Below are 549,312 nucleotides of genomic sequence, written 5' to 3'. Positions count from 1 at the left end.
GATATATCTACACTATACAGCGATACGCAATAAAATGACAATATGTAGCGGTGCAATATGACAGACAGCAGACAAACTGTTAGAACGTGAGCAACTCATTTTCACTGGCAGTTAATTCATTGAAAAACTATTTTCACCATACACAAAGTATATCCATCCCGTTTTTGCACCGCAGTTCATCTATTTCACTGCAAATATATACAGTATATGCTACACTTATATACAAACAACAAGCATATAGACATTTGTTTCATGATTTGGCAACACAACAGAGACAGCAGTAAACACAAAATTGACTTGCAAGTCAGGTAGAAACCTTGCCACTTCAGAATCAGAAGAAAAGCCTTTGGTGGCTCTCCGTTCTAGCCAGGCTGTAAATGCACCTCCTATATTTACTGTTGTCCGAGATCTTGCTCTGTCGGTTTCACACTTTCTGTTCTTAGACTCCTCACTACAAACTCTCGCTTCTGCCATGGTGTAAATAGAATTCAGCTCGCTGCTAAGGTAGCCCTGCCCTTTTGCCGTAAAGTGTTGTGGTGGGGGTGCAGTTGGGGCTGTGACGCCACTCACAGAACACGCCTTGGGCGACTGGTCTAGAGAAAGTTACATACTGCAAGGGAGCGTTTAACAGAGAGCTGGAGAGTCTGACTTCGGGACTTTGGACTGTTCAAAATGAAACCTGTCATCTCAGGAAATCTGAAAATAATCTATTTATGTCTAAATATTACACATTGCTGCTTTAACCCTCTTACTACTACAATTATAACCCAGCCACCATAATTTGATGTAAGGGCCTTATAGTTGTGTAAATGATGCTATGAACAAGTGCTTCTGTCATAATGTCTTATCTTTATCTGACTCCTTCCTCTTCCAGCGAGCTCCAATATTTGGCCGACCAGGAACGAATCTCTCCAGCGGCGATTAAGAAAACAACTCTGGACAAGGTGCTGCAGCAGCCAGGAGTGACGGTCAGCGGAGTGGCCAATGGAAACGGCAGATCTGGCCTCAGTCTTTTCAACACGCGCAACACAGGGGTGAAGAAGAAGAACTGAGTTAGCACCCTGTTGTTCATACCCGGCTTCATCAACTCTGCTAAACACATGCAGAGTTTTACCTGACATGTTGCTTGACATTATCAGCCCGATCGTCGACCACTTATTTATTAGTATTTGGAACTCAGAAGGCTTGACGCTGAACTGTTGCTGTCTATGACATGATACTGAGGCAGAATTATTCCGTTAATAAGCATTCTAAAGCCACAAGTCTGACAATAGACTGAGGCCAGTCAATACCAAAGGCTAACTGAAGGTGTTGCTGGAAGACTGGGAAGCTTCTTGTGTTGTGCTATCAGCAAGAACTGGAGCTGAACAACTTGAGTTTGTTTTCACTATCATGTGCCTTTTATCCCATGTTGTGTCGAGATCCAAACTCTATCAGAAGACTTTAGTTTTAAAGGAAACCGCAGGTCTGACTTTCACAGAAACACACAATGTATATTTTCTTAAAGTAAGGGAAAATATCGACATTAAAGCTAGTAATAAGATGTTAAAATGACATCTGTTAATCCGTCCTTGTAATGCGTCCTGTTTTATCTTTGTAATGTTACATACCTTTGTTTTTTCATCATTAAAGAAGCTCAGCCCAATACTTGCTTACTGTGTTCATTCAAGATGATTGTGAAGATCCTTCCATATGATGCGCACGAGCATCAAGCAGCTCAAAATATTTTTAATATGGCTCTCCAGAATTCACTTTCAAAAGTTGATGATGACCAGCTCATTTCCATGTGTGATCGATAAGCTTTGCAAGTGTGATGGAAGAAACTTCAGAGGGTTCTGTGGTGACACACTGGTTATGTCACCACTCTCAAGTCTGCTCTCAGCAAAGATTGACGGAGAAGACGGAGAATCCTCTCCACCCTCTGGATACACAACACAAGATGGTTTCCCAAATGTTGACAAAAAGAAGTTTTGAATCAATGAAATACAGTGATAAAGACAAGAGCTTTCTGCGAATTTGAGTATCCTCTTCTTTGGCGGGTGTTCTAGCATTAAATGTAGCGTGTACTACTGTCAAACTGAATCCTAAATGGAGAGCAGGTTTTTGTCTTTTCTTTGAATCTCACTATCTTGTGTTCTGTTATGTGCTGGACATGAACCGAGCTGTCTTTCCCAGCTCCGACTGAGGTAACTGGAAAGCAGCTTTAGACCCGGAGGGGATGTAGTTCACCAGGGGAGGAAGGATGGTGTCTGAATATGTTTAGTCTATACGACTGAATCAGAACCATGAGGTCAATCTACGTTCCTGTCTTCACTTGTCCAAGAAACAAAGCATGGTCATCCATGAGAGACTCAGAGTAGAGCCACTCTACCGCCACGTCAAGTCCAACCCTCTGCTCAGCATTGAGTATTGAATAAATAACAATTACACGATCCGTATAATATCCTTGATCCAAACTTTTATGATCTTGTGGCAACAACAGCTTAAATCAATTCGGAGCACCTGAAATGTTCTTGTCCTGAAGGAGCCATAAAATCACCTTAAAAGCAAGAGCCGATCTTTTTAATCAGTGATAAAGCAACACTGGTTTAAAATTCCACCAGAAATCCGGCAACACATTTTCATCAGCAGTTCAATTTTGGTAACTCTCCATCAGAAGGACATAAAACCTCGGTAGACGGGTGTTTTTTTTGTCCTCTGGCTTTTCCTCCACGCCCAGAAGAAGCAGTCGTTCTGTTTCGTCTCTTCATACTGGGGAACTTTTTACTACTTTAACAACTTTATGGATATTTTTTGGCGTATTCCTGCGCTCAGGGCTGCCACATTTTGGATTAACAGATGCCACTTTGTGTGAGGATGAGATAGGCCTCCGGGTCCGTTCAGGCAATACACAGGTGCATTATGGCGGAGTGAAAATGATGGAGGGGAAGCGATGGTTTGTGAACAGCCATCTCCTCATTATAATTGAACAATTTGGAGCTGTTGTAGGATTAGTTTATTTTCTTTAAACGAATACACCCCAGTGTCCCTTGATTAAATTGAGGCCCATATGCTCTTAGTGCACTCAGGCTGTTTATTTGTGCGTGCAGTTTTTTTTTCTCCAGCACCGCTGAAGTGTCTGAGTAATCCCTCTTTTATTTCCAAAGGTTATTCTTCGCTTGCTCCTGCCGCTGTCCGTTAAGATTAGCCGTTCCAAGAGAGACTTTCATTTGCCTCTCATTATTGGAACGCTGTTACCTTTCACTGGTCGGCCAGATTTGAGTGAACCAGCCTTCCAGTTTCATTTTCTTGACACCAGCGGTTGAAAATGGCTTGGAAATAGGGGCGTGTTGGTCGGTGTCTCAGACAGGAGGCTGCATTGTTCTGCAATGGCATTGGTTTCTTTACAGAGGCAGGACAGATGCTACCTGTCATCTCCAGTCAGTCAATGTGATCATTGACCTTTCTAAGGAGGCATGATTGTTTGCATATCAAATCCTGGAGATCAGCCAGGTGACTCGATGCGGGGACACTGCAAATGGAAGCCAGCAGTTCTGCTCTATCTCTGACACTTAAGTTGTCAGTCGAATTTTTGTACTTGTGCATGACAGATCTGCGGGTTGATACAGTATCAGCTCATGGCAGATTTCAAGTGAAAGAGGAAGTTTCAACACGTTCGTGAATCGGCACATGAGCTTCCCCCTCAGCCGTAGGGTCATCGGAGTGTCACCTTCCTGACTGTCTCACTTCAGATCTGCATGTCTGACGTGGACCCTGCCGTGGCCATTGGAGGGACTCTCACCTTCCTGGATGAGAAGCACGTATTGTTGGGAAACAAAAACTGCTTTAGAGCTTTGAATTTCCGATAACTATACTCCATTTCGACTATCTTGGAAATTTCTTTTTGAGGGCTCGCTCGAATCAACAGCCAGTAAGGTGGAGCAGTGGGTAGTGCTGCAACCTCATTGAAAGAGTCTATGCCAGAGTCCTCTCTGTAAGGTTATCTTCCATGCTTCCTTTGCACTCAGATTTCCTCCCACAGTCTGTGAACATTGGCTAACGGATAACTGAAGTGGCCCCTGACTCTCACCTCAGGGCTCCAGCCCCTTGTAATATGGGGGTGAACCGGATCACATGACAAACTCCTCAGTGATACGTCACGTTGGTACCAAGGGTTCAGTGTTAGAATCAAACCAAGGATGGATGCGTCCGTGTTCGCTCTAATTGATTCTGACCCAAAATCTAATCGATTAATGTGTAATATGGGCTCTTAATATACTAAATGGCATTAGCCTGAAATAGGCAGCTAATGGTGGACCGGCACTTTCTTGTCCTGCATGAGTCATTAGCTGCTCAGAAATGGGATATGAGATATTGATAAACTACTGTACATCAGTCCTAATAGTTTAGTTATGTTACTAAACTGTAATGGATAGTCGATGACATACGATCGCTCGGTGGATATTTATGGCAGAATTCGTCTCCTCCACTCGTTCAAATAGCCTTTTCTCCTCTTGAATAGACTGAGCCAGAAGGATTTTGCATTCATCATCCCGACATTTAAAACACTGCAGGGATGTCGAATCAACTTTAAGTGTTTTGTTAATTATCACGTTCGATGAAGAACCTCGTTTCAAATGACCCGTTATCAGGAAATCTATTTTAGAGCCGCAGCGTTTAAAGTGTTTCATCATTTACTGTTGAGCAAGTCGTGTCTCAAGGCGATTGCACGCGGCCTTCTTGACTTGCTGATGGGAAAAGTCGGCAGCAGTTTGGGAGAGGATGATGTGCGTAACCTGCAAAAAATGTTAGGATCAAATCCTCTCTGGCTTTAGATTTATATATATATTCATGCTTATTGACAGGTGCTCTGCCATCAGAAGTGGGGTTCACTGCCAACTCCACCTCAACTGCTTCATATATAGAGCATTTACCATAATATTTAATTTAGTTTTGACCCCCAGGAAACAGGGAAAATCCACAAACAATGGATTTGGTAGAGAATAAACCAGTGATCTTATTTCTCCTCCCTTTTTAAAGATATCTTTATTTTCACTCTTGGCAACAGGTTGTGCGATCATGGGCAAAATCATGTAGGCAAAATAACTCAAAACAGATTTTGCACTACTCTTCAGCGTCATGGTGGTGGGAAAGTCTAAGTGGAAGTCTATGTTTTCAAAACATTTAGGCAAGACGACTGTAAATAATAAATAATCTGGAGTGGAATATCCCTTTATCTAAACAAACTGTATTGTGCAAGTCTCTTTAGGGCCACACAAAACAACTGACCGGCCGTATTTGACCCCCAGACCATACGTTTGACACTGCCATGAACCCTCATTGCACTCTAAAAGGTCAAAGGTGATATAAAGAATTGTAAGAGGTAAAGAATGTAAAGTGATTCCCTCCTCTGTTTGCGTTAGATGGATTTACATTTCAATCATTGAAGTGAAATGTTATTTCCGGCATGACTGATTGTTTAGCAGTTTTCTTGTCAATTAAAGTCTCATATAAAAAGGGGGGAGAACAGAGTCCCACTCATCGCTTCCCACAATCTTCCAGAGAAATGTCTTTATGTTGCTGGTTATTAACTAGAAGGTCCGTCGCATGGTAGTATTCTGATGTCTCTTTAAAAGTAGGTTGCGTAGACGCTTCATGAATGAAACCATGTGATCCAAACATCATTTGACGTCTGGCGCCTCCGACCGTGAACTAAAACAAGCGGGGAAGGAGTGGATCTTATCCAGAGACCTGCGAGGAGGCGTGAGCGGAAAACACTCGCATTTCTCCAGCTGTCTCTCTCCATACCGGGTCGAGGAGCCGTCGACGAACCCGAACCAACCGAGAACTTCTGGTGAGTCAGCTGTCAGAACCCGAATTCTTGGCTGAAGTGCTGAACGTGGCGGCGAGGCTTGTTTTTGCTGAGTGTGCAGCGGCCGCTCAGCGAAGACGCTTCGCTGGCGACGTTTCTCCGCCGCTGCGCTCGGCCGAACCCACCTCGGCTCGTGCGCGGACTGAACCCACTTGTGCTGAATCATCACGGTACGGTTCGGAGCCGCACGTGCCCCCCTCCGAGCCCGGCTCGTTCGCGCGAGGGAGCAAGTGTGCGAGACAAAGACAACAGAAGCCGGAATGTGTCGGAATTAGTGGTGTTGACAGTAAATCGGCTTTTTGTGCCTCCGCCAGGACGAGCGAAGCCCTTGTTCCTCCGAGGAAACGCTCTCTAGTTCGGGAAAGCGGGAATAAATGAGAGCTTTGTCCGTGTAGCACCGTCAGCTGTCGGAGGTGCTGAAGCGCTTTGGCTGTTGTTGCTTCGCAGGTAAGGCGCACAACTTGAACATTACTCTTTATTCCGATACTGTTTCTTCTCTAACAAAGAGAGACGCGTGGATCACCGCTAGCTGTCAAACGTCCAGCGGCTCGAGCTAGTGACACCATCCCGCTGGGATAGTGTCAAGATCCACGTTCGCTTTGTCTCGTATCCTTCAACACTCGTGTGTTGCAACGCGGTTTCGTAGCGCCGGGCTCGGAGTGGAGTGGCTGTCGTGGTGGAGCAGCTGTGCTGCTGAATCATCGTTATTGGTGGTGGAGCTGGAGTGGAGGCACGAGGGAGCTATGGCAACATGGCACCGGCGGGCGGACAAAGGTTCATGCTGGGGGGTTGGCTTTGTCAGGAATAGACGCTCGTGCGGCGCCTGTCGTGGATTTAAAAGGATCACCGCTTTTGAGCGAGGGTCCAGTGAAATGAAGATGAAGGACAAGGTGGTCTTTGTGGTTCTAAAGCTGCTTTTTTTTTTGGTCTCGAGTGGCCAGCAGTGTAGAAAACTGAATGGTGACTGAAACACAACGAGAATTTAACGCGGCGTGTTTATGTTTCTGCTGTTTTTTTCTTAAGGTATGTAGTGAAGCCCTCAACATTTAAAGCATCTCTCTCCATCTCAACGTATTTTGGGGAATTCACTTACAATGCAACTTTTTGTTTACGGTAGTCAAGTTCAAGCGCTGTCATACTTAATCCTAACAGTGTTTATGAGCACTTATTCAGCGCTCGTTTCAACTTCAATGTTGGCGTTCATGATCCTTCTCTTTCGACACCTAATAAGCGTTTGATTTTGTGTATTTATTTTTTATTTATTTAGTTTGCCGAGACCATTTGAAACCACCTCCTCCTTTTTTCGATTAGATAACTTTTTTTTGAGTAACTGTGATCATTACTTTACAGCGCTTTTGTCTGATAATCTTTCACAATAGAAGCTATCTGTTGGTGAAATATTTTGAATCTATTGTATAATTTATTTCACTACACTGCATTTAATAGGCTGAAAATTAACACTATTATTATTAGTCGTAGTATTATTATTGTTATTATTATTAGTATTATTATTTTAACACATTTTATTTATGAGCACATTGCAAACCTCTCAAGGACACTTTACAACCAAAACAGCAGAGAATAAAACAGCATACTAAAGTAAACAATATAAAACAATGGAAACAATTTCGATTTAACTAAAATCCTAATAATAGTGTGGATAAAACACATTAAAATTGAATATAATAGTCCTCAAATTATTATTATTTAAAATAATAATAGTAGAATATACAATTAAATAAACACACATTTCACATAAAATAAATAAATAAAACTATAGGTGGTGAAAAAAAAAGTTTAATATGTCTTGCCAATGCAGGTAGAGGACAACAGTCATATCACACTAGTCTACAACCCGAAATGTATTTGTTTCATAAGCAGCTACTCATGCAAGGAGGCGTTGAGTTGTTATTCATATTAACAGCTATATTCATATCGACTGCTGTGACACTGCTGCACTGGAAGACCACTAGAAACTGATTAACAGTGAGGTAGAAGTATTGTGCCAAGAGTACTCTCTAATCTCAGGTCACACCCTCTTGAATGAAGACACTGAACCGGACGTAACTTTGTGTGTGGCTGATGGGGCCATGTTAAACAGTAGAGAGCAACCTGTGAGCATCATCACAACAGCGAAATGCACAAGAGTATTAATAGGGAAGCTCAGTGGGCTTAAGAAAAACAGAAAACTTCGCCCCCTAATGACTCCATATCAGCAGCTTTAGTGAGAGTCAGCACTCTGTGGAGTGTATCAAAAGTATGTAGTAAGCAAGTTGGCAAGTACTGTAATAGAGGGTCATAATGATGAAACAGTTGTATCAGTATTGGAGAGAAGAGCCCCCCCCCTCCACTCCAAACTGTCTTTCTGTTGTACACGCGCACACACACACTCAATTCTCCCTATTTCCTTTGTGCAATCTATGTACACACACTGAAACACACACAACCTAGGGGCTAAGCTTTTTATACTTGGTATCAGTATTTAATCAGTGCTTGAAGTGCATTTCTCTGTCAAGTACTTTTCCCCATCCCTCCCTGGTGTTCACAGTAATTGAACGCTGACCAATGCTTATGTGTGCAACTTTGCTGATGGTGGCGGAGCGGCACGGCGCACAGAGCAAGGGGGATGAAGGAAGAGGGAGGAAGAATGAGAGATGGGATTTGTGGAGAGATTGAGAACAAGGACCTTTTTGTCTTCAAGGCATTCCCCTGAAAATGCTGAGGCGAAGCAAATGCGCTCTCGCTTGACAGATGGCGTTTTCACTTGTTACTTACCACAGCTACTTTCTTTTGCCTTGTCGTGTGCATATGTGTGAATGTGTGTGCGCGTGTGTTTGGGGCGACTGTGAAGCCAGAGAGACAGTTTCAGGATCCGGTGGCTGTAGAGCCGATTCTTGGAGGTGAGGCGACGTGTCTGTCACTCCAGATGAAGACATACTACACACATCTGGGAATAGATTTCCACAATGTCAATTCTCCATTACGATAGATTGCACTTCAGTCAGTTGACCTTTCCATCTTCACCCTGTATCAGCTTTGAGGTCAAGCTCTCTCATTACAGTGGTGTTCCTCCTGTGTGGAGTGGTAAAGGTTGTCGCTGCAGCAGCACTCTCATAAACCTGTTTCATCACCTGCATTTTTTTAGGTCAAATATCTTAGTCTTAACATTTTTCCTCCATGGTATTTGAATGTAAGGAAGCATTATGTTGTGTCCACAGCTAAATGGGTGAAAAGGTCACTGAGTTCATGTTTTTTTGAGGCAATATTTAAGCATAATATGAGCAGGACGTGACTTCACAGGTTTTCTGAAACATGCCCCATTGTTTAGACAGTTTCATCTAATAGATCATGAATAATCTTTTGAGATTTAAGTCAAATGTAGAAATCAATATTCCTGCCATTCATGAGCAATTAAATAACATGTAGCCTACATCTTAATGGCTTGTCAAACTCATGCTCTGCCTCCCCAGTCTGTCTGAGATATTTTCATCTCACTTTTTCTCAGCCAGTGTTATCATATCTAATGTCACACCTCTCTGCATGACCCATATTGCACTGCAACACCAACACTGAAAATGTGGGCAAGGATTAAAAAATAAAAACATTTGTATTTCTGAATAAATGAAAAATTATGCTTACATTAGTCATGTTTATGGTCATAACAATGATATGAAATGGGTGATTAAAACTGAATGAATGACTTGTTTAAATATTGATTTTATGATGCACAGTGATGACGTTTTGAATGGGATTTTTTTTTTCTTCAAAATGACTCAGATTTGGTAGGGTAATATTTTGGTCCCTTGAACAGTGGAGTTTGACTCCCTTGACTCCACCTTTCTTTTCACCACTTCTGTGACTAACACAGTTAGTCAGTTGAATAACAACACAAGACAAGGCAGCAGAAGAATATTGTTTCCACTTCCTCTCTACAAATGTGCGTAAGAATCTGAATTTCTCCGTTGTATTTTTATCCGACGCAAGTCTGCCTCTGCTTGTGAATTAGAGCTGTCTGACAGAAGTAAAAAGAGAAGAATAAAAGGCACAAGGAGCGAGTGGGTGAGAGAGAAAAGGAAGCAGCAGGGCAGATCAATAGTTGAGTGTTTTTTCTCCACGGTAATGATGAAATATGGTGTAAGCAGATCTGGTGCATAATCATTGCTCTGCTCCAGTGTTTTCCACAGTTCCGATGTGAATTCACTGCCGCCCTTTGTGTGTGGGAAATGTCACGTCTCTCTACAGGTGTCTTACTTACATGACCTTGCCTGACGAATGTGTCAAATCTGTATAATCAGAAAGACTCGAAAAAGAAGGCGTCAGCGTGTGCCTGTGAAATAAAAGTAGCTGTTGATGCAATACCATTCATGTTTTTTTACTTTTTAAACTCAGTTTTCCTATGTCCTTAAATCACTCTCTCAGAAAGCGGCGTTAACGTGATTACTTTGCTGGCTGTGTTACGATATTGGAAAAGGCGTGAAGTGTTTCAAAGACTCTCGGCTTCAGCGGCTGAACCCAAGGTTGTCTACCAGTTGCATCATCTCAATGCGCCAACTTGCCGCAGTTTCAAACTGCAGTGTGACGATTCCAGAATCATGGTATTAGCTTCTCAACCTCTTTGAATTAAAAACACAGGCAACATGTAACGGATGGATTCCGGGGAGCGCAGAGGGAGAACAAAGAACAGAGCGTCTGAGGTTTTTACCTCTCTAGATACATCTCAGCTGCCGCCTTCACTTCTGGACACCTTTTCCAAACATATCTATCTGCTTTTGTGCAGACAATCAAATAAGTCATGTCTGAAAATCAGTGGATACGGGCCACAATTCACATTATTTCAAACATTACGATGCTGTGTTCAGCTGCCAGTTCAGCTCTGTTCCTTATTAAAGTGTTCCAAAGAGGGTAACAGCTTCAGAAAATAGTGGAGAAGACACTTGAGTTTTTTCAGCATATTTTGGTGAGTTATATTTTAATTTCTATCAAATGAGTTTTGGACTACATCATGGGTGTCCGAACTACTTATCAGAAAATTTGAACATTTTATTTCATAACCACTGATTCCGATCTGATTCTGATAATCTCTTCCAAAATAACCGTCCGTCGAAGAAAAGGCTGTCTTAAAATCAAACATCTTCATTTTAAGTACAACAACTATGTTATTCAGAAGTTCAAAATATGAAGTGTAGCTATCCAAAAGTGGGTTTGGCCAACACAAAACTCTAGCTACATCTCAGAGAGACAGAAAAATCATCGTTGGAATTAGCGTCTCAACTTCAAAGGTGAGTGACGGGATCTTGTCATAAAGAGCGGATGTGATGTTAAAGAATTTTAGAAATGTAAAGAAGCGTAAAGAAAAGTGGATCAAACAGCCCCGGAGCCAGGATTTGGTCATGTCTGGATGACATTTGAAAAGATATTCCTGAAATATAAAAGGGTTTTCATGTAAAATGTACTTTTAAAGTAGGGTAAAATGAAGACTTTCAGTCAAAACACAACCTTTGATTTTGATTATGGAATTTTTTTACGTTTGCAGATGCCATTGTTATGACAATTTTGCTGTAGATAAATGGCTGGTCTCATTGATGTGCAGCTGGAGTAGCAGGTGTTTGTGTGGTCCATACAGACAAGAAAAAAGTCGTCATTCCAAGAGATAAGTATCATGTGATATGATAAGATAAGACTTCATTGATCCTCTTGTGGGAAAATTCAGTTCATTTCAATTCAGAGCAGCAGCAGCACATGTGGAGAAAGTGATGCGATGGTTGTAACAGCTCACTGCCACGTCACAGATATATATTGTTTCAAACACCCAGAGGTGATGGGGGGCAGCATGTGCGCATAAAAAAATCATCACTTCATATTAATCCATGTGGGCTATTGGTGCCTCTAGCTGGAGGTACCCTGCTGTGTTTGGCAAGGTACAACACTAACTAGATGAAAGGGATGTGGACATTCTGTACATAGTGTTTTATTTTGAAAAATCCATGGCATTTTTCACTGACCGACTTGTGGCCTAAACATTCCACTCTACTCTGAATTGACCAGATTTTTTAATGGAGCCGTATTGCTCAGCTGCCGTAGCACATTTTCAGTGCCACAGTTTCAGCAACGGGTTTGAGTCTGGGGAACGTGAGAAAAAAATGGCTTCTTTTTAGGTTCATACAACTCAACATACAGCAAAACTAAACAAACACACCTGCATCATTATGTTGTCATGTAGTTTGAAAAGTGAAGGATCAAAAGTCCTGATCCAGTCTTCTGTGCCTGCGTTCCACTTTGAAGAATATAGAAGATTTCTCACATTGTAGGACCAAAACTTCTTCTAGAGTTGACAGCACCAAAGCTGTGTGCCTGTCTGCTGCAGATCTTCAGTTTTTAACTCCGTCGCATGTGTGGTGATGGAGGCTGGAGTTGCCCCACTCTGCCTGAAATCAACCACAAAGCATTCAGTCTCACTGGTGTTGTGTAGCACCTAGTGTTCTGTACATTATTGTCATTGCTGATGCAGCCTGCAGAACTTCTGAAGACAACACAGAGTAAAGCCTCAACTGTCCGGTTGAAGAATAGTTGTAGGATTTAAGCTTGATGTAAAAACAAAGGGGGTTTCTCTGGATCAGGATACAATAAAGAGTAGTTTCTTGTATATAGCTATTTCATTTCATATAAATCATTTTGCATTGGGTATAAAATATTTTTTCTTATTCACGTATACACTTTCTCCACTGATAAAAATTACCAAATTTGAAGCATGTTCCACATCTCAAGTACACACTAAAATGTTTACATCCAGATATATTGATATTTATTGCTGTCTTAAACTGAGTGTATATTTTGATGTAGTTTGAATGTGATTTTGTATATTTTTTTAATGAGTCAGATTTGGTAGGGCGATATTTTAGCCCCTTGAATGCTGGAGTTTGACTCCCTTGACTTTGTTTTCACCCCTTCTGTGATTAACTGCAAACCCCATCGGTTATATACATATGTACATGTGTGCGCCATATACACCACTGAAAAGATAAAGAACATCATGCTGACAGTGTTTGAATAATCTTGTAATAGATATCTAGTAGACAACTGTGAAATGAGGCTGTAATAATCCACCTTATGAAAGGTGTGTTAAACGTTGGCCTTGAACAATTATTTAATACAGAACGTTTTTCTGCCTGCAGTTGTCTTCATTTAAGTCACAGCACACACTTCAGTACCTGAAGGAAACATTCAAGATGAAGGTCACCAATCCAAGCAGACGACTCAAGATCCAAGCCAGAGCAAACGTTTCAGCAGCTATATTCATGTCTAAGAACAATATTAGTGTGAGTTCCCGCTGATATTGACAACACTGGTCATTTCTCTTTGTACAGGGATTGTTTTCTATCATCGGGCGCAGATAAACGACTCTGTTAACTTGCTATCTCCCTCCCACACACAGACAGAATCAGCTTAACCTGTGATGTGTTTTTCTCCTTTTAGAAAAAAAACACTTATGTTTAAAAAAAAAAAGAGTCGAGGCTCAATTGCCTGACGGTGCACTTTTTTTGCTTGTGTTGGGAAATTTGTCATTACACTCCAACTTACTACCTGAAATGGGAAAAACGTGTCGACGCCAGGACTTTTTCTCGCTTTTAATAATACACCAGCACAGCACTGTCTCTGACACGCTCACACACACACACACACACACGTACTCAACGCACCGTTAAAGAGGTGTGAAAGTGATGGCTATTCTTTCTCCATTTTGATCATCAGTGCTTTTCTTGGCAGCTTGTGTTTAACTGTCTCTATTATATCATGCTTATTTCACGCTCTGCAAACTTGGTAGCTTTCTGTTGTCTCCACTTTAACATGTGCTTCTCCCACAATTATCATTGGTTATTCATCTAGTCCCACAAAGTTCTTCATTTCAGTCTTTCAGTTTTGTACTGCAGCTTGCCCTTCGCCAGGTTGCTGGGCATAGATGTTATTAGTAACTTCACTTGACTTCTAGCTGCTCTATCTCGTGTTTCTGATGCAGACAGAAGCCTGTCTGAAGTCGGGATCTCTCCATCTGGTCTGACATTGGTTACCAAGTCTCCTACGAGCTGAACATATCTGAAGTAACTGCAGGTCAGGGGTGTCAAACTCATCAAAGTTACAGGTGAAACAGGTGTGTCCAAACAGAACACTAAAGTCTAACTCTTTGTTATCGAAGGGTGGTTTTAGTATAGATCAGATCTGTTTTTCAATTTCCCTTCCATCTGCTTCAGAGTCCTTCCAGAGTCCAACCTGTGGAAGGTTGAACATTGCAATGCTTGTTGTTCAGAAATCTCGGCTCAGGTTTTGAGGTCGAGGCCATCTAGTGTTGGGCTACAAAATGGGAGCACATCTGGCCACATCTGTGCTCGTGATGGTTTAACCAATCAAAGCCAAGATTTTACAGTGACATGCAACAGGACGGTAGTGGTTGTTGGCATTCACGACTCGCCGAGCTGATGGTGCAGGTTCTGTTGGACCTTGAGAGAATGGACTCTCTTGATTTACTTCCACAGCAGATAAAGGGCTACAATTCTGGCTCTATGAACCACTATGTTGAATTTCTACTGTTGACCTACTTTTTTAACGCGGCTCGAGAGACCAGGCTAACAGTAGCAGGACAAGTGCCATGAACTCGTGTTTGGTTTGACTGTATCTTCAGGCCGTCTATCAGAAAGATGAGATAGCTTAGTGGAGGAGACTCAATGGATCCTTGAGGTACCCCTAACATCAGCGGACAATGTTGTGCCACAGCTTCACCGCCATGTTTTCCTCTGTGGCTTCACCTCCCCCTGCTTACGTTGGTGGGTCTAATGACTCTCAAACTTGTGTCCACTACGCCAAGATACCTGAACTTACTCCTTGTAAATGGCCTGAGAATCGATATCCCTTGGCTGCAGAGGTGGTGATGATTGCTGGATGAAAATAATCGCCCAAAATTCTCCCCCCTCCCTTCTCACCATGACTGCTTCTGGAGCGCTTTAAATTGAATCTGGGAGCAGGAACAACACAACCCCCACAGGGCTCCTTAGAGCTCTGCGTGAATTTACCAACAGTGTGTATTTGACTGATCAGCGTTAAATCTAAACTGGCAATGAAAGTGTCTTGGCACTCCTCAGGTCTCCCTCCAGTCTCCTGGGCACATTTGAATCAGTTGTTATGCTGTGATAATTCAGCACAGACAGGCCTGCCACTGTAAATGACATGTGGCTAGCATGATCTAGTCCTCACCACTCTGAAATGTTGCCTCGATTGTGCTGGTGTTCACCCACTCACTTCAGCCCCCGGTCATCTCTGAAATACCTAATCCGGCTGTTTGTTGTTGTGTTTGTTGGTGGTGTGTGTGTGTGTGCGTGCTGCCAGCTTTCCAAATGGGAAGTTGCTTTCTAAGAATATTTTCTGCGTGCGACAGTGTTGGCTGGAGCCGAGAGCTGACTGAAACGATGTAAAGACAAGCGCACAACACATATGGGGAGTTCATTTTTTAGAAGGAGCAAGGAAAGGAACTTTTAATCACTGCTTTGGTGCGTGACTTTCCAGCAAAACTCAATCTGATGTGTGGGTCCGCCTGCCTGCGTTTGTGATGGTCAGCACTAGTTTCATTGCACTGGATCAGCTTCAGAACTTTTCTAATTGGAGGTTTTAGTCGTGGTCGTTGCTGAGTTCGGGCTTTTTTCCCCGATCTCAATCCCCCCGCCGCCCCCTCCCCCTGCCACCCACCTCCGTACCCAACAGCTAAGCTCTTACAAATGTGTTGAGGATGCATTTTCACCCAAACGCAGCCCCCCTCCCTCGCCAACCCCTCGTCCCCACCTCTGTCCTCACTCTCTTCCCCACTCCTCACTTGCCTCTCTCTTTTTCTTCTCTTCTTTCTCCCTTGTCATTTGCACCTCCCCACCCCATCCTCCCTCCATACTCAGCATTTTTCTCGGCTGTGGGTGTGATGTCTCCGCTGTAACGCTAATCAGCTCCAGAGACGTCAGCATTCTTTAGCTACTTCTTCATCAACAACACTTCTTCCTCTCTCCCGCCAAGTCTGTCTTCATCCCACTATCCCATCAACTCCTCACATCCTTTTTTTCCCCCATCCACTTTGTCTGTATTGAACTCATGTCTGTGTCCTGTCGCCGTCCTGGTGTCCTCTGCGTTGTCTCTTGTAACTGTGAGCAGCTGTACTCCTGAGTTGTCAGCGTTCTTCCTGTTCTTGTTCTGTAAAAATACAGCAAGCCACTGCAAAAAAAAAAGAGCTGTCTGTTGTAGCAACGGCAGCCGTGGCATTGACTACGGTGCAGTGACCACCCTCAGACCGATAGGGGAAGGACATCGCTGCCACTTTGTGTTTGTGTACGTGTGTGTGTCTGTGCGCACCAAAGATGAATTGCTGTGGCTTGCCTCAGCAGATGAACCTTAACCTGAGGAACAGAACCTGAGGCCTGTGCTACGTTACACACTCTCACAAAGTTTTAGGAGATTTTGTGGTATTTTTTGTAATCTTCCGTTCAGTTTCTATTTTAAGATAATCCTTTTGATCCATTGTGATCAAAATAAAGGCAATCTAATCTAATCTAATCTAATCTGATCTGATCTAATCTATGGAGGCATTTCCTAATTTGAGTCTAATAAAAATGTAAAGTGGCCTGTGCTGACTTACGTTTCCTTTTAACTTCAAGTTCTGTGGCGCTGGCCATTATGCCTTTGTTTTCTCAGTCGTTTTTAGCCAGGAACTTTCGACCGGGACCCCAAGAAAACCATGGCTGATGTAAGCAGCTGCAATGATCCCGAGGGATAGAAGCTGCATCCGAGTCATCTGTCAGAAGCCAGTTGTGGATCTGGACGCTGATTTACTCAGATATGTGTTTGCGTCTGCTGAGTAGCAGTTTAAAATGGTGCACAGGAGGCTGAGCGATGATTCACAAGTTAAAAAAAAAAACTCTCAAAAATATGATATAAAGTCTTTACTCCACAGAAGAAGAGATACCAATGAGAGCAGTGAATAAAACGGTCTAAGTGTTATTTTAGAATGGCTGAATAAAATAAAGAGGAGTACTGCATCGTAAACAGATAAAAAAAAGTGAGCCTTTGTGACATAATTCTGTTCCCCTTCAGGCTCATGCTTTAGTGTTATTGAACCTTAGTGCAGTGACAAAACCCCCAACTCAGATCAGTTCAGTTAAGTCGTCCAGTGAAGAGCGACCTCTGCTGCATTAAATGCACGGAACAACAAGTTTTGTGCTTCTGTCCTGAACTTTTTTTAGCCGTGATATTTTCATCCATCAGTGCAATCGCATTGTTTCTCTTTCACCATGTCCATTTTATTATGACATCACACTGAGGTGGCGCCCCTGGAATTGCAGCACTGAATAATGATCCATGCGAAAGAAACCTAACTATAATCTGTGTCATTTGATTCAATGAATAATTTTTTTTCTTTTTAAATAATAAATTTTTTTTTTTTTTTTGAAGTCCAGCCCTTATTATAAGATATAAGCAACTTTCCCACACTACCCACACAGTAGTAGTCATATTTTTGTATTTTTTTTTTTTTTTTTTTAGGTGGGTTGTTAGTTTTTTTTTTGTTTCTTTTTTTCAGTATAACTGTGTTTTCCTTAAGTGAATGTACAAGATGAGTGGTTTCCGCTCTCTCAGAGAATTTAAGAATGAAGCTGACAGTGATTTCCAAAGCCATGTCTGGAGCGCTCAATATTAACAATAATCTGCACGCTAGTGTTCCCAGCCGTTTAGCGTGTTGGTTTTATTGTGCCCCACTGGCATCTCAGCAGGGGAAACGTCGTATGTAGGTGCGTGTTGGCATGTTTTTGTTTGCATGTAGATGTGTTTGCGGGCGGGGTACAGGCTCAGGGGAAATAAACCATTGCCTGGCAGCGAAACAGCTCCCCGGCGCTCATCATCACCCACCCCCACTGATAACAGCAACCTCAGCCTTCATGTCTTTGATCCATCCATTGTGTGACGATGCCCCTCCAGCTGCATCCCACCAAATCACCAGAGAAGGACCACTTCACATCTGTTTGTTTGTACCAATGTCTCAACAAACAAATATATATCAACACAGAAAGACAACAGGTACTTGGTTTATAGGTGCTAGTGTCATAACTCTGAATGGAAAAATAAATATATATATATGTATTTTTATTCTTAAAGCACAGTAGCGCTTGTATCCTCGGTAGGCTGAGCATTTGAATGAAATGCAAGTGTGCTTGTGTGTTCTTTGATCTAAAGCTATTTATAACAGAGCAATTTTAGTATGTTCAAGCTGCCATGAAGCCTCACAGACATTCGGAGGTGTGTTTGTGGGGGAGGTTTGCTGGCACGTAGGTTGCCTTTGACTGGAGAGAAATGGATGAAAGAAGATAGCTGCATCACTAAGATGAAGAAGGAAATGACAACATGATACAAGCTAAAATAAGTGCACCCCTGTGCCGGTGTTTTCCACTCCTGGATGTGAAGACATGAATGAAGATGCACAACATGGGATGGACTGCTGTTTGTTGACCTTGGGCGCACTTATCTGTTGTTAATGTTGGCTCCATAGACCCAGACCCCCCCTACTGGAAGTAACAATAGGGGGAGGTCCAGCTTTTAAATGATTTTAAATGGGGTGTTAAAGTATTATTCTTAAGTGAGACAGTGATGCCATCGGTCTGTGATGAAGCGTGTCGCGACTTCATTAGTCAGTGTTAGAGATGGTGTGAGGAACTTGGTCATCCAGGCCAGACTCCAGGTCGAACATCACGATGGCAGGAAGGGGAAGCAGATGTAATCTGTCGGAAGTGATTTTATAAATGTTTGTTGGCATTTATGAATCAGTGAGCAATACTGCTTTAGTGATGATGACGATAACTTGTTTGTGCAGTGTTTAAGAAGGTGTCATTATTTTGGAGGAGCCCAGCATCCCGCGGGCCTTCTTCACTTCCGAAATAGTCTGAGTAAACTTATTCTAAAAGGCTCATGTAATCCCCCCAATGGTCCGACAGTTATCAACAATAGATAAGCTTAAAAGGACTGAAGGGTGAGGGAGTGACACTTGAGAACAGAAACCTGCACGGGAGAGAGGAGGGGGACGGATTCTGCTGAGTCATCATGACTGGTCTCATGATGATCACTCAGCAGCAGCAATAACAGTCGCCCTTTATCAAACACATAAGCACACAGGTCTGAGAGACGAGGGTCAGACGGAGGCATCTCACAGAGCCTCCCTCTGTAGTGGTGACGCTCATCACTGGAGCGCTGTGTTCTCAGAACTGAGCTCATCTTTTGCATTTTCTTCTGTCCCTCCCTTGTTCTGCGCCTGCATCCTGTTGTCTTTTGTACGCCGCAAATGTTTCTTTCCGATTGTTACTATGCTCATTTACCCTACCACTTATCTGTACGTCTCACGCTACAGTGCGTCGGGGCTCTAACAGTCGGTTTTCCCCTGGAGTCCTTCCCATCGATATTTTACCACCACTTCCTCTTTTTCACGCATGTTTCACTTTTATTGGCCTGGTGCCAACCAATTAAAGTAGAGAACACAAAAGTAGTGGGCACCGTCTGTGTTACCATCAGGAAACAGGAAGCCAGGAAATTCTAAGAAATTATTGTGAATTCACTTTCACTTCAAAAGACATTCTACCGTAACATGCTCACACACACTCACCTGAGAAGTCGGAGAGGAAAGTGTCTCTGCTGGTCTTGGTCGGTGACACGCTGTGAGCTGTCAATCTCGGCAAGTTGCCTATGTTTTGTTCTGAGTTTTTTTTTTTTTATTGAATAAGAGGATCATATTTGTTTGTATCCATTTCTAGGTCTGTTCAGAAGAGCGAGGCTCTTGTGGCATGACGACGACTAACAAAGGGAATAAAGCCTTGAAGGTAAGCAAGTGTAGCTTCAACATTTATTAGGGTTTGTGAGGGGAAAGCAATGTTTCATTTTAGATATGATTGGGAAGTCAACCATAATCAATATGCCAGCGGTGGATATTATCAGAAACTGAAAGAAAAAAATGAGACGACTATTGCTGAATAACAATTATCCAAGCGATCAAGCAACTCCAGGCTAATCATTTGCTCTCAGTCATGAGGCTTTTTGATGTTCTGTGATCCATAAACCCACCGTGTAAAACTGTGCAAAGATGTTTGTGGCTAGCAGTGTAAAATCCAAACTTTAGGATTGTTTGGAATCAACAAAATACGGATTATTCTTGATCGATAATACATCTTAAACAACATTCGCACGGAATGGCAATGGTGCAGGTCAAAACTGGATGAGCAAATGCAGACTTACTTTCAGTTTCCTTGTGGAAAATAACAGCATCAACCAGCATTTTAAACATTTAGAATTGAGAATTTCATTGTCTCAGTAGTGTGGGGTGAGATGCAGTTGGTGCCATGAGGGGTGCACAGCAGCTGGGGAGGGTAGATCAGAGCATATGGAGACCACAACTGAGAATAAGTCTATTAGACGTGTAGACACACACATTTCTTACTGCAAATGAAACTGTAGTCATTTTTTTCTACATAAATGAATTAAATAGTGTCATTGGAACAAACACCTAGTTTATTCTGTATTCAGTTTGGCAATCGCCAAAGTGAGCTGAGCCAGAGGCTTTTCAATGCAAGGGACAAGGTTCAGAGCGCTCACAAATTAAAATTTGATGGGTCAGCAATTCCATTGCTTAAAGCAGTGTTTTTCATCGTTTTTCAGGCCAAGGCACCCTTATTTCATCGAAGATACAAAGGAACCTATCCTTCCTATAGAAAATTCCGATTCATTTGTGGAAAAATGTAGCTACTGACACTCAGTTGTTATTTTGCCAGGCTATTTACAGAAAGAAATTGCAGAAAATGTATTTGTTTCAAATGTGTCCAGAAAGGGGCGGGCAATATGGCAAAATATATCAGGATTTATTTATTTACTTACTTACTTTAAATAACTCTTTGGGTTTTATCACTTGTATTTTGTATGATTTTATTGTAGTTTTGAGTTTCCAGAACTCCTGACCTTGCTTTATAAAAACTGATTCTTTCTCACTTCACATTTTGGAGCACATTTATTTTGATGTGCATTTAGTTCAGCAACATTTAAACCACAAAGCAAACTTTGAAAGTCCATGAGTATCAATAAAGTTTTGAAGTGAGACGTTAGCTCTGTTAGCTCTGCAGTGCAGACAGTCTTTGGCGTTGCGGGTCTAACAGGGATCCCTCCCTCCATTATTGTTGTGAAGGTGTGTGGTCAAGTTAGAGGTACATCAGGTTTAAAAACAGCTGGAAGTTAGGCATGTGAGCGTCTTCTTCGCTGTGAGTGTGTGGGAAGAGGAGCTCTTGACTTACGGCGCATCAACATACTGTAGCTCTACAGTCTAGTGTTTAGAAAGAATGTCAGCGAATCCATGTGATTTCCTTACGCAAACACGTTCTAATTGTCATGAATTAATGTCATCATATTGTTCACCTCTATTTCCTCACAAATGAGGTGTAATTGAATCATTTTCCCACAGCACACCTGACACGCTCTCATCGCACACTAGTGTGCCGCGGGTGAAAAACTAGCTAGCTTAAACACACATTGAATTTGGTACGGAACCACTGGGCTAAACAAGAGACTCGTGTTGTTTGTGGCGAGACAGGACATACACTCATGTCGGGCTTGTCTGTTTATACAGTAGATTCTGCCCTTTACCTGATCAACAGTTGAAGTGCAGCCCTGCCCATGACACAATGAACAAAGTATTGCAAGTTGAAAAACAAATATAGTCAGACGGGATTAACATTTATTGGAGTTTCTTAAACTGACCATGTGTAAACGGGAAAACAAATTTGATTTAGACCTTATAGTCAAGTGTAAACTGTTGCGGTGTATTATGGTGTTTCGTTTCGCCTGAGTTGATATTGACGTCTGCTAACTCTAGGTGAAGCGAGAGCCGGGGGAGAATGGCACCAGCCTGACAGATGAGGAGCTGGTGACCATGTCAGTGCGGGAGCTGAACCAGCACCTAAGAGGGCTCTCCAAAGATGAAATCATACAGCTGAAGCAGCGGCGGCGAACCCTGAAGAATCGAGGCTATGCTGCCAGCTGCAGGGTAAAGCGAGTCACCCAGAAGGAGGAGCTGGAGAAGCAGAAGGCGCTGCTGCAGCAGGAGGTGGACAAGTTGGCCAATGAGAATGCTTCCATGCGCATCGAGCTGGACGCACTGAGGTCCAAGTATGAAGCGCTACAGACCTTTGCGAGGACTGTGGCACGAAGTCCTCAGGTGGGGGTCGGGGTACGGGCCGGCGGCGGCGGGGGAGGCATACCGTCTTCTGTCATCGGTCCACTTATACCAGGGAAGGTGGCCACGGCAACAAGCGTGATCACGATAGTGAAGTCAAAAACGGATGCACGGTCTTGAAGGACGCAGGAGAGAGGTCACCGGTGGAGCTTTGACTGACTTCAAAAAGTGGGCGGTTTTTATCAGAGCGGAAAGGGAAATACTTTGTTGAGGTAATAATGTGGCCGGTGGACACAGGATTCCTACAGTCACTGAAATCAGCTTGAAACGTGTAACTATCCATTCGCTCCAAGGTTCACCGCGCCGTTTTACACCATTTTTCTTATCAGCATTTGTGTTTCCTGTGCTTCTCTGGCTAACCAGAACCAGCATTGGAGCTTCCCTCAGCTCAAAGTGACCGACAGGTTTCCAGTGATGTCCAGTGGTTGTACCTCCTGTCTAGCGCCACCTAGCCACAAGTTACCCTTAGAAAAGTATGACAGACAATGTCTCCTCCACAAAAATGTATTTCTACTGTGATGTGTTGTCATTCACATGAGGTCCACAGTGTATTTTCTGTGTGTGAATAGTTGTATATCAGGAATTCTGTGAAATTCTGTGACAAGTGTTCTATTTGGTATCGATATATTTGATTAGCTGTATTTTTTTCTATGTCTGTGTCCAACCCCCTCTGTGATATTTCTATCTGTGTAAGTGATTTCAATTGGCTTCTATGGTCCGAGGAGCTACAGTGTTGCAAAGTAATTCAGTGAAGGGTCTAAAGTAAATACCTGACTGAACTGAACATTTCTGACCTCAGCTCATTCTGTGAGTATTTTCAGGGAAAGCTTCATTAGGTCGTGGAAGGAAGAGGTGCTGGGGCAGAAAACGGTCATCTTTATGAAGCGTAGCAGAGGTGCGCGCAGCAGTTAGGAATGCTCAAGGGTTAATTTGCAAATACACACATGCTCAGTGAGATGCGTCATGCATTCAAGCCAGAATGTTGTGTACTCACTGTTGGATTACCTATTGACACACATATATGTGTAGCAGTTTTTAAGAAGCATCTGATAAATGAACCTGGAAACTGATTTAGAAAATGGTGTTTTGGATAAATTCAGTCATACAACATGCTCTTCCCCCCCTTTCATGTCATGGCTCCGGTACTGTAAACACTTATTTAGCGACAGTGTAGCGGAGTGAAAACGCAACACGTGTTACTATGTGTTCTTTTAATATATCCCCAATTTTAATAATCAAATCCGCACTAATGGAAAAATGAGCAGCAACTATAGACAGCAATATTGATCAACTGATATTAATATGCATTTCAAATTTTTACTTTCAAACATTTTTCAAAATCTCCAGGCACATTTGTCATAAGCTTTATGATAAATAGAAGTCATGTTGTTACATACACAAAGAGTCTTTATCTACGTAGTCTGGAGTTTTATAAAGATGAATATCTTTGCATTGTTTTTAATGACCTGTAAAAATCCTTATGAATCCGTTTGATATACAGTACGTCTCTATTTTGCAATTGAACCAAAAGTGGCTTAACTACTAAATAGCTTTGTCTTTTCCCTTGTGACTAGGCACATGTGTGTAACTGTGAATTAGCGTGTGGTGGTTGTGTCGACGTGTGATGAGATATCTATCTTTCACTGTTTATTTGCTCTGACTTCCAACCTAGACTCTGTTTTAGTAACCGTATGCCAGTCAGAAATACTTTTACTGCGGCATAATCAGTCCGTCTGCAGCTCTGTTTAAGATTAATGTGTATTTATGATTTTAATAAAACCATCCACGGAAGGCTCATACTTCCTATTAGACCTGTCTGGTGTCAATATGGTCTTTGCAGTGTTGTAAATGGTTCACGTTATATAGTCACAAAAAAATGTTACTGAAAAAAAACTACTGCTTTTCATAAGAATGTGTGATAAAATACCTTTTTTGTTGCTGTATGCATTTTTATTTCTGTATTTAATGTATTTGTTTCATCAATGTGCAGGTGTCAGGAAAGATGATCAGTTGTATTTATGTTTACAAAGATAAAAGTAAGCCTAGTCGTCATGCTTGTCCAAATGTGAAGAAAAAAGTAACTTTTTAAATAAACTGCAATTTAAACGTACTGTTTGTGCAGCAACAGTGGTAATGACATTTTATGTTGCGTGAACGCCAGCCCATTATCAAGAGAAAGATTATGTCCAAAATCAGTTGAACAGTAAATGTGTAGTTTAAAACCAAAAACAATCTATTTATTTTTTGTTATTTTCTTTATATTTTCTTGTGTGTTTGTATCGCGTTGAATTTGAGCTACCATGTTTTGTTCGCCTTATCTATTTATTCTTTACCTTCTGGATATTGTGTAAACCTGATGTTTGCTGCTGTTAGCTATTGATTTCATAAAAGGCAATAGTCATTTGTATAAAGTTGTGCAGGTAGCGTGTTATGTGATTCAGCTGAAGATGGCTTTATGTTATGTTTTATGTATATTGTGATTTGCGTTTTTGTCACCAACATCACCTTGTGTTCTGTTTTCTTTTGTGGACTAGTTTTGTGTGAAGAAATGAGCTGCACTTGGCGTTGAAGAATAAGACTCAAGGGATATTGTTGTAACGTTTGTGTCTTCTTTGTGAAAATCCAGTGTTGTTGGAGTGTCTCTGGTGAGACGCTGACTTTATTTTGCTCTGCTCATACAGAGGTCACCTTTAAATGGAGAAGTTTCATTAGGATTACGGGCAGCAGCGTCTATAAAAAACATTTCATGATAATTTACACAAAGGGAAAGTTGAGGATGCGCATGAGCTGCGACACCATTTTTCACCCACCTTGCCCTTTACAGTCTGCTTGCTCTTGTGGAAGGTGGGAATGATGAACAGCTTATGCTGCATGACCAATGAGTGTGTTATTAACTAAATTTCCCTTCCTCATCCACCTGCCTCTGATCAATAGAAGCAAATGATCCACCTGACTTTTTTTTTTAAACATACCAGTCGATTACTTCCTATCCCAAGCTACCTCCTGTAGTGCTCTTTCATCTATGTTACGTTGACTTCACATTGTAGTATTCGCACTGTCTCAGTTCACAATGGAAAGCATGTGAGGGCTGAAAAAATATCCTCACATCGACACATGATGACGGTCTATAGATTAGTCTGTTTGATTTTAATGTGGGTAATTCCCATGCGGCCCACCAAACTAAAAAGCTGTGTTTTGTAATTCTCAGTTTGGACTGTAATAAATCCTTGTGTGTTTTCGACAGAAAAACACTTATAATGTGACTCTCATTGTAAGTATTTATCTTCTATTAAATTATTGTTTTTCTTTTTCTGCAATTTGTAGATACACAGTTAAGTGATGATGGCAAGCTAATGGGATTCATGGAGTTTTATCACCAGTCTGATGTATCTTTAATTTATTCCTGTATATAATGTATGTTTGTTAATAAACAGCTTATTTTATTTTGTATATGACCAATAAAAATGTTTAAAAAGAACTGTTGGTGATGTGTCAAGATTATTTATTTTCCTTCACTAAACTTGTTTGCAAACTTGAAAGTTTGTGATCACAGGTTTGTTTGAAAAAAAAAAAAAAAACATTTGTCACTGTGTACTAACTTACTATTTTTGTGGTAATAGTAGAAGCAGTAGTAGTGCATGAAGAGACGCGGCTTCGCTGTCTTTGTTTACGCGGATTAGCCAGTATTCGGAACAACCGGACTGGATTTTTTATTTTTATTTTTTGTGTTTGAAGAGGCCATATCTTTTTATCTCTATGGAAAGTAGTGACAATTGTTCTGTTTCGTTTAACTCCGATTAAGTGAAATTGTGGTTGACTTTGTTGTTAAACTGAAAATTACATAAATTGGCGTAGTGTTCGCCTCAGTGAAACGATCCGGTTCTAAATCCGCTCCTTGTTTTACTACTATGTCCAAAGCGGCAACAGCCGGAAAGAGAGGCGGGCGAAACGGCGGTTTGTTTTGGTTAGCTCTCTCGGCTACATTCTGAATCTACTTTGAATATTTCAAAGGTGTCGTTAATGGTGGCGCTAATCCTGGCGTTTCTTTAGATTTCAATTTATTGTTGCACATGGTGGTCAAATACATGACTCTTTACTTAGTTGGGAGCACTGTCGGAAAAGAACATTGTACGTTAGCAACTGTCAAATGTTCGAAGTTACACACCACCGCCTTTTAATGTGACTACATGGAGGATTTCGAGAAGTTTGTACATTCTCGCCTGAACCACCTGAGGATGAGTAAGGAGAACTCCAACCCATCGCCAAGGCCCTCTGTTATCCGCTTCCATGGAAGGGCGATACTACCACCGCTGGTATGAATGTACTCTGTTGCTCAAGTTTTGGTTCAAAGTAACAGAATATTTAAGAGTTAAGATATATTTATCATGACGCATTGATTTCAGAATTAGGGTCCCACACGCACGCAGATGACATTGTGATCTGTGGTGAGAGCAGGGAGCAAGTGGAAGATAAGCTAGAGAGGTGGAGGTTTGCCTTAGAAAGGAGAGGAATGAAGGTTAGCTGCAGTAAGACGGAATACATATGTGTGAATGAGAGGGAGCCAAGTGGACAGGTGAAGTTACAGGATGGAGAGATAAAGAAGGTGGTGGGGGGCTTAGACATAATTAGGCTCAACTGTCCAGGGTGATGGAGAGTGTGAGAAAGAAGCGGGTGCAGGCAGGATTGAATCATTGGAGAAAAGTGTCAGGTGTGATGTGTGACAAAAGGGTGTCAGCAAGGATGTAAGGGAAAAACAAAAACAAAACGGTGGTCAGCCAGCAATGTTGTATGGTTTGGAAACAGTGGCACTGAGGAAAAGTCAGGAGGCAGAGCTGGAGGTAGCAGAGATGAAGATGCTGAGCTTCTCTCTGGGAGTGAGCAGGATGGATAGGATCAGGAAGCAGTAGATCAGAGGGACAGCACATGTCAGGTGTTTAGGAGACAAAGTCAGAGAGGCTCGATGGAGATGGTTTGGACATGGACAGAGGAGAGAAAGCCAGTACATTGGTAGGAAGATGTTGAGGTTGGAACTGCCAGGCAGAAGGTGGAGAGGAAGGTCAAAGAGGAGATTTATGGAGGTGGTGAAGGAGGACATGAAGTTTGTAGGTTTGAGAGAAGAGGAAGCAGAGGACAGGGTGAGATGGAGGAAGATGATCCACTGTGGCTACCCTTGAAGGGAGAAGCCGAAAGGATAAGAAGAAGAAGAAGGTCGCAATAAACCACTTGGTAATATTGTCTGTGTCTTGTGGCAGCTCTCGGATGAGCAGCGGGAGGAGATGAAGCAGCACAGAGACGCTGCACTGAAGACTGGTATCCACAGAACAATTAAAGAGAAGCAAATAAAAGCTTTTGTGCAAAATGTTCTGGACACCGTGCAGGTGAGTGGTACCACCATTTGGCAATGCCATGTCTGTATGTATGAGGGGCTGTTGGCTATGTGTCTCCTGTAATGTAGACAATCTTGTGATGTGTTACTTTATTTCAATTTGAATTTTGTTCTCTTACAGCTAAGAAATTCACCGTCCTTGGACAACTTTCTTCAGGAACTGAACTTGGGCAACAGCGCTTTGTCTCACAACACTACTGATGAATCGTTGATGAACAAGAATCTGCCTTCTACGATTCATGGGAAAGAAGGTGCCTCTCAGTTGTCATCCACATCTAGTGCCTTATTTGCCACAAGTGTGAGTTCTCAAAACGACAATGAAGTCCTTAGAAAGCACCCTGATGGCCAACAAGACAATCAGTCAAGTTTACTCAACGATGCAAGTTGCTTGTCACTATCCGCTGGTGATGCCAGTCAACCCGAAGGTGGAAGTGATTTTTCTGAGATAGGTGATCTTCAGAAGCAGTTCCTGGGATTTGGTTCGTCTGAACAGTCACATGATATGGATGAGTTTTATGGTAGCAGCTCCTTAGACACAATGGCCCAAATACCAAACATTATCAACTATCCACCTCTTGATGCAGAGGAATTGGAGAGGAGTGGTGAAGAATTCTCCTTTGGTAGTGACTACATAGCTGTTAGAGACATTTGCTCGAGCTCATTCAAGAACAACCATTATTTTGAAGAAGCTGCCAAGGACACGGCCTGTGATAATGCATCTACTTCTACAGGGCTTGAATGTGACATCCCGTCCGACACGCCTACTTCAGACCGTCAGCCCTGTGCCATCCCTGCTCAGAATATCACTAAAATCTCAGGAAATTCAGTATCTATGCACAGACAGGAACTACAAGATTTACAACCGCCTGAAAAACCTCAACGTCGGAGCTTACAGGCTTTGCTTCAGAAATCCCAGGAATACAGACGGCAGCAAAGGATGCTCAGGAACCAGGCCAAAAACAGCAAGACCCAGGAGAGATCCAGGGAACTGAGCCACTCGGATAAAGAGAATGACCACATCCTCTATAAGAAGGCTGTTAGTGAATGGCGAAAGACTCTCAAAGAGAAGAGAAAGACCCTTCCTTCCTCAATGACCCTCAAAAATAATAAACTGAACATTACGCCGCTAGGCATAAATGAGGACCAACCCAAAACCTCCCTGATCCAAGAACCATTTAAGATGAAGAGTGAACCAAGCGACCCTCACCCGAAATTCTTTTCCAAAGTTCGGAGGTTTCCTCCTATTTTGGCCCCCACGTTCTCAAAGAGTGTTGGGGGATCGGACATCTTGTGTGAGAAAATAAGTTTTGACCAGCTCCAGGTTGTTGATGAAAGCAGCAGGATGGAACGTGAAAACTCTGAGAACTCTGCAGGTGGAGTGGAAGCCAATGAAACGCAGCAACTGTCTCAAAGTTCACTGCACACAAACCTAGTAGAGTCTGAGCTGTCTGGTCCAGAGGTTATTTCTGATGTAGAATCCACGGCGGTCACAAACGCTGAAGGTCAAACTGATGAGTGGCGCAGACCTGGAACCTGTAGCGACTGCGATGAAGGAATGGACTCTGGCAGCCAAAACTGTGCAGAGTGGGCCGGGGTGCCATCAAAAATTCCAGGAGAACGTCCTTTTAGCATCGATGAGGAATCAAGACAAGAACGAAGGTTTGACAGTGAAGGTGCTTGTGAGTCATTAAATGTATCAGAGCTATTGCTGGTCAAGAACATCGCCAAGGAGAGGAAAAAACAACTGACAAAAGTAGGTGCTGGTCTCCACATCAGCTCCAACCTGCAGCAGCACAAACACAAACTGTCTGCTGCGCAGTGGAAGTGTGTGCCTGATGTTTTTAGAAATCCAGTGGAAGTCACTGCTGGAGCACTTTCTGGTGACGATTACGATTCCTCCTCGATGGCCCTCGACCAGTCATGTGGTGTGAATAAACCATCTGAACGATCGTCCAGATCTGATGTGGGATCCATCACTCAGCACCGTGATGAGATGCACCTGACCCCGGACAGCAGTGCTGGGGTTGAGAGCGGGACGTTGAAGGTGAAACGGAGGCTTCTCATGAACGAGGCAGAGGAGATTCAACACAGACGTGCAGATGCCACTTCTGAGGCTTTTTTGATGGCCACACCTGATTTGAACCGAGGTAAGGATGACGCCAGTGTGTTGAAATTCTCATGTTGAAATTCAATCCTCACGTGAGCTGGGGTGAAGTTAGCTAAAGAACTGGAGTTTAGTTTTGATTGACAACTCTTCCAAGCGTTGATTATTAATATTTACAAGAGGTTGGCTTTATAGTTCCTCTGTTTCTTGTATAGTCCTCTATAAATCATACCATAAAACAATAGAAATATTAACAGAACATTTCAATCTGAGAACAATGACAGCAAGGGTCACTGCTTTTACTCGACTGTAAACTGGAAAATCGGAATCAGGAACATAAAGTGTTGTGATGTGAACTAACATGGTGGTGGAGCTAACTGTAAATTGTCAACAGAAAAATAAGTAGAAACTAGATACATAAAAGAGAACCACACAAAACGCTTGTTGCATCCAGAGCTACAGCTCAGGTGGTGTTGGATGAAACAAAAATATAAATAAAATAATATTGCTCATTAGCAACGTACCAATGTTCTTCCTGGTTTTCCCAGCTTTGGGAGGATGTGAGCGTCAGGGGGACCCAATAGAGCTGCTGAAACAGATCCACGCTGAGCAGATCCGAGCCTTGCAGGATGAGCACAGGAGACAGCAGAGAGACTTACTCCAGGTGAGACCTCTTTCCTGCATGACTGAACGGCTACTAGCCTCTGAACTAGTGATCCTCACACCAACAACGCCATGTTGGTATTTCCTCAGTCTGTGTCTTGCACCAAATTGCATCAGCTACTCGTCGACAGATGAAGCAGTATTTGGTGCAATCGCACTTTACAGCGGCCAAACTTCACTTTTGATTTACAGGCTCATTAAATTGAACTCCAGAGATCTTCGCATCCTTGTAACAAAAGGTGCTCCTGGAGACCTTATTTGTGTGCATCCATAAGATGGACAGCAGACTTCCTCAGGGCAAAATAAACACAGGGGTGCGGACATTAGTGTTTCATTACCTCCCTAAAAGGCGTGCTGGCGTGGTCTCTCTGTCTGAGAGAGCGCGCGCGGGCGCTCTCCAAGGGCGCCTGCTGTTCTTTGGCTTCCAGGTCCTGTATCTACAGCATGGCTCTCTATTTGTTCTTGGTCGGTGTCCTTGCACTATTAATCACAGTCTCAGTTTAATTTGTCTGTCCCTTACCACAGTATAATTACTGTAATCTGTTAAATAAAAAGTTTCTTTTTTTTCTTCCCCTCTCTCCGTCAATTGCGATGAGACGAGAGCGAGCCGTCTGGCCGGACTGTGGTAGAGGAAAGAGAGGAGCGAGGGACTTGACACAGAAGAGAAAAGGATAATTTGTTTAATTCATGAGCGTCTGTGGTTAAGTGCCAGATAGTCCCGCCAAGTGCCACGGCTAATGGCCCCCGCCCTCCTCCCCCCCCTCCCTTTTTTTTTCCCATTTTCTTATTCCTCCCTTTTGTTTTGCCTCATACCGCTTGTGTTTTTTTTTTTGTCTTGTCTCACCGCCACTGTGTCCTCTTGTCGTTTTTATCTTCCAGGTCCCTTCTGTCTCTTTCTCTGTACCCTCAATTAATTTCTTCCTTCTGCCTCATTTGCCATCCTTTCCAATTGGATATTTTCTGACCTTGTCCGTTCCCAAATGTATGCCGGCATTCCTTTACACACACACACACATCTTGACTGTTTTCCTCTAACCGTACGTCTGTCACCTTCCTAGGCTTTGACCATGCGTTGCGGTCTCCCCCGGAGCGTATCCTTGCCGTGCTCACGTCTTGAGGACAAGGTGACCTCTGCTGCCCACTCTCGGGTACTATTATCTTATTTGTTCAGTCATGCTGCTGATATGAAAAGCCGCTTTTTTGTCATCTGTTTCATTTAACTTATTGTTTGGTTGAGCCCCCCGTGAGAGCAACAAATACTCACCCTTGAAGGTTTGAATTTTATCACTGACTGGCACAAACTACAGTCACCTACCTTCTTTTAATGTATAGTTCAGATTCAACAAGTGAGTGACAAAGCATCCAGAGCTGATGCCTTTTATTCTCCATGATATCTACAAGCTGCACGTCCACGCGGGTTGATTTGCTAAACAGATGTCAGCCATAAGACCTTGAGAGTCCATGCAGGAAATTAATTGGTTGTCATTGATAGAATTAGCATTCTCCTCTGTCCTGCCCTCCAGTTCTCATTATTCACCTGCTCATCGCTCTTTCTCCGCTCCAGCCGTCCGTCTGTCTCCCGGAGCACCACCGCCCCCTGCTGTTGGCAGCTGTGAAAGGTTTCCTAACTCGCAGGCTTTTCAAAACGGAGCGGGTGGCACAGCTGGTGCGCACCGTTGGGGTGAGTGAAGACCACATCTGTCGGCGCCGCCATAAAACAAATAAAAATGATTAGCATGCAGAGGCGTTCAGAGATTGGATTGGACGATAACACAGATGTCCCAAGTCCGCACGAGAGCCTTTTTAGTTATATTCCAAATGCATTTGGACAACTTTCTGCTCATTCTTTTATATAAAATCCATTCAGTTCATTTGTTTATGTCTTTCAATGCTCACACATACTACGTACTATGCTACATTTCAGGATATGCAGACCTTTCTTCTGGGATTCCAGCAGCAAAGTTCCTGCAGTGGAGAGGTTTATAGCAAACAGGACTCTATATTACTGGCCAGAGTTGCTCAGCAGGTACTAATACAACATCCCTCTGTTCACCTCCCTCACCCTCATGTCACCCGCTGTGTCATTCTTTTTCAGCTACAAGCTTTACGCTACGAAGTTTACGACATATTCTTTAGCCTGTCGGTCGAGGAGAAGATGCAGCTGATCAGCTTGGACAGAGAGCTGCTGAGAGAGAAGCAGTTCAGGCGTCAGGTTGGTTACAGTCTGGGTTTGTTTAAAAACTGCTGAAGGATGAGGTTAGTGTGCTGTCTGCAGTGAGTGATGCGTCAAAGTCCTGACCTTTTTTGTCCCTTATATGAGCTCCCTGTCAAATAATAAACCATTTTCCAGCCTTATACAGTGCAATGTGTAACGTGTGCTTTTGTGCTCAGGCTGTCCCCACACGTGCTTCTGGAGGGAAGAAGTTTATTTCGGCTGCTACACGGAAGCAACTGGAGAGGAAGAGGTCATGTGAGTTTTACTGCTTTTAAACTGCTTCTAACACTGCTCTATCTTGCTCAAACACACATGCATAACAGTGCTGTTGTATTATGTGCCAAGTGCAGTGATATTAATATTCAATATTGAAAGGATTCCACTTCAAATACCTACCAGAAACGTTGTTCTCTGACTTCTATGTTCTCGCTCAGAAGTCGGCAGCGAGTGTAACCAGGGGAGTGTATCTACCGGACACAAGAACAGCGACTCCAGCGAGCGACTGCTGAAACCCAAAAGAGGGCAGTTCAGAGTAAATTCTCAGAGGGACTCCCAAGAACACCAATTCCTCAAGACTCCGGTGACACTCTGTCTAATTGGTCCCAGTGAGGATTCCTAATAAAGCCGCCGGCAAGGTCATGAATATTGCAGAAGTTAAGATGAGACACTTTCCCAGACCTGTTTGTACTCAAAGTTTTTACCTTTCGCTGACCAACATTTTATTAAACATCTGTTGAGTTTTTGTTTGTCTTGCATAACAAGCCTTTACTACTGCTGTTCCTCAGCAGTGAGCCACAGTCAGTTTGAAATAGAATTATTTGCTTTTGACTGTTCTTTTTGTAGATCTGCACTGTTGTTTTCACAACTGCTTTCCCAAAGGCTGCCTTTAATATTTGCCTGTTATAGACAAGAGTTTTTTTCTTGCTGACTTTTTGTACAATTTGTATTTAATGAGATTTTTCAATAAATATATTTCACTTTAAATTGTGTGAAATGGATGCTGTGAAACCTCCAAATGTACATCTATCATTAACATGTATTGCTTCTCAAAAAAAGCACAGTGTTTGGATATTAATTTCAGTCAAGTAACTGAACATGGTGTGTGATGTTTTCGTTTTTTTATTTTAGTGTTTAGCTCTAGCAACGCTCCAGCTATCACATCCATGGTGGATGCGTTTAGTTTATATATGAAATTTAAATGCGCTCACCATTTCTCGAGCTGATCAAAGACCCGATGAATCCGGTTTTGATCGCCGCTAACCTTCTACACATCTTCCACTAGGAGGCGCTGTCAGGTTTTCTCACGTGCAGTTAACAAATCCCACTTCCGGCTACCTCAGCTTTGTTTTGAAGGATTAGCTTCCTCAGCTGGTGCTATCGTCAGGATGGCTGAGGATCCGGACTCCGCGGTTCTGTCTCGGGCGGAACGAAAGGCAAAAGAGAAGGCGAAAATGCTGCAACGGGAAAGTCAGAGAGAAATATTTCGCCTGGTGAGAACGGGTGTTTTTGACGCTAAGAAGCGGTTAGCAATGCTGTGTGTGGCTCTGTTGACATGACGCCCGGTGTCTGCTGCAGGTTGGACGGGTCCTGAAGAAACCAGAGGCGGAGAGGTCTGAAGAGGAGGCGGCAGCGTTGCTGCTTCACACCGAAGCTGTGGAGGAACTGTGCAGAAGACAGGTCCGGAGAAGTGTCCTCAAGAGGAAACAAGAGGAGGTCAGGTGTCTCGTGGCTGCATACCGCTCTATGTAACGTTGTCCGATCCAATTCAAGCCACCTGCCCTGTGCTGGGTCAACAAATATAGGGAACAGCACATTACTGGACTCCTGGAAAAAGAAATCCCCATGAAATGGCTCTTCTCTTCCAGTTGATGATAATATGAGATTAATTTAAGTGTGTTAATACATCTTAGACCAAGAATGAGATTCTTAATAATATATTGTTATACACTATCGTTAATATTTAGAAGAAGTTGCCTTTATAGTCCCTCAGTTTTTGGTATAGTCCTCTATAAATCATACCACAAAACAATACAAATACTAACAGAACATTTCAATCTGAGAACAGTGACAGCAACTTTGGCGGCAGGGTCATTGCTTTTACTTGACTGCCAATTGCAAAATTGAAATCAGGAATATAAAATGTTGTGATGTCAACTTGTCTGGGTTTCCAAACTAGCATGGTGCTCCACTGTAAACTGTCAACAAAAAAATAAAGAGAAACCAGAAAAATAAGAGAACCACACAAAACAATTGTTGCATCTAGAGCTACAGTTGTTGGATGAAACAAACATATCATACATAACTGATTGTTTTACAGACTTCTTCTTCTTCTTTCGGCTTCTCCCTTCAAGGGTCGCCACAGTGGATCATCTTCCTCCATCTCACCCTGTCCTCTGCTTCCTCTTCTCTCAAACCTACAAACCTCATGTCCTCCGTCACCACCTCCATAAATCTCCTCTTTGGCCTTCCTCTCCACCTTCTGCCTGGCACTTCCAACCTCAACACCTTCCTACCAAAGGACTGGCTCTCTCTTCTCTGTACATGTCCAAACCATCTCCATCTAGCCTCTCTGACTTTGTCTCCTAAACACCTGACCACATGTGCTGTCCCTCTGATCTACTGCTTCCTGATCCTATCCATCCTGCTCACTCCCAGAGAGAAGCTCAGCATCTTCATCTCTGCTACCTCCAGCTCTGCCTCCTGACTTTTCCTCAGTGCCACTGTTTCCAAACCATACAACATTGCTGGCCTCACCACCCTTTTGTACACTTTCCCCTTCATCCTTGCCAACACTCTTTTGTCACACATCACACCTGACATTTTTCTCCAATTATTCCATCCTGCCTGCACCCCCTTCTTTCTCACACTCTCCATCACCCTGGACAGTTGAGCCTAAGTACTTCAAACCCCCCCACCACCTTCTTTATCTTTCCATCCTGTAACTTCACCTGTCCATCTTCCACTTGCTCCCTGCTCTGTTACTGACCAACCCCACTTGACTGAAAAGAGTACTGGAATATAAACTGAGTTAAATTACAATTTTAAATAGACAGAACTGCGACTAATATTCTCCAATTTGGAACTTAATTTACAAGTACTGGGTCATGGTCAATAATGTTCCTCTATTTCTCAGGTATTTGATTCTGCAGAAGAGGTCAAAACAAAAGTCAGACAGTTGGCCGCAGCCGTCAAACAAGCGAAACATTTGGTGGTGTACACTGGAGCCGGCATCAGCACGGTAGGTCTGTCCGCTTTACCTACTTGCACTTGCCAGGTGGCTCATCTCGTCTTCCACCTCAGGCAGCCTCCATCCCAGACTACAGAGGCCCTAACGGTGTGTGGACGCTGCTACAGAAGGGTCAGACAGTAAGGTGAGGAGACTTGTGCAGTCTTTGAAGCAAAACCTGTTTGGTTTAATTCATCTATTGTCTGTGGCCCACAGTTCCTCAGACCTCAGTAAAGCAGATCCCACCTTCACCCACATGTGTATCAGAATGCTTTACAAGGAAATGCTGGTAAGACTTTGGTTGTAATTTCTTGGTCGTGACTTGCATATATATTTTAAATTGTTTGTGCTGATGTTTCTGCCAAGGTGAAGCATGTCGTGTCTCAGAATTGTGATGGGCTTCATCTACGAAGTGGACTCCCTAGAACAGCCCTGTCAGAGCTCCATGGAAACATGTTTATTGAAGTGAGTGTGCATTTTTTATTTCTTTTTAAATGACATGGTGTGTCTTTTCACAGGATTGCTCTTTATTTATTTTCCATTTCTGATGCACAAACCTGCTGAAACTTCAAAAACAATTTAGGCTAAAGTGCAATGGGCAGCTGTGTTGTCCCAGTTTCCCTAACATGCTGGCTTTCTCCCCAGGTTTGCACATCCTGCTCGCCTGTCAGGGAGTACGTGCGATTGTTTGACGTAACAGAGCGAACATCTTTACACCGACACGGGACGGGTCGCGAGTGCACCCACTGTGGAGGCGAACTCAGGGACACTATAGTGCACTTTGGAGAGAGGGGGACGCTGGAGCAGCCTCTCAACTGGAAGGGTGCTGCAGAGGCTGCCCAGAATGCAGATGTCATACTGTGCTTGGGCTCCAGTCTAAAGGTTTTGGTTTAATTTAAATGAAGGATTATGACTCCACACAGAAAATATTATAATCAGATAATGTTTTCATTTTGCTACCATATTTATTTTTGTGTTTCCTGTAGGTGCTTAAGAAATATGCTTGTCTATGGTGCATGAACAGACCAGCGAGCAAGCGACCAAAGCTGTACATTGTTAACCTTCAAGTAAGTCTTTTTTTTTAGGCATTTAATTCTTCATCTTGAAATATGATAATTGAAATTGCATCCTTCAGTGGACCCCAAAGGACGACCTAGCTGTGTTGAAAATCAACGGCAAGTGTGATGACGTCATGAAAACTCTCATGGAGGAGCTCAACATTATGATTCCAGCCTATGACAGGTGAGGGAGTTGTGCTTCCCTTGAAGTGCCATTTATGAAAGTCACCTTCTGCTGTAATGGAGCTTCCTATTGTTGGCCTCTTTGGCAGGGGACAGGGGGTCGACGTGGACATCGAAGCACAGTTCTCATTCTCTTCTCTCCCTTCTCCGCTCAGGTCAGAAGACCCCATCTTCACCTTGGCCACACCCCTACAGCCAAGCGATGCAGCCAGCCACACACGTGAAGTCATCACCCGCCACCGTCGGGATCAAGATCCCTCCGCTGATGCCACAGACCTCACAGAAGCCGCTGCAGTGCATGGGGGGTGGTTCGGACGAGGCTATGGTAAAGGCAGGAGGAAGAAAAAGGCAGCGTAGTCCATGGACGATCCAGCAGTGGCTATTGTAGTTGCCACGATCAACACATCAGTGAAGGTGTTTCAGTTATATCTTTTATTATGACCATGGTGGGAGCAACTTTGATTTTTTTTTTATATTATATTTTTATACATGTGTGGCAGCTAAATATTTACCACTCCAGATGACACTTTCTAAATGAACTATTTTCTGAGGAAGCTGTCACATTTCTTTACACTCAATGTCTTTATTTTCTGTACATTTTTGTTGATTCCAGGAAGAAATTCTGACAACGGTGCTTCAGTTGTTTGAGATAATAATAGCATATCGTCTATTGACACATTGTTTACAGAGTCGACATCCACAGCGATCGTTTGAATTCCAACTTTCTTTACCTTGTACGGGTCATTTGAAACTTCATTTATGGTGCATTTATTGAGATCTTTTTGTTTACTGAAGTATTTACTGGAACTACTTTTTCTTGTACAGTGCAGGACACCAAACAACGACAGGAGTTTACTATTACTTTTGGGATTAAACTTTGGTTCTGATGCTATTTTGTGGTTCCATTATCACTGTACCATGTCTCAGGAATGCCCATTGGTATTATTTATTACTTTATGACTGAGACATACCTCTTTTCTGGAGAGAAAAAAACGAGTATTGGCATGTTTTCCTGTGGATGCAGTTTGTGAAACTAAGAATAGTATTATTACTCATGAATCTCTTACGATTGTTTACTTCATGTTTTTCCTGATTTCTGCTGACCTGTTGATACATTTTTATAAATCAGCAGTCTGATTGCACAAACGACTTGTCTTTTTTCTTTGTATTTTTTCGAAAGCTCTGCAAAGGCAGTGTACTGTCTAAGGCCATGTAGTGTCAAGAAATTCGGGAAAAATCTTCAAAATACTTTCACTAACTGGTTCCACTGCCTTGCGTTTCTTAATAAATATATTATAAATAATAGTCCGGCGTGATGCAGTTGACCGCAGTTTTGCGTTGAATTTAGTGACGAAACTGTAGTCGTTTCGAAGCCGAAGCGAGTGACGCGTCAATCGTTTTCTGTCCTCGTCGCTGATTGGTCAATAAAGATGACGCGAGGTGGTTACGCAATGCTACCTACAGGGGCGGAGGTCGACGAACCACTGTCCTGGAACCGTGGAGGGCGAGCTTGTAAATAATCCTCTTAGAAACGGCTCTCACCACTTATTTTGACACTTTTATACTGTGAACCTCTTCTTTTATCCTCCGCGGTGTCTGTTTTGAAATGATCAAGAACGGGAGCCACGCGGCGGTGGAGCCGCAGGGAGAAGCCGGGTGTCGCGCGCCGGCCGGGTCCGGCTGCAGTCCGGAGAAAAGAAAGCGCCTCGTTCGGTTATGGTGCGACGGCTGGTGAGTGAAGCCACTTCGGGATCAACGCAACAGTCCACATTTGTTCACCTCCACGCTTAATAGAAAGTCATTACATAGAATGCGCTTATCGTGTTGATAGCATGCTAAGCTAGTTAGCTAGATCTACTCAATAATTCGTGTCGTATGTTGTTTCTGTAGTGAAGCCTCCCCCTGTTTAAAGAATTCTGCGTTGTTAAAGCCGCCTGCTTGACATTCGATCGTCCCATCTTACGTTATTAGCGTGTCATTATTATAGTCTTGTGCTATATTACCACAAATATCTTCTCCTTATCCTCGTCCTTCTCTCACTACTTTCGTTTTCGTCATTCGATATTTGTAAACAGTGAACTATTTGAGAATCAACACTCAATATATTACCTTTAGTAAACGTCACATTACGTGTCTGATCTTTTTGTAGTAACGTGTGTGTAGTTATCATGTAGCTCTAGTTTAAGTAAGTTCCCTCAGCATCTCCGCGCAGAGCATCACTAAACACAGAGCAGTCCGTTGTGTGAGGCTCTGGATCTGATTCTCAGGAGCCGGAATATTGTAGACTTCTGATGAAACTTGATGTCCAGTTTCCAGTTAGTGTGTTTTGGAGTGTTGCTGAAGTTGCTTCGTGTTTGTCTTGGCAGTTATGACATGGTGCATTATGGTCACTCCAACCAGCTGCGCCAGGCCAAAGCCATGGGAGATTACCTCATCGCTGGAGTTCACACGGATGGTAAACACTGCAATGCTTGGGTTTCGGACAGCTGCCATTCATCTTTGAAAAAAAACCCAGAAATGTTATTACTCAGTCTGAAGCACAGGAAATATTTAACATTAAAATAGCTTCCTCTCTGTCCGTTTTGGTTGTATTTCTGGTAACATAATGTTCTGATCCCATCATTCTTCATCACCTTCCACAATAAATCTTCAATGATCTCCTTTTATACTAAAGTGTTTGACTTTGGCCTTGGGTTCTGATTTAGGATAGAAAGGAAATGATTTAGATGAGCGACAAGTTTTTTCTTCTCATTGCAGAGGAGATTTCCAAGCATAAGGGCCCTCCTGTCTTCACTCAAGAAGAACGCTACAAGATGGTTCGTGCCATCAAGTGGGTGGATGAGATTGTGGAGGGAGCCCCGTACGTCACCACACTGGAGACTCTGGACAAGTACAACTGTGACTCTTGTGTGCATGGTGGTGAGTCAGCTGCTACTTCAGTTCCTCTGAGGTTCCTCTGTTCGTCTTATTTGGAACAATGAACAGCCTTTGTAATGGATCAATATAGCGCTCTACAATTTTACTGAGAAAAAAAGTAAAGTAGTTTATCCAGCAAGAATGTGGCGGATCAATATTGGCTGTGCTTCATGTCGCACCACTGTGCATGATCGACTGGTTTTATTTTCATTAGACTTTGTTAAACCAGTTTTGTCATTTGTTTTTTTAAAAGATGACATCACACTGACTGTTGATGGCAAAGACACGTATGAGGAAGTGAAGCGTGCCGGGCGGTACAGGGAATGCAAACGTACTCAGGGGGTCTCCACCACTGACTTGGTGGGACGTATGCTTCTAATGACCAAAGCTCATCACAGCAACATGGTGTGTTGACCTCATGATAAGCATTGAATCAGACACTAAGATCAGACACTAATATTCTTCTTTTTCTTATCACTGATGTAGAACAATCCAGAATACCAGCAACACGCTGACAATTTTGGGAAGGTGAGTACAGTAGCTCCATGAAGTATTATCCTGTCACTTAGAGTCCAGTGGAGTCTCACCTCGAAGGTCTGTATCTGTCACAGGGCCCTAAAGGAACCAGCCCCTGGACTGGAGTGTCCCAGTTCCTGCAGACGTCACAGAAGATCATCCAGTTTGCTTCAGGAAAGGAGCCGCAGCCTGGAGACACCATCATCTACGTGGCTGGCGCGTTCGACCTCTTCCGTATCCTTTGCAAAGCGAGTGAGGTCAACAGGTTGCAGCTTCATCTCACACCATGTCTGGTTTATACCACACGATGTAAGAGTGAGGGCTTTCAAAGGCTGGTGAATAGTTCCCACAGTTTTTTGTGATTTACATTTTAAAGCATGAAGACAGTTACGACGTCTACAGTCTTGGTTGTTGTCTTAACTCCTGGATGCTGACAGACATCGGCCATGTCGACTTCCTGGAGATGGTTTACAAACAAGCAGAGAGGCCGTACGTCATCGTTGGACTCCACTTCGACCAGGTGGGTCACTCTGGCTTGTTAATCATTCACCTGTCCTGAGAGCTGGACGCCGCAGTTACAGGGTCAGTTAAACTTGCGTTTCTTTGCAGGAAGTGAATCGGTACAAGGGAAAGAACTACCCAATCATGAACATCCATGAGAGAACGTTGAGCGTCCTGGCCTGTCGGGTGAGTTTCAACTGGAGTTCAGGACCACTTCGGCTCTCATTCGATTCAAAATGTCTTCGAATCGGATTGTTTGTTCGTGTCTTTGTTTGTTTAAGAATGAGGTGTCCTGTAGAATGATTGAAAATGTGGTGATATAGGTCTAGAATATTGATATAAGCTGAATTAACTTTGCAGTACGTGTCTGAAGTGGTGATCGGTGCTCCGTACGCAGTGAGCAAAGACCTGCTGGACCACTTCAAGGTGAAACTCATGGGTCAAACAAACGTTGTATGTCTCCCTCTAGTGGACTAAATTCCATTCCAATTCAATTGCGCTCATCTGTAGGTGGACCTCGTTTGTCACGGCAAGACGGAGGTGTTTCCCGACAAGGACGACTCAGATCCTTACGCAGTAAGCTCTTTGTTTCAATTTGATCAATGAGTGGCTCTGAATCCATGAACCACCTGTGGAAATTCTCAGGTAGATCCTAATCCTGATGCAGGTCAGACTGGGGTTAAGACTGAGACAAGCCACATTGACTGGACAGGTGCCACAAGTGGCAAACACGTTGCAATATTTCTAAACAAAAGACATATTTGGTTTAAATGTAGCCTGAGAATTTCCCACACTGTGCGTTTTAAAAAATGAGCTGTGGTCCCGACTGGTCTTATTTTTTTTCAACCTTTTTTTATTTGATTTTCTTCAACATATAATAATACAAGAGCAATATAAAAATGGGAAAAAATGTTACATTTTTCTCCACCCCTTAAATAAAAAAAAAACAATAACAAAATGAACAATAACAAGAACTACAATGATAATTCATGATGGATACAATGTACTAAGATTATGACACCAAAAAAAAAGCAAATAAATCCCAGCAACAAAGAAAATTACTCTCGACTCTTAACCAAAAATTCCAGCCCATCATGTCCACGTCATAGACTTTAAGAATGGGGTCTCAGTAAATACTATAGACAAAGGACATTCATTTGAAGGAGCATTCTGAATGTTTTTATGAATCTCGTCTGTTGGTCTGCAGAATGGTTTTGGTCAAGTCGGTCAGTATTGTTGACGCACCTGTTGTTTCTCTCCAGGAGCCAAAGAAGAGAGGGATCTTTCGGACCATCGACAGTGGGAACAACCTCACCACCGACGACATTGTCCAGAGAATCATAAAGAACAGGTCACATGATCTCCTCCTTTCTCTTGGATGCATGGATTCCAAGTGTCTCCATCTTGTAACGCTCCACCTCTTCCCCAGGCTGCAGTACGAAGCCAGGAACCAGAAGAAAGAAGCCAAAGAGGTGGCCGTGATCGAAGCCATGAAGAGGAGGCAGCAGCAGAGTCAGGCTGCAGACCAGGAGGCCCAGTAGGGAAAAAGCAGAGCTGAATGTTGGTACCATTTCTCCTCGAAAGAACTCAGCCCGAGCGAGCCAGTCTGCCCCGGCAGACCCAATCTGGCCTTCACGCTGCTGTTAGCTTCTGTGGGCTCCACTTGTGTGGAAGGAGTCCGGGACACTCTTGAACGCCTCACATCATCTTAATCTTTTGTCAGCTTTTATTGAACCCTCACCCCTCAGTAACTTATTAACACCATGCTCACGTGAGTCTAGCCCACCCTACTGTGCATTTTAACTTTGTGAATGAAAGAGGAAGCGAGGGAGCGATTGTTTGCTCTGTAAATAACGGTAATGCCTGGTTAAGCTTATGCAATAGCTGAAGCGGGTTTGTTTGCTTTTAGAGTCACTGAGGGGCTGAAAAAGCTCTTCTTTTATTTGTGTCAGACAATCACACACACATGGGACAGAAAGGATCTGCTAACAATGATAGTCATGTTCTTCCAATGTGTTGTTTCAACACTGAAGTTCAATGTTTAATGCAGGAAGTGATTTATACCACTGGACTCTGTTGACAAGTTTGAATGTATTAAACGGTTTGTCTGTTGAAGTGTCTCATGGCGTCAGTATGTGAACACACTGAGAGCATCTTGGTCGGATCATCTCCTCAGCGTAGAAGCTCAGATCCAGGACAAAGCGTCGGAATCGCTTGAGTGGTGTCGGCAATGCTGTGAAGTGTTTGCTGCTGAAGGAGATCTGAGCTCCAGCTGCAACCTTGAGAATCGACTGAGCCCTGATAGCAGGAACATCAGGAAGCCTGTACACACGGAACGACTGAAATGTTTCATGTTGTCTTTTGTTTGGAATCGGCTCAGCACTGACCCCTGATGTAATCCTACTCTCACCTCGAGTGACTGAGACAAAGGGCAACTCCTTCTGCACGTCTCTCACCACGTAAACAACAGACATGTATGGCTCTTCCTCACTGTTCACTGAATTCCTCCTCAGGGTGCGACTCCTGAATTTGATCCTTCTATAGCTGCAATCCTCTGTTGATGAAAAGCTAACCCACTCTACCAGTTGGGTCTTGGCCCGCCATGGCCCGGGTGTCTTTTGTTACCTGTGTATTACAGACTCAAGGGGCCAGAAATAACCAACCCAGAGTGTTTTTTTGGTGCACCTCAGCTGGGCTGCCAAAGTGACCCAGTCTGAGTTGAGTTGAGACGGCAACCGTTGACGTTGCACAGGTGAAATGACAGCAAATAAGACAATGGGAAAGAGGAGACTTATAATAGAAATTTTGCGAGTCATCAGTCTCACTCAGGGGGGATGTTGAGGGCAATTATCATAGAATGCCAGAGCTATGGGAAGAGATATTACGCAGTAGTTACAACCTCATCACCAGCTCTTTTATTCAAGTCAAAATGAATGAATTATAATAGATATTCAATAATTTCATTTTAAGTTATTAAATACTTTTTTCAATGCTGTGTTTGCTGTGTCAAATTGATACACACTAGAGCAAAGCAAAAAGCAACTGACGAAATTCTACAAAATTTATTTTAAAAAAACCATTAATGGACAGTGAACAGGAAAAATGGAAAAGAAGAGGAGATCATTCACATCACCTTACAATACAATTGAATGTAAATGTTATAGTCCAGTTCCAGACTAACTGTACACTGACAGACACAAGAGCTGCCTCAAGCTTGAATGAACCTTCCAGTCTGTGAGGTTGATGCAGGGACCACTAATCCGCACTCTGCCTCTTTTAGAACACAATTATTCATTTGAATTTATGACATGAAACCAGCAGAAGATTAGCAATCAAACCATCTGATATCAGGTTTAATATGATACTATATTTGTGGAGAATGAGAACAAGTCAGGATGACTTGATAAATGATGATGATAAAAGGTCAACGTCCCGCTTGCCACTCACTTGGACGGTTTGTTGACTAAAGACAAGGAAAGTGAGATTAGAACATGACTGTGCATGTGGTGCAGTAGAGTCGTGTTTGTACTCACAAACGATGGGACCAACAGTGAGGGACTTCAATGGAGCAGAGTCGGACACAGATCGAGATCTTCTTCTTGAGCAGGACTATGGTGATGGAGCCAGAAGAAAATGGTAAGAATCAGCAGGAACTAAGCACATGGCATGTGACTGCACTATCTAAGTGCGACTCACTGGAACACAAGAGGTTCTCCTGCGGTCACAGAGGCTGAGGTTGCAGTGAAGGTAAACGTCTCTGTATTCACCCTGCAGCAGGAAGAACAGTGCAGAGAAGCGAGCCCGTAGGGACGAGCCATTCTCAATGACGGCAACCTGCCGGCGGTCAGCTGAGCACCTGCCAGGGACCATGTGGAGAAGTGATGGTTTCACATCACAAAGCTGTGAAGGCATTTCCAGGTTACGCTCACTCACTTGTTATTGATGAGAGGGTAACGGCCGAAGCTGCTGGGTCTGGGTGAGTGAGAGGCGTAACAGTCGTCCAGGACCACAGCAAAGCTCTGGTCTCTTCTATCCACAGTGACGCCCACGTAGAGAGGTGAGCCCAGCTCCATGGTTACCCGACCTCCGGGATAAGTTGAAGTGAAGCCTGAGTCGCGGTACAAGCGCATCTGGGCAACAGTGTTGGGTCCAGAGCCGGACACTCCTCCGTCAATCCTGTGGACGCCACAACAAACATCTTCTTTGGTTGGCTCCATGGTGAAAGACTTGGCTTAGTTTGTGTGTTGTGTTTTTCAAGGTTTGGCATTGAGCTGTGATCAGCTAGAGACGGTACATCTCCACCCTACGATGCTATATTGGGGAACAGAAGTGCAGTTACAGCTCACTTAAGGAAGGACTGGAAACTGTGATGCGGATGAAGAGGTCAAGAGATGAAATATTGGGCGAGGAGAGCGCTGTCGTCAGGTGTGTCATACTTACGGCAGTGGTCCCACGGCCACATTCAAAGTGGAATCTGTATCCAGGGAATAGACACAGGAGAAAGGAATTCTCTTTGGAATGGCAAAAGAGTTGTTGTTGGCAGGATAGACGAACAAGGTGTTGGAGTAGATGCCATGCGTGATGTTGGTCTGAAAGAAGTGGTGGAATAATAAAAAGACAATCAACATCTTGTAGCTTGTGCAGCAGAAGTGAGGATGACCAGTGATCAGAATAACACCAGTGTGACTGTGGTGATAGGTCGTCTTTCTTTACCGTCAGTTTGTTTCCACAGGCGCCAGCTTGGTTCACAACCTCATACCACACGACGCCATTCGACACTCTTGTGTATGTGCAGTTTCGCATCGCAAGATTGCCGGATCGAGCATCCAAACCAAGGTTGAGGAAGCTGACCACATTGAGGCCAACCTGGATCTTGCTACTGCTGCAAACCAGCTGAGAAGGTCTGAGTGAATCGTCTGTATCTGAAATTTGTCATGAGAATTGATGAATAACTCCGGTAGTTAAACATGAACACAGTGGCTTTACGTGATACTCAGTAGAGGAAGGAAGCTCACCTTCACAGACAACACTGGCGTCCTCCCTGTGTGCACAGTTGTGGATCCCAAATCCTCGATGGCGACAGTCGGTGATGGAATTTTCTCTCCCAGAACAGTTGACGTCGTCCAGCCAGATGGGGCCACTTCCTTGGCCGTAGGCTGCATTTTGAGGGGCGCTTCTAGCGCGGCCACAGTCCAGCTGTCTGCACACCACGTTGGCATCGTTGAGGTCCCAGAAGTCGTCACACACCGTCCCCCACTGGTTGTTGTGGAAGATCTCCACTCTGCCCGTACAGCGGCTGCCTGAGTTGACCAACCTGACTGGGGCAGCCGCTTCAGAGGTGGAGATGAGATAAACGCAGCAGATCATGATGGTGGAAAACACTGGCTAAATGGTGGAACTGTCAATGAATTTACCTTCACAAACCACCCCAGCATCCTCTCTGTGGCTGCAGTCGTGAGATCCGATCCCTCGGTGACGGCACTCGCTGAGACTGGACTCTTGTCCATTGCAACGGACGTCGTCCAGCCAAATGGGCCCACTGCCTTGTCCAAAGCGGGCACTACCTGGAGCTGACAGGACCCTGCCACAGCCCAACTGTCTGCACACCACCTGAGCGTCGGTCACGTCCCAGAGGTCGTCGCACACTGTCCCCCACCGTCCAGAAAAATTGATCTCCACTCTTCCAGAGCATGAACTGTTCCCTCCGATCAGGCGGATCTGCCCTTCAGCCAGGGAGACGTTCGCAGTCGTTGCAGGAGCAGAAGTCTGATTCTGCATTATATGAGTGGTTGATTCAGCAGGGGGTGTAGTTGGGCGTGGGATAGTGGTTGTGCTGGGCCCAAGGTGAGCTGAACAGAAAAAGACATGAGCAATTTGAACCTTGAGTAACCGCTTGGAAGGACGTAAAAATAATTTAATTCAAGTACAAGGACTTAACTTTCCAAAAGGGAAACCAAGACGCAACTGAATAACAATCCGAAGCAGAAAGAAAATGGACAGATTTGACAGTTTTGTTTTGTTACACAAACATTAAATGAAAAATTAACAATTATTAATACTTTTCCTAAAATGTTGTGACTGCAATTACCTTCACAAATGACCCCAGCATCTTCCAAATGTACGCAGTTGTTGACACCAAATCCTGAATGTTCACATTCCGTGATAGAGCATTCATGACCATGACATTGGACATCATCCAACCAGATGGGTCCAGCTCCCTCTCCAAAGCGAGCGTTGTGAGGAGCAGCCACTGCTCTGCCGCAGTTGAGCTGTCTGCACACCACATTGGCATCACGCAGGTCCCAGAAGTCATCGCACACCGTTCCCCAACGACCATCAACAAGGACCTCGACTCTGCCAGCGCAGCGGCTGCTGCCGTTGACCAGTCGCACAGGAACAGGAGCTTAGATGTCGGCAGTGGAGAAGATTGAAAACATGATCATTATTTACCAGACATTTACAGACGAGAAACTGAATTACAACACAATGTCTATCAAGAAAAGACAACAAACAAACCGTTACAATCCATGGTGGTACGAGAGGTTTCTGAAGGTGTTATGACTGAAGATGTGGTTCCTGGAGTTGTGGAATCTGTAGTTGTTGATTCTGAAGTTGTAGCTCCTGGAGTCGAGGTTCCTGCAGTTGAGCGTTCTGAAGTCGTGGTTCCTTCAGTTGTGGGTTCTGAAGTCGTGGTTCCTGTAGTTATGAGTTTTGATGTTGTGAGGTCTAAAATTGTGGTTTCTTCAATTATGGGTTCCGAAGTTTTGGTTCCCGTGGTTGTGAATTCTGAAGTTGTTGTTTCTGTGCTTGTGGGTTCTGAGGTTTTGGATCCTGCAGTTGTGAGTTCTAAAGTTGTGGTTTCTGCAGTCGTGGGCTCTGCAGTTATGGTTTCTGCAGTCGTAGGTTCTGATGTTGTGGTTCTTGCGTTTGTGAATTCTGATGATGTGGTTTCTGCAGGTGTGGGTTCTGAAGCTGTGGTTCCTGTAGTCTTGAGTTCTGATGTTGTGGGTTCTGAAGTTGTGGGTCCTGCAGTTGTGGCTTCAGAAGTTAGGGGTTCTGAAGTTGTAGGTTCTGAAGTCGTAGTTCCTGCAGTCTTGAGTTCTGAAGTTGTGGTTTCTACTATTGTAGGTTCTGAAGTTTTGGTTCCTGTAGTCGTGAGTTCAGCCGTTGTGGTTTCTGCAATTGTAGTTTCTGGCATTGTAGGTCCTGAAGTTGCGGTTTCTGCAGCTATGGGCTCTGAAGTCGTGGGTTCCAAAGTTGTTGGTTCTGTAGATACTGCAGTTGTGATGTCTGGAGTTGTTGGTTCAGAAGTTGATGTTTCGGTAGATGTGAGATCGAACATTGTGGTTTCTACTGTGGTGGTTTCTGATGTTGTGTGTACAGAAGTTGTGGTTTCTGCATTTGTGGGTTCCGAAGTTGTTGGTTCTGCAGTTGAGGGTTTTGAGATTGTGGTGTCTGGAGTTGTGAGTTCCAAAGTAGTGGTTTCCACAGTTGTGGTTTGTGAAAATGCGGTTTCTTCAGTTGTGAGTTCTGAAGTTGTGGTTTCTGCAGTTGTGGGACCTGAAGTTGTGGGTTCTGAAGTTGTGGTTTCTGCAGTTGTGGGACCTGAAGTTGTGGTTTCTGACGTGGTGTGTTCCAAAGTTGTGGTTTCCACAGTTGTGGATTCTAAGGTTGTGGTTTCTTCAGTTGTTTGTCCAAAGGTTGTGGTTTCTTTAGTTGTGGTTTCTAACGTTGTGGTTTCTGCAGTTGTGGATTCTAAGGTTGTGGTTTCTTCAGTTGTGGTTTCTGCATTTGTGGGTTCCCAAGTTGTGGTTTCTGCATTTGTGGGTTCTGCCGTTGTGTGTTCCAAAATTGTGGTTTCCACAGTTGTGGGTTGTGAAGATGTGGTTTCTGCCGTTGTGGGTTTTGCCGTTGTGTGTTCCAAAATTGTGGTTTCCACAGTTGTGGGTTGTGAAGATGTGGTTTCTGCAGTTGTGGATTCTAAGGTTGTGGTTTCTTCAGTTGTGGTTTCTGCATTTGTGGGTTCTGAAGTTGTGGGTTCCCAAGTTGTGGTTTCTGCTGTTGTGGGTTCTGAAGTTATGGGACCAGAAGTTGTGGGTTCCGAATTTGTGGTTTCTGCAGTTGTGGGTTCTGATGTTGTGTGTTCCAAAATTGTGGTTTCCACAGTTGTGGGTTGTGAAGATGTGGTTTCTTCAGTTGTGGATTCTAAGGTTGTGATTTCTTCCGTTGTTTGTCCAAAGGTTGTGGTTTCTTCAGTTGTGGTTTTTTCAGTTGTGGTTTCTGCAGTTGTGGGTTCTGAAGTAGTGGTTTCTGCTGTTGTGGGTTCTGAAGTTGTGGTTTCCACAGTTGTGGATTCTAAGGTTGTGGTTTCTTCAGTTGTTTGTCCAAAGGTTGTGGTTTCTTTAGTTGTGGTTTCTAACGTTGTGGTTTCTGCAGTTGTGGATTCTAAGGTTGTGGTTTCTTCAGTTGTGGTTTCTGCATTTGTGGGTTCTGAAGTTGTGGGTTCCCAAGTTGTGGTTTCTGCATTTGTGGGTTCTGCCGTTGTGTGTTCCAAAATTGTGGTTTCCACAGTTGTGGGTTGTGAAGATGTGGTTTCTGCCGTTGTGGGTTCTGCCGTTGTGTGTTCCAAAATTGTGGTTTCCACAGTTGTGGATTGTGAAGATGTGGTTTCTTCAGTTGTTTGTCCAAAGGTTGTGGTTTCTTCAGTTGTGGTTTTTTCAGTTGTGGTTTCTGCAGTTGTGGGTTCTGAAGTAGTGGGTTCCCAAGTTGTGGTTTCTGCTGTTGTGGGTTCTGAAGTTGTGGTTTCTGCAGTTATGGGACCAGAAGTTGTGGGTTCCGAATTTGTGGTTTCTGCCGTTGTGGGTTCTGTCGTTGTGTCTTCCAAAATTGTGGTTTCTACAGTTGTGGGCTGTGAAGATGTGGTTTCTTTAGTTGTGGATTCGAAGGTTGTGGTTTCTGCAGTTGTTTGTCCAAAGGTTGTGGTTTCTTCACTTGTGGTTTCTTCAGTTGTGGTTTCTAACGTTGTGGTTTCTGCAGTTGTGGATTCTAAGGTTGTGGTTTCTTCAGTTGTGGTTTCTAACGTTGTGGTTTCTGCAGTTGTGGATTCTAAGGTTGTGGTTTCTTCAGTTGTTTGTCCAAAGGTTGTGGTTTCTTCACTTGTGGTTTCTTCAGTTGTGGTTTCTGCAGTTGTGGGTTCTGAAGTTGTGGGTTCCCAAGTTGTGGTTTCTGCTGTTGTGGGTTCTGAAGTTGTGGTTTCTGCAGTTATGGGACCAGAAGTTGTGGGTTCTGAATTTGTGGTTTCTGCCGTTGTGGGTTCTGCCGTTGTGTCTTCCAAAATTGTGGTTTCCACAGTTGTGGGTTGTGAAGATGTGGTTTCTTCAGTTGTGGATTCTAAGGTTGTGGTTTCTTCAGTTGTTTGTCCAAAGGTTGTGGTTTCTTCAGTTGTGGTTTCTAACGTTGTGGTTTCTGCAGTTGTGGATTCTAAGGTTGTGGTTTCTAATGTTGTGGTTTCTGCATTTGTGGGTTCTGAAGTTGTGGGTTCCCAAGTTGTGGTTTCTGCTGTTGTGGGTTCCAAAATTGTGGTTTCCACAGTTGTGGGTTGTGAAGATGTGGTTTCTTCAGTTGTGGGTTCTAAGGTTGTGGTTTCTTCAGTTGTTTGTCCAAAGGTTGTGGTTTCTTCAGTTGTGGTTTCTAACGTTGCGGTTTCCACAGTTGTGGGTTGTGAAGATGTGGTTTCTTCAGTTGTGAGTTCTGAAGTTGTGGTTTCTTCAGTTGTGGATTCTAATGTTGTGCTTTCTTTAGTTGTTGGCTCTAAGGTTGTGCTTGCTTCCGTTGTGGGTTCTGAAGTTGTTGGTTCTGCAGTTGAAGGTTTTGAGATTGTGGTTTCTGGAGTTGCGAGTACAGAAGTTGTGGTTTCTTCAGTTGTAGGTTCTAGAGTCATGGTTTCTTCAGTTGTGTGTTGTAAGGTTGTTGTTTCTTCAGGTGTAATTTCAGCAGTTTTGGTTTCTTCTGTAGTGGTTTCTATCGTTGTGATTACTTCAGTTGTGGATTCTGAAGTTGTCCTTTTTGAAGTTCTGTGTTCTAAGGTTGTGGTTTCTTCAGGTGTGGTTTCTGACGTGGTTTCTTCAGTTGTGGTTTCGAAGGTTGTTGTTTCTTCAGTTGTGGGTTCTAAGGTTGTTGTTTCCTCAGGCGTGGTTTCTTCAGTTGTGGGTTCTAAGGTTGTGGTTTCTTCAGTTGTGGGTTCTAAGGTTGTTGTTTCATCAGTTGTGGGTTCTAAGGTTGTTGTTTCCTCAGGCGTGGTTTCTAAGGTTGTGGGTTCTAAGGTTGTTGTTTCTTCAGTTGTGGGTTCTAAGGTTGTTGTTTCCTCAGGCGTGGTTTCTAAGATTGTGGGTTCTAATGTTGTTGTTTCTTCAGTTGTGGGTTCTAAGGTTGTTGTTTCTTCAGTTGTGGGTTCTAAGGTTGTTGTTTCTTCAGGCGTGGTTTCTAAGATTGTGGGTTCTAATGTTGTTGTTTCTTCAGTTGTGGGTTCTAAGGTTGTTGTTTCTTCAGTTGTGGGTTCTAAGGTTGTGGGTTCTAAGGTTGTTGTTTCTTCAGTTGTGGGTTCTAAGGTTGTTGTTTCCTCAGGCGTGGTTTCTAAGATTGTGGGTTCTAAGGTTGTTGTTTCCTCAGGTTTAATTTCAGCCGTTGTGGTTTCCAAGGTTGTGATTCCTTCAGTTGTGGATTCTAACCATGTTGTTTCTTCAGGTGTGGTTTCTAAGGTTGTGGATTCTTCAGTTGTGGGTTCTAAGCTTGTTGTTTCTTCAGGTGTGGTTTCTAATGTTGTGGGTTCTTCACTTGTGGGTTCGAAGATTGATGTTTCTTCAGGTGTCATTTCTAAGGTTGTTGTTACTTCACATGTGGTTTCTTCAGTTGTGGGTTCTAAAGTTGTCATTTCTGAAGTTGTGTGTTCTAAGGTTGGTGTTTCTTCTGTTGTGGGTTCTAAGGTTGTTGTTTCTTCAAGTGTATTTCCAGCAGGTGCTTTCAAAAAGCTCAAATCGAACAATCTGCTTCTCACAGATGGCTCTGTCAGCCGCTCCTTACCTGAAGGCATCATGTCAGTGAAGACATTTTTTATGACATCCTTTTCTCCATTCATCAGTTCTGCTCAAGAGAAATGAAGTCAGTGTAGATAGTAGAATATAAAGCTCAACAGCTTCAACATACAATGAAGAAAATGTGCACCTGAAGAACTTCCTGCTCCAGTCTGTAAGATGAGGAGCAACGCCAGGATCTTAAACAACCCCATAGTGGACCAGACCTGTGGCACCAACCTGTGGAGGAACAAAGAAACGTCTATGGACATTTACAGTCGTGAGATGTCTCCCCATCAGTCTTTACCTGTGAGAAAGCTGTGAGATCCAGGAGTCAGGGAGGAAGAGGGATTGTCACGGTGCATGAGGGAAGCGGAATATATATAGGCCCAAGAAAAACACTCAAAGTTGAAGAACACAAATGGACCACTGATCAAAGAAATCACACCCTACTAGAGCAGTTACTTATTAATCAAATATAATACAAAAAGCATCTCTTTCAACAGAAACAAATCCCCAGTAAACGCAGGTTGCAACACCTTGATCAATCTCGTGTGGACAAACAGAGCTCTTGAGCTCCATGTTTGCCCATTTTATCGACACCTTGCAGATACACAGCACATGTTTGATTTCAACACAGAAGTGCACAGTGCCCTCGTCCCTGCTGCAGCAGCTTCATCCTGGGTCCTGGGGTTGAGAGCCACATGTGACTTAACTTAGATACGGACCAGGGCCGGCAATGTTTTGAAGCTCCATTTTATTTGAACTAGTTTTGTCTGTGTATTGATCTATGTGCTTGTGGCTATATTGTCATCATTGCTAACTTCCACTCTGTCTTTTACACAATATTACAATGTGTTTGTTTATCTTTCTAAATTCACTTTAACTTTCCTTTTGTTTTAATAAAATCAATCAGAGGGACAAAAGTGTTAAGGATGTATTTCAACAAAAGTATCAGGGTGGTCAGGTGGTGACAGTTGGACAACTGTTATGTAATTTCACCCCTTTTGATATTCAACAGGCCAGCTGGAGCAGCAGGTCACGTGGCTCTTAAAAAAATAAAAACAACTTATAAACGCAACATACAGTTGAATCTGTGAGGATTTTTCTCCAGGTCTGAAGGGATTTGTTTAAGTATAAGGTATGCAATAGATGACATGGACACTGTGGAAACTGAGAAGTAAAAAGCATTTTAAAGTTTGTCCACCAAAGTTGTGTCACCTTAAACAAGTTTGTAACTGTGGTTTGCAGCCATTTCATATGACACAACCATGTTTTTGAGAACAGGCAACATCAAAACTAAAATAACTGGACTGACGACCAGTCACCACCTTATTACCGCTGCCATGGAGGCAATATGTTTAATTTTTGACACCATCGGTTTGTCTGTCTGTGTTCAAAGGAATTGATCTGACTGGATCCAGGAATTTTTAAAAAAGGTTTCCGAAGCATTGGGAGATTGTGTCGGGAGGGACGCTAGACTCTGGATCTCCCTTGGCCAGAGACATGTGCCATGAGCACGTGAGTTCGATTCATGAAAAGTCTCCATCAAACAGAAAGAAAGTACTTCAGGATTAGTTTAAGTATTTACTCTGCCCAGCGTGACTTTGAAATGTTAAAACAGAACTGTATCAGTAATCGTTTAAACATTGACACACAATGGACTTGAGAATTGTGTAAGAGAGACCCTCAAAGATAGTTAAAATTAACGCAGCCATTTCGTCTCAGAGAGCAAATGCCTGATAAGCAAAATCATTTGAAGGCTGTGGTATGAGGGAACCCTACATTACTAGCATGTGATTCTTGACTCAGCAGGAAACTCCAGACAGGGGCTACATCTCACAAAACCTTGTTTGAGTGGGGTTACCCCACAGAGATAACAGCCTCTCCTCTGCTCCCTCACAGTCTCTATTACTTCTGTAGGGTCGACTAAGGACAAGGCAGGCTTTGGGAAAAGGGAGCTGTTAACACAGCATTACGCTGGTGTTTTCAAATGCCTGATTCTACCCTGTATATCGCCGATGTACTGTACAGCGAGGCACCAGTAACCTGGGTTTGGCTTGGTTTGCTGTGTTGTTCTACAAACAATACCCAAGTGGATGTGAATGAGTGGGTTCATGGTTTAGGAGATCCACTCCATAACATGCCTCCTGCCCTTGAGTTGGTGATGTCATCGATGGTCTAGGGATTGGCAGAAAGAAGTTCTCGTCGTCTAGTTCGTCCTCCATAAAACGGCAGATATATAATCTAATCTAATCTAATAGAATAAGTGCAGGTGCTGCATCATTCGCGACTGAACCATTACTACCAGCAATAGGCTCAAAAAGAACTCATGGTAGAACTTATCAGTAGTGGCATGCATGAGTGTTGTGCTGGTGGTGTTCTCCCTCTTTGGCTCCTCCTTCAGTACATGTTTGGCCAGCGCCGGGGTCATCAGATGGAACCAGTCAGAGACTGGAACCCTGCCGCCTCCTGCAGCTGTGCTCACACTGTTGAACTCCAAACATCATCCTTTCCTTAACTGTCTTTCTCTGCCTCCCTTCCTGGGGAACAAAAGCATAGAACATGAGCGCTCTGCATAAGCACTGAATAACTGGACTGGATGGTAGAAAGTGGTGTGAACAGAAGGACAAGACACTTTCCTTCACGGATAACAGACTTCTAATTTGTTTCAGCTTCCACCTATGCAAGAAAACAAAATAACTCACTCAGTAACGTGACATGAAATATACACAAAATATACAAAATATACCATATAAACGCAACCTTAGCCAAGAGGTCACATTTTTAAAAGGTTCGCATATGGAAAAAAAATAAATCAAACAAAAGGGACATGATTCATAACAGGCGACTTAAACCAAGAAACTGAACGGAGAACAATGACGCATCCATTGCGCCCCCATGTGGCGGAAATAGATCATTATCCTAAATAAACTTGAACTGTCTCTTCTCTCGGAAATTGAGATAAACCTCATCCAATATTCCTTGAAGAGCATCATGGCTAAGCCAGTGAGAAATGTTCAAGCATTTGAGAAGAATATTTCAGTTGGTACAGAGGTGCAGAGCAGAACAGAAGAATAGAAGGAGAACAGAAGAGTCCTTTGCTCTACATTATTTGATGGGGATCCAGGATCAACCACCTCACGGCTGCATGTATGGTGCTAAAAACTAGACTTAGTAACATGTACTTTTTTAGTTGGTTAATGGATGTGAAATTGTTTCATCAAATTTATATGAAATGAATGTTCAAATAATCATACAGTGACTGCCTTTCATGAGACAACACAGCATACATTCATGCACACACAGTCTGCAGTCACGATGTACTACTATTTAGAATTGTACAAAATTCCTTTGGGATTAATGCAGTTTTTCTGATTCTGATCTAGATTTAAACGTGATAATAAAATCTTGATGAAACATTTGGTTGTGTTTAGTAAATTAAAAATGCGGTATGCATATCTATGAATAGCTTTTTTAGCTTCACCACCACAGAGTCACAGGACAGGCTTTGCTCTCAGGGGTGCAATGACAGACAGAGTTGGGGTACCTTCCTGAGAGGTCACCAAAGTGGCTTTGCACTGGTATGCAGTCAGATTGTTCTTCTCTCAGATGCTTCTCAGTACTTTGTTTCTTTTTAAATGTTCCATATCAATGCACAGGAATTGATTTACATGGCTGAACTCTGTTGACAAGTATGAATGCATCAGATTCTGCGTATGTCCAAGCGTCACATGATGTCTGTATCTGAACACACAGCCGGGGTCTTTGTTGGATCAGCAGACAAGCACGGTTCACTGAGTGGATGAAATGAGGCCGCAGCGGTGCAGAAGCTGCACTTCCCATTCATGACTGGAACAAAAAACTGCTAGCTGTCAATACAGACAAAAAGGAGGATTTGATCTGGTCACTCAGCTGAGCACCACAGAGATGTGCGAGCTTGTGGAGCTCAGGAGCCCTGTGAAGCACGGAATAAGGACTCTTCAGCTGCAGCTTGCTTGTCACCCTGCTACTGCTAAAGTCAACGTCAACTCAAATGTCTTTCCAATATTCATGCCAACCTCACGACAAAGCTCTTTTTCCTCACTACACTGCCAGCGATGCTAATTTTATAAGTATAAATAAGTTCTACCCAAAAACAAACTTCACCGCTCATGCTTCACTACAGAATTGTCCATCAACATGCGTGTAAATTTCATCAAAATGTGTAGCAGAAAGCCAACACCTGATCAGCAAAACAATGTTCACTCACTTTAACTTAAAATCTAGCAGTTTAAAATTCCAAAAATTTATTTCTAAATATTATGTTGGAGAATATTATTTGGAACTGACACCTATTGCACTCTAAAAAAAAAGATTACTGAGCACATTTATTTTGTATCGATATTAAGGTCAAACCAATTTTAAAAGTCTTGATATTGTGACTTGTGAGTCTTCAAACCTTTGTTCTGCATAGTTGATTGAAGACTTTAATGTCTAAATTCCCTTCATTTCCAGTCAAACCGAATGTCATTTTCCTGGTTTTTCTACTTCTTTTTAATAGAATATTTCTTTTGAATACATTTCCCGGATAACAAAGCGGGCCCGTCCCCCGCAGCACGGGAGCCACTCCTGCCCCTCGGTCCCAGGTAGAGGAGGTGAAAGCGCGCTGTCAGCAGTTTCACCTCCACGTCACTTCCCTGGGAAGTCGAAAAGTTTTCCATCTGTGCTGGAGGCTTCCGCGGTAGGAGGAACCTCAAGTTTGGGTTCCTTGCCAAGGCGGTTGAAGTGGAGTTCGAACTTCGAAGTTTGGTGCGTTCACGGCTCATAACCGATGAAGGAAATTACAAACTCGGACCTGCCGTGTGGCGACAGTTTCCTCCCGTGGAGGAATGGCACCTTTCCGGAGCGCTTTTAGCCTGTTGGATCACTGGGCTTGACCGCAGTCTGGACCCCCGGTGGTGGCGGGGGGGATGCGTGATCGGCATGGGTCTGTGCCTCGGTACCGAAGTCACAGAGGAGGAGAAGAGGGCCCGGATCCACAGCACCAGGATAGACCGAGAACTGTACGAGTCCGCCAAACGGGAGATGAACACGGTGAAAATACTTCTGCTCGGTGAGGCGCACTGTCGATCATCACAGACTCGTGGGGTTTAAATTCGGAACGTCACGTGGGAGTGATTTGAAGTGCGGGGAGCCGAATTCACATGTAAACAAACACTACACTAGTTTAATTCAACGTGTGGAAACTGTTAAAGCGCCACTTACTTAGTTTAATTCAACGTGTGGAAACTGTTAAAGTGCCACTTACTTCCAACGAGCATCAAACATTTTAGCCCACATTTTACTCTTTCAATATCCACAATTTTAATTTCACATTTCCTCACGTTTCATTCGTATATTTCCTAATTCATTTACGTGTTACTTTCTTGCTTTATTTCCCGCCCCACAGCATTCTGTTGCAATAGTACTTTTCTCACTCAGATTTATTCACATGTTCAATATTATTATTAGGCTTTTTAACGCACAATAGAGTCGGAATTCTGGATGAAGTATCCACTTTGTCCACTATTAAGTGTCATTTAATGAAAAGCGTTTTACTCATACAACAAATAAATAATCAACAAAACGTGAAATATGAAAACAAAGTGAGCCACAATGTGGCTGTGTATAATGTGTGATCGCTTTCAAGGACAGGGAGCACAAAGTGACCTAAGATTCATTTCCAGGAGCAATGATGATAAGTCAAATAAAAATAGAGGCCGGTTTTAAAACGCGGTGCGCCTCTGAGCAAATATAAGGCCGAACATGAAAGTAGGCCACTTTGTATTTAATTACAGCTTAAGTCTATTTTAGTGCAAAACCCCAAGTTTGCTGTGTAAATCTGTCTGTAGGAAATAGCAGGATGTGAATCAGGTTTTGGCTCTGTGTTTCTAGATGGCCACAATAATAGGTGGAAACTGAATAAAAGATTCTTGTGATGTCACTAATAGCCACTTGACTTGTTGGTAGTAGAGAGAAGATGGCGGTGCCCTTTGTCCAAATTGAAAGAATGGCAGCCGGTTATTTGTTTAAAATATACAATAAAGCAGAAAACATTTACGAAGTAAAGCTGCGTGCGGTTACTCCAAAGAAGTGCAGTCTTGTCTCCTGACCACAAGGCAGCTCTGATAATTGCTCTTTGGGTTGCACTTGTCCCTCAAGTTTCCTCCTACACCCAAACATAGAAGCATGGAGCCTTTCCAGGGGGTCTGTCAAGTTATTTGGAAAAATGTAGTGTCATAAAGTTTCTTTTTTTTTTTTGCATGTATGTATTTGTTCTCTTGTTATTTAATAATAATGTATATTTTAAATATGGTTTGTTAGTAAACATACAAATACAATACAAAATGCAGTAAATAAAAAAGAACACTAAACACACAAAAATGTAACTAATAAAAAATATGTAGTAATCTCATAAAAAAAACGTCAAATGTAATAATATAAACTGGCAAATATGGTGGAATAGTTTCTAATTGTTGGGAAAAAATGGAATGCAAGTGAATATCACAATAATGAAATAGACTTTTCGTCTTTTATGCTTAGATGTCACAACAGTCACTACCTGGTCAGATTAAAGGCACATTTATGCTCAACGTTACGTACAGATCTGGAAACCGATGGAGCCTTCTGTCTGTGCTCTGCCTTCACTTCGTCCATAAATAAAGAAAATGTGGGGGCAGTGTTGCTGTTACTACCCGATACATATAACAGTTGTGGAAGTAACAATGACAGAAATTCTCCATCCCCCAGCAATACCAACGTAAAGAGCATGTGATCAGTGACAGTAATATTGTTTGAAATGGATAGGTACAATTTCATAGGTAAAGGGAGCATAAATGGGTGTTTAAAGTGACCTCATGATGAATACAGGAAGAGGCCTGTGCCACGCCCACCACAGCTCGACACCATACAGTGCTGCAATGTTCAATTTCACACTTCGCTCCAATGAAACAATCTCAGTATCTTCAAAGATGAAAGTCTTTTTTGTATGAATTTGTTGAACAGAGTGACTCCAACAATAGATGATATACAAGTGATCAATAATAACATACGATTGCGCTGCAGGAGATTGAATCTGCCTCTGCAGTTAAACTTATGGTGACTCCCTGAAATCCTGTGACCCAATTGATTCTTTTAGATGTAAATCTGTGCGCTTCATCGTGACGTAACCTTGAGGTCGTCTTCAGGGGCAGCTGAGAGCGGCAAGAGCACGTTGGTGAAGCAGATGAAGATCATCCACAGTAATGGATTCACCAGGCAGGAGCTCAGCAGCTTCAAGGTAGGAAACCAATACAAGATCAGATGGAGCCTTGTCACGACGTCAGAATGTTTGTGGTGCATGAGTCTGAGGAAATCCTGAGGGAGGTTTGGGAATTAAAGTGCAGCTGAGTAAAGAAGAATGTGGCGTGGGGAGTGAGTGAGTGAGTTTAGTCATATCATAGACATAGACATATCTAGGAAATCTGTCTCCCACACTTATGAAACCTTTTTCTCACACGTCCATATAAAGGCAAGCATATCTCTCGCACACACTTTTAAAACTTCTCACACCAACAAATTAAGTGCTAAGGGCAAAATGTTGCTGCAATTCCTGGTACGCACGAATTTAAAAGTCCCACACGTACATGGAGAACCTGTTGGTCACCCGCATGAAACTCCTCGTATCTCCCTCTTATAATTTAAGGCACCCACATTCAAACACTAACCCGCACATGTACAAAACCACCAGCACTTGAATGTGAAAGTTCCAGCTCCCGTGTCACACACTTTTTACATCCTCAAATGTGACTTCCTCAATAGATACTTTACTTTCCCTGCACAGTTCAGGTGAAGGAACTTCATATGAAACATCTGGAACACACATTTGAAACGTCTTTTGCGTACATGTTTGAAACCTCTCCAGTGCCCTCGAAACCTCACGTAAAGATGAAATTTCACAAGCGCACATCCGTGCCTCTGACAGACACTCGAAGGCTCCCTTCTCACATGCACAAATATGCGACCACTGACTCACACACTCATGACTTTTCTTTGTGGGAAATTTGAAATCTCATGGGCCAGACTCTCAACACACCTGTCCTGAAGGAGTCTCAGTCCTCATCCTCCTTTTCCTCCCACATGTGTGTGGACAATTCAAAGGTGATGACTGAAGCAGACTTGTCATGGTTCAGCAGGCTGCTCTGTCGTCCCACCCTCACACTTTTCTCTGCCTCTCTGGGCCTTTGATACTTCTGTTTATTGGACAGCTTGTTGATCTTTAGATACGCAGGTTATACTTTAAAGTGAAGTGGCTCATGATCATCAGACAAGAAGTAAACTGAAATGACCGAATCTAAACCATCTGCTGGACAATAACAGATATTTTACGTGTGTCATGCTGAGTTACGAGTTCGCCCGACATAAATATAGCTTTTAAAACACCGTTTTCAACAAAGCAAGTGGTGATTTTTCGATTGGATGGACATCTGTTTTTTAAGCAGCAGTATTTTTAGATGCTCTGTGGTCTGTGTGCTGCGGCTGCAAACCTCCCACTCTCTTTAATTCAGATGCAGAGGAACTGACATGAGACCATCAGGGTTTATTACTAACTGTTATCTGACTGGGCAGCTCTGCCGTTTTCACTCGTAAATGTGTACGTGACAGATTCTTCATCTCAACGTCTGCTGCAACTTCTGTTTCCTCGATGACCAGGATCCAGAACATTTTTTTGTGTGTGGTGACTACATTTTAACTTAACTCCTCCAAGTTTGTAAGCTGTCACACATAAAGTGCCATTTGACACCTTTGAGACAAGTAGTATAGTCTCAAAACAAAGCACAGTAATCCCTAAATTATCACGGGAGGTATCCACCGGAACCCCCAGTTTTAGGACTCCAAAATTCTTTCCCACGCTCTTATAAGCCTCTCCCACGCTCTCCCTTCCCTTAACATGTGGAGGAGTTCCACCGTCTCGATGATGGTGAGCACCTTCTCCGGCACCACCCTTGGAAGGCCAGTGCTGCTTTACTAGAGTAGGTAAACTGAGCTACATGCTGTTCTGCCTGGCAGCAGTTCAAGCAAATGTGAAAGTACAGCTAAAAATAGTAGCTTTAGCTACTCCTTGTTCTCATAATCATTTCATTCACCATTAAATAAACATAGCCAGTGCCTCTGTTGCACAAATATATTTCATAGATGTGTGAGACTCTTGTGTCCTCCTGAGGCTACCGTAGTTGCGAGAACCAGTACTGGCGGCGCTCCGAGAGCGCAGTTTACTACATACTAGAGTAGAGCGTGTTTAACTTGTGCAATTGGCAACTTCATTTAAGGAACATATTTTACAATCTGTGACCTCATATTGTGACAGTCGGTCTTTTTATTTCCGTTAAAAATAAAGTTGTATTATTGGCCCAAATAGCTGTTCTTGGCTTGAATAGCTTAAAAAAGACTCAAATTGTAGTGTCTTAGTGTATAGTTTTTCTACAGCAAGGTATGACAAATTAAGTTTTGTACTTGAATTGGAGGCGCTGTGATTTGTTATGTTTCATCCAATAGCCACTAGTACGAAAAACCGCAGGCTGACAATGTACTTGCATGAAAAAGTCAAGTCAAAGTGAAGTATTGCACTTGAATATTGTGTAGTTCAGTTCCATTTCAGTCCAGGAGCTATAATGGCAGTGTAAACATAACATGGCTGACGACAGCCATTCTCATGTCGGGTGGAGGTCCTACTGGAAGTTTAACAAGTGTTTGACATTGTTTGTGTCATGATCAGAGTTGGGAGGAAGAGCTCTCCTTCCTGAACCTCATAGGAAGTGCCATCTTTTTCCGAGGCCCAATCTTCACTGGAAGTTCTGGCCTTTTTGTTTCTATCCATGCTCCTCTTGACACCCGCAGATGTCACACACATGCACATCATCCCCACAAACCCACATCAAACAGACTCACAACCACACTGTGAATTGTGTCATCAGCCGATTCTATTCATGTCAGTTATCCATTTAGTTCTGTTGCCACTGATGGTCATCCCAGCAACGGAGGCCTCCTGAGTCATGTGTGATGTTGGTGAACATTGTGTTGACATCTAAGCCTGTTGTTATTATTATAATCAGGTGGAATATTCTCCAAGTATGCAGTCAGATTTAACATGTTCACTACTGTTTACATTTGGTTCCATTTATGGCTCAAAATCTTAAATATTTTTAGAAATTATTGAAGTGTTAGTGTTCACATCATAACCACAGTTTGTGTGACATGACTAGTGACAGTTTTTCATGTGTCAGCAGGTCTGATGGTGTTTTTCACTGTCATACTTAGCTTCTTTTGTTCTAGCGCCACGCCTCTTCTTACGATGGAATATTAACACTAACCTGCCCTTCCTGAGCCGAGCCAGCTCCCACGGCCACTCCCCTCTCTCTCTCTCTCTCTCTCTCTCTCTCTCTCTCTCTCTCTCACACACACACACATACACCAGCTATTTTTTCACAGGTGTGTGTGTTGGATATTGTGGTCGAATAACTGTCCAACGTTTCTGACCCAGACTTGAACTGAACAAGTGATCCCACTGCTTTCTCCGACTCCTCCTGAAGGCACCACCAGAATACCTTTGAGGCTGTGCCAGCTTTTGTTTCGAACCATGACAGAGTAGCCTGCAGGGAGAAACATGGGATGCAGAGAAAGGGGGTCTTCTTTGTCTCATCCCTTCTTTATTTGTGGCCCGAGGCCGCCGTGTTGTTTTTCAGCCAACAGGATGATGAGCTTTTTCCCCACCGGTGTCTTAAAAAAAAGTAGGCAGCATTCATACTTTCTCGCACGGTTTTTGAAATCATAATTTTCTTGTCGGCGTGCCCGTGTTTATGCAGGTGTTTGACTGTGACTCTTATTTGTTATGCAATGAATCGGCTCAACGCACAAACACACAACTCAACGTCACAAGAGACATCAGTTTCCATCCAGTTGTGTCTCATTTTCATGCACAGTATTTTTTTATGGCAGGTTCAGTGCTGGCTCAGGTGAGGAATAGTTATTCCAGGTCTCAACACACACATAGCTCAAGGCCTCAGGTGTGTCATCTCTCTGTAACCTGAGTCGACATGTCACTGCTGAAGATTAGATGTGAGTAATGACGCATGTTTTCATACTCGTCTAGTGTAATGATTTTTGTAGCAGATATTTAACATATTTTGCTCACCTCCAATCTGACAGGCTGCTGTGCACAATCTGTGTCCCCCCTCCATCCTCTAGACCTCATTCTGGAGAGAAAACAACTCAGTTTTTCTGTTAGTTTTCAGTAACTCGCTCACAAAAATGTAAATATTGTCAGAGCACTGGATAGTGAGTTGTGGAATGTGATTTCTGAAGCTGGAATGAGACTCGCTCAGCTACATTTCTGTGAATACGATCATGGAAGAATGACTCCCACACTTGTGTGATAGTGTTTTGTGTTCATCAAGATTGAGAAATTCACTCGCATCTTCTGGCTGGTTTTGTAGTTGGTGCTGCTTCTTTTTTATCTCCAGGTGTAGAAAGGCAGATCTTAAGATGGATGAGCCGATTAGCTGATGCGCTAATCGATGCGCCGCTGTCAGCGGCTGCTCGACCAGCGTCACGCTTGTCTCCAATCGCACGTCAGGAGAGACACACTATCTGTGTGCAAAGATGACAAGAGGGCGACCAGACTGTGATGGAATCTGGATGGAATGTGATCTGTTTTTGTCTGCTGGCGAAGGAAAGAACTCACTGCGCCTTTCTAACACAATAAGAACTGAACGTGTTTTTGAGTAATGCTCAAGTGTAAGCTAGTTGTCAGGTGTCTGAAGATCCATTTTCTTACGTAATAGGTGATGGAAAAAATGGGCGTTTATTGACTTGAGTGACCTGTCCAAGGTGACCCCCGCCTTTCGCCCTTGGAACCTTTCACCCAATTCAGGGAATCAACAGACCATCAATGTATAACTGAAATTCACTCACTATGTCGCATGACACGATATGAGTACTGGTGCAAAAGCGGATTTTTAAAAACAAGTCGTCTTTCTGTTTCGGCAGCCGGCAGTGCTGGATAACCTGCTGACCTCCATGAAGTTCGTCCTCCACGGTATGGGCGTCCTGCGCATCAACCTGGCGAACAGCAGAAACAAGGTAGACCGTTTATTTTACTGCAATTCACCCAGTTGACCACTGAGGAGCAGCAGTTCCTCAGTGTTCCACACACGGCAGCGTTCATGCGCATCAAATCTTATTTTAATAATAAAAATATTTTTTTTTAAATGTGTATACGTTTTCAAAAACAAAGTTGAGTAATTAAAAATTATAATTTCTAATGTTTTTTTTCCTTCTCTTATCTCACTCTAGCAACTTGTGCTTCATTTGTTTATTTCAACAAATATTGGAAATAATCTTTACTCAAATATGTTGACATATTTTCCTCAGTGAGGCCAGGCATGTTCGTCAAAAGAAGGTTTCTCGGGCTATGGCTGTTCATTTTCATTTGAGCCCTGAGTTCATGATTTGATGCCATCATTTCTGTGGTCATCTCTCCACGTGTGTGTCCCTCGCAGGTCCACGCCCACTCTGTGCTGTCCTGTGGCCGAAGTTTTGACGAAGACCAGGTTCTCTTTCCCTTCCTGAGCCACGCTCTGTCGTGTTTGTGGGCCGACCAGGGTGTGAGAGCCGCGGTGGCTCGGGGTTACGAATACGAGCTCAATGACTCGGCGCTGTAGTAAGTCGTCCTCCAGTCCTCCCTCACGCTGCGCTGCAGACACACACAGACGCAGGGGTCTAATGAGGCCAAATTAATAGCCGATGTTCAGCCGTCTGCGCGCTGTCACTGGGGATCAGGGTCACAGATGGAGCAGGAGCCAAAACGTCTGCGCTCAAGCAAACTAATCTATTCATTCTCCGTCCTTTTCCAGTTCCTCAGTGCCTTCACTCAGCTGCATTGCATAAGTATAAACCTGGAATTTACATCACATGTTCACACAATCTTTTATTCCTTGTCTTCTAAATTTAGTTTAACTAAAGGTTGCACAGCCACCAAAGAAACATGTTGAGAGGAGATGACGTGAGGAAAGCGAGAGCAGCGACTCACCAGGAGGCCGTCTGCTCTCATCCTCAGGCCCGACCACAGGCCTCTGCGCAGGGTGATCTACACCGACAGCCGCGCTGCTTGAGACCCCCAGCTCATGTCTGCACACTCACACACAACAAATGAAATGTAACTTTAACTGACTGGTCATGTAAAGCATTGTCGTTTTAAACGAAACAAACCAAGCTGTGTATTATTGCGTCCAGAAACTGGGAGGAAATCAGAGTGTTTGGAGGGACCATTCAGGGAGAACAAACACATACTGTATAGATTAATTGATCACCAAAGCAGAAGTGTCCACTGACTTGAGCTGTCGACTTGAGAATGTCACCCGCGCACACTCAGCACTTATCAGTGGGAGGAAATGTGTGCCTCAGTGCGTAAATATGATGGAACCACCAAAATATGATGCGCTACCCTTCGGCTCCAGTCTTATCACTGCACACCTGTTTGCACGCGTCTCACAGGCAGCCGTTTGTTTGCTTTTGATCTTCTGTCTCTCTCCCATGCAAATATGGCTCTTTTGTCTTTCCCTTGCTGCTCTTCTCCTCCGCCTGCGTGACCTTGCGGTTCTCCAGTTTCTTCGAGAACATGTCCCGCATCACGTCACTGGACTACATTCCATCGGAGATGGATGTTCTGCGTGTACGCCTGAGGACCACCGGCGTGATCGAGACCCAGTTCAAAGTCAATCACCTCATCTTCAGGTAATGGAAAGCCCCACTCCCGCTACTGCCACCTAGTGTTCTTAGGGCGTACACGCTGACTAGTCCGCAGTGACGTCTAGTTTTGACGCTCTTATCTCTTTCTACAGCCTCGTGACTGTCTGAGACGTAGAATTTAGATGGGAGGGATCATTCGATACGTCAATATGGCAACTTCTACTGTCACACACATATACACACGCACGGATTCATGCCTTATCAGTGGAGCAGCAGGGTTCATATTTGATCAATAAGCCACTGAACCAGCCCACCTTTCCCTCTATGTCGTAACAAGTTGTCAGTACGTTTCTGAGTTTCTGAGGTCTGAAAAAAGTTCCAGTAATTAAAAGGTAATGTGAAAAGAGTACTGTGTGTGTGGAACCTTTAGAAGACATGTACCTGTCATTGCAGAGCTCAAAACAGATTCACCTGCACGAGAACACTGGAGACTTTCTGAGATCTCCAAGGTCTGAATGTGAAGAGAGGATGCTGAGATAAGTGCTCCTTGATGTTCCTTCACTGAGCCAGTCAGCATCCTGGATACTGTACAGTTAAAAATGGACCACAGAGTACCATGATGTAAAAAGATGTTGCCATATAACAGCACATATATCGATGACTACAACAACTTATTTATACAGTGGAGTGTTCTACCTCACTACACGAAAGCATGAAACAAAAAATGTTCAGTGAAGTAATTAAAATGAAACGCAGTATTACAATAACAAAATGAAAACACTACTACTAATGAAATGCAATTTAATTGAAAGGCATTTAAGAGAAAGCGCATGTTTCCCTCAAGATTCTTGAAATAACCCTCACTTTATTTAGATGGATATATGCAGAAAACACTTCTGATTCATGCTGATATACAATAGTCGCAGTCTGTCAGCCAGGTTGTACATCATCACCAGTAGATACCCTTTATTAATGGTCCTGTCACTGCCATATTTTTTATGCACATTTCAGCTCCATTCAGAAGCCGAGAAGTTCTCAGTACATTCAGCCACTGAACAGTCTGCGCTATTTAAAAGATCCATGCGGTTTCTCAGTCCAGAAAATTACATTTATGGAAATTGTAATATATATATTTAAAAAATATTTTTTTGAAGGTCATTTGGGCATTGCTGTGTCACATTTTTGAGCACCGGTTACAGTGAGGTTAGTCCCACCACACCAGTTAAAAAAACATGGATAATACACCCAGAAAAGCATATAATATAAGGTTGGCAGGCATAGGTTGTTATTGTAAAAATGTTAAATAGTTCAAAGGTCAAATAACTTATTTCTTTGTGTAATCTTGTCATATTAGAGTCCTAATAATGAAATCATTTCGGGGGGGTTTTCCCATTTAAACTGTTACTCAGCTGACTGAAAAACTGACTGATGTTGGACTCACTTTGCATGGCACATTTTTTAACTATTGCACTTCCATTATATCAGCATAAACCCTGTCATGAAAGGGTTAAACATGTTGGTTTAAATCTCAAGCAAAGTTACAGCAGCTGTTCTTATTGATGAGTGGAAGAAGAAATTATTCATCTCCGGGTGTTAAAATGTGCGCTCTCTCTCTCTCTCTCTCTTCCTGAGGTCGACCTGTGACAGCGGCAAGATTGATCATCTCTTTCCCAGTGTTTGGTTTTATTAGATTAAAAATGAGCCTCAGAAGGTTAAACAGGATGTATTTGACTTGAAATGTTGTGTGTGTGCCACTGATCTATCACTTCTGAGGAGCACGTCCTCTCTCTTCCCTCTGTAGTTTGACATTTAAATCACCTGTGCATTGCGGCGTCGGCGTGAAACAGAATAAAATCTCTCCTTCAGACAAATTTGATTCATCCATTGCCGACGCGTTCTCAGGTGCGTCGTCCCGGCCGCCTCGTATTGATGCTTGAGAGTCGTACGTCGAGAAAAGTTTGAGTTGTGAGAGGAGACTTTGTTAAGAATGGATGGATGCTCCTTGAAGTGGTTGCGTTTGCGCCACCATTTATTTATCTATGTCATTTTCCTTTTGCTGTTTGTGTCAATATGAAAGGGAGCAGGGAGGCCCCGGGATGGGGGCCCGACTCCTCTCCCCTCTCAGTCTTATCAGCCAGTGTTTGTGAGGAGATAAATAACTGGGCTCAGTTCAGTGTGGTGTGCGTCTGTGTGTGAGGTCCCTGGGGCCGACGAAGAGCTTAGCATAAATGAATACAATTATTTTAAACTTGGCATCAAAAGGGTCATTAAAGGGTTTTTGGCAGAAACATTTTTGTTTGTAAGCTGGCTGGAAAATATGTCAAGAAAAAGACAAATGGGTGAAGATGGTCTTCTACTGAGCCTGCACCCTTCAGGTTTAGATCTTGGTCCATGACCTCCAGTGGCTGGAGCATGCCTGCGTGATGAAGGCTCCTCACTGCAGTCCTGCTCCTCTGGAACATCGCAACTCCTCGTGCAACATGTTGTGTTGTGACAGTCTGGACCTGACTACGCATGAGGTGTGATGCCTTCATGTATCTCTGTAACTCTCTGCTCCTGTAGTTTCTGGCATTGCTTCCTGGTCCCAATTCAGGTGATTTCAACTGAAATTGATGCGAAAGCCAGGCCAAGCGAAAGTGGCCTTTAAGCCAAAAGGAGAAGGAAAAAGTCTTAAATTGAACTTAGTTTGTGACTGTAATGTGATGAAACAAGAAGAAGAAGAAGAAGAAAAAAAAGAAATAGTGTAATTATGCTCATACAATGGTTTAGTGCTACATTTTCAGTAATGATTCTCAATATACAGTAAATCACAAATATATTTCATAGTGATGAAATTCAATTTGCAATACATGGTTGGGAAAAAAAGCTGTACTTTGCCCAGGTCTGGGTCAAGTGGCCTCTCTACAGAACAACGCTAGCTTTCACTTACTCGAGTGGTGCCTTGTTTGGGTGGGAAACAAAGAGCGCCACCTACTGTCTCTTTGTTTTCATCATCTCTCATTTACATGGAAAATAATTTGGAGAAAGTGTCGCCTTCTAAATCAGTGTAAATGGTGTTTGTGTGCAAAGTTTTGGCTGGGATTGAGCCGTAGAGACGGAGGAAGGCACCAGAACAATAAAGACCTTGAGTTTTCCAACGCTCCTTTGAGGCCGGTACTTCAACAACATACACTTCAATTTTTTACCGCTTCTGAGATTGAGCCTGAGAAAAACATATACGAAATGCCTCCGCTGCTCTGTGATTGGGTGATTAGATTTTTCTCCTGACGAGAAATAAACCCTAATGAAGCAGCAGGACAGACGGCAGAATAACATTAGAGCGGCACAGGAAGTTTAAATGGACAGACTCGCTCTAGTCCTCACAGAAGAATTCACTTACTGCTGCTCTGTGGTCTTTGAACCAGCGCTGCCGCAGCAAAATAAGAGCTAAGACTGAATTCAAGATACTTTAAGAAGGTGGAAGATGAAGACACTCTGGTTGCGTAGGATCAGAAGTCACATGGTGTGGTTGTGTGGTCAGGAGCAACAATGTTGGACGACAAGATGGAGGCAAATGGAGACAACTACTGAGCTGAATGAAGATGTGAACATTTAGCTGAGAACTAGGGTGTCCTGGTCCTCAAAGGGCCACAGTGAGTGGAGGCTTTTGTTCCAACTGATCCTGAGTAATGGGGCCTTTTTGAAAAGGACAAAATAAGAAGTACATAAACAGCTGTGATATTTAAATACTTAAAAGTCAAAAGTATTGCTTCATGATCGGTTTTGTATTTGCACTCTGACTTCAAAGGACAGAAACTGGGCCTGTAGGTGAGGCCAGACCATAATAATCAAATTCAAATGTGTGAAATAAGAATGGTCTGAATCCACCTTACATTAAAGTTGAATATTACAGAGGAATAGCCATAACAGTGAGAACGAATGACTCATTGATAATCGTGTTATTTAAAGATTAAGGAAAATTGTGTTAGCTTGGTTTGTGTGTGGTCCTTGTGCAGTCCTTCTCCCCCTCTTTAATGACCTGTGTCGTGATTCCACCAGTCCCAGCTTCCTCTCTGTAACTGGATGAATGGTGACAGAGAAGATGCGTGATGCCACATCAGAGTCGATGCTCAGATTCCTGTTGTGTTTCTCTCTGGATCTGCCTGACCTTTGCATTTTTGGCCGCCCCATGTTGTCAGTGGATCGCATCAGTATTGAGGCTTAGATCTAGTCAGTGAATTGCTGTGAGATTTCAGTCCGTTAATCTACCATAACATTATGACCACCTGTTCCTGTTGTGCAACCCCTGACCCGTCCCCCTGCTTATCTGCTCACAGAATAACACAAACATATTGTTAACATTACACCATATCATCAGCAAACATCATAGATCATGGAGACTCATTTTTTGAATGGGTGGTGTGATAAATGAGGATTTAAGAGTCACAAATATTTTAAAGAACGGCTCTGTTCTTCTCTGTTTTAAGGATGTACGACGTCGGAGGCCAGCGGACCGAGCGGAGAAAGTGGATCGGCTGTTTTGAGGACGTCAGGGCGGTTCTTTTTGTGGTGTCGCTCAGCGGTTATGACATGACTCTAGTGGAAGACCCTTCCATGGTAAAAAAATGTCGCCTAGACCCCTGAGCTCACTCTCCACTCTCACTAAAACTTTTGGGTGTGATCCCCGCAGAATCGTTTACAGGAGAGCATGAAGCTCTTCTCCTCCATCTGCAACAACGTCTTCTTCCGCAGCACATCCATGGTGAGGAACTGCCGCCGATGATAGTCAGCCGTATCACATTTCAAGCTCCGACACGAACACACTGCCACGGCTCGACCTGCAGCCTCTGCGTCGCCTGTCACTTGTAATTACGGCAGGGGCTGTAATGAAAAGTTCCGTGACACTTTCCCTCCCTGAGTGTTTTTCCATTAAGGTTTCCGCTAAATAACGGAATTAAAACAATCATCAACTCTTTCAATTCGTCCCACTTAACTCGCATTAAAAGCCGAGTTGGATGGCAGGACAGTGCCAGTTGACACGAATGTCAGATGTGTTTTCTGAACTTTCCAAAGGCCTGTCACGGTGAATATTGTGGCTCCGCTCTGGTAATTATATTCATAATGTGCGGGGAGGGTTGAGTGAGGCTTTAGCTTTGTTTTAATTGTCGGTGTGTCCGTGATGTCAAGGCAAGGAAAATAACAGACGTATTTTGCCATCAGTGAGTTGATCAACAACACGCCCTCAGCACAAATGAACCCTGTGTATTCACTAAAAGATAGTGTTTAACATTGTTCAGTAGTTATCCACAAAGGCAGCAGCCCAATCGCGACAGTCTAGATGTCGCTCTGAAACATATTGAAAAGACTAGTTTGCGGAGGACTTGAACAGGTCTTCAGCTGAGAAATGAAAGTTGTTTCCAGGGACGGCGCTAAATCTGCCATAACACTTGAGTTCAGAGGTGGGAAAAGTGTGGCCCGGGGGCCACATGTGGACCTTTGCCTGTGGCTGTGCGGCCCCCACGAGCAAAACAACAACATACACCTAACATCTGACTTACAACCGGGATTGGTTCTGACCAACCGGTACTAAGTCAGATTCGAATGCCATTCAAAATAGCTGACGCGAGGGTTATAGGTATTACTGTAGTGGTAGATCGCTGTGTGAGAGTGAGATGCTGGGATCCTGTGCTGCTGTAACTGTCGTACGCGATGCCAGACGTTGAATAAAAAAATTTTTTTTTAAAGCATCTGCTGGCATCTGCTGGCCGTGGTCGTAAGTACGGGTGGACGCAAGTCGAGCAGGTCCTACGTCGAATGTTACGTGTATTGTATTTTTTTCATTGTTCACTTTTCAAAAATTCTAAATTGAAAAATCTTTATTTTTTTAAGGTTTATCCCATTTCCCCCTTTTAAATTGGATTCTTCACATTTGTGATGCGCTTTTTAAAAAGTAGTTTTACCTTTTTAAAAATAAATAAATACACTGACAAAAAGTGTCTTTATAGCTTATTGTTTTACCCACAGTTACCAAAACATTCACCTGGTAAAAAGATCGTCCAATGTTTATGATTTATATATTATATTGAATCTCAAAATAAAACGTGTTTATATGTATGTAAAGCCAAAAATGTATATCATATAATGTCAAGGCATCACCACACATTTCTATGTCATACTAGTAAAATGGAAAATTAAGGTTACATTGAATATTCTTTATCTACTGTCTTTTGGTTTGCTCCCTTTTTTTGAAAAAAAAAAACAAACAAACAAAACACTAGCTTCATGAGACCAACCTCATGGCAATGCTGGTTTCCAACTTAGGGGTTCAGAACCAGCTGGAGTAAGGATGATATCATTCCCCGAAGCTGCTCACAGATTGAATAATGCTCGCTAATTCGAGAGCGATGTCCATTGATCCACCACCATCATCTCCCTGTGACCGACACAATAAACCGCGTTATGACGACGGTTGATGTATTAGCTTCATCTGGCTCCAAAATTGCGACGGAATCGATGATCTTTGACATGGATCTGATTGTTTCTCTGGAGAAGTCACATGTCACCGCTTCATGTTCTTTCTTGCAGATATTGTTTATGAACAAAATTGACTTATTTCAAGACAAGATACTGCACTCTGGTCGACACCTGCGCTTGTACCTGCCGCAGTTTAAAGGTACGACGCTGTGTCATCTTATGTCTTCAGGTCTTGCTTGATCAGCAGAGTTTTGGTGTGGAGCTATTGAAAATGATGAAGGCCTCACCGGCTTCTGTTCAGAATACAGATGTGTCACTGTGAAGTCTCTCCCTCAGGTGCAGACTGTGACGTGGATTCGGCCGCCAGATTCATCGCCGCGACCTTCATCTCCCTAAATAACACTCCCAGCAAACTGGTGTATCACCACTTCACCACGGCCACCGACACCTCCAACATCCAGGTGGTCTTCCAGGTGGTCATGGACACCATCATTAAGGAGAACTTGGAAGCGGTGTCGCTTCTGTAGCGATGAACTGGACTTTTTTTTTTTTTCCCTTTTTTACAATGATGCTTCTGAAGGAACGTTGCTGCACTTATAACCCCAAAACAAGCTGATGCTATGCGGCCCCCTCTTTGTTTGTGTGTGTGGGCAGAGCGCTGATTTACTATAAGTCTGTCAGGTGGTCCACGCCACAGTGCTCGTCTGTCTTCTGTTGTGTGTCCATCGTAACTCAAGCAGCATCGACGTCTGAGGAGTGAGGAAGTTTTGACTTGACTGAAACTTACCATTTCATTTCGGAGGCTGTCTTCGATATGTGATATGCACCAACACTGACTGCTGAAACTACGCAATGTCTTTGTCATTTGTGTGGCATTTGCTCTGTGGGGGCCGTCAGTGTGGAGGGAGCCGACCTATTCCAGGAGCAAACCAGTGAAACGCCGCAGATCTCCTCTGCTTCATAACAAAACAAACGTGGAGCCCCACATCATTTTATGTCTTTGTTCCTTTTAATAGATAAAATAAACCATAGCCATTTACAGGAAATCTGCATCAGAGAGGGCCAGGGGGAGGAGGGGGGGTCAAACAGGAAAATTGTGATGTCATCTTTTTATATCGTTTTTCACAATCCGTAATCTTTATACTGAGTGAAAGCAAGTGGAGTACAGCAGATTAAAAGAGGAGTCTGACAACGGGCCACAGATCTCTTCCTCAACTTCATCCCACATATTTCTCCGGAGTCGTCGGGGCGGTTCATGAGCAGAGGAGCAGAGCCGTCCTCATGCAGACAGGCAGTCCAGCGAGTCCAGGGTGAGGAAGACATCCGCCTTGCACTGGAAGGTTCCCGTGCCGTCCTGCATCAGCTCACAGGTCTTAAGGTTTGGAGAGATGTCCTTCACACAGATGGCCTGTAAATGACACAAGTCTCGCTCGAATATTGCACGCTGGACTTCTCTTTATAAGCAAATATGAGAAAAGTAATTGTGCAGAATTGGATTTAAAATACACTAATTTAGAGTTGAATTGAGGCTATATTTACAATAAAAAAAATTTATTGCTGAAAGACTATTTCAATTATCTTTCTGTCTTTACTGGTATTTCTCTCCGTAGCCGCGCATTTACGCACGGTTTTCTCCATTTTAATTCGCATAGTTTTACAGTCTTAATGAAGCATTAACGAACGTCAAACCACGCGGGGGTGCTCACCATGCTTTTGAGGATGGAGATCTGCCTGCTGGCGTCTTGCAGCACGCTGTTACTCGCCGACTCTCCCACGTCCATCACTGTCTCCGCGGACTCGGACCTGCGGACGTACGGTGACCTCCTGATGCCGGAGAGCAGCCCGGACGCTCGGCCCACGGAGTAGTAGCTGGGTCCGGTGGACTGTTTGTACCAGGCGTCGGCGTGTTGGACCGAGATGAGCAGAGACAGTCCGACACAGAGCGCGGCGATGAGCGACCTCTCCATCTCTGGTTTTACGCAGCGCTTCTGGGCTGTTCGGCTGCTTATGGAACTTGTAGCTGCTTATATAGTCTGGCTAAGGAACATTATCGTGACCCAGGATGCTCGTCAAATCACATGTGAGGTGGGCGGGTGATGAAGCTGCGTCGAAACGTGGGTTAGAGGGGGAGAAAGCCCAAACTGAATTGATGGTTTTCTTTATTAGATGGAGGGAGGAGCGCGTGTGGAATAAAGATGCACAGACACGTCAGTGGTCTGTGACGCCGGTGCGCAGATTAACATCGGTGATGTCACTAATAATGGCCTCCGGTATTTCAAAGTTTTTGACAGCAGCTGTCTGATGTCTAATCCATGTCCAGAATAGCATTAACGACTCAAGAGGTTGACTTTGCTGGGTTAGCGTCATCTTTAAAGGGCACATTTATCTCCAACTAGCAGGCTTAGTTGTAGCCCTGAGACCTGTTTTCCACACACACAAAGCCATGACAACACTCGCCTCATCCAGAAGGCCACAAACCACTAGCCTCACTTTGGACATGCTTGCAACGAATTCTCCAAAATCTCACTGTACTGACTCAAAATACTACAATCACAGCCAAGTGACTACCGTACTTCTTGGAAGACAGTAGTTTATTACTGCTCAGCTCATTCTCACATCAATATAAAAGAAGTCATTTGGATGGCAGAGAAAAGATCATCATTTTTATTAGGAAATCTTACAGCTCCCTGAGTTACCTCTATTTTCTCACGACAATGGCCCCGAGGCGACGCAACACAACAGTTGTCACTCATTAAAGTGTGACAACAGCAAGCAGCTTATGTCGATGTCATGCTGCCAGATCTCCAGTTAAGGGAGTTGTCGTCAAGAGAACGTGAAGAGAGGGAGAGGGTGAAACAGCTCAAACGTGGAGGAGGCCCAGAGAGTTAGTGATGTTGGCAGGTGACCGCGCCGAACCCATGGAATCCACGTTGGGCCTTTTATGTTCCACATAAAGAACACAGCCGAATCAAAGGAGGATCAATTGAAAGGATTTAGTGGTCTGACTGATGTGTGTGAAACTTTGAGCAGATTTCACTCCAGCAGAGGGGGAAAACTGCCCTCATCAATAATCCCTTCCCCAGATTGATTTACCGACCTTAGCTGCCACGCTTCATCAGCTCTCCTCATGAAGAGCTCGGTGATTTCCCTTCATGCGAGCGGTGTAATTCTATAAAAGCAGGTCACAGAAGGGTCTGGACGTACCTTTAAATGCATCAAACCTATTACAGATCTGGATCACTTGAATTACATAAATACAAACTAAAAACACTGCCATTTATTTAGAGTTCATTCAGTGTATTAGACAGTAAAAACACTCAGAGTCAATTATTCTAGGTAAACCAGGGACACCAGCGCAGAGATTACATCAGCCAGGAAGCACAAGAGCATCTTTAGAGTCCGTTAAAGAGCGGCCTGCAGCGCGGCTCCAGCTTGTCCTCCAGGACGTAGTCTGGTCCACAAACCCAGGGGTCCCCCGTCTCCCACTGCCACTTCTGCAGACTTTGCCTCAGGCTATCCAGCACGCCACTGTAGGACGGGTCTGCCACAAGGTTCTGGGTCTCAAGAGGATCTGACCTGTTTGGCAGAGCGGAAATCAAAACAGGTATCATAATGTCATGACATTACTGAGTCAAATTCCCCCATGCACCTTGTTTTATTGCAACCTTTTCTTTTTCTATCGGCTGTCAGTTTTTTAATTTCCGATTGGCAGAAACCAATACACAAATGAGGATCGATGAAAATGAAGGATGAAAGCCTCTTGTGTGCTGCAGTGCTGACATCACACCCACGTTCACTTCACAAGCCTCACACACGTCATCTGCTGAAAAAGACGACTTATTTACATGAAGTGGAAACAAATGTGACCCAAAAATGGGGGTCACTAACAGTGGCTCACCTCCACTTTTGAGATCTATGGAAGGTCTGACCAGAACAAATAATAAAACACAGTTGAACATCTCACATTAAATTCAAGCCAATGTCAATTTTGCTTATTTCATGTGATAAATGCGGTATATCTTGTATATGTTCATAAATGCCTTAAAAAACAAAACAAATATATATATATATATATTTGCCACAAGAATCCCCATTTTTCAATTTAGATGAATTTGGTATATTACTGAATCAAATGTTGGACCCATACATACATTTAAACAACAAAATATTGTTTATTTTGCATCAGTTTGACAATAGCACAATAAATCACGATGGTGGCTACATTAGAGTACATTCAGAGTAGTGGAAACCCTGGCCATTGTGTAGCGAAAAACATCCCTGAACAAAAGCAAACAGATGCTTTTGTTTGCTTTTGTTCAGGGATTCCTCCATGTTTGTTGTTGTTGTTAGCTGCCACGTGTCTTGTGCATCAGTGGACCAGGAACTCCTGCACTGACAAAGATTCCCTGTGATCTGGAGAACAAACTGTTCAATTAAATACAATTTAATTTAATGTAATTAAACGTATAAACGATCATGAACCAGGTGTATAGCCATATATTTATCGGGCAGAATTCATTCTCAAGGTTCATCTTTTTGTGGTGATAAATATTTCATGTGTAGTAAAAATTAAAACATTAATTCGAATTCGAATTCGTTATTTGATAATGAAAATGTGTGGGAACAAAAGAGAAGAAAAAGCTCTCTGCGCATAGCATAACGACACAAGAAGGTGGCAGCACAGACACTTATCGTAATCAATGTCAAGCTACACGCAATTTATCACACGTGCGAATAAATGTTTTAACACCACAAACTAAAACAATGAAACAATGAAAGTCAATTGAAGATATGAAATAGAGGTGTCAGTGCTAGAGAGTACACAAAAAGACATCGCAGGACGATCCTGACAAATGGCAAAGGTCATCCCTGCCTCATTCCTCTCAGGGTAATCCTGGAAATACTGCCTTCCCTACTTAATTCTTCTATTGATCCCTGTTGTTTTAATACTTGTGCACACGTCAATTTCTCAACACCAACATCAACTGTGGGCTCACCCACACAAGCAAGAGTTCACCACCGACATGAATCACCTGCTCCGCTGTGGGTTTTGGTGACGGCTATGTGCCACTACACACTCACATCACAGTGGTCGTAATGTTGTGAAGTATTGTGTAGACAAATGAAAATACGAATACGTGATCTCAGGCAGTTCGACACTACTGACAGCTTGGAAACATATTACATAAATCTTTCTTTTTTTCATCAGTTAAAATGAAAAGTGTGATTCAAAGTTTACGTAAAATCTTCACCGTGGACGCATCGTGATCATGTTTCAACAGACCTGGTGTCGTACAGCTCCCAGCGCTCTCTGTAGTAATACTGCTGCAGGCTTTTGAACCAGTGAGTCGGCTGGTGCTGCCGGGTCCGATTCAGCAGGTCTTGGAAGGAAGGTGACACATACAGGTCCTGGTCGATGGGGAAGGGCATGCGGTACTGGTGGTTGTGAAGGAGGTGGAACGCCCCCTGCTGGATGGAGCGCATGGGATAGAACATTGTCACCTGAAAGAAGAAAGGATCAGTCACGTGTCCATGTTTCACACAGTGAGACGCTGCCTTGCTCACTAACCTCGTGCAGCGACTGGCTGGCGAAGACGGTGCTCCAGGTGCTCGGTTCAGTGACCAGTGCAGGCAACAGGGAGCGACCTGTGAGGTGGACTTGGGCGGCAGAGCTGCCGGGAAGATAGTAGGTAGGGTATGGAATGGAAAACCAGTCCAGGATGGTGGGAGTGATGTCTGCAGAGACGAAGAGGAGGAAATATAAGTTCCAAGCTCCTTACATGATACCAAAAGTAGTGCAAATAAAGGAGAAGCTCTCATCATGTCCCACCCAGCAAGCTGACGTAAGCTTCGCTGGCGTCTCCCCAGCGCTGCCTATGCTCAGGAGAGGAGACCAGCATAGGCTCCGCAATCCCAGAATGATACAAGTTGGTTCTGCCGTTAGGGAAGGGGATGCCATTATCCGAGCTGTAAATGACCAGAGTGTCGTTCTCGTAACCCGCATCACGTAGCTCTCGAAGAACTAATCCGATTCCTGCCGGGGAAATTCAGACATTTAAAGTCCATCTGTACTCAGGATTGCTCCCAATACTCTGTGTGTAACAGCCCCACATACCCTGATCCAACCTGCTGACGGTGGTGTACTGTGCAGCCAGATCAGCTCGTGCAGCAGGGGTGTCCGGAACAAAGGGTGGAACCTGAGTTCAGGAAATACAGGCGAGATACATTGAGATTCTGTGCATGCATTTCTGAATATCAGGCATTTGGAGAATTTCAGAAACAAAACAAAAGAAAGCAAGAAATGTGAAAAACCAGGACATCAAATTGAAAAAAGCAAAGGAAAAATTCAATAGTGTTTCAGAAATATATAAAAAAGTATGTGGTTAAATTTATACAAAAAATTAAGAATTAAAACTGCTTTCATAGTGAATTCACTTTCATGTGAGTACATGAAGGTAAAGTGAACCATATTGTGATGAGAATATACATAAAAAGAATGAATAGTAGAACTCTTTGAATATCACAGCACACACTTCAGAGTCCAAGAAAAAGTAAAATTTCTGCATCCCTAATTTTCCACGCTCAACACATTAGGACTGAATAAATACAGGGAAACATGTGGCCCCCTCATCTGGTGTAGTCTGGTCTGGAGAGAATTCTGCAATATTTCGGGTCAATAAGTGAAATAAAAGCTCTGATATCTGACCTTCACTTGCTCTGGTGTGTAATACTCCGGTGTCCAGTCAGGAATCCTTCCCATCCCCGTCTCACCATTCCCAAACTTCTCACAGAACGCTCCATACTGAGGTTGTGAGTGTCCACATCTGTGGGTGTCATGAAATGCAACATAAAGGAAAAAAGGCCTCTCTTCTTCATTTGAAGCATCTCCTCCTTTGTCCCCATTTCTCTTTGAGACTTCTTCTTTATGGGTTTGGAAGAATTTGCGGACCAGCAGTTTGATCCTGGTTATGTTTCTCCCAACTTGCAAGACGGAGTTGTTTTCTTCGGTGTAGGAAAAGTCGAAGGGGTACACTGACCCGGGACCGACATGCTTCTTTCCAATGATGCCTTCAGGAAAAAGACAGCCGATATATAAAACCTTGTCATCCAACATTTAAAGTCTTTATCCGAGCCTTACCGGTGTGCACATTGGCCTTGCTCAGGAGCAGCGGCAAACTTTGTACGCCATCAAAGGAGTTGAAATGATGGACACCCTGGTGGAGGCCGTACATGCCATTCTGGTGCTAAAACAAATCATCACATGGCTTCACATAAGATATTATACCTATACACTAACCTGAAATGTACCAAACCACAAATAAAGAGGTTAAGTGGTGCAACCGATCGAAAATGAATTATGACTATTCCAGTGCACAGTGGCTCTGGTGGGGAAGTTCTGTATAGCGTTCCTCAAGAGATCACCAATAGCACATTGCATTTCAACAAATCTTTAGTTATTATTCCACTAGTGTGCTTTACTCATGTGCTCTCATCTCTACCTGTGGTAGACCGGTCAGGATGGTCGAGCGACTGGGAGAACAACTGCTGACAGACGTGAAGGCATTTTTAAACAGCAGGCTGCGCTGCGCCAGAGAGCGAAGGTTTGGGGTTTTGACCACCGTGTTGTTGTAGACCTCTGTCTCAAAACCTGCATCATCAGCTGTGAAACAGAAAAAAATGTGGTCAGATGTACATGTACTGTACGTTTGTCAACTTTAAAGTTCTTCATTCATCGTCGTAATATTTCTATACAAAATATAAAAAAGATATATACATTTGATAAGTTAAGTTTAGTTTAGTTTGATATTTTGTATAAGGATACTTAATGTGTTGATGAAATATCTATATCCTTTTTTTGGCACAGTACTTTCAGAGACTTGAAACCAATATTAGTTTGACACATAATTAAATTAAAAGCTACTTGAGCTACAGCAAGGATAATAGAATGAATGTAAGTTAAAGCATCAGCTACCACAATAGTTTTAAGTAAATTAATTCGAAAAAGACAAAAAAAACTTTCAAAATTGCATTATAATGTGGGAGCGAGACAATAAGACTGATGTCAATTGTGTTTAAAACAACGTTTGAAACAATCCACTCTGTAAATGATGAAACAAAAACGTAAGATTTATCTGAAAATAAAATCGCTCACCGATTATAAGAAGCACATTTCTATGCTTTGACGCTCCGATGCGACAAGAGGACAAAACGAGATAAATCAGCAGATGTATCATAATAGCTTTGATTAAAAACTTTTTAGGAACTAACAGCATCCGTTAGCTCGAGTAACCCATCGCTACTTCCGTAAACACCAATTGTCCCGCCCAATCAGCGTCACATGACACGCGTCACATGACCGCAGGGCAGCGAGACACGGAATCATATCCAGCCAAGACGAGAAGCCTGAATTTAGGAAGTACCTCGGTGAATCTCACTTATCTATCGTGAATCACGTCTGAGCGGGCGCAATATACCAAAATGTGGAACTTGGATTTAGGTAATGTTTTTTATTTGCTTTATTGGTTCTGTTCTTTAAGTATCGCGTCCAGCTCTTGCGCTGCTAAACAGCATAATAACCCATTTCATTTGTTGCAAATTTACATTTTTTGTCTATCATTCATTTACCTTTACACCTTTAAAAAATGCTAAATTGTCCAATTATTATTACACTCAGGCGCATGTGATTTCTCTATTTCTGTTTTTGAAATAAGAGTTAAATAACTGCTCCTCTTGCTCTCATAAAACCTGAGTTGAGTGAGGTCAAGCTAGCTGCAGCAAAGGTTGTAAAACTTTGCCTTGTCATATGATGGTCATGTGATAAGTCGCACTAGTGAATGGGATAATGCTTTGAAACTGGTGCTTTGACTTTACAGGTGACCTGTGCGCTTCTTTCTGTCTAACTACTGCAAACTGACCGGCAGCTGTAGAGCGGATGAGTTTCCTTTAACTGAAAAAGGAGCTTGAGTAGGTGAGTTATTTGAAATGTGTTGTGCTATACAGAGATGAACTAGAGTTTGTGCGGGTTATACTTTTGTTCCCGACTTTTTACTACTTGAATGAGAACACTGCTGAATTTTCCAAGCCAATGAGGGAGCTACTCAGGAAAAGACAGCTGTCTGTTTCTTCCCAGGTCCAATGGAGGAACCTCTGCTCGGGGGATACGTGAGTCGGCGCGACCGCTGTGGCAGGATTTTGAGGTCCTGGCTGCCCATCCTTTCCTGGTTGCCACGCTACAAGTTGAAATGGCTGCAGATGGATCTGCTTGCTGGTCTGACCGTGGGGTTGACTGTAGTACCGCAGGCCCTGGCCTACGCTGAAGTAGCCGGTCTACCGATACAGGTGTGTTGGATATTTCTGCATATTGTGATGCCTTGTTGTATTCTCCAGTGAATTAGTCCAAAATATTCATGACACCTTCCCTTCCCAGTATGGCCTGTACTCTGCCTTCATGGGTGGCTTCATCTACACCCTACTGGGGACGTCCAAAGACGTGACTCTGGGTCCGACAGCCATCATGTCCCTCTTGTGTTCCTCTCTGGTGGCTGGAGAACCCAGGCGAGCCGTTCTGCTCAGCCTCCTGTGCGGCCTCATCCAGGCGGGGATGGCTTTGCTCCGATTAGGTGAGTAAACATGGAATAAACTCACAATATGCCGCTCCCTTTCATAACACAAAGTGGAAAAAGCGAAATCATCCTCTGCCTTGGTACTGGACTCTCACTCCGTGAATTGTGTTTTTTCTGCAGGCTTCCTCCTGGACTTCATCTCCTTCCCTGTCATCAAAGGCTTCACTTGTGCCGCTGCAGTGACTATTGGCTTCGGTCAGGTTAAGGTAACAGAGAGTTACAGGACCATGCATCGTCTTGTAATATTGGGGTCCAAAATATTACTGTCATGTTAGGGATCATCTCGAATTTACCTTTAAACTTGAGTGTGGACGCATCTGTATTTGTGTTTGTGCATCTGTCTTTAGTCACAGTAGGTACATGCATTTGTTTTCCTGCTGGTCAGTTATGGGCCCAAGTGGCTTGAAAGTCCCTTGGTGTCGACTTGAAGAAATGCATGGTGGCGGAAAACAATGTCTTATACATATTACAGAACATTTGAAATCCTATATGGGCCGATCAGAATAAACATTACAGTTCAAGGCACAGAAAAAGATGAATTTCACTCTGAATGCTTTACAAAACTTGGAAAGAGAAAATAATAGACAAATATAACAATAACAACAATAATAACATTATTATTATTATTGTTATTATTATTATTGTTATTATTATTATTATTATTATTATAGACAAAATACAAAATAAATCTTATCAAGTGATAATTCGGTGGTCTGTCTGACCATCCACCCGTTGGTAACCATCTATTTGCAACTCCTTCTAGAACATTTTGGGGCTGAAGAACATCCCTCAAGAGTTCTACCTGCAGGTCTACTACACCTTCTGCAGGATCACTGAGGCCAGAGTCGGGGACGTGGTCCTCGGCCTCCTTTGTCTCCTCCTGCTGGTCATGCTGGTGCTGATGAAGGCCAGTCTGAGATCTGGCGAAGCTCCGGCGTACTCCAGAGCTGCCAGGAAACTGGTTTGGACTGTCTCCACAAGTGAGTTCAAACATGGTGTTCTCTGTTTGGAAAATCTACTATTGATGCAATTCATTAAACAAAGATGTTTTAAGAACAGTGAGTCACAACTGTGAACTCAGTAAATCAATATTTGCAGTTGTCAAGCGATTGTTATTGATCGTCCTCCATTAATGGGAGTGTCTTCAGTCGCTCTGATGTTTTTGCATGTGCTTGCCGCGCCGTTGCTCCCGGCAGTGCGCAACGCTCTGGTGGTTGTAGGTGCGACTCTAGTGGCCTTCGCCTGGGATGTGACTGGCCATCATGTGTTCAGCATCACCGGGAACACTACTGCCGGGCTGCCGCCATTTCGCCCGCCGCCCACCTCTGATGTCACAGCCAACGGCACGGTCATTCCATTCGTGCAGATTGTGGAGGTAAGGGTCTATGATTTCAGTTTCGGAAATCCAGTTGTTTTTTTTAACCTCTGTTGTTTTGTAGGACTTCGGAGCCGGACTGGCTGTGATTCCTCTGATGGGGCTGCTGGAGAGCATTGCTATAGCGAAAGCATTTGGTGAGTGATTGACAGTAAACCCGTCACAGAAACACGGAACTGAGAACGTTGACCCTACTTTTTTTATTGGAACACTTATAAAGCACTCGAAAGAATGGAGTGGATTCTTAAGAAATATCATGTGCCGGCATTTCCTGCTGAAGAAGAAGTAGGATGCAGTTACAACATCTATGGTTTTTCAGCGTTCTCCACCACAAATGGCGTCAGAAGTGGGAGGTCAATAAAAGGTTTTTGCACTGAACTCAAGTATTAGAATAATGCAGTGGCTTCACTTCTTCAAAGTTATGTTTTCATTAACAGTTCTCCTCAAAGAACTAACCACACCCAGTTACAGTAAAACACTTAAGTAACTTTATTGCAGAAGAAAGAATGGCTGAAACTTCCAGTTCCTGCCATGTGATGCTTCATGAAGCAGCTCGTTTATTGTCTCAAATTTGTCTCAGGATTATTAAACCAAGGGTGGCGTCTAGTGGACTCCTTTGTTGACATGTTCTCCATCATTATTCCCACAGCACACCTCATCATAACATTAGGCTACATTACTTGACAATAAAAGAAAAATTAACCACCACATTTCTTTCTGTCTCCAGCCAGTCAGAATAACTACCGCATTGATGCCAACCAGGAACTTTTGGCAATTGGCATGACTAACATCATGGGCTCCTTTGTCTCGGCCTACCCTGTCACCGGCAGTTTTGGGAGGTTTGTGCGTGTTTGTCTCTCTTTTGTCCATTCACACATGCATTCTCTTTGTTTCCCTTGCAACATGTCCCCTGTTCATCCAGGACGGCAGTGAATTCTCAGACCGGGGTTTGTACTCCAGCTGGAGGGATTGTCACAAGTGAGTCACTGCTTCAGATTGAGATGTTGAGAGCTAAAAACCTCAAGTATAGATCGTCTGAACACTTTATTTAGTGGAGTAATTGTCGCATCTTATGATCCGTTGTTAAAGGATAAGGATGAATGAAGGAAACAAGTGAAACCAGTAGACAATTCCCATGAAATCATTACAACAAGAAAGCTTGAACTGTTATTGACTTTATGCATGGATTGCATTGACTGTTAAATTCAAGTGTCGGAGACCTTCACTGTACTTCTGTAATCTGAATATGAGGGTGCTGACAGAGCAGAAATGGAAATGTAGTAGTGGCAGTTGCTTGTCAGTCTGTTTCTTAGAGGGGATAACAGAGTTGACTGTTGTTCTTGAATGCAGATTAAGTTGAATGTGTTAAACTTGTCATGACTTAACATGTGTAACGTGGTGCACCTAGAACTGGAGTTAATCAGTGTTATTTTTTTAACCTGTAATTTATTATTAAAATGTACTGATAACTTGCAACAATGGACCCTAAAGCACATTCTGAAATTGACGTTGTTTGAAATTGTGTTTGTAAACTGGATTTAAAGGCAGAAGCTGACGCGATTCAGTAGGTCAAGTTGGGCCTAAAACTGAACCTTGTAGTAGACTGCAGGAGACTTGCTTTGGTGGAAGTGTTAGGGTTAACCCAAGCACGGGTTTGTTGATAGGTCTAAAATGACAGAGATGATGAGTCTACTTGGGAAAAAAGTAGCCCACATTAATATATTGATTATCGATTTATATATATTTCCATGCATGCTGTTTGCCACACAGCAGGTATGGAGGAAGTGAAACAATCACATTTATTCTGCCTCTAGAAAACCAAACAAAATAATGGAAAACAGAAGCCAATGAAGAGAAGTTGGCACTAAAGTGTACGTTATGTTAGCAGGTAGTCAAATGACGTCAGAGCCTTATAGTGAGTGATTTTTAAAAAAGGCCTCATTATTAAATAAACGGAGAGCTGGGCTGGAGAAATAAGACACTGGTGTGTGTCCTGACAGGCTTGACTGTGTTGCTCTCGCTGGCGTTCCTCATGCCGGCCTTCTACTACATCCCAAAAGCCTCCCTGGCGGCTGTTGTCATCTGCGCGGTGGCTCCCATGCTGGATTACAGCGCTGTGGCTAAGATGTGGAAGATACGCAGTGAGTGACAGATCAGCAATTTACTGAGTTTCGAGAACTAACATTTAGCTTTCATTTCATTTTTCATTTCATTTTCATCTTCAGAGCTGGACCTGCTGCCCTTCCTCGTGACCTTCGTGATGAGCCTGTGGCAGGTGCAGTACGGCATCATGGGAGGCGTCGCCGTGTCTGGAGTGCTGCTGCTGTACCACACCGCCAGACCGCAGATCACCGTGCGGATCTTTTTTTTGACTCAGTATTTTATGAAATTCTGCTGAACCCTGTGGCATGTGTGCAGGTGTCGGATCAAGGAGTGCTGTTAATGGAACTGAGCAGCGGGCTCAGCTTTCCCGCCACAGAATACCTAAGCCACGTCATGCACACACAAGCCCTGCAGGGTGAGGACCTCTGAGCGTTTGGATGCGTGTAGCTGAAGACTGTAACCGTCCCTGTGATCCACAGTGTCTCCCCCACGGTCGGTGGTCCTGGACTTCCGCCACGTCAGCGTCATTGACTACACAGTGGTCAGTGAGCTCAGGGATCTGCTGCAACAGTTCCAACTACAAAATGTGCATCTGATCTTTTACAGAGTGCAGGTATCTCCCCTCACACCGCAGCAGTTTTGAACTCTGAGTTTCATTTGCTGTCTTCTTGTCTTAGCCATCCGTGCTGCAGGTGCTACTCAAGGCCGACCTTCAAGGGTTCAAACACACGGACAGCGTGGAGGAAGCACTTCATGTTTCATGAAGAAAGTCCTGGTGATGAAGGATCACCGGCTGCTATCCAGGTCATATGGTGATGCACTACTTCTGCCTCAGTGACACCCGAATAACTCTGAATTCAAGTATATGTCCCGCCCCGCCACATGACGTTGGTGAACTCCATCTTGGAATTTATGACCTCCAAAACAAACTATTGAAGTTTTAAACTATTGTGAGCAACAAACAAAGCAAACCCATCAGCTCCACTGCACATCTTGGTGCACAAAATAACCTCTCAGAATCAGAAGAAAAGTGTATTTCATTACATGTTAAACTGATTTAAAGTGGTTTTTATTCACTTAAAAATAATTCTGAATATCACTGAAGCATTTGGGTAAATATTCTGCAGTATGAAACACACATTACAGTTTTGTTTGTACAAATGACAGCACACTAGCATATAGGTCAAAGAACAGAAAGACGTATCTTCAGTTCTCATCATCTACAGGAGTGATACAGAAACAGCACAGCGCAGAATGATACAGAGTCAGTCAGCAGGTTGAGACTTGTAAAAGTGAAGATGTAAAATCTGCAGTGCAAGAAGTCACAAGAAGCATTTCCAAAGTAATGTGTTGCTAAAAACCTGCCGAACACTGTGAGAAAGTCGAGTGAAACAGTGCAATCCAGTGTTGCTGTTCCTCTAAGTCAACTGTTGCCGAGTATATTATTCAATTGTACACAGATATTTTGAGATGTCGTGTCAAATTACAGGTAGTAAGTGTAGCATTGAAGCTGTAAAGAGGTGAACTATGAACTAATTCAATGACACTTCTGAATGAAGCAGCTCTGTTGGTTGTATCCAAGTCAGTAATGGCTGTTATTATGTATTTGTCGACAGCACCAGCGTAAGTTTGAACCAATCAGAGGTACATATGTGTGTGTGGTTTGTTGATGCAGGGATTTTTTGTTGATCATGATCTGATCAAAATCCTGATATGAGAACTTCTGTCTTCTTATCTGACCATCGGTACTTCAGTCATTCAAAAGCTTCAGTACTGACTCTCTCTCTGAAATCTCTCCCCACAAGCAGCAAGAAAGTTTCCTTTAACACAACAAAGTTACCGTCGTGTGGAGACTTTCACTCATGAATGTGGCCTCTCTCAGTTCACTGCAGTCATGAACACTTGGTCAGTATCGGTCAGTATCGCTCGGCTTTTAGTGTAACATCTGTGTTCAGTTTTTATTCCTGGCCAGTTTGTAATGATCCTGAATCAAAAGAGATGTATGATTTTGTGAACTACCTCGAATGTTGACGGCTTACTTTCATTTCTGTCAGGTGATCAGCTGGATGACATTATTGCACAGTGACACTAAACATGGATTTTAGTTTTTTTTAATAATTCTTTGTATTGCTTTTATATATATTTGAAATCTTTTACAGTTGTGGGTAATAAAATACTCCTGAAGTCATCATTGTGCTTTTGCTTTTATATGTTAAAACTACAATATTGCTCAGATTGTTTTTCGCACCTTGATTGTAATAATTTAGTTGTGTTTACTGACACAAATATAACTTACTTTTACTCGTGTGGGGAACCAACTATCCAATCTATTAACCAGCCTGTCATCAGAACCATTTTTTCAGAAAATCAAGAGTTTGGACTCAACGGAAGCCATGAAATGCAAAAGTTGACTTTTTCCAGAACTCAAATGACTTAAAAGAAACAAAAACTTGTCTGGCATCTTTGGACCCAGTAAACATCAAGGAAAGTGAAGAAATTCATTAAAATATAAAAGTTGAATTTTGGTTTAAACGCGACGACGACAGGACTCAAAATGCCAAAAATGACAAGTTTTCAATACTCTGTTCAGCTCCTTCTGCACGTAGTGTATATTCTCTGTCTGTAATGCAGGAAACACAGTTTTGTGAAGCCGCATTGTTATTGTTTTCTAGATCCATTGTCCAGAATATTTACTCATGGAACTTGGTTCTCTTGACCCTTTGCGTTTTACACCTCACCTTCAAATAAACCTCAGGAGTGACGCAGTTCTGTGAGTGACATATGAATGCATGCATTCACGGCTCTACTTGTTTTGTCAATCGCAACCCCCATGTTATTGCTGGCTATTAAATCCAAAATAAGTACAAACCTTGTGCATGTCTGCTTCCTTGAACTTGTCCAGGTGTCGCATGCATTCACACACTCACACACTGAGAGAAAGGTGGGCGGGTAGGAGTTTGATCAACTGCCTCACAGCAAGAAGATGCTTCCAGCTTGGGGCAACCTCAGTCCTTTCACTGTGTGTGTGCTTGTGTGGGTTTACTCCGGGCACTCCGGTATCCTCCTACAGCCCAAAGCTGTGCAGTTCGGTGAGTCTGTGTCAATGGGCTCAGGATTACATTTCAGTCTCGTGTTTTAAAAACACCATGCAAAAGAAATTGCTTTGGCAAACGTGGAAACAAAAATTGAATTTGCCACAATGATGATCAGTTACAGAATGTCCACATGTCTTATGTTGCTATCCACAGCATTGAAGTCACTGACTGAGTTGTTCTGCTCCACAGGGAAAGTTGCATCACAAAAACACAGTTTCCACCTCATAGTTTAGTCACTGTTATGGGGCTCCTCCTTGTTTTTCTCTTATCTGCTTCGCTCGTCCTTTCTCATTGTGCAGCCAAGCGGTTTCACTTTTGACATTGAGTTCTTCCTTTTTCTTTATGGACCAAGACATTCTTTGTTTTGCACTGAATTTTAATGTATCTCATTATTTTCTCCTAAAATAATCAGAAAGACCAGACTTCTGTTTCTGCCTGCATGCATCTGTGTCAGGACCCCTGCCCTCCACAAGAGGGACACTTTGTCTAACACTTTCATGAAATTGACATTAAAAATGAGGTTTTCGTCATTTTCTGTACCAATCAACGCAAACAATAAACTGCAGTGTAACAAAATTAATTTGTCTACTCTCGGTCACACTTGACAATATGAAGTAGATACATTTTTCTGCTATTCATGTGTTTCCATTTGACATGCAGTTGGCAGTTTCATGTGTTGACAGTTCAATACTTGGCTGTATAAAATGTCAATTAAAAAACAAAATGATGGTGTATCAACACTTGAACACAGTAAATAAAAAGGTAAATAAAAGCGACAATAAAGAAGAACATTGAGCCGCCAGCAAATATAATACATACATAATACATTTTCACTGTCAAACACTTGTTGATCAAATCATCAGGGAAACAGCACATACAAAAATCCCCGTGACGACCACACCTTTAGCAGGCTCTATGAGTTCCCGGCACCACAGAGAATGTGGTTCAACTGGAACACTTCAGATCAAAACTCACTGAATTATGAGCAGCTTCCAGAGTTCCTGCAGGAACGACATTTGTTTGTTTGTTCTCCTAAACTGTGACCAGCATCATCTTCAATTCGACAACAACGCCAAAGAATCCACGGTTGGGGTGAGATCCCAGCGTTGAAGAAGCTCCAACATGGACAAGAGAATGCTGAGAGGAGACTTGCTCACAGGTCAGTGACTAAGTCTTGGTGCTGAGGTCGAAGTGTAAACTCCAAATAATCCATATGACAGAAATAAGAGGAAGTGACGTGAATTTCGGATGAATAAGAAAAGAGGTTTTTCGTGCAGAACAGATGAATCACACTCTTCCTCATGCTGGTGAAGGGCTGACGAGACTGACCCCGTGAGGTGGGGGTGCTCACAATTGGTGCTGCCAGTCAGAGAGGTGCTTGTGAGAAAGCTACTAAGGGGTGGGACGTCTGTGTTTCTTGCTCTATACGACTCTATACGACCTCACAAACACTGTAGAATCACGTCAACCAGGGAGGGAGGGAGCTTATATTTCAGAATCTCATGAGACCTGTTGTGTTTGTGTCAAGGTGAAGGTGAAAGTGAAGTCTCTGCTGAGACTCGGGGCAAAGAGCAGGGAGAACCCACCTCTGTACGTCCTCAGTGTGAGAACCATGATGACCAGACCAGTCCTCAGAGGTGAGATGAGGACCACCAAGACTGTGCTCCACGTCACAGCACCAATCTGTCCTGCAGTCAATTCTGTCAATGCAGTGACTCACTACACCAACAGTCTGAGGACATGAAGTTGAGAAGAACATGATGGAGAAAGACATGACAGTTGTGTTTTCATCAGGATCAATCAGGAGGGAACAGAGGAGTCTGGACTCGGCTGTGTGTCTCTGAAAAGTGACCAGTCCATGTACATTGGCATTGACTTCAAAGGTGAATTAAAGGCTTTAGAGGACAGGTGAGATAAACCGTCTCCAGGTTCATGTTCTTCTTGCAGTGTCTGGACATCTGGATGGAACCTTCTCCTCACTGATGTTCAGGACCTTTAACACGATAAGAACTCAGTGACTTTCAAAACTATGTACTTCTTCCCAGAGTGGATCAACATATCTCAGAGCATCAGCATATGTCACATCTAGACTCCATACGGCAGGTATGAAATGAAGTGAAGTGAAGGCACCATCTCCTCAGGCACTCTTGAACTGAATCACAGAACAGAAACAATGTTTCTGGTCTTTGAGTTTCTGGAGATGATCCACGATCACTCTGACTTCCTCCTCTATGAATCCTCCAGCGGTTGGAGAAGAAGTTCCTCAGGTACGTGGGGAGAGTCTGGATGACTCTCAGCGCAGATGAGCCAGAACCCCCAGAGACTATGGAGTCTGAGGAACAATGGAGGAGCATCAGTGAGGAGTTCTTGAAGATAACAGTTCTCCTCCTGATGGACATGGGGGAAGAGGATCTGGCTGAGCGACTCCGATGCAGTAAGAAGACTAAAACACCTCTAACATGGTGAAGATGAAGGGCATGTGTGCATGATGTGTCCATTTAAAGTAGAAGAACCAGAAACTGAAGCAGAAGATCGTCCTCCAGAATCTTCTGACTGATGTGACTTCTCTCTTCACTCAGGAAGTCGTGCTGCTGAGTCTGGACGTCAGCTGAAGAAGAGACTGCAGAAGAAATTCCAAAATGTGTCTGAGGGGGTCCCTAAAGCAGGAAACTCTGTCCCTCTGAATCAGATCTACACAGAGCTCTACATCACTGAGGGGGGCACAGACCAGGTCAACCAGGAGCATGAGGTCCGACAGATCGAAGCAACAACCAAGAACCAGACCAGAGCAGAAACAACCATCAGACCAGAAGACCTCTTCAGAAGGTCACCTGACAGAGAGTCACCAATCAGGAGCCTGCTGACGAAGGGCGTCGCAGGCATTGGGAAGACCCTCCTGACCCAGAAGCTGACTCTGGACTGGGCTGAAGACAAAGCCCACCAGAACTTCCTGTTCATGTTTCCATTCACCTTCAGAGAGCTTAACCTGCTGAAAGAAAAGAAGTTGAGTTTGGTGGAACTTGTTCACCTCCTCTTCCCAGAAACCAAAGAATCAGGACTCAGCAGCTTTGATGGAGTCCAGGTCCTGTTCATCCTGGATGGTCTGGACGAGTGTCGACTCCCTCTGGATTTCAACAGTGGGGTCCTAACACAAGCTAGAGAGTCCACCTCAGTGGACGTCCTGTTGACCAACCTCATCAAGGGGAACCTGCTTCCCTCAGCTCGCCTCTGGATCACCTCACGACCTGCAGCAGCCAATCAGATCCCTCCTGAGTGTGTGGACATGGTCACAGAGGTCAGAGGGTTCACCGACCTTCAGAAGGAGGAGTACTTCAGGAAGAGGTTCAGAGATGAAGAGCAGACCACCATCATCTCTCACATCAGGAGATCACAAAGCCTCTACATCATGTGTCACATCCCCATCTTCTGCTGGATCACTGCCACAGTTCTGGAGGACATGTTGAAGAGCAGAGAGACCAGAGAGCTGCCCAAGACCCTGACGGAGATGTACATCCACTTCCTGGTGGTTCAGGCCAAAGTCAAGAAGCTCAAGTACCATGGAGGAGCTGGGACAGACGAGGTTTGGACTCCTGAGACCAGGGAGATGATTAAGTCTCTGGGAAAACTGGCTTTTGAACAGTTGCAGAGAGGAAACTTGATCTTCTATGAATCAGACCTCACAGAGTGTGACATCAACGTCAGAGCTGCTTCAGTTTACTCTGGAGTGTTCACACAGATCTTCAGGGAGGAGACAGGACTTTACCAGGATAAGGTCTTCTGCTTTGTCCACCTGAGCCTTCAGGAGTTTCTAGCTGCTCTGCATGTCCACCTGACCTTCACCATTTCTGGAATCAACCTGCTGGACCCTCAAGCTCCTCCACAGTCTGAGGTCAAACTTGATCTCCAACACTTCTACCAGACAGCTGTGGTCCAGACCCTGGAGAGTCCAAATGGACACCTGGACTTGCTCCTGCGCTTCCTCCTGGGTCTTTCACTGAAGACCAACCAGAAACTCCTGCAAGGATTTTTGGGGATGACAAGAAGAAGATCCTGGTCTAATAAGAACACATCAAAGATCATCAAGGAGACATTATGTGAGAATGTGTCTCCAGAAGGAGCCATTAACCTGTTCCACTGTCTTAGTGAGCTGAGGGTCACTTCCCTAGTGGAGAAGATCCAACAGCAGCTGAAATCAGGAGGTCTTTCTAGACGTCTGTCTCCCGCTCACTGGTCTGCTGTGGCCTTCATCCTCCTGTCCTCTGAAGAACATCTGGATGTGTTTGACCTGAGCAAATACTCTGCTTCGGAGGATGTTTTTCTGAGACTGCAGCCTGTGGTCAGAGCTTCAAACAAAGTCTTGTAGGTGGATCAAACCTGAAACATCTCAACTGAGCTGAATTACACATCAACATACCACATTTGTTTGATTCCTGTCTCCATTTATCAGGCTGAGAAGCGGTGGACTGTCAGAGAGAAGTTGTCCACCTCTGTCCTCAGTCCTCAGCTCCCCGTCCTCCAGTCTGACACACCTGGACCTGAGTGACAACCAGCTGCAGGATTCAGGAGTGAAGCTCCTGTGTGCTGGACTGGAGAGTCCACACTGTCACCTGGAGACTCTGAGGTCAGAACACAAGTTGTTAAAAATGTCTGACAGTCTCTTGCAGGCCCCCAAAGTCATCCAAATATCTCCACAACTTGCTGTGGTGCTCTTGCTTTCTATCATTACTTCAGACTGAAGATATTCTCTACAAGTTTTTCCATCGTTGCTTTCATGTTGTGTTGTTCATAATGTAAATTTTCTAATAAGACACAAGTGTTCCCAGTTCCTTCAACGTTGACAAATAAATGTCTTGCTGCGGAGAAGTCATGATGTTTATCGCAATGTTCTCTGCCAGTGAGTCACAAACAGATGTGATTGTTTATTGTTGGAGTTTGACCGGACCAAAGAAGAAAGAACCAGACGTGTGTTTTTATCTGAGTGAAGAGAAGATGGACTTCTTGATGACACTGCTCTCTTTCTCAGGTTGAGACTCTGTGGACTGTCAGAGAGCAGTTGTTCACCTCTGGCCTCAGTCCTCAGCTCTCCGTCCTCCAGGCTGACACACCTGGACCTGAGGGACAACCAGCTGCAGGATTCAGGAGCAAAGCTCCTGTGTGCTGGACTGGAGAGTCCACACTGTCACCTGGAGACTCTCAGGTCAGTCCTGCTCCACATGTGGACTGCATCCATGATGTTCTAAAACACTGAGTGAAGGATGTTTCCTTGATGACAGTCTGTCAGGGTGTCTGATCTCAGAGGAAGGCTGTGCTTCTCTGGCCTCAGCTCTGAGATCCAACCCCTCCCATTTGAGAGAGCTGGACCTCAGCTACAATCATCCAGGAGGACCAGGACTGGAGCAGCTGACTGCTGGAGTGGAGAGACCAGACTGGAGGCTGGAGATTCTCAGGTATGGACAGTTTGATCAAGTAGCCTCTCTGATTAATCATCTGAACAGGGTTGTTTCCATGGCTCCATGGCATGTTCTCTTGCTGGAGACCAGTGGAAGCATGGAGGAGACAAATGGCCTGTCTGTGTGTCCCACTGACACTTGGTTGTGTGTTTCTTCCCCCAGGGTGAACCACGGTGGACAGAAGAGGTTAAGACCTGGTCTGCTCAAGTGTAAGTCTGATGTCATTGGCAAGATGAGAACTTTACACCATGTCCAGATGGACACTAGTCAAGTGCTGTGGAGCCCTCACACTCAGGAGAGAAGGAGTTAACTCAGTCAAACGTGTTTTGAAACTCTGTTCATGAAACATTTGACCAAACTAGCAGAGTCATCTCACTTGTTATTCATCTTGAACTTGAAGAGGAGGTCACTTCCTTGACAAGCCTCAGCATGTGTCTTCTCTCCATCAGATGTCTGTCAGCTCACACTGGACCCAGACACTGCTCACCAACGCCTCCTACTGTCTAACAACGACAGGACAGTGGGACAAGGAAGCCAAGACCAAAACTATCCAGAACATCCCGACAGGTTTCACAAATATCATCAGCTGCTTTGTAGAGATGCTCTGCGTGGTCGCTGTTACTGGGAGGTGGAGTGGAGAGGAGGAATTTATATCTCAGTGACTTACAGAAGAAACAGTGGAGATGCCGAGTATCTGTTTGGAGACAACGATCAGTCCTGGAGTCTGAACTGCTGTGATGGAGGATATTTTGCTTCTCACAATGGTGACTTCACAGCGATCGAGTCCAGCTCTGTCTCTAAGAGAGTCGGAGTGTTTGTGGATTGTACAGCAGGAACCTTGTCCTTCTACAGAGTCTCCACTGATGCTTGGATCCACCTCCACACCTTCTTCACCTCCTTCTCTCGACCACTCTACCCAGGATTTACTCTCTATCAGTCTGATTCTTCTGTGACTCTATGCGACCTGAATGAGTCAGCAGCTGTGTAGAGTGGACATGTGCTTGTTCGACATACCATGTGGGTGGCGTTGTCTTGCTATCACAACAGACCACTGAAGCGCAGACACACTGAAACGACTTGGAGACGCTGGGGTGGACGAGGAGGCCAACTAATAACTGCACTTCACTCACAGCTACATAACTGTCATTTTTTGTGAAATTCAAAGTTTGCTTAAACGTATTAAACTTGTTTTTGTGATCGGCTTCTCCATTGAGTGTGTTCTTATCGACGGCACAAGTTAAAAAACCTGCAGCCACTATGTCATGTCACAGCAATGACATCACAAAGATGTTGAATCTTCATCTTTGTTTGAAGGAAAGACCTGACCACAGCAGTCTGTGTCTTCTGATGCAGTTTGTGTCTCAGGCTGCGTTTACACGCCAGAGGCCGGTTTCAAAGGTAGTACATTTCTGAACATGGATAGAATGAAATAAAGATCCAACTCCGCGCACACTGTCAGACTGAGTGGGGAGATGCGCCTGGATATAGACAAGTGAACACTGCATGTGCAGGGTGTGAAGAGATTGAAAATGGACGACAAACCTTTTGCAAAGCTTATGGATCCTGGAACACAGCACCACCTATGTGTCTGAGTCTGCGGGTGAGACTCCTGTGGTCGTGAATTTTCTGAGTTGGTTCTAGCAAATGCACTGTCACTTCACAGAACCCCAGAGAGATCCATGCCATGAGTTACAGCAGATATGGAGAACAAAATTATTGCCAGCATTATATATGTATTAGTCAGCAGTGTGATGGTGTGTGAGGTGTGGTAATAACTTGTAATGTTACAGCTAAATGAAGGAGCCCTGGGGATTTTGGAGTCGTAACGCTGAAGAAGAACAACATGTCGGTGACTCATGGGTCAAAGACCAATTTGCTTTCGAATCAAAGAACATCTGAAGGTGAAAATGTCCTGCAGTTTTCATTGCAGCCACAAGAGGGCGATTTAGATAGCTATTTCATAAATTACTCGCGTTTGTCTCACTTTTTATACGAGTGTTTCATGTAGGCTAAAATATTGGTACGTTTAGATTACATGGATGACAAGCACAGACGAGGATGGAAATACACCCGATGAACATGGACGATGAAGACGGCTGAAACAGTCGACTAAAGGTAGATCTTTCCACCATCAGTGTTTTCAGAAGCTCAAGTGTGGTGTGGACCAAACATCTTGATCACTTGAGATCGTTTGAGAAGCACAACAGAAGAGCCGATCACAAACAAGCTTTAATAGCTGTTGGAAACTTTGAATTTCTCAAAAAAAAGACAATATTAAGTTCATCAAAGCAGCAAATATAATGACAAAGCAGCTCAGCACAAAGAAAATGAAGCTAAGCGTTGAGACAACACTTGCTGAGGTCATCATGTGTTTCCAATCACAAGTGACGTATGAGCAGCTCAGCACTGCCGTCCTCCACACCAGCGTCTTTCACTTTGCTCCCTGTGATATTGTTGATCTTAGGTGGTTTATTTGGAGGCTATCACTGCGCCATCGACAGCCCTGTCATGTGCAATACATTGTTTACAGTGGTGTCTCATGGACAGCAGAACAAACATATTCTAACATGGAAAACAGCATGCACACACTACACAGCAGCTGCCCAGGTCAAGTCACACAGAGTCACGGAAGACTCAGGGCAATGTGAGAAGCCTGGGTACAGTCGCTGAGTGAAGGAGGTGAAGAAGGTGTGGAGGTGGTCCCGCGCGTCGAAGGAGACCCTGTAGAAGGACACAGATCCAGCTGCACAGTCCACAAACACTCCAACTCTCTTAGAGACAGAGCTGGACCGGATCACCGTTTCCTTTCCATTGTGAGAGACGAAATAACCACCATGAGAGCAGTCCAGACTCCAGGACTGATCGTTGTCTCCAAACAGACACTCGGCATCTCTTCTGTTTCTCCTGTAAGTCACTGAGATCCGGACTCTTCCTCTCCACTCCACCTCCCAGTAACATCGACCAATGAGAACCTCTCGACACATCAGCTGCTCACACTCGATAAACCTGTCGGGATGTTCTGGATACTCCTGGTCTTCTCTGACGTGTCTCACTCTCTTGTGGTTGTCGGACAGTAGGAGGCGCTGGTGGGCAGTGTCTGGGTCCAGTGTGAGAGGAGAGACATCTGGTGGAGAGTAGACACGTGATGAAGCTTCTCTTCAAGTAGAAATGGAGCAGTAGCGTCCCCTATAGTCTCAAAGTGGCAGTTGAACTTCAAGAAGATAAATGAGTTTGTTTTTTTCACACACACACACACACACACACACACACACACACACACACACACATATATATATATATATATATATATATATATGCGAACATAAAACTGTTTTGTTTTGTTTTGAATGCATAGTATTGTTGATGTTGCTGTCGATGAAAATTTTACAGTTCTCATCAAGCCAATGACATCCAACTTACACTTGAGCAGACTGCGTCTTAACCTCTGTTTTCCACTGTGGTCCACCCTGGAGGAAGAAAGACAGACAATGATTTGTGGTCAGTGGGACAAAATAAATAGGCGTCTCCTTCCTGCTTCCACTGGTGTCCAGAGTGAGAACATCTCATGAAGAAACAACGAGAGTTTGGTAAATTGTGCTCTATTCAGATGGTGAGCCTAAGCAGCTCAAATGTTTGTTCTGAACGTCTCAGTGGAGCTCAGTCAGTCTGAGCTCTGCTGCTCTGTCCATACCTGAGAGTCTCCAGCCTCCAGTCTGGTCTCTCCACTCCAGCAGACAGCTGCTCCAGTCCTGGTCCTCCTGGATTATTGTAGCTGAGGTCCAGCTCTCTCAGATGGGAGGGGTTGGATCTCAGAGCTGAGGCCAGAGAAGCACAGCCTTCCTCTGAGATCAGACACCCTGACAGACTGTCATCAAGGAAACATCCTTCACTCAGTGTTTCAGAACATCATGGATGCAGTAGAACAGTCCACATGCGGAGCAGGACTGACCTGAGAGTCTCCAGGTGACAGTGTGGACTCTCCAGTCCAGCACACAGGAGCTTCACTCCTGAATCCTGCAGCTGGTTGTCCCTCAGGTCCAGGTGTGTCAGACTGGAGGACGGAGAGCTGAGGACTGAGGACAGAGACGGGCAACTGCTCTCTGACAGGCCACAGAGTCTCAACCTGAGAAAGAGAGCAATGTCATCAATGTGTTTATGAATACGTGTTATAGATTAATGAATATACAATGATGGAGACACTATGTGACATGGTCTTCAGTCTGATGTCACCATAGAAACCGGGATAGTCATAGGTTTTATACAACTTGTGCTCTGACCTCAGAGTTTCCAGGTGACAGTGTGGACTCTCCAGTCCAGCACACAGGAGCTTCGCTCCTGAATCCTGCAGCTGGTTGTCACTCAGGTCCAGGTGTGTCAGCCTGGAGGACGGGGAGCTGAGGACTGAGGACAGAAGTGGACAACTTCTCTCTGACAGTCCACAGCTTCTCAGCCTGATAAATGGAGACAGGTTTGTAATTCAGTATTAGATGAGATGTTTCAGGTTTGATCCACTTACAGAACATTGTTTGAAGCTCTGACCACAGGCTGCAGTCTCAGAAAAACATCCTCTGACGCAGAGTATTGGCTCAGGTCAAACACGTCCCTCTGTTCCTCAGAGGACAGGAGGATGAAGGCCAGAGCAGACCACTGAGCGGGAGACAGACGTCTGGAGAGACGTCCTGATTTCAGCTGCTGTTGGATCTTCTCCACCAGAGACGTGACATTTAACTCGTTCAGACAGTGGAACAGGTTGATGGTTCTCTCTGGAGACACATCCTCACTTATCTTCTTCTTGATGAGCTCTGATATGTTCTTGTTTGTCCAGGAGCTACTTCCTGTCTGTGTCAACAAACCTCTCAGAAGATTCTGATTGGTCTTCAGTGAAAGACCCAGGAGGAAGCGCAGGAACAAGTCCAGGTGTCCATTAGGACTCTCCAGGGCCTGGACCACAGCTGACTGGTAGAACTGTTTCAGACCAGGTTTTACCTCAGTCTCTGAGGGATTTTGAAGGTCCAGCAGGTTGACCCCAGATTTGCTGAAGGTCAGGTGGACGTGAAGGGCAGCCAGGAACTCTTGAAGACTTATGTGGGCAAAGCAGAAGACCTTGTTCTGGTACAGTCCTGTCTCCTCCCTGAAGATCTGTGTGAACACTCCTGAGTAAACTGAAGCAGCTGTGCTATCAATGCCACACTCTGTGAGGTCTGATTCATTGAAGATCAAGTTTCCTCTCTGCAGCTGCTCAAAAGCCAGTTTTCCCAGAGACTTAATCATCTCCCCGGTCTCAGGAGTCCAGACCTCGTCTGTCCCAGCTCCTCCATGGTACTTGAGCTTCTTGACTTTGGCCTGAACCACCAGGAAGTGGATGTACATCTCCGTCAGGGTCTTGGGCAGCTCTCTGGTCTCTCTGCTCTTCAACATGTCCTCCAGAACTGTGGCAGTGATCCAGCAGAAGATGGGGATGTGACACATGATGTAGAGGCTTCGTGATCTCCTGATGTGAGAGATGATGGTGGTCTGCTCTTCATCTCTGAACCTCTTCCTGAAGTACTCCTCCTTCTGAAGGTCGGTGAACCCTCTGATCTCTGTGACCATGTCCACACACTCAGGAGGGATCTGATTGGCTGCTGCAGGTCGTGAGGTGATCCAGAGGCGAGCTGAGGGAAGCAGGTTCCCCCTGATGAGGTTGGTCAACAGGATGTCCACTGAGGTGGACTCTGTAGCGTCTGTCAGGACCCGACTGTTGAAGTCCAGAAGGAGTCGACACTCATCCAGACCGTCCAGGATGAACAGAACCTGGACTCCTTCAAAGCTGCTGAGTCCTGATTCTTTGGCCTCAGGAAAGAAGAGATGAACAAGTTCAACCAAACTCAACTTCTTCTCTTTCAGTCGGTTCAGCTCTCTGAAGGTGAATGGAAACATGAGCTGGAAGTTGTGGTGGGCTTTGTCTTCAGCCCAGTCCAGAGTCAGCTTCTGGATCAGGAGGGTCATCCCACTGCCTGCGACGCCCTTCGTCAGCAGGCTCCTGATTGGTCGTTCTGTTTCATCTGCACATCTGAAGAAGTCTTCTTGTTTGATGGTTGTTTCTGCTCTGGTCTGGTTCTTGGTTGTTGCTTCGATCTGTCGGACCTCATGCTCCTGGTTGACCTGGTCTGTGCCCCCCTCAGTGATGTAGAGCTCTGTGTAGATCTGATTCAGGGGGACAGAGTTTCCTGCTTTAGGGACCCCCTCAGACACACTGTGGAACTTCTTTTGCAGCCTCTTCTTCAGTCGACGTCCACAATCAGCAGCATGACTTCCTGAATGAAGAGAGAAGTCACATCAATCAGAAGATTCGAGTGTGATGCTGCTTCAGTTTCTGGTTCTTCTACTGTAGATGGACACACAGAGCTGATGCACAACTGTTCTTCATCTTCATCATTTTGGAAGCGATTTTTTTTTCTTACTGCTCCACAGACGTTCGGCCAGGTCCTCCTCCTCCATGTCCTTCAGGAAATGAACAGCAATCCTCAGAATTTCCTCCATGATGCTATTCCCTTTCCCTTCTTTCTCAGCCTCTGGAGGTTCTGGGTCACCTGGCCTCAGAAGCCTCCAGACTCTGTCTACATAGCCAAGGAACTTCTCCTCCAGCCGCTGGAGCAGAATCATAAGAGAAGACAGTCAGATAGTGGGTCGTAACCAGAAACACAAAGACCACAAACTTTGGAAAGTTGGATTTAAAGTAAATGTGAGTGAATAGAAGGAACTTCTCTGCTGAGAACATTGACGTGTTCATGTTCATACCGTCCGGGTGGACTCCAGATGTGAGAGATGTTGTTGACTGAGATGCTCTGAGACGTGGTGATCCACTCTGAGAAGAAGTGATTAGGCCTGTTAGTCACAACTGTGAACGTTTGAGGTTCAGAATTGAGGCTTCATCGCTCCCTGCTGGTGAGGTGAATCACTGCATTGTGTAGAGAGCAGAAGTCAGATGTCCTGGTGAAGAGGAATTTGATCTCTGATTCTATTATATGAGTCTATTTGGACCTGAGAATCTCCCACTTGGACACACTCACCTCAGACCTGAAGACTCCGCTCCTCCTCTGAAGTCAATCGGTCTACTCATCGAGTGATCGCTCTTCAAAGACACACAGCTTTGCCCAGGTCCAGGTGGCTCTGGCTGCAGCTTGGGTCTTCAAAACATAAGTTGCAGTGAGAATGATGATGGAGGAGGGATTGGAGCTCTGACATGGTTTACACTCTTGATGGTCTTCATCTCACCTCCAAGGACTGGTCTGGTCATCATAGTCCCCACACCAAGGTTGTTTAGATGGGGGATCTCCCTCTTCTCTGCCCCTAGTCTCAGCAGAGTCTTCACCTTCACACAAACAAAACAAGTGTCACAAGATCTTCAATCATCAAAGAATCGTCTTCTATTGTCCAGTGCTCAGCTGAGGTTGGATCGCGGGGGCAGCACCCACACAGCAAAGTAGCCCACACGTTCCTCTCTCCAAAAACCTCCCTTATGTTGCAAAATTTTCTTAACAAATTGCTTAAAAAGAGAAAGTGACCAACCGAAGTCACAGCTTTCTCTTTGGACGCTTTTGGTCGAGGGTTTGAAAATCCCCGAGATAAAATGTTTCAGTCTCAAAAAAAGGGACGTGTCATCCTGCCACATTGGTAATGGAGCTGAGTGATGTACCATCACATGCTGGAAAGGGTGACGTTAATCCATAAACCTGCGTTTATGAACATTCAGTTGTTCATTCCTCTTCCGTGACATTCACTGTAATGAGCACAGGGTTGAATTAACCAGTGAGCTTGTTTGCCGGCCATGCAGAGCTGCCATGTTAGGGCAGGGGTTAGATGAGGGGGTGCTGAAAAGAGGGGCTCTTTTCCTCCTCAGACAGGGGTTCATTTCTTGACTTTGCTCGTCTGGGTATTGATTTTTTTGATTTAAGTGCCATCCATATTTCTGACATCCCTCTCATCTTCTTTTTGCAAGTTTATGTGGGTACGCTGCGAAAACTACACGTCTGGACTCGACACCGTCCTGCCAGAATTTAACTAATTTAATTTGTCCATAAGTCTGAATAAATTACAATGGTGTGATCAACTCTTTTCATTTGGCATCTATGTCTAAAATGTGCTACTGGCACTGAGAATCTAGTTGTATTATAAGTCACTGACCTGTGAGCAAGTCTCCTCTCTTCAGTCTCTGGTCCATATTGAAGTTAAGCTCAGTTCTTCTGGACCCAATATGTTGCAGATCAACTCTGAAGTTAGTCTCAATCCTGAGTGTTTCATTCCAGTTGGTGACTGAGGAGATTTGACAATCTGACTGTGCCTTTTATGACAGTGTGTTGACAGACCACAAAGTGACACGTAGCAGATGCACAATAAAACAGTTTAATGATGAACCAAACACTGCATCAAAACGAAAGTCATGAAGTCACCAGGAAATGCAGAAAATGTTCTTTGTTTCGTGACGTTTCACTCTGGCTTTAGAGAATCCATAAGCCCTTAATGACCAACCATGACCCAAGTCAGGAAACATAAAATAACCTTGTTCATTTTAATATATATTCAAAGATAAATTGGACTCTGAACTTTGATGAGTTTATAATAGTTTAATGATTCACCAACATCAAAGCAAGAAGCAACTCATCAGCAGGTCGATTCACTGAGACACTGAAGAACATTTTGTAGAAAATTGAACTGCATTTGCTGTGATATCTATGTTTTAATATACAGTGAAACCCCTGCTAGATGACCTCTGGATGTCTCTGAAACAGTGTTGGGTTAAGTTGACTTGATGTGTGAGTGAGTGTGACAGACACTGCAGGTCAACGTCTTGTCGTTCAAACACCACAGTTTGCATTTGAACCTAAGAACCTAGTCAAGAACCACTTGACACATAGAAATTGGCGCATAAAAACATGGGTAATGTTGAGTGATATAATATTTATTCCATATCATAAAATCACAGATCAGACATGTAACATTTCAGCAATAACGCGTGAAAACTGGTGGGTTGTTTAAATTGTTGGCGACTTGCCTGAACACAGAGAGCTCAAATCTCCAACCCCCACACACAAGACTGATGAGTCCATTCATCTGGCTGTGGGAGAGAAGGCCGCGCACGGCAGCAGAAAAAGCAAGCTCACTCACGCGAATCAAAATGACCATAAACAAATAAGAAGGACAACACTCTGATCTGAAACTTACTTTTGACTCCCCCAGTGAAAATGTACTGCAGATAGAGCTATTTTGTTCATTAGAATGACCTGCCTGTCTCACTGCTCTTCTGCTCGGTCCTCAGCCATCATTCTCTCCAACTCCTCCTGGTTAAACTTTGCTCGCATTTCTTCCTCAATCCTCTGCTTTTCTCTGCGATCCTTCACAGCCTTCTCTGCAAGCACCCGTTGTTTTTCCTTCTCCAAGTTTCTCTCTGCTTCTTGGAACATTCCATTAGTATAGTGGCTTCCTCCATTCTTTTCCACAATTCTGTGGATCTTCAGAAGCAGCTGAGTGACCTGGGAGTGACCCGGGAGAGGACAGTGATACGCACCGGCTAATATCTATGCTGGTCTGGCCAGAGTCTGACCTGGTGTCGAAGAGACCCGGGGTGTCGATGACGGCCACCTTCTGTCCATCCACAATGGCTTCTGCCTTGGAGCAGTTGATGGTGAGAGATTGGGCACTGAACTTTGTTTCAAAGTGGTTTCCCCCTAGAATAACGTTGCCAGTTGAACTTTTCCCATTCCCAGTCTTTCCCACCAGAACGATCCTCATCGCTCCATCGCTGGTCACACAAGATCCTGTGAAACAAACAATCCTCCTTGGACTTTCACTGAAATATGATGCATGTCGAGTGAATGTCTTCAAATGTGTGCACATTTAGACACGTGTCAAATGGTAAAAACATTCTGTGAAGCCCACACCGCCTCCGCCACTTACTGTGACGCTCATCCAGCTGCATGGTTCTCAGCTGCTCCACTGTGACGCCTGAAAGACCCAAAACAAGCTGCTCATGTTTCTGTTTGATTCAATAAGTTCTTTAAAGCTGCAAGTCCATAGTGGCACGAGATCACAGACCCACACCTGTGCCGACACACACAGGCAAAGGTTCATGCACACAAACATGCACTCTCACCGTGAATCTATAATAACAGAAGAGTTTTAAAAACACTGCACTTCCTCCTCAGACACTCACCCAGCCACCAAGCGACTTCCTCTCGCCCTCGCTCCAGGTCCATGTTTCAGTGGCAGGTTCAGTGGAAGGACTCGACGGTCAACAGGTGGGTCACTGTCATTCTGCTCTTAATATTTTTTATGCTCACTGGTCATCATTTACAGCTTATGACTGTGTTAATGATTGCACATTGTTGTCCTGTAACCAGCGTTATCCTCCACCTCAACTCCAGCAGTGCTGGTGTGTTGCTGGTCAACCACAAGTGTGAAAAATATTTCTCCTGCTTTGTTTAAACATAATGGACGTAGGACCATTGGGATGTCGACGCACGTACCTTTAAGGTGCGTGATGATGTAACGACTGCGCCATTACAGCCTGCCAGAGGTGAGTGGGGCGAAGTTGCCGCTCTGAATCAAAATGGCCCAAAATATGGTTTGGATCACTCACAGTCATGTCGGGGCAGTGTAGTGGATGGTATTAGAAGTTTAAATAATTGGTGTGTGCTTAAGCTGTCTTTACTAGTAAAGCAGGTGTTTCATTTAAATATGGCCGCTCGTGTTATTTTCCTCTTTTATTTTTGGTTGCTGGAGTGAACGCATGTTCATGCGACCACCAGAGGTCGCTGTATTGCAGTCCCCGAGGCCAGTGATTCCATGCGGATTGACCAATAGCGAAGGCCGTTGGGGGGCTCCGCACATATTCATAGAACTGCAGTTACATTAGGTAACCAGGGTTTATAGTAATGGATGACCCATCAGCTGAAATAATCCAGGAGGAGTTTAAAAATGAAAATGAAGAGCCAGGAATAGTGGTCACAGAAATATATGGGTCGAGTATAGAAGAGCAAATTAGATGAGGTAAAGGAGTATTATTAACAGATAAAAAGTCCATACAGAGTGAGAGTAGATCACAACACAAGTGTTTAAATAGTGCCAATGTTGAAGGAGGGTTTCCACCCCCTAACCTTGGACCAGATGGAGTATAGGGAACTAGGTTATATCCCAATTTAACACAATTAGAAGAAACTAAGGTAGAATCTGATCATGAAGAAGCTCACACTGGAAGTCACATAGTAGTGGGACCAAATCAGGGACCAACACCAGGACCACTTATATTGACTACAGATCGTGCAGTATCAACACAGAAAAATCACGCCAAGCAAGTACACATAGCAGAAGGAACGGAATTTGCCCAGTGGAGGGCATCTCAACATAGTGTCAAAATAGAGGAAGCGTCCAAGGCTCAGCACAAACAGCTGTTAAACAAGGCTTAGCAGAATCTAAAAGGAGAAAGTTGCCTAAGTCACATGTGATCACAGATTCAGCATATGTCCACAGAGGCTTAGAAGAAGATCTAGATAGGGGAGTTAAGAGATTTCCAGGATCATAAAGGAAAGGAATTAAAGCATGTAGAATTATGGAGAATAATGTCAGCCTTGAGCTTAAAGTAACACACATCGCAGCTCACACAGGAAACACTGATGAGCACAGTAAAGGTCAACTGAACTAAAAATGAAGAACAAAACTTTATAAAGCATATACATGAAGAGTTCGGACATATAGGAGTAGAAAGGATAAAAAGAAAATTACTTGAGCTACAAATTAAACAACCTAAACCATTGGCAGAAATAGTCAAGGAGATAAAGGAACACTGAAATGTTTGCACTAAAAAGAGGAAGTAAACCAGAATCATATGATAAAAGATTCATAAAGACAGATGAGAAACTTAAACACTTTTTCTGCTGATTATGCAGAAATGCCAGAAAAAGGGAAGGGAAAGAATAAATATTTTATGGTAATAGTAGATAATGCAGGAGGGTACTATATTTCCTGCCAAAAACCTTACAGGAAAAACTACTGCACAAAATTTAGCCAGATTTTTTAGTAACATAAAAGCACAAAGTTTAAGAATGTATAATGGAAAAGCATTCAAAAGCCAAAAAGTGTTAGACACCCTAGAAACATTGGGATACAGTAAAAGGAGTAACAGAAGTTTCTAGGAGACACAGTGTGGGCCTATCAGCAACCAAGGATGTGTCTGATCTCAGAGGAAGGCTGTGCTTCTCTGGCCTCAGCTCTGAGATCCAACCCCTCCCATCTGAGAGAGCTGGACCTCAGCTACAATCATCCAGGAGGACCAGGACTGAAGCAGCTGACTGCTGGAGTGGAGAGACCAGATTGGAGGCTGGAGATTCTCAGGTATGGACAGTTTGATCAAGTAGCCTCTCTGATTAATCATCTGAACAGGGTTGTTTCCATGGCTCCATGGCATGTTCTCTTGCTGGAGACCAGTGGAAGCATGGAGGAGACAAATGGCCTGTCTGTGTGTCCCACTGACACTTGGTTGTGTGTTTCTTCCCCCAGGGTGAACCACGGTGGACAGAAGAGGTTAAGACCTGGTCTGCTCAAGTGTAAGTCTGATGTCATTGGCAAGATGAGAACTTTACACCATGTCCAGATGGACACTAGTCAAGTGCTGTGGAGCCCTCACACTCAGGAGAGAAGGAGTTAACTCAGTCAAACGTGTTTTGAAACTCTGTTCATGAAACATTTGACCAAACTAGCAGAGTCATCTCACTTGTTATTCATCTTGAACTTGAAGAGGAGGTCACTTCCTTGACAAGCCTCAGCATGTGTCTTCTCTCCATCAGATGTCTGTCAGCTCACACTGGACCCAGACACTGCTCACCAACGCCTCCTACTGTCTAACAACGACAGGACAGTGGGACAAGGAAGCCAAGACCAGAACTATCCAGAACATCCCGACAGGTTTCACAAATATCATCAGCTGCTTTGTAGAGATGCTCTGCGTGGTCGCTGTTACTGGGAGGTGGAGTGGGGAGGAGGAACTTCTTATCTTATCGACGGCACAAGTTAAAAAACCTGCAGCCACTATGTCATGTCACAGCAATGACATCACAAAGATGTTGAATCTTCATCTTTGTTTGAAGGAAAGACCTGACCACAGCAGTCTGTGTCTTCTGATGCAGTTTGTGTCTCAGGCTGCGTTTACACGCCAGAGGCTGGTTTCAAAAGTAGTACATTTCTGAACATGGATAGAATGAAATAAAGATCCAACTCCGCGCACACTGTCAGACTGAGTGGATATAGACAAATGAACACTGCATGTGCAGGGTGTGAAGAGATTGAAAATGGACGACAAACCTTTTGCAAAGCTTATGGATCCTGGAACACAGCACCACCGATGTGTCTGAGTCTGAGGGTGAGACTCCTGTGGTCGTGAATTTTCTGAGTCGGTTCTAGCAAATGCACTGTCACTTCACAGAACCCCAGAGAGATCCATGCCATGAGTTACAGCAGATATCGAGAACAAAATTATTGCCAGCATTATATATGTATTAGTCAGCAGTGTGATGGTGTGTGAGGTGTGGTAATAACTTGTAATGTTACAGCTAAATGAAGGAGCCCTGGGGATTTTGGAGTCGTAACGCTGAAGAAGAACAACATGTCGGTGACTCATGGGTCAAAGTCCAATTTGCTTTCGAATCACAGAACATCTGAAGGTGAAAATGTCCTGCAGTTTTCATTGCAGCCACAAGAGGGCAATTTAGATTGCTATTTCATAACTTACTCGCGTTTGTCTCACTTTTTATAGGAGTGTTTCATGTAGGCTAAAATATTGGTAGATTACATGGATGACAAGCACAGACAAGGATGGAAAAAGACCCGATGAACATGGACGATGATGACGGCTGAAACAGTCGACTGAAGGTAGATCTTTCCTCCATCAGTGTTTTCAGAAGCTCAAGTGTGGTGTGGACCAAACATCTTGGTGATGTCGTCATGTTTCAAACTTGATCACTTGAGAAGCACAACAGAAGAGCTGATCACAAACAAGCTTTAATAGCTGTTGGAAACTTTGAATTTCTCAAAAAAAAAGACAATATTAAGTTCATCAAAGCAGCAAATATAATTACAAAGCAGCTCAGCACAAAGAAAATGAAGCTAAGCGTTGAGACAACACTTGCTGAGGTCATCATGTGTTTCCAATCACAAGTGACGTATGAGCAGCTCAGCACTGCCGTCCTCCACACCTGCGTCTTTCACTTTGCTCCCTGTGATATTGTTGATCTTAGGTGGTTTATTTGGAGGCTATCACTGCGCCATCAACAGCCCTGGCATGTGCAATACATTGTTTACAGTGGTGCCTCATGGACAGCAGAACAAACATATTCTAACATGGAAAACAGCATCCACACACTACACAGCAGCTGCCCAGGTCAAGTCACACAGAGTCACGGAAGACTCAGAGCAATGTGAGAAGCCTGGGTACAGTCGCTGAGTGAAGGAGGTGAAGAAGGTGTGGAGGTGGTCCCGCGCGTCGAAGGAGACCCTGTAGAAGGACACAGATCCAGCTGCACAGTCCACAAACACTCCAACTCTCTTAGAGACAGAGCTGGACCGGATCACCGTTTCCTTTCCATTGTGAGAGACAAAATAACCACCATGAGAGCAGTCCAGACTCCAGGACTGATCGTTGTCTCCAAACAGACACTCGGCATCTCTTCTGTTTCTCCTGTAAGTCACTGAGATCCGGACTCTTCCTCTCCACTCCACCTCCCAGTAACATCGACCAATGAGAACCTCTCGACACATCAGCTGCTCACACTCGATAAACCTGTCGGGATGTTCTGGATACTCCTGGTCTTCTCTGACGTGTCTCACTCTCTTGTGGTTGTCGGACAGTAGGAGGCGCTGGTGTGCAGTGTCTGGGTCCAGTGTGAGAGGAGAGACATCTGATGGAGAGAAGACACGTGATGAAGCTTCTCTTCAAGTAGAAATGGAGCAGCAGCGTCCCCTATAGTCTCAAAGTGGCAGTTGAACTTCAAGAAGAGAAATGAGTTTGTTTTTTTCACACACACACACACGCACACACACACACACACACACATATATATATATACATATATATATATATATATATACGAACATAAAACTGTTTTGTTTTGTTTTGAATGTATAGTATTGTTGATGTTGCTGTCGATGAAAATTTTACAGTTCTCATCAAGCCAATGGCATCCGACTTACACTTGAGCAGACTGCGTCTTAACCTCTGTTTTCCACTGTGGTCCACCCTGGAGGAAGAAAGACAGACAATGATTTGTGGTCAGTGGGACAAAATAAATAGGCGTCTCCTTCCTGCTTCCACTGGTGTCCAGAGTGAGAACATCTCATGAAGAAACAACGAGAGTTTGGTAAATTGTGCTCTGTTCAGATGGTGAGTCTAAGCAGCTCAAATGTTTGTTCTGAACGTCTCAGTGGAGCTCAGTCAGTCTGAGCTCTGCTGCTCTGTCCATACCTGAGAGTCTCCAGCCTCCAGTCTGGTCTCTCCACTCCAGCAGACAGCTGCTCCAGTCCTGGTCCTCCTGGATGATTGTAGCTGAGGTCCAGCTCTCTCAAATGGGAGGGGTTGGATCTCAGAGCTGAGGCCAGAGAAGCACAGCCTTCCTCTGAGATCAGACACCCTGACAGACTGTCATCAAGGAAACATCCTTCACTCAGTGTTTTAGAACATCATGGATGCAGTAGAACAGTCCACATGCGGAGCAGGACTGACCTGAGAGTCTCCAGGTGACAGTGTGGACTCTCCAGTCCAGCACACAGGAGCTTCACTCCTGAATCCAGCAGCTGATTGTCCGTCAGGTCCAGGTGTGTCAGACTGGAGGACGGAGAGCTGAGGACTGAGGCCAGAGGTGAACAACTTCTCTCTGACAGTCCACAGAGTCTCAGCCTGAGAAAGAGAGCAATGTCATCAAGAAGTCCATCTTCTCTTCACTCAGATATGAACACACGTCTGGTTCTTTCTTTTTTGGTCCAGTCAAACTCCAACAACACAAATCAATGTCCAACATGACTCACCTACACATCTGGACACGCATCAAGAGTTCTCCTGAGTTACACAATAAACCGTCAACACTGAAGAAACACTTGTGTCTGAGAAACAAGTTCACTTCAAAGGTCACAGTAGATCTGTGTGTGTATGTGCATGTATGTGTTTATGAATACGTGTTATAGATTAATGAACATACATGGATGGAACATAGTGGATGGAGACTATGTGAGATTGTCTTCAGTCTGATGTCACCATAGAAACCGGGATAGTCATAGGTTTTATACAACTTGTGCTCTGACCTCAGAGTCTCCAGGTGACAGTGTGGACTCTCCAGTCCAGCACACAGGAGCTTCACTCCTGAATCCTGCAGCTGGTTGTCACTCAGGTCCAGGTGTGTCAGACTGGAGGACGGGGAGCTGAGGACTGAGGACAGAAGTGGACAACTTCTCTCTGACAGTCCACAGCTTCTCAGCCTGATAAATGGAGACAGGTTTGTAATTCAGTATTAGATGAGATGTTTCAGGTTTGATCCACTTACAGAACATTGTTTGAAGCTCTGACCACAGGCTGCAGTCTCAGAAAAACATCCTCTGACGCAGAGTATTGGCTCAGATCAAACACGTCCCTCTGTACCTCAGAGGACAGGAGGATGAAGGCCAGAGCAGACCACTGAGCGGGAGACAGACGTCTGGAGAGACGTCCTGATTTCAGCTGCTGTTGGACCTTCTCCACCAGAGACGTGACATTTAACTCGTTCAGACAGTGGAACAGGTTGATGGTTCTCTCTGGAGACACATCCTCACTTATCTTCTTCTTGATGAGCTCAGTTATGTTCTTGTTTGTCCAGGAGCTACTTCCTGTCTGTGTCAACAAACCTCTCAGAAGATTCTGATTGGTCTTCAGTGAAAGACCCAGGAGGAAGCGCAGGAACAAGTCCAGGTGTCCATTAGGACTCTCCAGGGCCTGGACCACAGCTGACTGGTAGAACTGTTCCAGACCAGGTTTTACCTCAGTCTCTGAGGGATTTTGAAGGTCCAGCAGGTTGACCCCAGATTTGCTGAAGGTCAGATGGACGTGAAGGGCAGCCAGGAACTCTTGAAGACTTATGTGGGCAAAGCAGAAGACCTTGTTCTGGTACAGTCCTGTCTCCTTTCTGAAGATCTGTGTGAAGACTCCTGAGTAAACTGAAGCAGCTGTGCTATCAATGCCACACTCAGTGAGGTCTGATTCATAGAAGATCAAGTTTCCTCTCTGCAGCTGCTCAAAAGCCAGTTTTCCCAGAGACTTAATCATCTCCCTGGTCTCAGGAGTCCAGACCTCGTCTTTCCCAGCTCCTCCATGGTACTTGAGCTTCTTGACTATGGCCTGAACCACCAGGAAGTGTATGTACATCTCAGTCAGGGTCTTGGGCAGCTCTCTGGTCTCTCTGCTCTTCAACATGTCCTCCAGAACTGTGGCAGTGATCCAGCAGAAGATGGGGATGTGACACATGATGTAGAGGCTTCGTGCTCTCCTGATGTGAGAGATGATGGTGGTCTGCTCTTCATCTCTGAACCTCTTCCTGAAGTACTCCTCCTTCTGAAGGTCGGTGAACCCTCTGACCTCTGTGACCATGTCCACACACTCAGGAGGGATCTGATTGGCTGCTGCAGGTCGTGAGGTGATCCAGAGGCGAGCTGAGGGAAGCAGGTTCCCCCTGATGAGGTTGGTCAGCAAGACGGCTACTGAGGTGGACTCTCTAGCTTCTGTCAGGACCCGACTGTTGAAGTCCAGAAGGAGTCGACACTCATCCAGACCGTCCAGGATGAACAGAACCTGGACTCCATCAAAGCTGCTGAGTCCTGATTCTTTGGCCTCAGGAAAGAAGAGATGAACAAGTTCAACCAAACTCAACTTCTTCTCTTTCAGTTGGTTCAGCTCTCTGAAGGTGAATGGAAACATGAGCTGGAAGTTGTGGTGGGCTTTGTCTTCAGCCCAGTCCAGAGTCAACTTCTGGGTCAGGAGGGTCATCCCACTGCCTGCGACGCCCTTCGTCAGCAGGTCCTGATTGGTCGCTCTGTTTCATCTGCACATCTGAAAAAGTCTTCTTGTTTGATGGTGGTTTCCGGTCTGGTCTGGTTCTTGGTTGTTGCTATGATCTGTCGGACCTCATGCTCCTGGTTGACCTGGTCTGTGCCCCCCTCAGTGATGTAGAGCTCTGTGTAGATCTGATTCAGAGGGACAAAGTTTCCTGCTTTAGCGACCCCCTCAGACACACTGTGGAACTTCTTTTGCAGCCTCTTCTTCAGTCGACGTCCACAATCAGCAGCATGACTTCCTGAATGAAGAGAGAAGTCACATCAATCAGAAGATTCAAGTGTGATGCTGCTTCAGTTTCCGGTTCTTCTACTTTAGATGGACACACAGAGCTGATGCACAGCTGTTCTTCATCTTCATCATTTTGGAAGCGATTTTTTTTTCTTACTGCTCCACAGACGTTCGGCCAGGTCCTCCTCCTCCATGTCCTTCAGGAAATGAACAGCAATCCTCAGAATTTCCTCCATGATGCTACTCCCTTTCCCTTCTTTCTCAGCCTCTGGAGGTTCTGGGTCACCTGGCCTCAGAAGCCTCCAGACTCTGTCTACATAGCCAAGAAACTTCTCCTCCAGCCGCTGGAGCAGAATCATAAGAGAAGACAGTCAGATAGTGGGTCGTATCCAGAAACACAAAAACCACAAACTTTGGAAAGTTGGATTTAAAGTAAATGTGAGTGAATAGAAGGAACTTGAGAACATTGACGTGTTCATGTTCATACCGTCCGGGTGGACTCCAGATGTGAGAGATGTTGCTGACTGAGATGCTCTGAGACGTGGTGATCCACTCTGAGAAGAAGTGATCAGGCCTGTTAGTCACAACTGTGAACGTTTGAGGTTCAGAATTGAGGCTTCATCGCTCCCTGCTGGTGAGGTGAATCACTGCATTGTGTAGAGAGCAGAAGTCACATGTCCTGGTGAAGAGGAATTTGATCTCTGATTCTATTATATGAGTCTATTTGGACCTGAGAATCTCCCACTTGGACACACTCACCTCAGACCTGAAGACTCCGCTCCTCCTCTGAAGTCAATCGGTCTACTCATCGAGTGATCGCTCTTCAAAGACACACAGCTTTGCCCAGGTCCAGGTGGCTCTGACTGCAGCTTGGGTCTTCAAAACATAAGTTGCAGTGAGAATGATGATGGAGGAGGGATTGGAGCTCTGACATGGTTTACACTCTTGATGGTCTTCATCTCACCTCCAAGGACTGGTCTGGTCATCATAGTCCCCACACCAAGGTTGTTTAGATGGGGGATCTCCCTCTTCTCTGCCCCTAGTCTCAGCAGAGTCTTCACCTTCACACAAACAAAACAAGTGTCACAAGATCTTCAATCATCAAAGAATCGTCTTCTATTGTCCAGTGCTCAGCTGAGGTTGGATCGCGCGGGCAGCACCCACACAGCAAAGTAGCCCACACGTTCCTCTCTCCAAAAACCTCCCTTATGTTGCAAAATTTTCTTAACAAATTGCTTAAAAAGAGTAAGTGACCAACCGAAGTCACAGCTTTCTCTTTGGACACTTTTGGTCGAGGGTTTGAAAATCCCTGAGATAAAATGTTTCACTCTCAAAAAAAGGGACGTGTCATCCTGCCACATTGGTAATGGAGCTGAGTGATGTACCATCACATGCTGGAAAGGGTGACGTTAATCCATAAACCTGCGTTTATGAACATTCAGTTGTTCATTCCTCTTCCGTGACATTCACTGTAATGAGCACAGGGTTGAATTAACCAGTGAGCTTGTTTGCCGGCCATGCAGAGCTGCCATGTTAGGGCAGGGGTTAGATGAGGGGGTGCTGAAAAGAGGGGCTCTTTTCCTCCTCAGACAGGGGTTCATTTCTTGACTTTGCTCGTCTGGGTATTGATTTTTTTGATTTAAGTGCCATCCATATTTCTGACATCCCTCTCATCTTCTTTTTGCAAGTTTACGTGGGTACGCTGCGAAAACTACACGTCTGGACTCGACACCGTCCTGCCAGAATTTAACTAATTTAATTTGTCCATAAGTCTGAATAAATTACAATGGTGTGATCAACTCTTTTCATTTGGCATCTATGTCTAAAATGTGCTACTGGCACTGAGAATCTAGTTGTATTATAAGTCACTGACCTGTGAGCAAGTCTCCTCTCTTCAGTCTCTGGTCCATATTGAAGTTAAGCTCAGTTCTTCTGGACCCAATATGTTGCAGATCAACTCTGAAGTTAGTCTCAATCCTGAGTGTTTCATTCCAGTTGGTGACTGAGGAGATTTGACACTCTGACTGTGCCTTTTATGACAGTGTGTTGACAGACCACAAAGTGACACGTAGCAAATGCACAATAAAACAGTTTAATGATGAACCAAACACTGCATCAAAACGAAAGTCATGAGGTCACCAGGAAATGCACAAAATGTTCTTTGTTTCGTGACGTTTCACTCTGGCTTTGGAGAATCCATAAGCCCTTAATGACCAACCATGACCCAAGTCAAGAAATATAAAATAACCTTGTTCATTTTAATATATATTCAAAGATAAATTGGACTCTGAACTTTGATGAGTTTATAATAGTTTAATGATTCACCAACATCAAAGCAAGAAGCAACTCATCAGGAGGTCGATTCACTGAAGGACATTTTGTAGAAAACTGAACTGCATTTGCTGTGATATCTATGTTTTAATATACAATGAAGCCACTGCTAGATGACCTCTGGATGTCTCTGAAACAGTGTTGGGTGAAGTTGACTTGATGTGTGAGTGGGTGTGACAGACACTGCAGGTCAACGTTTTGTCGTTCAAACACCACAGTTTGCATTTGAACCTAAGAACCTAGTCAAGAACCACTTGACACATAGAAATTGGCGCATAAAAACATGGGTAATGTTGAGTGATATAATATTTATTCCATATCATAAAATCACAGATCAGACATGGAAACATTTCAGCAATAACAAGTGAAAACTGGTGGGTTGTTTAAATTGTTGGCGACTTGCCTGAACACAGAGAGCTCAAATCTCCAACCCCCACACACAGGACTGATGAGTCCATTCATCTGGCTGTGGGAGAGAAGGCCGCGCACGGCAGCAGAAAAAGCAAGCTCACTCACTCGAATCAAAATGACCATAAACAAATAAGAAGGACAACACTCTGATCTGAAACTTACTTTTGACTCCCACAGTGAAAATGTACTGCAGATAGAGCTATTTTGTTCATAAGAACCACCTGCCTGTCTCACTGCTCTTCTGCTCGGTCCTCAGCCATCATTCTCTCCAACTCCTCCTGGTTAAACTTTGCTCACATTTCTTCCTCAATCCTCTGCTTTTCTCTGCGATCCTTCTCAGCCTTCTCTGCAAGCACCCGTTGTTTTTCCTTCTCCAAGTTTCTCTCTGCTTCTTGGAACATTCCATTAGTATAGTGGCTTCCTCCATTCTTTTCCACAATTCTGCGGATCTTCAGAAGCAGCTGAGTGACCTGGGAGTGACCCGGGAGACGACAGTGATACCCACCGGCTAATATCTATGCTGGTCTGGCCAGAGTCTGACCTGGTGTCGAAGAGACCGGGGGTATCGATGACGGCCACCTTCTGTCCATCCACAATGGCTTCTGCCTTGGAGCAGTTGATGGTGAGAGATTGGGCACTGAACTTTGTTTCAAAGTGGTTTCCCCCTAGAATAACGTTGCCAGTTGAACTTTTCCCATTCCCAGTCTTTCCCACCAGAACGATCCTCATCGCTCCATCGCTGGTCACACAAGATCCTGTGAAACAAACAATCCTCCTTGGACTTTCACTGAAATATGATGCATGTCGAGTGAATGTCTTCAAATGTGTGCACATTTAGACACGTGTCAAATGGTAAAAACATTCTGTGAAGCCCACACCGTCTCCGCCACTTACTGTGACGCTCATCCAGCTGCATGGTTCTCAGCTGCTCCACTGTGACGCCTGAAAGATCCAAAACAAGCTGCTCATGTTTCTGTTTGATTCAATAAGTTCTTTAAAGCTGCAAGTCCACAGTGGTACGAGTTCACAGACCCACACGTGCCGACACACACAGGCAAAAGTTCATGCACACAAACATGCACTCTCACCGTGAATCTATAATAACATATATAATATATAATAATATATAAATATATAATAAGAGTTTTAAAAACACTGCACTTCCTCCTCAGACACTCACCCAGCCACCAAGCGACTTCCTCTCGCCCTCGCTCCAGGTCCATGTTTCAGTGGCAGGTTCAGTGGAAGGACTCGACGGTCAACAGGTGGGTCACTGTCATTCTGCTCTTAATATTTTTTATGCTCACTGGTCATCATTTACAGCTTATGACTGTGTTAATGATGGCACATTGTTGTCCTGTAACCAGCGTTATCCTCCACCTCAACGCCAGCAGTGCTGGTGTGTTGCCGGTCGACCACAAATGTGAAAAATATTTCTCCTGCTTTGTTTAAACATAATGGACGTGGGACCATGGCAATGTCGACGCACGTGCCTTTAAGGTGCGTGATGATGTAACGACTGCGCCATTACAGCCTGCCAGAGGTGAGTGGGGCGAAGTTGCCGCTCTGAATCAAAATGGCCCAAAATATGGTTTGGATCACTCACAGTCATGTCGGGGCAGTGTAGTGGATGGATGGATGTGTTGTGCATGAGTATTAGAAGTTTAAATAAAGTTGGTGTGTGCTTAAGCTGTCTTTACTAGTAAAGCAGGTGTTTCATTTAAATATGGCCGCTCGTGTTATTTTCCTCTTTTATTTTTGGTTGCTGGAGTGAACGCATGTTCATGCGACCACCAGAGGTCGCTGTATTGCAGTCCCCGAGGCCAGTGATTCCATGCGGATTGACCAATAGCGAAGGCCGTTGGGGGGCTCCGCACATATTCATAGAACTGCAGTTACATTAGGTAACCAGGGTTTATAGTAATGGATGACCCATCAGCTGAAATAATCCAGGAGGTGTTTAAAAATGAAAATGAAGAGCCAGGAATAGTGGTCACAGAAATATATGGGTCGAGTATAGAAGAGCAAATTAGATGAGGTAAAGGAGTATTATTAACAGATAAAAAGTCCATACAGAGTTAGAGTAGATCACAACACGAGTATTTAAATAGTGCCAATGTTGAAGGAGGGTTTCCACCCCCTAACCTTGGACCAGATGGAGTACAGGGAACTAGGTTATATCCCAACTTAACACAATTAGAAGAAACTAAGGTAGAATCTGATCATGAAGAAGCTCACACTGGAAGTCACATTAGTACAGTGGGACCAAATCAGGGACCAACACCAGGACCACTTATATTGACTACTGATCATGCAGTATCAACACAGAAAAATCACGCCAAGCAAGTAGACATAGCAGAAGGAATGGAATTTGCCCAGTGGAGGGCATCTCAACATAGTGTCAAAATAGAGGAAGCGTCCAAGGCTCAGCACAAACAGCTGTTAAACAAGGCTTAGCAGAATGTAAAAGGAGAAAGTTGCCCAAGTCACATGTGATCACAGATTCAGCATATGTCCACAGAGGCTTAGAAGAAGATCTAGAGATAGGGGAGTTAAGAGATTTCCAGGATCATAAAGGAAAGGAATTAAAGCATGTAGAATTATGGAGAATAATGTCAGACTTGAGCTAAAAGTAACACACACCGCAGCTCACACAGGAAACGCTGATGAGCACAGTAAAGGTAATGGTGATGCAGACAGGTCAGGTCAACTGAACTAAAAATAAAGAACAAAACTTTATAAAGCATATACATGAAGAGTTAGGACATATAGGAGTAGAAAGGATAAAAAGAAAATTACTTGAGCTACAAATTAAACAACCTAAACCATTGGCAGAAATAGTCAAGGAGATAAAGGAACACTGTGAAATGTTTGCACTAAAAAGAGGAAGTAAACCAGAATCATATGATAAAAGATTCATAAAGACAGATGAGAAACTTAAACACTTTTTCTGCTGATTATGCAGAAATACCAGAAAAAGGGAAGGGAAAGAATAAATATTTTATGGTAATAGTAGATAGTGCAGGAGGGTACTATATTTCCTGCCAAAAACCTTACAGGAAAAACTACTGCACAAAATTTTGCCAGATTTTTTAGTAACATAAAAGCAAAAAGTTTATGAATGTATAATGGAAAAGCATTCAAAAACCAAAAGGTGTTAGACACCCTAGAAACATTGGGATACAGTAAAAGGAGTAACAGAAGTTTCTAGGAGACACAGTGTGGGCCTATCAGCAACCAAGGATGTGTCTGATCTCAGAGGAAGGCTGTGCTTCTCTGGCCTCAGCTCTGAGATCCAACCCCTCCCATCTGAGAGAGCTGGACCTCAGCTACAATCATCCAGGAGGACCAGGACTGGAGCAGCTGTCTGCTGGAGTGGAGAGACCAGACTGGAGGCTGGAGACTCTGAGGTATGGACGGAGCAGCAGAGCTCAGTGGCCAAGCAGCTGACTGAGCTCCACTGAGGTTCAGAATCAGTATTTGATCCAGATTGATGATCTGTTTCTGTGTCTCAATAATTGTGTGTTTCTTCCTCCAGGGTGGACCACTGTGGAGAGCAGAGGTTAAGTCTTGTTAGCTGCAGCATTTCCTAGTTGGCTTGCTTCAGGAACCACAGAATTGGTGTTGGGCCACTCTCAGACACTAGGACACGCTTCTGCTCCATTCTCACTTGTAGGGATGCGACTTCTTTGACAATCCTCATCTCGTGTGTTCTCTCCATCAGATGTCTTTCCTTTCACACTGGACCCAGACACTGCACACCAGCGCCTCCTACTGTCCAACAACAGGATATGGCAGAAGATCAGAACTATCCAGAACATCCAGGCAGGTTCAACAAATATCACCAGCTGATCTGTAGAGAGGTTTTAAGCAGCCGACGTTGCTGGGAGGTGGAGTGGAGAGGACGAGTTACGATCTCAGTGACTTGTAAAAGAAACAGTGGAGAAGATGAGTGGGTGTTTGGAGACAACAGCGACTCCTGGTGTCTGATCTGCTGTGATAATGGATATGCTGTCATTCACAATGGAAAAGCAACCGAGATCCAGTCCAGGTCTGACTCTCAGAGAGTCGGAGTTTGTGGACTGTGCAGCTGATTATGTGTCCTTTTACAGAGTGTCCTCTGACGCTCTGAGCCACCTCCACACCTTCTTTATGTCCTCCACACAACCACTGTACCCAGGGTTTAGACTCTGCTCTGATTCTTCAGTGACTCTGTGTGACCCAAATGAGTCTGCTGCAAAATGCAAGTGAGACATGAGGAGCTCCAGGTTTCTCTCCAATCTTCACTGACATTAGTGTCACATTCAGTGGGATGTGTGCTGTTGGTCAGGGTGGAGGACACAGCGACGCCATCATATTCTGTTTTATAGTGTTAAGACGAGCAGTTCGGAGGATCAAGCACTCCTTCTGGAGGTCTCCAATGAAATCGACAGTAACCTTGAGAACAGACCACATGACAAATTTAACATAGTCTATTCTTATAACAAGCGCTGGCCTGTGGTGCAGTACAAATACAGGGGGAAAACATTGTGCTAAAATGGAGATGAAATAATGCCAGGTATGAAACAAAAATACTGAAAAGGAGTACAAAACAACCAACTTAAAACTGAGACACATCTCAGAAACGCTGAAAAATGAAAGTGACTGAAGAACTAAGTGGGAAAACAAAAACACCTATTATGAACTCAATTTTAATCATAAAAACGTTTGCTTTATCGAAATCAATGTTCTTAAAAATAAGGTGTTTGTCAATTTTATCTGGGGAACCATGAAAACGGGAACTACTTTTTAAAAGTAGGAAAAGTGGAGGCCTCAGCATCATGGCCGTCCAGTTAAAGTTAAACATAACATTCTGCAAAAAATATTGCTTTTGTAATCGAGGGGCACAAAAAGGAGGTGGGAGAAGAAGAAGGGGTGGGCTAGACACAACATCACATATCATATTTAAATCTACTCTGATTTTGCAGCTACACACAGCCACCTGAGGATAAACTGGCTCACAGATCCCAACAAAAAGATTTATAAGGTTTTATCCAACAGGCTGTATGGCAGCTACTTCATGTATAAAGGGATCCAAACAGAGCACATGTGGCTGGTGTCCGTCGGCAGATCGCTGCTTTGTTAAGACCAAGTCTCGTCCTGCAAACAGCTGTCAGCAGGACCAAGGGCCAAGGATCAAAACTAGGGGAATTAATGCCCAAATCATGGCCATGGTCCAGCAGACAATTGAAAAACCAGAGGTCAGAAAAATGTTGTCAGTGGAATGTTATGACTTGGTGATTTTTTTAATCTTGTTTATATTGTGGGTGTTTTAACTGTAGTGGCCTATATGTCTTCCTCTATCTTGTTTTACAAGTGGCAATAATTTTGAATGTTATCTTTTGTACTGAAATTTAAATAGAATAAAGCAATTGAAATGGAAGCTTGATTACTGAGTGGTTCCAGGTGTGTGTGCCAGCTGCTTCAGCGCTTGGGGAACAAAGAACTCACATCTGAAAAGAAAAAAATGAATGTAAAGATTAAAAATAATGTGTGTGTGTGTGTGTGTGTGTGTGTGTGTGTGTGTGTGTGTGTGTGTGTGTGTGTGTGTGTGTGTGTGTGTGTGTGTGTGTACTAAGCCAAACTTTATGAATGGTACATAAGTTAGTATTACGAACCATTCATAAAGTTTATTTCTTAACAAATGTGTCTCATGACTAAACTTACAAATAACACTTACAGATGTTGCTGCCTTGGACGTAGAAAACGCAGAAGTCTTCTCAGGAGCAAACCGACTCGCACACATAACATACAGCATTTCTCCCAATGCACTTTAACCTGGCCCTTGTCTTTTGCGACTGCCACAGCTCAACCGCAGCGCCAACCAGTGGCCACCGCCCAAATCATGGTTTTTAAACGTCATATCATAATATTGAATTTAAAAGACTATGAATTAAAAAATACAGAATGTAGAATTTTTGTTTTTGAATAATTGAAAGTGGAACAATATGCGTGATTCATTTTTAAAGTGCTTCTCCTACTCCTCCTCTTCTCTTTCGGCTTCACCCTTCAGGGGTCGCCACAGTGGATCATCTTCCTCCATCTCTCCCTGTCCTCTGCTTCCTCTTCTCTCAAACCTACAAACTTCATGTCCTCCTTCACCACTTCCATAAATCTCCTCTTTGGCCTTCCTCTCCACCTTCTGGCTCGCAGTTCCAACCTCAACATCTTCCTGCCAATGTCCTTGCTTCATGTTTGCTTCAAATTATTAATAATGTGATACATATTTTTAATAAATGAATGTAATCATTCGAAAATACTCGAATTATTAAAATTCAGTTATAAAAAAAACAAAAAAAATTGAAATTACTGAATTCAGTTATTCAATATACAGATATGCCAAATATACATTTCATTGAATTCTGAGATCTCAGAATACTTTAGAGTAAGAATTCTGCCATTTTTTTTGTTTGTTTGTTTTTTATCACAAAATTCGATGACGTTTTGATCATCTTCACTTTTCCTGATGTTTCCAAGGTCCACGGATGCCAGACAAGTGTCTTTTCCAGTCATTTTTTGAGTCCTTTCGGTCCCTTTCAACTTCTTGCTTATATTTGTGGCCAGGTCACGGAGGCAGTAGCCCATGTAAAGAGGGCCAGACTTTCCTCCACCCGTCCTGTACTGTACCTCTCTAGTCTACTACTACATGAAGTTTCCTCACTCACTCTCCAATCCTCCAGGCCCCAACCGAGTCGACTGATAAATGAACAAAAAGAGCTTTGGCTCAGCTCGTTCTTCACCGTGGCACACCAATGTTTTCCTGACTGCATGGATCCACCTCTCACCTTCCATCCTTCTCTGTGCCTTGTAGTCCAGACCACCTAACCTCAGACCCAGTAGAGACAGAGACCAAGTCAGACCAATATAAAAACAAAGCAAATGACTAGTTTGTTTCAATGACTGCATTTCAGTTTTTGACTTTTGAGTATCATTTCTTTTGTTGCAAGAAATAAACATATGTGTATATATGACTAATGAAGTTATGTGTCAGTATTCCGGTTCTAGTTTGGTCTTGGTCTCGACTGTGTCTCTCATTTCACCCTTTTCTGTCTGAGAAAGATGAACTCTGATTTTGAGGATCTGAGCCCCACCCTGTCCCTTTGCATTCGACTCAACAGTTCCAATGTGAACTGAACATTACAGGTTGATCCTGAGGTCATCAAACCGAAGCAAAAATCTTTCTCAGAATCGAGTCCCTGAGCAAAGCAAGATTGAGAAAAACATGAGAGCCATTGGAATTATAGAGAAGCCCAAAGTAAATGTCATTTCAAGGTGTCACCTGATCAAGCCCCGCCCTGATGTGAGGTTTCTGTCTGTCTTCTGTCTATCAATGAAATAAGATGCGTAACCTGAGAGCAGCAGGCGATGCTGATTGAGTGTTTACTAAACACAGACATCAGGAGGGATGGTGGCAGCCAACATGACAACCTGCCACACTGGTGTTGGCGGAGGCAGGGCTCCACCCAGCAGAAGTGACGTCCTCTGTCTTTCCTCATTCAGTGGCAAAGGTTAAGTCGACAGAACCTCATCTGTGGTGCAGTCGTCACTGGCCGCTCTCCCGCTCCCTCTTCTCACATACCCCCACCCCACCCCTTCTCTCTTCTAAACCTTACCATGCAGTAAGAAGAGGAGACTCCGTGCTGAGTTGACCTTTGATATTTCATGACTCATCAAAGCCGGTTCATCCCAGACACAACAGGTGCAACATGAAGCAATACTGGCTTTTTGGGAACTGCTCCGACCTAGGGACCTTTTCTCTGTTTAGAATATTTAGATATTACCGCTCAGTCAGAGTTCAATGCAGCAGCCCTATTATTAATAGCCATGTCATTGAAATCTTCTTAAACACAATTTAAAAAAAAAAAAAGCAAATGAGTTTCGAAACTTCTTTGAAAAAGTCAAAGGTGTGTTATTGTGTTGTGGTTTCAAATGAACAGAGAACAAACAGCTCAAGCGTTTTGCTCTCTGTGTTTGAGTTCAGCAACTTTTGTTTCAAGCAACACTGAACGCTTTTGTGTTCTAGTGTGACCTAGGCTGTCAATCAAGGGCTGTTGACCCGGACCACACAACCACCTGACACGCCTCTCTGCTATACCCATCGCACACACAGATATGAATCACTTTTGAACAGTTCTGTCTTATTATAGAGAAAGTCTTGGACCTCCAACAGTTGGACAGGAATGCAATATAAAATGTGAAGATAAATATATCTTGAGAAATTGGTTGATGAAGGAGGAGGACCTGTGTATACTTATTTTATGATTTAGTTATATAATTTAATAATACCAAAGTATCTTTTCGTTTAAAAAACGTCAAAAGACTGCTGCCTTGTGAGAAGATATATAATTATTTACAAGGTTTATGCACTCACTCAGGCAGATCTCAGTCTAGAAAGCTGCAAAAACAAGTGAAAATGTCAGAAAGATTATCAATCAACACATCAGGATGTGCTTCACTTCAACAATTTGTTTTTCATTGCACCTTCATGTTAGAGATTCATCTCAGACTTCGTCATTTCAGCAAGTTCACAGGTGACAGTAAATGCCTGCTAACTTCATAAGCGACCAGATAAGAGCGCCACAGCTGCTGATACTGGCTGGACTGGTGTGTTTCTCAAGGCATGGACCCAGGACTTCTGCCAAATCTCGATACAGATATTTGTTATCATGAGAAAACTGTAATGTTAATATGATGAAAAAAATATCTGTCAAGACGAGAACAGTCGGCCAGTTTAAAAAGAAAATCCATCACGGTTCTTTGCTTCAAATGTTCAGACACCTGTTCATGTTATGCCACTTAGACTGTTTAAAAGCAGGTTTTACACCCCAGGCTTGAGGATTCTGCCCACGTACCCATCACCCTCAAGGGTCTGTGTCTTTCTGAGTACACTCCGGTGTTGTCAATAGTTCTATACTAATGTGTGCATACAATGGTGACGAGAAGGAGCTAGAAATAACTAAAATTACATAGACAAAGGCAAAATTGTGTGGGTTAAATGTCAACTGAAATTCAGTGTATGACCTGAATATGTCCCAGAAAGATTGAAGGTGGCTCAGCCACGATCATGTCAGCTACATTTATATAAAAAAATAAATGGGTTTTGGAAATAACAAAAAGAAATTAATAACTTTGTTCGACCGTTTCGAGTGGCTCTCCCACACACTTGTCACGTTGTCCAATCTGTGTCAATGGTTGTTACGCTCCAGATACGATCTGTTTTTTTTTTATTTGTCTTTCAGGATTATAAAGTCAAGCTTATGCGAGCAAATACTTATACACATCCCCAAGTGCTTTCTCTTTGTCCAGCGAAGTCGTCGTCGTTGAATTCTTACAACACTGAACTCAAGTGCTCACTCATGACTGTGCTGAGCATTTTTCCTGACTCTCAGTGACGTCAAGCGCTTCAGTTGTTGTCTGAGTACTTCAAGTCAAAGAATTAATCACAAAAGAATGACGCGCTTTGAGAGAAAATTTACAGGAACAGGTAGGATGGATTCATGCAAGATTGATGTGTAGTGACGACTCCTTGGCAACATATATAGAAAAAGTTATTTTTTAATTTTGTTTTACGAGTCATTTTGACTATTTTAAAATATATTTTTAAGTATTTCATGACACATTTTGTGAGTATACAAACGTAAGTTCTATTTAGTAGCCATTACTGAGAACAGGAATTTTTAATGCATAGGTGGGCCAAGTGCAACCCGGGTGCCACGTGAGGTCCTTGGCCTGGATTTATGCGGCCTTCTTGAGGTCAGAACAAAACTACAAAATTGTCTTTTTCAAATAAAAATACAGCTTATTGCAGTCTTTCTTTTCTTTCCCCAGTTACGCATACCAATTTTTTTCCCAATAGAGTAGTGGACAAGCACTTGCATTTGAGTATTCATTGACACTGAGTACTTACGACATTACACATCAAGTTACTTTGAATCTTTTTATTAGTCATATATATATATATATCAGCATTTGAACAACATTCCTCAGTATGTCTTTCTTGTACATGGGTGGCGGTCACAAGTTTCACAGCAGTACAAAAACAAATTTTGAAAAATTGTCATAAACTCAAAAACTGCGTGCTCCGCTGGTATCGGTTTCATGGTATCGGTGGCCTTTCAAGTACTCAAGCCTAGTATTATTGGTATGTCCCTAAAAATAGATATAAATAAAATGGATTAAATGTATTTTGATAAAATACTCACTGTCACATTTATATGTTTCCCCAGGAGTTCTGTAATGAATATATTCCAGTTTTTATAAGTAACAAAACAATGTCTTGGGGTAACAACACGTTTCCCTGTAATGTTTAAGCAACAGAATTTAAGTTACATTTACATTTTTCTTTTGTCCTGTCTGTTGGCTTAATAAGATAGATAGATAGATAGATAGATAGATAGATAGATAGATAGATAGATAGATAGATAGATAGATAGATAGATAGATAGATAGATAGATAGATAGATAGATAGATAGATGGATAGATAGATGGATAGATAGATAGCTGCTCGAAAGTGCCTATAAAATGCTGGAATGAGCAAATGTAAAACACAAGGGCTCTGTTTGTCTTTGTCCACATGAGATTGATTGAGGTGTTGTAACCTGCGTTTACTTAGGATTTGTCTCAGCCAAAAGAGACTTTTTTTGTATTATATTTGATTAATAAGTAACCGTTCTGATGGGGTGTGAATTAGTTTGCTCAATGGTCCATTTGTGTTCTTCAACTTTGAGTGTTTTTCTTGGGCCTATATATATTCAGCTTCCCTCATGCACCGTGACAATCCCTCTTCCTCCCTGACTCCTGGATCTCACAGCTTTCTCACAGGTAAAGACTGATGGGGAGACATCTCACGACCTTAAATGTCCATAGACGTTTCTTTGTTCTTCCACAGGTTGGTGCCACAGGTCTGGTCCACTATGGGGTTGTTTAAGATCCTGGCGTTGCTCCTCATCTTGCAGACCGGAGCAGGAAGTTCTTCAGGTGCACGTTTTCTTCATTGTTTGTTGAAGCTGTTGAGCTCTATAATCTACTATGTACATTGACTTCACTTCTCTCAAGCAGAACTGATGAATGGAGAAAAGGATGTCTCAAACTATTTCTTCACTGACATGATGCCTTCAGGTAAGGATCGGTTGACAGAGCCATCTGTGAGAAGCAGATCATTCCACTTGAGCGTTTTGGGAAAATGTGATGCTTGCTTTCTCTGCAAAACAAGATGAAACCACACTTCCGGAACCCACAACTACACCTGAAGGAACGACAACCATGCAACCCACAACTGCTGAAACTACATCTGAAGGAACGACAACCATGCAACCCACAACTGCTGAAACTATGACTCCGGAAACCACAACTGCTATTACAACTCCAGAACAATCAACTACAGAACCCACAACTACTGATACTATTACGACTGAACCTACAACTGCAAGAACTACAGATGCCACAGCTTCTAGAGTCACTGTGGACTGTAGCGGTATGTGGAAATTAAATATAACTTTGTAAAACCTGTAAAACTGTAAAAAGACCTGTTTCTCATCTTGCCTTTAATCCTGTAAATGTGTGGTAAATAATGATGTACCCAATCTTCTCCACTACCGTCAAGCTCCTCCTCCCATGCGACTGGTCAACGGCAGCAGCCACTGCGCTGGCAGAGTCGAGGTCCTTCTTGATGGTCGTTGGGGAACGGTGTGCGATGACTTCTGGGACCTGCGTGATGCCAATGTGGTGTGCAGACAGCTCAACTGCGGCAGAGCAGTGGCTGCTCCTCTCAACGCTCGCTTTGGAGAGGGAGCTGGACCCATCTGGTTGGATGATGTCCAATGTCAAGGTCATGAATGCTCTATCACGGCATGCAGACATGCAGGATTTGGCGTCAACAACTGCAGACATATGGAAGATGCTGGGGTCATTTGTGAAGGTAATTACAGTCACAACATTTTAGGAAAAGTATTAATAATTGTTAATTTTTCATTTAATGTTTGTGTAACAAAACAAAACATACAATTCTGTGCATTTTCTTTCTGCTTCGGATTGTTATTCTTTTGTGTCTTGGTTTCCCTTTTGGAAAGTTAAGTCCTTGTACTTGAATTAAATTATTTTTACGTCCTTCCAAGCGGTTACTCAAGGTTCAAATTGCTCATGTCTTTTCTGTTCAGCTCACCTTGGGCCCAACACAACCACTATCCCACGCCCAACTACACCCCCTGCTGAATCAACCACTCATATAATGCAGAATCAGACTTCTGCTCCTGCAACGACTGCGAACGTCTCGCTGGCTGAAGGGCAGATCCGCCTGATCGGAGGGAGCAGTTCATGCTCTGGAAGAGTGGAGATCAATTTTTCTGGACGGTGGGGGACAGTGTGCGACGACCTCTGGGACGTGACCGACGCTCAGGTGGTGTGCAGACAGTTGGGCTGTGGCAGGGTCCTGTCAGCTCCAGGTAGTGCCCGCTTTGGACAAGGCAGTGGGCCCATTTGGCTGGACGACGTCCGTTGCAATGGACAAGAGTCCAGTCTCAGCGAGTGCCGTCACCGAGGGATCGGATCTCACGACTGCAGCCACAGAGAGGATGCTGGGGTGGTTTGTGAAGGTAAATTCATTGACAGTTCCACCATTTAGCCAGTGTTTTCCACCATCATGATCTGCTGCGTTTATCTCATCTCCACCTCTGAAGCGGCTGCCCCAGTCAGGTTGGTCAACTCAGGCAGCCGCTGTACGGGCAGAGTGGAGATCTTCCACAACAACCAGTGGGGGACGGTGTGTGACGACCTCTGGGACCTCAACGATGCCAACGTGGTGTGCAGACAGCTGGACTGTGGCCGCGCTAGAAGCGCCCCTCAAAATGCAGCCTACGGCCAAGGAAGTGGCCCCATCTGGCTGGACGACGTCAACTGTTCTGGGAGAGAAAATTCCATCACCGACTGTCGCCATCGAGGATTTGGGATCCACAACTGTGTACACAGGGAGGACGCCAGTGTTGTCTGTGAAGGTGAGCTTCCTTCCTCTACTGAGTATCACGTAAAGCCACTGTGTTCATGTTTAACTACCGGAGTTATTCATCAATTCTCATGACAAATTTCAGATACAGACGATTCACTCAGACCTTCTCAGCTGGTTTGCAGCAGTAGCAAGATCCAGGTTGGCCTCAATGTGGTCAGCTTCCTCAACCTTGGTTTGGATGCTCGATCCGGCAATCTTGCAATGCGAAACTGCACATACACAAGAGTGTCGAATGGCGTCGTGTGGTATGAGGTTGTGAACCAAGCTGGCGCCTGTGGAAACAAACTGACGGTAAAGAAAGACGACCTATCACCACAGTCACACTGGTGTTATTCTGATCACTGGTCATCCTCACTTCTGCTGCACAAGCTACAAGATGTTGATTGTCTTTTTATCATTCCACCACTTCTTTCAGACCAACATCACGCATGGCATCTACTCCAACACCTTGTTCGTCTATCCCGCCAACAACAACTCTTTTGCCATTCCAAAGAGAATTCCTTTCTCCTGTGTCTATTCCCTGGATACAGATTCCACTTTGAATGTGGCTGTGGGACCACTGCCGTAAGTATGACACACCTGACGACAGCGCTCTCTTCGCCCAATATTTCATCTCTTGACCTCTTCATCTGCATCACAGTTTCCAGTCCTTCCTTAAGTGAGCTGTAACTGCACTTCTGTTCCCGAACATAGCATCGTAGGGTGGAGATGTACCGTCTCTAGCTGATCACAGCTCAATGCCAAACCTTGAAAAACACAACACACAAACTAAGCCAAGTCTGTCACCATGGAGCCAACCAAAGAAGATGTTTGTTGTGGCGTCCACAGGATTGACGGAGGAGTGTCCGGCTCTGGACCCAACACTGTTGCCCAGATGCGCTTGTACCGCGACTCAGGCTTCACTTCAACTTACCCCGGAGGTCGGGTAACCATGGAGCTGGGCTCACCTCTCTACGTGGGCGTCACCGTGGATAGAAGAGACCAGAGCTTTGCTGTGGTCCTGGACGACTGTTACGCCTCTCACTCACCCAGACCCAGCAGCTTCGGCCGTTACCCTCTCATCAATAACAAGTGAGTGAGCGTAACCTGGAAATGCCTTCACAGCTTTGTGATGTGAAACCATCACTTCTCCACATGGTCCCTGGCAGGTGCTCAGCTGACCGCCGGCAGGTTGCCGTCATTGAGAATGGCTCGTCCCTACGGGCTCGCTTCTCTGCACTGTTCTTCCTGCTGCAGGGTGAATACAGAGACGTTTACCTTCACTGCAACCTCAGCCTCTGTGACCGCAGGAGAACCTCTTGTGTTCCAGTGAGTCTCACTTAGATAGTGCAGTCACATGCCATGCGCTTAGTTCCTGCTGATTCTTACCATTTTCTTCTGGCTCCATCACCATAGTCCTGCTCAAGAAGAAGATCTCGATCTGTGTCCGACTCTGCTCCATTGAAGTCCCTCACTGTTGGTCCCATCGTTTGTGAGTACAAACACGACTCTACTGCACCACATGCACAGTCATGTTCTAATCTCACTTTCCTTGTCTTTAGTCAACAAACCGTCCAAGTGAGTGGCAAGCGGGACGTTGACCTTGTCTCCTGAATGTTTCCTTTTCCTTACAAAATGATTTCATCTGATTGACCGGCTTTCACACTGCACTAACGCAGATATTAAACTACATTTCACACATTAATCCTCTGTTTGTTCCACATAATGAATAAACTTTTCTGAGCATACTTTAGAGATGTCCTGTCATTTGTTTCAATCTATAATTAGACTTTCTCAGGGCCAGTGCAGCAGCCTCACTGCAAAAAAATGGAGGTTTCATTCCAGCTTGTGTGACGTCTATGTATATATGGGCCCTGAGATGTTTTCTCAACCTGCCTAGGGTCCCTATGAAGGGCATTATCGCAACTCTTCTTATCAGTCTTGGAAAAGACCAAACATGTCAAACTTATTATTCAACAGCTTCACACCCTGCATACATACAGCACAAGTACCTGTAACACACCCTTATTTCTATGTAGCAATATAGAAAAAAAGCTAAAAAAAAAAACAAAAACATCCATTATGAGGAAACACATGAATGGTACCTTTCACAACACCAAACTCAGTGTTCTTAGAACAGAAGCTTTCTTCTTCCTGCAGTACTTTCCATTCAGGTTCCAAATGGGTAACAGTAACCCTTTCATCCTTCCCAATAAAACTTCACTGAGTCCCGTCTACTGTGACTGAAACACAGTCTGTGAACCCAAGGAAGAGTTGCTCCATTGTAGTCTCAAAAAGAAACATGGTCCATTTGAGCGCTGTGTAGAACTTGATGTCCAACCTTGTTGGCCTTTCCAAACCTGAAGTCATGACCGTGCCGAGCTGGTGTGATCAATCAAAAACAATAAGACTGGCAATAAACCTAGCTGGTCAGAAGCCCTCGTCTTTTAGAGATAGAAAAAAAATACAGTGTATAAAACTGTATTTTTTTTTTTTATACACTGGCTGCATGGGCTTTATACACAGAAAGCCCATGCAGGATGACTAGACTGGACGCTGAGCTTAACAACAAACATTGTGCAGCAGGAGACCATTCACCAGCATAGTTCAGATCCATGTCTTAGACATTAAGAGGCTTCTTCGAGTGAAAAGAATCAGCAGTTACACAATGGAGAGACTCTGGTTGCCACCATTGATATCAAAATACAATTGCGATTCAGTTGTTTCAAGATGACTTTCATTAATTTAACTAAAATATTCAATGCATTGTTTAATATTTCAACTTAACTAAGGGTGACCTTTTATGTCATTTAGGATCAACCATTAGCAAACTGCCGTGTGACTTCTTTACACATCTCCTTTCAGTGGGGCAAAGGGCAAAACTAAGCAACCACCAGGGCATGCAGTTTTCTCCCGAGTGACGGATGAGAAATGTACACAAAGGGGCGTGGCTTTGTGACTGACACGATTACAATCCAGTCTGGAGTCCAAGAACCGGCTGAAGGGGCGGGCTCTGAGTCGTTCGTGTTTTCCTGTCCAGTTGAGGCGTTTGGAGCTTTGAGGCTAGTTTCCGTTCGCTGCGGTCTTTTTTTTTTTTTTAAATATTCTCAACAACACTCGCCATGTCCAACAACAATGCCAACAACAACTTGATCATCGCCCAGAGGGCCGTGAAGCAGCTGCGGCTTGAGGCCAGTATCCGGAGAATAAAGGTAGGAGCCCCTGAACACACGGAACACGGAAGACTCCTGTTGAATGGCGAGGACTGTAGAAGTTGCTCCTTGCTTTGTCCACTTTACAACTAACTACTTTTACTTTCCTGCGGAGCCCTGAGCGGTTTCATGCCACCGCGTTCCCATGATCTCCACAGTACTGTATGTAAAGGACGTGGTTGAAAAGGAAGTAACGTGTCTCGGAACTTCCGCGCAACGTTATTTGACTTTTGCTTGCAAATCCAATGCAAACCTGGTGCAAAACGCTGTTTATGTTTGCCTGAGATCGTCGTCACCACTTGTCTGGCTCTGTAGGTGTCCCAGGCCGCTGCCGAGCTGAGAAACTTCTGTCTGCAAAATGCCAACAAGGACCCCCTCCTGGTGGGAGTCCCCTCCAGCGATAATCCCTTCAGACCCCCTAAGTCCTGTTCTCTATTCTGAGGTGGGTTATTTGTTAATCTAAGCTGTTACGCACGGCCGCGGATAAATCGTCTCTTGATAGAGGAGCTGTTGTCGACAACAGGGAAAACTTGCTGCATTCCATTTATGGCAGCCAGTTGCTACTGTCATGTGGGAATCTCTGACCATCTAAACGATGATTTAAGTGGTGATCATTTGTTCGGTCAGATGAGTTGTTGCTCACAGAAACAAGACAAAACTGAATCAAAGCAAATGATCTGAAGCTGTGATAGAACATTCCACATTTATTGGTACAATATTATATAGAACAGTGCTTACGTTTCAGAGGTTCCTGTGACTGACGAAAATAAACAAAGCAGAGTCCATTTTTTTTTATTACACTGTCATTAACCCTTTCCCACGGTCTCACTTCCTTCAACATGCTGAGCGGTTCTATGATAATTTTCCGCTGGCTCTTTGGTTCTGTGTTGCAACCCATTGAAGCACAGTCATCATTGGGCCCAACATGCACAGTGACATAACACTGCACAGCAGTGTGGATACAATCTGCACAAGACTAGAGAGCGAGAGAGAGAGGCATTCGCTGAGCCAGTCAGCAACCGCAATACTAACTAACATGCTCTGATTGTAGCATGTCTTCCATCTAAATATTTCTATTGACCACATTCATATTATAATGTCATGCAACAACTAGCTTGGAAAGTTACTGTGTGTAAGGCCCCAAGGTGTTTTTGCATTTAACAGAAAACTTGAACAAAAATATTCTCTTGTTGTTTGTTTAAAGAAAATCTGCACCATTATAACTAACTGTTAAGGGAGAGTAAAACTTAAAAATGTAATTTTGCCAGCAAAACTTCACCCAAATCATACAGTTCCCTCTGTCAAGTCAATGGAGTGCTTGTTCATGCAGTACTTCCTACCTTCCTATCCTACCTTGACGTGATCATTCACAACAGAAACATGAATTTAATTTTTGATGTATTTGATGTATTTTTTCATTTTTCATTGTATGATGTATTTCGCTGTTAACGCAGAGAGGCACATCACATATATGTGTCCGTCTCTTTCAAAATAAATGTATTGAAATAAAACATTGATAATGGGACAAGACAAAGATGTTTCCAGTTTGGTGGCGTTTCTGACTTGCATGACTTGCTACACGGAATTTCCTTTTGGCTGTACGCCTTTTTCGGCAGTATTGGAACTTTAAAGACAAACATTATGATTATAGAATTCTTGAATCCAGAATCATGGAAGCTATTTTGATTATTTACTGTTTTTTTCCAGAGGCATATAATGCCTCTGGCCCACATGTTGTTTAAAGCAGGCGGCTCTTATTTAAAATGCTTGTATCTTCAAGTGGTTTATTGGGTTTCCTTGTGTCTTCTATCCCAGGGCATGAAGAGCCGAAGAGGATTTGTACAACAAATGCTGACTTCACCTTGACTTGACCTTGCTGTAGGTGCCTGCAGCTTTTATTTGGGATTACAAGCTTGGAAGAAAAATTGGTCAATTTGTGTCGGAGTCATAATAATTCCCTTCTGTTACATGAAAGCAGGGCCAAACTCTACTAATAATATATTATGATGTAGTTTATAACACTAGCTTGTCTAAAATGGTTCGACTGTACACTATGGACACATTATTTTAATAAGTTATTATTTTAAAGAGTGTTTTTTTTTCAGGGGTCATCAGATATTCAGAGCAGGTGGGCCAATAGTGGGATGATGATTGTTTTGGAAATCATGTTTGTTGATTCTAAATTCAGCTCATATATACGTTTGTGGAAAAGACAACTACAAAATCCCCATACCTTTCTTGAAGCTTGAAGAAACTGTTGCATTACTGGCCACACACAGAATCATCTTTCTGCCTACAGAAGTTTTGTTTTTATGTTAAACCGTGCTACTGTGTGATAATCTGAGAAGTTGAATAAACTTTTTGTGATGCTGTCGATGAGTTTCTGTTTGCTTTAGTCCTTATCAAGCGGTCATGCTGTTTACACGCCATATAAAACAGAATTCTCAGCAAATTTATTTTTTGGCTCAGCAATGTTTCATTGCAGTTTTATTTTTTAAGATTCTACTTAAAGTGTGAATGGAGGATGAGGAGGCTAATGATCAAGATGTGAACATGGTGGAGGCTCATATGCAGACAGAAGAACTATAGTTATATTTTACAGTTTGTTCATAGTGTTTTAAGGTGACTTGTCTGTTGTGTCCAGAATCTTAAAGGTGTTAAATGAATAAAAGCTTAGTATTTTGTTGAGAGGCACCTAATTGAATAAAGAAGAATAAAAAGAGGGAAATTTGCCTTTTTGACTATGTTTTGAATTCTACCAGAGGTGTAAGGAGTAAGAACCGAAAATAGAGTGAGAAGATGTGACAGGCTGATGTTTTCATTTTGCGCCTTGTAATAAAGATCCTGAAGGAAGAAAATGTATCCATGTACCAAAGAAAAATAATGGACCTTTTCCTACATAAATGTTAAATAAAGCTATTTCAAATGAGTAACGTCCAACTTATATTTACCACTGTAATACTGCATTGTTGTTTTTCTTTATTTAAGATATGAAGTTAATAAAATTATTTTGTTACATAGACTTTTCAGCGAGAAGAGTGGCGTAATTACGCACCAGACGCGCCAACAGTTGACGTCAGGTTGAGCGTTGCACTCGGGTTGAACAAAGTTGGTAAAGGAAACTATTACTTAAACGACAATGTCAGTAGTTCTGCTAACATCCGCGGTTATAAGGTACGCCGCGGTAACTTACCGGCGGTCCGTCGACCGTGGTTAGAATTTTCGACAGATTTTACCGAGCATGAAAATGTCAGTATAAGATGGTAGGTGAATTGGTAAGTTTTATAAAGAGCGTGGACTATTATATTTTACCCGCTTATTTAGCTATTTAACGTTGCGAACGGTGGAGTAGTGTATTCGATTAACCGGAAGTAGCATTTCAGAATAAGTTTAACTGGAAGTGAATTGTTAATATCTGACTTGACATAGTTAAATAGAAGAGACATTTACAACCAAATTTGGACCGGTACTGAGCATCCTCGTGGTAAGTTGTGTACTGGCTGACACGTTCTGATGAGTAAATATTTATATATTCATGAATAACTAATCACGGTATAGAGTAATGAAGTGATCACTCAGTCTAGGTGTGTGTGTTCTGTGGGAGGAAACCAGAGTGCTGGAGGACTGCCATATTTAAATCAAAGTAGAAACAACCTCAAGCCATTGCCACTGAAAGTTTTAAAAGGGTTGTCGGACTCTACTTGTCATCTATGGTGGAAGTAACAGCCGGTGCCAGTGGACGTGTGGGTTGGGCCTCTGCACTTCTGCCATTAATCACCAGAATCACCGTCAGCTGAAAGCTTTGACAGCCTGAGGCGTCTGATGTGGCTGATAAAAACACCTTATAAGAACTCTCATTTAGTTATTTGCTGAAACAATAAGTCCAAGATGGATGGCAAGCTTCATCAGAAGAGAGTTAGGAGGCGGCTGAAGTGCTCAGGTAAGTGAGCGAAATGTTACTGCTTACGTGGGGTTCACACAGTTCTTTCTACCGGTTCCACTCATTTCATGGTTTTATCCATTTAGCTGAAGCGGCCCAACATGCACCCTGGGTGGATGAGCGGAATGATGTCCATGATCAGTGTGTCTTGTTAAGAGTGAGTGTGCTTTGTTATTCATCCTGTGATCACTCATGATATTTTTGCTTCATGTGCTTTGACGCTTTTAAAGACTTGATTTGTTGTGCTTCCATGTTGCATTGCATGACAAAACAGGAACTCTTTAAATTGAGTCAACAGAAAAAAAGACAATAAAAAAAAAAAGAAATTGTCATCATGCAGAAGTGAAGATTACACTTAGAAATCATGTCAATCCTTAGTCGGCTCTAGAAAGATCAGCTAAAATGAACCATTTTATCATTGAACTGCTAGAAAAAAATGTTGACTATAAAGAAAAAGAACAGCCATACAGGGTTGAATTATCTCTAATGGCAGACCTTCAAAAGCGCTTGACGAGAAATGGAAACTATAAATCTGTGGACAAACTGATATAGGTCAAGGTTACAGATCAATTTGTTTCTTTCTCTTGTATGTAAAGCCCAAATTCTGTTATTTTCCAGCTTCCAACTAGAGACTGAAGAGAGCCGAGGTTGGCATATTTGGTGTGAGACAAGTCTGTGGCTGATCCTCCTGTCTTGAACCAGCAATTTGCTGTTAAAATAGGCTAATACATCAATGTCTCTGGGTCTTTATCAGCCACTTCAATCGTTGTGCTGTGAGGTCATACTGAAAGAGCAAATTCTGTATTTGAACAGGAGCAGCTCAAAGAGATGGACGACCATGTGGCCCGGCTGCAGGAGATGCTGAGATGTGAAAGGAGCAAAGTAAAATGGACACTGGCAATGAAACCCAACGTTGTTGATCTGAACTCCAGTTCATCTTTGTATTCTGCAGAGCACCACCCTGCAGCTGAGATGTAACCAGCAGGAGGCAGAGTTGAAGCGGCGAGAGCAGCTGACTAACAGACTGAGGGAGCGACTTTCGCAGTGGACAGATGGGCACAAAGAAAAAGGACCCAGTGAGTCCTTTAACTACCCCACCCACCAGCTTCCCTTGCTTTCTCAACCTTGACTCCTCAATATCCATCTCTTGATCTAATCCTCTTCATGTAGATAGCTTCTAACAAGTTGTATCTTTTTCCATCCCAGCCATTGACGTTCTGAATTTGCCCCCCCGAGGTCGAGCAAAAAGAGAACCTGCAGCGTTCCGGTCCATTGCAAAGTGATGACTCAAAAATTCCATGTGGTTTCAAATGTTTCTCATGGATCAAAGCTTACAACTCACCTTCTTGCAGGCGTGAGGACACGGCCGTCCGCCTCATGCTGGAGCGCAGAGAAGCGGAGCTGAGAGAGGCTATGAAGCTGCGTCACAGCGTCACCACCCTGCTGCACTCCCTCAGACGTGACATGGAGCGGGTGAGAAACAGAGCAAAAATCCAGGTTGACTGCACAGTGATGGTCATGGACTCTTATGCCCGAGTTGTTGTGAATTCTTGAAAGAATCACTTAAAACTTGCTTACTGTTGTGAAACCGTCCATGCAGAAACACAGGCCTGTCATCTTTTAAAATGTAGGACATTTTTTATTCAAATATCTGCATCTGGAATATTACTTTATCTTCTCGCTCTTTTCTTTATGTTAAGACCCTGTTGGCGTCGACGGATCTTCCCGTGGAAGCTCAGAAAGACGACAAAGAGTTGAGTCAAGCTGAGGCAGCACTGGGTGACCATGTGACCGGCGGCGTCATCCATGGTTGGAAGCTGGTGCAGAAGAGACTTGCAGACCTGCTGTCCAGTGGTATCTCTCAACGCTCTCACACTGTTGCATTAGCTCCACGTGAAGTGAATTGTCAAATCCAGAAATCATAAAGCAAATATCTCAGGAGGAGTGCAACAATCCGGTCTGCCCTCCAGAGGATTTTCATGGTAACTGGTTCTAGGGGGTTAGAATCTACAAGTTGTACAAAGACTTCCTCTAAAACAGAATATAAACCTTTGTCTCCTGAAGTCCCAGTGTATTTTTTGTGATGCTGGGGTGGAGTCAAATATAGAATGTCAATGTCTGTTCAGGTTGTGTAAAGATCTGAATAAAGTAGTGTAAACACAAAATAATTTTCATTGAAAATTTGACAGAAACATGTCATTAAGCAAAAGCTTTTTCTTTTCAAAGCTTTTCTTAATCCGACAGTGGGAATCCAGTATCTCAAATTCACTTTGTTTGCTCAATCGCAGGCCGCAGTGCTGCAGGCACTGACCAGGACAAGCTCCTGGCTCAGATGGAGATGGAACTCCAGGAGAGTGAGCAAATTGTCAGGATGCAGCAACAGATGCTTCAGGTGAGAAATAAAAGCATTTCCATTGTTGAATGCAGTTGCAGTCATGTCAAGAATGGCTTAGTTGGTACAACGACCCTGTGAAATATTTCAGACTTGACGTCATTTATCCCATTTTCACTGTTTCCTTCAGGAGAGCTTTGTGTCGCCCGTGCCAGTTGAGCTGTCCGACTCGTACTTCCTGGAGGAGTGGGAACGTCTCCAAATGAGATGGGAGGAGTTCAAACACCAGAGGTCATCGTTTGAAATGGAACGGAGGGCCTTCACCGATGCTGCCATAAGATTAGCTAAAGAGGTGTGCGGGTGAAGGAATGCAATTCTTTTATTTTCATTCCTAAGCACCGCGATGGAATCTCGACCAGCACATGTCTTATCTGCCCACAGCGCCGTGAGTTTGAGCAGCAGAAGGGGTTCCTCCTGCAGCAGCAGTATCTGACTGAGCCGCCTGTGTATGTGCAGGCACCGCAGGAAGGCCGTGCCGTGAGCCCGTCTCTCAGTGAGTATGCCGGAGCATCTCATGCGTGAGGTCAGTCGAAGGCATGATGCACCTGATCTGATCAGTCATATGAGCAGCAAGTATTTTAGAAGGTGGACAATAGCTCTGGCCAAATCGTAGTGATGAAACGTAACTTGTAACACATTTCAGTTCAATTTGCCTTGCTAAACTCTCCGTACTAGGCTCTTGCTCACTGCTGTGAATGAGCAATGTTCTCCCACAGTTTTCATTCGGATGATCACACCTCCAGAGCAGAACGTTGTGGATGGTTAGGCATCTTTTTTGATTATTATTGATCACATACTTGAGTAAAACGAGGAGAAATTGTTATCAGACTCAGGGTCATCTGTGGCCTTTGATCAGCTTTTATACAGCCTGAAGCATCTCTAACTGTTTTATTTGTGGCTGTAAAAATGTATAGTTCAGTTGGACTTAATTCATCAGGTCGAGGACATTTGACTTGATAGAACAACGCGGTTGTCAATCCGTGCTGTTGCCCCACTGCTAAGGTCAGATTGAGCTATATTTTCTGCAGCTCACTTTTGTGTAGTCTGGAGGATTTGTAGACTTTAAATCACATTCTAGTCTGGAATCAATAATGCGGCCGGCGGCACTAAGCCATCACATGCAAGATGATCTCTCTTGATGTTTGACATCACAGACTTAAAAAAGCCATCTAGAAGACTTAATTTGATTATGTAGTGCAGTGTGACTTGAATTCATATAAAAGTGAAAATGAAGTGTGAAACAATGCGTCATACTTGCCCATTTAAATGTGTCGGATGGCTTGCTGAGGAGTTCAAGATGGAGGTGGGGCTGCACCAAGGCTCAGCTCTGAGCCCCGTCTTGTTTGCCATGGTGATGGACAGGTTCACAGATGAGGTTAGACAAGAAGCCCCTTGGACGATGATGTTTGCAGATGACATTGTGATCTGTGGTGAGAGCAGGGAGCAAGTGGAAGATAAGAGAGAGGTGGAGGTTTGCCTCAGAAAGGAGAGGAATGAAGGTTAGCTGCAGTAAGATGGAATACAGGTGTGTGAATGAGAGGGAGCCAAGTGGACAGGTGAAGTTACAGGATGCAGAATAGATAGGATAAAGAAGTTGGAGGATTTGAAGTACTGAGGCTCAACTGTCCAGGGTGATGGAGAATGTGAGAAAGAGGTTAAGACGCGGGTGCAGGCAAGATGGAATAATTGGAGAAAAGTGTCAGGTGTGATGTGTGACAAAAGGGTGTTGGCAAGGATGAAAGGGAAAGTGTCCAAAAGGGTGGTGAGGCCAGCAATGTTGTATGGTTTGGAAACGGTGGCACTGAGGAAAAGACAGGAGGCAGAGCTGGAGGTAGCAGAGATGAAGATGCTGAGCTTCTCTCTGGGAGTGAGCAGGATGGATAGGATCAGGAAGCAGTAGATCAGAGGGACAACACATGTCAGGTGTTTAGGAGGCAAAGTCAGAGGAGGCTAGATGGAGATGGTTTGGACATGTACAGAGGAGAGATAGCAGTACATTGGTAGGAAGATGTTGAGGTTTAGATTTATGGAGGTGGTGAAGGAGGATGTGAAGTTTGTAGATTTGAGAGACGAGAAAGCAGAGGACAGGGTGAGATGGAGGAGGATGATCTGCTGTGGCGACCACAGAAGGGAGAAGCCAGAAGAAGATATGTGTCAAAGAGCTTGCGGTTACATTACAGTAAAAGTCTATTAGTAGTGTTGTGGTGCTGAGTTATTGCATAATGCTTGTATAAAACTGCACTAGAAGGGTTGACATTCTATCTTTGTATCCCACAGACTGTCCATTTCTGGCTCCTTGCAACATATCTGGCCTGGCTCCCATCAGTCCATCTTTAAATGTGCCAGAGTCGGTTGCCGGCACAGGTCAGGTTCGAGTCAGGGTGCTGACCCCGAGTACCCCCGAGCTCTACTCGGCCCTGAATCTGTCCTATGACGGCAGGTAGGTGCAGCGCCCACAGTGGGGTTTTCTAAAAGCACCTTGACTGTACATTTGCTTTACAAACACTTTCTTTTTCAGAGCAGAAAAAAGGGAGGAGTCAGTGGAGCGCTTCAGCGAAGACAGCTTGCTGCACCACACCCAGATTCCACACCTGGACTGGTTTTGAAAGTCTTCCAACTTGTATTTTAAGCGATGAAATGTGTTCACAATCTTGACTGAATAAAATAAGTATTTATAGAAAGGCTGAATTCTGTAATGATGCTCCACATTTGACGTTCTTTTCTCACTGACATTTGTTTTGTTCTCTTGTTTGGATTATATCTTAAAATACAAGGCTTTGATCTTGGTCAACTCGGTTTTCATAACATTCAAAGGTTATGAAGTAATTAATATTTATGTTAATATTGGCTCACGTCGTTCAGTAGTTGTCCAATAACAGTGACAGAGTCAGGACTTCTACTAACATATCTTCAGGTCCACAATAACCTATATGTTAAGTCATGGATTTCTGTCAAGCCTCACAAATTTTCAACTGCTTTTAAATATTTATGCTTGGTAAACAGATAAAACCCACGATTGTTTCTGCATTGCATTTACATTGTCTAATTTTAGACTTTTTTTTACGTGTTTTACACGTTAGTTTAAACTGACCAAACGGTTGGGTTCAGAGGCATGAAACGATACTGGTGTCTGATTGGTAGATGAAGGTCCGGCACGTGCCGAGCACGCGCTCGTGTGATTGGTTAACTGTCTCACGTACTCGCGTGTTCCTAATTAACAGTAAAAGTTTGTTGTTGCGCAGACTTGACGGACGACGGCGTCGAAGCGCGGAGATATGGACTTGGCAGCTTTTCCTGAAAAGGCAACACAGGATGGCGTGGGCTCGTCGCTGTTTTCAACGAACGCTTTTAAAACTTTTCAGCCATGGCGGGACTACATGGGATTATCGCACGCCATCCAGGATATTTTGGGTCTGAAACCTGCCGCGGAGCCACCGGGGAGCGTGGACGATGTGTGCGCCGCCTTGGGCAGCTGGCGCATTGACACGTCCGATCCGTCTGGAGGAGTTTCGCCAAGTCCTCCCGCGCGCGTTCCCAACTGCGAGCCACCAATCACTCGTCGAGCAAGGCCAGCCGCCAGTGACGTCAACGGGGTGTCGGTTCCGAGACGCCGGCGAGGATCGAAGAACCGCAGGAGCAGAATTTGTCGCGACGGAGGAGACTCAAAGGCGCCACCCTCCGCGCGCATGATGTGCAGTTTCTGCAAACACAACGGAGAATCTCCGCAGGTCTACAGTTCCCACTGGCTCAAGAACCGAAGCGGGGAGATTGTGTGTCCCTACCTGCGCAAATACGTGTGTCCGCTGTGTGGCGCTTCCGGTGCCAGGGCGCACACCAAGCGCTTCTGCCCCGAAGTGGACCCTGCCTACAGTTCTATCTACGTCAAGGGCGCGTGAAAGTCCTACTCTGGGTCAAGTTTGTTCATACGTTTCAGGGTTTTGTGTGTGTTCGTTTGGAGAGAGACACATGCGTTTATTTTAAAGACTTGGAAAACCATGTCCATACACCGTACCTGTACAAACATGATCAAGGAAAGATTTTACTGACCTCATTTAAACATTTTAGAAGACCGGAAATAATGCCTTTGAAGTGAGCATGTCGTTTGATGTGTTTTTTTTATTTGTTATATTTGCATGATGCTTTAATAACGTCTGTGTGGGATGGAAGTGAATAATACACTCGTTGGTTAAACGTTTTGTGTTTGTTTCTTTTATGTCCCCCGCATGACTAACACACAAGTCGGAGCATATATTATTTACAAAATACCTAAGCGACGCATTGAACGCATAACATGGACATTTGAACAAGATTCCATTCAATAACCAATATCTGAACTTTGAACCTTGAAGAACAAAAGGTCACTTTGGTTTTCTTGAAGCCCGACTGCCACCACGGCGTAGGTTCTCCAGCTCCCGATGGGCAGACATGACTGTCAGACTGAGGGGGAGAAGGGAGGTATTTAACCGAACCTGGAGGTAGTATCATGGCAAGACGCTAGAAAACAAATTTGGCACCCTTAGAAAAACAAGTTGAGTGACAACAGGTGAAGTCGCTCCGAGTTTCAGCTTTCAAATGGAAGTTTTGCTGCTGCATCGACCTGAACATGTATGAGCTGCCTTAGCTAGAGTGGCGTTCTTGTCACATTCCGATCGACATGTTCGACACAACAAAAAAGGTGAGGATGCGATCGCCACCATAAAGCTGCAATGAATACAGCCGACTTGTGAGTCTGAACCGACATTTACTCTAAATCTGAGCTCCCTGCTTCTGATTGGTTGGTTTGACAATGCCAAAGTTCAGAGGGCACATTGTTGTTGAAGGAGTGTAAATGTGGAAAAGTAGAGATGAAAATGATATTGATCATCTTACTAACTTCAGATAGGACAGCTCTTGGATCAACCCACAGACCAGCTCTGTGGCATCTTCAATGTAAGCAGATGGACTTTCATCACATGGCAGCGCTTCCTCCCTGTTTGTGGAAGAAGGTCAGAGAACAGGAGAATTGCCATTATCACACACATACTTACACCCAAGCCTCATTCAGCTGCGAGTCTGACACATAGTGATCAGCTTCAGGCCCAAACTGGTCATTGGTCTCTTTCACAAGATGGTCTGTGTTCATAGCAAGACCAGAGCCAGGTTCATCAACAGTATTCTGCAGGACAAAAAGATGGGTTCATTGATGATGGGGAAAAAAAATCCTTGTACAGTGTAATGATACAGCAGTAGTCATGCTGACCTCAGCATCAGAAGGTTTAAGAATGTTGGGACCCGTATGAGCTCCATCCACCGGCATTCTGCTGGTATGCTCAACTGTGTCAAGTCGCAGCTCTACATAAACAGCTTCACTGTCATCCATCTTCTCCTCAGCAACATCTGATGGCTTATTATACGAAGCAGTACTGCACCCATTCCCCAAACTTTGCTCAGTCACTTCCTCCATCAGCTCTACTGACGCACCAGGATTTGTTTCAACTGGACATGACATGTCCTTGATGTGATCTTCACAGGATTTATTCACATAAGAAACTAAGGCGGTCCCACCAGGAACATCGTCAACACCTCCAGTTTCCACCCTGTGCGCGAATGAATACATCCAAATAAGATATGAGGGCAAACCTGGCTATCAAACGCAAACATCTGACCTCTCAAGTGGTTCTCCCTCACTGGCCTGGGGATCAATCTTAGATCCTGTGGCCTCCAGGTCAGATGATTGATCCGCTTTCAGGTCACATTCTGGAACCATTTCAATGTTCTGCAAACTATGAGTTTGCTCCCTTTTTATCACACTACACATCCCCAGTCTTCTCTTCTTCTTAAGCGGGGGACCAGTTGCCACTTTTTCAACTTCCCTTGAAGGATCTTGATCTTCACTGTGCATTTCATGGTGGATTTCTAATTCTAATTCCTGACATTCCTGTTGAGTTTCAGCATTTCTTTTCACAGTGTTACTGTCAAGCTTGCCAACACAAGTTTCCTGATCAAACTGGTTATGGTTTTCAATTGGACACATAATAGTTTCTTCTCTTTTCTTGTCCTCAACAGCAGGCAACATGGGAGCAGGCTCAATAATAGGAATGAGTTGTGGAATTTCATCCTCAGACTCATCCTGAATAAAAAGAAATATAAAAAGCATTTCATAACATACAAACCAATCAAGTCACTAAAAAGTATTTTAAATACCGTTTTGTTGATCTCATCACTTGAGCAAGCCATTTTCCTGAAACCAGTTCAAATCAGAGCCTGCTTTTGGACAAAGAGTTGAAAAACGTTGATAGATGACTGTAGTTCAGTGACTCAGTTATGTCAGTCATTCAGTAATGTAGAAGACAATAGAATTGATGAGTGATATAGGTGCAGTTGTGAGAGTGAAGGATCTGCAGAGAGTTGAAGAAAGCGAGGTTCTCATGGGAGTAGAAGGGACAAGAGGAGTAAAAATAAATAGCACACGTGGCAATAATTGGAGACAGGGTTGGTTATGCCAGGATGGGAAAAGCCGTGGACTTGTTGGATTTTGTAGATGGAGATACCAGGAAAAATAAGGCGAGAAAGATAATCCTTGAGGTTCTTGGATGTGATATGAAGGAGGACATGAAGAGGATGGGTGTGGTAAGGGAGGACGACCAAGTAAGACAGCAAATGCAAAAAGAAGATTTAGACAGAAAAGTGGATGTTAAAGTCCTAATATTTTAAGTATTAACCTCACATATTTATGGATTAATGAACAAGTACATCAAGTACGTCCTAATATTTTAAGTATTAACCTCATATATTTATGGATTAATGAACAAGTACTTCAACTACATTTTAGTGGTTTAATTTAGATTTAAACGTCTTCTTTTTTTGCACCAGAAATATCCCTCGAATGATATCTTGTAGTTAGCATGATATCGTCAAATAAATTAGCAAGTCATAGCAAACACAAATTAACTTCATGTGAATAGTAAAATGGCGAAGATAATATGTTATACAATGCAATTTATATAAAATATAAGTCATATTTAAATTACTTGAGCGTAAAATGACGGTTAAACTCACTTTTGAAGCGCCACTGGCTGAGCTGATGTGTTTACGTCACTCGAAGGCGTGACTCGACCTGCCGTAAATTGCCGCGGTTGTTGCCATTGGTGACGGAATGTAGGAAGTGGGTTATTCAGATTCTCCTGGTCGACAACATATTAACCATAACAAACCTTCTGTTTCTATGCATTAAACAAAGAAAAACTGAAAGCAGCGGCTTAGCATTTGACAACTTATTTAGACTATCAGACGAGTCGTCGCTCTCGTGGATTGACAAGGTAAACAACCAGTTGTTGACTGTTCATAAACTCAGCGCTATCGTGAAGCTACACACTAATGTGGGTTTGAATTCAGAAAATGAGATCATATGAAAAACAAGTTGACTGTGTTTGTGTCTAGCTGATTTATTCACAACTCGAGCCAAAATGATGTTTCGCAGACGTTTGTATTATTACAATTTTAACAAGAGGGTGTGACTGTCTCTACATTTAACACCCCACATTAGCATGGTAAACTGTTGTAGTCATCAAAGTCGTATTGTATGTTACAATAACACGAGCAACGATGGTGTCGAAGCAGATACCTGCTGCTTGACACAAAACTAGTTTTATGTCAAGTGCTGAGTCATAAGGGACCTGATGCCTTCTTTTTTTTTCATCTAAGCATTATTTATTTATATAATTCACCTCTAGATTATTTAGATTAAACTAATGGAACAAGATTTGGTTCAATAATATTTAAATGTTATATAATAAGTTTGGCACACCTGGTTATGCTCAGTTGAACAAGTGGAATTAACAAACACTTGAACACTCTGAATGTTTATTTATCTTTGTTCAATGAAATATGATTTCAATCCAAATTTGAGTTTTGCTTTATTAGAAGATCTATTGTAATCACTGCATTGTCCAGAGCTAGAATTCTTAGGTTGTTTTGGGCATCAGCAGGGGTAACTTTAATTTTGTAATATTAATCATAAAAAATCTCAATTGTCTTTAAATGGCGAATCAAATGTGACCTTTTGTGACTCCTAAGAGAAATTAGTAGGGCTGTTTGCTGCAGACAAAGCTATTCTGTCTTTCTATTTTGAAATGCAGCGGTCTCAGTTTAATATGAAAAGTCATAATGTTTGAGACTACTGGTTCAGCAGGAAAATGTGTGCGTCAGAATAGACTCTTTCAGGTCACTTAGCCAGAATGAGAGTACATAGTAGCTAAGTCAAAATACTATCCTCCACTCCAACTAAGATACTAAGTAGTTGTTGCACTATTATATATAATGGATAGTTTTCTAGCTTCTCTTTTACTATATACAGTCTTAACATGCTGTTAGGAATATCAGAAATAGGTAACGTTGTTTGGGTGGGCTCATTTTAATATCTAAATTTGAGACTTTATCTGGAGCTTTACAGGAAATGTTAACCAACATAGGTAGTCTATTCCTAACCATGACTTTGACTTTGTCTTTATATCCATCTAGTTACGTCAATGAGTCGCAGTCGGAACCCCCCAAACCGGGGTCAGGGTGCAGCACGGGCCAAACAGGTAACTAGCCATTTCCACTGCTGAACACGTTTGTATCTGCACTACTCAGTTGTTTTCAGGCCAAAAAAATTATAGCTTCAGTATATTACTTCATAAATTGTCTCTAACCTTGATGGCTAGATATAGTATTGATATTAGACATTGTTTCCTTCTTATCATATATTCTCACAGTATTCTTATTCTGCTAATGCTATTTCTCTTTTAACACTGTTTGCTTCAATTACTCTTTCTAAATTTTTTGGAACGCTTGACCGCAATTTTTCCCCTTGTCCATCAGGAAAGTTTATTTGTTCAAAGCTGTTAACATTCCTTTAACAAGGGTGAAAAAAGAAAAAAGTCACATCATTTAGGACACCAGATATGAATTTAAAACAACAATTCTCTGTCACAGAAAACTCCAATCTAAATCATGAAGCCAAATAGTTGAATAAACTTTAGGTGCTCCCCTTTTTTCCTCCTTTATAGATGGGGCTGCTTCTTGACCTGAACCCTGATGGAGGCATGGAGGATGTCGGAAATGATGATGAGCTTGAGGCTGAACTGTTAAAGATTGTTGGGGGAGGAGAAAAACCACGGGGGAAGAAAGAAGGAGCAGGCAGGGGTGAGGAAGTTTGTGGATTCTCATTTTCCTCATCTATGTTTTACTTGTATCACAAATGGTGTGCAGATAACAGACCTTTGAGAAAAAACAAGCTGCTGACCATAATGACATTGTGTGTGTGTGTGTGTAGCTCCGGTTGCCATGGCTGAAATTGAGCGAATGGCAGCTCTTTGCATGAAAGACCTGGACGATGAAGATATGGATGATGAAGACGTGGATGATGATGAAGACCTGCTGGTAAATACTCCAATCAGCAACATTTTCTGGAACCCAAGCTTCACATGACTGCTTTTTACAGATGTCCAACTGAAGTAGCAATAGCTTATCTAGATTGAAAAGAGCAAATATTTCTTAAGAGTTGATGGAGAAAGGGGGAGTCTGCTTCAATGTGGGCTGAATGGATGTTCTGGTTGGTTTGTCAGATGAGAGAGAAAGTCACATGTTTCAGATTTGCAAATGTTCCAGTCTTTGAGCAGCCTCATTCCGTTCCTTGTCCACCATATAAAGAGCTCAGATGAAGTGTGAACTGTTCCTGTTGTTGCGTTCACATGAAGCTGTTGCGTCAGTTCAAACCTTTCGTCTCCCTTAATCACATGTTCAGATCCAACAGCACACTCCTTTAGTACAGTTTTACTGACGTGTGAGCTTTGCTTGTGTATACAGGCAGAGTTGAATGATGTTTTGGAAGATGATGATGATGGAGACGAAACCCCTGCTGCAAGCCCTCCAGCTGTCACTCCAAGTGTCCCTAAAAAGCAAGCAACATCCCAGAGTTCTCCTGCCACTGCCCCAAGTGGTGCAGGGGGGGTGGAGTCGCTGCTGTCAGAGCGCATAGAAATGTACCAGACGGCCATCTCTAATGCAAAGGCTTCGGGGGAGTCCAGTAAAGTTCGTCGATTTGAGCGAGGTCTAAAGGTAAAAAAAAAACCAAACACCTTTTTATTCACCTTTTTATTTTCTTTTTTTATTCAGGGGAGACATTTGTGTTGACTGTCTTTTTGTTAATGGCAGACGCTGCAGTCCATGCTGACGTCTGCCAAGAGAGGAAAACCTGTCAACGAGCAGGAGATCCCGCCTCCTGTTGCTCTTGGTGTAAAGCGCAACACGACATCAGAAGCAGAAATAATCCAAGAACGACAACCTCCAGAGCCCACGCTGGTGCCTTCTCCTCCTGTTAATCAGAAGCCTCTCCGTGAGCCCGCACCAGCTCCTTCTAATATCAAGCCGCTCCATCTGACCCCGCCACAAAAACCCACTGTTGCACTCACACCTGACACTCCTGCCATCTCTCCTCTCACCCCCAATGTGCAAGATGCTGGGGACTCAGGTACATAAGACGACAGCGATGTGTTACGAAGGAACAAGCTCAATTGCATTTTGTCCTCCACTTTTCTTATCTTCTTCTGATTATTATTATTTCTATTATTATTATTTGATGTGTTGATGCACTTTTCAAGTTATTTAAGTTTCCACAATGCTGCTGAGAGTGCCATTGACCCTGTCTTCCTGTAATTCTTCATTCAGAAGTGAAGCAGGCGGTGTTGTCCCGACAGAGAGAGTACAAGCTGGCTGCCATAAACGCCAAACACAGTGGTGATATTGGACAAGCCAAACACTTCTACGTCATCGCCAAGGTCAGAGATACAATGTGAAATATGAGAATGAAGTGTGTGATGAAATATGAACTGAAATAATGCAATTGTATTCGACTGGTTTTACTTTTTGTAGAAGTTCGATTCATACGTGGAAGCGTTAGACAGAGGAGAACCATTCGATCTGGACTCTTTGCCGCCACCTCCTGGTGAGTGTAACTATTGACTGTTGCACACACTGGGCATGCTGCTGAGTCATTTAATGTACGACAAGGGCATCTCATTTTTAATAGAATTATCTGTTACTGTATTGAAGTATTCATCACGGAAAACTGAACTTAAATCCAAATCGAAACCTTGCGCGACATGATACATAGTTGGTAACTAAATTTGGGGAATAACTGCTTTCCTTATTTATTTATAGTCTATTTGTTTCTTCTTCATATATATATATATATATATATATATATATATATATATTATATAGTGAGGAAGCTACTCAGATACTCAGTCTCAGTCTTTGTGTTTTCTTTGGCATTCTCCTCCACTTGGTCTATAATCTAAACAGAAGCTGCTGTCTTTTCATTCTTGAACAGCATATGTATGTCAATTCCTAAAAAGTCACGAGTCATGTGACCTTTAAATAAGCCGTGAGATGTGGTTTTATATCAATATCCGCCTCTTCACTGTAAGGATTCAAACAAACGTCTGTGCTCATATCCTCTCAGGAGATGTTGCACCCGTACAATCCTCACCTTCTCCTACTCAGGCTTCCCCGATGGCTTCCCCTGCTGCCCCTGCGTCTAACCAGACAGATAAATCTGGTATGATCAGACCATTGCAGTGAAGATGTACCGTGTAGAATGTAAAAGTATATATGTGCCTTTAAAGAACTGCCTGCACCAACCAGTGTGGCTGAAGCGTTGCAGCAACGGATGGACATCTACAAGTCGGCTGCAGAGGCTGCGAAAAGCAAAGGAGATGACAGGAAAGCTCGCATGCACCTGCGTATTGTCAAAGTAACTAATCATTTATTTCTGAATAAAAGTCACTAAGTGTTTTACTTTAAAATGCTCTTCGCTACTGTCGCCAGCAATACCAAGACAGCATGAAAGCCCATAAAGCCGGACGGAATGTCAACTTGTCCGATCTTCCAATCCCTCCAGGTACGCAATGTCCTGTGTGTCACTGCGGTGTCTTTATTAAAGTTAGTGCTTTTGGCAGGTTGTCCACCTCTCAAAGGCTCAGAGAGTGAACAGCAGAGTTTCATCGGTGTCCTGGAGAACGCCATGAAACTGGTTAATCAGGATCCAGACGCAGAGGATGAGGACGAACCGAAAGAGGCTGCCAAGGTAGGCATGACGAGAAGCGCTCTGATAAATGGCCAAATCACGCTGAGGATTTGCTTCAAAAAGCTTTTAAAACACGCACACACACACACATGCACACCAAGACCACAGTCGCAAGCCTGAAACCCACAGCTTTAAGTCAGGAAGCTCTGGCACCATTAGTTGTCTGTTACCATGAGGCACAGCATTATTTATTATCAATTGGTCTCTACTCTCACATGTGGCTTGGTCAAGACCAAAATGTATCCTGATTCCGATGAAATTAGCTTCAAAAGAAAGGAATGGAACTCACGATCAGTATAACATAGACTTATGAAAAACCCCTGAAGGGAAGCTGAAGGAAAGCCAAATGAAAGTCTCATCCATGACTGTCTCTGCAGCCTGCACCTCGTCCAGCTGCACCGAAAGCTAAATCTCCAGCTGCTCAAGAAACTGGAGCCACTTCAAACCTAAAACCAGGGTCTAAAGGTGAAGTTATTTTTTTTTACTTAACTATAATATTGATTTTGTGAAAACAACGTGTCTTTCCCAATAGTTAAAAAATTTTCAACCCTGCATGTTTAGTATGAAAAAGATTTCCGTTATTTACAATGTTGATCCGATCTGCTTTTGCAGGTATTTAAGGTTCAACATATTAGTTGTTTTTCCAAGGCAGAATGTAGTGAAAGAAAAATCAAAATCAAATTGCCAACATAAGTTTTCGGACATTGCAGGCATTGTACTGTGTGCTAATAGATCAATAGGAGAATGCCTTGCTTGCACTTGGAGTCGTATCTGTTTACTGTTTACTTTTGTGAAAGAATTTTATCATCATTGTTCTTCCCAATTCATCATTGTCCAAATGATCCCTTTAGCCCAGCAACAAATAGATTTCCTGTTGCTGAAGCGGCAAGTGTTTATGCGAGCTGCGCTTCGTTCAAAGCAGCTGAAGGTGCGTCTGGATTTCACCTCTCACATCACGAAAGTCTTTGATATCCGTTAAGTTGCTTTTGTGCTCTGGTGTCCAGGACATGTCAGCTGCAACACAGCACCTGAGACACGCCAAGGGACTGGACCCCATGATCACTGCTGCCAAGTCAGGATTCCCTGTTGACATTACCAAGGTTGTTAGCCAAGTCACTCATATGTTGCGAGAGCCTTGGTTTTTGGTTTGGTTTGAATAATATGAACGTTTTATCCTCTGCACATGGGGTTACTCGGTTTTACTTTTAATTAAATACAGGAATTAGATATTAATACAGGATTTTGAAAGTTTTCCATCTTTGGATTTTTTAATGACAATCTAATCATCAAGTACTTATGCCATAAAATTACACAGCCTTTTTTTCATATAAAGTGTTATTTGACCAACATTCTTCAGTATGACTTTATTGTTTTTGTTTTTATTGTTTTAAGTTTCAATGCAGTACAAACACAAATTGTCATGACTGACATTCAAAATACCAAATACTCATAATCTTAAGATGTGAAAGGGAAAAAAAGCTCTTTTAAAAAGTTAGAAATAATTTTTCATAACTGGTCCGGGCTGGAATGATGACCAAGCAAAGCTGGTGAAGGCTGTGTACCGTTTGATATGGAAATCAAATGGTGGGAAGCAAACCATCGAGCAATCAGAGAGGATGTAATGAAGGCTCCTTAAACACCGCAGATAATATTGAAACAGGTGGTGGAAGAACTACAGCCGAGGATCCTCGCTGTAGCCCACGACGGCTTGCAAATATAAAGCTACCTGCTGTAGTCAAGGTCCTAAGGAAACAAATACACTATACACTGAAACTTTGGAAAAGTATGGGGAAAAAATTGTTACTTTTTTATTTTGTATCACATGTAACATATGAACACTTTACATTGATGACAATGAAAACATTTTGATATGATCATTAAAACCAAAGTCACATTAGATTGTGAATTCAATTTTATCTCAAATCTTCTAATCTTCCTTTAGACAGCCCCGACAGTTAACTTCACTAAATTAATTTGCCCATTGATCTTAGATTTATGGAGGAAAATGAACAAATAGTCACAGACAAATTACTGGTTGTCTTTGAGAAACTACATTTATGTTTTCTTTATCATGAGAAAAACAATGTGAGTGAACAGAACAAAAGACTCTCATTCACTTTCATGTGGAGGGTGAAACTGAAATACAAATCACAACTTTTTTCTTGGGCTGTCATTAGATTAAAATTGTAATCTCAATTAAGCGCACTAAACCTGAGTTCACTCATTAAATCTTCCTTTGCCATATGTTGCATAGAGAACAAATGCAAAATGTGTTGTTAACTCACCTCTAGTATGATTAATTAATAGTAAAACCTTTACAGCCCTACTCTTCTCCTTCAGAAAAAACACGTTTGATTCAAGCATTTTATTTGTAAATCTTGTTCAGGCTTCATGAGTAAGAAATGATAAGAAAGATGCATATTCATGTTTCCCCTCAATTGCCTTCTCACAGGTTCCTGTAACTCCAGTCAGCGAGAATGAGTATTCACTGGGTCATTCTCGCTCCTCACCTCACTCCGCTCGCGCCAGTGAACAGTTCCACGGCCTCCTGGAGCTGTTGAGGAAGCAGCACGAGGTGTCAAAGTTTCCTCATCTAATTGTTCTAAATGGAAGTCAAACCCCTCCACTAATGCTGCTTTGTTTGGTCTTTGACTCACAGAAATGTCTCAATAACTCCCAGGAGTTTACAAAGCTAGGCGACGTGGGTGAAGCTCTTAAGTAAGTCTTTCTTAAAGTGTGCATTTAAAACATGATTACTCCGTAGTCTTTTTCATGTAGCGCTCCATATCATTTAACTCATCACTGTTTTCCTTCAGCACATATATATTGATGAGTAAATATAACCTCAGGCACCCGCCTTATAGTTTATGGTGCCAGTGTCATTTTTTTCCCCCTCTCTGTAGGTTTGAGAGGCTCATTGAGGAGTGCGGTAAAAACGTGGAGATCTTAAAGAATGCGTACTCTAAAGGCCAACCCGTCCCCAAGTGCCGCACCGAGGAGAGGACCTTTAAGACTGTCAAGTCAGTTGCAACATTGTTTTTTTTTTTTTTTTATTATTACATGGTTACAGCAGTTTTGGATTTGAACTCTAGCTATCTAGCTGGCTGTCTTGCTATTTAGAAAGCTAGACAGATAATGGACATTTGGATTCAATGAAATTCAATGGTTTAATGAAACACAACATAGTATGGAATCGCTGAAACAGATCTATTTCCCTGTGACTGTGGTAACTAAATGCAGATTTATAAATGCTTTAAAGGTTTTCTCAGTTGTTCCCTGCATTTTTCCAATATTTGTTAAAGCTCTGTTGCCCTGCTGCCATTTCGGCAAATTTCACACTGGATGTTGAACACAAAACATGTTTAACATATGTGTAGGACAATGATATTAGAGTCAAAATGGAATGGTCGTGTGACTTGGTGGAGGTCTGTGCTGTCACTGTACCTTTCTAGTTGTTATTATTGACTGGCTTGTTTTTCTAGTGTCAATGTTTAACTGCAATGATAAGGAACTTGTGTACCAAAGCATGAATTTGGCAAAATTAATACTATATTTAGAACATTTAGAGGTTTTGTGGTTCTGTTGCTGACCAGAAATGGGCATATGATATTATTGTTGGCATTTTTAAACCCATTTCTTTAAGCGTTTGGTTTCAATAAGAGTACACCCGGCTCAAAGAGACTCAAAGCAGAACCACTGCTACTCTTGTAAGGATGACCCCTGAACTCATCCCTTGGGTGATGTGGGAGGAAGCCCAAAGGCGGCCCTAGGACAGAGTGGAGAGATTTTCTCTTAGTTGTCCTTGAAATGTCTTTGGAAAAAGAAATCGAGGCCTCTACTCCGGCTGCACCCCCCCCATGATCAAGATATGGATCATCTTATGTAATGACGTGTTTAAGTGTGAATGTAAATGAATAGTTTAACTCTTTTGAACGGCACAAACATTGACTCTGGAAAACTAGATTTTTTTCCCAGATCCCACTCAGAGTTTCTTTCCACTGTATCAGTTATGTTTCAAAAAAGTCATCAGCACATACATCAGCGGGGATTCATTTTGTTACATCCACTCTAAACCACCAGAGAAAGACAAACCAGCTAGTGTTGACCGTCGCACTTCCCCTAAAGGTTCAGCTTAAAATGAGGGATGTCATTAAACATGTTCTTCCAGATACACACCATTAGCAGGGATGTTGCTGTCTTCATTGAAATAATGTATTCTGGAATAGATTGACTCTGTGAGAAGAGTGACTCATCATGACTCCCATCTCGCAGCGCTAATGGCTAAATAACAGTGCTGTGCTGCCGGCTCTGCCTGATGAGGACCATCACGGCGGGTACCATTTTAAAACAAATTTTCCATCCTCTGCAGGACCTACCAAAACCTGGCCCCCAACGACATGATGCTGTACATCATTAGAGGCATAAACCTCCCAGCTCCCTCGGGTAACTTACTGATGCCTTATACAACATGTTTACGCACGCTCACATTACACCTCCGCCCACAGGTGTCTCACCTCATGATCTCGACGCCAGTGTGAAGTTTGAGTTTCCCTTTCCCAGTTCGGTGAGTGTTGAACTCCGATCAAGGTTGATTCATGTTACTGAGCCTGCGTGTGTGTAGGAGGAGGCTCAGAGGGATAAAACCGCAACGATAAAAAACACTACTAACCCGGAGTTCAAGGAGACGTTCAAGCTCAATATCAACCGGTCACACCGAGGATTCAAGCGTGTGATCCAGTCCAAAGGATTGAAGTTTGAAATCACCCACAAAGGGTAATGTCTGGTCCTGATTTTCCTCGTCTATCGGTGAAAAATAAAAACATTCTCACCTTTTTACAGTGGCCTCTTTAAAACTGACAAGCTGGTGGGGACAGCTCAACTCAAACTGGAGCCCCTGGAGAACCACTGTGACCTCAGAGAGATCATCGATGTAGGACTTGGTCTTGAGGTTTTTCACAGGCACACGGTATTTGTGTAACTGCGAAAAGTTTCATTCTCAGGTGATGGATGGGCGTAAGGCAACAGGTGGTAAGCTGGAGGTCCGGGTGAAGATCAGAGAGCCAATATCTGGAGTGGATTTCAACTCTGTGACGGAGAAATGGGTGGTGCTGGAGCCCGTCTCCTCCCTCTCCCCTCCTGAGAGGCAGAAGCAGAGGGTGAGTTGACACACTTTGCAACTCTAGAAGTGGGAAATGGACCGTGATGGACACTAGTTTACTGATGGGAGGATGAGGACCTGTGGATGAAGTTTTTAACCTTCTAATTTTAACCCCTACCAGGCGCCATCCCCCAGGTCCAAACCCAGACATGAATCGAGCAGCAGGAGCAGCCATCAAGACCATTCTCCGCCACGATACAAACTCCATAGTTTCAGTCTTCTGAATTACGACAGGGAGCGGCTGGAGAGGAAGGTGAGATTCCTGCATGTGTTCCTCTCAGCATCTGCTCAGTGCTAACAGCGTTTATGTTCCACAGCTTGCAGAGTACAGGAAGAACCGCCGCGACCCTCCATCCGACCTCATCCATCAACACAAAGAGATCATACACAGACTGCAGTGGCAGAAAGCGCAGCTGGAACGCGGCTCTCCGTCTCTGCTCTCAGGTATCACAACTGACGTGTCATACTGAGGCGAAGGGCTCTTATCTGGTTGCTCCCTCTCACCCGCGTCATCTGCAGAGTATGAGAACGTTCTACGCCGGTTCGTCCAAGGACTCACTGACTCGGTGAAGAAATACTCCAGCCAAGACAACAGGGTGAGCACGAGATCGGGGTCAAGTGGGGCTTGAATGGTTGGTGACTGTGCGTTAATGTTGTTTGAAGGACGCTGCCAAGGATGCACTCGGCCGGCTGAAGATGGTTGAGAATGAGGTGAGTTTCTAATCTGTCTCATAACAGTGGTGTGAATGCTGCCCAGCATTTCTGTTTCTCTCTCCTTCAGTTGGATTCCCTAAAACGGAAGCGCCATGATCGAAGCTGAAACGCCATCATATAGCTGTTTCTCATGAGGACTCTCTTAAACACTACAATCTTTCAAAAAAACCAACCAATCATATACAGCTGCAAATGCTTGTGTTCTAAATGCCCCCCCGTGACTGAGGGACAGATTGATCTGAGGCGTTCACTCTGGGTATCACATTTTTAATGATGAAATATGACCAAATATGTCACTGCATTCTCAAGTGTGTTTAACCAATGGACAAAGGTCTGTTTAACCTCTTTTCCTGCATTATAATGTGTGCATTGATCCTAATCTAATCTGTCTGCTCCAGTGTTCACAGATTACAGTAATCTGCACCATTTGGAGTGGTGTGATATGGGAATAAAAAAAAAAAAAAAAAAAAAGAAAACAGGCTTGGGGGTGCCACAGCCAACATCCCATAATGAGGGATTAGTGTTTGTGTCACCAAGGAGACGCCAAGATCAGACGTAGTCGCCTTTAGGTTTTTTTAAGGGGGGGGTGGTGTTAACAGCGTGCCATGAATACGGCGGCGGCTTAGCTCTGCAAAAGCTGCTTCCTTTTCTTCCTCATCAGCTTTTTCCTCATTGTCGTCTCCCTCTCTTGCACTTTCTCCACTCTAATTCCTTCGTGTCGGGCAGGAGATTATTCCAAATTTTGAGTAATGCGCCGTTCTGTTTGGATTTTCTTTAAACTCTTAGACAGACTTAAGACCAATGTGCCGTCAATTACAAAATAATTAACGGCTGTGATGGACAGACTCTGGTGTCTGAGGTGACAAAGAGCTCCGCAGCAGCAGCCAAACCGTTTGCCCTCAAGAAGAGATGTGTCACTGTGACTGCTTGAGTGTTGGTGTAATTGGATTCTTATGTCATCTTCTCCTGGCTGGAGTGGCTCATCTCACGTACGTTTGTATTAAAGGAGCCTTAACTGTATGTTATTTAACAGCAACGACAGTTTGACTTCAGCTTTCTGATTTTTTTTTTCCTATTGTCACAGGATATATTTGGGTGCTCAGCTATATCTCTATTATCTCATTTTATATCCATTCAAAGCACTCAATATTTTTATGTTACCATAATTTGTATTCACACCGTCTTTTGTGTGAGAAAAGTCAGTGTTTTCTGCCAGCTGAGGGCAGTTTAGGAACACTAACGTCATCTTTGCATGGTCATGTCGCCATGACCCAAAATGTTTATGTATACTGACGTTAGTCAAACTGCAAAGGCCTGAAACAAGGCTCACTCCATGACATCATAGCGTGTCTTGTTCCCCCACTCCATCCAGGTAAAACTGCATTATTTGATTTTAAATCCGCTGGTATGTACTGTTCTGTCGTTGGAAATCAACATACATGTATATATTTGTATTGACAAAGTGATCAGAAACACTATCTCTATTTTTAAGCGGTGGTGAGTTTGCTTTCATTATGTGATGAGTCTGCTGACTTGAATAAAAGGGAGAAATGACCTGGTGTTTGTCTTGATTGAAGGAATGTCCACCACGAGTCTTTCTTTTCTTATTTCTCATGAAGCCTGAGATACAGATTCATTCTTTTTTCCATCTCCCATTTTCCATGAATCAGCTTTATTGCCAAGGTCAGTGAGGATCCCACCAACTAGCAAAGTGCTTTGGAACAATATGCAATACTGAACAAAACATAATATTAATATTTATTATTATTATTGTTATAAATAAACAAATTAAAATAAGAAATACAAATAAACAATCATAGATTCTCATTCTGATGCCACAGCAAGTGGATTTCATCCATCCTTCTCCCACCGATCTCTTTTGTGTCCTCTCTTCACTTTCTCTTATCTTCTGTAGTCATCATCTCCTAAATTCTTCATCCCTTGTCTCTCCTCTTCCTTCTGGCCTCCTTAACTTTGTCTCCAAACCTCTCCACCAGCTGTCACTCTGATGGATGCATTTCTGATCCACTGTATTACTGTCTTTCTATTGAAATCTGTACCCAAATAATATGTCCACAAATGACTGATCTCCAATGGGATTTGAGAATCGGTCGTGTAGATGGGGACAGGGGTCCAAGGTTCTCTTTCATTCAGGTCGTCCTTCTTAGCGCGGCAATATGACAAATGTTTGGATCTTGAAACTGTTCTCTAGAAGCAGCCTTGAGCAGAAATGACATGTTTTAAGATCGAAACCTTGAGCCATCTGGTGAGTCTTTCTTCAAGATGGCTCGATACAACCTGCCATAATTTCACCACCTCCTTCGGGGGTTATATGCTAAGAGGCCTCCTGAATGTTGAGACGACTCCCGACAAATAGGGGTGAAGATGTGAGGAGAGTGTGGGGGGATGTATGTGGGTGAAAGAGGGGGGGGAGAGGGGAGAAGGCACCCGAGAAGGGGGATGGTGCGTAGACATGATCCACTTGGACAGCCAGCAGGTGGGCGGAGCTTCAGACCCGAAGACTTCCTGCTGCTGAACACGTGGTTCCGTGTCCGCCTGCCTGTCAGCGTGTGAAGGTTCGTGGCTCTCCTCCTCCTCCTCCTCTTCCTCTCACTCCTCTTCGGCTCGGCACGTCTCCTCCTCTTTACTTTTCTTTCCTCCTTCGTCTGCACGTTTTCGCCCCACTCTACGTGTCCCCCGCGCGTGGAATCCCACAGCAAGGCCGCGAGAGGAGTGAAAGTGTGCGCGCGCGAGCTCCGCCGGTCTGTGTGTGTGTAGTCCTCGTCTCGGTCATGACGCTGGAGGCGATCCGTTACCGGGCCGGGTCTCTGCAGATCCTCAACCAGCTGCTGCTGCCTCACCAGACGGTGTACGAGGACGTGCGCTCGGTGCAGGACGCCTACGAGGCCATCAAGTCCATGAAGGTAAGACCCTCCGCGGCAGTCTGTCGCCCTGCAGGCCCGCCGCATGTGCGTGTCTCCCCGGCTCCATTGTGCTCCCTCCGCCGCTCTCGGCCCTGTTTTGTTTGGATGCACCTGCAGCAGCTCCATCCTCCCCCAAATTCCAGACCCGGGCTTCTTCTGCAGGAGACTCGCGCTCCTCCACCTCTTTCTTTGAGAGAGATTTGATGAATTATTAATGACCCTCGCCGGGTTTTTGTTCATGATTTGATCTGGTGCCGCACCCCCCACCCCTCCGATTTTGTATCCCGAAAAAATGAAGCCAGGGTTCAGGGGCACGCTGCGCAAGTTCCCATCAGCTTTGGTGACTGAAGGAATGTGGCATGATCGGAGGCGGTGATGTCATGGTGACTGATTAGGAATTGAAATGACCTCACTGATAGATGATCTCACTCAGTCACAACTTGGGCTCAGGTCTTTTCCCCTGAAGAGTGAAAAAGTTTGCTTGCTTTCTGGATCCATTCCCTTGGCTGTTGTGGGACACCTTGGCCGCCCCATCATGGGGAAGACAGACGGAGAGAGACACCCTCACAAGCTTAGCGGTGGATTACTGAGGGTTTTTTTTTTTTTTTAAGAGCAGATAAATTCCTTCCATTTCAATGTGCTCTGCGTAATTGTGCTTTCTGAATACTGATCTAAAATTCCAGAATGGCTGATGAGTGTTCTAGTCGCAAAAACGCTGATGCGACGAAATCTAGATGGAAGTGAAAGTTATGCCCTCTCAGCTTGCCTTCACTTCCTTGGGCGTGGGAGCCTGCCTTGGCTTCATCGTGTTGCCGGTGTGGATGCCTTGGTCAGTCCTCTCTAACTCCCTCCTCCCCCCCCACAGGTAAGGGGCGCCCCAGCCATCGCCATCGTCGGCTGCCTCAGCCTGGCGGTGGAGCTGCGGGCAGGTGCCGGTGGTGATGACCCAGTGACCTTCATCAGGGAGTCCCTGTGCCGCCTGACTTCAGCCAGGCCCACTGCTGTCAACATGGGCCGGGCAGCACGTGAGCTGATGGAGTTTGCAGAGAACGAGAGCATGGAGAAGAACTCGGAGCAGCTGAGAGAAAGGTAGGATTTGGTGGCGTTGAGTTGTGTGCTGTCTTCTGGTGGATATGTGTTAGATGCATTTGTAGGTGGTGAAGTTGGTTAGGGGATCCTTCCCTTTTGGGGCTAGTGATGCTGTGGAAAAATGATCAATAGTACGACACTACTACGATATTACAGTATCAGTCCAGTCAATGACTGTTGTACTGCTCCCCCATTCACATGGCCCATTTTTCTCATTTCTCTCTTCCAAGCACTTCTGCTTGTGTGTATATCAGGAGGCCCGCACAAAATGTAGTCACATTCTTGAGGACACACAGGCATACGCAGGTATCTTGTGATACGATACGTATTCTGATACAGGAGTGGCAATATAATACATTGGGATGTTGTAAATTCAGCAAGATATTGAAATTGAGCCATGATTTTAAGGGGGGAAATTAGACAATGTATGGGGTCCAGTACAAGTTTATTGTTATCGTCAGTCTAGTGAAACTTTCAGTTAAATTTGACACTGCAACAGAGGAATGAGTCACTAATCACCAAAATAGCTCCAGTGTAGAGATAGAAAACGATCGTATTAAACACATGTCACAAATGCTGCAACATGTCCAAGTATCTATGTATTAAATATTGATATCAAGACAATATCACACAATCAAGGATTGTAATTTTCATCAAAAATATTGGAACATGTATCGCAATAATTGAGCATATGTATATTTTCTCACAATATTGCAAAGAAGTCCTTTGGCAGTATAGGTACCATTAGATTGTAAGAAGATTAATGACATGTACTTCAAATTATAAGTGGCGGCAAGACCACCAACTATGAGATTTCTCATGCACAGGTGATGTATATCTCATTCATCAGTGACATTGTTGTATTCAATCTTCTGAAAATGCCACAGTTTTTTCAGTCGACTGGGTATAATCTAAGTACTTTAAAGTCACCAGTAAAGACCAAACTACACCACCGCAGTGGCCTGGTATCTACCAGGCGTCAATCATCTGTGTGACTGGATGCAGCTGCCCATCATAAATCCGTAGCCTTCAACGTGACTTATTGACAGCCAGTCAAGTGTTGTGCCGTCATTCAGAATAGAGAAAGGATGCAGCAAGTGTTGCGGCTTTGTTGCACTTTAGTGAGCTGCAGATCTCTCTTAACAGATCACAAGTTAAAAATGGAGACGACTCTCCACCCAGCACTTCATTAATTTAGTGTGAAAAGAAAGAAACACCTTGAGGGGTGTTTGCCACACGCTATACAATATGTGTGAGCTGCCGCTGAGCCTTGCTGCGAGTGTTGTAAAGTGCAGTTTAACACTCCGGTCCGTCTGAATTCAGTGCTCCTTTAACTTCAGGATTTTAAGAATGGCTTCACCGATAACTGGAGAAGTTAATGAACAAGCAGGTTTGTATCGGGAGAAATAACTCGTAGGTAACGCTTGGTTTCTTTAAGAAGACTGATTGTTGGTTTCATTATTCAAACCTTTCAGATGAACATTTTTCTTTAGCCTTTGAGTCAATGTTTCGCTCTGCAGTGTGATCGCCTGGATCGAAGATATGCTGGAGCGTGACGTTAATGACAACAAGAAGATCGGAAACTATGGCGCCCAGCACATCCTGTCCGGCGTGCCGAGGGACTCGGTGACCATTCTCACACACTGCAACACCGGCTCGCTGGCCACGGCCGGGTACGGCACAGCGCTGGGTGAGTGTGAACATGGCATTCAAGCTGAAACTTCTGAATGCACTCAAAAACACAATAGAAACCTTGGACGTTATGGAGCTTTGAAGAGTATCTTTGCTTTAGATCCAGTTATTGTGTATTATTGTGTTGAAGCTTTGAGTGATGGAATACCAAAACAATGGACTGCCGGCGCTCTAACACTCATGTGTGTGCAGGGGTGGTGCGAAGCCTACACTCACTGGGTCGACTGAAGCGAGTGTACTGCACAGAGACCCGACCTTATAACCAGGGGTCCAGGTTGACGGCGTACGAGGTCGTCGCTGAGGGAATCCCAGCCACACTCATCACAGACAGCATGGCGGCGCTGACAATGAGGGAAATGGGCATCACAGGTGTGTGACCTTCCTCATCCGTTGTCTGCTTCTTCTCCTGATTTCCCTCCTAAACGCGTCGCTCCCTCCTTAGCTGTGGTGGTCGGAGCAGATCGGGTGGTCGCCAACGGTGATACGGCCAACAAGGTGGGCACTTACCAACTGGCCATTGCTGCTAAGCATCATGGGATTCCTTTCTACGTGGCTGCACCGAGCACGTCATGCGACCTGAGCCTGGAGAGCGGCCGCGACATCATTATAGAAGTTCGCCCTCCAGAGGAGCTCACCAGTATAAACGGAGTCCCAGTTGCTGCTCCAGGTAGGAGAAGTGGCTTCTGCTGGGTGTGTGGCATGCTAACATTCGAACGAGGGCTTTACAAATGATTTAACATACTCACAACAGCTCAGAGGAACTTGCTGGTGATAAGAGACGAGTATCATGTTTGGTGCAAGTTAAAATCAAAGCACATTTTGATTGACAGCTTAAGTTTGACTGTGGTCAGGTTTTCTACTCTCAAACAAGTGAAATGTCCCAGTGTTTTGTAGTAACTGAATTTAACGCTCATGAGCATTGTTGTGTTTGTACTTCTTTGTGATGCCTTATGCAGTCCAAACTCTAATAGACAAGTGACAGTAAATGGGCCTTTGACTATTGTGGATATGAACAATATCTGTTTACCTTGCTCATCCTGAATATAAAGCTTCATCAGTGGTAAATGTTGTCCCTTCAATGGGAAGCCAGGACCAACCAACCATGGCCCTTGTTTCTTTTTGCCATTGTCCAATAGCTGTGGCATCATTCCCAGCTCCATCTTCCCACTTCCGAGGTAACAACATTGCTTATGCACTTGAAGGTAACACAAATCTGTTCAGAAACATGATCATCAGAGCAGCTAGTCCAAAACATTTTTCAAACCTTAACCACTCCTTGCAGGATCCATGTCGTAGATGGTAACATGCTAGCGCTGCTAGCTAAGTAGGACCTGCTCAGGATGGCTCCTCTGAGGCTGTAGATGATGGGCCAACACTATCAGTGTGGTCGAGGGTTGTTCTGGGGTGAGGGACTGCAGTGGATAACACACACGTATTTATGTTTTATGGGGACATTTCATTGACTTTCATGCCTAAACCTAACCATCCAAAACAAATGGTTAACCTTAACAAGGACCCAAACCAAACTTAAATTCAATTAAAATGGCCCAGGTATTTTGAAGCAAATAGCATAAGGTCCCCCACAAGGAGGTGTGTTTCTAAGAATTGGTCCCCGCAGGTATAGCTATGCAAGCTCACACACACTAAGGGTGTGTCAAAGTCCAAACAAAAAAAGGTGACAAGGCTGTGAACCAAGATGGAGGTGATGTTGATGCTTTTCCACAGGTATGTGCAGGAAGGAAATGTGCAGAGTGGGTTGTGTGATAGATTTGAGAGTGCAGTGATAATGAAGTGCAGAGGTGACGCCTAGACTCTGTAGCTGGGATGTTGGGGATAGCGTGGAGCTGTTGATTGTGGGAGGGATGGCTGTTAGTTTAGTCTCACACTGAAGAGAATCGTCGCTGATCATTGTTTTCCACAAACACAAGGCATTAGCTTCAGGAAACTTGCCGTCAGTCCGAACCTTGCAAACTCGAGCGACTCCACTAGTTCATCAGGGCCGCTGCTCGCTCACCATCTGTCGTTCCCACTTTGCTTTTTAACCTGCGCCAAAATGAGGGGCTTTGAAATATTTATTTCTGTCCATTTTCCTGCTTATTCATTAATTCTTTCTCTGTCATGTTCCCTCCAAACTCTGTGGCATTCTCCCAGAATGCAGCTAAAGAAGTGGGGTGGTTACACAGACCAGGGCCTTTGGGACTTGAGTGCAGTGGGTGCGAAAGTGGGCAGGGAGGATTTAAATCACACTTTTACCGCATCATATGGTAGAAATGTAGACTGTCCCTGACCAGTCATTTTCTTTATGCCATTCTGCTCATGTGTTTCCTGAACACAAACTTGACCCTCAATCCTACATAGTCCACAAGGGTTTTACAGTGGGCGTGACGTAGGTCCAGTGATGGAGCCGACTCTTTTCCCCGCGACAGTCTGGGGTTGGTACTCTGCACTTTCTGAGACAGGTTTACTGTAATCATGGAGATGGTGTGTGACCATGAAGGAGAGTTGGTCATGGAGATTTCTTTTGTTTTTCCAATCGATCCGTGTATCCATCTTCATGAACGCAGGAGCCTATCAAAGTGCGTCTACCTGTCCATGCTAATATATATTTTCCTCAGGAGCCAGGCCCATGTGATACACATGAAATTACAGACGGGCTCAAACGTGATGGGGAAGCAACAAAAACAGGCGCTAAGAAGAGTGTGGGGGACAAGAGAGGGAGTTATTTTTGCAGTTTATTGAATTGGGCTTTCATGGCTGTTTTGGGTTATTAGACTGGGAGAGTGAGGAGACGAAACAGAGTCTCTGATCAAATTAAGAGGAGGAGCTATTTATATTGGCAGGTCGATCTCACGCTGGACTGTCATGTCGCGGGTCGGGCGGCGTGAGTCTGAGCCTGTGTGTCACCGAGTCAGTGGGTTCCAATTGCGACTCAGACTGGTGACATCAGAGTAATTAAAGTGCACTAATTCAATAAGCGCGTGGATCCCCAGAGACACAGACGGGCACTCGCACGTTTAATTGCTCCTTAAAATTCCGCTTCTCTCCCGAGTCTTTTAATGGCTGACTGAGTTGTCGGTGTAACACTTTAACAGGTTCCATTAAGTTTCATCAAACAGTCCGCCGCTTCTTTTTTGTCTGTTATCTGTGCTGTTTTCACGCCATATTTATTTCCTTCGACAAAAGTGCCTAAGACAAAAAGCCTGGTTTGCTTGTGTTCCCTGTGTGTCACTGTGGAACCTGTCTAAGGTACGAGAATCAAGTAATTGAAATAAATCTACTTTCATATGGCTGAAGTAGCGAAATGTGGATTACTGCCACATAAATGGCGAGTGTGACACTTTGGGACGCAAGTCTGAAGTTTCACACACAGAAGTGATCTTACGTGTGAACAAAATATAGCTCATTATGGCACATGCTGTACAGCTTGTGCACGGCATTGTTTTGTCCTCCTTTAAAAAGCAATATTTCTGCTGAGTGGTCAGGAAAGCGGAGAGAAAGGGTGGTCTCCGGGTATTTATCAGTCAGGGTGGCAGGGGATGATGGTGTTTCCATTAACGGACACAGACAGAGATCGGCGAATCTCCCGTCTGAAAAAATGACCTTTAACTGCAGCAAATTGGCTCTCCTGCATGTGTTGTGTGATCAGTAACGTAGGACCGCTATGGTGCTTTCAGTAGCGTAGGAAAAAAAGAGAATAAATGAATATCAGCCACACAAACATTAAAAAATATATTCTAAGTTTTTAATAATTACGCAGTCGCTGCCGATCACATCAAGTTTAACCTCACCTCTACACAACTTTTGGTCCACTATATTTGAACGCTTGTCACAGACCTACTCCAGGAACATTCAGCCAAAATTCGAACTGGCCATTTTCGGATGTTTTGAGGAGACTTCTGGTCTGCCTCATGCATCTCAAGATGCCCTAAATTTGGGTGCAGTGATGGCAAAGAAACCCATTTTCCTCAAGTGGAAATCAAGTCAGCCTCCTTCTTTTGACCACTGGCACAGCAAGATGGTGTCTTTTATTCAATTGGAAAGACTTGGATGTAGTAAACCCTACAAGATAGATAAATTTGAGAGAACCTGAGCACCATTTCTGAAGCATTGTCAAATAACCACTCTAGTTCCCTGACTTTGACCTTTGAGATTCTGGGTTGAAATTGATTCTGTTTTCAATCCAGATGCCTATTTGTGTATATATCCCATATATATGCAGATTTCAGAATTAATCTAGGGTTTATCTTGTTTATACTACTCTGTTGAGTAGTATCTGGCAGCCAAAGTGGCACTGTATGTGTGTGAGTTTTTTTTTTTAATTTATTTATCCATTATTATTATTCATTTATTCATTCCTCTTTTTTCTTTTTCCGTTTTTCTCATTTGTTGAGCTACTTATCATTGTGATCTAACTGGAATATTGTACATTTTACAAGTATCAGACTGTAAAATCATGAATGAAATGCATGAAAAAAGAAAAGTTAAACTTAACCTCGTGGAAAATCTGAATGTAATCTTGTTGTTGTTGTCTGCAGGTGTGGAAGTTTGGAACCCCGCATTTGATGTGACCCCTCATCAGCTCATCACCGGAGGCATCATCACGGAGCTGGGGGTCTTCCTCCCCTCAGAGCTCCAGGCAGCGCTAACCGGCCGCCTCACGGCCCTCTAGAGCTCCGCACCACCACCTGCTGGTCCTTGTGGATCATGGCACCTTAAGGCCACACATTTTCAAAAGACACTAGCTTCATCCCACACTCATTGTCTGTTTTTTTTTTCTTTTTTTTTTTTTAAGTTGCACGGTCACTGTGACATGCCAGTGATGCACACACAAACACAGTTAAAGGTGCGGAATAATATGTCGGTTTTGTTACTGACCTACTTTTGTAGATGTTTCCTCATCTCACCCCCAGTCTGTCGGACCCTCGTCATTCTCTCGACGCCCCTTTCTCTTTCTCAAAGGCTTCTTTGACAACGAGTCGTGCTCAGCTGGGCTCCAACTCTGAACAAATTTTAGCTCGAGGTGATTTTTCAGGGCATGTAAACTACCAAAAGTATAGAAACAAGTGACATATTCTATAACCAGTCGTGATTTTGGTTTCTAAAATGCTGCTATCCACTTGTAAATATACATGATCCCTGCAGGTAGGATGTACATATGTAGAAAACTAACCCCTGCTAGTATTTTAACCAAATGAGTGGTTGTTAAATTTACAAGAGGACATTGAAATGTTATATTAACATTTATTTTCTTTTTTCAAGTGTAGATACTCTTTTGTACGGGGTTAATCCAAAGTCTTTTCCCCCCCTGTGGCCAAATTTTGAACCAGTGGAATTTGGGCCATCGTTGGTCAGCTGAAGCCTGGAGACAAACGTGGCTGTATTTATACCTCACTTCTTTTTTGTATCTCAATATTTCTGGTTATATTTGATGGAATCATGCTTCTCATGATGTGCTCGTGTATGTTACGTTCTTCATCCACACTGACATTCACTCATCTGCACAGTTGGAATGGATTGTTAAAAAGAAGAAAAAGACATGTCCCTTTTTTTTTTTTGCCAAAACAGCTGTTCTTAAATACAGGTTTGCCCCAAAATAAACTTTTAACATGAGCTCCTGCAGATCCTTTTCTTGTGCAGCTTCTTCTTGAACTCTAATTGTAGTCATCTCTTTCGTATCTGAACTAAGGGGCAACATCATTTCTCTGGAGCTCTTGGTTGCTCTTTAGAAATAAAAATGGTTATTTTTGATTTTTAACTACTATGAATCTCTCGCCTTTTTTTTTTATCCCAAATTATTTCTTGTGAATCCTTCCCCCGGCCATGTGTTTGATGGCAGTTGTAGTCTTAAATCCAAACCTGCACACAAAGCAGTCCCTCTTTATTCTGGGGTGAACTGATGCTGTGAGTCACCTGTGTTGTCTGGTCGTCCCCACATAAATAGAGAATGTAACATTGACCTCAGATAATCCTGTCTGGGCTGAATCCAGGCAACGTACAACATGCCTTCATGTTGAGTTCAGAATGTGCTTATTGGTTCCATTTTGAGATTCCAAGCGAGGTGATATTTTCAGAAACTGATTCTGACGCTGATGCGTTCTGGACATTATGACCATCTGTTGTAACAGAGGCTGCAAACAGTCAAACATGGACCCGGATACTAATCCAACAAATGTGGTCTCAAATTGAAATTCAAATCTGAAATGAAACCTCACTTTCTGATTTAAAAACATAGCCTGCATGTCAAAGCACCTTTACCATGAGTGCAGACTTGCCATACCCATCTGAAACAGCTTCTCACTGTACTGAATGTCTCACAGCTCGCTGCCTTACATGCGCAGTAACTAAACTTCATCAGCCCACGCTCCCCCCTCATCTCACCCTGTCAATCCATTCACTTTTTAAATGTAGACCTCCATGATGAGTAGGTACATTTAACAAAAATTAGTAGCTCTACTAGCAGAATTTGGATCATCTTCAATACAAAAAAAATATTTGTAAATATTTCCTAAATAAAAAGGTCTTGTTCACCACTGACAAACACACAACCTTGCTTTCTAACTTCTTCAAAGTAGCTCTAGGACATCGATTGCAGTATTTAAGATATTTATACATATAAAAAGTCACTGTCATCGTCCGTTTTCCTCTGTGCATGACCCCACCTCCCATATTCCACAGTGATGACGCTCCTTCACACATACACACGACACACTGACACAATAATGTAGTCACTTTTATTCCTCTGTTGTGTACAGTTTTGGGGTTAAATGTTTAAGACATGTAGCAATTTCCATTTTCGTAATGGCAACTGGTCTTTGTAAACCTTTTCTTTGAGAAGACTGTTGTTTGGTTGTGGTTTGTAGTTTTGGTTTCAGAACCTTGTGTTTTGGTTTGACCGTTAGAGCACCACAAAGGGGAGGCCTCCTCGACCATACACACTACCTCTACGTCTGCGTTCATGGACTCTGACACCGAAATGCATGAACAGTTCACATGCAGATTGCAGTTTAACAGATGGGAAAGTGTCTGTGACAACATGTTAACCAAATTTCTTCTTTTTGTTTTTGTATCTTGCACAAACCTGTGGTGGTACTTTTTGAGATTTGCCAAAGTAGTATTACTCCAGCTTGTGTATGGTAATAGATTGGAGCCAAATTCTTCTTTTGTGCAGCAGAGGCAGTTTAGTCTGCTGTGTTTTGTTGTTGTTAAGCACAGTACAACTTTGAGGCATTTGTGCTGGTCTTTCTGGCTCCTTTAAGGTGAAGTTGCTATCGCATTCTTTATGCAAGATGAGAGTGTAAACGCTGACTTGTAATGTTGTGTTCCTCCCCTTTCACATGGATATTTACCCTAGTACCTATAACCCAAAGTACCTTTGTCACAACTGTGTCAAATCCAGCCACATGTTTACTCAACAGTCAGGGTTATGAGTATTTAGCAGGATTTCCACCGGCCTGCAATATTCATGTAAGGAGTGTTTATCATATGGTCTCTATAAGTTGAACTATGTAGTTGAAGAGTCACTTACCTGTTGGGTTCAGTTTGTAACAGCTATGTGTTTTTGTTTTTGTTTTTTACCCCAAAATATATCTATATCAATAAAAAATGATCAGTCATGGATTGAGAGTTTCTTCACCCTGGCTCAAAGAAAATAATAAATTCACATTGAAATACAACAGTCTCTTGTTTGGAATAAGAGCAAGTGTGAATCGGCCTCATTCAAGAGGTATCCTTTTACTTTATTTCATTTTACTTAATGGAAAATACACACATTTAATTTCTAAGAGTTCAGAAGTACCAAAACGTAATGTGTATCGGTACCGGTCCCGACAAACGTGACATCCGTACGTTTCAGCCACTAAGTGTTCCTCGCCAGTTGGTGGCGGAATAGAGTCGCGTCCTTAAATAATATCCTGGCGTAGAAGAAGAAGTCCGAAGCACTTACTTCTGAGCTAGCTACAATGGCTCAAGGTTCGAAGAAGTTTAAAGCTCAGAAACCGGGAGTATCCAAAAAGAATCAACAGAGGAACGTGAAGGGCCCAAAGAAAGGAGGTATGAGGGCTGATAAATGCTATAATATCGTATGGAATGCGCTTATTTGTAACCAGCTGAACATCCAGCATGTGACACAACATGGACACGTTGTTTACAGTAGTTGGAACGTCAGACGATTATGTGGAGGTTTAATTTCCTGTGCCGCTTGACTGTATCATCATTTTTTAATGTCAACCCATCTGCTTTTTGTTTATTGTTTAAGCATCTGCTTTGGAAGAGCAATGGTTGGTTTCGTTGTAACAACACTGTGCTGACTGTCAGATCTGAAACTCTGGTTCTACGTGTTTTCTGTGGTGTGGAAAAAGTCAATATTAATTAACTTATCGTCTTTTGTTTGTTAGGAAGGATCATTGCTCCCAAGAAGGCTCAAGTGGTCCAACAACAAAAGCTCAAACAGGTGAAAAGATTTAAATCGATTTGCCTTTTTTTAAATTCAGTTGTATCCTCAGCATGTGAGGTTTATATATATATATATATATATATATATATATATATATATATATATATATATATATATATATATATATATATATATATATAGTCTACGTCTAGATTGCAAGCATAGCTGTCTTCATAATCTAGAAGAAACTTGTGCTCTCCCCTGGTAACCTGTGTCACATGTGGAAACCTATGGTATGTTCATATGTTGTAATGTTTTGTGGAAACCTTTCAGAGATGTGGAAACTTCTTGTGCTCATGCAACACTCACATGCACTTGGAAATACATATGGTAGCATTGTGAACATGTATTACGTCTCTACGCCAACATGAAACATCGATATCCCTGTAGCTGTCATATGAAACAAACACAGCAATAAATAAAGGATCTAGAATAATTTCAAATAAGTTGCCATTGCCAGCTAGTATATCCATGCCTCAAGACTTGGGTAGTAGTGGTTCCTGTGTTGTTTTTATGTGGTTTGTTGTTCAGTCACTGTATCTGTCTTTGCCAGCACAAGCCTTACAAAAAGTGCTGTCCTATTTTATTTTCATTGAAGGGTCTTGAGGTTGCCATCAGGAACAAAATTGAACAGGAGGTAACGCAGAAGGCGAGTTCATCCCTCCACAAGCCCCTGAGCGTCGTCAAAGGGCCAGAAGGAAAAGCCAAACCAGGGGGAAGCTCCAAATAGACTGCTTGCATAAATGAGTGTTGAAATGAATTGGTCAATCTTGTTTTGCTTTACTTTGTGTGTCAATAGTTATTTCATGATCATTTGAACCAGAATCCTATATGCTGTTTATAACAGTACATGTTTTGTGATGAGGTTTCTGAGTTTCATTGAGTGTTGTAGCCTTTCACTCAAATAGTAAACATGTGATGCTCACCTGTGTACATGTGTCATTAAAATATGTACAGTATCAAGTCTCTTCTAGCTCACCTTTTGTGGCCACCATAGTACCTAGTTCACGTTTCAACAACTACCTAAAGCGTTCGACACAGTGTTTTTTATTTTTACTTCCATTGCTATTATTGTGTGTGTTTCCCTGTAAATATATATTCTTCTATTTCCTACTTGAAAATCGGAAGTGCATCACCAAAATCATAGTTCATTGTGTGGACAGCTGAAGGAAGCATGGCTGTGAACAGTTGGTATAAGTGCTGAACTGTCAAGGTGAGAGTTGCACCACGTGTTTCATTTGTTGTGATACAGACACATGGACAGTCGCTGTGGAAAACGTCCAAATACGGTATTTGTAGTTTAAGAAAAACATGCCTACAAGTATTTTCTTCACAAAAACAAAGAAATATGAAAATGACATATTGCACTCCGTACTGTAGCGCCCAATGGTGACGTCACTCGGACTGTTCCGCGGCAAAATAGCGTTTCTCCTCCCAAACGTCATCATAGCTCGACTTTTATGGCAAACAACGGAGTTCCCAGTGACAGAGTGAGCCGGTCTGTTTGCTGGGTGCTGAGAGCACCTCCACAGCCCTTTCCACCGAACCTCCATCATCAGCGAGGGCGGGACGTCGCTTCCTCATTCCTCCAAAAATAGGAGTGGCCCAAGAAGAAGAGCAATAGCGAGACGCGGGACCTCGTCTGGGGTCAGTGGTGAGGATCGATTTGTGGCTTAAGTTCGCATCAATACGCTCTGTTATGGACAGCTGGAGGTAAGAGATACGCCAACAGTGTAGAATGGTATGTTGACAATTTTCTTCTACCATTTTTGGCTCTGATAACCACTGTAAAGTGCTTTTAATCGTCCCAAGGCTGCTCTCGAGTGTTACTCTGGTGGTTATTATTACGTTATTGCACGCTATTAGACTGTATTAGTTTACAGAATGTTAGCGTTAACCTATATTTACATCCACCATGTTCTTCTTTGACCTTCTCATCTTGTCATGATCTGTTTTACATCAAAATCTCAATTAAAAGACAGCAAGTATTTGCTATCCCCGACCCACGCTCAACCCTTCTCAATCCCCTTCACACTTTGTTTTGTTATTTAAATTTAAAATGCATCGCAAACACTGCGAGACACATCGGAGAGAAGGGATGAAGCAGTGTGATATGAGTTAGCTGATTCATGCAGCATCTTCAGTAATAAAGAATAACAATTGAAGGACAAACTTTTTTTCTGTTTATTTTATTCCCAACAAACCATGGGGAAGGAAGTTGTATTAACCCCCTTGGGTGGATGAATGTATTGAGTCTGTGATTGCTCTGTTATTATTATCGTTTTACAGCACAGATGTTTTTTCTGACAAGTTGTTATAGGTCTGCTAAATGACTGTGTGCCAGTCATGGCACCAACGATAACATGGATCCTGAGGGTTCACTGCCAAGAAAACAATTCAGAGACAGAGAGGGAGAAGCGTTGGGCAGAGCTGTTTGATCAGCTGGACCTCAACAAGGATGGACGCATTGACATCTCGGAATTGCGGGCCGGACTTGCAAGCCAAGGGCTGTCCAGAACCTCCCTGGAGAAGGTATGTGACATATCATCTTGTGGTTATTGATGTGGAGGAAACTGGGGAGCCTTATTAGTCCACATTGAACAGAAATAGGATTATTAATTTTACAATTAACGCCACACTATCGCAAAACATCAAAAACGTAGTTTAATCTTATGTCATTTGTGTATGTAAGACTTTTAATCACTATGGTACTGCATGTTTGTGTGCGGTGTTATCACATATTCTATTAACACTTACAATAGAATAATGAAGATACGTATGATGACAAACATGAAACATGTTCTTCTTTGGACTCTTCAGTGTGACTGTTGCCTGGTAGTAGTCATAAATACAAACTTGTTTGTCATCTGTTTCCCGCATTAAATAAGGTTTTATAAAAATATGCATTTCATTAATAGGCTGCTTGTGCTGCTAAATGTCATTTCCTGAAGTACTTAGTTATGCAGCAGACTTATGAAAGTGTTGGAGGAGAAAGTACCCACAATATAACACACTGTACTACCAGGTCACTGAATGTAGTGAGTGTGGGAAAAAAATAACCTGCTTAGCTGTCTATATAATGATATTAAGGACTTAGTGAGAAAAACAATTCTGCGTGCATATTGTGGAGACTTAAGTTTCAAAACTCCAGCCGTCACTCTGTCCTGTCCTGAAGTTTACACACAAATATTGAACACAGCGTACTCGCCGGTCTATTTTAGTGAGAGACTCTGAAACATGAGATGTGTAACCTTTCCCTATTCAAATCCAGCGTTTCTTTCATGTATTCTCGGTAATAACATTCCCTAAAAATTCAATTTGCTCTGTTTATTGTTGAAAACTGTGTGAAAGTAGAGTCAGTGCAAAGAGCACCATTGACCAGTGACTAGCGCTGCAGATCCACAGCAATGACACAGCTTGTGTCCTTTGTGTAGCGCTAACCTTTCTCCCCGTCCGAAGGCCAGGTCATTAATTCAGCTCAGTGTGATTTTGGACTGTCGGAGAAAGTGCATGTTTTACTTATGAGTGAAAGTTGTATGCTGGATATTTCTGATACTTTTGTTTGTCTGCCCTTTTGTTTCCAGATTGTGAAGGCAGGCGACACCAATAATGATGGCGTGCTGGACTTTGAGGAGTTCATTCAGTATCTTCGCACCCATGAGAAACAGCTGAAGCTCATGTTCCGCAGCGTGGACAAAAATGATGATGGTCAGCTGCCCTAATGTGGCTGGTTTGCGCGGAATCACTGAGAATCTCTGTCATCTGGTTGTTTGTACTGTAGGTCGGATAGATGCAGCAGAGATCCAGCATTCTCTGCGCAGCCTCGGCGTCAACATCAGCTTGGAAGCAGCCACCAAGATTTTGCAAACGTATGTTGAATTGCTTGCTTAAAATTATTTTACTGTTTAGAAACATTGCAAAAAACAAAATAAGCACTATTTTCCTAAATTAGCACAATATAATCCAACTTAACACGTTTCTCCGGATGATCTAGCTAGTTGTGATGCTCTTATTGATGCATAACTGTGGTGCCACACTGTATTATCCATCAGTGTGCCATCAAAATTAATGTTACTGAAGTACATCCCTGTACGCTGTGTGTTACAGTATCGACAAGGACGGCACCATGACCATCAATTGGATTGAGTGGCGCGACTACTTCCTTTTCAACCCTCTCACTAACATGGAGGACGTGGCCCGCTATTGGAAGCGCTCAATGGTGAGGCTCAACACATGACGCTCTCTTTCATTGTCTGCTTCTTTGGCGGACATTTTAACATAGAACTTTAACTATTAATATGATAATATATATACAAGCTTTAGAGAGGTCAGTTGAGGTCTACCAAGTTGAAATAGCAGCTAAGACGACACAAGATTACGGACAGCAGTGAAAGAAGTTTGAACTGCATAAAGAGTGTTTTCCTCTCTCTGCATTATAGAAATGTGTCACTCCACGTATCCTCTCCGCACATGTTCATCTCACTCCTCTGTCTTCAGTAGATGCTGGATCTGGGTGAGCAGCTGTCAGTTCCAGATGAGTTTTCAGAGGAGGAGAAGAAGTCTGGGTATGTGTGGAGACAGCTGATGGCGGGGGCGTTGGCCGGATCTGTTTCCAGGACAGGAACCGCCCCTCTGGATCGCCTCAAGGTTTTTCGTCAGGTGACCTTTGAAACTCATACAATTTGCTTCAATAATGTGATTAACCATCTGTGTTGCGTGGTCTGAACCAGGTTCACGGGTTATCGGTCTTCAGTGGAAATTTCGTGAGCAGTTTCCAATCTATGGTGAAAGAGGGAGGGTGGAGCTCCCTGTGGAGGGGAAACGGAATCAATGTCCTTAAAATTGCCCCAGAGACCGCCATCAAGTTCACTGCTTACGAACAGGTGAGTTCTTTTTTTCTGTTAAAATTCTTATTTGCCTGCTGAAACTTTGTAAAGGAGTCTCTGTTCTCCTCTGTCTTGATCCAGATCAAGTGTTGGATGTGCAGCAGCAAGGAAACAAAGAAGCTGAGGATCCATGAGAGGTTTCTTGCTGGGTCTCTGGCAGGATCCGTTGCTCAGACAGTCATCTATCCTCTGGAGGTTGTGTCTCTGTAATACAGTCTTCACGAAGCTCAGCTCTTTGAAACGTGTCTCATTATAGGTGTTAAAGACACGTCTCACACTCAGGAGGACTGGTCAATATTCAGGAATAATAGACTGTGCCAAACAGATCCTGCAGAGGGAAGGCGCCGCTGCCTTCTACAAGGGCTACGTGCCAAACATACTCGGGATCGTCCCCTATGCTGGGATCGACCTGGCTGTTTATGAGGTAGGAGCCAGCCCTCGTCGTCCGTTCACCACATGTGTTGACGGTTTTCTCTCAGTCTCTCAAGTTCGCCTGGCTGAACAGGAACAGCGGGGTAGCGGATCCAGGTGTCATGGTTCTGGTGGGCTGCGGCGCCATCTCAAGCACATGTGGGCAATTAGCTAGTTACCCTCTGGCGCTGATCCGCACGAGGATGCAGGCACAAGGTTGGCTCCTTTATGGATATAAATGTGTGTGCGTTGTGGCTCATTCAGGAATGTACAGCCCAGTAGCACACTTGTTGTTATTATTCTGTAGTCACTTATACCTATTGAAGCTCAATAGGGTGTCAAATAAAGCTGGAGAAGATATTATCATGGGTGTTAGATTTCTAGAGATCAAAATGCGTGGAGCAAGTGGAAGATAAGCTAGAGGGGTGGAGGTTTGCCTTAGAAAGAAGAGGAATGAAGATTAGCTGCAGTAAGACGGAATACATGTGTGTGAATGAGAGGGAGCCAAGTGGACAGGTGAAGTTACAGGATGTAGAGATAAAGAAGGTGGGGGGGTTAAGTACTTTGGCTCAACTGTCCAGGGCGATGGAGAGTGTGAGAAAGAGGTGAAGAAGCGGGTGCAGACAGGATGGAATCATTAGAGAAAAGTGTCAGGTGTGATGTGTGACAAAAGGGTGTCGGCACGGATGAAAGGGAAAGTGTCCAAAAGGGTGGTGAGGCCAGCGATGTTGTATGGTTTGGAAACAGTGGCACTGAGGAAAAGTCAGAGCTGGAGGTAGCAGAGATGAAGATGCTGAGCTTCTCTCTGGGAGTGAGCAGGATGGATAGGATCAGGAAGCAGTAGATCAGAGGGACAACACATGTCAGGTGTTTAGGAGACAAAGTCAGAGAGGTTAGATGGAGATGGTTTGGACATGTACAGAGGAGAGAGAGCCAGTACATTGGTAAGAAGATGTTGAGGTTGGAACTGCCAGGCAGAAGGTGGAGAGGAAGGCCAAAGAGGAGGTTTATGGAGGTGGTGAAGGAGGACATGAGGTTTGTAGGTTTGAGAGAAGAGGAAGCAGAGGACAGGGGGAGATGGAGGAGGATGATCCACTGTGGCGACCCCAGAAGGGAGAAGCTGAAAGAGAAAGAAGAAGAAGAATGAAATGCAATACAATAATTTTGGGAAAATTGCATGCAAGTAAACTTTTAACTTGTACATGAGATGGTGGTGCAGCAGTTATTCTGCTAAAGCAAACCTCCTGGAATTAAATGCTGACTTATTCTTAAACATGCAGGAACATTAACCCACTAGTTATCTTTGACAGAATCTTTGATTCTGATGTTAACATTAAAAGGCTCAACTCAATCAACTCAAACAATGGGACTAAGAAAATACTGAAGATGTGGTACAATGTTTGTTTCGTGTGATGAAATCACAGCAGTTGAAGTAGCATCTGCCCTCTGAACGTTCTCCACTGACTAACCAGGATTATTTTCCTCTTTCTCAGCCTCCACAATAGGAACACCGAAGCTGTCAATGTTGGCGTTAATTCACAACATCGTCTCGCAGGAGGGGGTGGCAGGTCTTTATCGTGGGATCTCCCCAAATTTACTGAAGGTCATCCCCGCTGTCAGCGTGTCCTACGTTGCCTATGAATACACTCGGATAATCCTGGGGGTGGACGTGGATGGTAGGAGGGGAGGGAAAAGCAAGGGTTGAACTCGAGTGTGGTTTGTTTTCATGAAAGTGCATGTAGAAACGCCCATCGTCTTGGACACTGAAGGCTAAAGGTTTGGCTTGAAACCTTGTTTAAGGCCATGGAGACTCACATAAACTGACAGCCGCTTTCCCGGAGCAACCGAATGCTGCTTTGTGAGGCATGGCGTTTTTAGGAACACTAACCTCTGGGCTGACTGACTGAAACTGAAACTGCACTCGGAGGTTGTGTTACACTTTTGCAACAAAGAACTGTCTGCATATCCGACTGCTTCTCCTCTCCCAGGTGAAATCTGACGTGCGGACAGTGGAGTGCGAAACCTGAAGTCTGCCAAGTGGAGGAACCTTGACTGTCTGAATAAATGAAATAATCATGGGTAACTGCGGAAGCTGGCTGAAAATAGTGAGAAGAACTCTCACACATTTACCCTATGGGTCTTAATAGTCAAACTGCAGCAGGGACTGGTCTTTGTGTTCTATATGTCATTTAATTTCTTATCTCTGAACAATCAAACCCGAATGTAATATAAATGGATAATAAATGGTGTTTGTTTGTTATAAACTGAATATGGCTTTTTAATTTTCTACAAATACTCTTAGCAACCAACATTACACTGATGTGTTCTCTTGTCCCACCACATTCAGCTTCTGTGAGATTTAATTCTTCATTATTTATTATACCACTGTTGGCAGTGTCTTTTTGATTAATATCAGTGAGTAATTGATGGATTCTGGTCTGAGCAAAGTAAGGCCTATTTATTTCTACGTTTCCCACATTTTTTATTAGAATAAAAAGGGTTTTTAAATAAAAAAAAAATGAAGTTGTTGCCCCACCTGTTTTAATAATATTGATCCTTCTAAAATATAAGCTTTTCCACTCAAGGCTGTTTTTTTCAGTGAAGGAACTTCAGTCTCTTTTTCTCCCATCCCATATTGTTAGTACTTTAGACGTCATTTATCACAACTTCATCAGGCCATCAGTAGGTTTGACTTAGATCATGATAATTAGATTTCATCCGTGCTTTCTGGTTTGAGACGATTGCTGCTTCCTCCATCGAAACCTTTAAGCGTAGTTATTTCCCGATGATCCACTATATTCATCCGATGCAGCAGAGGGCGCTGTCGGTCGAGCGCCCCTCGACCAGTATAAGGCACAACGCTGCTGAGCTGTGATTGGCTCAGCGCGGAAGTTTGTCAGCATCGTACGCACACTGGTGTCGCCAAGACGCTCTTGTTCAGCCTTCCCGCTTTTGCGCAGCCTGACCTGGCCACAGCGCTTCGATCTGACCCCCGTGTGTCTATCTGAGCAATATGTCTGATTACGGCGCTCTTTCGACGAACGGAGTCAGTGGAGGAATGAAAAAAGACGCTTTCGCAGACGCCGTCGAGAGAGCCCGACAGGTAACCGAGTCTTCATTTTAGTTAGCATGTAGCCCAGTTAGCTTTAGGCATCGGCAGGCGACTTAGCCGCTAGCATGCTTTTTTCGTCTCTTTAACTCCTCCGCACCCACTGGAAATATTTCAGCAACTACTTTGTGGGAGGAGATGGGATTAAAACAACAATTTCCCCCAGTTCAGATTTCTAATTTAAATCGGTTCTATCTTTCCTGCATCCTCGTACGGTTAGCGCTGTAAGCTAGCATTCATAGTGCAACCATTTTGCGGAGGTAACTACTTTGTTTACAACTTATTTTCTCACATGCTTAAAATAAATGTATTCTACAGTAAAGAAAACCCTAACGTGCCCACGTTGTATGAGGAAGTAGCAAATGTATCCACGATATTCCTCATCGTGCACTGTTAGCGATCGATATATTAATAGCAGTCGCATTCGTAACTTTGAATGATTTAATCCTGTGTAATTTGTTATAAAATCATCGTTAAATTCTCTAAAAGTTTATATTTTGATATCAGAACTTAAGAAGTTTAACCATTCACACCGTGTTATTATTAGTGAAAACTGTTTAATGAGTTATTTTCCAGTGCCACACCCAGTCATTAGTTTCTCTTTTATATAAAAACTGAAGTTGCCGTCTATTGCTCTCTTATTAGGCTGTTTATTATTCTTGCAATGTCTGCAAACGTTTTCATAAAATAAACTTGGTGAGTATTCCAAGCATCCATGTACTTCCATTGCAATTTTGGTGTGTGGGGGCAACGAATACGTTGGAAGTCATTAATGGATTATGTGGCCTGTTTTCATGTGAACAGTGTGAGTGGTATGTTTATTTCTGATGTCTTGGTTCAAGATTGCAGCTAAAATTGGTGGTGATGGTGCGCCACTGGTTAGCAACAACGGAGGAGCTGAGGGATACTCGTTCTCTGCACAGAAACGTTCTCTTGAAGAAGCAGGTAAAGTTGATGCCAGCAGTCTAAAACAAATGACAATTTCTCTCCAGCATGTGCAATGTATAACGCTATTTTCAATGCTCAGATGAACCAGATGCCAAGAAGGTAGCATCGCAGAGCGACAGAGATTCTTCTTTGTGTAAGTTAAAACACACTACCTTAACATAGTTTTGTGTTTTCTGTTGCTGAATATGCTTTTCTTCTCTCAGCTATTGGAGCACAGCTTGCTGCCCTGTCTCAACAAAGGTGTACATCGGCATTGTGGTAGATGAGATTTCCTTTATTGGCTTCTGTTGTTTATCAGGGTTTGTCATTTGTTTGCAGTGTACGGTCCTCCACGATGACAGAAGAGTGCAGAGTTCCGGACAGCATGGTCGGCCTCAGTAAGTTCTCAGACACGCTCTGTTCAACAGCTCTGTATAATCTTGCATACTAAAACTTTGTTTTGCCATCTAGTTATTGGCAGAGGAGGTGAACAGATTAACAAAATACAACAAGACTCTGGCTGTAAAGTCCAAATTGCACATGGTGAGTTTCCTTTTTTTTTAAAAAAAAGGATCGTCTTCCATCCTCTTTGTTGATCACTACGTTGTCCTCCACCCTAACAGACAGTGCTGGTCTTCCTGAAAGAAGCATTTCTCTGACGGGTTCGGCAGATGCTATTCAGTGAGTTATCTCAAGACGTCTCATGTTTTTGGTCGGATGATCACATCTTAACTTGCTCTTGTTTTCCCAGGAGAGCCAGGGCACTCATAGACGACATTGTGTCAAGGGGTCACGAGTCATCAAATGGTCAATCGGGTTCCATGCAGGAGATGATCATCCCTGCTGGCAAAGCTGGTCTTATCATTGGTAAAGGAGGAGAGACCATCAAGCAGCTGCAGGTGACTTTTTAAAATGAGTTCTCTTGGGTAACCTGTGGTGAAGAAACAAAGCATATAAGCTACATATTCTTAACCAAGTTGTTCACCGGTTAAAAAATGTTTTTTGATAATTAAGGAACGTGCTGGAGTTAAGATGATTCTTATTCAAGATGGATCACAGCCACCGAATGTGGATAAACCACTGCGCATCATTGGAGACCCATACAAAGTGCAGGTACTGAAGTCTGTTAGGACGAAAGGCCAGTTTAATGTTCTGACCACTGATGTGTCGGTTGCACCCGTAGCAAGCAAAAGACATGGTTAATGAAATTCTACGAGAGCGAGATCATGGTGGGTTCGGAGACAGGAACGATTACGGCTCCAGAATGGGAGGAGGTGGCATTGATGTAAGTGTTTAAAATTGCACCGTCGATGGCAAAGACCACACTGTCCGAGTGTTGCTGAACATGATTTCATCATTCTTTGCAGATAGCAGTACCGCGTCACTCTGTCGGAGTGGTCATTGGCAGAAGTGGAGAGATGATCAAGAAGATTCAGAGTGATGCTGGAGTCAAGATACAGTTCAAACCTGGTAAGCCAGTCTTGATGTGGTCCAGATAAGAACAGTGCTTGTTTTCTACTGAGTAACTCTGCTTGTTTTGTGTACACTAGGGGTGCACCGATCAGTTTCCTGGCTGATCAGCTTTTTTTTTCTTTTTATTTCATAAAACACTGACCTATCACTCCCAACTTTTTTAAGAGAATACACAACATTATACACTACAATACACTACATTGTTTGGACCGGTTTCAATGAAGGACAATATCTGCAAAAACAGTAGTATTTTGCAATTAAAAATAAAGGCAGTGATGCTGTAAATTGACAATTTAGAGAACAAACAACATCTCAAAGTGGCCTGAGTTTCTATCAGGCTGCTGAAAATGATCTCTGGGCTGAGGTAAATTGCTTGATACACAGGGAAGAAAAAAGGCTGGTCCTCTAATACTATGAGTGCTACAAATTCCCTCGTAACTTTGCATTGCTTGGCGTTCAGTTGAGCCAGCAGACTGTGGTCTCTCCACAACTTATATCAGCTTTGCATGACTTTGATATTTTGATGCTATGCAACTCTGGACTAACTTCACACTGACGCGTGTGTATCCTAAAGTGTGCGAACACATGAGGACCGGGTGAGCGCGTTTGAGCTGCACCTGTTTTTCTTTAATAAATGACTGGTTCCAACTGTAAGTGTTTGTGACCTGCAGCGGGTGACTGTGATAGATGTGGTTGAAAGAGACGATTGGTTTCCAGAAAAGGAATCCTGTCGGTCCAGTAAAATTCACGCTGGTGCTTCGCTCTTACACACTGATTCCATGGCAGTGAAAGACAACCATGGCCGACTAACAAATTTTACACCAGTGAGATTTTTTTCCTGAAAGATGACTTATGGTTTTCATGTAAATGAACAGCTGTTGTCTTCCTTTTCAGATGACGGTACAGGTCCTGATAAAATCGCCCATATTAGTGGCCCACCAGACCAGTGTCAGCATGCAGCGTCTATCATCACCGACTTGCTGCAGAGCATTCGAGCTCGAGAGGAGGGCGGTCAGGGGGTACGTTCACACGTGATTTCATTTGGTGCATTTCACAGTGGTCTATCTTTTTCCTTAATACTTGCATGTTTTGTGCTCAGGGACCTTCAGGGCCTCCCGGTTCAGGGATGCCTGGTGGGCGAGGCCGAGGCAGAGGTCAAGGTGGCTGGGGTCCACCTGGAGGAGAAATGACCTTCTCCATCCCTGCACACAAATGTGGCCTCGTGATTGGCAGAGGGGGAGAGCATGTCAAAGCCATCAACCAACAAACTGGTGCATTTGTGGAGATATCCCGGGAGCCACCACCCAATGGGGATCCCAACTTCAAACTTTTCACCATCCGAGGCTCCCCACAGCAGATCGACTATGCAAAGCAGCTTATAGAGGAAAAGATTGAGGTACTTGGTTGAGAACTTGTGTTGTGCAGTCTTGTTTAGATCATAGCTGTGTTAAACCAAGCACGTGCGTATCTGTCCTTCTAGGCTCCTCTATGCCCAGTTGGTGGGCCTGGCCCAGGCGGACCCAGCGGGCCGATGGGTCCTTATAATCCCAACCCCTATAATTCAGGCCCTCCGGGTGGAGCTCCTCAGTACGTTGAAACTCAAAAACCAAAAAATGGCTTGTTGGTTTTTGGAACAATGATTCAATTGCGTGGTTGTCATTACAGTGGAGGCGGACCTGGGGGACCGCAGTACTGTCCTCAGGGTTGGGGAAACGCCTACCAACAGTGGCAGGCACCAGGCCCTCATGACCCAAGTGTGTAGTATTTTCATTGTTCTCAAAGTTCTTCTTGTGTGATCAAGTTTTAATCGCACTTCATTTGATCTCAAGATAAAGCACCAGCCGATCCCAATGCCGCATGGGCAGCCTACTATGCCCAATATTATGGTCAGCAGCCAGGTGGCGCTATGGGTGGGCAGAATCCTGGGGCCCCTGCACAGGCAGCAGCACCAGGGGACCCCAGCCAAGCACCACAGTCGGCTGGTGGCCAGCCAGACTACACAAAGGCCTGGGAGGAGTACTACAAGAAGATGGGCATGAGTAAGTCAAACACTATTTTATTTTTTTTTTTTTATTGACTTCATAGGCCTCTGTTTATGTTGATGCATTATTTCCTCTCCAGCCCAGCCTGCTGGAGGTGCTGCTGCTGCTCCAGGTACTGCAGCCTCAGCACCAGCTGGGGGCGCTGCAGCAGGAGGTCAACAAGACTACAGTGCCGCCTGGGCTGAGTATTACAGACAGCAGGCAGCATACTATGGACAGACGGGTCAAGCGCCTGGACCTGGAGCTGCACCACAACAAGGACAGCAGGTACCGGTCTTTTATCATGGTTATCTACCGGATGAGTTGCGGTGATAAACCCTGTTTTCATTTATTCTCCCCTGGTTCTCCTTTCAGGCTCAGTGAAGACACCTTGGGCCAGCTGGACATTGATTCTCTGGACTTTTCCCCTCCATATTCCCCTCAACATCACAACACCGTGGTTTCCGCGACCACATTCCTCCCACATCGTATTTGTCTATTTAAAGTCAAGATTTAATAAGGGAAGATGTTTTTTCTCTCATTGATCGAAGCACTAAATTACTTCTTTGAGCCGTAACTTTCACCTCCTACTCGTTTATGATTATATTTCAGTAGAATGTGAATCAAGGAGCATATTTGCTTGCAAACTTGAACATCTCCACATTGATTCATGTTTTACCAAATCATTTTCTGGCGGTCAATCTGTGCAGTATTTTGAATACATGCAGAATTTTGAGATCAAAATTATTTCCTTTTTTTTTTAATTGAGTTTTAAATCTTCCCAGTATTTCATTTGCAGGTTTATCTTCCCCTGCAATTATTTCTTATTTTTATTCACTGTAATTAATTTCACTTTGGGGGGGCTTTGTGTTTGTGTGTCTGTATACAGTGTATGCTACTGACAGAGAAGTGTGTGTGTGTGTGTGTTAGCTGTAAAAAGGCGCTCTGACCTACAGTGTGTAGGCTGCTCATGTGTGCATGCATGTGTGAATGTCGGCCCTCTCATTTCCCCATTAATGCCAGATTTTTTTTTTTTCGTCCTAATAGTTTTTGTCATTGTACCTTGTTTTTTTACAGCTTGTTTTTAAATACTTAAAATAAAAACATTAAAATTGACTTTGTTGTTTGGGCCCACCACTAGCTACTTTCAATTTGAAATGACCTTTTGAAATGGGGTGTCACCAAAGACTCTGTCTCAAAAGTGCTTTATTCAATAAATATGACCACAAATGTGCAAGCTGAGGAATGTTTGTGTACACCATTTTCTATATACAGGGGTTTTTTTTCTCCACACAATCTAAAAATGAGTTTTATATTTCTGCACACAGCTGTACTTGATCCTGTGTCACTGTTGATGGGTCGGTTGTCCATCAAGGTACATGTTTGCATGTGTTGTCATGATGCCGTTGTCGAGTTTAAATAGTGTCTTCGGTGGCCAGAGATTTGATCATTACAGTTTGTACTTATGTTGTATTTGATAATGAATGAGGTTTTCAGTCCGAGCTGCTGGTCCACCATGTGGGAACATCATCATCTCTGCCCTGCTTCCTGCTGCACCTAGAGAAACCCGAGTTAAATACAATTTTCTTTGTTTCCTTAATGGCTCTCCAGCACCAACATCCAGATGAAATTCCAGCAAATGCCATTATTAGTCGACAGGAGAAGTTTCCTAAGAGTTTATCGCAATTAATACCGCCGGGAAGGTACTGTCATCTGCTGATTGACGTCTCCTTAAACAAGTGGGAGGAGCCTTGTTCCGTCGGATGCCCAATCAGCAGGCACGTGGGCGGGACCATTGGACAACAGTCGAGTGAGAGATGGCGCCGAGCTCGAAATCAGAGAAGGACGATGGCAAACACCAAAGTCAAAGAAAGCGCAAGGACCATGTTGTGAAACTTCTCGTACGGGGACAGGTACGCGTGCATTAGTGTCAGTAGACCGAGGAAAATAAAGGTAGTGCCCACAAACCCACCAGTTGCCTCATCATCTGTGTAGCGTCCAAAGCTAACTGGCTAACTAGCACGTTAACAGCTGAAAACTGTAAAGCAGTTAAAGTATTTCTAAATGTATGTCCCATTCCAAAAACAACCTTTGCTCTCAAGAGCTGTGGTTCTAGCGTTAGCTGCCGCTACACCTCCAAGTTCATTGCAGTTTGTGCACTGTGTAAAAATGCTAACTATCTTGAGTTAGCAAATACAATATTTTGCCGCTCCTAGCTACAACATGACTATTAACTCTCTCTCTCTCGGCTTTCAACAGCAGTCAGGACAGTTTTCCCAGCGACTGTTCAGGAAGCTGCCACCCCGAGTCTGTGTGCCACTGTATAGCATAGTTAGTAGAGAGTTCCTCAAAGCAGGGTGAGTTTTCAGTCATTGTTTGCAACATTATAGGGGACCCGGACACATGAAGGAATAAAGCCAGCCAAGGGTGTTTCAATGCTCTTTTCTTTTAGCTCATCCTCCACTTTGGTTGTGTACTCTGGGATTAAAAGAACAAGCATCTTTTACCATGTAGTCTGAGGAGGATTTTGAAGATGTGTAGTGTTAAGCCTGCGGATATAGGTGTGTAAACATTCCTCTTTGAAGGTGCAGAAGAAAACTTTCACCGTGTAGCGGTCCGACCATTTTATGTTAAAGATGATAGCGTTGAGGACTTTCATTTTCTTTGCGAGTTATTTATCTTGCTTGCGAGTTAGAGGAGTTAGTGAGATATAGAACAAAAAAAATGTCAAGCAAAATAAAGTGGAAATGAGGAAAACAATTTTCCTCACGGTTATGCTCCTCATTCTACTGTCACAAGACTTATTTTGGTGGAAACTCTTGTTTCTGAAATAATTTATGGCATTTGCTCCCCTGAAAAAGTGTAGCAGGTGAACAGTTTTATGACGACATGCTATTGCCTTCTCTCGGATTGCAGGCACATCTTTCTGGGCTTCACCAGATGTGGGCGATATGTTTTGTCCTACACCAGTTGCTGTGGGGAGGATGATGAATTCTCCTTCTTCACCTACCGTCTCTACTGGTGGGAGTTCAATGTGCACAGCAGGCTAAAGCAGGTAAGTTAAAAGTGTAATACCAAAGCTGTGTCCTCATGTTCATCCTTACGTTATTGTTTAATCGAATGAGAAGCAACACAACTTTGAGATTGGTTTGTGTAGACTATGTGGACAAAGACACTATCTTAGGGATGCTCCTCCCCTGGGTCTGTGGTCTGACATATCAGCTCTTTTCATATAACCTGTGGTTTTCTCAATAATATGCAACAAAGTTTAAACAGCCATGCATCCTCCACTACAGGTCCATCATGTGAGACTCTTTGCAGACGAGGAAATCTACAGTGACCTGTACTTGACTGTCTGCGAGTGGCCAAATGACCCCTCCAAAATTGTTATCTTTGGATTTAAGTAAGTCACTTTCCTCTCACCTCTTCCGCCCATTTCAATTCCTGAATCTGTCTATTGTTGGTTTTGACAGCATTCGGTCAACCTCTGTTCTGATGAACCTCATTATGAGCGATGAGAACAACAGAGACGTCTACATCACCGTCGCCGCCATGCCTCCGTCCAAACCATGTCCTGACTGCTGCCCGGTGCCCACACACTCCACCATACGTACAGGTACTCGCGCTCGGCCGCTGTACTTTCCCTCTGTGTTGTTTTCCGCCGTAACTCTGCAGCTTGTTCCTGCACTAGGTGGTGACTGTCTGGAGCACGGTTATGTGCTCAACAGCAGGTACCAAGTGGTGTATCCTTTCCCAACCTTCCAGCCAGCTTTCCAGCTAAAGAAGGACCAGGTCATCTTGCTGAACACCAGTTACTCTCTGGTGGCATGTGCCATCTCACTCTGCCCAGGTAACACTCAGCCCCTCTTAAATGTACGCTAGAATGAATGTATGATATTACAAAAAATTAAGGGTGGGATTCGATTAAAAAAAAAAAATCTAGTTAATTAGAGGATTTGTGATGAACCAATCTCAATTAACCGCAGTTTAATCGTATAAGAATATTTGCCACAAGAAGCCACATTTTTCAATATGAATGAATTTGGTATATTACTGAATCAAATGATGGACTCATACATACATTTAAACAACAAAATATTGTTTATTGTGCATCAGTTTGACAATAACACAATAAATTACCTTATTTAAACTAAAGCTCTTTTAATGTCTTGAAAATATTTGGATAAGAATTTCAAGTACATTCAGACTAGTGGGAACCCTGGCCATTGTGTAGATAAAAACATCCCTGAACAAAAGCAAACAGATGCTTTTGTTTGCTTTTGTTCAGGGATTCCTCCATGTTTGTTGTTGTTGTTATCATCCTAGCTGCCACGTGTCTTGTGCATCAGTGTGATCAGTGGACCAGGAACTCCTGCACTTACAAAGATTCCCTGTTGTCTGGAGAGCAAACAACAAAAAGTTGAAATAGTCTGATGTAGTATCATGAAATTCTTTAAGCCTTATTTGCAACCGAGCTAAAGATTCAGATCTGCGGGGGAGAGGTCTTGTCCACATGAAAATGACTGTTTCTCACAACAAGGCCACCCAGTGGCCACTGAGCTCCACCATATTGGTCATTTCTTAACAGTTTTTGGAACGGATTATAGATCTCACACACATTTGAGAAAGTCAATAATGGCCATCAATGTTGTGTAATTTAAACTATTGTTTGTTAATAATTAGTCAATGTGACAGCTGCTAGTGCCATGTGAAGGGGCTGATGTTCATGTGTAGACCGTCCAAGTTTCACTCCTCCTCCATACATTTTTAGGTCCACAGAGGCAGTCGTCTCAGATTCTCTACACAAAGAGACCTGCTCCATCCACCCAGCCCGGAGCATCTTCCTCGATACCTCGTGGATCTCCTGGTTCTCCGCCTGCGACCGCCAGGCCTCTGCAACCTTCTTCCTCTCCTGGTCCATCGACGGCAACCATGCGAGCGCGAGAGTTTGCAGCTGACCTCTTCAGAAGAGCCCAAGGAGGAGGAGCGAGAAGAGCTGACACTGGTGAAACCGAGGTTCTGCCAAAACCAGAGGAGGCACCTTTAAATACCGGGACCAGCGAAGAAGAACATAGAATCACTACAGATGAGGAGAGTCTCTCTGCTCCTCAAGCGTCATCATCATCCTCCTCGGCACCTGCAACACCTCCATCTCCCACGTCGCAAGACACTGACCCTTCTGAGCCTGGATATGTGAACTACTCGTGCCTGCACTTCCGCCACCCACACCCAGGGGCAGCAGAGCAGAATGAAGGAAGTGCAGGTAGAGAGGAAGACTGCACTGCCTTCCTCCCATATCATTTGACATGATGAAGACGGAGTCTGTTTCTGTCGCCAGGTCATGACGATAAATTCCAGCTGCCATTCACCGTCACAGATTTAAAGGGACGAAACCTACAGCTGGTTACAGGGCCTCACGCGGGACAGGTGCGTGAGTGTCGAGCGCCCCCAAATACAAGGAGGCCGATGTAAACAAGGAAAATTGATGTGTCTTCAGCTTGACATTATGTTGCTGTCTCCTCCAGAGTGTGTGTGTGGAGCAGCTGACTCTGGACTTTGAGTATCTTATCAACGAGGTGATCCGGAATGACGCGGTGTGGGCGCCACAGTTCTGCTCTTTCAGTGACTACGACGTTGTTATTCTTGAGGTAAACCTGCGTCTCACTTTTTTTTTTTTTTTTTTGCTGGTGGTAATGCATCACAAAGTGCATTATTAATTATTAGTATTTATTTGCCATATATTTAGAGGATTTTAACCCTTCCATGAGCAACTGCAACAAGAAAACCACCCTGAGATGTTGTTGTCCTGCAGGTTTGTCCAGACACGAACACTGTGATGATAAACATCGGCCTCCTGCTCCTGGCTTTCTCTTCGTCTGATGAAGAGCATTGCAGGTACCATCCCTCCTTCAGCTGTTTCTTCCCTCGCTCCCCTGTGGCCTCACCGACCTTCCTGCCCACAGGCCCAACACCTACCACTCACACCTGCAGGTCAGCTGGGACCTCAACACGGGCGTCTGCTGCACGGTGGGCGTTGGAGACCTGACTGAGGTCAAAGGTCAAACCAGGTGACAGTAAAACCTTCTTCAGTCTGTGCCAACCTTCAATATTTACTGGTGGACAAAATACTGCTCAAGCTCTGAGAGATTTTGTTGAACCAATCTCCTGGTACTGATGGATTCTCCACAGGTCTTGAGTCACAGTGACTGACTCAAGTCGCGATAGCTCTTTTTAAAAGGAAAGAATGTGTGTGAAGGTCAGCGTCAACAGTAAGCAACTATCTTTGTATTTAAGCCGCCTTTATCGCGGGGTTTTGGAGTGAGTGACCCTCTGCAACAGAGGACTGGAGAGGATGAGGAGCGAGCATCGACATGGAGAATGTTGTTGGTGCTGACTCAGCTCCCCGCCCGCTGTTGATTCCTCTTCTGGTGCGCTCATGTACTCAGCACCGTCTGCTTTTTGTCTGCAGTGGGGTGGTGTGGAGTTCGTACAGGAAGTCCTGCGTGAACACGGTGATGAAGCTGCTGATACCCGAGAGCAGCTCCAGATACATCAATCGCATGACCAACGAAGCTCTACACAAAGGTGAGGCCTGCCATTGGCTGTCGTTCATATCAGTTTGATTATCAGTGCAAAGGTTAGTCTGTAAAAGCAGAGAAGTGGAGGTTGGACCAGGTTGACATACACTCCCAAGCAGCACAGGAGAAACCTGTCAGTGGCGCAGATAGAAAGTGAAACCCAAGTTCTGCTAATGCTGAATAGAAAACATCAGCCAGTCTGGTATTTTAAGTGCAATTGTCAAGTGTTACCACTGTTAGAAACTTTTTCCACCAATAGCTGACCTGTTAATGGTGCGTCCTGCTGCAGGCTCGTCTCTTCAGGTGCTGGCAGACAGCGACCGCTGCACGTGGATCGTTTTATGATGACCAGTGACTGGAGCTGCCCCCATTCACGCAGTTGTGGAATGTAAAATTAAAGAGTTGTTGGGACTGAACTTATAGGTTTATTGAAATTTAATTTTTATATTTTTGTTTCTGTGTGTGTGTGTAAGGCTTTGTCAAAACAGTCGTGATGAAGCTTCATGAAGCTCTATGTTCCATCACTACAGAACAAAGTCACATTGTACATGCAACATTTTCATTTTGTTGTAGCTAAGGTTTAGTTGTCAAATGTCACTGAATAAAAATATGTCAAAGCATTGTGTTTGTGTTCAGTCACTGGCTTCCAGAATGAGCTCTTGTGCGCAGTAGTCATGTTGAACCATCTAAGAACCTGGTCAGATGCAAGAAGGAAAAGGTCTTGAAAGAAGTCACAGTCACTCTGAAGTCTGATTTGATCGAGGGTGTTTAAGATGGGAGCGAGGCAACAACCAGTCAGAAAAATAAATCCCTCGCGAGGTACTTCTGACCTCTTTGGAAGCCCAACAGATGGCGCTCAGAGTGAGTTAACAGTTCACAGTCCATCGATCAGAGTGTCTTCTGTGAGCAGAGTACCATCTCCTGGGCTCTGAAAGTAAGGGCACTGTGTCATGAAGCCTCTTCAGCCCATCATTTTACAGAGCAGCTGCCAACTGCTCTCTTGACTTCCTAAGAGTCAGACGCTACACCCACCTAGTGCATCACCATGGCAACCATGTTGAGTCCATGTCTGTTCAGCTGACTGCCTAAGAATGATTAGCAGACCAGAAGACTGAGCACCATGATAGAGCTTTAATTCATTGATCCACTGAACAGGGCAGACATCAAGCTGCTAAAAATCTCTGAGGCACATTCATATGGGGGAACACTGATGAGAAAATGTTTCAAAGATATCAATGCTGCTCCTCTGCATAGAGCGGACCTGGGTTTCCAGAGCAGCAACAATCTCTGCAGAAGTTAAGGCAGGAAGGAAATAAATATTGAGCAGCCAAGACTGAGTGGAAGGCACAGGAGAGGGGCGACAGACCTTCCACCTCCCTCCCCGACAGTCACTAGACTAACATGAAGAGCTCATGAGGGAAAATAAAGCGCATTTGTTGCTTGGCATGAATTTCTCAGGGGCTTGCATTGTGCGTTTCGGTCAGCGTGTGCAGGGTCAAGCTGGTCCTGGGCTGCTTCACTGGAGGCCCCTCCTTCTCTTCCTCCTCCAGTCTGCTCAGAGAACTGGACTGCATCACCAGGTCTGCCCCGTCATCTTCGCTCTCCTCATCCTCCTCCTCCTCTTCCTCATCTGAGGCACAACGCATTTGGTTACAGAGAAGAGAAGGTTGGACTTTCAGAAACTGACCTTTCTCCAGATCCCGGCTGGTACGGCTGCGTGCGGCGCTGGAGAACTGGAGACATGAGAGGGGACGGTCAGTGAAACAGCCTCACGTGAGCTCAACCTCAAAAGTAACCACCAGACAAGATGCCCACAGTTTGTGAAACATAAAAAGATACATCAAATCAGAGTTGGAATTTCCCACACTCCGGATGCATCATCATCAGCTGAGGTTACTGAGGTTGACCAGTCAAGTCACATCAGCGATAGAAGCAAACTAGTTCACACAAGACAAACGGTCACTGGCACTGTTAACTTACTTCTCCCATGACAGCAATCGGGGTCTCCCCCTTGGCCAGAGCGACGCGGTGCTCGATCAGGAAGTACATGTACTCGTCGTACAGCAGGCGGATCAGGTGGAAGGAACCGAAACTGGCAGCGCTGCGCAAGGTCAGGTCACGGATGACCATGGAGCTGAAGGACAGAGGGTTACTAAAACAACACGCCTCGCTCTGCTTGAGCCGTACACAAGGTCAGCCTCCAGATGATACCTTCACCTGGCTCCGTCAGATCTCACCTGTAGAAGGACCAGTTGAGCAGAAAGACCTTGGCAGCCTTGGGTAGAGCCGCAGGGTTGTTCTCGTAAGGTTTGAGGACCTGAGAGACGACCCCTTCCAACCAGGTGGCCCACTGCTCCAGAGAGTTCTGCTGCTGCAGGGTCACTTTGAAGTCTTGCTCCAGCTGCTGCACCACACGGTCCTCACACTGACACACCCAGGACGCCTGCTCCTGAGGGTGGGGCGGAGGGCAGACTCAGCTGCTAGTCTGAGAGATGCAGAGGAGAGTGGACCAAACCTGCACGTTGGTGAAGTCCACCCGGTTGAGGTCGGAGAGCATCTGATTTATCTGGGCTGAATTCTGCAGGACAGCTCGAGCCGCCTGAGCCAGATGGTTCAGGCTGGTGTAGCGCCGCAGCGTTTGGGAGAAGGCACAGACACACGCCACCTACAGGAGGAAATTGAACCGTGAAACTGAATTGGAAGCACATTTTCAGATGTTGGGTTTGGATCATAGTTTATTTTCTGCAGGTCCTGAGTCAGTGGCTCACTTCCCTCCAGGCGTTTAGTCCACACACAGAAAGAGTCAGAACCTCCGGTACCTTCAGGCGAACCATTTCCTCTGGGATGTTCATCATGGCGCCAGACAGCCAACTCTCCAGACTCTTGGCAAAGTTACGGACCGCCTGAGTTAAGGCACCTGAAGAGAACAGATCAGGTGATTCAGCATTTCCCACAAGATGCCGTCTCTTCCGCCTTGATCCTTGAGCTACTTTGTAACATGCAGCATGGCAGCACTGTTCCAACTCACTGGGAATGGGTCTGAGCACATCAGGGATGAGGATCTCCACCAGTGTCTGGTAGAGCAGGTTGTCACACTCCCTGGTCCAGCGCAGCACCGGCTCAAACTTGCACAGCAGCACCAGGTAGGACTTGGGCAGACGCTTCTCAGACTCGTTGTGGCTGCACAGTGTGAGGGGGCAGAAACATAAAGCAGTCAGGACCCGGCGCCGCTCCTCTTCTGCTTCTCTTCTCCGACACTCACAGGCTCAGCGAGTCTGTGTTTCCACTTTGGCTGAATCTCCAGAAGGACTTCCACAACGTCTCCACCAGAGTGAACTGCAGGTTGACCATCACGTCAAGAATGGCCTGTTGGGGTCACCAACAACAACAGAGGTGAGGTGCTCCAACACCTTCAGTCTCATTCAAGCTATCTGCCCATGAAAAGCATGATGTTGTAGCTCTGACTCCATGAAGTGCGGCATCCTACGGTGGAACTACACCACGGAGGATGGTTCTCCTGTGGAGGTGAGTTTCACCTGGCCAGTCAGTGGACAGCAGCTGGAGGAGGTGGCTACGTACCTCACAGTGTTCTCTGTAATAGGCCTGGAACGCCTTGAGATGCTCCAGAAGAATCCCATCAGGCAGCTTGTGATCGCGCAGGTCCATCTCTGGGAACTCTGGCAGCGGCCGAGTTGACTCTTTAGGCATCGGAAGGATGAGAGAAACAGGACACACACGGGTCAAATTTAAACAGACTTCTGCTTTGTATGTATAACAGCAATCACCGTAATTTCTGGAATACTGAGCAAACCAGAATATTCACCGCACCCACTAAATTTAAGAGGGAAAATGGATCTTGTTCATACATGAGCCGCAGGTGCAGTGGTGCTGTCTGCGCCGTAGAAAGGTCAGTGGTGCAACCCAATTAAAAGAGCTTTTAAAAACTAGTTTTGAAAACAGGCACCAGCATGGAGACTGACTCATGAAACAAACTGGGAAATGTTCTGAACAGGAATCATGAACTCCTCACATCTTTTATTTACATTAAAGCGCTGAAAATGCGCTGTTTTCGCCCACGTGCCTGAAGTTCCGACATCACAGCCGGTCTCTGCTGCTGCTTCTCGATTCCAGAGCTCCGGGAGATCGGCTCTGCTGCCGGAGCTGTGGACACGCGGAAAAAAAACAGCGCATTTTGCGCGCTTTATGGGTAAATAAAAACCCTCCAATATCATTGGTTTCAGCACCTCCGATTTCAGCCTTTAATATATTAGCCACGCCGTTATATAAGCCGCAGGGTAAATTACGGTAATATCTTTTTACATAACAAAAAATGGGCAAATGGTTACATTTAATATAAAAAATGCTCCAACCGAATCAATAGTACAGTATAGTACAGTATACGGTCAAATCTTTTGTTTGACGGAGGAAAATGGAGGTGAATTCAGGTTTCTTACGCATGAACTGCTGGTAGAGCTGAACCTGAGCAGAGATGTCCGTCAGTCCGGCGGCCTGCTGCTGAGCGGTGCCTCCAGTCATGCCGTTGCTCACCCCTTGCATCTTCTGAACCAACTTTTGCCTACAGTTTTTCAATGTTTATTAAGCGACACCACCACGCTCAGCACTACAGGCACTGACCTGCTCTTCTGAGATAAAGGCTGCTGCCTCATCGCCATGTGCTGCTGTTCATCCATCAGTCTCAGCAGAGGGGAGCCCGATTTGATCCGAAGACCATAGTAGTGGTATTTGGAGTTCCCTCTGAAACAAGGAAGGAGATGTTTTCCTGGGGGGCGATTGACTGAAGGTGTGAGGGGATCAAGGGTCGGGCGTGCAGACCTGGTCCCCAGCCTCCGAGTGCGAAGCCCCATGAAGACGGAGCGGATGAGTTTGCCGAAAGACGCAGCATTTACAGGCTCCAGCTTCTGCTCTTGGCAGTGCAGCAGGTAGTGGTAGTAGAGGGTGCAGCGGGGCAAGCTCACCCCCTCCGCCCCCTCGTAGTTCTCACACAGCCACTGCACCTGAGCAGGAACGAAACCTTCAAACATCACACCTTTGCTTGTCTTAGCCTACAGCACTCACCGTAGCAGGTGGGGCGCGGGAATTCGGATTGGAAAAACTCTGAACTCCTCCTCCTCCCCCTCCTCCTAACATGTACGACGACTGAATGGCATAGCCGGCTCCGCCTCCAGGAGCGCCCCCGCCATTGGACCCCGCTGCTGCCACTGACACTGGCTGTGAAGCCAAGGACCCACTGATGTCGGAGTTGGAGCTGGGTGTGGCATCATAGTAGCTGGCGGAGGACGTGGGTGTGGCCTGAGGGTACAGCAGGGGGTCGGAATATGGGAACTTGCTGGGTCGGCTGAGGAAAGTGAGAGAACAGCAGTTATGGCATCGGCGTCATGATGAACACAAACGTTCAGTCTCCACTCACACATTAGGCGGCGTATAAGACGAGCTGCCTCCTCCTCCTCCGTCCACAAACTGTACCTGACCGGAGTAAACCGACGCCTCGCCCTACGCACACACACACGGGATGAGAATATAAGGCACCAACATTGGCTGGAACACCATCCAGCAACTCCTACACCACTGTCATGTGATCATATGCTGCTGGTTTTGCCCTAAACAGGAAGTGGTCTGGAGAACGGTCCGAGACCATGTTCTGCCTGAGGAGAACACACTGAGGTCCAAGAACTCCATGAATCACCTCATGGAGATGTCATGTCATGTCAACATTTCAAACTTTCTGATTGACCAATGGAGTCACAGAAGTCCAGACTCAGCCTCATAATCCATCGCTGAGCGAGTATAAAGTTATCCTATCGCTGAGCTTCAACTAAAACCACCTTTTTTGGAAAGTAACACTGCAAACAAGTACACGGCGACAACTCATTGGCTGAGCCAAAGAAAGTCAATTGTGTTCAAGTGTGAGTGACAATGGCGCCACATGTGCGTGTCGACGTGCGACAGTCTTATCTTACCTGTGGGTTTGTCGGCACCGGTGCAGTCGGACTGGCATCTGACAAACTATCATTGGATTGAGCGGAACCTTCTGATGACAAACAACGACTTGAGTGAATAACCATCATAAGATTATTGGAAACAGATGAATAGAAAGCAAAACAACAGTTACTCACTACCCACTTCTTCAAGATCGTAATAGTAGCCAGCGCAAAACATCGTTCGACTTCCTACTCTCTGTTCATCTCTCATCCTTTTATGTTGCAAATGGCCTTGAACAGCTAATCTCACCAGATGGGTAGAGATCCATCTCTCTTGTAAACATGAGGATCAGATGAGGGCGACAGAGACACCAGGGGAGAGTGAAGCCAGCAAGCAGCTGAAAGGCAGTGAAGACTGTCTCCTTTAGAGTATTATTCTTGTTTCTTTTTATTTTTTTTAATGGTAATTATATGAATATTTAATCGCCAGTGACACACTCATGAATTGAACCAAGTGACTGAGGATCAAAACATCGTGCCAGTTGGAAGCTAAAGTACATTTAAATTGAATGACATTACATTTTAACAGTAAGTTTGGTGACATCACTGGTGAGGAAGTCAAAATCTGACAAGAAAATGTGTGAAGTTCTCAGCTTAAATGTTGTAAATGCTTGGACTGGCAACATTAATGAAGAAAATGATTAAGCGTGACTGTTAGAATTGCACCCAACAGCAAACTAACTTGTCTATTGTGAATAAAAAAGCATATGCCCCAACTAAGCAGAAGTCCTGGGCAAAGTTCAAGAAAATCTCACAATAGAAAATAGCTATGAAAAATGGAAACCACCTTAAATTTGGCGACGTTTGCCGCACAACTAATGAACTAGGCTTCACGAATTAAAAAGCTGTAAAGCTTTTCATTTGGACTCACAACACAAGCCCACAATTTCAAAACATAAAGCCAATTTTGCAATAAGCCTCGACTCAAGCAGCACGACAGCTGTTATCTTTCTGAACTGACGCAAGCCCTGCTCCTCTGAACAGCCGTGTCCAGGAGACTGACCAGAAATGCTCACTAGAATAAATGCCGTTTCTTTCATTTCTTATTAAAATGACCAAGTGGCCACTCTCAAAAAGCAGACGCCCCTCGGCCTTTACATCTCTCATCCTGGTGTCACCTGACACCAGGCAGCAAAAACACCCACTAATAGACTGCCCAAAAATAACCTCATAGACAGCCGTGCTGGACTCAATACTGCCCCATATCCCCGCAATAAAAGCATGTCATGAAATGACAGATTATTATTTCATTTCACGCTCCATTGCGTGCGGTTTAAAAAGGCATCACTACGTTCTCTCACCTTTCACTGTCACTATGATGTACTGAGGAGAGATGTTCTGGCCACTATTTGTCTGGACAGGAGAGTGTTGAATTTGGGGTGCCACGAACTGCCGGGTGGCAGTGGCCAGAACCCCCGGATTCTGGCTATGAGTTGCAGTCAGAGGCCGGGAACAAAGAGCATCCTCTCCCGACTTCAGAGCAGGCGACGGATGGGTCGCTGATCCAGAAGTTAACAGCATCTCGGTCAGTAAGTGTCCAGTCTTCACAGGGGAGGGTGTGGTGACGGAAGGCGTTGCTATGGTTATGCTGCTTGACTGCTGTGGCTGAAGGTCTTCTGAATATCCAGAAGTTGCCATGGTGACCACTAATTCTGTAAAAAAAAAAAAAAAAAGAGGAGGCGGTATAGGCTGATCGTAAATCATAGTATGCAGCACAAAATCCAACTCTTATTCGAATCATATTCCAGTGAGTGTGACATAGAGACACAGGAGGAAGTCAAAGAGGTCTTTTCCTGTTTGTGTCAAAAGCTGAGGTCAAGCCAGAGAAGCGCAATCAGCAAGTTGATCACTATTAAATGTAACAACAACAGGACACCACCCGCCGCGTATATGAATCGTTGGCGGAGGACTTTAAACCATCCGCCTCCACGATGAGCCACTCCTGCTCAGTAAACATGCCCAGATGATCCGGGCTTAGGTGTCAGACCCGAAAAAACTTTTTCTCTCACACAAGTCATCATGACACGAGCCGACAAACCGCGTCGAACGTTTGTCAACTGGCTGAGTGGAGGCGATACAAACTCGTGTTCCAGGGGAGTTTGCTGCGCGCGAGCGATAGCTTCCTCCGCTAGCGCCACGCGTTTAGTTGCGAGGACTTTAAAAGCTACTCGTTTGCGGTTGACAGCCGAGCGCAAAAGTGTCACGCTGTACTTTTGGAAGAAGTCCATGTTTTGATTAACGCGTTCGCGGCGGCAGTTCCTTCAACACACCCGCCATCTTGTGCGCTTATCACAAATCTGACATCGCCATAACAACGGTGTGTCTTCGGAAAGAAGCTAGCAACCGCGTCCATCAGCGCCACGCTTCAACACTTTCACTTCAGACGGCTGTGGAAAACAAGCCGGAGGAAAAAATGCATCTGCCAATGTCAATAGCTAACTTTTCACCTGTCTTCTGAATATCCCCAAATTGTCGCCTGTGGTCGAATATTTTTTTCCCACCTTTAATTTGAGTTGTTGAGTGGTGTTGCTTGGTTCTTGTCGCCAGGACTACCGCGACTATGGCGCCTCGCCTTCACCGGGGCAACTGTTGCTACCCTCTTGTCTTCACCCCGCCCAAAGCTTCGCGCTCATTGGATAGCGTCAGGGGTGACCGTGGCGACACCGCAGAGGGTCGCCGTTGATTGGCCACTCATCTCCGTCCATCACACATATCCGGCAGGCCGTCAAACAAGTTCTAGCACTTACTCTCTTAAGTTATGATCAAACAGAAATGAAAAAAAAAAACCCAAAAAACAAGGAAATCGGAACACACTAGTCAGAGAGGATAAATGTAAAATATTATTCAAGAAAATCCTATACTTTCAATGACACTCAAGTCAATGTTTTGCAGGGATTTAACTTGATAATGGACACGTGACAGTTTTTATTCCACACAGCAGCAAACTCTCACTTGTTTATTGCCAATAAAAAAGTCGATCTTTATATCCATATTAATGTAGACAATGGGTTGTCAGGCAACATTCACCACACAACAAGTAAACAACTTAAAAAAGCGGTGAAGCTTTTCATTTGGACTGCAAGTCTGTTAATAACATGAGGCCTAAGAAGGCTCGATTTGATCCTCTTGCATATTCCCATTTATGTAAAACATGTTTTTTGCCATAACATATAGTGGATACTGTACATGGGCATCCCAGGAGATGTAATAATTGTGTGTGCTCATTTGGTTTGTTTACTTCCAATAACCCATAATTTAAATAGTGATTGTAGAGGTCTTTGCTATCTGAGCTGTATTTTTTATTTTGCTTACACTATACATTTAAAAAAGCGAGAAAAATGGTTTGAGAAAATTTTAATCTCTCAATGCTCTATCTTCTTAAAATAATCCTCTTCTCAGTGCTGACACTCATGGTTATTCTATTTCATAGTGTGCAGCGAATGTGGCAGCATAAATTATGTCATCATTGGGTCAATATGTTGCAGGTGATAGGTGTTAGTTGTTTTAGATAAAAGTGTCTGTTCATGCAATGATTGATTCCAAGCAAGATCAGTGTCATTGCTTGAGCTATTTCTGACCATGAAGTATATATTTTCATTAACAAATAAACATCTATTCCATTGCAGCGCATTCCTAGAAAGGCAACTACTCTTGTTCTACATGTTCTGACAATCCAGACTCACCAATTAATCCTCAAATAGTTTTGAAATGTCCAAGGAATTCCACAGAAAACCAATGTGACGCATGTTTGAGGGCAATGCCATCCTTCCTGTTGTACTACAAAATGAAATCCCTTATCAAGGTCCTTTATGGTTTCACTTTCACATAAATGTAAGTCATAGAGAAACTGCAATTCCTGATAAATAAATATTTGTAATGCAAAAGAGGAGTTGGACTTCAGAGAGAGGAACACAGTATGGCATTCCTAAAGCTCCATACGAAGATCCATACGAAGCACAACATTATAACAGCCTGTCTGTCACCTAATGTGACTCACACCCATATTAATAAGTGACCTCTGGAACTTGTGCATATGTTTATGTGGGAAGAGGGTGAGTGGCTTCAACCCGCCTGAGGTGAGATGATACTCATCTCCATTCAATTCCCCATTCTGATACGGTGCAACCCACCACACAAACCCATGAGACGATGACCGGAAAGGCCAACAAAAGGTCGCATGTGATTAGATTGTCTTGGACTGACGCAACTTGTAGCATCATCTTCTTCTTAATCAAAACTTCCCATTTCACTGTTTGTGCATTGTTGTCTCTAAAGGTCTCGGCTGTTATCTTCTCGAGCCTCTCTCTGACTTTGGTATAAAAGCTACATTCATCCAGAAAGGATCAGGCAAAACACACGGCAGAGACGCAACGCAGAACCATTTCTGAACCTTCCACCATGTGGAAAGCTACTATACTGACCATCTGTCTCTTGGTTGCACTGGTAGACAGAGCACGGCCCAATGAAGTAGATCAATCTTTCTATGGGGTGAAGCTGTGTGGGAGAGAGTTCATACGGGCCGTCATCTTCACATGTGGAGGTTCTCGCTGGAGGAGAAGTGTTGGAGAGTCAGGTAAGGGCGACCGACTTTTATAGCACCAGAAAGTTAAAATATAATAAACCTTTCTTTGTACTCTTTTGTAATTGCTGCTTTCCGGTTATTGTATACTGAAATATTAACACTAAGTTTGTTCATGTAGCGTCCGTCATTGACAAATGGATATACATGAATATAAAACTTTGACGCTCAGGTGAAGAATGTAAAAATAACTTGTGTTCTGCTCAACAGCAACCGCGGAGGAGAGATCTGACCCCTGGAGTTCAGATTCAACCGCTCAACTGACCAGCGAGAGGGATACTGCACAGTCACAAGTGTGGAAAGAACAAACACTCAATGCTGGGTTTTCTCGCTCGGCCCGCTCTCCGGTCTTAGAGGAAGTTTTGGAAGCTCTCCGAAGTGCCGACAGGAAAGGTCGTGATGTGGTGGTGGGCCTGTCCAACGCCTGTTGCAAGTGGGGCTGCAGCAAGAGTGAAATCAGCTCCCTGTGCTAAACATCAGATGAGAAAAACTTGAACACTTGTCTGCAAAAGTATCTTCAGTTATATGATTTTGGTGTTCACTAAAATGTGTGTGTGCTTATTAAACATTTGTGTCATTGTAACGGTTGTCTTCTTTCTATAAAAACAAAAGTGAATGATAAAGGCATAAAAAAGGCACACTAAGTTTGTTTTGAATTATTATTTAAATATATAGATGAAAAACTGTATTTAAAATGATTAACAGATGCATGCATTCAATTACAATTCCTTACACGTCCACTTGAATAAAATGCAAACCTAAAGCTTATAGATTTAGTAAAATAGGCAAACAATAAGAAAATAATTGTATATAAACCAACTGGTTGTGACAATATCTGACGTGTAGTAGTTGTTATCCCGATTGCGTAAAACGCCTTTACAAGGCTTTTGAAAAACTAAAGATGTTGTCCAGCATATTTTCCAGATAATCTACTATAAATCCAGTTGTCGCGACAAATCTTCACCCTAGCAATGTGTTTCTTGTTTCTCTTTTCGTTTAATAAATACGTTAAAAAGCGTTTATACAAAAGTGGAGACTTTAGAAGAGATTGCAAGCAAGCAATACCTCACTACTGAAGAGGCGCTATTTAAATTGGCTGTTGGGGGACTTCGGGTGGTTTGCCTGACAGTACGGAAGCCGTACCAGTCCAAACCGATTACCCGGCGTGATTGCGAGGCATGCGATCCCACGGACGGCTAGCGTCACAAATCAGAGGCGACTAACGTCTAACGTTCGGCTGAGGACGACACCGTTGTTCCTGGTTACAGGGAAGCTGTGAAGGCGCGACCTTTGTCTGTAGAACCCCAAAACCGGACCATTCGCCAAGTAAGTGCGGCGGCGGTACTTTCCAGTGGCGGCTAGCTCCCCGGGCTAACGTTAGCTGTCCGGGGCTGATGTGCCTCCTCTCTGTTTTGAATGTTCATTTGGGCCAATTGCATCACCACTGTCCCTGCGACTTAGTTAAGAACCAGTGCTGACATGCGATCAAACAATAAGCCAGCTGTTTAGTATCCCAGTCCATTTCAAAGTGGAACCGCAAAGCTAAGCTAGTTTGTGGATATTTACCTGTAATTCGTGTGGCCCTCTTGTGTTTAAGGTGACAGTTGTTCTTGAATGAATTGAGTGAGTCGAAGCTGTTTACGTGAACAACCATATGGTGCTATGTTTGGGATACGGATCACGGTATATATGGCTGCGCGTCCATTGTTTATGATCGCGAATTCCTTGTAGTGATGCTGCTAGATCGCACGCAGGTGGTGTTTTAGGTGTTAGTTTTTGTAGCTCGATATACATGGAGGATGCATGAGTATTCATGACCAAGGAGTGTTGTTATGTTTGGGCAGTATGGAGTGGCAGCCAGATGAGCAAGGTCTGCAGCAAGTGCTTCAGCTCCTGAAGGACTCTCAGTCACCAGACACAGCAACACAGAGGGCTGTTCAAGAAGTATCCTTTGCTGTGGACTCTTATTTGCCCTGCGATTGTTGTTTGGTGTTGACCTACGGCATGCAAATGTGGTGTACGTGCATGCTTGTATTTCCTTAGCAGAATCTGTAGAAACTGGAGCAGCTGAACCAATTTCCAGATTTTAACAACTATCTAATATTTGTCCTTACAAGCCTCAAATCTGAAGGTATGAAAATATCATAGTTTGCATTAAGTATTGCTGACTTTTGAAGTACTGAGTGCAGTTGTCTCTTTGTTGCCCTTTCTGTTTAGATGAGCCGACCCGCTCTCTCAGTGGACTTATTTTGAAAAACAATGTCAAGGCTCACTACCAGAACTTCCCTCCAAATGTGGCTGAATTTATAAAACGTGAATGTCTTAACAACATTGGAGACCCCTCCCCTCTCATCAGAGCTACAATCGGTGAGTACAATTGAATCCAACTTTGCCTAAGCTGTTTTTTTGTTTTACGCTGTCATCTTGGAGACACAAAGCTAGTCGGTGGTTATATAAATCTTGTTTTTAAATCGGTGGGTCTAACATAACATCTCTGTACATCTTCCTCAAAGGTATCCTGATAACAACCATAGCTTCTAAAGGGGAGCTCCAGACCTGGCCGGAGCTGCTGCCCCAGCTCTGCAATCTGCTCAACTCAGAAGACTACAACACATGTGAGGTCAGACATGCTTTTTAAAATTGGTCGCATTTTTCTATGATGCAACTTTGGGTTTTTTTTTTTTACACCTGAATTGTCTTTTTTCAAGGGCTCCTTTGGAGCTCTTCAGAAGATCTGTGAAGACTCCTCCGAGCTGTTGGACAGTGATGCCTTGAATAGGCCGCTCAACATCATGATCCCCAAGTTCCTGCAGTTCTTTAAGCACTGCAGCCCGAAGATCAGGTAAATAGTACACCACCTCTGAGAGTTCAGCACTTTCATTCATGTCTGCTAATGACTTGTCTTTTCCCATCAGGTCTCATGCTATTGCTTGCGTGAACCAGTTCATCATTGGTCGAGCTCAGGCCCTGATGGATAACATCGACACTTTCATTGAGGTGAGTTGGGTTGAGCTGCCACACTTTCAGTGACGTCAATTCCAAGCTATTTTATTCTGAGCTTTTTTACTCGATAATATTGCCTACTTAACTTAACATATTTCTGTATCATGTCCTATCAGAGTCTGTTTGCGCTGGCTGGTGATGAGGACAGCGAAGTCCGGAAGAATGTGTGCAGGGCTCTGGTCATGCTGCTAGAAGTCCGCATTGACCGCCTCATCCCTCACATGCACAGCATCATCCAGGTACGTTGCTCACTACAAAGGTCCTTTATCACGTCAACTCCTTTTTCCATACCATTGTGATTTATTTTTTTTGTGTCCCTCAGTACATGCTGCAGCGGACCCAAGACCCTGACGAGAATGTGGCTTTAGAAGCCTGTGAGTTCTGGCTGACCCTGGCTGAACAACCCATCTGTACCGAGGCTCTGTCCGGCCACTTGGTCCAGTGAGTTCTGACGTGATGACCCTTTTAATTTTGGCATTGCAATGAGTTAAAAATGTTTTTTTCACCTTAGACTAATTCCTATCCTGGTGAATGGGATGAAATATTCAGAGATTGATATAATACTTCTAAAGGTAAAAACAGTCTTTTCAAATTAAAAATATGATAATAGGTACTCCATGAGTCATATGCTCCCCACACCCCTTTTGTAGCCAGTGAGACATTTCTTTATGGCATTATTTAGTGAGTAATATTGCATCTTCTAGGGGGATGTGGAGGAAGATGAGACGATTCCAGATAGTGAGCAGGACATCAAGCCTCGCTTCCACAAGTCACGGACTGTCACACTTCAACATGAAGGAGGTGAGGGAGAAGAGGGGGAGGATATCGATGACGATGAAGATGACGACGACGATGCACTGTCGGACTGGAACCTACGTAAGTCGAATGCCATAAAATCAATAGACTTCTGCGAAAGCACAGCGTGTCGCTTCATCTCTGACTGTTTACCAGGCTAGAGTGACACGGCTGTGGAGTCTTTAAAATCTTTGACGCTTTGAGAAGGTGTAAACATAAGAAAGGCCAACTGGAAGAACCTGTCACATGAGAAAACTGCACTTCTCATGTAGTATATAACTATTTATAGCCTATAACTGAATTAAAAGCATGTTAAAATGAAATACCGTGATGCTTAGTTATAACAGCTGAGATGTCTTTTTCTCATCCTGAAGTAGGTTCCTAAATCCAGTTCTCGATTTTGGCCCCTCTCCAGGAAAATGTTCTGCGGCAGCTTTGGATGTCCTTGCCAACGTATTTCGTGAGGAGTTGCTCCCCCATCTCCTCCCCTTGCTGAAAGGCCTGCTGTTCCACCCTGACTGGGTCATCAAGGAGTCTGGAATTCTTGTGCTTGGAGCGATCGCTGAGGGTGAGACAGGATGCTGGAACAATATCGCAAATGTTTTTGGGGTTGAACACCTTGCACCCTCCCTCTACACCCAGGATGTATGCAGGGCATGGTCCCATACTTACCTGAGCTAATCCCCCACCTCATCCAGTGTTTAAGCGACAAGAAAGCACTGGTTCGGTCCATCGCCTGCTGGACACTCAGCCGCTATGCTCACTGGGTGGTAAGCCAGCCCCCTGATGCTCACCTCAAACCTCTCATGACTGAACTGCTGAAACGCATCCTGGATTTCAATAAAAGAGTTCAAGAGGCGGCGTGCAGGTATGACTCTCCTCACACTTCTGCTCTTTTCCTGCGTCTCACCAATATCCATCCTATTTTTACCTCAGTGCTTTCGCCACCCTGGAGGAGGAGGCCTGCACCGAGCTGGTGCCTTACCTGAGCTTTATTCTCGACACGTTGGTGTTTGCGTTCGGGAAGTATCAACACAAGAATCTGCTGATCTTGTACGATGCCATCGGAACCTTGGCTGACTCAGTGGGACACCATCTTAACCAGCCAGTGAGCACAAACTTTTCTAGTGCTTGATATGCTGCAAGCTTGTGATCATGCAACACTGAAATGAAACCCCTGCAACGCACAATTGTCGTAGGAGTATATTCAAAAGCTGATGCCGCCACTGATCGCCAAGTGGAATGAGCTGAAGGACGAAGACAAAGATCTCTTTCCCCTATTGGAGTGTCTGTCGTCTGTTGCCACGGCTCTGCAGAGCGGCTTCCTCCCGTACTGCGAGCCAGTCTATCAGCGCTGCGTCACCCTTGTCCAGAAGACTCTGGCTCAGGCCATGGTGAGTTGTCGGATCTGATTTGAACCTCAGTTTGAGGAAGACAGAACTCTGTAAGGTGTTGAAGAAATGCCACCCTGTCATTTTACATAATTCAACATAACTTAATTATCCAACCATCTGTCGTCTTCAAAACCAGTTTGGTCGCAAATGCACCCGGCTATCCGAAATACTGGTTGCCTGTTTGAAGTCATGAGCACACACCCTAGTGCATGTGTCAAACTCAAGGCCCTGGGGAACAATCCAGCCCGCCAACTCATTTTCCTTCTCCCACAAGATCTTTGTGAAAATAGATAGGAGGGAATTTGTTGAAAACAGACGGATGTTTATGCATCACCAGGAGTAAACTGAGAGTGTTGATGGTCCCTGTTGAACTTGAGGCTTGGGTAAGCAGTGGGCTGGTGACAGGTGGTTTCTCTGTCTACTTTAATAACGTGTTAATCTCCCACTTCAGGCTTCCCCACACCTTTGATGTGTGTCGTTTCTGTGTCAGATGTACAGTCAGCAGCCAGATCAGTACGAGGCCCCAGATAAGGACTTCATGATTGTGGCTTTGGATCTTCTGAGCGGTCTGGCCGAGGGCTTGGGAGGACACGTGGAAACGCTTGTGGCGCGCAGTAACATTATGACTCTGCTCTTCCAGTGCATGCAGGTGAGCCGATCACATCCAGGATTATTTAAATGTCAAACATGGTTCAGTTGAGACGTCTCACTTGACCCCAATATCTTCTATTTTGCAGGACACAATGCCGGAAGTTAGACAAAGTTCTTTTGCTCTACTTGGTGATCTGACGAAGGCCTGTTTCCCACATGTGAAACCCTGCATTGGTAATTCACTTGACTGGAACTGTCTTGTCACACATGACTGCGTGAGTCACTGTGTTTTATCTGTTGACTTTGCAATGTTTTCTCCCTAAAAGCTGAGTTTATGCCAATCCTCGGCACTAACCTGAATCCAGAATTCATCTCCGTCTGCAATAATGCCACATGGGCCATCGGGGAGATCTGCATGCAGATGGGTCAGTAGCACTGGTTTTGGATGGGAGATGCAAGGGATGACATGATTTGAACTTTGTTTATGTGCTGTCTCAGGAGTGGAGATGCAGCCGTACATCGCCATGGTTCTCAGCCAACTGGTGGAGATCATTAATCGGCCAAACACACCCAAGACCCTGCTGGAGAACACTGGTACATGAGATGTCAAGTGTTTTATTTAGCCATCCCTGGCGTTCTCTCTTGAACTGGGCATCGCATCACAAGTCACAACCCTGTTATCTTGCAGCGATCACCATTGGAAGGCTGGGCTACGTCTGTCCCCAGGAAGTGGCTCCCATGTTGCCACAATTCATTCGCCCTTGGTGAGTTGGTATGATTCTTTTTCTTAAGTGTAAATGTGTAAGTATTACACATAACAGCAGACAGATTTCAGAACCTTTATTTTAGGAATGTTTTAAGAACAAACGCATTGAATTACAATTATGATTTCAGAAGCAGTTAAGAGACACTGGTTGTACTCCGAAACGTCCCCAGATAGAAAAGGGTTAGAGATAATTGTCATATTTTATATGGAAAAAAATCATATTTGCACTTCATTTACAAAGTCAAGAGAAGTTTAATAATTTCCGGAAGAAATAGATGAATGTCATTAATAAACAATAAGATATAAGAGAGCCTAATAATTATAATAATAATAATAATAATAATAATGTAATTACTAAAAAAAAAATTGTCTCCCAGTTTGATGAGAATTAAAAAAAAAATATTGCTGTCTGAAGTTCATCATGACATTGTGACATTAACCTTTTTATTTGTTCCGACTTCAGGTTTGTTTTGGTTGCCTTCTCTTAGGTAGTGAGCCATTATAAATAGTATGGCACGTGGAAGCTCAGTGATGTACTTGAGTTCAGAAGAACATCCGGGAACAACATCTGGGATGTGCTAAAGATAATTGTTGTCGCGTTGTACCCATACGAAAAGCATAATAAAATGGTTTCCTTTCAGCAAATAAGACCTGAAGGAAAAGTACCGTTACTCACGGAAAACACACTTGATTCTAAACTACTTCAAACACATATACTGTGGCGCAACATGTGTAACTTTTTCCGTGTCTTTTCCCGTACATAAAGCAGGACTCACTCAACCATATAAGTGCCCAAGCTATGGATGCTTATTTACTTTTTTGGTCTCCTATCTGATCCATACAGAGTCTGAGGGGATCAGGCCTGTATATTTGCCTACATGAAGCAGGACTCACTCAACCATATACCCCCTTTCGTGGCACTCAGTTTCTCTCTTGAGTCAATGACGTTGATATTAATTTGAGTTCACGCTTGCTCGCGGCAGGTGCACTTCTTTACGGAACATCAGAGACAACGAGGAGAAAGACTCCGCCTTCCGAGGGATCTGCATGATGATCGGGGTGAACCCTGGTGGTGTGGTGCAGGTGGGCAACGCTGGTGAGTTTTCTCCTCCTGCTTGAGACACTGAATATTTTTTTGTGATTCATTTCAGGACTTCATCTTTTTCTGCGACGCCGTAGCCTCGTGGGTTAATCCGAAAGACGATCTGCGCGACATGTTTTATAAGGTCTCAGAAGAATCTGTTTTGTTTGTTGCAAGCTGGCAGTGTTTTATCATGATATTCTTTAGATCCTGCACGGGTTCAAGGAGCAGGTCGGGGAGGAGAACTGGCAGCAGTTCTCAGAGCAGTTTCCTCCACTGCTGAAGGAAAGACTGGCAGCCTGCTACGGCGTTTAGAGCCTCGACACTCACCCAAGTGGTAAAGCACCCCACCCTGTCTGATCTTCAGTTATAAAAGTGACACTGTTAACTTTCACTCTCTTTTTCTGTTTTGTCTCTATCAAGATGCGCCAGCTGCAGGAGGAGGGTGAATGGGAAACTCATCCATCTGTGTATTGCACTGCCCTGATCAGGAGGGAGGGAGAGGGACGCTATTGGCCGCTCCCCCTGACGGACGGCCCCCACACCCTATGTGTTTGTCCATAGAGGGAGGGAGGGAGGGTTGGGACAGGGGGACACCTCTAGATTAACTAGGCAGGGACCCGACACAGAAAAAACTAACCGGTAGGGAGAGAAAAAGCCACAGGGTGGCGGCAAAGCGATCGAAAGGTTTACAAAGAACGACACGAGAGATGAAACCAGAAGGTTTTGGGACGGCGAGTCATCCCGGGGGGAAGGCACCGGTTAACAAAGCAGGGAATTTATCAACAGAAATATCTGTTACAGGGCTAGAGGAGCAGAAACTGTTGTGATTTTAAAATTTTTAAATTCAAGAGTTAACCTTTAGCTTGACCAACGAAGACCCAACACACGGACTCTTGCGTTCAGAGCTTATACATGATCTGTACATGCAGTACAGGGAACTGCCTGTCGGTGGCACTATAACTTCGAAGAACCTAAAGCGTGAAATTGGGGACAGACAGGTGTCATAAATCCTTTATTTTCCAGGGGAATAGAATCCATGGTCATTCTCATCTGTAGTCACTGAATACTGCTTTATTCTTCTACTTTTCTTCCGTGTATCTCGGTGTTGACCACAGTGCTGCTTCAGAGCTTTCCGTTTATCAGACATTTATCTGCCATATTTTATACCTTATCAAGAAAGAAAGAGAAATAGCAAGTGTCTCTTCTTGTGACTTCATAACTATTATTTCAGAGAAGAAGGGCTAACACTTGTTTTATCACTAGATGGGAGTATAACTTACAAAAAAAAAAAAAAAAAAAGAAACTTCTTTAGTTGTCTGCATGTGCCGTTAGCAGCGCCTCACTCCGGGAATTCTGTGATAAGTTTGTGACGTATGTATTCATAGTGCTATGGTACCGAGCTAAAACTTGACTCCCACCGCGACGTCATTGGCACCTGACGACTGTGAACAAGTGTTTGAGAGTGCGCGCACGAGTGTCTCCGTTTATTGTCTGCATTTGATATCCTTTTGCAAACCACACGGATATATTTTAGTAGAACTTTGGCTGTGTCACTTTAATGTTTTTACTAGCAATGTTGCGTTTTTTTTTAGCTGCTACTAATGAGAATCTGTTGACAAGGTCGCGCAAATTCTGCAGTTTTTTTTTCCAGTGACTGTTAAATTGCACTTTTAAACAAATATTTTGCTTTTTTTAATCTATGGGAAGTACTTGTTTTGATCTCGCCCGTATTGTGTCTTGACCCCGATGTCTGTGTTGTCACACTGTGTTGCACTGTGAAATTAAGTGTCTACGACCGGCTAAAATATCCCGATAAATAAAAACACCTCTGTGAAACTGCGACTAATCCGCACTTTTACAACAGCTAACCTTGCCATGTCGCTTCAGTGTGTGTGCGGGAGTGTCTTTCTAACTGCATGAGTAGGTAGGTGCGCATGGATGCCCTGTTGCCTTGGAGCATGTTTTGGAGAGTTAGATAGTGTTGAAGTGTTTTCTTTTTTTGGTTGCATGCGCCATATCTGTGCTTTCATGAGCCTGTGTTGATATACTTCAGTTCAGAATACGTCACACCTTTATGTTGTCTGGTCACGAGCAAACAAAAACCTTTCACTGCAGGCTTCAGTTTGACTGGAGGTCATTTTAGATGTGACCTTTTTCCACACTTCCTCATGCACTCGCCGACTTTCACAAAGCGCTGGTGAATTCGTACGACCCAACTCTTTAAAACAATGTTTGATGGGTTCAGAGGTTGTAGGAAAGAAAACCTTGAAACGTATTTGTTCCTTTGCCAGTTACTTCTGGGTTTGAGACGCTGGGATCAGGATGAATTTGAAGTCATCTAACTCCACAACATGTTCCTACAGCTCAACTCACACAGCTGCCACTTACACGTCGCTGTTATGAATAATAAGATCGTAATTACAATCTGGTTTAGTTGCCTTCGATAGGACCTGTGGACCATGATGTTACTCTACTTCAACAGTATGTTCTTCTTTTATTGCTTGAGAAAAGTAATATTGTAATTTGCCCTGCAGTACTGCAGATGAGTAAGCCTTCTTTTATAAACACACGTGTGAGTCCAAAACATAGTAAAAAAACAGTTTAGAAAGGAAGTTGCGTTGCATCGTTCTGAGCTTAAAATATCTGTGGTCCACTTCAACTGGAGAAGACCGCAGTGCAATGATGAGAGCGAGGTCACTGCCAAAGAGAAAAATGGTAAATACAGAAGTGGAGAGGCTGATACAGCGGGGATAATCACATTTCTATGAATAGCTTTTAATAGATTAGACCACAACTGTGACAGTGAAGAGCAATGTAGTCCTTCTACATGTAGTACTAGTTTAATCCCCTGCGTGACAAAGAGCGATGGAAAAGTAACAGGTGACTGGAGAGGAAGGAATCACTCCTGCGACCTCCAGTGGACTGTGATCGGAACAGTATTGACTTTATACTTAAATTGCATGATGCTGTTGCAGATTAGCTGCATGATAGTTTTGTTGCATAATATGTTCCAACTTTCAAGGGCAGCAGTTTTACGATTCATCTCATCCAAGTCGCTGACTGTGGTCCATGAACGCTGTCACGTTCAAAGAAGAGGATGCTAAAGCTAACCGTACAACTTTTATACTTTATTGTTCGTGCTGTCGAGGAGTATTCGAATAAAACCAGGAAGTCAATACAAAACTGTGACTAAAACTTATTTGTCAGATTTAATGGGAACGGGAAAAAAAGCACAATCTATCTATCTATCTATCTATCTATATATATATATATATATATTATATATATATAAATTGTGCTTTTTTCCCCCGTCCCATTAAAATGTGGGAAGTCAAACTGGGATTTGCCGTTTCAAACTTCAGTAGTTTGAAACTTCATGTGAGGCACGAGGAAAAGTATAAGTGACATCAGAATGGGAAATGAAACTTGCCAGACCAGTTTATAGTCCCAGATTTGAGCTGTTGCTGAGGTAAAATACTTGTCAGACAGACAAACAATCTTAGTCAGTCCATGTATATTTATTTTTAAATAATCACATTTGAGAAAACGCTCTAATGTGTCTACAAAAATACAATGTGAAATCTCCGATTATATGCTGAGGACATTCAAACTAAAGTGAAACTGCTGCTTGTGTACAGTGCTGCGCCATCATCGAGGTACGACATTAAATAGTTGAAATACATCAATGCTCTCACACTAAATGTTGTGAATTCACTGGAACTAGTCATTGTTCATTTTCACTGTTTGGCCTCAGAAGTTGCTGAAGATCTTATATTTCTGGCTCCAGTCCATAGGAGGCGCTCTCTTCTTGTTGCGGTTGGCGAGGACCTTCTGTTTCGCCTCGGCAGCCGTCGGACTCAGCCGCAGGCCACTTTCCATGAAGGGGTCCGACACGCGCCTGTCGTCCTCGTCCAAGACCTTCAACACACGCAGAACACACCTTAACACACAACTGCAGCAGTCGCAATGCACCAGTCACATGGTCATGGTCACACGGTTATTTCCAGCAGGTGACCAGTCTCACCTGGATGCTCATGTCGGAGCTGCTGAGCTCTGAGTGGGTGGTGGAGCTTCTGGACGACTGGGACGCCGAGCTGCCGTTTGTCCGAGATTTGGGGGACGTGTTGCTCTGAGTGTCTGTCAGCGTAACATGTATGATGGGTGTGTGTGTGGTGGGCAGGGAGGTGGTGGGTGAGGGGGTGGTGTAGGCCTCCTCCTGGGCCGACTCCTCCACATAGGCTTCTGCAGGAAGACGCATTGTCATGAAGAGCCAGGATCTGAAGGGGAACTGCTTCTCACTCGGTCACCTTTGACATGAGAGGAAGTGGGGGTAATGCCCAGTCTCAGGAACAGCTCGTCTGTCTCTTTGTCCACCACCAGGAGGCGCACTCCCTCCAGTTCAGCACGAATCAGAGCCACCACCTCCGAGTGCCTCAAGCCCTCGATGTTCACTCCGTTCACCTGACGCACAGAAGGAAGTGGGACATCAAAGTGAAACATTAGACCTGGAGAAACAGCGCTCTGGGAAACAGTAACCATATTGTGTTAAAGAGCCAAAAAAAAAACCTAAAGTCTGTTCTAGTCGAGTAGCAAATATTCCTAAATATGGCCCTACTAGCCATTTTTAAATTCGCTTGTCCTTAAACTACGAATTAAATCACGAAAACTGCTCATATTTATTCCCAGTTTGAAATACTCCTCTGATACTTTTTCCTGTTCACACAGTGACTGTGACACACTGCGCATCATTTACACTCTTTTGTTCACTCCAAACTGACATCGACGTCGCAAAGAGAGTCGATGTTTACCTTCATCGTATGGCATCTAAATGGAACTAGACTGTTGAACATGCGATCACAAATGTTCAGCAACACATGCCCATGCAGTGGGACCCCTTCCCTTGAAATTGGGCATGTTGCGTTGTTATAGGAAAATATTATTTTAGTATTTTTAATTATAAAATATTAAGGTTAATTTTTGCTTCTCGTGTTATTTCTTTTTTTTTTTTTTTTACCAAACATGTTTATATAGCTTTATTTATTTATTCATTCATTTTTGCAATCAGTTTATTTTAAAATTGAATTCCTTCAAATTGTGACAGTTTTTAGACATAATAATTGGTTTGTCTACAAATGAATGAAAAACATTTCATACATCTTATTCTTAATTCACGTTCCATTCAAATGAATTCTGCTGCACAATAGTGTCTTGAAAAGCTTTCTATTAAAAACATTTGATCACTTTGTTTATTCTATTTCTTCTATTTGAAGATCTTCTCTGCTAGTTCATGCATCATTCATCAATCTCTCAGTGTTCGAGTCAAGTGTGGCGCAGTAAACGCAGTTTGGAATCCAAGCAAATGGCTGACATCACCATCTTCATCACAGCTCTCTCTGACAACATGGTTCTGACTTGCATCCTCTCTGGGTGCGTGTTGCTACTGGTTAAATTTGGTGCCGCAAGGTGAACTGGGGCTAATCCGAGATTCTACCTTTTCCATGGTCTTGAGTGTGTGATGCCAAAACACCAGCAAGGAAACACACTCAGAGGAAAGGAGCTGATAAGGAATAAAACTTGATCAAAATAAACATTGTTTTTTCTTAACCAGAGCAACAGTGGGAACGAAGCCCCGCATCCATGCTGGATACCATCATTCATGAACTCCTCACCCCGACTGCTTTCATCCCAGAAACTACTGATGTGCTCTGAGACAGTGGCAGACTCCTTTAATGGTAAAATAACAATTTGAAACCCAATATATTTAAAACCCACAACCTACCAACACTACTTCCTCGAGTCGTTCTTGGTCCTTCACTTGTATTTACATGTTTTTTTTTACTTTGTATTCTTAAATTATTCATAACAATTTGTAAGTTATTGAATTTTATTTACTCCTTTTTTTCCTTGGCCAGTGATAAGACTTGTGTTGAGAATGAAATGAAATTTCTTGCTGTTAACATTTAATGTCTATCACATTTACCAATTTATAATACAAAACCTCAAGTAAAAAAAATACAATTCTGAAGTAATAGAAAATACATTGTAAGGTATACTTTATTCATCATGCTGAACCTTCTGATCACCTTCAACAGCAAGTGCTGACCTCTTTCTGACTCACGTTTAATGCTTTGTTTATTGTTTATTTTTAACACGAAGACTTATTTAGTAATCATGCAAAAGTTCTTTTGACCGGATAAAATAAACTCAATCAGTTTTTAAACATGAATTAAAAACACAACCACACAGTTTAATTTATTTTTTGTACTATTATTAGTATTATTCATCTTTACTTTCTTTATTTTTTTTAAACCGCTTAAGGACAATAGAATTGTCCTGTGTGAAACCGCCAGTGAATTTTTCATAGACATAATTTCTTAAATAGTGACCAAACATTATTATTATTATTATTATTACGATTGATAGGCAGTTCACCTCCACCAGTCGGTCGCCAAGCCTGAGGTCTGAGAGCTCAGCGGGGGAGCCAGGATCCACAGACCGCACAAACTGTCCGCCCCTGCTTTTGTTGTTGTGCAGATTGAACCCGTAGCCGTTTTCTCCTTTGACCAGGTGACAGAGGCGAGGCAGCGGCTCCTCTGACGGTTCCGGTGACGGCTCCACCTGCAGCTGACATTCGGAAAGTCCTGTGATGTAACGTTACACATCACAGCAACACTGTGTTCATGGCGGCTGCCAGCGTGTTTCAGAACCACCACCATCCATGTAAGAAAATGTGTGTAAACCATCATCATGGGGAACCACCTTCAGTTGTTCAGGTCCATCTTCTACAGCCTGCACGTTGCTCTCTTCAGGTGTCTCTAGTCTCTCATTGTCAAAAGTGGCGCAGGGAACAATAACAACTGGGTCAAGAAACAATGTTCAAGGCCTTCCTTTCTTCTCCTCTGCACTGCTTACACACATTATTTTGTCGCGTGTTCGCAGCAAAAAGTACAAAATTAAATCAAACTGATGCATTTGAGTTTCTGATCTTTAGTGAGATTGGAACGTGAGAGGTTCACTTCATTATAGACAAGGTTGTGATCCAGAGGTCAGAGACCTAAGTGGATCAGGCTGATACATCAAGACTAAACCAAGAATGATCACAGAGCAACACGTTGCCAGTCGCAGGCCCGAGTTAAATATGCACATGGCAGCTTTGTGTGTGTGTGTGTCTGTGTGTACAGGTACTGGCAGCTGAGAGCAGGGTGACAATATTGTCGGCGCCCAGACAGTTCTGCCCTTTCTGCTTCACCAGCAGGACAGCGAGTGCTCCGACGCCGATTAAGCACACTCACATGTTAGTATTTCCGTCTGTGTGGGGACCGCTCAGTGCCGTAATAACCCTTTTCCCAGCCTCTCACCCCCAACCTAACCATCCAAAACAAATGGCTAACTTTAACCAGGACTCTGACTCAAGGACTCAAATTGAGGCTTGGATTTGTAGGATCCAGCCAAATGGTCCCTACAAAAGCACAAGGTCCTCACAAGAATAGTGTTTTGTCAAGAATCGGTCCCCACAAGTGAGGATCGACCAGACGCACACACGCTCTGTATTAACTGAGCTACGTGAGGCAGGCTGCAGTCGGAGCAGAGGAAGTGATGTTAAGGACCAAAAGGTTGCCATGGCAGGTCACCATGCTGCAGAGTAGCTTGGAAAAGCAAAGTCAGCATTTCTGTCTTGTGCACATCATCATCACCATCATCACGAACACAGCCTGCTCAGCACAGTTTGACTGTAACCACTTGTTGGTATCAAATACTATGAACCAGTACGATGACGTGCTTCAACACTGCAGAGGCAGAAGTGTGTGTTTGTGGACGCACGTGTGAACACAGTGGTTATACAAATGAGTGCATGCAGGCCTCTGCTGCCACAACATCATCAGACATCAATGATATCACGTCTGTATTGACATGGATAAACGTGAATGTCAGTCACGGTTTATTTGAAGGAATGCACAGACCGGACTTTTCATTTCCCCACAGATTCAAGCCTGTTCATTATGAAAATATGTTTCTGCAGCCTCTGGACCAAGATTATTGAAAACAATTTGTTTTCTTGAGAATAGCTGGATCGTATTAAACACAGGAGGCTGCATATTTTTTATTCTATCTGACCAAAATAAAACAATTAACACAAAATTTTCCAAGAAAGGCACTGAGACAGCGCCTACCTCCACACAGATGTTCATTTCACATGACTTTGAACAATACAGGATGCAGTCAAACCGATAAATCAAATTCCAAGATTCTGCAATCTGAATCAAATGTTCGTAGCAAAAGAAAAGGTTCACTCACTGGACCTTACCTAGCGATGCTAACAACGCTAACAACGCTGACAGAGCATTCACAAGTCATTGTGTTACAATAGTAAAACGGCAGTTGATTTATCTGATTGAATCGATTATATGCTGCGTTTTATTAAGTAATGGTTTACATTCGTACGAGTTAGATGCTTAGCTGACAGGCAAAACCTTCCAACTCTCCCTAAATCCACACTGAACATCAGCACAGTTGTTTTTGTCAACTTGTATTCAAGTGTGTCTAACTGCTCAACCTTGGTCCACACTGCAAACGTCTTGCTTCAGCATGCACTGTGCCATCTGCTTTGGTTGTTGCTAGAACATTACAACGCCACCCACAGGCCTGGCGGGTGTACTACATCACTTCACACTTCTCTGCGTTCAGTTTTTTCTTAAAGAAGATACAGCAATTGAAAGAGTGGATTCAATGATGTCCAAAAATTCTTTATGAAAAAAAAAAAAAAAAAAAAAATTCACCTGTTACAACTGTTGCAGTGTGTGACAGGATAGGAGTACGATGGCGTGAACACTCAGGCTATAAAGACATTATTCTTAGGACCATAAAAATGCAACTGATCTTGTAATGTTTTAACTTAACTGACAAAAATAAAATGTCATTATCCTAGTAGTATTGAGTAGATACACTTGGTATGTTGTGACTGTGATGGACAATATATGTTCCCCTCTTCAATAAGACGTCTTTGTTCTTGACTAACATGAGACACATGAGCTTCAGAAAACTCCCACATGACTGGATTTTTTTAGACAGAACACTCTGTGTGACGTACGAACTCTACCGTCACATTCTCATAGTTGTCAGTGAATTACATGAGAAAACAGCCATCTGAGGGCCAGCCAGTATTTACACTCCACTCAGCTAAAAAGGTGTTTGTCGTGGGAGCCTGTGGTCCAAAGGCTTGAGGCTTACTCTGTTTGGAGGCAAAACACAGAACTTTGACAGCCACTTCAGCAGTTGTCAGTGACATGGCCTTTATGAAGACTTGATATATGGAGCGGAAGAGAGGCGTTCTGTCTCAATCCAGGGAAGTCTAGACATCTGTGAAAAAGGGTTTGATATTATCTTAAAACCTGACCCTTTTGGAATCGCCACCTGATCCCGTCTTTCAATTCAGAACCGTCCCAGGACGCACGAGAGGAGCCTCACAAACAACAATGGAGTCTTAGTCAAGAATCCAAGTCTAGGCTGGAGTAAAGTTCTGGAACATTTTCGGGTGGTGCACAAAAATATTTGTGATAACAAACACAATAAAGACACCAGGCTTATCCAGCTTTAACTATCCATCTTTCTAAACTACTCTACTCTTTCTTGTAAATCCACACACTACAATGCTGTACAGACCCTCTTTCTTTTTACAATACAAAACTACAGCAGCCATGTTTACTCCTGCTTTTCTGACATGTTTGTTGAGTAATATTAAGAGCAATATTCATGGATGTAAAAGTAGATTTCAATATTCTTAAAAGGATCCCACAAGGCACTGCAACAGTCAAACTGTCAAAGATTCAGCCTTATACAAAGAGATTTCAAAGCTCACTGAACAACATCCACTGATATACATTTATGAGCGATGAAGAATTTGATTCCCACCAGCCGTTCTGCTTCTCAAGGCTTGAACTGAACCATATCTGGAGTGTTTCTGAAGGAGCTGTCATGTGATCGGCCTTTCATGGTGGATGTTTCAGGTACTGTGAGAAGAATTCTTCAGATAAATGTGTGAGGCGTGTTAACACCTTTTTTTTTGCACAAAGACGCAGCTCTCCTGGACAACAATGGGTGTTTGACATCACCACACCTCCCAGCTACTGTAGTGGCGGTAAGCTGATACGCCAGTGGGCTGCGACCCTTGTTTAGCAGGTGGATTCACAGAGTTAAAAAGGGACAAAGTAGTTTGTGTCATTTCTTTATGACTCTAAAATTCGGTTTTCAGCGCCGTTAAAATTGCCTGCAAGTTCATCTTTGAGTCCTTTTTACTCTGTGCTACTTTTTTCTTATCCAGTCCATCTGTTATTTTGACTATCCACATTCATTCAGTCATTCATTCATTCATTCACAGCTTGCCTTAGTTCCACTTGGCTCAATGATGAGCTTCCTATATCAGTACTCGGCATCCTGCTTTGCTCCGTTCACTTGCAATAGTTGTACATGTTGTGTAAAATTGGGAAAGTTCATTGATCTCAAATGTGTGAGTATCTTCTAAGGCTTCTGGCACTGAAGTCGCTGAATGTGTTTACAGTGGCAGAGACAGTCAAGCTCCTCAACATGTTTTTCAAGGCATTTTATCGACAGAAATAATAAAATCAATTGGATATTTACAGTAAACTGAATTCTAAAATGCGCCTGTGAATAAAAATGACACATCAGCTCTCTTTGACACAACGAAAGAAGTAGTGCAAAGACGTGGTGATGCTAACTGCTAAAGAAGCTTATATATATCCCGTAAAGCAGATTCAATTTAGTGTCAGTCAAAACCAGTTTGTGATACTTTTAATTTTTCCAGAGTTACAAATATGATAACTGGAGGAATTATGTTCCTGTTCATGCATAACCCTCAAAGCTGACATTTAATAGCAACATTAAAATTGAAGATTGGAGAGTGAAAAGTTTGACCTCAACCTCATCAAAAGTGGCAAACTTAAAAGGTTTGGAGACCTTTGCTTCAACTTGTTCATCCATGTGACTGACTGTCTAAGACACTATGGAGAACCTGTGTCAAACCCAAGGTCCCGGGACCTAATCCGCTCCAGCAATTTATTTTCTGTGGCCCGTAAGTGCATTAAATATGTATACGATGGCAAAAAATCAAAACCATTGCTACTATAAATGAACATCTGAAGCACATTTAAATGTTCAAGTTTCATCAATAAGTGAAGGAGATGAGAGCGAATATGCAATAAGGAAGCCATATGCATGTTTGTATTTCAAGACTCACAAGAGTCTTTGTCTAGTCAGGTAGTAGTGCCTGAATTAATGGGATTGGGCCTCCAAGAAGAGAGACTGCATTCTGTGAAGTCTCAGTTTAGGCCCTTATTTACTGTTTTAGAAGTGTCAGTACACTGCTATAAATATACTGCTATAAACATTCTGCTTGGTCCATGACTTTCCTGCTGCAGAGCAACTTCTGCACCAGCTTCTGACATCATCATCAGTTAACACAACACAAGGCAAGACGAGCACCCACCTCGGGGTCAGTGGCTGTACTTGACGTCAGAGACGACCTCTTGCTTCTGACTTGTGTGCTCCGCCGCACATCTACAGCAGTGAAGAAGTGGCTGGGTTTTGGTGTGAGAGGTGAGCTCCCTCTGGGCAGAGGAGAGGCCGAGGGGGTGTGTGCCGGTGATGGACGGGGCGAGAGGGTTCCCATCTCTATGGCTAAGTCTTCGGTGCAGGGCAGGCCGCAGCTCTGCAGGTACTCGTCCGTCTCTCTGTCCACCACCAGGAGTCTGGTGCGGTGCGGAACCTCACAGATCAGAGAAACAACCTGGAAGACCAGAGAGAAGTTGAGGATAGCAGTAACTGGTTTGGGCACCTGGCAAGACATGCCAACAAAAAGGGAAATGAAATATAATCCTATATTATATATATTATATCCTCATATACATATGAGGATATCTATATGAAGATAAATATATATATATCTATAATATAAATAAATGAGGATTCTCCTTACTAAAACCGCCCAGGCGCAGTAAAGCATCCAAACTGTCAGCACATAGCTTTGCAGTATGATAAATAGAGGCCCAATTTCTTCATGCCTGAGCTTGTGGAGAGTAAATACAGTTCATGTTGTGCACACCACTCATAATGTATATTCATTGCATCAAAATTACAAAGCGGCACAAACTTAAGACATAATTCAGGAAAGTTGGGAAGCAGAACAAATAGATGTGGGCAAAAATTTTTTATATTTAAATAATTTAAATATCACTTACTCTCCTTCACCGCGGATGTATGACATGAGTATATGAATATAGACTTTATCCATGATAAATCTGCGTCATATGTGTCAGTTAATTATTACTGTTGTTTTCGAGGGCGATGGTTTTGGTCAAAATCACTTAAAAAGTTATGGACAGATTTGGATGAGACTTTCAGGAAATATGTGAAATGGGTCAAGATACAAATGATTCCATTTTGAGAGTGAGGCGTAGGTTTTTTTTAAGGATTCTTTGACATTGAGAGAAAGTTTTGGGGAGGACTGAAGCTGCTTGCAAACTAACTACTAAAGTCACAGAAATACAGCTGTTTAGTTCGCCTAAAGGGAGGGCCAGCTCTGTTCTTATTCACTGAGGAGAAAAGGTCTGTATTTGACAGTCTGTCGTGAGACAACAACACGGAGGTTCTCATGACACACGGCTCAGATTGACCCATATCGGGCTTCGTGCATCTATCCGGCTCCCCAGGCAACGGAAAAGTGGTTCAACAGGTAAAGAACTTATCCAACTCCTCAAGTGTCGTTTCCCCCCACAACTGTACTTTAGAATAGGTGACTCACTTGTTGGTGGCTTTCATTTTCCACGTTTTCCCCGTTCACCTCCACCACTCGGTCTCCGGGTCTCAGCCCGGCCATGTCCGCCGATGAAGCGAGCTCCACTTTTCGGATGAACTGTCCACCTTTGTTGCGTTCGCCGTGCAGGTGGAAGCCATATCCCGTGGCCCCTTTGGTGAGGAAGCAGAGTCTGGGTCTCAGCGCGTTTTCCATCGCTGAAAGTCAAAGTTGAGGAGCAGGTGCGAGGCTCTCAGGAGAGCAGACGGTGCTTCGCATCGGTGAGGTGGCGGATCCACAACATGAAGAAGAACTCCATTGAATCACAGGTCACCATCATTTCGGGAATAAAAAACAAATAAAAGGGCGTCTTAAGTTGTTAAAAAGTGGTTAATCCATGCTTTGAGACGAAGCGATGGGGCGGGAAAGGGCTGGAGTCAGTCGAGGTCCGTCCATCAGAGCAGTAATCCGCCAGCTGAGATTAGAGAGATGTTCTCGTACCTCTGCGCTCCTGCTGCGCGCAGTAGGAGGCGTCCGGCCAACAGGGATGACGACCCCTGCTGGTGGAAAACCTTCTCCCAAACTCAATCCCACTAACGTCAGTATGTGGGTATTCCCCTCAAGATCGGAATTCAAGGGATGAACTTCAAACTTATAAACAATGAACGCATCTGTTCACGAAAAGACATGTTTATTTAGAGTTATGAAATGCAAGTTGACAAGCACTTATTTTATGACTTTGTCCTTTGGTTGTTTGTAGTACAAACAGCTTGATGACGCAGGCGGCAACTGTGAGAAGATACAGAGTGTAACCACAGATTTACGAAAATAGCTAGCTAATGGGTGTACAGTTAATAAAAACACAGCTTTTACTGAACTGTATTCAAACATATCGTCTTCAGTTACAAGTCCAGCTTGGCCTTCGCTCTCCTTTTTGACCCTCCACAGTCAACCTCTTGTTTTAGTTTCTCATCTTTAAACTCAGACTCATGTCCAGGGTCACTTTTGAATTTGTGGGACGTCGTGGGGGTTGGAGAGCGCGGGGACCGAGCTTTAGGCCTCTTGGCGGGTGAGACTTTGTGAGCAGACGGACAGCTGTGCTGGTTCAGGCACACGGAGCAGAGAGGGTTGACAGGTAGACAGACCTGCTGTCCAAAACCAACCAGGAGCCAGTTGATTTCACTCCACAGCTCCCTGTGATGACAAGCATATCAGAGACTGAAAAAAAGAACATTCTGAAGACAGCGCAGTTCTCCTGCTCATGAGGAGAAAACGCGTTGAGTCAATGATCCTGAAAAGGAAACTGGGTCAAATTCATTGACTGGTTGTGTTTGTTGCGTTGAACCCAGTTAACAAGGTTAAAGGTATCATCAGTTACCTTGGTAACCACTCCTCCAGGGCTCTCCGAGTCTCCTCTGGGGTCTTGGTGGGCTTCCTGAGCCAACCCAGTCGGTTAGAGATGCGGTGCACATGTGTGTCTACACCTGCGACAACCGAATAATTGAAACATATCTTCACCACAGTATTAGACCAACCAAAGCTTAAATACAGAAGTTGCTTTCTGTTTTGGAAGCAAAGCAAAAAAATATATAGTATACTATAGTAGTACAGTATGTGTATACTATAGTAGTATAGTATGTGTAAATGCTAAAACCGTTCCTGTATTCCCACATATTGTTACTTGCAATATTGTTTCAATGTCTGTCGCGGCCCCAATGTTCTTCAGTGAAAAGACATGAGGCAGAGAGGAGTGTGGATTACGCACCGATGCCCGACACCTGGTCCCATGCAATATCCATAGCCAGGTGGGCCATCTTGGGCCCAACCCCGGGTAGCCGAACTAATCCCTCCACTGTGTTGGGGATGTCTCCCCCGAACTCTAGTTGCAGCATACTTGCTGTCCTCTTTAGATATTTCACCTTGCTCTAACAAAAACAAACAAAAAAATGTAAGAAGCTTTTACAGACACTTGAGTGAAATGCTTACCCTCCAGAAGCCAACGGGGTAGATGAGCTTTCCTAGTGTTTCATCATCAGTAGCCAGCAGATTTTCAACAGAGCATCCATGAGCTCGGAGCTTTTGCATAGCTGCAGCAGTCACCTGGTCCCTGGTCTGACTGGACAGCATGAGCGACACCAAAACCTGGAACCGCCTCACCTGTGCTGACATCACAACACTTTTCAGTGCTGAATAATTTCTGACACACACTAAAATAGAAGGCGTGTTGGTGTACATTTGGTGGTGCGTCAACATCATAACACTTCTCTGCTCCCATGTTGTCTACAGGTGCGTCTCTGCTGCTCCTCATCTCCCTTATGTGTCCCAGTTGTCTCGTCCAGTCCAGAGGCTCCCAGGACTCCGTCTTCACTCCAGTATCACTGTTTTCATACTCCACTTTTAGCTGCCTTCGTCTGCGGGCGTGTGATGAAAGTGGCCGAGTTTGTGTTTCTGACTTGCTCTGATCGCATTCATCTGTGAAGACAAATAGCTCAATGGGAAATAACAGCAAAGGGATCATTGTGCCTGGAAAGTTACCATTTGATGAGGATCTTTGCTCACAGACTGCAGCCTCCTCCTTCTCCAACTTCACCGGGGCTGCTGGCTCTGACAGTGGTCCTGGATTCGTGGCCCCCACTCTACTGCTAAGTTTAGATAACAGAGTTTGACGTTCACCAGTCAGACCTGGACCGGCGCTGCTTCGCATAAAGTAATGTGACGTCATCATAACACTTGGGAATGTCTTCATCGTCTCCAAGCTGTGGATGATGAAACAGTAGTCAGTTTTCATAGTTTCCTCCATTTCAAATCATGTTTTGTAACGTAATACTGCCTCAATTCTTCCCACAACTGTAACACGTGTTGTCCTCTCAGCAGCTCGATAAGGGTTGTTTAACTTAACCGTTCGTTACTTCAGTAACTACATGCACGTTTGTACAACTGGTCGGTTTGTTTAGATTGAGAAAATGACTATTACCGTCACGTGATTGTGATCCTTTTGTCACAATGGACTTCAACGTGATGCAACGAAACATGACGCAATATAAAAAGACGCATTTTAGTCATCCAAGTAACGCTAACTAATATGGTTAGCCATTTTGTACGCGTTAGCAAACAGTCGCGTCTAATTCCATGAAACTACATTTCCCAGTCGGAATTGAACCGAACGTGCTTCTGTCGGAAGCACTTCACGCTGTCGAACCTCTAACTTCCGGATAAAGCTCCGACCCGATGTTTTGAGCATGCGCGATCAGCATTGCTGTTTCGATCACGTCACTACGGCATCCATGTCAGGACTGGCTTCGTCCAAAGTGTTCCTTCCTATGAAACAAAAATAGGTTTGTCTCACGTTTTCCTCGATAAACACCTTTCACAACCACTTTGACAGATTTCAACCATAGGGGGAACTGTATTATTGTTATGTGTGTAAGTTAATAAATTAAATAAATGAATCAATGTAAATTAAAACAGCTACTTTATTTACCATTTGTAAGTATATAAGTAACTTCATGTGTAATGGTGTAAGTACTCTGTATTGGTAACAGTTAGTACTAAAATGCCAGTACACATACAGTACACTAAATGTTTTGGAAAATAATAATAATAATAAAACACTATTGTTGTTGTTGTTGTTGTTGTTGTTGCATTGAATAAGGCATCAAGACGAAGGTTTGAAGCATTGTAGTAGCAGTATGTATTTTGGACTGGGAAGTGATGGTATTTATGAATTGATTATGAATTCTTATGTTTTGAGACTGACTGACAATACAGTTTCCATTGTATCTCCAAAAGCTATTAACAGCATTACACGGTTGTAATTAAATGCGTTTTAATAGCCCATGTCATTGTAAAATAAAGTTAATATCACGGGAATATTATCCTATTAAAAGCGCGAACGACATTATTGTCTTAGTTGAGACTCCGTCGTTTCGTCATCACCTGAAGGCCGCTGCTTCGGATCCGACCCTGGTTCGCAGAACCAGCCGTGCAAAAGCTGTCAGAGGACTGGGACTGGATCCACACCAGAACAGTATCACTGTTCCATTGCCACCCTCCTATCCGAACTCGACCCAAACGTAAGGCGCTTCCTCGCAGATATCAGCAAATGTCATCTCATTGTTGAAGTAAGTGGAGGTTAGCAGGAAGAGTGGATTGGGATTGTTGTTGTTTTGGAATACTAACCATAAATGCTAACCCTTGGTTGAAAGCTAACGGTTCAGCAATGCTATGGTAGAATTTTCCCTCTTCTCTTTTACTGGTCTAATGACAGTCGTGAACGTATATTCTGCTATGGCGCTCGTAAGGTCGGGTTTCACTACGGCATTTCTGCTGTCAAAACATCCTCTGAAAGTCTTCAAACCAACAGGAAAACTACAAACGAACAACAGTGTGATTATGCCAAAACTGCGGTGCGTTTGTTTTACTCATAAGATGCTGGATGAAGTAGAAATACAACTAACAAAACGTCAAATATCACAGCATTGCCACAATCGAGTTAGTTCTCCTATAAATTTTAAACATAGTATATTCTGGGTATAAAACCTCAATGCAACGCACCTAAGTATGTTGAAATTGTTTACTTTGTTTTGTGTTCTCAACTCCATCATTTTTTACAAGTCAAGTTTCTTATTTTAATTGGTGAACTTCCTTTTATTCTTTCTTCACTTGTGTTAGGTTGTTGTTCTTGTTGTGTCTTCATGTCTGAAGTTATCCAAATACACACTATGACTATCTAATAATATTGTATTCACCAGGAAGACACGGAATGGCTGATAAAATAACTGAACTTGCAGCGGCTTTATCAAGAATGTTAGAGAATAGCTTCATCAATGTTTGGTGAACTTGAAATGACCAACAACATGACCAACAAACTTTCTCCATCCAAATTTGGTGCCTCCAAGGAAGTCCACTGTCCTCAAATATATATATATATATATATATATATATATATATATATATATATACACTGTAATACAGTATATAACTTGGAGGAGTCATAGTGAGTGAGTGAGTCAAGAATGCTGGAGTCAATGTGTACACTGATCATTATTGTTTCGATCTTGAAGGAAACCATGAATAAACCACCCAGCAAAGAAACTCTGAAGGACAAAGTGAAGGGAATACTTGGACTGGGGTCATCTCGACCACCCACCAAGCCAACTGACCCCAGATTTTCTGAATGCATCATTACCGCAGAGATCATCAGGGTAGACAATTATTCAACGAACCTCACATAATCATATTATGTTTTTAGAATTGAATGTAAAACAAAACTCACTTCTTGTCCAGGAACTCCAACCAGATTTTGCCCTGAGCAACCGAGTTCGAGCCATGAACCATGTCTGTCATCTTGCCAAAACCAAAAAGTTTGAGGAGGTTTGTTGGCTATAAGTTTCTTAGTGTTTTCCCCTGCGCTCTTTTATTTGACACAAGTTTTCATGGTTGCTACAGCATGCTGTGGAGTCTGTGTGGAAATCGGTGGAAGACATACTGTCACCTGAACACCCAGCCGAAGCCAGGCATGCGGTACTGCAGCTACTGAGGGCCATCATACAAGGACAGGTGGAGTAGACTAACTCTTGCAATTACATATCCGAAGCAATCTGACACACTCTATTCTCTCTTTTAGGGTGAAAGGCTTGGCTCTTTAAGAGCTTATTTTTTTAAGGTGATCAGAGATTACCAGCCATGTAATGAGGACCTCTCCGATCGACTGGAGGTCTTCAAAGCCTTAACAGAGAATGGAAAAGATATCACATATCTAGAAGAAGATATAGGTCAATACAAACACTTGAGCTCATTTCTTGTGCGTCTTATTTGGTCACTCAATTGCTTTTGCTTGTGTGTTCATCATGTTTCAGCTCGGTTTGTCCTGCTGTGGATGGATATCGGACTCACTGCTGACTTTCTCAACGTCCTTGTCAACTTGGTCAAATTCAACAGCTGCTACCTCGACCAGAACGTTTCAATCTTGGTCCAGTAAGTGATGCGTCAACACTCCATTGACAAGGAGTTCTACTTTCTACTGAATGTATTTTTTAATAACGTCTTTACGTTTTACTTCCACAGCAAAATTTGTATTCTGTGCAATAGAACCACATCATCAGTTGACATTGAAGTAAGTGACTCTATGTTTGTGATACACTTGAAAATAATTCTGAACTGATAGAATCATGTTCATGCTCATTACTCGAAGGTTTATTTTTTTAAACTAAAGGTATCTCTGCTTTAATAAATAAATTGTACTCCTTCAACACAGACTGTGCCGCAGGATGAGTGCATTCCTGCCACCTGCCTTTATTTTCTGCTTCATTACTGTCTGATATCAGGTCATTTCTGCAATTCTTTGTGCGTGCGAACGTCAGAGCTAATTTCATTTAATCAAATATTGTTTTTAAAGTGTAGAATAAAATGCTCTTCCCCACTGTGACCTTTATAACAACCATGTGATATACCCTCCTTTTTAAAATGGTCTTGAATAATGATTTTAAAAGCAAGGTGAGGTTTACATTCCTGCCTGGTCAGCTTGTGCTCAGACATTAGATTTTGTTGTTTTTTTTGTGTCAAAACTGAAAGGGAAAGTCAACTGTCAAAGGCCTTTTAATTTGAGACCTTCACAGCGTTATGGAGAGAAAAGCTAAGGTTGCAAATTCTTCACTGTCTTCATTTTTTTAGGTTGCACTACAAGTGTTAGATGCGGTGGTCTGCTATAACTGCCTGCCCTCTGACTCTCTGACTGTTTTCATCATCACGCTGTGTCGCACGGTGAATGTGAAAGAGTTTTGCGAATCATGCTGGAAGGTAAGCAAGCTGCCACTCACAGCCTTTCTTTTAAAATAGTTTTGCCTGACTGAAGCGCCACATCTTCCTGTGATTCTGCTTTTCCCAGTTGATGAGAAAGGTACTCGGCACTCACCTTGGCCACAGTGCCATCTACACTATGTGCCGCATAATGGAGGAAAGGTAGTATCCTATACAGTATAGTGTAATCCTGAAGGTGTCAGTGCTTGAGTGTTTTCCCTTCTTTTTTTCCCAGTATGTACATGGAGGATGCACCGTTACTGAGAGGTGCTGTGTTCTTTGTGGGGATGGCGTTGTGGGGAGCTCACCGGCTTCCAGCACTGAAGAACACACCTACGCTTGTTCTTCCGTCATTCTACAAAGTAAACCACTTTTGAGTTTCTTGTTTTTAGATATCCAAAAGAAGTTTGACAAATGTGCGTTCATGCTTGTCTGAAGATCACATTTCACACCTTGAAATTACACTCTTGAAAGTACTTTGTTTTCCACCTACAGGCTATGTCATGTGCCAATGAAGTGGTCTCCTATGAAATTGTCTTGTCTATCACAAGACTGATCAAGAAGTATGGGAAGGAACTGCAGGTGGTCACCTGGGACATTCTCCTGCGAATCATTGAGCAACTTCTGCAGCAGATTCATGTAAAAACCCAGTCAACTGCCATGCTACAGAGGTATTTGTTTGCTTGATGGCAGTGTGTTTCCACAGACGATCGGCGGTGCAGAGTTGAAGAAGATAGTTTATGAGCTGCTGACCACAGTAGAAGAGCTGTATGAGCAGAACGGCTACCATGGGTCTACAGAGAAGTTCTTTGCTCTGGTGGAGAAATGTGCTGATAAAAGACCTGTCAGTTCCTTTTCTGTCTTTTTGCACATCATGCCTTGTGTGTGGTTGCTTATCTGTGCTGTGTTTTAATGTGGCAGGATGCATCAGTTTTGACCCTCATCTCATATAGAGCTCAGTCCATTCAACCTGCCAAGGACGGTTGGATTCAGAGTCTTCACCGACTCATGGATAAGTTCTTTAGGTGAGATTCCTAGTGGCTCTGAGTTGTTTAATCTTTGATAGATAAATATTCTCCTTCAGGAACGAGACCCGAAGTGTGATCCGGATCAAAGTGCTTCATATCTTGTCCTTCGTGCTGAGCACCAACCGACAGCTGTATGAGGTACGGGACTTGTTCTTTTCTTTTCAGCCACACTGAAGTGGAAATGAATGAGCCTCTGCTCAATGTCTTTCAGGACGAGCTGATAGAAATGGTGGTGATCCCGCAGCTCAGTGCGATCGCTGAGGACAAAGACCTGGCTGTGAGGAAGCAGGCCACGCAGCTGCTGGTTGACCTTGCTGAAGGCTGCACCACCCACCATTTTACCAGCCTGCTGGATATCATTGAGAGAGTATGAGCACATCGACTCAAGGGGCAGTGGTGACTGTCACGGGAAGCTTCAGTGATTTCACTTGTTGCTCTCTCCTCAGGTGGCCAGTCGATCAATGTGCTTAGCTAATTTGGAGATGGGGGAGTGGGAGTCCTCTGCAGAGTCTCCCATGGATGATGTCAGAACTGCTGTACTGGGCCTCCTGGAGATCCTCCAGGTCTTGAAATAATATTATTATTATAGCGCACATGATGTCATTCAGTAGTTCTAGTGCGGCATGTGTGCATGTCACCACACACATACGCTTGCATGTAGTGTTTATGTTTTCCCCAGCCTCTCACCCTAAACCTAACCATCCAAAACAAATGGCTAACTTTAACCAGGACTCTGACCAAACCTCAATTCAGTTTTAAAGACCCAGTTTTAATCCTCAAATGGAGGCTTAAACATGTGGCGACCGGCAAAGGCCCCCACAAATAGCAGAAGGTCCCCACAAAGAGGTGTGTTTCCAATGTTTGGTCCCTACAAGTTTAGCTATACAAGGACACACACACTCATCTTTTCATCTTAGTGAAGACCATCCCAGATATAATGCCTTCCCTAGCCTCTCACCCTAACCTTAACCTACCTTAATCTAAAATAAAAAAACTTAACCTTTAATCTTAACCAAACACAAAGCCAAATACAATAACCTAGTTATTTTGAAGGTGTAACCCTCAAAACCCATCCTCCCTTTGCAAAAATGTTGTTGTCGCTCTGTTAGTTAAAAACTGATTCTCACAAAGATAGATGTACAAAAACTAACACACGCTCTTGGCATAGTGATAATAATGAAACTGTAAATAATAAATCATTAACAAGTAACATGTATCCCGCTGTGTTTCCCATAACAGAGCAAGATGTACAGTCTGCCAGCTGCACACGCCAGTCGTGTTTACGAGATGCTTATCAGTCATCTGCAGCTCCACTACAAAAACAAGTACAGCTCTGCCATTGCTTCCAGAATCAGACTGCAGGTAATTCATCGATTGGTTTGTCCAAATGTGATGTAAAAAAAAAAAAAACGTGTCTTGGTTTTGATTTGCTTCTGTTGCGACTGTTCACGTCTCAGGTCTTCGACTTCTTCCTGATGATGCGGGCAGACTCCCTCCACCGTGTCGGTATTGTTAACAAAGACGACGCTATGAGGTTCAGCCCTTACTGTTATTGTGACACTGGGTGAGGAGAACTTGTGTGGCTTTTTGACACATTTTTCCTTGTGTTTCTCACACTTTTCCGGATGTTCCTGTGTTCAATTTGCACAGGTTGTTTACACTGGTAGTCTGGTCTTTTTTACTCCTTGCAATGGATTCCCTGATACAATTGCATTCCTTAGTCAGTCAATGAAGTGAATGGTTTTGCCTTTAATTTCAGGGAAGCGGAGAAAAGACCCAGTGAGAAAATAGCTGCTGGTTTGACATCGCCCCCTGCTGGTGGTCCTGCTCCATCAGCTGCTGCTCCCACAGCCACAGTCCAGATTAGAACAGCCCATCTGCCCTACTCTCTTGCTTTCAACGTCCTCCTGCAGTGTCTGAAGATGGTACAGATGCACTTGATACTTGAACGAGCTCCACTTTACTAAATTTTACTGAAATTTCTGCAATCAGAAAAAGAACGTGATACAAGTGAAGGTGTGTAAATGTTCTGTGTTGAGTCGACTGTCGTTGCTTTTGCAGGAAACGGATTGGAAGGTGTTGAAGCTGGTTCTTGAAAAGCTGCCTCTCACTCTGCAGTACAAGGTTTTGCTGCTCACCTCGCCCTGCAGCTTAGATCAGCTTTGTTCTACGCTCTGCTTCATGGTGATTTACTCCGGAAAATATCATTTCTGTTTAGTAAAATACACAAGCTCATGTCTTGTTTCATTTATTTTATTTCATTTTATTTTCAGGTGACTGATAGGTTGATCTCAGAACGCCTGAAGAAGATCCCGGATGGCTTTTCCCGCACAGATGTTCAGTTAGCAGTCCTCCCAGTCCTCACCGCGATCACTTCCTACCACAGTTACTTGGATCAAGCAAGACAGGTACCTGCCACTCGCTATCCAGCTGTGCTGATGCTTCTCTGAGAAATGCACTGACAGAAGGTCGTCGCATTTATTTCCCTTCTCTTCAGAGAGAGTTGGTTCAGTGCCTGGAAACTGGTCTCATCTATCGCTGTGCCAAACAGTGTGTGGTGGCTCTCACAATGTGCACCGTGGAAATGCCGGAGATCATGATTAAGCTCCTGCCCGCGCTCATCGTCAAGCTGACTCACATCTCGGCCACTGTTACCATGGCGTCACCAATGCTCGAGTTCCTATCAAGTGAGTGAAAATATGCCCCGACAGCTTCTAGTGAACTGATGTCCCATTTCCGACTTCCCAGCTTTGGTACGCCTCCCCCATCTGTACGCCAATTTTGTAGCCGAGCAGTATATCAGCGTGTTTGCCATCTCGCTCCCCTACACCAACCCGTCCAAGTAAGTACTCTCTATGGAGATGTCAAAACGCCAAACCCTAACTCACCTGCTCCTGTTGCCAGGTTCAACCAGTACATCGTGTCCCTGGCTCATCATGTCATTGCCATGTGGTTCATACGCTGCAGGCTTCCCTTCCGTAAAGACTTTGTTCAGTACATAACCAAGGTGTGTGCTCATATGACAACTAAAGTGTGGTGCTTTTTAGATATCTATGTGTCACAATGATATGTGTGTGCCAGGGAAAACGATCACAATGGGTTTTCTGTCTTCAACAGGGCTTGCGTTCCAACGCCCTTCTGCCATTCGATGATAGTCACGAGCAAAGTTCCTTTCGTGCTCGAAGTACCAGCCTCAACGAAAGACCCAAGAGGTAAACCAATCATTACCAGTGCCAGCAATGTTGTGGTTTCCACCACCATGATGTTTGTCAGGATGGTGTTGCCATGGTGATCATTAGGGCATTGTAACTGAGATGTATGTGTTCAACGGGCTTTTCATGTGGTTGTCAAACCAGGTCTAAAAGGCTGTTAGACTCAGCTGCTGTGAATAGGAATTTACTCTCCAGCCTTTGGATCCAGATCTTTCCACCTTATGATAGTGGAAGAATATTTGGAAACGCTAAATGTTTCAGTTAAGAAGCAAGAGGAAACCATGCTCTGTTCTGGAGTAAAATGGGTTTAATAGTTTTCTATTAAACCCATTTTACTTGACAGTGAATTGGCAAGGCTTCTATTTTAGAGCAAACATGTAGACACAAATGAGCAGGGTGGGAAGTGGAGCACGTGATAAACCTACCTTATTGCCTTTCAAAATGAGACCATCTCTTTTCTATCTATGTACAGATAGAAAACAGTGTTTCACTCCTCCTTCAACTCTTGGTGGAAACTGCGGTGTCCTTTGTTCATGAAAAGGACCGATAAAGACCGTTTCTCATCATAAACATCAGTGTCAATTCACTAATTTTAAATGTCAACTGAACCAAGTTCTTTCCAGGAGTTCAGAACTTCCTCTGAGGTCATTTGACTGCTGATGAGGCAGGTACCCAAAAGTAGTAAAAGAATTACCTGTTACTGCATAAGAATAGCTTGATCGTTTTTGAGTATGTTGAATCTCCGACTGCTCTCATGTTCCCCTCGCTCTTAACACACAAGACCAGAGCAGAAACCCCTCACTAGCCGACCCCTCAGGTCCTTCATGTCTCTTGTTCTCCTGCTTTCCACTCGACTATGACTGTGCTGCTTGTACCCTACCTGTGTTTCGAAGTGCCCGGTGAAGTTTATTGTCATTTTAACAACAGGTTTTTATTAGCGTGATAGTGTTTTTAAGTTGTGGCTGGCCGTGCTCCGCCCCTCTGATTGAAGCCTGGTGTTTTTGGTCATTTGATCAGCACCGTAATGACTGTGCAGTCCTTCTACTGTTCGACTTTTCTGTGAACCTCTGCTTGAAGGTCCATGTATCATTCAGTCAATGTATATTTTTCAACATTTCGCACAGACTCAGGTGCAATATCCAGCTGGTTAGTTAACATTGACTTATGTGTACGGTGCTTTGTACAAAGTGCAAGTGAGTTGAGCGAGTGCAGCAATGACTTGAGCTTTGCAAAGTTATATATAACTGGATCTGCTTTTTGCAATGTACAACATAGTCCAAGTAAATGTTTTCTATGTAAGGCATCTGTTACTGATCCCTCGTCGGGGTAACAGTATTACTGAACACTTTGTTGACAGTTCATTTAAAATGATTCTAGCTGAAACCAGAAGGTTTTAGAATGATTCCTGGACCCTTCACTATGTCCCTGCTTCATGAAGTGATGTATATTTTGTTGCTGTATAATTTTTTACTTGGCAGCAGCTCTTGTGCCCCCTGCTGTTGCGCGTGTGTTTTTCTTTTCAGTTACTGTTTTGATTTGCTCTCCTTGACCTGATTGTGTTTACTGCTGTTAATTTTCACCTTGTTTTGTTTTCCTTTCGATCCTTCGTTTGACCCCGCCACCGCCTCCTGCGATTGGCTGCTATGTTGTGGTTTTGGGGGTGTCACCGTGGATCCTCCATATGTTGCTGCTGGCCCCCCTCCTCCTCCTCTGTGATCTCTTGTGGTCCCATCCACTGTGCCCCCCCTCCCATGTGATGCTACCCGCTTATGTTACTCTGGTGTTCCGACGGCGACTCCTGCTGTTTCCTGCTCCATCCTTACACCCCCTCCACCCCAAAACACCTTCATGACGACCCCCCGCTCCTCCCCACCTACCTCTGTCACCACGACTCGGGTGGCACCTTGCCTTGGTACGCATCCCAGTCTGCGAGCTGCGAAAATGGCCAAGGCGACAGCGGTGGTAGCCAATAGCAGCAGCTCTCCAGTTAAAGAGCTGAGGGACCTGTCAGCCATGGATGCTTTCCGCTCCCGCAGCATCAGTGTCTCCGAACACGCAGTCCGCAGGTTAGAAAGAGCCTCCAGGGTAACAAAGCCAAACAAAACTATCTGAACACTTCCTTTTGCTGCTTCCTCCGGGGGGGAAAAATTGGGTGGTGGGTCATTCATACTTACCGTCAAGTGTGAGATTTCGGGTGGTCGGTGTCAAAGACACCTGGAGCGGGTGGTGCATGCTAGAGGAAGGTTTGTGTTTATCGACCACTTTTATTTTTTCTGCAAGCCTGCCTTTGTGTTATGAGCTGTCTTTGCATGCGGTTTGAAGACGCATCACTGTCCATGTTGATGCTTTTGGTTGCTTGGACTGAGTGTGCATAACCCCAAAAATCTCTCCTGCCATTGTCGATAACTCAATGAGATGTTAGCTTCCTATTTGCTGTGCAACAACAACTAATAATATACACGTATGTATGTTTTAAAATGGACCTGGAATATTTAACATGGTCTGTTTAGTTAACATGGACACACAACACTGAAAAAAGACCATATTGTTAATATAATGTGCCTAATATTCAAAATGTACTTGTCTTCTTTTCTTTGTCTTATTTTTCTTTTTCAATTTAGATACTCATGCAGTGTTAATCTTAAATTAGCAAAAGATGCTAATCATATTAGCTTTCAACTGTTCCTTTAAAGCAGTATTCCTCTAGAGTATAAAAGAAATTACTGCCACCTCATGTTATAAAACTCTAAAATCTCTACTTTGTCATATGTTATTGTAGTAAATGAGATAGAAACGAGTTGCTTAAATGTTCCCATTGCTTTCGTGAAATTGTATTGCGATGGACACACATTGGACCCCTGTGATATGTGCACTCATGTTGCTTTTTATGCAGCTGTTATGAGATAAGTGATGGCATTCACTCAGACGCAAACCAACAAGGTGATATATGAATGATCGCTCTTGCTGTTTTGGGCTTGTGAATGAGGCATGTTTTAAACAGGTGTGCCACATTGGGATTAAGGGAGGTCACATGTATTTGCTTGCCTTTTTTTTTTGGTCCCTGTATTGCATGAGGGCCAGATATGTATTTGTGTATCAGTGCCTGCATGTCCAAGTGCACAGTCACTTTGTATCACTCCACATCTGTCCTCTCTTTTTCAATCTGTGTGTTTGCTCCTGACAGGATGCACACCTCGACAACCACCTGCAGTCTGGGCTCAGCTGATGAAAGCGCAGTAAATCAGGCCGATGAGGGGCTCAAGACCGTCCACCTGGAGCTGACCGAGACCTGCCTGGACATGATGGCGCGATATGTGTTTTCCAACTTCTCTGCTTTACCCAAACGGTCAGTGTGACTGAGATGCTGTGTGTTTGACATGATCAGCATGTGTGAAATTCAACCTTGGTCTCTTCTGAACTGCCCTCCAAGGTCTCCTATTGCTGAGTTCCTGTTGGCCGGGGGCCGCAGTATGACTTGGCTGGTTGGCAACAAGCTTGTGACCATAACAACCAGCGGAGGGACTCGAACGCAAGCGCTGCTGGGTCTGGACATGTCTGACCGGCTGGCAGGAGGAGGGGAGATGACTAGGTCATCTATGGAATACAATGCAGTGGATTTGTCTTCGTTGTTTTGTCACTAATTGTTGGGACTCATTCTGCAGGTCTGATCCGTCGCTGCACACCAGAATCACCAAAGAAGCTCCGGCCAAACTGGAGTCACAATCCAGTCAGAAACAGAGCAGAGCGTCGCGTATACGGGTCCGCTCTATATCAGGTGACGCCATCTGAATACCAGAGTGTTCTGAAGTTGTGACACAGGATTCCAAAGCTTAGCATTAGCTAGTGCTAGAAGCCAGTTTTCTGTCTCAAATGTGGGCGGTGTATTTTCCCCTGATCCTGTGGGTTTGTGGGGTTGTCAGTATGTCAAAGTGTCAGTGTGCATAGAAGGCCAATATGGACATGCATTAAAAGGCTGTTCTTTTTTGCAGCCCATTGATAGCTGTACAGCTGAGTAATATAAAAAACATTATTTTCCCATCTCCCCCTGTAGGAGGGCATGCGCTGCGCGCTGGCCCTGCTCAGAGCCTGAGTCCTCTGGTGTCCCCTTCTGAGGGCGAGCTGGCGGCTCAGCTCTCCCCCTCTGGCACTAACCTGGAGGGTCTCAGTCCCTCCTCATCGACGTCCGCCACCTCCTCAGCTCCTCCGCCCTTCAAAGACAACCCCAGCCTGGCAGACGTTGTCCCCATGCTAACACAGGGTTGGGCAGAGATCTTCATCCGGAGACCCTCTGGTACGCAGACTGTGTGGAACCTATGCACCCCTTCCTTTTCTTCCCCGCTAGTTGCTTTTGATATAGATGTGTTGTCACCTGACCACTCTGTCAACATCATGGATCAGGCTGTAAGTCATTCTAGGCAGCGGTTGTTTCGTTCCTGTCAGGAAATGTACCTTTTTTTTCGACTGAAGACTCTTGTTAAGAGTGTTGCTGTGTGTGATAGAGAGGGGGTTTGCTTGTGTTGTTTGGAGAGACAACTGTGGCTGTGTTGAACAGGAAACACCAGCTGGCTCATGTGTCTGGAGAACCCTCCGAGCCCCTTCTCCTCGGAGCTGGGTAACGTCCCCCTGCAGGAGCTCTCCACCGTCCTCATGGCCATGGAAGGAGTGAAGGAACGGGCGCCCCACGCCGCCAGCGCTCCAGCCAGCACCGCGGTTCCCCCGAGTGAAACTGAAATGCAGAGCCATAAAGGAGCAGAGCCACATGTGATCCAGCGCTCAAACACAGGTAACAGACTACATGCTGCATCTTTTGCTGGTCGTGACTTGAAGGCTTTTTATAGATGTGCATGTTGCCAGGATGCTACTTTCATAGATACATCCACAGTGATGTCAGAGTCACATGTAGTGGGTGAAATGGGATCTTCAATGTGAGCAAGAGCTTTGTAAACATCGCGTTTCCCGCCACCTCTGCTGGATCAAGGGAACCGAGTCGCTGTTATGAGGCAGCTGTTGTTGAGGAGGACTAGTGCAAAGACAGACTCAGGAGCTCCTTCTCTCTTTGCTGTTTGTGTTTTTTTATGGGGAGAGGAGCCAAGTAACAGTTGGAATATGAGGGGCCCATTGCTGCATTTTTCCCAGCCCAGTGGCAAATTTAAAGCCTGATGTATTTACTACTTCGCACATTCACATTACAGCTGTCTGGTATCAAGTATTTGATTGATTGAACCAAATGCTTAAGAAAATGGGCGATAGATAAAGTTAACTAGTAATGAAGTTGTTTGGATTGTTGAATAAATACTAAACAATATCATTGAAAGTACTGGATTCACACGCAGAGCCAATGTTTGTTTTGCTTGGGGTCACGTGTTTATGAATGTGCAGCAGGGAGCGTTTTATTCTCCCCCCCTTCTCCAGCCTTTAACACTGGTAAATCGTGTTTTTTCTTCAACCATTTTCCCCTTCTTTTTCGAGCAGATGAAGTTGTTCTTCTGTTTATCCGTGTGTCTTATTTGTGCCACCGTCCTGTCTCTGTGCTCCCGTCTGTAGTGGACGGCTCTCTTTGCTCTGTAGGTCCACCAGCACCTGGCAGGTTGCACAGGAGCATTTCTTGGGCAGGTACCGTCCACGTGTGCCCTAATACCCAGCTCTCACCCGAGTGTCTTCTGACTCACTTCCAAACTTGAGTTTTAGTTTCTCACTCTCTCATTGCCGAAATGATGATTGAAGTTGGCTAATGCCTCAAATGCAATGTTGCCTTGATAATAATCCCTTGACAAATCACTTTAACTGAACTTTAAATCAAGTCGGAGCCCCAGAGCTCAGTACATGGTGATGGATTGTATTCAGAGCAGCAGAGAATCTACTCCATAGATGTGTCTGTGAAACACTGCGTCTCAATAAGTTTGAGTTTCCGTTTTGCTTTCCCAGTCTGTGTCTGTTCTAACTGTTGTTCTGGTCCACTCACGCTCACACAGTGAAACCCCGACCTTTTCCATCAAATACCGCCACTGCTACCTGCTTTATAACTCATTTATTTGCGCCCCCTTGAGGTCAGGAGAGGGAGTGAGTTTCTCTCTAAAAAAAGAAAAGTGCCATCAATGAAGTGCTGATTTTATTTTTGGCTACTTTGATCTTAAAGGCCTCTGGAAGCTGAACCCATAAGTGAGAAAAAAAAGAAGGTTAAAAAGTTGAGTGGTCAGGTCCATGTAGTCATTCTCCAAGGCTGTAACTCACGTCCACTGCTCTGTCCGCTTCTATCCGTCGTCTGTCATCTCCCTGTCCACTACATCCTTTTTAGATGAGGAAGGGTCGCGCCCCCTCACCTCCATGGCATCTCTGCCACTCTGTGCTGATGTTGCCATGCGACCATATCCAATGTCGCTGCCGTGCAGACAGGTCTGGGTTTCACTGGCTGGAGATCACTGACACTCCGACCTAACGGATGCATGAGGAGCAACAAAACCAGATGACTAGTTACAACTTCGGTTTCCGATCAGTGTTTGTGGACGAAGTGACGCCGACGGCTGGTGGAGTGACTCGAGTGCATGAATGTGCGTTTGAATCTGATCCGTGTGGTTTGGGATCTGACTTCATATACTGGATACTGCAGATGCTGGCAGGTGGTCATAATGTTATTTGTCGTGTAAAGTTTGGGATGACAGAGTGACTGACTGCCACTAACATTCTCCTCTGGTGAGGTCGTAGCTGCTCGACTGGGTGGGACTGACCTGTGACTTGTGCCGCAGACTCTGCTGTGGTCCTGGAGGAAGGCTCAGTGGGCGGCAGGACTCACGCCAAGTCTGACTGGAGAGTCAGTAAGGAGTTCGAACCCATGCCATCCGACCCCATCTTCATGTCCGCCGACAAGTTTCAGAAGACGGGGACGCTCAGCCGGGTGAGTCTGAGGGTCTCCTTTCAAAGCCTCACCATCTTTGTTTTTCACCCGGTCATATCTAAAGCCATCCAGTTACAGGTTTTTGTTCCAGCCAATCGCCACCATCTCACCAAACTGGTGTCAGTCTGGTGTTGCTTGTGTCACCTCAGTGGTTTTATTGGTCGGAACAAAGACCTGCACTAAAGTATCCCCAGCTTTCACCCGGCCACTGCGGCTGCTCTGTGGCGTCTATGATGAAGAACCTCTGGTTCACTTCTAACCTCAGCTCCTGTCTTTGCCAGTCCTCCTCCATGTCCAGTCAGGACGATGAGAAGTCCACCCTGGAGGAAGTGAGTGAAGGGGCCATTCCCATAGACCAGCCCTCCCTGGGGGTCTCTTCCCCGGGCAGCCAGGCGTCTGAGCTCTCCTTCCAGGTTCACAACCAATCCCAAAGCCATGGCCTGAACAAGTCCAGCTCCTCTCCTGAGCTGCAGACCTTCTCAGAAGCCTTTTCTAGAGCTGTTCACGCGGACACATTTGGAGACGCCACACAGAGCAAAGGCGCGTCAGAAGGAAGGCCTCAACTGCTTCCAGAGAAGGACAAGCTGGAGGACACTTTAGCAGCTGAGGCTCAAAGTTCCGACGCGCACAGTCAAGGAGGAGAAGGTCCAACTGCAGCTCAGAATGTAGGGGCACGGATGAGGCTGGATATTCTGCCGTCTGCCGTTCAAGCTGGGCCCATCTCCCCAAGTGGAGGACATCGACCTCGTGGTCACACCATCTCAGTGTCGGCACCGTCCTCGAGGAGAGAGACGAGGAAGGAGAGAGACTTGTACCAGAACCGGGCCGGGCCCGGCTCCTCGGAGAAGATCTCGGGACTCAATCCCAGGTGAGATGATGAGGTGAACTGGATGGATTACACCTCTGTCCATCCTGATGTTCCATGGCAGAATCACACTTTAAAATAGTTGGAGTAGATGTTCTCCTGCTCGCTGACATCATGAAGGTCTTCACATACTGTGACCTCTGAGGATAATCTGCTTTCATCTCTTCCTTCAGCTTCGTTTTCCTCCAACTCTACCACTCTCCCTTCTTCGGGAATGAAGCCAACAAGCCTCTGTTGCTACCCAAAACCCAGGTCAGTTTCCCGCATGGTGACAGTTATCGACTGTTATCGACTGTGACGTTGGTCGGGCATTACAGCTCATGGTTCCAGGTTCTCAATGACATCCTGGTCGTACTGTGAGGACTAGAGTCTGTGTTTATCTGCGTCACATGGGAAGAAACCACAGACATCAATGTCCATCTTCCTTTTGTCCCCGAGGCTCAGACACCTGCAGGACTGTGAGGTGTAGGTGTCACATGCGACATGCAACAATGCCACTGAGATTGTGACAGTTTTTTCTTTGTTTTGTTTTATTGACCACATTAAGTGACAGATTGGACCGCATTTGGCCCCCAGAGCCTCGAGTTGGTCACCATCCAATGAAAACAAGTTTCACCCTCATTGTGATTTTTTTTTTCATTTATTTATTTATTTTTAATGCTATCTTTTCCCTGAATTTCTTCTATCTGCATATTGTATTAAAAATATTATTTGTAGCGATGAGCTGTTAAATGCAGGTGACACCTCTACTGCGACCTGCTGCCCGCTCTCCCTCAGAGACTCTTGGCTCTGAAACGCCAGATACCTTGTCCTACTATCAACAGAAAAACACTTGTCAGTTATGTTTTCCATCACCTCCCTCAAGATCACATGACCGTGGCTGACTCTGCTGTGTTGTGGTCGGTACTAAGGAAGGTGGGCGTGGTCTGTTCTCTCTCTCAGGTGATCGAGCGAGCCGTGAAGGTGCTGGACCAGATGCCTCCGTATGACACCCATAAGATCGGTGTGGTGTTCGTGGGCGCCGGCCAGGTGAGAAACAAGGAGCCGTCATCCTGAAACAAGTCCATGGTAACTCGTGTGGCGCGCCTGCTCCGCAGGTCAGCAACGAGGTGGCCATCTTGTCCAACGAGTACGGCTCCAACCGCTACGCCGCCCTACTGACGGGCCTGGGCAAGTTGATCCACCTGAAGGACTGCGACCCGGACCAGATCTTCCTGGGCGGCCTGGACCAGTACGGAGACGACGGAGAGTTCACCTACTGCTGGCACGACGACATCATGCAGGGTGAGTGCTGCTGGGCGCTGGTCACATGCTCGGCCGCCGCTAACCCCGCCGTGCGCCCACAGCCATCTTCCACATCGCCACCTTGATGCCGAACCGGGAGAGCGACAAGGGCTGCTGCAATAAGAAGCGCCACATCGGCAACGACTTTGTGGTGGTGGTGTACAACGATTCCGGAGAGGACTACAAGCTGGGCACCATCAAGGTCAGAGGGTTGGCTCCTGAGCGGGTCCTCCAGTTTCTGCCATCCATGTCCTGGGAACTGAAGTGTGAAGTGTGTGTGTGTCCTCGCAGGGTCAGTTCAACTTCGTGGAGGTCATCATCAAGCCTCTGGACTTTGAATGTAACCTGGTCACCCTGCAGTGTCGCAAAGGTGAGAGGGGAGACCCACTACTACGTCTTCAGCCTCCAGTCTCCTCCGACTGGACCATCAATCTCACCAAGCTCCTGCTGGTTGAGAACGTAGAGCTAGACTCGTCACATTCTCATCCTTGACTGAAGCTGAATGGAGGAGTTGATACATAACATCTTTCTCTCTCTGGCGCAGACTTGGAAGGGTTGGTCGACACGTCGGTTGCTAAGATTGTTTCGGATCAGAACCTTCCCCTCTTGGTCAGACAGATGGCGCTTCACGCAAACGTACGTTCCCCCTCACTCTTCTCCCCCCCCCCTCACCTGCTCCACACAGTCTGACACAGCCTTGTTGCAGATGGCCTCTCTGGTGCACCAGTACCGGGCCAACCCATCCGACGCTTACGCCTCCAAGTGGTTGGCCAGGCTACGACACATAAAGCGAATCCGAACCAGGGTAAGAGTGGCGCTTTCCTCCGCCACCGGTCGCAGTGCCTCACTGGTCTAACCTCATCCTCCCGCAGGCTCACGAGGACATCCAGTCTCGCTCCACTCCAGGCATCTCTCTGACCCAAGCGCATCCGCAGCAGAGCAAACCCACTGCACCGCCCGAAACTGCCGGTCAGAGGAAGAGGCTGGTGTCTGCGGTGGATGACTTCACTGACTTTGTCTGACAGTGTGACACTTGTGTCTGGCAATGATGAAACGGTGTCACTCCTGCTCTGCGGATCCAAAAATACTGAAGATTAAAGTTGTTTAAGACAATTCCTGGTGGCTTTTCATGATGAAAACTGACTCACCGCAGCTGTTAAACGCTTTATTTAACATTGTCAAGTGCAAGAGCATAAAAACCATTATTAAAAAAACAAACTTCATTTGCACCTAACACAACAAAACTACAGGAACAGACGTTAAATACTCAGCTTCTCTGGTGCTTACAGACGGTTACATGAACTTTGGCTGTAGGACTTGAACGTGACGGGCCGCAGTACCGAAGCAAAAATACCATAACAAGCACAAATATTTACACCGATAAGCACCAACATATACACAAATGGACACCGGACTGTGACTGTCACTCCCCTGTGTGAGAGGGAAGATTCGGCTTTCAGCTATTTCATTCTGCCGTATTGAACTCTATCGCTCACTCATTCTTTGGGCGGAAGGTGACACTGTCTCGGGGTGAGGGAAACAACTTCCTGCTTTATAACCTGTAAACTCTAAATGACCATCATGAAAACCGCCATTTTCTCAGAGCTGTTCTGAATTTGAGTTAAAGCCTAGAAATGAGTCTGTGATCTGCTCCGAGTCTCAGCCAGACGGCTTGAGTCTGAGCTGAAAATTTTCACTGACTGACTTGGCTTCACCCCAACTTCCCTAAATCCCCCCTCCCCCCACAAAAAAGCACCTTTTTGCTTTTCATTTTCTATGGCCAGTTCCTGAGATCTTCCCCCGGACACGGATGGCAGCCATCAAGGCGAGGAGCGCTAAATATAACACGCTAACTTTAGCTGAACCTTTAGAGGCAAAAAAATAAAGTGCAAAGTACAAACCGAGACGTCGTGGTGACGCTAAAGCTTTGGCTTATATTCACTGACGGTCTGAGAGAAGCTTATTAGTTTAAGGACATCAAAAGTGCTTTTTGATAACAACATGGCAACAACTACTTGAACGGTTCGCATCACTTCCTGCCACTTGGACTTCCTGTTTCCATATAGTGGATGTGTGTGGGATCCAGACCACGAGCCAACTAGGGGTGAAACAGGACTGCGCCTCCTGAAGTGAGTTAAAACAAGTCACTCTAAACCTATGTTGCAGTGCAGTCGAGGACTCCTCTCTTCAGGTCACCCCTGGTGGCTTTGGTCTGACCCCACATCAGTGGGCTCCAAGCAGCAGCGATGCCTGAACCAGGTCCACATGTGAAGCCGTGCCAGGGTTCCTGAGGCGAGCACCTCGCTGTGCTCCTGTCGGTGGCCTCACGTGTCCACCAGGGTCACGAGAGGTGCGTCCACTGCACGGGTGACCCGCACCGCCAGACACTTCCTGTGCTTCAGTCCCGGGTTTAGAGGGCGGAGCCAGACGGCAGACCCGCTGCCCTGGTCCTGCCCTCGTCCTTAACCCGACACTCTTCTGCAGCTTCAGCCCCAGCGTCACTCTAAGTGGGGTGCACCTTGTTTTTGAGGGGAGGGGGCTTCCGTTTCCGCTTGAGTGTGGGGGGGGTGGTGGTGGTGTGGGCTGGGTGGTTGAAGAGACTTGAGGAGGGGAGGGTCTCTCTCTCTGTCAGAGGGTCCCAGGCCTGAGCACGGGTGGAGGGAGAGGAGGGGGCGGGGGCAGGTGTTTCTCCAGCGGAGGAGGAGGAGGAGGCGTGAGGAGCAGGTGTGGAGGTCGGCTTGGCCTTTAAGAAGGAAGAGGAGCTCTTTTTATCAGTTTTCTTCCCCTTCTTGTTCCCCTTCTGCTTCTCTCTGGCTCCCTTCCTCTCCTGACACCCAGAGCCCTCCCTCCTCCTCCTCCTCCTCTTCCTCTCACTGCGCTCCAGTCTGCACTCCATGTGATACACGTCCTCCGTCGCCATGGTGACTCGGTCCAGTTGCTGCAGCAGGGCGTCCAGCGTGGGGAGGAGCCTCCGCAAGGACGCCTCGGTTTCGGCCTGCTCTCTCCAGCTGGCCCCTCCCACCAGCACGCCGGGGCCCGGCCCCAGGCCCAGGCCCAGGCCCAGCCCTGGGCCGAACCCGGGCGCCTCGGTCAGGCTGCAGGGGCTGGAGGAGGCCGGACACCAGGAGGCCTCCGAGCCGCCGTCCACACTGTCTGGAGTCTGAGGGGAGTCCGGCCGGTCCAGAGGCGGCAGGCACAGAGACTTGCAGTCGCTGGTGGAGGAGGAGCGGGAGGGCGGCAGCTCCATTCCCTCGAAGCGGACCTTGTGGCGAAACTAGCAGAAAACCAACAGGACCTGGCATCACTACTGATCCCTCTGTGTCTGTTTACACTCATCGCCCTAAACTCCTCACCTCTTTAGTCCTGCTGAGTCCCATCCACATCTTGAGCCGGCGGAGGAACAGCTCCACCATCTCGTAGTCTTGCAGGTCCACGGCCGGACGGTAGAGCTCGGCCCGGGCGCGCCGGTAGTTCCGCAGCAGCACGGTGGTCACCAGCCACAGCAGCGCCAGCCGCAGCACGGCCAGGCCCAGGTGGAACAGCAGGGAGGCGCCAGAGCTGGAGGGTCCGCTCATGGTCCAGCCGGGCCTCCAGGATAGCAGGCCACGCCCACCAGCACCCAGAAGAGTCAGGCAGGCGCGGCCCACGCTGCCATAGCCGTCGATGATGGAGTGGAAGAGCTGAAACGCAGGAGACCAGATGAAACGGTTCAGGATCAGCCTGGAGTCTCAAGGTGGTGAACCACGAGGGGGCGCCAGAGGGTGCAAAAGAAACCTCTCGAAATTTAGGCTTTACAACTATGCAATACATGAGAGACATTTAGTTTGAGCGATGGGTGGACTGGATCTGGAACTTCAGTGCCGACCTTTTCACCTTTGAAAACGTCCTGGAAATAAATCGACGTAACTTGCCCTGGATCTTTTGAAGCGTGCGCCTGTGTAGGCAGTACAACTTTTCCAAATCATTCCTTTAATATCTCACATTGAACTGCATTTTTAGAGCTCAAAACTGCATAAACGCGTAGAAGTATATTTGATGCCAGAAGGATGAAATTTAAGTTGAATTTTTACACACTAGTTAATACACCTGAGCGGATCTGCTTATATCATGAGGCTTATTTCAAGTTAAATTTCTTTTGGGTTATGACGTATTCAAATCAGATGCTTCTTTTATCTTTAATAAATTATTACAAATAAAGACAATGAAGTCCCAGCCAAAGGAATATACAATCTAACAACATATTTTCGAATCATATTAAGGCTCTTTTTCGTCATCCCTTCTTTCTTCTGGCCCTTCACAACAGTCAGCACGTAACGTGAGTATTGCTTGGACAAAGTCGGCCCTCAACATCGGCTCTTCTGGACGATTAGAACCTTGAGAGTGGTGGGACACTGACCAGATGTCCGCTGTGAGAAAAGGCCAGCAGAAGTAGCAGCGACGCTACTGCAATTCCCAGAAGCTCCAACACGGAGCGGCGCAGAGCTCGGCCAAACACCGCCCACTCCCGGAGGAAGCGCAGCTGATGGGACGCCTGGAACCACCACAACAGAGACAAATATAGAGAAGAACCAAGAAATACATACACATACATATGTATATTTTTTTGTATCTTTACTGACTTTTAAACATTTAAAACCTGTTTCTACACACTTTCAAAACTGTATTTCATGTCCTTGTTTCTTAGTTTCACAGCATTTGGACTCCAACCTTGAGCACCAGGATGAAGAGCAGCAGCGCCGACAGCACTGTGTAGGTCTGACTCTGCTTGGCCAGCGGGTGGAAGTCGGTGAAGGCGTCCCGGGGGTGTCTGGTGTAGGACGCCCACTGCTGTGAGGCCGTGACGCAGCGGCTGAGGTGAAAGCCACACACTGACGCAGCCAGAGCGATTTTGCACAGGCCCAGGAGCCTCCAGGCGGACAGCAGGTAACCTCTGCCGTCTCGCAGGACTCCCAAAATACCTCGCAGCAGGAAGTACAACACCAGGCCCAGAAGGATGATCTGAGAGGACAGGAGGGCGGTTATTTTGGGCGTCTTGTGACTCGGTGAGTGCACATTATAAGACGCATTACCAGGAGGAGGAGCTGCAGGTCCAGGCTGGTGATGGGCCACAGGCTGATGACCACCAGGTCCAGACTGGACTGAGCGCGCTCGGACACCGGGAAGTCGAAGAGGAAGGAGAAGACGGCCAGAAGGTTGGTGTTAATGTTGTAGAGCGAAAACTCCACGAAGATGGAGCGTGACCTGGAAACACAGTGATGAAACAGAGGTGCAGCCAGACGGAAGTGTCGTTCAGTGCTGCAGCAACCGGCAGCATCCGGTGTGAACGTGACTGAAGAGCACAGACGGTTTGTTTCATATTTCACATTTTTACAACTGTTTTTGTTGTAAAACTTTGTTGTATAAATTATAAATCTAACGTTATCTACTTAAACTGCAGTCAGGAACAATTAAGCTGTGAACAGGGTAAATAAAATTCAAATAAAGTTTTATAATGAAGATATATTTTGTTAAATAAATTAGAACCTGAGAGAAATAATATACAGAAAAAAAATTATTATTATTTTGTTTATATAAATGATCGTATTATATGCTTTTTAAAAATAAAAAAAGAAAGAAAAAGAAAAACACAAAGCAAATAATGGAAATACAAGAAAACAAATAGATAAAAGAGGCCAAAAACATATTAATAATAAAAATGAATCAGGCATAGATAAACAATAAGCACAATAATAATTAAATAAATAATAGAGTTGGGTGACTTCTAATAAAATGATGAACTTTCTTTATTTTATTTTAGGAATTTATCATCATCACTCCACAGTAAGTGAACTATGTTTATTTTATATAATAAAATATAATGATCGTGAAACAGAAGTTTGTCAGAGAGCAACAGAATCCAACACAAAGTTCATCCTTTGTCTCACTAAGACGACAGCACTGGTGACATGGGGACCTACCTGGCGTTGAGCCAGTGGTGGCGCTGCAGCTGCTGAAGGGAGGAGGAAGCCTCCTGCAGGCTTCTGTTCACATGCAGGATCAAGTCCAGCCTGTTATGATCCTCCTCTTGCTCTCTGGTTGGGCAGGGACGTCATGTTGAAAGCCAAATAAGATCAACAACAACAACAACTCATTGATCTTCTGTCCTCTCACCGCTCCACACTGGAGAATTCTGGGAAAGTCCGAGCATCTCTGGAGGAACTGAACCAAACACTTGGACTGGAACCAGCTGGCAGAACAGAAGACAAACTTGATCAATAGCTGATCTAGTCAATATTCCTGTATCAGAGCAAGACCTGGGGTGGACGCCACGACAGACTCGAGTGACCTGTCCAGGGTGTCCCCTGCCTCTCGTCCTATCTAGCTGGGATTAACTCCAGGTATGACTCGAGTATGATCGCTTTATTTCAGCGATATAAAAGTCAGGTTGCATGGTTATTGAAAATAAGACAGCTATGATTCACAGAAACTAAGTCTGTTGTAGTTACTGTGACTCATTGACAAAGTACATTTCATTGGTGGCTTCCTGGGTTAGGGTTAGGGTTAGGTTGGGTTAGGGTTAGGGTTAGGGTTCTAACCTTCCTCCAGGAGAAGACCTGCACACAACATGAACATGACAGCTCTGTCAGACATGACTTGACCCACCTGGTGTGTGGCTGATCTGCCTGAGTCTTAAGGTGCCGAGCAACAAGCTTCCTGTGTCCCTCAGAAGGGCTGAGTCGTCCAGGAGACGAGGCAACAAGGATCCATTCAGCCACGTCAGAACATCATCTCGGCTTGAACAAAAGAGCCACATTGTTCACACAGTATAATGGCTAAAGTGCGTCATAGTTTCCTCATTTATTTATGTGGGGGGAGATTTTCTTGAGATGAAACTGCACATGATTATACGGCTCCTAAGTGATGGAATTTTAACATCCAACTCCAAAAGCAACACTCCAATTTTGGGATTTTAGCAGAGATTTGAGTTTCCAAACCTGCTGATATTGCGGTACTCTGGCGTGTGCAGCACGTGTTGCAGCTGGTTGCGCAGTCTCAGGCCGTGCGTGTCCCTGTCCGAGTCCGAATAGTTCAGAAGTAGAACCACCAACAGGAAGAACATGTAGACCACAAAGTTCTGGAAGAGAAGTAGGACAGCAGGGTCAGGTCCTAAAGCCCACATAGACAGCGTGGCCCAGCTCACTGACCTTCAACATGGTGTGCAGCATGTGGACTTTGCGGGCCTGCTGCCGAGCCTGGGAAAGGGCGAACCCCTGCGGGGGTCTCACCCTCGGGACCCTCTGAACGACCCGCTCCACTCTGGGGAACTCCACCAGCACGTCCTGGTCCTCTGGACGCAGGCGACGGACGCAGACGGCGTAGTAGAAGGCCTCGCACAAAACCTGCGGGACAGTTGGTGTTCAGAAGACGAGTGGAACATCAGAACAAGATGGTCACAAAATGCTTTCTTCCGGAAGTTTGAGGAAAACACGAGAGGCCTCCAGCTCCTCTGGAGGGAAACCAAGCTGCTGCAGGTCAACAGAGAAGCAGAATCTCCCCAGCGTGTTCCGAGTGTGCCCCTCCGTGTTAGACATGCCTGAACCACCTCACCAGGGAGGCGTCCAGGAGTCATCCTGACAAGAGTCACCTCGACTGGCCTCCCTCGACATGGAAAGCAGCGGTTTTATTTTCAGCGTATCCCTATGTCTAAGAAGAGCCCCTGCAGAGACAACTAAATGTGGCAGCTCACACCCTCGACGCCCTTTCCAACACTAGCCGAAGCTCACAACCACAGGTTTGAGTCGGAACATACCAGGAGATTCAACCCCAAATCTTTCAATGAAATTGTACAGACTTCTAACGCAAAACTTCAATATTAGTTTAAACATAAAAAGAATCTGTTTTTATTCATCAAATGTGGATCTCTGCTATTCTGGGGTTAAAGATTCATACTTGTTACAACACAAGCTCATGTTTGTAGTAGCATCAAGTATTAAAAATGTCCAGTCATTCCAGTAAGGAAGACACGCATTACTTGACTTTAAATGTAAACAACAGGAGTTGAAGTGATTTAAAAGACTAAATATCTTTCGTACTTCCAACGTCTTGAAGCAATGACCTCAAATACGACCCCCGGGGATGACGGCTTCAGTACCTTCAGCGGCTCTAGCAGCAGGCAGGAGCTCAGAAAACTGGCAAAACAGGAGATGAGCCACATCATGGAGACCTTCTGGCCAAACCCTCTGCCCGCCCAGATGGAGACACAGTTTGCCAGCATGATCCCAGTCCAGCTTCCCCACAGAGCCACTTGACCGCACCAGGGAGGGAAGCGTCTGGGTCGACACACGTCTGCCACGACTGGAGGGTGAGACAAGAAGGGGGTGAGACAGCTCAGCAGTTGCAATGAGTTGCTGAAGACTTGTTTCTTTGTGAAATGACACGGAATGTTAGTGGAAGGAGGCAAGCGATAGCTGTGCTTCAGAACATTCTTTCACAATTGTAATTGTTGCGTGTGTATTCACAAAGACAAATGTACAAAGGAGAAGCACGGCATCATGACACTGTTCTGCTGCCTGCTTTCTCTCTCTCTCTCTCTCTCTCTCTCTCTCTCTCTCTATATATATATATATATATATATACACACACATTATTTTAAGTTTCTTCTTCATTTTTGTTCCAGATGAACTGAATGGAACATTTTCTTGTCATTATGTTAAAGTGGCCTTCAAGCTGCGTGCACGCTGTAGCTTCAGAAGAAAGGTCTTTGACTGATTCTGAATCAGATTTTAACCTTGATCAAAGTGACTAGTAAGTGACTAGTAACTAGGATAAAAAGAAACAGACGACAAAGTTAATAAAGGTTGAAGAGTCTGGACTAAAGTAAGGTCCAAAACCATTTTGTACCCAGCTGACCACCAGGTCAGACAGAGGCTGTAGTTTTTTTAATATCGTGATTCTCACATACTTGTGTTTGAGGTGAAAGCGTTTTTGGGCGGGTCCCTCCTCGCAGACTCAAGTGGGAGGGGGTCGTTCAACTTCGGCAGCAGGATCACTTCTGTTTTATCTCCAAAAATACTCGACCTGATACAAAGCAGAGAAGCAAAGAAGCACATGGTTTGTGCACAAAGTTAAAGGAAGTAAACTATTATTTAACTCTCACAGGTCTGCCATTTCACTCTCATCCGCCTGAGGGAAAAAGTTCTGTCCGTCGGTCAGAATGTGTTTGATCAAGTCCTCATCTGTGGAGAAATGAAACATCAGCATTCCTCACAGATTTTCACCGGAGGCTTTTTTTGTTACCTGATGAGGTGAAACATTTGTTCTGCTGCTCAGATCCCTCCTCGTCATTCGGGTTAAAGGTCATATCGACCCCAAGATGCCTGCTGCCTTGACCCCTCTTCAGTCTGGGAGGCCCGGCTCCGTGTCCTGCTCCACCGCCGTTACTCTGCAGCTCTGGCCAGTCCTGGTCATCCACCTCTTCCTCAGTTGAGCCCCAACTTTCCACACTGGAGTCACAAGATTTGCACAGCAAAACAGTAGATCATTTTAGATGGAGAAACTTGACATGTTGTATAAAGAATGCTCAACATGGATGTGCAAAAAGGGAAGACAACCAATGAGACTCGTGGATGAGTCTCATTTTGGCAATAAAACTCTCAGTTTTATTGCCTCCTTAACATTTGACTTCATTTCAAGGTTTGATAGTGACAGGGGAAATCAGCGTCTCCAAAAAATCCTGGCGGAAACCCTGCATCATGTTACACCTTGAATTACTCATTTTTTAGTCAACACATTTATTGCATTTAGATATTTTGAATTTATAGTTCTTCACCATTTTTGCACTATATTCAACCATTTAATAAGCACCTTTTCTTTATTGTATATGAATATCTTTTTGTGACATTTTTCTATACATTAAAAAACATCAATGAGAATGGAATGGTTTTAAAAATGCATTACAATGCAGGGCGTCAATTATCTGAGCAAACCTGAGGATGAGAAAGAGGCCACAGAGCCAGCAAACATGGGAGCAGCCCGATGAATTGAAAATTGAGTCGAGATTTGAACACGATACCACTCGCACTTCAAAGCTTTTTCTATCCTTCCTCAGTGCAACGGCGTATAAGGAAGCGTGATTGCAATAACAATAGAGGTGCACTCTAATCCTGCTATGATAGGACACCATCACCAGCTACTCAAGTGCTATTGGAATGATAACGGTGAGCCTTACTGGTTTGTTCAGATGCTAACCTGAGTGACAGATTTTTATGACACTAATACTGTGTAGGAGACGCTAAAATCTTTTAACATCTTCTATGCTTTGTGAAAAGGGGCTGACTCACCTTTTGGTTGACAGTGTCGGCAGATCCATGTTGGTTTCCTCTGAGTTTGTCTACCAGAGAGATCGGAGGAATAAGGTCTTTGTTGACACATGACGGCAATATCTCAATGTAGAAGTTACAAACCTCCCCGTTAAAATACAGGAAGGAGCTTCCAGCCATGGAGTTGTCCAGGAAGTCGTCAATCTCGACCGACTCTTGGTCCACGTGGGGTGGCACCTGCTCCACAGACACACACTGACGCCACACAGCGACAGAGACAGGGAGAGCGTTAGCTTCAAGGCTGTAGGGGCCAGTTACCACCATGTTTGCTGCAGGCCACTTACCTTACTGCGGCTCATTCGGAAGACTGTGAAGACCAGCAGGTAGAGGGGATAAACGATCAGGCACGTGACCACACCTGCTGCCACCGTCTCCCCATTTAATGAAGAAACCCTGGACACTGCCTGGGAGCTGCAGATTAGATTACATTAGATTAGAAATAGTTCTTCAGTTCTTCAATAGTCCCACAGTGGGGAAATCCAAATGCACTGACAACTAAAAGAGACTAGCTTGCGCACACACACCCATATCTTGTGTCCACCACGATGCTGTACCACAAAGTGTTGGCCAAAATGATGAACTCCAGTAGCACTGCGCAGCATGTCGCCCTCTGCAAACGTGTGAAAGGACTGCGAGGAGGCTTCTCCCACAGCGAGAGCCACAGGTGACTCTCACACAGCGCCCTCTGCAGCTCCCAACGCACAAGGCGGGGGAAGTGATGGAGCACCGCCTCATCTGAAGACATGCGACACATTAGCAACATCCTTCACCGACTCATGGAGCGCACCTCTGGATTTACCTGACACCTCCACCTCGATTTCAACTTGTCTCTCAGTTTTCTCATTGTCCACCGACAGCCACTCCTCCACCAGGAAGTAGTAGCTGCTTCCTGTCTGCAGGTCCTTGATCAGAACATACTGAAGCAGCCAGGCTGGAGACAAACCTGAGGATCACGAAATAATAAGTGGGTTTATGAAAGCAAGGTTCATAATTTCTGTCTCACACACACAGAGACAAACATCTCCCCCACACATAAGTTCAATATCAGCTGATTAAAAGTTCCACTGCTTCCGTGTGTCATTTGAGAAAACAACAAGGTGACAAATAAACACTTGAATCAGTTGAAGTTTGTTGTTGAACGGTGCCTGTTTGACTCATTACCCTTGTTGTCATGCCAAATGCGAAGCTTCCACACGTTGCCCAGGCTGGTGTCAGTCGCTATCTGAAAGATGTCGAGAGAGTTGCGAGCGAAGGCTCCTCGGCTGTCCAGGTGGCGGTGGCCACTGCGGCCCTCGCGCCCGTACAAGCTGATTCCCACGTGTGCTGTCGTGCCTGCAGGAGTACAACATATTAATCACTTATTCATGACTCCAAACTCAAAATGAACGAGTGAGTCAGCTTCCATTTATAACTAACACATAGGGGTCGCATCAGATCTGTCTCACCTGCCCCCCTGAGCCAGCCAGTCTTGACCTGAACCTCGTATTTGAAGAGTCCATCTTGGCAACACAGAGGCACCACACCAGCCTGACGTAAATCCAGCTGATCTAGCTTGTGCAGAACGGCTGCTGCAACCACATAGCAGAGCAAACCCAACACACACACCAGCAGCACCACTAAGCTTGTTGCTCCAGAGCGGCCCTGAATGAGAACAGAGAAGGTATATTACATTTTGGACTGATAATCTCCGACAGGTAAACTGGTCACTCACCGGCACTGAGAAGCTGACGGCGTTGGTTGGCACAAAGAGTCCGGCAGCGAAGGGGGTCAGGTGTCGAGTCCGGCAGACGGCCCTGGTGGCGTTAGTTTCGGCTAGCGGCACCATGCCGTCAGTCCGCCACTGTTGCTCGCTTTCACTGAAGTACTGGCAGAGGTACGCGAACAAACTGACCTCCACGTGAACTGGACGAGCACCGTGGCTGCAGGATGTGCTCACGTTGATGTAGTAGTCAGTCGTGGTGTCGTACAACCTGAACAACATATAAATGACTTCATATTTCACAGAAGAATCAAAGGTGGAAACTGAGCAAGTGGATTCTCACTCTGGCGACAAGAAAAAGGTGTAGTTCCTGTGGTCCAAACTGTGACCCTGGGTCATCTTCTGAGTGATCCTCTTCTTCTCTGTGCAGTTAAACTCATTTGGCTGCTCGTGGGAATGAAGGAAGGCTGTGATATGGGGCTCCTCTTCCTCCTCTAAAACGTCTTGGGCATCTGGAACACAAAAAGTGTATTTTAGAATTAGAAGAAACATTCAAATATTTAAGTTCAGCTGGTACTTTTTAACTAGCATTGCACCTTAACTATAACTTCCTCTGCTAAACAGGTTAGGTGACCGTCAGACCAACAAATTTTAATTATATTTTCAGGAAATGTTGACAACAAAACAAGGAGCAGGTGATTAAACTTTGGTGTGGTTCCCAATTTCCACCTGGAACCATGAATCAATTCTGATTCTTCATGACTGAGACAGCTGAGACAACATTTTCTTCTTCTTTCTACTGAGTGTGTTGTGCAAATGAGTTCCACACGACTGCCACCCGCAGTCCAACTTAGCACATTGTTGCCAAAATGCTTAAATGTTGCTTCAAGTTGACTCTGATGTTCCCTGCATTTGAGGCCTCACCTTGCAGCGATGTGAAGTTAAGCTGGATGAAGAGTCCGGCTTGTTGGTTGGTGTTTCCTGCGCTGACCCGTACAATAACAGAGTCACAATGGCTGATGTTCACAGCTCCGGCTATCGGGACTTTTCCAGCGCTGGGATCCTTCAGTCCTTCTCCCCCACTGCCATTGTTAATAGCAACAGTGATGGCCATGTTGTCATCCAGTCCTGAAATAGGAATCTGCGCGCCATTTTCCGTCCGGAACTCCATGGATGCCACCTCAGTGGAGACTGTGTAGTTCGCCACGTAGTTAAAGGGGAAGGGGTTGGACTCCATCTGGCACACAGAGAGATTCTGTTTGTCGCTGAAGACACGCCAAACATATGGATATTCCACAGTGTCAGAAGAACGTCATTCCAGAAAGAGAGAAATTCCTGGATGACAAGGAAACTGCTGGGCGACGTTACCTGAAACAGGAGCTGCATGATGTTGTTTCCAGCAGCTACTTTGCCAAGACTGTAGTTGAACGCACGAGGGATTGAGAACCAGTGGCATTCTGGACAAATGAAACCAATAAATTCATTCTAAATCCACCACAGTAACAATGACTATATGCCTTTCAGTTTCTGAATAATAAGAAAAAATACAAAAGATTAACTGAAAGAAATGTAATATTTAAGTTGAAAATATAAAAAAGAAAAGCACAACGAAAGAGGAGAAATACATACATCAAAAACAGAAATCTTATTAAAAGTAATAGAGTAATTACATTATAAATACATGACTAAATAAAGAAAACAACTGCAGAGAATCTTCCTCCATACAGCATTCTGTGACTGACCACCAGATTATTTTTTTCATTTTAGTTATTTGTGCGACACATCAGGATGAAGAACACACAGTACACACATCATCCGAATGCTTGCCACAACATACCTGGTGTGTCGTTACCATGATAACAAAGCAAGCTCTGAGGGTCAGCCAGTTTTCCAGTTGCAGCAATCTCGGCTCCCTTCAGCACGAGAGGTTCCTCATTAAGAACGCGGGCATGCATGAGGATGAGCATGAGGACGGATGATAGGTTGTATGCCTTCGCTGCGACGCGCAAAGGGTAAGTCTCCCCAGAAGTGGAGGGCTCAAACGGGAAGCCCCCGTGACCTTCCACAACAGTGGAGGGCAACGGGGAAGTGAAGGCATGTGAAGCAGCATCCACATATGCTGGCTGGGTGTTGAGCTGGGAGGCAGACTGGCTGACTTGGTGGATCAGGTCACCTGAGCGTGAAGAAGAAAGAGTAGGTGGGAATGAATGTCTGTTTTTTTCATGGATTCCAGATGCAACTCTTGCCAGGACTCAAAATGGTTGTATTAGTTGTTATGATCATGAGAGCCAGATGAAATGAAGATTTATTGATGATATTTTCAAACCTTACATTCATTTAGGCTTAAAATGTTAAAGTTTTAAACACATGAACGTCATAACCTCGTCAGAAGTTCAAAACAGATATTTGCTGACACCGAACAGGGGAACTCTTCCTTCCTCAGATAGGAAGTGGCTTCAGTATTATTATTATATTGCCACTTGACTTTAAAGCAAATTTGTCAGACCAAGATGTGATGTTCCCTATTAAAGAAATGCTGTGGAATTCTCATTCTCTGGGTGACATCTAGCAAGCCACACATCTGATGCCAGACTTCAAATTCATTAAACAGCTAACTCAAGTTCACTTTTTTCAATCTCATGTGTCTTTGTATAAATCATACACAACTAGCCCAAATCATATTTTATATTATATTTTGTATAGCGACCTAAAACGAGCAGTGAAAAACAACTCTTCTTTTCCCCCCATCATTTTGTCTTCTCCTCTCTCCGCCAGAAAAGATGCTTGTCATTCGAATATAGTCTTTTCTTTTTTTCTGTGATACTTTTAACATGTAAATGAAGTTGCGTTTGATTTCTTCTTGTATCTGTGCAGACATATATGCTAAGCAGCTCAGTCTTTCTGAGCTCGATACAGCGATTATATATATATATATATATATATATATATATATATATATATATATATATATACGCACACACAAGTAACATCCGACTTATGACTGGGATCGGTTCCGACCAACCGGTCGTGAGTCGGATTGGTAAGTCGAATGCCATTCAAAATAGCAGACGCGAGGGTTATAGGTACTACTGTCGTACGTGTTGCCGGGCTGCTACGTGCTGCGGTGCCAGATATTGAATTAAAAAAAAGCAGCTGGCCGTGGTCTTAAGTACGGGTGGACGTAAGTCGAGCAGGTCGTAATTTACTTGTGTATAGAACTTCACTTTTTTCTGATTCAATTAAATTCATGTCACTTTTACAGATAGTTTTGTTTTTTACAGATAGTTTTGCATTGAGTGTAAAGAGGGCTGATATGATTATTTCTGTGGTCAAAGTGAGTGATATCAGCTTCAACTCTTCTTCTCACCCATGATGTTCAGAATGTTGTCTGCGATCTCCGTGGGAGTGACGGTTCCCTGCTTAGTGTCAGTCTGGAGAATCTCCAACATGGACTCCAATTTGTTGAGCGTGCTGTTCTGACACTCTTCACAGATGACCTCTTGACTCACCGCCTGATATCACACAAGCCTGTTAATCAAATTCTTCCTTTCCAAACACAGTTTACTGTTTGTCAGTCTCACCGTGCACTGAGCGAGAGCAGCTGACGTCTGCTGAATGTCGCTCACGGTGCTCAGATCCAGAGCTGTCAGGGCTCTGGTGATGTTGTTGCGAACTTTAATCCGGTAATCGCGATCCACTCTGTGCAACAGCTCAGACTTGGTGCTCGACTCATACTAGAAAAAGACCAGCATAAGGTAAGTTGAATCTGAAGAGAAATTCACAAGCTCAACAAATAGATGAAAGAATTTTCATTGGCCTCGCTTGCCTCGTTCAGGACGGTAATGATAGCCAAGGACAATTCTCGGACCCTCTGGGAATCCCCCTGTTCCAGCAGGTTTTTAAGCGCATTATCTGTCAGATCAGCCAGCCAGTGAGGAAGACTGCTGTACTCAGGTGGGGGATCTGGAATCAGGACTTGGATGGACCTGGACACAAACAGAAGAAGCCATCAGAGAGCACACATGGAGGAAGCACCTGGACAGTGAACAAAAGAGGCCAGATGTTTTAGCTCTCTTCGACTCAGTGTGATTTACTTCAAAAAATATATTCACTACCCACTACACTTCATGAACGACCAGGCGAGTGACTTAAAAAAAACAGTTGCGGTTGTGAATTGCGACTCAAATTTCCCTTGAATTAATTTCGGATATTCTCCAAAGTTGCTAGGTCGAACAGTGTTCTTCACCATCATTAATGATGTTGACAGAAAATTAAGCTCTGACAGAGTTAACAATTGAAATCATTACTCATTGAAGGCAGTGATTGCAGCTCCCTGATGATCCTCCACCGTGATCTGAACAATCAACTGATGCTGCGCTGTCTTGAAACCTGGAGGAAGGAAAGCCGAGTGCTCCGGGCTGCTGCCTTTGTACACGCAGAAGTCCTCGCAGTATTCTTTCCTGCAGCGGGTCACCAACAGACTGTAGAGCAAAGGTGTCTCTGAGACGCCCAAATCACTGTAACCTGCAGAGACACAGACGTGGGTGGAGAAGCATGGGCTGAAAAAGAGGCTAATGCTGCATAGAATATGAACAACTTCTGTGATGTTGCAGTGGTGGTTGACACTGCTCACTGACGTGACACCAAGTCAAGACTAGAGCCAACCGTGACTAAGGGAGTGAGACCAAAATGATTGGCGCGATGGGCGCTGTCATGATCACTACACTTCTGCTCACAGGTTTCTTGCGACCCTCAGTTGTTACAGTGTCTTTGCAAATGTAACACGCTGCTGAGTGACTTGTCTGATTGAAGACACAGCAGGAGCTTCCACCTCTTCTCTCTGATGTAATAAGGCTCATTTAGAGAGCATGCACGTAAGCGGCAACCAGATGGAAGCGTTTCCAAACCAAAAGACATCTTTGGTTATTAGGCATCACACATCTGTCTAAAACTCAGCTGCTGTGAAAATCCAGAGTCCAACTTGATGCATCACCATGCAACTGATTCCGAAACAACAGCATGACCTTCTTCACTTTCGTCTTCATGTTCACACCAGTCTCCAGAACTACAACACAGCACCGGACCGAATGCTTCTGAACGTCAACAATCAGACAGTCAGTCATTGAAATCAAACCAGATGGACTTTGAGTGTCTACTAGGGATGGGCGATAACTTATAGTACACAATATACCGCCAAAAACAATCTCCACAATGGCAATTCTGCATCTGACAATAAATTTGAGAAACACGTGGCTCACTCGCTGCATTGGACCTGCACACGTGAACATGATGAGACCGCGAAAGCGCCGCGCTCTCCAGCTCTGCAGCGTTTGACAGCCGACACTGGCGTGTGACAGTTGTGGAAAGTGTGGTGGACTTTGGTTCACGATCGTAGTTTAAAACTTATTTTTAATACAGGGAACCTTTGACAATGACACTAGTCGCCTCAGACTCCCTGGATCTGTGTTTATTTTATTAGATGGAGTGGTCCTCATAGGTTCTCTGACGCGGTCGTCTGCCTTGGTTCACATCAACACATGCAGGTTTCCAGCTGGTGAAAATAGTTATAGGTGGTGGCGTCCTCTTCCGCGTCCCCATTAGGGTTCACTGATCGCGGACACACTCTCACAGGCAGCGCTAATGCTACACCCAGGCATGAGTTAGGGACCATCAACAAATTCTTAAACGGTCAGAGTATTAGTGAAATCTTCAATAAGGCAAAGAAAAACAACCATTTTAGGAGAGAGAATTGTGAAAAGGTTTTTCATCACACAAGACAAAGGACTGACAGTTTGTATCATGATTTCGAGAATGGAATATGACTAAATGATCATTTATTCACATGATTTCTCATATTTCTTCAATAGCATCGAGACTGGTCCATAGTTAAAGTCAACTGTTCAGAGACATGAGATACAGCAGACAGATGGCTCAATTTAACCCCTAAATAAAACTGACAGAGGAGCCTGTCAGACACCAGCGGCTTCTGCCAGAGACGTGAAACACTGTACTGTATTTGTCATCGCTACACTTAACTATTATATAAGAAATAATGATGTTGGAGACAAAATCCACTAATCCACCTATAGTACTTAGCAGTCGCAAATTGGAAAATTGAATCAAAATAACGTCAAGCTAGCAAGGCTCCTTCAATTCTTTTGTAGATTATAAGAAATATTTAAAGCTCCAACATCCTACAAAACTAATTCAACCCAAGTAACTTGGTTCAATAAAGACCATTTTTTTAACTTATTCTTTTCAGCAATCCTGAGTTCACATAGTTGATGTGAATAGATGACCCTGCGTCTCTTTATTTTGGGGTAATATATTTTTAAATACTTGAGTCAATGAACATGTTTATTTCTGATCACAGCAGATTCCTTCCTACCTGAACAGTTGAAGTGAACTCTGTCGCGCAGCGTGTGCATTTTCCACCCTCCACCGTCTCCGACTGCGTGTGCCACACCGTCTTCCCCTCCAACTCTCAAATGACACTCCCCGCCGGCAGGAGGCCTATTGTGCTGCAGAGTAATGGAGGCGGCACCCTCCCCATCCAAGCTGCCGTCGGTAACATGCAAAGTGAAGATGTAGGAGTCGTTGTGTCGCAAGACGCCTTGCCGGAGAACCAGGTTCATGCCGTCACTTCCTGTGGTAGTTGAGGAGGAGTCCAGGACCAGGGTCTGGTTCTGGAGCGTCATGGCAGACCAACGCTGCTCAAACCGGACATGAAGAAGTAGGAATTAACTGAATGCACTGAATCATTACCAATTCAAATAGCTTAGTGGATTAGCTCTGATGACTTTGTTGTTCCAATTCACCACAATGAAAAATACATGATACGACATGATAATTCCAGGCAGACCTCAATTGTTAAGGTAGATTAATATCCCTAAAATACTGTCATGCAAGCTGAAATATTTAAGTCACAAGCTAGATATCATGATCAGTATAAGGTGGAAGAAAGACTCCACATTTCCATCGGTTTGAAAGCGTGGATCTGTAGAGGGTGGAATGTCGAAGTCAAGCAGGAGTGGAGGGAAGCAGAGGTGACAAAGTCAAGCGCTCAGACTGAGAAAACAGAGGGCGAGTTCATTAGCACAAGGAGAAATAATCAGGCTGATGGAGAGCTGCAACTGTGAAAAATCACAGGAGACTGTGACTCAACACCGACTTACTGGCTGCAGTCCGATTTAAATCTAAATCTGTAGTCCAAGAAGAGGGTGGACCTACTCATTTTAAATGTATATTAATCCTTGGTCAAATTATCCCAGGATGCCAAAGAGGTTCTTCAGACATTTAATGGATAGATGTATCTAACATGGCACTAGCATTACACACTAAGAAGATCAGTCAGTTTGCATAGTCATATTTCATCTTTTTAAAATTTGACAAACAAAAGGATGCGTACTGCACCTTCAATATTGAAGTAACAATTTGAGGCAGTTGATCTCAGCAGTGTGTTTTCTTACCCAACGATGAAAGCGATGGCAGTTTGTGCAGGTCCCTTTGAGATACACGTAGGAATTCTGGCTGACTTCGTAGATCGACTGCGCTTTGCAGGACACACACTCCAGGTACACCATTGGGATGTGACCGCTCTGGACGAGAACCTGTCAAACAAGTTTATTATGGCATAGAATTAGCATGTTTAAGCAGGTAATTTAGCTGAGAACTATCACCTGCTTGTTTACTTATTACCAATATCTTGCATATTGGGTTTGTGTAATAACATTGCCAGCGCAAGAGTTACCCAAACCAACAATTTCCACTGAGTCAGGAGGCAATGCAGAGGAAGAGCTGCGTGGTTTTTCAAAAAGAAGATTAAAGTCTTTTCAATTTGTCAATTTCCACTGGCTGTGGAGTCCCGGCGGCCACCTGAATTCCACAACACTTGTGTTTTTGCAGAGCTCCGCACAGCACCCGGTGGAGTGAATCGTTCAGAGAGAAAGTTGGCCAGAATTTCATGATAAAACACAATGTGTTGACGTCACATTTTATGGTGAAAGGGCAGTGAAAATATTAGGTCATAACCGTGACCCTGAAGCAGTCAACGGAGCACTTCTTTCATGACAACACGGATGACAAGTTGTTAATTGTGGAGGTCGAGCGTCGGCCTCCTCTTTGAATCCGCAAAGTACTGTGGGATTGAAACGATAACAACCACTCTGCTCCACCCCGCACCGGAAATTTAAAACTCCACTCCACATTCCCTCCACCACTGTACCTAGTGGAAATTCATGACAGACATTTTGACAGTGACTCCGAAATACTCACAGTTTGGGTTGTGGACTCAGGCGACATACAGTCTTTACTGATGGTCAGTTTAAAGGTGTATTCAACGCCAGCCTCCAACTCAGAGCCAGATATTCCGAGTACAGGGTCGTTACAGCCCAGTCCGAAGTTCAGAGTGGAGCAGTGCTCGGGACCCTGTGAATAGAAGAACATGCTTTAATAACAGAAATATATCATGTTATATATCAAATTATTTAAATTCTACAATGATTTATATGCGAATTTGAATGAATGTATACGAACATCTATTAGAAGCATCTCCAAAAGTCCAAATGAAGTAGTAAAATAAAGCACATTTTTATCTGGAAATTGAAACAACCTTCCAGATGAAAAAGAATTTATGAAGTTTGATTGCTTCTCTCCTTGTCGATGAATTATTCAGGCTGCACGAAAAAAAGCACCATGATTCACCTCCTTTCTTGTTTGATTTCTGTGATTACTGATGAATATGTTTTCACATACCTTCAGGAGAGAGTCACTTCACTCACTTAACATTCCTTGAGCCCCTTTCTTTGCGAGTTTAACAGCTAGGGTGGGTAACATTAATGCAGCTGGAAAGTTGAGCTCACTTCTATTTGTTACATAACTTGTCACATGCCTATCTGCTTAGCTATAACACAAGAACAAAGCGCATACAGACTTTAACTCTCCAAGGCCTCTTCATCTTGGTGTCATTGTTGCCAGGAATCGTGTTGTGGACTGTTATATAACGGGCAAATAAAAATCTGTGATCCTTAAACGCCGCCTTACAAACTCACGAACACTTGAGAGAATGGAATCATTTATGGGGATCAGCAAAAAAAGTGAGAAAGTTAAAGAGAACAGAACTGCAAAGCATCTTTGCACCAACAACAAGGAGGAAGAGTCTCGGATGAACTTGTGTTTTAACATGAATTCCGAACATTAAAAACAATGTACATGTCAGTATTCCAGCCAATAACCTCTGGCGGCAAACTTTCTTTTGAATGGTTACGTAACACCGGGGAAGCATTACCTTTAGGAGCACAAGAGAGCTGACACTCAAGAAAAACCTTGTCTCTTTTGATAGTGAATCATCCTCAGCCAAAAAAACTCCAGCAATTAAGAAAGGAGTGCAACATATAACAAGGTTGCATCTAACAGGCAGCTGGACTCATTAAAGCAACAACAAACACATGTTTATCACACGTTTAACAACTTGGTAATGAGTTCAAAGTGATCATGTTGGTAAACACAGCTGCATTTTGTGGTGGCACACAGTTCAACGGCGTCAGAGCTATTGAGGCAGTGAAGAACATAATGTAGACGGAGGAGATGAGAAATCAAAAGCCCAATTGATTTTTTGCAGCATGAAGGCTTCAGTCTATCCACTCATTGTTTGCACACTTCACTTTGATATCAGAAAGAAAAATAAATTAACTGAAGAACACAGTGTGTTTTTACACCCTCATTGTTCAGTTAAAGCAGTTGAAGCAACATTGCCAAATACAGAATAGATTGTTTCCTACTTACTTTGGAGGTGCCTTGACAATCCCAGTGGTAGTGAAGCAGGGATTGGGTCTCTGGGTCCATGTTGGGGTCATAGGACTGTACAGCACTTAGCTGAAGGTCCTGGGTCCGAGACCAAACCCGGTAAGTGCCACCTTCTATGATGGGCATCAGCCTGAGTGAGAAAAATGGACATATATGTTGAAAACATTTGTGTTACACTCTAGTCCCAGACCAGAACCCCATTAGTCTAATGACACACAAATACACCCATAAGTATTATTTAGTTACTTTTCTGTATCCTAAAATATAGACAACAGACAAGCGAATTATATGCTAGCTAGGGTAATTCAATTAGGATACAGTCGGAGTTCTGCTTGAATCATACAGAGAATTGTATCTTTAATCATGAGTAGAACTTCATATTAACGTGTGTAAAACTTGTCAGCCGCTCTACTGACCTTGCAGCCATGACGCTGAGCTGAAGAAAGACGGTCTTCTGCAGAGGCATGCCATCATATGACAGCGAGAATACCAGGGTGTAGTTCCCAGGCGCCAGAGTCATTCTAGGCAGCGAAAGCTGCAGTCGTCTCACGTCTACTTCCATGGGAAGGTGAATGACTCCAGCAGATGATGAATGAGACGCACCGGTCGCATCTCCACGCTGGTCATTACCGCAGGAGGGAGCTGAGAGGATCTGCCAGAGATACTGAACTCCGTAGATCATGCAGCCCTTCAGGTCTACGCTAGCCTCCAGCAAAGTGGGCTGAGAGCGCCAGATAGCGAGGCGTGGCGCTTGAATAATCTGCACCTCTGGCTCATCACACTCCAGCACATTGATGTCCACCTCTGCTGGAACCCAGCTCACCCGGTTACTGCAGTTCACCTAGCAGGGAAAAAACGGTTAAATAGAAAGTCCTGCTGCTGTTTAGAATGGACCTATATTGAATATAAGACTTACTTGGACCACAAAGTGTCCTGGACTCCTGTATTCATGAGCTGCTGAAGTTGAAAGAGTCTTTTGTGGACTGGACCTGTCGCCAAAGTCCCAGATGCACTCGACATCGCTGGACTTGGGTGTGAATGAGGCCACGAAGGACACAGTCTTGTTGATAAAGGTGTGGTGTGGCGTCGCTTCAATGGTTGCGGCAGTGAGGATATTCTGCACCACGATGTGACTGGTAACGTTTTGAGCATTGAGTGCGTTGAAGGCCCGCAGGAAAATTGTTAGAACACCGGCTTCTTCTGGCGTGTAGGAGAACTGCGTAGGTAGGAGTCATTGATAAGTGAGACACTGGATCTGCAGTATCTGCATTTCAGAAAAAAGAAACCAGAGCCCAGCACCAGGAACAGATAACTGCTTGCTTGAGAGCAAAATTGAGAAAAATTCGGATGAGCCATCCTGTAATAGGAACTCAGTACCTCAATGATTAATGTTTTATTTCCAACCCATTTGCAGTGCATACAATTTAAATTGACCTTTGATAATTTGATGCCATTTCATGGTCGGAGTGACAACAGAGCACGTGAAGGTAGAACTTTTGAGACGCTCTCACCTCTTTCCCCATGTGTGCAGTCTTGTGGTGGTGGTGGTGAAGATCGAATGTCCAGATGAAACTGACCGGTTTACCAGTCACAGTATTGGCCACAAACAATCTCTTGACACCGACAGGTATCGCTGCGCTGACTCCGATGATTGACAGGCCTCGCACTGCCTCCATCACCTCCACCTGCAGGTGTCGCCGCTTGTGACTTACCTGCATCAATCCAGATAAATTACTCAGCAATATTCTTAAAGCTCCAATGCAAATTATTATGAGAGTCAATCATATTTTGTTTAAAAGAAAAAAAAGAGAAAAAAATGTGGTTTTGGAAACACATCAAACTTTTTTTCTATTTTGGCATCTATTTAAACAAGGCTTTCCATGTCAAACTGCAGCTGCTATGTCAACAATGTCATTAGTTATGCAGTTTTTTATTCTAGAACATTCATAATTTTTATTCATATAAAGAGCACATTGTATTCCACTGACTTGGCGACAATTGTCAAGCAACTCGTACTCCAGTAATCATTGCTGTCCAACTCCCACTGAACCCACTTCCTCCTGCCTCACAAGTCGTACGTACAAAACTAGGTCAGTCTGATGGAGTTGGGCCTAAAGTTTGTTGTATGTTGTATTTGTTGGTATTGTTGCCAGAGTTCAAGTGTCGCCCGAAACATGATTAATTTATGTGTAATTCAGTAGTTTTTTTTTTTATATTTCAAGATTTTCCCAAGAATGCAATAGGTTCCTCATCATATCATTCCAAACTACAATATATAAAAGCAGAAGCAGAAGTGGCAGAGGTAGCAAAAGGCTTCAAGACAAAACATGAAGAGAACTGTTTATCAACTGACTCGACTTGTGATTTTGTGCTAAAAGGCTAAGGACCCCAAACTCCCAGGATGTACTGTCACTCCTGCCAAAAAGAGAGATCTTGCAACTCAGCATTTTCTGCCTGGAAACTTCCAGCAAACATATGCAGTTACAGTTTCCAAGTGTTTTTTTTCCAGCAGTTTCCCCCTCCAACAGATTTACTGAAACGTTTCCAGGACTCAGGACATGCTGTTTGAAATGAAACAATAATTTGAAGTGGACTGAGACTAATTGTGTTTACCATCGACTATTTAAAACAAAACGCTCAATTAATAAGTTTGTTTTGGCTAAATTGAATTTCACATTAACCCTTCCTTTCTAACAGGATCAGAGCTGTCATTAAATTAAAGCATAAACATTAAAACCTTTGTGCCATGTCATTCCTAAACTGTGTGAGCTCAATCTTCCCTCAACAACATTTAAACATCATGAGCCACTTGAGTGGCGCTTTTTCAACACATATAAATTGAAAATGGCAAAAATATTTACCCATATTCAATGTTAAAACATAGCCACTAATGAAGTCATAACAAAATTCCCACTGCTGAAGAGGATCTCACTGACACTGAGATGCTTTGAGAGCACAAAATGAGACATCAAAAAAGACATTTAAATCACTATTTTCCTGAAACATTACAACATAAACTGTGCAATAGCATCTCTGTGAACTTTTGACATACCAGACCACCTCATCAAAAGGGCCCTAGTGAGTGTCATATCATTTTTATCGTCTGCTTTTTGTCTAATTTAGTTCACTTTTTCAGGCCATCTACTTTTCGCTTTAATGCATTAATAACATAAAATACCATCAGGTTTCGAGAAAGACATTTTATTGCCTCTAATTAATTGTTTACATGATTTTTTTTAAGTAGAAATCTTGTATAGTATGTGGTGTTTGGTGGAAGACAAGTATGATCTTTTTTTTTTTTTTTGGGTTCTAGTTTGTTGGGTTTTTTTTTTAGAAGCCTAGTTCAATGATAAAAATGGATGTGGCTCAATTAAATGACTAAATGCTGTGCTATGGAAACATTGTTAAATTAAGGACGTTGACTCCTTTGCTTGTAACATGTAAACGTGTATGTAATGAGTGGTCCGTTCCATGTGCAAACAATTTTACCTGGTTATGAGCTGTGAGGTTGACCATGTAGGTGTCCACCCGGGTGAAGGTGTGCACGTAGGTCTGGTTCGGCTTGGGCGTGACTGTGGCATCTCCGCTGATGCTGAGGATCAGTTGAACATCCGTGCCGGCAGCCATGGAAATTACAAACTCTACCTTTTGGCCAACCGTTACGATCGTCTCCTTATTGCCTGTCTTGAGTTCCAAACCCTGAATCTTGTCCTGCACGAAGAACTCTTTTGTGACCACCTGCCCACTGACGTCGTTGGTGGCATTCAGAGTAACAAAGGTGGTCTTTGGCTCCATAAACACGACTGAAGTGTTCTCCCCGGTCTCTGTATTTCCTTCAAAGAGCCACGTCCAGGTTACATTGGTTCCTGTGAGTTTCTCAGCCAGGAGGGAGACGTTGGAACCCGTCGCCACATAACCCTGGTCTGTCACCGTGATTGCTGTGAAGCTAACCCCAGATATGACCTCCTGGACACTGACCTCCTCAGACAGGAGAACTGAGCTAACTGCATTGAAAACTTCCACTGATACTAGTTTTTGTCCAGGACTGGTGAAGGTGTGCGTCCTCCAGGGAGAGTTCCCCAGCAGAGCCTCCCCGTTCACCAACCACTGGTACTGCAGGTCCGAACCCTCCACGGTCAAAACTGTGAGGTTAGTCGAGGAATTCACTGCGACAGGTTTGCGGCTGATATGCAAGAAACCTCCACGTGCAGGATCCAAGAAGTGGATGGTTTTGTTGACTGTCAGCTGATTCAGGAGGTTAACTGCCCGGAGGAAGACAACGCACGGACCGGGTTTGGAGTAGCGGACCTCAGAAGATTTGCCACTGATGTTAAAAGTTGAGCTTTGAGGATCCATCTCTCTGACAAAGTTCCAGGTGAAGGTCATGTTGGTTCCTTCCTTCCACCCCGCATATAAGTGGAGAACGTGATGTGTAGCAAAAAAACAGCAATCCACCCCCTCCCTTCCTCCACCAGCCCACCTGATGTCCTCCTCTGTTAAAATCTGCAGACCTTCAAGCTCCCGCTGAACAAACAGGAAGATGCTTGCTTGTGATGTCCCGACATCGTTCTCAGCGGTTACAATGATGTTGAAAGTTCCGACGGAGCGGAAGGTGTAGAACATGGTGTGGTTCCCAGGGATGGACGTGCAACGGTCGCACAAAATCCAAGAGTACCGAACATTATCTCCTTCCTCTAGGTGGGCTTCGAAGTCTACAAGTGCATTGAGGGGCACGTTGATCAGACTGGAGTTAACAGTTAGTCTACGGATCGCAGCAAGGACAGTGACAGGCAAGAAAGTGTGATTGCTGCTGACTTTATTGGCCGCTGTCAGCGTCACGTTATAGTGCCCACTAGTGTTGTAGATGTGAAGGACGTTTTGCCCCATCCGAACATTTCCATCTCCAAAATTCCAGGTGTATGTGACATCCGAAGGCCAAAAGTCTGTTGTGAAATAGTACGGTGCTCTGAGAGTCAGGTTGTTGTGCTTGGTACCGTTGTGTTGTATGGTCAAAGGTCCCACTGGTATCTGGACCTCAATCAGGAGACTGCTGTTGCTGGCTGAAATGTTGTTAAACACAGTCACGGTCACGAAGAAAAGGCCAGGTTTTTCGTAAGATGTGACGATACTTCCGCTCCCCTGAATCAGTATGGGATCTCCGCCTCTGCCAAAGTCCCACTGGTAGCTGTAGGTAAAGTCTGGCTCGGCTGTGACTTGCAGCGGGATCTCCTCGCTGACTGCAACTTGCAATTTCTCCAGGTGAAGGTCGGTTTTGGTTATCACAGGCTGCACACACATCCACTTGAGGAGGTGGGCCTTTGAAGCAGTGTTGACTCCGCCGGACAGAAGCAGGGAGAGTTGGTACATTCCACTTGACCAATAAGTGTGTGCAACTCTCGGGATGCCATGATGGGTTTCATTCGGACTTTTGTCACCAAAGCTCCACTCATAAGTGTGTGCTGAGGCATTTCCTGACACCCAGGCTTGAATGTCAAAAGGGACCTTCTCCTGGACACAACCAGACGGCTCAATCTTCACTATTTGGAAGACGAAGACTTGAGCGGTGAGGGTTGTCCACCCAGAGCTCACAGCATTAGCTGCGGTCACATTGACAGTGTAGTTGCCCTCGTGAGTGTAGGTGTGTGAAATGTGAGGTTCAGACGACGAGTAGTTGCGTCCATCTCCCATGGCGAAAGTCCAGGTGATGTTGTTACCGGAGTCGAGGTGCCCCCATACTGATGTCGGGGCGTGAAGCTCAGTCGGACCTGAACTTCTCACTGTCAAATTCTCGATCTCCTCATGGACAAAGATGTCAGTGCAGGCTTTCATAGAGCTGATGGTGTTGTTGACTGAAACACACACATTGAAGTATCCGCTCTGTGTGTAGGTGTGTGCCACTCGACGACCTTGCACAATGGCAGAACCATCTCCGAAATTCCAATCGTAGTGAATTCCGTAAGGTGAGGGCAAAGGGTGAGCCTCAAATTCAGCCAGTTTGCTTGCTAGCAGGAGCTGTGGGTCTCTTTGTATGTCAAGACGGGTGAGGATGCTGTAGACACTCATGTTGATGCTCCGACTGATGTTCTCATAACGATTGGACACCGACACCAGCGCTGCATATATTCCTGTGGACCATTAAAAAGCACTTTATGCCTGAGTTCATGGCAACATTTTCTGCTATATTTTGCAATGGGCTCACCTGGCTGGGAGTAAATGTAGGTGACATTGCTGCTCAGGAGAACCTGATTTGGGGAATCTTGACTGAGAAGGGAGGAAGGATATGGAGGCTTAAAGTCAAACTCCTTATATCCTCCATCACCAAAACACCACCTAGAGCAGAGAGACACAATAAAAATGAGCTCTGAATAAGGGTTGTTTTTGATGAGGCAAAAGACAGTTGGAGGTTGACAATGGCTCCACTTTTAAAGACACTTCTTATCAGGTGATAAAGGCAAAACAAGAAAATGGTCCACATCTCCTCCAAGAAGACATTCCACAAAACAGCATACAATCAAATAAGCAGACTAGCTAACACTAACACTAAGTTACGGGAACTGGGAATCCACATTGGGCAGCTTGAGTGTCTTAACCAGACCTTAAGCCAGACTGTGCAAAGGTCAATGAGCCACGTGCTTGCGCGGCGCTCATGAGTTCAGTATAACTATGAAGCAGGTCACATTGATTTTCTTCTTAGTTTGACAATTCACTGCACAAATGTAAATATTGCTTCAGTCTTGAGGAGTTACTCTTCAAATGTCACTTTTTTTCCTGTTTTTTAACAGGCAGTTCAGGTAGACTTTCAGTCCAATTTCACACCCCAACAGAGAAATGTATCACTAATAAACAAAATAACTCCAGTGTAGAGAAAGAAAACGCTAGTATTAAACAGGTCAAGAAATGCAGCAACATATCCAAGTATCTACTACGTTTTTAACACTGATATAGCAAACATGAAATCACATCACACAATCAAGTATTGCAATATTTCAGCAAAAATATTGTATCGTGATATTTGTGCATATCAATATTTTCCACAGACCAGCAGCACAGCTTGTTCAAACACCACAATCACAACTAAATTTGAAACATTCAAAGTTAAGAAGAGACGAAAGTGAGTCAACTCCATCCAAATGACTTGGAAAAACTGAAGAAAATGTCCTATTGTGCAAAAGAAAAGTTCAAGGAATCAAGAATCCACCAGAGGGACATCGAATGGAAAGCAGAGACGAGCACCAGAGAAGGAAAGTTCTGGTCACCAATCAGCTCCATCTAAACCATCAGCCATCAAAAGCAGGGGAAAACGAAGAACAGTTTCATGTCCTTCGAGTGTGTGAGCATGTGTGTGTTTACCGGAAGGTGGCGGGGACGGACATGTCCACCAGCACTGATGTGGAGAGGGTCTGAGTTGAGCCCTGTGGTACCACATCTGGAACCCCTTTAACTGTGAGATTGGTCATGGGCTGAAGACGGTCCACAGTCACATTAAAATGCTCGGTGATGCTGCTGATGTGGTTCATGGCGGTCACCTAGAAGAGCACTGGGCTTTAAGGTCATCTTCAACAGCTGCTTGAATTCCTAACAGATGCTACTAACACAGAACTTCTCAACCCTCATACATCATTAATGTTGTTTACATTTTCATTGTATTACTCTATTTTTATCGCTTTCATTTTGTTGCAAGGGATAAAGGATAATTGATGAGAATTTATTTGGAAACAAAGCTACACCAATATTTAAGCCACGTCTCCTTTTCACTACAATCACAGCAGTCATGGTTACACAACCACCAGACAAACCTGCAAAACGGCTTCCAGGTTAAACAAATGAATTCACACCTCTCTTCCCAGCACATGCAAATGTTTCAGCTAAGGCACATTGAAGAATTGTTGATCCATGAAGATTGTTGGTTCCTCTTAAATGACACGGCTTGTTCATTTTCAAAATATAGCTTATCATTATTGTATACACAGAGAAACAGAAAAGGTCTTAAATTGAGACGCCCCAGTATTTACATATTTGATAGTTTTTCCTTATTCACAACCTTCACACTGACTGATTCGGTGGAGGAGTCAATAATTAACAATTCCATTCCAGGCTTCACTGGTGAGTTATGATTAAATGGCTTAACAGTGACAGTGTTTTTCAAGTGCAGTTTTCACTACTATTATCAGTTGTGAGTGAAAATAAAAATAAAAACTTGAGATATAATTTTATAGATAATTGAACATTCAATATACTGAGTGTTTTATTAGGGGAATACAAGCTTTATATTGTCATGTACCACCTATTATATTAATAAATTGGTAACACTTTATTCTCACATCTTCATCACATTTCTTTGTTATGTATTTGTTTATACATAACAGCCTTTTTTTCTCCCATTAAAATAAATCCTGATTTAAATTTTCTTAGTAACATATGTCTGTTGAGCTATTTTTTTTCTTTTTCTTCTGGGTTAATTTTAAAAATCTTCCTCATATGCATACATAAAAATGTCACGCTTACTCTTCATAACCTTCTTGAAACATAAGCCGTTTTCTCCATCATCTACTGTGAGTTATATCTGATAAAAAAAAAACCAATGCCCTTTGACCACCTCACCTTCACATGCCAGCTTTTAATCCTCTCTTTACAAAGGCGATTTCAATGACCTGACGTTAAAACATTTACGAGGATAAAACCAAACCATTGTGGACTCACAGTGAGTTTGTAGATGGCGGCATGCTGGTAGATCACGTTGAGGACCGTGTTGTAATACGTGAAGTAAGGCTTGTCATCAACGGTCCATTTAAAGGTGGGATTGGTGCCTTGGACGACTGATGCTGTGTAGCTCTGAATAAACACAAAAAACTATTTGAATTAAACAGCTATGTTTGAGGTTAATTATGGTAAATGGTAAACTCACCACCACTGACTCCATCAGGACCCTGTTGGTGGGATGAGGCTTCACCTCCAGTCCTCTGAGTGGTTCCTCCAGGTGAACCATCACGCTCAATCGACCTTCTGTGACATTATTGTGGGCCTCTAATTCCACCTGCATTGGCTCCTTCTGCTCATTTCCTGTAAGCCTGAGATCCATTATTGCATACTGGCTTAGTTCCGACACATCTGTCTGTGATCCGGGTCGACAGAGTGTTGGGCTGGACGAAAACTCTGGGGGACAGTCGGGCTGAAAGGTCACGGTAAAATTACCGCTGACATGAGACGCTATAGTTGTAAGGCGCGACTGTACGCGGAGCAGCAGCCGGGTGTTATTGGGCTGCAGGTAGACGGAGCCGTTCAAAAGTGGAGGGTGGAGGATGGTCAAGCCTAAAGGAGGCACCACTCGAACTGGACAGGAGGCAGACACAGGATATGTTGGTTCGGCTGATGTAACCTGGAGTGAAACACAAAACACAAGAGTGACGATAGAAATAAACCAATCTTTGAGCAACATTTAAGACAAATTCAGGTCAAACTTGAAATGTTAGAACCATTTAATATGCCATGTTTGCTACGTGGCGGCACCAGGGGACCTGATTTTTAACCCTTAGTCACCCAAATCTGTTCACCTCTATCAAAGGCATGTGCACAGACAGATTCAGAAAGGTCACTTCTGTCATGCCACCCATGGTGACTCATTGTGATATATAATCTTGTTTGCCATTAATCTCCATCGTTCCACCAGCAGCCTTCTCGCAGGGTTTCCATTCCCCTCGGCTGGTTCTCCACACCTATTTCCAGTTCATTCCCATGATCCCCAACAGAGCACCCAGTTGGTACCTTGCCTAGGATTCATTAGCATTCTTAGCATTAGCATAGCATTCATTTTCCTGACTGCATCTTGGATCTAATCGTGACCTCTCGCCCACATTATCCACCTGCTTCTGACCCTGTACAAGATACTGAGAACCCTTGAACATGTTTACTAGTTGGATTTATGAGTTCAATGCAATACATGCAATTTAGACGCCAGTACAGCAGATCCCAGAATCTGTTTTCAAAATAGACCCCACTCAACAAAAGCGTTGCATCAAATTACCACCTGCGTTCAGAGACATAGCAGTGCAGGAATTTAAGGGCTTCATCAGCCTGCTGGGATGTGACTTCGTGATCTGATGTCTTACCAGCAGGCTATAGAGTCCGGGTTGACCCAGGCCGGCAGACAGCTGCGCACCCTGCAGCTGCGTCTCACTGTGGCCCACAGAGAGAATTCTGATTGGACAGACCACGTCCTCGAGCCAACCTGCTTCACCTTTATCCACCAGCGCCTCCAAGTCAAGCACCGGGTGGGAAAGACTATGGTCTGACGTCTTCGAATCCTGCTCAGTATAGTTCATCCAGAACCACTCGGACTGGTTCAGTACCATGACAGAATGTCGCCATGGAGAGAGAGGGGTGGATCGGCAAGTAAGGAGAGATGCCGGGCCGGCATTATGCTGTAAGGCGATGACATCACCGGGTGAAACCAGGAGATCTTCTAGCTGGTCCTGCACCTGTGAAGGGAGTGGATCAGTATCAGTGAGAAGTCATAACACCAAAAACCAAATGAAAATTCACCAGGATTGTCGCAGCAGGTCCTGCAGGTAGCGTGAAGACCACCTCATCTTGAAGTATGTATTGTGGCCTCACAGCATCCCGGGGCAAGTGGTGACCATGGGTACAGTTGGGGCAAGAGGAGGGCGCGCAGGCAGCGGAAAGGGGCAGACACTGTTGCTGAAACAGACACCACTGTTCCAGTCTGGGACATGGAGGCGGGTCAACGAGCTTCGTGTCATGGGTGACACAAGACGCCACCGGAGCACATGCCTGACCTGCACAACCTGAAAATGATGACATGATTTTTCAGGATTTAAAATGTTCAGGAGACTTTTATTTAGGTATTTAAGATTCAAATAAGATGCTTAAGTATGTATTTTATCAGTGCCAAGTCACTTGTTGAGACACCCATTACTAATACCCTACACTTATTTGACCTATCTAGAAAACATGTATGTACAATGCCACCGAAATCGACTCGAGAGTCTAGCTAGAGCAGTGAGAGTGACATCAGAGTGAATACAGAATACACATCTTCCCTTTTGATAACGCCGTCAGTCATGAGAACCACTGCACACTGCACCTCTTGCGAGCCCAAGTGCTGCACGTTACTGTGGTTACTTGTATATGAAGCTCCCACATTCCTCCTCATTAACATTGACTCATGTTGATTGTGTTTAAGGTTAGAGAGGCCACACATTAGGCTGCTGATTAAAAGGAGATCACTCACTAAACCCAGCACTCAAGAGAAATTAGAAGTGGCTTTTTCGAACCTGGACCGATGCTGTTCCGAAAGCTAAGCACAAGGTTAATTATTTTGATGACAATTGATGATCAACGCATTAATTTTCGCTTAAGTTTGTGGCAATTAATGTGCTGATTTTGACCCTTCAGGTCTGCAAAGTTAAAAAAAAATTGTACAAGGTAGCACATTGTATACACAAAATCTCAGTTTGCCATTTTGAATAGAAGAGTTTCTCTCTATTCAATGTCAAAACAGACTCAACTGTGGAAATATTTCCCGTTGACAGGGCTCAAAAATCACACTCAAGTCAGAGTCAAATTCTCTTTCCTATTCATTCATTGCCTTCTCTACATCCCTCACCGAGTTACCTCACGTAAATTAGATTTAAGACATGGCTTTCCACCATATCTAACACAATTTGTTGCATCCCGCCACAGCTTTATGTAGCTATTTCCGTCAGTGGTCTTTTCACATGCTGTTGCTGATGCTATTTCATTTCACCACACAAGCAATTTGATTGTTGCGATATATGTCCCAAAGAAAACCCTGAGGATTTTCAACTTGTTTGCAAAGTGATGTGCATTGATGCGACACAATCGACAAATGTAACTGACTTACATGCTTCTCTAAATTGGATGACTATACAGTTCCAGCTCAGCATAAGCAAAACAAAGACATGAAATAACAATAAATATTTGTTTTTTTGTGTTGTTTTGTGATTCAAACTTGGTCTGCAGCATTTAACAAGCTACGAGCGAATACAAATGAAATAACAAAATAGCCATACTGACTGAATAAGACATTTTGCATCACAACTTTCTTAGGTTTTGTCTTGCTGTCTTGATCCCACCACATGTTCTGAAAATATAAAACTGTGATAATGTTGCAAGAATGATCTTGTCACTCGTACTGTATGAAGCTTGAGTAGATCTAAAATCATGGCAGCCTAAGATGCTTGTGTCAACAGGCAGGTCTGGGCGCAGGTGGCAGGTATTTCAGAGCTCAGTGTGCATGCACGGATGGTTTACGGTTCACTGTGTGAGGCTGTGTACGTGACTCACTGGGCAGCAGCAGGTGCCGACCACGAAGGTGGCAGTGAGGTCGATAGATCTGAAATCGGACGTTAATCTGCGCATGGAGCTCTTGAGTGACGAACTCCAGAGAAGACAGACGACCTGCTTGGACGAAGCTTAAAGATGGAAACAGCATCACCTGAGGACAGCATTTGAAACGAGAGCCTTCAGAATACAAAACAAAATTCTATCAGGGTGATGTATTCATACCTCCACAATGTTGGCAGGTGTTTGTGTGATTGAGGAAGGACTTGATGGGGACGCCTGATGCAAAGCATTGTGGGAGGGGAGCACAGCCAAGCCAGTACGGCAGATCCCAGAATCTGGGAGACGAACTGTCCAAACAACAAAAGTGGGGAGTTATTTTTTTCGTTGAAAGATGCCAAAAAGTACACTAAAGCAGATATCATCGCCGACAGTACACGATGTTTGGATGTTTTAAAACCCACCCACACACATCAAAAACAGTTGGGTTTGGGATGTACAATTACTTTAAAGGGTTGATTCTAGCAAAATTCATTCCATAAAACCGACTCCCTGGAAGGACAGCTATTTGGACTACATGCAGAGGACACCCTGGAGAGGCTTCCAGAAGTAACTATAAATCAATATTGATGGACCCTTCAACAGAAGAACAAACTCCCCTCAGCAGCTCAACTCCAGCATTATGGAAATTTTCAACCAATACTGTCGCCCTGCATTTCATTTATGACATTAGACGTATTTTTTGGCATTTGAAATCTCACTGATCAGCTGTTTGGAGAGCAGTTGGTGAGACTCTCTAGATTTGGATGTTGGGACAGGAATAACAAAAACCTGCAGCTCAGGGCCAAACATTAGGTTAAATGGCAGACAGACAGACGATCATCCTGACAATTCTAGCAAGTCATATCGAAACTTTACATCAGAAATTGAATCTCAGGAATATTTGGCGCTTCCCTCCCCGCATCCCAGTGGCAACTGGATGAACACACAGCCCTTTCAGAATGAGTGCAAAATAGCTAAACAGGGACCAAAATTCCAGTAGTTCTATTTATTTAATCAAGCTACAAGCCTTTATATACACATTGTTTGAATGAATGAATGTTGTGGTTGTGGAAGTTTAGAAAACCATCACAGCTGAGACGCAACTGCATTATTATTATTATTTTTTTTTTTTTTTATAAAGCAGGATCAGTAAAATAATTGCCCAGGGGACCCCTGCACGTGTTACTGTGGCAACAGTTACCAATTTGATGTCTTTGTTATTTGACTCAGATGCTTGTTTATTTGTTGTTTATCAAGTTATTTGTTTGTTACAAAGCAAGTTGTTAGTTGTCAGTCAGCTACTGTAACTCACTGTAGCTTGGCCACCAGATTACACTGGTATATGGCGGCATCTAGTGACCAAGATACGGTCGAAAATCGGTTTCCATTTTTTCATGTTTTGCAGACGCCCAGACGCCCTCCTAGCTAAAAGCCTGGTTGTTGACATGGTGCATGGGGAGGGGGTGGGGTTAAGGGCGGGGTTATGGGTTGGGGCCGGGGTTTTGGATGCCTGGTTCAAAATCCTGGCTGACCAGTGGTATCACTTTTCCAACCAAAAATTAGTTCACTTTAATCAGTCAGTCATGTGGTTTGTTGTATGTGAAGTGTGTTGGCAGTCTACAACAAGCTTGTTTATTTTTCCTGTAACCAACAACACAGCTGGTTATCAAAACAACAGATTGTAACAGAGCTGATAAAAACATTTATTTAAGTATTTGGATTCATCAGGCTAACCCAGTGATGCCAGCTGAAAACACCAGACCCCTCAGACCTACCTTGGGGGGTGTACTGACACACATATGCCCGCTTGGCATTGCACGGGTGCGAACTGGTTTGAGCCCGCTGATCCAAAGACACGCAGACATTTCCTTGAGTCATCGGGGAACGAGGGGGCAGACCCTCTTCTCCGTTCCAAGCGTCAGAACCGTTCACCCATCGCAGTCTGCCAGGTGAGTTGACATCACTCAAGCCCAGCCAAACGCCTCGGTCCCTACAGGACAGTAAAGTGCACGCTACATTAACAGAGAGACCAGCGATTATGAGAGAGTAAGAATAAAAAAAACGACAATGTTAACAGTGAAAATTGAACACGGAAAAGATGAGTCGATAACAAAGCAGCATGTGTTTGGTTATGAAACATTTTATGATTGAGCTGCAGGGCAGTACCAGCAAGGGACTTGAACACCACACGAACACAATTAAGCCTAATGCTGCAATTGGACTCCACATCAAGAAATAATTGCATCACTTTTTAGACTTTTCCAAGCAATCTTTAAATGAAAAAGACAAGTACAAAGCTCCATCAATTTGTTCACGGCAAGTTTCATGACTTAATGACTCAGACACGTCTCTCTGGGCATGACAGTGACATTGCAGCTGTGCTTGCTCAGATGTGACCCGATTCAACTTGGCCTTGGTCAGAACAACATGCCAACACTGTGGGATGTCTATACAGTATACAATGTTTTCTGTTGCCACAGAGTAAATAGTGTTGTATAATCTGATATCAACAGTGCGGAGAATAACAGCAAACTGCTTTTCACTCCAGACAATACAGAGTCTGGATTTAAACCAATGAATACTGTATATTGTATGATCTATAGCAGACCTAGGCATAGTGCGGCCCCCGGGCGCCACATGCGGCCCCCATATTTGTTATAATTACTGTTTGCAGATGAGCACCGTGAGCGGATTTGTGAACTCCCTCCATTCATGTCAACACATGTATATACTGATCTTTTTCAAGAGGCATACTTCCTGTAGTCATGCTGTGTATGAGGCACAAGAGTTGCTATTAAAGCCAGAAGAAGTCTCTGCCTGAGATTGATTCAAATGATCAATTCACACACATCAGGTCAGGAGGCAGAGACGGTTGCAGGTGAGAGCACATCAGTCCAAATGTGCACTGCGTTCTTCTTATTTTAAAGAATGGTTTATGATGAACTGATAGATGAAAACAACTCACTGTGTGACTTTGGGTGCAAGGAGGTTCAGCACATCACCTCTCACCACTGCCAGATCTCCACCGCGATCTGAACACTGCTGCCGAGCATCGGTCCAGCTGAGCTCCACAGTAACTATCTGGAAACAGCGCGAGGACTGTTTGTGATGTACCGCGTCTTTTGGACAAGGAGGGGAAGCTGGTGGAGGACCGAAGTGGACAGGTTAGGTTAGGATCGCCCTTATGTACATAACTACAAGAGACCAAACATTCCAGAATACACCAACAAACTCAAGCTTCACCTTTCATAACCTCTGCATCATTTTTCGTGATCTTCCAGTCTACCTCCACCCCAACAGACCCCCAGCTGACCAGCCTGAAGTCTAGACTCTGATTGGCCACACCGAGAAGTGGACATTGCAGCTCCAGTTTAGGAGGAAGAGTCACCGACACTTGTGTGCGTGCTGACGCCTGTGACAACGAAATCCACACATCAACACCTTACAATGTCTTCATTCATTGATCGTTGTGTATCACCTCCTTGTTTCCAGCCCAGGCCATCACAGTGACCACATATTGACCAGGAAGTCCGTACTTGTGTGTCACAGAGGTCAGTTCTAAACCTGTTGTGTTGACCCGAGGTGAAAGGTCACCGAAGTCCCAGGACAGAGTCGCTGAACTGACTGAGGAGGCAGCATAGAAACTGATGGGATGGTGAACACTCTGCAGTGGGAGGGGCTTCAGTGACACTGAAAATTCCACTGCAAACACATCTAGAGCCAAAGTCCACCCACATTCCTGAGAAAGAGAAGAATTTTCAGATTAGAATATCAATAGATATTGAAGAAAATATGATTACGGCTGTCTGCTTTATTGTTTTGGTAATGAAGGAAGGCTCAGGGGACCTTATTCAATTGTAGGACAAGAAGTCGAGTGCTACCTTCATCACATGCCAGTTGGTGCAGGCAGCAGAACACTGGGACTCGCTGATGAAGTTGGGCTCAGAGTTTGTGCTACAGAGACACTCGTGTCTTGCTCCCAGACCGCCATAGCGGTAGGATGCAGCAAAACACACACTGTTGCACTGTTCCCGAGTGAAGTTCCCCGGCGTGGAGGAAGAAAAGATAACCAGCTCACTGCGTCCTCCACCTCCACTGCTGCTGTCCTCCAGGCACCCGGCGTAATTCAGACCTGAGGAAAACATTTTAAATGTTCAAAATCTATGAACATCATGGGGTGATTCAACCAAAGCCTCGAGTCTTACCACAGGTCCGCATGCTGACATTGAGGAGGGGCTGGTGGCGAAGCTCTAGAGGTTTGTTACACAGCATGGCATCGGGGTGTTGAACCCGAACGCCTTTCTCCTGCAGCCAGCTGACCAACCGAAACAACTTACAGTCGCACACAAACGGGTTGCTGCTTAGGTCACTAGAAGAGAGGGGAATAAGGAAGAAGGACTACATCAGCTCTAATATGATTTCCAATTATTCTTGTCTAGTTTCATTTCAACTGCATCTGGAAGTGACATGATACAGCGGCACTATGAGTGAGAGAAAGGTGTGAGACAAGCTGTAGAAGTACTAAGTAAGTTCATGACGGATGAAAGGCACTTTTCAACCTTTTCGTAAGTTTAATGCTCTGAATTATTATCCAATGCATTCTGATTAATTTAGTGGTTTGGTAATGATAACTGTTACGACTGACTGAATAACTACTATGTAATGACACCCTGGAAGTCAACTTAGAGAGGGACAAAGGTCTTCAATTAATCAGGCAAGAGTAACAAAACATACAATTATTGCTTAACAGGAGGAGACATTTTAGCAAGCCGCCTAGAGAGGTTGAAAATGCCTGAAAGCTTAACACTATAATAGTGAAGGTCCGACATCAGACTGAGATTTGAATGACGCTGGGAAGTTGTGCAGGACACACGATTGATTATTATACCCACAAACATATTCCATGACCAGTCATACACATACATTTTCCACACCCATATGGCAAAAAATAAATATGCGAACACACATGCAGAAGCACTCTCAGACACACACATGCACACACACATGAGCACACGCACAGAAACAAATATACGTCAAAATCCTGACAATGATCCCATCACAAATTTCAGCCCTTCAAATATGGCACAACATTTTATGGATAAAAAAAAAGAAATTGGAATCAAAGAGAAACCTGACGGACTTACATTTGTGTTAAATTGCAAAGGTCGTCACATATTCTCTCTTCTATGGTTGTGATGAGGTTGTTGCTTAAGTCTCTGATGGGGACAGAACACAATATGTCATCAAAACAACACATTTAAAAAACGCTTCTTCAAATATGAGTATTTAATAAGATGTCATAATATTGTACTGGTTTAAAGAAGCATCTATTTTGTTATATATATTCTGTTTACTAATTCATCTCCCCCTGAAAAAGGGAGGAAATTATGGATGGTTTTAGAGTGGAAACATTGCTAACTATAAGGCAGGATGATGACGATGATATGTGCAGGCAGAACCAGTTCAGCGATCGCCATCTACACACCTGTAGCTCCCCTCTGTTGTAAGATGTAACTATGAGTCTGTACCTTTTGCTACTTTCTCAGTGGCTTCATGACCGCCACATCCATCCTAACTCACAATAGAGATACCATCGATGACACTCACAGAATTGACAGAGGTCCACAGCAGAACACCCCTCTGGGAAGGACGCTGATCCTGTTTCCCTGTAGATACCTAAAAGTGAGAGATACACAGGCACACACACTGCATCAACATTTGTTGACAAAGAAATCAGAGATCTCCGTCAAATGACAAATACTCTGTGACAGGTTACATGTACACAATAACTCAGATCCAAGAGCAGCTGAACGCTAGCCTGAAGCCTGACAGTGATTTCAGTGATATTGTATAGATCGACTTCTTGTCCATTATAGTAACAATGAAACAAAATATTTCATGCAATAAACCGTAACCCAGGAGCATAACCATTTGTGTGTATATAATGAATGGCAATATTATAATAAATATTTGGGAAATATGGCACTAATGAGTGGACGAGTGTCTCCTCACAATTCGCGGAGGCCGGTGTGACGGTCTAGCAGGCTGGTGTCCAGGGAGGATATGTGGTTCTTGGACAGATCTCTAGGAACCAGAGAAAGAAAACAAACACATCATAGTGGCACCGAAATGCATCTGATAGTTAATCAAAACACATTTAACAAATCACACACACACCAAAAAAGCATTATGACCTCGAAGGTTGACACTTAATATCGCCAGAGGAAGAGCATACACAAATTTCATAATCTCTTAAGAGAAGTTACAATTTTCTTGAAAACGGTTCCGAAGTTATTCACGGTGACTGAAAACACTGGAGTTGTGTAGATCAAAGGTCTATCCAGCTCAGAACTTGTGCAGACACAACTATCTCCGTCGCTGTGTGAACAGGGGCTTAATCATCCAATCCTCGCCCCGTTCTCAACATTACCAGTACATTTCTTTGGAATCCTTCAACACATTTTCAACAGACCAACGCCAGTAAAAACACAACCTCCCTGGCTGGGATAATGAGTTAACCATCTTAAGCTTGACCTTTAGTGCAAGTGAGGAAACACTTGAACTTGTAGGATCAGTTGGTAACTGCAAAAAAAAATAAAAAAAATAAAATAAAAGTGACAATGAGCAGAATGTGTTGAGATGTATAGTGTTTTTAACTGGCCTTATAGATTGTTTTTCTTACTCCTGGAATACCAACATAGCCATCAAGTTCCTGAGAAAACCTCGTAAAAATAAATAAAAAAGACAGAAATATGCCTTATATAATAATATCAACAGACCTGGTATGAACTGTTGCTTTAACAGATCATGCTGTCACCACCAAAGCAGGAGATAGGGAAAGGAAGTGAGAAAATCTAATTGAGTCGCGCAGTTCAAAGATAACACAATTGGACTGGAGTGAAGTGAACTCATCTCTGCGGGAGGCAGAGTTTCTGATCCATGAAAGAGCAGAGGAGAGAAAGATCAATAATGAACTGGAGGTTGGGAGAAAGGGAGGAATGAATTGTTTATGGGGAAGACTGCTGGATTGTTCAAGGAGCACACTCATTCAGAACAGACTCTTATCTTCCATTCGGATGAGTCGCCATTATTAGCTACCGTGAGCTCCAATTTATAGCGATCTGCTTTCTCCCTTTCTTTTGAGAAGCCTTCCCTCGCTTCTCTCTCTCTCTCTCTCGCTCTGTCTGTGTATGTGCGTGTGTGAATGGAGCAGGACGCCCATTCCCAAAAGGAAACATCTGTACATTCCAGACAAGCTGTGTAAGAAAGATGAAGACGGAGAGAGAGAGCGAGAGAGTTCTTTTCTGCTGGCGTTTATAAGCAGTGGAGAAAAAGAAAAGCAGCAACATGAATCACTCCACAATAGACTCATTGACTCATGTATACATTAAGCGTGTGTGGCGAGGATTGAGTCTATCGCCTCCTCGACTGCGCTCAATTCTGACTTTAAAAATCACACTTTGAAGGCGTCGAGTGTGAGCGCGACTTTGTGATGTGACCTTCACCACATGCCAAACCTTGGCCACTATCCTTCGTCTACCTTTGGACACCCGTGGTTTAACTTGCACACACACACTAGTGGTACGCCTGCTCACAAACACTCAAAGCACACATATGGTTCTGTTTTACTAACAGTGTGGCCAATGATCTAACCACTCCTTATAAGGCTTGTCTGGTGCCACTTATTCTGCGCTCGCTGCGCTTCCATGCACACACACACACACGCCCGATAATAGCACTCAATACTATTTACACAAGTTGTGCAGCGTAAGAATAGTATTGGTCAAGAGTATCTGCGGGCGTCATACAGATATTGCCTTGACAACAGAGAAGGAGTCATTGCTGTAGGTCTGATGGCAGCACTTTTCGGTATCTGCTGCATCGTGGTAGTGAGGTGGTCCAATAGGAGGCTCTCCTCTAACCCACTAAACACAGACTGCTCTGTGGTGGCTTTCATCCCCTCCACTTTTCTGGCGCTCACCCCATTCACTTTGTAGATTTTCTTTCCTTCTGCAGTCGTTTTTCCATCTGTCGCTGCTCGGCTTTATTTACATTGAGGCATAAGTAAACCTGAATGAGAGTGACAGGAAGTACAGCCAGGCTGGCTCAGTGAAGTAAAAGAAGACAGAGCTCAAGGGTGGAAGCCAAGTGTGAGGGTGTAGTGGTGGTAGTTCATCTAGCAGTTCTACTTCTTCAAAGGAGTCTTATTAACATAAAAAAAATATTCAGGTAAGGTTGCTATGCTGAGCTAGATTGGTTGATCTAACTTGCTTAACCAAGGTAAAAATAACGGAAAAATGGAAGTACAATTTTTCATAGGAAATGTAGACAATGGAACATGGAACAGGTTACATTTTGGTGGTGTTCCTACCACGAACCACTGGTCTTGCTTGTGCCAACAGTGTTGAGCACGCAAGTTTTGCCGGGCTACTGATACCAAGTGTGTCATTGTCTAACTGAAGCAATAATGAAGTTAGGTGGCAACGTTAACAACGTTCCTTCTTTACTTTTTGTTGCATGCTTTGTGTGAAGTGTACAGCAAACGGTGGCATTATGTTGTAGGTTTCAGATTTATGTGTCAGAGAAATGTGTCTTTAAAGGCGTGACTAACACTTAAGATGATTGAGCAACTTGTCTTCAGCAATCTCCCAAATAGGGTCGGAACTTTCCTCCAGAACATTTTGTTACTCCAACAGCTTCTGCTGGTTGTCCGGAGTCCAGCTGGAATACGTCATACAGCAATATATAGTGGTTTATACACACACTCATGCAGCCATGCACTCAAACACACACTCAGCTTCAGTGTAATTTTAGAAACATATTTACTGACTTGGTTAAAAAGCAAGACCTTAATGACTTGTTTCACAGATCTTTTCTTTCTGCTTTCAAGATGGCACAAAGGAAGGTCGCCCTGATACAGACATGTGCTGCACAATTCTTACTGTATTACTGTACTGTATTAACTGGACCTTGTTAACACATCGATATAACCTTTCCTGACTTGTGAGCTGCCACAATGCACAGCAGGTTGTTCTCGATGTGCTCCCTTGTCTTAGCCATGGCAGTCAACACAAGTTAACTGCAGTGAGCTACTGTCACTTGTTGAGTCAATTAAACAGCTGGTCCCAGGATGCTTTAGAACAGCCTGGACTGAAGGGGAATTTGGGATTTTCCCAAAGATGGAGACAGTTTGATGATTCATGATTCATATGATTCATAATATTAGGTCTTATCATGATTATTTGGTTAAAGTGGACCAATAACGTCACCAATTTCAAAGAATTGTCCTTTATTGTGTGTGTTTTCTTTTTCTTTTTATTATTATTATTATTAGTAGTAGTAGTAATAATAATAATAATAATAATATTGTTATTCTTATTGTAATTGTATTCTTATTATTGTTATTATTAATATTTATTTATTTATTATTATTATTAATAATAATAATAATAGCACAAACTAGCTATGTGAAACACAACTTTATGCCACCACTTTCAAATTCAAATTCTTTCAGTTTCTACTCACTGCACTTGATAACCCATCATGACAGTAAGTGGATAGTAGTAATAGTATATAATAATGATGGTAACATATAACTTATACATTATATCTAAAAGTTAAATAACAGTTATTTTGCCATGTTACTGTTCATTCAGTACACAGTTCAACACATTACAGCATATATGAAAGTAGGCAAAAATACTGGTTAACACCTGTATTATTTTCAAAGTGGTATTAATCATTTCGAACTTTGACAATTTGACACTTAAATAACACATTCTTATTCTTATTATTATTATTATTATTATTGATGCACCAATAGCATTTTTTTTTTCGAAAAGTAGCATGTGAGTACTTGCATTACTGATACCTAGTAGTTACACAATTACACATGAAGTTACTTTAGTTTTTGTTTTTTTTTTCATATATATTTTCAATTTTGTTATCTGAACAACACTCCACAGTATGTTTTTCTTGTACAAGTTTCACTGCAGTACAAACACAAATTTTACAAAATAGTCATAAGCTGACATTCCAAAACTGCGCCCTGCTGTAAAGTGGTTTCGTGGTGTCGGAGGCTACTCAAGCCTGGTTATTTCGCACTCCGTTAGAGAGTTACCAAATTTTTTTAACTGCATAATGGAAGGTCTGACAACACGAATCAAACAATGTGTCACATACAATATGATTCTCTAGAGATAAAGTGCAGTGAGTCTGTCATGTATGAACCAAAATGGAAGTACCACAGATTCAACTGGCGACTTAAAATTACTGTACTAGCAAAGAGAGGACAAGTGATACACACGAGAAGTCAGGCACAGCACAGAAAGCAGAGGGCGGGGAATAAAAAAGCTGTCACAAGGAGTTATTATATAAGCCCCCACACCAGTGAGGCACCAGTAATTAAGTCAGCTGGACAGGAAAGGGACCAGCTTTTACTTTAATTTTGTCACCATATAAGTGAGAATAAGACAAGAAGGCTCTTATTAAGATAATTGTGAGAGAGGAAATTACATTGGTGTTTGTCACAACAGTCAGTTTGATCAACCACAACCCTAACCAGCTTGAGAGAGTTGTACCGCTGGGTTCCATTTTGTATCAATTATCTCATCACCTCACTCACAATGTACACAAACAAATGCATTTGCAACTATTTTCTTTCAAGATATTGTCTTTGATAGTAGACACAGTATTTCTTCCTATCTGTTGAAACTTTCAACAGAAATGTATTGGTTTCAAATGCACAAATTTAAGCAGAAAATTTTGAGCAAATACTTATGTAAAGAATAAATCTCATTTGAGCACGTGACCATTTCAAACCAAGCATGCATTGAATTTCAATTAACATTATGCTGAAGCAAAATAATGTGGTTAACTGAAGGCACAAAGATCAGCCAACCATTTTCCCACAGACATTCACTGAGGTAAAAAAAACAGACATTTCATTATGTGACTAAGAACAAAAAGATGGAGGTGAGTTGATTCCTATCCATTCACCGGAATGGATGAGCTTGCATGAGCGATGTCGTTGGTTACTGTTGCCATGGTAACATAAGAAATCCTCCCTCCCATACGGCCAGTGTATTAAGCTTTCCACTCCATCTTATAGGAGTCAGATTTGGTGTTCAGGAGGCTGTGTTCAAGATAACTGCAGCAGGGGAAAAGAGGAGGTGCTGAGATATGAACTCAAAGGAACTGATAACTTGATTTAGTTTGACAGCTGTGGAGACTCCCGACCCTGCACAACGCCAAAATTTCGAGGAGTTGTTTCATAACACATAGCAGAGCTTGCACTACATCTCTGTGCGTCTTTCCACTGTTATTGCACCATAGTGTCCAGCATCTATAGCTTTCAAGAACACAAAATTGCTTTTTGGAGGCATATGAGTATAGAAATATTATCAGTCAGATAGGGTTTGTATCTTGACTCCCTTGGCACAGGCTGTCTAAACATATAAGCCATGATGTGTGTTGATAAGAAAACTTAGAAATGTTGACAACAGAAGTGACGTGGGACCTGAATCTGAAGTGTTCCCCTCCGATACGATTGGATCCACGATAAAATCAACACACACAAACGGACTACACACTGACAATATAGAATAGGGTTTCTGCCTGGCATGGCGCAACACCACGGCTTACATGACATGCCATCAGAACAATTACTTGTTAATTGTTTCTCTTTCATCTTCTCCTTAAAAACCACACAGTCTAATTTTCAAACAGAAAATACAACAGCTATAAATTAAAAATCAGTCTATTCTAAAGTAGATCTCAATGTGCCCACAGAAAAATGGATTTTCAAGAGATTCAAACACTTGCAATTATTTTGTTTGCAGAGAAATCATATGTTAGCCAGAAACCTGGTTAAATAAACTTTTTCTTTTAACAAAAGACGTGAAGGACATCCACAAACAGAAGACAGCAACCTGTTTTGGTGGTATTATTCTTCTTTTTTGTTAACCGTAACTGCATCATAGGAACAGATAAATATGTAAAAAATGTAGAATCTGCAAGAGTTACAAAGAATACTATATATAATAATTTTAGACTCAAATAACTGTTCAAGCTTGACTCAAAACAGCAACAAGTACCTATTCTGTTCCATGCATACACTCATAGCAATTCACTACCACTGTTAATTCATTCCTTAAAATAACACATATAATACAACTTATCCGATCACGATTAAAAAGGTGGCTCCAGTTGGCAGCCAGGACGTTTTTCTTAGCTCTGGTGTTTCGGCCGCACAGTGTGTTGCGCGTCATCAGCGTAGGCAAGTGACAAACACGTTATGGATTGGCAGCAAAACGAATGTGCTCAAGACCCATTCACTGAAAATTACCAGACACGATGTAGTACGCATGCCAGGACTGCAGGGGCGCTGTAGTGCTCTAACAATGAATTAACAAGACAACACAGAACACGCGAGAATGAAGCTTGTGCACTAATGTTGCATAGGAGTATAACAAATGCTAAGAGAGGCTGATGTCTAACGGCAATACAGTTTCGGCTTTTATTTCAAGTTACCACGCATGTTGCTCATAGTTTTTTTAGGAGAACTCGGGTCACCTGCTTCATCGATACCAAGGAAAGTTATGCATATCAATTTCAATTCTATAAGCACTTGTTTGACTTGTACTTGTGCCACATACAGTACCAGCAGCCGGAACAGTTTTGCAAACGCACATTGTCACAAATACAATCCATTGACCAATGAGGTTCAAGTAAAACTTTTAGGCTGCAATGAGCAGAGGAGAGCAAAGGGCTCAGAGTTTCATGAACAACAGTCAATCTGTTCTGCATGGAGGTGGATCGATCATGTTTTTTGGGTCTCACTGCAGTCAGTAGCAGAGGGAATATTTCACAGGTGGAGGGAAGAGTGGATGAAACTGAACTCCGCTGGAAGTTCCAAATCTAAAACCTGGAAAACAGATCTCAAAATCCACCATGGACTACCTCTGGTGGAGCAGGCATGGCCTGCCCTAAACATCATTAACAATCTGTGCCAAAAGAGCAGAGCAACCCAGGAATCTCGCCGAGCTGGAAGACTTTTGTCAGGAAGAATGAGCAATAATCCCAGAGAGAAGACTTGCTAGACTCCTGGCTGCCCACAAAAAGCATTAACAAGCTGTGATGTGTGGGCTACTGGGTATTAACTCAACGGGGTGCCTAAACCTAAACTGCTCTGGACCTTTTTCCTTTTCTACTGTTTCAAAACTGTATAGGATTTTTTTGACTGGAAAACATTGAAATAAAGCGTGCATTCGGCGATTGTACGAGTCAGTTCCCCATTCTCTTTTGAATCCAAAATTGAGTACCAGACCGTAACTTCATTCAAAATGGCATCTTGAAGAATTAAAAAATAAATAAATAATAAAGTCTCAAATGATGAAATCACATTTTCAGGGATAATGCACTTTGCATTTTTGACATGTATTCACAACTTTGACACACACAAAACTCACTTTTTTATAATACTGAACAACATTGCTGAGACAATATTGCAACTTTTAAAGCAAAATAAATGAAAAATAAATGATAGAATGGCTCTGCAGCATCACAACAAGTGTGAATTTCCGGGGAAAAGCCTGATAACTGTTTTGTGATAACTGTTTCAACATTGTGATGCAAAATGTAAAAGGATTAATAACATTATTGATGTACAAATATAAATAGGATCTTATTTAAAAAAGAAAAATAAAAGCCCATACTGGTGCAGATAAATGGTCGATTTATCTGTACAGCCCTATTGATGACAGTAAAAATACAAAAAAATAGTAGCTTTTAATCGTGAGAAGTAAATAAATATCAGCCATCTGCAGCCTCTCTCATCTGATCGGTCCCTTCAGGTGTTCAGGCGGCACGTGAGTCTCCCTGCCATGATGTCTCTCTCTGGATATTCCAAAAACACCAACAACCACCATAATCATCTCAGTTTCTATAATATGTGTTGGATTTTTCTGTGTGAAAAGACAAGATTCTAGGCATGGAGAACAACCTCCTCAACCAGTGGTCGGACAGAGCCAAGATTATTATTATTAAGATTGTCACTGTCATTATCTAAAGTTAAGTCCTTGGTCATGTCAGTCAGTGCGAAAAAAAACTTTTTTTCACTTTGCTTCAAAATATGCTCCAAAATAAAAAATATGCTTTAAAAAACTTTTTTTTTTTTGCCACATTGCTCAGCCCTACTTCACACGCTGTATATAAACAGAAAATTGAATGGTTTCAACCTAGAGACTGAATTGTAACAGTCATACAATGAGTTTTAAAAAAGTATATATATAATAATAATATTAATAATCTGTTTTATTTCGCTGCTGTTTCAGCAGTTGCTCCAGTACTCACTTGTGCTGCTGCCACTAACTATCCTTGATCTTTCATCAACAATGCCGTTTTCTGCTTGCTGAAGATTGATAGCTATATCCAACTCTCTACATCACAGGTGGGCAATTAAATTTCCTAAAGGGCCACATTAGAAACTGCAACTGTTGTGAGGGGCCACCATCAAAAGAAAGACAGCGATGACAACAAACATGACAGAAAAATATCCAAAATATATACTTAAGTACAAGGACAGAATGCACCTAAGGAGATGAAACGTGACTTAGGATCTTAAGAAGTGTAAATATGCCATGAAACCTATTGGAATATTTCATTTTATATGCACTTGATTGAGTATAAATCAACTATGGACTAGACGTTCAAGATATAAAGGCAATTTATTTCAAAATATATTTTCAGTATTCCATCAATGTGTTTTGAGGAACAAGAAAAACACAAAAATGGCCAATGAAAAGGAGAAAAATTTAGTCTTAAAACAAGAACATGCTATATTTACTGCTGTAGTGGTGGTGGTGGCTAAAAGAGAAATAACAAAAAAGGGAGACAATTTGGATATATTAGTTTTAGACTGACGCCATGAAAATACCGGCATCGGCCGCACATGGCCCAGGTCTGCTCAACACCCTATTCTATCTTTGTTAAACCTGTTTTTCACAAATCTATATTCAGACAGTATCGTGTCAATATCAAGATGTCTGGCATGAAGATAAGATACCAAGATAAGTAATACCCATGTGGTTCAGCCCTGCCTATGCTTTTTCGCACCACATTTCACTGTGCAAGTAAAGAAATGTGTCTTCATGCTTATCTTCATGCAGAAAAGGAATGTAATGGATTACTTCCAAGCAACAACCAGCATTTTCAAGATGCATTTCAGTGAAATATAAAGCTAAAATGGGCAAATAATCACTCAATATATCAGTAACCTTAGAGCGGTACAACGTTTTCTGAGACAAACCCAGCTACTTGTCGAAGGTTCTGATCTCCCTAGGTGTGCCACTCTTCCTAGGTTTTGTATAAACCTTGTAAGGAGAGGAAAAGTGTCAGCCACCGGTGCATGTTGTCTAAACCCCCCAAAGGTTTAGGTGCATGAGATGGCAACGACTCTTGTGATGATGAAAATGAGGAAAAGCCAGTGAAAGAGTGAAACAGTGCAATGATGGAAGGTGGCATGCTGTGATCCATCAGGGATTTTATTTGTCATGTCACTTGAATATGCTCAGCAGTAGGAAGGAGGTGTCAACTCCCAAAACCCCAAAATACAGTTTCAGTGAAATATGATGCACTTGAACGTTTTACTGTTGCAATGCATTTTGGGGTGGTACAAGTAGTGCCTGCCCTGTGATGGACTGGTGACCTGTCCAGGTGTCCTACATAAGCTTCAGCTCATTTCAGGAAGTGAGAGGTTGTCAATGTAGAGAAAAGGGAGATGGACTGAAAGCAGCGTTTAACAGACAAAGAGCAGGAAGTAGACAGTCCAGGTGTTCACTCTGCATCAGCATGGACTACTTTGTTCATTGAGTAAAACCCATTTCAGGCCTCTCACCTTAATGCAACTCAAAATTCAATTAAAATGAGGACTTCAGGCAGCATATAATATGTCCGTCTCCTCCTTGTCATACATTACATCTATATTTTTTGCTAGGCATCATTTTACATGGATTGGATTTAAATATTAGAAATGACATTAGTTATTCAAAGGAGACGCAAATTCAAGTATAATGGATGTAAGTCGAATACCTTCCACCAGTCAATGTACTGTAATGATGACAAATAAAAACAGTATACAGTTGTGTATATTTATAATAAAATGAAAGACTTTCAATTAGAAGCAGAAGCAGCCCCGAATGACCGACAACAATAGACCAGGAGGAATCGTTCTGACATGCAACTACGTCATCAGACAACAGAAAGTTTGGTGCGAATGACTTCTCCAAAACCAGTAAAGATACGACACCACGGTACTTACAGTATGTTGGTGTTGACGGGGAGGTCCGCGGCTCCAGGGGCCCTGTCCAGACCGATGTTAGAGCAGTTGACCAGGCAGGAGTGCGACGGCCCCGCGGCCAGCACGCAGCTGCAGTTAGCGGGACACGGCGAGCAGTTTCGGCCGCTCTCCGCCGGCGGCCCGGAGCCCCAGACCTCCAGGCAGCAGAGCGCCAAAAGCACACCGGAAAACAGCTTAATCCCCGGGACGCAGACGCCATGTTTTCGTGTGGATAAAGTCTGTCCATTTCCACAAGGCATAGCTCACTCACATCTCATCGCCTCGGATGGTGCAAGTCCTCTCCGCCGGGAAACGAACCACGACCTGGACAAAAGCACTTTTCCTGTGAGCGGGCCTCAACGTAGAACACAAAAAGCAGTCTTTTTGGCGTTAAATAATCCACAAGTCCCCGTTTGTTCTTCTCGTTAAAGGTAACGGAAAGTCTTCGGACTCCTTAAACGGGGGGAAAAAAACTTTGGAGAACTTCCTCTCTCCTCCTCTTTCCACTCGCTCCCTGTATGGGCAGACATGTGTGCAACAGAGAAGAATCGCTTTTTGTTTTCTTTCTTTTTTCACCCGATTTCGCTGTGTTTGAAGAATACTTTAGAATATATTTATTCTAAAGGATTAATTATAATTGCGTTTAATCTGAATGTGTAAAGAAAACACATAAATAATAAGTTTCTATCTCCCAAATCCTTTTATTAATCTTTTATTTAATATTCTGTAGTGCAGATCCAATAGGCTCAAGTACATGTGGATCACGGCAGACCTCAGTGGTGACACATTTGCGATCACATGATGAGACCTTTTCAGCAGTTCTGTTCAGTTGATCATGCTCAGTTTGTGGAAGAGTCGGGTGCGAGGACACACTTCAACAGAGTGGATGACCCTCTGACTGGACTCAGAACTGCTCAGCAGTCCATCAACCTCTCAGGCCAGGGACGTCGTCTTCAGACTATGAGTCAGGCGATGACTCATGCCTACCTACAGTTGCCTCTAGGTTTGGAAATACTCAATAGTAGCAGCTCATACGTCAGCTAGATGGCACTTCATGACTTCTGGGTGTTTGTGGACTTCAATTGGTCCGTAAATAATGTGACTGGTGGAAGATGAAGTTTACTCAGGGATAGAGAAGAAGGAGTGTAAAACCCAGCTTATTCTGGTGAAAAAGATACTCAGAAAGAGCCGTCCAGTGGAAGGCAGATAAGATAAGATTAGATAAGACATTCTTTTTTTTTTTTCAAATTTACAGCAGTATAATGTGTCTGAGACAGAGCATGTCATGTATGACAGAAACACATTAAAAAATAAGAGTAGAACAGTGTGCTTACAAAAATATGAAATAAAAACACCCACTAAATAACAACTGTTCAGAATATAAGCTCCCACAGAGAGACAATATCAGAGTATACATTGATACATCTTTTTCTATGGACAGGAGGGCTCTAAGTTCAGAGTCTCCAAGTGCTTTAGAACAGTAGTCACCAAGGTGGCGTCTGGGTGCGCCAGGTTGCCGGCAGAAATCGTGGCAGTAACCCATGAAAGAAACAATCACAATCCATTCCAGACGGCCGTTCGAGAAGCGATTTGTTCAAAATCTGAATTTATTTTTCCCATTACAATGAATGGAAAAAGAAATAATGCGTTCCCAGCCTTAAAATAGTCTTTTGTAGGAGTGAATGTAGCGTGTCTGCTGCAGGTGCGCTGTTCCTCTATGTGTGTGGCCGCTGCATGTGGGAGGGGTTGCCGAGTGAGTGACGTCTCTCCAGAAGTGAAGAGGTGCCCGGTGCGTGTCCAGCTCTGAATGTGCGCTTCTGTGCAGTTTGGCTGTGACAAAATCATAAACCAAGTCACGCTCTGTCCCAGACTCGTCTCATCCCTGTCCCAGCTCCAGCCGACAACAGGACATCAAACCCTGGAATGCGCGCTCCAGCCTTGGAAGTGTCGAGAGCTGATCGGTCTGCGCACGTTATGTTTTGAGGTGTTCGAGTTCTGGATTTTTGTTAGAAATCCGAGGTACCACTGTATATTCAGTTAATTCAGACACACACAGGGCACTTGGAGTAGCTTGCAGTTGCAAAAAGATTGGTGACCACTGCTTTGGAAGGTTTTGGTGGGACACAGTGTTGTTGAGAAAATGCTGGGTATTTTTTTAAGTCAGTGATAGCCTAAGGGGAGCAGAACGGAAAATGAGTTTTTATGGTGACAATCTGATTCCAAATCGATGTTAGAAAAAAAATCTGCTTTTGCAATAATTGTAGGACAAACCCAGGCGGTCATCTGCACATGAGGAGGAGATTGCAATTTCTCAATTGATGATAAAAGTTCCCCAGATCTGATTTCCCAGGGAAAGCGCCAAAAATCTATCATTCATCATTACATCATCAATAATTTAGGTTCTTCTTTGTTCCTAAGTCTGCAACTCTTGATGCAGCAGCCTGATGATGTTGATACTGTTTGGTGTTTGGTCTGGTCCAGTCCAGGCATTGTGATAGTAAAATGAGCTTGGCTTCTGTTTGGTTTTGGGGAGGGTCCTCCCGTTGGACCCGCCAGGAAAACAGCACTTACTCAGGCCTGGTGTTATTGTAGGGCTGCAGGAAGAGAGCAGGGGAGGGGTAAAATACCGACTGAGGGTGGGATTGGGTCTGTTACTGGAGAAAAGCTGGAGAGTGAGGAAGGTGGAAGCTCATTGGTAAAGTAGATGATGCATAATGTGGGGATTTCGGAGAATCAAGCTATTTTTACTTCATGCTGCTGACAAAAGAACTGTGAGTCCATTGTGTTACGTAAACCAACTTCAGCTGCAGAGTAGCATGCAAGTCATTAGATTCCTTTTCTTTCACCAGAAGACATGATTGGAGCTCACTACAGAAATGTTTCCTGGATAAGAGTAATGTTCAATGTGAAGTGAAAGGAAATCGCTGTTGTAAAAGACAATGATGAATGGAAGAATCATACCCCTTTACATGGGTGGCGTGGATGGTCTTCCATCATGAAAGTTGGACCTTCTAAGGACGGTCGCAGAGGCATCATTCATGACTGGGTTTACACTTTGGGGTTTGGTCCCCGGATCCTGTCTCGGGACCAAATAGTGGGTCTTCAGAGCAGCAACCAGGAGTTTCAGTTTCCTCCATTTTGTTGTAGTTTTTTGTTTTGTTGTTTGGGTCATGGGTTACGACGCACCACTGGTCTTCAATGTTCTCAGTGAGTCTCTTACGCTGGTACGTAGTATATACTGTATAGTACCTAATGTGACCATGAGCTTGCCTCACAGTGCACAGTTAGCAATATGAATAAGCTCATGATTGCCAGGTTCTAAATATATATACTGAGTCAACCAAACCACCCCATGGCTTAACCTTTACCCCAGTTTTAAAAAAAATCTGTTTGAGGGGAAACATTTGATTCTATTGAAATCACACACATATATATATATATATATATATATATATATATATATATATATATATATATATATATATATATATATATATATATATATATATATATATATATATATATATATTGACTAGGTCACCGTGCAACGTGGTTGGCTGACGCCTGCATCGCAGTGGTATGTGAAAGTCCTCTTGACGCTCATCGATATGAGACACCGCAGGAGGGAGAACACTCTCTGGGGTATCTGGGGTGGTGACCTTGTGATTTAAGGTGAAAAACTATGGTTTTGGATATGTGCTGGCTGGAGCCTGACATCATGGGGTGTTGTAGGGTTTTAATCCATAGCGTGTAGAATGTTGCTAATGGCAACCTTTAACCATGTCCTCTAGTTCAATTCTGGACCGCATCTTTCTCACGATCATTGATAGAGCACAGGGTGTGATCTTGCATGGCTTTTGAAAGAAGGATGGCCAGTGGTTAATCAAAACACATTTCATGGCAGAAAATAGGAAATCATTATTTAAAAATCATTCCAGAGACATTTTCAACATTCTGTCTCTCACAATCTACAGACCGTCTCCAGCTTCTCCTCCACCTCCTCTCCCTTAAGTCACTTTATCGTCAGCAAAATATAAAAAAGGCAAATGCGAAAAATAAAATCTGCCGGAGAAAGATGAAATCGAGAATTGAGTTTCAGTTATGACTTGCAGTAAGGACTAGACAATATTTATGAGGTTCTTTGTCACTTTCTATCACTGCATTTTCAAGACTTGTCACAACGTGGCTGTTGAAACCAATTTCATCCCTCAGCAACTGTGGGCATTCCACCACCCACACACAGACACACACACACATTTATCACTGGATAATAATGCCATTTGAGATGTTTTTAAGGTCAACCATCATTTCTTTTAATCCAATAAAGGTCCAGGCATTTGCTGGAGAAATGAGAGCTTTGAGACTGGAGGGGACAAACTCTGTAAAATGGGTGAAAGTGGAGACCAAACGAATACTAGCGCTAATCCAGTGACATAGGAATCACAGGAAATGTCACATAACATACCGTAATTTCTGGTCTATAAGCCGCTACTATTTTCTCTGAACCCTGTGCCTTATATAACTAAGCGGCTAATATATGGATTTTTACAGGCCAAAATATTGAGCATTGAGCATTAAACTGATGAAATCACAGGCGTTTTATTTACAGTATCTTAAAGTGCTCAAAATGCACTGTTTTCGCCTGCGTGTCTGCAGCTCCGCTAACAGAGCCGATCTCCGGGAGCAGCGGATAGGACAGAGGGGTGTGATTAAATTTCCAGGTTATATAGTGTGACTGTTGAAAGGGGCTGTCAAACCCAAAGAAAGGACTGTAAGAGAAAATTTTAAATAAAAATCAAGTGACGACATCTTGGGTGATTATAAAATTACACTTTAAAAATGCACAGAAAATGTGGGTTTGTTGTGTTTTAATTAATTTAATTTACACCACATTCTATTTAAAGAATCTTGATGTGTCTCATACATTTCTTTCTACTATACTCTGTGCATTTTAAGGGACAAGAAATACTGAAATATCACAATCAAACCAGATTATAGTTGCATAATGAGCAAAAAACAATGCCCAAGACAAAAATGTCAGCGATAATGTCAGTTTTGTAGTTTCACTCTGACTCCAGGAGCGCCACATAAATACAGTCAACGGGCCACATTTGGCCCCCGGGCCACACTTTGCTCAGGTCTGGGAGAGGAGATGCGGCTGTGGTGTTGAAACTTCGGACACACGGGCGAAGACAGTGCATTTTGACCTCTTTAATGTAAAGAAAAGATGGTTCATGATTCAAGTTCAGAACAAGTTCCACGAACTAGTCCATCGTGATGCTGGGCCCCATCTTCGAAACTACTTTAGATGTGGTCCTCATGCACCACTGACCTTTCTACAGCGCAGACAGCACCACTGCCCCTGCGGCTTATAAACCAGTGCACCTCATGTATGATCTATTTTCCTTCTTAAACTTAGTGGGTGGCTCATATTCTGGTGTGCTCTGTAGATTTACGGTTGTTTATTGTTCCTTATTTATTTCCACTTTTATTTCTGAATTATGCCACACTGATTATTCCATAATATGGAGGTTCCAACCGAGGAAGTCAAAATTGGGTGTGTAGTCATTAGAGTTGGAGTCTAGACCGAGTCAAGACCATGGCATTCATGGACTTCTTGGTCGCTGTACGCTCTTCTCTCGACACCGTCTTCACTACAATGCTATTAGTCATAACTTTGTCATAACAAAGACTCAGAATCAAATGGGAGTTAACCTCGAACAATTTGACACTCTAGGCTCCAGCCTGATTTTTGTTCTAAATATAAGTTGATCAAAACAAAAGATCGAGATTAACTTTGCAGGTCTTCCCTCTTCTCTCATTCTTTGAGATCGCATAAGGGTATTTGTCTGAAGGGCTTGTGTCTCGTATTGAAAAGGAAGAAGTGAAAGAAGCTATTTGACATGATGCTCCGAGGCAGAAGGGAAGAATTCATGCTATGACTATAGAAGCGTGAGACCAGTTGAGCATCTGCTTCTGTGCTGATGGGCTTGTGCACGCTCCCCTCCAAATCAATAGGATTGATTGGCAACACACTTTCGGCTGAGTGAAAACCTACATACTCACAATGAGTCATGCGGCTCATCATCAAGAACACCATTAATCTGATTGTTTTGTGAATGTAAAGGTTGACAGAAATAGACACAAATCCCAGATGGTTTCGTGTCATGTTGAGCAGATGGTGAGGAGACCTGTCTGGATGTCATTTGACAAAAACAGTCATGGAAGGAGAATGATCTCATCATGGATCGATGTACAAAAACCATTTGCGGGTATGACTCCCTGGTAAAAACCCTGCGACTCCCAGGCTGTGAGTGAATGCCTGAAGTAAACTGTGAAACGCTTCTGCTGCCACATGCTGTGCAAAACATCATGGCAAACAATTCTAACACAGTTCAGCAGTTTACTGTAAAAATACGGCTGGGTTCTTGCAGAACCTGACTCCCTGTACAAAAGCACAGTTGCAGATCTACTTGTCAAGTATGCAAATGCTCTCTATTAAGCAGCCACATTCAAACAGTGGGAACCATTTCAGTTCTTAAAATCTTTTGACAGGCTAAATCGCTTTACACAGCGGGAACTAGGAACTATATTCTCTCGCCACACACCACAAAACTAAGCAGTTAGATAATGAATGGGATTTGAACTCTGTTTAAATCACATTTTCAATACACAACAGTGATATCACTATTTACTAGGGGTGCAACGTTGGTGCAGTACGGTTACATTCCCCATTCATTTCTATAACTTAAGGTCACGTGTGGTTAAGAAATGACCACAAGTCCTGATTTTAATTTAAAGTCTTATCAAACTTTCATGTGAGTACTTGATTGTGAAATGGGTTGGATGCTCCTTCATGCTTCTGCCACCTGCAGTCCGATTGAGCACAATGCACTCCGAATATATTTAGCACGAATTTTATAGCTATAAACACACGTAATATAAAATCAAAATCACAATTTGGATAAAAATGCGTGGCTTGGCGTACATCAGTTCTCAAGCACCTAGGAGCCATTTTAATACAGTGCCTTCACACTGCGTATAAGCTTGACTGAAAAGTAAATATAAACACCTAAATCTAGAAGAGCAGAACTAAATATTGGTGAAATTATCTCTTCAGAAACAGCATATCCTGACTGGACATCATCATTTTAATCAAAACGGATGTGGAGATATCTCGTCCTAATCTCTAGTCTCTTTGTAGTGTTACTGGTTAGATGGTGCGATTCTGGCCTGGAAACATCTTTTTATTCTGAAGTCTGAACTAGTTCAAAAGATTGTCTGTGGATCAGATTAACGCCCTTAGAGTATAAGGTTTTGGGTGGATTCCTTGAAAAGCACTTTTCCAGATTAAATGCATTCACATATTTGAAATGACCACCCAAATTTTTTGTCACACGCCTCATTCGGTGTTCTTTCACATCTCTGGAAAATGATTCATAATGTGTTGCATGCACACATGCTCTCTCTCGGTCTCTCTCTCTCTCTCCATCCATCGCCTTCCTCCATCACTTTCTCTCTCTCTCTCTCACTCTCTCTCTCTCTCTTTCACCCCCTCCTTTGTCTACTTCTGTCTAGCACCAGGGACAGAGCCACACTGTGAGCTGAGTCAGAAGACTTGGGAGGATTTCCTTTAACAGACAGTCCCTCAACCTTAAAAATTATTTTTGATTGATACTTCTTGATTTAATTTTTTTTTTTTTTTACTTTGTCTACCTCTGTCTAGCACCAGGGACAGAGCCGCACTGAGTCAAAAGACTTGGGAGGATTTCCTTTAACAGACAGTCCCTCAACCTTAATGTTCATTTTTCATTCTTGATTTTTTTTTTAAAGTGGAGTAGCTTGCAACTGTGACGGTGTAGGTTTGAGTTGGGAGCGGTGTGGACTCCTTCAGCTTCTGCAGCAGCTCTTATTTGTAAAGGATTGTTCGATCGAGTGACTTGCGTCAACACAATGTCAAGTACAAGGCTGCATTTAGTTTATATTTTAAGTTTTTCCTTATTGTTATGGAAGTGAGAATGATCTATTATTGAAGCAGAGAAACACCATGGAACCTCTGGATGAGCACCTGGGGATCCCTTCACCATCAGACTTCAACTCGTCCCTCCTCTACTCCAACGCGTCACAACAGAACCAGTCCACGCGGAGCGTGCCCTTCCACGGCAGCAGCACCCCCCTCACGGCTGTCATCTACCTGGTGGTCTTCGTGGTGGGTCTGGCGGGGAACACTCTGGCCATCTATGTGGTCGTCCGCTACGCCAAGATGAAGTGCGTCACCAATATCTACATCCTGAACTTGGCGGTGGCCGACGAGCTCTACATCCTGGGACTCCCCTTCCTCACCACCCAGAACGTCCTCTCCTACTGGCCCTTCGGCTCCTTCCTGTGCCGCGTGGTCATGACCGCGGACTCCATGAATCAGTTCACATCCATCTTCTGTCTGACGGTGATGTCCATCGACCGCTACCTGGCAGTCGTGCACCCGATCCGCAGCACCCGGTGGAGACACCCGCGGGTGGCCCGGATGGTCAGCGTGCTGATGTGGGCGCTGTCCTTCGTGGTGGTCCTGCCCGTCTTCATCTTCTCTGACATCCAGGTAATGTGTTAACTTTCATCGTGAACTGGAACGACATTCGCGAGCAAAACTTTATCTCTGTTTCCCAGAATAAAAGAATGATTCTACACAACAGCACGTAAATAAACTTATCATAAAGTTTAAGTCGCTGTCAAAATATAACGGAAATTGTGAGTCTTATATTTCGGTGGTACGAATAACGTGTGCGCGCATAGAATGATCATCCGTCTCGTAGAAGACCAGGAAGCAGAGCAGTAGTGAGGAGAGTGGAGATGAAAGGTGGTGTGAACTGAGTCTCAAGTCTGTATGAAACTCAGGTGGCAGGTAACTCGATCACTGCTAAGTCACATTATTACAAGTTGTAAGTTAAATCATCATCAAAGATGAACATTATTTCTGAGTACCCTTCTGTTCTTTATGGTATGTGTGAGCAAACTTTCGTGTTTTGAGCAGTCAGTGTCGCTGAGATTATTCTAAAGAATGTTCGTTGTTGAATGTTCGTTGGAGGAACAAATGTTTGCATGAGGAAAGCATAATTTTCCACTCTTGTGTTGATAAAATCGTCCTTCAGGTTATGAAAAAGTTTAAGTTTTAACTATGGCTGTATTGCAATAAAAAAATTAATCGATGGACAGCCCTACTAAGCAGGTTAAGTCGTGTGAGCTCATTCACTTTAGAACATGGTCCCATGATAGTTCACCTGGGGGAGGATCTGTTCCCCGACCAAGAGAGGACGTCCCTCTTCTGAGGACAATGGCATCGGTCTTAAAGGAGTGGATCTGTCGCTCAGCATGTATGAAAAGTGAATGCTGTCTGACAGAAAAAGACGTCTAGACTCAATATTTCTGAAGGTGAATCAAACATGATTCATCAGATCTGCTGGCCTTCATCTAATGTTCAGGGACACCGCTCTGATGCTCACGTGGGTATTGTCTGCTGTTGAACTACAGCTAGGAGTTCACAAGTTTTTTGACAGATAAGTTTAAGACATTCTGGCATCGTGCAGTGTCAATTGCTCATTGTGGCTTTTGGCAATGTTGCTTTTCACTGACCCCCACAGAGGGGCTTCAGGTGCCAAGCTCCACTCAAATAGCTCTTACTAGTTCTACTCTAATTCACGTTGAAAGAACTTTCCTGACGACCCTCTTGCAGCCTCTCATCCTTTTTTTGCTCACCACCAGGCTGTGAAAAGAATCCTCATGACCACACCATTGACTGACACTCATAAACCCTTAAACAAGTCTTTCATTTCCAGAGCCAAAAACCTTGTTCTCACTCAAATTCAGTCTGGTGAGAGAAGAACCATCCCACATCAACATCATCATAAAAGTCCAGACATTTCTCCAGTAAAGCAACGTAGTTCTCCTACATTTTTATTTCATGCAATATGATCTCTGTCGCCAGGAAACATTTAACTCCTGCAATATGATCTGGCCGGAGCCCAGAGACGTTTGGTCCACGGTTTTCATTCTCTACACGGCCATTGTGGGCTTCTTCGGACCTCTGCTGATCATCTGCCTCTGCTACCTGCTCATTGTCATCAAGGTAAGACATGACATCACCAGTCCTCACGTGTTGATTCAGGCAATGCATAAAGTGTGTTTTCCGTGATTGCCTGACTATGACTGTCAGAATCTCTCTACTTCACAGCCTCCTCTCACCACATCCAGCAATCCTGGGAGAACGGATGATGCTTTTAAACCAAATTTGAATCTTGATTTAGATTATGCAGCTGAGTGTCATTATATCTATTTCCAGTTGGAGGCTGTGCAAGTGCTCTTGTGTGTGTGTGTGTGTGTGTGTGAGTGTGTGTGCATGCTTGTATAGCTTTTCTTATGGGGACCTTTTGTTATTTTGTGAGGACCTTTTGCCAGTCCCTGTGAGGTTAAGCCTCAATTTGAAGATGAAGACATCCAAATAAGTGGTTCACTTAGGGTGAGAGGCTGGGGCAAGCATCTGATTTGTCTTTCCTTTGTTGGGCCCTATTGCCGGACCCCACAAGGTGTAGCCTTCATTTAAGGAGGAAGACATTAAACCAGTAAGGTCATTAAAGTTACTGCTAAGTCACACTTGCACAATCACTTCCCCAACACTTCACGTGCATTTAAAACATGCGAAAAAAAAACAGCATTTCTATTGGCAAAAACTGTGCATTCATCAGGACTTTCCATCAGAGGAGTTGAGCGCCACCTGTTGATTGTTGTCCACGTCACCATGTTGTCTCATTTCCACAGGTGAAATCCTCTGGAGTGCGGGTGGGCTTCACCAAACAACGACGTTCAGAGCGCAAAGTGAACCGGATGGTGGTGGTGATCGTGCTGGTGTTCGTGCTCTGCTGGCTTCCATTCTTCATCATCAACATCGTCAACCTGGTTGTCATCATTCCTGAGTCCAACGTCACTGCAGGGATCTACTTCTTTGTTGTCATCCTGTCGTACGCCAACTCCTGTGCCAACCCTCTGCTGTACTGCTTCCTGTCTGACAACTTGAAGCAGAGCTTCCTAAAAGTATGCACCCCCACACACTGTAAAATATATTTAGATTTATTATGACTCAGATTTACCCCACCTATTTTTACCCCCAACAATTTGAATATGTGATGTGAAGTTTATATAATGTTGGTTCTGTATTTCCACCTGAACCCACTAAGATCCTTCACGCTCTGTAAAGTGTGTTTATTTTACTTGTGGAGCGCTACTGCCACCTTCTGGGCCGATGAGTTCATTGCTATCAAGGAGGTTTCAAAGGGCATACATAATACGGATAAAATAAATGTTCGGTAAAAACTGACACCATTTAATTTACAATAATCTCTTTGATATTATTATTGGTATTTTCTTTCATCACAAGTTCATTTTTTACACCATTGTTCATCATGTTGCTACTGTCAATGTGCAGACCTTAATGTAATAGGGAGTAATTTAATTTAACCAGGTTTTGACCTATAATGGCAACACAGTGCAGAAATTTTATTTTATTTTATTTTATTTTATTTTATTTTGCACGGTGTTTGGTTTCAAAATATGGTTGTTTGAGGTTATGGCAAGAAGAGAAACATTTATTTGTAATGGACTGTAGATGCTGCAGAACTAAGCGTGACTCCTCAGACAAACACTCGCCCTCTCTGTGGACGGTCAAGATGACCTAAGAGAGTGCACTTCAAGGAAAAACAGTCCCGATGGTTTTGACAGACTAGGGTGAAGTTGAAAACCCCTCATCAACTTGCGGTCCCTCCTGTCACCTCGCAGGTTCTGGGTGTCAGCAGGTGCAAAACCAACGGTGACAACACTCAAGACCCCAGAGCTCCACCGACAAGCTGTCCTGCGTATCCTCGGAGTGCAGGAATACAGCTCTCCACCCTGAATCGCACCAGTAATGATCCCATGAGCAGCAAGGTACTGCTGTTTTCCTGCCCTTTTCCACTGTCTGTGATAGTAATTTACATCCATATGCTGTATATAAACAAAGATGAGAGGAATCAATCAACTATCAAAGGCTTCTACAAGACATTTTCTTCACAACCTCGAGTGGATTTGTAAATAACAATATAGCTGTTCATGAGGGTAGAATAAAAGCAGTCTAATCCAATCTGAGGTCAGGTCGCGGTGGCAGCAAAGAAGCAACTGCCTCCCTTCACTCAGAAACTTCTGTGTTTGGCCAACACCCAAAGCTACTGACAATATGGGAGAATAGGACTTTCCAGATCAAGTCTGCTCAGGTGGCTGTGTTGCCAGGGAAAACTCACTTGTACCTCCCTGTAGAGCCATTTAAAGAGCCTGGGTTGGCTTCGGTCTAGTTTTACGCTGAAGTAAATCTTTAAAAAAAGGTGTCTCTTCTCTACAGATTTCTCCGCAGCCCACCGACTCACCAACATCTCACACCGCTGGCCACCTGCGCTGCTGCATGTCTCAATGTCAACACACCCCTTCTGTCCCTGCACCGTCAACAACTGTGTCGATGTCAACGGCAGCTCACAGTTTGAGTGTGGCTGAACCTGCCCTGGCGAACACGTGCGGCGGCACCTCCAACGTTCAGTGACGCTTGATTTGTCAAGCAGAACGCTACACAAACCTCTCTCCAGCTGGTGTTCGTCATCCATGACTTCAGACTTTGAATGTAGGCAGGAAACTGAGCACCAGCACTTCCTGCATCCTCTTTATCTCTGGTTCTCTTTTTTGCTACAAAGATTGCATTGTTGGCACGTTTCTCCGTTTACACTGTAAAAATTAGCCAGTAGAAATGGCAGCTGCACATGGCAGCACATGGCTATGCTGAAACAGTTGCGGCTCTGAACCGCTTCTGAATGTAAGAGCAGTTTTGTGTTCTGTAAGGTGATGACTTACTTTCTCAACTTTTAACGTGAGAGGTCTGTTCATACAGATGACACTCCAGTGAGTAAAGCTTGACTGTGATGACTTGAACATCTCACTTGCAGACGGATGAACCTGGTAAACAGATAAGAGGCTTTTAGAGGCAACAAAACAGTCATTTAAAAAAATAAAAAATCGAAAAGATTAAACGCTGTAAATAAGTTTGTTATTTGTCATAACATTTTAAAATTATGTAATAACCTGCTCATTTCATTTTTGATGTACTTTTTATTCAATTAATGTGTGAATTAATGATTAAATTTCAGCAAAAATTAGTAAGAAAAAAGAGAATTTATGAGTAAAGATATTGATATTATAAAAAGGCACAATTTTACGAAATGATAAATGTTAAAATCAGGGTTTACTATTTGAGTATGGCTATATTAATTATAGAACTACAAAAATATATGCCATTAAACAGTTAAACACTTAATGTGGAGAACAAGTGCTCAGTTGTGTCTACAGGGTGTCGAGGGGTCAGTGCTGCAGCCTCACGGCTGGAAGGTTGTAGCTTTGAATCCAGTTCTGGGCAACTCTTGGAGTGGACCTAGGCCCATTCTCTATGGCCTCCCCATCCATGTGTGCATTACCTACGGGCACTCTGGTTTCCTCCCACTCTGTCTGTAACAGACAGAGGTTAATGTTTTGACCTTAAATCGTTGGATGGTAATGGATGGATGGAGTTTCACCTCAACCTCAACAGAGAAATACAGGCCATGGCCCCTGGACCACTCAGCTAAGAGTGTGAGAGGATAGAGTGTGATGCAGTATTGTGAAATATTATGGCTGTGATGTGTTTTTTCATGGAAAATATGAGCCTCTGTCTTTGATATTGCACAAGGTGGTGGTCATTTACTGGTTCTATGGAAACATGTGCAGAAACACATTGGAGCTTTTGCTTGTATCTGCATAAGATGCATGTAAATATCTCATGGCATGTAGGCCTCACTTTGTTTACCAGCTGTGTTTCATGTGAGGAATTAGGGGTGATGACAGTCAAACGGAGCAATTTTCGGGGATTGTTATGTTCTCACATATATGGAGGTTTTGTATTCTAAAATTCCAGTGATGAGTGTGCCGTCCATATTCCTGTATTTATCTCTGTTCAACTTGCAACTTGCTTTGTGGAAGTGTAGCTAAATATTGTTTCACTAATGTTTGATGGAAACAATAAGACATTTGCACCAACAATCAGTGTTTTATGGTCTATGTCAACACTGTACCTTCGGAGGTGTCACTACATTTAGATGACTGTTAGGAGACAACCAGAGCTACAAAGTGAAAACTCAGTGTCTGATTAGAAGTAACTAAATATAATTAATAAATAAAACGTGGTGAATAGTTTGAGAACATGAAAAGTTAATTAAACGCTTAATGAAAAAAAAAAAAAAACAATGTTCCACCTGATTCAAACTCAGTTCTCAGGCTGAGGCTCCACTCACGAGGCAAAACTGCCAGATAATTCTATATACACACACAATACTCATTCTTCTTGTTTCAATGCACAAGCGGACATGAAAGTAGCATCAGATATAGATCAGCAACGCAGAGGAAAACCTACTGAATTTAGGAGGGATTTAAGTTGTCTTCTTTTTTAGAAGTGACCCACTATACTGTACAGTAAACTGTCTCACCTCAAAATAATTCATTCATTCATTAAAAGCAATATTTCACAACCATTTGATACTGCCCACTGAAATCAAGTACAAGTGAGTTGAGCACAGTCAGTGCTCTGAAAGCTCTGTAAACAAGAGCAGCACACAGCAAACAGGAAGTGATATTTAGGCCCAGATTTTTTTTTTTTAACTTAGTTTTAATTTGTTTTATTCATAAAAAAAGCAAACAAAAAAACGCATAAAACAGAGTGGATTGGATTCTTGGACAGTTTGATGATCATTTAGTCATTTCTCGTCCATTTCTTCAATTTCCTGTGGCATTTTTTGTCTTACGTTTTTATTCTCTACAGTTGGTGAGTCATTTCATCAGGTAAATTCCAGAAAGTATTTCTGTCCATTTTGTTAGTGCCGTTGTTTCCTCCTTAAACCAGTTCTTATTAATATCTTTCTGGCAAGCCACAGCTCAGGTTTTCATTTTTGGCAGAGCCTTTTTGCCATCCCCACATCTCCGCAGCTTGGCCATGTGTTGATAAAAAATAAAAATAAATATCCACACGTTTTTGTGTACGACATTACACATGACTGAAGTCGTTGAACTTCAGCAGACAACCAGAGAGAAAATTGAGAGTGGATATCATCAAAGCCTTGGACAATAACCTATCATTTCATGCCATTGTCATTCAGTGCATCTGAAATGAGCAGGACAGCAATGCTACAAGAGATGAAATGGACGAGGGAAAAGCTTTTTCAACAAGCCTTTTCAGTCTATGGTTAACTGAAGAACCTTTGAAATTCTAGATTTAGTTGGGACGTTCCTTTCCGCTGTCCATTCCATTCTGAATGGCCACTGTACAGTGTGTATTCAGTGTTATGAATTGAAAGATTTTATTCATTGAAATTCACTTCACATATTGAATTTTATAGGCTTAACTTTGGGTTACATTTAGTTTGTTTATGGACTTGATCCTTATTAAAATTAGACTATTAACTGATGTTAAAAAAATAGAATGCTATTCAGTATTTTTCCCCGATCGAGCATTTTAAAGGATGTGTCATAATGCGGAAGGAAGAAGTCATTACATGATATTAATGTAATTATTTTGAGTGTGCATGTGTGTGAGTGTTGTCCCAGGAGATGGCCCATCTACAAAATGAGCCCAGACTGGACGTCATGTTCGCTCCACTGCAGGGTCATTGACACACATTTCATGAAATTTTCATCCATTACGTAACAATTACAGTTCCATGAGTCACTAGCAGAAATGTTCGTTCTCTTCCCGTATTGGTGCTGCTCCGTTGCTCTATACTGCCTCTCCAACAGACACTTCATGAAGTGTTTGATTTTTTATTTCATGTAAAAGACAAGCCGGATTGTTGTCATCCATTGGCAAATTAGCTTTGTTTGAGCTATTCTTGCTGATGCTACATTGTAGCTCAAGCAGCATGACTTCATGGTGATCTTGCACGCTGAGCTAGCTACAGTAGTTCAGCTGTGGCTGTGGCTGAAGTTATAGTTCGGGCTTATGAAGTAGTGTAGCAGGGACATTTTAATTTCCAATACAGCCATTTTAGTTCATAATGGACTTGATATTGATATCGAATAGAATATCGGCTCAGACCATCTCCACTTTCCAACCGAGGCCAAATGCACTGCTGAAGATGAAAGTCCTTGGGCAAATACCAGCTTAAAAGGGTCTTGTGTAAACACCCCATCGGCAAACAAGCTACTGCCACACCTGCACTGACACTTATTCGCTCTTTATTTTTGTAAAACAAGAAGTAACTGAGTCAAATGAACAATAACAATACTCGCAGCAATTCTGTTGTTCCTCCACTAAACACACTGCACTCTTGGTTCTGCCTCTGAGTCCAACATGATCATGTCAAGGTTGTACTGCCTCTACTGTTTCGTCTGCCTCTATTTGGGCTACGGGTGGTTTTGTTTACCAATAAGCAGCGGAAGGTCAAGAATGGCTATATGCTTCTGTGCAGTTGTCACCAGGCATTGGCCCCCGTTGTTAGAATGAGGGCCTGTTTTTGGCAAATGATAAGGGCCAGTCTCAACAGCCACACAAGTGCCATTCTCCACCACTCTCTAGCCATCACTGACATGCAGCAATCCAACAAGAAAGCTGTCATGCAAAAGCATTTGTCATTCTGTCCGACCCTGCACTCAACCCTCCTTGTCCTTGACATCCCAGCAGCTCGGCTTTTCACTCCTTCCACTCTTTCCCCTCCTCTTTTCTCTGTTAATTTGCTTTTCAAAGTGTTCTGACATTTTTACCTTCACTTATTCATAAGGTAAATCTTTCTCATTTTTCCCAGTTCTGTTTCTCTCCTTCAGCATCCTCTCCAAGTTTCTTTTTTGATGCAGTCCTCTCCGTTCAACAAGTCAGGCCCAATGTTTTTGAGTTTGCGTCATCATTTCCTTCGTTTGATTATGTCTTTTCCTTTGATCTCTTCTTTGTCTTGGACAACTCATCAGTCTTTGTACCTGCCTCAACTCACAAACCTTCTCTGCCTTGTCAAACCAACATCTCTAACTGAGTCAAACACATACATTACATCAGAATGTGAATCAGTGGATCTGTGAATTTTTTACAGGCAACATAGGCAACATCAATACATCAATTTAATTGAGTTTGACTCAACCGTATACTTGCTTCCGTCTTCAAAAAAAGGTTCTGTAGGTCCCTAACCATTGAGCCACCCAGGAAGATCTGAGAAGGTCGCTCAAGAGAATAAAAGAGCAGCTCCGTAAACAGCAGTAAACACGTTCAGTATTTGTGACCGTTGAGTCACTGTGTGTGGGGAGAACCAACCGCTGCCGACTGGAACTGTGACGTGGATCTGAATGGAGCCTACCGACAGAGAAGCAAGGAAGCAAAGTGGAGTCCTGTCATTTTATTTAGTTTCTTTATGTATTTTTCCATTACCCCGAACCACCATATTGTCCACTGATAGGCACTGTGTCTCCTCTTGTTGTGACGTTTCCACTTTGTTTTATCCGGTATGGTCACGTGACATTTCTGACTTGGAAGACAACCTTCCTGATCGGGGCAGGGACAGGCTCTTGATGTGCGTGGGGTGCTGGGATATGACTGTACTTTTCTTAGATCTTCTTAGCAGTTTATTTAATTGGAATATATTTATTTTATTACCCCATAATTGTCTTGATACATCAAGTTTTTGCTAGCATTTTTTATTTTTCATAAGGACTTGAGTACTGAGTTAAATTTTAATGACAAATATTGCAGTCATGAGCTAATGGTTTCATGTCATCTGACAAGGTTTAGGTCTGTAAATAAATAAACATAGATTAGATATAGATATTTAAAACAAATTCAATCAAGAGTGCATCACAAAAGTACTGTACATTTTGCAGAGCAGTTGAAAATCTCACAGACCTCGTACCTCTAAAGCGGCCTGTCATTTTGACTCACCATCGTCATGGTAAGTGACAGTCAGAGCCCTGGTGAGTAATATCTGGCATTAATAGGTGAAGAGCTTCCTGCTTTCTAGGATGTAACAGTCATATCTGCCATTGGGGCTTTTCCGAAGAACGCTCTGATGATGAAGAGCTGAAGTGCTCCTTAAAACTTAAGTGTATTTCACCTACAAGTAACAAGTTAGAGAGCGCAGTAGTGAAGAGAGCGAGCTTGTGAAGAGCTGTAGGACATTTGGGAGCAATAATATAGACATAGAAAGAAAAAGAAACAAAGGATCCAGCAGGGGGAGACAAAACGTCTGCAAGAAACGTCTTCTGCTTATTGGCGGAGTCACAGCTGGAGCCTCTGTTGTGAGAGTTGGGGAACAAGAGAGTTTCACCCACTCCACCACAGCTCACACATGTAACCGGACGAGGAAGCGTGTGTTCGTGTCTGCCGCACAAGTGTATCTTTAAGAGCAGAGAATTGCGCGATGACGTCATCGTGTAGTTTCTTATTGTCGATGAGAGCGTTTGCAGGAGTTTAGATGTGGCTGTATCCGCACTGACTGCCATCTTTATCATCCTTTGAAAACAAGGTATGTAAGTCTATCATGTGTACAAAAATAGTGTTTCCAAGGCTGTTCAGATGTATGACTGGCTAACAAGTAGTGTCAAGTGCAATGTTTTTAGATTGTGGTTGACGTATATTCGTTCTACTTTTGCCACATGTGCGCGTGTGAATGTGGGTGATGAACTTCATGTGACGACTCGTGTTGTCCAGGAACTCTGTGACTTCTATCCGACCCTGGTTAGTTGAGGCAGTGCGTTATACTTCATTCGATGTGGTTTTGGATGGAAATGAAAATAAACTTTTTTTTTTTTTTTTTTTTTTTTTTTAACGAATTCATGAAGCAGACAAGAAGTTTTTTCTACTTGCGGTTGCAACAGAATAAATAAATCAGGATTTCGATTGGAACAATTTTATTTTCCGCGGAGTGACGGGGACCGTACGTGAGCTATAAATAGCTACTCGCGGGTAACGACGTTGATAACTACGTGACTAAATATCATTCGGAATTCATAACTTTTAACTGTTGATCTTCAAAGGGCCTTTATTTTGAAATGGCACTTAGGACAGAGTTCTAACTTCCTCTGTGCATTCCTAGGGTGCCCTAGTTTACTTCTAGAGCAGTGGCATTGGTGGCAAACTATGCGATTCTGTAAAATATCATCATGAATTCATAACTGTTATTCATCAAAATTCATGATATTCAAAAGGCCTTTATTTTGAAAAGGCACTTGTGACATTTTCTTAAACAATGCACTGTATTTTGGTGTCTTTTACTTTGAAATCAGCGTCGCATATCCATTACTGTAATACCCGCAATACTTGTGCGATGTTGAATTGAGGATTTACGTTTTGGTGCAGGCTTGACCGCGGTACTCAACCGGTCTCATTGTGTTTGTCGTGTCGCTCACTTTTTTTTCCCCAAACATGACTGTTTGATCCTGGTAGATGACTCTATCTTGTTCGATTGTGCAAAGTAGGCCAAGTACTGGGACTATGTACAAAAGGGTCATAAAATGGTAAATCACTTTTCAGTCAAAGTGGCACACTTGAACCGACTGGGACCGCGCCAAGTTAATATTTTCTTATTAAGTGTTCACACTTGACACTGCCAAGCGACTGTGACCTTTTGAAGAAACCGTCTTCTGCTCCACTCTGACACAACTGTAAGGTGGATTAATGTTACAAAAGGTCATCATAGGTGGAAAATACCAAAGGTATCAGAGACGAAAAGCTTTTTGTGTTATGTAAGGTGATGAGTGAGTCTTATTCATCGAAATCAAACCAAGCCAAAATATATCGTTATACATATATAGTTATATAATATCATAATTTTAAGATACGGATTTTCACCAAATGAGCCACCAATGGCTGCGATTTCTGGTGAAGTTGCTATTGAGATGATCGTTTATACTGGACATAAGACAAAAAAGTGAGAGCAATTCCGGCGAAATGTCAAATATTCTTCAAAGATTTGACTAGCGTTTAACTTTGAAACATAAACAATAAACCTTGCTGTCATCAGATCCACGATCAACACGATTTACATGGCTTAGCTCCACGTTTCGCTTTGTCCTTCCCTAAACTAAACTAAAGGTGTGGCGTGTGTTTCACCTATTATTCATTGTTCTATTCAGTGGAGTGAAGACGCTCCAGTCTGCAGCCTGGCTCACACACACACAGACCAGGGCGATGTTATTGGTGGCATGTAACGTAAAAAATATATATATAACACGTAAAAAAAAAAAATATATATATATATATATATGTAAAATAAAACAGCGCACACATTTCTATCGACGCCGCTTGATGTTTCAAGAAGGATCGCGGTAAAATGTATGAATTTTAAAAATCCATTCACAAGAGACATACGCCGGACGCAAACTAGACAGACAGAGATGTGCTTTAACCGCTATACTGCCACTAAGTCACGTGACCAGCTGTTCAGGTGAGCCTTACATGTTGGTAGGATGTGGCTCTTTCCAGCAACAGTGAAACTATGTGGCTCTTAGCCTCTGACTGGTCGGCCACCCCTGCTTTAAACAGTACGTCATACAATGATATAAATAAGAATGAACAATTTTTCAAGGCATCTTGAAATATCAAAGGAAAGGATCTGTATTCTGTCACAGTTCGGCATTGCATGCGTGTGAAACATCATCTCACCCACTAAGCTGCACATCACATGAAGCAACTCTCTTAACACCAGGTGAAGTCTAACATGGGGAAACTGAGAGTTTAGTCGAGTGCGCGGCCCTACAGGTTATGATGCTTCAGGCTTCTATGGTAATGAATGAATAAACAACAGACAGGTGAGTCATGAACTGACTTCACAGGAAGTGCATTAGTCGTCATTGCGCCGTGTAGAAGGATTGCTGCTTCTACGTTGGGTCACATGACAAAGGGAACTGCAGTACTGGTGAGCCTCTTCATCAGAAAAGTCTAGCTGCATCCTGCTTTTGCCATGCTGAAAACAAGAGCCCAGACTAGCTCCTTACCTGAACTCGCCACCTGATAAATTTGGTAACAGACTCCCTTTCATTTTGTGGCTCCGCCCCCTGGCACAGCTTGACAACTTGGTGAACTCCTGTGTCAGAGAGAGAGGCTCAGACATCTGATCCTTCAGCCTCCTGCGGATTCAGGTAAGCACCGTTTTGTCAGTCTTAAGAATGAAGTGAAACATCTTCACTTATTTGCCAAAATATTTATGGTCAACAACTGGACATACTGGAGAGGTGCTGGGAGAAAAACTGTGTTGTGGCTTGACGGAACATTGAGAGTGTGTTTTAAAAACATTCACTCTCGGTTATGTTTCCTTGTCATGTTTGTTGAGCTATAGGGCAAATTGAACTTTATTTGCCTGTCTGTGTGAATCAGGAACAGTGCTGTTAATCAAATATTGTCTTTGTGTTTTCTGACTAAAAGCCCCTGTACTTTGTTGAGTGTTTGCAAGTGAGTCCAGGAAACATCGATCTGGTCGTGTGTGCGTCATTTACCATAAGGTCATGAGCTTGCCAAGTGACTGCGAGTGAAGACACTTTTGACTCTTGATTCGCCCTTAAGACACAAGAAAACAAGTTTGCAGTGACGCAAATGATGGAGAAAAAAGAACACTCCTCCTACAGTAGATCTCTTCCATCGAGTCACTCCTCTTTCCAGGAGTTGTGAGGTCAGCCGGCTGCTGACGGTGAAACCCACACAATGCAAAAATGTTGTCAGACCAGGCCGTGTTTGAGAAGCGTGTGGCTCCTCGCATTAGTTTCGTCACTTTGCTCTACAACCGGATCTACGAGTTCATTCACGCCGACTGAATTCTGGTTTTAGCAAACAATAATATTATGCGCTGAGGGACGTCATTCTTGTCATGTACTTTACAGGAGTGTCAGAGGGGAAGAATTCACAACGCAGTCCCAGTGGCTGGCTGATGACATAGATATCCTCGGCAATTTCCTTTATCAACATAGCGGGGAGACGCGCCCTCTGTTGATATGAAACGTAGTGGGTGTCTCCTCCACTAAGGGGTAACTTAAGCATCATACTTCTTAAGCGGTTTTCTCCTTGGAACATGTATCCACTTGAAAGTTTCCAGATCTTTTTTTAAGCATAATCTTTTGAGTTTGACAAGAGTCAACATCACACTGTTGCACTTCATGACTCGAGGGCTATTGATTTGTCTGTCTAATATGGAACCTCTTGTTGTTGTAATAGTTTCCAATGGTGATGTTTTTCTTCATCTTTTGTTCTGGTTTGACTATGCTACTATTTATACTCTGAACACGAGAAGATAGCTGGTGGTCAGGTTAAGGGTAGTGTGGTAGTGAAGACTGTGTCAAGACCAGAGCATACAGAGACCAAGACCAAACTGAATCCAGGACTATGAGAGACACATTTATTTTGTAGTGTAAAACAAACAGGACACATTTTTCTAAACAAATCCAGAATTAAATGTTTTTATTGGAACTAAATTGGATTGTGTCTTGTAGTCAGTTTGGTCTCTGTCTTGGTGTGAGTATGCTCTGGTACTTGATAGCAGCAGAACTGAGTCATGACACATCAAATTCACAAAAGCAGATAAGTCACTGACAAAACATTTTGGAGAAAAGTAATGAAACACATAAACAATTTGTCCTTTAGAGCAGGGGTTCTTAACCGTTTTGATCTCGGGGCCCAAACAAATGGACCCGGGGCCCATTCAAATGATAGAACTGACTCATGACTCTTGATTTCATTTGTGGTCAATAACCATATTTAATCTACTCACACGTGAACAAACCATAACCTTGTGAAATGACATAAAACCATGTGATCATCACAAAGATTTGTCATTGAAATGTCCAACCAGCAGCAGAACCAGGTGCAAGTCATATTCCTCAAATTTACTAAAGAAAAAAAGGAAAAAAATACATTTGATGCAAATTGTTGAGAAAATTGGAAAAACTGAATAAAATTCTAAATAAAATAAATATAATAAAACCATGTCTAAATATCATAACATAAAATGAGATGATAAAAGAAGATGTAAAAGAAGTGTAAATAAAAAATAAAAATAAATAATCGCCATTTCAAAATTGCTTTGACAGGTGCTTTCATGAACAGTATTTACTGTTGGGGGAAGCATCACTTTCTTTATCATTTTTTTCTTTTCAAGAAATTCTCCATAGTTGTTAACTATCACAGATTTGCAGCTGTCAAGTCAATTCAATGACACTCTACTCCCACCATATGTGGCCAATGTATTAAAGAGGAGGATCTCGCGGCCCTTCGTGACCCAAAGGTGTAAAACAAAAAGCTTTTAGCAGCCCTCTAAGGGGGCACTCGCAGTCCAACCATGAACCCTATGGTTAAGAATCACTGCTTTAGAGCAATACACAGATAGATATTGCATAATAAAAATATGCGACAGTATATTTCTACATTGTGATACTGATTTTATTAAAACATTTGTTTAAAAAAAGACCTGAGATTTCGAATTTCCAGTCTCCATTGTGTCTTTTTTATTCTTGTATTTTGGATATTTCCACTATAGTCTGAGCTCAAACTGTGTAAAAAGTACTGCAAAGCTATGTTGAGCAGTAAAGCACCATCTATTAAACAGTGACAGAGAAGAAGATGCTATCTGAAGTTTGTTTGTTTATAGCATTTGTGCTGCTCCCATACAAAAGACTATTCAAAATGCTAGTTGCCTACGGCTTTGAATACCAAATAGTTTCCATGTGAATCACAGGTGAAAGTACAAGCAAGGGTGGTTGGATGTGAGTACAATGAAACCGTCCAACAATTTATGTCTTTCCCGCTTAAATGTTTCTCAGATTACAACAATGGAAAAGACAAATCAGGTGCCCCCATCAGAACCCGCACCACCATACCCGGGACCGCCGCCTGGGTACAGCGTCGGGACGCATCCAGGTAGGTGGAGATGAAAGCAGGGCTGTCAAGAGATGACCATTTTTAATGAATAATGTGATGCATTGACAGTAGGGCGATAACTTATAGTACACAATATAGCGCCAAACACAATCTCCACGATGACAATTCTGCATCTCACGCTAAATTCGATGAACACGCGAGTCACTCGCTACATTGGACCTGCACCCGTGAACATGACGAGACCGCGACGAAGAAGGGAACCTTTGATGATGACTCTGGTCGACTCTGAGTCTCTGGACCTGTGTTTATTTTATTAGATGGAGTGGTCCTCATAGGTCCTCTGACGCGGTCGTCTGCCTTGGTTCACATCAACACACTCAGCTTTCCCGCTGCGCTGGCACCTCGGCCAAACACCGTGGTGAAAAAGTTGGATATTGGACGGTATTGGTGGCGGCGTCCTCTTCCGCGTCCCCATTAGGGTTCACTGATCGCGGACACACTCTCACAGGCAGCGCTAATGCTACACCCAGGAATCAGTTAGGGACCATCAACAAATTCTAAAACGGTCAAAGTATTAGTGAAATTTTCAATAAGACAAAGAAAAACATCCATTTTAGGAGAGAGAATTGTGAAGGAAAGGACTTAAATTATCATTTATTCACTTGATTTCTAATATTTCTTATGATATTTCTGCATCTAGGAAATGTGTCCAGACTGGTCCAAGTCAACTGTTCAGAGATATCAGATACTGCAGACAGACGGCTCAATTTAACCCCTAAATAAAGCTGGCAGAGCAGCTTGCAGACACCAGCGGCTTCTAACAGAGATGTGAAATTTCTCATCTCTACACTTCGTGAACTATTATATTTAAACATAAATAAATAATGATGTTGGAGACAAACTCCACAAATTACTTTCATCATGAAACAGTTTCAAGAGAGACTGTAGTGTCCAACACATGGAATAGAATGAAAATGGATTTATCGTAATAATTATTGTTATCGCTGAAACGACATTTATTTAACATTTATGGCGATAACTTTTGTTGCCCGTATCGCCCAGCCCTTATTGACAGCTCTACTTGAAAGTTCATCAGCATGTTTCAGTCATGTGCTTCACTTCTGTCTCCCCTTTTCAGCACCAGCTGTTGCTTACACCTACAGTGTGCCTCCACCTCAGGTGATACAAACAACAACAAGTAAGTCATCTCCTGTCGAGTCCATGGTGTGAGGACGTGGAATGACCCGAGCGTTTCCTTTCCAAGCGTCACAGGTGGTGATGGTGCAACCGCGGCCCAGTGTTGCGTCCGGACCGATGATCTGCCCGAACTGCCAAACCACCGTGGTCACCAACGTCCGCTACATCAACGGCTTGCTGACGTGGCTGATCTGCGCCATCGTCGGGATCTTCCTGTGAGTTCCACACACACACATGCTGTTCTGCCACCCGCGGCCACCCGCGTCAATATGATTCTGCCTTCTCAGGTTGTGGCCCTGCTGCCTGATCCCCTTCTGCGTGGACTCCTGCAAGGACGTGGAGCACACCTGCCCCAACTGTCACAGAGTCCTGCATGTCCACAAACTAATCTGAGCTCACTGATCTGAACATACACCTCTGCTGCCCTGACACGGAGGCCACCAAAGACACTGAGCTCATCCTTCCTCTGGACTCAAGCCACAATACAAACACGCAGATTTAATCTTGACCCCTGCGGGTGCATGTGATGGATAATCAACTCTGTACATGACTGACATGTATAATGTAAATTTGTCATTAAAAGGCCATAATTTGATTAAATATCCAATCACTGTGTTAGAAATAAATTGTGCATTTTTTTTTTACTCTTGAAGTGCTGAAGTGTGTCTGGTTAGCGGCAGAATGAAGCTAAGACAACCTCATTTCTGCCGGTTCCTTTACAGGGGTTTAACTGTCCAAGAGGTTTGGGATGTGGACTTCTGTGAACCATCGGGGCTCACACAGAGAGGGGAAACTCAGCAACCAGACAATGAAAGTGAAATAGAATGGTTGTGGCTCATAGCACTTGCTGGAATACCTGACTCACGCTCCCGGCCCCAAATCTGTTTTCTCGTTTCTGGAGCTTTGGTTTGGAAAATCGCCACAGTTCAGGTGCGCCAATTCACGTTTGCCCTTCACGCAATGTCAATTTCAGCCGCTAGATGGAGGTCAAACCACCAACGTCACGAGTTGCCGCTTAACTGTCAATGACGAGTTCGTCTCAGCGGGAGGAAACTAGAGTGGAGAACCCCCAAAATGACGTCACAATATCCATATTCACAAAAGTGCATGCAGTTTAAGAAGTTTGTCCAGACCCTTCGTCCATGAATGTGCGTCAAAAGCCATCTAGTTGATTTGTCCAAATCTAGGCAGCAAAATGTTTTCATGTTATTTATTCAGTCCATGACTGCCACGCTCGCGCACGGATATTTTGAAGGGCAGGCACTCGAGCCAGGAGAAGGGGAACCCCTTGCAAATTATTATTGTTATTATTAATAGTTGTAATTTACCAGGCGATCTTGAGGTTTCCAGAGGTCTTTTTTATTCGCACGCTTTCCTCGCTGGGATCAATACTGACCACGACCCCTAGTGGCTAAACAGTTGAACTTGTCACATCACAACCATAGTATTATTCCGCAACGCTAAACAGTCCCCCAATAGCGCTTGCTTACACTACGATAGTATTCTTTTGTTGCTGTTGCTGTTGCTGTTTTTGTGTCGGTTCGATTGGATTTACAAACGAAGCATGCCCTCATTATTTTACAAAGTGACTGGACACCTGACTGGGGCTAAATAAATCTAAACTAAAAAAAAAAACAATTCGAAAATTTGACTTAAAAATACGGAATTGAAATTATCAGCTTTAATGAGACCATTGTGGCAAAAGGATGTTACCCACATCAAACCAACATCTGTTTATGAAAACTCAAGGGCACATTTATGTGCAGCGAGCTAAATCTAGGCATGTAGTGAGCAAAATATTTGTATATTAAAAATGTGTCATCTTTCCAGACGTACACCTGCAACCAGACTGTTGTGGCGCATGAGTTCATGAAAGCCATTCTTTTCTGAGTTGTCTTGGCTCAGTGTATGATCCTTCTGTTGTGGGCAAACATCCTTGAATTATTTCATATTCCTGGTGTCTTTCATTCTATCAATATTTTGGGTCAGGCCTTCCTATCTTCCCAGCCCAAAATCTATTTTTCTCCAATATTGTGTGTATTATGTCACATTGTATGTAAACTAAATCATTATCAAAATTTGTGTGATCTTTTTTTACTTTCTGTTTTGGCGTTAATATTTGGGAGCCCCTAAAAGGACCTGGGAAAAAATGGTGACTAACTTGTGCACACAAGATACTAACTTGTGTGAGTATTGTGTTAGTAGTTAGATTTACAGGCGACAGTTCAGAAACTGCTTGATTTGATTCGACACCCATCTCAATACAATAACCACTAGTTCTTAGTTCAGAAATACCAGGATCCTTAGATGTGAGGGACATGTTACATGTTTTCAGGTGGCTGGGTGGTAAAGTAACTGAAATTAGTTCATACATTTGCTGTAAAAGCACCCTGTTGGGAATAGTTATTGTGAAGCTCTGTTTTAATTAAGAAATGGTTCCAATGACTCGACTGCTCAAGCATTGCAGGTGAGTTATCTAATCTGTTGCTGACAAACATTTATGACACATTTCTGTAATTACATTTACATACTGCATTTATAATTGACACAGTTTAAAAAGTGCTTTTACACGTCCTGTATAAACACAAGTTATACACAGGTTTGGGCTGTTGCCTTTACTATTTCACTGGACGTTTCCATGGATGCGTATTGGACAGACTTTACAACAATGTTTTGACAGCATCTCTCCGGAGAATATACAGGTCCACAGCCTGATAAGGGTCTGAAGTGGGACGGTGCCACAGTAATATTCCACAGCTCATATACATCTGGGTCACATGGTGAAATGCTCGACTTCACAGATGTAGTCTGTTGTTCCAATGGATGCATTGCATTGGGTGGACTACTGGGAACATTCGGGTTCTTAGCACCTCAACGCTCACCTCATGACTGGCCACATATTTCAACAGATATGACAATCATCTGATTATGTCTGTCGTTTGATGTTATCCGCTGGTATTCGTCAGATTATTTACGGTATGTGCAGAGCATAATGTTGGTTTGGGGCTGGAAAAATTCAGAAATGCATAACTTGTGATATTTATTTTTCTCATAGTAACAACATGCAATATCATTTTAAATACTGACTAGTTATTTGAATGAGAACAGGCATTTGTTAAGTATATATTTGTGTGTACACACATATGTTCAGCTATGTCTCTGAGTGCAGGCACACTCACCTGCATGAAGCAGTATTGGAGGAGGTGTCAATTGAAGGGAGAAACTGCTGGAAGTCTTGTACGTGAGCACTTTCAGTTCCGAGATTGCCTCGTACGACTCTTGTGAATCCCCCTGAGCGATGTACTGCTCCAACGCAATATCCTCCCATCAGCTTTGGGCCGCTGTTCGTGGTGTACACGTTGAGCCAGATCACTTTCCTCGAAAAACCATTGCTTTAGGTGCTTCGTAGAGTCGCGACGCCAACTTTCAATTGATGTGAACGGCCGACAGCAAGATCAATTTCTAGATGACGGTCAAAGATCAATCATGGACGTCACTAATGGCCTATTAAATTTGCACTTATTTTGCAAGTGATTTAAGCGAAGCTGAAAGATTGGTGAAGATTGGTCAGTCTGGTTATTAACATATGTATAACATCACTCAAACTGTCTAAATTCCTCTCAGCATGTATCAGGACAGTGGGAGGAAACTAGAGTGCAGAATTATTTTCCTTATTCTTATTGGCCCTAATACGGCGTCTGACACATGCGGCAAGCTGTCAAGATTCGCTTTTATTTGGCACCACTTGCGTTTCGGCCTCCTTCCTCTTCCCTGTTTTGTTGGAGCTTCCCTCTTGGATATGGCACACAGCTGGAGCTGATCCACAGATCCTCATCCGCCCTTTCTGAAGCACCTTGGTTCCAGCGGTGAGTGCCAGATCGAACCAACTGTAGGGAATCGGCTTCTGCGTATCATTCACCTCATTCGCACACTCTCTGTGTTTTTCCGATCTCTTGGTTTTTCCCTGGTGCCTGAGTTATATAGTCGTTTCTATTCTTTGTTTGCTTCCGATCTCCACGTGCTTCCTGTTTCCTCTGATTTTAGTTTTGTCCCTCGCGAGTTCGTTTTGACGACCGCTTTCTGTTTGGATTCTTCGACCTTTGTGTGATTATTGTGAATTCTTTGTTAAAATTAAATACTACTATTTAATACTCTGATCTCCTGTGAGTCTTATTCATTCAGGCATTTGGGTCCCACTCCGCTCGAATCGTTCCACAAGCACCGACAATCTCTCTCCGATTGGTGCTCCGCCCACCTGTACACACCCATTATTCCTGTAGCTCCACCTCCTCAGTCTTCTATTTATTATACGAACTTCACAGTTAGTTTTGCTACTCGGCAGTGAGACAGGCAGGAGGTGTCACTTGGTTGCAGGTAAGATGTCTTCATTTCCATGAACGAACTTGTTTTGGAATCATTTGTCATTTTTCGCATTGAAGAGCAGAGGAAGAGACAGTTACTTTTGATGTAGAAGTCCTCAATAGTTGCACTGCACCGGCTGAACGGAATTAAACGTCTTGGTCCGGTAGATCTGATGTATTTTCTCTCTCCCTAGCCGTGAGTTTGACAAACCAGATTCATGTCTATGTTGTTTAACAAAAAAAAAAAGATATAAATATTTACAAATCCAGTTTGCGTTTCAGAACGTCAGAAGCAAAAGTAGGCTATAAATCTAAATCTAAAAGTATTGGCCACATATTCCAAAGGCATGGTGAACATTTTACAATTTACAAAACATTTTACAAAACGATGAGCGTGGCAGCAACTATGCTACGGTTTTTAATGAAACAACAATACAATTTGCAAAGTTCAAAGATGATCCAGAAAATTTTTGCAAGAAAGTATTATGCAGAGACTGCGAAAGATGAACGTTACGGCGTTACCAACAGCACAGCCACTGAACTTGATATTATTTGATTCTCGGGACCAAGGATGCAGAGAAGCAGCGATCAAACCAACCACCTGGGACAAGGGTTGGACTGGCATAAGTTTTTTTTGTTTGTTTGTTTTAGTTTTTTTGTTCCCTCCGGTATCAACTTCAGGGTTCAACTCACAAAAGATCCTTGTCTTTTCTGTGGAGACTGCACAAAAGGACATGGATCAGGAAAAACTCATGAACTCAAAGCGCATGGCAAAATGAGAGGATCAAAAAGGGGGTTTGTGACTTTGCGACAGAAAGCATTAGATCGAAATCTGCTTGCATTCCACTGCATCTTGCATCAAGAGGTGTTATGTGCACAAACATTCCAGAGTGTATGGCGGTGATGAACCATGAACAAGCATTGAACCACCGTTGATTCGGTGCATTGCTTGAGAGATGCTATCAAAACATTGTTGTAAAGTGAATATTCCGACGTCCTGCTAGTTCATTAATAGTATAATGAAGTTACACTTGAGGTAGCATGGTACAACAGAGCAGTCACGTGGTGCCTCATTCTCTACAGGACGCACTGCCTGGAAGATAAACATTGAACCATGAAGGCTCATTATGTATTTGTAGCCAACTTTGATAGAAGGTCAATATGGCTAATATAGACGCATACAGCATGTGTTGCCTTCATTACAAGGCTTATATAAGGCTTTTACATTTTTGCAGTTTGTTTTTTGGTCCAATATGGCTCTTTCAACATTTGGGGTTGCCGACCCCTGAGCTAAGTGTTCAGCTGAAGTGGCTACTGTGAAAAGGTAACAATCATTATGACCACATAATGCTCTGGTGCAATGAATATTAATGTAATGAGCACATTTATGTTTAAGAGGGACGTTCAGTTCGCAGTTACTGTATGTGAACTAGTCAGTGCTGTTGCTTATCTGATGTCTATGGCATGTGGAGAATTTAGAAAGAAAGTCAGAGATACGTAATATGTGGGTTGTTCTTCGGCTGGCACATACTGCACAGCTGGCAAGGAAACCTTCACTCAGTCCAGGTAAGCAGCACAATACACTGTGGAAATAATCATGACGCCTGCGATGAAGCCTGTCAGTTTCCAATCTCATTCTTTGGCTTGTGTAGTTCTCAAACTGAGAAGCCCATGTGATGCGACGCAAAGTCAGTTTTTGAAGCTCAACAATAATCCGGCCTGAAATTTCCTCTCATTTAACAGGTACACAACATGGGAAACAAACTGACCACGACTCCAGCGACAATATCTGATCCTCCTCCTCCTTACAGCATCAGTGTGCCGACACTCCCTCCAAATGGTGATGAGATGATATTGGGAAATATTTTAGCTGGTGTTCATTGTTAAAGGGCCACAGACACGGTACATTATTAATGATATAGTAATATATACAGTAGTTTTCTCCTGGTTCCAGTGCCACAACCTCTTTATGACAACATCAGCCCACTACCTCAGACCTCGAAACCCGGTAAAGTTCTAAACAGTGTCCCTCACAGGTGCATTTTCTGCGTCTGTTTAACAATTCTGCTCTTCCCTGTGGCAGCGGCTCAGGTGGTGTCGACGCAGGCATTGCCAGAGGAAGCTCCTGGAATGATGTTCTGCCCTTTCTGCCAGACCACAGTGGTCACCACAGCCAAAAGTGTCACTGGAAGCCACCAGTGGCATATTTGTATTTCCCTTTCATTGGCATTGTAAGTAGCTTTCTGAACAACCTGCAAATGAGCAACGTCTGATTTTTATTTTCCCTCACCAGCCTCTTCTGTTTTGCCTGGATCCCATTCTTGGTTGATGCCTGGAAGGATGTGGAGCACAGCTGTTCCAGGTGTGGGCGAGTCATACACATCTACAGAAAATGACGAGGCAGTCTGAGCTGTAATTGTACACCCTCATGTTAGCACTTGGTGGTGATCAGTGAATATCGCAGTTGCATTCCAATAACAGTAACACCATCTTCAACCAAAATTTCTATGTTAATGTTAATGTTAATTTCCATAATCACGTTCAGTGTCTCTGCTTCGTTCTTCTGCTTCATTGAAGAAGAGAAATGTACTATTGAACACTGTACTCAGACTGTGCAATATAAGAACCCTATGATGGTCATAATTATGTGCGGGTGAAATATTTTCTTGAGTACATTGTGGTGTGTGCTGAGTGCTGATGGCTTTGTGAAGTGAGCTTGAATAAACAAAGTGCTGAACCGCCTCCTGGTCCTGACCACAGATGAGGAAGGGACATGCGTACACTGTAGCTAGCTCAGCTCACTCCTCCCATGATGCATTGCTCCTGACTGATCTGAACCAGACCAACACTCTGAATGACAAAATGCTTAAGAAACAATGACCCATAATTGACCTCTGCTTGAATGAGGCAGTTTAATAGAAGCGTCACCTGGAGAGACAAACAATGCAAAACTCTTCATTAGTATTGTTTTTGTCATTGCATGATTATGATTTCCGTACGTGGGCTGTTATTTCTTTTTGATAGCTCACATTACGGTTCCATTAACAGTACAATGTGCAGATTCAACTCCACCTTCATGTTCACTCCAACACGATCTGTGGGACAGCATCTGTGAAAAGGGAAAATAAGCCCTGCCGAACCAGGTGAGGAGCTTTTGCTCGCATTAGAAAAATCTCTGATAGTCAGACACGATTTTATGACATAAAAATACAGGATGAAACAGGGCGTGGTCTTCAGTTTTCTTAATTCTCTAATAATATTCCTCCTGTTTCAACCCCAGCTTAGCATCAAAAGCAGCGGGGGGTGTCAGTCATGTGACTGAAATAACTGGTGGTACATTTTTAAATTTACAACAATACAGTTCATCTATATGGTCACACAGTTTTAAAAAATTCTGTGGACCGAAAAAGAGTTTTAATGGGCAGTGAGGGTGGATGGCTGTTTTCTTTATTAATTTTTATAACATTTAATCTTTGTGATTCATTACTGTATATCTATATTCAAATTTCTAGGTATTTCTATCCAATTAAATTAACTCATTTATTCTTTGCCAAAAATTACACATTTATTGTAATTACCTAGATTCCCATGTGTGTTTTATGACTATGGTGCTGCTGTGGCTCAATATTATTTCACTATATTTATGCGTACAGGAATAATGATATTTCACTTATAATTATATTAGTGAAATTATCTTGTGTTATTGAATAAACTGCTTAATAATTCTTTGTCTAATAGAGCTAGAATCCAACAGATGCTGTGATATTGGGTAAGGTGACCTTAGTTTGGCCCTGTATGCGTGGGGTAGAATGTGTGGGGTGGAAGAGTGAGTTGAAAGGTAGGAAGCACCTGGTATGAGGACCAAGGGAGAGCCATACAACCACTGGACCGGTCCAAACCGCCGGATCTGATCCTGAGTTTGGACTTTTCTGGGAAAAGTACCTACCATACAGATTCCAATACCGATACCTATATGTATGTGACTACACCGAATCATCGCTTCTAAGAATGAGTAACTTATTCGTTATTTATTTACTCTGAAAAAAAAAAAACATGTGGAAGACACATTAAAGGTGTATTTCCCTACACCAGTGTGGACCACCTTTCATTCACTGCAGTACCTTGAACTACAAAGATATGCTTTTGAAATTTCTGAGGGAGACGTAGTGCACCATCTATCCACAAGAGTCAGGGTGTTGCTGTTGAAGGGATGCAGGCTTAGTGTTCTTGGACCCCGGTGGAAGAATAGAGAGCAGTTAGACTGACCCAGGAACCGTAACATGTGGCAGTCTTGAGGTGAAACTCGTTACTGTATGATCAAAACTATAGGAAAGGTAGCTCAGTTCTTTACAGCACAGCAACCACCAGAGGGCGCTCTTTGTTCCCTCCTGTCATAAGCTCAACAGATGACCGCAAACCCAGCCTTTGTTCTTTCTGATGATGCACGGATTGATGTTGATGTCGGTGACTGGAGGATGAGGCGGAGCCAGATCCTTCCAATCTTGTGAAAAGTTGATAGTTTCTTGCATTCACTGTTCCATTTTTTTTCCACTGAACTATTTGGTTACTCAGTTTTCGGCTTGCATCTCAACATTTTTGTTAGTTTGCTTCTAATTTCGTTCCTCAGTTCCCGTCTCTCGTGCCTGTTTCAGAGAAACAGAAACACAATATGGTGCGTGCAGGTGAGCAAGACAAAGACTGAGGTGTGGCAGAGGAGCCCAACCCTCTCTCCAAACCCGCCATCGCTGTCAGCAGCCTGGGTCCCGTAAATGACTCCAAAATGAAGTGGCAACACCCTGATTGCACTTTCTGTTATTGTCACTTGGCAAACTCATATTCCTGCAGCTCCGCCTCTTCTGTCTTTACATTTAGACTTAGTTTTGACACAAGTGAAACAGTGAAACAGACAGGGGAATTCACTTGAACAAGGTAAACTGCCTTCACTTCAATGAACTCACCTGTTTTGGAATCATAATCATTTGTCACTTTTCATGTGACACATTGACGGGCACAGGAGGAGTAAATGTTAAAGTTGTTAAAGCAAATCATGTGGTCAACGTTAAGTAGGTGATGGTAGATAAAACTTCATTTCAGTACTGATGTGCCAAAATGGCCATGACCGAACAAGAGGCCGGTGCTCAGTCTTTGGTTTATTTCTGGTCAACTGACTTTTTCATAAGATGGTATTTTTATAGTTAGATTGTTGTGTGTTATTGTTTTTTCTTTCTGTCACTCAGTGTTGCTGTTAGTTGTGTGAGTGTGTGCGTTTTCTCATTTTTGTTGGAGTCAGTCATTTGTGTGTTGCTAATATTCAGTGGTGTCTGCTACCTGAAGTCACTTCCACATTTTTACTCCCACTATTGTGGCGTACATTTGTCTCAGTGTTTCCTCCTCGTCTGTGCTCCTCCTCAGGAGTTAGGTGGAACAGTCCTTGTAGATGATCCGGTAGCAGTCCATTAATGGCTCTGATCATGACCCGCAGTGTTTACGTCTCTCTCTCTCTCTCTCTCTCTCTCCAGAGCAGGGCTTCTTAACCTTTCTGATCTTGGGGCCCACCTTTCCCAGAACAAATGGGCCCGGGCCCATTCAAGTAATAGAACTGATTCATGACTCTTGATTTCATTTGTGATCAATAACCATATTTGATCTACTTACACGTAAACAAACCGAAACCTTGTGTAATGACATGAAACTATGTGATAATTGCAAAGACATTTGTCATGGAAAAGTCCAACCAGCAGCAGAATCATCTTCTTTCCTTAGTCGCAGCAGTTTGCTGCATTCAGTGCACATCCACCCATAACCATGTAGCTGTCCAGAGTACTGAACTCGACCAGCTCTGCCGGCTCTACCAGGAGTTCTACTTATGCTGGTAGAGCACCCATGCACGGAAGAGTCTCTTCAGATGACTCTCACTTATTGACACGCCACGCCGTTTCAGCAATGCCACAGTTTCACTCATGCCAACTTCAGTGTAGAATCCATTGAATTTGATGCAAGGTTGTATGTCTGCCATTTTGCCCATCTGCCGATAATTTGTCCCTTTAAGGGCAGGTTTGGGCAACCCGGTCCGTTTTGTGTTTGTACTTTCAGATTCCTCGCTCCTCATCTCCCGGTTTGGTGACACTTATTTCCGTTTTTGTATACATCTCCTGGTTCGGTGACACCCTCAGTTTTTTTTTTTTTTGATCTCCCGGTTCAGTGACACTTTCTGTTTGGATTCTTTGACCTTTGTTTGACTATTGCGAATTCTTCAGCGTCAACAAGCTCTCTCCGATTCGTGCTCCGCCCACCTGTACACACCCATTATTCCTGTCGCTCCACCTCTTCAGTCTTCTATTTATTATACGAACTTCACAGTTAGTTTTGCTACTCGGCAGTGAGACAGGCAGGAGGTGTCACTTGGTTGCAGGTAAGATGTCTTCATTTCCATGAACGAACTTGTTTTGGACTCATCAGGAAGAGACAGTTACGTTTGATGTAGAAGTCCTCAACAGTTGCACTGCACCGGCTGAACCAAACCGGGATTAAACGTCTTGGTCAGGTACAGTACATCCGATGTATTTTCTCCCTCCTTAGCTGTGAGTTTGACAAACCAGATTCAATATAAATATTTACAAATCAAGTATTGGTCAAATATTCCAAAGGCATGTTGAACATTTTACAAAATGATGAACAACACATCGACGATGAGTGTGGCAGCAACTATGCTATGGTTTCTAATGAAACAACAGTAAAAAACAACAATAAAAGTTCAAAGATGATCCAGTAAATTTTGGGAGACTTTGAATCTAATTTTACCGCGAAAGATGAACGTTACTGCGTTACCAGCCACACAGCCACTTAACCTTCTCGGGACCAAAGATGCAGAGAAGAAGTGATCAAACCAACCACCTGGGACAAGGGTTGGACAGACCCTAATACTTTTTTGTTTGTTTGTTTCAGTTTTTTTTTGTTCCCTCCGGTATCAACTTCAGGGTTCAACTCACAAAAAATCCTTGTCTTTCCTGTGGTGACTGCACAAAACGACGCGGCAGTGTTGTTGACTTCCTGTTATTTATTGTTCCTCATGCTTGGCAAGGAAAGTCAAAGTTTGGACCAGGTCACCTCTGAAGTTCCAATAGCAGCACACTGTAATGTTTTCTGATTTGGGATGGGCTGTCCAGAGTGTCCCCTGGCTCACGTCCTGTGTAGCTGGGAAAGGCTAGCCTGCCACGGATGAATAAATGTTGAGGCACAGTGAAGTGTATTTTAAAATGTGCAATGGAGCACAGTGAATTACAGTTCAGCTGAAGTGGCTACTGTGAAAAGGTAACAATCATTATGACCATATAATGTTTGTCTGTTTGAACGAATATTAATGTAATGAGCATGTTCAAGTCAGTCGGCAGTTATGTGAACTAGTCAGTACTGTTGGCTGTCCAGTGTCTCTGGCATGTGACTTGTTGCCTGGCAGCTTTCAATCTCGTTCTTTGTGTAGTTCTCAAACTGAGCAGCCCATGTGATGCCACACAAAGGCAGTTTTTGAAGCTCACCAATAATCCAGTTTTAAATTGAACCGTATTTTTCCTCTCATTTAACAGGCACACAATATGGTATACTATCAGACCACGACTCCCCCGACAATATCTGCTCCTCCTCCACCTCCTCATAGAAGCAGTGTGCCAACAGTATTTCCAAACGGTGGTGAGATGATAGAAAATATTTTAGCAGTTGGCCATGGTTAAAGGGCCGCAGACACCGAACATTATTCATGATATTGTAATATGTACAGTAGTTTTGTCCTTGTTTCAGTGCCACAGCCTCTTTATGACAACATCAGCCCACTACCTCAGACTTCACATGCCGGTAAAGTTCTAGACAGTGTCCCTCACAGGTGCATTTCTGTGTCTGTTTAACAAGTCTGCTCTTTCCCTGTGGCAGTGGGCCACCCTGCCACAGGTGTGGTGTCGACGCAGGGGTTGCCTGGTGAAGCTCCTGGACTGATGTTCTGCCTTCACTGCCGGACCACAGTGGTCACCATTGTCAATCGTGTCCCTGGAGGTCTGCAGTGGCTTTTCTGCTTTATCTCTTCAGCACTATGGTAAGCCATTTTCGATACATCAACCTGCCAATTGACAACTTCTGATTTTTACTTTCCCTCACCAGCCTCTTCTGTTTTGCCTGGATCCCATTCTTCATTGATGCCTGGAAGGATGTGGAGCACAGCTGTTCCAGGTGTGGGCAAGTCCTACACATCTACAGACAAATGAGGAGAGAAAATGAACCAAAGAGGAATTGTACGCCCTGGTGTTAACACACAGCTGTGAGCAGAGAATATTGAATGTGGATTCATTGTTAAGAGCTACTGGATGGACATATTTTCTTTCTGTAGTTTGTTGTAACTCCACCCTCCAAATAAAATGCCCTGGATAAATGAGAATAAGACTAAGAATATAGACTCTTATTTCTGATCTAGGCCGATATTAATAGATAGAGAGAAACAGGTCACTGACAATGAAATATCTGAAAAACTTGACGTTGCCACATGTTCATCAATTCCTTTGTGATTAATAAAGAGCAGTGCATCGACTGAATTTCTTTGCTTCACTCTTCTGCTACTGTATCTAACTGAAGTGTTAGACTTGTTGGAGTCATGTGTTATGCACAGTGGATGAGTGGCGTGCAATGTTAAGTTGGTCTTACAGGAGTGTCTATTGGTTGGTGTGAATGCTCTTCTCATTGGCTGAAGAAGGCGTACGCGACGTGACGTGTGCGTGTTGATGTTAGAAGTGTTATGGAAGCCAGAGAAGCTTACTAGCTTTTGACCGTGCTATTGCTGTTTTTGTCTGGAGTACTGCACAGTTATTTTGTTGTCACGAAGAAGGATCTCAATAAATCCCGTCACAAGGCACAACTGTGGATAATGTTCTTGCATCGGGAGACACGTGCCAACTACATGCTCGACTCCCATAATGAAGTGTGTTTTGGAAAAGAATAGACGGAACCACACTTACAAGTCTGTGAACTATAATAGCACATTCATCGTCATAGTCATTTTTGGGAGGCTTACTTTTAAAGAGTATTCCACGACAGATTACAGAACACATCCCCCAACAAGTGTACTGTAAAAAAGCCTTTTAGCTAGGAGCCTTTTAAGCTAAACTGCAAAACATGAAAAAATTGGAAAGAGTGTTTCCGGCTGCAACAGATTCTAAACCCTGTTGTAGCAGTATCTTGGATATCGAAGTCCCTATGTTTGTTTATCGGCATAATCTTGCGCTTATCCTCATCTCGCGAGTTGCGACACGCACGGCATTGCAGCACACTGTTATTGATGGGATGTCTCCCGATGCTCCCCGGTGCAGTGCAGCAAACTGTTCTGGGGAGTGCAGGATCCCACAGCGCCTGCCAAATGCTAGCAAAATAGCTTAACAAAATTCATTTATTTATTTACTTTTTGAATGAATGAATGAATGTATAAAGATGTGAAAGTTCAGAAAACTATGACAGATACAACGGGATGCTTATCTTGCATAAGTATATGAAAGCAGATGAACAAAGCTGGAGACATCTGGCTTGTAGTAATGGAAAGAATCATTCTTCGACGCCCTATTTTCAAAATCCGGGCTATTACTATAAACCGCCATCATTTTAACATCAGTTTTTCACGGTTTACAAGTCTCCCTGAACTGAAAATATATTGACTATAGAGCTGCAAAGACAAGGACATCTCAAAGTAAGTTGAACTATACTTGCACAAAGACAAATCATTAAAAAGACGAGGTTAAAAAAAGACTGACATTATCCAGCAACATTCCTACTTCATAGGCTTATTTAACCACCAAACAAATGCATGCAGCAAGGTCAGTGCAAAACGTGTAGAGACTTAACTCTCCAAATAAATTAAATTAATAGCTCAATTGCAGCCAATGTGCTATGCTGCTTCACAAAAACATGCCTCGAACGTTTTTACTTGTGACCTCAGTCAGTCTTCAGTCCAGTACAGGTGGTTGTAACGTGCCACAAGCACCTGCTGTGAGTGCTTGTCTGTCATGTGGTGTCGAGTCACTCAGAAGAAACGGAACGAATGAATGTTTATTTCAACCCTCTCACACATTGTATTCTGACACAAACTAAGTTGAAGTACATTACCAATGGCATATGCCATCAAAACAATGGATTTAATTCTAGCTCCATACTTTTACTTAACACAAAGGAATTTGCTAATAAATAAACAACAACTATATTTGGTGACTATACAGGTACTAAGCCAAAAGACAGTTTAGGCACATCTGTCTGTAGCTCGTGAGGAAGTTACTTTGTCATCGACTCCAGTTCGTTTTTATGCAAGAACCTCAGGTAATTTACCGAGCTAACACCTGACACTCAGATACAAAACCTCTCAGTGTTGGTATCAACATTATTCTCATTGCAAGGTAATGAGTAGAAAGCCTCACCAGCTGACTGACTGAAAGTGTGGGCTGTTCTTTTCTCTAGATAGGTCACATTCTGCATTGATTGACAATTTGCAGATCCTGCTCCTCCATTACCTTTTTTTCAACAGCAGCTGTGGGACGTCGGCTGAGAGAAGAGAAACTTTCAGGCCTGCTGAACCAGTGAGGTGAGGAGCTTTTGATTGCATTTGATAAGTCTCTGATCATTGAAATCAATCGATCCCAAAAATAAATAGTTTTTTTTTTTCGAATCTCAAATGGTATTTTTATGCTGTTTCAACCGGCCATGTGACTGAAACGACTGATCCAGTTCATGTATGTGCTTTCAATGCTAAATCTTGAGGACTAAACAAGGTTTTTATGGGTGTGAGTGGAGGACTGTTGCAAATATTTACTTTAAATTTGCAGTGATAAGCGTTATCTATAATAAGATTTTAATTATCTGTTTAATTCGTAATTGTATTCACAGTTCTCTGTATCTATAGTCATATAGGCTATAGTCGTTTATTTATGACTACATTTCCATACCATGCCATATTTATTTATAGAGCACTTGAAAAACAAAAACATCGTCACTAAGTGCTGCACAAAGTGTAAAAACAACATAAACCAAACATGAAAAATAATAAATACAGACACAAAGACACAAAAGGCAGCAGAGGTGGTATCACTAAAAACTGCGCACGTAAAGTTCTAAACAAGATCAGCTAAATTTCACACATTTCTAACATTTTCACGTACTTATATTTTCTCCTGAGTATAGCGCTCCGGTGATTCTATATCATTTCACAGTCTTTAGGGGGCGTGACCACTTGACAGTTGTTTGGATGCAAAGATAAGGCTGCTTTAACACATTCAACACTTAGATCAGTAAACTAGCCCACAATCTTCCGACACCTTTATTGAATAAGCGACTCGTTCTCCTTCCCCATGCTTTCGCTGATCACAGCTTTTGAAAACGTGTTCATACCAGAATGTCGCCAAACAGGATCGATTTACACTAAGTTAAACGTACAGACGATCCTCTTCATAGTTGTCTGACAAAGGAAAAACATACCAACGTGTCACTTTTGCGCTTCTGTTTTCGGAAATTAGACACTGATTCGAAGAGTTGGTTTGAACTTTCTCTCTAGGTGGAACTTGGGTTGGTTCTTTCGATATCTCAGGAAGGAGTTTCTGGATCCTGCTTTTGGGCCGCTGGGTTGTGCATGTCAGAACGAGAGCTGCAATAACTTCATTTGAATGCAAAGGCAGATAGCTTGGAAAGAAAACAATAATTATCATATAAAAAATATAACGTGTATTCAAACTATTCTTAAATAAGACGATGTCTCACTCTGACAAATATGCTCCCTGTTTTTAACGTTTTACAAAATGAAATCACCGTATTTATCTCAACTTTTTAACTTAATGACATTGAAATATCTTGAGCCTGAAGACCTGACAACAACTGAAGACTGACAGGGAATGAAATGACGTCACATCTTGGGTTCAGGCCAGGGGTTTTCAGAAAGGCCCCATGGTTACTGGCAGGCATCAAAATGAGGATTAACCAGCTCTGCAGGGAATTTTTTTTGTGGTATCTGCATGACAGTTTTTTTATAGGCAACATGACAAACGATAACGTGAAGAATCTGCTCAGTCATGGTGGAGGTGTCGTGTTTTTAGCTAGCCTGCTCTTAACATATGTTATAAGTAGAACTTAATAAAAGCATAAAGAGAGTGCTGACCTCCACCAAAATACTTGAAACAACAACTAGCTGGGCTTCCTAGCTCTAACCACTTGTTCCTTTTCATTTATCGGATGTGAATGTTTCGTCCAAGATGTGGCTCGGTGGAAATAAAAACATGCAATATCAGTCTCACTTTAAATCCGTGGAAGCAAACAATTGCAGCCTGTCGAATGGCCTTGGAGTTTTCACACATGCGCTGGCTGAATTGTCCATAGATTTGTGGACGTGGGCTTCTCTTGGAAACCTTTCCTGGGTATCCCTTGCCTGGGATGGACAGAAGCAACCATGTGATCCCATTAGGATCCCTAAGATTTCCCTCCAGCATAGGGGGGCGTATCCAATGTCAATGTGTCAGAGTACATCATTGTACATCCTTCAAGGTCCTCCTTAAAGTTTCTTTATGGTCCCACTCACCTGAAGGGACCACTGTCAGTGCAAGTCATTGAATCCCTGCGTAAGTTCCAGAGTAGGAAACCCCGATGCTGTTGAAGCGCCGGGGAGAACCCTGCTGCGAGTGGAAGTGAATGAATGAATTTGAAGCAATGACAGTAGCTTAAATGTTGTGATGCATCATGGGATTTGGTGGTAGGGATTTTTTTGCCAGTTTGCAAGTCACAGATTGTGGAAACTTCCCGCCACAGCTTCAGCTCACGTTGAAAGATGGACCGGCGACATGAGCTGCCCGCTGCCTGGCCTGCCGGTGCTCCTCCTGACTACAATGTCGGAGTCTATAATACTGTGGTACCACCTGGTGAGTGATAGTATCGTGTATCGTCCAAGTAGGATGTGCACTTGCTCCATATGTCTCTCTGTCATCACATGTAACCAGTCTCAGCAGTAGCTTCAGGCGGGTATGAGCGCCATCTTCCAAACCCTCCACAAGCCAGCCGTATGTTTACAGTATTTTTCTTTATTTAAAGGTTGTTGTGCTTTCAGCACTGTTGATCTGCTGCTGTTGTTGCAGCTCCACAGCAGCAGCCGCTGCCACAGCCTCCAATGCAGCTTCCGGTGCAGCTGCCGCCGCAGGTCAGCAAACTTCCAACCAAGAATCCTGGATACATCTGGTGCTCTCATTGCAACAAGACCGTCATCTCCGATGTCAAGTACAAGCGAGGCTCATTCAGCTGGATCGTCTGTGGCCTGATGGCGCTTTTTCTGTGAGTCAAAGTGGTGTTAAAGAACTCCTCTTCGCATTCTGAAATTGAAACTGGACTTAGGCTCCGTGCTCCTCACCAGGCTATGGCCCTGCTTCCTGTTCGCTCTTTGTTTAAAAACCTGCAAGGACGTGGAGCACACCTGCCCTTCCTGCCAGAGGGTCCTTCATTTGTACAAGCGTCCCTGAAGCCACTGCAGCGGCAGGCAGGAGGACTGCCCTGATGAGGCGCGCAAGGGTGGTAGCAATATTTGTAAATAGATCCTGCATGTGCCTATCAAGAACGTTCATGTTCCAGATAACTTTCATAACCCAATGAAAGACATATACGTGGTTTACCCTCCATCTGTTCAAGTTGTGTCCAGCCTCAAGAGCCATTACTGGAGGTTGTGAATGTTTTCAGATGATGGTGACGTCCTGTGCTGCTTATCTGTTTAGCATCAGCTCTCACAGAGACTCGAGTTGTCTCCGAGTCACTCTATCAGCAATCGCAGGTCTATAACTATGATTTTTTTTGGGGGGAGGAAATTTGTTTAAATGGGTGTCTTAGCGGAGGTCTGCACTCTCTGATATAAATAGATTTTTTTCTTAATGTACAGATGAATGCAACATGCATCTGACAGAATAGAACAATCCATATATAAGACACAAATATAATGCACTTATTATCATATCATGTTCTGCCTTATTTTGGATTTATTGAGTTGCACTTCCTGTTAGCTCCCCACTCTGTCACCAAGGTGTTGCTGCTCACCCGATTCTTGACACACATTATTGAATACTGTGTTCAGTATAAGTTTAATGTTTTTTTATGTATTAAACATCCCTCTTGATGTGTTGTGAGTTATTGATCACTCGCACTTGGGTTCATGACATATCAAACATACAGTGCAGTGCATGTTTTTGTTTTAATACTATCACTACTACTGCGCTCCACTTGTTGTCTCAAAGACATTGCAATAAGAGGTGAGAAATATAACTCAGAAATCTGGGTTTTAACAACCATTGCAAACTGCATTCTCTGTTCATGTGTAATGATTATTCGAGTATCAGTGATACTGGGCCTGGCAAAACTGACTGAGTGACTTCTGGTGAAGGTTGCCAAAGAATGACAACCTGCTGGTTTATCGTCAGGACTGCCACCAGCTCAAAATCATGAACACATTTTTTTTTAATCTCTCTAGTATGTGCTGTAACCTGGAAACAACAGTGACATTTTGTTGGATCAAACCTTCAGGAAGTAATGGGAACGAACCTGGGAAGCACTTGGGTGCTGACTGAGAGGAAGCTTGCTGCACAGCTCTGCAACTCCATCTTCCGCATCTGGGGCCTCATTTTTAAAACTCTTTGAAGGAAAGCAGACGAGGGTTGGTACCAGCAGAGTATGCCAAGTCATTTTCTTTGATTTGCTGCTGTTTCCAGTTCTGGAAGATTTTGGAGTCAGAGCAGCTGTTGAGTTGCACAAAATCTCTTGGTTTTTTTTTTTTTTAATACCTAAACATGCATCCTAGATGTTGTATGCATTCTGTTCAGTTGAGAAGTATAACTACAGGACTCCAAAGTAAAAGCTAAAACAGATTCCTTTAATCCAATTTTTGTTTCACAATAACAGGAATGATTGAAATTGAAGTTAAGGAAAGTTAATTCAACCAGACATAGCACAGTAAAGAAACCATGTGGCTCACTAGACAACCCTTCTCAACTGACCTGTAATGAACCTTTGCAGCTATAAAGTTCTCTCTCTTCAAAGGACATTAACAACAAAAAAATGAAATGCCACTAAATCCGCAAATTGACTCTATAAAGCCACCCATGGTTCCTGAGCCACATGCGACTTGCATCGTCATCAGATCACGATTTAACATGACTTACTTCCGTGTTTTGCTTTGTCATTCCCTAAACTAAACGTGTGGCATGTGTTCTGCGTATTATTCATCACTCATTGCTGTAAAGTCTGTTTCATCTGTTTCATTCGGTGGAGCTAAGAGTCAACATGAGACGCTCCAGTCTGAGGCGTTGCTCACACACACACAGATCGGGCAGATGTTATTGGTGGTATGAGACATGTAAAGAAATATAGAAATAAAACAACTGGCACACACATTTCAATCTACACTGCTTGATATTTCCAAGAGGATCACTGTAAAATGTATCAATTTTAAAAATGAATGTGCACAAGAGAGATGCGCCAGAGGCGAACCGACAACCTTCTGACATGCAGCAATGTGCTTTAACCGCTATACTGCTGGTAAGTCACATGACCAGGCCAGCCTTACAACGTTGTTTGCCATACCTGCATAGTTGTGGGATGTCGCTCTTTGCAGCAACAAAGCAAAAGAATGTGGCCACGCCTGAGCTGATATTTACCACACATGAAAGTCAACTCGTGAAAACGTGAAATACAAATCCAATATTAATTATTAAGCTAAATGATATACATTGTTCACGGTCTCTGGTGCATTTAGGGGCAAATCATGAATCACAAGCAAAGGAAGGAATCACTTTGGTCCGGATGCAGCGTGTTTTCGCTGTTAACTACAATGAATGTGTCGCCCTGATGATGGTGATGACTGGCAGTCAGCTGGGTTAGACACACAACATAGCTCTCTTTGATTTTATTTATCAATATTTAGTGGTTTTTAAGTGAAGTCAATCAGGAAAACAATAAAAACCAGACATCACATTTTGGCAAAGAATCATTACTGTTGAAGGCAACAATTGCAAATCATCGATGAAGAAGTATTAGTTGTCGTCACCGGCTGCACCGTCCCTCCTACCGTGGCTTAGGGAACAAAGAGCAAAGACACAAAAACAAACAAACAGAAAAACAACAACTTGAATGACTGATTCTGGTTTGTTGTCGAGTAGACGGTGAGAATGAGACTTACCTGTTTGTATCACCTGAGCTTGGGGGACACAGGGGTTGTAAACAGGCTGTGGTGCTGCGAGTCAGGATAGAAGGAATTATATAACTTGAATGGAAGTCATCCTGATGAGGCCTTTTATCTCCCCCGACCTGCACATCGTCCTGGTCCCATCGGTGGTCCCAGGTATGGTGGTGCAGCTGGGGCACGCATATTGTAATCCATGTAGCTGTAGCTATAAGCAGGAAGGGAAGCTGAAAACAGACGGTTTAAAGGTTATTCCATCTTTCAAATGGGACGTGTCCTTTGATCTTTCCCTGCCTGCACATAGTTCCAGTCCTATCGGGATCACTGGGCATGGTTGGGCGTGTCCAGCTGGTCCCCAGAAACGGTTATCCATAATCATAATCTGGGGGGGTTAGTGGGGGATGAAATATTTATTGTGCAATTGAATTGCTTTGCTTTCAACTAACACTTTCTAAAGATCTTTGTTGAACATCAGGACTGTTATAGGAACAGATGTGCCAGTAATCCATGTAGCAGTTGTTTTTGGCGTCATATGGAGAACATCGTTGCATCCCATTCACGCATTTATGTCAAAATGAAGGAGTCAAAAATATTTTTGCAACGCAAATAAAGTCAAAATGAAAGACAAACTGGGCAAAAAGGGAAGATTTCTAAATAATTTTAATAATGCTAATGAAACATTTTTTCCCTCAGAATGCAGTTGAATGCCGGTGAACAAAAGAGAAACAAAAGAAAAAACAAGATTCCACTGTTTCCGTGTGCAATCCTGCCAAACCCGCCGCACAGTAACATCCGCTGGTGGCTTGACTCATTTACAATATATGTTCTGGGGTTTGTTGATTGTCATTCACCTCATTCCCCATTCAGCAGCAGATTAAAACGTAGTTTGATATCACACTATTACAGTATTTCCTCTTACAGACAGTATAAAAAAAGTTAGTTCTATTCACACACATGAATACTGACATGAATGTTTCTTGTCAACAAGTAAAAAAACACATTTCTTCTATACATTTAATAAGTACTACTAATACTACTTAAACTGCCAGAATGGTGCTTACCTGAGGAAGCGAAGGATCAGAAGACCAGGCCTTCAGATACTCTCCAGCAGGTTATAAAGATGTTTAAGTGGGTGGAGCCACACAAACAAAAGATACTCTTTAATCAGATTTATCAAGTTCTGAATACAGGCTGGAACAAATCTGGGGTTTGAACAAAAGCAATACCCAGTTTTACTCCTCTGATGTCGGCACCTAGGGCTTCTATCAAGTCAACTTTCCTCCATGTGTCAGGAGCCGATTGTGGGCTCCTGTATTCTGGGGATTCAAACACTTGAAGCAAACAAGAGCGAGCATCTTCCTTTATTTCTTATAAGTGGCTGCATTACATTAAATCTGTACTTGAATTCGCATTTCTGCTGCGGTTTCTCCATCCCGTGCTTCAACTGGTGTTGCTCCACGCTCACATGTAAACGTAATAAACTGTCACTGTTTGGTCATGGATGGATTGTTTTGTTGACATGGCGAGGAGATTGTTGCCACCATGTAAACACGTGCATCACAGTACTTGGGTCACCGTACAAGAGTGTCATGACACATCACCTTGCAATATACCTTATGATATTACGAAAAATTAGAAGGACTGGTTAAGTCAAAATGATTTCATTGGATTCAACTTTTCTTTTTTGTTTTTAAGTACTGTAAGTCACATGCAGTGTGACTTGTTTGCCACTTGAAATACTGTGACATTGAACCAATGTTTAAAATAGTTCTGTGACTACGATTAACAAAAAAAAAAAAAACAAATTTAATGTAATTGTTTGTTGTCGTAACTGTTTTCTCTCCCGACAACAGGAAACCTTTGTAAGTGCACGACTTCACTGATCACACTGATGCACAAGACACGTGGCAGCTCGGATGATAACAACAACAACAAACATGGAGGGATCCCTGAACAAAAGCAAACAAAAGCATCTGTTTGCTTTTGTTCAGGGATGTTTTTCACTACACAATGGCCAGGGTTTCCACTACTCTGAATGTACTTGAAATTCTTATACAATTGAAATTCTTATCCAAATATTTTCAAGACATGAAAAGAGCTTTAGTTTTAATAAGGTGATATAAAAACTTGAATATAGCCACCATCCTGATTTATTGTGCTATTGTGAAACTGATGCAGAATAAACATTATTTTGTTGTTTAAATGTATGTATGGGTCCAACATTTGATTCAGTAATATACCAAATTCATGTCGAAAATGAATCTGAGCAATAACCTGTGGCTGCATTGTTTAGCTTCTTGTAATTACACCATAGTAAGATAAAATCTATCACAAGACCTACTTGCTCCCAAGTCCGGACTTTTGGGAGACTTACCTAACTGCAGGCAAGATGGCCGACCTCATTCCTCTAGACTGGATCCTTCTCCTCTGTAATGAAACCAATGCGGTCACTATGACACCATCAACTCATTTGCAACTCCTCGTGTGTATTTGAGAACTATAGAGTCACAAAATGGTAAGAACATAGTGTTTTAATTAATTTTGAGATGCACAGTGATGCTATAAAACATCTGCATCTGCTGCCTCATAATAAGTTATACATAGATCTTTAGTCAATAGCGTCGGGCTACATATCAATAGGTCTTTTGCCAGGTGGAATCCAGGAGATGAAGAGTCATAATGGTACGTTGTCATGCATTGGACTTCCAATGTTTCATCTGAGTTCATACAAGCTAATCTATTATGCGTCCATGTATAGAGGTGCTTGCATATATGGAGGGGTGGGGTGGGTTTCTAAGAGCGTGACAGTCCTAACCAGGACCTGCCACTGCCCTGTGAGTCGCAGCTGTATGTATTTCAAGTCAACTTCTCAGTTGCCAAAATGCACGTGTTCTCAGAGGATTTTGCTGTTGTGCACTCGAGGGCTGCCCCAAGCTCTGGAACACTTTTACCATCCAGTCGGCTGGAGTCTTAATATCCTTTTTATTATATTCAGTCCATGTATTGTAGTGGTGACTCACTCTTCTGCATTTAATCCGAATATATAAAAAGTAATGGTCAAATAATGATCATTACTTTTTATTACAATTTTTTATACATGAACAAGAAATGCATGCAAAAAGTGTGATCTCATCTAAACATGGAACATGGTTATGAAGAAAATATATGAATTTTAGTTCTATTTGACAAATAAATACCTTCTGTTTATTTGTCAATAAATGTTAATTCAGAACAATGACATTTTTAAAAAGCAAGGAAAATTAATTAATAAATATTAGCAACCGTGGAAAAAAAGAAAAGAAAAAAGAAATGACACTGACATTTTATTTATTTATTTTTTTCCAAAAAGGATGTATTTAGGACCTTTTCAATATCACAACTGAAGTGGCCTCAAAAGATTAGAACAGACAAATAGTCATATTTCTCCAGGTCTTGTTGACATGTTACTTGACATGCTGACTCACCCGTTATACTGTGACATGTGACACTCCCATTTTCTGACCTGGACCCAGATCCATGATCTCAACATGCAGTGGCAGACCAGCAGGAGGAGGATTGGAGCTACACAGATGAGCAAAAAGCATCATTTTGCTGAACGCTATTAAAGCTAGTCAAGATAAAGCAGATTTAATGTATTACATATGAAGATTATGCTCAACGTTTATAGGGCCTCAAGGTCAAATTCATTTCCTCAATCTTTTAGTCGACCTGTTTTGCTTTCTCCGCCTTCTTTTTCAGTCACATTTCATACAAGGCGACACGCGTGTCTCATTCCAGTGACTCCAGGTAAGCTGCTTTTGATTCAAAACATTTCTGCAAGCTGCGTGATTTTCTATGTGCATCCTCTGTTAAGTGACTTTGCTTTGTAAAGCTGCATCGTATGGATAGAAATATTTGGAATGTTAGGTCACTGTTGTGTACGTGTGCGAGAGGAAGACCAAAGAGGAGATTTATGCACATGGTGAAGGAGGACATGAGGTTTGTAGGTTTGAGAGAAGAGGAAGCAGAGAACATGGTGAGATGGAGGAAGATGATCTGCTGTGGCCACCACTGAAGGGAGAAGCCGAAAGGATAAGAAGAAGAAGAAGGTCGCTGTCGTGAGAGAATGTTGAGATTTCAATGTTATACACCTGATCAGGAACAACAAAGAGTTTCTATTTCAGAAGTTCTAAACCAATCTTTGTCCGACACTAACTCCAGTATTTATTCGTTGGCAGCGTGTGGAAGCGAGCACATTTTATCGTTGTGGTCCAACTGGCAGGATCTTGTTGAGTTGATTGAAGTGAATTTCACATTCTCCAACTGTTTATATCTTCCAAGTGGTTCATAAATAGCGTTACATTCCTTCATCCCGGATGTCTGGAACCTCTGTTGACCCTGAAAATGGTGAGTAGTAGCACCCAGAACAATTTTAGCTCAGTTCTCTGGAGCTGTGTCACGATTCTTCTTGTTCTTCTCTTGTCCATCTTAAGGTCCTGGACAAGGGACGGTGACCATTCCTAGAATAAATGGTCCCGACTTTATGTGGTGCTCTTACTGCAAGAGGAACATCTGCACTGATGTTGGATTCAAAAGAGGCAAGCGGGCTTGGATTACCTTCGGCATCATGGCGCTGTTTTTGTAAGTGACTTTCGGTGTGGCACACATCAAAACAAGCTCTTTCTCACATCCTGGACTTCAAGGTGGCGCTCTCCTTCACAGGTTGTGGCCGTGGTGTTTGATCCCGCTCTTCGTGAATAAATGCAAGGACGTGCAGCATTCCTGCCCCATCTGTCAAGGAGTCCTGTATCAACACCAGCGCTCCTGCTGTTTGGTGGGCAACGGCTAACAGGCTCGCAAGTGCCGCGTGTTTAGTGATCGGACATGACAGGATGGATGTTTCTGTAGAGAAACAGTGAGTTTGCACCTGCAACCTTTCCCAACTTGAGGTGGATTCTCTCCCTTTCGTGCTGCTACTGTGACCAAACGGGATCCAGTTCTTTGACCACTGTTACACTGGTTTGATGCAAACCTGCTTCTTAGATACAGTTTCTATGTATTTATTTCAAAAGTCCTCAGCAAGCCACGCTACATGACACTGAGCACTGTTGCTCTTTTGTACTCGTCGCTCAAGCTAAATATACTTCTCAACTCAAAAGACAACATTGTCTATGACCTTTCAACCTGCCTATATAGCATTTATAAACTTCTTTTCTAAAAAGGCCTTTTTATACACTGACTTTTTTTGTTGACGTTTCTTTGTAGTGTGTCATACAGTATGACGTTTTTACAGGACCTTGAAATGCTATGTTTCACTTTGGATTTATAAAATGTTGACTTTAAAAAAACGACTTCTCCGTTCATCTGAGTTTTTGTCATTTTTAAGTCTCAAAAGGATTTTGAATGTAGACTTGGATTTCTCTGTTTTTCTCCAGTTTCCACGCCTGAGCCAAGCAGAGGTGAGGTGATGACAATCCACTGTCCTTGTCTCTTTCCTCAAGGACCCAGTTAAGGAAATGAGCAGTGGACAATAAGAGAGAAAAGGGACCACTTAGGTCCCTCCTGTCCACCTATGTGGAGACTATATTTTTTGAGTTTTTGAAAATGCTAATCCAGTACCATGCGGGGAAGTACAGCTACTTCTCTTAGCGGAACAGAAACAGGTTTGACGTCCTCTTCTGAGAATATAACCACCTCCAGGCGTCTTCCCGACACGACGCACTTGGTACTGTCTGCCAGGAAGGGGCCACAAGTCAGGTGCTGAATGACAGTTCATACCTGTTGTGTCAGTGGCCAAACCAGTGGAGTGTGTTGTGCACGGTGTGTGTGACCTCAGTGGGCATTATTGGACACAGCTATAGTTCACGTTTGACTGACACTGAAAATAATGGCTGTGTTAAATTCATCTGCTCAACATTCTTTCCTTGAAGAATCCCCGTCATGTCTATTCCACTACCTGCCACTGGATGATAGTGTTCCCTCTTCAAAGAACAGATTCGTTTTCAGCGGGACGTCAGTTGTGCCGTGGGAAACGAAACAATTACGCGTAGGTTGGTTTAGTAAAACATAGATTCTGTCATATTCTTTCTATACAGTCTTGATCTATGCTGATGCGTCGACTGCCCATCACTCGCTGTCTCTTCCCACACTCACTCACAGCGAAGAAATTGGTCAAATGCACATGTTGAGTTGTTTTTCAAACCAGACGTGCCTCTAACTTCACCACAGACCTGCACGACAGAATCATTCCTTGCCGGAGCAGGGATGCCAAAGACAGAGCTAACGGCTGACGTGACGTTTGACGTTTGTGGTTTAAAGGTTAGCTCAAAACTAAATGCAGAACCAAATAAATGCTTTCCAAAATGTTGAGAGACAGAGAATCAAGAGTTGTTATGAAGCTTAGGCAAAGAATGTAAAATATATTTCTGGTAATTCCCCAAACAAGTATAAAATCCAACCCAAACATTGTACAAGAGGGAGTGTAATAAAAACAGTTATTCAAAATAAATAATTAAATACATCATGATACTTTTTTCCATATTGCCCTTTTTGGATATTTTTTTTTTAAGCGAATACATTTTCTACAGGACTTTCTACTAAACAGAATTGTGCTTGGTGCGTTACCTTTGGTAGTGTGTTTGTTTTTTTTTGTCTTTTTTTTTTATTTTTGCAATGAACGTAGTGCGTCTTTTATTACTTACTTTTTTATTACTTTTATTAGTTCCACAGTGGGGAAATTGGACCAACAAACAGCACAACAATTCAAGGTAAACAGAGGTTTCTGCCTGGGAGCTATCTAAGCTTTGGCAGACTAGGTGTCTTCCCTGTCAATCTAATGGCTGGGTGCGTGGGTGTTACGTTTGCCCGCTGGAAGTGGAGGCGGCATAGTGGTAGGCATTCAAGGCATCAAAAACACAGCATGCAAATGGCAGAGAGACAGAAAGATCTTGCTGATACTTCTTGGAAAGCAGGTTTAATGACTGACGTTCTGTCAAGTTCTTGAGTTCACTGAGTGTCTTTGTGTTGACGGTGGTGTGAATGTTTTGCCATAGTGACAAATGTCATGAGGGTGGATGGAGGCTGATGTGCTGATGTTTTCATGTCATGGAGTGTACAACCTGAAGCGCATCACCGCTGTAGTGCCACCGTAGGGCTGCTGAAGGAACTGCACCCGTGGCTCAATCTCCCTTTGTTGGGTTGGAGGTTTGCTGGGAGATTACTAAGTGGTGAAAGAAGGAAAATGAAAAAATAAAGACTAACTTAAACTCAGTGGTACAAGAAGATTGGCTACTGTAAAATCCTGATGTGAGTCACATTTTATCATGACTGTATTGGCTCCTCCTGCTCTCATGAGAGGAACAAGTGACTCATTATTCTGGATGACTTCCTTCTGGTCATGCTTCCTCATGCATGTGCGTGAGAGCGTCCGCCAGCCGCCGCTCAGCCCTCTGGGATCTGCTTGCATTCGTCTTTCTGGCTGAGTTGATCACTGGAGAGAAGCCCTGCTGTCATGAGCTCCACACGAGGCCTCAGCGTGCAGAAAACCTACATCCCAACCCGTCTGACTCACTGGTCTAAGGCTCTTATGTAAGCTGTGGCCACAGGCCTGTGATTATGGAGCATTATCACCACAACATACACCATGACTGGACATCCTCCCGCTGAAGAGCCGTCCGATTGTTTCCAGTTGGCTTCAGTTACCCAAGTATTTTAGCTTGAGAGGGAGGTGAAGATGTGGGAGCTGGGCGGCAGCAAACATCTGCGACTCATACTGCACATTCTGTACCTCTCTGCCCGGATTCTAATGGATCGACAGGTGCAGCTCGAATTCATTCTCAGGATGTGTGGGTGACTTTGTGCGAGGCTGCATCTCTGTTGACACCTACGCAGAATAAGCATGAAGCTGAGCGAGAGGGACGCAGACACACAGATGGAATGAATAGACATGGGGAGGACAGACAACTAGCAAGAGAGGGAGTGCGGTGGAGGGAGACCAGATATATTTGAGTGTGTGGGTGTGCAAAGTATTAAGGAATGCATCATAACTGTTTTGGTTTTTTTGTTCTCGGAGCAGCCGGACGTGTCAGAGCAGCAGCAGGACCTCGCTGAGCGCGTTTTGATCCCATAACACTTCACAAAAAGGCAAAAAACAAAGGGGACGTAACTCTGCCGTGAGGACTTTGCTGGACTAGCTGGACTGCACTGACAATGGCTGGAATATGAGACACCTCCCCTGACTCTTGAATCACCTTCTTAAATCTACCAGAGGTGAGTTTCAGGAGATTCTCTGAATTCATGACTGTTTTTTTTAAACTCAAGCTCAGTGTGGACGGGGAGCTCCGGCTGTTATAAACATGTCAGTGAGCTCTTCTGTGCTTTTGGTTGATTAACTCGCCTTTTCAGAGCCCAGTGTGCCATGTCCTCAGCCCACACTGTTTCCGGTTCCCATGGAAACAATCGCCTGGTGTTCAAGCAGCTTTGTTCAGCGCTGAGCGTTTGTGTGTACCTGTGTTGCAATCAATACATTTTGTTTTGCTCTTTCTAACTTAACTATTTTCATTTGATGAACACGTTTTTTGTTTCTCCAAGATGGATCTCCGCGCCGTCGTCCTCTGCCTCCTCCTGCTGCCGTCTGGAGCGACCTCTCAGCCGTCTGCTCCGCGGGGATGCCGAGAGGACGTGGACCCGTCCTACCGAGTGCTGTGTGACCTGGACTCGGTGTGGGGAGTCGTTCTGGAAGCAGTCGCCTGTTGTGGCGGCGTCGTCTCCCTGGTCCTCTCCGCTCTCCTTCTGGTCAAACTTCGCTCAATACCAGACCCTGCCAGGCAGTCTGGCTTCGGGCCTCTGCTCCTCCTCCTCGGGACGTTGCTCGGGATTTTCCCTATTTCTCTGGTTTTCCTCGTGGGGAAGAATCAGGCCCTCTGCATCGTCCGCAGGGCCTTTTGGGGGCCCCTCTTCGCCCTTTGCTTCTCCAGCTTGCTGGTTCAGGGCATCAGGCTACGGAGGCTGGTGGCTGGAAAGACAAGCCCATCAGGCAGCACCTTAGCGGCTCTGGGCCTGGCACTGGCTTTGGTGCAGGGGATCATTTCAGCCGAGTGGGTCCTCCTCACCGTGGTCAGGGAGGGGCACCCAGCCTGTGAGTACCCACCTTTGGACTTCGCACTGACCTGCAGCTACACCCTCGGGCTCCTTCTTATCGCCATGGGGATTTCTCTTGGCGTGGTGCTCTGTGGAGGAGAGTTCGGGATGGAAGGATCAGGCAACGACGAAGACCGAGAAGAGGAGAGTGACAAACAAAAGTGGAAGTGCAACGCTCTCTGGCTCTTCCTGTCCTGCCTGGCATCGGCTCTGCTCTGGGTGGCCTGGCTCGGGTTCTATCTCTACGGCAGCCAAATGCTGAGGGTGAAAGGAAAAGTGGACAAGTCCGCTGGAGACAAGAAGGATCTGAAGGTTCTGGATGAGCCCGCGTTGGCCGTGGCCCTGGTGATTCAGGGATGGATCCTCCTGCTCTTCCACGCCGTTCCGGAAACACATCTGTGCCTCAGAAAGACGACACAATCCACCACGCAGGACTTCTTTGAAACTAGCCAGTCGTCGCCTGCGCCGCATTTCGGAGATGATCACGCCGACCACTCTCATCGGTCCTTCGCTGAAAACAAAGCCTTCACCCTGGAGGAGCGCAGTGCAAGTAGGCCCATATGCTGTGTTGACGTTCGTGTATGTTCACCCACCGGAGTGTGTGCTTTAAAGGCATACATTGTGGCCTGCCTGCAGTGGGTCAAGCACAAAACTGTTTCCCAAGCTGTGGTGCTGCTGTTGCTTAGCAACTGACAGCCAAATTTGATGTCGCTTTTCTGGCTAATGAAACTTGAGGGATGTTTTTCCCCAGAGTAGTCGGCTGAAAGATGAGGACACGATAAACATTCTGATCCTGCCGTTCAGCAAGACTTTTTAACTTATGATGCCTTGCACTTTGAAGGGATTTGCCCCTCAATGGCAGCAGGAAGGTGTGAAACACAGGGGAACGAAATACAAATGGAGAAAACATCTGTTGATTTAAAAAAAAACTGTTTAAAGGAGGAATACAAACTTGGCTTATCGTATGAGATGAGGGACAGGGTGGGTGTTTCTCCTGATGAAACGATGACAAGCACCAACTATATTAATAACTGGGTTGCCAATATTTACACATATTAAACCATCGTCACAATAGACCCGTCTACTGCAGACTCAGGTTCCACTGGATCCTTCTCAGGACTGGCAACCATAGTTAAGTGGAGTAGATCAAGTTTAGGGGCAACGTGTCTTTGTACATACGATTTCAAAGTTATACTTTTCCAGCTCATCTTACAAGTTTGACAGGACTGCTCTCACAGACGAGTCAGTAACATGACACTCCTGCAGGGGTCACTAGAGAGCGCTTCACAAGTACAAATAAAACGGCATCGTCTACAGCAGTGGTCCCCAACCCCCGGGCCGGGGGCCCGTACCGGTCCGTGGAGCAATTGGTACTGTGCAGCACAAGAAATAATTAATTATTTCCGTTGTGTATTATCTGAGTCTGAAGGATCTTTTATTTTGAAAAACTTTGAATTTTGAAACATGAGTTTCTCAGTCACTTTCTCGCAAAATGAGGAGGGACCAGCTGTTTCTTTGCGAAGGGGTAAAGGCTCAGTGAAGAGACAGAAGAGCCTGCGACTTCCAAGAAGATGAAAGTTTTTAACAAACAATACCAGGAGTCGTACTTGAAATATGGATTTATCGCGGCCGTCTACCGTCACGTTGGAGAGAAACAAGCTCAGGGCTCCCATTCATTTAATGATATGGTGATTTACATTTTCATGCACTTTATATGACCAGAGTCAGTGAGCATGAGGGCACTGGTGGAGAGGTGAAGAGTTTGTGAGTCTTAGCAGGTGCACAAAGATACAGAGGCCTTATGTGACTGTTCAGAGTGGCAACTTCATGCCCCGCGGGCCACGTTCCAATTGTCAAGTATTGACAGGTGCGCGGTGATAAAAAGGTTGGGGACCACTGATCTACAGCAACAAAACAAAAATACAAAATGACTGACAGTCTACTGAGAGTATTTTTTTTATCAATCATGATATAGTTTGCAAAAAATGTATTTCTGAAATGTATTTTTACATGAGGTGGATTTTAGTCATCTGGTTGCCATGGTTATGCTCCATCACTGTAGAATTAGTGTGACACCGGTGATGTTTTTTTTCCTGAACTGGCTCACACTGTCTGCATTGCATTTCCTTTCCTCCACCTGCTTAAAACCGCAGAATCTCAGAGTGACTCACAGTGTCGTCCATTACATCATGAGAGGAGCTCGACTGAGAAGATGCCCAGTGGGAAGTTTCATAACAAACAGACATTTTAGAATCAATCTTTAGGTAACTGTGGGTTGTAGCTGTGTGGAGTTTAAGCATATTTTCCTGCTGCGTATGTGGGGTTTAGTCCAGGCACTCAAGTTTCCTCCCACAAAAAATGCCCCAGGTAATTTGTTGGAGTGTGTGTGTCTGTTTATGTTGGTCCTGGACTGGTGTCCTGTAGCTGAGCTTGACTCCTCACATCAGCCTGACTCCTCATATCCCTCAATAACAGTTCATGTTCACCTCAGAGTCACCAAACCTGATCCTAAAATGATTTCATTTTTGTTGTCTGCTAGCCATCCAGAGTGGATCTTTCCACAACAGACATGAAAGTGTCCGCCCTGGCATCGCCTTCAGAGGTCACGTCTATCAACCCACTGAAATGGCTTTGGTGATGAATGGAGGAACCGTAAGTGAAACAATCCACGGCAGGATTTCACCTTACACCTTGGGAAAATTCAGCTATGATATTTAGATATTAGTGCAATGATGGAGTGGGACTTCCAAGACTGTAATACTGTTGTATTATTGTATGATATGATATGATATGATATGATATGATATGATATGATATGATATGATATGATATTATATTATATTATATTATATTATATGATATTATATTATATACAGTGGTACCTCGGTTTTTGAACGTCCCGGACTTCGAACAAATCGAAACAAAACACAGAGCGTTACTTGGTTTATGACTTTGTCACAGCCAAAGTGCACAGAAGCGCACATTCAGAGCTGGACACGCACCGGGCACCTCTTCACTTCTGGAGAGACGTCACTCACTCGGCAACCCCTCCCACATGCAGCGGCCACACACATAGAGGAACAGCGCACCTGCAGCAGACACTCTACATTCACTCCTACAAAAGATTATTTTAAGGCTTGGAACGCTTTATTTCTTTTTCCATTCATAGTAATGGAAAAATCGATTCAGATTTCGAACAAATCTCTTCTCGAACGGCCGTCTGGAACGGATTGTGGTCGAGAACCGAGGTACCACTGTATTTTATTATGTTATATTATATTTTAGAATAAAAAAGTGGTAAGGAACACTTGAAATATGGACAAAAAACTTTGGAAGATAGTAGTAAAATTGATATTTTTTTTTTTTGTCTGAAGTAATTCCATGAGTTAATATGATTACACAAAGCTTTTTAAGAACTCACTCCTTTCCCAGAGTTAAAGGGTTTGACAGCTGTGTGTTGAGACTGTCTTACTGAAAATGAATTAAAATCATGGCTATATAGAATAGTCGTGTAACATTTTTGGGGAAAACAATAATTTTCAAGAACACATTTTGATCTGATATTGAGCAAGATTAATTTGGGGAGATAAGTTCATTTAAAATTCAGATCAGAGGAGAGACAGTTATAACAGTTTTTTTTTTCGCTAGATCACTCAAAAGGCCCAAAAAATTAGAAGGAATAAAACGTATTTCAAAATGATCTTTATTCCTTTATTGGGTACTATTGCATGAATTATCCTTGACACTTTTTTTCTGGCTGATTGTTGATGTCTACAACTCTCAGCCTGTTGAGCAGTGAACCTCAAACTCTGTGATCTTTGTGGGTAGTGGTGTCTAATTCCTCCATTTCCAGGCCTCTAAATGACTGGTCTGACTAGAACAGGCCCTCTGGCCTGCAGTTTGGCACTCAAACATTAACTTTAATTCTCTCTCTCTTTCTCTCTCTCTCTCTCTCTCGCTCTCTTGTTTGTAGATGCCCACAGCCCCAATAAACTACACTGGCCGACGTCTCTGGTAAACCAGGAAGTCTTGCGAGCCAAACAGAAGCCATGTGACTGGTAGGGTTCTCCTTTCCCGACAAGCTGTGAGAGAGAAGAGCAAGAACGCCTCCAGTGGATCCTCTGGACTCGCTTGCTGCCATGTAAATATGCTGGACTGTGGAGCTCAGGAAAGCTGGTGTTAGTCCTAGAGTTTGGCAGGACAGAAGACACGTCATCTTAACAACATATAAATAACGTGTGGTCAATATTATTCTGCTAATATGATTCAGATGAAATGCCTGAGACGCTTAGTAACTTCCAGATATCTCTGTTGGGAAGACCACTGGATATAAGGTGGGTCCGTACCTGTTCATGAGAGACGACGGAGACGTTTTGATGATAATGGTGACCAGTTTTTAACCACGTCGTGATTGTACGGTATGGAAAATGTATCATTCGTTCCCCGTTCTCTGGATTTGCTGAAAGGTTTTTCAGCACACAGCAAGTGTCAGCGGTCTGAGTGAGGCTCTGCAGTCTGAACACCTACAAGCGTATAGACGCTCCACTTGTTAATCTGGTGACACATCCTGAATTGTTGCTATGGCGATGGTGATCTCCGTCAATTCATTTCAGTTTGTCCCTCCGCCAGAAGCTTTTGTGGGTTTCATTTTCGTCAGATTAGATTTCAGTTTGTGAGCAATGGCAAATACAAAATCCAGCCTTCTGGCTCAGCACCTTTTTATCACGGCAGTGCGCTCTCTCACTCAATAATCCGACCTTTGTTTTGAACAAGTCTTTATAGGTTAGTGTGAAGTGTGGCAAAAGCCCTGGAGATTCTGATCCAGCGATCATTACGCATCATCTGTGCAAGAAGCAGGACTCGATCATGGGACGTCTTGGAGCCACGCACGTCCTGTTCACATCCTCATTCACCACAGAGTTAGGGAGGCCAGAGGGAAGGAGGAAACTGAAGCTTATAGATGCAATAAATGAGAAGAGGAGGATAGCTGTCACTAGGGAGGATGATCACAGGTTACAGTGGAGAGGGACGGCCTTTTGTGGCAAGTGCCATCTCAATGCATGAACTTACTTACTCTGAGCATCCAAACACAACTTCACCGAGAATCTATCCGATTCCAGTTTCTCTGGCTCATTGCAGAGGACTATAAACTCCACCAGCCAAGTTCTCACATGGTGAGCTGCCTAGGTTGATACTTTAATTTGAAACCCCTTAAGACACATTTAGCACTTGAAATTCCTGAGAAATAGCAGATAAATGCCCCTGTCATGGCACAACATCCTCATATCTAATACTCCATTTTCTCAAAATCCCATGAACTGTGATCATGAAGTCCACATTGAAAGTGAGGCGTTGAATATATATGAGACTGGGACTGAGATATACCATGCATATTATAATTATAATAATGTTAATATTTTGAAACCAGAAGGATGAATTCTCTGCTGAATTATTACTAATCAAAACATTTAAAAAAAAGCTGAAATGATCCACAGGAGAGGTGTGTTTCTGTATGTGTGCGCTGAAGCATTGCACTTTGTAGTTGCTGTAGTAAACAGTGTGTGGGGGCTAAACACACTTCCTGATAAGGGACGGTAAATTTATTATATTCATATCTATGTATTTTCAGTGTTGTACAGTTTTATAAATGCACAGAAATTCTATTTATTGTTGTCATCGAGAGACAATCTAAACATTGGTTGACAAAATAATCTTACGGACTTGAAGCCATGTCCTCTAAAGTGCTCCTGTAAAAGTGAACAATGCTTTTAATGACCAACTGATCGTGCTTTTAAACCAAATATACGTTGATGTAAGATTGATTTGTCAACTGGGTCACTGGAGATTATTTATTACTTGTGAGTGTTACACAAATAACAGCGGCGGTGTTTCACGTTCACTTGTCGGTTTTGAAATGTAACTCAACACGTGAAGTTCTCGCTTATTTAATGCATGGAAGTTGATATAAAATTGGCTTTTGTGTGCACAGTTGTAATACTGATATTTTGCAATAAATGCGTTTAAAATAAATCAATATAAAGCTCGTCTTGCAGTTTTGTATTTGGCAAAAGGAGCTGCGTGATAGAAACCGACGTGTAATTGTAATGCCATAACAGAGGGTGGCGGTAATGCGCCTCAATGCTGTTGCACACCACCGACAAAGTCATAGAAGAACAGACGTTCAGGCACGTCCGAGTAAACTACACGTGAAGATTCGGTTTGGTAAGTGATTTATGTGTTTTCACCACGTTTTTAATCCAATAGACGAATGCACTGTTGAGTCTTTAGCTGGTAGTTGGCACCGTTTGTCCTCGGGTTTTATGACAAAGCTGTGTGTCCCTGAACTCTAGTAAAAAAAGACTTAAAATCTGGCTTTTCTAGTTTTAAAGAGAAAGAAACACTGAATGGTTTGTGGGGTCTTGTGTTCTCAGCTGTAGGAAATAATACATAGTCTCGTGTTTTGTCAAAACTATCATAACGCTATTATTGTTAATATAACGCTAAATCAACTATAAGGATAAGTTTCAATGTGTTTGTTTGCAAATTATTTGGTGGTTTAGAATTGTGTGTTTGTGAATACTCCATTTTTTTTTTATTTCAAATTCATGTCAACGTAATATTACCAATATAAAGTACAGTTTTATGTTATTTTAATAAGCTCTTTCTCAGTCCTTTATAGACTGAATGGGGATGAAAATAATGTCTGACGAGATAAATCATGAAACGCTGAAGAAGAAGAAGAAGCACAATAGAGAAAAAGAGTCTTTGCCTGAAAGTATGAATGGAAGTGATCAGCCAAATGAAGATATGGAAACGTGTGACGGAAGAAGTGACAAAATTCTCAAGAAAAAGAAGAAAAGGAAAGTTGATGACTGTCTGAATGCTGCAGTTGCTGCTGACCCTGTTGATGAAAGTGCTGCCAGCGTTCGTAAAAAGAAGAAAAAGAGTGAGGAGATCGATCGGAAAGCAGGGAAGAAACGAAAAGCTGAAACGACAGGAATGAAATGTGTCGACCAGGAAGATGAAAAGAAATCAAAACAACAGGAAAACGGTCTGATGGTGGAAAATGTTGAGATTCAGGGGAAAACTAAAAAGAAGAAGCAAAAGAAAGTGGACACTGTTGAGAATGATGGCATTACTGTAACAAAAAAGAAAAAGAAAGCAAAACATGAAGAGAACAAAGAAGATGAAGCAGCAGCAGCAGAAACCCAAAAGGAAGAAACGAACGTGTTGGAAGATGAGAAGAAGAGCAAGAAGAAAAGTAAAAAAGACAGATTAAAACTTGAGGATGATGTTGTAGTGAGTGAAATAGAAGCACCAGAAATCATCAAGAAGAAAAAGAAAAAAAAGTTCAGCAATAAAGAAGGAAGTCAAGACACAAATGGGAACACAGAGGTAGAAGAGAAGAAACCAAAGAAGAAAAAGGCTAACCCACAAGAGGTGGAACCTTTATTAGTTGACGAGAGTCTCGCCTCTTTAGCAGAAGAAAAGACCAAAAAAAGCAAAAAGAAAAAATCATCAGTTTCCCTGGAAACGCATTTAGAGACAAAGCAGGTGCAAAGTGTGAAAAAGAAAAAGAGGAGAGCTGAAGTGGCAGACCAGAATGTGAGTGTGTGGCATCACCATTCCATCTTGCAGTTGATTTGTTTTGTTGAATGGTATTTCTTTATTTTTGCAGTCACAAGACAACATGGCCGACACTGATCAGAAGGACGTGAACTCGGTGAGCACAGATGGGTCATGAACATTTCGCCTTCTTTTTTAAGATCATTCTTCACTGCAGTCTCTCTGTACATGATGTAATACATCACAGCATCTGCTATTACATCAGTTGCGTTGAAGAAACTGCCTGGATACGTTATGTGTTGGTGAACAATTTTGCATCACACAGGAAAGAAGACCGGCTCAGAAGGAGGCTGTTCAGTCCCAGACGGCATCCAAACCTTCGGTCAGTGTTAAGTCTTGCCACAAGCTCCGGCTGTGTTTAGCGACCAAGAGTCGGAATACATTTGAAATGTGTTTGAATAGCTTGTAATGTATGTTAATAAATGGCTGTGTTCATAAACAAGAAATTAGATTGTAGATTTTCACTTCACAGGGCTAACGCTGCCATAACCAAGGGCTCACTGTGTAAATTGAAAAGACAAATGGGAGCAATTGACAGAATGAAATACATTTAAACTAGGGTTGGGATTTGATTAAAAAAATAATTAAGAATTTGTGAATTAATCTCAATCACAGTTTAATGGTATAAGAATATTTGCCACAAGAAGCCATATTTCTATTTGAATGAGTTTGGTATATTACTGAATGAAATGATGGGCCCACTCATACATTTAAACAACAAAATATTGTTTATTCTGCATCAGTTTGACAATAGCACAATAAATCATGATGGTGTCTATATTCAAGTTTTTATATCACCTTATTTAAACTAAAGCTCTTTTCATGTCTTGAAAATATTTGTATAAGAATTTCAAATTTATAAGAATTTCAAGTACATTCAGAGTAGTGGAAACCCTGGCCATTGTGTAGTGAAAAACATCAAACAAAAACAAAAGCATCTGTTTGCTTTTGTTCAGGGATTCCTCCATGTTTGTTGTTGTTGTTATCATCCTTGCTGGCACGTGTCTTGTGCATCAGTGGGATCAGTGGACCAGGAACTCTTACAAAGGACTGCACTTACAAAGGTTCCCTGTGGTCTGGAGAGCAAACTGTCAAATTAAATTACATTAAATTAAATAATAAATTATTATTTATTTTATTAATAATTAATTAAATATGTTTATAATATATATGTATATATATATTCTATTTTGCATGGTCTGTGAATCCTACTTGCAACTATGCTGTAATATGCTTGTCATAATGCAAGGAAAGCACTTACCATGCTGCCATGATTTGGGATTTGTCCCTCAAATAAAGCAGACGTAATATAATTCATAAAATCTTGATCGATCCCTGCGCTGTACATGACTATGGCACTCGTCAAAACTGTTTAAATTAAATTTCAACAGAGCGAAATGAGCCCCCTGTTGAAAGGAAATGAAACCTCATGCCGGACCCTAACTCTCCACACCTGTGTTGGGCAGGGCTTGGGCCAGTGGAGCACTGCTCAGTTCAACAACTCCCAGCAACGCGACAAGTTCCTGCGCTTGATGGGAGGCTTCAAGTCCGGCTTCCAGAAGGCCACGACGAGCACGGATCACGCCAACATGGCGCTCGGAGCGGAGGGGCAGAAACACTTACAGCAGGGACTTATGGGAGAGTTTGAGCGAGCACAGTCGCGGAGGATGGACTTTTCCAACAGAGGAGCAGGACTTGGCTTCAGCGCACCGACAAACAAGAAGTTCTCAATCGACGTCAACGCGTGTCGCTCAGTCCGTTTTGACGACTGAACCGATGGGATCTGTGTTTTTTACTTGAGTAAAATGAAATGTCTTGAAATCATTTTCACACAAGCTTGACAACTTCAATAGTCTTTTTAATACTTCTTGAATAAAAGCTCTGGTTTTACATCAAAGATTCATGTGTCTGTTGTTTAAAGGCTCAATCTTTCTTGAAAGGTAAAAAAAAAAGATGCAGAACATTCAGGTAGATCATCTTACAGTGAACTTCAATACTCCGGCCTGAAGGTCTGTCAGCAATCCCACTGAAGGTTTAGCGCAAACATGAGCACCTTCCAGAATTCATTCTTGATACAAACATACATGACCACCGACAGACTGTCATGTCCAAGCCGCAGTTTCACAAGCAAAACCCCTCTGATCTGAGTTCAGATACTGCAACATGAAACTAGTCTTGTGACGTCACGTGCAGAGAGACAGCTCGATGAGAATGAAAGCCAAATGCATCTGGCTGGTTGACTAGCCGAAGGGAAAGGAGGGAAGCTGTGTGTTCCATGTGGGGAGAGGAGGAAGACTTCAGGCTCCTCACGCCTGCAGGTACTCCGGCTGCACACGCGCCACTTTGCGGAACTCTTTGGAATGTGTGAGCGGACACTGCATCTCGCACCAGCTGATCGGCACCATTTGTGCGCCTGGGTCACACAGAGATGTGAAGTTACTGCAAAGTCTTGGGTGAATGAACTTCACACACCGACCAATCAGTGAGCATAAAGTCAAGCTTCTCAGTACAAGTAACATCTCACTTACGACTGGGATTGGTTCCGACCAACCGGTCGTAAGTCAGATTGGACGTAAGTCGAAAGCCATTCAAAATAGCAGACGCAAGGGTTATAGTTGCGACTGTAGTGGTAGATCGCTGTGTGAGAGTGAGATGCTGGGATACTGCGCTGCCTTTCCTATGCGTTGCCGGGCTGCTACGTGCATCTGCTGGCCGTTGTCGTAAGTACTGGTGGACGTAAGTCCAACTTCTGCTGTCATCACCGACGCTGGTTATGGGCCGATAGAAACTGTACAACATTTGTGCGAAGTGAAGGACTCACCTGCTTCACTGTGAGCCACCACTACCCCAAGTTCATTCTCCGCTGTTGTCAGCAGGTAGTTCGACTGGACGTCGCCCAGAGAAATCTGATGGCGCAGGTCAAGGTCACACACCACAAAGACAATGGCTTATATTGGAAACATCATTAGATAAAATGGCAGTGTATTCCACAGTATGGAAGTGAGAGGTGTCACTGCCCTATTTGCTTCTTCATCCCGTTTTGCTTCCAGGGCTCAGTTTTGTGACGTCATTTCCTGTCCACATGCGCACATGGGTGTAGCTGCTTGACACATAAATTAGAATAAAATTAGCAACGTCATTGCGCCACGCCTCACTACACACTCGTATTTCATCAAGAGAAGCAGAATTTGAATTACTAAAGTACTACGCCGACGCATTAACTGTATTTTAACCTTATTTTATATATATCACATTTGACCTGTATTCAACAATTCGGATATTTTAACAAGATTTCAGATAAAATAATTGGATCCTTCTGTGCAATTTGTACGCAGTTTTCTATCTTGCCTACGATGTTTTGTATATAAAATAAGTTTAGTCATTTAATAAAATTAATAAAATGTAATCCTCAGAAAAGTTGTGATTCAATGAAAAAGACGTTTGTCCTGTTGTTTATTTGGTTGCAATAAACCAAATTAACCACTGAGACCTCGTAGGCAAGATAGAAAACTGCATGCAAATTGCACAGAAAGATCCAATTATTTTATCTGAAATCTGTGACAATCAGTGATGTTTGTAAAATGACCACTAGGTGTCGATAGAGAAAAAGAAATAAACAAGAAGAAGGACTAACAGGCTGTAAGATGAACAAATAAACAAGGTGACCATCACAAAAGTTTCCTTTGGCAATTCATCAAACAAAACAAAATCTTGTTAAAATATCCGAATTGTTGAATACAAGTCAAATGTAGTGATATATATAAAATAAGGTTAAAATACAGTTAATGCGTCGGCGTAGTACTTTAGTAATTCAAATTCTGCTTCTCTTGATGAAATACGAGTGTGTAGTGAGGCGTGGCGTAATGACGTTGCTAATTTTATTCTAATTTATGTGTCAAGCAGCTATACCCATGTGCGCATGTGGACAGGAAATTACGTCTTGAAATTCCAATGTGCGCATGCGGACAGGAAATGACATCATAAAACTGAGCCCTGGAAGCAAAACGGGATGAAGAAGCAAATAGGGCAGTGACAAGAGAGACGCAACTATTGCAGCACGTATGGCTTCAATGACAAAGGAAAGGATACAACTTTGGCGAGCACGATGTCACCAGGTCTGAAGCTTTTGTACGTCTCCACCTGCAACAGCAACAGGGGTGAACATGGAGCTAAGAATCATGCTTCAAAGAAAGGCTTCGTCTGACTCTTCACTGCACCTTGTCTTTCTCTGTCGCCCGCACGTCTTCTTTTCTGTGGAGCCACAGACACGACGTCAAAACAGAAAGGCATTTTTCCGCCGGGTTAACAAGAGTCTGACAAATGCACAGCTACAGTCGATAACACAACACTCTTAGATTATCTGTGTTAAGGAAAACATTTTCTGAACCCAACAGCCACGTGTTTGAGCTTCTTACTGCTTATATAATGGACATGTATAAGCAGTGCAGCCTCACCTGATGGTTCCTCTGAACCGGTCTTTCAGTGGAGTGGAACCAACATAGAGAATATGGACCTTTGCGAACCGCGGGTTAATGCTTGTGACCTGCTCAGACGGACAAACAACAGATTCAGAACGCTGCTCTCCATCGACAAGTCCATCCATCTTGATGTATTCTCACCTTGCAAGTGACTATAGCGCCCACGTCTGGTAGCAGTTGAGTTTCTGTTTCCCGCACGACAGATATCACTGGTAACTGGGGGAATATATGAAGGGGAAACTGGCTTCACATGTGCGTAAACAGTTCAGGCTTTAAATCAGCTGTTGCTTTCAACAGAAACACATTGCGCAATGTCATACCTCCACCACACACACCCACTGACACTCCCTGAAGTCTAAACACATTTCTGCACCTCTCACCTCTTCGCCCTCATTTTTCCTGAGCACATAGCCTGCCAGAGAGGAGTAAATGTAGCCGTGCCGCAGGTAAACTCCTGTGCCGGGAATGCAGTCGTCTCTGCTGCATAGTTTGTCACCTGAGAGCAGGATTGAACAAAACACGTTTGAACCATCAGCAACTCATTTCCACTCAAATCTTAGAAATTAGAAGGAAAATAAAAACATGTTTATGGTCAATATTTGTCTGTTTAGATTTGGTCACAGACGATGCCATCATGCAGGGGAAAAAAAACAGGGTAGAGTTTGCCTACATTCACAAATGTGTCACAGAAATGATGAGTATTATAATTATGTTATTCATTATGATAAATAATCGCAGTTTCTAATTAATAAAAAAAGGAACAGACACAATATTATCGACTTATTTCTGGTATCTAAAAGTATGTCACCTCGAAAACCAATGTATTGCCATTTCATTGAGACAGTATATAGCAAACAGCAACTATTTTGGACGGAGTAACATATTGCAGCAATGAGTAACAACAAGTGAAGAAAGAATGCTGCCGTCCTGCTTGGGGCCATGGGCAGGGCAGATCTGGGACCTGCCTCGGAAAGTAAAAGTAAAGCCTTGAACGATCGTTAAATGTACACAGACACCCTGACGTGTTCGTGTCACCCCTTAAATGTCACATGCTTCCACTGCTGCACATCAGGAGATAAACTCACTTAACTGCAAGGTCCCTGACTTCGATACACAAACGTGGTCGTAAACAGTAGCTGTTACTTTCTTCAAGCTTGAATTTCACTTTCACAGTGATCTACGAAGCAGCGTAAGACTATATAACAACCAGAACAGCAAGTTAAACACACATTTGAAGTAGTTTAAGCAACATTTTAGACCACTCACCTGGAACACACAGCTTCATGGGCGACATGTTTGCGAAGAGAACAGACCACGACGCGATTGGTCGTGACGGAGGCTCGCTCTCATTATGATTGGCTCGACAGTTCCAACACGGAAGTACATATGGACCGCTGGATCAGCCATGTTTGTTGAGGCACATGCGTGCGCTCGAGTATAACATTTTGCATGAGGCGAAATGTTATATAATAATTTGTGCTTGTTTAAATGGCAGGTGTATTAAAAGTAATGTTGGAGTTGAGAAAATGTCAAAAGTCATGTTTTTATAAACGAAAATAAAAGTATGGGCATATTTGCCCCAAAATATTTTAAACAAATTAGATATAGTTGGAGTGAGTGAATGGATTAAATGCATAATAATTATTGATCCATAAGATTAATCACTCTTTATTATTATCACAGATTTGGTCTTAAATCAATGTCATTTTTCCTTTAGACATCTGTCTGAACTATGAAATCATCAAAATATACTTTATGACTGTTTAAGGACATTTCTTTCTCATACAACTATTTGGAATTGTGCTTCATGCTTTCTATTTGATAAAGATTTGAAATATTCAGATTAAATTTAACACTGTTTCATAAACAGAAAAATGGAAACATAAAAAAATCTATTGAAAAAACATACAAAACAAGGAGCATACTTTGTCTAATCATTTTCACATTTGGGACGGTGCAATGCATCAGTGAAGTTATTGGGGGGAAAAAAAACAATCAAAAATTAGACCAGACAATGGAATCAATTTATTGACTAACAATGCCACAGAAATCACAATTCAGCAGTGCACAGAACATCTACTCACTCTGAGATTTAAAGCGAGGTTAGCTGACATATTTATCTGGGTTAATGTAGGCAAGCTCCAAATTTTAGGTCCCAATTCATCATGTTTTCAATGCGACAACACTCAGCACAGCGATCTTGGAAGGATAATAAAGTGCAGGTCGGGTGAGCGTCTGCTGTGCAGGTCTTTTAATGACGTAACAGTGAATGACTTGTACTTAACAATGGCTATACTGGGCGTCTCCACTAAACAGGTAACGTGAAGGGAGTCTATTTGTTGGCCTTGCCCTGAGCCGCCACAGCAGCCATGGCCTTCTTCACAGTCTCCTCATCTCCCAAAAACTGCATGGGGCCAGTGGGTTTCAGGTTTTTATCCAGCTCGTACACGATTGGGATACCGGTGGGCAGATTCAGCTCCATGATGGCCTCCTCCGACATGCCTGAAGGTGAATCGCTATTGTTAAAGAAGAGTGTCCATTTGAGGAAGAGAAAAGTCTGATACAATAAAATCTGTTTTACCTTCAAGATGCTTGACGATGCCTCTGAGACTGTTGCCGTGGGCGGCGATCAGCACCCTCTTTCCTTCCTTGATTTGTGGAACAATTTCGTCATTCCAGAAGGGCAGCACTCTTGCAATGGTGTCCTTCAGGCTCTCGTGTGTGGGGAGCTGGTCCTCTGTCAGATCGGCATAGCGCCGGTCCTGCCACAAAGAGCAGCTGTTTAGCCTGGTTTCGCAAAGACTCTGGCTGAAAAGAAATCTGTTTTTGTACCTTGCTTATATTTTCATAGTAGTCATGGTCCTCATCCATAGGCGGGGGTGGAACGTCAAAGGAGCGTCTCCATATCTTGACCTGTTATCAATGACAGTGTAGTTACCTCATAATTCCACATGAAGTCAATTGACTCACAACAGTTTCTGCCCCACAGCAATGCAAAAAGACTCATAAGCATCGCATTGAAAACGATTCCGCCACAGACTGACCTGGGCCTCCCCGTGTTTGGCAGCAGTTTCAGCCTTGTTCAGACCGGTCAGGCCTCCATAGTGACGCTCATTGAGGCGCCAGGTCCGATGAACAGGCAGCCACATTTGGTCGATGGCATCTAGGACGTGCCATAAGGTACGAATGGCCCTCTTTAAGACCGAGGTGTAGCAGATATCAAACTCATAACCAGCATCTGATGAGTATAAGAGAGGCATTTGGTCACAAAGCAAGGAAAGACGGACACAAATGATACACCGGCAACAGTTGCACAATTATCGTCCATCAAATGAGTCATATGATTTTTGTAGTAAAGCAGTTGATCATTCATTGACAGGTGCAGATCTGATTGTGTACAACAAAATATGACCAATTCTCATTCTTCACTGAGTTTGCAGACGATTACATATGGCAACCCAGACAAAAAATGGAGTTCATGTGATTTACAGTTAATAAACCATGTTATATCTTAGCACCTAGTATGTTCACACCGTCTAAGAATAAAAGCAATGTGTCAATAAAAAAAGTACTTTATATCGGCTTTTTTTAAAAATCATTTTAATGCAAGTCAAACAGTAATGACGAATAACATGAAGTGAATTAAATTCTTTCAGGGCTGGGTGAAAACGTGTCTGTCCCCTTTGCAGCGGGTAACGACACGTCTATGTTGCGTAATTACCAGCTTAATCCAATGACAGCCCAGAAGGCCACGAGAGAAGATACCTTTTAATGCCTGTCCTCCTCTCTGGGCCTCTTGCGTCCCGGTTTCACTCAGGTCGGCATCAAACCAGCCGCAGAAGCGGTTCTCCTGGTTCCAGCAGCTCTCACCATGGCGGATTAGCACTAGCTTGTAGGCGGCCATCCTCTCACCGATGCCCTCTGCGCTGCACTTCCGGGAATTTGGACGTGAGGAACTCCTGACAAAACTCCGAATCCTCGTCTGTATTTTCGTCCTGGCCGACCCGAAGACCGCGCAGCCGAACACGACCAAGCGGTAGCAGGGTTTTTGGTGGTGATCGGTGAAGAAGTTGTTCCCGGTGGCTTCTAGTGGCCGATGTTGCTGAAATTGAAAGACACTGCGTCTCCTCCCTCACTGGTTCTTTCCACCAATCAGAGTCGCAGCTGAAGAGCAGGAGGAGCCGGGTGAGGAAAAGAGAGGCAGAGGATGCGCGCAACTGCACGTCCCCACAGTCACTGGAGCATGCTCGCACTACTGTTCACATCTGCGCAAAATAAACTCAAGACGCCATGGTACTACACGTGAAAGTGTTAGTTCAATACGCATTTAATTTAATGGCTGTTTTGTTTATTTCGATATTTGGATGATATGCTGTTAACTGTTTTAAAGAACGTCATTATACAATAATAATTATTTATTAACTGTTCTACAGGCACTTTACTCTTGGCTGTTCCATAATAGTCTTGAAAAGTCTATTGGGAATGTCGAAAATGCATATGTATTAAGACTTTCTTCTTCTTCTTTTTCTTTTTTCTTGTTCTTCCTCCTCCTCTTCTTCTTCTTCTTATTGTTATTATTATTAGCTACACACGCATCATATGCTTTTTTCTTTATTGCAAAAATTAAATGTCTAGTCATGAACAATGCCATTACAATGTCAAATCACTGTACATGTATTTGGATAGACGATGTTAGCATCAGAAACATATGTGTACAACTGAAAATGACTATAATAATTTTGTAAAAAATTAAATAAAACAATATGTAAAATGAAGTATAGATATCAACGCTCGGGGTGAAATGGTTTACATGAAGATTTAAAATTGAGGGCAAGCACTTTTGTGCTTTTTGTTTAGTTGGATGTTTAATGGAATTGAAATATTGTTGTGTTTCAATGTAGAAACCAATTGAGGAAGGGGATCTGTGAGTATATTTATGGATGTGGAACTTGGCTGCGATTATAATGAAATCAATGATAAAAATAAGATGGAGGTAAATGGTCTTCATATAAACCAAAAACAACATTCTTCCAAAATACTTCAAAATTAGTTATTACGCTGTTATTAATGAAGTCACAGATCTCCTGCCAGAAAATCTTCACAACGGGGCAAAGCCAGAAGCGACATGACGTGCATCACCATCTCAGGGGATTTCAACCACGTAAATATGGACAACACCCTGCAGCATTCAGTCAGTAAAAAACCCTGGGTGACAAAGGACATCAATACCATATTAAATAGTAAAAAGAGGGCTTTCAGAGAAGGCAATATGGATGAGCTGAGGATTATTCAGCGTGAGGCCAAGTTAAGATACAGGAGGAAGCTGGAATGCAAACTCCAGGCTAACAATATGCGGGAGGTCTGGAGTGCCATGAAAACCATCACCGGCTACAGACCTAAGAGCAGCAAGGTCGTTGAGGGAGACAATAACAGGGCCAATGAGTTGAATGTGTTTTTCAACAGATTGGACACAGAGGCACCAGTCCACCCCCCCCCCCGCCATCAACGACAACGATTCCTACTGCGATCTGTGGCCTCGGATCTCCTGACGCCTCCCCTCCCCCCGGATCCTCCCCATTGTGAAAGTACCGGACCCCCAGCTCACGCCTTCACCCATCCACACATCACCCACCTCGCAGGACTCCACCTCCCCCTCCTCCCCACCAGGGCCACCACTTTGTCTGACAGTGGACCAAGTCAGGAATCAGTCGAGAGCCCTCCACTCAGACAAGGCAGCGGGCCCGGATGGTGTCAGGCCAGGGGTGCTCAAAGCCTGCGCCAAGCAGCTGTGTGGAGTTTTACATCGACTCTTCACCCTCAGCCTCCAGAGAGTCGCAGTTATGTGGAAGACATCATGCCTGGTCCCAGTTCCGAAGACGCCCCACCCCAGGGGAAATAACGGTGGCTTTGACATCATATGTCATGAAGACCCTGGAGCGCCTGATTCTCAATCAGCTCCGGCCCATGGTCTCACAGCATCTCTGGACCCCCTCCAGTTCGTCTACCAGCCCTACCTGGGAGTAGATGATGCCATCATCTACCTGCTGAATCGGGTCTACACTCACCTGGACCAGCCTGCCAGCTCGGTGAGAATCATGTTCTTTGATTTCTCCAGCACTTTTGATACCATCAGGCCAGCTGTGCTGGGAGTGAAACTGACGGAGATGCAGGTCGACGCCCCCCTTGTGTCCTGGATCATGTACTACATGACGGGTAGACCACAGTATGTGTGCCTGCAGGGACGTGTGTCGGACATAGTAGTTATACCGGGGCACCACAAGGAACTGTTCTCTCTCCATTCCTCTTCACTATTTACACTACAGGCTTCAACTATCGGTTGGAGACTTGCCACCTTCAGAAGTTCTGTGACAACTCTGCCATAGTAGGATGTATCAGCAAGAACGAGGAGACGGAGTACAGAGCTGTGGTGCAGGACTTTGTGTCTTGGTGTGAGCTGAACCATCTGCAGCTCAATGTGGCAAAGTCCAAGGAACTGGTGGTGGACCTAAGGAGGGCCAAGTCTACTGCACTGGTGTCCAGTGCATTTCTGGTTGCGGTGGTTTGCTGGAGCTGCAGATTAACGATGGCGGACACTAACAGACTCAACAAACTCATCCGTAAAGCTGGTGAAGTGGTGGGGGTGAAACTGGACTCCTCCATGAGCTCCTGGTCCAATACAGAGGCACATGGACCAACAGACTGAGACTATCCATCTCAAAGACCAAGTGCCACAGGAAGTCCTTTCTTCCTGTGGCAACAAAATTGTATGTATTTATCCCTGAAAAAATTACAATCACGGATTCTTTGGCACGATTTTCTGTTCACTCTATCCTGCTTTTTCTTGCACATTGTTTCTAAGCTCTTTTGTATTACTTTTTGCACTTTATAATATTATTTCTTTTTCATTGTATTGTGATATGCTGTGTACAGAGCATGTTACGAACATACTTCCCTTTCTGATTCTGATGAAATTGATTCTGCAAGTTTGCGGATGACACCGCCATCATCGGGCTCATCTCAGATGGAGGTGAGTCGGCTTACAGGAGGGAGGTGGAGCGGCTGGTGTCCTGGTGCAGCCACAACAACCTGGAGCTCAACGCCCAGAAGACAGTGGAGATGGTCATAGACTTCAGGAGTGTAACAGTTTCTATGTCCCCTCTCATGTTGGCTGGTTTACCCATTCCATTGTGGACTCCTTCTGCTTCCTGGGAACCACCATCACTGAGGACCTCAAATGGGAGCCAACCATCAGGTCCCTCATCAGCCCAGCAAAGAATGTTCTTTCTGAGGCAGCTAAGAAAACTACGACTGCCGACGAAGTTGCTGGTGGAGTTCTATATGGCCATCATCCAGTCCATCCTCACCTCCTCCATCACTCCCCACTGACCATGGCAATAAATAAAATTCTCATTCTGATTCATCATAGGCTTGTTTACCCGAGTACGTAGGGTTCAACGTCATTTTCTCGAGCCCAGCTGTTGGACAGATTTTGACCAATAAATAAACGGTATGAATGATTGACAGGAAGAGCGGAGTGTGGATTGGTTGATTGTCCAGCACCTTTCTCGGCCCGCCTTTTCCCGGAAGCCGATAGTCATCTGATTTGTTTCCTTGTTAGCAGTCAGCCTTAGCCAACAAACAACCGCCGTACTTTGATTCTTCGCTTCCCTTTCTTCTCTCTGGAATATTTCCGGGGTTCCAGAAGCTCCCTGCTTAGCCACGGAACCATGGACGAGACGAGTCCGCTTGTCTCTCCATTGCGGGACTCGGGTGACTTCGCGTACTGTCCCACAGAACCCACCAGCCCGCGAGGCGCGTTTGGAGGCACGCCGGGCTCGGTGGTCCGGATCCCGGCGGGCAGTCCTGGGCGCAGCCGAGAGAGACAGCCGCTTCTCGATCGGGACCGTGGAACGTCACCCAGAGAGCAGCATAGAAATGAATTCCCTGAGGATCCCGAGTTCAGAGAGATCATCCGAAAGGCCGAGAGAGCCATCGAAGAAGGCATCTATCCGGAGAGAATCTATCAGGGATCCAGTGGAAGCTACTTTGTGAAAGACTCTCAGGGGGTAAGATACCGCTGCCCAAGGAGACCTCGTCTCACACAAGAACATCAATGGTGGTTTGGTGAAGAGTGCTCTCGAAGGCCCTACATTCCTCCCCCGATGACTTGGCGCATGACCACATTAGAAAACTTCTCACTTTTTCAGCTGCATTTTTATTGTTGCTAAACCTTTATTTGTTGACCACACAAACTACAAGTTCGACGTTACTGTTAATTCAGCATTGGTAATCCAGTCCGTAGAATGTAATATATTATACAAAGTATTAATTCCAAGCTGTGCTCAGAAGTATATGTGTAGTGTTGAGCCGATTACTGTATAAACACAGTGTTCCTTCATTGTACACTAGTATGATCAGATACTACTCTTAATTGAAGTTCTTTTAAAGAATTCTTTTGTTCCATCTGGTCATGTGATGTGCGACGTGGAAGTGGACCCTACAAATGAATTTGTCGCACAAAAGAAGTGAGAGGTAGAAGGAAAAACATCAAAGAGGTGTGAGAGTTCACACTTCACCCGAGATCCTGACGGACAACATTTGCTCCACACACTCATGTATATCATCTTCAACTCTTTGGGCAAATATATGTACCTTTTTAAATCATCAATTCTTGCATCACAACAGACTCATGTAGTAGTGATTACCAGTGCTACGTTTCCAGGCAAAGTCCACAGTGTCAAGCCGAACATTCTGAATGCCCTGAAACCAGCAATCCATTGTCTATTATTCTCCAAAAGAAGAATATAAAGACACATTTACATTCTGTAAACTACTCTACATGTAAGGTGCATCTCTGTACTCAATATTTTACCCGCCATTTATTCTGCTTTCCCCACTCCAGACCAAGTGAAAGAGGTACTGGAGTCTATTATATCTCAGCATTATAGTCGGTGTACTTGTGTGTGGGTTTTAATCCGTTGACCCACTCCCCTCGGCCCCTCCAATCCACGTCAGGTCCTTTCCTTATGAGTTACCATTGTGCTTTGTAGTCATGTGCTTCATCTGTTAGGGTGCAATTCTCCCTTATCACCGAGTTATGGACTGTAATCTGTGAGTAGGTGTCGCCTTGATGTTATTCAGATTCTTCAGAATCATAAACCATCAAATGGCCTTATTTAATTAACAAGGAATGAGATTTTTTTGGAGACGAAGAAGCCTCAGCCTTTTTGTTGTACCGTCAATCTCTGCTAAATCACTATTCGCGTGATGTTGATCTAATCTGTTTGTGTCATCATCTTGTCGTTGTTTGTGTATGACTGATTTATTCGTGTTGTCGTAACTTGTCCTCATATCCTGTATACAACTGATAAATTTATTATGCTTTCATAAGGGAAGCATTTTATTCATGAAGGCTTCAGAAAGTGATTTATTTATTTGATCTTGTATCCAGAGAACATCACTTTGTCGCCATCTCTTTGTGCCCATTATGATCCTGACCTCTAACCCTCTGTCTCCATTTGCAGAAGATCATAGGCGTATTCAAACCAAAGAACGAAGAGCCCTACGGACAGCTGAACCCGAAATGGACCAAATGGCTTCAGAAACTGTGTTGTCCGTGCTGTTTTGGTCGCGACTGTTTGGTCCTCAACCAGGGTTACCTCTCAGAAGCCGGAGCCAGCCTTGTGGATCAGAAGTTGGAGCTCAACATAGTTCCTAGAACAAAGGTCTGTTTCTTTAATGGGATACCACCAGTCAAGGTCTGTGTTCCATGAACTCTTCTCTTGTGCAGGTGGTCCATTTGGCGAGCGAGACCTTCAACTACAGCGCTATTGACAGAGTCAAGTCTAGAGGCAAACGGCTAGCTCTGGAGAAGGTGCCCAAAGTGGGGCAACGCTTCCACAGGATTGGACTTCCACCTAAGGTAACTGCTGTTGTATGAAGTGAGAAGAATCCAATATTGAGCTTTGTTGTGTTTCACTGACATGCACAGAAGATCAAACACCAGAATCTGTGGCTGTAAACGCCTTCATTACCAGTCAAACAGGGGCATGATTACTTGTTATCTTAGTCAACTGCCATTGATCTGCTAGAGCTATTCTTTCCTCAATGCTTGTTCCCTTTTCTAAACATATCTCCCTCACTAGTCTGTGCGCGCTTGGATCAGCTAAATCGGGTCCACACTTCCTCCAGCAAGTAAATTGAATACTGCTTAATCTGTGAAGAAAGAAAAAAGCTAATTTGATTTTGCGTCTTCCAAACATGTTGGGAAATGCTGGCTATTTGCGTCCTCACTGTCCACTGTTATCCCTTTTATTCTTTCATGAGCATCTGCTTGTTGACTTAATGGAATGGCTGGGGGATCCTGTCCCAGCTTCCTGGGGCTAGAGCCATCAGACATGGAGGGCACATAGAGGCAGGCTGTCACTCACTCCTATAGACTGTGCCCGGCCATTTTGCTTTCACAGGGTTTCAAAGTGACAAAATCTTGCTTCCACCAGTGAACTCAAGGGTTGATGCAGTCATGGAAAACTTTCTTTTGAAATGGTTGTGCAATGAAAAAAACATGTACAAAATGGATCCATAAAATGTATCTCATTGATCTGTAATCATCTAAATATTCTGGTGGAGTTGTGCGGTCATTGTAGTCAAAGGTGGCGCAGAAGTCACTTTAAAGTGAGTAAAAGCTGAAGTTATCAAATGCCGCAAAACAAGAAACTGCAGGTTCCTTGTGACAATCCTGGGTTTGCAGGAAAAGAGGCTTTACGTTCTCCTATTGCTTGTCTGGGTTTCCCCCGCGCTCTTGTTTCCTCCCACAATCCATGACATTCATTCACGGATGTACTGTATTATGAGTGTACATTTTCCATGGGTGTGAGTGGTTGTCTGAGTGCCTGTGTGTTGTTCATGAATGAAGAAGTATTTCCATGAAGTGAGCAATTTTTGTTATGCTGCAGTTGTTCATGTTTGTGTAACGTTAATGCATTGTTTACACTGGCATTTTGAAGACTGTTCAAGGGTGAGACAGTCGACAGTCCTGTATAGAAGTACAAAATGATGAGCTGTTTAATGAACTGCTCGACGACAAAGATAACCCATTTACGCATGGAACTGTTTGTTGAAAAGTTCAGCTCATGTCAAGTTTGACTTTGTCCCTGCTCCAGGTGGGTTCCTTCCAGCTCTTTGTTGATGGCTATAAGGACGCAGATTTTTGGTTACGACGGTTTGAAGCAGATCCACTTCCGGAGAACACAAACAGGCAACTTCAGCTGCAGTTTGAGCGACTCGTCGTCCTGGATTACATCATCCGGAACACGGGTCAGTTATAGCGTCGCACTTAACTTTTAGCTGTCTGAAGCAGAGCTCCGATCTCTTGTGTAAATGAACTGCATTCAGGTTTATTCCTCTGAATCAGGGAGCTGTAGAGTAGTGAATTAGATCTGTATTTCCTGGGGGCAGAAAATTAGATTTGACTTTAACAAGATTGTCCTTTTAACACTTGTAAGTACATGACCAGTCTTGTAATCTATCATATCTAATGTCATCCGTCTAACACACGCAAGAGGACACGAGTTGGTGGAGTGATTCAGATTACATGACTGTACTGAGCTGACTGATCATTACAAAAAGTAGCTTCTCAGCTCTGAATCTTTCCATTTTCCAGACAGAGGAAACGACAACTGGCTGCTGAAGTACGACTGTCCAATGGACCCGGTGGGGAACAGGGTCAGGGAGAACTTACAACCACCTTTTCAACATGTTCACAAAGCTGTTGAAGGAGACTCTCATTTGAATCTGTCCCTCTGATCTCAGGACACGGACTGGATCGTCGTGAAAGACCCAATCATCAAGCTGGCAGCTATAGACAATGGCCTCGCCTTCCCCCTCAAACACCCGGACTCTTGGAGGGCCTGTAAGTGTGCTCACCGCCATTGGAGGGACATGAAATCACAAGTGAAACCTTCAATTTCTAATGGACCAAATCATTTTATTTATTCACCAATGTTACACTCTTTGGAAGTGCAGTGGAATTCATTAAAAATGTATATTAAAAAAGAAAACCTAAATTTGAAATTCATAATGTACAAATAAAACATTTGTTTAGATTAGCATCATTGTTAGCAAGTACAGTTATAATAATGTGTAAGTCACTGTGTCTGATGAGATATGGTGCATCCTACTTTTAATAAATTAACGAAGAGAGTATTTTTCCGGTTAAAACTGTTTGATTAATACACTTTTGGATAGGACTGTGTATTTGCAGGTATCACGTATCCCGATACAGGAGTAGTGACACGATACATTGCAATACATAGCGAAACTGTTTCAACAATATATTGTAATAAGAGCCATTATTTTTAAGGGCAAAATCAGATAGTGCAGTAAAATATTATGTGTATTATAAAAAGTTCATTGTGATCAATCCAGTTAGGCTCTCAGTTAAATTTCACACTCCCAACAGAGTGTGCCTTTGTCAACAAAATACCTCCAGTGTGGAAAAAGAAAATGTAAACACATCACAAATGCTGGAGCGTATTCAAGTATCTATGTATTATTATTATAATATGGATAAAGCCGACTTTATCCAAAAATTAAGACTATATCACACAATTAAGTATTGCGAATCTCAGCAAAAATATAGGTACAATATCAATGTTCGAGTATGTATATGAAAATATATTCTGTATACATGAAAATGACTTGGTACATGGGGTTCAGCTGTCATTTGATGGTGAAGTATTCATGAGGAAAGTCAAGAATCAGACTCCATTCACTTGTGTGAGGTTTTCAAAACTATAAAGGAGCCAGGGAACTACAGTCAACGCAAATATCGGCTGTGTCCTCAAGGGAGGTGGTGGGGAGATGGTCTGTGTTCTGCTCATAAGTACCATATTGACCACCCCTAGTTTAGAGGCTCATTAGCAATATTCAGTACAATATTTTCATTGCACACAAATGCATGTATATTATACGTGTAATGGTGCACCACTCTTGTAAAACCATCTGCTCTGTTTCCTGCTGACAGATCCGTTCTACTGGGCGTGGCTCTCTCAGGCCAAAGTTCCTTTCTCCCAGGAAATCCGAGAGCTTGTCCTGCCAAAACTCTCCGACCCAAATTTCATCAAAGACCTTGAAGAGGACCTGTATGAGCTATTTAAGGTAAGAATTATTGTGAATTTAATATCCACGCAAGTGTGTGTACAAAAGAAAATAGCCAGTGTCTAAATAGGATCGTATCGCTGTCCTGCAGAAAGACCCAGGGTTTGACAGAGGACAGTTCCACAAGCAAGTGGCAGTCATGAGAGGACAGGTGAGTGCGCAGAGCTTTCAAAAGCACTGGTCAACACTTGAGTGTTATTTAGTTTCCTCGTGTTGATCTAAAATAATATTAGGAACAGAAAACGATAGGAGCTGATGGTTTTGGCCACCCTGGTAAAGATCACTTCCTCTTGCTTATTTATGGGGGTGTCTTGGACGACAGGAAGACTATTTGGATCTCTTTAGTTTGGTTCTTCCTGGTATAAATTGACAAACATGACAGCAAGTCAAATACTGATCAAGTTTTTTGGTTGATAAATATCTGACATTGGGATAAGGTCTTGTTGTCCCTGAAATATTGAGCTGTACTTCAAGAATACTGCTCTTCTTTGATCCATTCAGTTTGTCTTCTGTGCTCCTTTCCTTTCCAAGATCCTGAACCTGAGCCAAGCGCTCAAAGATGGTAAAACTCCCCTGCAGTTGGTCCAGATGCCTCCTGTCATCGTGGAGACGGCCAGAGCCCCTCAGAGAGCCAACAGTGAATCTTACACACAGAGCTTCCAGAGCAGAAGACCTTTTTTCACCTGGTGGTAGGAAGCCAGTGTGAGGATTCAGGTTCTCTCGCTGACAAGGAAGGAACTTGCTATGCTCTTCATGCGGATGCTTCAATGACCCGGAGGAGTTAAGAGGCTAAAAGAGGAAGAGTTTCCGAAATAATTCTTCCCCGTTTGCCTCTGTGCCTTGTTTGGATGTATTTACACTGTAAAGAAGACGAAGGCCTACGATGTGAATCCTCCAGACCCATGAACGAACTCACACGTGCATGTCAGACTTCATTTTGTGAGCGACTGGTGTCACATTCCTCATCATTGAATTGCTCATGCCTCTGCCTTGTTACATTCAGCTACACTCGAGCCACTTTCAAGCCCCGCTGACCACATCACGTTCCACCTTTCATCCTTTGCCAAAAAAAAGAAATGCTCTCCAAACCATCAAAATTGCAGGTACTGAGCGGTGGGTTCCGAGTTTGTCTGTGCACGCCCAACACACGCGCCGCGGGGACCGGTTTCACGGTCAGCTAGTCACGTGTGGTTTTTGGAAGGAAGAAATACTTTTCATCTGTACGAAGGTTTAACAAGAAGAATAATCCACTAACAAGTGAGTTCCAGGTATTAATGAAGGTCGGGCTGTATTTCTGTTCAATCTGACTCCAGCAGGGACCCAAGTTAAAAAACTACCTGCTGAACTGAATTGACTTGAAGTGTATGGTGACAATGCACTGCATAATTTGTATGTAATATTTAATGATAGATTATAATTAAAATGTATTCAATTAATACAGGTGTGACTTGTTCGCTTTAGCTCAATGGTTCTTCATTGTTTCAGTCACAGGTCCTGTGGTTCTCTGGCTTTGAAAGGTGGAGATCCTGGGGGGAGACCGAGGTTATGCTATTTTGTTTGTCCAGGATATTTCCCCCAGGAGGGAAAAGGATGGACCTCCTTCCTGAGACTGCTGCCCCTGCGACCTGACCTCAGGCTGGAGTCCTGTTTTTCACCGATATGTTATCTGTGTACCTTATCTGGTACCACTGTCAGGTGTGCCCTGGTAAATGATCCAGTTTCAGATCACATGAATTCGCTCACATTCTTTCGATACGCTATAGATTTATGCTGATGTGTTGAATCGTTCATCAGTCGCAGCTGAGCGAGATGAGCAGTCGCTCTTCCCACACACGGCAAACAAGCCAGTCAAACACGCAACCTTGAGTTGTTTTTAAACCTGATCTAACATGACCACAGACACCATCATGACAGAATGGTGAAGTTCTCCTTGTGGGAATCGCGTCGCCAAAGACTGTCTGCACCATAGAGCGAACAGTGCTAACAGTGACGTCTCACTTCAAAACTTTGCACTCGTAGACCGTCAAAAGTTTGTTGCGTGGTTTAAAAGCTGGCTGAAAATTATATGCAGAACCAAATAAATGGCTGCCAAAATGTGAAGAGTTAAAGAATCCTTGTTATGAAGCTCAGGCGAAGAATGCTAAAAGATCTGTCTGGCAATTCCCTAAACTAGAATAAAATCATGCAAAAGAGAAAAATGAAACACTGATTTCCATGATTCCCATATTACCCACCCCTTTCTGTAGACATTTTAAATGCATTTTCCTATGTCTCTGCAAAAATCATGCCAAACAAGTCAAGTGTCAGTTGCAACAATTTTTCGCAAATTATAAGGGGATTTCTTCTGGACTTTTGACCAAGAACAATTGGCTACTGTGATGTGTCTCTGGATTTTTTCATTGAACACGTCTTTTGTTACCCCAGGATGGATCTGTACTCTGGATAGAAGCACTAACTCTGCTTTCACTCCTAAGAAAATTGCTAAGCAAGAGCTCTGTATTCAAATTTCCTTTTGTTTCTTAAGTTATTTATGATTCGTTTTCAACAGCTGCAACCTTCCGCTTGGCTATGGTGTCCAGACATCCGTGTTCTCAGCTGCCCCCTCTCCTCCTCTGGTCATGTTTAATTTACGCACAACATTTACCTGCCCAAATACTGTACAATTTACTTCCGTTAATGGAGGTGAGTTTTTTCATTCAAAACATTTTTCACTGAAAAAAATTAGAAATAATTTCTTTCTCAACGGAAATGTAGCAAGTGAATTATCATGTGACTAACTCAGCATGACATCACAAGACTGAATAGTTCACACAGGATTACACACTCAAGCACGCACACACTGTCCACATTCCACACTCAGATGACACCAGTCGTATGGATGTTTGAGCGGAGAACTTTTAACTTTTCAGTCAATGATATTAAACAAGGGTGTTTTGTTCTTGTCACGTTACTCCAGAACCAGACTAAAGCCTGACTCTTCCAAGAAAAATAGATCCAGTAAAACATCGTACAAAGACCATAAGTCGTCTTTGATCGTTTTGGAAAACAGAATGTCTTTGACACACTGTACAAATAAGATGATCAATTAAAGTGCTCTTCAAAGGACATTGTCAGTATTCTATGGACTTTGAACACTGCAGTGTTTCTCCTATTGTACTTAAAGGCAGCACGATTACAGACAGACTTGAAAACAGGTGCGCGTTCTTCTCCTTCAAGCATTCAGATCTTCACCTCTGAAATCATGTCAGGTGTTGCTGCGGGCCTGCTGAGGACCGGGCGACTTCTCGCTCTGAGAAAAGCTGTGGTGCTGGTTCAGAAGAGACCTTACATCCACAGTAAACCTGCTCAGCACAACGTGGGCGTCATGGTAGGTTGCAGATGAGCTCATTTAAAGGCTTGAACTGAAGCTTGGGCTTCTCCGCAGGAGTCTGTGTTTGTCATGAGTGTGCTGTCCGTGGCTGTCCTGGGGCCTTCTGGCTGGATTATGTCGCAGCTGGACCATTATAAAGCCCGCGACTGAAGTTATCAAAGGGCTGCTTATTTAATCTGACATGAGCGAAATAAATGTTCTCGCCTTACTGTAAGTGTCTGACATTATTTTCCTGTTGTGTATTGTCACAAGTCACCCAGAGCTCCTCAAGTTCACATCCACTGTCCAAGCTATTCAGCTGGTGAAGTGATTTAAAAAGAAAAAAATCTGGTTTAGTAGTAACCATGCAAAGATCCTTGTGTCCATCAATTTTATATAAAGCTTCTGAACATCTAAGTATTGTGACCTAATAATATAAGGTATTGAAGGCCCTGTAATATCTTTGTGTTAGTTGGCTTGATATAATACTCAAGCCATTTGGTTTGCTCAATGGGACTCACAGAAGTCGCCAGCATATATTCAAATCTTGAGTACAACAGCCTCAGATTTAGAGATTGTCTCCACACTTGATATATTTGATGAAATGACCACGGTTTAAAACCAATCTTGTGCTGTGACATGCACTCAAGTAGAACAAAAGCTCCACATTTACATCATGAGTCAGAAGAGTTGGAAACACAGGCTATGGCCCTGTTAAACTTTTATAAGGCCTTTGGTTGTTCATTGTAAAACTTCATAGCTCACCAGTGACACACTGACTGCGAGGTTGAGTACTTTGATATAAAGGAAACTAAAATGGAATGCAAAACAATGGATATGGAAAAAGACGGTGTTGAATTAAGCCTCAAATGCAGTTATTTAAATGGAAAAGAAAAGCAAAAGATGAAACCTATCGAACAGCCAAAATATTTGTAGTAATTTATTGGAGTTTACAACATCTCAATGTCTCCAGGAACTTTGCAATTGCACTGATGATTCTAACACAATAGGTTACACTCAACTACTCAGTCATCACATCTCCTCTGCTCTTTCACTTCCTCGCCTGCAGCCTTCTTTCCAAAATCTCTAACTCGCCCATTTTCTACAAGAGGAAATGTCATTAGTTTCAAAGCAAAAGTGAACAATTTCTAGGAAGCAACTTCCCAGTCACCTGTGATATCTCTGTGTTAATGATGTGGATGTACTGCTTCTCCTGTCCCAGAGCAGCCATGTCTGCCAGAAACTCTCGCCTCTCCTCTATTTGATCCAGCACTGCAGACGACACATCTGGGTTATGATCCCATCCAGAGGTGTGGCAGCGAGGGGCTCACCTTCCTGAGTGGGATCCAAGTCCTCCTGCGCCTCACTTCTCACACATGGAGCGACGTCTTGAATGGAAACATCTTCTTTGCCCGTTGCTAACAGGTTTTGAAGCCGAAGCTTCTCTTTCTCCAAATCCCCTGCGATCCAAGGTACACGTTTGAAACGGTGGTAGAAGTAAATTAAAAAGTATTTTTTTCCAATGCTTATCTCGACTTAAATCACCTCCCTAACATGAGAAGACATTGCTGTAAAGTTATTATTCTGTATTAAGTGTTATCTATAAACTTATTACATAGTATTAACTATAAAGAGAAAACGTCTCAGGTCGATAACATACTTGTTGGACCAGGTTGAAACTTCTCTCTGATGTAACTGTCACCAGAACGGCATGACTCAGCGCTTCTTCTCAAGGGCTTTGCAGGCAGTCTACACCCAACACTTCTGGTGGGTTTGGATTGCGGTAGCGCAGATGGCAGTGGCTTTGGGTTGAGTGGTAACGGTCCTCCATCTGCAAAAAGTGCAACTGAAATACAAGGCCAGCTTAACCTAACAAGTCATGAAGTGAAACTGGGACACCACCGTGGTGACCCTTTTAACTACTGCTTTACTGCTTTAAGGGCACTTTCACACTACGGGTTCTGTCTCGAGACAAAGCTCTTTCGGCTCAGAAGTCCGAGATGTGAACACACACGTAAACACATGTCATATATGTACCATTAAATTAAAGATACACAGTGATCAACTTGAAATGAATTCACCGAATTAACTGAAATAGCTAGGAGCTAATGTTTAGTAAACACTACAATATGGAGGCCATTGTTATCTATTTAGTCCAAATACTATAAACAAATATAGACAAAACAAGACTTACGTTTCAAGCATTCAGTGATCTGTCGTCTCTGGACACTGTTGAGTCCTGAGTTCTCCATCATTGCTGAACACAAAACGTTCATTGCCTCTATTATTTTATTATAAGTTATTACTTCCACCAAACGAAGGATGGCAGCAACTTGAAGCAACCAGTTTATGTATTAGATTCTTACATTTCATCATGTCCTGGGTTACTTTGCTGTATGGTACCGGTTTAGCATGGTTTCTCACTCCAATACCATTTTCCATCTGTCAAACACACAAGCAATAAATGGCAACATTTTCCACCCTGGTTAATATGTCTAATTTGGATATTAAACCATGGGTTTGCAGTAGATGCAAAACGGACACAATTATGAATAGAAATCACATTATCAAAGCGTAGAGTGAAAAAGTGACGTACTTTTACTGTCGTCGAGTCAACAGAATTCCACACCTAAAACGCATCTACGAATCCTGGTGTTCCGTGGGGAGACCGCGGCCGTTGCTAAGCAACAAGGCGTCAACAGTGGGAGGCAAAAAACACGTGTTTTACAAATTAAAGCGCCAACGGAAGTTAAAACAACAAGAGGCCCTTGGCTTAAAACCAGAAAAGGCAAAAAACTAACTGAACATATGAACTTACAAAGATGAATTATACGATAGCAACTGGACAAATGCTCAATTGTAACATTTATAAAATTTCAGATATTTTTCTTAATATTAACAAAATATATATACAAAAAATAAGAAGAACAAATTTACACTAGTCCGCGCATAATTTTGAGATCGCACTGGAAACGTTCATCTTAAAACGTAAGATCACGGACGGCGCCAGTCACAAACAAAAATAAGGTCCACATGAAAGGGACACAGTAAATAACTTGCGAAAGACGCTTGACCAGCTCTTCATTTGAATGAGAATTGTATTCGTCAGCTCAATGTTTATCCATGGCACATGACTGACAGCGCAACAGGATGTGGAGGAACTGAAGGACGCTTGTTCATGTTCGTCCTTGGCCCAGGAGGTGGCGCTGTGGTGGCGCATTGCCAGTGCGCCCCCGCAGGACTCGCGAAGAAGAATCGCAAGCACGCGTAAACAGTCGCTTCGTCTTTGGAAACGCAGAGTGTGGCGTATGACCTGGCACAATTATGCCACAGCAAAACCAGACCCATGAAGTCGTCGCGTCTCTTAAACTGGAGCTGGTCGCTGCAATCCGCGGAGCCTTCGAGGTGGCCGTGGAGCTCGCAGTTCGGGAGGTGACGGAGTTAGTCGGCCAGACAACAGACAAATACCTGGAGGTGATGCGTCGAGAGAAGGAATCTCTCAGCCAAAGAAGGGAGCGAGCTAAAGGTTATATGGACAGAGGAAGAAGTGAGAGTCAGCACTACCTCAAGAACAACTGCAAGCCTATAAATGACTGCGGCTCCTCTGCTGCTGCCGGGCAGAGCACCGTGGATCCCAACGGTGTCTCAACCAGACACTTGTATCTAAGCATGAAGGACGAGGTCGGTGCCTTGAAAGTGGATGAGGAGCCTCATGTGATCAGTTCCGATGAAGACACTGCGACTGGTGGGTGTGAAGTTACAGATGACCACTATTTAGTTTGTAAGGACAGAACTGAAAGGCCACACAAGTTGGGAAATCGTTTTGCCATTGTCAAGTTGCACAATAGACGTGAAGACCAAGACTTGACAAGACAGATCAACTGTAAACAGAGGCTGTCAAATGAATCGTGTGTATGATATAAGTGTTTCTGTGCATTGATGGTCATGTGCTTGAGGATACTGATTTTAGTGATGCACACGGGTCTCCAGAACTTCAAGTCTAGCTACGAGTATATTGATGTTTTGTCTTCAAATGCATTTTGTACTGAAAATCCAAAAGTCAAACGTGCATTCATAGATGAAGATCATGGATCATCTGATACTTGCAGTGAGGGAAATGAAGCTCCAACTAACAACTGTTTCTTGTGTTGTTTTGTAGGATATGTCGACGGAGATGTAGTTGACTGCAACGACAGGACTGAGATTGCTTCCCAAAATATAAGAAACAAAAAGAAGGCCCCTCCACACATGGTTAAAGTGAAGCATGAGAAAATCAAAGAGGAAACCTGTCAAATTAAAGTGGAGGATTGTAGCCCGAAGAGGGAATCTGAAGCAGAGTCATCGCTGTCTATAGTTTCAAAGGAGCGGCAGAATGTTGTACCGCGGCAAACTGGAGGTGGGATGTGAAACTTGGACAGATTTTATGTCTTGATATTATTGTATTGATGTAACAGAATATAAATTCATCTTGTCGTGTGCTCGCTATCTTCCAGAACTGGCTGCCGCGCGTCCTGTTCAAGTAGCGATCGCCAATGGCCAAATGTTGCCCGTGGAGTCTGTCATCACAATTTCTGTACTACCAACGGCAGAGGTCCATATTCCTCAGAATACGATTAGCAATATTTATAATACATTGGGTCAAACTATAAATCCAGCAAGTTTGACCCCGAGCAAAAGGACCAGCCCATTCCGCTGCACCATATGCAACAGAGAGTTTAACTATCTGATGAACCTCAAGACCCATCTTCGCATCCACACAGGAGAGCGGCCGTACACTTGCCACATCTGCTCCAGACGTTTCCGCCACTCAAACGCATTAAGAAGACATATTCGGATTCACACTGGAGAGAAGCCTTACAACTGTGGGTGGTGTGAGAAGTCCTTCAGACATATAGAAGGACTGAAGATACATCAGCGGTCCCATAAGTAGGAAGGTAGTGCAAGCTCTTCATTTTATAGATGTCCTGTACAGTCCAGGTTCTTGATTTTAGTTAATACGTTTCATTAAAATTAAGATGACCCATGCTGTCATGTCTTTAACAATTACTCTCTCTTTTCTACTTGTGTAATAAAGGCCTTGTAAAAATGTTTGCGGGCTTTATTTTTCTGAAAAACATACTTTGTGTTCACATACACACAAAAAATAAACACTTCACCACAGAAATCACTTTCGAAAGAACTTGTTTTGTATTTGTCTACATGCGGGTGCACATCAGTGTACTGATGCACGTCTTTCACAGTACGTATCAGTCGTTCATATGGGCCGGTCATGTATACTGGAACTGCTGGTCAAAAAGTCCTCTAGTAGATTTTAATAACAATTTCAGGGATTCCCAGTTGTGGTGCAAGAGGCTTCTGAAATGGCTCATAAAAAGTGCAAAATGTTTTATTGGAATTGAATACATCGCGGTTATCTTGAATTCTGGTATGGTAGTTTTCTTTTCATGCCTCTTTTTGTGCTTCCGTATCGGCAGTCAGACTGTAAATATACGGTGGCGTGCAAAACACATTCGCAAACTTTCTAAACAAATTTGCAAACTCAAGGTACATGTTGTTACACATTTGTGACAAGCAAGAACAATTATTTCTGGACACATTTTCCCAGACAAAATAATTTTAAATCGATATACCTAGAAAAGTGTGGGGATATAATATTCTATATAAGAATTGTGTCGTTCCTGTGACGCCTTGATTTCACGTTTTTTAATGAATATATCGATTTTATGACAATGATGTGAAACCCTGTTGTTTTATGTATCCATTATAGGGTGATGGAGGAGCCGATACATAGCAATATGATTAGAAACGAGGCGAATGAACATCATCGATTGATATCGATGCTCGATTACACGTCACTGATGCGCGTTCTCTTCTATCCATTATTCAGACTGGATTAAACCAGGAAGTAGATCTGCGGAGCTAACCCTGCTAGCTTGAGGAAACAAAATATCGAGTAGAAGAGCGAGGAGATTGGACGACTGGCCTTTCTATTACCGGCTACGTCCGCAATAAATGACGGAAATGCGGGAAGACACGACGCTGTCATGGGGACTGTAGCGCTAGATGCGGATGAGGATGTGTGATTTGGCCTGACATCCTCGTCTCACTCCTGCTGCTACTTGCCAAGTTGTTACACTCTCGGTAAGTTGTCGTTCTGAATTCAGACATTGTTGCGTTTCCGAATGGAAAACAGTGTATTAATATATTAGTGTTTGACGATAGGTTATTGTAGATAACATTTACGTATCGCTGTTTATACATTTAAGTTGAATATTTGCTGAGCATCAACCTAAGTGTAAAATTAAAGCTACTTTTTAATATGAGATTATGTCAACATATATATCCATTAATAATACTCTTCAACCTTGTTAGCACTAGCAGGACTATTACTGGTACTTTTTTAGAACGAGCCTGGCGGTGTTTGTCCCAGCCGAAGCCCAATCTACTGTGTTCGTACGTGTTCTGTTTATATTAAATAACATTTCGTCTGTGTAACGGAAAGACAAGGGTCATAGTTTAGTATCTCCAATGACCATAGCCTTCACTATGATTCAAACCCTGAGCACTCGGCTCAAAAGCCATCTGTGTCGCCAATTTATCTCCTCAGATGGAAGATGTGTTTAAATATATATCAATTTAATCAGCCAACTGAGAAGAAAGTCGAGGAACTGGTCATACTATATTTGTTTTGTGTTCAAAATACACACACAACGCCATCTCCAAAACATTTTTTAAACTATTGTTATTGTTCAAATTTCTTCATACATTACTAATCTTAAGTGGTTATTGAGTACAAATGATACTGACAAAACAACAAGCAGATCAAAGAGGATTTTGGTGAGGGGAACTAGTACAATAACAACTCAATGACACAAATGTCAGTAGAACTTTTTCTGCTCATCAGCAGAAAATGTTGAGGCCTAACTTAACCACGTAGTTGCTGCTTCCTGTCTCTGCTTAGATGATCAATTTGATGAAAGATAACTCTCTGTATTTGTTTCTATTTTATTTATATTATTATTTATGTTATTAACATATTGCCACATTGACTGAATCCTTCTCCTTGACAAAATATATACATATCACAGTATTATATATATCATATTCTGCCTTTCACTGGTCAATATGACATATTTTACGGCAGAAACAATTCATTCTGCTCCTGGACCATGTTATGCATTTCCTTCTTTGGACTTTGTTGTCGATTGTGTGGTCAAAAACAATTGTTCTGTATTTCAGGAACTACCTCTAGCGGACACTTCTCTCTGTCTGCTGTTCACAGTTAGGACGATGCACAGTGGAGCAGGATTCCAAGAGCAGTCACCTGCTGCCGGGGACCGGGCGGAGCGTGGGCAGCTGGTCCACACTCTGTCCAACGAAACCTTAGGTTCCCTGGATGTGTCTGAGCTTGGGAGCCCACGGAACACTCCACACTTTGACCTTCTCAACATGGTGGTGTCTTACAAGAAAATGGCACTGTATCTGGAACCGGTTGCGGACGCGGTGGAACTGGCTCGCTTCCTGCTCGGGTGTGTGTGAAAGTCAGCCGATGGCGGGGATCAATCTGGACATGCAGCTTTAGTATCTAACCTATCTAATCCTGTAGGTGGAGAATGCCACTGTGCTCACTGTTCGTCTGCTTGTTTCTCGATGTCTTCTTCTGCACTATTAATGAAGGTAGTAGCCGGTATTGATCTTTCTTCTTGTAACTTTTGAATAATTGATGAAGTGACTGTGCCGTTTGACTTTCCTCTGTCAGTGGGGTGGTTCTCGATGTGTGTGGTTGTGGTGACCATGCCTGCTGCCCTGGGCTACCTGCAGGACAGGTACGGGGGCAAACCTTCGGAGGCTGAGCTCCAAAAGCGGCGATACCATGCAGTGCACCGCAGAGATCTTCAGACGGTTAACCTCAGCAAACAGGAAGCCATGCTGGAAGTCAAAGACCTGTAAGAGGGAGTTTGTTTTTGTTGGAAAAAAGCGTGATGTACTTAAAAGGGCAGGATAATTTTTTTTAAAGAAAGGTTTGATTTGTCCTGGGGCAAATTTCTCATGAGATGGTCATTGGTGCTTTGCATGATACACATATGATGGAATGACACTTTAATGCAGAATCTAAAAGCAATTCTTGTTTTTAAAAAAATTATTAAATTCAGAAACATGTATGCACAACACGTTTTTGAGTCTTGGTCTTACTATCTACTGTTGGTGTTTGATTTCTTCTCTATTTCTCGGGTCTCCACCAGGTTGAAGCACCTTGATGACATGTTGACGTCTGCATGTCAATCAGCAGAAGCACTTTACAAGGTCCTGTACTGGGACAACCACACAAAGTCCTCCAGGTTTGGCTCCTTGTGCTATTCCAAACCTGTACAAATGTTTAGTTCATAATCCTTGCTGTGTTGTGTCTCACTCGTGGATGACTTTTGAAATCTTTCCCTCCAGATTCTACGGCGCGATGTTGTTGGTGGTGTGTTTGCTGTACATCGCTCCTGTGGGCTGGGTGCTTGCAGGGCTCAACAGTACCATCTTCCTCTGGAATGAAGACTTTTGTAGAGGTGAAATAATCCCCCGGCCCTTGCTTTGTTGATTGTAATCTGAGGTGTTAGTGAAGTTGAACCTCATGCTTTGACCCTAGAGGAAGTTATGTCATTGCCTAGTTCTCAACCAAAAGCATCAGTTTGCTGCTGTGAATAGTCTTAATGCTTGTGAATTGATGCTGAAGTTATTTATGGTTCTTGTTTACCATCCGTGTCTCTCACTTTCTTTTGTCATGCAGCGATACCATTGAACTCACTTCAGTCGACATGTGTCTCACTCACTCACTCACTCACTCACTCACTCACTCACTCACTCACTCATCTTAAAATTGAACGGTCTGTCTTTGATGTCCAGTTTTATCAGACCTCAGAAAGGTGTTCCATGTGGGTCCCGCCCAGGCCTCAGATGCAGTCGGGGATGAGCAGAGCCAGAGCAACTTTGTGGACCAAACACCCACACCCACAAGTCTGGAGGTGACAAGGCTCTCTCTCTATATGGCGCTACGTATTTAGGCTTCATTCACATTCATATTACTTAATATGTTATTGCGGTTATATCATAATCCTACAGTAAGTGTCACAGTTTGCGATTGTATTGAGTCCTTTGTGCAAAGCAGAAGTGGTGGTCTTGGTCTGCTAGCTTGTATGTCTGTATACTCTCATGGTCATGCTAAATTCCAAGTACATTTGAATGCTAGCTTGAGAAAAGGGGCGACCCACCTTTCCCAGAACAAATGGGCCCATTCTAGTGATAGAACTGATTCATGACTCTTGATTTAATTTGTGATCAATAACCATATTTAATCTACTTTCATGTAAACAAACCAAAACCTTGTGAAATGAGATGAAACCATGTGATTGTTGCATATATATTTGTCATAGAAAAGTCCAACCAGCAGCAGAAAAGCTTAATAAAATCCTGAATAAAATAAATATAATAAAACCATGTCTAAATATCATACAATAAACACAATACATTTTATTTACTCTACAAAGAAGGTATAAGTAAAGTGCAAATAGAAGTATTGCCATAAGTTTTTCTCATTAATTTTCAAAACTGCGTCAACAGGTGCTTACATGAACATTTTTTTTTACTGTTGGGGGCGCCATCGCTTTCTTTATCATTTTTATAGGAACTTCTCCATAGTTGTTAACTCTCACAGATCTGCAGCTGTCAAGTCAATCCAGTGAGAAACTACTGACACCATATGTGGCTAATGTATTAAAACTGAGCGTCTTGTGGCCCAAGGGTGTAATACAAAAAAACTTTTAGCTGCCCTCTAGAGTGCCACAGTCATTTCAGTCAAGGCAGCAACTTTGTAGAAATCTAAAATGATCGCTACATGAGAATGAAATTGTGTGGTATGGAAATGCATTTCCAACTGTTGTGTTAAGCAATTATGGCTGTCTATTATAAGTAAATGACAAACCTTGTTGTGTTTAGAAAGGAGTTTTACATTTTAATACTGTATGTTGTCAGCCTTTTCATACTGTTTTTCCTGACACAACTCTGGAGAAAGAGTCATCATATGTTGCCACGCCAACCCAACCTGGTGTTTTTGAAAATGACAATAGAGTCAACAGAAATAGCATTTGTGTGTGATTTCAGGACCTGTCACCAGGAAGCGTAGAGGAAGCAGAGGAGGCAGAACCTGATGACGAATTCAAGGATGCAATTGAGGTACATGTTTCACCTAAAAACTACCTACACCAGCCTTTCTAATAATATTGGTCGTCCATTTTCCTTTTGATTTTTGGTGGTCATAATGCAACCAACACTGCTTTTGTATCGCAGTGAGCATAAATGTGTCCGTTTACATGGCTAGTTTTTATATTAGATGTCATGAATGCACCCGAAATGCTCCGCCTGGTAAAACAGTTAGCTGCAGTACGCTTGCTGTGTTTTCACTGACATGTCACCTGTCCCTGTTTTTGTTCTGCTGCTCTTCCCTGAACTCAGGAAAGTTCAGTTTCACTGCAGGTGAGTCTTAAGAAGCGACTCTCACTGGTGGGCCCTTCTTCACTGTCATGTCAGGGGCACTGGTGGATTTATTCTTGATCTTTGACACACTCTTGTGCTTGTGTTATCTGACGATTTTGTGTTGGTGTCATGTTTTACTGCGTCAAAGGAAGCTCCCATGGTCTTGGTGGTAAGATCATGTCTCTAGTCACTTCACTTTCCTGTCCCATCCTTGGAATCTTGTTTCTATTTAAACTTGTTTCATTCTCTCCCTTTCCGATGAGTGGCATCTTGACCTGTCATGTTCACGTTCTCAAGTTGTGCTTTGTCTTGTGTGTATGTGATGTGGCTGTGAACGGATGCTTGACATGGCAGCTTCATACAGTCTGAGCGTGATGTCAGCTGGTTGAGTCCCAGTGATGCTTAAACAAAACTGTCAAGTTCATTTAGCATATTTTGCAGGAGGACGACGACGGGCCCCTGGTTGCGCCGGAGTATGATACCATGTCTGAAAACGGCCTTCTAAGTCGAAACGAGCCGATCCGCAGCAAAGTGTCCAAGTTGACAGAGAAGCTGCGCAAACGTTACCCCACTGCCGCCACAGGTGGGTTTGTTGGACTTGAAACTGACTGTGATTTTCAGTTTGAAACATGGTGGCGCTGCCTTTTTCTTTCAGGCAACTGTTCAAGCTGCAACGCTGTCTTCTCAGTCCTGAAGAAAAGGGTGAGGACTAACACTTGACTCTCGCCATGTTTAACAGCTCCTGTTCTCTATTAATATGAAGCGTTGTGATGTTGCAGAAGAACTGCAGTAACTGCGGCAACAGCTTCTGCTCTCGCTGCTGCTCCTTCAAGGTGTTTCGGTCGAGCATGGGAGCGACAGGTGAGAGGAACCAGACCGACTGATATGAGAGGCTTGGAACATTTAGTATTTCTATATCTTAACTCCTCATCCCAGGTGAGAGTTACTTATATTTCTGTGCTCTTTATCTTTAGCTCCAGAGGCCCAGAGGGAAACGGTGTTTGTCTGTGGCCCCTGCAACTCCTTGCTTGTCAAGCTACAATAAGCTGGAGGCCACATTCGCTCATCTCCTGAGGACAGCTCACTTCCTGATGTCGAGAAACCCACTCTTCACCTGTTTTTTGTTTTTATGTTTAGGTCACTTGAATGTATACCATGGCCCTCATCTCTCGGTGTCGGATGCTCCTTGCCTTTTGTAGTTGCATCATCTGTGTGACTTCTACTGTAGTTAAAGTCTCTGAAACTGGACCTCGTGGGATGGTAAGGCTACTAATGAGCACAATGTTTTTATAAGCTGGACAGTCGGCCGTGCTGAACATCCAGGGATGGGCTTTTAAATGTGTGGGCTTAAGTTGATCTCACTTGCTGATGTCGTCGTGGGCTTCTCGATGGCTCCAAACAAAACAAATGTATACACTGTGCACACCTGGAGGACATTTAGATGTTGGAGATTTTTGACAAAACGCCAAGTGGGCTGGATCCTTTTTTGACGTGCTGCTGGTCATCGATGTCAAGTGGGTATTTAGAGCACTTTTTTTTTTTTTTTTTTTTAGTCGTGTCCGCTTCCCTTTTACAACCTGCAGTCGGATCATTTTAAAACGATTTCCCACGTACATATCGGCCCATACCTTTATGGCAGTAACTTGACTAGATGGATTTGGGTTTTGTGGATCTATTTTATTTCTGCAGTCTTTCATGTTTTTGGATTCATATTGAAATAAATGAGCCATTAAATTGGACAAAGGAACATCTTGTCAAAGCACCATCGCAGCCTGACACCTCACTGGGGAGCAGGACTTCAAAGGTTCCGCAGCTGGACCTTTGGATGACCGTTTTATTCTTTACACAGACACAATGATTGTACCTGTTTGGTTTTATTGTCGTAATATATAAAAAGAAATTGCGGTTATTTTCTTCTTTGTCTAACATTTTATTTAAATCTCTGTTTAGGGTGCATTATTACATATTTTCTGTGTACCTGTACAAGGTTGTCTTTAATTATGCAGAAGGTAAAATAAAGTGTTTACTTCACTCATCGACTGTGGTTGTGTGAGGGCTGAAGAATGAGAGAATAATAGAGAGAATAATCGAATTCTGTTTACTATTTTGATGTCTAAGAGCACGTTAAAACGTTAATTCTATAGTGAAAAAAATACAACCTGTTTGGGCGCATTGCTATGTGTCATGCACTTTGACAAGTGGAAGCGGTTTGGTCTGGAAAGCGGAAAAATGCAAGTGGTTTAAATGTGAAGTCATTGATCCCTGACTGTAAATCGCCTCCTTGATATGTCGTCAATACACAAGCCCCGCCCCTGCCCCGCCCTCATCCTATCAGCCCTCGTGCCCCACTAGCGCGAGCCGAGTGTCCCGACGGATGGAAACATGGCGACAGAGGTGAGCCGCCGACGTTTATTTGAATAATATTTCAATATTAATAACGCGCAACAGTGTGGTTATGGAGAGAATACACCGAGCTGGCTTCACGGGAACATTCTCCACCACCGGCTGAACCAGAATCAAGACACACAGACCACCGTGTCCTACATTTTCAAGCTAGTTCCCTGCGATGTTTTTGGCTCAGTGCGAGAATATTTCCAAAATATTTCTCGCCAATGTACCGGGCGCTTCCACTTCCACTCTGAAATAAGGCTCAACCCTGGGATGTTTACAAGATTGAGTGACAGCAGCGCTATTGTTCGTCGCGTTAATCCGCTTCGACACACGCAGCCTCCAGAACCACGGACAGCGCCGTCCCAGACCCCGCTCCACACGAAGCCATCGCGCCGACACGGGGTGGAAATACCAATCCAATAGAAAGTAGATAAGAGATTAGATAAGAGTCGATTGATCTTTCGCAACTTACACGGATTTTATAGTGTCTTGTTCAGAGTGAAAGCGCATGTAATAACAGCATTTAAATACAAATTCCAGCGTCTTTAAAATGCATGTTTGAAGGGTACTGGGTGCTCTTATAGATCAACCAAGCAGAGTTCTTAAAAACAAAGATGTCAAGACAATCTGGACTCTATAGTATATTGTATGTATATTGAACACCCCCCACGATGACACAACACACACTTGAGAGTAAAAACATTAAGACAAAGGTGGTGCCACGTGCTGTTTTATAGGTTTATGCTTCAATATAAAGCCGATAAAGTTTGCAGCACTTAGCAAGTACTTCCTATGTACTGAAAACCTTTGCTGCCTGTCCCCTGAAGAATCAGGGCCTAGTCAGCTGTGGTCTATTTTGTTTTAGTCACATGCACTTTTTCACTGTCTGAATTGGATTACTGTGTTATGGCGCCTCTTAGACGCTGTATTTTCTCAGATCACTACATTTGGAAGACAAATATTTTGTTCATAACTCATTCCATTTTGTTCCCATAAAGTTGTGAAGTGTTTTTCTCGCTTATAACTCCTGCTTGGAAAGAAGAAGGAGCAAAAAAAGCCTGATACAGCGTCACGTCCCCGAGTCTGAATCAATTTAAAAAATGCTCCTCGTGTCTTATGACATCCTGATGCTGCATGATTCACAATAAATGTTTTGTATTTGACCCAAATAATCTTGAACAACCATTTTAAATACTTGATACTTTTTAAATACTCTGATTTCATAGTCTGTCTACGAGAGGGATTAGCATCCCTTCGATTCTTGATGCAATGTCCAGTAAAAACAGAGCTGGGCAAGGCTAGCTATCTTAGTACAACGTAGACAACACAGGAGTACAGCGGTTACGTAACATAAAACATGTCTGTCTCTTCACTGGAGTAGAGAGTAGAGATGGCTGCACCTGAGGCCTAGACAGGCCCTCACACAACATGGGGCTTCCTCATGGATCTCTGCCAGTTTTCTGAAAACAGAAAGTGATAGCGCGATTGTGAAAGAGCCAGCGACGCAGAAACACTGATGGATGACAGTCTGGCTCCCAAATGTAAACATCAGCAGCGGTTTGCCAACATCAGGTGAAGAGAGCAGATCGTCCTCCTCAGGGGAACCCATGAGCCGGATGCTGTATCAAAGCTCCATGTATCCATCTCTGTCACTCTGTCGTCTGATTCCTCCCCAGTTCCACAACCTCCAGGAGTTGAGGCACAGCGCATCCTTGGCCAACAAAGTCTTCATCCAGAGGGACTACAGTGAAGGGACCACCTGCAAGTTTCAGACCAAGTTCCCCTCGGAGCTGGAGAGCAGGGTAGGAGAAGCATATGGCCTTCGAATGCATGCACATTGCCTGTCCAACATCTGTCGACCCAGATCCTCTTGTTTCGCCTCCACCCTTTCTCTTCTATTGGAATTCATTTCTAATGTGAGTCTGGTACAAAACCAGAAGACAGTTACTGACCGTCCATGAAGTTGCTGCTGGCTAGTTCAGTGTGGTCTGTGTTGCTCCTCCATGTAAAAGCTTCATACAAAGGAGTGGCGGCAAACTCAAGGGCTAATATTGTTCCATCTGTTGGAGTGTGACTGCAACAGCAAGTCGGGTTTGAGCCACATCCACTGGATCTTCAGTCCTGAAGTCACGAGTGAATCCATTTCCCTTGTTCAATGTGTTGGCAGATTGAGCGAACTCTCTTCGAGGACACGGTCAAGACGCTGAACAGTTACTACGCCGAGGCGGAGAAGATCGGAGGGCAGTCTTACCTGGAGGGATGCCTGGCCTGCTCCACCGCGTATCTGATCTTCCTCTGCATGGAGACGCGCTATGAGAAGGTCAGGCTTTGCCACATGCTTCACGCTGCCTCTCATACTCATATTCTTTCCCTTCTCTCAGGTGCTGAGGAAGATCGCCAAGTACATCCAGGAGCAGAATGAGAAGGTCTACGCCCCAAGAGGTCTGCTCATCACGGATCCAATCGAGAGGGGGATGCGTGTTGTATCCTGACCCCACATTAGATCCTCAGCTGGAACCCCACCTTGATCTGCGAACCTCATCCTCTTCCTCCATCTCCAATTCCATTCTTCATCCACTGTCTCTTCTCTCCACATGTTCAGACCATCTGAGTCTGGGCTCCCTGACTCTCATCTGTCTCACTTCTCAGCTCCACCTCTGCAGCTTTGAGTCCCTAACTTCTCCCTCCAGATAGAGATCTCCATCTACGAAGACCGAGGCTCCAGTGGCTCCACCTCAGGCAGCAGCTCTGTGTCCAGCAGCACCGCTCGATGACTGGCCGCGCCCCACTATCCACCTCCATGAAACCACTCCAGCCAAAGCATCCCATGCACATCCAGACGCCAGGAGAAAGGAAGGTTGTTTCCTCAAGCTTTGACTCAAAAACACCCTGGTTGTTTTGTGCGTCTTCCATCCCTTTTCCCTTTTATTTTCCGACTGACGTTGCTGCAGCTCTGTGTCAACCGATCTGCTGCTCCAGCAGATGCGCACGGGTGAAGCACAGGGATCCACAAGTCGTTCCAAATATGATCAATATGTAGCAAATCTTCCAAGGTAAACCACCTCCTGACACAAGCGCGCGCACAAAGGGAAGTGCCAACCTCTGAACTAGAGCAGTTCTTCACTTTTATTATGCAAGGAGAGTATTAATCCAGCAGTAACTAGTCGTGTCTTCCTGAATCTTCCCATGTGTTTTAATCTACACCTCCTCTTTATGTATAAAAGAGCAAGGACGGTCGAGATTATGCAGCGACTGGCCAGTCTTTGTTATCACCTGACTATGTCTATACATCACATGCACCGCTGACAAATAAATGCTCTTTCATCATGACTGCAAGTGTTGACTGTGTGAAAGCAAATACAACAATAATGTAAAAGGCGTAGGGGATAAACATAGTTTCATAAATGACAAGATGATGCAGAGATCACAGAAATATTATTCTATCTTAAAAAAAAACATTCACCTCTTACGACTGTTCTGAGACGCAAGGCTGCATTTTAAATCATGTGACCATCATCAGCACCTCCTATTGGACGACTCATAGGTAAGGAAAGAGTGTCCGGTATGAGAGAGCAGCCAGAGCTGACAAACTCTGAAGACAGAACGCAGTGTTAGTGAGAGCTTCAAACATGGAGGCAGAGGAGGAGTGCACCGCCTCAGAGAATGGATCTGGAAGGAGCACACGAGAGGAGAGACACGCACACAGTGACTTTTTTAAACGTTATGAAGGATTATTAGGCTTCATTCAAAAAAATAAAAAATACATATAAATGGGATTATTATTGTGTCTGTATATGTAAATGTATATACAAGTCTCATTTGTATTACAAGAAAATAAATCATTTAGATGATATTATTAGCAACAAGCACAAGTATACGAACATTAAGATATGGCTCATCAAAGTATGTGTCAACACATTATCATGAACGAAACATGAGGTATATATTAATGAAAACCACCGGTTCATGAAAAGGAATTTAAATAATGCAATAAATAATCACAAAAATAAATCTTGTTGCTAGGTTTCTAATATAGCAAACTCTTACACACAAAATGGTGGGATGAAAATAACATACCGGGATCTTTCTGGCCGACGAACACATGCATAATAAAATCATCAAGAGCTTCTTTGACTGGTTTATCAACATGATGAGTGAAAGAAATGAAACAGGATCCACATTTAACTTCTTCATGGTTTAATAAATACAAAAAAATGCCAACAGAAAACCAGAAAAAAGGGATTTATTCAAAACTGGAAATAAAAAGCAACTAAAAGTGGTTATAAAAAAAAAAAAAAAAAGGTTTCAGGCTACTCACAGAGCAACGTTAAAAAAGAAAAGGCCAAACAGGAGTGGAGTTAAAGCCAGTCCCACATCCTTTGCACGGCATGCATCCTCAGACATCTGTCGATACATTACAAAGCAGAAACCAAAATGTTGAATGCACTGAATGAGTCAATGAGGAACTTGGGATCTCACCTGCACAGCGGCCACCCTTGACTGTAAAACCTTCTCCACACTGCAAGATAAAAAACGAGGAGACGACATAGGTGTTGACAGTGTTCCAGGATGAAAACCTGAATGTGAATCTCTGCGCTGACCTGCGTGTCATTGGAAAGCACAGCGCCCTCTGTCGGGTATCCGATCTCCACCACGCTGTTCATCTCAGTGGGCAGAACAGAGCGGGTGAAGACGGTCTCATCAGGCCAGGAGACTTCCAGGACCATCACTCGGTCGTTCCCTGAGCAACATGGATGTTTACAAGTTGACATTCCTGCCACCACCTGAGCTACCAAATGTCTTCTCTCCGCTTGATGTGAATGCGACTGAATGTGGCAGAACTCCACTCAAGTCAGGTTGAAGTTAACACATGCCAACCCAACGCTAATATTTTTATTGAAATACATTACTTTGTTTACCAACGCACAGATCTGTGGCGGTGAATTCCTTCACTTGCTCAAGTGTTAGTGCCATTGTTACCTAAGCCAAAGTGGGCCACAGGTTCCATCTCGCACAGGTAGCCAGAGCCGCCGTCAATGATCCGTGTGTGTCGCCCGCTCTGGCTGGTGAACGCCGTCACCTTGGCACCACGGGCAAACGCACCGAACTGCGTCCGAGGAATGACCCGCAGCCAGTTGTTGGTCGAGCCCTGAGGATGAGAGTTAAGTCGGGTTGCTTTTCATCGCCGAGGAGACACGCGTGAACTGGGCCTGGTGAGACACACCTGAGCGACTCTGAAGACAGAGATTGGCTGCTGGGCACTTTCGCCGTGAGCAAGCAGCAGCTCAAGACGTCCGTCTCCGTCCAGGTCCGTCACTGTTCCGCCTGAACAGAACAGAAAGACGTTCACATTTATTCACAGGATGGAAAGAAGCCTCAGTGCAGTGAGCGGCTGCTCACCTGTTCCTCTTCCTTGTGGCTCCGCAGCATCACCCACATTCAGCTGCTGGATGGCAGGGTCAGCGTTAGCAACTCTTGACACCCTGAAAAGACATTCACAGGAATAAAGTCCGTCTTTTGACTTTTCCCAGGGACCACTGGTACCTGAAGAGCGAGTTGGGGGCGTGTCCCATGTACGCGATGTTGTTGAAGAAAACCTCCAGCTCCTTGTCGTTATCAAAGTCAGCGGCGATGACCGTGCGGATCGGCGACGGCGTGGCAAACGCTCCAGTGGCAATGTTCTACTCAGACGGACATCGGTTCACAATCTTCTCCAGAACTTGTCAAGTCTCTAACTCACCCTGAACTTTTCATCGCCGCTCTGCAGGAAAAGTCTGTGGGGGCCGTTCCAGTTTCCGTAAACAATATCGGTTTTACCGTCACCGTTGAAGTCAGTCAGGGCGACGCCTCTGCCGTGCTGGTACCTGTCCTCCACACCTGTGTGCCACCAACACGTCACAGCTACAGATCAGACAGATTGTTCTGCTTTGTACCAATGTGATTTTAGCCTTTCACCATTGCCCATAGATGCCCACCTGTACTTGGCCTAGCTGAGGCTCATAAGATGGTGATGCCCTTATGAGAGTCCAGAAGACCAGATATTCCATCCCCCGTCTGGAAGTGTTTTTATTAAAAAGGTAAGGGAAACACTAGTTATGTAATAAGATTTACTAGGAATATTAATGACAATGGAGTAGGAATCTGCAGTAGCTCTCTGGTGCTACTTGCAGAAGCCAAGTTGAACAACATGATGTCTGAGTATAACCTCTGGTCTGAATGAAGCCGTGACCCCTGGGTGGCAGTTTTTGAATGTGGCAGGAAAACGCTTCTGTTGTTACTTACATCAGGGTCACATTTGTGGACGGCAGTGTTGCCACAGTTACTTTGAAAAAGTAATCTGATTACTCCCTCAAAAAGTAACTTAGTTACTTTACTGACTACTTGAATTTAAAAGTAACTAAGTTAGATTACAAGTTACTTGTCAAGTTACATTTGGCAGCCGACTACAGCTCTCTTTTTTAGCACAATCTCAGTTATATAAATGTACAGTCAATATTTTACTTTGACACACTCTCACCCATTGGAGCGAAAACCACTCACAAAAAGCAACAAGAATGAAAAACGAAACAAAGTGATATATTGCCATTTCCATAATAAAATGTAGGTAATGCCCCATTATTTTTTATTATTATTTTACTTTTTAACATTTTTTAAACTACAAGGCAGAAGTATAAGTCTCAGTGTGTCACGTCTCCTGTTGGCCACCTAGAGGCAGTAGTTGCACTTAAGTGGCTGCTGTTACTCCCTATATGTGCCATCACGCCGGAGGATCATTTTATTTCTGACTTTCGAGAGAAAATGCAACACCAGCACATCACATCAGTACTGTTTCTTCCTGTACCAAAGAAAAAATAATCTATAAAAGTCTAAAAATCTATCATAAGTGTTGTTTAGCTTGGCCTATCAAGAGGATTTAAAAAAAACTGGTACATAGTTTTTTGAGTCTGCACTTTCCTCACATTTTATTTCGCTCTCTTTAACCGGTGATTTCTGCGCGTTGGTGGAGCCTGCAGGGTTAATATCTTCATCTGTGGCAGACACCGATTCAAAGTAGTGGCCGCATTTACTGTTAGAAACGGGCATCTCTCTCCTCACGCTTCTGTTATTTACTGCCGTGTAGCCAGCAGCTTGACACGTGAGCTGCCCGCGTGTTGAAACCGTGACTGGCATGTCCCGCACATGACGTCATGCCCAAAGACACAGTTGTAGAAAGCGAATGGTAATATTTCACGTTCGACAATGGCAACAATAGTAACGCACGGTGACCTAAGTAACTTTAATTTGATTCCCTTGTTTGAAATAGTAACGCGTTAGAAGGTTTTGACATAAGAGTAACACCTTACTCAGTAACTAAACATCACTGGTGGATGGAACTGTTGTGTCCATACACACAGCTACTCACCTGCTTTATTGGCCACATCGCCAAAGCTTCCGTCTCCTTTGTTAATAAACAGGAAGTTGGGTCCGTTTTCATTATCGCAGAAGACGTCGGAGCGGCTCTGACTGAGGATGGGTCCCACCACGACGCCGCGACCTCCTGCACGGCATCATGAAGGTGTCACCTTCACACGGCACGGGACGTGGCGGAGGCAGGGTCTCACCTGTGAGCTTGTTGACGCCTGCTGCAGCGGCGACATTGGAAAGAGCGATGACACCTCTGGTCACGTCACTGGCAGACTCGTCCATTTCCAGGAGTGCGTGAGGTCCCACGTCTCTGCGGGCATAGTTGGCCACGTAGACAGAGTAGCGGCCCGTTCCCTGTCAGAAATAAAACAGGAAGTTGAGGACTTCATCAGGACTTCATCTAAAATGCCAGAGAAAAGATCATAAATATAAAAAAAATAGTTCTTTCAATACCAACCTTCCGGTCCACACAGGCCACTGAGCGTCCCGCCATGCGGTTAGCAACACCGCGTCGCACATTCAGCTCATCGCTGAGCAGATCCTCAAATCGACCATTGCGGAACTTGAACAGCTTGTCCGAGTACGACGCCTTTCCTAAGTGAAGACTTATTTTACTGCCAAATTATTTGTTTCACATTATACATTCAGAGGAAACGTGCCACAAACCAGAACTCGTTTAAAAACGATCATTGGACGAGTGAGACGTTTTATTTTTACGGCAGTAGAGGGCGCTATCTGATCAAAAATCAATATACACAAGTCAGCATTATTGCTGAACACAATAACGCGTCCATATATAGGAATATATCTAATATTTGTGGGGAGGGAGAGGATAACAATGGCTGCTGTTTTCATGTAACCATCTTAAGCGACAAATATGCATCAATGCTTTTGAGAGACTCAATCAGGTAAGAGATTTGAATCCAATGTTTACGTCAACGACAGGTAGTTCGTTGACAATAAACAGACTTGGAAACAACAGAATGCGACTTGAGACTTCGACAACACGTAGTTTGTTGACAATAAACGGACTTGGATACAACAGAATGCGACTTGAGACTTCGACAACACGTAGTTTGTTGACAATAAACGGACTTGGATACAAAAGAACGCGACTTGAGACTTAGACGACACGTAGTTTGTTGACAATAAACGGACTTGGATACAACAGAATGTGACTTGAGACTTAGACAACACGTAGTTTGTTGACAATAAACGGACTTGGATACAACAGAATGTGACTTGAGACTTAGACAACACGTAGTTTGTTGACAATAAACGGACTTGGATACAACAGAATGTGACTTGAGACTTAGACAACACGTAGTTTGTTGACAATAAACGGACTTGGATACAAAAGAACGCGACTTGAGACTTAGACGACACGTAGTTTGTTAACAATAAACAGACTTGGATACAACAGAATGTGACTTGAGGCTTCGATGACACTTAGTTCGTTGACAATAAATGGACTTGGATACAACAGAATGTGACTTGAGACTTAGACAACACGTAGTTTGTTGACAATAAACGGACTTGGATATAACAGAATGCGACTTGTGAATCTCTCACCAGAGTAGGCGTTGTTGGTGTTGAGGAAGTAGATCTCCTCTCGCCCGTCTCCATCCACATCGCACGCTGTCACTCCGATGGCGTTTCCCGCCACATCTCTCAGAGCGTAATACGGAGAGTTGCTGTCATCAATAGCAATGTTCTGCAGCTTCCCCTGGCTGCGGTCATACTTCAGCACCAGGTTGGGCCCATTGAATCTGAAACATAATAAATATACAGCGCTAGCTAATGTATTCTAACATGCTTGAACCAATCCACTCACCCTGCCACGACCACTTCCAGGTCTCCATCTCCGTCCACGTCCGTTACTGCCATGCCATAGTTGAGCTGCGTGGGGTTGTGCAGGCTGTCGTGAGGAAGCATGGTCTCTGTCACGACCTGAAACATGGGCTCGGACCACTGGGCCTGGGCTTGTCGGCACAGGCCGATGAGGAGGAGGAGCAGAAGGCAAGTCGGACCCCACATCGCTTTGACCAGTTGGTGCAGGGCTGACAACAAAACACAAGAGAATTAAGAGCTTAACTGAAACTGGACTTAGCAGGTGACAATTCCCTCCTTTCTGCTTCTTGCTCTCAACATTTGTCAGTCAGGTTTTGCTTTATTTTCTATGGTGCCACATGAAAGGACACAAGGGAAACACCTTCACTTCAAACATCCCTGTTGACTTTTGCTGGAGGAGAAAAGACTGCCGTCTCTTCCTATAGATGTTGTCAGCCGCTTGCCTCGCTGTCTCTCAGTGACAGCTGGAAGCTGACTATTGGTTCAAAGGTTTGTTTTGTCAGGGACTGCCATGGTATTTGCGACACGTCAGTAAGGTGCTGAGGGGACGGGAATGCTTGAAGGATTGAGACAATCCTGTTATGTCCACCTTCCCCTAGACTGGGGACATAACAATATGGAAGATATTGCTTCAACAGACCTCCTTTGGCATCTCCAGTGCACCTGAAATGTACCAAAGAAAAATGATGGAGACCCTGGAAGGCCTGCAATATGGCCTGTGTATATGGATGACATCATAGTCCATGGCAGAAACATGGGAGAGTGGCAGTGCCTGAAGAAGGGTTTGGAGTAGCTGGAGTCAGATAGATTAAAGTTGAACTCAGAGAAGTGTTCACCGAGGTAGTCAGAGTTGCAATTCCTGGACCAGATCCATCTCAAGTTTCAGCCTTAAACAACCTACTCTTGTTTACTCTGATGCCATCAGGGATGGTTGGAGACCAGTGGCACATAGATGACTATGTGATGCAGAAAGGAAATATGATGCTCAAATAGAAAAACAGTGCCAGGCTTCAGCGTGGGTGTGTCCACTGAGAACAGATCACAAACCTCTGGAGCCACTGACCAACTCTAGAGACCTCGACAACTCAAGACGGAACTGAATACATCTTCTCCTAGCTCCTAGGAAAAGTGTTCAGGTGAGACCAAAGTGAGTGTAAACTATCACCAGACATGAGTCACATTGGAGACAGACACTTTCATTTCATAACTGTACTGTTATGATGCCATTATTATTAATATATTCATATTTTCTCAGTATTTCTTCAATAGCTCCTAGGAAAAGTGTTCAGATGAGTCCAGAGTGAGTGTAAACTATCACCAGACATGAGACACATTGGAGACGGACACTTTCATTCCATATCTTTACCATTATGATTCCATTATTATTAATATATTAATATTTTTTCACAATTTCTTCAATAGCTCCTAGGAAAAGTGTCCAGGTGAGTCCAAAGTGATTGTAAACTGTCACCAGACATGAGACACATTGGAGACGGACACTTTCATTTCATAACTGTACTGTTATGGTTCTGTTATGATTGATATATTCACATTTTCCCGCTATTTCCTCAATAATGTTCAACCTGATGAGTCACAAACTGCATTCTATGTCTCTCCCATCACCCATCTCGAGACACAGCTGAGACACTGGACGATGAACAAATGTGATTCAACTAACATGTTCAAGCTCAACCCTTGTGAAAGCCACGATCCCGACTAATACACCAACAGATGTTGAAGATGCTCCAACAAGCGTTCGTCCGGAACCAGGTGCAGGAGTCAATTATAGTTCATAGTTGTAGAATAGGGAAATAGGGACACGTTCTATCAAAACAAAACAAACAACACAATTAACACTCGAGAAAATGTTGCCTTTGAGAAGAACTTAACTGGGGAGGAAAACATTGTGAGGAAGAAATATTTACAGTAGCGACTCTTGGTGTGCAGACTATTGCGTGCAAACGGGTGGTGACATTTAGAACGAGTTACAGTTAAATGACATCGGTCAGTCTTACCTGCAGCCGGATGAGAGAGAAAGATCCACAGCTTTCAGCGAGCGGAGCTATTTATCTGAAACGTTACACAAGCCGAGCAGGAGAATTTACGAAACGGCTTGTGTAACGAGTTGGTCGTGAGCCAATCGGTGTTGGCCAAAATCAGCCTTGACCAATAGCAGCGCAGGCGCAGCGACTCCACATAAACACGTAAAGAAAAATGATAGAAAACTAAACTTTGTGCAGCATTTCAGACAATAATAATAATAATAATTATTATTATTATAACAAATGTCTGTGGGTGACCATTCCAATGCAGAAAAAGAATGAGTGCAAAAACACTACATCGCCCAGAATGCTTTGCGTCGGCTTTAAGATGACGTCTTCTGCGCGACGTTTGTTGTCAAACAATCCATTCACTGGTAAGCTCAGCCAGTATGGTCGGTATAAATGTAATCCTGAATTTAGGAAGACTCCCATGATAGCAACGGTTCATTTTTTAAGTTATCTTGTCCTCAAGCGACTCTTAACGATCGAATGTCTCTCTAAATTGTGCGGTTTGACGTTAGCTCTCTCACGCATGGTAACACTTCACTAGCTTGTCATTTTTGCTAACACCATGCGCCATATTAGTCATTTGCATTTGCTCGCTGTGTGTCTTTGTCGTGTTATACTAATATGCTTGGCTGAGATTCCTGAATGCACCTTCTATTATTCCAGATGTGCAAGTGATTTGTCTCCATAAAGATGGAGGAACCCAGGCAGGACGGTGAAGCTGCCCAACCTCCAACCCCGTCTCAGCACAAAAGGCCAAGCCAAGCTCTGTATGTACCGAAACAACGGTCGCAGGCCTCCAAAGACGGCGCTCAATCCCGCGGAGAAGTGAAACCCAGAGCTCAACCAAAATACACAGACAAAGCACGGAAGAATGCCAGGAACAAGAAGAGAGCGGAGCAGAAGGCGAAGGAAGAGGCACAAACACAGAGTAGCACAGCTAGTCCTGATGTGGTCGAAGAGCAGCTTCCAGCAGAGAACAGCGGCCCCTCAGACACCACCAGGGCAGAAGGGACCTCACAGCTGGAGGCTGCATCCTGCGAGGAGGAGAATGCAGATGAGGAGAGTTGGGACACCATGTTTAATGACGATGGAGACTGTCTCAGTCAGCAGCTGATGGAAGAGGTGAGAGAAGGTTTTCTTCTTCTGTCACTTGAGAGGCCATTCATTCTCTCTGATCTGCGATGTATTTTTGTTAAGTTAAGGTGGACACCTGAAGTAATGCTTCAGATGCCATCATAGTTTTCACAACAGTTCATGACAGACCTGCTTTAAGTGGAGATAATTACAATTGGTTACAACTGGTATTGGTGATGATTTTATGAGGGTATTAACAAGTCCATTGTTACGTTTTATCAGTCTGATTCTTTGTATTTCCATTTTTTCTTACGTTTGATAATATTAGTCATCACAATATCAGGCTTTTAGCTAGGAGGGCGTCTGCAAAACATGAAAAAATGGCACAGCTACGGTGGTCAATCGGACGTCCATTTTTTCATGTTTTGCAGACGCCCTCTTAGCTAAAAGTCAGATCAATATATTGATCGTGTGTTCAGTTTGACCCAAGGTTTCCCCACGAACCGGCTGCCCTTAAGATGTGAAAAACAATTGTAAAGCCAGTGAGAAACCACTAGCATACTGGGAGATGGCTCTGCTTGGTAGACCTCCAGGTGTCACCGGCCGTATTTCTTATCCGACTTTAAAAAAAGAGACAGTAAGGAATTTGAGTGTGTGCACTCGCAGGTGGCGATGGGTTTCGTGTCTTCCTGAAAGTGCCATCCTCTCGTTTGATTTTCACCTGATCAGGAGTTTCCATATATTTTATGTAAATATCTGGTATCAAAAGAGATGCCAGCTGTTTTGAAGTAGCCTGTTGTTCCTGACATCCTTACCCTCTGTCTGCATCTGTCATAGCTCCTCCTCCTCTTTCTGGTACCTGTGTATTGTAGAGAGACTCTTCAGGGGAGTGTGGAGGTGGCGGTTCAGGGTTAAGAAGTTCTGGCGGTCAGAACACAATAACTGGAGATGGAGGTCCTGTTCAAACCTTTTACTGGAGTTGTATTGCGGCACTAGTGACAGTAATCATTAGAAGGATGTGGGTGTGGATGCAGGTCGGTGTGTGGTTATATACATACATACACAATATGTGCAATAGAATGTACCTTAACATCAGCGCAAACCACCCGCCCCGCTCTCAGCGCTGAAACGGCAAATGATGCAAACGCGCAGCGAACATTTGTAGGAATATCAGAAACGAAACTTTCATTCGTGAAGGACGCACATTGACATACGGAGCCCTGGAAGTGACATCCATTTTTTTTTTTGCCCAAGATAACAGTTATCTTGAGATCATTTTTATCTCGTGATAATGCGTATCTCGCGATAACAGTTATCTCGAGATAATCGAGATGCGTAGCACAGCATTTTGTATACGTCCTCCTGGAACCACTACGTCTCCCATGGCTTTGTAACTGTTCATCAACGTTGTCAGTCACTGTCTGCAAGTCTGTGCGCTTTTAACACCCTGATCAAGTGCCTTCTACTCAAAATAATACCATATGTCACATGCATGACTTTATTTATTTCTTTATCCCGAGATAAAAATATCTTAAGATAACTTATCTCGGGAGAAGAAAAAAAAAAGTCATGCATGTCACATTCAAAAAAATAAGCGCATGCATGTCACTTCCAGGGCTCCGTACCTGACGCATCCACACTGCCCAACAAACTTTCAGCAAGAGAACGAGTTCAGCAATCGCAACGTCAACCTCCCAACCGAAACTCGTGAAGAAACAGCACTCACCCACACACTGAACAACAAAGTGAAAAGTCACAAAGGAACCTGTCTAACACTGTGTCTTTAGTGTTACTTGTCCGACCAATGCCTCCTGAATCAGGAGAAGAGCCGACTGCAGAAGTTGACCTCAACAGTCTAAATGATTTGCTCTGCTTTCTTCAGTTGTCTCTGACAAGCGGTCAAGGAAAGACGTCTATCCAGGAGGCCAGATTTGACTACTACAACATGCACAAGTTTGATGGTGAGGAGGAGGAAGAGGAGGAGGTCGACTTAAGAGCAGACGAGCTCTCCCATATTGTGGAGATCTATGACTTCCCTCCAGAGTTCAGGATAGAGGACCTGCTCAAGTGCTTTCACAACTATCTGTGAGTACATCATCGGGCTGGAACTTCATGGAGTTTCATGCTCAAGTCTTACATTTGTTGCTGTTAATCTGTAGACGCAGTGGTTTTGACATCAAGTGGGTGGATGACACACATGCGCTGGGTCTGTTCTCCAGTGCTCAAGATGGTGAGACAACTATGTTGACACTAGCATTTGTGTATTTGCTTTTGTGAGTCTGTTCACTTTCTCTTTCATATTTCACATTGTGATTGTGGTCAGATGGCATTGCTGCTGTGAGCTGCAAACACAGGCCACATAAAATGGTTTGAGCTCATCATTACTCTTAAGAAAAGATAAACACCAAAAATGTCTTTCATGTTCAGCTCGCGAAGCTCTGAGATCCAAGCACTCGATGATGAAGCTGCGGCCGCTCTCCAAGTCTTCCTCAGCAACCAAGGCCAAAGCTCGAGGCTGTTCAGGTAAGTACATAACGGTAGCAAAAAAAATAAATAAATAAATAAATAAATAAAAAAAAAATATATATAGGGTCTTGAATTCAACTGACAACTGTCTGTTTCATACTCAGACTACCTCCTGCCGTACAAAGAGAGGCCAAAGACCAGCGCAGCTCTGGCCCGCAGACTTGTGACCAGTGCCCTGGGTGTGAAGACCACTGTGACCAAGGAGCAGAGGGAAGAAGAGAAGAGGAAACTTCAGGAAGCAAGAGGTAGTTTGGATTGTTGCTGCAGTTGTTCCTGTTTTCATCGTTGTTCTTACCGACTTGGAGGACAAGTTGGTATTATTTGGCGTCTCGGTGGGAGTGTTATTTTATTTATTTTAGGTCTTGCAAACATGGCTTGCAGGCAGTCAAGAAACCATCACACACCTGTTATAAACACCTGGAATCTGGGCTCATCAAATGATACCAAAAAAATAAAAATAAAATAGGGAAATAAGTAAAAGTGATCTATGTATCATCTCTGTTTGCATATATATTTTAGATATATTATAACGTTAAAAAACGTTTTTTCTTTTTAAAATAATTTTTCTAGTAACTGTCTGATATTGAAAACGAATCTTGGAAAAACGCCATGCAAACTACTGCCATGCAATTGAAATAAACCCAGATATTGTAGTAGTTGGCAGGAGCCACCGAGTGGCACTTTAAATAGTTAAATAAAATAAAATCTTTTTTTGACATTCACTCTTTCACTGTTCCCCTCTGTATTTATTCTGTGTTTAAAAAGCTGCTGCAGAAACGATGAATTGTGTCGTGCTTGTAGCTGCATTACCCCGTTCTCGCCACGGCGGGGAGCCACTCTCTAAAAAGTCCAACTGCGTCCAGGCTGCAGCCCTCACAGACGAACATAAGGGCAAACGCAGGGAGAACCACAAATGAGCATCCACCGCAAAGATATGGTGTTTCCTAGTCGGCTGTTGGCCTCTGTTCTATTTGTGTCAGGAGGCCTCTGATCAGCCGGCTCCGAGTGCCACGTCCAAGTCTTTTGACTCAACAGTTGCAGCGTGTTTGTAGCGACAAATCATGTCTGTTTGTCATGTCGTGTTCGCTTTGGTGACTGATGCGTCTCCTCGTCTGGCTGTGACTCATCCTGCAGAGCAGAAGCGTCTGGCAGCCAAGCAGCGCGAGGACGCTTGGGAAGGGAAGTGACACGAGGACCGGACCTGCTCCGTGGGCCCCACCCAGTAACTCACCTCAGCCCTCTTGTGTTCGTGAATGTGATGCTCGACTCCATGTTGGACTCCCAAAGTTGGACAGACGGTCGTAATGTTATGGCAGAGCTTGCAGTTTTTTAGGTTGTTTTACACCTGAGGCTCGTATTTTTTAAAGATATGATGAACATCTACTGATGCTCTACTCCATGTTTTTACTCGCCTCCTCTTTTTGTAAACCTGTGATTCACCTCAGAATTTGTCCTTGTTGAAGTATTAAAAGTTCTCCAAACATGACACACGACTCTGGTTTTACCCCTGTTTATGCTTCCTCAGCACCAAAACCAATCACAGGTCAGGTGAAAACAATGTATTATGTGTATTTGAAAATAGAAATATCTGTAGAACAGACCTTCATATTTCAACTAAACGTCCAGGGCTTGTTGGAAAATGGAATGGAAATGGAAAAGGTTAGAAAATATTTGGTCTTGGTGGTGATTTGTTTTTATATTTCCAAATGTTCTGAGTTTCAATTGGCCACAACACTTTACCTGGCGGGCTCTGGTTAAAACAGGACATTTTTATTTTCTAAAACACTGACACATCATCTTGCATGTGACCATGGTGTCAAACTGTGGATTTTTCCAACGTTTTGAAGGTCTTCCTCCTTCACTCCTTGCTTCAGCACGTCTCTCAAGCGTCTCTCATTGGACCTTCACAGCGCTACTGCCATCTGTTGTCCATTTAAGATCACTGCGCTCAGAATATTTACCATGCAATATATAGGGAGCCTAAGTCTCCAATGCCTTCGATCCATGGCACCTAAGATCGGAAATAAATGAATGGAAGTCTATGGGGAGATTATACATACTGCACCTCAGTTTAAATGGTAAATAATGACGTGCGTTTCGACCATGTTTGTCACGTAATTTATGATTTCTTTATTTATTCATTTGAAAACACATACTTATTTGGACCACAAATCAAATGTTGCATGTGGGACGACACAGCAGAATCCGTCCATAAACCTCCTCTTTGGCCTTCCTCTCCACCTTCTGCCTGGCAGTTCCAACCTCAACATCTTCCTACCAATGTACTGGCTCTTTCTCCTCTGTACATGTTCAAACCATCTCCATCTAGCCTCTCTGACTTTGTCTCCTAAACACCTGGCCACATGTGCTGTCCCTCTGATCTACTGCTTCCTGATCCATCCTGCTCATTCCCAGAGAGAAGCTCAGCATCTTCATCTCTGCTACCTCCAGCTCTGCCTCCTGTCTTTCCCTCAGTGCCACTGTTTCCAAACCATACAACATTGCTGGCCTCACCACCCTTTTGGACACTTTCCCTTTCATCCTTGCCGACACCCTTTTGTCACACATCACACCTGACACTTTTCTCCAATGATTCCATCCTGCCTGCACCCGCTTCTTCGCCTCTTTCTCACACTCTCCATCGCCCTGGACAGTACAGCTGCAGCCCGTGTGAGAGCAAGGGACAGAAACCTGTGGTGCAGCAGGACGACCTCCCTGGGAGCTGCTACCGTCCGCAGTGGCCCGTGTCCCTGCCGCGCACCGTCGTCGTGTGTGATCCGAACTGACCTGTAATCTCACGCCTCCTCGTGGTTTGACGCGGAGGTGAGGCACCACAGAGCAGCCTGCTGGGTGCCAAACACACAATTATTAGTTGAACAACAGGAGCCACCCGCGAGCCAGTGGCGTGGGGACACCCCTCTGTTGTGCTTGTGTTTCTCATATGTGTGTGTTCAATAACTCAACTCTTTGCTGCGAACAAATACTGTTTCTGTAAAAACAACAACGCCTCAGTACTCATTCATTCTGATGTTTATTTGTCTGCTACCGTGCAGTGCTGCTGCCGCGACCTGAATCCCAGCAAACAAAAAGAAGCATTTGTGGTGGTGAAATGAACAGCACAAAAGACACGTCTCACAATGTGACATCACAATTCTGCATAAATTAGAGGACTAAGGCACCTGACTCCGCAGAGGTAATATAAAACTGTACATGACAAAACATTGCAATACATTACACTATTTATTCATGAGAGTGAAAGTAGCACCGTGGAAATGAAATTCTCACTTGGAAAAAAAAAAAAACACAGTCGTTGGTGTAAATGCTGAAATGCGATCTCATTGCTGATGAATAGCGTGAAACTACTCGAGTACTTTAACTGGTAACTGAGTACAGAAACTCTCCCGTTGACTCCTCGACTGGAACACTCTCTGGTCTTGGCACTAAAGTCCCCACCGAACAGTTCTGATCCTCTACGTTCACTGTTCTCACATCAAGCTTCTGTGAAGTTTCAAACAGCGGATCTGTTCTCCGATGATCCCCAGCTCACAGGAAGTTGTTGGATATCTGCCGTTGGTGGTCAAACAGGTCCTCCGCTTCGGCGCTGTAGGCATCGCCTGCGAACAGACGACCATGAGCCGAAAGGGAGATGGAGAGGGAGAGAACGTGACCTTTACCCGCGTGACATCCGAACATGTAGACCCGGGCGCCGTCGTACTTGCATCGACACCGCATCACGTTGTTCTGGAAGTCGGACTCTGCCATGTCTAAGGAGGGGTTGACCTCCACCTGCAGACACGTCGGTATGATGTCAGTCAGGAAGGTTTGCTCTTCACGCTGCAGTGTCTGTACTAGAATTCTGAAAGGTTGGTTTGAGCGCAGAAACGCTTCACAAGAGTTCAGCTGCTGTCATGGGGGAAAGTCAGGCTTCTCCAGTTTCTTCTGCAGTGGGCGGAGAGTCTGAGGTATAAGACGGCGCCTCCAAGTGGATAAACCAATAATGAGGGCTTAACACATATTCATAGAACTGAAGTTACATTCAGGTAACTATTAATTTCTACTTTCTGTAGGCTTAATATGTATCTCAAGTTACTATTTAAATTCAAAACATGTGAGCAGGAACATGATACCTGGATCCATCTTCATCAGATCACACTTGGAAAACCTCATGTGACAGAGAAGAACCAGTAAATGTCATTTGCTAAAATGTAAATGTAAATGTAAAAAAAAAAAAAAATATATATATATATATATATATATATATATATACATATATATATATATATATATATACATATATATATATATATATATATATATATATATATATATATATATATATATATATTATTATTATTATTTTTTTTTTAATTAATTAATTTTTTTTTTCCAGAGTGTGTGTGTGTATATATATATATATATATATATATATATATATATATATATATATATATATATATATATATATATATATATATATATACACACTCTGGATTGACAACATCAAATGTAGTAAGTGGCAGGCGCTGTAAAGCGGCTGAGGACAACACCAAGCCTCATCACATAAAACGTGAAGCGCATGCTAACTTTATGTTGACTCGCTAACTGCGGCAGCGCCTCCCAGCTCCCCAGGAGCAATTAGGGGCTTAGCAGCGGCGCGATTAGCAGGAATCTGAGCATCTACTTTTAGAGGAATGTCAGTATATTTCAGACAGAAATGCTTTAACGGTGTGGCTTCAAGTCAGTTCATGTGGACGGCGCTGCAGCCTCCGAGCCGAGAGTGGCGTTGAGTTTCATCTGAGCCAAAAGGATTTGGGCATGAATCGTTGAGAATCATGTGGAGAGAAAAGTAAGGTGCACCCTGGAGGAGTCAGGGAGGAGGTGGGTTGTGAGATGCTAACAAGCTAAAGAAGAACATCACATCACACCTCTGGTTGTTGTGATGCGATCACCAGCGTTTGTCTGCGTCAGCAAAACTGCAAAAGGAAGCGATCACAACATTTTGGTGCATGTCAGCTTTTGCTGACCAGAACGTTTAATCCTATCCTGGTTTCAACAGTGAGGCAACATTCAGGGTTTCAAAACCCAGTCCACATGTCTCGGGTCAGGTTAGGATTATCACATTAACCTACTGACCACTTCTTTTCCCCCAATAATCAGAAGGGGAAATGGCAGCGTTCTACTTTCAAAACAAGACGTGCTTGGTCAATAAATCACTGAGGCCACACCCCCATGACTGCGCTTGTGCCGGGATGGAAACACCCTCCCCTGCGGCCCGTGGTAGGTACCAAATCTGTCTGCTTACAGAATGTGTCCTACCTGGCGGGGGGTGATGATGTCACATATGGCAGAATCGGTCCCACCACTTCCGGGTTTGCTGAACCGTGCTTCGTGATTGGTTGACATGTATATCGCACCAAAAGCTCCTTAGCTGACAGTTATACATACCTAAAGATAATTTTATTCTTGTGCCACAAAACAACACTCCTTACAAGTCAACCAATCACAACATGTGGTTTGCCAAACCAGGAAGTGGTAGGTAATTGGATGAAGGTTCATACCAAATATGATACCAATCGCGGAGAAGAACATACTTGGCAACCTGACAAACATTGTATTTTGCGGATATAAATGTTACGCATGTGGTACAAAGTGCCATCAAATCCTTCATTTAAACATTCCTCATTAAAACATTCAAGAAAAAAAAGTCATATCTGCTGACCTCATCATCCTGCGGCAGGTAAGACACATCAGTACATTTGGTACCGACACCATATCTGAGTCTTTTGAAGGATTTGCCTGTGTAGTGAGAGCTGAAACACAGGCACCAACTCTTCTTCATGCTGTGAGCGCGTTTCGCAAATGAGTTCCTGAGTGCTACTGCCACCTACAGTTCAAATCATTTCAGTTAAAAAATTAAACGTATTTAAGCACTGAAAAAAGCACTTTACAATAAATGCAGGACGATATCATGATATGAAAACTGAGTGGGATATTGTGCGATTCTTTTGCAGTGCTTCTTACTTTTATAAAATGAAAACACACCAGTTCTGGTTCTACTTCAGTCATGTTTGAAGGCGGGCGTAGAGAGCAACAACGAAGATGTAAGGAGTGGTGGAAGGTGTGGAGTCGCGCTGTACACGTAGTTTCCGGCATCTCGTGCTGAGTCGCCTGAGGCGAGAAGCTCACCACCCGAGACAAAGTCCAGCTCTCCAGCCGGGATCAAGTCTGCAGCCAAAACCCGACTGACTTCTGAGCGGAAAGAGCTTTGTCTCGAGACAGAAGCTGCAGTGTGAAAGCGCCGCAAGAGAGGATGTGTTGTGGGTGCACACGGACACATACGTGCCACCTGCCAGAATAAGAGTAACCCTGACGCCCTGGAGGATGTAATTGGGAGTCCGGCTCTCCTCAAGCAGACTGCTGTTTTCAGTTAAAGACCAGCTTAAAAACTTACATCATAGAAGCAACAAGAAAAAAACTACCACCTCCTCCAAAGCTAAATATCCAAATTGGCAGAGCAGAGACTGTCTTCACTGACAGTTTCGGAAACTAGTGGATTTCCAGCAGCCGCCTGAGAAGCCTCGAGATTATTCTTCCAGCCTTTCCTATATGATAAATAGTATGGAGGTGCCCATGACATCACTTTCCCCTGTTATCACTCCGTAGGGAAAAAGGCATCCAGAGGTGCAGATGACAGTTTTGGGTTGGCAGGCTATCATTAGCCTGCAGCCAGGCTGGGTTGCCATGGCTAGATGTTTTCCACCCTGTCTGCCGTCGACAAGAAAAGCACCTAAATGAACTTTCCTGATGTACACATCAAACACCTCACCGCACGTTCTATAAAGTGACACCATTATATTTTTATAAACATTATAAAGCCGCTTTAATCTTTTAAGGCCGGTGACGGACACGGCGTGTGCACGAGTGGGACTCTCATTCATAAGAATTCTGGCTCGCTCTCTTGTTACAGGCGAGCTAATGATGCTGCTTTAGCGCGGCACGGTGACACTCGCGCCGCTCGCTTCAAAGCGACTGTAATAATGTGGCTGAAAAAGCGCACGTGCGGTTCCACGTACAATAAAGCTCCTTGTCCCGTAAAAGACTGAGGCTGTGTGGCGGATTTGCAGAGCAATCAGGAGTCATCAAGCTTGAGGTGGACGTGACTCATGGGTTTAAATGTGCGCTCCTAAAAAAAGTCTGCCGCCCCGGCAGTAAAGAAGAAACACCCTGCTGCAGGAGACATGAGTGTGCATCCAAATCTTGCGCGGATTTATGAGCCACTCGACCACAAAGAGCAGCTGGGTCGTGTTATCCTGGCTACAGCTGATCCCCATGTTCGCTCAACGTACAGGCTTCTGATATATGAAGCCTCCGATGGTAGTCACAAAGTGCTGACCGACAGTTTCTTCTGTGACAGGGCAGAGTAATAGCACGTTCCTTCGCAAGCCAGACTTGATTCACTTTCCTTAAATACGCACACACCCATAAACGACCTTCACACCTGAGTGCAAGACGGCCGCGCCAAGAGCTATTTAGCTAAAATTACAGTTGTTTTTATCGCAGCGTTTATCTGAATTAGATGTCATAACTCGAGCGATTTTGTTGAACTGCTTCTGCTGTTTTCTTGGGGTAAGGGAAGCTCAAAAGTCCTGACCTGGAAGATGTATTCGCCAGGCCGCACATCCGTGACGTCGATCCACTGGCAGTCGATGTCGTGGCGGTAAGTGTCCCAGCAGCCCACAGAAATACCCTGCTGGCCCATGTTGTAACAGGCATATCGCTTGTGGAGACCTGGAGGTTGAATGAAAGCAGAGCAATTGCAGTAAAAATAGTTTTTTTTCATTCACCAAAACAACCACATCTCACTTTCAGGTGCCCTGGTTATAAAGCAGGCATACAGTATATCACTAGGTCAGGTCTCTAGAAGGACCACAGAAGTGCATAACTCCAGTGAGTACTTGTGAGTACTAATGCTTGAGTTTCAAGGTGGACTAGTGTGCGACAGTTTTCAAAAAGGAAGACCAGATTCTCAGCGCTATCACACAAGCCACGCCCCCACTGTCCTTCCACGTACAGAGCACATACTCAAGTCAACCGAAGTGGAACCAGGAAGCAGTGAAAGCTTGGCTTCAGTGTCTAGTTGATGGCAAAGTCGTCAGAAAGCATGAGGTGTGTGTGGACCCCTGCACTGAACCACTTACTTGGCAAAAGACTATGTTGAATAGAACCATCTGATCAATTGACATGAGGCTCAAGCAAGATCAAGCAAGAGTCTACTGTGAGTCTTCACTAAAGTTGTCTGTGCTAGACAATTACGGGGCAGATCTCCTGGAGTTCCTGGAAAGCAGGTCATAGGTGACAGGCTTTAGACCATCAGTGAAGGAGGAAAATGGTCAGAGGCCCACTTAATGTTACAGAGAACTGATAGTAGAAGAGTCTGTCTGACTGACGACAGCATAATCGCTGTGACCTCTGACAGTAGAGGGCGCTGGTGAGAAGGATGGTGAGGAGTTGCGGTCCTCAGCAGTGAGCTCAGAGAGGCAACAACATAAAAATGAAGTTTGCGATGAGTCAGACATAAGGCGAGGCCCTCTAGTGGTCCACCATACTGAACACGCTATCATTACCTTCAGGGCAGTAGGTGTCCTCCAGACAAAAGCTGGCTTTGTGACCTTCAGCCACTTTGGTGCCGTTAAGGGTCAGCAGGTCGTAGTGGGTGAACACCTCGATGCTGTGGTAGTGCCTAGAAAACGCAATAAACAAGATGAACACGTAAACACTTTTCACTCTCAAGTTCGCCCCACGAGCATTTTTCTTGTCATGAAGCTGCACTATGTCCAGTACCAGAAGGTCTCTGTGCTGCCTGTAGACGTCAGTATGCAATGAAAGGATTCCAAGGAAGGAAACCTACTAACCAGCGTGTGGGTCATGAGCTGGCCAATGGCCCACTACGAGGGTGGAATTGAACCAGATGAAATAAAGATGAAACCTTGCTGATCTGGGCCACACAGGCTTGTCAGCTGGACTCGTTCCCATTACGTGCCGTGGTTGGTTTTTATTGGCCGTGGAAAGCGACCTAGCTGGTCTGTGGCTCACCAGCAACCCTTGGATGCCCATGACCCTGACTGTTTACCATCCATTCTTCAGAAGAGTGGGCGGAATTGCAACAAGTCACTCTGCCATTCAGTCTATAGACGTACACAATTACATACACAAATGTGTACTCATCTCCAGTGACTAGTTACCAAAGACAGTCTCCCACAGCAGAAGCTTCTGGCACTGAGGAACAAAGCATATGTTTGCTGGTTGTAGAGGTAGTGATTTTGGCTGCAAGAAAAGACTGAGCTGTGCCCTTTTTCTCATTTTAGGATGTAAACCCACAACCACTGAGATAAGAAGTTACAAGCAGCTAACCAATGAGGTCCGTGTTTATTGTAAACATTGCCCTCTTTGGGTGAAGGCAGGCTCGTGTTTACTGCATCAAATAACAGGCTTATGCAAGTTACGAGCCCAGAGGACGAAAATATTCCACTGTAACCATTTGTGAAACTGAATTTTCGAGTCATCGTTTGTGGTAGATTTGGGGTGAGACTTGGTTCGTTTGACAGGAAAAAGACTTCATGGTGGTGCTGAGATATGTACATGTGGCGATCTGACCTGTGACACTGGTGCCAGGTCCAGCTCTCTCTGCTGGCCCGGGGTCTGAAATCCGCCCGACCGAGGTTCATGATGCGGGAGGAGAAGCGAAGCAGGCGGCGGTGTCCGTACGGCCAATTCATCCTGGCTGCTGAGGAGGACAGACAGTTCTCTTCGTTGGCGCAGGTCAGCAGATGGAGCGGCCGGTCCTCCAGGTAGGCTGTCTCCTGGACAAGCTGGGCATCCAGGACCAGGTCAGGAGCAGCTGTCGGAATACAGAAGTCTAGTTTAGTAAGGTTCGACAGCACCCAAACTGGAGACCCTCTTACTCTCTTCTTAGTCTTATATTATACATTAATAATGTGCGTATATTCAGTTATTTTGGAAGTGATATAAACAATCTTCCTCACAGGCAAAACAAAGACCATGCTTGTATATTTATTCACTTTGTCATTTCTTTATGACTAAACCTTCATACTAAAATGTCTTTAATTTCTATGTCTCAGCTTATGATTTTTCTCCTGAAGTGCTCTGGCGTATTGGACTTTACTTCCCTCGCTCTACCTTGTCTTGGCTTCAGCCTCCAGATACTGGCTCCGGACATGGGAAGGCCAAAAACAACACTTTCCCCTATTTGTTCAACTACACACGTGTGTAAGTATGTGTGAGTGTGTAAGTCCAGCCTTCCCCCACGCGTAAATTGGACATTTTTTTTGCCTCACTCTCCACACAGGTGACTCCAGCAGCTCGGCCGTCTCCTCCTCTGGGACAGTAGACGTGTGTGTTCCTGCGACACTGCTGGATGGACATCTCAGTGCCGATACAGTGGGTTCCACTGAGAACCACATCCCTGGCATCGCTTGAGCCGGGCCAGTACCAAGTCTCCTGCAGGGAACACACGCCACAACAGTTAAAGCCCTGCAGCCAGAAACTCCCACACATGCAAAGCTAGTGTTTCTCATAGAATCACTATGCATTTTCCACTCTTCACGATTTATAAAACTACCAGTTAAACGTTCCCAGCAGTCCCTTTAAATGACCTGCCCTTTCCATGCACAGTTCTATTTCCATCTTGTTTGCGCTGAGAATTTCTGCCGATCTCTCCTCGCCTCACGTTCCCTCTTTTTATTTTCAGTGCACTGGAAGTGGACGTTTGCGAAGCCTGTAATTACCTCAGGCCTCAGTAATAACACAGCGCGGGCTCAGCAACAACAGGCCGGACAGAGAGAGAAAGTACGTCGGAAAAAAAGACCATAAAAGCGGAGGACGAAACTTGTGTAACACTTTGTTCAGTCATTCACCTGGTGAGCAGTGGAGGCGAATCCTAACCCCAGCTGGCGACAGACAACCATGGCTTCATTGATTCCCCAGTTCTCACTGCAGACGGACCCCCAGCGCTTCTCTCCGCCCACCTCCATCAGGACCTCAACTCGGCCCTCGGAAGACCCACGGCCTCCAGCTAGACGCACCTGAAAGTGTCAGAAGGAACAACTTAAAACAGGCGTTCTCGATCGCACTCCTTCTGTCGCTTCCTTACCGTAGCTCGCAGGCCGACGTTGGGAGTGTTGCAGCGGACTGCCACATCCTGGTTGTGTTTACACGTGTACAGTGGCACTGGTCTGTACTGACACTCCGTGATGGACTTCTCTCTGCCTGTGCACTGGACACTGTTCATGTGGATCGGACCGGTGCCTACAGATGGAGAACGATCTCAGCTGACTGAGCTGCTCACATGCAAACACTCAGGGTTCAAAAGAGTCCATTGAACCTCACGACTTCGTGGCCACGCTTGTCCACAGTGTGAAATTAAAAGCTCAGAGAAGATCCTGACCTCTGATGTGGCTCTGAACTGGAGCCTAGTGAATGATCTCTCTTAAAGGACAGCACAGCCAGAGCTATACAGCGCTCTGGGGTCCGACACTATTAAGACACCAAAATGTCCAAATGAAGGAAACACGTTTGCTGTATATTTGGTGCCTGTGTGTGGCCGGTGCCAGAGCCCAATAAAGCCCTATAATTTGGCTGTAAATACTCAATGATGTCACAAGTCTGGATTTAGGTCACTTTGGCGCAACTTTGCCACCCACGACTCTTGAAAGGTACATTTTACTCTTCAAACTTTTCAGTCCAGAACAACTTTTTATAGGCTTTTTGTAGCATTGCCATCAAATGTTCCTTCAGCAGGACACACACAAAAGACCACGACATGAAACAGATTTGAGTCGCTTGTTACAGAGCTTCAGCCTTCATGTGAATTCATATGAAGCAATATCTTTATGTTCACACCATCTTATCTAAATACACTGGATTACATTCATAAGCTGTGCCTTTATCATTCATTCATTCACTCACACCTAAAGACAATTTATGGGTCTCAATCAACCTCTGTATGTTTTGGACTGTGGGAGGAAACTGGAGTGCCCAGATTAAACCCATGCAAGCACGACGTAATTTGGCCCAGGCGAAGCTGAATTTGTTGACCACAATACTTTCCTAGAACAAGGAGACACTTGGAGACATGCTTTTTGCGAGGAGGGCGTCTGGGTGTCTGCAAAACATGATGCCTGATGCCGCCATATACCGGCATAATCTGGCGGCCAAGCTACGGTCGAGAATAGGGCGTCCATTTTTCCATGTTTTGCAGACGCCCTCCTAGCTAAAAGTCTGCTCGGCGATAAGGTTAGGAGTTCAGTCACCCAGTGGAGACAAGAACCGCTGCCACATATCATCCAGAGAGGTTAGACCCAAGCAAGGCTTTTGGAATTTTCTCAGGTGAAACCATCATGACTGAAACAAATTGTTAAGGTGAGGAGGGCTGGTTCCTATCCCAGCAAGAGGTGCCCTTCTGGGGTCAGCAGTCCAACTGCTCACAACTACGGACAATTTAGAATCGTTGATCAATCTTTGGACAGCGAGAGGAAACCATAGTGCCAGCAGGAAACAAGCACTGGGTGAACACAAACTCCAGAAAGAAAAGACCCAACCCTCGAGCTGGAAATAGCAACACTGAGATTTTGTTTGAATTCAGGTTGACTTTAATATAATGTGTCTGGTCTGGTGGAGACATTGTCAGAGTCTAATGTCACGGGCTTTTAAATCAAAAAGATTACACACGTGTGAGTCCAGACAGCCATTACTGTCGTGTCAATGAGGTCACTCGTGTTCATTATATGAACTGACTGTAGCACCAGCTCTAACTGGTCTAAAATCTGAATCAGCCACAAGACTGCGTTTTGACATTTTGCCTGTGGCCTATATTATTTTAACATCCACCATTGCACCTACTTTAACAGCGCCCTAAATGTTACAGTCTGTTTCCATGAATGAATTGAAGGACATGGTCTGTGCTGAGATAATGGCAGGAAATGAATGAGATTACAGAGCACGGTCAGAAAAAAAATAATGGCACTAACTACTTGTGTGAATGTTGTGTTTACTTCCAAGCAAAAAGTGTTTTTGTTGGACACTTTCATGGCTACATTTCCCAGCCCACAACAAAAGCCCAGATAATCTTCTGGATGTTTGTTCCTGCTCACGCTTGAGTGCCTGACATCAAAGCTGTGTGAAATGTTCACATCCCATATGTTTGTTTTGACCACAGCGCGTGCCACTGTTTGGACCGCTGGGACATTGCAGCTCAGTTTACTCTGGTGTAATTGGTCATGGGTCGAAATCCTCAGTAAGCAGAGATGTAAACATTTTTTCTGGGTTTATTTGAGTACGGTGTCCATGAATCAAGATGAGTTTTTAAACAGGCATTTATCTTGGAACATGTTTAGTCTGAATAGACGAGGTTGATCACAGAGACTTTTTGAATAGGCAGGTGTCTTGTGTCTGTCGTGGTTCATGTGTCGTGTTGCTGTCGCCTCTCACCTTGTCCCAGCTGAGCCCTGGTAAGTGCCTCCTTGGCCGTCCCGAAGCCCAGCTCCCTGCAGACCACGCTGGCAGCAGTGATGTCCCACAGGTGATCACACACGGTTCCCCACTTCCCCTCCTTCAGCACCTCCACACGACCCTCGCCCAGACGGGGCCCGGCTTTGAGTCGCACGACAGGCTGCAAGAAACCCACATTCATTGCGAGATATTTAGACCCAAATTTAACCAACTGGAGACTCACCGGTACCGTGGGGGGGGCAGGTGCTCTGCCGTAGCGGGAGAACTGGGATCCAGGGACGCAGCGGACCACTGCATGCATGCCTCCATGGCATGGTGAGGCACTCCTGGGGATGGACAGCTGAGTCTTGCACTGGGACAAGGAGATCTCGTTGCCCTGGCAGTGCACCTTCTCCACCCAGTAGGCCTTTTTACTGGTCAAGGCCCGCAGTCTTCGTGGAAGCAGACACATTTCAGTCCCATTATCTGCCATACTGATCATGTAATGATAAAATTGAATAAGAAAATAACTCATGTTGTTTTACCTTGATGACGGATCAGCCATCTTTGAGTCCCAAAGTTTCCTGAAAAGAGATTAGACATCGGGATATGTATGGAATGCATTTGTCCAGTATCAGTTCCCTTTGAATAAATGATCATTTAGTCATATTCTGTCCACGAAATCATGATACAAACTGTCAGTCCTTTCTCTTGTGTGATGAAAAACCTTTTCACAATTCTCTTTCCTAAAACGTTGTTTTTCTTTGCCTTATTGAAGATTTCACTAATACTTTGACCGTTTAAGAATTTGTTGATGGTCCCTAACTCATGCCTGGGTGTAGCATTAGCGCTGCCTGTGAGAGTGTGTCCGCGATCAGTGAACCCTAATGGGGACGCAGAAGAGGACGCCGCCACCAATACCAGAGCGGATGTCCGTCCAATATCCAACTATTTTCTCCACGGTGTTTCACCGAGGCACCAGCGCAGCAGGAGACCTGCATGTGTTGATGTGAACCAAGGCAGCAACCGCGTCAAAGAACCTATGAGGACCACTCCATGTAATAAAATAAAACTCAGAGGCGACTAGTGTCATTATCAAAGGTTTCCTGTATTAAAAATAGCTTTAAAACTTCGCTCGTGAACCACAGTCCACCACACTCTCCACGGCTGTCACACGCGGGTGTCGGCTGTCAAACACCGCAGAGGTACGATAAGTTATTGTCCATCCCTTATTTCACAAAAACAGCAGTAAACTCTCACTCCGCTGGGAAAATCACAGCTTTCTTCAGCTCTAATGCTGCCTGCAATAAGCGCACAGGAGAATCCTGGCAGTGCAGACACATGAGGAGAGAATAAAGGTCGACTGAGTGAAGGCAGAATAAGGGACCTGCTCGACACTGTGATCGCACACAACAGGAATTTTAAACAACATGATGAAAATGTTGAATTCAATAAGAAGACTGGCTCACAAAAGCAGTCTGGAAAGTGTCTGTAAGACAGAAAGGAGTGTTACCATGCTGACAAAATGTGACTTGACTGAGTCACATGATGATGAATGACCAGACTCGGTGTGAAACTTAAGCCATTTTCCCTCGCTGTAGCGATGACATTTTATCACAAGAGGCGCAGCTTGTGATTTACCTGCGGAACTGTTTGGAGCAGATCCTCAGTATGGTCACGAAGGGTTGCTAAGCTGGTGAGATGGTAAAAGAGCGGTAGTTCGCAAGGAGGATGATGTTGAGCAGAAGGAGGAGGTGGTGACTTTGGCCCATATAATTGCCAGCTCTGCTCGACTATGTCTGCAGTGTGGTTAGGCAGTAGCATGTTAACTCACACACAGCAGACAAGCAAATATGCACGTGCGCATCCACTTTCCCTGCCCTGCCTGGGCTTAAACAAAGCCCTTTAAACCTCTTGTCTTAATTAATGAGCGCGTGCTGGGTAGCAGGGTGATGTCAGAAGAAAACCTCTGTTAACTGGCCAGCGTTTATAAGCAGTCGCACGACTTCAGACAGACAGGGAACCGCTGCCTCCCAGGCGCTGCAGGATGCAAGACAGCTATCCTTTCACCGAAAATCGCTTGACACAGCAGACAGGTTCTGACCCGATTAGTAAATCCTCTCAACCAGCTTCTTTTGTCGTATGCCAGGTTTTTTTTTTTTTTTTGGACCACGCAATAGCATAAGCCACAGTGGAGAGAGGAGTTGACTTTCTGGAGATAACCTGTCATTATCCTGCATGACTGCAAAGCTGCCTGGCTGGAACACTTGGCTCACTCAGGTTGCCACACCGACTCGGCGCAGACAGAAAGATCCTTCTCCTGCAACTTAAGGGGTCGTAATGATGCACTTTCCATCAAATGTGGGCTTTAACATAATTGCCTCCAAGACAGGAGTCTGTTGAAACAGCAGCCATGGGAGGTGAGACGCAGATGAAGAGTGAGCTATGCGAAACTGAATCAAAAGTAACATGAAGAGTATTTTAACATCTGGTAAGAGGGAGAGACAAAGGCAGTGTCAGTAAAAACAACCACAGGGAGTGCTGACACAGCAGCGGGGGTGAAGCAGGTTCATGTGGGACAACTCAGCCAGAATTAGATGCTCAATAGAACACAAAGCCATATAAGAAGGGTTCTTTTGGACATAAAACCAGGCTCTACCAACTCCTTTGTCTTGTGTCTTGCTTATTAAAAAAGGTTCTGGGTGGTCTTGTATTGGACATGTAGCACATTACTGGAGAGAATCCATGAAAGAGTGATCAGACTGTTTATAAAACTCAAAGGCAAATTTGTAGAAGTGAAACTGCTTCAGAAAAGATACAATGTTGTAAAGATGAAAGTCACTGACTCCCTCCTGGTTTAGCAATGTGAAGCAAAGAGTTGTAAACAGAAGGGCCACATTTTTTTCCTTTGGGCCCAGCAGCTAATTTGATCAGAGCATATCTGCGACTGTTCCACTCTTTTAGGTCAAATTCCCGTATGTTTGGTACCAGAAGTTGTGACTCACTCCAGCGCACTGCTTTCCTGACATCCAATGTTATGCTGCTGACAGAGAGCAGACAGAATTGTTTTGTAGAACTCTTTCAGTGGTCACTAGATCAGTGATTCTTAACCATAGGGCCCTCTAGGGGCCTGTGGTTGGGCAGCCAGCGCCCCCTAGAGGGCCGCTAAATGTTTTTGTTGTTTTACACCTTTGGGCCGTGAGGGCGCTCAGTTTGAATACATTAGCCATGTATGGTGGCGGTAGTGTGTCACTGAATTGACTTGACAGCTGCATATCGGAGTTCTTGAAAGTTCTTGAAAAGAAAAAAAATGATAAAGAAAGCACCTGTTGAAGCAGTTTTGAAATGGTGGTACATTTATTTAGACTTTACTGATACCTTGTTTGGAGTTCAAATAAAATCAATTATTTTTATTTTATGATATTTAGACATGGTTTTATTATATTTAGAATTTTATGAATGTTTCAATTTTTTTTCCTTTGTTTCTTTAGTACATTTGACGAACATGACTTGCACCTGGTTCTTCTGCTGGTTGGACTTTTCGATGACAGATATCTTTGCAATGATCACATGGTTTCATGTCATTTCACAAGGTTTGCGTTTGTTTACGTGTAAGTAAATTAAATATGGTGAGTGACTACAAATGAAATCAAGAGTCTTGAATCAGTTCTATTACTTGAATGGGCCCCGGGCCCATTTGTTCTGGGAAAGGTGGATCCCGAGATCAAAAAGGTTAAGAGCCTCTGCACTAGATGACCCTGAGGTTTACAGGTGCCAAACTCAAGGCCTGGGGTGCCAATGCGGACACTTTATGAGGCCTGCCAGCTCTTACACACAGTACACATAGTTGAAAACAACATCAAATACGAGTTCACCAGAGCATGTCGCTATCAGGACCTATAAAGATGAGTGTTTGAGCTTTGCTCCTCTGGAAAAATATGGAAAAAAGGTAGAAGGAAATGAGATGACAGAAGAAGGTTTGTGTTGGGGAACTAACCAAGTGGGTCTCGGCATCTTTAGATTTATTAACAGGAATCAAGGACCAAAACACAAGCCACACAGAAAAATTAGTCCAAACACACCAACATTACCAGCGCTTCACTATTGGAGATGGCAGGGATGCAAAAATGTCCCGTCGGTTCATCTCCCACATAGACGTGTCGGGTTTACTCAGAAACAAGCAAACATTCTTCGGTTGGGTCAATGTGCGGCGCAGATTTTCGTAGAATTGAAATGTGGCATTTATTCTGGCATCAGAGTTGATCTGAGCTGTCTGTGTTGACGTTGAAATCCACATGGGATACAGGTTTCAAACACGTTTATATGACAGCACTCCCAAAGGTGATAAGACATAGTATCATCTGGCCAGTGGGAAGCGCTGCAACTATTCAGTGTAGAACACAAGGCAGCATTATTGGTGACACGGAGAGACCATCGGTGGTCAGTGCAGATGTCCTGGTAGCCAAGCTGTAAAAAGCCCTCTGCGGGCAGACAGATGGACACACATAGAGCCCAGTGTTTTTAAGGCGCACAAGTGTGTTGTGTTGTCTGCGTTTAAACTTGTGTGCACACGTGGAGTACGGTTTATGTAGGTGCTGTTGCTGTGAGGCTGGTGGGAGGGATGTACCCGTACGTGTGTGTTGAGGTCCTGATGGTATGTACTTAAGGGCTTTGAAGGTCTGCGGAGGTGCTTGGGGGGTATTTAGAGCTCAAGATAGACTTGAGAGTCGGATTCATCCTCATAAACCATCAGAACATGAGTAAATGACTCTGCTCCTGTGTCTCTTCGACAAATATAGCTGGAAATGCAAACCTGTCTACGGTAAGTACCAATGAAAAATGCATTGTTGGTTTAATGGATTAAATCCCACGAAGACGGTTATTTCCATGTGACTCACTGAGCTGCTGTCAGTGCGTGAAATCTCTTGTACTCCACTTGATCGCAAGGATCTTGGTAAGCAAGTTTGGCGGTGCTGATTTTTAGAACTTCCTTTTGGGTTTTGGTGAAGTAGATCATCCTGCAACAAACTGCACCAGCAAAGGAGAACCTGTATTTGGTGCTGATCAAGGACTACGGCTAGACCTGGGCAAAGTGCGGCCTGGGGGCCATATGCGGCCCGATGCCTGTGTTTTTGTGGCCCGTTTGACGTCAGACTAAAATTATAATAATCATTTTTTGTTCTTTCTCCTTTAGTCACCACCACCACTTCAGCAGTAAATATCACATGTTCATATCTTCTTTTCATTGGCCATTTTGTGTTTTTCCTGTTCCTCAAAATACATTGAAGGAATACTGAAAATACATTTTGAAATAAAATGCCTTTAAATCTTGAAAGACTGCTCCTTAGTTGATTTATATTCAAATTAAGTGCATATAAAATGAAATATTTCAAAAGGTTTCATGGCGTATTTACACTATTAAGATCCTTGCATTTCATTTCCATAGGTTCATTTTGTCCTTGTTACTAAAGTACATATTTGGGATTTTTTCCGTCACGTTTTGTAGTCATCGCTGTCTTTCTTTTGATGGTGGCCCCTCACAACCGTTACAGTTTCTAATGTGGCCCTTTAGGAAATGTAATCGCCCACCTCTGGTCTAGGCTGATGACAGCGCCGGCATATAGTAGAGTGAAGATTGGCCCCAAAAACATCTTCCCAATGGTGCTACAGTAAACTTGAATCTGTGCGTCCACGTGTGCTGATAGCAGCACAGGCATTTGCCACTACGGCTCACACCCTCAACCTGCTGGTCCCAACTCTTCTCCTCTAGCTCATGCCGCTTTAGGCTCCTCCCACTTTAGGTGATGCTTTGTGGACAGCACTTTTTTTAGCCAGTAATAGTAAACAGTTGATAGATTTTTAAAAATGTGGTTGTTGAGTCTTTCCAGTAGTTTTTTTTAATTATATGAAATTAAACGCGATGTAAGAGATCTTTCATGAGCAGACACACTCCATGAGTTCCTGTGACATTAATAACATGGGGGCCTAAAATATCAGGCCTGTACGGACATGTCAGGTCATTTGTGGTGGAACTAACAGCATCTGCGGCCAACCTCAACTACAGGGGGCACGGAACAAAAGTCTGGACACAAGCCTGCCTAATGCGCTGGCTACCAGGGCACCACACTTTCCCATCCTTTCTCAACCACACACACACACACACACACACTGTTTGATCTAGACTCAGTGACTTCCACAGAAATACCTGTAGGCATTTTGGTCGAATCCTTCGGCTGATGGGAAGCCTAACATGCCACAAGCGACACGGCTGCTGCGGAGGTCCCAACCTTGGCTGCACACGTGACGCCATCTCCCAGCATGCTTCACTTCCAGCACTCCCTCCGACACCAGGCCGCCATGATTGCTGGAGAGCACAGGCCTGAGACGGGCCTCCTCCAACTGGGTCCATTCAGACCCCTGTGCAACACAAAGGAGAGATCACAAATGACTGGCAAGCTTTTGGTAGAAGGTGTGACAGACGCTTCTCTAGCTGATACCATCTAACTCACGTGAGAGTGAAACATATCGTGAAGAGCAAAACCCAGATGAGGTGATAAGAGGCCCTGTTGTGTCTGTAATCATCTCCTTTACAATTGAAGCAGGAAGTCAATCACCAGAAAAGAGTGTTGTTTATGGTGCCATTAAGATTTCAGTCATTACAGGAATCACTAACCAAACAACGTCAAAAAAAACCCACAAAATAACCAAGCGTTCTTCCAAAGAATTGGGCCTGTTTGTTTCAATCGATGGTGCTATGGGACAGTTTTGGTTCTTCAGTGAAACATACTGTAACCACCGATCCAATGAGACGTTTGGGTACCCGAGTGATGGATCATAGAGTGAACAATACCCTGTGTGTGAATATGAAAGTGTGTCAAAGTGTGTTGGTTTTTACCTGACTTGAGTGAGTGTTTGTGTCATGGTCCATATCAGGGTAGACCAACTCAGGGTCAACGTGGTTCCCGCTGAGACTGGCAGGCTGAGGACGGCGATCCGGTGGGGGCTGGGAGCGTGGCTGTGACTGCCTGTTCTCTTGCGTCTCAGCCTCTCTTCTCGAGGTCTCCTGTCTCTGTCTGTTGCTCCCTCCAGTTGCCAGACTCGACGGAAGCTGGTGTCCTTGCGGCAGCCCGGAATTGGTTGGCTGGCTGGGTCTGGAGGTGACCCGATTCCGCCGCAAGATCTGGATCTCGTGACCGTTCTCCTGGGGTGAAAGTCTGCTCTGACGGGAGTTTGTGGGGTTGCGATGGAGAGCGATCTGATGGCCTCTTCCTAGAGAGGAGGAGATGTGGTTTGGGGGAGACTGAGGGCGTGGGTTTCTTTCTCTTGGCTGGCTTCTGGAGGGCGATGTGGAGTGAGGCTCCTCTGCTGGGGGAAACCCTGGCCTCCTCTGAGGGCTGCATACGACACCAAGGTCCTCTGCATGGGTGCAGTCGTTGATGCCCCAACCATTGGACTGACATTCTGCAATGGAAAGCTCTGTGCCCTTGCAGCGCACATTGTCAAGCCAGATCCGACCTGGACACAGAGATCACAACATGGCCTTAGATCAAAAGTAGGCAGCCAAGAGCGGGTTCACAGACTGACAGTACCTTGTCCTTCACCGTACTTGGCGCTGTGCGCCCAGGTGAAGCTCCGCTCGAAGCCCAGCTGGCGGCACAATACGTTGGCCAAGTTCAGGTCGACCTCATCATCGCACACTGTTCCCCACTCGCCATTGTAGAAAACCTCTACACGCCCCTCGTGTGAACTGCGGTGGCCCATGCCTGCCAGACGTACAAGCACCTCCTGGGCAAACAGCGGCGCGGGACAGAGGGGAAGCATCAGGAGGAGGAAATGGAATAGGGAGGTGAAGCCCAACATCCTGGATCATGAAGACAAGAGGAGAAGATGTTTTCAAACAACGCAACACTAGACTCCAGCAGTGCTTCTCATTTATTTTCTCCGCCATCTCTGAAAGTGATTTGAAGTATTTGTCTATGGAATTATTTTAAGTCAGCATAACATTGTATCCTTGTTAACATTAAAGAAAGAAAAAAGAAAGTAATGTAGATCAACTTACAATAAAGAATAACTTTATAAACATTGTTTTTGTAACAGAAAAGACTTAAAGTGCATCAATTCGCCAAGAGTTATGTCGCAACTAGATATCTTTTATAAAAATGTACTTTAATTGCAGAGCAGTCCACATAAACAAGGCACTTTTTTCAAGAAAGTAACTTTTCAGTACGTGCTGTTTTGTGTCCTCAATTTATTATTATATACAACTGCGAAAGTAATAGGTATAATTGAAGTAGTTTTTTTTAATAAATAAATGAGAAACAGGTGAGATATGGTTATGTGTAAAGAGTCCAAATATTTTACTTTGAAATCCCAGGATGGAACCTTGCCATCTCTGATGTCACACTCACTGGTTGATAGCTTTAGGCTACATACAAAGATCACCACAAAAATGTCAAAAATCTATAACCCTTGAAAACATATCATTACAGTCTGATCTTCTTTCACTCACGGCACATTCCATGGTGTAAACGCAACGATTGACTGATGTCTTAAGCATCACGCAAAGTCAGAGCCATTCAGCGGACACGGCCAGCCCGAGAGGCAGTGGGACCCGCGGTCTTTCGCTCTGAACGTTGTAATAACCAGAGCTAAAAGTAGCTGCTCCATCCAGCCAACGGAAACTTTGGCTTTCCGCAAACCCTCAAGCTTTGCTGCATGTATTTAGCGTACAGACACAGAGAGCAAATAAACACCACCATAAAAACGTTCTCACACATAAATAAAGCATCAAGTTTGCATGTTTGGCAGACATTTTCGGTTAACAGGCGATGATGAATTCATCTTTGTTCCTTCGGCCCTAAATTTTTTACTTGCGAAACAGCAGGAAAACAATTAAGAAGAGAAGTGGGTTAACAAATTGGTGTAATTTTTTTTTATCATTATGGTTAGCGAGCACAATAAAAATGAAGTTAGAGTGTTGGCAGACTATTCAGGTGAATCTGGTTGTTAAATTCAGAGTCAGTGAGGTCACACAGATGCAAGAATAAAAGGAAGCGAGGGGAGCTGAAAAGAAAAGTAAGCTTCACTCACCTCATCTGTTGATCTCAGCCTCGGGTCGCTGGGAGAAAGAGGGAAGAGAGAGCTCTGAGGGAGAAAGAAGGCAGTTGAATTTGTCCTGATGAGTCTCTATTCTCCTCATCTCCCTCCCTCTTTCTTTTTCTGTCACTCCCTAACATCAGCTGCTTTCTCCATCCCTCCCTCATTTACTTTCTCCGGCTTTTCATCTGGTTGCTTTGTCCATCAAATATCGCCCATTAAAAGTCTAGAGGAGGAAAATAGATGCGACAAATGAGAAGCCGACACATCATAAATCGACTTCTTTCCATAGATGGGAGGCTGGTGATGTGGACTCAGCTTTTGATGCTTTCTGAGACGCAGGTGGTTCAAAACGACCTCACGGTCGGTCCTCGTAAAAACAGTCCGCACCAACAAGACATGTCAGCAAGACACTTTTAGAAAACACAAACCTCCTCTGTGTAGTTAAATCATAGTCAGTATTCTTTAGCTGCTGGTGAAACGTGACATGTGGATCACAAACACTGCTACACAAACATGTCACTTGTCACAACTCACCAAAAGTTCATGCACAGTTTCTTTCCTTAGTTCGACACAACATGAAGGATCAAGAAATCATGCACACAGTACACAAACATCACACCCCACCATAGCACAACAGAACTGAACTACTCTGCAACACCAGGGGTGTGGACACAACAGAAAAAATGAATGTGTACAAAACATCCATCTACACAGCACCTCACAATAACACGGGATTTCATGGATATTACACACCTTTTCATCAGACAATACAACACAACAGTGAAAATGAATCGAACACTTACTTGCCATGGATTGCGTTTGTGAACATACGCAAACACACAAATACTACACACAATCACGATACACATATCAAACACATTCTGAACACGTGCACTCACTAGCAACACACACAAACACACATGACTTACTTAAAACACAAACGCACAACAGAAGATGACAGACTCACAAGTTCCAAAGAAACAGTGTCGCACCCGTATCACATTTAATGTTGTTACACTACACATTCACATGCTGTGACCTACTCAAACGTTTTATTTGCAAGCATACAAAAGCTACACACAGAGAGACACGGATCTTTTTTTTTGTCCCCACTCACAGCTCAGTTTCATAACTTTGTCAGTCGTGGCACCTCCGCACAGGGAGGAAGCTCGGTCTAAGAATAGAGGTAGATGGTGCAGATCGCCAAATATAAGTTTACAATTCCTTAACTTCAAGCAAATAAAACACCCCTCGGTGATTGATGTCGTTCAGATTATAGTGTTTAGAGGCCGAGCAACTACCAGTTGAACTCATCAAACCCTACAGAGCACGAATTTACCTCTTTTGAACTCGAGTGATTTATTCAGGATTGTCATCTTATACTCGACACTATACAAATTGTATGAAAGGAGGATTACAATACGACTTTGTTTTCACCTAATTACACCCTTGTTTCCTTTAAAAGACTAAACATGCTTTTATTTGGAGTCAGAGCCTCGCGGCAACAGGTGACGAAAGAAGCTCGAGGGCGCCCTCTTGTGGAGCAACATCAATACAACTTCTTTTGAGACGCTGCTACTGAAGATGCAGTCTGATATTAACTGAAAACTTCTATATTGTTTCTCATTATTATTTCGCTAATAGATGAAAAACATATGTCAGATTTCTTACCGGAAGTTGTATCTTCAATCATGAACAGCAACGTGAAGGAAATTCCTTAAAAGAAATGTAGAATGTATGCGGGTACAATACAAGTTATCCAGCAAGTACAGTCGTCCAAGCGTCAATTTCAACACTAAAACGGCATGTGGTGTATGATTTGATTAAAAAAAAAAAAAGAAAGTTACAGTAAATAATGGTTAAAGCTGGAACAAGCCTGACCTACCACTGGTAGACGTATGAACTCTAAAGAATATGATTCTGATGTTGGTGTAAACTGCCGATGTCTCGACCAGATCTCGCGAGTCCAAGATTTAAAATTAAGGTGATTAACAGTGGCAAGAAATCCCATAAATTCCAGAATGAACAGAATTCACAACCGACAGTTTTGATAAACCAGGCTCATTTTCAATACCCCGACAGCCTGGTGATGCTTGGATAGCGTTTGCGATGACTCATACATTTTTGTCTGTCGATGAAGAGCGAGTGGGCTTTACACTGGATGTCCTTTTCCAGGGCGGTGCGCGACTCCTCCAGGTGGGAGAGGGACCCTCTGGCCTCGCTCAGCTGCAGCTGCAGAGAGGCCACAGTGGACTCGATCTGTCTCACCTCGTCTTCCAAACTACACCGGAGAAGAGTAAGCGCATGCGACAACACATTACATTAAAATCACGGCGTGCACTTGAGCAGCACACACTGCTCCGTATGTGAACTTCTCCCCATAGGAATCACGTACAGTGCATGAATTTAAAGACTGAAAATGAGAGACTGTTACAGCGTGTAATTCAGTGTACCTGATCTGGGGGTCATCTCTGCACAGCTCGATGTTGGGTCTCAGAGCGCGAGTGTACAGTCTGGACTGAGCAACCCTCAGTGGAGCCTCTTTGTTGTAGATGGCCTGCTGCAGAAGGACTATGTTCCTCTCCTGATCCACAATCTCCTCCAGCACCTGTGCACACACACACCATCACACAAAAACATCGCAGCATGGCAATGAAAACCACTTGCCTGTCTGTGTTTCATCTCCAGCTGGGACTTTGCCTCCGTCAACTCCTCGCAGCGATGGTTGAAGGCTTGGTCCACAGTGGAGCACTGGACCTGCAGGTCCTTTGTGGTGTCGTCCAGCACTCGCTCCACAAGCCCCCTGACCACATGTACAGCAATGTAGAACAGTGGCTTTACCAGTGAGAAGACGATCACTCACCTGAGACTGTCTGTTGCTTGCTCTTCGTGTGTCGCCTTGGTGAGGTTGTCCTGAGTGAACTTTGTCCACGACGTCTGGTTACACACTCTGAAGCACCACAAACATAAGCGTCACCACTGGTCTTGTGTGCATGCTGGAGATCCAACAATCCAAATGCATTCATGTGACTGTCTTTATATTTATACGCTACAGCTCATTTTTACAAGTTAAAGTTCAGTCACGTGACCTGGCCGGGGACAGTACAGTGACTCACTGCTCCTGCAAGGCTGCTGAGCTGGGGTGTTTCTTGGTGTCGGGACTCATGTTTGAGTAGCTGCCACAGTGGTTGTCAAGGTTGTAGGCCTGGTATTTATCAGACCAGTCCATCTCTAGAGTCTGCTTGGCTTCCTGGTTGATCCTGGTGGTAAACAGGAATCTGACAGTGTAAGCAAGCACTTTCTCTTTCTCACTTGATACTCACTTGATCTGACGGATGACCTGTTCTCTGGTGCTTTTCAGAAGAGCTTGGACGCTCCTGATCAAGTCAACCTCCTGCAAAATGAAACACGCCGCTGTTATGATCAGGGTTCGGGGCAACATCTGTTGAAAATTTAAAAATGTTATAATAGTCTTAGGACGGTAATTACATTTCGCACACAACACTGTTCACTAGTGCATGTGCCTTTTCATCTGTCCAGTTTTTTCATGACCACTTTACCTCTTTACCGCTTTATTCTATTATTTCATCCATCCATCACTCAATAATCCCAAATAAAATCAATTGATGTGGTGTAGAAAAATGATCATTTACGTTACCTAGAAAACTTGATTATTATGATTATTATTATTACTTTTTAAATGTATTTGTTTTCTCCAAGTTCATCACTGACTTAGCGACCTTCAACAGCTCCTCTTCCACCGAGTCCCGCACCAGGTCTGGTCCGAGTCTCGCGGCCCTGCACGTCAGATTGTCGGTCGCAATAGCGTATGGCGTCTCGGTTGCGTCAGTCGCTCTCTCCAGGCGGATCCTCAAGGCCTGAAGGGACTCGATGTCGGTCCGGAGCCGCTCAATGTGTCGCTGCAGCTCCGACCTCCAGTGATGGATGTTGTGTAGCCTCTCCCCGAGCAGACGCGTTCCATCCGCCTGCTTCTTCAGAGTCGCTGCCTCGGTGGTCTGGTTGAGGAACTTGGAGCCTCGCTGGATCTGCTTGGCTTCCTGGTGGTCGGTTCCGGCCTGGCGCAGGATGGTGTGGTAGTTGGAGAACCACTCGGCTGGCGTGTACTTGGCCGATCGGTAGCCCGCGGTGGCGGCTGACTCGGAGGACAGACGCCACCGCGGGATCTCCGCCTGCACCGAAGTCCCGGGGACCGCTGCGTCCTGCGCCACGGCCCGGCTGTCGATTTGAGGCCGAGAAACCAACAACTCAGAACTCATCTTCTTGCTGAACAAAAACACGTTGAATGAGTGAAACCTGTGGGGAAAGTTCGATGTGCTGACTTTGAGCAGCACGACAGGTGAGTGTTTGGGGTTGCCAGGTAACGCCGACGGGATCAGGTGACCGACCTCCAAGTCATTCATGAATTCAACACCTCTCACTCGAAATATGTTTGGGAAAGGAATAAAGAATAAAGAAAGAAATAATTAACATGAGAGAAATGTGAAATTGGAGTTTACATACGCCTTAAAATACTGTCATTATAGGTAGTAAATACCAGCCCAGAATGATGTGAAGGCATGATGTGGAAAACATATTTTGTATTTGAATGAAGAAGCAAATGAGATCAACATTTTCCACCACGGCACTAAAACAAGTGTTCACTTCATTAATTTCAATACATGCGGCAAAATAAAAATCTCATACAATATAGTGGATTAAATATCAATTGTGAACATTGTCATGCATCTGATCATGTTTAAGGCAGCAGTGAATATCACAGTCAAAACCGACAAATATTAAAATGTAACAAAAGGAACGTGAAACTGAAAGAACACAAGACAATGGTACATCTTCATAGTTTGAACACTTGCATGAACATCACTTCCTGTTCATCCTGCCCATCTCACAGCCCTTTCCAGGCTTCTGTCCTCGACCTGCCTCCCTTGATAAGTTTGAAGTTTCTCTGTTGCGGAAAACACTGTCATTACAATAGACTTGCTCTGTAGCAGCATTCAGGTGCACAGACGCCTCTTCATCCTCTTGGCTGTGAATGATTTGAGGACCTCTCTGGGCCGTATTTGGCTTTTCAACATTTTCATAATCCTGAAGAAAGAAAATAAAGGTCACACTTCACATCCAAAAAGTCATCCATTTTGCATAAACAAAGCTTACGACTTTAGTTGTATTTTAATGCAGTCGACTCACATTGTCATCACTGTACAGTTCTTCTTCTTCTGCTGTCTTCATGCTGACTTGAGCTTCTGTTAAAAAGACAGGTGTGTGAGTCATCACGCACGTCTAAATGTGTTTTGTGACACTTAATGTCAGTAGGTGTTTGATAAGAGAAAATGGAGATGTGTGCGTGTCAGTGGGTTTCACATCTACCTTTCAGTTTCCGCAACTTGCATCTCCACACAAGCAGCGCCACCACCAGCGCAACCAGTAAAAAGCCCAGCAGCGCAGGAACAATGACATACAGCGGCAGAACCAACTCTGTTCAGAAGAAGAGGACGTTACAGAGACACTTCCCTTCAACACTTGAGTGCACACATTTGACTGTTCGGTCACCAACTTAACTTCATCTGTCTAAAGTCGAGGCGTCAGCACACACAAACCTGCGACCGGTGTCTTGGCTGTTATTACACTTTGATAAGTTGTTGGTGCTGTGGTGCTTTGGATCTGCGGAACGTCTGCATGAGAACAAATGTAAATTCTGTAAATGTTTCGTATCTCATGCAGGACCTTCGTTCACTCACTCGTTTATAAGAATTTCAAATACATTCGTAGTGGAAACCCTGGCTATTGTGTAGCAAAAAACATCCCTGAACAAAAGCAAACAGATGCTTTTGTTTGCTTTTGTTCAGGGATTCCTCCATGTTTGTTGTTGTTGTTATCATCCCAGCTGCCACGTGTCTTGTGTGTTCTGTTCAATTAAATGAAATGAAATTAAAACGATTAAATGCACATGAATGCTCTAAAGTTGCTCCCAGCTCAGGCGAAAGAAAAGCACCAACTTCATAATATAAAACACAACATGCGATGGCATCACAGTAAATACACCAACTTCATGTGGCTGTGGTAAGAAAATGTCTTCTTTTGAAAGTCTTGTGATTCATCACCTGCAGAATGAATCCTCTTCTTTGCGTTTCTAGTGTGTGTTATTCTAACTCAGCTCCATGGCGCGTCTGCCACTTTGTGATAGTAGTTTTTTTCAAGCTAAAGTGTCATTAAAGTGGCATTAGTATTTGCTTTTGCCTGCTCCACTGGTAAATGAGTCTAGTTGGTGACTCTCATATACGGCGGTGCAGAAACGCAGTAGAAAAATGAAAGACAAAGGTGCAGCTTCTTTTCCCGTCTAACTTCATTGCATCATGACTCAGCTGTTTCAATAAGCAGTGAGCAGTCTGTAGAGATCACGCTCATTTTGAGTTGACAGTGGAGACACTTGAAACTAGTCTTCTTCCACGACAACTGCCTGGGTTGTTGTTGAAATGCTGACGGTGGTCGCGTCTCACAGCAGCCCAGTGCATGTCTGCAGAAGAGTCAGATGTGATTGAAGAACATGTTACACTTGTCCAAACCAGATCATCCATCCATCCAACAACGCCAATGACAGTGAGTCAACTAAACTCTCTTTTCCGTCTGACAAATGCTGGCGGACCACAGTCACAGATGTTAGCTGCTAGCGGGTAATGTTGGAGCTAATCTCTTGTGCTAGCTATATCTACGTTATACTTTAATAAACAGAATCAAATGAGTAGCGAACACTTATACGTTTGTTAGCATCTGAAAAATAAGGCACGCACCAAAGACCTGCGGTAAACATGAAGAATGACTTACAAGTCCGGAACAAAAATCTGTCCGTCGCCCTTGGACTCTTCACCACGAAGTCTTGCCACGGCCATGATGATCATGAACGGTCGCTGCTGAGTTAGCGCTCATAGGTTCCGTGAAATGATTTGATAGTCACGTGAGTGGGTTGTGGCCGCCTGACTCTCAGGACGCGCCTCTTGTCGGGTCGCCCAGGGAAAGTTAGGCTGTCCAGAGATTCCTTTTACTGAGAGTTAGAAACACAGACTTGGCGACATCTGTCTGTTCAATATGAAACCTGTCATGTTAATGCTAAGCTAAGTTTCTATTCTCTCCTCTTGTGAGAGTCTTGTGATTCTTAACCAAATTCTTACAATTGATAAATAAAGACAGTGTGAGGCAGAAAAACATTTCTCATCTCATGAGAAGCCAGGCGCTTGACAAAGTTTGGGCGAGGAAATTCCATAGAAAAGTGAACGTTGACCATTGGACCCCAGTCTTGTTTGGTGGTCAGGTTCATCAGTTAAATACCAACTTACCAACAGTCAGATGATACTGAGTGTAGGTGCCAGCGCTCCACCGCGGCTCGGCACCACACCAGTAGGTCCCAGCATCCCTGGTGCTCACTTCTCTCATGGTGATCTCGAAGACGGTGTCTACTGAGGTGAGTCTCAGTTCCATGTTGGCTGACGGTGCCACGTCGGTGCAGCTGTCACGACGCTCTCCCTTACACACAAAGATCTTCTGTCCTGCCCTCTGCGCCTGATAGTGGCACTGGATGGTGAGAGGCTTCCCAGCAGTGCCTGTCACCCTCAGTGTTTTCTCACAACACCAGTCTGTCAAACACAAGGAGCTCATTTAGGAACATTTTGTGTCTAGGTGTTAAACTAGGTGTTTATTTCAGTCTTCAACTTCTCTTCTTCTTCTTCTTAGTCTTCTAACTTACAGAAACATGCCATCAGCTGTTACCACACTATCCAGCCTCCTCCACCTTAACTCATCTTGATCATCCTCTTCAATCGCACCCGTCCTCTCTAAGTCCATCCACATCCACGAGCTTCATGGGTTGTCCTCCTCTTCACGTTTACCTGATGCATCTCCAGTATTTTACTTCCAACATGTCCACTATCTCTTCCCTCCATGTGTCCAGATGTTACTTCACCGCCAAACCTTTCTCCATGAGCAGTCCATTTCTAATCTTGTCACTGCCAATGAAAACCTGTGTATCTTCATCCACTCCTAACTCTGCTTCCTGTCTTTTTGTCAGTTTACGATAAAGGCCCATTTATGCTCCCTTCATGTATGAAATTGTACCCGTCCAGTTCATGTTCACCAGTGTAATGACTAACAATGCATAACTGTAACAGCGTTCTTTTTGCAAATAACAAGTAGTCGATTGTGTGGTTTTTAAAATTCGGTAACTCTGTTACTGTTACCACATGACTATTTGTGGCATTATTTTACGTTATTTAACAATCTCAGTAAGAGACTGCGAGTACGTCAGAGAAGTGTTGTGTCGTTCTGAATCTTCCTGTGTCAGTCACTTGGAGATATTCTCACTACTACACTTGTGTCGAGCAAGACCCTATCGAAGGCCCAAAACAGCAATTCTCATTTTGTAAGTACGGTGGTACCTCGGTTCTCGACCACAATCTGTTCCAGACGGCCATTCCAGAAGTGATTTGTTCGAAATCTGAATCGATTTTTCCCATTGCAATGAATGGAAAAAGAAATCATGCGTTCCAAGCCTTAAAATACTCTTTTGTAGGAGTGAATGTAGAGTGTCTGCTGCAGGTGCGCTGTTCCTCTATGTGTGTGGCCGCTGCATGTGGGAGGGGTTGCCGAGTGAGTGACGTCTCTCCAGAAGTGAAGAGGTGCCCGGTGCGTGTCCAGCTCTGAATGTGCGCTTCTGTGCAGTTTGGCTGTGACAAAGTCATAAACCAAGTAACGCTCTGTCCGAGACTCGCCTCATCCCTGTCCACAGTCAAACGTTCATGACGGCTACAAACTCCAAAACAAACATGGTGACTGTTGAAGCAGAACTGATTATCTACCTCTCGCACAAAAGATGAAACAGAGGCAGCGTTGTGGGAGGCGGTGGTCGTGAATGAAAGACAGAGCATTTCCGGCATTCTTAGCGACTCATTAGAGCTATATATTTGGTAGTAACAGCAACACTGCCCTCCCACGGTTTCTGGTATTATTGCTCCGTTTGGTCTGTATCTGTAAGCTTTCTGGAAACGGCAGAAAAACGGACAAAATGAATGCAGAGCCCGGACAGAAGGCTCCGCCGGATCCGTACACAACGTTGAGCATAGATGGGCCTTTAGACTTCCCCTTCACTTTCACTGCTCCTCCTCTGTCACAGATAACTCTTGGCAGTCGTCTCCACCCTGCCTGCACTCTCCTCTTCACCCCTCCTAAATCTTTGTTTTAAGTCTAAGTTTAACAGTTTTTCAGTAGTACTACAGTGTATATATATATATATATATATATATATATATATATATATATATACTGAATCAGTTTGAGATGCGTTATGTAATGAATGATCTGTGCGTAATCTCACCTTTGACTTTTAGCATGAAAGAGCGAATGTCATCTGGCCCGGGATTTCTCTTGACGCCACTGAGGTACCGCCCAGAGTCTTCACGTTTTACATTTCGGATCCTCCACACAAACAGCCCGTTAGATCCACCTTCAGTCAGGCTGATCCGGCTGTTGCTGGAGTGCCTTGAGGTTATCAGGGCATCCCTCAGACAGACAGAGGGCTTGCTTGCTTTGCACAAGTATTTTAGTGCGCCTGTGCCCTGACAAACAAAGGACGCTGACTCCCCTTCGCTGACTTCAACTTCCGAGACCTTGTCACAGCAGCTGTCTGTGAACATGGAAGAGACTTAGGTCAAATCTGAGCAAACATTTATTCTTCCATCATCATTTTTAGACTTCACATATTGAAAGATTAAAAAGTGCAGTAGATCATTTTTAAAACCAAGAGAATCTGATATCGCATGACGTTCATTCACCTGGTTCAACCTTAAGTGTGACTTCTGTGTAGACATCCGGTCCGTTCCGAGACACTCCACACCAGTACTTCCCTGCATCGGATCTTCTCAGCTGGGAGATGTTGACCATGAAATAGCTCCAGAAGTCGGTGATGCTGTACCTGTTGCGTTGCTCCTGAGAAGTAGTTACCAGTACATCACTGTCTGATGTACATCCCGTCCCGCAAAAGTACTTCTCATAGGACTCGTAACCTTTCTCAGTGCGACAGGTTATTGTAGCTTCTCCTCCTTCATACCCAAACGCCTGGATGGCCCCGGCTGCTGAAGTCACAACATTCCAAGCGACTGTGAGAATTAAAGAAAGCCTGAACATCATTGTTTTAACTGAACCTCTCGACGGCAGGAGCCTCAGTGTCAGTGTGGTTAGTGCTGAATGTCACACCTAAACTCGCAGTATCACTTCTGCATTTTGCCACATGATCCAAATATAGAATACTTAGAATGACAGTCATATTATGAGAATAAAGCAAGTCAAACCAGTGCTACCACAGCCAAGGCCATCTCAGTTATTAATGCGTTAGACATGTGACACTTATGAAATGACTGTTGGAATAGTTAACTTGCAGTCATCACCCAATAATCGTGGGAGTGACACACAGAACCGTGAGCGTGTCCATCAGCCAATAGTGGGCTGTCAACATTGAAGATAAAAACAAATTCCAACATGCTACAGAATACAATAATGTTGTATATATTTACATAACCTCCATAGTTAGGCCATTTTAAAGCCCCAAATTGCTCAATGCTACTAACAGTCCTCCCTGAAATGGTAAATACAAGAGAGGAAAGCCCCAATATAGCAGTTCAAATATGCTGTGCTGGGACTAGCTCACCTTGAGATTTGGACCTGTCTTCAAACGGATGTTTTGGTGCCTTTTATTGATCGCTAGAAAATGATGCATCAAATGCATACACCGGGGATTGCATCATTTGAGACGCAAAACTTCCGGCAGCTGATGAGGAACACCAGATGCGACCGACTGTAGGAGTGACAGCAGGTGTTGCCACTTGATCTGGCGGGCGTTCTATTATGGAAAGTGAGGCAGGGGTCGTGTGCAAAGCATCGTTCGAGCCCCGCTGCACCAGCAGCACATTGTGAAATGTCAGTGAGTGACAGCTCAGTGTGCTCCTCGCCAAGTGTTTCCGTATCTCTCATCCAAAGTTCAACATGGATGCAGAGGGGAGCTGGGTTGTTGCCAGGATGAGGATCTCACTTGGGGGTCGAGTGCATGTCTTTAACATGCAGGGTGTGTCACACACCAAGTTGCTGTGAAGCAGCGTTCCAAAGACGCTTTATATCGCTCCATGCATTCTGGAGTCAGCAGGAAACACCGAGTGGCGATGGGAACCACAACAACTTAAATATCAGTGTAGAAACTTACAAATCATCATTTATATATTCACTTGAGACTTAAACAAGAGTGGAAACATTGCTAGTATAGGAACTAAAACCATGAAAGTGTGAACGTTTCAAGGTGAGGAAGTCCTATTCAGCATGAGAATAAAATACTGGTTAGATTGAAACAATAAGGCTTGAACTGAGAAAACATTTTAATATTTGTCCATCATGTCAAAAACATTTCGACTCAACAACTCACAGAGCTGCATATTATTCACTTCTGTCAGAAGACTAAAATAAACAGGAAGCTTCTTACAAAGCAAGCTCATATTCAGGGCAATAACTCATGACCCATGACTGGATGCAACACAAACCACCTCACTTCAATACCCTCCTTTAACTGAAGGGCAGCTCTTCGCTGGGGTGCAGTTGACAGGGGTTGGATCCCTCACTCTGTGCACTGCTGTATATCTTGATAAAGTCTTTGTAGCGAGGGGCACAGCCGAGCCAAGCTTCGCCAAAGTGAATGGATCCGGTTAAGAGAAACTCTTCGCCTCCCGTCGGAATGTGGCATCGCGCTGGTAGACTGACACGTCCGCTCCAGCTCCGCACTCTTGCTCCGCCCCACGCAAATATCCGGCTCTTCTGCTGGAGCACTTGCTTCAGACTGACCATGACTTCAGAGTGGTCTTCCGTGACCTTCGCGACACCCCGAAATGATCCCCTCGCCACTGAGGATATTTGGAGGGTGAGAAATACAGTGTCAGTGAAATAATATAAACCCAAACAGGTGTTTAGTATTGAAGATTTGAAGAATAGGATTTGACATTTTGCTGCTTCTGGATTTAGTCCAGGACCAGCTACTACCTCAGGTCCACATGATCTGTAGTTCTAGGTTTAGCAGGTCTCCAAAGTTTGAACTTTGCACCAGGCCGGAATTCACTTTTTACAGGTGATTGAGAGGACCATTTAAAGTCAACCTTGCATGCCACATTTAAAGGCACCATTCAACCATTAACAAACATAAGAATATATTTTTTTCAGACAAAATCTAGGGTTTCCGCCAGGATTTTTTTAAGCAGCGCAGACCCAATGAAGAAGCGATAGAGATACATGGAAGCAGATGGGAAAGTTCTGACTTTTTTTTTACTGAATTGGCAACAATAAAAATGCTAGTTTCTAATAATGGTCCGGCCAGAACACGCGACTTGAGTCCCGCAAGCAACAGACTGGATTAATCTGTTAAAAACCAAAAACCACCATGAGGCGTCACCTGCTGTCCACTTGTTTCCATGTTTCCACTTCAATTTAATACTTTGCAGAGATGCACTACGCTCATTTACATGCAGAGGAAACACTGGCCTCTGCAGTGTCCCATACAGTGGGTGTCAAACTCAAGACGGGCAAGGGTTCAAAAAGGTCTGGAAACAAAATATATCTAAACATTTTAAATACAGTGAAAATTGACTTGATAGATCGGGCCAGAGCCTTGTCGCAAAGGTCACTGCTAGATCACAGTACACTTTCGTTTAGACTAACAAAAGACCTTCTGAAAAGAAACATGCTCATCCAACTACTGAATTACTCACGCTGAAAACCTCCTGCAGAAGGCAAACTAATACTCATTCTGTACTGTTATATATGATTTGGAAGTATGTTTCTGATGGATTATGCAACGGTTAGTGATAACATTCAAACAGCAGGCTGAATTTTCTTGTTCAACAAGAGCAGACTAGTTTTTCTGAAGGCACCAGGGCCAGTTATGGCTCATCACATCACCTGGTACTCACCGAAGTCACTGGTGCACACAGCCATGAGAACGTCTGCATCTGAACACGGCTCACAGGCCACTACATTTGGGAGGGAGAAAAACAGTTACAAACAGTTCCTCAATACTGCGTACAAGAACTGACGGATGAGCTGCAAACAATCCCAGATTAGATGGAAAGTACCATCATGTGTATGATTTTCACGCCGGCTTCTCATGTATGGACCATCAACATGAATAATAGCTAGGCTAAAATGAAGGAAAACTTCTAAAAACACAGATGCATATTCCTTATATTTAACATGTGCCTGCCTCCACGGAACGGATCCTGCAGCAGCGTGAAGTCACGAAAAAGGAAAGCAACACAACACGACTGAATGAACTGAAACAGCATGTACAGGAAGAGACATAATCAGAGAATTACCCTTTGACCCTGTCGCCTATAAAACACCCACCCTTTCTTCACTCAGCTCAGCTTTTCTCTGCCTTGATTTTTCACCCATATGGGTGGGCTCGGCTCTCGCCGGACTTTTGATTGACAGTTGGGTTGACTCTTGTGCTTGACCCTGACATGTCCTTCCCATTGGCCTTCTTGTTTTTATAAGTCTGGCAGGGGCAGGAATGTTGGGGGCGGAGAGTCTCTGAGCGGAGTAGCGTGTAGGTGAGATGGCAGGAGGAAACACTAATGTGTTTCACTCACAATGCTCATCTGTCACTTCCACTTAGGTTGGTGCGACGACAGCCGCGGCCAAACACTTTAACACCAGGATTACTGACAAATTGTGGTCAGTTAGGACATTTAGAACAGAGTGAAAACCAACAGCTTAACCATTTTTTCACATTAAGCATCGGTTTAAATAAATTGTTCCTTTATCTAATACTCTTATCTTTTTTATTTAGGTTCCATTCGCAGTAATATAATGATGTCATTCATGGTTCTGATAGCCTCCAATGTACTTTGAGTCCTGCTCATATTCTGCAAATGGTCTTCATTTTTAATAACGTTTGGTGTCCTACCTGGACCTGAGTGCAGGCGTGTGTACATGTGCACGCCAGGACCCTGACTGGGGACCAGCTCATACTGGAAAGCAGTGATCCTCCGGCTGATGTCGGTCTGGGGAACAGCCTCCACAAACAGAGCCCCGTCGTCTTTGCTGAAGCAGTGCACCGACCCGGAGGCCTGCTCCTTCTCCGCCAGCAGCAGCTTCAACTCCCCGGCTTTTTCCAAATACATGTTGGCCCCCTGTGCACACAGTACTGCATGTTAAAACCAGGAAGGACTCGGCAAGTTCTCTTCAGGAGTGAGGCATACTTGAGAGTGAGCATGAGGTCTGATGCACACATGGAGACCCAGGCTGTGTCCCCATGAGGGTTCCGTGTTTGGGCGCAGGTTAATGAAGATGGCTCCTGTTGGGTACAGCCACTCCACAGACCCTTGAGAGCAGCGGAGGTAGACCTGCTCCACGTCTCTGTGGTGGGCCTCGTGACTCAGACCACTGCAACAGATAGTACACCATCATTTGATGATTTTATGAACCCAAACGTCACTGCTGTCAGCAGAAACTCATGACTACGTTGAAGAGTTGAATGAGTTTTGGGTCAACATTCACCTGTTACCAGCAAAGATTGTAATAAACTGTAACTGTAATAAATGTCCAGTTGTAGTTTCTACTTAGATAAGAAACACCGTTTTAAGCTTAATATTTATGATTCACCATGATTCATATAATAATATAAGTGGATTGAACAAATACTTATATACCTCAATGATTGTTTGAGATATATATATATATATATATATATATATATATATATATATATATATATATATATATATATATATATATATATATATATATATATATATATATATATATCTTGTGTGGGTATAACTGAGATATTTAAATTGTACTACTGATAGATAACAGTGTTGAACGCTGTCATCTATCAAGACAATTAAGACAATTGATATTGGAGTTAATATTTAGCCACTATTACCGGTACGAATTTAGTCCTAAGGTCATTTGAACAATCCACTCTATAGCACTAACCCCTGCTTTCGTTTGTGGAAGTTTCTTAATCTTGAGTAAGTCTCCCAGTGTGTATGAGTCGGCAGAAGCGAGTGTAAAGGATGTAAATAATCCTGAGCATGTTCGTCCTCATCAGCGGCGACACAAGGACAACACAAGTCGAGGGAGTCCGGTGGACTTCTTACCTTCCCCGCCAGCTGCACTGGTCGCTGGAATACTGAGCCCCAGCCCCGGAGAGAAGAGCAGCCGGGATCCAGAGCAGCAGCAAGGACCGGAGCATGGTGGTCCTCGGTCCGCTATGTGCTGTGAAAATGTCCAGTTCCGGAGAGCAGCGACTACATTCTCGAGCGCACCCGAAGTGAGGGGCCGCGCGTCCGAGTCCAGAAGAGTCTAGCAACGGCAGCCTCGCGCGCGCGCGCAGGAAAGTTTTCAGGTCCAGCACATGTGACCGCGGGCGCGTGCCTGCTGCCGACCCAGTTGGAGTGACACGCGTGAGCTCGCGCCAGGCCACGCCCACATACCATGTACGTTACAAGCAGTCAAGTTAATGTTCCTGAAACACACACACAGGACGCAAACTTCATTCATACAATCCATATGATAGTGTCACCGACGCGCCTGAGGAACAATGCATGAATAAATCTTCCTCAAAATCCCTGCTTATTCGCTGATGTTGCCGCTGCTTCAGCGTACCGGTGTCTGTGACGTCACAAGATGGCGGCAGCGTTTAACCGACTTATGTGTGGAACCCAGTGCTTCTTCTCTCCAGTGATATAATGGTGGGTTGGTGCTGCAGGTGTCGGTAACCTCAACATTTCACCGCGCGACCCTGCAATTCATTTCTCTTTCTCCGTCTGACGTCACAGTTGTGTGTGAACCACAGAGGTTTGTGGGGGGAAAACGTCAGGTCTTGACACAACTTAAAAGTCGCACATGTACTCGAACCGCGTCTTTTGCTCCTGGTGGACTTTTCCCGTGAGAACAGGCAGAACTGCGAGTATGTGACGGAGTCGCTACATTCCACCACAGAGCCAGAGTCACGCAGCACATTCCTCAAAGAGAGACGCGCAGTGTAACGCGACAGCAGACGCATCTATATCATGTGTGACGCAGTCGTTCGTTTCGTGCTGCAGTGAAAGAAGTGATTCTTCTACTAGCTATTTTTAGATATCCATCCTCTACACCTTCTTCCAGTTGTGTGACCATATCATAAAATAAATCACAGAAACAGATGTATCACTTTGTCCACTTTATGGCCGTTTTTTTTACTGTACATTTTGTATTCTGGGCTCTTAAAACTTAAAATGACCTTCTCTCTCTCACACACACACTCACAGTAAACACATCTATACACAGGTTTCAGTCTAATTCAGTCACCCCCTCCTGGGACCCTCTGAGAGGGCGATGAGCTGATCGACCTCCGGCGCTTTTTCGCCGTATCGAGGATCCGGGTTCTCCTCCTGCCACCTGGCTCATGTCAAGCAGCCTGACAGGAGGAGCCCTTCGTCTGTCCACACGTTTTCTGTACCCACACACATTCCTCTATCTCTGATTTCAACCTTCATGACCCCCACTTCCTCCACGCTCACGCACAGCACACTCCTCTGGAGAACTTTATTTACCCTCGGGGACCATGTCAACTTCCATGTTGAAGGGCAAAACCCACAGCAGTTGTTGTACTAACAAGCTTCGTAGACAGTTCTGCATTTTTTTTATTCAATATATTTTTCCCTCTCAACTCAAGAGTAGCATCACTTTTTTTTGTAGTAAAACAGTTTTTTTTCCAACATTTTAAAAGACATTTTGATGATGTTCATGTTGCTCATTTTCACTCAGGACTATGTTGAGTTTGACCCTCAGTGCAGTCACAACAAAAGAGTTTATTTTTCCCATCTAAACACACCCAGTTCTCTTATCAGGAAGTCCTGGAGTGTGTGCGTGCATTTTTCTGCACGTGCTGAGGTTTGTTTGAGGCAGGTTGGGGTCAGTCGTGTGTGTTATCAGTTCTGATGTCTGGAGATAGATGGAGTGTAAACAATGAGTAAAGTTCTGTTTACTCTTCGCTTGAGTCTCTTCCATTGATTCTCCATTAGCTCCCTCTGATCATCCAGCATGTGCTCTGTCATGGGTCAAGGAGAAGGGAGGTATTTAAACAAGGGTTAACCTCGCTTAAACAACTCTGGATTTAATTAGTTGGCTTTTAGGCCTCTTCTGCACACTTTCTGCAGTTCCATGTTAAGTTCCAAAAAGAGTCTGGTTTGAATCAAGCATGATGCAACTCTGTATTGAGTCTTGGACCTTTCCATGTGGAGTTGTTTGTGCTTTCCTCTGGGTTTCAGTTTCCTCCCACAGTCCCTAAACATACTAGATGGTAGAAATCGTGCAAAAAGTGTGAGTGCGGTGAAAAGAACAAAGAATTCTGCCCAGAAAATGTAAATGTTACTCATGTCAAGCTTATTTTAGTGTTAACAGCAATTTAACACCACTTATAAAATGAGATGAATCATTCATACACCAACATTTGCATGTGCTGAGTGACAAGAAGTGAATGATACAGTAGGTGTATCTGCAGAGGATGGTCAAGATTGGTAAAGGTGAAAGAGGGTGACTTCATGCGGCAACCCCAGATTCCCAGGAAGTTGAACCAATAGATGTAACTGTAGCGCTAACGCTCCTCCCCAATGAGACAGCAGATACAAACCACCAATCCTATAATATTCTTTGAAGCTCTGAAGGCGATTTGAAGGCAAAACAAACTTTGTTCTGAAGCTATCGCCTCATGCCAAGATGCACTATCATCCACCAGTGGAGCTCAGGTTGTTGATAAGGCCCAGTTTTTGCAGCTCAAAATTCAAAGCTTGCCAAAGTTTTTCAGATCCTTACCAATTTTCCATGCTTAACTGAATGAAATTTGAGAATAAACAGTCCTGACACTGTTTCACGGTTCTCAGACACTTCTGCACATAAGCCAACACTAACAGCAGGATCCAGGCAGCTCCTTCATCCAAGGGAAGGAGGCCACGTTGAAGCTATGAGCTACAGCCAATGCACCTCAAAAAGCTAGTGTTTGTTAGCCAAACAAGTTTACCAAAATCTGAGCGGTTTCGCCTTCTTGCCCCTTGGTTACGGTAGGAATAAAACGCAACCAAAGAGTATGAGGCTAATCCTCTGGTGTAGCTGTGAAAATACAGATTCCTAATATTTTAAGGAAGGACTTGCACGCTTTTCTCAAGCTAGAGTCACATTAAGCTTCACAAAACAGTCCAGTGTGGATCGAGTAGCACCTCAAACCTCGAGTAGCACCTCAAACCTCAGACTCAGATATGGTCCTCCTCTGCTTACAGTTACGCAGACCAAGAAGACGCTTGCAGGGAAATCTCTGTTTACCTTTGTGCATGAAACCTCTGCACACTGCGAGGTAAAATAAACTCTTTGCGTTTGTGTATCGGAAGCCTGCTTTCATGAGAAGGCTTTTGTCTTAGATTTCACGAGAGGCCGAGGGAAAGACAAACAAAGACATGTTTTATTCAGTTTTGTACATTTGAAGTAGTTGTGTGTGTAGTTGAGCTGCACCGCAGAGATGTGTGAAGAGACGGTGAGAGGCACTCGCTCTGAGGCGAGTCCCTCAGTTGAAATGGTAGTAGTCGACTCCCTCCACCAAATTCAAGGAGTTAATGTTCTCCTCCAGAATGCCCCCCGTCATGTCCTGGATGAAGAAGCAACGGGAGAATACAGCAGGCTGTTACTACATTGTACCACTTGTATGTAAAGCCTGCGTAAGCCAACTACGTTTGAGACTCCCACACATTCCCAGCAAGCCTGACCTTGGATGAATGAGCAGCATTCTGTCGGCTTCTGGACGACAAACATGTGGGATTGAGTCCAGGTGTTTGAGTGTGTCAGGCCGAGTTGGCGAGGGGGGAGAGTGATTGAGGCCAGATCTTCTTGTTTTTGGACTCTGATTATGTCTCCTAATTCACATAATTGAGCAATTAGTGGCCCTTGTTGGCGGGGTCACTCAAGATTTGATGTCAGCTCGGCGATAAGATGGTGGAGTTGCTTGAATTCCCCCTGCTCTCTCTTCTAAATAAAAGCAGCGGTGTGAGTCAGCGGCAGCAAGGGGATGAGTCAGACTCTCCTCTGAACACGAGAGGCCATTAGAAAGAGCTGAACAATATCAGCGTTTGTTACAGAAGCGTGCCATCAAAGATCAGGCTGCTGTCTCGCCCCATTTCCTGCCGGGGCCCATGTCGAGTGCGGTGCCGGGCACACGCCCACGATCATTATGTTGTTAGCTTAGATTACACCGCTGGAGATGGACAGCAGCGACACACGTACGACATTTAGACACGAGTTGTGCTCACCAGTTTGACACAAACGATGAAGGGAGGAGAGGCATCTTTGTAAGAAACAATAGGGACTCGGCGCTTTGGTCTCTCCTGGGCATCAAAAGAAAATGTTAGCGCTGACAGGAAGAGTGACTTTAAAGTGCAGATTGCATGCAACGATAAAAACAATGAGTCAATGATAAATGTTCATATCAAGAGAAAGTTTCATTTTCTTATAGAATAAAAAAATCAGACGTCAGCTCCTTCCCAAAACCAAACCCATGATTCATATCCGCCTCCCTCAAGAGCAGTGATTCTTAACCATAGGGCCAGGGCCCATGGTTGGGCCGCAAGACGCTCAGTTTTCATACATGAGCCACGTATGGTGGCAGTAGTGTGTCACTGAAGTGACTTGACAGCTGCAGATCTGTGATAGTTACCAACTACGGAGAAGTTCTTGAAAAGAAGAAATGATAAAGAAAGTTATGCTGTCCCCTCTAACAGTAAAAACTGTGCATGAAAGCACCTGTTGAAGCAGTTTCAAAAACAAATTCAAATTAAAAATTAATCAAATATTTCATGGCAACGCTTTAACTTACACTTTACTTATACCTTCTTTGGAGAGTCAATAAAATATAGTATTTTTATTTCAGATTTGGACATGGTTTAATTATATTTATTTTATTGAGAATTTTATTCTGTTTTTTTCCAATTTTCTCAATAGTTTGCATCAAGTGTTTTTTTTCCTTTGTTTCTTTAGTAAATGTGATGAACATTACTTACACCTGGTTCTGTTGCTGGTTGGACTTTTCAATGACAAATATCTTTGCAATGATCTCATGGTTTCATGTCATTTCACAAGGTTTCGGTTCGTTTACATGTAAGTAGATTAAATATGGTTATTGATCACAAATGAAATAAAGCGTAATGACTCAGTACTATTGTTTGAATGGGCCCCGGGTGCATTTGTTCTGGGAAAGGTGGGCCCTGAGACCAAAAAGGTTAAGAACCCCTGCTCTAGAGAAACAGGTCATTCTCACCTTGGAGTCTTCATATGTGTAGAAGCCTTTCTTGATCTTTTTCTCATCCACGTCACAGAAAGCTTTCACCTAAGAGGAGACCCTGCTGCTTAGCTGGTTAGGACACGGCAACTCTGTTCCACACAAGCAGACTGATGAGAAACTGACTTTCTTCTGGTTTGCTCCGTTCAAGTATCTGAACAGCTTTCGTCCCTGTTTCCCAGCATTCCATATCGTGAAGCTCTGCCATTGGCTGATGACTCGTTCTTGCAAGAAGTTCACCCGTAGATTCCAAATGGTTTCCCTGAAGACGAGATGGCAAAAGTGGAAGGTGAACGACATTAAAAGTAGATGCAGTACACATTGCAGGTGAGTGTAAGTGTCCCCTGGGTTTCGAATAGAGAGACGGAATTGAAGAAAATTCACAATTTTTCCAAAACCAAAAGACGTTCTCGACTAGTGTTGTAGTCAAGACCACACCAGCCGAGACATGATGAAGCCTGGAGAGCATCGAGACCAAGACAATATACAGTATATAAGGAGTCTTTGAGACTTGATCTTGTATCAAAGAAGAAACACAACAAAAATGAACAAAAAGCCAGAATCCTTCTTCGACAAATTATGACAGTTTTCTCTGCTGGTCCCGACTGGTCATGGATAGAAATCGGCACAGATGGAGACAGAGACAAAGTAAAAATGAATAAAAAAGTTCTTATAAGAAAACCACAATTCGGAAGGATTTGACCGGATTGTGGTGCCGCTCCCCTGAATGAGGGAAAGATCCCAATTTGACTTTGTTGACAAGAACAGTCCCCATGTTTCTTTCTTTTTTTGTTGAAAAACTCTTAAGGACAGCGTTTGTTTACTTAAGTGGGAGTCACTCTGGCTTGTCAAACAAACAGATTCTGAGCTTGTTTTACTCCAGATGAGCTTGCAGAGACTTACTGCATGCTAGAGGGAGGAGCGCGTATTGGTGTGACTAAAATATATAATAAAATATGTTGTAGTAACAACACAACCAGCATCTGCCTACCAGCATTTGAACAAACATCGAGCAAGAAGAACACCAAATCTCAATAGCATGCATGTACTTGGCCTCCTGCCACTGGAAACTGTCATTTTGTAGTACGTAGTATGTATTTGTATGTCGTTCAAAAAAAAAAAAAAATTTAATATGATAGAATTGAAATTCTTCTACAAATATTTTCAAGACATGAAAAGAGCTTTAATTTTAATAAGGTGATATAAAAACTTGAATATAGCCACCATCGTGATTTATTGTGCTACTGTCAAACTGATGCAAAATAAACAATATTTAGTTGTTTAAATGTATGTATGGCTCCATCATTTGATTCAGTAATATACCAAATTCATTCAAATTGAGATTAATTAATCACAAATTCTACTATATACATATGAAAATATAGTTCAACAAAATTGAACTATTGAAAAACATATATATATATATTTACACACACACACACATATATATATTTTTACTAGTTCAGTAAAATAGTTTAATTTTGTTATATATATATATATAGCGAGAGAGAGAGAGAGGTAGTTGTACCTCTAAATAATCATCATATCGTTTCACGTCTCAGTAGCAGGTGTTTATGTCAAAGATTCCATTGCGCTGCCAACAACAGATCAAGTGTACGTTAAAGAAAGCTTTCATTTATAGACAGGAAGTCCTGTAGGAGGGGAAAGAAAAGAGGTGACAACACTTTGGGGTGTGGAACGAAAGCAAGGCATTAAAAATAGCCTTTCTAAAAATAAAACAGATGGCGGATAGACAATGAGGATGGTGATCCGTGACCAAGTGCGTCACCATAAGGTGATGTACAAGGAAAGGAAGTGAAGAAGGAAGAGGCACATGACAAGGAAAGAGGGCATAAAAGTGGTAGAGGAAAGCAGCGTACGTTGAGTGTGGAAGTCATGCTGAGACACACACACATTGCCAAAGCACAAGCTAGAGCCGGAATGTCAGCTCCCACTGACAAACACGCATGCACACCGTCTGAAAGTCTCCGGTTCACAACAAGATCCGATTCCGTCCCAGCTGTGTCTGGGAGATGCAGAACATTCCACAGGGAGAAGCCAACAGGTTGGAATTCCTGATTCATATACTGGGACATGCGATTGCAGAACCATTTGGTGGAAGTCAAGATTACAGAAACCACAGCAGTGTTTGAGTGTGAGCGAAGCCTTGAGATGGGGACGGCGTGTGATGCCAGCAGGCAGCTGTGAGTAGGTGGAGGAGCTCCACGTGACGTCCATTTATTTATGCTTGTGTTTGCGAGTGGGAATGAGAGTTGGAACTTACTCAGTAACAGAGTGTGTCGCAGCTTTCTCGTGGTACCGGTAGACTAGTAAGCACTGGTCAACTCTGACCGCGCCTCCTCCTTGGCGAAGACTTTGGTAGAAGAAGAGCAAATCCTCGGCAACGCCCTGATGAGACCAACAGAGAAATTATTTTTTTGTCTTCAGTTTCAAATCTGGAGTGACTTTTCTTTCCAGTGTGGAAAATAATTTGCATGAAATTCATCGCCACCACACTGAATTCCGCAAGAGGCTCGCAGGGAGCTTCACCTTTCCTCCTTCATCGAACAAGCCAACCTCCAGGAACCAGTCCCTGGAGCAGAACCATGTGGGCATGATGACGGTGGGCCCGTGTGATGTGTACACCTGGAACACATATTCCAGTCATAAACTCAAAACATGAACTATGACCATCCACATAGAGGTAGGCAGTTGTGAAAAAAAAAAAACACGAGTAACAAGGAGCCCAGATACCAGACCTCAGTGGAGCACGTGCCTTGCTTTCTTTTAACACTGTATCAGAGGACAGAACACTTCAATGTCTGAAGGACCTTGAAGTCTGGTCCATGAAAGACAAAACAAAGCAAAAACTATGGACTCTCACTCGGGTGAAATCATTGAGCAAGACGCATCAGACGCACCCAGCCTGTATCCAATCTACAGCACCTCCAGTCGTCTTTTTTGACAAGTGTTCTGGGCTGCCTTTACACATACGCTTTTATGCCTTTTCTCATTGCCGACTGTAATACACACCTTCGTTCTCTCTCTAAATGAAGTGATCCTGTCTTGTCTTTTTTTGAGTGACAACCTACCAGCTCTAACCTAACTAGCTCTAGATCAGTGGTTCTTAACCCTTAACCCTAGGGATTTGGATGTGTTGGTCCCCAGGGTTCGCCGCGGAGGTCAAGACACACTCGACTCATCGTGTCAATTCGGGATGACACGCCCACCACTGGCTACAGATGTTCACGTAACATTGCTTGGCTAGTCAGCACTGTGGGACTCTAGTGCACTCAGTATTCAACATGTGACTATTGTGGTCGGATGCTGGACACAACGAAACAAAGAAAAGGAACAGACTTTGCTGTGAATATGACATGAGAGTGGCACTTGACAAGGTGAAGACACGCATATCTGAAGTGGTCTCTGAAAGCAGAAGTCACGCTGTGTAGGTTTTGTTCTCTGAACAAGTTGATGTTCATGCATGATTAATTTTGTGCATCAGTAAAAAAACATACCTATTTGAACAAACCAGTGCAGCAAGAAGACCACCAAATAAAAAAAATGAAATTTGAACTGAATTTTTTTTTCCAGCTCCTTTAGTAGCTACTTGAGAAGGTCCTAGTGGACTTTTTGAATAAGTCTTTTCTGGAGCCAAATGCTCAGTCATACAGAGTAATGGACTGAGATCAGGGGAACACTGGGATGGATTGTGACAACTCTCGAGGGTGTTATATGACAGCGAGCTTGAAAGGGAAGCTTAGGAGGACAGCAGTGAGACTTGCCATGATGTATGGTTCAGAGACAGCAGCTCAGACACAAAGACAAGAAGCAGAGTTTGAAGAGGCAGAGTTGAAGATGTTCAGGTTTTCATCGGAGTGACAAGGAAGGATAAGAAGTACATCTGAGGCACAGCAGATGGAGAGACATTTGGAGGCAAAGCTAAGACTCAGTTGGTTGGGAAAACTGAGTAAAAGAAGAAGAGCAAGACAATAATGAACAAGGCTGATGTAGCAATACCTGACTTGAAGAGCTAAATCGAAGTAATTCATCTTTTTTGACTAACCATTTTATAATCAAATTGATACGTTGAGCAAAAATACTTGGGAAATCTGACCCGGTGTGACAGTATCACACACTAAATCATCCATACATGGGTCATCACAGGGCCTTTCGTCACAGTGCTGTCTCACTTTTCCATGCATCGCAGATGAAAATGATTCCACTGGTGAAAAACATCTGGCTTCTGCTTGTTAGACAGATGGGCCGAATTGAGTCCGACCATGCGCAAACGTGTGAGTCTGACAAAACATTGCAACACTGAGCAGAAGCAAAGTTGAGGCCAAAAGCATGAATAAGACGCGTAAGAATGAGTTCGGGGAAAGTGAAGGAGAGAAAGTGAGCTCGCACGGATGAGGAAAGTCGGCGAAGGTTATGGAGAACCACATCTAATGAAGTGCAGATGAAAACTCTTGGATCCAACTCAACACATTCCACAGGAGTAACTCAGCTGGAGAAGCAGGGGGTCAAGAGAGCTACCACGGAGGGCAGGGTTTCATATGTGCAGTAGCATGCTCTGATTCTCAGGCTCCATGAAGTACAACATCTCATATCCTTAAATGAAGTGGGGAGGATCAAAGTGCATCGAGCTGAGCTGCGACGTTATCTGACTTCAGTGATAACATTAGTTTTCCATTCACCACATGTCATAAATCTGTTGCTGAAACATCCCACCTCACCTGTGTGAGGAGCTGATCTTGAGTAGTAGAGTTGATCCAGTGAGTGTATCGCTCCGTGGATCCCTCAGGGACTCGCCTCACTCTGCAGCCGACGATCTGAATGGAACGATGAAAGCTTCACAGCTTCACTTGTGACAGAATCCACCGTATATATATATATATATATATATATATATATATATGTTCAATTTACTGTTATATGCCATGGTTTTTGTTTTTATACTGTGCACCATTCTCCGTACAGTTTAATTCCAGGCTGCGCAGAATGTTGCAACAAATGCACACACCAAAACACAACACATCTGCAAAAGCAGCATGGCAACACAAGCCAACAACATTACTACATAAAGCACAACAGACGTCACAGCAGAAGTTCCCACTGTGACAAAAAGGATAATGCATGGTAACCTACAAGGTGGAAAATTATTATTATTACTATGCAGGTTTCAATTATTTGTCGGTTTTCAAAATCAGAGAGTTAGCATAATTCTAGCCAGAGCTAATACATAATACAGGTATGGAGCACGTATGTGCGCATGGACCAGTTGACATGGTCATGTATTTAAAAGTGAAACACAGAAGATTTCTGAAAACCACAAAGCGACATCAAACCCTTAAACTAACTTTTCTGAAATCTTTTGGCATTTTCTCCCTCAGTCATTTGGTCCTTGGCAAGCAACAAGGCGTGTCTGAATTTGTCGCGCATTTGCAAATGTTGTTGTGTTGTAGAAATAAAAATAGGCATAGACCAACATTCTGGTTGCTTTTCTTCAGTAAGGTTGGATCACAATCCAGGGAGAGGAGTTTTATTACGATGGTGCAGTTAAGAGGGGCAAGATTTGAAGGACAGCTCCCACCACTGAAAAGGAGGATTATTTATACACAACCGCAATCCAAAAATCCCCACACATTTCTCTCCAAATTCCCTCACATGATGACCTTTCACCCCTGAAATGTCATGAAGTAGATAAAAACCATTGACACTGGTGTTTACGTGCCAACTGCACTCTTGCTCTCAGAGTTATTGCAACGTAAGGCAAAATAAAATGTGTTAACGGCAAGCTGGACAAAAATAAAAGCAGATGTAGGGGTTGAGCAAGACTGAAAACTGAAGAGAAAAATAGAAAGGTGGGAAAGTGAGACAGAAGAAGTGGGGAAGCAGAAACACACTCACGCAGCTTGGATGGAGAAGTGAGGCCTCAAACTGAAGGCGAACCCTCTCTGGTAACATGACGTCATCCTGAAGTATAAAGTGACAAACATGAGATGGTTCTACTGAACGGTGACAATGATCGGACAATGCTGGTCGGTCTGGATTTTGGCAGCTGGTTAAGGGAAGGCTGTTCCTTCGATGATACATTTCCACCACAACAGAGCTAGTCCTGCACTCCAGCGTGGTGGGGGGTTGAGCTCTGCCTCACACTAATGAAGTACATGAAGTATTGACCTTCATGCACAGAAAAGGCGACGCACGTTTCACTTTTGTCAAACACAACAATCCCTGAGACCTCCTCCTCGCTCCTCTGGGACCTGAGTCATCAAACTTTCATCAAGCTATATTTAACCGCCAACCAACGTGACTTCAAGTGAGGTCAGCATCCCTTGAGCAAACATTGCTCTGCCACGGGTCTATTGAGCAACATAAAAAAAAAGAATATCCTACCGCATCTTGAAAACAAAGGTATTTCCCAGAGCTCTGATTTATGGCTTTATTTTTTGCAAATCCCACTGAAAGAGAAAACAGAAGTTTCAGTTACATTTAGAAAAACAAGCCCTGCACTGCTGACAGGCACATCTGACAGACTTTTCTTTCCATGGTAAAAGAATGGAACCGCTTATTCACAAAAGATACTTCTTGATGTCAATTTAATAACAGCCTTTTGTTTCATGAAAATTGTGACTGATGTCAGCAAGATTTTCCCTAACTATCATTCATGAGGCTCTATATTGAGCTAAGCATCAACTGACCTCCTTTCGGTTGTGGAGACTTGTGGCCGGAGAGCACCAGAGAGACGCCCCTGGCCTCCAGTCTCGCCCTCCATGCCTCCACCACCTTCACAGATTCATCCTAAAAGACACACTTGCATTTCATGCAAATTCTACCTCGACATAGTGAATGTTCAAAAACATACAGTGCTGGCGTCATCAAAGACGGACAGCTCCATCACTCCAGTGAAGTCCTGCAGTATGATGGCCTGGAGACACTCGTCCAGCCAGCACGCCGCGTTGTGCACAGGCATGATCAGACTCTGCAAAACACATCACTTACTCATTGACTTATTCCCTTCATACTTGTTTATAAAAAGCCTGAGCTGAGAAGGAGTGATACATTTCAGTCATAGGCTTGTATCTGACTTGAGACCGTTCTGGGTTCAGAGCTAAGCTGGTTGTTTTCTGTGTGTTCTGCCTTTGCTTGTGTGAGTTTCCTACAGACATGGGGACTCAAAACTGGCTGGAAGTGTGTGTCTGTCTACGAGCATCGTGTGACTTTCTGGTTCATCCACATCACAGCACTCACATTATAGATATACGCCAGGGGAACTACACCCGTATTTAAAAATTGACAAACAGAAATAAACAAAATTAGACAGGAGAAAATCTATAATAAATAGTCAAGATTGTTGGACCATCATCTATTTATCATAACCAAAAGCTTTCAACAAACAATGCCATTGAAATCATTTAGACATTATTACATTTCTGAGGTAAATTGCAGAGAAAAGACATACTTCTTGTTCGTGGAAGCAGCAACATTTAATGCTTTAAGAATGTCGATGAGAGGCAGAGTCTGAACAATGCGAGCAAGATCGGGTGACTGTTCTAGGAATTACCGCCAAGTCATTATTTGACTAGCGACAATGAAAAGACGTGGTCGTGACAGCGAACAGGAAGACAGAGAGGGACACACATGTCGACAGATCGCCATCTGCTGGCGGCTGGTGGAGAGACAGCACCTTTCGCAGGGGTGAGAAGGTCTGACAGTGTCTGATGCATGTCATTGGTCCTTCCTTGTGTTAACCAGGTTTCTAATAAACACTGACTTGGTTCTATGAAACGTACCAGTACTGCATTACACACTCATGGTGCCATTCTCGAATTATAGTGTGCTACATGTAGATCAATGGGTTACACTTCTGTCACTATCTATTGGTTTGTTTTCTTCTTTGTTCCTGAGTGGATGTCATCTATTCCACGTTCAAGTCGTGTGTGGTAACAAATGTTGTCTTCTGGCCACCTGAGCGTGACGTGGTTGTGCACTGTTTAGGAAAGTTCTTGGATCTAGGTGGATGAAATTCACCCGGTAGGCTGCTGTTTTAACCTGTGCAGCCATTCAGTAGATATAACAAAGTAATGACTATATGTAAAATGTGAATTTCATGCAGCTCTTGAAGTATGCGAGACTAGATACACCACGGGGCTCGTTTAAACGCCCAAAACATGCTGTTGCCATGAACTTCCGAGGCTGACAAGATCACTGTCTAATAGTCAAGCATGTCGGCCAGAGTCTCTAAAGGTTGACCATATGTGTAAAGTAAAGTTAACAACGTAACGTAGCAGTAACGCAGCGTCTACCAATATTTACACTTCACACTCCACAGACTAACCCACCACATCCACCGTCCTCATCCTCTGCTCCGGGACTTCCTCGGTCTCTGCATCCACGCCTCGCTGCCTCTTGCAGGGCGCCGTGGTGACTTCCGCGTCCTCCGTTCGGCTGGTCATGACGTATGAAATACGTACATCAGTACAGTATATTCCTGTTCAATTTCATTAAAACAGTCCTTTTATAACTAGCCATTATAACTTCTGTTACTGTAGTTGTCACGTCGGCACACCTCCTCCGCGACAACGCGGAGGCAGAATACGGAGATGACGTTTTATTTACGCGCCGACTGACAACGTTTACAAGAGCCCGCAGGCTGCGTGTGGCGTTTGGAGTGACAGGACAGGAAAAGCGTTGTGTTGTGTCAGGAAATAGATGGGCTTAAATAAGTCACACTTATGTTGTGGCACACGTGTATAGTTGCTCATATCAGAACAATAGAAAGCGATGTGATTTAGTCGTCGTAATTTGTTCCGGTAGAGCAAAAAGCCACACGTCATATGTAATTTTGCGAAGGTCCGTATCAGTCCTGATAAAAAGTTATTTTGTTGTGGTTGAAAAATACAGAAAATCTATTCTTTGCACCATTCCACATATCTTCTGTTATGAACTGAGAAGAAAGTGACTTGACATTAAATAAAAATACATAAGCCACAGACTCTGAACAAGTAAATTAAATAACATTTATTTACTGTTTCATATACGTCTTTGAAGTCGATACATTTACAGCCCGCATGTGTGACCTGGCCGTTCAGGTCCAGATCCAGTGCAGTGATGACCTGACATCCTTTGTCTATACTGGTCTTCTCTGCTTCCCTTTCAGATCATGAAATATCACAACAGAAGTGAAGCCACTGCATGAAGGGAGACAGCGCCACCATGACCCAAATATCCTTGTGTTTCAGCAGCAGCAGAGACAGGTACACAGAGTCACCTCGGTACAATCAGAGATCAGTTTAGGTCCGTTCCAGTGAGATTCTTAAGAGGCTGGTTTTGTACTCGTACTCGTACTTTCTCGTGCTGTCATTGAAATCATTGGAACAGACGCTACAGTGTGAGAAGATAACGGAACAATTTCATTAGCATTGACAGGTCATGATATTGGAACCAGAAAATCGTTGTAAAACATTGAAATGTGTTTTCAATATTTCTTTTGAGACAATTGAGGTGTTATGTTCTGTTTTCTGTCATAGTTGTAGCCAGATTGAAACATTTCAATGAAAGTCAACTGTCACTCTCTAATATTTAAACAGAATGTATTCCATTTCTTTTAGCATCGTGACAGTTTCCCAAATGGAATGCTACTGCTCTTTATAGTCAGCAGCCTGGGGCAGCTGCTCATCATTTTACAAGGTCTGGTCAGAAATCTGAAAGGAGTTCTCGTAACGTCACCAGTCATTGAATGTTTGTGCTGGTCAGCATATTGTACTACGTCATGGGGAGTATGGGACGACGCTGTCAGGAAGCAATTGTTATTGGAAGGCAAGGCAAGCTCTCCGTACAGTGCAATGTTAAATGTTACATTTGTCAATATAATATAGATCATGTTGTTTTGCCAAATCAATTTTGACTGACTTGCTTTGGCCCCATCCCAGCACTGGTTTGACACCTCTGACTTGTAAGAGAAAACATTCCTTATTTTCCCATGAGAGATCCGGGTCCCTGCCTGCTGGCAGGTGCCTATGTTCTGGCATTCATGTATTTGGTGTGAAGCAGTGGGGTTCACCCAAAACAGGCAAAGGATTTGTCAAAGAAAATGTAAATTACAAGTTAAATCTTTCAAATATACCTTTGTAGAACATGATTATATTGTCTAAATCTTTTTGCATGTATGAAATTGGAAAGAGGTAATCAGAATGCATGTGTGTTTGGATCTGTGTAAAACACCTGACATTTCAAGGTCTAGAAATTGGACAGCTTAGTTTTCATCGTTGAAAGCACATTGAAACACGAGTGAGAAGCGTATTTGGCAAGCGCTTTGCCTGTTGAGCAGCTTAGAGGAGGGTCTTGAAGTGCTCATGACACAGTTATGACTCTTTTTTGTGTTTTGTGAAACAACTGATTATAAATAAACAAACAGTGCGGCCCACTGTATGTGACGTCAGCATGAGAACCAGCTGTTTTTTGCTGAGAGAATCAGAGATGTTAGTGACACCAGTTTTCGCCAAGTTTTTTTTCTTATGTTTCTTATGTTCACTTCCTTGATCTGATCATTTTGAGCTACACTGTTAAATACACAGTGATTTTATTGGAAAATAGGGCGTTAAAAATGTTCATTTATGAACAAAGAATCTGTTGCAATATCTGTACTGATCTGCTGTACACACAAGTTTACTCGCTTGGTGTGTGTTGAAACCTATCAGGCCTGATGTCCCACAACCTTCTGAACGAGAATGAGCACAAACCAATTCCATGCTTGAAACCATGAGGAGCCAGGATCATTTTCGAAATCATGTCAAAGGCAAAGTGTTCTCCCGCTGACGTCACAGCATGGCTTTCTTTTATATGTTGTAGATGCACCGTACCTTTATCATTTTATCACATTGTACTGTTGTATTGCAAATTTAAGTCAAAATTGTGTCATCAGCACTTTAATGTCAACAAAGAAGAAAACATAGTGGGACTCTCAGTGAGTCTCACTTACCCCTCATATCGGTTTGGCCTGTGATTTTCAGTGGATACATTTCAGTGCTATGTAGAATCATGTGTTTTTGTCAGGGACATTATAAAACAAGCACCCACAGATAAATCAATCCGCACCTTGGACTTAGCACATGTGTGAGTCTTTTAGCAGCTGTTGTGTCTGTTGTCAGACAAAAATACATCCAGTCCATGATTTCTTCTCTTCAAGTGTGTGCCATGACATCAGAGCTGGATCTGCAGTCAGATTCTGGCTCGTTTGGTATTTTCTATTGTCAAGACTGGTGGAGGAGAGAAGTCATAGGAAGGGATTGTGACTCTGTGACTGGGTGCGCGACACCGGGCGGGGAGGGAGGGGCAGTAAAGGCTGGGGGAGGTTGGTGGGGAGGTCCAGAAGTCCAGCTGGAGGTTGTGTGAAGGAGGAGGGTAGGACAGGCAGCTGGTGAGTGAGAGGGAGCGGTAGAGACGGACTGTAGGACAGTATGTGTGGGGGCAATGGAGACGTGGAGGATGGCCTCATTTGGTTGAGGGTGAGGCGAGGGGTGTCGGAGTGGAAGGGGTTGGTGGGAGACGGCGCACTGAGACCTGAGAAGACGGAAGTAAGGGGTCAGACTTTATCGTACTGTACGTGTGAGGCGGTTTCACCTTACCTGAGAGGAAGGGGTTGTTGTGAGTTTTACTGGGAGGGTTGGAGGGGATCAGGGCGTCTAGGTTGACCAGCGAAGCCCCGGTAGGTCCCAGGAAAGCTTCAGGGGTCTGACAGACACGTGTCGGTGCGGTGCTGAGAGGGGGCGCCAGCCGGGACAGGTCGAACATCTCAGGGCTGGAGGAGTCCCGGCCGTTTACTAGAGGATTGAAAGAAAGGTCGCACCCTATTCCTGCTTTTTTGGGATTCACTTCAGTGTCGGTCGCACCAAACTGGTCAGAGTCTGCACCGGGACAAGACAGTGTTGCACACAGCAAAACATGAGTCAAAACAACGCCGTGCTAATGACAAGACGTGACTCCAAGTGGAGAGATATCAGAGCCGGGACAGCAGGTGCAACAGCAACACTTTAGCTGAAAATCATGTTGACCAATGAATTTGACTTTTACTTTTTGATAAATTAAGAAAAATAAACACAAAATTCCCGCGTAGAGAGGGGTGTCAAAACTGTTCTCAACACAAAAGCAGGCGGTGAAGACCACAGCTCGTACCTGCAGGGCTGGTAGATTGCTCAGATGAACCAGCAGGAAAACACTCTTGGATCCGCTCCTCACCGTTTGCCGCAAATCCATCCGTCTCTTCCCCATCTGAGTGAGAAATGTAAAACTGATGTATTGACAGGAACACACTCAAATGAGACACTGAAGTTGTCTTAACATACTGCATGTGTGATTGTTCACACTTACGATATATTTGGTTCAAAAATGTGCAGTGCAGAAGTGTTGTAGTCACAAACACAAAATTACAAGACTTGTTTCTCCTTAGAATAAAGCAAAATGGTGCAGTATTTAGGCTCATCTTTTGCAGTATTTCACTGACACAACGTTGTATAAGAATGTGACATGAAAGAAGGTCTTTATTTGTTGGTGTTCATTGACTTTTATTCTATTTTGACTGAGACTCCATATCAGGCGAATGGTCCTAGGCCATTCTTCTGTCTTAAAGAGTGCTGGTTAACTTGGGAGAAGACCCAAAAAGCAACACCAACATCTAGAAAACGCAGAGATGAAATGATGCCAAGCTGTTCCACGAGTGAGCGCATGCCTGCAATGCTTTATTGAGAACACGATTGTTCTATCCTGTCAGTTGCAGAGGAAAATTACCATCTAGATCAGAGGTTGGAAATCCAAATTCCAATAGGGCCACATCACATTTTGGCATTTTGGTGCCAAGAAAATTCAGATCACTAAACACTACAAAACTGAATCACAAATTTGTCATTTAACAGATAATTTTGTGTGTTTTTATATAGTAAAAAAAAAAAGAAATAAGGAAACACCATATGACTATTGTCAATATAAGTGAGTCAATATGTAGGGAAAAAAATACAGAATTACGTGTACAAAAATAAAAGTAAAATCCAAAACAATGTCAGCAAAAATAAAAATAACAAATACGTACAAATGTGTAATAAATAAAGTGTAAATAAAGTGAGTGTAATAAATAGAGGACATTAAACCATGGATGTACAATGAAACTTTGTCTGTGAACTAGTGATATTGAATGATAATAAAAAGCAGCTAGTCCGGTGAAATATCACATGTCAAGCTCAAAGTAGTCGGACCGCAAATCATCTGTTCCGTTTCCCTTTGACCTCATGAGACAGAGGCAGAGGGTCCCATGTGGCCCCCAGGCGGCTGCCTGCCCACCCCTGATCCAGATAGTTGACAAAACTAAATTCAAACTCCAGCAGTTGTGATGGTGTCGGGTGATGTGAAAATGTGAGCGGCGCATTCGTGATAGATATGTTTTTGAGAAGTTCTATTATTCACATCATATTTTCAAGTCATGAAGAGCAAAATACAATTTAAATGTTGTATTACCTGTGTGGAAACAAAGGTACATTTTTTAAAAAGACAACTTTTCAGGCATTGGCATTGAATTTTCACTGCATATATATTTCTAAAAAAAAAAACTGTCTAGAATCGGGATATAAAAAGAGCTACCTTCACCATTCGTTCTGTCCCACACATGATTTACAGGACTGGGAACATGTGCGGCTTTCCAAGGGTCAGTGCTTGAGTTGGCACATGGAGGCCAGGGATTAGAAGCGCTGGAAGAAGATGGCGGGGCCGACCAGGGATTACCAACCACAGGAGGGCTGGCCTGAACCGCTGCAAGCACAGATGAGGTTTGATTTTCAGTCAACTGACAAGATTGTCGGGTGCAGATCGATGTCTCGCCCACCTGCCGGCTCCCAGGGGCTCGAGGGAGCATCAGAAGACACAGCAGCAGAGATCCAGGGGTCAGTTCGAGCAGGTTGAGCTTTCGAGGATGCACCAAAAATATCTACCAGATCCAGCATGGCGGACTAGAAAGGAGCGGAGAATAGTTTTTTTTAGTGTGAGGTCAACATCATCCAAGGACTGGTTACTACAGGCGAACTAGCCGTGAGACGAGACAGTGAGTCTGACAAACGTGTGAGTCAAAGAGCTGCTATTGATGCAGGTAGCTTTCAGGGAAATGCCACGCTGAGCTCAGACCCTGATAAGACAAAGCCATTACGATTCAGTGGGCATCTCTTCTTTCTCAGACCTCATTATGCTGATCAGCTTTTTCTCCCCTCCCCGCCCGACTCATTTTCCCACAGATCACACAGCCAACTCCTCTGGCTGTAAGCCTGCCAAAAAAACCTCCCACAAAATGATGCACTCGCCAACCTTTCCATGCAGATACACGGCCGTCACGAACACGCCCACACGCACATTTGTAACTCACCTCTCCTGTCCCCGACTGGCTCTCTCTCCTGCTCTCATCCAGTGCTTTCTGTAGTAGGGACTCGTCTCCTTGGCGACAGTTTTTGTCCTGCAGGGGCGGCATCATCAACGTCATCTCCACCACAATTTATACACTCACACACACACAAGTTGGTCCACTATTGATTTCTGTTACAAGAAATGAAACATTAAACCAGACTAGAAAAGATCAGAAGACAGAGAGGAGAAACTTTTATGCAGCTACAGCCAATAATAAGGTGCAGCTAACAGCACACTTTTTTTTGAGAGAAATCATCAATACTTATGTTTCTGTTTCACAGAGATGCACAAGCATTTCAAGGAATAAAAATAGGTTCATTGTGGAAACTCAGAAGACAACAACAGTTCTTAAAACAGTACTTCAAACCTTTCTGACTATGGCCTATACAATATACAGCGCACGTCGGTCATGGACCGAGGACACAGCATGAGGTCATCCAACTATCCCTACCATACCACAAACAGAAGCACGAAGACACCAGTTATAGCCACTGACTACAGCACCAGCACACTGGTTGGCTCCTTAGTGATAACTTAGGTGCCATTATAATACAGAGAAAAAGCCTGTTGAGGAGTGATTCATGCTGTCGGGGTAAGTGAAGATATCATTTCCAAATCTCCAGCACACTGGGGATTTGAAATGTCAAATTCAGCCTCTTGTTTTGATTTTTTTTTTTTTCAAATTGGAATACACAAGTCATAAAATCATTCAAGTATATTAAACAAACACGGGTGAAAATGAATCTTGGCGCTCGTGAAACTGGTGACTCTGAACAGGGGTTGACTTAACATTTTAAAACAGAAAATGACAACGAAAAATGGCATCTAAAAAAAACAATGAGCAACATTAGTGCAGAATATTAGAAAAATATCTCTATCTGATAGAAAAGTTCTAGCACATAATTAAATTTATAAAAAGGAAGATTCAAATGCTTTATTATATATTTTCATAGAAATGTGGAAAATGCCATTGAATAATAATCGTATGAATATGAATGAAACACAATATTACAAATATTTTCATTTCAGTCTATACATACAATGCTTTGAAAAATGAATTTGGGCACAACAATGGCAGGTGGAGATCTTGAACGTGGGTAAACGTGGACACAATGTTGGGGAGCCCAGATGGTGTGTGTTCATTTAGGCCCCAAGATTTGACATGACTTAACTCAACATTCAAATTTAGCCAAATCTTAAAAGCAACAGAGCGACATGGAGAAATGTGTGAGACACGCACCTTCTGACTCTCCTCTCGACTCATGGCCAGAGCCAGCTGGAGCTGCAGCTCCTCCTCTCCGCTGGTCTGGGGTCTGGCTTGCTCCAGATCAGAGGCGGCTCTTGGAGACGACGACGAGGCTTCAGGGGAACAGACAGACACAGGGCCCAGCTCAGTGACAGCCAAGCTGTAACAACGCATGAGTAGATTCTGACCGTCACTCACAGTTAAAAGAGGACGGTGAGCCTCTGGAGCGGCTGAACTCCTCCCCATACAGCACAGCCATGCTGGGCTGGCTGGTTCTTCTTCCCGGATGGTAGGTTGGAGGAATTCCTCCGTACACACTGCCTCCTCCTCCACCACCGCTGCCTCCGCCTGCCATCCGCTCCTTGGTCTTCAGCGCTTGACTTCTCTCTTGGCGCAGCCGCTCCTCGTCCCGGAGAAGACACACCAGCTGGCGGGCTTTTTCTCTCACATTGGCCCCCTGGTCTCGTCCATCGCGGTCCACATACTGGAAGTCACGAAGAGTCTAGAGCACCATGAAAACAAAAATACTCATCAAACTCTGCTACTGCAGTTAAATATTTTTCAGCTCCAAAAGTACTTGTCTAGATTCATAGTAAATGTGAATGTGTTTGATCAATGTAGTGGGTGAGTTCAGGTGGGTAACAGTGAGCTTTTAAACTAATACCTGAATAGTGAAGGCGTTCTCGCGACACTGCTGTGCCACTCGCTCTGATCCAGTCTTCAGCAGGTAGTCCAGCAGAGTCATAGCCTGAAGTTAAAGGCCGGTGAGTATCCTCATACAGTCACGTTGGAAACAGAACAGACTGATGGTGAGGAATGGACGGGCACAAGAGTCAACACGGTGGATGAAATAGAAGCACTGCAGCATCACCTTGTAGACGTGCCTCCAGTTCTTCCCGCTGTCATTGAGCCGCTTCCACAACATACCCATGACTTCAGCAAACGCCACCACGTTAAAGGTCAGGTCAGCAATTTCTGACATGAGAGATGAGGATGGACCCCATGGATCGTTGGAGGTGGCCTCACGAACCTGCGCACCATTGTCAGGGGAGCAGTGATTAACATTCACGTCCTTCGAGTGACATACAGAGCATCTGTGTTCAAGTCAGAGGGATCTGTTGTGTTACCTCATATGTGGTGCAGTATGGAGAAATTGCTGAAATTATTTAAAGGCTACGAATTCATTTGTAACAATTACGCTTTTAAGTCAAAATATTTTTATATTCTTACTTCAAATTACCCACCAATGCGGCAATAAAATAAATGAACTTATAAGAATCCTAAAAGCCCCGACTCTTCTTCACGTCTGCCACAGGATGAATGGATTCTGCGGCAAAGTCCTGTCCTGCACAGGACACCTTCCATGGACAGCTACAGAACCCGATGCACATTACATTGTTTTTATATATTTTAAAATCTCTCTACCTTCTGGGTGGGAGCATCCGAAGCAGGAATGGATTTCATACAATGAAATTAAATAAACAAAATAACTTATCCAATATTTTTACATATGTGACTAAGAGGAGTTGCAAAAAGATGAGCTCAGTGTTTATGATTCTCAGCTATTCCTTTGTTGTGCCATCACCTCAGTTAGCTAACTTGCTAACAAAACAAAACAAACAAGTTTTGAATTAACTATAGAGTGATCTTGTCTTGGTTCAAAGAAAAAGTGGTGCAAGAATAAAAAAAACAACTTTCTACACACATTCATATGCTCTATAAATAAGCTTTCCTGAAACACTACAAGATTTTATTTGACCCGCAGCTCTTGTGAAAATCTTGCCAGATCTGGTCAGAGGTGATGTTGAGCTCGCCACAATATCGACAGCAAACATTGAATACCTTGATCTCCGCTTCAGAGTAGTTGTGCACAATGTTCTTGACTTGGCGGCGCAGCGCTGACGTTGTCATGGTTACACGTGATGAGGCAGATTAAGGTCGGAATATCCTGAACAGGTGAATTCATGGAATGCGGCGCAGAAAGGAAGTCAGACTGTAGAGGTCACTCTTCTCAGTCAGGCACGATCGGATCAACCTTTAGAGGAATATAAAGATGATAAACGGAGAAAGTAAGAGGATATATCTCACTATATCTCTCAATATTTATGATCATTTGAAATGTTTAGATAGACACTACATGAATGTTCCATAAAAACACCCACGTAAAGAGGCGCTCACAACCAGAACGCTCATGTGTGGTACCAGACAGCTGCTCACATTCCATGTCAATGAAAAAGTGGTACAATGCTGAAAATGAAAGTCTAGTCAGGGAACTAGGTCACACCAAAACGACAGCACCCAGGTGCCTAAAGACACATCTTTCTGTTGGTCTAGATTTAGGTCAACACACACATTCCAAGAGCTCGGGTCAAAGGCTTTTATGGCAAATTGAACATTTAATTTAGCGCTCAACTGAACCTTAATAAAAACTTTAAACCTTAAAATAAAAATAAAAATGGATCTGCTCTTTTTACTTTTCTTGAGTGTGAAAATAAATAGCATACAACTACAACGAAAGCAAACCAGCAGTGAAGAAAGGTGTCTTCTAATAACACACAAGCTGAGGATCCAGCCTCATTTCAGTATGTGTGTGTGTGTGTGTGCGCGCGTGTGTGTAAGGAGACAGCAGGCGCAAGTGACTGAAGGGCATAAAGAGGAAACTCAAGCTCAGCATCAATGACCTGTATCAGCTTTCTGCAAATCAACCCTCTGACAGCGTCGCCACAATTGAGAGAAGTTTGTATTTCTCGGCCTGCTGTGGACAGATTTGTCACTCTTTACTTTGCCACCTCACTCACCTCTCTGTCATTTACATTAGCACAGATTATTGCAATATTAATGCTGCACACAGCCACCAGAAAAAGACAAAGACAATGAGGGCACAGTTGAACCATTCTGCCTGATGGATACAAGTAAAGTGAAGAGCATCTTAACATGACATGGTATGTTTGTGTAGCTAACACTTGGACATATAAAGAACAGATATTATTAGCTAAGCTGTGTAGTAATATTCCAATTCATAGCAGTATTGGAGCACATTCTTGTGTCACAGCTTTGAGCTCTACACCTGCCGGTGCCAACTCAACCAGCACACAGTGAATCACCTCCAGTGCAACATGGACAAACTCCTCATCCAGTCATCTCCATGGAAACGGTGCTCCTTCGTGGACGCACCTCATTTGAATCCACACAGTCGCCAGAAACTTTCACCGCAGCGCCACAAACAAGTATTAAAAAGCGTCTCTCTGTCTTCGAATCTCCCCAATGAGCTTCCGTCCAGAAGTGCATCACAAACGGATGATGTTGCCAAATGTACTCTCATAAACACCGGCGTAACAGAGAGCCGCGGGACAACGAGACTGACCCACTCTGATGCGTCACAAGCAGAGAATCCACGTCAGCACGTCGCACACGTTGGCGTTTGCGCACGCGCACTTTGGCAGCAGGTGTATTTCGTATCAGGTGGAAAAGGAGGGCGACTATAGTGGCACTGCATCATCACTTCTACTACACACATACGCCGGTCCCCGCGTGCAGCGACCATGTAGTCTACACGTGTTGACCTGGGATACTTCCACAGTCAGGTTTCAGCCTCGCAATAATGGCGGCAAAAGTCGAAAACAAGCCACAAATTCGACGCGGTTCTTACCTTGTCCATGACTGCTGGAAGGCAGACGGGCACCGCCGGAGCGAGGAGTGGAAGCGGACCTCGCCGGCAGAAGGCTCGGCACGGATCGGTCGGTGAGTCGGTGAGCTACAACTGTGGAAGGATGCGAGTGATGAAATCCGCATAGGACACGCAGCATCTCTCCCTCTCTCTCTCTCTCTCTGTCAAACACTCTTGCTCATCCAGCCAGGCTCCCCCTACACACGCGCGCGCCAGCCGGCAGCGGAGAGGCGGGGGCGGGCGCGAGGCTTCTGCAGACTCAGCGGCGCTGCTGTCATCCACTGATGCGAGCGTGACACCGACCACAGAAGCAGCTCACCTCCACTTTTATTTGTTTTACAATGCAAACTGGACCCAAAAATAAAAAAAGACACGCCGTCAAGCGTGGTTTTCAAACGTAAAAGTCAATGTCAAAGTCGTCTTCTATGATTTCCCGCTCATCCATCAGGCTGCACAGGTTCTCCACCAGCTCCTCGATCATGGAGTACACCTGTGGAGACAAAAAGAAACGGTCTGATATGCATCATGTTGAGTTACAGGCAGCCATACTCACTGCTGAGAACACCCACCAGTTCATCACAGCAACAGGCTTCAAAAGTTTTTTTTTTTTCAACATAACTTAACAACACAACGAGAAATTCCCCGAGGAAGCATTAAACTAAACTAAAATGACAATTCAAATATAGATAAACAACAACAAGACAGCAAGGAATACTGTAATACAGACCTTTGAATATATCATAATACGAAAAAAATTTGATGCACTTGTGTAAAAACGAATTTGTGAATTATATATTGTGAAAAAAATATACAGTGGTACCTCGGTTTTTTAACAAATCGGAGTTTGAACAAAAAATTCGAGTTTTTTTGCTTCGGATTTCAAACGAAAATCCAGAACTTGAACGCCCCAGAAAAAAGCCGGAAAAAAACATCATCAACAACAACAGCGATCAGCTGACCCACAACATGCTTTGTTATTGTGTATAACGCAGGCTCTGTATGCAGACGTGTCCCGTTAGCTACATTTACTGGCTGTTCTTTCTTCATATTGAGGTGTAAAACCTTTCCTGTCTCCACACTGGACCGTGGTAGAGTGTCACAGGGGAGGCGTTCGCTCTCCACACCTCCGAGGCTGGAGCGCGCACTCCAGGGTTTGATGTCCTGTTGTGGGCTGGAGCTGGGACAGGGATGAGACGAGTCTGGGACAGAGCGTTACTTGGTTTATGACTTTGTCACAGCCAAACTGCACAGAAGCCCACATTCAGAGCTGGACACGCACCGGGCACCTCTTCACTTCTGGAGAGACCTCACTCACTCGGCAACCCCTCCCACATGCAGCGGCCACACACATAGAGGAACAGCGCACCTGCAGCAGACACTCTACATTCACTCCTACAAAAGACTATTTTAAGGCTTGGAACGCACTATTTCTTTTTCCATTCATTGTAATGGGAAAAACGGATTCGGATTTCAAACAATTCGCTTCTCGAACGGCCGTCTGGAACGGATTGTGGTCGAGAACCGAGGTACCACTGTAATTCATTCAAGCAAAAACAACATGTACCTGAATGCCTCTGAGCATATATTTAAAAAATACAAATAAAACACATTCATATTTCAAAATAATTTGACAAACAAGAATAGAACAGTGCACCTTTTGACGCAGCAGTCGCTTGTATATGACGATCATCTCCGGATCTGTAACAATCTGCTCCTCAGGCTTTTCCTTAGCCCCCTTCTTTGGGTCCTCCTTCTTTTTCTTGTCCTTCTTTTTGGTGTCCTGCATCCAGGACATAGTATCATTACCAATCATTAACTTAAAATAAACAAATACAAATCAATAGCTATGACAGCATAGATGCTGTTTGCTTACCACGTGAAAACAAAACTAAATGTATTTCAATGGCGACTAGTTTTCCTCGGCTGTAATCCAACGACTAACCTGTTCAGTTTCACTCTGCATCCACGTGTTTCTCTCTGGGAGGCCCAGTAACTGTTTGAGCCAGACCGCCTCTGCAGCCAAACTGTCGAACAAGATCCCCCACAAATGCTTCCTGCAGAGGGCGCCACACGACGCAAGTTGAGAACGACTCGACCATGTGTGAAGCGACGCATACTATTTGGTGATGACTCACCCCATTTCCACCGCTGTGAGGTGGTTGTTTCTAGGCAAAGGTTCCGAGAGCTTGATCAAGAGCGTGTTGAGTTTCTCCAGACCTTTTTCTCTGGTGATTGTCCACTCATAAGTCCCGTGCTCAGGCAGGGAGAGCACACCCTGAATCAGAATCAAGGACAATGATGTCTGAGAAACCTGTGAAGACCCCTAAAACAAAACAATTCCTACCTCTCTGAGTGTGTCCACAGAGAGGTCCCAAGTCACAGTGGGATTCACTTCATGCCACAGTTTCTTCAAATCCTCCACTGGCTGATCTCTGTATTGTAGCTAAAACAAACAGTTTTGTCAGCACCATAAAGCACCATATTGTGCATTTTCCTATCATTTACTTTTGGGTTTTTGTTGAGGAAGTCCTCCTCCTCTGTTATGTAGAGGTCTGCAGGAGAGCTGGGTCTCTCTGGAGTGTGAATCCCCATCAGGATGTCATACATTATGGACTTGCACATGTTGACCGTCACCGACTTCTCCAGGTTTTTCTTGGAGCAGCGAGAAAAAAATAACAAATGAGACAGTTGTATTGGGGTTTAAAGACGTATGTGAGGCACCTCTAACAACTGCCTCTCGTCCACTGTGCTGTCATGATAGAGCGAAACGCCCCTCAGGGTGACTTGCAAGGCGGCGCCTTGCAGCAGCACCGGGTGAGTGTTGAGCTGCCACTGCTCCGTTTTGATGCCTGGGCTCTGCGACTTGAACACAAACTCAATCTGCTCACTGGAGCCTGGAAGTATCACACCTTGAAAAGGAAGGAAATAATGAGGAACACGAAGAAGCCCTTGTGGTGTGTGGTTCCGGCAGGCGAGGAGGATCCTGTCTACCGGAGGCGGAGTCGAAGAAGAAGTGCGGACTCTTCGTTTGGGGCTTGAGGTTCGAAAAGCTCTGCGGCAAGAGCAGCTGCTGCCAGCTGAAGAAGATGGCCGTGTTGCCTTCGTTACGCAGGTCAACGTAGGAAACAGCGTTTTCTCTTGCGGCAGCCTCGAAGATGATTGTGGCATTGATTCCAACTTTACCCTGATTTGACAAAAAAAAACAAAAAAAAGGTCAGGTTCTTTCTGATATTTTCAACCCCTTCACACAGAGGGGTGGGACAAATGACTGTTGAATTTGATAGACATGTCAGCGTCCAATCCTTTGGACCAGGCTGGTTAAGTACAATATAAAAATCTATAACATATAAAGCTGTATGGCTGAACCTCTGTTCGCCTCCTCACCTGATGAATGGGAGTGTTTCCGGTCCAGCTGGCGAGCTGACCACAAAACCTGAGCGCAGGAATGACCGGCCGGTCATCGCTGAAGGACGACAGATGATCTCTGTGGAGTACTACATTGTCACATACCAGAAACATCATCGAAAACACGTTTCTGACAAATGCCACGTACATATTCTCTTCCTTAATTTCACTGTCTTCCTTTTTTTCCTTTTCCTCCTCCAGAAAGGGGCTGCGAGTGACTTCAACGAAAACCGTGGGTTTGTTTGAACCAATGACCTCCAGTCCACTCATGTCCTGTCAGAGGAGAGGGGATGTGTTGGTTCTGATGGGGTCAAGGCGAACCGAAAACTCAGAATCAGAATCAAATTCATTGCCGTGGTCAGTGGAGATCCCACCAACTAGGAAAGTGCTTCGGAATAAAGTGCTGTCAATAAAATAAAATAAAATAACTCAGCCATTTAATGCAAGAGACAATTTGAACATTGCTTACAAGGATTAAAACTTGACTTCTTTATCTGAATGGACCTCAGTAATATCCATCTAGTTGGATGTTTTCCAGAATGTTTGTGTATCACTGCATAGCTTGTCTAGAGAGTTGTACATGACACAGTGAGAGCTGCGTTCACACACTGTGTCTCTTTAAGACCTTTATTCTTTCCTCGGTTTCAGTGAAGATGTAGCCGAAGACGAAGAAGACTAGTCACACTCCTCACAAACCTGAGACAAACTATATTTTTAAAGACCACTCCCAAATACACCCTGCCCTCCCCCGCCTGTTAGGACGTGCATTTCTACTGTCTTCCTCTTTCCTTGCAACTGTACACATATTTTTAGGTTCGCCTTACACAATTGATGTCACAAATTCCAAGACTCAAAAATGTAATTTTGAGGAAGCAGAGTAATAGAAAACAAATGTTATCACCGGCTTTCTGAATTCAAAGTCGTGCAGGACTTCAGCAATCTCCTCGCGTTTCTCCTGCAGGTACAAACTCTGGGTCCACGTCCGCGTGGCTCGTCGCACACACTCGGTGTAGATGTTTCCTGTGAGGTCAGCAGCAGACGGTCGGACATGCACGTCGCTGTCAGATAGAAGCTCTAGGATCCTATAATTCTGTCAGCGCTCAAGGCCGTACCTGATTCAATACGCATGTTGGTTGACTGCCCGATGAACATGACAGGCTCCCTCTTGCCTTGATCTCTCAGAGTCAGAGTTGTTGTGATGCCGGTCATTTCATCTCCAAACCTCTGAGGAAGGCTCCAGAATTCGCTGCCCACGTGATAACCCTTCAACAAGAGGTTCGACGTTTGAAAACTGTGGCAAGAGTGAAGTGATTTTGTGAAAGATTATCGTACGTATCCATGGTGGATGAGCGGCATGACTTGATTCAAGACTTCCTTTTGTTCCTGGACGTCTCTGTAGTCATTGGTCTGGTTCATCAGCAGGTACTCCACTGGTCTCTTCAGTTGATCTGAATGGACAAGGAGATGGAGAACCCACTCAATGAGAGCTACAATGTGCATCACTATTACAGTGGCTGAATCCAAAATATTCCGAACTGATACTCTAAATAGTCCAAGAGACTGTCTAAGACAGAGGCCATATCACCAACTCATAACGCTAGTGAGTGTTTTATTGATATTAGAAACAAGTTTCTCACCTGACAATGAAAACGCCTGCTTCTTCCGTCGTCTCATAGCCGTGGACCAATGCTTCAGGGCGTTGCTCTGAGTATTTCGACTGTCCGACGGCATCTCTTCAGGGCTCTCTAATGGAATAACTGGGATCGTAGTTGAAGCATCGGTGTTGGATATCGGCATTCGCTTCAACAACTAGGAGGGTCGACGGAATGGAACACATCAAATGCAGTTTTTTAGGGGGAGGATAGGTATGAAACTTGTAGCTACCTCTGTTTCTCCTCTGGCCTCAAGGTAGCTTTTGAAATCCTCTACATTTCCCAGGATACTGTGAGGAAGAACCATTCCTTTTTTGTCAAACTGAAAGCCTGTCGGCCCTACAGAAGAGATATCATCATTAATACCAACAGCAACACACTAGATCACAGGCTTGAAGAGAAACCAACTGTGACTATTGTCTTCTACAACTTGAGTTCGTGAATGCTGAGCTTGATAGTGAAACTTTTAATAGAAAGTTTCACTATCAAGCTCTTAAACATAACCTGGGAGCATCATGAAACTCATATTGTCAATCAAACATGAGCCTTTGTGGCAACCCAAGCATCCATTACTGTGTATTGTGGGAAGAAAACAGGCAGTGTAATCTCATCATCACACAGTGAGGTGCTTTGTCGCCATGCTACCTCTTCTTGTTACATAACAGTCGGCTTCTTGGGTCAGACTGTGCTTTCATTTCGGTGTGCTAATAGCCACAGAAGGAGCCGTCGCAAGGCTTTCTTGTTTTTCCTTTCAAAAGTTCCAAAGGCTTCAAATTCAATTACAGCAAATGCAGTGGGGTTTCTGTTCAACAACAAGGCCTGAATAAAAAAATGCATGCTAGAAAATTAGATATTTTGAGAACACTGTGGATGTATTAGTCTGTCACCAAGGAGCTGCTCAGTGATGCTCACTGATGTAGGGGCTGACTCAAAATATGACTGTAATAATGCATAATTTCCTCCACCTTTTTGTGGAGTCTGGCAGCAGGCAAATGCGTCAGCTCCTCGATTGGAAATATAAATTTCATTCAGTCAGTTGTCCAAAAAAATTGAATTTGTTCAACCACAGGATTGTTTTTCTGTAAACAATGCTAAGGAGGATGTTGGTTGTTGTTAGGTTTCCACTGCAGTACCTGAGTAGTTGTTAGGTGGAGAGTTGTGGACCAGGGAATTCTGAATCAGCCGTCTCGGATGGGCCCTTGCATCGTCAGTTAAGCATGTTTTCTGCACGCGAGGCAACATCTTCCGATGATGGGTGGATGAGGGCTGTGAATCTGCGGGAAAACAATGTATCATTATTCACAAAAAAAAACAAACAAACTTAATAGTGATCCATAAATAGCACATTGAAGTTTAAATTAGATCAAAATACTTGTGTTCATACATACATATATATATATATATATATATATATATATATATATATATATATATAGAGAGAGAGAGAGAGAGAGAGAGAGAGATAGAAGTGAGGTGACTTGACAATGACACACTGGTGAACAAATTTAACATGTTAGAGGATTTGAATCATTTGACATTTACTTTGAGTTGGCTCTAATCTGTATTTTCAGAAACACTATTACGTCATCTTCTAATATCTTTGGAAAATGTCAGCAAGTATTTTGGCAAATCTGTCTTTTCTTCCACCAAAATACACTAGAATTTTATTTCTAGATCTAGCCGACCACGTGCAGTGCTCTGGATGGCCAGATTTGGCTCTGAGGCCAGAGTTTGACACCCAGTGAAGTTCTGAAAGTCACACATTAAGCTGAGCAAAAACATGTTTGCATTCGTAACATTCAAAGACCATTGAAATTGACGCACTGACTATGCTTAAATTTAATTTCTTATCAGCGGATCATTGAAATTGATGCAATGACTATGCTTAAATCTAATTTCTTATCAGCGGATCTGACACCAGCGGTCACCAGCACAAGCATTGGTCAGTCAATAGAATAGCCAGGGGACTTTAACACGTTTCAGTGGTCAAATATTCTCTATTTTAAGTATATAACATGTCTATATTTGACAATACTTTAATTACTTGATAAATGTTGATGATTGGAGTCTTGCCTCAGACCAATTCAATTGTTGCCTGATTTGCAACACGACAGAGGCTTCAACAGAAAGTGATATAAGCCTCGCTAATTTTACTATAGACCTGTCATTCTAACGTCACAAAAACCTGTGCATTTTTCCCATTTATATGATGAAGAGGGTCTTAAAGACCTGGAAACATCCAGGCATTAAAGTCATCTAGAGGCACCAAATAAAGACAACACTAAACAAAGGGACCCAACCCACACCATTACTCTCTGATATGGTTTTAGAAAATCAGCCACCACAGAGACATTTAACAACAAGTTAGAGCCACCTAAATATATGAACATGAATTTACAATCTCTTTAATAAATTAATAATTTCATTAAACTTAAAACTTAAAAAGACACCTTATAGTCAGTCGTTCTCTAGGAGTGTTTGAGAATTATCAATAACAACAAGTGCTGATCGTGGCTCCCCTTGAGCTATGTGTGAACCAACAAACGTTCATAACGCATCTAAAGCAAAGGATAAAAGCAAAACTGAAGTAAAACAACGTGAAACCACGCTGTCTTTTCAAATAAAGCCTCCAGCCAGCGTTAGCGTGTGCTAACTAAAAGAAGGAGAGGTCGACCTCAACGCTTTTCTCATTCGACAAAATAGTTATCAACATTTTATACCACCGCAGCTGGAGATAAACAAAGCCGTCAATATGTTTGAACACAAGTTAAACTTCAGTATTCAGCAGGCATTGAAGAGTATTTACCATATTCCATCTGCGTGCGGCTGCTGCGTAACCATGGCAACGAGTCACAACACGCACAACTATATCCCCCCTTGTTTTTGCCGGATAAATCTATGAAGCAATGAACAAATGCATGATTTCAATGGACAGATATAAATATAAATAAAATATAAATCACTGTAAATTGAAGTTGTAATGACGGTAAATAATAGATTGTATCGCGAGGAAGGATTGGCGCGTCCCTGACTGTCAATCATTCTGACGCATGCGAGTGTGGACGTGGGCAGCCTATAAAAATCACACTCGTCCTCCACATCAACAGTCTCGCTTTCAGTCAAACAAAAACACTTTAGATCCCATTGTTCTCTGCCGTTCAAGCACCATGGACCCGGGGCGCGCTCAGACGCTGGCCAAAATAGAAGGAGCGCAGACGCGTGAACGCGAGGACTTGTTGGGCTCAGGTCCGTCCAAAGTCTTTTTGGCTTACAGAGCAGCAACACAACACCTGAGCTCGTCTGGAGTTAAAGCGGGTCTGGGCATTCTGAAACTGGCTAGATCTCAATGGACGCAGGAGAAAAAGACCAGCGCACAGCTGACCCCCGGGGAGAGCAGTCACAGAAGATCCACGCTGGACCAGCTGGCGGCCTTCGTGCTTCACGGTCACAGGCGCCAAATCGACCACCGACAGGACGCGGCGTATTCCACCAAGCCGCAGAACTCTAAGCGCATTGTTGTTCTTGGGTCGCCACGAGTGGGAAAGACCTCCATCTTAAGAAGGTATCTTCGGGATGGATTTGTGGAGGAGTACCAACCCACGACTGAGGACTTCCTCAGAAAACTGTTCCGCATCCGCGGGGAGACTTATCAGATCGACGTCCTGGACGCGTCCAGAGAGCGGGACTTCCCGGCCAAGCGGCGGCTCTCCATCCTCACTGGTGCGTAAACTTGAAAACTTTATTTTTGCTCTCATCGTCGCTTTGTTCAAATAATTTTGTTTGTCTTCTAGGAGACATCTTTCTATTAGTTTTCAGTCTGGACGACCGAAGCTCATTCGAGGAGGTGTGCGCCCTGAGAGAGGAGATTTTGGCCGCGAAATCCAAACTCTCCAAGTCCGCGGCGCCAGAGCGCGCGCGGCTTCCTGTCGTGGTCTGCGCCAACAAGGTGGATCTGCCAGAGACTCTGAGAAAAGTCTCCCGCGCCGAGGTGCTCCAGGAACTCGGTGAGGACTGCATCTATTTCGAAACGTCAGCGAAGGACAGCACCAATCTGGAAAAGGTCTTCGAAATGATGGCGAAGCGAGGTGGACTCCCGACTGAAACTGGACCTTCTGGCCACCGCAAAGTGTCCCTGAGGTCATACCAAGCAGTGCGCACTTCGGGTCGCGCGCTGGGGGGGACAACAACCCCCGGAACCGAGGTGCCATGTGGAGCACTGTTCCCCCTCGCCCGTCGACCGAGTTTCCGCTCTGATCTTAAACAAGTCATCGGACCACGACATGTTCAGATGAACAACAAACGAGCGGAAAAATGCCCAATTCAGTGAACAGACTGTCGCAAAGATGCATGTAATATTTCACCAAATATGAGGAAATAAAGTTAATTTATTTGCCAACGAATGAAGCTTGATGTTTTTTTTATTTTTTTATTTTTTAAGAAAAACGTTGAGTCAGAGGCAGCATTATGTGATGACCGTTGCATAACCAAACATCCAGTCATTTCTTGGCTCCCCTCATCCTCACCCACTGCTGTGTTTGTGCACTGCAGTCATGATGTCAGGAGAGCACCTACTGTACACCTACAAAACCACGTGAAGGCATCTCCTGGAAGCTGGAGTATTTAAAGATATTTATAATAATGATGTGTATCTCGTGTGTTATGGGTGAACATAAAAATTGACATGGCAATCATTATTCAGACATCACATTTTTAACATTTGACATGTATCCCTTGCCTTATATCACTACACTTTTTGTTGACTCACCCATGCTTTTCTCAGCTATATATGGAACTATATTCTTCATTATAATATGAAATAATATAATATTCTGCGACCAATATAAGACTAAAGTTAAAGTGAAAAAAACATAATAATAATAACAATTCTGTACTAATAAAAATATATTAATAAAATAATGTATAAAGCCGGATCCCATATAAAACAGCTCTGAAATTCAGATTGCAAAGTGGGGTGTTTCAAAATATGAATTGGGTTGAAATGCCATGGAATTGAATAAATGGCACCCATCCATTACCTCATGCGTGTCGAAGGATGGGTGGCAGAAGCAGCAGGATAAGCAAAGAGGCCCAGGCATCCAACTGGCCATCGCAGTCCAACAGTCCCAAAACATTCACCATGGAAACTAAACAAGATGATACACTACAAAGATAAACAACCATGCTTTTAAAAGTATCCTCTAAAATGTAAGGCAAGCCTGGGTTTAAGCAGAAATAAGTTATGGTGGCAGAAAGACAAAAGGTGTGAAGATGTCTGTGGATTTTGCTGGTGATGAGGGACCTAGTTCTCTTGTTCTCGACAATGATTGAGAAGGTGTGCGATGTGGGTTTTAGGGACAGACTGGCAAGGAAGACAGCCTTATATGATGAATCCCAGTCAAGAAGTCTGTTGTCCTTGGCCTGTGGTGGGAGGAGACGGCACACGGGAGAGAGGAAGACCATCCACACCAGGATCTATCAGTGCTCCTTGTAGCATCTTCCTCTCTGTTCTCTCCTTCAAACCCTGTGCTAATGATAACTGGTCACAGAAACGATTCATGTTCATAATGAGACGTTCAATTGTGTCCTTTTATTTGGCTTATACATCACAGGGAACTGGGATCATTGTCACCCTGTCAGAGCACGTGACATCGGCTTTGTTGATTCACACATTTTAAACAGGTGACACACCAACAGATGCACGCATCCTCACTTGCATGTGAGGTGGAGTTTTCACTTGGACACACAGGAAACCTAGTTCATCACATGCTAAAGAAATGTGACACTGCGGCACGTTGTCATCCGCATGCCCAAAGACTTTGTCAATGAAGGAGTCGCACTATGATGGGACCTCCTGTCCCAACTACTTGGGATCCAATGTGGACTGCTCATCAAGTCACACAAATGTGGAAAAGTGAGAGTCCCTCTATAAACACTGCCTTGTCTTGGGAAACAACATGATCACAGAGAATTATTGTATTGGCTTTTTCTCCTATCACCGAGGCACAGATCTCTCAAAGGAAAAAAAACAATAACCTTTTATTTATTTTTATTTATTTATTTTTATTTAAACTGAGCGAATTTGGTATTGCAAGTCCCTCCCATACACGTGAACAAGATAAAAATAACAGAGAAAAGAAAATCAACATTGATTCACGTGATAATAGCAGTATTATTCGTGTCTTACAAAAGAGTCTGAGAATAACAGTGAATGTATTAAGCTCCTTTGCAATGAGCTTGAACACATCTGTGTAGCAACGTCCAGAGTCACTTCACGGTGACATCAGTGACGGTAGCTTCACTTGGTGAATGTTAGTGATTGTGTTTTTACTTCTGGTGGAAGATAGGGTGTTACCGATTGTTACCTTGTTAATATGGTCGGTAAAAAAAAAAAAACTTTCCTTGAATTTTCAAATCGCCTCTCTTTTGGAAAGTGTTTTCCAGACAAAAAGGCCACACAATCAGGCAGCGCTTCACACAGCAGGCTGGAAAAAGATAAAGAGGAAGGCAGGTGCCAGGTCACGCAGTCAGATGATGCTTAAACAAATGTAGAATCAACACCTCCACTCTCTGTGTTGACAGGGGCCTTTGTGCCTTCTAATGCATCAAATTAGGCCACTTTGGTCTTTTGTAGCTCTGAAATACAACTGATGCACAAAGTCTGTGACTGGAACTCACGCAGAGACTGACCTGTCTGGCGTCTTTCATTTTTAGTTGAACCCTGAGGTGAGACACTGTCGGCTCTAGGACTGGGTCAACAAGACAAAGTCAGATAACATGTGGCACGGTCATTGAGGTCAACAATCCTAAAAACATATATAGTTAAATTGATTATGGTAGTTATACTATGATACGCTACTCACACCAGGCATTGTGCCACCACTGCTCCGTGTCCACTGCAGTACTGAGTCAAAAGCTTCACTACTGTGAATACTACTACCACTGCCACTTCCAAACTTCTGCTACAACACAATTTTACCACTGCTTATCGTGCTACCATTTCTCTCACAACTACTACTATTCTAACAAAAGTACTTTTTCTTCTCTGCTAATACCACTATTCTTCCTAATAGAGAGGCTACTAGTGCTCCTCTTACCACTCTTTCAACTATAAGAACAGCTAATTCTACTCCTGCGAATACCATTACTACTAACTAGTAAAATACTATTACAACTCCTGACAATCACAAATACTACTGCTCATGCCGCTATTGCTACTACCTCTATAATGGTGGTTATTAGAACTACGTCTGCTGCAATTACTCTTTTTTTACAGCTACTGCCACAGTTAATACTTTTATTTCCAATACTACTCGCTAGTCACTACTGCTACTACTCAGTACTGTTAATACCATTCAAAACCATGACAACCGCTTAAACAGATATTCCAAAATACAACAGCTAATAACAAATATAACTGTAAACAGCAACAAGAGAAGTATTCAATAAGTGCGATCGTTTGAACTGCCAGTAGATGGCGCCACCGCAGAGGAGCTTACTGCAATGATTTCTTTGGAAACGAAACTCGATACTAATACGGATCCACTCGCTGCAGATAAGGAAGTGGGCCACATCCCTGCAAGACTGCTGACGCTCGCTTTAAGGTAAACTGCGCACTCAGATTATAAAAAAAAAAACATATAAAAATAATAACGTCTCAGATTTTTGCATAGAAATGTATCAATAATAAGATCACGTGGAAGGCTACAACTGTGTTTATTCTCAGTGTGATCTGGCAGAAAGAGAGAATGTTCCTCGGAGGCCTTTGTGTCCTGCTGCTCCTGGTTTTGTCCAGTTTGGATGTGCACTGCGAAAGTCACGGTGAGTTCATGATAAATGTTGATCTGACTGTGAGGGATGGACCCAGCCACGAAAACATTTTAGGAGGCCGGTACTTATGCCTGAAAAATGTCGCACAATTATTATTATTATTATTATTGTTGTTGTTGCTTCACCTTTGGACAAGCTAGAAAAGTTCCCTTTATAAAAGACAGCATTTACCCAAATCACTGACTTAAACGTGTTTATTGCGACTGAAATGTTTTATCCACATCTATTCAACATCAGTTTATCAGCACTTTAGAGCTAAATTATATGCCACAGTACAGTGGTTGAGTGTTCAGAGCACATCCTGGATGATCATGTGGTGGCAGGTTTGCCTCTGGCATAAGTACCTGGACGCTCCAACGCAGAACTGAGCGGTCTGCTCCTCAGCGGACAGCGTTGATGGCAGTTGTTCATTTGTCACTTTGTCCCAAAATGTACAGTTGACGTTGGTCTCTGTTGTGAGTTGTTTTCTAAGGGGACACATGAAGTTTAGTCCTCCTCAAATGTCATGACGTACTTGCAGGTTCTGGCCATCAGGACGAGCTGAGGATGGTGTTGGTCGGGAAAACCGGTTCTGGCAAGAGCGCCAGTGGCAACACCATTCTGGGACATGAAGTCTTCAAACGAGATATCTCCCCGGAATCAGTGACCCAAGACTGCGCCAGAGGAGAGGCTCACCTGGATGGCGTTGACCTCGTCGTCCTGGACACACCAGGATTGTTTGACACCAACAAAACCGACGACCACGTGAAATCCACAATTGAGAAATGCATAGACCTGTCCGTCCCTGGTCCTCACGCGTTCCTACTGGTCATCAGCCTCAAGTCTAGACACACTCAGGAGGAGAGGGAGGCGGTTGAGTGGATTCAGGACAACTTTGGCGATGATGCTGACATGTATACCATCGTCCTCTTCACGCACGGCGATTTGCTTGATGGTAAGACTGTGGAGGATTTTGTGAGGGAGAGCAAGGAGCTACGAAGACTGATCAACCGCTGTGGAGATCGATATCACGCGCTCATCAACAACAAGAGGAGCAACAAGGGGCAGGTGAAGGCACTCCTGAGGAAGATAGAGGGCATGGTGGAGAAAAACGGTGGACAACACTATACCAATGACATGTACAAAAAAGCACAGGAAAGACTGGAAGAGAGAAAGAAAGAGGAAGAGCAAAGAAAGAGGGAGGAGGAAGAAAGAATAAGGAAGCAAGGAGAGAAAATTGCTTACTGCAAACTTGCAGCTACCCTGGCAGCAGCGGGTTTGGTTGGCGGTGCGTACATGGGCTCATGTGTTCTGACGGCAGCAGCTTCTATTCTGGGGCTGACTCAAGGTTACGATTGCACAGATGTGTTTTTTTAGCTCATCCTGAGAGTCTGCTCTGTGGTTTTGTGGGGAACTATCGTGATCTGAGTTTTCTCTGGGAATTTATTTGCACTGGAGTTGTTTTAGTGTAAGGTGCCCTTCTACTTCCATTTGTCATCATGGGACGAAGAAGCAGGATTTTAGCTAAGAGGGCGTCTGGGCGTCTGCAAAACATGAAATAATGGACGACCGATTCTCAACCGTATCTTGGCCACCAGATGCCGCCATATACCAGCGCAATCTGGTCGTCCACGCAGACGCCCAGACGCCCTCCTTGCTTCCTGTGAAGAAGCCTTGGAGGGGGAGTCACTGCAGGACTGCGGTGGAGGCGATGGTGTAGTGAAGCAGGTACAAAGTGGCTCTCAGCTTTGACAACCCCCTCCTACACCCTGTGTGATGGAGGACACCGTCTGTCATGGACTCAGGGAATAAGATTTGACAACAATGTAGCAGTTTAAAGTTTACTGCCCGCCCCTGTCAGATCTACTGTATCAGCACAAGAAGCTTTGTTTGTTTGTCGGACTTTTTTGATCTAACTGTAAAACGCTATTGAACATTCCACTTCAATAAAGTCTACTCTCCTCTTGAAAAACACCCGACTCATCATTGTGCTACACGCCTGAAGATGCTTTTAAAATGACTCAACAAATAAAGTCCAAATTTGGTTTTCAGTACGGAGAGAGTCGACCGGCCCTCAGTACATACCACAGTCAGCTGCTGTGGGGATGCACATTGTCAGAACCAATTGGAAGACAATGCAAGGAAATAGGAAGCCCACGTTTGCAAAGGCCATCCAGAAGCTTCTCAGACGGCAGGCGCGAGAGTCGAGCTTGGACGCTACTGATTTGCACTGGTCACAAAAGTCAGGACAGCATTGGGAAATTGTATTTTATTTTTTATTAATTGGGAGCAATGGCTGAAGGTAAGGCAACGTTTACTAAGTGGCTGTTTTCTGAAGTTCTACTGAGTCAGCATGAGCTTCGCTGTCTTTACTATGAGCATGTCAGTTTTTTTTCATTGAAATGTGTCTCACTGTGATGTCATTGTTTTGTCATAGCAATACCGCTGCGAGAGAAAAAGCAGAGAACTCTCCCTCGGTCTGATGGGTGTGGTCTGAATAACTTCGAAGGTTTGTTCACTTCTTTTTTTTTTACTTTTCATTGATGCTAAGAGATGCAAGAGCGCAAACAGTCAGGTTTTTTTTTTTAATTATAACTCCTGATCATGAAATCAGGATTCTTTGGAACCTCCAAAGATTACCATTGAGTGTTTGGACTTCGTAGCTAGAGGTTTCTTTAGGCAACAAATCTTTGTCAAACACAAGGTCCCGGGACCAAATCTGACCTGCCAAGTGAGTTCATATGGACTGGAAGAGCTTTTAATATCGATACTTGGTTTAAAACTAAAGTCATTGCTATGCTAAGTCGTGTAAAGGAGTAGTACCTGGGATTGGTCTTGGTCTTGAGAACACTTTTTTAGGGTCCCGGTCTCAAAGGCATTTTCACTTGACTCAGGTTTTCTGTCCAAGGCGGGTCGAGACTCCTTATAAATATACTGTCTTGGTCGTGTCTGGGACTCAATGCTCTGCAGTCTCAAATATGTCTTGGTCTCTGGTGCTGTGGTCTTGACTAATTCCAAGTTCACCCAAAACTAGATCAACTACCAATACAGGAAGATATCATGACCCATGATGCAAAGCTGTTAAACAGGCCTGCACTTTGCATGACAATGAGCCTCTGGTCATAAAGAATTGTGACTAGCAACACATTCAGACTTTTCAATAACTTTCCGTATTGTTTGCCTTGTGGCTTGGGCGGTGTTTAAATAGTTTTACTCATTTAATCATATTTCTATTATACTTATGAGATTGGTGGATGCATTCAACTGCAATGGTGATGGTAGGGATAAAAATATTAAGAAGAAAAAATGCTTAATGTTCATCATTTATCCTTTAAAATCATCATTATAAAAAGAGTAGTTTATGCTAGAATGTCTTTTTAAAATAACAATAAAAAACTATACTATTTTTATTGTCATTATGTGAAAATATTTTTACATTTAAATTGAAGCTGCAGTATTGACACAGGGAAAAACCCTCATAACTGTTATTTATACATGGTTGTTTTAAGTCAGACTGAAACGCCTTAAATAAATGTCTGTAAAACATACAGTCTATCTGTATTCTTGAATTAAAGGGCATAAATATTCTAGAAGGATTTTGAGGGAGACTTGGGTTCTATTGGCGAAAAACTGATGTTTTCCTTTCAGAACTGTTGACTCTATTTATGTGTGGTCTTCTGTCTAACTGTGACAGACTGGTGACTTTTCCTTCCCTTGGTGTCTCCCACTTCCTCCACCAATTCCCATAAAGTGAACACTGCAATTTTTGTAAGTTAAAGTAACAATGTCATTTCCCCCCCCCAAATCCAGGTCTGGATTTTTCAGGTGGACTCAGAATCGTGTTGGTTGGAAAGACCGGCTCGGGAAAGAGTGCCACGGGAAACACTATTCTTGGCAGGTCTGTGTTCAAAGAGGACCCCAGCCCGGTCTCCATCACCAAACACTGTGAAACCGACAGCGGGGAGGTGGATGGGACGACGGTGCAGGTCATCGACACACCGGGGCTGTTTGACACCGCCATCACAGAGGAAGATCTAAAAATGAGAATCGAGGAGTGTGTGAAGATGTCAGTGCCCGGGCCTCACGCCTTTCTCCTGGTGATCAGGCTGGGAGTCCGCTTCACAGAGGAGGAGAGGAACGCTGTCAAGTGGATCCAGGATAACTTTGGAGACGACGCTTCCATGTACACTATCATGCTCTTCTCGTGTAAAGATCAGGCCAAAGCGGACAGTGCCCTGAAGGAGTGTAAGGAGCTGCGTCGGCTCTCCATCACGTTTGGACGTAGATATCACGCCTTCAACAACAAAGACCCAGAAGACCGCCTTCAGGTCAAAGAGCTTATCACCATGATCAAGGAAATGGTACAAGACAATGGAGGCAAACACTACACCAACGAGATGTACGAGAAAGCTCAGAGAAAGCTGAAGGAGGAGGAGGAGCGGAAGAAACTGGAGGAAGAAGAGAAGAAGCAGGAGGAGCGGAAAATGTGGGACGCGGAGAGAGAGAAGATGGAGAAAGAGAGAGAAAGGATGAAAAAGGCTAAAAGGAAGAACATCCGAGTGGCCTCGGCCGCTGCCGTGGTCTTGGTGTTGGCCGGTGTCATCATTGCTGTGGGAGCAAACACCCTCGTAGCGTTGGCTCTCGGAGCACCGGTACTAGTTTTGGGAATACTCTGTGGCCTGGCTGCCATCTGTTTATGGAAAGGTGTTCGATGCAATGCTAAAGACAACGTGCCTGTATAACTGGACTCTCCGGATCGACAACATCCAAAGAACCTGTGAGTGGGAGATGAATGAACTCACTCAATGCAAATACTAGAGTTACTGTAAGAGAGGTTGACGCGATGAGGGACTAGTTCAGTTGTTATTGTGTTTAAAGATACCTCAGAGTTTATAGCTTGTCTCCTACATGTTATGATGAGTTTTCTCAGCAAGTATTCCACTGTGTACTGCGTTTTGTACCTGTCATAGCTTAATAAATCAAAAAGTTTGAACATTAGTTGAGTTATTAAACAGCTTCCTTCGATTGAGTCCTGCCTGGCCACTAACAATTTGACAAGTGGCATTGCTAATAATAATTGTATTGAATCTCCATGTGAGGTTATTTTGTACCTTTGATATTCATGGTAAATTTATGGCCTGCGTTTATGTGTTTTGTTCTGCACTTTCTGTGTATGGAACTGAACCCTCCAGTCACATGACAACCACTCGGGCCAAGCTGCGGCTTATATATATTCAGCTTTTTTAACTTTATTTGCCATTCATAATAGTATATTTCAATTGCCTGATCAAAAATACAAAATAAAATAAAAAAATACATACATTAAAATAATAATAATAATTTTAAAACAACAAATTCCCTTGAGGTTTAATCCATTTTTCCAGTCAGTTTTCTCTTTTTGCTTTCTCCCTTCTCTTTGTCAGTCGAACATCTGAACGCCTGAAGAGCTGGAGGAGGTTTGTGTGTGTATATATATATATATATATATATATATATATATATATATATACAGGAAGATATCATGACCCATGATGCAAAGCTGTTAAACAGGCCTGCACTTTGCATGACAATGAGCCTCTGGTCATAAAGAATTGTGACTAGCAACACATTCAGACTTTTCAATAACTATCCGTATTGTTTGCCCTGTGGCTTGGACGGTATTTAAGAAGATTTATTCATTTAATCATATTTCTATTTTACTTATGAGATTGGTGGATGCATTCAACTGCAATGGTGTCGGTGGGGAAAAAAGAAATATTAAGAAGAAAAAATGTTTAATGTTCATCATTTATCCTTTAAAATCATCATTATAAAAAGAGTAGTTTGTTGTTTTATATCTTATACATATATGTCTTGAAAATATTTGGATGAGAATTTCAATGTTATAAGAATTTCAAGTCCATTCAGAGTAGTGGAAACCCTGGCTATTGTGTAGCGAAAAACATCCCTGAACAAAAGCAAACAGATGCTTTTGTTTGCTTTTGTTCAGGGATTCCTCCATGTTTGATCAGTGAACCAGGAACTCCTGCACTTACAAAGGTTCCATGTTGTAAGAGAGCAAACTGTTATTTTAAGATGTTTCAACAGAATAGTAATTTTCTGTTTGTTCATTGAGAGTTGGACGACACCTACGTCTTAGAAAAGAGGTTCACTACTCAAATAGACTCGGACTAGTCAAGTTTGGGAACAGTGTTTATTTTACCTTCATGCATTAATAATCCACTGATGACGAGTCCAAGACTCAGTTCCAAAGTCCATGACAGGCCAAACATCTCATGCTCGCACACCACTTCAATCATATCATCTCAAATAGAAACTAAAAGTCTGTTTTATTTTTCAAATTTCACATCTGCTTGCATGTTAACTGAGAAAAGAAGTTGGCAAATTTCCTGTGATATTATTAGAAGCATGACCAGTCCACATCCTCACAGGAAGTGCAGGACAATGGTCCACCAGTCTCCATTCTTCTTCCAAGATGACATCACTACCTGCCGAAACCATCTGCGTGGACAAGAGTTCAGCTCACATGTCTAAAATATTGAGTCTTCATGAGGAGAGTTTATTTCTACTTCCGCCAAGCCTTTCATTTTCAAACAAACTGCGGTTTTGGACTTTTATTTTCTTTGAAGTTGATGGATGAGCTGAGAAAGAAAGATTTTGGTTCCATTGGTTCATTTGGATTTACGAGCGTAGAACATTTCCTCGTCCATTTCTTACTTTCAAAACAAAGCTGCTGCTCAGCTCTCAGTGGAAGCTTTCTGTGAAACTCTGACACATGTGGCTTGTTGATCCTTTCCTTGTAGCTCAAACCACAAGTAGAAGCTAAGGCCATGCTTGACGCCACTGAAGCCACTCGACTGGTTAACCTGTGCGTACTTGCTGGGTTGGAACAAAAACCTGAACCCACTGCAGCCTTGAGAGGACCTGTTTGACACCCCTGAGGTAGAGGCCTTGTAACACACAAGTCACAGTGGGGAGGGACTAATCTTCACAAACCAATCTTCACTTAAGGGAGTTTTCACTTTTGCTGCCAGTGGTTTGGGCCTCAATATCTGCGTGTTGAGGGGACATTAAATGCACCAGCTGTACACTCACTGCTTTACATGCCATCAAAGTGTCATTTCTTCAGTGTCGAACAACAAGTAGGAGCAAAAAATGTACACCCAGCATTCTAAGTCATATAGTCGAAGATTCATCCTGATAAGAAAAACTCGCAGTGTTATTATCACTTGCTTTTCAGTCATGTGACTGAGGGAACAAACCTTGAACACAGTCTCTAAATTCAGTTGTGATTGACGACAGTTCACTTGACATCATAACTGAGCTACTTACTTGCATCTTATTTGAATATTCCAAGCACAAAACAATACCCATAGGTCCTTTATTGAGGTATATGCAGCTTGAAAACCATATGTCATGTGATTTGTCAGCATCTAATAATAGGATTTCACATTGCGAAAAAGCAAATAATAATTTCAACCAAGCCTGAATAAAGCCAACATGTGTCTCAACTTTCTTCATCACGTCTTGGTTTTGGCTTCAACCATCTTCCAACAGCTTTAGCAGAAAGTCCTAAAGTTTTGTCCTGGTTCAGATTGACTTGACGTACCGATCAGTGTTCCACAGACGTCTTTATTTTTTCAAGCCAAGTAGCCGTGGACACGGATTTTTGGTGAAAAACTGCAATAGGGCATATGCACAACCATACATCAAATCACGTCTCGAACATTTCTCTTATAGAATATAAAATAAAATACAAGAAAACAGCGACATAGCGTTTCGCCATCAAAACCAAAGCTCAAACAACAGACTCAATAAAGAAGTTATTTACAGATGCAGGAATGCTGAATGAGGGAGTGTGGCTGAGTGTGTGTGAGAATCTGAAGTTGCAGGTGGAGTTCAAAGACAGGAGTGAACCACACTGGAGGAACAAACATTGGAACTCATTAAAGGGTCCAAGGTCAGACGGAGGAGGCTGGGAAGTACCATCTTCTCCAGAGCTGAAAGGAGCTGGTCCTGATAAGACCCACCAGGGTCCGGAACGGGGGGTGCATGCCTTGTGGTCGTTGCCATGGTTACGATGTACAACAGCGAGGACGGAGTCCATGTGGAGAACTTTGGTGTATAAAGGGGTCAACACCTCAGATAGTGTTTTGTCGCTCTACTGGACTTCTGCTAAAGCTAAGTCAGGCGTCGTTGCTGACCCAGAATTCTGCTCATGTATTAGACTCCTCTGTCAGGGAATAAATCTTGGATGTCACTTGTTGGATTCTTGGTAGTCTTTCTCACGAGTAAACAGACGTGCGGAGGTACACGGGAAGTGTATTTCCAACACACCTCAACTAGCTCCCCCGCACACACACACACACGTCCAAGACATCAAAACATTCAGCCAAACCCAAAACGGTGACAGATACAGTCATCACTATTGATGATGTTCATGCCAAATCTACACTGACCAGTTACCTCCATGATTCACACCTACAGCATAGTTATCTTAGAATAAAAGTCATTTATTATTCGAAATAGACTGAAAAATAGATCACACCAAATGGACGTCAACATTGTGACCCACTAAGATCAGTGTTCAAGCTTTGCTGTTTCACACGCACATTTCAAGAACAAAAAGGTTCAGTTGAGTGTTGCCTCTCACGAGGTGGAGTGAAATTTCTTCAACGAAACTTTTCTCTTCACTATTCCCACATTTCAATAAACACAGACGGTGCATTTATGTGCTAAGGCCAATCATTTTACGACATACACCCAAAAAAGAATTGTTCAATGAGTGAAATAACCCAACCATTTTCATTTAAAACTGTCGCCATCTAGTGGTTTAAAATTGAAAAAAATTGAATTATGAAAATAATCGCCCGTCCTACAAAGTGAAAACACAAATTTTGGGTTTAATTTTTTCAACCAGTTTAAGCTAAACTTGATTTGGCTTAAACTTATTGAATCATTAATATCACCTGAAAACTGGAGTTGACACACATCATAACTGTCATATCATAACTGATGCGGGACTTGTCCTTCCAGAAGGGCCTCTGCAACTTTCATATTTTTGATAACAGAACTGAGTGAAATGCCCAACAAAATAAGGCGGTTGTTGTTTCTCCTGAAAAATTCAATCAATGAGGCATAAATCAGCTGCTTAAAAGAAGCAAGGCGTATTGTTTAGACGCAACAGTCAGCACAATACGACTGTGAAAGATGAAAAATACAGACAGAATCACAGTGAATATGCAGAAAAAAATGATTCCTGAGAGTGTGGCTTCACTAGTATCACAGAAGTTCTGGATGAAAACACCCAGCTGTGGCAGTGAGACGGTGGAATAAGCCAAAACAAAGTGTCCTTGTGTTGTCATTTCTGGCATATCAATCTGTGTGTGTAAGTGTTTGTGTGTGTTTAGTATGCAGTTTTGCACGCTGCCGCCCTCCTACACAGCAGCGTATGAGCTCATGACAACAAGCAGGCCTGTCACAGAAGAAGACAAACCAACAGCTCACCACACAGACACTCAACATCCATGGAGTCACTTCTGGTGAGTAAGGCCCAGCCTTTATGCAACTAACCCAAATATGAGGGACAAAATGTGAATTTGTTGCCTAACATACAGAACTTTTCGCAACTACATCAGTACTTTAATCCTCAGCTGATTTGTATTGGTTTATGAAGCTTGAGCGGAGCAAAATAAGAAGCAGAAAAGGGTTTTAGAGACACGGTTTGAGCTCAGTCATACTAGTTGTGTCCAAGGTGAGGCAAATACAGAGCATGACATATGAGTTTGTGGTTTCAGATACATAATTCAAGAACAAAAAACACACTTTTGTGGAGGATAACTTTTATTTTATGAATTAAAGAGGTACAGATGCACCACTGTCAACTTGTACAACTTTTATGCATTTAAATAAATGCACAGTTAATTTTGATTTTGACATATTTTGATCAAATAATTGGGTGAGATTCGCTTTGAAAAGTTTAACTCGATTTCTAATGGCGTGTACTTTCATTAACGAGTGTGGGCTTGGAATTTGCGTCCTGAAGAGTGAAACAGCGTCATCTACAGGTCACCAGTGAAACAACTCGCTCAAGAACGTCAAACTGTCAAACAGTCAACCAGAAGATTAAATCGCGTTGAGAGTGCAATTCCTTGGACGAGTATAAGTAACAATGTATCACATGTTTTTGGAATATGTTGGGGTTCTGTAGCCAATAGATAATTTATTAATCATTTTTTGGGTTGGCTGAGCAGGTTATTTCATATGCAGCACAAGAGAATCAGAGTAAGTTTTTAAAAAAATACTTTTTACACCTACTCCAGAGAAGCTTGACATTTCAATAACATTTAATCATAAAAACGGAGACTGATACCACATTCCATTTAGAGTCTTATTTCCTGTTGAATGAGCTCATATTTTGACCAACCCAACGCTTCGTGTTTAAAGGCGCCTCTGCTTTAAAAGAAGATATTCGGGCCCCTAACGTTTAATGCGTTATTTACGACTGGATGAATCTCTGAAACTGCATTTTAAAGTCAAGTCTTAAGAGACCCTTGTTGCTTCCACCAATTTTCATTCCTTTTAATGGACTGTATTTTTTGACCCGTGCAAGAAAGTTAGAAAACTTGAGCGATTTCAGAAAAAACAACAACTTTTTTTTTAAATCATGTGTTTGTCCAAACCAGTTTGTGGTCATTGAACTTTTGAGCTAACACTTGGAGATAGATAGATATTTGGAGTTTCGGCTTTCTGCGGATCACTGTTGGCGTCCTAGACAAATGACACAGAATATAAGTGAAGAAAAGCACATTTCCTTGAGCATGTTTCTTCTCTTGTGCAGTGACCAGAGAAGCGAAGCGAACTCATCCAGTTGACTCTCTGAAGCTTCTCTAGGGTCGACCGTCTCATACATCTGAGCTCTTTCAAGACAACGTCCGGTCCCAGCAGCTTCTTCCATGGCGTCCACGGGTCTCCAGCTGGTGGGCTTGGTGCTGGCGGTGCTCGGCTGGGTGTTTGGGGCGCTGGTGTGTGCAGCTCCTCTTTGGCGAGTGTCTGCGTTTGTGGGTGGTGAGCTGGTGATCGCTCAGGTTCTCTGGGAGGGACTTTGGATGAATTGCTTGTCTCAGACCACCGGCCATATCCAGTGTAAGAGCTACGACTCCACCTTGGCTCTGTCCACCTACGCCCAGGCAGCGCGCTGTCTCACTGTCCTCTCCCTGCTGCTCTGTCTCCTGGCTCTCCTCTTCGGTGTGCTGGGTGCCAAATGCACTCACTGCATGGCGACCGCCAAGCAGGCCACCAAGGCTCAGCTGGCCAGAATATCGGCAGTGCTGTATATGGTGGCTGGGTTTGCCTACCTGATACCCATCAGCTGGACCGCCTACGCCATCGTCCGGGACTTCTACGATCCGAACGTGGCCGCGCCCCTCAAGAGGGAGTTGGGCCCTGCGTTGTATCTAGGCTGGGGGGCCAGCGTGCTTCTCCTCCTGGGCGGCGCGCTTCTCTATATCGGCTCCACTCCAGCAGGAGGCAGCGTTCTGCCTGGCTTTACCAGAGCGGTGAGAGACAATCCAACCTCAGCAGCAGCAGCAGCAGCGGAAGTGAAGGCACCAGAAAAGTCATTTGTGTAGTCCTTCTTTAGTATTGGTTCTTCACTGATGAGATCTTTGTTCAGTTATCCTAAAATATGGAGGGATTCAGATGTGTCTTTGTGTTGTGAGTCACTGATGTTTTAAAACTATTGTCAATAAAAGTTTGTGGGTAATACTCATAGTAATGATGCAGCTGGGGGGGTTGAGGGTGAATAATCTATGTATCCATGTTTATTCATGTGTGTCATTTACTCCGAGCAAATTCCACCGTGCCTCTGCCTTTGTATGTGAGCGGGAGGTCTGTGTACAGAAGAACACAATGTGCCCTCTGTCGATCTGTTCTTGTGTGTGCGCTGATGTTTTATTTATGAACTTGTTAACACTCATGTAATTGACTTATTGCACGTGACAAACCTGTGTTTATAAATTGGATGCGATGTTTGTATGTCCCACTTGAGCTGTGCTATCATCTTTAATAAAGTTTTTTTTTACATTAATGATGGAGCTGTTTACTTTTGTTTATGTCTCTCTCAATAAAAGCACAGTGCTTCACCAGACGATAAATGATTTGGTTAAAGCATTTCTATGAATCTATCAAGTGAAAACAGCGTTGAGATACCAAGTCAACATCTTCATAATCCCATTAACTGATCGGGACGTAAACCCTCAACTGGTCAGGAGTTAAACCATTAATCTACTCAAGGCCATAATTCCAAACAGATCACTGTGGACATGTGCGCTTTGCCTTGAGGGATGTTGAAGGAGAAGTCAGTCAAGTGTGATGCAGAGAGAGTCAACAACAGAGCTGCTGGAGAGCAAGTGTGTTTCTGCCCGCGGAGGCCAGACATGACACCATGAGTCCAGAGAAGACATGAATGTGATTGTTGTCACGAATGATGGAATGGATTGAAAATGAAAATGGATTTGTCAAAGTTTTTTTTTTTAAGTAAAATATTTTGATCACATTTAAAGAGCCAAAACCTCCCCGTCATGGGAAGAACAAACACAATCTAATCTAGTCTAATTTAATCCCGGGGATTTAATGAAACTCTATTATCAATCGAATCTATTTTAGGAATAGATCTGGCCCGCTGTTCAACACCCTTCCCACCAGAGGGCGGTCAAACCCTTTCTGGAAAACAAAATAAAATACTGTAACATGCGTGTTACTTAATTTCGTTCTCCACATCATGGCGTTTCTTCCTCGCGTTATTAGCCCACCGATTCCTCAAGTTATTATTAATATGTGTCGATTCAAACAGAGCAGTGTGTAGCGTGGCTGAAATGTACTCCGAAACTCCTGCGTGTTACTGTCAACGACCGCCGTGTCTTCCTTTTAAAGAGACAGCGCGCGCTTCCGGTGTGCCCCCACGCAGGAATGCGTGGCAGCGGCTGCGTGTCGCTTTAACGGCAACATGACCGAGCGCCGATGGTAGTGGGCCGTGGAGCGTGCGCTGGTGGCTGTTAGCTTTCGGTAGCCCCCAGTCGACCTTTAGATCTGGAGCAAACAGGCAGCTCCTCCGTGCGCGCTGACAATTGGCTGCTCCGGCGTCTACTGACGGAGCCGCGCGTTCACGTGGACACGCGCACATGCTATGGCGACGGTGTGCGCGCAGCAGCTGGAGCACAAAGTCCCAGGTTCGGTGCCTGACTTCACTCGGCGTGTTTGACCATTAACGACGCGGTCGGAGACGAAGTTGGTCTTGCAAGGGCGTGCGAGCACGAGCCCACTTTCGCTGCAGGAGCACTGTGCGCGGGACGCAGCCATGACTGAGAAGCGGGTGTCACGCTGGTACTTCGGCGGACTGGCGTCGTGTGGAGCCGCTTGCTGCACTCATCCTCTGGATCTGGTGAAGGTGAGCTGCGTGGAGGCCTGCGGGGCAGCTGTTTCCTCTTTGCTTCGCAACTTCTCCCTGACTTCGCGTGCGCCTGTCCCGCCGCGCGCTCGCTCTCTCTGCACGTATACGTCACATCGCTGCATATGTCAGCGACTTTCTGTACGATGGGGCATATAACATCATCCAGAGCAACTTGGTTTCAAAGCTCAGTGGATGCGTTCCGCCTCTCTGGCAGTTGTCTCCTCAGGCATTTCCAGACTTCTCCTCCACCGTGTCTCTGGCTGCTTCTGGTGGCTCTGTAATGTGGAAACCTGCTCGTGGGTCTGCCTGCACATGTCTGGAAAACCTCCACATGAGCCGGGATGAGCCAAGTTGTATCACAGATGCCTCAGTCTTAACTCCTCAGTTGGGATGCCACGGATGTGCTCACACGGTGGCTGGCGTGGCTGCGACATTAACTCCAGAGAGGTGGACAGTTCCATTTCCTTCTGGACCCGATTCCATTGGGCTGGCTGGTGGGCTGTCAAGCCGAGTAACAGAAGGAACAAATTACATTAGGGAGGAAAAAAAACACACTTAAATAACAGGACCAAACAGAAACAAAGGGGAGTGTGTTTGATCTATGAAAATTATTATTTGCAAGGGGTATTACAAACAAAATAGTGAATTAATTTGAAATGTTATTATTAGATATAATATAAAAATAAATGTTTGCTGCTGCATTCTAACATTTGGAAACAAGTTTTTTTGGTTAAACCTTTGACGCAATTTTTCCATAAATCAATTCATGCAATCTCAAAAATAACAACACTATCAATTCACTGATTCATAAGCAGCATGAGGCCGACCCCAAAAATTCCCTCAACTTATCAATTGATCTGTGCAAGACGTGTGATCTTTAGAGGCTCTGCTTTGAAGGTGAAAACTGATGTTTGCTTGTTTTCTCTTCCCCTCACTCTGCTGTGTGGTTCCTGACTCTGTCACTCCCAGCATCACATGACCCAGATGAAGCTATGTGACACTCAGGAAGTCATGTGCAGCGTAATTGTGTGGAGAAGCAAAATGGTCAGCACATGCTCTTTTGTTTTCGAGCCTTGTCGGGGAACACTTGAACGACACAGCAGATCTATACGCATGTAATTGGTTCTGATGAGTGTAGACATGTTATAGTGATGTTTATCTGATGAAATAAGATAAGGCCTTATTGATAATCCTGCAAGAAATCTCATTGAAGTCCCTTACTAGAAGCTTCTCGCTCTCTGGGCTGATAAAATTGGAAGCTCGTGCTGTGAAGGTTGAGCGCTGACTTGGCGCAGAGGAAGTGCCCTGACCCTGTCACACCACTGCTATCAAGGCCAGTTGTGGCTTTATAAACTGACTCACTCACTCCTCAGACTCGCTTAACTTTCACTCTTATATAACAGCTGATATAACTTGTTACACTTCTGCCACGTCTATGTGTTTATTCACTGACATGAAGTGGGCGTGCGTCCAATTCAATTATTCAATAGAGTCTTAATTGGTTGACTGCTCTTGGGCCCTCAAAGACAACAACAACAACAACAGGGCTTCTCAACTCTAAAGTTTGGCGTTTCTATCAATAAAAGGAACAGCAGTTCAGGCTCGGCTAGTTCCAAGTGCTTGCATGTGGGATTTCGCAATGCTAACTAAAACCAGACCTCATGCAGACTGAGTTGTTGAATTCACCACGTTTTAAAGGCATAAATGTGACATCTGTGATAGCATTCTGTAAAGCACAATTCACTGTTTTCTGTTGGATCTTGAAGTTATGAAAAGAAATGCCTGAATATAACTGACAACAATCGACTCCCACATACAAGTCACTGACTCATTTGTGCTTATGGTGAACTGATCCCAGTGATCCATGCTTGAGCCATGATTTTTTGTGTGTAATTTATATAAATTTATTTTGGCCTGGCCATTGTAAAACAGAAAGGGGGCATCACAGATTCAACAATAATTCAGCTCACATAGATCTCACAACAGATCATTTTGTTGTTAGAGTTGGTAGAAAAAAAGCAAATAAGAAATTATATTTTCATAAACGTATGTGGATGTTTTCTGTTTTTATTCATTTTAAACTACAGTTCTTCTCCACTCCTTTTTTTTACCCCCATAAAATCAGATTTTTCTTATATTGCCAGACCTTTGTATCCGTACATTGTCTCTCATTTTAACATGGCTCGCATCCAAACCTTAAGTATTATCGCATCAAATTCTATTCAATGAATATTTCTGCCATTTTTGCTTTTAAGATTCACTTTATTTAATTGTTCTTATCGTCCTTACAAAGTAAGTAAAAAAATGAAATATTGGTTTTTATCATACTTAAATGAAAATGAAATATTGCTTTTTATGATACTTAAATGAAAATGAACTATTGCTTTTTATGATCCTTTTTTTATGATACTTAAAAAAATCACCAGCCCATGGTGAACCAGGCCACACCTGGTTTATGAATGATAGTTCCCCTCACAGTTGTTCCGGATGATGAAGTGAGAGAACAGACGGTAAGACAGCATAAGCTTGTCTGCACATTGGGAGTGACACAAAATTGAAATTGTTTGTTGCAAAATTTTCAACCCAATTTCTTATGAGCATCATGGAAGTTGATTTAAGATGCTGCAAACTTGCCGAGAGATTTGGCAAGTCATCTGTCTGTCAATACTTTACAAGTCTTTGTGGAATGAATCATTCATCATCCCTATTGTCTCTTCAGAGTGTAAAGTCTGCTCACTTTTGTTCCAGCACTCTCCTCTTAATGACTAACCCTAGTGATCCAGCGCTTCTTCGACTTTTATATAGGCACCAGCTACGTTTGACTCGCTGCAGCTTCTGTGTCCTTCAAGCTAAAACGGTTGAGCTGTCTAAATGCCAGAGTGAGTGTTGACACTAACTGCTGTTGTACGTCCAACTTATTGCCAAACACTTGCTTAACTCCCTTCCCCCAGTGAAGTGAATCCCATACCTAAATAGTGTTTGTTGGAGCGGGACTTTGACACACATTTATGTTGTAAAGGGACTCACCACCTCTTGAGCTGATGACTTGGTTCCATCACAACTGGAGTGTCTGCTGAGATCTTCTGCAATGACTGGGTTGTGTTGCTCTGGTGAGGAGTCCATAAACATACACCAGAGTGTGGTCTGTGGTGCAAAGTTAAAAGCCAGGCTTCTTCGCGTTTTCCTCTTCTTCACAACCGATAGCTGCTCAGGTATTTGGGTTGAGCCTGCAAACTGTCACTGGCTCTGTCAATATTCATCTAAGTAATAAAGTTTCTGATTGATTCCAATGACTTGCCGTCAGTTTTTTTGTTTTGTCCTGTCATTATTTACTAATTTTATGTACTGTTTATGTGGTGGCCCAAACTGTCGTACTTGACCTGAGATACTGACCAGTGCTTGGCGAGGCTGTTGTAGTTTTTCAGGTGGAAAACTCAGCATTTGGAGACCTATTGTTCTAGCATGTGTTTCGGCCAGTCGCTACACTGTTTAGAATACACACATTGAAGTCGACTCAAACCCATGGCAAAACCCAATGTTGCCCCCACGGCTGTTGATGGACTTTAAACGTGTTAGTTCTCACCTCCTTTCATAATCCCCTCCTGTGTGAAGTCATCCACAGTCCAATATTATTCCCCAGAGAACCCTTCATCATTAAATAACATTGTTCATGAATATTTATTTTGAGTATTTATTTCGTCCACGTGAGTAGTTATTAATGTTTAATATATCATCTTTCAATATTAGTATTGTTGACTGAAAGGATTATTTGTGTTGTCACAATGAACTGCGATGCTTGTTTAAAGGTTCTAGCACTATTTAAGGCAGTCTTTTTTTAAATGGTGTGGACTTCAAACAATTGAAAAGAGGGCAAAGGTCACATTGCTGCACCGCAGTGTTGAGGCCAAGACTTGGAGGCAAACATGTTGCAACCATTTCATGCATGTGTCCATAGTTCTGACTCTTCATTTGTCCTCTGATAGAAGCAACAGTGAAGTAACAGGAATGTGCTTCAGCGTCAGGCCCAACCTCACTTTGTTTCCTCTTAGAATTTCCCAGCATCATCAAGTTTCACTCTTCTTCCATTCAAAAACACAGAGCCTTGTATTCATGACTCTCTGTGACGTTTTGTCCTCATGGAAGTGCTGCGATCATTTTATTAGTGATTATTCTGGTGATAAATCCTGTGCACTCATGCAAACACATGGCAAATTTTCACTCAGTCTTACAGCAACATAACGTAGCACTGGTGAACTGGCTTGACACTTTTCTGTCATTTTGTGTTGCGGTTTGCGCTGCAGTGCCCACGGTGCCCTTGGTTCAGTGAAAAACGGTGCCCTTGGTTCAGTGAAAAAAATCCCGAGGCACACCACCAAAGGAACCTCAGCCAAAGCGCACCTGTGCTTAAAGTACTATAGAAACTTCCGTCCAAAGAAAGGAAGTTGAAGAGTGAATGCTCCTCATGACTTCTCAGGTCCACCTGCAGACGCAGCAGGAGGTGAAGATGAGGATGGTGGGCATGGCTGTCCATGTGGTGAAGAATGACGGATTTCTGGCTCTTTACAATGGACTGTCTGCTTCTCTTTGTAGACAGGTGAGTTTGTGCGTCATGTTCACGTGTAAGTCGATTGTTAACTCCTGCCTGACAGCTACTGTGGTGCCTGTGCTAATATTAACACGCTCATCCTCAACATTTGTCTTCCAGATGTCTTACTCCTTGACCAGATTTGCCATCTATGAGACCGTGCGGGACATGATGGGGAGCTCGAACCAGGGGCCGATGCCCTTTTACCAAAAGGTCTTGCTCGGCACACTGGGAGGTGAGCAGCCGACAGTTTAAAGTTTTAACCAATTTTTTTTCTTTAGTTTTTTTTTATCTCACATACGAATATAGTAGGTTAGTGTCAAAGGAAAAATGTAACTCAAAGTTAATGGATGTTTACTGAGCTAAAGATGAAAACTAAATTGACTGTTGTTGCACAGAAAAAAAGAACATTTGATTTCTTATATCCACCAAACTTAAAAGTCCAGATATAGTAAGCATTGCTTTCTCTGTGGAGCTGAAAAGTGGTTGAAGGTCAGGCCTTCTCTCCTAGACTGAAAGACAAAATCCAGTTTGAGTCCAAAATCTTTTGGTGAATAGATCTGAAGAAGCACCAAATGGCAGCTTGGTAACCTCTGACAGTCACATGTTGGTGCACATGACCTGCCTAGGATGCTCCACCAGTCATGTTGAAGCATGCAGCAGAGCGCTCATGGTGTCTCCAGACTTTCCAATGTGCTCAATGCAAAATCCGGTGCCGTCTGGCTCCCGTTCCACCTTCAAACAGTGACTTTGAGCAGGAACATCGCAAGCCTGCTGGAGGTCATTGGGGACTTCAAGCAGAAACAGGGTGGTGATTCTGCTGCTCCAAACCTTTGACCCACAAGTTGTGAAATAAGTGCACTAACAACACACAATTGTCAACAGGAGTCACGGGCGGATTTGTCGGCACGCCTGCCGACTTGGTGAACGTAAGGTATAGCAGTATTGTACGTCGCCGCCCCTCACTGGAGCCACCCTGAGTCTCACTCGCTCTCTCTTTCAGGATGCAGAATGACATGAAACTCCCCCCTGAATTACGGAGAAAGTGAGTGAAGCAAGAAGCAACATGTTTTAATGGATAGCCATTTTAAATGTGAGCTTTCTTTCCAGCTATAAACATGCAGTTGATGGCCTGGTCAGAGTGTTCAGAGAAGGTAAATGCCTGTGCGTTCCTGGACTGATCCAACTGTGCTGCGTCCCTGGTGTCTGACCTTCTGTTGTGCTGCACAGAGGGCCTGCGGAGGCTCTTCTCTGGAGCCTCTATGGCCTCCAGCAGAGGGGCCATGGTCACCATCGGTCAGGCAAGTCACATGACTCACACTCCTGTCCTGCTTTCATCTGAGCTCTGAGAAGTTACGCAGCTCTTTGCATTCTCTAGTTGGCCTGCTACGACCAGGCGAAGCAGCTGGTGCTGGGAACAGGAATGATGGGAGACAACATCTTCACACACTTCCTCTCCAGCTTCATTGCTGTAAGTAGCACGTGAACTCAGCTGCTGGGTCTGCGGGACACTGGACCTCCTATCTTCCGTGCCTGCAGGGAGGCTGCGCCACCTTCTTGTGTCAGCCGCTGGATGTGGTCAAGACTCGGCTGATGAACTCAAAGGGAGAATACACTGTAAGTCCACTTTTATTCTCACTGGTTTCCTCACACTCTCCCTGACTGACTCCGCTGTCTCTTCAGGGCGTCCGGCACTGCTTAAGAGAAACCGCCAAGTTGGGCCCTCTGGCGTTTTATAAGGTCAGAAACACTCATGAACTGAAGAGCAGAATTTTAGCATGAACATCAACAAGAGACACATTTGTCTTGCGTTGTCACTTTCCACTTCACTATTTACTCTCAACATGAAAATAAAACTTTGTCGAAGAACTGGTTAGCAGCGAACCAGAGCGATCTTTGTGAAGTAAATATTGTGACTAATAATGCGACTTCAAACAGTTTATAGACGGTTTGCATTTTCAAATTTGTTGGGCTGATCTGCATTCATGAAGAACCAGGAAGTCCTTTTTTTTTACCGTACCTAGCAAAGCAGGACCCTCAGAGACCTGCGGGGTGAGACTAGATTGACGTGGCGTATCGTGCGGGTCGTGCTTGGTCAAACTAAAATAATAAACGCGTGTTCTTTACGGGCTTAGGTTGCGTTTGATGAAAGCTGCGATGGGATTGTTTGGCAGAGATCGCCATCTAGTGGACGTGATCGCCAACTGCTTATGCGAGGAAAGTGGCGCAGTTTGAGGGAGGATCTGTCGTTTGCTGCTGTTTTTAGATTCTCTCTTATTGTACCGGGGGGGGGGAGTAAACGGAAATGTTTTGGCTCCTTATATATTAAACACACACTATGTTAAATATTATGATCCTAATAATTGAAACAGAACATGTTTGAACAAGTGAGCAGCTACATTATGACTACATGAAACAAAAATAAACTGAGTTGCCTGAGTCACTTGTCTCCACTTGGCCCCTCCGTGTTTTATGGATGAGTCAAGAAGGATCAAGCTCTGGCTTATTCTCAAACTTAGCTGGACCTATCAGACCTCACACCTTTCATGTTGGGAATGCCAAGAGTGACAGGTATGAGGTGTTTCAACTCGGTCGTCTTTGTGATCCTTGTTGTCAAATGAAACTCACTCACTGCGGTTGGTAGATTGACCTGAACTCGCATTGAACTACGATGCCATTGGAGAATTCCACCCTTTGTCCCACCCTTGTCTTTCTTTGCATTCTATTAGCAAAGTTATTTTTCACCACAGTCCTTGTTGTCACTGCTGAATTATTATTCTGTGTTCATTTACTCTATCTCATAATATTAAATAAAAAGTAAATAATCCCAAAATAATGAAATGCAATTGCTCACAGAGTATCTATTGCTAGTTGTGATTAAAAACAATATACTGGTTGAATATTTTCCTTAAGATAATGCAGTTTGCTCAGTAGCTTTAATTTGTCTTATCAAAGCGATGGGGGCTCCTTGTAGGTGCAGCACCTGGATTTAAAATAATAATATTGCAGTCTTAAACTGATCACTACTCAAACGTAATAAAAACTTTAAAACCCACAAATTCTATGAGCAGAATAAAAAAATAAATTCATACTTTTTATACAGTATGATGAAAATGAATGTCCTTGAAATGGATGGCGCCGAAGAGCTGATCCTAAAACTGCTGGAAAGCAGACAGCGAAAATGAGGTTATACTGTAAAACATAACTCGAGACTCTGGGTGAGCATGAAAACAAGACGCAAAGTTCTTTAGGGTTCTATAGGAGACAGAATGGTTTGTGGAGAACACTTGTGTGAAATGTTGCACATTCCAGCCAGGAGATTTCTCTAATATTATTCTCTACTGTAGCTCTGTGATGCAGAAATTACTTCTAAAATGTTAATTTTTATAATGTACAGCACAAATTTAGTGAAGAATATCACAAGGGCAAAACAAATTTATTGCATCCTCCGATCAGAACAGGTGATGCAAATCTCTGTCACGCTCTAAATTCCCCTTTTTTTTCTCCTCCTCCTCATGCAGGGTCTGGTTCCAGCGGGGATCCGCCTGATTCCTCACACGGTTCTCACCTTCATCTTCCTCGAACAGCTGAAAAAATACTTTGGCATTCGCGTGGTCTCCTGATCGCTGTGACGCCATCACGCCGGCTCTCGATCAGGCTTTTTAAGACGGAAAAGGGAAGAGGAAAAGTAGCGTGCAGTTCCCCCACATTTGTGCCTGTACTCCTTTTTGCTCTACCTCGACGTGACACCCATGATCTTAACTGAATTTTCGCTTAGCAGCGCGACGGTGTTAAGATTATGTTTTAAGTAGCGGACTTGTCGAATGAAAATAGCAGATCTCGTCTTGAGAAAAATAAATTCATGTGTAATATTTGTAGGACGTAGAAAAACATAATCAGTGGATTTGTAATGAATGAACGCCTAACTATTGACTTGAACTCATTTGGAACTGAATCATGAGATTTTTTTATTTTAATTGTTGCATGTCATCCTGTGTCTGGGCGGCTTGTTTTCCCTCAGCATTTTCCTTTTTTTTATTGCATTATATATGCATTCAAATTGATGCGGTGCGAGTACAAAACCTTCATCCTACTTTTAAAAGAGCTGTTGCTGACACTGACACTTTTATGATGCGTCATTCCTGTCGTTGACCAAATGTGGCGTCACACAGTGAGGTGGAGGCCGAGCGCATTCCTTTGAGGGAAGTTATCAAGGAAGGTTTATTAAATACATTAAAAAAAAAGGCCTTTTTTTTCATTTTGATCCCAGAGGATTTTTTTTTTTCAAAACACTGATAAATTGTCAGATTTTAATAGTGTACTGTACTTACTGAGATGGTTTTGCTCACATTCCAACCCAAAACGTTTAGAGAGGCGGAGCTAGAAAACCCGGGTCACATCTTTGGTGGGGTGCGTCGAGAAAGGGTTGACGAAAATGATTATTATTCTGCTTTTAACACTTGTATTCGAGAAGATCCGAGTATTTGTCAACGTATGACTGCTCAATAAATAGTAAGTAAAAATATAAATAAATATAAAAAATAATTCCAAAATAATGAAATGCATTTGCATCGCTAGTAGTGTTTAAAAACAATATACTCTCTGAATATTTTCCTTAAAAAAATGCAGTTTTGCTCAGTGGCTTTCATTTTGTTATGCAGTTATTTTAAATGTGAACTAATTGACATTTTTAACAATTTCTTTTATCCTCATTCCATTCATATGCATCTTCAGGAGAGGAGGACCAAGGTCTTCATCAAACCAGTTATTGAACATCAGTCTTGGGTTCTCTTAAAACACCTCCTTCAACCGACACAGATTATGTTAAAGTTATCTGCTCATCCATCCTCCCGACTCAGGATGCTTGTTTGTGCTCACTCGGCACTTGACTCCACCGCTGCAAACCTGTTAACTTCTTCCAGTGTTTTCACGCGACCAATGTTGTCCGCTCAGCTCAGCAACTGAATGCCTTGATGGATCGCCTTGCCTTCTGCTGTCTGCCCGACAGGGGGCAGTATCGCCATGCAGTAGTTGACTCATCCTCTCACTTGCGTTGTTTGACCTTTCACCATAGAGGCGACAACCAATTCCTGCGTCGAACGAGTCCTTCGAAATGTGAACTTGATCGGCAATGTGCTCTTAACCCACAAATTATGAAAACACTTGTAACTGGAAATATCTTGTGTTGTTTTTAAAAATATATTTTTAGATTATTTTGAAATTAAAGTCACTAATATCACATGTTTGGGGTTTTATTTCTATTCTTTCTGCTGCTTTTCCCCTCGGTGCAACACTTGCATTCACCACACAAACACCTGGAAAATCTCATGCTGCAGCACTGACTCCACTGTGACGAAGACGGGGCAACGTTGGATCGCTCCAGTGGCGCATTAATGTGGTGATCCTCTCCGATGATGACGAAGTAGGACACGACAGCCTCTCCATCTGAATGACTGCAGTTTTATTGCACGGATCCATGACATGCGGAGTGTTAATGTTGGATGTACAAATGTACTCATCTGTTCCCATTTAAAGAAATGGAGGAGGCCTTAAATGTCTTGGTATTTATCAAAGCAATGGGGGCTCCTTGTAGGTGAAGCACTTTACCTTCACTAAGTCCTGGATTTAAAATAATAATATTGCAGTCTTAAGCTACTGATCGCTACACAAACATAATAAAAACTTAAGAATAAACCCACAAATTCTATGAGCAGAAACGGAACGCTCTCGCCCCAATTGAACTATTTACTCGCTGTTTTTGGGGCGCTAGATAGTGTCTATTTAATGTTTAATTTGCAAGGTCAATTTTATTTTATGTAAAATATTGAATTATTAAAAATAAATTCATACTTTTTATATGACAGTGTGAGATAACCAGATTTGTTTGAGTCGGAAGAAGTAGGAGGATTGACTATTTCAAAGTCGGAAATGAATTCCATGTTAAGATGTTTTGGTTGTCTATGCTGCCCTGACCACCAGTCCACAGAAACTTAAAGTCTCGACTAGAAAGCAGACGGCAAAAATGAGGTTATACTGTAAAGCACGACTAGAGACTCTGGGTGAGCATGAAGACAAGAAGCAAAGTTATTTTGGGTCCTATAGCAAAGCTAAAAAGGCAATAACCAATGTATGTTTACATCCAAATTTTCCTGATCGTGGTCAAGTTATATATAATATATAATATATATATATTTCATCCTAGTTTCTCTTTTAAAAAGCATTTTAAAGAACATTTTCATGCATGATTATGTAACAAAATTAATAAGGAAAAAAACAATGCTTAAATACTTAAAAAATAGCCTGTTTTAGACTATTGAAGTCAATAAAAAAAAAAAAATAGAATTATAAAAATTGCTGCGGCTTAACCAGTCCTCTTCCACAGCCAGATCCACAACCTGCCAACGGAGCTCCTGGAACAGACCCCTCTGAATGTATGAGTGCGATCGTGAATCACCTCTCCAGGGTTTTTCATGTCGTGCAGCAAGGATAATACCATGACAATAAAATGCCGTGGCTTTCATGGCAACGCCTAACAAACCCGGCCACAAATAAATGCATCCATCCATCCATTCAACCATCCGTCTTTTCATCCACCAGTGTATACATCCATCACCCATCCATGTTTTCATTAATCCATCCACCCATTCATCCATCTTTTTGCCCACCAATAAATAAATTTTTCCATTTGTCATCCATCATCCATCCATGTTTTTGTCCACCAATGAATCTGTCCATCCATGCAATCCATTCATCCATCCATCTTTTTGCCCATGAATAATTCCATCCATCCGTCCATTCACTCTTACAGCCATCTATTTTTTAATCCATTAATAAATCATGCATTCATTCATCATTCTGTCTTTTCATCCACTGATAGATCCATCCTTCCATCATCTTTTCATCCACCAATGTATACATCCATCACCCATCCATGTTTTCATCGATCCATTAACCGATCTACTCATCCTTTTGCCTGCCAATAAATACATTGTTCCATTCACCCATCCATCCATCCATCATCTATCTTTTCATCCACCAATGAATCTGTTCATCCATCCATCTTTTCGCCCACATATAAGTCTGTCCATTCATCTTTCCATCCACCAATGAGCTACTGTGGACTGAGGTACAAAATCAATAACCTCCGTCTGACTGACAGCCTTATGTTATGTCTTAATCCTCTGAGGAGGTGGGCGAAGACATGCTCCATTGTGTTGTTCACGTGTGCTGACAGGCCTCAACATTGATCTTGGCAGCTGAAGCTCATGCAGTGACACGCCCCCACGCTTCCACCCGGGTTCTGCATGAGTGGACTCACCATTGTGGCCCTGCCATTAACTACCAAAAGACAAACAAGTGCCGGAGCATCAGGCCAGTGCGGGACAGATTTGGCCTTCGCCTTCAGCGCCAGCGCTACGCCAATGTGTTTTATGAGCAGGCAGCTAATAATTCCTGACCCAACCCTGCCCTCCAAATCAGCGCCGGTGACGGGAGAGCGACTGTCGCAGAGGTGGAGAATAATCCTCAGTGTGGCGTAATTACCTGTCACTGCAGCACTTCCTTACTCCACGCGTGTGTGTGGGAGGTCAGCGAGCGTGTGCACCTGTGGGTGTAACTGTCGCACGGAAGACGGTGAACTTGACAAGCTATCCCACTGTGTCAGAACAGTAATAAATGGAATGTCTTTTGCACAGTTCTGGAAGTTTGTCTTTATGATCTCTTCATCACATTAAGCCCTGCCTCCTTCATGTTCTCTCACCGCTGTGGCTCAGCAGGCATCACCTTGGTAATCCCCTTATGTCTTTGTGTGGAATCCTGTCACTTTAAACACAGCCCATTCAAGTGATGACACTCCCAGGTTGTAGATTTCCCTGTTTTTGTCGGACTTCCCACTCACGGAAAGACAACTAAAAGAGTTCTCTCGAGACGCTGGAAAGCAATATCTCAGGAAACAGTGACAGCTGACTCATGAAAGGTCTGTGGAGTCTTGCTTGAAGGTAAGTTGCCAGGTGGTCATAATAATCCCCATTACTATAACTGTATTGGTGCTCGCAGCCAAATGAATTCATTAATATGCATTATGAAGCCGGAGTCAGCAGCCTGAAACAAAACAAAATTGTCTTAATAAAAGTATGCATGAAGCAAGCTTATTATGAATAACCATTTCTTTAGCTGGACTGAGAGCAGCCCGAGGTTTTCCTCATATACTGCGGCTCAGCAGTGCGAGCCCTTCTCAGCTGGCACCAACGTTATCACAGGCACTGATCTACATTTACCACCTATCATCTCATTTGTCTCATGGAATTGCTTGAATTTATTCTCCAGTTTCTAATCTTATTCCTGTCATCTCTCAGGTGCCGCCTGCTTCCAGCGCGTGGAAAGTTAGATTTTGGTCCAATTTCAGTCTCTATGTCTTGGTATGTTGATCTTATCTAGAATCCGCCTCCGCCTCCGTGAGACTCCGCCTCCGTGGCTCAGGAAGTGATGTTTGTGAAGGTCACCAAACACAGAAACGCTACAAAATCACAAGGCACAGAGTCACGGTTGATAGAAGCTTGTGTTTAGTCATGACTTCAGCAGACAGGTTCAAAATATTCAATACACTATCGTGCTGCGTGACTGGCTTCGTTCACTCAGTCAACTTTGAATTTGCAAGGTACATCGCTGACATGCAGCCAGAGGAACTCTGGGTATCAAGGGTCAGTCACATGCTCTGCTCATTTAGGCGGCCTTCCAAACACTCCGCGAGCTTCATTGTGAAAAGTGACCTGGGTCAAATTTAGTGACAGAAACTTTGTGGGTTTCTGTTTAACCCCCCTCCCACTTTTATATTTATAACCCCTATATACTCAATAATGTCACAATAATGGGGTTTCCATCCATCTGTTCTTAGGGAATATGGAAAATAAACATGAATGAACATTAGAAATAAAAAAAAATGAAGAAAAAGTTCATGTGTATCAATAAAAATCTTTTTCTTTCCCATGGAAACAACAAATGATGACTATGTTGTCTTTCAAAAATGATGCTATATGAAAATGTGTGGCTCCATGCGAGTTCAACTTAATGCTAATGGATGGGAGACGGCAAAGAAACGTCAGCTGAGTGTGTTGTTTGTTTTGTGGTGGGGAGACGCTTGCTGATGACATCATCTCATGGCAAATGGAAATGAGCGTAAAGTCGTATCTTCTTTTCAGATCTGCAAAAAATGTCAAAACATTTGGATGGAAACCCCATTATTGACTGAGACTCAGACAGCTTGAGGTGCTGTCAATAACAATTGGCACGTTGTTACAAGCAGAACTAAAGATGCACCACCTCAAGTCCATCCATTGTTTACGCTGCACACGAAGTCCGGATATGCCGCGAGGGCAGAAACGCTTTTGAACTGGAAGCCTCAGGTGAGGACATGTCACCCTGTAAGCTGCCTTCTGTGTCAGCACAGGACGCAAAATTCCACTTTCTCAATATATTACACCGTGGGAGTGAGGATGGGTTGATCTCCTAATGTTAAAGAATGTTTATAGAATAGAATCCTGGATCCAGACGGTGAGCTCCTAAAAGTGAATCACTTGGTCCACCGTCCAATTTCACAAATTTCCTGGAAATATGATCCAAAACCGTACATAGGTTTTCACATTATTTTGAAAACAGACAGATAGACAGGAAGTCGTAAAGCATGAAATGTGGCCGTACCTGTGACGTGATAGGAGTGGGTTTAAGTGATGGATGAAATGCTGCTGAAGGCCTGGATACACAGCTGTGGATAGAAGCTGTGGGTCTGTAGGTGGAGGTGATCTGGCTGAAACCCACACTAGTTCACAGAGGAACAAGACTTCTCACCTCAGGGCTGCTGTGGGAGTCAAACCTGGACCAGAGGGCCAAATTATGGGAAATGAAAAAAATAGCATTGCAACTAATCTGTCTTTCATCACCAAGGTGATATGCGACTTCCTGTTAGAAGCGAACCAGAGCTGCTTGAAGGTAACAGTGGGTCAAAAAGTACGTCACAGGACTGCTTTCACTGTGCTTGTTTCAGGTATTAAACAGTAACAACTATCCCGTGAGCTCAACTATTTGGCTGGTCTCAAATAGTGATTTAGGAGCTAAAATCCGGTGTCAGTACCAATGTGAATATGTACCATTTTGACAGACTGCCGTGTTGTAATACAGCTGTAGTTACACACACAAAATGGAATGGATCAGCACCTCCTCAGACGGACTTGTTGGCCCACTCATTACGCGCCGAGAATCACTATCGACAACATGTAATTACTTCTGTGTTAAAAGTTAATTACATTATTTCATGGAATCCATGGGCACCATCGATCCTCCGCATCACCAAAGTCAGATGAAGTCAATCGATGGTGTTGGTAGGACCCTCTGAGGGCATGTGTGAGGGGTTAATTCAAGAGATGAACCAACGGCCTCCATATTCTCCAGCGGTTTTCTGAGGGAAGGGTCGTTTGTCAGGACCGATCAAGTTTTTGGTGATGCATCTGCATCATTGTAGAGGCACCAAACTGCTTCTGTGTGGTTGCTGTTCCCTGTGGTCTGTCCACAGTCGCATGCAGAGAAAGACCCCTAGTGGTGCGCAAGCGTCAACCTTTTCCTTGCATGATGAGACCTTTTCTCTGGAGCAGTGGTTCTTAACCATGTTTGGGTCGCCAGCGCCCCGTAGAGGGCCGCTAAAAGTTTTTTGGTTTTACACCTATGGGCCACGAGGGCCGTGAGACACTCTGTTTTAATAATACATGAGCCACGTATGGTGGCAGTAGTGTGTCTCTGAATTGACTTGACAGCTGCAAATCTGTGATAGTTTATTATGGAGTTCTTGAAAAGAATAGAGTTGAATAAAAACTGTTTATGAAAGCACCTGTTGAAGCAGTTTTGAAAATTAAATAGAACATTTTTTGATACTTTCATTTACACTTTACGTAAATCTTCCTTGGCATTTCAATAAAATATAATATTTTTATTTTATGATATATTTTATGATATATAGACATGTTTTTTTATTTTCATTTTATTCAGAATTTATTCAGTTTTTCTCAACAGTTTGCATCAAGTTTTTGTTTTTAGGAACATGACTTGCACCTGGTTCTGCTGCTGGTTGGAGTTTTGTATGACAAATATCTTTGAAACGATCACACGGTTTCATGTCATTTCACAAGGTTTTGTGTTGTTTACGTGTAAGTGGATTAAATATGGTTATTGATCACAAATGAAATCAAGAGTCATGAATCAGTTGTGGGAAAGGTGGGCCCCAAGATCAGAAAGGTTAAGAAGCCCTGGAACATCATTCCTAGTCCAAGTGAAGGCCCTGTAAAAGTCCAAGTAGCTGAATTAAAAAATGTTAAGTTTAAGTTTACAGTTCCATCTTATTTTCTTTGCATTGGAATCACACAGTTGCGCTTGACCTGAACGGCAGGACGAAACAAGACCCGTCCACCGCCTGCCCAGGATGAGACCAAGAGAACAGCCTGGAGTTCCCACACCAATTCAAGGAGCGCGGCGGCGTGTCATGAAAAACAGACAAGTCAGTTCTGATTCTGGTGCACTATGTTCCTCAGCAAGACACGAAAGGTACGGAGCAAGTCAGTGCCTGAACTGGAGACGTGTCTGTCTGTCTTACGAAGACACGAGATTCAGTTCCATTCCTTCCCTCACCTGTGGTGGTCATTGTCAGTGACGATACTTTTGCCAAGGCTTCTCATCATCAAGGCTTATTCCCCATCAAAGCTTGGAGGAGCTCCATTGTCTGTTTCTATGGCGACACTTCAGAGGACACTCTTGTGTGACGTCTCCAGTGATTTAAAGCAAATGTTCGAAGCAAATTAGCCCTGAGAGCTGAATAGATGAAAGCGTGAATTAGCGTGACATGAAGAGTCAACAACAGAAGGGATGTTCTCCCTGTGCTTGCATGTATTTCCTCCGAGCACAGGTTTCCTCCCACAGTTCAAGAGCATTGATGATTCCAACTAGAGAGAGTGTAGTCGAAACAGAAATGCAGTTTCATACTTCTCCTATACTACACATAGAGTGATATAAATGAAGTCTGTGCAATAACAAATAAAAAAAAGAACCGTAGACTAAGGGTCAATTTATCTCCCACTGCAGGGGTCAGTCTTTTTTTAACCAAACTGGTCACGTGGATATGGAGAGGGATTTTTCATAAACACTGGCTGTCATGTTGGATGACGCACCTAAATAACACAGTAATATCCAGACAGCAACAGAGAGAGATCAGATCATTTTTTTATTATTTATTGTCGCAACACAGCCAGTGGGGCTTCCAATTCAGTTATCGTCAACATTTTGATATGAAAATCCCAAGCCAGGAGCGTTATTACAACGTTCGGAGACACCATATCCAGAACATTAATACATCCGAATTGGAAGCATCCTTCTCAGAGAGAATCCGCTATCACTGTATATTTAAGCAATAGAAACAATGTAGATCCGTCTTTTTTTTGTCATAAGTTAAAGGCCTTTTATGCGGCTCATTTCAAGGGCTTAATGGGCCCTGAAATGAGCCGCATACAAGGAAGCCGAATACAATTCATCGATCACAATGCTTTCAAGCGGTCTTTGCATTGGTATTGCAGTTCACCAATATGTCCACCTGGGGGAGCAGCCCACAGTCAACGTTTAACACCATGACAAACTAATGTTATAATAATGTACCTCTTGCACAAAAGAGGAAAACAGAGGAATCCTTGTAGGGGTCAGTGGTCGGTGAGGCCATTAAATATATCTAATATATCTATATAAATATATCTATATAAACTAGAGGACGGAGAATTTCCACCATTGTTATGTTTTTAATCATGTCTCAAAAAAGCTACGTAACAGGGAGTAACAGCAACAGTTATCAGTGGTGATGCTCTGTTTGGTCCTTATCCGTAAGCTTCGTGGAAACGCGCAGAACCAAATGAACACTGAGAACACTGACAGAAGGCTCAGTCCGTATCCGGATTCTTTTGGAATGTGCCACATTAGTGGGCCATAAAATGGATATCAAATCTCAGAGGTATAACAAATAAAATACTTAATAAATCTTTTGGCATGAACACTACAAATGTATTTTTTTTCTCTCAGTTTGCTCCGCCTACACCTGTTCCTCCACTGAACACGCCCCGTTTTGTTATGTTAATGCTCAGAGATTCCTCAAGAGAGAGAGCATCACTCTTCACACTGACTAGAATGTCGCTGTGTACTTTTCTGTTTACTGTTTTTTTTAAACGTTGATGCGCATGACACATGTGGGGCAGTTAAATCCCAAGTATAATAATATTTGAATAAGAAAGTCAAGCGTTTAACATCTCATGGATTTGATGGATGTAAGTAGATGGAAGGAGCTTCCTGGTGGCGTCAGTTTACTCAACTCCAGAAAGCGTCTGTGCCTCAGGTTTTTCACCTGTGTTTGGAAAGGTGAGCGTGAATTGGTGCTCTGAAGCTTATCAGTGCCGACAGGAGGAGCAAGGATGAATTCCAATTCCTCCCTTAGTCCTCAAGATCAATCCTCAATCTTCAAAGCGTTGAGGGCCAGAAATAGGACACCCCTTAAGTGCAGATACGTCATCAGACTGTGGGGGACAGCATTGCTCAAGAGCAGCGTTCAGTCTGGCAGTTCAGAGGAAGACGATTGACCCAATACAGTGGTACCTCGGTTTCAAACGTCCCGGACATCGGACAAATCGGAGTTCGAACAAAAACTTCGAGACTTTTTTGCTTCTGATTTCGAACAAAAATCCAGAAGTCAAATGTCCCGGAAAAACCATAACGTGCGTGGAGTGATCAGCTGACCCACGACGTGCTTTGTTATAGTGTATAACGCAGCCTCTGTATGCAGACGTGTCCCGTTAGCTACATTTGCGGACTGTTTTTTCTTCATATTGAGGTGTAAAACCTTTCCTGTCTCCACACTGGACCGTGGTAGAGTGTCACAGGGGAGGTGCTCGCTCTCCACACCTCCGAGGCTGGAGCGCACACTCCAGGGTTTGATGTCCTGTTGTCACTGGGACAGGGATGAGGCGAGACTGGGAAAGTCATAAACCAAGAGGCGAGTCTTGGTTTATGACTTTGTCACAGCCAAACTGCACAGAAGCGCACATTCAGAGCTGGACACGCACCGGGCACCTCTTCACTTCTGGAGAGACCTCACTCACTCGGCAACCCCTCCCACATGCAGCGGCCACACACATAGAGGAACAGCGCACCTGCAGCAGACACTCTACATTCACTCCTACGAAAGACTGTTTTAAGGCTTGGAACGCATTATTTCTTTTTCCATTCATTGTAATGGGACAAATCAATTCAGATTTTGAACAAATCGCTTCTCGAACCGCCGTCTGGAACGGATTGTGGTCGAGAACCGAGGTGCCACTGTATCATAAAATAAATGTTGTGCAACAATGAGGTCAATAATGCGTTAAATGAGCTAAAATAATCCAATGTTTTTTGAATATGTATATCTCCATTAACAAAGAAAATACTCACATTTGAAGCTTGCTTTCTTCGCTGCTTTGCAAGCCGTCTTTTATTGGCTGAAAATATGCATAGCATTCTGCACTTCCTCAGAACAGGGATGGACATCTCCAACCACACACCACCACTGTGAGCAGCATCACGCCAGAAAATTCCACAGAAACTCTTAACATTCTTTCTCTCACCCTGCTGTTGAACACTCAATGTCAATGACTTGCAAGCAAAAGGCCTTGTCTCACTTAGCATTTAAGCTGTAACCGTCCAACAGCATCCTCAAGATGCATCACTGTGTACTGAACTGAATAAGTACTCTAAACAAATACAAGTATTGAAAGGCAACAGTCAGATTGGAGTACACATTAATTGTGATGCAAAGGTTTGTGTTAAACATCTTAACAGATTCATTCAGACTTCATCCCCCATTTTTTTGCTTTGGATCTGGGACTGGTGAGTGGCCTATGTCTGGTGGTGGGGTCAGGACTGCAAATCGTGGTGACCCTCTGCCAGCGCTAGTGTGGCTTCCTGCATTCTCCCTCCACCAGGATGTCTGTGATTGTGCTGTTCTAACGTTATTGTATATATCTTACATGTGATTGGACGTTCTTTCACATTTTAAATCATTAAAGTACAATAGAAAAAAAAACAACTTCAAAAATGATCATACATGACTGAAAGCAATAATAATAATACAATATACATAAAGATGTTGCACCTTTGTTCAGACTGAAATAACATAACTTGTTATATGAATATAAATATAAGACAAAGTTTTATCAGGTAACAAATACAATCCTTACTCCTTGATTTTTTTTTTTATCAACTGCAGAAGTCAGCGTTTCTCTGGCTCCTCTGTTGAACCCAGCAGAATGAGGTTCTGTGTCTTAATATGCTGTGAATAAAAGGAGGCCGACCTGAAAGTCCCATCTTTTATTTGCCCGGGTGATGAACCAAAACTTCATCTGATCATGTGGCAGGCGGTTTCTCCTAGTGAGTCAGGGCTCCGTCATAAGAGCAGCAGTGAATAACACTATTATTCGGAGCAGTTCAATGATATGGCATGAATGTCTGTCGTTGAAACTGAAATCACACATGGGAGGAGGCAGAAAAAAAGAAATAAAGACTAACCAAGATAAGGTAGCTTTTACTGTCAGTTCTGCCACATGTATTACATTGAAATGTTACTACGTGACATATACGACATTGATCTATGTATAACATACAACATAAAAAACATATATGACTGTCACTTGCATGATGATATGATGAAAACAGGGAATAAAAAGAATTCAGAGGCAAGCAGGTTTGTACAGATTTTCATTCCATATTCATTTCGTTTTCATTTCATATTCATTTTTCACAGATTTTCCTCATGTTTCCCAGTAATTGTTTTTCCATCTTATGTTCTGACATGAATTGTGATTCTAATCGAATAAAAAAATGTATCTTATGAACCTACTTTCCAAACTAGTATTCTGCGTGGTAATCACCTTAGTGTGAGATGGACAGGCACTTCCACGGTGTCGTTTTATTTTTTGAATTCACCGGAAGTCCTTTGCTAATCTAAGGAAGCTTGACACGTCCGTGAAGACGCGGCATCCCGCTTCATCGCTGCACTTCTCTTTAGTTTCCACCTCCTGGGGAGACAGGTGTTTTTTGGGGGGGAAGTTGCGGTAGACTCATTTTAAAAGCGGAATATGACCATATTGCACTAGCCTCCCTTCTTTCCCGGCGGTGTCCTTCCGTTCTTCTTCACTTCTGTCCTCTCCGCTGCGTCGGCTCATGTGTCGGTGCTCGGCCGCCTGCAACTGCGGTGACGGGTCGACTCCGGAGATGAACCTCTGCCGGTGCGTCGGTGCGCGGGATGTTTGGACGAGGCTGGATGCTTAGGTAGGAGTTGCCCTTCAGTTGTCTACTTCAACGTTAGAGGAACTGACTCTTTTTGCTTCTGTTAAAGTGCGTATTTCTTACCTTTGCAGCCACAAACAAGTGCTTAAGTGTCTCCACTTATAGTGTTAGCAATGGTTTCAGTCATGGCTTTAATGCTGCCGGTGGTTTAGTAGTAATCTGTCCATTTTGGGATTTCATCCTTCGCAGGAGTGAGACTCACTCAACTTAACAGTGATCCGCAGAGTGATCTGACGCAGAGTGGGAGTCTGAAAGGGTGAGGCAGGGGTCGAGAGTGAAAGGATGAAGGGATAATGGATATGAGGTTATGAGCATCAGGATGAACAGGAATGCTCGGCCTCTGAGCCCTGAAGAGGTTTGTCAAAAGTGATTCATGCACAGTGCGTTTGGAAGTGTCTTCCTGTTCCAAGGCTTTGCCACTTCATAACTTAAATTAAGAGCAAGGTTTTGGATGGGATACTCCTAAAATCGCATTGAATGTCTTTGCACATTTCCCCCTTACTCAATCTCAGATGACTCGAAATGCTGGGCAGTGATGTAACACTGAAGACGAATGAGGACTTCCACAGCTGACAGCTTTCAAACTAACTGAGACGTCACTGGTTCCTGAAAATAAAAGACGTGCTGTAGTCCATAGTGACGCGACTAAGGGCTTTCCTGCGTGTCACACACTCGGAGGAGATCCCTACACCAGATAACTACAAGACTGCTGTTCGGTGGGATTTAAACCGGTCACTTTCTCATCCAGCTTGTATAACAACTTATAATAATCACGCTCATTACAGAAATACAGACATGTAATCTAGTATACTGATACTCACATGACAAAACACCCACACAGAAAGCCCAAGATAAAAGGCTCTTAAGGTGCCAGCGGAGTGGAAAAATGACTTCAAGAGTTATCAGTATTTATTGAAAATTATTGTGCGTTGTGTTTATCTGGACTTCGGCGATGACAAAAAGACTCTTTTTTTTTTCATGCTATATTTGTATGCTTCCTGCAACATTGCTGCAGCAGGCTTGGATTACAAGTTCATGTCCTCCGACTGAGTTATTTTTGTCCTTATATTTCGGTTAGATCTCAGGTCCATCTATCATGGGTGCTCAGTGTTTTTCGCTCGACATGAGCGCACTCATTCGTAGCAGAATGGCTAGCAGAGATTTAATTTGTCAACACAGCCAACATTTACGGAAGGCAGACAGTGATGAATTGTGCTTTTTAAACTGATATGAAGACAAAGTAAATGTATCTGCCCCACTGTCGGATCACCTGTGCTCAGAAGCTGAGGGCACTCAGCTGCTTTCATTCATGAGGCAGACAACGCCTGGTGAGAGAACAGAGGGAAAAAGTAATTCAGCAGGTCACTGTGGCTGGAGCTGCTTCATTCACGTCAGCGCTGGCGGATGAACGTCCCTGCTTTACAGTGCTCCTCATGGACGGTGTGGTTCAGTGCGTGACAGCGGTGAGGGATGTCTTACCTCCACCAGGACACTAACCACTAAGTCGGTCACTCACGTTATTTTCAACAAAATTATCCACTTCGGAGGAAACAGCTGAAATCTACTGAGCCCTTATTTTAGTTGGCCTAGATGCAGAGCCTGGATAGATGTTTTTGAGTGGTCCCAGAAGCTCAGAGGGCAAAAGGCAGGGTCAACAGGGCTCTAAAGTTGGGCCAAACCTGGAATCTGGGTCTTGTGAGCAAGCACCCAGTGCCAAGAAAGACATGGCCCCGCCCTCTTGTTCGCTCACCACTCGCATGATCGATTGGACGGTTCTGGATATGGATTACCTGAAGGAACTGATCGGTACTGACACTGTTGGGTACTTTTCCTGGTTGTCACACTAGAGTGGTTTTACCTGCAGAATGTTTATATGACATGAATTAAATTGAAAGTAGAATGATAATTGGAGAATAAACTTGGTACGAAAAAGTTGAAAAGTAGTAAAGTATCGCCGCTCAAATGCAGTATCCGAGTACAATACTAAGTTGCCATATTGTCAATAATGTCAATAATGTCCAGTACCCATAGCTGATATTTGGGGCTCATGAGTTCACATCATTCACAAGTACAAACTTGTCTTTTTTATTGATTTATTTTCCCATTCATGTGTTTTAATGAGTGGAGTATTTGCTTATTTGTCTGTTTTTTGATCACTTTGGTGTCAGTATTTGCAATTCTTTTGCGGGAGAGCTGCATGCTAAAGACAGATGGAGCGTGATGAAATTCTCTCCTGCGCCTCCACACGAGCTGCTTTACCTTAATTTTCCCTCCCTGTCTTCTTTTATGCTGGACATAACTCTCCTGTGATGTCTACTACACTCACTACTACGAAATGTAGCCAGTGTCATGTGCCATATAACCATCACGGAGCCTCTATTGCCCTGTGTTTATGCTCGTAATGTACGAGTGTTAAGTAGACTGTGAAACCGGAGGCAGGCCGGCCCAGCCAGTGTCACAGCAGTCCCTCCTCTGTGAGATTTCACTGTTTACTTTATACCTCTGCATCAGGGTAGATATTTGGGTGCCAAATAGTCCAATCCATCAGCATCTGCTGTCTTGCTTGTTTGAACCAGATCGTGCAGTTTCAACCTTATCAACATTAACCTCACTATTTATGGAATAAAATCCCAGAGTGGGGTTCAAAGAGCTTTTTCCTTTGCCATGGTGAAACAGCATTCATAGATTTAAAAGTAGTCGGGAACCTCAGTAAAATCAGAGTGTAGCCACAAAAGTCTTATGTCTGAAACAGTGAAAGGGATGTTGGGAATCCAAGAATGAAACTCCAATAACAGATAATGCTGCTAGTGTAAACACCATTGAAATTAATGGAAGGATGAAGGGGGTGGACAGTGTTTCATGTCTCGATATTCATGCCAGATTTCTCAATCGGGATGAGAGTATATGACTGTTTGGATACAAAGGTTTGTACAAAGTTTAATCCATGTAGCTGTTAAGATGTCTTGATCAATGGTACACCGGAAATGACCTTGGCTGGGGGCTGTTGAAGGGCAAGTGCTAAACTGCCATAGCTTGACTTGCAGGAGAAGCTGTGGGAAATTGAGGTCATTTATTTACAGATCACCGTGGATGTCCAAAGCAAGTTTCGGCACCGCTAAGTTCTCCATGTAGACAGCGGTGCACAGATAAAGTCTGGAATTTGTGTGCAGAATTACTTGTTAAAGGCAGTGAAGATGGTTACAAGCCTTGAACGTTTACCATTTTTCAGCTATTTCTGTTACAGTAGTGCGTCAATGTGACACCAGGCAATGGCTACTTAAAGGGTTCACGTAACCTTTGATGTCGTAGACAAATTGAAACAAGACTAGAGTAAATGAAAACCAGGGCTGTAACCAGGGCTGGGGGAAAATGTGGATTCTCAAATATATCATTGTGACGGCAGCAGGACTCGACATCATATCCGTTTCCTGGTGAACAGTTGGGAAGTGCAGCTCAAGCACGTCTCCTGCTCAACAGAGCTGCCGATCAAACACACAAGTTTTCACACAAGACAAAAAAAAAGCACATCCATACATTAAGGTACGGTAATGGGGTTCCAGTTTCACTGGAAGGTAAACACCTCCCTCCATGCAGATCTACTCCACAGCACCACATGACTTTTGTTGCTGAGATTCACCAACTTTCCTGCGGATATTCTCATGTGTTTCTTCTCTCGGGGAGAGCGCAGACTTTGACTCGGGAAATACCACATGCATCAAGGGGGAAATCACGCATAGCAAGTCTTCACCTACAACTTCTTTGTTTTTCAGCTTTACTATCACTAACTCCTCTGAGCTTTGATCTTCAGACCGATAAACACACAGCAGTGCATCTCTTCTCTCCTAGAATACAAACAGGACGCAGATACATAAATACTACTGATATCCGTCATGCATAATTCATGTGTCCTGAATTTTTCTATGTGGACTCCTCTGTTTCATCTTCAGGTTATTGATTCATCAGCATGGAAGCAGGTTTAAGGTGACTGCGGGCGAAAATGGTTTTCTTAACATGCAGCAACACTGATTTACACTACATGTTGGAGGAAGAATATACAATGTTAGACGCGTCGAGATTGTGTATGTATTGTATTGGAAAATCTGCTCCACAGCAACAAAAAAATGGAATGCAATGAAAGGTGAGGAACTGGGTGTATGTTTATGCGGCACAGAGAAGTGTCTCTTGTGTTTTGAGCAGATGAGATGTGTCAGTGCATGGATTATCCTCCAATATCGGCCGTAGTTTGCTGGATCACTTGCTGCTAATTTACTCCAGTTCTGTGTTGGTATTGAATTAGCGACATTAAAATCTGTTCACTCGCCCCTCTGTTTTCACGGCACAGAGACATGAGGGCCTGATGCTGAACGGGCAAACTTCATGTGTGCATGTTGAGAGATGTGCCGCCCTGTAGACACCCTTGTTTATTTAATCAACAGTGACCCAGACCGGTTTCTGACATGTGGAGCATGTCTCGCTGGAGCAGGTGGAGGTGCTGACAGGGTGATCACATGACTCAGAACCTCAACAAAACAAAGAGATTGTAAAATGATGACACCGGAGTGACCCGGTTATGGGGGGTCTCCCACGGTGTGTAGAAGGTTATCGAAGCTCGGCAGACGTGAGTATGTAGGGTGTCACCCATGTGTCTTCATAAGGACATTCCGTCCTGCTACTGTAAGCACAGCAAGATTGAGTTTAAGTTGCTGTGACAAGAGAGATGTCATGTGTTCAGAATGTTGTCATCCATCACTCTTTATCTTGGATCTCCACGCACACCTTTGTCTCTCTTCTATCAGCAATCCTTCTCTCTCTCTTGCTTCATTGATGACACCTCATCCTCATTCAGTCCTCGCTCTCGCTCACTCTCCCTCCTTCGTCCCTCTCAAGTAACCATATTTATGATCTCAAAATATATGATTTCACTTCCCTTCTTTCGTAACATTGACGCTCCCTGCCTCTCGTGTGTGGAGGTGTGTGTTCTTTAGCTGCAGCACCAACCTATCAGATCCTCCTCTGGAAGTGCCTCAGCTGAACTAGCAAATGATCTGTAGGCACTTGGGATGTGAACCTATGAAGCACAGTTTAACAGGTAAACGTGTGGCAAAGTAGAACCGAGAAGACTGATCCATTCCATGCGGATGGATGTTTTCAGAGTGGGCGGCAGAGATGAGCGATAACTTATTGTATACAGATTTTTACAAATTGTACCTCCAAAAACAATCTCCACGATTATGCATCTCACGATAAATTCGATTAACATGCGGCACACTCGTTGCATTGGGCCTGTATACATGAGCATGATGAGACCATGATGGCGTGCCACGCCATCGTGAACCATCAACTGGCTCTAGCTTTTTTTTTGTGATTTTGCCCTGTGGAACACAGCAGTATGTTCTTTATTGCACAACACTTATGTTAGAAAACATTCATGAGCCGCGTCAGACAGGGAGGCAACTCTGAGGGACTTCCTGAATCATGGAGGGAAGGTGGGATCCCGAGGATAGCTCCCGTTTATAGACCCTGAATTCCTTTAAAATGGCATCCTTTTCATGCCCATGTGTGGTGAACAGGCTCGGTGTCACTACTCTAACTCTATTTTTATTGTGGACTGATTTTGGTGAAACAGTAGTCGTATTTGCTGGTTGGTGCCTCAGTGGGAAACTGGACAGACACTGGATTAGAAGCGAGAGAAGAGGTATAGAAGTTTAAGTGTTAAAAGTTTAGAGAAATGAACTTGCTCGATCAAGAAGGAAGGGGGAAACCCAATGTGAAAGTGTGTTGATTGATGGCGAGAAAAAATGTGTCTCGGGTGAGTCATCTTCACACGAGAGTTTGACTACCTTTTGTACACACAGGCGTCATAGGAACGTGATGAAATGACTCACCGACTATCACGACAAACGTGAGCTGGAGGCATGAAGTAGCTGTCTCAACACAAATAACTCGATCACTTCGGTAAACAGAGCAGTTGAGGGGGACTGGAATCACATGTTGTTATTTCAACTCCACATGCTTTCGTTTGCACAAGCAGTCGTGCTCCTGCTTGAAGAGAAAGATTTGGGATGTTGTTGGAATGTGTACATTCCAGACGGCGTTAAAGAAATGCCAAAGCAAGTAAAAGCAGTTTCATTGTCCCTGGATATATCACAGTTTTGCATTGAGCAGATGTTGTGTTGCCAGTCCTGTGTTTATGAACACATAAGTGCAGCATTCTTTCCGGTGGAAAATGCAAATCCACTGTTCCTCGCAGTTCTTCAGTACATTTGTCTTGCACAGTGAAGAACATGAGCCACTCTCCTTTCAGCAGCGCACTCAGGCAAGAAAGGCTCCTGAATGGGGTCCAATGAATGGAGCGTGGACCGCCGTTGCCGCTAACCTGGTGTCTCTTGTGTGCGGTGACAGATGTGATCTTCCTGTGAAATTGCACAGCCACTGATTAACGTTATTGAAGTCAACAGTGAAATTGAAAAGGTAAATGGATTTCAGTTCCTATCAAGAATTAGTGAATGACGGAATATAACTTGGTTATTCGCTGTTGCATCAGACATGTTTGCGTAATGAGCCTGGGTGCATTTCATTTGATTTCTGCTGGATGAATGTGCGAGGGAAGATTGCCATAATTTCTTTTTTTTTTTTTCCCAAGATGTCCCCCTGAAATTATGAGCTGAACGGTTATTGCCATGTGGTGATGATTCACCCAGTGGTGCGTGATCACATTCTGCCCCAGCCTATTCCACATATCACACTGTTCCGTCTTCTGACCAGTCAGAGTTCAGCTTTGGTCCACTGGGTTCGAGAGCAGGCATCCAGTGATGTCATCATTCTTCCCTCCTCTGACTGGTTGATCAGCTGCCTCATTCCATTTCAGCGAGGGAAACACTTCTCCATTCATATGTTGAAATTAAATATTATTGCCAACTATGTCTGAAGAGGAAATTGACCTGATTCATAATCTGTAAACAAGATTTTGCCAGGAGAGGATATTAGCCTCGAAGCTAACCAACACATCCTCACTGCTCTTACATACATGAGTCGAAAAGGCAACGACTTCGCATGTTGAGAAGCAGCTGCAAACCAAACTTTGGTTCTTTAATGTTTGGGTTGTACAGTAGCAAGGATGAAAATACAGTGGTTCTCGACCACAATCCGTTCCAGAAGGCGGTTCGAGAAGCGAATTGTTTGAAATCTGAATCGATTTTTCCCATTACAATGAATGGAAAAAGAAATAATGCGTTCCAAGCCTTAAAATAGACTTTTGTAGGAGTGAATGTAGAGTGTCTGCTGCAGGTGCGCTGTTCCTCTATGTGTGTGGCCGCTGCATGTGGGAGGGGTTGCCGAGTGAGTGACGTCTCTCCAGAAGTGAAGAGGTGCCCGGTGCGTGTCCAGCTCTGAATGTGCGCTTCTGTGCAGTTTGGCTGTGACAAAGTCATAAAAATGTAGCTAACGGGACACGTCTGCATACAGAGGCTGCGCTCTACACAATAACAAAGCGTGTCGTGGGTCAGCTGATCGCTCCGCACAGCGTTCCAGCGTTTTTCGGGGGCGTTCAAGTTCTGGATTTTCCTTCGAAATCAGAAGCAAAAAAAAAACGTTCTTGTTCGAACTCCGATTTGTTTGAAGTCCGGGATGTTCGAAAACCGAGGTACCACTGCATGCTCCATCATTTGGTGCCAGGTTTCGGTATCCTGAAGTAGCCCTACACATTCAGCATGTGACTTTTGCCTTTTAGTCAGTTCACAGGCTCACATGTTCTTCAAAACACCGTCCACTGAACAAACGTTCAGCGAGTAGAGCCTCTAGATCTGGCTTCTCGAGGTGAAACTCCCACTCATGCGTAGCCCAGCGTCACTCTTTTTAACACTTCTTTTTCTGTTAAAGTCACACATGATTGGTCTACACTGAGCAAAAGTGTGAGTAGGGTGATGGACTCACTTGGCGTCGCTGATGCAGACTACACACTGGTCAGGTGAGGAAAGTGAGAAAAAGGCAACAATGTAGTGCGTGAAAGAAACGTTTTCCTCGATACACGTTTATTTTAAATCGATCAGCAAAGCAGGTAGCTCACTAATAGTCTTCAACCGATGATCTCAAACTACATAAAGTAGATAAAGCAAGCCCCGTATTATGATGGATTCATGAGCTTTACCAATGAGTTTGAGAATGGATAAATATTTTATTATGTGCTTTAATATACAGCGCCTTCAACTTCACGATCAAACTAGAGCCGTGTCTGCTTATACAGCTGAGGATTCCCCAAACATTCTACACATATTTTCAGTTCATTCACTGTAATGTTACCTGCAGTCTAACATGTATTTATCACCTTCTTTTCTGGGCTAAAATATTAGTTTTATTTTACTTGCATATTGTAAAATTTACATAGACTTAGATACATAGCTGAATGTTTTATCACTACAGTCACAATTTCTGACCGGAGACGACGGATACTTTAATTCAGACTTTGCAAGACGATCCTTCACTTGCACATTTTCATTTCTTTATCACGACTAGAGAATTCTAGCGCTGGCTTCTACAGTGCATGGTCCTACTCTGTCAGGGCACAGATGGGCTTTGTGTGATATTCCAGCCATGTTTCTGATGCCACACACCCCCCCCACACACACATGTACTGTATATACACACGCGCACACAGATTCCTCAGTAATACAAGAGGCCTGGTGCATTAATAATGCAATAATGTAAAGACAAACTGTGTGTAGTTGCCCATGTGTTTTTTCCAAATGCATCATATTTCCTCCGGCTCTGCTGGAAGATATTTTCTTATGGATCTCCAAATGTATAATACTGTACAGCCATGCATGAAGAATGTTGTTGTACAGAGGTCGACGTGTATCTTGAACAGCAAGACGCTGCCAGGTTGCATCACAGCATCATTATAATCTACATTTCTTGCCAGAGTCAGGGGAGTTTGCAGCCAATAGACTGAATATAAAGCGGTATTTGTGGTTTTACCGTAACCTCGTTGTTACTGTTGGACAGGTGGAGAGGGTTAGTGGGAGGGGTCAGCTGGAGTGAAGGTAGCCAGACTCAGATGGGCCGGACGCATGAGGAGGAGAGACATGAGGACGGAGGATTGTCATCACCATGAGAAACACTCAAACATGGTTTTAATGTAATGTAATCCTCTTCAACTGTGCAGTTTTTATTGATGTTGAAAAGGGCCTGCGCATGTGAGTGTGGTGCGGGCGGCGGTGGGCAGCGTTAGCGGCATGGTTTGATGAAATGAGGCGCTGACAGGGTTTTAGAAATGGCATAGATTTACTGTTTGACATTCAGAAGCAATTGCTTTGCCTCTGTTTCCTCAACAAATGATAAATTCAAAAATATCGATATTTTATTACAACTCACTGTGGATTACCAAGCATTTTTACTTTTTCAAATAAAAAAAAAAAATCGGAATTTTCGGAATGTTATGTCTTCTTATATCCGTCATTGTCACACTCCATCTTGAAATACATGGTGGCTGGTGAGGGACATGAAACTGCTCCACCTTTTGCGCTTTTTTTCTGTCATGCCAGAAATCCCGGCACTGCTGTTGTCCCTACACCAGACCTGTTTGAGAGAATATATGAAGGATCATGAATAGAGCAGGAGTCTGGGATTAAATCAAGAACACAGACTGATAGAATTTGATGAAATCACGCCACAAACTCGAGATGTTAAAAAACCATTTAGATTTTCGACATCTGCCTGTTTGTTGCCTTTATATATAAAAGCTAACCTGAGTGGCGCAACTGCATTACACTTGTGAAGCAGCGCAACACATGATTTGACTCATTATTTGGTTAAATCACATCGTGAACGTGAAAAACCACCCGTCAAAAAAAAACATCAAACTGTAAATCAAGCCTCGATGAGTGCAGAGATGTGGGCATTACATGCGAAACAGCAACTTACGTGCTGTGAAACCAACGTGTGGAGTGAATGCGAAATCTGCTGTGTGTTTGTAGTTTTAATTCTACTTTTAAAACTCAACACTTCACACTGCTGATTTGATGAGACCCAGGCGTGCGTTGTTATCGGCCGATTTATGACCTACTCCTCCGAGAAACGACTCAGATACTGGATGATTTTTTTCATGATCATGGTTTTAAGCATTTTAAATTCAAGAAAACATTCTATAATGTCATCTGTAGGTTCACCTGTTGAAACAAGGGAACACTACTGGATATGTTAACCAGCAGGCAGCACCTGGATCTTAGGGCGGTTTCACACTGTGGGTTCTGTCTCAGGTGGCCTGAGTTGAATCGCCCCCTGCTGTGCAGCCTCGCACCTCTGCCTCTTCTCAGCTGCGCAAAATAGCTGGTTTGTGGCCCATGATGAAGCAGGTCTAAAGGAAGTCGTCATCAGCTGCGCAACAACCTGTTTACCACCATCTGCTTGACCACCTTATTCCTGTCAATTCTTAGTACTATCACGAGTCCCGGTCCGCTGCGCTGCGCCACAGCACCAGTCTCCTGCAGCTCCCGGCCGCACACCTCAGTGTTCTGGGACTTTGCCAAGTTGCATTTGAACGATGTTGTGCGCCCAGACAGCGATCAGACCCTTTACTGCCCGGCATGTTTGTGTGGAGTCGCGCTGTACGCGTAGTTTCCGGCAACTAACGCAGAGTCGCCTGAGGCGAGAAGCTCACCACCAGCTGAGAGTTTCCTGAGACGAGGTGCAGCTCTCCATGCGGGATCATGTCCGCGGCCAAATCCCGACTCGCTTGTGTTCACATTTCGGACTTTAGAGCCGACCGCACTTTGTCTCGTGACAGAGTCCGCAGTGTGAAACCACCCTTAGGTGTCATATATCAGCATATCCAGTGATTGCTCAGGCAAAACTTCAAATTCAAAGTGTAATCTGGGTCAGTCACTCTGAACACACGCAGGCATAAAGATTCTCTGATAGGGTACTCTGACTTGCGATAGTCTGGTGTTCCTTGGGAACAAGGAAAATCGGAACAAAACTGTTGTTGATGTGTGTCGCTCCTCTTTAGACAATACGTCCTGCAATGCACTGCGACAGTGAACAAGGTTAGAATCATCTTTGTGTCCCTTATTTCCCAACGGCTCATCTCAGGGTAAAAAGCTCCAATGTAAAGCTTTTTTTTTTTTTGACTGATTTTCAGGATCTGAAGACGAAGGAAAGCGCTCTGTATTTGCTTCTCAGCAGACCCCTCCTCTAGCTCTGTTGGCAGAATAATAGAGGCAGGAGGAGGAGGAGGACAACAGTGATATACAATCTCCATTCCACAATCCTGGTCAGGGAAGAGAACTGTGACGTCGTGATCTGAATATAAATTTGCCATTAACCCCTTTATTTCTACGTTGCCTAGTGACAAATACTGTGAGTTTTTACCTCACTGTTTCCCAAAAGTCTCTATTAGAATGATGCTGCATCCTCAATAACCTTTTTACTCTCAGTGTATGGATCGTATGAATGACGTTCTTCTTTGCTGGACCTGATGATTCTGGCTTGGGATATAAGGCAGTGGACAGTCAACTGCTCAAAGGGGTTTATTGAATCTGACAGTCAGACCCAGTTTAATGAGGTTTTCTGCTACGGCATGGAATGAGTTGGGGAGCCATTAACATAAAGATATGGTACACATCATCAGGCTTGGTGCTACAGGTAGAAGCTCCTTCTTCCTGATATCATCTTCCATTATCCGAGGTCAGATCGTGGGGGCAGGTGCCACAATAATAAGACCCAGACATTTATCTTCTTGGAACTGTAAAGCAGTGGGACATATGCCAGGGTTGTATCTACATAGGGGGAGTTTGGCAGGGAGGGTTTGGGAATGATGGAGAGCATTGTACTTCCTTGACAGTCCTCCTTAAAAGGTGTCCTCCTGACATTGAGAGTCACGCTTCACTTCGTGTTGACAACAGCTGTGAAACGCTCCCCTTAAGCAGGAAAATCTCGGGTCAGAATCCCACCCTACAGGGCACCTACACTGCCAATGCACTGTAGCGGCCTCCTCCCTGCTCGACATGCTGGAGCGCCTCACCACAGAGGCATCATCCTGAGCGGATGACCTCAACTCGCGAACATGATCACTATTTAATTATTAATCACTGTATTGAAAAATCATTAATTCCCCTGCTGGACATTTTTTAATGAATAGATTTTTCTTTTTTTAGAATCATGGAAAGTGAACGTGCATTTGTGCGATTGATTCTTCAGATGATTTATTATTCTTATTGATGATTTATTATTCTTATTCTGTTGGTCATGTCAACCTTTCGTCCAGTCACGAACAGTACTGAAACAGAATGTGATGTTCCAGTCTGGAATAAAAAGACCAAAGACTTTTATCTGGCTAGAGTGGTTGCAATACCCCAAAAACAGTAAATGGAAAGTAGGTTTGGCATTTGAATGTATTTGAACTTTTTTTTGCTGATTCATTCAAGCAGTTTGAGAGAACAAAGCCTTCACTGAGTTGACCCTTTTGATTCAAGTGTGCCATAGACAAACACCTGGTCTGAGCACAAGCTTTCCAGCAGGTCAGAGTTTTGCTGATGGAAAACCTGAACTCCCTATATCTCTCCAGTCTTAAGATCCCCTCACTTACCCTGGTCTGCTGGTCTCTTCAATAACTTGTCATGTCACTGTCATCAAAACCAAATAGAGCTTTGTTTTATTAGACTTTTGTTTCATTTTCTTTTTCTCCATGCTGTTTGACCTGTAGACATAGACTGCTGTTTTGTATTTTGAGATATGAAAAGTGTAATGCAAGGACAATTTCATAGCATAGTTCATTTGCATGGAGGTTAAATGGAATTTCAAAGCCATATCTGCCTCCCAAGTGCCGCAGTCCTTGTGGGATGCAGCTCCAAAACATGACAGATGGTACTCATGATCTCCTTGTTGCCAACGTAAAACCCAGTCAGAATGAATACAAACTGTACAAGGATACTTAAAAAATGCAGAGGCCTCTAATGGAAAAGTCATAGACTGCAGTGTAGGCAGTGTGAAGTGGCTGATTTTAAAGTATTGGGTTCACAAAGTAGCTGCTCCCCTGAGTTTGGTCACAGCAAGAGAATTGGTGTTGGGACTAATAGGTATATAGGAACAGGAAGATGTCCAATGAGATGAATGACGGCATGAAGAAGACAGTAGATCATAGAATAATGTGGAAAGCTACACTAACTTCAGGCCCTCTGATCCATCCATCCGAGCTGTATTTAGGTGTTGGTTTATCGAGCGTTCAGGTTCTATTCCTAACCCGATTACGGCTTGCCGCTATCTATTGTCCTGACAGAGCAGGTCCATTGTTGCGGGCAAACCACAGCTTATCTGTGTGCTGGTTGTTAGAAAGTTCAATTCCTTGTCAGAGTCCTTCGGCTGGGACAGGAGTCTGTGGCCTGAAGGAAGCCACTGACTGGAACACAGAGGATATGCCCGTCCTCTGGCGGAGTCCTGTCGCAGCTGGACGCAGAGTGTTCCAACTGCTCGGCGATTTTTTTGAGTTGACCTTGACCCGCTTGGGTCTGCTCTGATGTCATGGAACCAGCATGTGAAGGAAAGAAGTTATATTTTCCGCGAGTCATTTTAACCTTCAGAGTAAGTGCATTCTCAGAGGGGAAATCCTCTGCACTCCTCATGTTAGAGTGAAGGGTCAGCCAGTTGTTGAAGACAGTTTCTGTGTGTTCTCCGGCACACCTGGAAGGTAACGGTAGCTGGACAAAAAGCTTTTTTTTCTTCAGCCCAAACGCATGAGGCAGTACTTTCCTGGTAAAGAAAAGCAATTTTCTCAAGGATGGTCTGGTGTTGCAGCTCCTCGCAGGAACCGACTGAATAAACAAAAAGTTCTGTCCTTTGCTGTCAGCCTTTGTATTGTATCATTTCATTGTCACTGTATTACCTTTCTACTAGAGTTTGGAATGTCATATCAGTTTCTCTTTATCTGACTTGATGCCTTTTTAAAATACCTTGCATTGTACAGGCCCATTTATGCTCCCTTTACATGCAAAAATGTACCCGTCCATCACTGATCACATACCACAACCACAAACTCCAAAACAAACATGGCCACTTGGAAAAGGATAATGTCCATCTTGCACAGAAGATGGAATTGAAGGCAGCGTTGTTGGTCAGTGCGGCCGTTAAATGTATCGCTACTGGAGGACAGATAATATCTGCCATTGCTATGTCTTCTTTGCGTCTCTTTAGAACAACAGTAACAGCAACACTGTCCCCCCGCGGTTTCTGGTGGTACTGCTTCGTTTCACCTGCATCTGTAAGCTGTGGAAAATGGAAATATGTTTTCAATGAACGCATGGCACAGAGAGAAGCCTATATGAAGCTCTCATTTTTCTCAAGTCTGTGAAAGGTAGTTGCGGATGTCATCATATAGGGGATGTTATTCTCCTGAAAAGGGATGAAACGTGCCTCTCAAAGGAGCAGGGAAACGTGTCTACCTTCACTGACGTCAGTGAGAAGGCTGATGCTGCCCAAGGACCCACGTGGCTCCAGCAGCTCATAATGAAAGTCTCGTAACCACAGTAGTCAGCGTGAAAATCACTGTGGCTCTACATCATTCACCACAGTGCCCAATCCAGTCTTTTATTTGACATCTTTCCAGTCCTGGTTCTTATTGGAATATTGTGCGTCTTCAATACTACTAGTACTTACTGTTTTCCTATGTTTTATTGTTCAAACTGTTGAATAGATCTAATAATGGTCAGAATATACAAAATCCATTCCACTTGCTCATAAAGATTCCTTGAGCTTTTTGTTATTTTCCCAGCCCATAGATGGCGCTCTCTCCACTGTAAATATGCAATGCGATTGTGAGTAAAAGCTAAGCTGAAGAAAGAGCTTGTGAGATGAAGGAGAATTTGCCTGTGTTTCTCATATTGAACTGCTGAAGCCAAGATTGAGTATTTTTATTCTACTTATCTATCAGACTGGTCATTTGTTGGTGTTTCTGGTAACTTTTGCTGACTGTGTTCGTAACTGGGTCCAACACAGCGTGACGTCAATTCTGTGTGCTGAGCAGTGATGCCAGTAACTTATTACTTAGTCACGTGTTACTCTTATATCACAGCCTTTTTCAGTATCGAGTCATCTACCGCGTTACTATTTCAAACAAAGTACAAGTAACATCTCACTTACAACTGGGATCGGTTCCTATCAACCGGTCGTAAGTCGGATTGGACGTAAGTCGAATGCCATTCAAAACAGCCGACGGGAGGTTGTTGCCATTGTCGGGAAGCAAACTATTAACATTCACTTTCGATAACAGCATCTTTAGGCATGACAACATGTGCGGGACACGCCAGTCACGGTTTGAACAGGCAGGTCACATGTCAAGCCGCCGGCTACACGGCAGTAAATAACAAGGGCGTGAGGAGAGAGATGCATGTTTCCAGCTGAAAATAATGCCACTACTTTGAATTATTGTCTGCTGTAGATGTCCACCAACGCGCAGATTCACCGGTTAAAGAAAGCGAAATAAAGTAGCCTCACAAATGTGTCGAAAGTGCAGACTATGTACCAGTTTTTTTTTATTCTTTTGATAGGTCAAGTTAAATGACACTTATGATAGATTTTTAGACTTTTATAGATTATTTTTCTTGGTGCAGAAACGGTACTGATGTTGCATTTTCTCTCGAAAGTCAGAAATAAAATGGTCCACTGGCGTGACGGAGCGTAGAAGCGAGTAACAGCAGCCACTTAAGTGCAACTACTGCGTCCAGGAGAAGTGACATAATGAGACTTAGTAAACTTTTGCCTTGTAGTTAAAAAAAAAAAAAAGAAAGAAAAAAAGTAGCAAAATAATAATAATTATGCAGCATAATGGGGCATTCCCTACATTTTATTATATAAATGGCAATATATCACTTTGTTTTGTTTTTCATACCTGTTGCTTTTTGTGTGTCATTTTCGCTCCAATAGTTCAGAGTGTGTTAAAGTCAAACATTGACTGTACATTCATATATATTCACGATTGTGCTAAAAAAAATGACCTCAAACATGGAAAAACGCTGCACCCCCAAGAACTCCAACCTTCAAAATTGACATAAAAGATATTGTTTAGGCAATGAGAGCTGTAGTCGGCTGCCAAATGCAGCATGTAATCTAACTGAGTTACTTTTAAATTCAAGTAATCCGGAAAGTAACTAAGTTATGTTTTGAGGAAGTAATCAGTAGTCGGATTACTTTTTCAAAGTAACTGTGACTGAGTGTTTTCATAAATACTTCTTTGGTTTGTAATTACAGAGAGCGCTGAGTGTATGACACCTATATGTCATTGTTATTGTGTATTTTTGTTTTGTTTGTTAAATGTCAAAGTGATTAAATAATTGTGGACCTAGACTCAATTAACTGTCCAATTTCTGGGTGACTATTTCCCCCCAGATCACCCCCCCAAAATGTTCAATACCTCAGACAAATCTGAAGGTGACTCACTGCTACCATGGCAACAGTTTGAGATTCTCTCTCTTACACTACAGTTACGTACATGTTTTGTTCACGACTCTCAGTTTTCATTGTTGAAGTTGAGAATGACAAGGTCCAAATCATTGAAGGACACAACTTTGTGATGACCTGGTTTCTTTCATGTGGCTCATTTAACTCATTCATGCCTCACCACACACTCAGATTTATACAGCTGTGTCGCCAACACGTTGCTCTCATAAATCTGCCACCAACACAACACAAGATAACTAACTCCATTGCATTGTTCGAACCCTAAAAACACAAAGAGACGTACGTGTAGAAATCCCTCAAGTGAAAATAATTGTCAAATTGTTAAGTGCCAAATTGTGTTACCAGAATAAATGAAGCTATGTTTTTCATATAAGTGAACACACTATGCATGTCTTCAAGATCCAGGGTTAAAGTCAGCTTTACACCTTTACCTGCCATAATGTTGTGCAAAGTGAGTTTGTCTAATGTATATTAAGCGTGTGCCAGTATGCCCTTGACAAACCACGGACCGGCACATATTATTTTGTTGGATGTTGTGCCTGGTTAATTCTTAATGGAAGGCACACCGACATGCTACGTCACATGCTGAACAGCCAGCGCTCCAAATCCCTTTGACCGCAACCTTCAGTCAGCACTATGTCATACAGAGATGACATTAAAGGAAGAAATTTTGTGTAGTCTTTAGAATGAAGACAACATTCTTGCACAGCAAGAAGGCCAGAGAATATAGTCCAGCTCAAGGCTGTGTTTTGAAGAGGGCTGCAGTGACTGTCATCGACTAAAAAATGACTTGCTGACAGGTTCATGAGTCGACTAGTTGTGACGTCATTGCTTTCATCATTTCAACTGCACTAAGAGGAGACAGATCAAAGGACTCGTGGAGTGTTCACACCACAGTTTGTGCATTGAACACTTTACATTCATTTCCTTTCTTTCTTTCTTTTTGTTTACTACACTGCAATGGGACACCCCGCACATGTCATGTGTCTATTCGTCGACTGTAGCGTCGTCCACGACTGGACGACTCTGAAAACAGTCGCTAGTTGCAGCCCTAGTTTTGAAAGCCTTTCTGTGTGGAGTCACAATGTTCCATGTTCGGGTCAATACTGTGGCGATTTGCTGACTCAGCATCGTCGTGTCGTCGTGTGATGTGACAGAAACAACGCATGAGATGTTCCACAGCATCTCATTATATCATTTTATTGTTAAGAACGCACAAGGGAGCTGAGGACGTCGACAGACTGGCAAGTGATGATGACGAACCATGTCACTTCGAATCGCTAATGTTTTCGTCAGTGCAGGGAATTTGAATTTGAAGGGACGACTGACGGTGATGTTGAATTCTGGAAGAGTCGTGGCCTTTGAAAACTGTGTTTATCGTTCCTCCGTGCACATGGTGTGCCCCGCATGTTTACGCCTGTCACAGAACGTGTGCTTCAAAAGCACCTGTGTCATGCTGGTCTGAAGGTTTAGTATGAATATAGCATGAATGCCAAACACAAATATGACATTTACCGTCAATGGGATCTAGAAGTGTGGAGGCTTTATTACTTCCCCCTAAAACAGTTGCTGTGACTGGACCAGGGTCAGTCAAATGTTTTGATCTGAGGACCACAACTGCTTCTTAAGTTTCGGTTGAATAGTACTCATTGAAATCTCAATTGTTATGTATTTTGTTTTTGCATTTTCATTATTTGTTTGCCAATTTGTTTATGATAGCGTGTTCATTTTCTCATTTTAAGTTTGTGTCCACGCTTTTAGGGACAGGCTTTAAATGGGTGGGTAATGTGCATGTTATTTGCAAGCCGTCCTCACTCCCATACCGTGATATATTGACGTCGGGGAAGTGGACTTTTGCGTCCTATACCGACGACAAAGGCAGCCTTCAGCGTTGCACGTTAATGCATAGGTGTTTCAATGGACTGAAAGAAGCGTTCAGATATGGCGGCATGCGTCGTATAAGGACCATGACGCAGAGAAAAGAAACAGGTTTTACTTACACATAACTCCACACAGAGAATGCGGGAATGCATGAGCGCGGGATGCGCACTGTCGTTGATGGGCTTTTAAATAGCGATTTGACATGTTATTAAATGTAGAATGAATGAACGTCCATTGTTTTTTCTTCACGTTTCGGGCAGTATAGGACGTCTATACATGGCGCCATGGGAGTGAGGATGTGTTGGTTATTTGTCTTCCTGTCAAAACTCACCTGCCGCATAAAAAAATATTGGCATTGTGAAAAAAGCAAACAACTGTGATGCAAAAATGACAGTTGTGAGACAAATAACAATGACAATTGTGTTTATTGCAGAGCACGTTTCAGTATTTACGTTCAGCTTTTATTTTTGAATGCCAAGATAAGCTTGCACACGTCTGACACCATGCTACAGAGTTGAGTTAGCGCCATAGTTCCTCACATTATCTGTCAGAAACAGCAAGCTCTGATCAGTTAAATCGGTCTTCGTGCTGGGGAGCAAGTGGCGAGGCTGCTGGAAAGCTAATGTGCCTGTTGCTGTACGCACTTCTGTAATCACCAGTTCATCACCGCGGGACAGATAATCTGCTTAAACAGTGGAAGTGAGATCTGCTCCACAGGTTTAATGCGATTGTTCAGCGACTGTCTCTGATCTAAATGTCAAAACAACACTTTGCATTAGCGCAGCCTCTCTTACATGCCGTTTGCATCAGTTCAACTCAGCTTTATTTTATCATCATTGCTGATGATCAGTTCCATTCCTGAGCAGAGAAGCGTTTCTGAAAAGAGTCTGAGTTCGAGGCTTCACCATCTGATGAGTCAAACAAGACAGACACTCGTTCAGCTTATTGAGCAGCCACACAGATAACCATCAGTGAGTTGACAAACTGGTGGCGGGATAAAGGTTCCTGTGTCTTGAGGTGTAAATCCCCTGCTTGTTTGGATGTCGATATTCTTGCAGTTAGCTCAAAGTCCAGCTCAATTGAATCGATTCGATTCAGGACCATGAATCGGCTCACCAGAACCTGACAGCGTTACGGTCGTGCTGAAGGGTCCTTTCTTCAAACAAAATATTAAATCCAACTGTTGCTGTGGGATCTGAGTGGCCGCTCGTCTGAACGACGAAGGCAATGTTACTTTCTCTCCTTAGACTTGATCAGCCGCTGCATTTATTTGAGGGTGAAGATGTTTCTTTTTTTGTTTTTTAAATAATTCATTTTTGCACTTTTTTTTAAACTTGGAAGTTAAAGTCAGATCGTAGATTTGTACTACACCTGATACAGATCTGGTGAAACAAGGGCAGAATTTGAGTATCAGTATCTACTAATATCACATATTTATAGTTCCTTATGTCAGAAATACATTCAGAAATTTAGCAATACGTGTGAATACATGTGTGTGAATGAGAGGGAGCCAAGTGGACAGCTGAAGTTACAGGATGCAGAGATAAAGAAGGTGGTAGATATTTAAGTACTTAGGCTCAACTGTCCAGGGTGATGGAGAGTGTGAGAAAGAGGTGAAGAAGCGGGTGCAGGCAGGATGGAATCATTGGAGAAAAGTGTCAGGTGTGATGTGTGACAAAAGGGTGTTGGCGAGGATGAAAGGGAAAGTGTCCAAAAGGGTGGTGAGGCCAGCAATGTTGTATGGTTTGGAAACAGTGGCACTGAGGAAAAGACAGGAGGCAGAGCTGGAGGTAGCAGAGGTGAAGATGCTGAGCTTCTCTCTGGGAGTGAGCAGGATGGATAGGATCAGGAAGCAGTAGATCAGAGAGACAGCACATGTGGTCAGGTGTTTAGGAGACAAAGTCAGAGGAGGCTAGATGGAGATGGTTTGGACATGTACAGAGGAGAGAGAGCCAGTACATTGGTAGGAAGATGTTGAGGTTGGAACTGCCAGGCAGAAGGTGGAGAGGAAGGTCAAGAAGGCAGTGGAAGGCTCTGATAGTAAGGTTTAAGTATCGCTGAGATGTGTTACCAGGATTCGGAAAGTTGCCCTATGTCGGGGGTGCACACACTTTGAGCTCGACTTTGGTGACATGAAGCCCGTGAATCTCATATTCTAGTGATCCAACACTTTTTTGGGCTGCAAAGCATCATGGGAACTGCTCAGGTTCTCATGACCGTAATGGAGTTTGTTGTTGAGCGTGATGCGACCTGCTGAGCGCTACATCAAGCTACAGTTGAATAATCCGTCCTCGCACGTTCACCTCATGACCCTGCCGCCTATCTACTCTTCCATGGCGATCGACTGGTTGATCGCGACTGACAAAATGGACACTCCTGCCTTACATGGACTTCCTCAAGTTCATGTGGAGAAATGTTGTGGATATTCTCACATTCTTTCCGAAATGTCAGAGAGGCGTGCGCGTTAAAATGATCATCATGTAGAGCAAAGACATGTTGAAAGTAGTGGTTAGTCATCCAAAAAAAACATCCAATTTTCACTACTGCATAATAAAATACAAGATTTAGTTGCACAAAATATCATTTTTTTGTTGTGAGTAACCACATTTTAAAGACCAGAAGTAAGGAGAACCAAGTGTTTTGATGTGTGTTTTTACTCGAGGACTGACTCCTTGACAAAGAGGTTAAACATGCAGGCTCACCACCATACAACACACATGCCGTGCATTCTTCTCCAGAAGCAAACAACAATTATTGTTGGTCTCCATGGACCGACGTTAATGCTACAACCACTCCAATCACTGATTGTACAGTAAATCCATACCTTGGTGCAGAGTGGTTACGCTTCACAGATGACATTTGCATAAAGAGCTGCACTTGAGGGCGGTTGATCAAATCCGCTGCTTTTGCCTGTTGAATCCTAAGGCGACTTATGAACGGAGAGGCAACAGAGAGCCAGGCTCATGTGTCACACGCCTGATCGCCTTAGGTTCCTGAGTCTCACTGTCACCTTTATATTTTGTTCGCAACTTCCACTGCTTCTCCAGATGGTTGCATCCACCTGAAAAGTGTCGATATCTTCTCCTGAGATTCAGACTTGGTCGACGCAGACACTTGAGCCTGCCACTCTGTGTTGGCCACCGTTCAGCCCCACACTTCAACATCAAAGAAGCTCTTGAAGACCAGAACAGAATGGAGTTTGAAACGTTTTAGCTAAAAATGTGTCCATGTTCACGGTGTTTTTTGCAGAAACGTTTCAGATTTCGCTCTGCTCACCGACCTCGCCGTGCTCGTCTCACTCTGTTGGGGAGAGAAACAGCGATGATCGCATGTCGGGATGAGTAATTGAAGGCCTTTTAAAGCCCCTTAACATCCTGCTGCTGCATGTCTTCACAGCTTCCTACACTTCACTCACGGTGCGACGGCGAAGTGGGCAGATTAATGTTGGTGGCAGCTGTTAGAAAGGAATTCTGTGTCTATTTCTATTAAAAAAAAAAGACATAAGCAACCTGTTTCTCTTCACATATGGACCCAGATATTCTCTGAGAATGTGGCAGAAAATGAATGAATGAAAGTTTGAGATTAAATATATCCACATTGAGGAATATATGTTGACAGACAGAATTTATTTTTAATTGAAAATAAAACATATAAACTACTACTGTTTACTGTTTGTTTGTTATTGTAGATAATTGTCGGTCGCCTTCTTTGGTTCCTTTTATTGCGTCTTCTCTTTCAAATCAAAGTTATGGCCGTCGTCGTATCGGAAGAAAATGTTTTGTTGTTTGTTTTCTGCTTATAGATTCAATTGATCCTGCGATCAATGCGCCTTGCGCTGAAACACACACACACAGGATTGTCACATCATCTTCGTGGGGACCTCTCATTGCCACAATGCTTTCCCCAGCCTCTCTGCCTTAACTTCAGGCTTAACCTCGTGGGGTCCTGCAAAGGTGCTCCACAAGGAGGTGGAGCTCACTAGGCTTGATATGCTTACAGTCAGTCCCACACAGAGAGGCATGTACGCGCCAACACCTCTGTCCTCTTGCCTCCAGGCTACGCTGTGACAAAATCCTGCGAGTGCCTCATGTGCTGGGCCTCCTGTGCGCCCTGCTCCCCTCCCACCCCCTTCCTTCCAGCATCAGTGGAATGTCCAGGGCTTGTTTCCTTCTGGTCTTGCTCTTACTCTGCTGCTGCACTAAGGTACACAACTAAAACTCCCATCTGTCATCAACCCCTCTGTGTTATCACCTCTAATGGGAAAACAGCTTCAGAGTCGCTGGTCTTTCAGCAGGTCTACACGACGAACTCCTTGGAGCTGCTGAAGGAGCAGTGGAGCAGCTACAGAAACCAGTGTCTGGACATCATTGACAGCACTCCACCTGCCTCAGGCAAGTCTGTCCACAGAGACTTGAGTCGTATATCTGTGAGTAAAACACTGAGGTGAAAGGGTTCTTTCTCCTGCAGGGGTGGTCTGCAACAGGACCTTCGACCAGTATGCCTGCTGGCCTGATGGACTGCCGGGATCTGTTGTTAACGTCTCCTGCCCATGGTTCCTGCCGTGGTTCCACAAAGGTACTGTATGTGTGAGCTTCACCCCCTCACACTCTGTCCTTCAGAGAGGTCCACACTTCCCTCTGTCGTGATCGCTAAGGTAGTCTGACACAATTGCAACGTCGGTTCACAGAAGACTCGAACAACGAGAGTGAAGTTAACACTAACTTTAATACAAATAACACAACTCAAACACAAACAATAAGGAACGACCGAAGATGTCAACACCAGAAGCGGAGCGAGGAGGAGGAACACGTAGTATTCGAGAACTCCGTCTTGTTTGGGAGGAGTTAACAGTTTCTCAAGATGGTGGTCGGTCAGGACCAACGCAGGAGATGTGAGGTTGCTTTCAACAGGGTTTATTGACTCTTGTATTCTTCTTCAACACAGGAAATAACAAGCTAAAAGCACACAAAAAACGAAATATGACACTCTCTCCCCTAAACCCACAGTTTATATGGGGGAATATCAAGGCATTGTCCAGCATGACCTTGGTCTGACCTAGGCCTCCTAACCACCAACCTCCAACCAACTCCTGTTTCTCATTAGGTCACCTGTTGAGAACTGCACTGCGAGAAGATCCTTCTTTTAAGGATGTGCCTCAAGGGCAGGAGGGAGTTACATGATATTCTGTAGCTTCATGCTAAAAGGTGATGGCGCTGTGGGGAGGTATTCCAATGTACTATGCCGATCCCCAAACACCAAAGTTCTTCATCCTGATACATTTTACTGGCATCAGTACATTCCACTTTTTTAATATAAGCAAAGCTTGCTTACTTTAAACATTTGAAATGAATAATTCTAGAGATATTTATCCTGACAATTTAAGTTTTGGAATTTTGGACAAGCATGATGTTACGAAAAGAAACGAACAGAGCCAGAACATAAATTGGGCCAACCATGGTTACAAAGGGAATAACTGGAATAATGGGTATTACTGAGATAAATGGGGCTAACCAGGAATATATTATATCCAAGTGTAAACAGAAGTCAAAAGAAAGCATCCATTCAAAATGTTTTCAATTTTTATTTCTGAGTAGAGCAGTTTTAATAACTTATTTCATGGATAATCAAAAAAAAAAAAGCTATGTCCCTTTCAAAAGCTTCCATTATACTTGCAAATCTCCACTCAAGCAATCCACTGGCATTTTTGCTCCGTCAATAGGTTCCTCCTCCACGTCATCAACAATGTGTCCACTTCCTCGACTTCCAACTCTGAGTCTTCCTCTTCAGTTTTGACTATTGCTCTTTCAATATCTAATAAATATATTTTCCCGTAATATCATCAAAACTGATTCAGCCTGGACGTTCCAAATGCTACCCATCATTACACCCCTTGCTCTTGGATATCTGCTCTGAAAGTAAAATGAATGAGACGTACTTTAAATTGGTTGCCATCGCTACTCCGTCGTGCAGAAAATTGTTTTTCTAGGCTAAATTTCATTGTGTCAGTCTGATTAAATACATTTCAAACCCTGGGCTGTATATCTCAGTTAGATTAGCCAAGAGCCCTATTTTGAAAAGCAGATGGTCTTAAAGGTGAAGGTGGTTGAAATGATAGGAAATGAATTCCAAAGCATCAAGGCAAAATAGAGACAGTCAGCCAATGATGCGCGCTCAGTAGCCCGACTGAGGCAATAGCTCGATGAAGCCGATTGTGTCATGTTCTCCCAGTTCACCTGGAGTGGAGAGTAAGTGGAGTTACTGAGTAATGCACCTCCGTGACATGGAGTGGCGCCAGGAGCTCTTCAGTCCTTCCGGTTCTGCTGTCAGTAGAAGAACAACACTGACTGGTCGTGAGGAGCCGCAATGGCCAGAGTCAGAGTCAGAGCCACCATGGAGCCGCCATTATCCTCAACATGCTTCCTTTTGGCTCTGGATTGACCTCGCGGGTTTCAGGATAAATAATATTATTATAATGATATTTAGGAGACTGAAGTGTCAGAGGAATGAACAGTCTTGGGTTAGTAAAGCACAGAGTCTCATTTTTGATCCCCGGCATGAGCCCTGACAAACTTAGCAACCATGCTAACGGATGCTAATGTGGTTGTAATGTTGTCTCCTAAAACCAACAAATCACGTCCACTAATGTTCTTGTCAGAACAAAACACCCTGCGTGTTGGAAGACAAGAGACATGCAGGTCCGACCCTTCTCACCCTGGTCATGGACTCTCACCTCCCTCTGGCAGGAGGCTACGGTCCATCCAGACCAGAACCTCCTGTCACAGGAACAGCTTCTTCCCCTCGGCCGTCACACTGTTGAACAGCTTTTGTTGTTTATTTTATTTTATTTTTTGTCAGGACTTTTTTCCAAAACACTTTCCTAGTTGGTAGGATCCCCACTGACCATGGCGATAAATTTGATTCTGAATCTGATTCTGCACATCAGCAGATCATCGTCGTCGTGAGTTACAGAACACAGCTGATGTCAGGTTTGTCATGTGCTCACCGCAGACATCGGCTAAGAGAGAGGAACACACACTGCAGGAGACTCACACAAGACTTCTTGATTGTACAGAACAGTGATTCTTAACCATAGGGCAGGGGCCCAAGTTTGGGCCACGAGCGTCTCCTAGAGGGCCGCTACATTTTCTTTTGTTTTACACCTTTGGGCCGTGAGACGCTCAGTTTTCATACATTAACAACGTATGGTGGCAGTAATGTGTCACTGAATTGACCTGACGGCTGCAAATCTGTGATGGTTAACAACTATGGAACTGTTCTTGAAAATAAAAAATGATACACAGTAAAAACTGTTCATGAAAGCATCTGTTGAAGCAGTTTGGAAAATTGATTTGTACATTTTGTGGCAATACTTTCATTTACTTATATTCTTTGGATTTTAAATAAAATATATATTTTATATTATGATATTTAGACATGGTTTTATTATCTTTAGTTTATTCAGAATTTTATTCGTTTTTTTTTTCAATTTTCTCAACAGTTTGCATCAAGTGTATTTTTTTTTCTTTTTTTCTTCAGTAAGTTTGATGAATATGACTTGCACCTGTTTCTGCTGCTGGTTGGACTTTTCAATGACAAGTGGTGCATCGGTTTTCGAATGTCTCGGAATTCGAACAAAAATTTCTAGATTTTTTTGCTTCGCATTTCGAATGAAAATTCAGAACTCGAACACCCCCGAAATAAGCCGGAAAAAACATGCTGACCCACGACGTGCTTTGTTATTGTGTATAACGCAGCCTCTGTATGCAGACGTGTCCTGTTAGCTACATTTACTGACTGTTTTTTCTTCATATTGAGGTGACTCAAGTGCCATAACAAGGATGTTGAAATGTCAAAGTTGTTCCACGTTTTAAATATATATAGACTGTCTATGAATGCACGAAAACATAGATGATAGTGCTGATCTGTTGTGTGTGCTTGTGTTTGTGTCTAGTCCAGCAGGGTTTAGTCTACAGAGTTTGTGACAAAGATGGCAAGTGGTCACGGAAGAACACCAGTGAATGTGAGGATGACCCTGGACAGGTAAGCTTGGTGAACACGGACATTTCAGGACATTTTTTGACAACTCACTCTCTAATAACACATAATTTTTTCCTATTGTTTTAAAGGTGCTTGTCATATTTTGCTCATATTTTGTTTGTTGGCGTCTCTCCACAGCAACAGTATGGGCGCATCCTCAGCCAGTTTCGGACCATGTACACGGTGGGGTATTCTCTGTCTCTAGGTGCTCTGCTGCTGGCTCTGGGAATCCTCATCACCTTCAGGTAAAAGCAACCATAAGAGAGGTCACATGATTCAAGGTATTTTCAAATGAATTCAGTTGGTTCCACCTTGTTCCTAATGGGTTCTTGTGGCAGGAAGCACTGACACGACTGTTTATTTTTTGTTAGACAATAGAATCTGTGGGCACTGCTCGGGTGGAGAGGGTCCCTGCTTGATACAGATGATATAGAGCTCCTCCAACTCTCAGTGAAACAGGAGGGGCGGAGGGCTCAACTGGAATAATGTCCTCTTCAATTTGGGAATGATGTCCAGGTGGAGGAGTCTCTTCCTCTAGTGACGGAAGGATGAAGCATACAGTTGACTCAGAGCAGGTGGTGGGGCTCGGAACAACCTTCTAGTTGGTCCTGAATGCTCATGCTCCGTTCTCAGCTGGTGTCACATTTGGAGTCTATCAGTTCTTTTGCTTTCCCTCTTTGTCCTCTTTACCCACTGAACTCCTAAAACATTGTCTGCTGGCCTTACTCAGGCTCACCAAGTCGCCAGCTGACAGGGATTGTTAAGCAGGGTTGTTTGGCAAGCCATGAAACCAACATTCATTTCCTCTTACTTGTGGGGACACGATAAAATTAAAGGAATCCACTGCTCTCCTTCGAATAACCTGAAAAGCTGAGATGAAATATTTAACAAGCTCACTTATAGGTTTGTCATTTGGGAAATGCTTTGATGAAGTATATAATTCAACTCTGTTTGTTGCCGCAGGAAGCTTCACTGTATGAGGAACAACATCCACATGAACCTTTTTGCCTCCTTCATCCTGAGAGCAGTGTCTATTCTGGTGAAGGACGCCCTGTTGACCCTAACCCTGGACCCCCAAAGCAGCAGCAACAACCGGACTACCGTATGGGTCAACATACCGGTGAGACACCTCCTCCTCTACTACGTTCTGGCATTTTGTTTGACGCTGATGTCAAGATGGGATTTGGACGTGTCAAAATATGTCCAGCTGGAAGGACTCGCGTGGGGACAGAGGGAGGTAATCTTAAACTTGTGAGATGGGTTGTTTTGATTTCACCCCGGCCATCTCCCCTGTCGTGGCCCTAAAACATCTCAATATCTGTGGACTCACAGCAACACCTCTGCTATCCTGTTGTTGTTTGAGTGTGTCAGGGTGAGTGTTTGGCTGCGCCTCTCCTCTATGACACATGAAGATTTGAATCCTTGATAAACGTCAGTGGCAAACTTTTCCGCAAAAGTGTTGGTGTGGGTGCTTTGTTCCAGTCAAACAATCAGCTGATCGCAGTCTTCAGTCATCCAGTTGGTGAAGCTGTGTGCTCTTGAAGGGTGAGAACAAAAGCCTGCACCCACTCTAGCCCTTTTTGTGGAAGCGTTTCCCAGCCAAGATGAGATTTCCAGAATGTATCGACTGGCATTTATATGTGGAGAGTATTCATTTGAGGGAATTTAATCTTGACTTCTGTTCAACACATTTATGTACGATGTACTCGTGCATATGTCTCGTAGATATACCCTTTTGAAATGATGGGTTTTTTTCTGAGTCATCAGAATTGTGAGCATCAGCTATTGGTGGTTCAACCTTGAGCTACTGCTTTGGTTTGAACGTGGCTTGTGTAGTGATGAAAAAAAAGAAGTGTGCTTCTTTCTTTGCCCTCTATTATCCCCCTGAAGTGCTGACATCCGGCAGAATTTAAAACACCTTTGTGACGGCAAATGTGTTGTGATGCCAGATGACGCCTGACCTGCCATGTTTGTAATTGACCTGCTGCTCGTGTGTCTTCACCTCAGGCTGTGACGTGGTGCCGTAGCGCGGTGGTGATGATGCAGTACAGTGTGATGGCCAACAACTACTGGCTGCTGGTGGAGGGGATTTACCTACACAGCCTGCTGGTCATCACTGTCTTCAGTGAGAGGAAGTACTTTTACATGTACCTCACTATTGGATGGGGTAAGAGACAACTATATATGTTTTACTTGTCATTGCCAAATGGTGAAGATGATGGTTATATTCCCGAGACGGCAAACACCTGAAAAAGCTTTCTTTCTGGAGGTGTTTTAGCGTAGCACGAATTTTTGACCTAGAATAGGATGAACAGATTGATCCCACAGAAATCATATATCTCATCTCTGTTCCGGTACTTGCAGACATCCTCAAGCAGGATTTCCTCCTCCATCTTTCCGGTGCCTTCTCTAACTCCCCAGCCATCATCTTCCTTGGTAGTCGAAGCACTGAGGCAGAGTTAGCACTCCATTTCGTAAACGCTGGATGGAGGCGCGAAGACTGACTCACCCTGCATGTAGTCCTTTAGATTAGATGGCCTCTATTAGTCAGAGAGTCAGGAGGAGGAAGTCGGGGCGTTCCAGTGATCGAAGTCGGACAACAAGATAGTGACGATGAAGAAAGTTATTCTCATGCGTGCATCGTCCGGAAACCTCTTGATAAATTTCAGTGATTCAAAACTTTTGCTTCTTGGTTACGTTCAGGAGTCTCCCATTCCCGACTTGGTAAATCCTACATCGGGTGACGCCTCCAGGGGGCGTAACTGTGAATTTCCCAGTCCTGAGCACAACTGGAACCCACCATTATTCCTGTCTATGTGGGCAGCGAATTCACCCCTGGATAAGAGCTTGTTTTCAGATCTCATTGGTGCCACAGTTGGAGGTTGCAGGTTGGGTCTTTCTTCACCTTTAGTTCATGAGTCCCATTACGTCTCAAACTCTCACATGGGAATTGACCACTTATTTTGCTTACCCTTTCCTAAATGGCCTTTTTAAAGAGATTAAATCTCAAATGAAACAATTGAAGCAACCTATCTTTTGGATGATTTTATTTTATGACGGTTAAACATGACTGAAGACTCAACAGGCACAGTCTTCAGAGCAGGTCTGTTTAGTCTGTTTAGACAGCAGGGATTCCCAGAGGTGAGCGGTCCTAAGAGTGAAGTTGCTGGTGCAGGCATGTAGCTGGAGACAGGCCTGAGATCCTGAGGAGCCACAAAGGTTAGCTGTGATGTGCGACAGGTGGGTTGGCAGGCAGACCGAGAAGCAAACTAGTGGCGTGGTGATAAACCATCACTGGGTGACTGGAATGAAGAGCTGTTTTTTTTGTCGACTCAGGAGGTTGGAGACAGGTGATGCTGGTGAGCTGGGAAGGGTCATTGGGTCACAGGCCGCAGTTGTGACATGGATGTCTCAGGAAACTGCTGTTTTACTGAGCACAATATTTTAAATGGCAAGAAACTTTTGTCCGACATCATGTTTGGATCTGTTACCTAATCGTTTTTAGAATGTCTTGACATTGAATGTCTCTATTCTGAATTAGGAACTGACAGAAGAAATTTGAATAATGGATATGTAAAGAGATGATGATGGGTGAGCAATTTCATTTGTGTTTTCACATCTGATCTTTTATTCCAGGTGCTCCGCTCATCTTTGTGTTGCCATGGATCACAGTCAAATATATGTACGAGAATGAAGAGTGAGTTCATTATTTTAGAAGTTAAACCAGAACCTTTTGCTCCGCTATTTTTTTTTTTCAAGAGAGTCAGATTTAATGAAGTGAAAATGCATCCTGACTTTTGTTCACCTTATCAATTTGAGGGAAAAAGAGAGAATCAGTGGAGGCACAGTTATTTGTTGATGCAAAAGCAGGCTTTTACATGCTACAAAGAATTTAGATTTCACCTTGTTTGTGAGTTATATGTCGGAAATAGAAGCGATAGCAAAGACTGCTCGGCTGTTCATGTAGTCACAGAACCGGAGTCACATCCAGTATACGTTAAATTGCCATTGCCAGCCGCATGACTGGATAAAACTTGACATTTAGATGAGGAAACTTGGAGTTAAACAATCGTGCAACTCCGCCATGCTCATAAATTGCGTCATGAAGACTAGAAATCGAAAGTGATGATCTTGGTTTCTCTGTTCTGTCTAGTCATGCATATTTTATATATCTCACATTATTCCACTGCAGAATGAAGATGAGATTTTAAACTTAATCCCGGATTGTTTGCATAACTGTGAATATGCATGTCGGGGCCAAAATGACATTTCCTTTCCTCTGGGTGTGTCGTGTGAATTGGTGCAGGTGCTGGGAGAGGAATATCAACATGGGATACTGGTGGATCATCCGTTCACCGATACTCTTCGCCTATCTGGTAAGACAAAGACACATTTGTGTTGAATTGCACACGTTTGATGTTACACATTTATTCCCATGTACCATTTATTTGACGCTTTTTATACTTTTAGAGACACAGATGTTGGTTTTATATATATATATATATATATATATACACACACACACACACACACACAGTGGTACCTCGGTTCTCGACCACAGTCTGTTCCAGACGGCGGTTTGAGAAGCGATTTGTTTGAAATCTGAATCGATTTTTCCATTACAATGAATGGAAAAAGAAATAATGCGTTCCAAGCCTTAAAATAGTCTTTTGTAGGAGTGAATGTAGAGTGTCTGCTGCAGGTGCGCTGTTCCTCTATGTGTGTGGCCGCTGCATGTGGGAGGGGTTGCCGAGTGAGTGACGTCTCTCCAGAAGTGAAGAGGTGCCCGGTGCGTGTCCAGCTCTGAATGTGGGCTTGTGACAAAGTCATAAAAATGTAGCTAATGGGACACGTCTGCATACAGAGGCTGCGTTATACACAATAACAAAGCGCATCGTGGGTCAGCTGATCGGTTCGCGCGCTATGCTTATTCTGGCTTTTTTCGGGGGTGTTCGAGTTCTGAAATTTCTTTCGAAATCCGAAGCAAAAAAATCTTTTTCGAATTCCGATTTGTTCGAAAACCGAGAAACCACTATATATATATATATATATATATATATATATATATATATAGCTTTAAATTGCTTCCATTATTTTGTCCAACCCGTTTATGTATATATGGATATATATATATATATATATATATATAGATACAAATAAAGCCTGGATGTTTGTTTGGGTGAAGAACGTTAGAAACGGGAGTGCCAGCTGAGAGATGAAGAGGAGGGCATGAGATGCAGAAGGGGCTGGAGCCAATGATCAACATGGTTAGGGTGGAGGAGGCTGCGCTGTTGTGGCAACCGCTTGTGGGAAACGCTGAAAGACAAAGAAGAGGAAGACTTCTCTGCCATTGTGTATATGATACTGTATTGCTGCTCGAAATCTGGCTCTGGATGGAGGCCGAAGAGCTGAGCAGTACCATTACAACGTACCTTGACTGAAGGATGTGCTCAAAGGAAATGAAAGTAGGAGTTAATGCATGTAGACTAACAGTACGATATGATGTGATTTGTACTTTCAAATGAAGTGCAACCTTGACATCATGTAATCATGCAGACTTGAGTTCAGCAGCGTCTTAGTTACAGACCAGTCATCTGAATGTGTGTGTGACTATTCAACGGCTGGCTGACATGACAACGCATGGTAAGATGTGCCGGGAGGAATTCCTCCAGTGTTTTCCTGGCTCCTATTTCCATGGAGACAAACAAGATCCTGGACACACTTTCTGTGGACCACGCACAGGTGTATTTGTGAAGCACATGCACAAACACACCAGTGAAGTGCGCTTTGATTTGAGTTAACAGGAGGGGTCAATGTCACTTTGATGTATGAGTCTTGTTTTGTTTCTCCCCTGATAAATATCTAAATATTAAGTTCAATTTTTTATTCTGTATTCTAGATCAATTTTTTCATCTTCATACGAATCATTAAAATCCTCATGTCCAAGCTGAGGGCCCACCAGATGAGATACACCGACTACAAGTTCAGGTAAGACGGTGCTGATAGCTCCTTAAATTCTGAAAATCCTGTTTAGTTTTGGAACCAGTTTTCGTCTTCATTCAGAGGTACACTGTCCCCTACCTTTCCGTTACCTCACGTTCTGCTGAAGGTGTCTTTGATAAGAGACGTGTTGCAAGCGCACGTCTGATCGTGACTTCATCGGTGTCACATGGCAGTGTTACTTGAAAAGCCGCACCTTCTCAAGCCGTCCCCTCACACAGTGCATTAAAGTGCTTGTTCCGCCACGTTTGTCCTCCAAAGCCAGAGAGTAACTTTTGGCTTTGACTCTGTGAATAGACTCGGTGCTTCAGTCTGAAATTGTTATTAACACACGACTCCGCCACAGGTCCATGAAGCCCTTTGTTTCATGAGAGTCCATTTTTTTTCCAACTGGGGACAGGTTAGCCAAGTCTACTCTGACTCTAATCCCCCTACTGGGGATTCATGCCATCCTCTTCACCTTCGTCATCGACGAGTCGGTTCCCAAAGGCTCCATGCTGCGTCTGATCCGACTCTTCTGTGATCTACTCTTCAACTCCTTTCAGGTACGATAGTCTACATATGTGCTGTGTCTGCCATCCGTGTGCAGCGATACAACTGCTGTTTAAAAGAGTGTGATTCTTCCCAATAAGTTAGTCGAGCAGTTGTTTAAAATGACCTCGATCTTCTCCACTACATTCAACCTTTTGTTCTACTGTTGAGATGCTGAACACCTCGGTCATGGGATCTGCTAAAGTAGGGGTCTCAAAGTGGTCCTCAAAGGGCCGCAATGGGTGAAGACTGTATCAGTTGACTGTCAGTCTGGTGCTGCTTGTTTCAGCTGCACCTGGTTGGTTCGACTGTGTGTGCTTGATGGGTTCCAACAAAACAAAACACATGCACCCACCGCAGCCTCTGTGTGGATGAGTTGGAGACACCTGCGCTTAAGTGTCATATAGTTAACAAGTGTCACAGGTTATGCATTTATTGGAAATGCTAAGTTACTGACTGCTGCACTTCAAGCCTGCGCTTTCCAAACAAACGCACCAGTGAAGTCTACACAGCCTTGTCAGTTTTTTCATGACGTGAGGCGTTGAATTTCAGCATCTCACCTAGGTCAGCAACGTTGATCCGTTTCTGTCGGTTTTGCATGAAGTTCTCTAGGTCATTATTCTGTATCTGTATGGGTTCAGGCATGAGAGAAACATGAACCATTGTGGAGACAGTAAACATCCTTGGCATGTTAAAAGAAGTCAGAGTAAACTGGTCACTAATAAACCATAAAACAATCTAAGAAAATCCTTCACATGGTGATAGAGCCACACTGTTGATGTGAGCTTAAGCTCTAAACAGGCTGATACTGGTAAAACAGACGTACATTCTTACACCATAATGCCTATTGAATACAACTGAAAATGACAGAGACGTTCTCCTACACAAGAACAATTTGAGCCTCCATAATACACACTCTAGTCTTCCCAGTTTCCACTTCTCTCTTTGCCCTGCTGTGGTTGTGGTTTTGTTTTAGTAGTGCCTCTGTGGCCTCATGGTGAGCACATCCAATCGCCTGTTTTTTTCACCTCCATCCGGCCTGATATTAGGAATGCGCCAAATATTCGGTCAAAAAAAGCATCGTTTGGCGTCGAATAGTGAGCGTGACCAAACACCGTGGAGTGCAGTATGAACCATGGTTTTCATTTCTAATCGGCAACGCAATGTAATAGAATGTTTTTTTTTTTTAAATACAAAAGTGCACCATGGAGGTGAAACGTACTCTGTGAGAATAATCTGCCAACACAATCCTCTCCTTCACTGGCACCAACTCTGAGGCTCGCTGCCTGGTCGTGTGGTGACCGAATAGGAGGATTCAACACAAGTCGAAGTGATTTAGATTTTCTGACCTTCTGTATCATGTTTCCTTTCCTACTTCTTTGTTGTCTGTGGTGTCACGTAGGAAGCGCGACTGCTTCCGACCGCCGCCATGGCGACGCTTCAGGGCAAAGTGAGATCCGAAGTCTGCATTGCCGTGTTGAAGTTTTCAGTTCTTTTAGGGGGCTGGAGAGAAAATATAAGAGTGTTCAGCCAAACTGTCTAGAGACTTCAGTTTACATTGTCAGTCTGTTATACAATTCTGTTATTATTATTTAAAAAGCAAGCCTGAAATATATATAAAAAATTTAAATATTAAAATCTATTAATCTATTTAATCTAAATGTTAATAAAGACATTAACTTATTTGACAAACATGTATGTTATTATGTTCTCGACTATTTATGCAGTATTGTAGAAAAACTAGTAAAAAAAACCCATTGTATATTCAGTATTATTCAGTATTCAGCCAAACATTGTACATTTTATTCAGCTTCAGCTTAATTTTTGTTTTGTACTTCTTCGTTCATTGGTTCCCATCGAGATATGAGGGAAGTTTTACGGAATATAGTGAAGTAGGTTCTGTTGCCCACTGTTTTCAGTAAAATTGTGTTGTGTCTTTGGACTCCAAGAAAATGCTGTTTCAATGGCTTTGGATGAAACATCTAGGTTCTCTCTGTGTTGCAGGGCCTGCTTGTAGCCATTTTGTACTGTTTTGTCAACAAAGAGGTGAGAACCCCTTCACAACAACGTATACTTTTGGTGATTCAGCATCCATCTATCCATCACACTTTCAGTTGAGATTCTGGCAGATTCTGGACTTAGAGATCTAACGCCCGTCCCGCCTCCTGTGCTGATGCCTTATTCGGCAGGTGCAGTCAGAGATGCTGAAGAAGTGGAAGCGGTGGAAGCTAGGCAAAGACATCGATGAGGAGTATCGTCACACCTACAGCCAGACGCCTCACATGAAGAGCTGCAACGTCCCGGATCTCCATGACGACAACCCCGGCGAGCCTAAATCTGACTTCCATATGAGCGCTCATATCAAAGCTCCCGACACTGGCACGACGTGCCCGGCGGCGCCCAGCCAGAGTCGGAGATTAGTCGTCACCTACACAAACGGGATGGGCAAAGGACAGTGCACCAAGAGCAAAGTGGCCCGTCACTTCTCTTTCACGCAGCGCAGAGGCGCCACCTGTCACAACAGTAGCACCGCAGATGATGTGTGTCTGGGAGAGCCAGCCCACGGCCAATCGCACACCCTGGAGGGAGAGGAGACCACGGTCTGATCCAGCCACAGAAGCCTTCTGGAGGTTCTCCACGTGATTTATGAAGAAAGAATGACAGGGCTCATTTTCTGTACGGGAAGTCATGTTTTTATCTCTGGAATCATGATTGAGTTTGGATCACTGCGCCTGGACAAGAAGCAGTTAACTTCAGCACTGGAGAAACCCTGCAGTGCTCTGATGTGTGAACAGTGTATGTGACGGCTGAAGACTTACGTACCGTGCCCATTTCCGTCTCTCTTGTTAAAACGCTACTGCTATTTTTGTAAAAAAAAAAAATATATATATATATATATTAGTGGTGGGACTTTAACAAGTTAATTCCGATTAATTTATTACAACAAAATAATTTAATTCAATTTAATTTAATTTTATTTAACAGTATACTTGTCAGTGCAGGAGTTCCTGGTCCACTGATCCCACTGATGCACAAGACACATGGCAGCTAGGATGATAACAACAACAACAAACATGGAGGAATCCCTGAACAAAAGCAGAGAGTTTGCTTTTGTTCAGGGAGGTTTTTCGCTACACATTGGTCAGAGTTTCCACTACTCTGAATGTACTTGAAATTCTTCTACAATTGAAATTATTATACAAATATTTCTAAGACATTAAAAGAGCTTTACTTTAAATGAGGTGATATAAAAACTTGAATGTAGCCACCATCGTGATTTATTGTACTATTGTCAAACTGATGCAAAATAAACAATGTTTTGTTGTTTAAATGCATGTATGGGTCCATCACTCGATTCAGTAATATACCAAATTCATTGAAATAAAAAAATGTGGCTTCATGTGGCAAATATTCTTATACGATTAAAGTGCGATTAATTGACATTATTTCAGCACAAATTCTCTAATTAACTAGATTATTTTTTTAATTGAATCCCACCCCTAATATATATATATATATATATATATATATATATATATATATATATATATATATATATATATATATATAAAAAACCAAACATGGAATGTTCCGTTCAGTGCAAAACCAATTTGTTGAACAAATGAACATGTCACTTTACACATTGACAAATTTCTCATCACATTTCCTAAAACACAACAATGTTATGCAAACAACAGAAAGTAACTACCCTCATTCTTTTAATGTATAATAATAACCATAATAACAATAAGTAGTAGTCTAGCTATGATGCCAAATGAAGCAATTGAAGGCTCAGCAAAATTCAGCCGAGCGTAGCCGAGCGTAGCCGAGCATTCGTCCAGCAACAGCACTTGGCTTCCTCCAAACAAAGTGAGCTTCTGCTGTTTCTTCGTTTCGGACAATATGTTCTGCACGGACAATGATTTGTTCAGTCGTTCAGTATGTGATGTGTTTTGTTGTTCAGGGCCAGCGCTCCATTAGCTTCGGTCGTACCTGCCTGACTTTGCTTTAGTGACGCGACAGAGAGACGCATAATTCTGCTGCCGGCCCACTGCAGCAACGCAGTTATTTTGAAGTCTTCACCCTCAAATTTAGGCTTGGTCCCAGAAAAAGTACAAAAGTATAAGGTCCTCGCAAGGAGATGTTCTGTCCAGAAATGGTTCCCGAACTTAAGGATGAACCAGGTACAGTCACACACATACAAATAGCGACATTCTTTGGCGGCCTCATTGAAACAGTCCCGTCCCACAGATTTGTGCTGTGATCGTGCACCGAAGTTTCAGGTTTCTTTCTTTTTTCTTTTTTTTTTGCTATTGCTTAGTGAGGAAACTACAAACTGTTTTGCTGATTCACACTTTTTGTCCTTTGACATATCAGAGGTGGCTTTGTTGTCTCTATTATTTATTTATACTGCTCGAAAATATTGATCGAATATTTTTAAGCCGAATGTGAACTACACTTGTGATTTGCCTCTTTCACTCCTAAACACTGAAAAAGAAAACCAAGAAGTCTCCAAGAGAGATGTATTACGCTCGGAGCGTCTTGTGAATTATTTGTATGGCATCGTACAGGTATGTAAGTCAATATGTGGTGATTCTCCAAGCCGCTCATGTTGACTGGTCTTTTTAAGATGGGCGTGAATGTGAATATCTGCTCGATGTAAAATATATAAACAAGAACTATTGGTTCCTCATTGAAATGAGGATTTAAAAACTTCATTTAATGTTGCCTTATTATTATTATTGTTATTATTATTATTATTGTTATTATGTTGTTATGGTGACACATGCTGTGGAATTGGACCGGGCTGCGGTGTTGATATTTTGTTAATAGAAGCCCTGAGGTTAACAGGAAAGCAAGCAGCCGATTATCACATT

General features: G+C 43.5%; 64 protein-coding genes, 3 long non-coding RNA genes and 1 pseudogene across 110 annotated transcripts in view; 44 read left to right on the top strand and 24 right to left on the bottom strand.

The window, feature by feature from the left end:
• Window positions 1-1,645, top strand: part of LOC128753939 (pyrroline-5-carboxylate reductase 1, mitochondrial-like) — a 5,589-nt gene extending 3,944 nt beyond the window's left edge. The window contains exon 9 of the mRNA XM_053856178.1: window positions 875-1,645. Within this exon, the coding sequence (XP_053712153.1) occupies window positions 875-1,052 (178 nt within the window). The 3' untranslated portion in view covers window positions 1,053-1,645. The remainder of the gene's footprint in view (window positions 1-874) is intronic.
• Window positions 1,646-5,668: 4,023 nt separating this feature from the next.
• On the top strand, window positions 5,669-25,580 carry LOC128754507 (transcription factor MafG-like). 6 transcript variants are annotated; one of them, XM_053857179.1, is made up of 3 exons: window positions 5,669-5,833; window positions 19,669-19,734; window positions 21,771-25,580. In XM_053857179.1, exons 2-3 carry the CDS (start codon window positions 19,699-19,701, stop codon window positions 22,248-22,250), a joined length of 516 nt encoding a protein of 171 aa, XP_053713154.1. In that variant the 5' UTR covers window positions 5,669-5,833; window positions 19,669-19,698; the 3' UTR covers window positions 22,251-25,580. The 6 variants fall into 6 exon arrangements, with proteins under 6 accessions (XP_053713154.1, XP_053713158.1, XP_053713153.1 ...); XM_053857183.1 differs by lacking the exon at window positions 5,669-5,833 and adding an exon at window positions 5,978-6,298; XM_053857178.1 differs by lacking the exon at window positions 5,669-5,833 and adding an exon at window positions 13,009-13,167.
• A 482-nt stretch (window positions 25,581-26,062) lies between these two features.
• LOC128754506 (uncharacterized) lies at window positions 26,063-33,440 on the top strand. Of its 4 annotated transcripts, none has more exons than XM_053857175.1 (10): window positions 26,063-26,443; window positions 27,383-27,508; window positions 27,638-29,663; window positions 30,169-30,284; window positions 31,342-31,407; window positions 31,848-31,964; window positions 32,208-32,309; window positions 32,379-32,495; window positions 32,675-32,753; window positions 32,936-33,440. In XM_053857175.1, exons 1-10 carry the CDS (start codon window positions 26,318-26,320, stop codon window positions 33,115-33,117), a joined length of 3,057 nt encoding a protein of 1,018 aa, XP_053713150.1. In that variant the 5' UTR covers window positions 26,063-26,317; the 3' UTR covers window positions 33,118-33,440. The 4 variants fall into 4 exon arrangements, with proteins under 4 accessions (XP_053713150.1, XP_053713149.1, XP_053713151.1 ...); XM_053857174.1 differs by having other exon boundaries at window positions 31,342-31,431; XM_053857176.1 differs by having other exon boundaries at window positions 31,342-31,431; window positions 32,675-32,748; window positions 32,933-33,092.
• A 403-nt stretch (window positions 33,441-33,843) lies between these two features.
• Window positions 33,844-38,106, top strand: LOC128754241 (NAD-dependent protein deacetylase sirtuin-7-like). The gene is made up of 10 exons (XM_053856717.1): window positions 33,844-33,988; window positions 34,074-34,211; window positions 35,632-35,736; window positions 35,799-35,869; window positions 35,941-36,013; window positions 36,091-36,189; window positions 36,370-36,606; window positions 36,711-36,791; window positions 36,860-36,966; window positions 37,121-38,106. The coding sequence occupies exons 1-10, from the start codon at window positions 33,884-33,886 to the stop codon at window positions 37,320-37,322; spliced, it is 1,218 nt and encodes a 405-aa protein (XP_053712692.1). The 5' UTR covers window positions 33,844-33,883; the 3' UTR covers window positions 37,323-38,106.
• A 326-nt stretch (window positions 38,107-38,432) lies between these two features.
• Window positions 38,433-42,994, top strand: LOC128754109 (ethanolamine-phosphate cytidylyltransferase-like). The gene is made up of 12 exons (XM_053856473.1): window positions 38,433-38,696; window positions 39,332-39,420; window positions 39,723-39,884; window positions 40,135-40,286; window positions 40,368-40,409; window positions 40,493-40,631; window positions 40,835-40,917; window positions 41,007-41,084; window positions 41,259-41,324; window positions 41,409-41,474; window positions 42,161-42,249; window positions 42,328-42,994. The coding sequence occupies exons 1-12, from the start codon at window positions 38,572-38,574 to the stop codon at window positions 42,437-42,439; spliced, it is 1,203 nt and encodes a 400-aa protein (XP_053712448.1). The 5' UTR covers window positions 38,433-38,571; the 3' UTR covers window positions 42,440-42,994.
• A 1,278-nt stretch (window positions 42,995-44,272) lies between these two features.
• On the bottom strand, window positions 44,273-46,676 carry LOC128753350 (deleted in malignant brain tumors 1 protein-like). Its single transcript, XM_053854958.1, has 8 exons — window positions 46,313-46,676; window positions 45,914-46,228; window positions 45,612-45,820; window positions 45,339-45,487; window positions 44,832-45,074; window positions 44,595-44,754; window positions 44,432-44,507; window positions 44,273-44,361 (listed from the first exon to the last, which is right to left on the bottom strand). Exons 1-8 carry the CDS (start codon window positions 46,674-46,676, stop codon window positions 44,342-44,344), a joined length of 1,536 nt encoding a protein of 511 aa, XP_053710933.1. The 3' UTR covers window positions 44,273-44,341.
• On the top strand, window positions 44,414-53,026 carry LOC128753956 (uncharacterized). Of its 5 annotated transcripts, none has more exons than XM_053856205.1 (4): window positions 44,414-44,534; window positions 44,673-44,874; window positions 44,938-44,955; window positions 45,157-53,026. In XM_053856205.1, exon 4 carries the CDS (start codon window positions 47,426-47,428, stop codon window positions 52,052-52,054), a length of 4,629 nt encoding a protein of 1,542 aa, XP_053712180.1. In that variant the 5' UTR covers window positions 44,414-44,534; window positions 44,673-44,874; window positions 44,938-44,955; window positions 45,157-47,425; the 3' UTR covers window positions 52,055-53,026. The 5 variants fall into 5 exon arrangements, with proteins under 5 accessions (XP_053712180.1, XP_053712178.1, XP_053712179.1 ...); XM_053856203.1 differs by having other exon boundaries at window positions 44,938-45,323; window positions 45,631-53,026; XM_053856204.1 differs by having other exon boundaries at window positions 44,938-45,799; window positions 46,012-53,026.
• Window positions 53,027-56,650: 3,624 nt separating this feature from the next.
• On the top strand, window positions 56,651-73,462 carry LOC128753981 (guanine nucleotide-binding protein G(o) subunit alpha-like). Its single transcript, XM_053856252.1, has 9 exons — window positions 56,651-57,062; window positions 59,176-59,267; window positions 64,013-64,105; window positions 64,525-64,685; window positions 65,630-65,758; window positions 70,180-70,309; window positions 70,383-70,454; window positions 72,278-72,365; window positions 72,503-73,462. Exons 1-9 carry the CDS (start codon window positions 56,933-56,935, stop codon window positions 72,691-72,693), a joined length of 1,086 nt encoding a protein of 361 aa, XP_053712227.1. The 5' UTR covers window positions 56,651-56,932; the 3' UTR covers window positions 72,694-73,462.
• Window positions 73,169-74,237, bottom strand: LOC128753996 (neuropeptide B-like). The gene is made up of 2 exons (XM_053856270.1): window positions 73,873-74,237; window positions 73,169-73,574 (listed from the first exon to the last, which is right to left on the bottom strand). The coding sequence occupies exons 1-2, from the start codon at window positions 74,131-74,133 to the stop codon at window positions 73,446-73,448; spliced, it is 390 nt and encodes a 129-aa protein (XP_053712245.1). The 5' UTR covers window positions 74,134-74,237; the 3' UTR covers window positions 73,169-73,445.
• A 757-nt stretch (window positions 74,238-74,994) lies between these two features.
• Window positions 74,995-80,466, bottom strand: LOC128753968 (N-sulphoglucosamine sulphohydrolase-like). The gene is made up of 9 exons (XM_053856224.1): window positions 80,319-80,466; window positions 79,666-79,826; window positions 79,305-79,410; window positions 78,873-79,234; window positions 78,282-78,363; window positions 77,997-78,200; window positions 77,736-77,902; window positions 77,451-77,668; window positions 74,995-75,742 (listed from the first exon to the last, which is right to left on the bottom strand). The coding sequence occupies exons 1-9, from the start codon at window positions 80,437-80,439 to the stop codon at window positions 75,559-75,561; spliced, it is 1,605 nt and encodes a 534-aa protein (XP_053712199.1). The 5' UTR covers window positions 80,440-80,466; the 3' UTR covers window positions 74,995-75,558.
• A 51-nt stretch (window positions 80,467-80,517) lies between these two features.
• Window positions 80,518-88,038, top strand: LOC128753966 (sodium-independent sulfate anion transporter-like). 2 transcript variants are annotated; one of them, XM_053856221.1, is made up of 15 exons: window positions 80,518-80,663; window positions 81,040-81,130; window positions 81,297-81,505; window positions 81,594-81,786; window positions 81,910-81,995; window positions 82,553-82,769; window positions 82,986-83,164; window positions 83,229-83,301; window positions 83,892-84,003; window positions 84,087-84,142; window positions 85,165-85,305; window positions 85,390-85,517; window positions 85,583-85,682; window positions 85,747-85,880; window positions 85,945-88,038. In XM_053856221.1, exons 3-15 carry the CDS (start codon window positions 81,302-81,304, stop codon window positions 86,029-86,031), a joined length of 1,710 nt encoding a protein of 569 aa, XP_053712196.1. In that variant the 5' UTR covers window positions 80,518-80,663; window positions 81,040-81,130; window positions 81,297-81,301; the 3' UTR covers window positions 86,032-88,038. The 2 variants fall into 2 exon arrangements, with proteins under 2 accessions (XP_053712196.1, XP_053712195.1); XM_053856220.1 differs by having other exon boundaries at window positions 81,040-81,134.
• A 1,288-nt stretch (window positions 88,039-89,326) lies between these two features.
• On the top strand, window positions 89,327-94,986 carry LOC128753957 (NLR family CARD domain-containing protein 3-like). 2 transcript variants are annotated; one of them, XM_053856208.1, is made up of 11 exons: window positions 89,327-89,521; window positions 89,891-89,999; window positions 90,157-90,270; window positions 90,408-90,465; window positions 90,607-90,796; window positions 90,942-92,721; window positions 92,810-92,983; window positions 93,386-93,559; window positions 93,636-93,809; window positions 93,975-94,021; window positions 94,262-94,986. In XM_053856208.1, exons 1-11 carry the CDS (start codon window positions 89,485-89,487, stop codon window positions 94,798-94,800), a joined length of 3,396 nt encoding a protein of 1,131 aa, XP_053712183.1. In that variant the 5' UTR covers window positions 89,327-89,484; the 3' UTR covers window positions 94,801-94,986. The 2 variants fall into 2 exon arrangements, with proteins under 2 accessions (XP_053712183.1, XP_053712184.1); XM_053856209.1 differs by lacking the exons at window positions 89,327-89,521; window positions 89,891-89,999 and having other exon boundaries at window positions 90,156-90,245.
• Window positions 94,987-95,179: 193 nt separating this feature from the next.
• On the top strand, window positions 95,180-95,927 carry LOC128754002 (uncharacterized). Its single transcript, XR_008413893.1, has 3 exons — window positions 95,180-95,412; window positions 95,603-95,713; window positions 95,843-95,927. It is a non-coding gene; the product is annotated as an uncharacterized LOC128754002 (long non-coding RNA).
• A 113-nt stretch (window positions 95,928-96,040) lies between these two features.
• On the bottom strand, window positions 96,041-102,166 carry LOC128753958 (NLR family CARD domain-containing protein 3-like). Its single transcript, XM_053856211.1, has 11 exons — window positions 101,979-102,166; window positions 101,070-101,166; window positions 100,865-100,981; window positions 100,593-100,659; window positions 100,256-100,442; window positions 98,329-100,108; window positions 98,090-98,263; window positions 97,762-97,935; window positions 97,504-97,677; window positions 97,233-97,279; window positions 96,041-96,936 (listed from the first exon to the last, which is right to left on the bottom strand). The coding sequence occupies exons 1-11, from the start codon at window positions 102,013-102,015 to the stop codon at window positions 96,401-96,403; spliced, it is 3,390 nt and encodes a 1,129-aa protein (XP_053712186.1). The 5' UTR covers window positions 102,016-102,166; the 3' UTR covers window positions 96,041-96,400.
• A 934-nt stretch (window positions 102,167-103,100) lies between these two features.
• Window positions 103,101-106,998, bottom strand: LOC128753990 (GTPase IMAP family member 7-like). 2 transcript variants are annotated; one of them, XM_053856263.1, is made up of 4 exons: window positions 104,005-106,998; window positions 103,749-103,796; window positions 103,396-103,609; window positions 103,165-103,324 (listed from the first exon to the last, which is right to left on the bottom strand). In XM_053856263.1, the coding sequence occupies exons 1-4, from the start codon at window positions 104,045-104,047 to the stop codon at window positions 103,306-103,308; spliced, it is 324 nt and encodes a 107-aa protein (XP_053712238.1). In that variant the 5' UTR covers window positions 104,048-106,998; the 3' UTR covers window positions 103,165-103,305. The 2 variants fall into 2 exon arrangements, with proteins under 2 accessions (XP_053712237.1, XP_053712238.1); XM_053856262.1 differs by having other exon boundaries at window positions 103,101-103,609.
• On the top strand, window positions 105,955-106,987 carry LOC128753991 (neoverrucotoxin subunit alpha-like). Its single transcript, XM_053856264.1, has 3 exons — window positions 105,955-106,181; window positions 106,347-106,393; window positions 106,634-106,987. Exons 1-3 carry the CDS (start codon window positions 106,015-106,017, stop codon window positions 106,858-106,860), a joined length of 441 nt encoding a protein of 146 aa, XP_053712239.1. The 5' UTR covers window positions 105,955-106,014; the 3' UTR covers window positions 106,861-106,987.
• Window positions 106,999-107,878: 880 nt separating the features above from the next.
• Window positions 107,879-114,192, bottom strand: LOC128753959 (NLR family CARD domain-containing protein 3-like; annotated as a pseudogene).
• Window positions 114,193-114,862: 670 nt separating this feature from the next.
• LOC128754000 (GTPase IMAP family member 4-like) lies at window positions 114,863-116,291 on the bottom strand. Its single transcript, XM_053856274.1, is given in 4 exon segments — window positions 114,863-115,348; window positions 115,350-115,640; window positions 115,780-115,827; window positions 116,066-116,291. Coding segments are annotated over 4 exon segments (552 nt in total). The 5' UTR covers window positions 116,109-116,291; the 3' UTR covers window positions 114,863-115,178.
• A 10,247-nt stretch (window positions 116,292-126,538) lies between these two features.
• On the top strand, window positions 126,539-129,517 carry LOC128753349 (deleted in malignant brain tumors 1 protein-like). The gene is made up of 8 exons (XM_053854957.1): window positions 126,539-126,752; window positions 127,081-127,530; window positions 128,014-128,216; window positions 128,341-128,489; window positions 128,754-128,996; window positions 129,074-129,233; window positions 129,321-129,396; window positions 129,467-129,517. The coding sequence occupies exons 1-8, from the start codon at window positions 126,539-126,541 to the stop codon at window positions 129,484-129,486; spliced, it is 1,515 nt and encodes a 504-aa protein (XP_053710932.1). The 3' UTR covers window positions 129,487-129,517.
• A 1,419-nt stretch (window positions 129,518-130,936) lies between these two features.
• On the top strand, window positions 130,937-133,490 carry LOC128753999 (guanine nucleotide-binding protein G(I)/G(S)/G(O) subunit gamma-10-like). Its single transcript, XM_053856273.1, has 3 exons — window positions 130,937-131,116; window positions 131,432-131,558; window positions 132,932-133,490. The coding sequence occupies exons 1-2, from the start codon at window positions 131,027-131,029 to the stop codon at window positions 131,555-131,557; spliced, it is 216 nt and encodes a 71-aa protein (XP_053712248.1). The 5' UTR covers window positions 130,937-131,026; the 3' UTR covers window position 131,558; window positions 132,932-133,490.
• Window positions 133,491-134,376: 886 nt separating this feature from the next.
• On the top strand, window positions 134,377-140,082 carry LOC128753348 (afadin- and alpha-actinin-binding protein-like). Its single transcript, XM_053854956.1, has 11 exons — window positions 134,377-134,391; window positions 135,870-135,938; window positions 136,009-136,132; window positions 136,263-136,335; window positions 136,409-136,529; window positions 136,757-136,910; window positions 137,345-137,448; window positions 137,579-137,740; window positions 137,830-137,941; window positions 139,726-139,888; window positions 139,967-140,082. The coding sequence occupies exons 1-11, from the start codon at window positions 134,377-134,379 to the stop codon at window positions 140,052-140,054; spliced, it is 1,185 nt and encodes a 394-aa protein (XP_053710931.1). The 3' UTR covers window positions 140,055-140,082.
• A 618-nt stretch (window positions 140,083-140,700) lies between these two features.
• LOC128753984 (uncharacterized) lies at window positions 140,701-141,628 on the top strand. The gene has a single exon (XM_053856255.1). It carries the CDS (start codon window positions 140,724-140,726, stop codon window positions 141,342-141,344), a length of 621 nt encoding a protein of 206 aa, XP_053712230.1. The 5' UTR covers window positions 140,701-140,723; the 3' UTR covers window positions 141,345-141,628.
• On the bottom strand, window positions 140,852-144,532 carry LOC128753979 (uncharacterized). Of its 2 annotated transcripts, none has more exons than XM_053856248.1 (7): window positions 144,487-144,532; window positions 143,632-143,694; window positions 143,094-143,557; window positions 142,688-143,024; window positions 142,476-142,603; window positions 142,322-142,417; window positions 140,852-141,885 (listed from the first exon to the last, which is right to left on the bottom strand). In XM_053856248.1, exons 2-7 carry the CDS (start codon window positions 143,662-143,664, stop codon window positions 141,807-141,809), a joined length of 1,137 nt encoding a protein of 378 aa, XP_053712223.1. In that variant the 5' UTR covers window positions 143,665-143,694; window positions 144,487-144,532; the 3' UTR covers window positions 140,852-141,806. The 2 variants fall into 2 exon arrangements, with proteins under 2 accessions (XP_053712223.1, XP_053712225.1); XM_053856250.1 differs by having other exon boundaries at window positions 143,632-143,691; window positions 144,487-144,514.
• A 51-nt stretch (window positions 144,533-144,583) lies between these two features.
• On the top strand, window positions 144,584-156,983 carry LOC128753960 (coiled-coil and C2 domain-containing protein 1A-like). Its single transcript, XM_053856212.1, has 28 exons — window positions 144,584-144,746; window positions 145,948-146,012; window positions 146,478-146,613; window positions 146,744-146,850; window positions 147,277-147,528; window positions 147,625-147,940; window positions 148,138-148,247; window positions 148,342-148,414; window positions 148,934-149,029; window positions 149,097-149,224; window positions 149,299-149,371; window positions 149,430-149,557; window positions 149,935-150,022; window positions 150,409-150,485; window positions 150,562-150,657; window positions 152,010-152,132; window positions 152,217-152,275; window positions 152,461-152,577; window positions 153,927-154,000; window positions 154,063-154,121; window positions 154,179-154,330; window positions 154,397-154,487; window positions 154,558-154,713; window positions 154,837-154,968; window positions 155,033-155,159; window positions 155,235-155,311; window positions 155,379-155,426; window positions 155,497-156,983. Exons 2-28 carry the CDS (start codon window positions 145,956-145,958, stop codon window positions 155,533-155,535), a joined length of 2,991 nt encoding a protein of 996 aa, XP_053712187.1. The 5' UTR covers window positions 144,584-144,746; window positions 145,948-145,955; the 3' UTR covers window positions 155,536-156,983.
• A 977-nt stretch (window positions 156,984-157,960) lies between these two features.
• Window positions 157,961-168,789, top strand: LOC128753982 (methylthioribose-1-phosphate isomerase). Its single transcript, XM_053856253.1, has 6 exons — window positions 157,961-158,353; window positions 159,219-159,442; window positions 160,963-161,132; window positions 161,327-161,503; window positions 161,577-161,801; window positions 165,670-168,789. Exons 1-6 carry the CDS (start codon window positions 158,222-158,224, stop codon window positions 165,801-165,803), a joined length of 1,062 nt encoding a protein of 353 aa, XP_053712228.1. The 5' UTR covers window positions 157,961-158,221; the 3' UTR covers window positions 165,804-168,789.
• A 247-nt stretch (window positions 168,790-169,036) lies between these two features.
• LOC128753998 (UPF0390 protein zgc136864-like) lies at window positions 169,037-170,519 on the top strand. Its single transcript, XM_053856272.1, has 3 exons — window positions 169,037-169,183; window positions 169,528-169,583; window positions 170,185-170,519. Exons 1-3 carry the CDS (start codon window positions 169,093-169,095, stop codon window positions 170,314-170,316), a joined length of 279 nt encoding a protein of 92 aa, XP_053712247.1. The 5' UTR covers window positions 169,037-169,092; the 3' UTR covers window positions 170,317-170,519.
• Window positions 170,520-171,056: 537 nt separating this feature from the next.
• Window positions 171,057-177,126, top strand: LOC128753969 (calcium-binding mitochondrial carrier protein SCaMC-3-like). Of its 5 annotated transcripts, none has more exons than XM_053856228.1 (11): window positions 171,057-171,240; window positions 171,898-172,118; window positions 173,171-173,294; window positions 173,368-173,455; window positions 173,694-173,805; window positions 174,087-174,245; window positions 174,317-174,469; window positions 174,554-174,667; window positions 174,729-174,896; window positions 174,952-175,099; window positions 176,377-177,126. In XM_053856228.1, exons 2-11 carry the CDS (start codon window positions 171,933-171,935, stop codon window positions 176,586-176,588), a joined length of 1,464 nt encoding a protein of 487 aa, XP_053712203.1. In that variant the 5' UTR covers window positions 171,057-171,240; window positions 171,898-171,932; the 3' UTR covers window positions 176,589-177,126. The 5 variants fall into 5 exon arrangements, with proteins under 5 accessions (XP_053712203.1, XP_053712202.1, XP_053712200.1 ...); XM_053856227.1 differs by having other exon boundaries at window positions 171,057-171,299; XM_053856225.1 differs by having other exon boundaries at window positions 171,057-171,327.
• A 653-nt stretch (window positions 177,127-177,779) lies between these two features.
• LOC128753964 (far upstream element-binding protein 2-like) lies at window positions 177,780-183,666 on the top strand. The gene is made up of 18 exons (XM_053856218.1): window positions 177,780-177,986; window positions 178,835-178,937; window positions 179,020-179,073; window positions 179,144-179,180; window positions 179,259-179,317; window positions 179,391-179,462; window positions 179,543-179,600; window positions 179,671-179,818; window positions 179,934-180,032; window positions 180,103-180,204; window positions 180,287-180,389; window positions 181,287-181,411; window positions 181,492-181,788; window positions 181,873-181,979; window positions 182,058-182,146; window positions 182,222-182,431; window positions 182,514-182,701; window positions 182,789-183,666. The coding sequence occupies exons 1-18, from the start codon at window positions 177,897-177,899 to the stop codon at window positions 182,795-182,797; spliced, it is 1,950 nt and encodes a 649-aa protein (XP_053712193.1). The 5' UTR covers window positions 177,780-177,896; the 3' UTR covers window positions 182,798-183,666.
• A 529-nt stretch (window positions 183,667-184,195) lies between these two features.
• On the top strand, window positions 184,196-189,603 carry LOC128753965 (DDB1- and CUL4-associated factor 15-like). The gene is made up of 13 exons (XM_053856219.1): window positions 184,196-184,326; window positions 184,673-184,770; window positions 185,330-185,468; window positions 185,710-185,816; window positions 185,887-186,029; window positions 186,105-186,263; window positions 187,185-187,676; window positions 187,752-187,840; window positions 187,939-188,061; window positions 188,226-188,308; window positions 188,377-188,481; window positions 188,883-188,998; window positions 189,281-189,603. Exons 1-13 carry the CDS (start codon window positions 184,231-184,233, stop codon window positions 189,334-189,336), a joined length of 1,806 nt encoding a protein of 601 aa, XP_053712194.1. The 5' UTR covers window positions 184,196-184,230; the 3' UTR covers window positions 189,337-189,603.
• A 504-nt stretch (window positions 189,604-190,107) lies between these two features.
• On the bottom strand, window positions 190,108-197,596 carry LOC128753963 (MHC class II regulatory factor RFX1-like). Of its 2 annotated transcripts, XM_053856215.1 has the most exons (17): window positions 197,492-197,596; window positions 196,292-196,642; window positions 194,970-195,040; window positions 194,420-194,502; window positions 194,068-194,347; window positions 193,825-194,006; window positions 193,627-193,746; window positions 193,446-193,567; window positions 192,571-192,689; window positions 192,254-192,357; window positions 192,020-192,171; window positions 191,811-191,908; window positions 191,507-191,656; window positions 191,229-191,440; window positions 190,972-191,125; window positions 190,679-190,724; window positions 190,108-190,621 (listed from the first exon to the last, which is right to left on the bottom strand). In XM_053856215.1, the coding sequence occupies exons 2-17, from the start codon at window positions 196,626-196,628 to the stop codon at window positions 190,446-190,448; spliced, it is 2,406 nt and encodes an 801-aa protein (XP_053712190.1). In that variant the 5' UTR covers window positions 196,629-196,642; window positions 197,492-197,596; the 3' UTR covers window positions 190,108-190,445. The 2 variants fall into 2 exon arrangements, with proteins under 2 accessions (XP_053712190.1, XP_053712191.1); XM_053856216.1 differs by lacking the exon at window positions 197,492-197,596 and having other exon boundaries at window positions 194,970-195,037; window positions 196,292-196,622.
• Window positions 197,597-199,364: 1,768 nt separating this feature from the next.
• Window positions 199,365-200,120, top strand: LOC128753993 (relaxin-3-like). The gene is made up of 2 exons (XM_053856265.1): window positions 199,365-199,563; window positions 199,780-200,120. Exons 1-2 carry the CDS (start codon window positions 199,389-199,391, stop codon window positions 200,040-200,042), a joined length of 438 nt encoding a protein of 145 aa, XP_053712240.1. The 5' UTR covers window positions 199,365-199,388; the 3' UTR covers window positions 200,043-200,120.
• A 609-nt stretch (window positions 200,121-200,729) lies between these two features.
• On the top strand, window positions 200,730-210,450 carry LOC128753962 (transportin-2). The gene is made up of 24 exons (XM_053856214.1): window positions 200,730-200,895; window positions 201,414-201,513; window positions 201,625-201,700; window positions 201,787-201,936; window positions 202,083-202,189; window positions 202,278-202,411; window positions 202,485-202,566; window positions 202,689-202,811; window positions 202,895-203,013; window positions 203,084-203,144; window positions 203,277-203,448; window positions 203,783-203,935; window positions 204,010-204,235; window positions 204,304-204,475; window positions 204,567-204,761; window positions 205,252-205,410; window positions 205,499-205,586; window positions 205,679-205,777; window positions 205,851-205,946; window positions 206,041-206,116; window positions 207,102-207,201; window positions 207,270-207,344; window positions 207,407-207,536; window positions 207,623-210,450. The coding sequence occupies exons 2-23, from the start codon at window positions 201,415-201,417 to the stop codon at window positions 207,512-207,514; spliced, it is 2,670 nt and encodes an 889-aa protein (XP_053712189.1). The 5' UTR covers window positions 200,730-200,895; window position 201,414; the 3' UTR covers window positions 207,515-207,536; window positions 207,623-210,450.
• A 262-nt stretch (window positions 210,451-210,712) lies between these two features.
• Window positions 210,713-220,455, bottom strand: LOC128753975 (Na(+)/H(+) exchange regulatory cofactor NHE-RF2-like). Of its 3 annotated transcripts, none has more exons than XM_053856240.1 (6): window positions 220,017-220,455; window positions 218,703-219,002; window positions 213,635-213,826; window positions 211,510-211,663; window positions 211,227-211,444; window positions 210,713-211,120 (listed from the first exon to the last, which is right to left on the bottom strand). In XM_053856240.1, the coding sequence occupies exons 1-6, from the start codon at window positions 220,221-220,223 to the stop codon at window positions 210,953-210,955; spliced, it is 1,239 nt and encodes a 412-aa protein (XP_053712215.1). In that variant the 5' UTR covers window positions 220,224-220,455; the 3' UTR covers window positions 210,713-210,952. The 3 variants fall into 3 exon arrangements, with proteins under 3 accessions (XP_053712215.1, XP_053712216.1, XP_053712217.1); XM_053856241.1 differs by having other exon boundaries at window positions 213,635-213,820; XM_053856242.1 differs by lacking the exon at window positions 213,635-213,826.
• Window positions 220,456-220,702: 247 nt separating this feature from the next.
• LOC128753976 (endonuclease III-like protein 1) lies at window positions 220,703-223,226 on the bottom strand. The gene is made up of 7 exons (XM_053856243.1): window positions 222,982-223,226; window positions 222,543-222,763; window positions 222,241-222,479; window positions 221,994-222,164; window positions 221,773-221,932; window positions 221,386-221,491; window positions 220,703-221,201 (listed from the first exon to the last, which is right to left on the bottom strand). The coding sequence occupies exons 2-7, from the start codon at window positions 222,751-222,753 to the stop codon at window positions 220,910-220,912; spliced, it is 1,179 nt and encodes a 392-aa protein (XP_053712218.1). The 5' UTR covers window positions 222,754-222,763; window positions 222,982-223,226; the 3' UTR covers window positions 220,703-220,909.
• A 47-nt stretch (window positions 223,227-223,273) lies between these two features.
• On the top strand, window positions 223,274-241,214 carry LOC128753955 (tuberin-like). Of its 4 annotated transcripts, none has more exons than XM_053856200.1 (41): window positions 223,274-223,342; window positions 225,071-225,211; window positions 225,294-225,380; window positions 225,456-225,566; window positions 225,634-225,781; window positions 225,866-225,983; window positions 226,074-226,122; window positions 226,680-226,805; window positions 226,894-226,967; window positions 227,041-227,167; window positions 227,301-227,444; window positions 227,512-227,649; window positions 227,727-227,830; window positions 227,890-227,971; window positions 228,045-228,200; window positions 228,280-228,396; window positions 229,073-229,195; window positions 229,291-229,397; window positions 229,593-229,758; window positions 229,895-230,017; window positions 230,107-230,241; window positions 230,331-230,520; window positions 230,582-230,675; window positions 230,738-230,840; window positions 230,951-231,045; window positions 232,971-233,111; window positions 234,230-234,391; window positions 234,476-234,634; window positions 234,708-234,820; window positions 235,097-235,336; window positions 235,598-235,828; window positions 237,789-237,937; window positions 238,219-238,805; window positions 238,976-239,054; window positions 239,745-239,831; window positions 239,900-240,086; window positions 240,149-240,288; window positions 240,378-240,456; window positions 240,631-240,722; window positions 240,793-240,891; window positions 240,959-241,214. In XM_053856200.1, exons 2-41 carry the CDS (start codon window positions 225,077-225,079, stop codon window positions 241,106-241,108), a joined length of 5,547 nt encoding a protein of 1,848 aa, XP_053712175.1. In that variant the 5' UTR covers window positions 223,274-223,342; window positions 225,071-225,076; the 3' UTR covers window positions 241,109-241,214. The 4 variants fall into 4 exon arrangements, with proteins under 4 accessions (XP_053712175.1, XP_053712174.1, XP_053712173.1 ...); XM_053856199.1 differs by lacking the exon at window positions 223,274-223,342 and adding an exon at window positions 223,950-224,080; XM_053856198.1 differs by lacking the exon at window positions 223,274-223,342 and adding an exon at window positions 223,969-224,128.
• On the bottom strand, window positions 241,167-291,138 carry LOC128753954 (polycystin-1-like). Its single transcript, XM_053856197.1, has 56 exons — window positions 290,629-291,138; window positions 280,323-280,394; window positions 279,918-279,986; window positions 279,455-279,526; window positions 278,516-278,679; window positions 278,192-278,442; window positions 277,789-278,049; window positions 277,554-277,722; window positions 277,276-277,450; window positions 276,086-276,300; window positions 274,494-274,618; window positions 274,272-274,422; window positions 272,487-272,749; window positions 272,054-272,422; window positions 270,853-271,323; window positions 270,648-270,779; window positions 269,298-269,473; window positions 268,147-268,277; window positions 265,437-268,072; window positions 263,459-263,659; window positions 262,864-263,163; window positions 262,364-262,788; window positions 261,927-262,077; window positions 260,418-260,570; window positions 259,613-259,753; window positions 258,532-258,853; window positions 256,451-256,667; window positions 255,970-256,129; window positions 255,725-255,877; window positions 255,511-255,655; window positions 253,981-254,316; window positions 253,512-253,600; window positions 253,068-253,380; window positions 252,487-252,655; window positions 252,156-252,414; window positions 251,890-252,085; window positions 251,606-251,776; window positions 251,244-251,387; window positions 250,969-251,179; window positions 250,729-250,855; window positions 250,529-250,639; window positions 250,406-250,455; window positions 249,363-249,568; window positions 249,223-249,301; window positions 249,028-249,143; window positions 248,218-248,420; window positions 247,271-247,465; window positions 247,061-247,200; window positions 246,729-246,859; window positions 246,237-246,312; window positions 246,044-246,157; window positions 245,156-245,327; window positions 244,794-245,084; window positions 244,483-244,617; window positions 243,440-243,766; window positions 241,167-243,360 (listed from the first exon to the last, which is right to left on the bottom strand). Exons 1-56 carry the CDS (start codon window positions 290,904-290,906, stop codon window positions 242,590-242,592), a joined length of 13,680 nt encoding a protein of 4,559 aa, XP_053712172.1. The 5' UTR covers window positions 290,907-291,138; the 3' UTR covers window positions 241,167-242,589.
• A 7,555-nt stretch (window positions 291,139-298,693) lies between these two features.
• LOC128753347 (somatostatin-like receptor F_48D10.1) lies at window positions 298,694-303,259 on the top strand. The gene is made up of 5 exons (XM_053854955.1): window positions 298,694-299,242; window positions 300,626-300,766; window positions 301,456-301,728; window positions 302,470-302,616; window positions 303,065-303,259. The coding sequence occupies exons 1-5, from the start codon at window positions 298,694-298,696 to the stop codon at window positions 303,257-303,259; spliced, it is 1,305 nt and encodes a 434-aa protein (XP_053710930.1).
• A 5,780-nt stretch (window positions 303,260-309,039) lies between these two features.
• LOC128753994 (lipopolysaccharide-induced tumor necrosis factor-alpha factor homolog) lies at window positions 309,040-316,413 on the top strand. Of its 2 annotated transcripts, XM_053856266.1 has the most exons (6): window positions 309,041-309,233; window positions 311,773-311,847; window positions 314,515-314,611; window positions 315,711-315,770; window positions 315,837-315,984; window positions 316,057-316,410. In XM_053856266.1, the coding sequence occupies exons 3-6, from the start codon at window positions 314,524-314,526 to the stop codon at window positions 316,160-316,162; spliced, it is 402 nt and encodes a 133-aa protein (XP_053712241.1). In that variant the 5' UTR covers window positions 309,041-309,233; window positions 311,773-311,847; window positions 314,515-314,523; the 3' UTR covers window positions 316,163-316,410. The 2 variants fall into 2 exon arrangements, with proteins under 2 accessions (XP_053712242.1, XP_053712241.1); XM_053856267.1 differs by lacking the exon at window positions 311,773-311,847 and having other exon boundaries at window positions 309,040-309,233; window positions 316,057-316,413.
• Window positions 316,414-320,118: 3,705 nt separating this feature from the next.
• LOC128753995 (LITAF domain-containing protein-like) lies at window positions 320,119-322,621 on the top strand. Its single transcript, XM_053856269.1, has 5 exons — window positions 320,119-320,143; window positions 321,874-321,970; window positions 322,085-322,138; window positions 322,214-322,361; window positions 322,424-322,621. The coding sequence occupies exons 2-5, from the start codon at window positions 321,883-321,885 to the stop codon at window positions 322,524-322,526; spliced, it is 393 nt and encodes a 130-aa protein (XP_053712244.1). The 5' UTR covers window positions 320,119-320,143; window positions 321,874-321,882; the 3' UTR covers window positions 322,527-322,621.
• Window positions 322,622-326,514: 3,893 nt separating this feature from the next.
• On the top strand, window positions 326,515-328,678 carry LOC128753988 (cell death-inducing p53-target protein 1 homolog). The gene is made up of 5 exons (XM_053856260.1): window positions 326,515-326,542; window positions 327,714-327,816; window positions 327,925-327,978; window positions 328,054-328,213; window positions 328,279-328,678. Exons 2-5 carry the CDS (start codon window positions 327,723-327,725, stop codon window positions 328,424-328,426), a joined length of 456 nt encoding a protein of 151 aa, XP_053712235.1. The 5' UTR covers window positions 326,515-326,542; window positions 327,714-327,722; the 3' UTR covers window positions 328,427-328,678.
• Window positions 328,679-330,530: 1,852 nt separating this feature from the next.
• Window positions 330,531-334,266, top strand: LOC128753989 (lipopolysaccharide-induced tumor necrosis factor-alpha factor homolog). The gene is made up of 6 exons (XM_053856261.1): window positions 330,531-330,548; window positions 330,680-330,733; window positions 332,941-333,050; window positions 333,129-333,188; window positions 333,264-333,456; window positions 333,536-334,266. The coding sequence occupies exons 3-6, from the start codon at window positions 332,960-332,962 to the stop codon at window positions 333,639-333,641; spliced, it is 450 nt and encodes a 149-aa protein (XP_053712236.1). The 5' UTR covers window positions 330,531-330,548; window positions 330,680-330,733; window positions 332,941-332,959; the 3' UTR covers window positions 333,642-334,266.
• Window positions 334,267-334,972: 706 nt separating this feature from the next.
• LOC128754001 (uncharacterized) lies at window positions 334,973-337,426 on the bottom strand. The gene is made up of 4 exons (XR_008413892.1): window positions 337,405-337,426; window positions 336,469-336,570; window positions 336,341-336,394; window positions 334,973-336,234 (listed from the first exon to the last, which is right to left on the bottom strand). It is a non-coding gene; the product is annotated as an uncharacterized LOC128754001 (long non-coding RNA).
• Window positions 337,427-339,898: 2,472 nt separating this feature from the next.
• Window positions 339,899-341,618, top strand: LOC128753997 (cell death-inducing p53-target protein 1 homolog). The gene is made up of 3 exons (XM_053856271.1): window positions 339,899-340,729; window positions 340,816-340,963; window positions 341,045-341,618. Exons 1-3 carry the CDS (start codon window positions 340,699-340,701, stop codon window positions 341,169-341,171), a joined length of 306 nt encoding a protein of 101 aa, XP_053712246.1. The 5' UTR covers window positions 339,899-340,698; the 3' UTR covers window positions 341,172-341,618.
• A 2,273-nt stretch (window positions 341,619-343,891) lies between these two features.
• Window positions 343,892-351,504, top strand: LOC128753974 (G-protein coupled receptor family C group 5 member B-like). 2 transcript variants are annotated; one of them, XM_053856239.1, is made up of 5 exons: window positions 343,892-343,909; window positions 344,397-344,590; window positions 344,912-346,010; window positions 348,000-348,112; window positions 349,434-351,504. In XM_053856239.1, the coding sequence occupies exons 3-5, from the start codon at window positions 344,912-344,914 to the stop codon at window positions 349,476-349,478; spliced, it is 1,257 nt and encodes a 418-aa protein (XP_053712214.1). In that variant the 5' UTR covers window positions 343,892-343,909; window positions 344,397-344,590; the 3' UTR covers window positions 349,479-351,504. The 2 variants fall into 2 exon arrangements, with proteins under 2 accessions (XP_053712214.1, XP_053712213.1); XM_053856238.1 differs by lacking the exon at window positions 343,892-343,909 and adding an exon at window positions 343,978-344,138.
• Window positions 351,505-351,606: 102 nt separating this feature from the next.
• Window positions 351,607-355,320, top strand: LOC128753971 (lysine-rich nucleolar protein 1-like). The gene is made up of 5 exons (XM_053856232.1): window positions 351,607-351,682; window positions 352,130-353,065; window positions 353,139-353,183; window positions 353,352-353,408; window positions 354,553-355,320. The coding sequence occupies exons 2-5, from the start codon at window positions 352,145-352,147 to the stop codon at window positions 354,856-354,858; spliced, it is 1,329 nt and encodes a 442-aa protein (XP_053712207.1). The 5' UTR covers window positions 351,607-351,682; window positions 352,130-352,144; the 3' UTR covers window positions 354,859-355,320.
• Window positions 354,916-358,887, bottom strand: LOC128753986 (exosome complex component CSL4-like). The gene is made up of 8 exons (XM_053856258.1): window positions 358,831-358,887; window positions 357,945-358,060; window positions 357,706-357,780; window positions 357,541-357,629; window positions 357,304-357,337; window positions 357,176-357,226; window positions 355,908-355,992; window positions 354,916-355,499 (listed from the first exon to the last, which is right to left on the bottom strand). The coding sequence occupies exons 1-8, from the start codon at window positions 358,856-358,858 to the stop codon at window positions 355,393-355,395; spliced, it is 585 nt and encodes a 194-aa protein (XP_053712233.1). The 5' UTR covers window positions 358,859-358,887; the 3' UTR covers window positions 354,916-355,392.
• Window positions 358,888-359,575: 688 nt separating this feature from the next.
• On the bottom strand, window positions 359,576-361,703 carry LOC128753983 (phosphoglycerate mutase 1). Its single transcript, XM_053856254.1, has 5 exons — window positions 361,330-361,703; window positions 360,609-360,802; window positions 360,397-360,477; window positions 360,146-360,326; window positions 359,576-360,066 (listed from the first exon to the last, which is right to left on the bottom strand). The coding sequence occupies exons 1-5, from the start codon at window positions 361,466-361,468 to the stop codon at window positions 359,897-359,899; spliced, it is 765 nt and encodes a 254-aa protein (XP_053712229.1). The 5' UTR covers window positions 361,469-361,703; the 3' UTR covers window positions 359,576-359,896.
• A 3,452-nt stretch (window positions 361,704-365,155) lies between these two features.
• On the top strand, window positions 365,156-372,154 carry LOC128753970 (phosphatidylinositol 4-kinase type 2-alpha). The gene is made up of 9 exons (XM_053856231.1): window positions 365,156-365,630; window positions 367,089-367,289; window positions 367,355-367,486; window positions 368,727-368,880; window positions 369,227-369,288; window positions 369,376-369,475; window positions 370,589-370,722; window positions 370,814-370,873; window positions 371,254-372,154. Exons 1-9 carry the CDS (start codon window positions 365,292-365,294, stop codon window positions 371,413-371,415), a joined length of 1,344 nt encoding a protein of 447 aa, XP_053712206.1. The 5' UTR covers window positions 365,156-365,291; the 3' UTR covers window positions 371,416-372,154.
• A 2,851-nt stretch (window positions 372,155-375,005) lies between these two features.
• Window positions 375,006-376,930, bottom strand: LOC128753985 (UPF0193 protein EVG1-like). The gene is made up of 7 exons (XM_053856256.1): window positions 376,668-376,930; window positions 376,438-376,513; window positions 376,266-376,328; window positions 375,732-375,902; window positions 375,403-375,531; window positions 375,243-375,343; window positions 375,006-375,173 (listed from the first exon to the last, which is right to left on the bottom strand). Exons 2-7 carry the CDS (start codon window positions 376,511-376,513, stop codon window positions 375,123-375,125), a joined length of 591 nt encoding a protein of 196 aa, XP_053712231.1. The 5' UTR covers window positions 376,668-376,930; the 3' UTR covers window positions 375,006-375,122.
• Window positions 376,931-377,350: 420 nt separating this feature from the next.
• On the top strand, window positions 377,351-379,215 carry LOC128753980 (adult enhancer factor 1-like). The gene is made up of 3 exons (XM_053856251.1): window positions 377,351-377,816; window positions 378,231-378,467; window positions 378,565-379,215. Exons 1-3 carry the CDS (start codon window positions 377,396-377,398, stop codon window positions 378,999-379,001), a joined length of 1,095 nt encoding a protein of 364 aa, XP_053712226.1. The 5' UTR covers window positions 377,351-377,395; the 3' UTR covers window positions 379,002-379,215.
• Window positions 379,216-379,968: 753 nt separating this feature from the next.
• Window positions 379,969-386,587, top strand: LOC128753972 (protrudin-like). 4 transcript variants are annotated; one of them, XM_053856234.1, is made up of 14 exons: window positions 379,969-380,212; window positions 381,354-381,600; window positions 381,678-381,748; window positions 381,831-382,017; window positions 382,315-382,410; window positions 382,514-382,626; window positions 382,964-383,082; window positions 384,218-384,289; window positions 384,569-384,589; window positions 384,738-384,758; window positions 385,031-385,172; window positions 385,245-385,291; window positions 385,369-385,450; window positions 385,564-386,587. In XM_053856234.1, exons 2-14 carry the CDS (start codon window positions 381,362-381,364, stop codon window positions 385,632-385,634), a joined length of 1,281 nt encoding a protein of 426 aa, XP_053712209.1. In that variant the 5' UTR covers window positions 379,969-380,212; window positions 381,354-381,361; the 3' UTR covers window positions 385,635-386,587. The 4 variants fall into 4 exon arrangements, with proteins under 4 accessions (XP_053712209.1, XP_053712208.1, XP_053712211.1 ...); XM_053856233.1 differs by having other exon boundaries at window positions 381,311-381,600; XM_053856236.1 differs by lacking the exon at window positions 384,738-384,758 and having other exon boundaries at window positions 381,311-381,600.
• A 320-nt stretch (window positions 386,588-386,907) lies between these two features.
• Window positions 386,908-390,310, top strand: LOC128753987 (golgin subfamily A member 7B-like). Its single transcript, XM_053856259.1, has 5 exons — window positions 386,908-386,983; window positions 388,657-388,782; window positions 389,148-389,300; window positions 389,362-389,463; window positions 389,671-390,310. Exons 1-5 carry the CDS (start codon window positions 386,972-386,974, stop codon window positions 389,752-389,754), a joined length of 477 nt encoding a protein of 158 aa, XP_053712234.1. The 5' UTR covers window positions 386,908-386,971; the 3' UTR covers window positions 389,755-390,310.
• An 850-nt stretch (window positions 390,311-391,160) lies between these two features.
• On the bottom strand, window positions 391,161-398,396 carry LOC128753967 (cartilage acidic protein 1-like). Of its 2 annotated transcripts, none has more exons than XM_053856222.1 (14): window positions 398,251-398,396; window positions 396,219-396,444; window positions 395,957-396,153; window positions 394,842-394,978; window positions 394,582-394,738; window positions 394,383-394,517; window positions 392,721-392,857; window positions 392,525-392,661; window positions 392,381-392,463; window positions 392,205-392,305; window positions 391,961-392,129; window positions 391,582-391,721; window positions 391,460-391,499; window positions 391,161-391,384 (listed from the first exon to the last, which is right to left on the bottom strand). In XM_053856222.1, the coding sequence occupies exons 2-14, from the start codon at window positions 396,419-396,421 to the stop codon at window positions 391,377-391,379; spliced, it is 1,644 nt and encodes a 547-aa protein (XP_053712197.1). In that variant the 5' UTR covers window positions 396,422-396,444; window positions 398,251-398,396; the 3' UTR covers window positions 391,161-391,376. The 2 variants fall into 2 exon arrangements, with proteins under 2 accessions (XP_053712197.1, XP_053712198.1); XM_053856223.1 differs by lacking the exon at window positions 398,251-398,396 and adding an exon at window positions 397,914-398,178.
• LOC128753977 (coiled-coil domain-containing protein R3HCC1L-like) lies at window positions 397,872-403,343 on the top strand. Of its 4 annotated transcripts, none has more exons than XM_053856246.1 (7): window positions 397,872-398,005; window positions 398,950-399,408; window positions 401,243-401,445; window positions 401,520-401,590; window positions 401,788-401,883; window positions 401,991-402,131; window positions 403,026-403,343. In XM_053856246.1, exons 2-7 carry the CDS (start codon window positions 398,977-398,979, stop codon window positions 403,217-403,219), a joined length of 1,137 nt encoding a protein of 378 aa, XP_053712221.1. In that variant the 5' UTR covers window positions 397,872-398,005; window positions 398,950-398,976; the 3' UTR covers window positions 403,220-403,343. The 4 variants fall into 4 exon arrangements, with proteins under 4 accessions (XP_053712221.1, XP_053712219.1, XP_053712222.1 ...); XM_053856244.1 differs by lacking the exon at window positions 397,872-398,005 and adding an exon at window positions 398,533-398,651; XM_053856247.1 differs by lacking the exon at window positions 397,872-398,005 and adding an exon at window positions 398,533-398,651 and having other exon boundaries at window positions 403,021-403,213.
• A 1,617-nt stretch (window positions 403,344-404,960) lies between these two features.
• On the bottom strand, window positions 404,961-424,585 carry LOC128753961 (lysyl oxidase homolog 4-like). The gene is made up of 15 exons (XM_053856213.1): window positions 424,483-424,585; window positions 422,982-423,253; window positions 422,288-422,907; window positions 421,598-421,809; window positions 415,938-415,976; window positions 415,637-415,844; window positions 415,393-415,573; window positions 413,057-413,211; window positions 412,821-412,988; window positions 412,242-412,404; window positions 411,541-411,784; window positions 410,511-410,626; window positions 409,538-409,674; window positions 405,561-405,672; window positions 404,961-405,500 (listed from the first exon to the last, which is right to left on the bottom strand). Exons 1-15 carry the CDS (start codon window positions 424,485-424,487, stop codon window positions 405,430-405,432), a joined length of 2,703 nt encoding a protein of 900 aa, XP_053712188.1. The 5' UTR covers window positions 424,488-424,585; the 3' UTR covers window positions 404,961-405,429.
• Window positions 424,586-426,558: 1,973 nt separating this feature from the next.
• LOC128754624 (tektin-4-like) lies at window positions 426,559-428,768 on the bottom strand. The gene is made up of 7 exons (XM_053857360.1): window positions 428,232-428,768; window positions 427,815-427,885; window positions 427,608-427,751; window positions 427,355-427,441; window positions 427,159-427,294; window positions 426,945-427,099; window positions 426,559-426,772 (listed from the first exon to the last, which is right to left on the bottom strand). The coding sequence occupies exons 1-7, from the start codon at window positions 428,766-428,768 to the stop codon at window positions 426,559-426,561; spliced, it is 1,344 nt and encodes a 447-aa protein (XP_053713335.1).
• A 364-nt stretch (window positions 428,769-429,132) lies between these two features.
• On the bottom strand, window positions 429,133-434,666 carry LOC128754542 (CMRF35-like molecule 8). The gene is made up of 7 exons (XM_053857246.1): window positions 434,328-434,666; window positions 433,871-434,179; window positions 431,841-432,137; window positions 430,107-430,181; window positions 429,877-429,984; window positions 429,697-429,752; window positions 429,133-429,594 (listed from the first exon to the last, which is right to left on the bottom strand). The coding sequence occupies exons 1-7, from the start codon at window positions 434,434-434,436 to the stop codon at window positions 429,370-429,372; spliced, it is 1,179 nt and encodes a 392-aa protein (XP_053713221.1). The 5' UTR covers window positions 434,437-434,666; the 3' UTR covers window positions 429,133-429,369.
• A 1,249-nt stretch (window positions 434,667-435,915) lies between these two features.
• LOC128754396 (meteorin-like protein) lies at window positions 435,916-439,846 on the bottom strand. The gene is made up of 5 exons (XM_053856986.1): window positions 439,689-439,846; window positions 438,786-438,969; window positions 438,491-438,716; window positions 437,496-437,555; window positions 435,916-436,436 (listed from the first exon to the last, which is right to left on the bottom strand). The coding sequence occupies exons 1-5, from the start codon at window positions 439,781-439,783 to the stop codon at window positions 436,102-436,104; spliced, it is 900 nt and encodes a 299-aa protein (XP_053712961.1). The 5' UTR covers window positions 439,784-439,846; the 3' UTR covers window positions 435,916-436,101.
• A 3,178-nt stretch (window positions 439,847-443,024) lies between these two features.
• Window positions 443,025-453,493, bottom strand: LOC128753660 (UDP-GlcNAc:betaGal beta-1,3-N-acetylglucosaminyltransferase-like protein 1). 3 transcript variants are annotated; one of them, XM_053855567.1, is made up of 12 exons: window positions 453,241-453,493; window positions 451,764-451,880; window positions 451,600-451,699; window positions 451,295-451,359; window positions 450,806-450,871; window positions 449,632-449,727; window positions 447,443-447,538; window positions 447,177-447,301; window positions 445,019-445,154; window positions 444,872-444,940; window positions 443,868-443,942; window positions 443,025-443,209 (listed from the first exon to the last, which is right to left on the bottom strand). In XM_053855567.1, exons 1-12 carry the CDS (start codon window positions 453,352-453,354, stop codon window positions 443,129-443,131), a joined length of 1,140 nt encoding a protein of 379 aa, XP_053711542.1. In that variant the 5' UTR covers window positions 453,355-453,493; the 3' UTR covers window positions 443,025-443,128. The 3 variants fall into 3 exon arrangements, with proteins under 3 accessions (XP_053711542.1, XP_053711543.1, XP_053711544.1); XM_053855568.1 differs by lacking the exon at window positions 449,632-449,727; XM_053855569.1 differs by lacking the exons at window positions 449,632-449,727; window positions 450,806-450,871.
• An 84-nt stretch (window positions 453,494-453,577) lies between these two features.
• LOC128753664 (uncharacterized) lies at window positions 453,578-460,472 on the top strand. Its single transcript, XR_008413867.1, has 3 exons — window positions 453,578-453,751; window positions 454,059-454,155; window positions 458,564-460,472. It is a non-coding gene; the product is annotated as an uncharacterized LOC128753664 (long non-coding RNA).
• Window positions 453,921-464,425, bottom strand: LOC128753659 (epsin-3-like). The gene is made up of 12 exons (XM_053855566.1): window positions 464,233-464,425; window positions 462,426-462,618; window positions 461,455-461,613; window positions 461,248-461,331; window positions 460,782-461,085; window positions 460,578-460,696; window positions 459,300-459,386; window positions 458,769-458,892; window positions 458,528-458,695; window positions 457,073-457,168; window positions 456,526-456,804; window positions 453,921-456,460 (listed from the first exon to the last, which is right to left on the bottom strand). Exons 2-12 carry the CDS (start codon window positions 462,492-462,494, stop codon window positions 456,174-456,176), a joined length of 1,776 nt encoding a protein of 591 aa, XP_053711541.1. The 5' UTR covers window positions 462,495-462,618; window positions 464,233-464,425; the 3' UTR covers window positions 453,921-456,173.
• A 143-nt stretch (window positions 464,426-464,568) lies between these two features.
• On the bottom strand, window positions 464,569-472,122 carry LOC128753658 (MYCBP-associated protein-like). 2 transcript variants are annotated; one of them, XM_053855565.1, is made up of 17 exons: window positions 472,114-472,122; window positions 470,441-470,581; window positions 469,540-469,646; window positions 469,293-469,464; window positions 468,988-469,103; window positions 468,768-468,918; window positions 468,557-468,675; window positions 467,804-467,928; window positions 467,635-467,734; window positions 467,242-467,434; window positions 466,972-467,159; window positions 466,756-466,902; window positions 466,595-466,693; window positions 466,386-466,525; window positions 466,193-466,304; window positions 465,905-466,030; window positions 464,569-464,740 (listed from the first exon to the last, which is right to left on the bottom strand). In XM_053855565.1, exons 2-17 carry the CDS (start codon window positions 470,547-470,549, stop codon window positions 464,642-464,644), a joined length of 2,103 nt encoding a protein of 700 aa, XP_053711540.1. In that variant the 5' UTR covers window positions 470,550-470,581; window positions 472,114-472,122; the 3' UTR covers window positions 464,569-464,641. The 2 variants fall into 2 exon arrangements, with proteins under 2 accessions (XP_053711540.1, XP_053711539.1); XM_053855564.1 differs by lacking the exon at window positions 472,114-472,122 and adding an exon at window positions 471,352-471,492.
• Window positions 472,123-472,430: 308 nt separating this feature from the next.
• Window positions 472,431-473,670, top strand: LOC128753661 (GTP-binding protein Rhes-like). The gene is made up of 2 exons (XM_053855570.1): window positions 472,431-473,027; window positions 473,099-473,670. The coding sequence occupies exons 1-2, from the start codon at window positions 472,475-472,477 to the stop codon at window positions 473,632-473,634; spliced, it is 1,089 nt and encodes a 362-aa protein (XP_053711545.1). The 5' UTR covers window positions 472,431-472,474; the 3' UTR covers window positions 473,635-473,670.
• A 3,195-nt stretch (window positions 473,671-476,865) lies between these two features.
• LOC128753663 (GTPase IMAP family member 7-like) lies at window positions 476,866-479,069 on the top strand. 3 transcript variants are annotated; one of them, XR_008413866.1, is made up of 4 exons: window positions 476,866-476,908; window positions 477,031-477,125; window positions 477,655-478,586; window positions 478,759-479,069. XR_008413866.1 is itself a non-coding variant. In XM_053855573.1 (3 exons), exons 2-3 carry the CDS (start codon window positions 477,053-477,055, stop codon window positions 478,488-478,490), a joined length of 909 nt encoding a protein of 302 aa, XP_053711548.1. In that variant the 5' UTR covers window positions 476,866-476,908; window positions 477,031-477,052; the 3' UTR covers window positions 478,491-478,723. The 3 variants fall into 3 exon arrangements, 2 of the variants coding, with proteins under 2 accessions (XP_053711548.1, XP_053711549.1); XM_053855573.1 differs by lacking the exon at window positions 478,759-479,069 and having other exon boundaries at window positions 477,655-478,723; XM_053855574.1 differs by lacking the exon at window positions 478,759-479,069 and having other exon boundaries at window positions 476,870-476,908; window positions 477,044-477,125; window positions 477,655-478,724.
• A 288-nt stretch (window positions 479,070-479,357) lies between these two features.
• LOC128753662 (GTPase IMAP family member 4-like) lies at window positions 479,358-481,947 on the top strand. The gene is made up of 3 exons (XM_053855571.1): window positions 479,358-479,415; window positions 479,551-479,622; window positions 480,924-481,947. Exons 1-3 carry the CDS (start codon window positions 479,406-479,408, stop codon window positions 481,853-481,855), a joined length of 1,014 nt encoding a protein of 337 aa, XP_053711546.1. The 5' UTR covers window positions 479,358-479,405; the 3' UTR covers window positions 481,856-481,947.
• Window positions 481,948-486,602: 4,655 nt separating this feature from the next.
• LOC128754320 (claudin-4-like) lies at window positions 486,603-488,866 on the top strand. Its single transcript, XM_053856851.1, has 2 exons — window positions 486,603-486,655; window positions 487,954-488,866. Exon 2 carries the CDS (start codon window positions 488,069-488,071, stop codon window positions 488,741-488,743), a length of 675 nt encoding a protein of 224 aa, XP_053712826.1. The 5' UTR covers window positions 486,603-486,655; window positions 487,954-488,068; the 3' UTR covers window positions 488,744-488,866.
• A 1,258-nt stretch (window positions 488,867-490,124) lies between these two features.
• LOC128754924 (mitochondrial dicarboxylate carrier-like) lies at window positions 490,125-500,373 on the top strand. Its single transcript, XM_053857919.1, has 11 exons — window positions 490,125-490,560; window positions 495,038-495,157; window positions 495,269-495,383; window positions 496,034-496,082; window positions 496,152-496,193; window positions 496,259-496,302; window positions 496,379-496,449; window positions 496,527-496,619; window positions 496,688-496,765; window positions 496,832-496,888; window positions 498,670-500,373. Exons 1-11 carry the CDS (start codon window positions 490,471-490,473, stop codon window positions 498,769-498,771), a joined length of 861 nt encoding a protein of 286 aa, XP_053713894.1. The 5' UTR covers window positions 490,125-490,470; the 3' UTR covers window positions 498,772-500,373.
• Window positions 500,374-511,234: 10,861 nt separating this feature from the next.
• LOC128754975 (glucagon receptor-like) lies at window positions 511,235-547,921 on the top strand. 4 transcript variants are annotated; one of them, XM_053858021.1, is made up of 14 exons: window positions 511,235-511,525; window positions 533,923-534,070; window positions 534,159-534,258; window positions 534,335-534,442; window positions 537,819-537,907; window positions 538,043-538,149; window positions 538,868-539,024; window positions 539,912-540,071; window positions 541,541-541,601; window positions 542,211-542,280; window positions 543,804-543,892; window positions 544,305-544,449; window positions 546,440-546,481; window positions 546,625-547,921. In XM_053858021.1, the coding sequence occupies exons 1-14, from the start codon at window positions 511,500-511,502 to the stop codon at window positions 547,039-547,041; spliced, it is 1,719 nt and encodes a 572-aa protein (XP_053713996.1). In that variant the 5' UTR covers window positions 511,235-511,499; the 3' UTR covers window positions 547,042-547,921. The 4 variants fall into 4 exon arrangements, with proteins under 4 accessions (XP_053713996.1, XP_053713995.1, XP_053713994.1 ...); XM_053858020.1 differs by lacking the exon at window positions 511,235-511,525 and adding an exon at window positions 520,591-520,676 and having other exon boundaries at window positions 534,162-534,258; XM_053858019.1 differs by lacking the exon at window positions 511,235-511,525 and adding an exon at window positions 520,591-520,676.
• Window positions 547,922-549,312: the final 1,391 nt, after the last annotated feature.

The sequence above is a fragment of the Synchiropus splendidus genome, chromosome 2 (genome assembly GCF_027744825.2).
Source record: "Synchiropus splendidus isolate RoL2022-P1 chromosome 2, RoL_Sspl_1.0, whole genome shotgun sequence".
Lineage (NCBI taxonomy): Eukaryota > Metazoa > Chordata > Actinopteri > Syngnathiformes > Callionymidae > Synchiropus > Synchiropus splendidus.
This window is presented reverse-complemented; position numbering and strand designations above follow the sequence as displayed.

Coding starts and splice junctions, on each gene's coding strand:
- LOC128754507 (XM_053857178.1), top strand. CDS start 13,078: ATGAAGGTCACCAATCCAAGCAGACGACTCAAGATCCAAGCCAGAGCA. Junction 13,168..19,668: donor TGTCTAAGAACAATATTAGT/GTGAGTTCCCGC, acceptor ATCCATTTCTAG/GTCTGTTCAGAAGAGCGAGG. Junction 19,735..21,770: donor AAGGGAATAAAGCCTTGAAG/GTAAGCAAGTGT, acceptor TGCTAACTCTAG/GTGAAGCGAGAGCCGGGGGA.
- LOC128754506 (XM_053857174.1), top strand. CDS start 26,318: ATGGAGGATTTCGAGAAGTTTGTACATTCTCGCCTGAACCACCTGAGG. Junction 27,509..27,637: donor ATGTTCTGGACACCGTGCAG/GTGAGTGGTACC, acceptor GTTCTCTTACAG/CTAAGAAATTCACCGTCCTT. Junction 29,664..30,168: donor CACACCTGATTTGAACCGAG/GTAAGGATGACG, acceptor TGGTTTTCCCAG/CTTTGGGAGGATGTGAGCGT.
- LOC128754241 (XM_053856717.1), top strand. CDS start 33,884: ATGGCTGAGGATCCGGACTCCGCGGTTCTGTCTCGGGCGGAACGAAAG. Junction 35,737..35,798: donor CTGGAGCCGGCATCAGCACG/GTAGGTCTGTCC, acceptor CTTCCACCTCAG/GCAGCCTCCATCCCAGACTA. Junction 36,792..36,859: donor TGTACATTGTTAACCTTCAA/GTAAGTCTTTTT, acceptor TGCATCCTTCAG/TGGACCCCAAAGGACGACCT.
- LOC128754109 (XM_053856473.1), top strand. CDS start 38,572: ATGATCAAGAACGGGAGCCACGCGGCGGTGGAGCCGCAGGGAGAAGCC. Junction 40,410..40,492: donor ACGCTGACAATTTTGGGAAG/GTGAGTACAGTA, acceptor TATCTGTCACAG/GGCCCTAAAGGAACCAGCCC. Junction 40,632..40,834: donor TGGCGCGTTCGACCTCTTCC/GTATCCTTTGCA, acceptor GGATGCTGACAG/ACATCGGCCATGTCGACTTC.
- LOC128753350 (XM_053854958.1), bottom strand. CDS start 46,676: ATGCAGAATCAGACTTCTGCTCCTGCAACGACTGCGAACGTCTCCCTG. Junction 45,821..45,913: donor CGCCAGTGTTGTCTGTGAAG/GTGAGCTTCCTT, acceptor GACAAATTTCAG/ATACAGACGATTCACTCAGA. Junction 44,508..44,594: donor GGAGAACCTCTTGTGTTCCA/GTGAGTCGCACT, acceptor CCATCACCATAG/TCCTGCTCAAGAAGAAGATC.
- LOC128753956 (XM_053856205.1), top strand. CDS start 47,426: ATGGTGGTACGAGAGGTTTCTGAAGGTGTTATGACTGAAGATGTGGTT.
- LOC128753981 (XM_053856252.1), top strand. CDS start 56,933: ATGGGTCTGTGCCTCGGTACCGAAGTCACAGAGGAGGAGAAGAGGGCC. Junction 64,106..64,524: donor TGGCGAACAGCAGAAACAAG/GTAGACCGTTTA, acceptor TGTCCCTCGCAG/GTCCACGCCCACTCTGTGCT. Junction 70,455..72,277: donor TCTTCCGCAGCACATCCATG/GTGAGGAACTGC, acceptor TCTTTCTTGCAG/ATATTGTTTATGAACAAAAT.
- LOC128753996 (XM_053856270.1), bottom strand. CDS start 74,133: ATGGAGAGGTCGCTCATCGCCGCGCTCTGTGTCGGACTGTCTCTGCTC. Junction 73,575..73,872: donor TCTCCATCCTCAAAAGCATG/GTGAGCACCCCC, acceptor TGTCATTTACAG/GCCATCTGTGTGAAGGACAT.
- LOC128753968 (XM_053856224.1), bottom strand. CDS start 80,439: ATGCTGTTAGTTCCTAAAAAGTTTTTAATCAAAGCTATTATGATACAT. Junction 79,235..79,304: donor CAAGGCCAATGTGCACACCG/GTAAGGCTCGGA, acceptor TTTTTCCTGAAG/GCATCATTGGAAAGAAGCAT. Junction 77,903..77,996: donor AGCTTACGTCAGCTTGCTGG/GTGGGACATGAT, acceptor TCGTCTCTGCAG/ACATCACTCCCACCATCCTG.
- LOC128753966 (XM_053856221.1), top strand. CDS start 81,302: ATGGAGGAACCTCTGCTCGGGGGATACGTGAGTCGGCGCGACCGCTGT. Junction 81,787..81,909: donor GATGGCTTTGCTCCGATTAG/GTGAGTAAACAT, acceptor TTTTTTCTGCAG/GCTTCCTCCTGGACTTCATC. Junction 82,770..82,985: donor GGTTTGGACTGTCTCCACAA/GTGAGTTCAAAC, acceptor TGCTCCCGGCAG/TGCGCAACGCTCTGGTGGTT.
- LOC128753957 (XM_053856208.1), top strand. CDS start 89,485: ATGGACAAGAGAATGCTGAGAGGAGACTTGCTCACAG. Junction 90,466..90,606: donor ATCTAGACTCCATACGGCAG/GTATGAAATGAA, acceptor TGAATCCTCCAG/CGGTTGGAGAAGAAGTTCCT. Junction 93,810..93,974: donor TGGAGGCTGGAGATTCTCAG/GTATGGACAGTT, acceptor TTCTTCCCCCAG/GGTGAACCACGGTGGACAGA.
- LOC128753958 (XM_053856211.1), bottom strand. CDS start 102,015: ATGGACCAGAGACTGAAGAGAGGAGACTTGCTCACAG. Junction 101,167..101,978: donor GAGAGGAGACTTGCTCACAG/GTCAGTGACTTA, acceptor GTTTGTGTGAAG/GTGAAGACTCTGCTGAGACT. Junction 96,937..97,232: donor AAGACGCAGTCTGCTCAAGT/GTAAGTTGGATG, acceptor ACTCTCCACCAG/ATGTCTCTCCTCTCACACTG.
- LOC128753990 (XM_053856262.1), bottom strand. CDS start 104,047: ATGGACCTGGAGCGAGGGCGAGAGGAAGTCGCTTGGTGGCTGG. Junction 103,797..104,004: donor GGAAGTCGCTTGGTGGCTGG/GTGAGTGTCTGA, acceptor TGGGTCTTTCAG/GCGTCACAGTGGAGCAGCTG. Junction 103,610..103,748: donor GCAGCTGGATGAGCGTCACA/GTAAGTGGCGGA, acceptor TTTGTTTCACAG/GATCTTGTGTGACCAGCGAT.
- LOC128753991 (XM_053856264.1), top strand. CDS start 106,015: ATGTGTCTGATCTCAGAGGAAGGCTGTGCTTCTCTGGCCTCAGCTCTG. Junction 106,182..106,346: donor TGGAGGCTGGAGATTCTCAG/GTATGGACAGTT, acceptor TTCTTCCCCCAG/GGTGAACCACGGTGGACAGA. Junction 106,394..106,633: donor AAGACCTGGTCTGCTCAAGT/GTAAGTCTGATG, acceptor TCTCTCCATCAG/ATGTCTGTCAGCTCACACTG.
- LOC128753349 (XM_053854957.1), top strand. CDS start 126,539: ATGCGACTGGTCAACGGCAGCAGCCACTGCGCTGGCAGAGTCGAGGTC. Junction 128,217..128,340: donor CCTGTGGAAACAAACTGACG/GTAAAGAAAGAC, acceptor CACTTCTTTCAG/ACCAACATCACGCATGGCAT. Junction 128,490..128,753: donor GTGGCTGTGGGACCACTGCC/GTAAGTATGACA, acceptor TGGCGTCCACAG/GATTGACGGAGGAGTGTCCG.
- LOC128753999 (XM_053856273.1), top strand. CDS start 131,027: ATGTCCAACAACAATGCCAACAACAACTTGATCATCGCCCAGAGGGCC. Junction 131,117..131,431: donor CCAGTATCCGGAGAATAAAG/GTAGGAGCCCCT, acceptor CTGGCTCTGTAG/GTGTCCCAGGCCGCTGCCGA.
- LOC128753348 (XM_053854956.1), top strand. Junction 135,939..136,008: donor TGAGATGTGAAAGGAGCAAA/GTAAAATGGACA, acceptor TGTATTCTGCAG/AGCACCACCCTGCAGCTGAG. Junction 137,741..137,829: donor CCATAAGATTAGCTAAAGAG/GTGTGCGGGTGA, acceptor ATCTGCCCACAG/CGCCGTGAGTTTGAGCAGCA.
- LOC128753984 (XM_053856255.1), top strand. CDS start 140,724: ATGGACTTGGCAGCTTTTCCTGAAAAGGCAACACAGGATGGCGTGGGC.
- LOC128753979 (XM_053856248.1), bottom strand. CDS start 143,664: ATGGCTTGCTCAAGTGATGAGATCAACAAAACG. Junction 143,025..143,093: donor GAGGGAGAACCACTTGAGAG/GTCAGATGTTTG, acceptor ATTCGCGCACAG/GGTGGAAACTGGAGGTGTTG. Junction 141,886..142,321: donor CAAGAGCTGTCCTATCTGAA/GTTAGTAAGATG, acceptor TCTCCCCCTCAG/TCTGACAGTCATGTCTGCCC.
- LOC128753960 (XM_053856212.1), top strand. CDS start 145,956: ATGAGTCGCAGTCGGAACCCCCCAAACCGGGGTCAGGGTGCAGCACGG. Junction 150,023..150,408: donor CCTAAAACCAGGGTCTAAAG/GTGAAGTTATTT, acceptor TGATCCCTTTAG/CCCAGCAACAAATAGATTTC. Junction 154,331..154,396: donor TTTGAAATCACCCACAAAGG/GTAATGTCTGGT, acceptor ACCTTTTTACAG/TGGCCTCTTTAAAACTGACA.
- LOC128753982 (XM_053856253.1), top strand. CDS start 158,222: ATGACGCTGGAGGCGATCCGTTACCGGGCCGGGTCTCTGCAGATCCTC. Junction 161,504..161,576: donor GAGGGAAATGGGCATCACAG/GTGTGTGACCTT, acceptor CTCCCTCCTTAG/CTGTGGTGGTCGGAGCAGAT. Junction 161,802..165,669: donor AGTCCCAGTTGCTGCTCCAG/GTAGGAGAAGTG, acceptor TGTTGTCTGCAG/GTGTGGAAGTTTGGAACCCC.
- LOC128753998 (XM_053856272.1), top strand. CDS start 169,093: ATGGCTCAAGGTTCGAAGAAGTTTAAAGCTCAGAAACCGGGAGTATCC. Junction 169,184..169,527: donor GAAGGGCCCAAAGAAAGGAG/GTATGAGGGCTG, acceptor TTTGTTTGTTAG/GAAGGATCATTGCTCCCAAG. Junction 169,584..170,184: donor AACAACAAAAGCTCAAACAG/GTGAAAAGATTT, acceptor TTTTCATTGAAG/GGTCTTGAGGTTGCCATCAG.
- LOC128753969 (XM_053856228.1), top strand. CDS start 171,933: ATGGCACCAACGATAACATGGATCCTGAGGGTTCACTGCCAAGAAAAC. Junction 174,470..174,553: donor AGTTCACTGCTTACGAACAG/GTGAGTTCTTTT, acceptor GTCTTGATCCAG/ATCAAGTGTTGGATGTGCAG. Junction 175,100..176,376: donor CACGAGGATGCAGGCACAAG/GTTGGCTCCTTT, acceptor CCTCTTTCTCAG/CCTCCACAATAGGAACACCG.
- LOC128753964 (XM_053856218.1), top strand. CDS start 177,897: ATGTCTGATTACGGCGCTCTTTCGACGAACGGAGTCAGTGGAGGAATG. Junction 180,205..180,286: donor TGGGAGGAGGTGGCATTGAT/GTAAGTGTTTAA, acceptor CATTCTTTGCAG/ATAGCAGTACCGCGTCACTC. Junction 182,147..182,221: donor ACCAGGCCCTCATGACCCAA/GTGTGTAGTATT, acceptor TTTGATCTCAAG/ATAAAGCACCAGCCGATCCC.
- LOC128753965 (XM_053856219.1), top strand. CDS start 184,231: ATGGCGCCGAGCTCGAAATCAGAGAAGGACGATGGCAAACACCAAAGT. Junction 184,771..185,329: donor AGAGAGTTCCTCAAAGCAGG/GTGAGTTTTCAG, acceptor CTCGGATTGCAG/GCACATCTTTCTGGGCTTCA. Junction 187,677..187,751: donor GCAGAATGAAGGAAGTGCAG/GTAGAGAGGAAG, acceptor TTCTGTCGCCAG/GTCATGACGATAAATTCCAG.
- LOC128753963 (XM_053856215.1), bottom strand. CDS start 196,628: ATGGCAACTTCTGGATATTCAGAAGACCTTCAGCCACAGCAGTCAAGC. Junction 195,041..196,291: donor CATCATAGTGACAGTGAAAG/GTGAGAGAACGT, acceptor GTTTGTCATCAG/AAGGTTCCGCTCAATCCAAT. Junction 193,747..193,824: donor ACTCGGAGGCTGGGGACCAG/GTCTGCACGCCC, acceptor TCCTTGTTTCAG/AGGGAACTCCAAATACCACT.
- LOC128753993 (XM_053856265.1), top strand. CDS start 199,389: ATGTGGAAAGCTACTATACTGACCATCTGTCTCTTGGTTGCACTGGTA. Junction 199,564..199,779: donor GAGAAGTGTTGGAGAGTCAG/GTAAGGGCGACC, acceptor TCTGCTCAACAG/CAACCGCGGAGGAGAGATCT.
- LOC128753962 (XM_053856214.1), top strand. CDS start 201,415: ATGGAGTGGCAGCCAGATGAGCAAGGTCTGCAGCAAGTGCTTCAGCTC. Junction 201,937..202,082: donor TCTCATCAGAGCTACAATCG/GTGAGTACAATT, acceptor TCTTCCTCAAAG/GTATCCTGATAACAACCATA. Junction 205,587..205,678: donor ACATGTGAAACCCTGCATTG/GTAATTCACTTG, acceptor TCTCCCTAAAAG/CTGAGTTTATGCCAATCCTC.
- LOC128753975 (XM_053856240.1), bottom strand. CDS start 220,223: ATGGAAAACGCGCTGAGACCCAGACTCTGCTTCCTCACCAAAGGGGCC. Junction 219,003..220,016: donor AAAATGAAAGCCACCAACAA/GTGAGTCACCTA, acceptor CTGGTCTTCCAG/GTTGTTTCTCTGATCTGTGA. Junction 211,445..211,509: donor CACTTCCTCTCATGTCAAAG/GTGACCGAGTGA, acceptor GTCTTCCTGCAG/AAGCCTATGTGGAGGAGTCG.
- LOC128753976 (XM_053856243.1), bottom strand. CDS start 222,753: ATGAAGACATTCCCAAGTGTTATGATGACGTCACATTACTTTATGCGA. Junction 222,480..222,542: donor GCAAAGATCCTCATCAAATG/GTAACTTTCCAG, acceptor TTGTCTTCACAG/ATGAATGCGATCAGAGCAAG. Junction 221,933..221,993: donor ACCCCGTTGGCTTCTGGAGG/GTAAGCATTTCA, acceptor TGTTTTTGTTAG/AGCAAGGTGAAATATCTAAA.
- LOC128753955 (XM_053856200.1), top strand. CDS start 225,077: ATGAATAAACCACCCAGCAAAGAAACTCTGAAGGACAAAGTGAAGGGA. Junction 228,201..228,279: donor TGCTGGATATCATTGAGAGA/GTATGAGCACAT, acceptor CTCTCTCCTCAG/GTGGCCAGTCGATCAATGTG. Junction 229,196..229,290: donor CTTCCAGAATCAGACTGCAG/GTAATTCATCGA, acceptor TTCACGTCTCAG/GTCTTCGACTTCTTCCTGAT.
- LOC128753954 (XM_053856197.1), bottom strand. CDS start 290,906: ATGCCTTGTGGAAATGGACAGACTTTATCCACACGAAAACATGGCGTC. Junction 277,723..277,788: donor CCTGGGCTGGAAACAAGGAG/GTGATACACAAC, acceptor TCGTTGTCACAG/GCGTCAGCACGCACACAAGT. Junction 243,767..244,482: donor TTTCTCACAGCGGACATCTG/GTCAGTGTCCCA, acceptor CCTGCGTTTCAG/CTCTTCCACTCCATCATCGA.
- LOC128753347 (XM_053854955.1), top strand. CDS start 298,694: ATGGAACCTCTGGATGAGCACCTGGGGATCCCTTCACCATCAGACTTC. Junction 299,243..300,625: donor TCATCTTCTCTGACATCCAG/GTAATGTGTTAA, acceptor CTCTGTCGCCAG/GAAACATTTAACTCCTGCAA. Junction 300,767..301,455: donor ACCTGCTCATTGTCATCAAG/GTAAGACATGAC, acceptor TCATTTCCACAG/GTGAAATCCTCTGGAGTGCG.
- LOC128753994 (XM_053856267.1), top strand. CDS start 314,524: ATGGAAAAGACAAATCAGGTGCCCCCATCAGAACCCGCACCACCATAC. Junction 314,612..315,710: donor CAGCGTCGGGACGCATCCAG/GTAGGTGGAGAT, acceptor TCCCCTTTTCAG/CACCAGCTGTTGCTTACACC. Junction 315,771..315,836: donor GGTGATACAAACAACAACAA/GTAAGTCATCTC, acceptor TTCCTTTCCAAG/CGTCACAGGTGGTGATGGTG.
- LOC128753995 (XM_053856269.1), top strand. CDS start 321,883: ATGGGAAACAAACTGACCACGACTCCAGCGACAATATCTGATCCTCCT. Junction 322,139..322,213: donor ACCTCAGACCTCGAAACCCG/GTAAAGTTCTAA, acceptor TCCCTGTGGCAG/CGGCTCAGGTGGTGTCGACG. Junction 322,362..322,423: donor ATTTCCCTTTCATTGGCATT/GTAAGTAGCTTT, acceptor TTCCCTCACCAG/CCTCTTCTGTTTTGCCTGGA.
- LOC128753988 (XM_053856260.1), top strand. CDS start 327,723: ATGGTATACTATCAGACCACGACTCCCCCGACAATATCTGCTCCTCCT. Junction 327,817..327,924: donor AACAGTATTTCCAAACGGTG/GTGAGATGATAG, acceptor TCCTTGTTTCAG/TGCCACAGCCTCTTTATGAC. Junction 328,214..328,278: donor TTTATCTCTTCAGCACTATG/GTAAGCCATTTT, acceptor TTCCCTCACCAG/CCTCTTCTGTTTTGCCTGGA.
- LOC128753989 (XM_053856261.1), top strand. CDS start 332,960: ATGGACCGGCGACATGAGCTGCCCGCTGCCTGGCCTGCCGGTGCTCCT. Junction 333,189..333,263: donor AAACCCTCCACAAGCCAGCC/GTATGTTTACAG, acceptor CTGTTGTTGCAG/CTCCACAGCAGCAGCCGCTG. Junction 333,457..333,535: donor GGCCTGATGGCGCTTTTTCT/GTGAGTCAAAGT, acceptor GCTCCTCACCAG/GCTATGGCCCTGCTTCCTGT.
- LOC128753997 (XM_053856271.1), top strand. CDS start 340,699: ATGTCTGGAACCTCTGTTGACCCTGAAAATG. Junction 340,730..340,815: donor CTCTGTTGACCCTGAAAATG/GTGAGTAGTAGC, acceptor GTCCATCTTAAG/GTCCTGGACAAGGGACGGTG. Junction 340,964..341,044: donor GGCATCATGGCGCTGTTTTT/GTAAGTGACTTT, acceptor TCTCCTTCACAG/GTTGTGGCCGTGGTGTTTGA.
- LOC128753974 (XM_053856239.1), top strand. CDS start 344,912: ATGGATCTCCGCGCCGTCGTCCTCTGCCTCCTCCTGCTGCCGTCTGGA. Junction 346,011..347,999: donor CCTGGAGGAGCGCAGTGCAA/GTAGGCCCATAT, acceptor GTTGTCTGCTAG/CCATCCAGAGTGGATCTTTC. Junction 348,113..349,433: donor TGGTGATGAATGGAGGAACC/GTAAGTGAAACA, acceptor TCTTGTTTGTAG/ATGCCCACAGCCCCAATAAA.
- LOC128753971 (XM_053856232.1), top strand. CDS start 352,145: ATGGGGATGAAAATAATGTCTGACGAGATAAATCATGAAACGCTGAAG. Junction 353,184..353,351: donor ATCAGAAGGACGTGAACTCG/GTGAGCACAGAT, acceptor TGCATCACACAG/GAAAGAAGACCGGCTCAGAA. Junction 353,409..354,552: donor AGACGGCATCCAAACCTTCG/GTCAGTGTTAAG, acceptor TGTGTTGGGCAG/GGCTTGGGCCAGTGGAGCAC.
- LOC128753986 (XM_053856258.1), bottom strand. CDS start 358,858: ATGTCGCCCATGAAGCTGTGTGTTCCAG. Junction 358,061..358,830: donor CATGAAGCTGTGTGTTCCAG/GTGAGTGGTCTA, acceptor TCCTGCTCTCAG/GTGACAAACTATGCAGCAGA. Junction 357,630..357,705: donor GCGCTATAGTCACTTGCAAG/GTGAGAATACAT, acceptor CCGTCTGAGCAG/GTCACAAGCATTAACCCGCG.
- LOC128753983 (XM_053856254.1), bottom strand. CDS start 361,468: ATGGCCGCCTACAAGCTAGTGCTAATCCGCCATGGTGAGAGCTGCTGG. Junction 360,803..361,329: donor AGGAGGACAGGCATTAAAAG/GTATCTTCTCTC, acceptor TATACTCATCAG/ATGCTGGTTATGAGTTTGAT. Junction 360,327..360,396: donor ACTATGAAAATATAAGCAAG/GTACAAAAACAG, acceptor TCTTTGTGGCAG/GACCGGCGCTATGCCGATCT.
- LOC128753970 (XM_053856231.1), top strand. CDS start 365,292: ATGGACGAGACGAGTCCGCTTGTCTCTCCATTGCGGGACTCGGGTGAC. Junction 367,290..367,354: donor ACATAGTTCCTAGAACAAAG/GTCTGTTTCTTT, acceptor TCTCTTGTGCAG/GTGGTCCATTTGGCGAGCGA. Junction 368,881..369,226: donor TTACATCATCCGGAACACGG/GTCAGTTATAGC, acceptor TCCATTTTCCAG/ACAGAGGAAACGACAACTGG.
- LOC128753985 (XM_053856256.1), bottom strand. CDS start 376,513: ATGGAAAATGGTATTGGAGTGAGAAACCATGCTAAACCGGTACCATAC. Junction 375,532..375,731: donor GTTTCAACCTGGTCCAACAA/GTATGTTATCGA, acceptor CTTGGATCGCAG/GGGATTTGGAGAAAGAGAAG. Junction 375,174..375,242: donor TTAACACAGAGATATCACAG/GTGACTGGGAAG, acceptor TTCCTCTTGTAG/AAAATGGGCGAGTTAGAGAT.
- LOC128753980 (XM_053856251.1), top strand. CDS start 377,396: ATGCCACAGCAAAACCAGACCCATGAAGTCGTCGCGTCTCTTAAACTG. Junction 377,817..378,230: donor CGATGAAGACACTGCGACTG/GTGGGTGTGAAG, acceptor GTTGTTTTGTAG/GATATGTCGACGGAGATGTA. Junction 378,468..378,564: donor TGTACCGCGGCAAACTGGAG/GTGGGATGTGAA, acceptor GCTATCTTCCAG/AACTGGCTGCCGCGCGTCCT.
- LOC128753972 (XM_053856234.1), top strand. CDS start 381,362: ATGCACAGTGGAGCAGGATTCCAAGAGCAGTCACCTGCTGCCGGGGAC. Junction 383,083..384,217: donor CCACACCCACAAGTCTGGAG/GTGACAAGGCTC, acceptor GTGTGATTTCAG/GACCTGTCACCAGGAAGCGT. Junction 384,590..384,737: donor AAAGTTCAGTTTCACTGCAG/GTGAGTCTTAAG, acceptor ACTGCGTCAAAG/GAAGCTCCCATGGTCTTGGT.
- LOC128753987 (XM_053856259.1), top strand. Junction 388,783..389,147: donor CCTCGGAGCTGGAGAGCAGG/GTAGGAGAAGCA, acceptor ATGTGTTGGCAG/ATTGAGCGAACTCTCTTCGA. Junction 389,464..389,670: donor TCGAGAGGGGGATGCGTGTT/GTATCCTGACCC, acceptor TTCTCCCTCCAG/ATAGAGATCTCCATCTACGA.
- LOC128753967 (XM_053856222.1), bottom strand. CDS start 396,421: ATGTGGGGTCCGACTTGCCTTCTGCTCCTCCTCCTCATCGGCCTGTGC. Junction 392,662..392,720: donor GCGGCGATGAAAAGTTCAGG/GTGAGTTAGAGA, acceptor CCGTCTGAGTAG/AACATTGCCACTGGAGCGTT. Junction 392,306..392,380: donor GCCACAAGGAAGAGGAACAG/GTGAGCAGCCGC, acceptor TGTTCTGTTCAG/GCGGAACAGTGACGGACCTG.
- LOC128753977 (XM_053856246.1), top strand. CDS start 398,977: ATGGAGGAACCCAGGCAGGACGGTGAAGCTGCCCAACCTCCAACCCCG. Junction 401,446..401,519: donor AAGTGCTTTCACAACTATCT/GTGAGTACATCA, acceptor GTTAATCTGTAG/ACGCAGTGGTTTTGACATCA. Junction 401,884..401,990: donor CAAAGCTCGAGGCTGTTCAG/GTAAGTACATAA, acceptor TTTCATACTCAG/ACTACCTCCTGCCGTACAAA.
- LOC128753961 (XM_053856213.1), bottom strand. Junction 413,212..415,392: donor CAGGGCTCAGCTGGGACAAG/GTGAGAGGCGAC, acceptor CTCCATCTGTAG/GCACCGGTCCGATCCACATG. Junction 410,627..411,540: donor ACCTGGCACCAGTGTCACAG/GTCAGATCGCCA, acceptor TGCGTTTTCTAG/GCACTACCACAGCATCGAGG.
- LOC128754624 (XM_053857360.1), bottom strand. CDS start 428,768: ATGAGTTCTGAGTTGTTGGTTTCTCGGCCTCAAATCGACAGCCGGGCC. Junction 427,752..427,814: donor CAGGTCATCCGTCAGATCAA/GTGAGTATCAAG, acceptor GTTTACCACCAG/GATCAACCAGGAAGCCAAGC. Junction 426,773..426,944: donor AGAGATGACCCCCAGATCAG/GTACACTGAATT, acceptor TCTCCGGTGTAG/TTTGGAAGACGAGGTGAGAC.
- LOC128754542 (XM_053857246.1), bottom strand. CDS start 434,436: ATGGTCAACATCTCCCAGCTGAGAAGATCCGATGCAGGGAAGTACTGG. Junction 432,138..433,870: donor TTTCATGCTAAAAGTCAAAG/GTGAGATTACGC, acceptor TGTGTTTGACAG/ACTGGTGTTGTGAGAAAACA. Junction 430,182..431,840: donor TCAGTATCATCTGACTGTTG/GTAAGTTGGTAT, acceptor GTTCTCATGCAG/ACGTTCCGCAGATCCAAAGC.
- LOC128754396 (XM_053856986.1), bottom strand. CDS start 439,783: ATGCTCCGGTCCTTGCTGCTGCTCTGGATCCCGGCTGCTCTTCTCTCC. Junction 438,717..438,785: donor GACCTCATGCTCACTCTCAA/GTATGCCTCACT, acceptor CTGTGTGCACAG/GGGGCCAACATGTATTTGGA. Junction 436,437..437,495: donor TGTGTGCACCAGTGACTTCG/GTGAGTACCAGG, acceptor AAATATCCTCAG/TGGCGAGGGGATCATTTCGG.
- LOC128753660 (XM_053855567.1), bottom strand. CDS start 453,354: ATGACCAGCCGAACGGAGGACGCGGAAGTCACCACGGCGCCCTGCAAG. Junction 451,360..451,599: donor GTCTCCACAACCGAAAGGAG/GTCAGTTGATGC, acceptor TTTCTCTTTCAG/TGGGATTTGCAAAAAATAAA. Junction 450,872..451,294: donor ACCTTTGTTTTCAAGATGCG/GTAGGATATTCT, acceptor TTTATACTTCAG/GATGACGTCATGTTACCAGA.
- LOC128753659 (XM_053855566.1), bottom strand. CDS start 462,494: ATGACAACGTCAGCGCTGCGCCGCCAAGTCAAGAACATTGTGCACAAC. Junction 457,169..458,527: donor GGACAGAACGAATGGTGAAG/GTAGCTCTTTTT, acceptor TTTCTCACTCAG/ATGGGGAAGAGACGGATGGA. Junction 456,461..456,525: donor CAACAACCCCTTCCTCTCAG/GTAAGGTGAAAC, acceptor CCGTCTTCTCAG/GTCTCAGTGCGCCGTCTCCC.
- LOC128753658 (XM_053855565.1), bottom strand. CDS start 470,549: ATGTTGCCTCGCGTGCAGAAAACATGCTTAACTGACGATGCAAGGGCC. Junction 466,031..466,192: donor TGCAGAGTGAAACTGAACAG/GTTAGTCGTTGG, acceptor TCCTGGATGCAG/GACACCAAAAAGAAGGACAA. Junction 464,741..465,904: donor AGCGACTGCTGCGTCAAAAG/GTGCACTGTTCT, acceptor TTGTCTCCACAG/GTGTACTCCATGATCGAGGA.
- LOC128753661 (XM_053855570.1), top strand. CDS start 472,475: ATGGACCCGGGGCGCGCTCAGACGCTGGCCAAAATAGAAGGAGCGCAG. Junction 473,028..473,098: donor GCGGCTCTCCATCCTCACTG/GTGCGTAAACTT, acceptor TTTGTCTTCTAG/GAGACATCTTTCTATTAGTT.
- LOC128753663 (XM_053855574.1), top strand. CDS start 477,053: ATGTTCCTCGGAGGCCTTTGTGTCCTGCTGCTCCTGGTTTTGTCCAGT. Junction 477,126..477,654: donor TGTGCACTGCGAAAGTCACG/GTGAGTTCATGA, acceptor ACGTACTTGCAG/GTTCTGGCCATCAGGACGAG.
- LOC128753662 (XM_053855571.1), top strand. Junction 479,623..480,923: donor TGGTCTGAATAACTTCGAAG/GTTTGTTCACTT, acceptor CCCCAAATCCAG/GTCTGGATTTTTCAGGTGGA.
- LOC128754320 (XM_053856851.1), top strand. CDS start 488,069: ATGGCGTCCACGGGTCTCCAGCTGGTGGGCTTGGTGCTGGCGGTGCTC.
- LOC128754924 (XM_053857919.1), top strand. CDS start 490,471: ATGACTGAGAAGCGGGTGTCACGCTGGTACTTCGGCGGACTGGCGTCG. Junction 496,303..496,378: donor GGTCAGAGTGTTCAGAGAAG/GTAAATGCCTGT, acceptor TGTGCTGCACAG/AGGGCCTGCGGAGGCTCTTC. Junction 496,889..498,669: donor GCCCTCTGGCGTTTTATAAG/GTCAGAAACACT, acceptor CTCCTCATGCAG/GGTCTGGTTCCAGCGGGGAT.
- LOC128754975 (XM_053858019.1), top strand. CDS start 520,609: ATGAGGAGGAGAGACATGAGGACGGAGGATTGTCATCACCATGAGAAA. Junction 520,677..533,922: donor CACTCAAACATGGTTTTAAT/GTAATGTAATCC, acceptor TCTTGCCTCCAG/GCTACGCTGTGACAAAATCC. Junction 541,602..542,210: donor TATATGTACGAGAATGAAGA/GTGAGTTCATTA, acceptor GAATTGGTGCAG/GTGCTGGGAGAGGAATATCA.